Source organism: Chrysoperla carnea, chromosome 3 (genome assembly GCF_905475395.1).
Source record: "Chrysoperla carnea chromosome 3, inChrCarn1.1, whole genome shotgun sequence".
In the NCBI taxonomy this organism is placed as follows: Eukaryota; Metazoa; Arthropoda; class Insecta; order Neuroptera; family Chrysopidae; genus Chrysoperla; species Chrysoperla carnea.
In genome coordinates this window covers 83896892-84358276 of record NC_058339.1, presented here as the reverse complement: position 1 = coordinate 84358276, position 461385 = coordinate 83896892, and the positions used below count along the sequence as shown (strand labels likewise).

Genomic DNA, 461385 nt, shown 5'->3' with positions numbered 1-461385 from the left:
TTAACCTGTGATTTTTGTTTGTAGTAAGTTAATATTAAAAATCAAAACAATTTATTTTATATTTTATACAGTTACGAGAATTGCACTCAATGGCTAAGATTTGAAACTATAAAAAGGTTCTTGAAAAAAAATGTCCAAATTTCCATAGAAGATTTTATAAAAAAAACCAGCGTATCTCAATCAAAAATTTTTTTTTGTCTAAAAATAAAAGAAATGTTATTGCAAATTAACAACAAATTATTTTTATTCATTTCACGCATTGTTCTATCAAGAAATTATCTATATAACTAAATTATTTTTAAAAATTATTTAAAATATTTGTTACATTTTTAGACAAATTCATTTTATAACAATAATAAGACACCTAAAAATAATTAAAATCGGGAAAGTGAATCAAATTTTTTTCTTTTCAATAAAATTAGAAATTGATTATTTGAGTATTAAGAAATACTTTATCTTTTATTTTCTACAACATAACGCCGCGGCCGTGATAAAAAAAAAACAGTTGTAACCAAAAAATAATAATTATATAAAACTGAAAATTATATAAAATTTCTCATCATAAATCGATTAAACAGGTGCCAGTTATTTCGATAAATTATTCCATTAATCCTACCTTTTCTTAGATAACACTCGTTTTCTACATTAACAACTACATCCGAAAGTTTATGCCTCTTTTCTTGAATCTTAAAATATTTTAAAATTGGAGCCAACAATCGAACTTAACAAATGTGAAAAACACTAGCCATCTATTTTTATAGAAATGAAACACTTTAGTTTAAATAGTTTTTGAAATTGGTTTGAGTAGAGTTGCACGTTACCGACTTATAAAATATAAAATATCACAACTTTTTAGATTACAAAATAGATTTTAGTGAATGAAAAATGTTTTTATATAACAAAACTTAATTTTTAAAACAAAAACAGCGAAACAAAAAGTACTCATAAATACTTCAACTCTATATTAGCTTTTTTCTAATTATAATTTGTAAAATAAAAAACTAGTTATAGTAATAATGGGTCTTTCCTTATAGAACGGCTTAAAAAATTTTGATTTTTGAAATTTTTAGTTTATTTTAAATAACTTTTTATCATGTATAAATAATTTTGAGGTGATTCTCACTCTCAAGGCTGTGTTGACAATAAATATGGCTTAATGCCGAAAAAAATGACGTTGATAATAATTTAATGATAATAATATTAATAAAAAAAATAATTATAGGAAAAATTTAATATTAATATGCGTGACTAAGTAAATGTGTTATATATAGAAATTTAGATGCCAGTACACACCAAAAAAGTTTTTAGTTAAGTCGTACCAAAAAAGATGCATTCAAGAATAATAATTTCCCTAATATTGAAAAAAATAAACAATAATGTATATGTATATAATATAGCTTTATTTATCATAGACTCAAACCATATTGTTATTAATCAATAATGTAACTCATTTTACATCATTGTCTGTCAGATGGTAGTCATTTTCAAAAAATACTTTTATTAATATTTACGATTTATGTAAATAATTTTAATTTAAAATGAATATTTCAATTTTTATATTTTCGGAAAAATGATTTTTTGAAATGTGTTATCTCATGTAGGATATTAACGTTAATTATTAAAAAATTTACAAAGATATCTTTTAAAATTAAAATATAAATCGGTGCCCAACATCTTCTGGTGACATTGAGCCACCTTGTGGAAGCTACAAAATTGTGTTTTTTTTTTACTCGTGCAAAATTTTTGTACCCCCTAATAGACACCATCAAATATGCATCATCCGGCTTACCTCCCAAGTAGGCACACGGTCTTCGGCTTCACCAGACAATTTTGTACATCAAAACAAAATATAATTTTAAATATTGTTTTTTGTTAAAGGGAAAGCCAATGTTCAAAATGACAACAGATTCATTAAAATTTATGCAATTTTATGGAGGATATTTAATACCGTCAAAAAATATCTTTGACAAATAATATATGGAGATTATCAAACCTTTGATTTCACCGGAAAGGAATGTTATAAATAATAAAAATCTAACAATCGTAAAATACTCACCTTTTATTTACATTTCATATAACTTGCCACTATTTAAGGGTTTAGAACAATTTAAAATATATTTTGACACATGATATTCTTTTGTTTTATCTGCAAAATTTATATATGAATAAATACTTTTTGTCTTAAATAATTTAATTTAATTTGTTAGAAACCACTCATTAATTTGTTTAAAGAGATTGTTTGTTTTAAACTAATTTGATAATATTTTTTGAAATACATGTTTAATTGTTTTAACAAAGTTTAACAAATATGTTATTTTTTCTCAATAAATGACAGATATACTTTATTTCGTTCAAGTGAACATATATCGAACGTATCCTGCATGAGATGCTATTTAAAATTAACAATTTTAATTAATTATTCTACAATAAGCTAGAAGCAGAAGAAGTTTAAAAAAAAACAGGAATTTTACAAATATTTCTTTACGTAAAGTAAATTTCTATAAATATTTCTTTAAGTAAAACTAGAGTTATATTATATCTATATCGCTGTAATTAAAATATTCTTACAAAACATTATTTCAAATAAGAATTTATTGTAGTAACTAAAGAATAAATTGTAAAAATTGTTGTAAATAATGGAAGTTTAACTAGTTAATTAATTTAAAATATAAGTAAATAATATATTTTTCTGTTAGATAATTAAAATTTCAATTAAATCAGATCTACAAGATTTCCTTATTAATCAGTGTATTTAGGGAAAAAAACCCAAAAGGTTAACGATCACCAAATTCAGAAAACTAAACTATCTTAATAGATGAAAAATTTTTATAAATTTTTGAACTGTGTTCTGGATTTTACCTATCACTGTATAATTTTAGAAAACAAATTCTAAATAAAATCCGTAGGTAAATATTTTCTTGAAAAAAAGCCACTCAAATTGATCAATATGTGAATTATATTTTTGAATTCCAATTGTACAATAATTTTCCATTAAAATTAGTAAAGGTGTGTTACCCTTATTTAACTGCCTCTGAAACTAGAAAATAAAGTAGTCTTTTAGAAAAATTAACCCCTACTATGGACTGGTCTAGAATATGATATTGAAAAATATGCTTTTATTTATTAATAGAATGAGATAATTTTTAAGAGTATTATATTATGGAAATTTAATCGAGACTGTTTTTTCAATTTTGATTTAAAACTCACGACAAATTCTTTATCTAATTAATAGCAGCTTTTTCCGCCGAAACATCGAAAATTTAACTAACTTATCAGTATGTTTTAATGTACTTACTTTAATTTCAATAACAAAATTAATCTAAGAATTTATTTTATTAATATTTTTCAATTTTCTTGTGATCCAGAAGCTAGCCTGATAAAAAATGAACGTTTCAACTTTATTCCCGTCTGTCTATAAGATGAGCCGAATGTATAAATTTTATTTAATAGAAATTTTGTTTTTATGAAATATGTTTTAATTTTTTAATTCTCTTAAATTAAGGTTAGTTCGAAGAGTTACAAAAATAATAATCGAGAGACTTTGACGTTTAAATTTGTATACAAAAAGTAAACAAACATAAATAAACAATAAATAAGTTAATCTTGACAAAAAAATTTCAAAAATAAAATAAAGTTGAAAAAGGTAGGTACACATTGTGCCTAGAGCATGTATGGCCCAGTTGGTTTACACCCGACTTTGAATCCTGCTATGTACGAATTTTTTTCAATTCTCTTTAAATAAGATTAAACCTCTCCTTATTTTGCTGCCACATGCTGCCCTTCAGAGTCTCCTATTTTAAACGTTATCTCACTCTAATAATAACTAAAGCTGTCCTTTTCGAATATTAGCTCCTAAACCATAAAATTATAAATAAGTAAAACTATAAAATAACTTCCAAATTTCATTTCTGCCTATTTAATTATTATATGAACAATTTAGTTAATTGTAGAAATCCTCATTAAATAAAAAAAAAAACTGTGTAAATAATCCACTTATGTTTAATTAATTAAATTTTATACAAACCCATGGTAGATGAAAAAAAAAACTATTTTTTAATTGTATAAAAATGTGTTTAAAAAAATATATATTTAATTTTTTTTAATTTTTTAGAGTTTAAACTAAACTCTCTATTTGGTCAATAAACAGTGTACAATGCAGAGTTATTTAAAAAAATTATAAAAATAGTTTAATGTTACCATTTTTGCAATAAATTTAGTTGAATTGTTATAAACAAAAAGAAAAAACAAACACAAAATGGTAACATATTTTTAGAAAAAACACAACACTATCGTTAATATTAAGTAACCAAAAAAACAATTTTACATAATATTAAAATGGTACTGTTTATAAGATCTTAAATCTTGTTAAACTTTATTATTATTAATTACATCAAATAATTTTAAAATTATGTTGAAATTTAAACCTCATAAAAAACAGTAAAAGTTAAAATTTGAAAACTAAAAATTATATGTTAGAATAACAACTTTCCCCTTGCAAATTATTATTCCAGAGCTAATGTTAAAATTTATATTCGCCTAGGAAATATAGGAAAAATATACCATCGATCAGATGACGTATCTTAGAAGAAAATATATTGCGATCTGTTATCATAAAAATATTTAACTACTGATTTACTTTTTAAATTAAGCAATAGCAGAAAAATTTTTCTTTAGTAATATTTAAAAAAAAAAAAAAAACCTCCTTTGAAGAGTGATTTCCACTCGGATTTCAAGTTTTCAATTTATAAGTTCTGGTAAGTTCCGAGTATAGTTTGTCAACTTCTTATTCTGCCCAGTCAGCCAAGTTGTTCATTTATTTTTTCGATATGTTGCCGAGGCCGAGATCTCACCGACACTAACATATCTTTTCGGACATATTGAAGCCTTTCGGAGTTGAATGTATTCAGATTCATCCATCTTTCAGTTTTACACAACAAAGTAGGTATTCCGAAAACTTTTAACTTGTTTTTTCGAATTTTAATGAGGTTTAAACTTAATAAGTTCTTTAATACTTTGAGTTTTGTAAAAAAACGTTAATATTATAAAATTAATGCAAATTATATTGTTTGTCATAGTAATGTATTAATTTTTAATATTATTCGATGCTATAAAACTAAATAAGTAGAAATTGAAATAATTTTGTTAATAAAATTTTTGTATAATTTTATTATTATTTTTTTAATGTAGAAAATTATGAAATATCATTTAAAAAACAATTATTATTATAAAATTGAAATAATAAATAAAAAATATATTAAAAAGTAATGAATGCAATGAGAAAAAAAACGATAAAAATATATTTACGATTTATTCGTTAAATAAGTGTTTGCAAATTAATTTGTATTGTTTTAATTATTTCTCGACCTTACAATTTCCTAACTTTGCAGTTTCGATACCCAAAACGAATTGAAATTTTGTGTGTCAATTAATGAGTATTTAATACGCCTTCTGTATAAATTTCAAGTCGATTCTCTGTACAGTTTGAAAATGTTTGTGCTTATCAAAAAAAAAAACTCAATTTCCACCCACTTTTGATTAAAAATAACTAATAATTGATGTAAAATCAAAATTCAAATATAATTTATTTTTCATTAATTATTTTATTTAATATATTCTGTCATATTTCATGTATCTGCTCTGTGAATTATTTGAAACATCATCGTAAAATGTAAAGTCTGGCCTAGTAAATTGATACCCTCATCGGTTTTTTCAAATCTGTTTTTTTACCTAAAAATCAAAAATACATCTTTTATTACATAAAATAAACATATGCAGTTATCTCGATTAAAGTCTCACATTTTGACCTAACAGAATAAAAATATAATGATGAACGAAATCAAATATAACATGATTAAATTAAATTTTATAATTAAGATAAGTACGACATTTGGGAGCTGGACATACAACTTACTTATTAATTAAAATCGGAGGCATTTCCTGAAATAAAACATAAATAACATCTTTGTTTTCCATTTCAGGATAAAAACCATGATTTTCTTTAGGAAATTTATTTATTTTAAGAACGATAAATTTATTGTAAACACATAAAATTTCAATTTTCATTAAGATTGTTTTAAATATTAAATAATAATCTTAAAATTTGCTGATTTAAATAAATTTGAAATATTTCTGTGATTCATAATTATTATTCCACTATATATGGTACCTAATTGCTTTTATTAAGTTATCATAAATTTTTTGAATTGTAGAATGTTATTAAGCACGTTTATACACCAACCTGTTTTGCTATGTGCGATCATACGGAAACAGTATGTAAATTTTTTAAAATTTTCAATTAATAGGGAATGAAATTTTTTTTTAAATTCTGTTAAAAGTTTAAATAATTATTAATTGGTAAAAGCTTCAAGTATGGTTATCGTTACTATTGGAACATGTTCCTTAACGCACGTTCGTTCTGATTTGTTTGCTGGTTAGGAGGTAAAACTAAAAAAGTGCAACAAAAAAAACGACACCAAAAACCGACATGTAGGTTACCTCGGAAACTAAAACTTTTTCAATCCATTCAGCTTATCATGAATTTTGAGAAAATACAAAAATATTTTTATATGTTTTATCATTAAAAAAATTGATGAATGTGAAAGTTATCAGAAGTTAAAGCTAAGAGAGATAAGTACAATGAAATTTTTATATTATGTCATAATAAATATCCTGATCAAACCAAACGTAATATACGTACAAATTAGGTTCACTACTAAATCAGAAGTATGTCTTTTTTAAACTAATACTACAATCAATTCATACAGTAAAAACTAAAAGTAGCTATAAAATTAAATTCTTTAAAGGATCAAACAAGTATTTGAATTTGTAGAAAAATATCTTGTAAATACAAAAAGTAAGCGCTACATTTATAATATTTTCCATGTAGTCTCATGTCTAGCCTTACTTTTTGTCATATTTAAACTTAAAATTCAACGATATTAATTTGATAACAGATTCTTCTTCCTTTCTCTAATCATTCAAAATCATTTAAACTTTTATATTATCATAATTTCGAATTACTTGTTTGATTTCCGAATTTGAATTCGTTAATTTTCCGGTATTAATTTTCTAAAATACTCACAAATATTTAAGTAAGTAATCAGCTGGCAGTACACATCTGTTTATTCAAGATTAGAACTCTACGTAGATATTGCACGATTGTAATCTATGATCAAATTAAATTAGTCTATTAAAATCAATTTATCTTTTCCATATAAATAAAAATGAAATGTTGTTGGTTAGTAAGATCATCACTTGAGAACTTCTGTTTCTTTGTATTTAGGATTCCGTACCCAAAGAGTAACCAACGCGACCCTATGATTAAGTCTCTACCGTTCTGCTTCCCTGTCTGTCATGTTTTCTTGAATTAAAATTTGAGGTCGTAGAGTCAAGAAATATTTTCTTGTTATAAGAAAATCTACAGCCAAGTAACCACGCTTTTTTTATGGATTCCTATATTTTCTATTGTATCAGTTCTTAAGGTAGTACGAGCGCCAAAGGAAGTTTAGACTTGTGGTTGAAATTATTTGTACCTTATTTTCAACTTTGATGATGAATTTTGTTATAACCTCATGAATGTAGACGATAATTAAGAATAAAATTTTTCGATATTAACTTTGGTTTTCGAAATATCGATTGCTAAACAATTTTTAAAAAAGTTTAATTTTCAATAATTTGAAAAATACTCGATATATTGAAAAATTTTATTATTATTTTTCGTCTTATATTGAGAAGTTATAACATAATACTCCATTAAAAATGAAAAATATATTCTTTGAATTTGTGTCCCCACTACTGTGCTTATACATCCTTAATTGGTCGGGCACAACGGATTTTTTTTTTAAATAATTTAATAAGGTTTGTACTTTAATTTCAATAGTTTTTGTTTTAATTTCCACGTACTAGTTTTGGGGAAAACTATGAAAAAAGATAATCCATTTTCCGTTTTACCATAAGATCAATGTTAAATATGCCTACTTTTAAAGTAATTTATTTATTTAAATAATCGGGCAAACCACTCCTCCCCCTCTAAAATTTTCAGAATTGATTAAGGCTTAGTCCTACTTCATTTAAAAAAAATCAAGCTTTTTATCCGAAATTGCCCTGGCGCCCGTACATCCTTAAAAGAAGTATAAATATATCTAGTGACTATAAGGTTGTCTTGAACGGTACACAACCCACTGGTGTTCAACTTCATGAGATTAATCTAAGTATACACGCTTTAAGTAATTTTTTACGTGTATGATAATGGTAATTGTTTGCATAGTATAGCGATGCGAACAGGTAACGGCTAGTTCTTAATAGATGTGCTATTTTAATAGATGTAAATAATAATTATATTCTCTTATGATCAATTTATTGTTTATAGTTAGAAACAAACGCGAGTATTTATGATGTAGATCTCACGCCGCATTGAATATGCTGAAAACAAAACATATATAACTAATAAATTAAAATTATAATAATCTTTATCACGGTCAGTGTTGATATTTAATATTTTTGTGGTGTAATAATTATAATTATAGCAGACATTAATATAATTTGTTATAAAATTTATTAATTATTTTAGTTTAGTGTAAATATTTTATTCATAAGTTAAAAATTTTATTCGTGTACTTAGAAAAATGCCAAATTTTGATTCAAATCAGTAAGTACTGATATTTTTCTGAATCTTTAATTTAATTTTTGTGTCGAAATTTTTTAAAACAATTTTAAAAATTAAAATAAAAAACGCAAAAACTTTTCAGGCTGCAAAACAATATTAAAAACTTAACTTTTCGAGTGTACTAAAATTTAAAAAAAATATCTACTTGAACTTGAATAAGTAAACTTCTGGCTTAGTTGCAGTTTGTTTCATTCTTGAACTTTAATTATATAGGTTTAACATAACATCTGTTTGTTTTGAAAATTTTACTCCCTAATTGTTAAATAGACGCAGTTTTAAGAAGGAGGTCCTTTCGCCGCCCATATTTATTAAAAATATTAGATTACAAGGAAAAATAATTTTTTTTATAATAGTTTAACTCATTTTCTATCGTATAGTGAAGTTTCAATCATACTTTACCGTATGAGTTTTTGTGAAAAATTTTTTCAAAAATGTTTACATTTGTTGACAGTCTTGCGAGAAAGTTAGATCGTATCAAATTTCCTTGAATTAAACTACCAGTTATCGATTAGATGGAGTGAAAAAAAAAAAACTAAAAATTAGTTTTTCGAAATATTCAGGTTTCTGTTTTTCCTCTAAAATATATAAATATATAAATTTATTGAGAAATAAATAATAAAAAACTGAAAAAAATTACTAGTAGTTAAATTTGTTCTTGCTATACTTTAATTTTTAAGAAGTGAAATACTCATTTTATTGAATTAAGAAGATACTTTCGCCGTCAATGTTAATTCAAAATAATGCACAGTTTACTTCGCCAGCCAGTGAAATGATTTGATACAATTGTATTCAAAATATTTTTCGATTGAAATAAAATTTTTTAATTTATCAAAATTATTTGATACTTTTGAACATCTTCATGAGTCTGAAATATGTCCCTTTGCAATTTAACTATTGTTTAATTACAATGCAATTAATTAATAGGACTTTTCATTTAGAAATGATTCCTTTTTGTTTCGGGCTGTTTTCAATCAAGTAAAGACATATATTATATCTTCTATCCTTGTCAAAAAGCGCTGCTTGAAAAAGATAAAATATATTTTACTTTCTTAGGTTGAATAGTTTTTTGACAACTGTCCGAGACAAAAGCAAATCGATGAAAAGGTCTATAAAGTGCAATTAAATTACTTATATATTTGAATTATCTTAACGAAAGGTGTCAAGTTATTATTTCAATTTTCAGCCTTGAATAATCGTTTATGTGGTTTTTCATGTGGTTTTGAAACTAGAGAAGTAGTTGGTTTTGATTTGGTACAGCGATTAAGATTTATTTTATTATGCTACAAACAATTTTGAATGCGCTAATTATAGGACTCCCTTGCAGCATTCTTTCGAGCTCGTTGCAGTATTCTTTCAAATTGTTCACTCTTACACCTGTTGTACATAAGGAGTGACTTATTAGTTTTTCAGGCGCCAAAGTTCTTATACGGTCTCTCAAATTAGGGAAGTGTAAAAGTTGAATAATTTAAGATTTATTATTACTAAAATTTAAAATATTTTGGAAGATAGCTGTGACGGCTCTAAGATCAGGGCAGACCCTTTTTGGATTTGAGTAATTATATTCTAAGCCTGTATTAGTATTGAATTTTTATGGACCGCCAAGCTGTTTTTTTTCCAATTGAAATATAATAACACTTTTATTATTCAACGAAAAATTATTTTAACCGCACAAGTTCCGTGTTTAAATAAAACTAATTTTACTTATTTTTTAATATTTTATCACTCCAAAATAATTCTACTCACAAAGATTTATGATTCCAAAAAGTTCAGCTCTAAAAGATTTATCTTTTTAAATATATCTACTTTTCTGCTTTAAAAAACACTACTTCTATCGAATTGCTTCACAAAAAACCGTAGTTGTTAAAAAATTTTGGGTAAAGAAAGGTATTCATTTCCGTTTATACCAGGCACGGGCAAACGTGGCTTACATAGTCTCCCTCGGACTCCTAACTTAACATACGAGTAAGACAGTGACAACCTAACTAGTGTCAACCCAAACTACGAGTAAGACAGAGATACAACATTTTTTTCTACCTATCTCATTACTATTAGAGAAACAGAGATAGATAGAAATATCATATACCTCCTCTATGAGCAGCGGACTTGGATAAAAGGACACACAATAAAGTTTATGACACACAATAACGTTATGGTGACTTTATGACACACAATAACGTTATGGTGACTTTATGACACACAATGGTGATTTCGACTTAAAATAACTCGCCCATGCCTGCTTTATACTGTAAGTTTCACCTTATTTTATGAGTTAGTCCAACGAAGAGTCAAAAGAAGAAAATGTAGAAGTCATCGGACATTATTTTCTAAAATAATATGATTTAAAAATCGTTCCTGATGGTCTAAATATTTTAGCAATTTTGATTTCCTAGGGACATAATTCTTTTAGAGAATTATTACGGAAAAGAAAATTATTAGAGCAGGTGTTTTGTTGTGTTATTATTTGAGAGTATATTGCAATTAAAGTATAGTTCTTAAAAAGTAGAAATATATTAAAAGGGATATATTTCAACGTAAAACTATTTAATTTTAAGAGTAATTTTATTTAAGTAAGAAAATAGTTAATTAAAGAGAAAAAATTTATTTTTGTATATCATACTAAATTTTTTTTTCTGAAATTTTAATTGTTTAGAAGTGCCGGAAGACAATATGTCCCTGTTGCAACTTTTGGGTCAATAGTCCGGCGAATAAACTTACAAAAACGCTATATTTTAGCGATATTAACCAGCATAGGATTCGCATTAGCTTTTGCCATACGAAGTAATGAATGCACCTTCAAATTAGATCCTGTGGTAAATATTAAAATGTGTTTCAATATTTTAACCTATCCCTAACCCGAAAAATATGTCTCAGACCTGGACGACACTCACATCTATGGGTAGAATCCCTCCAAGAACATTTTTAATCTACTGCTCTGAATCTGTTTTATGTACAATATTGAAAAATGAGGATTTAACGATTTATTTAATGCTGTTCTTGATCCCAAATTGAACTTTGATGCTGTTTATACTATCGATAAAAGATGCAAAAGTAAAGCAAAACTTATAAATGGCGTTTTTGATGATTTTTACAAATTTTAGAGAAAGGCAGACTATTAAGCAAAAGTCTAAGTAAATCCAATTCTCGGCTTATTTGAAACGGTTTGAAAATTAAGTTAAATAAGTATCGTTATATTTCGAAATTACTGTGAATAAAAATTATTGAAGGAAGCTAGTAATATTTTTTTTGAGGCGTCTAGGTCAAAGTCCATCCTCATTTTTCGGGTTAGGTACCTGGCTATTTTAAAATAGTGAAATTTGATAATTATTACTGACTTTTTTCTAGCATTTATCCAATTCAAGAGGATGGGGTGAATTATATTTTATGCTTGGCTATTTCTTTGTTCAAATACCTTCTGTGATATTAATAAATCGATTTTCTCCATTTAAAATTTTTGGATTGTTGATTTTATGCAGTACTGTAATAGGATTAGGAACACCAATTTTCGTAAAATTATTTCACCATTCGTGGTTGATGTACATTGGATTTGCGCACGGATTATTGCAGGTATATTAACATTTATATAGAGTAACTCGGAATAAATATTTTATATTTCTAAAATTTAAAAGCATCCATTCGGACTTTGAACCTACAAGAAACGAAATTTTCTAAGATTCTTGTTCTGTCGATCTGTCGATTAGAAGATTAACAAAGGTACATTGGTTATTAAGGAAATTTTAGTTATATCTGCAGTGCTAATAATAGTCGAATTTTTTCATAAAGTTTTTTCGTATATGTTCAAAACAACATTTCTATTAACGCGACAGATCAGCCACGGTTAACGCCAAAATTTTCTTAACCACCAAAGCACCCATTATCATTCACCCGGGCGTGAATAACAATGAGAATTTCACTTTAATACGGACTCAATGTCTCTTATACAAATTAGAAAATTTGGATAGTTCTGATTTTGGTTTTTTTTATAAAGGGCTCTGCATTTCCTGCCGCCCAAGCTATGTGGCAATATTGGGCACCTCCAATTGAACGATCTACTATAATATCAATTGCGTATTCTGGATGTTTTTTTGGTGTAGCAATCGGTGCAGAATTTTCGAATTTAGTATGTGATTTACTTCCCAGTGATAATGTTTTAATTGTTTATGGTTTACTTGGTATTGTGTGGTTTGTTTTATGGACATGGTCAATTTATGAAAATCCCTCCGCACATCCGACAATCACTGATGCTGAGTTACAATTTCTGAAGCAATCAATTGGAAACTATATCACAACAAATAATACTCCAACTTCAATACCTTGGAAAGAAATTTTTAGCTCAAAATCAACGTGGGCCTTATTTGCGGCAATGTTTTGTCGATCTTGGACATCTTTGTATTTGATTCAAGGAGATTTCTCAGAAATGGATTTTATACATGAATATGTAAGTAACAGTTTTTCCAGAAACATAATTTTTTATTTTAAAGACACAATGAGCTTAATTGAAACAAAACGAACCATACTGTTCGTATTTTTTAATAATGGAAGGAGTTGGACGCTGAAACCTGAAACAAGGTTCATTTCAAGGCCACAGGCATCAAAGATTTACGTATTTCTTTCGATGAATGCCGAGTCTGTTGAGTTATCTAAAAAATTTTGCCAGCGATGAGAAAATTCTCTCTCTCTCAATTTCTTTTGAGAGAGAGAGAGAGAAGTCTCTCTATTAAAACTGGGTTTAGGTAATCCTTGGGTTATGGACCAATTATGTAACAGAACCCTATCCACCCCCTTAATTTTATCGTCTCCAAATATCATGATACTTGAAATAAAATATCTCACTTTTTATGCACTTGGACCAGATTTCACTCACCCTTCTTACAATACTTAATGAAGATGCCTTACAATACTTGATTAAAAAAACCTTTCAAGTGTATGTAATCAAATTTCAAACCATGTTTTATTTTGTCGGTGAAAGAAAGATATTCGAATGGTCTGATTCTAATAATATTTATTCCAGAATACTTGGTATGTAAGCTATCCAGCTGGTGCCATTGCAATTTGCTTACCAATAGTTGGATTTTTGGCGGATTTGTTATTGACAAAAACATCCAAATCAGTTGCATATATTCGACGATTATATATTTCCGGTGGTTTTTTCGTGCAACTTTTGATATTTATACCGGGAATTTTCGAATTTAAACACGTAGGGCCACTATTTTTAGATGTATTATTGAGTTGCATTCTTTATAGTTTTATTATATGTGGATTTTTTACTAATCATGTGGATGTTGCACCAAGGCATGCACATGCCACAATGGCAGTTTCAAATATGATGAATGTAGTTGCAACATTTTTACTTTGGACAACATTTATGGGAATTGCATTTGAATACCATGAAGACGATACCACATATGTAAGTTTAAGAAGTGATTCATTGATGATCTACTAGATTTTTATGCAATTTTTCTTTCTTATTTTAGCAACCGAAAACAGTCGAAGAATTTTTCTTACTTGCAGCACTTTTTCATATTATTGGCGGGCTTACTTATTATTTTTGTGGATCCGGACAGACTGAAAGTTGGTCAAAGCCAGAGACTGAGGTAAATATTATCGAAATAAATATATTTTAAAAACTGTCTAATATTTGTTATTTTCTAGGCCGAAGACAATCGAGCTGTTTCTTTTTCAAATAATTCAATTGGTGTATAAAGTTTTTCTAAATAAAAGTATATATATTTTTTAAATAAATTTTTATTTTGTCTAATTTCTGACCCTCATGATAAAACATACAGGTTGATTATTCAAAGAGTTAACATCCTTGTATTTGATGAAAAAATGAAAAGAGTAATTGAGTCACGAGGGCTGTTGACAGAAATAAAAACTTAAAACTTTCAAATAACTGTGTTTTTTTAATTTTGAAATTATTTACAGTATGAATTAATAAAATATCATAATAGGATATTATCGTTAGTCAAAAATAAATTATGAAATTTGAAAAAAGTTAAAATTTATGTAAAAATATACTTAAATATTCTGATTTTGAGTCATAAAAGCACATTTTTCTTTTATAATATTAAAATTAAAAATAGTAATTTTTAAACTGTATATCGAGTGACCTAAAACGCGGGCAAGCCTTGCTGTGATGTCATATCGGTATGGGCCATAGACCATCAGTTAGTTCAGTGTAGACATCCAGCTGTCTACACTGAACTAACTAATGGTCTATGGCTATGGTCTTTAATATATCCATAGATAATAAGTATTTATATTTATTATAATCAGATGTCTATGAACATATCTGTCAAACTTATTTATGTTTTTTCGTGTAATGATACCGATATTACGTCATCAAATTGGATGCCCGCGTTTTTGACAGTTTAAAAAAGGTTTAAAATTTAATTTAAGTTTTTGGCAAGAAAGCGTGTGTATTTTTCCGAAATAAATTTTTGGTGACTTTTTATTAGCAAAATCAACATTTTGAAGTACTTTTTCAAAAATAGTAGAATACCTTATTTGTAAATTGAAATTATTAACGTGGGTAAGAAAATTATTATAAATAATTTAAAAAAAATATTTTGACTGGGTTGGCTTGCGAACGCAAGTTTATGAATGGTAGTCCAACTACCATACTACTGATCCAACAGGTAGGTTGAATTAATATTCAATTACTAGCCATTTGATTCAGTCCGAACTCCGTGCACTCCGGTCGCACGAGCTCAGTTTTTTTCCCCACCCCAAAAGGACCCAACGCACTTAAAGAAGTTTTCACTTTAAAAACGCAAACACTTAAATCAATTCATTGAATAGGGAACTGAAAATAAACTATTGACTTTTCTTTTACATATCTTAGATATTTAGGCTTAAAATCCGTAGAATCAGATGCCGAAAATTAAGTTGTTGGAAACAAATCTTTAGATTTATATCAAAATTTCTAATCGAAACTAATAAACAAAACTGACCTTATAAACATCACATTTTTGTATACAATTACCATATTTATTAATAGATTACGTAAGGATGACAATTATACGCGCAATCATTGTTAGTAGAATCAATTTATTAATCTAAAGAGAAACACGAGTAATTTAAAAATATGATGACGTATCTTAAGCCATATTTAATTTATTGTTGTAAATAAAGTGTATAAGTTTTTATCTAAGAACGGATTGTGTTTTAAGCACGTTTGTGCTAGTATTTAATGTGTTAGAAACATTATTTTTCAGGTCTTTAAGAAAATTCAATTTTTATTAAAGTGAAAACTTATGTACTTATAAAGATGCCAAACTTCGATTCTGATATACCGTAAGTACTGCATACATTTAATTTTTTTTTCAATTTTTTAATGAAATAGCCATAAAATTTGATTGTTTTATGAGGTGGAGATACAAATTAATAACCTAGTTAATAAACTAAAAAGTGCCCTGTATTAATCGATTTGCCCGTAAATAAAGATGCATGTAAATTGGTGAAAAAAAGATAGTCCACCATAGGGACACAAGTGAAAATTTAAAAACTTGGAATGTGTATGTTTTTTTTATTTTTTATTTTTTAATTTGTAAATTAATTATAGTATGAATAATTAAAATTTCATAATTTCTGGCTTTCGATATGGCTCTATCTGATATTAATTATTATGGGAGTAAATAGATATTAATTATTAGGGGAGTACATTTGACATTTATATGACCATAAAACTTTTTTCTCAGTTATTTTTAACAGTAATGGAAACTATGTGTTATCAGTCTTGGATAAAAGTGCAACGACCTGTGAAAATTTTAAGTTAATCGACGGCTTTTCGAGTTTTGTGGCAATAAACATAAGGGAGCCTAATTATGACGAACAGCATATTGTGACAAATGTTATTATTTTTAATTCTGATACGTAAACAATAAATCATTTTTATTTTTTATACAGGAATTCTACCGCTAGGAATTATGTTCCAGCCGCCTCATTTAGTTCGATGGTTAGACGAGTTAATTTACAAAAGCGTTATATTTTGGTAATATTAACCAATATTGGGTTTATATTAATTTTTGCCATGCGAAGTAACTTGTGTACATTTATATTAGATCCAGTGGTAAATATAATATTAATATGGTCGACTCTCGATAACTTGAGGATCAACAAGTGAAATTTACAAAATATCAAAAACCCCGACAAATGCAATTTATTCTTTGTAAATCGATTTTTGGAAACTTAGCTATAAAATATTCCCAATCAAATCGGTTCGATCGTTTAAAGGCTACGATGCCACTGGGAAACACACAGAATTACAGATAAACACTTTAAACTTAAAAATTTATCTCTCTTAATTCTAATATTGCACTCTTACTCACACTGCGTAATGACCTAGACGTTATAAACGCTGTATAATTTAATAATAAAAAAAAAAGTGACGGTCAAGGACATCAGATGGGATGAAAAGGATACTTAGAGAGCTATCATTTTTTGTGACAAATTTTTGGAAATATTTTTATTGAAATTGAAATATTTGAGTTGACCTTGTTCGTTTGAATTATTGTTTTGAATTACCTTATTATTTTACCATTTCACTTTTCGAAATGAATTGAGCCAGATTTATTTGACCATTTATTTCCATAGTAATAATTACTTATATTTTAAAATTATATGTCATAACCACCAATTTTTTAGTTTATTCGGGACGAAACCCTAAGCTAAGCAATTTAGCTAAGAACACTCTCCGTTAAATTACCTTTCAAATGAAAACAAAAAAATTAGAATCGGTTCAACCGTTTAGGCGCCACGATGCCACAGACAGGCACACATACATAGATTTCTTTTTCATATTGATTACCAGAACCGCCTGCTAAATGGAAGTTATCCAATTTCCTCCCTACTCAAATGTTCACGATTTCTGGAAACAAAGAAAATTCATGATGATTACGCCAAACATCATAGTGAAAAGTAGCGAGTTCGGAAAATCGGGTTATAATACAATTTGAGTTAATGAGAGTAGACTATATTTTTGTTTTTGAAATAATTTGGTAATAATAAAAAAGTAAAGTATTTTTTTTAGCATTTATCAACGATTAGAAATTATTCAGAGCTATATTTTATGATTGCTTTTTTTCTAATTCAAATACCTACAGCAATATTAGTAAATCGATTTTCTCCTTTTAAAATTTTTGGATTGTCAATTTTATGTAGCGCCTTACTGGGATTAGGATCCTTAATAATATTATATATATCTCACGCACATTGGCTGTACTATGTTGGATTTTTTCGAGGATTATTTGAGGTAAACAATTGGTCTCTGTAAAATATCTCAGAATAACTGAATTCATAATCAAATCTGTTAGCTATTACAGCGCATCCTAAATTTTCATGGAAATTCTAAAAAAGTTAATCTGAGATATTATATATGAAAAAATTTATGAGAATTTAATTTTTTTTTTATAAAGGGAGCAGCATTTCCTGCGGCCCATGGAATGTGGCAACATTGGGTACCATCAATAGAACGATCTACTTTAATATCAATCGCATATTCTGGATGCTTTTTTGGTGTGGCAATCGGTGCACAATTTTCGAATTTAGTATGTAATTTACTTCCTGGAGACAATATATTAATTGTGTACGGTGTTTTGGGTATTCTATGGTTTGTTTTATGGACATGGTCTATTTATGAAAATCCATCAGCTCATCCAACAATAACCCAGGATGAATTGCAATATTTAAATCAGGCAATAAATAATCATGAATCCACAAATAATGCTTTAAATTCAATACCCTGGAAAGAAATTTTCACCACGAAATCAGTGTGGGCTTTATATGTGGTACATTTTTGTCGATCCTTTACGATAATGTATATACTTCAAGGAGATTTCTCGACTCTAAATTTTATACACCAAACTGTAAGTGACTTTTTACGTACATTATTTTTGAGATATTTTTATATAGAAATGCCGTCGATTCACTTTGAGGTTTAAAAGGCGAACGTTCATTTTTTGGAATAATTTGCAGCAAGCTCAAAATTTGTGTAAAAGGATTGCTTAAGTAGTCCGACAAGAATTAACAAGAAAATTTTTTTATTTCCTCACCAGTTTCAACTTAATGAGTATCCATTTTTTCTAAATTAGGTATTCCAATAATAAAATAATTAAAATACATAAAGTGCAATGAGCATTTTGTCTGAAATCTGACAAAACGGGATGCTAGCTAGCTATGTGACATCTTGAAAATGGCATCTTCTATAGAGTTAAAAATTGTTTTGAAGTTTCTCATTTCATTTTTGTGTGGCACAAAATTGTCCTCCGACTAGTAACTACAGTTACAAATCTTTTACTATCACCTGATTACTGTGTATTCGTTGTGTGCATAACCGTTGTTAGCGCCACTTGCGGCAATATGTGGAGGTTAACCTTTTAGTAATTTATGTTGAAATATGTTTATGTTATAACATTGCCAATCATGTTTATGTTATAACATTGCCATTTATTTTCATCAAATTTAGTATGCAGGGGCTTTGTGGAGAGGAAAATCGATTTAGTAGGTAGGTTTCATTTGTAGAAAACATCGTTTTCGCTCGGAAATTTTTATATCGAAAACGGCTCTAGCGATTTTCATGAAATTTATTATGCAGGCGATTTCGGGGGCAAAAAATCGATCTGGCTAGGTTACATTCTTAGAAAACATCTAGGTAGTAGGTACTATTAAATTAATGGTACAACATTTTGTGAAAACTCAAATTTATAACATAATCAAACGACATATAAGTAATAACTATTTTCACTTGCAGCGCTGAATGCAGTTCTGTAAGCAACAAATAGTTTGCCAATTGATCACACTTTTTATATTTCAGAATGTGTACTTTGTAGAATATCCCGCATTTGTCATTGCCATCACTTTGCCAGTAGTTGGATTTCTAGCAGATTTCATTTCAATGAAAACGTCCAAATCTGTATCATACATTCGAAGATTATATATTTCTGGTGGTCTTTTCATCGAGCTTTTAATATATTTACCCGGTATTTTTATCATTGAATATGTTGGGCCACTATTCTTAGACCAAATTTTTAGTTGCTTCAGTTATAGTTGTATTATAAGTGGATTCTTTGTTAATCATGCTGATGTAGCACCAAAATATGCACACGTCACCATGACTATTTCACAAATGATGAATGTTCTGGCAACAAATTTTATTTACTGGATGCCAATTGTACTTCCATTTGAATCGTTAGAAGATACTCCAGATTATGTAAGTTTGAGAATTTGTAATTTAAAAAAAATTTAATCAAAAAACTATATTTGTAGAAATACAATAAAATGGAGGGTTATTTCATTGTGGCAACATTCTTCCATATTGTTGGCGGTTTAATTTACTTTGTTTGGGGATCGGGTCGTGCTGAAAGTTGGTCTACGTCGGAGACAAAGGTGAATGATTATAATGATTTAATCTAATGTTTTTATTATCTTTTTATGGTTTCTTTCAGGATGAAGAAAATCGAGCAGTTTCTTTCTCAAATAATTCAGTTGGTGTTTGAAAATTTTTTGTATATTATTACAAATTTGTTGACAAATATTATTTGTCTGTCTAATTTCTATCCTACAAAAGTTTTTTCGATGTTTAAATTAATTGTCAGTTTTGAAGGTTTTAATTCCGGAAATTATTCATTGAGTAAATATATAAACAACATGTGTTTTGGAATCTACTAAACAGGAAGTGGTTGATAATATTACTAACAAAGAAATATGATTGTAAAACTGACTATGATTAAATTTTACTTTTTTATTGTGAATTATTGTGTACTTTTGGTTTTCATTCTTCGAAATTGATAAGGATTTGGATTTCATTATAGCAGAGTTATTTTTATTTAAATGAAGAATTTTGACAAACTTTAAGAAAATTTTGCAAACAAAAAATACTAGCAGTTATTTTATTTTTTTAACTTTTGCATTAGGTTTAAAAGCGTCAAAAAATATGTACACGATAATCACATTCATGAGTAATCAGTCTATCTTTTTTTTTTCAATCAAGGAACACTTATAGCGCTTAATTCAAATGTGATCTTTAATGTTATAAAATTACTACTTAACTAATATTTACAAAAAAAAAGAAGATATTGTTCAAAAGATCATAGTTCCTTCAGTTAATAGATTTTTTTACAGAACCATTTTAAGACATATAATGAATTAAAACAAGTGCAAATAAACAATTGACTGTGTACGAGAACAGTCAATTTATTTATCGAAACTAAAACGCAAGTAATTTCCTTTTCTGTTATCTGCGCAAATGACCCTCGCTGATCAAATAATAATTTTAAAAAAATTATCTAAGCATGGACTGTGGTTTTAAGTACGTTAGTGTTATTATTTAATATTTTGACGTTGAAATTATTGTTAAGAAATTAAGATTTGTTAAAAAATGTAATATTTTTCATTACAGTGAATTATTTAGTTTTTAATATAGTAGTAATTTTTGTACTTAAAAAGATGCTAAACAATGCTAATAATCAGTAAGTACTAATTTATGTTTATGTTTTTATTGATACTTTATTAGATTGCCTAGTTAAAATAGAGATAAAAAATACTTTTTGATTAATACTACACTTTTAAAACGGACTAAAAATTAAAAAATAATTATATTCATCACAATTCATTCGTAAAACCAAGAGCCCATAGGTGGCTAACAGTCTTGAAAGTGTATAAACATCTATTTTCATGCTGTAAACAAACAAAAAACCCATAGAATATATAATAGTCGGAGAGCTGGTCGCCACCTTGACTAAGACACTCGCCACAAAGCTACAATTTTTTGGATGATTGATTTAATTATAGTTAAGTCTCAAAAAGTACTTCTGCCTGGGGTGGCGCGGTTGCAAGAATACCCCCCTTTCTGATTTTAATACGGGAACATAAATTATTTATATTCTTTTAATATAGGAATTCTGCTCGGCAAAATATTCCTGCTGAATCAGCTGGTTCGATGGTTTGGCGAATTTACCTACCAAAACGTTATATTTTAGCAATTTTAACCAATATCGGGTTTATATTAAGTTTTGGCATGCGCATTAATTTGTGTACATTTACATTCGATTCTGCGGTAAATATTATATAATACATTCGACCCTTGGTAAAATTAAATCTCAAGAACAAAAAAAGATTAGTTATACTTTTCTGTCACCTGACTCGTTTGCAAACTTCGAGATTTGGTGGTTTTGGAAATGGAGCCCCAGCTTTTAAAATCGCCATAAATAACCACAGACACGGAATTTGAGTTATTGAGAGTCGACTGTACAAAGTCACGAAAATCATACCTGAACGCAAAATTTTCTTTTCTCATTTAATTTGGAATTCAAAATGGTGATTTCCTTTTAAATAAAATAAAGACGATTACAAAATGCTCTAAAAAGTATGAAAACAAGAAAATATTTTCATCGTATATGGTAAAATCGACATTACAGTCGGGGAATCTCTAAGATTAAAACGTCTTCCACAGGGGGGAAAGAAGTCTCCCGACTATAATGTCAATTTTACTTATCATAACAGTATCAGATGATATTTTCTTGTTTTCATAATCTTAAGAGAGTGATTTTGTAGTCATCGCTTTCACCGATATCTCATTTATCAAATTGTGATAAGTGGTTTAGAAGTTATGAGGGAACGCACGAACATACATACATACATACCGATCAAACACATAGCTCTCGCCTTCCTCGTAGGGATAAAAAAACTCTATAAAAAATTTATTCAATATTCTTTAGGGATTTATTTTATAAAAGTCTCTTAAATATCTTGGATAACGCCTGAAATACGCATAAAGTATTCATTACAGCCCAATTAAAAAAAAAAATTACTTTTTAAATTAAAAAGTATATTGCGAACAAAAATTTTGTATAGTTTTTAAAAAAATTAAAGATTCTATGCCAAGAAATATCCTTTACAACTTTTCTTTCAGTTACCTTCTATGAAAGAACTTTCTTTTAAAAGAGGAGTCCACATTTTCTGATAGCTCCGTATATTTTGTTTCTAAAAATAACTGAAAAAAAAAATGACTTAAGTCAAAATTTCGCACACATATTCTAATGGGGGCCTTGGATTTGACTTTAAACTTGATAATGAAGGTCATTTTAAGATCAAGTCAATTTTTAAAAAGAGATCGTATATCCTCCTCTAGATTGCTTGCAATACTTGATTGTAAGAGCTCTCACAGATATTTGCATGAAATTAATAAAAAAAAGCAACGTATGTGCTCCAGAACAGAAAGTCCATTTGAACGTAAAAACGTCTGATTAAGTATTAAATGTATTTATCTCTTTTTGTATTTCCATTAAAAATCGACTTAGCTTTGAAGTGACCTTCATGGTTTAGGTCAAATACATGGTTCCCATTAAATTGTACGAGCGTAGTCTTGCAACCTTTGTCTTGTTTTTTCTTTTATGTCATTATTTTCTAAGTGGGTCTCAAACTTTTTGAATACGGTGTAGAATAATAAATTATTCCTAAAATATATTTTTTAGCATTTATCCTTGATTAGAAATTATTCGAAGCTATATTTTATGATTGCTTATTTTCTAATTCAAATACCTACAGCAATATTGGTTAATCGGTTTTCTCCTTTTAAAATTTTTGGATTATCGATTTTATGTAACGCCTTGCTGGAATTAGGAACGTTAATAATAATATATACGTGTCACGCATATTGGCTTTACTATCTTGGATTTTTCCGGGGATTATTTGAGGTAAACAATTAAACTGTGCAAAGTATCTCAGAATAACGGATATTAATTGATAACCAAATCTCTTGGTTACTTCAACGCACATCTTAAATTTCCTGGAAAACCGTTACTCTGAGATATTGTATGTAAACAGATTGGTATTTAAATTAAATATGATTTTATAATAAAGGGAGCAGCATTTCCTGCGGCCCATGGAATGTGGCAACATTGGGTACCATCAAAAGAACGATCTACTTTAATATCAATTGCATATTCTGGATGCTTTTTTGGGATAGCAATCGGTGCGCATTTTTCATATTTAGCATGTGGTTTACTTCCCGAAGACAAAGTAGTAATTGTGTACGGTGTTTTGGGAATTCTTTGGTTTGTTTTATGGACATGGTCAATTTATGAAAATCCATCGGCACATCCAACAATAACCCAGGCGGAATTGCAGTATTTAAATCAAGAAATAAAAAATTGTGAATCAACAAATAATGGTTCAAATCCAATACCATGGAAAGAAGTTTTCTGTTCAAAATCAGTGTGGGCTTTATATGTGATACACTTTTGCCGAGCATTTACGTCAATGGACGTACTTTTAGGCGATTTCTCGACTTCAAAAATTATTGTATATCAAAGCGTAAGTCATAGTCTTGTCTTAGTGGGATGAAAGTTGAAAAAACTGAGGTGACTTTACAAAAGTATACATATAATAAATCCATCAAAGCCATCAAATAAATTTGTTATGAGCAATTCAGTTTTGAAGTCGACGCCAACCACATTCTTTGCTTAAAATTTATTTACTGACATACACTTCAAAATGTAGTTGCTCACAAGAAAATTATTTATAAAAGTATTTACTTTAAAATTATTTTTTACTTTTTTGTGAAGTCGATGATCTTTAAAAAAATATATCGAATCTTTTTGTGTTTTAGACTATAAATGTTGAATTGCCTCCGGCAATATTCGTCGCCATGACTTTACTAGCAGTTGGATTTCTAGCAGACCTCATATCGATGAAAACTTCCAAATCTGTATTTTACATTCGGCGATCATATATTTCCGGTTGTCTTTTCATAGAGCTTTTAATTTATTTACCCGGTGTTTTATTTTCTATTAATAGTTTTGGGCTAGTATTCATCGACGAAATTTTAAATTGCTTAAGTTATAGTTTTCTAATATGTGGAATATTTGTTAATCATGCAGATGTAGCACCCAAATATGCTCACATCACTATGGCAATTTCACAAATGATGAATGTACTTTCATCATTCTTAATTTATTGCATACCATTCGAATACGAAGAAGTTCTTGAGGGATATGTAAGTATGAGATTACAATTGAAATTTATAAAACATTTCTCACAACTATACTGATTTTATTAGGAATTCAATAAAATGGAGGCATATTCAATTCTAGATGCATTGTTCAATATTATTGGGGGCTTAATTTACAACGCTTGGGGATCGGGTCAAGTTGAAGTTTGGTCTAAGTCGGAACCGGAGGTGAATATTTCGGTTATTTAATGTACTTTTTTTGAAAATATTTAATGCATTGTCTTAAAATATACCCCCTTAAAGACCCACAATAGAAATATTTAGCTAAATTTACAAATAAAAATAAAAAAGCTAGGTTTGTTTCGATTGCTTTGGCAATTTTTTTAATAGCATTAAAACCATAAATTATGATAGATAAATGAACAGTAAAAATATTTGTACAGCGTCATGTAATAAAAATAATTGATTAATTTTATATGAAAATTAACTATGTTTTAAAATTAAATCCTAAAGTAGAATTTTCGTTGTAAATACTATATGCTGGTTGTTTAATTTACATCTTGGCATAGTACATCTTCCATGAGTAAGAGAGAGTACGTATGTATACATTAAGCAATGGAAGAAAGAGGTGTTATAGGCAAGTTTTCTTGCTATGTAGCTGAGTTGAATGTAGCTTCCATACGCGTTCAGTTGTACACAGCACACACATCAGCAGTATAACTATCGTATAGCTTAAAGAGAATCGGTACAGCCCACAGAAATCGTCCTGTTAATTTGAATAGTAAATAATATTTTCTGATTTTTTCCTCTGTTGATGTATGAAAGGTTGTTGAATAAAATAAATTGTTTGTTTACTTTATTAAAAATATTATTTGTCTAATTTCTATCCTAAAAACATTTTTTTCAATATATATTTCAGATTTTATACCATATATATGTAACATATATCGAGGTATAATAAGTTTAGTCCCAAGTTTGTAACGCTTAAAAATATTGATGCTACGAACCAAATTTTGGTATAGGTGTTCATAAAATCACCTAATTTGTTCATTTCTGGTTGTCTGTCTGTCCGTCTGTGCGCCTTTCCGCCTGTGTACACGAAAGCTCAAAAACAAAAAAAGATATCAAGCTGAATTTTTTAAATCCTGCTTAAGGCGCAATAAGTGAGGTCAAGTTCGTAAACTAGCATCATAGGCGAATTGGATCTTGCGTCGGTAGACCGATCTTGTAAACCGTTAGAGATAGAACAAAAGTTTAAATGTAAAAAGTGTTTCTTATAAAAAAATAAACAAGTTTTGTTTGAAACATTTTTTCGTAAACATCACTGTTTATCCGTGAGAGCGCAAATTGTATAGTATGTATTATATGGGAATATCAGTTATGTACAAAAATATCAGTTATGTACATATGTGTGACAAGTATGTATGTGTAATGTGAGAGTGTAATCAACAATGTCTATATATGGTATTTCAAGAATTAACTCAATCAATTGTTTTTTTCACTTGTTAACTTTCAGTTTTGATGATTGTATGCCACTAAAGTCAGGCTCCATATTTCTATTTAAAACATCAAAATTATTAGGCTTCAAGTTTAAAATTCCAGCTACAATTTTTAACCTCTAGAGAGACCAGTGTAGCCCACAGTTGCATTTGCCTTCTTCTTACAATTAGACACAGCTGTCATAAATATTTTGTTCGTTTTGTCTAAATCTGTGAAAGGTATTTGAAAAATTGATCAATAAAAGAAATAATTGAACGTCAAAGGTAGGCAATAAGATGGTTCGGAAATGTAAAAATGATAAACTTTAATACTAGAAAAGGGCCAACAGTTACGGCAAAACCGTAATCTTGTTTTGCGTTTTAAGATTTCCAAATTTTTTTTATATAATTATAAAATTTTATTGAAAAAATATATCGCTTATTTCGATAAAAAAGCACCTCCGCTGTACCTATCAATTACATAGGAAAATTTATGTGATCCTTGAAGAAAACATTCGAAACTGTAATTGAATGGTATGCAGAACATTAACAAAATAAAATAATTAATGTTAAATTGTATGGATGCATTTTGTTTAATTATTTATTTTCAAATTAATATATTTATTTATCAAATATTATGACCTTGAAAAATATAAATATTTTGTATGTTACATTATATGTGTGTTATTATGTCGAATGATACACATATTGTGTATGTAATCTGCAAAAGTACGTAATATTTATATTTTAGGATTCCGTATAATAGGGAAGAGAGTAGTCATAAATCGCACTCCTTAATTATAAAAGTCCGGTAAATCAATCTGATTTTACTTTGTTAAAAAAAAATTTTAATCAAATGGTAGATTATTGTTATTCAAATAAATACCACGATATTCGAAATAAACGGGAAATCAACGGCGAACACGAAAACATAAATTTCACAACCGAATTTGAGTCATATGGTACTTTATAATTTTTAGACCTATTAATTTCCCGTCATAAAAACAAATTCGATTTTGATATTTATAGAAAATCGACTCATACTGACAGATACATTACATCAGATTCTTATTGTCACAAAATATAAAAATTTGCAGTTTTTCACTTCTTAATAAATAAATATTCCATTTTCTAGATCTTCTTATCTTAAGGAATTAAAATACATTAAAAACTCATTTTCAGAACCATTAGAATTCTTCAATATCTATAAATAAAACAAATAATTTTTACAATAAATGTAGTATATCGCACATGATAACAGAAATATTATATTCCTGTGTTATTCGCCTACATTTTTATAATGTGATAAATTTTGAAATAGATCAAAACTTTGTTAATTCACAACAAGGAAGTGTCCTATCATAATACTATCAGATTTTTGCGGGGTCATGTAAACACTCCCTTAAAGATTGTTTTCAAAACATTAAAATAATAATAACAATTTAAAAATTCCCTTTAAAAAATTATCAAAAAAATTTTTTGTAAATATTCAGTCTGGTTTTCGGAAAGTGCAAGAATATCAACAAGTCTAGTCAACAGGTCAATTTACTGCCATAAAAGTAAATTACTTTTTATTACACAGTGTCTCAGGAAAAAATGTTGAATATTTAGTGCTTCGGGATAAGAGAGATTCTAGTTTGGTAATAAAGAAATGTAAGGCTCTTGGTTGATGGCCTTGGCCTCGGTGTCCCAGTAATGAAGGAATTAAAAACACTTTATCAATGATTTTTTAAAATAAAGTCAACATTATTTTTTTTTTAAATTGCATTATATTTGCCATTGAAGTTTTGAAAAAAGTTCTTTTTCTATGTTATAAACATTTATAAAATTTCAATAGAGATTATATTTGCAGAAACAAATGTAATCTAGACAATTCTAAAAAGAAACAAACAATATCGTTTTATAGTAAAATATATACAATAGAAAATACATGACAATTCTAGAATTTGTTAGGCTGTATGGTAACAATTACAAATAAGATATATGCAATAGAACATACGTGACAGTTCTAGAATTTGCTAGACGATACGATAACAATGGATTGTAACTATATAAACAGAGTGTGCGATACCGTCAGCACAGTTTATAATCGTACAGATTACAATAGTGGATATTACAATACGGAGAGATTGCAAAAAATTAGATTACAATACACACTTTTCAAGTTAACTACAAAACGAGTGAAGTAAAGAACTCATCTATCTTAATAACATTAAAATAAAAGTGTTGTGAATTGTATTATATTTGTATGTAGTAAAAAAGCTTAACAATAAAAATTCGTATAATTATTTGAGTATAAACAGTTCAATTTTTTATTACACAAATTTGATTATGCTAACCCGCTACAATACATTGTCGTGACCATGAAAATACGTTGAAAAAAATTGAATATTTCGACTTTAATTATGGGACCGATTACAAAAACATCTCTTTACTGGGAAGTTATAAAAATATAAAATAACTTTACCAGGAATAACTTATTTTCTCCAAGCTGCGAAGTATTCTTATATTTTTTGACATTTTGTAATTATTTGTTGTGTGGAGAAAAGTAAACCGATCGCAGCGCTCTCATATGAAAGAAATAAATCACCTATTTTATTTAAATGATTAATTAATGATTATTTTTCAATTGTTGTATGTAATTAGTATGGTGGATATTCAATAAAAATTATTGAATAATAACGATTAATTAAACTTGTTGCATTAGAAATTGTGAAATTAAAAGACAAAATTCCATAAAAAGTATTTTTTTAAATGTAAATTAACATAGTAAATATTTTAAATTTGTTAGAAAATATTGATAAATTATCAATGTAAACCATAGACTTATATACCCATCTTTAAAATTATGTTTATAAAGTAGTATGCCATTACCATAGAAACTCCTGAAATAAAACTCATGCACGGTGCGAATAACCAATATTTCATTACACGCTGTTTTAAATATCTTTAGCTCGGTACAAATTCATATGAAAAATTGAGTAATAATAAATGTGTTCCTGAGGATATTTTGTTGAAGCAATATAATAAATCAAAAAACATCACATCATTCTATTTATCAAGTTCACAAGGCCAAGCAAACTTTATTCAAAACAATCATAACCTTATGTGTGATTCAGAGAAATAATTTCATTTTTTTCTGATTAAAAAAGATTACAAAGCCGACAAATGATGTAGGAAAACAATTACGATACTTAGAAAAATCTATTATCTGTTACTTTCTTTTAAAAAATTTTTTGCTAATAAACATTGTGCAAAAACAGTTCTGAGAAAAGCTTTCGTTATTACTTACTTTAATGTTTTTGTTATGAACAACAAAAACAAATTATTGATTTTTAAAAATGAAAAAAATTTCTACTTCAAACTACACGAAAAGGCTAAGAATTTAAAAGGATAAATTATTTTTGGAAAACTGTTCAAAAGCAAAAACTTTTATAATATCTACAGGTTATACATGAACAAACTATAATGTCGACGATTGATTTGCTCAATTTTTATTCTCGAGAAAATTTCATTTAATTTATACATATTTAAGAAACGGAGTGCAAATGGTTTTGCCTCAGGTATATTTGGTCCCTGTAAAGCTGACATATCGAGATCCTCAGGGAAAAGTTAATAAATAATAATTTTAATGATTTAATATTTTTAATTAAGGGACAATCCTAGAAACAATTGTTATAAAGGCAAGGGGGCATCTAGCTAAATACTGCCCAGGGATCAAAATAAACACAGCGTCTGACGTTAGCCCTTTTCCGTCAACGAACCCCCCCCCCCCCTTCGCCGCAAAACCTGCTCCTCACCAACAGTACTTCAACAACAACAGAAGACACAGGTACCGCAAGCTTGGGCAACGCAGCAAGCTCATCGATCATGCTCCACCCTTCTCCACCTGCAAGAAACAAACCACTGAGGCCAACACAACATCCGTACTCGAAACGTCTCCTTAACATCTTCTTTTGACATGTCAATGAAAATAGACACGTTCAAGGCCGCATGAACGGCACCCAGCAACTTGAAAAAAGCCAACCCCAAAAAGGTCAAAACTGGCAGAGATCGTAGTCCTGCAACAACATTTATAATTCCCCCTATAATAAATAAAGTGATCTTGAAAAACCCGGCAAAATACAAATACGACTTCGATCATCTCCAAAACCTTTTTGACAAAAATGTCACCGCAGACTCCTTAAAGGAGGTGTTTGATGAATGCAGCCTGAATCCAATCGTGACCAGGTCCAAGCTGACAAATCGTTACAACAACTTACCAAATAGAGGGTCCAAAACAAAATTCACAAAGTTAAGAAACAGAATTACCGAGGAGTTCAACATTCCGCCCGTTGAAAAAATCGGACAGTTATCTGGATCCGATTCCAAAACAGACCAACAGACCTACTAAGTTCATCCAAACATTGTATTTATGTGTAGTCGCCAAGGACCTGGGTTGTCAGAGCGACATTAAATAAACACGAGAAAAAAAAATTGAAATAAAAAGGAAAATTTATTTTGCAATTTATATAAAAATAATGTACTAAAGTACTTTTGACCCAAAAATCAGATTTAATTAAATGTCTGTTTATTTCCATTATATCATATTACGCGATTTTAAATTGCTTTAATCGAATTTAATCCATAAAAACAAGTTTTTATCGATTGAAGAGATTGGCACAGGTTGACATTCTTTGCGCAGTGAATCTGATATTTTGGGAACTTAAATTCGGAACAAATTTTATCCCAGATAAATAAAATACAAAAATTAAATGTCTAGTTTTTTTAATCGAAAACTAACGAAAATTGTTGTTTTTTGCAAAAAAAGTACAATATGACTTAGTTATAAGGTTGAATGGCTCAATTAGTTCATATAACTGACTATACAATTGTGTCAAGTGCATTATCATTGAATGCGTTATGCTTCGGCCAGGCACGAAGGCGAACAAAAAATAACAATGAAAATATCAAACAGTAGGTATATAACATTGCAATAAATCGCATACATTATCGTATACTATTGTATAATTCATTTTATACTTGCCTATCTTTGTTGTTGTTTGGTGTTTGATTGCAACATCTTGCCTGGCCACAGCATTAAAAACCTACACAAGATAATTGAAGCGAGTAAAATTAATTATTTTTAAGCTGTTGTAAACAAAGCTTGCTTATTAATGTGCTAAGAGTGGATACATTGTTTACTGTTATTATTTAACTCTGATGTAATTTGTGTTAATGGAACTTTAAATTAATAATAGGCATAATAATTTTTTTTTTTAAATTTATATCAGAAAACTCAAAAAAATCATCCATCATGGCTGAAAGATTTTCTAGTGATCAGTAAGTAGTGAAATTTTTTTTCGATGATTTAATCTATAAAATCGAATTGTTTATCAATGTAGGCCCTGACAGAGCAAGTTCGAAGTTCCAAGGACCCTGCGACCCAGTCATTAGGGTCTGCGAAAAGCTATTTAACTGAAATTGCCGAAGATAGAGAGTTAAAAATTCCTAATTTTTGTAAATTAAGGATATTATAATACAATTATACCATGGGAAATAGAAGTCAATTGACCGCTTCTAACTCATAGAAGAGATAGTATAGAATTTTTCAAAAAACTAAAGAAAAACAAAAAATATTGACCGTTTTATAGCTATACAATAATATACAAGTGAAATTTTAAAAATCCTCGACCAATTTTCGGTTATGGAATCCTAAACTCGACCTGAAACCTATTTAATAACACTCACTCTCTATTAAATTAGCTTTTTCCTTAAAGCCTTATCCAAACTGAGCCGATTTTGAAGATCATTGTTTTTTTTTTCGCTGACGGAACTCTAAACTTGCACTTGAAACATAACTAAGAACACTTTCCATTAAATTACCTTTTAAACGAAACAAAAAATTAAAATCGGTTCACCCATTTAGGCGCTACGATGCCACAGACAGACAGACAGACACACATAGTGGTCAAACTTATAACACCCCTTTTTTAGTTCGCGTGTTAAAAATTAAACACATTTACTGTTGAACAGAAACAACTATATTCTAGTATTGTGGCAGTAAATGAAGTTTCTATAGTAAATTTTTTTAAAGAACTAATAACAGAGATTTACACGCAGATGTAGGGTATAAACAAAACGAGAGATGCCATGGGACACCCGATAGGAACTTTGTTCCGTTCTTACCTTTATTATAAATGCAGAGCTTACTTTTTTATTTAAGGATATTTTTCTTTCTGATAATTTTTCGTTAATAAGGTTAATTTTTTTTCAGGCATACATTGATTAATCCTAATCGCCCAGAATTAAGATATATTGATCTTCACATGCGTCCAAATTGTTTCAAATTAAGCAAACGCTACACATTAGCAATTTTGGCCCATATTGGATTTTTAATTATATTTGCAATGCGTAGTAATTTATGCTTTTTTAATATAGAAAAAATTGAAAAACTTGTGAGTATTTATAGATTATTATAATTATGTAATTATAGATGTTAACCACTAAAAACAGCGTCTCACGGTAGCCTCACTGAGCAATGTGATATTTTTAACGCCTACTTCCCTTCTAAAAATATTTCAATAATAGTCTATAAATGGTTTTCCGACAGACAGATGGGCAAAATCCGTGCGAAATGACAGACTTAAGCCAAAAACTATATGTCGTATTTCACCAAGGCAAGTTTTGTAACCCCAAGGCAAGGGGTGGATATAAAATTGAATTCCAGATGCGTCGTAAAAAACATGGTCAGATGGGATGGAAGTAGCGATGAACCTATTTTCCACTTACCATCAAATTTTGTTTTACCTCTAATTTTTGTAAAAACTTTGTGGGTGTATAACATCCCTCCGATTGACTTGAAGATTTCGTAGCCTTCTAATTGGGGTTATGAACCTCCAGTTTATGACTCATCTGACAATGTGTTTCGGTCATTCACTGAAATATGCCCTAATCGCTCGATTTAAAAAGGGGTGATACACGTTTAACGTGCCTGTGTGTTTGTCTGTGTCATCCTAGATCCTAAGCGGATGATTTTGTTTGTTTGAAATACAATTTGATCGAGAATGTTCTTGGTTTTTCTCAGTTCTCATGTTTCAAGTGTGAGTTTAGGGTTCCGTAACCAAAAAAATTACATTTTTAATTTATTATTTAAATTTTATATTATTATAGTATCCAAATGGTACAGATTTTTATAGAATTTGGGACATTGAAAGGACTATGGATGCAAGTTTTTTATTAGCCTATTTCATTGTACAAATTCCTGCTGGAATCATCGCTTATAAATATCCATCGCAATTATTTTTTGGAATTTGCATTTTAGCAAGTTCAATTATGGCAATTATTCAATCAGTGACATTCAACTGGGTGACTTTTGAATTTGGATATGCTGCATTCTTTCAAGGATTAGCACAGGTAAGGTATACCTAATATAATATCGCATATAAAATAAATATTTATTAAAGTAAAAAAAAAAAAAATTGATTAAAGAGTGCAACTTTTCCTGCAATTCATGGCATGCTGTATACATGGGCACCATCTACAGAACGAGCAACTTTAACTACCATAGCATATTCTGGTACATTTATGGGTGTACTTTTTGGAACAGCGTTTTCATATCATGCATGTTCTTACTTTGAACAGGAACATTTTTTAGCGTTTTATGGAGCTGCAGGTATTATATGGTATTTGACGTGGATATGGTTAGTATTTGAACGCCCAGAGGATCATCCAACAATTGAAGATTCGGAATTTGAATATTTAAAACGTCATATAGAAGTGCCTAAAATTAAACCACCAATTCAATGGAAGAAAATATTTTCATCGATGCCATGTTGGGCGTTATTTGTGGTATATCTATGCAGTTCATTCAATTCGTTTTATCTGTTCCAAGCAGATTATAGTCAAATTAATTATATTCACGTTCATGTAAGTAAATTTATGTCCCATTTTCTCTGTCACTGCACAGCTCTTGCCACGAGGAGGTAACTTCACTTGAGCCAGTCTTTCTTTGACGATCTTTCCGACTTTAAATCCGTTAGTATCAAAGCACTGTTCCTAAACAGCTCCAAATTGTTCATGGAGTAGTGGCTTTGGGTTGGCCAACCCTTTTTTGGTATCACAACGAGCCGTTTGTTCTAAGTGCGTACCACTCCAGGACAGCGACTCTAACCTAACTTAAGTAAAGGGATGTATTTTAACTTAAGTTGAAATGTTTTTGGCCATTGTTGTTAATTCCCCAATTTTTTTCCATATATACAAGATGATAAATGAGAACTATATAGAATATTTCAAAATAAAGTTCAATTTTGCCCCGATTTTCTAGATCCATGATGGATTTTTTTTAGGTAAGACAGATCTAGATGCGGTTTTTTGAATTCGATTCAGAAAGTGAATTATAAAATTTGTAATATATTTTGATTCTATAAAATACATGAAAATTTTTTTGGCATCGCCAGTATCCATTTTCGTATGTGCAAAAACATATTACTTGGTAAATAATAAACAAATCGACCAAAGTTTGTAACACAAGGGCTTTTGAAATCGCTGATCATAAATATGATGCCTAAAAAACTTCGACATAACTTGAGACCAGGCTTCTCTGGTTTTATACCTCATCTTCAAAATTTTTCACAAAATTATTGAGACATCATATTGGTTATCAGCGAAACCTCCTCGAAAACCTCCATTTAGATGCAATTTGTGACACATTATGTGAAAATCCGGAAAACGAGCTCTACAACTGGGGAATCCTGGTTCACCGAGACGTATTTTAGATATCATATTTGTGATCAGTGACTTTAAAAACCTCCGAGTAGCTATGTTGGATGAAAACCAATTTAGCGATAATCTTGGAAAAGAGGTATACAACCAGATCGTCCTGGTCACCAGATTTGGGTAACTATTTATCAACTAATTAATTTGTGGATTTGTCATGAATTTTATATAAACAAAATAGTTCAAAAATTTTATAATTGGCATCCAGAATCTAATTAAAAAAAAAACTGCATCTTGATTTGTCATGTCCAAAACAAAATCGATCTCAAATGTTCAAATGTTCAAAACTATTTAAGACCCGTTACAAATGCAGTAATTAATAGAAACAAAAACACTGGTAAAAAAAATTTGATTTTTTTTGCCACATTGATGCGATGGACATTTCTTATAGTTTTTGAGGGAAATGAATTCGAATTCGAATTCAGAATTTCTCTAATACATAAGGTTTTCGAAATATTTTTGGCTCAAATAAGGAAAAATTCGTTTTTTGGTTATATTCGAAATTCTGTAACCATTATGCAATTCATTATTTCATATGAAAAATTGGAAGATTTTCTTTTCCTTCCCTCTTCCTTTAAAATACTTTTTGAATCATTTCAATATCCTTTTTGCTCTTCGAGAAATCATATGACATTTATTATTGTTAAAATACCCACACATTGTATTACTACTAATAGAAATATTTATGTATAATTATATAATTAATTCTATACTTATTTATTTATATATAACCTATTCTATTTCTATGAAAAAGATTTTTGAAAAATTCAAAATGACTTTTGAGGAGGAATTAATGGTATTTTCTGATGGCGTAATTTTTTTCGGGAGAAAAAATTATTCACCGGTGGAATATAACTTCAAATTAACATGCTTCTGTGGCAAAATTTGTGTTGACCAGTGAAATCACTAATTTATTATGAACTATAATAAATACATTTCAGGAAAACGTTGTGGCATATGAAATTCCAGCTTTAGTAATGGTTATCATTGTACCAGCCAGTGGATATTTGGCCGATTTAATAAGTTCCAAAACATCATTATCGAATACACAGATTCGAAAATATTACATTTGTGGTGGTTTATTAATTGAGCTTATAGCATATGTACCTAGCTTATTCCTGGATAAAAATTCATTGCCGTTTCTGCTCGATACTGAAATTTTAGATATGATATGCTACAGTTTTACAATATCAGGATATTTTGTAAATCATTTGGATATTGCACCAATGTATGCTTGTATTACAATAAGCATTAGTAATTTATTTGGAACACTCGTGGGAGGGTTCCTGTCACATGGCTCTAGTCACAAGCCATTTGGAATTGTAAGTAGTAAAAGCAAAACCAAATCCATCGAGCCCAGGTCTTTGTCTATATATAACTTGTCTTGGTCTCGCTTGGTTTTACTCCCTCAATATACATTGCGGTTGATACGTACAGATTTTTGGAAAAGTTTTTTTCTGTACTTCTCAGAATTAACTCCATGAAAAAAAGTGACAAAATATCATATTTTGACCTAATTAAATGTTGTCTTGTTTTTATTGACTTTATGGCCTAACATGGCGAACAAAAGTTTGAACCCCTCCCTTGGATAATTTCTTCGCAAGGGTCTGAGTGCAGCCATTATGGCTAACATTGAATCTTTTGAGGAATACTTCTGTCAATAAACTTAGCTATTATTATAAAGCTAAAGAGTTACATTGCTTATTTGGTAGGACAAAGAATAACTGTAATGAATTCAATTTTTATTTTTATAGCATTACTTAATTTTTTGTTTAGCAAATTTTCTTCGCTATCATGTCAGTATTTCATATATTCGCCGTTATATTTTATGGAATTTGGGGATCTGGTGATATACAACCGTGGGCTAAAACAAATGATGATGAGGTATTATTAATTATGAAGAAACTCTCTATTTCGAAAATCTCTAATTGTTCCTATCTGCATGCAGTATTTTAACCTAGCTGTGTCAACGATTCGAGTCTGGGAATTGTTTTACTATAAGGAAATATCGCGAATTTTCGGTATAGAGATTCGATATAGAGAGTTTTCTATTGATTAACATTTATAGTAAAATTATACATTTTTATTTTACAGAACGATCAAAATTCGAGCCAGGATTCAACAAGAAATCGGCATAATGGTATTGAAAATCCCCTATGACAAAATTTTTTTTACTCTAAACCACGAACTCATTGAAGAATATTACATATAGAGAGAGTTGGAAAGAAAATTGGACCTATAATTTCATTTGTTTATTTGTAAATTATGTACATAACTTGTAGATAAATATTTTTTTGCAATAAATTTTGATTATAATACAACTTTATTTTTCATTATAGTTATTAACGGTGATTTATAACATTGAAAAAATTGATTTTTTTTTAAATTATACAGATAATTTTTTCAAAAAGGGATTAAAATTCTAAAAAAAGGTAGAATATGGAAGACTTTTCTTATTTTCAGGAGAAATGAAATACATGCGCGCAGTTTTATTTTCGGGTACCTTTAAGGTCAAAGAGGTGCAAACATTAGGTTTTTTTTTAAACAGAAATATAAACTTTTTGTAGCAGATTTTGGCTCTCTATACTACAAAAAAAAAACCTTACTTTCGGTATTTTCAGATAAAAAAATTTCCACTACTACAAAAAATAAGTGGGTCCATTTAAAAAAAAAACCAAAGTTATTCATCGTTTGATCTAAAAGACACCATCCCAAAATAAAACGAATCACATTTCATGGCCCCCGATGTAATAAGAAAGCCCCGTATTTTAACGTTTATGGATATTACAATCCGTTTAAAAAAAATTTTTTTTGGGAACTTTTTAAAAAATCACTCTGTATAAGCAAGCACACATTTTGTTGGAATAATGTACATGTAGTCCTCAAATAGAGCAACATCCCTCAGTTTGAGTTAGTTTCGCTTTTCAAATCTAGGTCTCGAAAAATTTTAAATTTCATCCGAGTTAAAAATTGGTGAAAAAAAAGTTTGTTCACCAAAGTGCGAATCGGAGTATGAAAAATGTTAGTTTGTTCGCTCATAAAAATTACTAAAGTAAATGTGCGATTATTTACACATCACAGTGTCACATGTAGACTATAAACTACTGAACCAAGTTTGATGAAATTTTTAAAATTCAAATCAAATTAAACGTCAGTATACATTTTACAATAAATAAATTTATTTAGGATCTTTTTTTAATTCAAGTTACCCATGAAGTGTAGAAAACGATCTCTCTGCGGTTGACACGCAAGCCAGAATAGTTACGCTACAAATCTTTGTCACATCCTTCAATGAGATGAGTTACCAACTCTGGTATATGGTTGAATTATTTTCACATTCTGTGTTCCATTTGGCTATTCAGAGACATTATTCATTTATAATATTTGATTCACTATCATTAATGATTTACCGATACCTCTGAACCATTTTTTTCACTGCCTGGATATCGATATTCAAGTATTGGACACCAAAATTTGGTTAATTGATTGAATCTAATATAGGGGTATGTAAATTTATTTTCCGAAAGTAATCTTATACTGAGAACTTTTTTCCGTTTTTTTTGAATCTATATGCTTTGAAACGAAATTTTAAACGAAAAAAAAAGTTCCTTTTGTTTAATTTTATTAAATCATAAGTCTATTTAGGTGGTGGTCAAGGACCGCTGAAGGGACCTTTCATAAACATCCGATATATAATTTGTATAAAGTTTCATTATCAATGACACTGGATATTGCTAACTTTAGGCGTATTCCTAGCCATTCAAGCTTAAGTGACCTTATTTATTAATACACATATTGCTTAGACCGCGAGATGATAATAGATAAACAATTTTTTATAATCTTAATTTTGAACTTAGTATAAAAATTAATGCGAGCCGGTCATGTAGTAGCAACATCATTCATTTATAACGCGGTATGACGGAGCTCTGACATAATTTTGTTGTTTGTGAATTTGTGATTCGTTTATTAACTTTGTTTTTTTATAATTTACTTAAAGTCTCAAAAATGGATTCAAGATTTATTGATGATCAGTAAGTATCTTAAGAGTTTTGTGAAATTTGATACAGTTTTATTAGTTTTTATAATGCGATTTAAAATAAGTTAATCGATTATCACAACCAAATTAATATAAATGGCAAGTATGTTATCAGTGTGATTAAAAATGTGTAAAAAAATATCTTCTTATACGCTTCCAAATTTTATTTTTATTTTCAAATTGTAGCAATTTTATTCTCCCCGTAGTTTAACAAAGATATCATGAATCGACTTATCAAGTAATTGTTGTCAATGTTCAATAAAACATCACTAGAAAACTAGAAATTGGGTCAACAAATTAAAAGGCCATAAGACTGGAACGGCTATAAAAAAAATATTTAGGCTTAAGAATTTTTTGCGTGTTTTACTGAATAAACGGCGTGTTTTACTGAAACTGTGTTACAAACTCGACCTGAAATGTATCAAGTTCGGTACAGTTATGCTCCACAAAAAAGTATATCGACTCATTTTTTTCGCATACTGATAAAATTTTAAGACAAAAAACGCTTTTTTTTAAGTATTAGTTCTATCTATCTGTTCTATCTGAGAAACATAAAATGTGTTGTTTGATAAAAAATGGTTGAGATTCGTCTGGTGCCACAGAAAAACACTGCCAACAAAAATATGTCTTTGGAAAACGACTATGTTACAGTTTTATGCACAAAATGTACAAAAAAAAAAAAAAAAAAAATCGGGAAAAATTGAAAAATATGTATTCTTTTTAATTAGAATTACGAAATGACAGCAAAAACACTGCCGAAACTAAAAACAGATCTGATTTATTCCAAGACATCGTCCCCAATAGCCTTGAAACTCGAACCAGAAAAATGTGCAGGCTAATTTTTGAAAATATATCTCTGGCATTGAAATGGACGTGTAATAGGTAATTGGGTCCAAATAACCTAAGAAATTTATTTTAAATAAAATTATATTTATCTGTCCGATTTGAAAAAAAAAACATGAATTTAAGCTAATTATGATCCAGCGAAAACGATCCCGAGGGTTATAAAGCAATCTGATTAATGGTTTTCAACAAACGTTTCCCAAAGCCGTGATGCTCAAATCCAATTTGGAATATACTGTTATGTAACTGCCTTGGTTAAGGGTCCAGGGAAGATGCTGCCACCAAAAGTCTTTATATTTTGAAAGGAGAGACTTTATGAATCCTTTATAGATTAATACGATTTTTTAATTTTAGAAAATATCACTTTATTTGTTGAATTATTATTTACGTTAATAGTTAAACTTTCAGTTGTAATAATCACCGTATGAATTTTGAATATTTAGCTTGCCTTTAAATATAAAACATTTAGGTCAAAATATAAAATATTGTGACGTAAATTTTAAATATTAATTTTTGCTGACCAGCTAAATAAATCAAACCATGTTACTATTACAATTTAGGTTATAACATTATTAAAAATATAATTACTTAATAATTCTAATTTTTGATTGACTTAGTGTGCTAGAAACCACGTTTTTAAGGATAACGCCGTCCAGGGCCTAACAATACAGCTCTGTAATTCAAATTTACTCGATTTTTGTAAAAAAAACGTAAAAATTCAAAAATTAAATTTTCGTTCCGATTTGCATAAAAACATGTATTTAAGGTAATCGTGACTCAGCGAAAACGTTTGCGGTAGTTAAAAACGATTTGATTATAAGACGCTCTACGTAGTCGTGACAGATAAAAGCTGTCCTCTTAAAATTTTCTGCTTTTATGGTCTCCAAAGGAGTGTTTACAGTAGCTTTGAAACCTTTACAAGTGGACCGTTTGTGTAAAAAATGAGTGATCAGAATTATTCCAAGAAATAGCTTGCCAAGAAAAAAAGGATCTTACTATCGCCTTGATACTAGGCACTAGTCATACGTAATATTTATACTTATTTATTTTATTTTGCAGGGATGAATTAATTAATCCAACTCGTCCTAGATTAAGATATATTGACCATCACATCCGTCCCAATTGTTTCAATTTGAGTAAACGTTATACCTTAGCAATTCTAGCTCATATTGGATTTTTAATTATATTTGCAATGCGAAGTAATGTTTGCTTCTTTAATTTGGAAGTACTTCAAAAACTTGTAAGTATTTAATTTCTATGGCACGCCTTGTTTCTGTAATTATATTTAAACCTATCAATCAAGATTCAATTTTTTTAACCTTATGAATTGAAGATAATTTTTTTCCGATTTATTATAATTTCTCTTGATTAAACACAATAATTTAAGTATGAAAATAAAGCAAAAATGCTTGAAGCTTTCGATCAAGGTTAATATTATGGAAATATCCTCTGATGTTCCATATAATGAGTTTAAATTGTTTTGATTTATTTGGTCGTAGAGACCTTTATAAATCACCCAAATACAAAATTTTTTAGTCATATTTCTCACAAGAATATAATACGAATACTATTTTTGAGGATGTCTGAAATTTTCTCCCCGTTACACTTAAAATCTTGATTTAAAAATTGAGTTATTTGGCTCAATGGAGTTTGGGGCTATTTTATTGCCCCCAAATGCTTTACTAAATTAGGCTGGGTGCTTAATAATCTGTATCTGTTAGTTTTGAAGAAATGCGTTTTGAAGTTATCAATTTTCAGTTTTTTATGAAAATGGTATCATTTTTAAAAGCACTTATTGACTAAAAACCCAACATTTATTACGACTTCTTCATATACCACCATGTAACAATGGCTGTTTTTAATAATTAATTTATCGTAAACCGTACAGAGAGATATTCATTCTATGATAAAATAAATTTCAGTTTTTTGGTAGCACATTTTTTGCAAATATTTCATTTAAATAAAAAGACAAAAATCTGACGTTAGAGTGAAAGGTTTGCTGCTCACGATTTTTTTTTTTTTTTTTGCAGTATCCAAATGATACACACACTGGTAAAATGTATGAAATACAAGGACAAATGGAAGTGTGGTTTAGTATAGCTTATCTTTTGGTACAAATTCCTGCTGCAATTCTCAGTTATAAATACCCATCACAGCGAGTTTTTGGAATTTGTATATTAGCTAGCTCAATTACAGCAATTATGGAATCATTTTCTCTAAATTGGGTGTCTTTTGAATTTGGTTATGCTGCATTCTTTCAAGGATTAGCACAGGTAAGGTATGTTTAATGTTAAGGCATGACCGAATAGAAAACATTTTCAATTGAAAAAAGTTTTACTATAGAGTGCAAGTATTCCTGCAGTTTTTGGTATACTGTATGAGTGGGCGCCACCTTCTGAGCGGGCAACATTGACGACCATAGCATATTCTGGTACATTTTCGGGTGTTCTTTTTGGAGTAGTTTTCTCAAGTTTGGTATGTGGTGACTTTGAAGAGGAACATTTGTTGGCGTTATATGGTACTGCTGGTATTATTTGGTATTTGGCATGGATATGGTTGGTATTTGAACGACCAGAAGATCATCCAACAATTGCAGATTCGGAATTTGAATATTTAAAACGACATATAGAAGTACCTAAAACCAAACCACCAATTCAATGGCGAAAAATATTTACATCGATGCCATGTTGGGCAATTTTTGTGGTGTACCTATGTAGATCATCCAACTCATATTACTTGTTCCAAGCCGATTATTTACAATATATTTATTACGATGTAAGTAGAACGTTGCTCTGAAATATGAGAGATGTAGAACTGCTGTATTTTTGAACAGCTCTGAAACATTGCATATAAAGTTTCTTGTAATATTATCTGTAGTGTTCGAATTTTTTTGTGATGCAAGCGTGTGTTTGGATTCCATAATAGCTTCCAAAGCGCGACCTTCTCCAAACAAAATAAACATAAATTGACGAACGAAATATCATTTTCGTATAATTTTGTCAAGGCGAGTGGAATAAAATCTGGTTTATTCTGACTTAAAGTTTGGACAGGAAATCTGATTTTCGGTCAATTTTAACGTTGTTTGAAACGCGTAAATAACCCGAGATCCAGGGTGGAAGTCATGAAATTTCGATTTATCTATCCGAAATTTAACATGACAGATATAACGCCACGTATATAGACAATATAGTTAGTTAATATTTTAGCAAAAAAGATATCTACGTTTAACGAAAGGTTGGATCAGAAACCAAGTGGTTTTATTCGACTTACCATGATCTAAAAATGCGGAAATGATATTTCTAACGCCAATGTATTCCATTATTTAAAAATTGACTGCCATTTTGAAAAAATTGCTAAGAACGGCAGCATCCACAGTCTTAAAGACCGCAGTATTATGGGTAATATAAATTTGTTTTAGAATAAACCATTGTCAGTTGAATTGCCAAGTTTGGTAATGACTATTGTGATACCAGCCAGTGGACTTTTAGCCGATCGGATCAGCCAAAGAACATCCTTATCTATCACAGAAATTCGAAAATATTATATTTGTGGAGGATTATTTTTCGAAATTATTGCCTTTATACCTGGTTTGTTCCTGACAGAAGATTCATGGCCATACATAGTAGACAATAAAGTTCTAGATTTGATCTGCTATAGTTTTACAATGTCTGGCTATTTCGTAAATCATTTGGATATTGCACCGATATATGCGTGTGTAACAATGGCTATTTCCAATTTACTTGGATTCTTTTTAGGAATTTACTTGATGGGATACAGTGGTTATCGTAAGCCCTATGGAAATGTAAGGTTTTTAAGTCATTCAATTTACTATTTTCTTTTTTAAATTGAAAATTACTTTTGTTTTAGACAACATACTTGTATTTCATGTCAGCAATTCATTTATTTGGTATTGTTTTTTATGGAATATGGGGATCTGGTGAAGTACAACCGTGGGCAAAAGCAAACGATAATGAGGTACCGCGAGAAACAAATTTTTTTATAGAATATTTTTACCCCGAACATATTGCGAATAGAACTTTAAATGAAGTGGGAAATTAAAGTTTGTGTTGATTGTAACTTACCATCAAAAAAGTTTCGTTTTCTATGCATAAGTGGCACTACATAGTGGTTGGTATTGTATGATAAATTACAGAGAAGTGGAAAATAAATTTATAACAAAAACTAACATTCAATACCTTATAATATTATGCAGGGCCAAGCGGGCTGATAACGGATAACTTACGTTCTCCTCTTTTTGATAAAAATCAATTTTATGAATCTCCCCCTGACTCTTCAATTATCGAATTTCTACTGAGTCATTAATTAATTTATATAATAATAAAATCGATATTTTTCAGAATGAAGGAAATTCAACATCAAACAGGCATAATGGTATAGAAAATCCTATATAAGGAAAATAATTGGTTTTCTAGACAATCGTGCGTTTCACTTTAAGTTGTTTTACACTTTTTACGAATTTAGAATAGGTAATTTTAAAAAAATTATCAGCTGTGAAATTAAAACTAGTCTTACATGAAAGTAGACAATAATTGATTTATAATTGTAAATAGCTTAAAAATTTTGTGAGAATATAGTTTTATTTTTATTAAAACATAAATTCTAATGTTTCGAAATTCCCTATTTTGTTATTGACCTCCTCTGCTTAAGTATAAATCTGCGACAACAAGCTTAAAATGTACCTCATCAGATTATTGAATAAATAGATGGATATTTAGACACTATTGTTACTTCTAATTATACAATTCAACTATCTTACCTGACTAATAAAAAAAATTCGTAGCGCAAGAGCTGCGTTAGCTAATCGAATTCCCCCAAAAATTGAAAAAATAACACATTTTTCTTATAACCAAAGATCATTTTCCAATAATTTTTATTTGCCAAAAATTATAGCTTTGTGCAAATGCTTTGTAAAATATTCTTTTACTCAATTAAACGTACAAAGGACAGCTTAATGACCAGTGGTTCGTGGTTCTATATTATGACACCACTTGCCGCTTGACAAAATGATTGTCAATGGTTCGTTGAAATGAAAAACACTGGCTATTACAGTTAACGTTTTAGCTGCAATTGGTTGCAATTTTTATTTCTATTAAAAATAGGACTTAGAGCTAAACTGAACATTGTTAACTTAACAGATGAGATAAAATGATAGCCTTTTTAAATTAAATTATCTTATTTATTAATATGTAAATTAAAAGAGTAGGAGAAGTACCGGAGTAAAACAATTGTTGTAGCTTCAAACTACGCCGAACAATTATGTGAGCATAGTGACGAGCAACGTTTGTTGAAAGATGTTCTGATATAATATATTGTTTTAGTTCTGTATAAAGTGGAAATATTTTTGATTTGATTTATTAAATAAAATTTTTACGACAATTTAGAAAAAATTATTGCTATTATGGATGAAGAAACAATTATTGATGATCAGTAAGTAACAATTTACTACTTTTTTATTGTTTGCAGATATCTTAATTCTTTATAAATGATTTGGAAAAACCAGATTTGACTTCACTTTGAAAATATCGTAGGATTAAATTTTTAATTATTTTTCAGGGATGAATTAATTAATCCTAATCGTCCAAGATTAAGATACATAGACTATTATATGCGTCCCAATTGTTTTCAATTGAGTAAACGCTACACCTTAGTAATTTTAATTCACATGGGATTTTTTATCATATTTGCAATGCGTAGTGATTTATGTTTTTTTGATAATGAAGTTTTTTTGGAAATGGTGAGTATTTGTTTGTTTGAGACACGCAATTGTTAGGAAACTTTCTCTAGATTTTTCGATTTATTTATCGTTTACTTGGAAATACAAAATCTCGATTTTTTTATATCTAAGTGTCATTCGTAAAAAATCAGAATTGATAGTGCTTGATTTATGTTTCGATTAGTCACATTTTATTAAATCTTAAACAATTTTGAAAATAGTCGAGAATCTATTTTGCGTTTGTAGAATAGTCTGAGCCGCGTTTAAAATCTACCTTAAAATATGTATTTAAAGAGTCAGTGTAAAAAAATTAAAATGTTTTTTTTTTTTTTTTTTTTGCAAATTTTATCTTTAGAATTAACGAAGCAAATAATGAAGCAAAATTCAAATTATTTTTGAAGTTATAAACAAGTTTATGAGAAAACAAGAACAAAAAGGTTGTTTTGCAAAACGATTAATACATACTTGAAATTTGGTGGCTTCCGATTGGCGAGTCTACCAAACTTCTTTGTACGACTTTTTTCGAAAGCGCTGAATATTTAAGCTAACGGTCTGAAGAAATGCAGCAGAGAATTTGTCGGACATTATGACCACTTGATAGCATTAATGATTATTTAACAATTCACAAAAGTTAACTACGTATGTATTAAAAGGCAATAAAAAAAAACTTTTAACAAAAAGAAAACGGACTTCAAAAGAAAAACTTTTCCAAAACAAATTAATATGCACTAAAAATTAAAAAAATAACGATAATAGTTAAAATTTTTGTTATTTTTAAAGTCGGTGTCAGCCAAGGAAACAACTCTGACGGAACAGTTTGCTACACTAGCTTGGCTGACACCGACTCCAAAAATAACAATGATTTTAACTATATTTTATTATCGTTATTTTTTTACTTTTTGGTGCATATTATTTTGTTTTGGAAAAGTTTTTTTTGAAGTCGGTTTTCTTTTTGTTAAAAGTTTTTTTGTATTGTGATTTTTAGTGTATCTGTACACTAACTAATTTGTCACTAAAAAAAAGAATCATCAAAATCGCTTGAAAGTTCTGAGGTAACACAAAAATAAAATACAGTCAAATTGATAACCTCCTCCTTTTTTGTTTGAAGTCGGTTAAAAATGCTTATATACGACATGTTCGAGGCAGGCCGATATAGATAGCTCATCGGTGCAGTATTTTTGTCGGACAAAATATTTTATTGTTTAACAATTATTAATGTTATCAAATGGTTATAGTATCCGACAAATTCCTTGCTGCGTTTCAGACCCCTAGTTTAAATATGACGTCATCGTTGTCATTTGAGAACACATCACTTTCGAAAAAAGTAATAGAGAAAATTTTAGACACACCAAGAATAATTTAACAAACATCCCTTCCGTCCCACAGTCTTATCAATTTTTAATTTTTTTATTTAACGCGCGTAATATCAATCACCTCTAAAAGGCTAAAAGTTAAAAAAACTGTAACTTTCGTAAACCGGAAGATTTTAAAGAGGAAGTGTTTGGCTTATTATATTATCCAAGAATTGCTAACTAATGATGGGTAAGTATATTGATAATCTTATATATATAGGAGACTTTCTATAGATATAGATAGATAGTCACTCATCACGATATCTCTGAAACTATAAGACCTAGAGAATTGAAATTTGGCAGGAATATTCCTTTTGCCAAGTAGAGGTCAGCTAAGAACGGATTTTACGAAATTCCACCCACAAGGGGGGTTGCGGGGGTGTTCATGAATAAAAAATTCATATTTTTCAATTATGGCTTTTAATAGTTCAAAACTTGCTCAGAATGTTTTAAATTACATTTAGAAATTTTTTTAACCTTCGGAGGGTAGAAAGGTGTAGCGAGAAAGTGGGAAGGAAATATCGAATATTTACAAATATACCTAAGTGGGGTATCAAATAAAAGAGCATGGCGTGTACATTACAAAACTGTTATCCAACGCAAGGAAATGTGGAGGGAGGGGTGCAAGTGGGGATGTTGCCCAGCAAAGCGGGTAGTTCCCAGCTAGTATATATATGTACGTTTCCACGATTTTGAAAAACTATTTGAACTTACTGACTTAAATCTTTGTGCAATTTGTTGAAAATAGCTAAAACTAGTACCCAAATATACAAAATCTGACGAAAAATTTTTTTTAAATTTTAATTCCATATTTATGTTAAGTTTTAAAAAAAAAAATCTCTTTTAATAAGACTCTTTAATCGATAATTTTCGGATATAACATAAATGAATATAATCAGTATATCGTAGATTTTTGTTTTGCGATAGGAGTGGCTATCAAATCAAAGTATGAACTCCTATCGAGTTAGCTACCCGTATATTGTTAGTTATACTTTTTAAAGTAATGTGATAAAACATTTTGCTTTCCGGATTTTTTTCTTAACAGTACAATGATACCGAAAATGATACCGCTAGGACGTTTCATAAAATCTATGATATAGAATATGACATGAACGCATCATTTTTTTTGGCTTACTTATTGGTACAAATTCCAGCTGCAATACTCAGTTATAAATTTCCAGCACAACGTGTTTTTGGAATTTGTATATTGGCAAGCTCAATAATGGCAATTGTTCAAGCATTTACATTAAATTGGGTTACATTTGAATTTGGATATGCGGCATTCTTTCAAGGATTAGTACAGGTAACAATGTTTAACACAATATGGGAGATGGAAAATATTTAATAAAAGTTTTGGCTGTAGAGTGCAAGTATTCCTGCTGTTCATGGAATTCTATATAATTGGGTAACACCTACAGAACGTGCAACATTGTCTACTTTAGCATATTCCGGTTCATTTACAGGTGTATGCTTTGGTGTGGCTTTTTCAAGTCTGACATGTAAACTCTTCGAAGCGGAACATTTGTTTGCAATTTATGGTATTGCGGGTATTATTTGGTTTTTGGTATGGATATGGCTTGTATTTGAGCGGCCAGAGGTTCATCCAACAATAGCGGATTCGGAATTTGAATATTTAAAACGTCATATTCATGTGCCAAAAATTAAACCACCAATTCCCTGGAGGAAAATATTCTCATCGTCGCCATGTTGGGCACTATTTGTAATTTATCTTTGTCGATCATTTAATCCATATTACTTGTTTCAAGCTGATTATACCCAATTTAACTATGTTCTATTTCATGTAAGTACACGTCCTATACTTATAATACTTCCTATACTTGAATAAGTATTGAAATCGTTTACTGAAAAAAGTACACGTCCAATACTTATAATACTTCCTATACTTGAATAAGTATTGAAATCGTTTACTGAAAAAAATATTTACCTGTTATCAACAGCAAAGCGTGTTTCGAAGCATAGAGCATAATTATAGAACACTTACATTGAAATCGATTTTATTTCGTGCACTATTTTTTAGATGACAGCTGTTGGACTGGAGATTCCAAGTGCAATAATGACTATAGCAGTACCAGCTACTGGATATTTAGCAGATCAAATTAGTAGTAAAACATCTTTATCAATCACAAACATTCGAAAATATTACATTTGCGGTGGATTATTTTTTGAAATCTTGACATACATACCTGGTTTATTGCTGGAGGAAGATTCGATTCCATATCTCATTAATAATCGAGTTATGGATATAATATTTTATAGTTTTACAATATCTGGATATTATGTTAATCATTTAGATATTGCACCGATTTATGCTTGTGTTACAATGTGTATTGGTAATTTATTTGGATCTTTGCTAGGTGCTTTTATGAGTTTTGGCGGTGGAAGTCATAAAACTTTTGGAAATGTAAATATTACAGGATCGAAACTGACTCATTTAAATTTGATTTATTTTTAAAGGTTCCTGATTTTTTTACGCCATTTATGGGATATTTCCAATATCTATATAAATTTTATAAATATATAATTACTTTGTCATTCACAAAATTTTTGCGAAACTTATGGAACCTTTCAAAAATCAAAGTTATACAGAGTCTTTACTAGGAAATCTAGAAAATTTATTTGTTTTTTATATTCAAGACAATCTTTCTTTTATTTTCAGAAATATATTTTTTATTATATGACCGGATTCCATTTATTTGGTATTATCTTTTACGGGATATGGGGTTCTGGTGAAGTACAACCGTGGGCAAAAACAAAGGAAGATGAGGTATTGAGAACTATCTGTAATTAAAATTTTTTATAGCCAATTTATCAAATCCTTTCTGCGTGGTAGAAACACATTTCAGAAATAGGAATATCAGAATGAATGGGAATATGGATGATTTGTTTTGCTTTAATAAATGCATATTCATGTAGCAAACAGTAGAGAAAAGTTATTTTTTGGCTAAACATAAAAGCTATCGCAGATATGTTTGTATTTCTCTCCAGCAAAAAATAATTTTGCATGGAGTGCTGATGGCAAACAAAGTATATGACGTCAAATACTATGTCCGATTTCTCTGTCTTATATACGTGTAATAAGTAGTTCAAAATGATTATATGATCCATATTTTTTGGTCGATTTTAATTTCATCTTTGTCATCTCCTATAAACATGTTTCATACTTTGTTTTGAAAGGCGAAAACAAAAAATCGTAACATCGGCATATAATACATTTACGTACCTTGCGTCTAAAACTCTTGTTTTTTGGGCTAACATGTAAGAACTACATTATATAGGATGGACCATTTTATTCTTTCTACTGTGGCTAATAGCTCGTTTTGTAGTTAACCAATAAAAATAAAACTAGAACAAAATTTACACAAAGTCGATGGGGGAAATCATGTTCTGACATCAGGTGGGACTTATTTCTCGGGGTTGCTGTAATAGCCAATTAAGATCCCAAAAGGTAAGAGATAGACTAACACTTTAAATTAAGAAGCTACTGATTTTTGAAAAAAAATTTTACATAAAGAATGTTTTCTTAACAGGATGAACTTTCTAACTATAAGTGTTATTCTACCTGTTACCTTTTAGGATATACGTTGGCTATAAAAGCAACCTGGAGAACTAGGTCCAATCTGAACCTACTAAACCTACCACCGGGCAGTTTTTATTATTTCATTATAGAAAGTGCTTATGCATTTTTTTCATTCTGTAAAAATTAATTAATTTTATTTTTCAGAATCAACACGAACAAAATTCTACCACAAGTAGACAAAATAGTGTCGAAAATCCGAAATAAAAAATAAAATAATATTAAAATTACAAAACATTCTCAGACAATGTTTAGTAACGCTTAGAGCTTAAAGTAAGATTAGATATTTATGAACTAAAATGAGACTAGTATCAATTTAAATTTGTTTAACATTCAAAAGTTATAATTCGACAAAGCAAGATATCTTAAACTCCCCGAATTGTCTACGCTTTTACCTTCATTCAACAGTAAAGTAGTAGAAGAATATATCTAATAAGAAGTTTAACCAAAAACTTTTGCCAATGACCTATATTTGTTGACAACTTTTTTTTTGAGACCTAACTGGAGGCCATCGCGCATGTTAATATCAAGCGTTTTTATTCAAGTTTGTCATTGAATTTTTACCCTAAAATTTCGAGACTAAGGTCTGAGGCTTTTATAATCATAGAAAATTTCGATAAAAAGATTCGTTAGTGGCAGCAAAGGCTTGAAAATTTCATCGACATGCTACCAAGTCTACCAAATGCGGCATTTTTTCATGAATCAATAAATACTCAGAGCCTGGGTACGTATTTTCTTTCAAAACTACTTCTTCCGTTAAGATTAAGACATCCCCTTTATGTTTGCGATGTAAATGTTAAATGTATCGTTTTGAAAATAAATTGTTTTTGTTATCAAAAATTATATATTAAATTTTTCTATGAAACTTTTGTTTATTTACTTCACGTTACAAAGTAGTTTGGCCTAATTAGAATGCTGCTGTATATTCTAATAAAATCTATAATTAAACTCCCATAGCGATTTAATATGTTTAAAATTCAACAGTTGTGACTTTACTAATAGGCCATACAATTATTTTTAAACTGTCATATGTCAGATGTGCATTAGAGATAGCCTTGAATTTGTCTCATTATTCCATAAAACAAATTAAATATAATTTTAATGTACACAAAAAACTGAATTTAACTTCACACTACCTCTGTATAGAGGTATAAAGAGGCTGTGTACCCAAAGTTTCATGGTGAATGATTTTGAATCTCGACTTATAAAAGCATGTAAAAATGTTGAAATAAAATTAGTGTGGTTTCAAAATTAAGAGTAATATTTGTGAAATTCTTGGTCTTTAGTTAGAACTAGAATGATTATTTAAGATTTTCTTTTAACTGTTTCGTTAGTCACCGATTTTTCCCACAAAACAGCCACATATAGAAGACTGAATGTGGAAAAACAAAATAAGTCAAAAGGGTTCAAATAGAGCGAAAAATCATAAATGTTTGCGAGCTTATCAACGTCGGTAAAAAGTAAGTAAAGCAGATGCAAATGAGATATTCATAAAAAATAAATAACTCTATTTTATTTTCCGACAACTTTTTGTTTATAGACCGTGAGCCAAACATCCATCCTTAATTATCAAATTTACCTTTATTAATATTATTTACCTTCTTAGAAATAAAAGAAAAATTTCTATGTTTTGAACCATAAGAAACTTAGTTTTAACAATAATTTTTTGAAGTATTAAGTAATCAAAAATTGGGGAATTTGAATTGCTATTAAAGGTTAGTGTTATAATCATAAAAAGGAAAAATCGTCGATTAAAAATTGGATAAGACTTTTGGAAAGGTCAAAATTGATTTGGCATCAATTAGTTATCAATATTAATATTAGTCATGAAAAAAAGTGGGGGTATTATCAAATTTTTTTGGGTTTATTTATTTATGAATTTGTTTTTTAAATTTGTGTTCAATACATCATAAATGAAATATTTTCTTATCAAATTTAATATCTTTTTCATGTTAAAATATAAAATCAAAACAAACTAATTAATAAAATTTAATTTCTTGTTAATTGTTTTTGTTATGATCTTTTATTGACGAAAATATTTTTCACAAGAACAAGAATTATTTATCTCATCGTAAAATTCTGCCTAGTTTTTTTAGTAGCCGGTTTACAATTTGATGGAAAGTACACAAACAAATTAATGATTTAGAAAAACATAAACAAAGATAAATAAAACAAGTGAAAACAAACAATTGACTGAGTTAATTGTGGAAATACCATGTATAGACAGTGTTGATTACTCTATCACATTAACACATATACTTATACATATCACACATACATAACTGATAATCCCATATTAATACAAATTATTAAATTTGCATTTAATGTGTGCCCTCGTGAGTAAACAGTGATGTTTACAAGAAAATGTTTCAAACAAAAGTGTTTTATTTTTTGATAAGGAACATTTTTTACATTTAATCTTTTGTTTTATCTCTATTGGTTTATAAGAATGGTCCTACGGGCCCAAGATCCACTTGACCTGTGATATCTTTTTTTGTTTTTGAGTTATCGTGTTCACAGACGGACGGACGGACGGTCGGACCATCGAAAATGGACTATTTAGATGATTCTATGAATACCTATACCAAAAATTTGTCTTAGCATCAATATTTTTAAGCGCTACAAACTTGGGACTAAACTTTATATACTATGTGCATTCGCAAGAAACCAGTGCTCTAAGAACTTCTGCCAACCAAAAAATTAATGTGTTGGTCCTTTACTATTAAACATATGAATGCGGTTTTAGACAGTTTATTTATAAGGTCATAACAAATTAATTCATCATATTTGGAATTTTATAGTATATAGAACAGAAGTTGACTTTCTTTAATTTCATATAATTATGTAAGATCACGATTATTACGTCAAATTGCAATTAATTAAAATAATTTATCTTAGTATTTAAAACTGCATATGGTCCCACCTCGGCTGATAACTTGCCATATGGCCATAGTCTACAGTGGAAATATCGCCGAATGAAAACTTACCGATATGCTGTCTAACACAAACAAAATTTATCATTTATACTAACAAAATAGTAGGCGTACATTAATAAGTTTGTATTAAATTACTTATTTAAAAAAATTAGTGTTTTCCTAAATATTTTTTTTCGTATTATTCCAATTAAAAATTATAATACATCTCGTATAATGACGGGGCATCTAATAAATAAAATTTTCTCAGAAGATTTTTACGTCAAAATGAATCATAAATAAATCATAAATTTCGTCTTAATCCATTACCCTCAATTGAGGTATTTCCAGAGTATGTTTTCTTCAAAATCCTACGAAATACAGATTCTCACAATTTCGTTAACTACTAATAAATACTTCAGAGAACTTCAAAGTTAGTTTCATGCCTTCAATGCGAAATCTATGTTGTTGATCTTTCATGCGTTGTTTCCTAAATTTTCTGCCTAGGGGGTCAAAACCGAGTTAATGAGAAAACTGCCAGTAAGTTCCCATGTGCCCTTGTCGAATACATATAGTTATTCTTATTTATACATATAATAAGTATATATGTACATATGATTATGACAAAGACACAGGGGAACTGACAGTCTTCTCTCTCATTCATCATATACATCCACTTACAGGCTCGCAGATCCCTCGCGTTCTCTATGTATAATATTCTATGGATAAATTCGGATGAGATTTCTTTTCAGAGAGCGTTTTCATGATCGCACACTTCTCTAACCTCAACATGTTCAAATAAACTTGAATCCCTGGCACTAAACTTTCCCCTATACATCTATAAGTCCGAAGTTCTGAGTATAAAATAAGAGTCCGAAGAATATTTATATTATAAATAAAATAACAAAAGAATTCAGTACAAAAATCACTTTAATAAGAATATATTAAAATATTTATCTATTTTATATTCTGTATGTAACTATACAGGTTGATTTTTTTACAAGCTTTTATCGTTTCTCAACACGTATGGGCTAATTTTACAGAGAAATGAAAATACAACAGTATTTAGTTTTTATATGGGGACTTCTTATAGTCTATAACAGAGGTCAACATCTTTTATTTTTATTTTTTTTTAAATGGAACTACATGTTCTTTGTGGCAGATTCTTGTTCTTTGCCAGACGTAACTTTAGTTAGAAATTTTTTCATCCTGGACTACAATTTTCAGTATTGATTTGGCGCTTATTAAAAGCTAAAAATCTATAATAATAATATTGGAAATAGAAATTTGTTTTCCATTAAAAGAAAAGGAATCTGTTAAAAAAGCAATTTTTGTTAATAGGATCAATTTTAAGTTTTGTGGCATAATATCAAAGTACTTTGTGTAAATGAGTGTCAATAAATGTTAATAGACTGAATACGATTTTCAAGTATTTCGCAGGTAGCACAACTTGTTTTTGCTTACAAAACATGGTTTCACACTCTCCCAAGGGGTCCAAATATAAATATGTATTTCAATTTTTTTTAAACAAAGTTGATCTCTGACCAAAAAGACATAAAAAATATAAATACTGTAGTTTCAATTGCCCTAAAAATGATTTGATAGGCTTTTTCATGATTATTTTCATTGTCCATTCCGTTTTTGTAAATATAAAGGTGGAAACTTTTTTTAAAATCAGCCTTTTTGTATGCAATAATTTTATAGAAATGAAATAGTTATTTATCATTTTAATTCTCAAATAATCTCTAAAAGTGTAATTAAATATTTAAAAATATAAAAATTTAAAAAAAAATAAAAAATAAAAACAAACAAACATATAAAATCACATTACATCCAAAAAAAATACATGAATATATAAAATTAAACAACAATATATTTTATTGATGTTCAATACACAAAAATATGAGATAAGAACTCGATACAGATGGTTGATGGTTTGTTTTTTACTATAATGACTGTACTTTTATGATAGGAATTCATAAGTGTAATATGTTTATTAAAAAATGAGTAACAACAATAGTCGTGATACAACAATGTAATAAATAACAGTGTGAGTGTTTGTTTATGAACAAAAATTATATTAAATATTATTGTTTAAATTTCTAGGAATGATCTACCATTCCCAGATCGACCACGTTTACGACGAATTGATGAAAGATTTCGTCCAGATTTTTTTAAATTTAGTAAACGCTATACATTAGCTATTTTGTCACATATTGGTTTTGCAATTACATTTGCAATACGTAGCAATGAATGTATACATAAAGGGTCAGTGGAAGATGATGTAAGTAAAACATTTTGAGAATATTTTTATAACCTGGCATATGTGCTTCACTTGTCAGGAAACAAATCACCACTCAAAAAAAAAAAAAAAAAAACAAATATTTACTTAATTTCAAACATTTTTATCTTCGGGGATAATGGTCGAATCAGAATCATCTATAGCTCAATCGAAAGCTTGTTATTTATAATTTCGGTAGCTGACCATTTTTTCACAAACACCGCTTTATGTCGAGGGTTTGATCGATAAGGAAATATAATCAATAAAGTTCTTAAAATTTTCTCGTCAAATATACTTCGTATTTTTTTTTAACATTGCCAGTAATGGGAGCTTTCTACTTTATCTTATGTTCTTTGCTCATACCGAAAGATTGACTAACGACTTAAGTTAAATGTTAAAGGACATTTGAAATACTAAAATAGAAAATAAACAAAAAATCATCAATATTAAAATTCGTATGAAGCTAATAAAAGCGTTTTAAAATTCATCATAATTTTCAATTACTTTTCTTCATCAGCATCAGCGAACTAAAACGGTCATTTTTCCTGTAAGAACTTACTTTCTAAACAACTTCTTTATGTTTTACCGCTTTATATATGTAATTTGGGGGCGTGTTGAATCAAAAAATATGATGAAAGTTGATAAAACACTTTACTTGTAACACAAACATTATGTCAAATAGTCCAATCTATTAAAGTTTATCCCTGGATATCTTGATAAACTAAAACTTTGTGTGAAAAAATCGAATGATTCTCGACACTTTCTAATTTTTCCTACATCTATGGCACCGAATTCCAGTGGAAAGTTTTAAATACTCGAAACCAACTCCACCGTGTGTGAGAAAATTATTCGTACTCCGCCAAATTTTCAAATTTTGGATTTTTTTGTGACTTTATTGCGAATAAAATAACGTTATGACGTGCTCCATGCTTTGGGCATGCCCCAAATTTCAAATTTTGCTAAGCAGCCGTTTTGCCAACTGTCACAATAGTATCCTATTTTTCTAAAATTTCAACAGCATGTATCAAGAAAAGGAAGCTTTTCCGCCTATTAATGTAATTAGAAGTTGTCACCATTTTAGCGTTATCTACCGTTGGATGAAGTCCTCTTGTTATATCCTCTGTTGTTAAAAAAAATTAACGCCCAAAGCTGATTTTAACACTTAAACCACGAACTAAAAAAGGGATGTTATAAGTTTGACCGCTTTATGCGTGTGTCTGTCTGTCTGCCTGCTATGTTTCAAGTGCTAGTTTTGGTTTCCGTATCTGAAAAAACTAAAAAAATTGGCGATAATTTTCAATATCGACTCAGTTTGAAAAAGGATTCAAAGAATAAGGTAATTTAATGGAGCGCGTTCTTAGATATGTTTCAAGTGCGATTTTAGGATTCCGTGTCCGAATATTTGTCGGGGGCTTATTAAATTTTGTAAATTTGACTTGCAGACATAAAAACTAAATACAATTTTTTACGTATTCAATCTCTATCAAATATCCCATTTGCAATTACTCGGCTGCCTCAATCCGCCATACTCAAAATAATCTCTTTTATTGCCTAAGGAATTTTTTTTTTAATAAATCATCTCTGGGCGGCAAAGTGGAGATCAAAACCATTTGTTATTGTTGTATAGTCAACAAACGGTTACAGAGGGGAGTGGGTCGATAACCTAACCAAAAAACATTGAATATTAGTATAAAATTCTTTTTGAAATTTGGGTAAAAAAAATTAGTCCGTAGAAATTAAAGAAATATTTAAATTAAAGTTAAAACCTTAATGAATTATTGAAAACAAAAAAAAAAGCCCGTTGTGCCTGACTAATTAACGATGTATGAGCACGATTGTGGGGACACAATTTAAAAAAAATATATATTTTCAATTCGATTTTAAATGTCTGAATTTTCAAAAAAGAAAGACATTGATATACATAATCTACAATTTTAGGTTGATAGGCTGTATGCTTTATTTATGACATTATGGTTCTTGTTTGCGTATTTTCTTGTACAAATACCTGCAGGGATTTGCAGTTATAAGCACTCAGCCACGCATTTATTTGGAATTTGTATTTTGGGTGCCTCAATTACATCATTTTTGACGCCAATTACAGTAGGTTGGTTTAAACCGGCAATTCAATATTCTGCCTTTTTGCAAGGTATATTCCAGGTAATTATTTGCATATATTTCCAGGTTGTCAATTTTAAAACAAATTAACTGTATTATTTTTGATTTTTAGGGTGCAGCAAGTCCAGCTTACTTTTCAATGTGGCGATATTGGGCACCACCATTAGAACGTTCAACACTAGTCACATTAGGATATGCGGGCACTTTTTCTGGCGTCGTGATTGGTTATCAATTATCAGTAACATTTTGTAGTGTATTTACTTGGGAAAAGATTTTATATGTTTATGGCTTGATGGGTATATGTTGGTATCTAGCATGGTTATGGTTGGTATTTGAGCATCCGTCTCAACATCCAACCATTATGGATCAAGAATATGTATACTTACAACAAACGGTTACTATAAAACAAGAAACACCAGCTTCACCAATACCCTGGAAAAAAATCTTTACTAACCTCCCGATATGTGCACTATTTGTGTCTAGCTTCTCCCGTGCGTGGTCTCTTGAAGATTTTCAACATTCCATGTATTCACAAGTTAAGGATCACAAAGAGTTTGGCGTACGTATAATGCTTATTTTATGAGATTTGTGAAAAATTATTCTGGATTGTTCTCGACAAAAAATTTGGCAATATTTTTTTCCTTAATATAAGCCAGTAGTTCCTAATCGTAAATTACCTTAATTGATTTCTATAAATAAATACGATCTATTAAAGATATAAGTTAAAAGCCCTACTGATATAGGTAAGGGCCTCGTTGTACAAATAGAAAGCCATTCTAAACCAAATATATTCATCCGTACAGGTCAGAGAAAAATATTTAACTGTCTGTAGGCAAGTATTAATTGAGGCGTAGCATGTAGAGGTGACAGAGTTTAATAAAGACGATGGAAACAGTAGGCTATTTCATTCATACATTTTAACATTATTGTCGCAAATTACTATGGTTTCTTAATATCCATTTGTTTCTTTAACATTTTTGAGCTCACGTATCGCTAAGACACTGATCGCCTTATGCCAAAATGATTATCACATTACGTACTATGAAATAATTTGATTCATTGCGATCATAATGACGAAGTTCCTTAGGGCAGCAAAATAAGATCGCCTATGCTTATCGCCTTTCTATTCCCTGAGTCGAAATAGTAGACGCAAATTAGTCACAGACAATCAGTTGCGATAACACTTCCGATTCAACACTCGGTGTGCTGCACTACCTCATCCATTGCTTAATCTTTTAATTTGGGTAAAAGGCTTGATTTTTTCTTATTTAGTTGGGCTACATAAGAAGTGGAAATCAATTCTGAAAATTTAATGTAGGGGGGGGGATTACCCGATTATTTAAATAAATTTAAATAAATAAATGACTTCAAAAGTAGGCATATTTCAAATTATATTTATTATTTGTAATTTCAGTTTTTGCATATTGAATTGTATAATTTAATTATGGCACTATCAATTCCGGCTGCTGGCTTTGCGGCTGACATTCTTTTACAAAAAACATCATTATCAGTAACCAAGTTAAGAAAAATTTATATAAGTGGTGGTTTGGTGATAAATGCTTTATTTTTCATTCCCGCACTGTTTAATGTTCAGTTTACTTCAGCGTGGTACGAAATATCATTCTGGCCTGTAATGGTTATTTATTGCATATCAATAGCTGGATTTTATGCAAATCATTTAGATATAGCAGCAAAATATGCTGGAATTACAATGGCCTTAACGAATGTGATACAAACAGTAGCTGCATTATTGCCAACTGAATTTGAGTTTGAACTATTTAGATTTTTAGAAAACGTAAGTAATTTAATTTGAATAGTTTACGAAAAGTATGGAAAATTAATGAATACAATTTGTTTCCCTCAATTTTAGCACAGAATGTCATATATACTAACTATAATGACTGTATTTATTGGCGGAGGTATTTTTTATTACTTATACGGGTCAGGTGAAGAACAAAATTTAGAAGATAAACCAATTGAAGGAGAAAATAAGGTAATTTTTCTTATTGTTCGTAGAATTAACATATCAAGGGGTATGACAGTTAAAGCGTCTGATATATCTGTGTAAAAATAAGTGGCATAGTGGTTTGCACATGTATGTGTCGACTGAAATGCATTTTTGAAACTTGTTTCTATATTGCGCGTTCAGCGGATTTGAGAATAATAAAAGTATTATCAATGGAGCCGTGGTCTTGCGGTTGCGGCCCACTCCGAATAATTAAAAAAAAATTAAAAACACATAGATTATAGCGAAAACAGTTTAGTTCTTACAGGGTGGCCCAAGATACTTGTCATCCTTTTTGTTTTATAATTTAAAGAGTGGGTTAGTCTGGGTAGTTTTCAGTGATGCATGTTTAAATTCTGATTCGCCGTTTGAACATGTGTGAACAAGTTTACACTTTCTTTAATTGTATAGGGGTCTAACGAGTGATTTAAATTTGCAATGACTAGAAAAAGTTTCAGATTTCTATAATCGATATTATATACTGGGAATAATAATTTATCTTATATATTGTTAATGTAGCAAGTGTTTTTCTGTCCTACACTTATCTATCTTTCTAATTCCTTTATTAATCAAATAATTTGAAAGAAAAAATATCATAAATTTAAATAATAAGTTTATTAGGGAAACATGTTAGTTTTAACAAATTTTCTCCTAATACTCTTGACATATAATTACTATTTTTAATACATGTTCTCCTGATATTACTTTAAGGACTTTTGACTTTTTTCACCACTTTTCTTCGAAATTTTTTGTTTGTTGTTTTTAGTCACGGGTACAGGTTAGCCACGGGTTACGGCAACTACGGGAGCGGAATTCCACACGGGCCGAGCTAGTAGCATTTATTGCAAAAAGTTGATTTTATTTGGAAGACAATTTAAGTTTCACAAATTTCATCAAATTTATTTTTAATTTCTGCATTTTTTAAATTCAGAAAAATTAATTTTTGATAAATATTTATTCAGAAAATTGTTATACCATGTTTATGAAATATGCAAGGTATATTAAGTTTAGTCTCAGTTTGTAACGCTTAAAAATATTGATGCTACGAACAAAATTTGGCTATAGGTGTCCAAAAAATCACCTAATTAGTCCATTTTCGATTGTCTGTCCGTCCGTCTATCTGTCAACATGATAACTCAAAAACGAAAAAAGATATCAAGTTAAAATTTTTATAGTGCGATCAGGATATAAAAAGTGAGGTCGAGTTCGTAAATGAGGAACATAGGTCAAATGGGTCTTTTGTCAACCGTTGGAGATAGAACAAAAGTTTAGGTATAAAAAATGTTCCTTATAAAAAAATAAACAACCTTTGTTTGGAATAGTTTTTCGTAAACATCACTGTTTACCCGTGAGAGCGCAAATGAGACACAAATTATATAGTTTTTATTCTATGGGAATATCAGTTATGTGTGTATGTATGTATGTTTGGCTATCTTTATTGATATGACTTAAAAACAAACGATTGCGTAATTTACTTTGTCTTTACATGGTATTTCAATAATTTACTCAGTCAATTGTTTGTTTTCTTTTGTGATATTTAATTTGATTTGGTATAAACATATTGTAAAATTTCTTTGCAGGAAGAAGAAACGCGAGGATTTGAAAATTTTGCCTCTGTGAATGACTGGAATCCGGCTGAAGTTCTTGTAGAATAATTTTTTGTTTGTTGCATAGAAACCTCAAGTTTTTTAAAGAAAACTTTAAATTAATTTAAATTTAAGACCTTGTTAATAAAAATTTTTAAGAATAAATTTGATTTTATTATTTCTAACATGTAATCATAACGCCGTTGCTTTTGAAACCAAAGCCAGGAATTGAATAGTACCAATAAGAGGTGTTATTTTAAAGTTCTCCCCATTTGTTTGCTGTCAAAGATATGAATCATATTTTTTAATCATTGGAAAGGAAAATTTATTAGATTTATGACAACGCTGCAGAATAGAAAAAAATGCACTACAGAAATGGTGAAAAATTTTCGGTGACTATTCTTAGAGTACCTTGAATGTATCTTCGGTATGAAGCACCGATGCGAACAATTTAAGCAAATAATTTTAACTTTTATTTGCGAAACAGGACCAATGTGCGACAGAGTGATACAACATTTCTTCCAAAATAATGGGAATATGTAGCCATAGATCTGGTGATCTTTTAATTAACGACTATCATGTATTCAGTAGTGTTCGCCGATTTGAGAATATTTCTAAAATTTAGAAATTTAGACAGTACTTTTTATGTTAGCAGATTTTTCATGAATTTAATTTTCTATGATATTTTTTGGACATTTTGGTTTCTATCATAATAATAGAATAATTTAAGTTCTGCTCCGTGATACGGTTAGGAAGCTTTGACGATAATGCCCGGCTTTTTTTGAAGGAAATTGAGTAAACGTTCAGAACCATAGTTAGTTATTATCCCTTTCGTGTTTTAAAGCGGTTAGTATAGGAATGAATGAGATAGGCCTACAGAGTTAGGCTTTCGACAAAGAAATCTTCATAAAACCATCACAAGCGCAAATTTACCCGTGGTTTTTCCAAGCAGTCTCCCAGTTTAATCGTCATATCATCACGCCCTTTATCCCTTAAGCGGAAAGCTGTTATCCTACGTTACTAGATTCAGAATATAACATAGTTAGCGAAGAAAAGGCAAAAACTGATGCAATTTTGTTCTTTTTTCTTCTTTTCAAAAATTTTTCTTAACTTCAATGAATGCATTTAAGTACATTCTTTCAAGGTTGTCAAATTAAATTTAATTTAATATTTGATAATATTCTATGAAATAGTACAACTCCATACTTTCTTTATAATGGCGGAAACGAACAATTTAAATGTTATTTATCTATTAAAATAGTAAACTTATTTACTATTCAAAAGGATTAATACAATAAGCTTAATATTATCTTCAATAGAGTACATTAAACAGCCAGTACTTAAAGTTTAATAATGCATATACCTAATTTTATAAGGGTTTTGTTTTCTAATAGCAAAAAAATAATCAATAATTCGTAAAAAAATTGTGTTTGGTTCTTAGTTCTTGGAAAATTTTTAATTTATGTTATAGTTTAGTGTTGCTTTTTCAAGAATTACAGTTTGTAAACATTAAGTTATTCTGTGTTAAAAATTAAACGTCGTTTTTGATCGTTTAAAATACAAAGATTAATTTTTAATTTTTAGGCTAATAAATTTTAGAAAATTACGTAATGATAAATTTATATGTTTAATTCATTCACTAAAAGTCATTTTCACAACAGTGCTGCTATTGAAATGTGAAGTAAAAATAATAATTTTTTACCTTAAAGGTGGTCAAATTTTTAAAAACTTGCAGAAAAATAATGGTTTTTTTCCACTGAATTCATAATTAATTTAATGTTTATTTCAAGGCCGCATAGAAGATTTAATTTTATGTTACTAGATCAAAATTTAACAAATGTTGGGTGTATACCTAGACCTCGAAACCTTTTTGTAAATTAAAAACGGAAAGAAACAATTTAAAAGTTATTTATCAATTAACAACACAATAAAAAAATTAAAATTTTCTATTTAAAAATTTTCTTTTATGGCTATAATAAAAGTAGACAAATTCGGGAGGGAATTTTTAATTTAAGCATAAGTTAAATTTTTTAACTTAAATAATTTATAAAATTAATTTAATTATATCATTGAATTAAAAACTAATAAATAAATCAAATCAAATAAAAACATATTTCTAAATTTCTAAATAATATTGTTTAAAATTAAAATTGTAAATAAGTAATTAATATCGATCAAATAATGGCAAATTATAGCAACAATCCGACAATGTGAGTCGATAAATGATTTCTTTGAGTAGTTGATGTAATAGAGCAATTTTAAGAGTTATGGGTCCATTCATTCCTGAAAAAAGACATTATCTGATAATAACGTCCCTAAAGTAACAATGCTCGATCGGTTGCTTTACAAACTTAACAAGACAAATCTTGCCGCAGCAAATCTTCGCGGATCATTTTTGTCACATATTTTTGATTGTAATGTAAACCAAGCTATCGAGAACATTTGGAGCTTATCAATTTCAATTATACCTTACAAATATATTTACTATAATTTTCATTAAATTGTTAAAATTAAAACTAACCGCACATTTATATCAGATCGTCTTTCTGACATAGCCATACTAGTAAAATTTGTTTGCTTATGTAATTCTCTCAGATCCCTAGTAACTTTATAACTTTATATTTTGTTTATTATGCATCTTTGTTTGAATATTTTTCTCGACTCCCTTCGCAATGATGTTAGAAATATTTAAAAAAATGTGAATTTTTAAATAATAGTTTTTAATTAAGTTATTATTTTTAAAAAAAATGCGAGTGACTGTTTTTCATTCATAATCTTGCACAAGTTTTTCAGTTCATCTTCTTCAAATTTTGTTTGTTTACTATTTGAACTTTCTAGCTGATTTCCACCTCCTTACTTCAAATTGCATACATTAAACTCATGTTTGAAGATTATTTTTGATAACGTTTCCCTAACATACTTAGCCTGGGATTTCCTTAAGTTTTAACCGACTTCAAAAAAGAAGAAAGTTCTCAATCCGACTTTTGTCCGATATTTGATATTTGTGATCTTAAATCAATCTCAGGCATAAAACTTCAAGGACTTTGTAATACTGTTTCATAGAAACACAAACTTTCATTTGTGGCGACTTATTATTGTGCCATGAGAGTTGTTAGATTCAGATCGTAAATTTGTTATTTTGGTATTTTTTCAGAAACAATCTTCTACATGCCAATCCATTATTGCGATTTACAGATGGAATACTTCACTGGATGGATGATTTAAAATTAAGCAAACGTTATACATTAGCCATTTTAACCTTTATTGGTTTCAATATTTCTTTTGCAATTCGTAGTAATTATTGTATTAATTATAGCGATAATGATGTAAGTTTTAAGATAAATGCATATTACAAAAAAACAATCATTATAAACAAAATTTCGGTTCTTAGATTGAAGCAAAATATGCCGATAAAATGAATGGTTGGTTTGTTCTAACATTCTTTGTTGTGCAAATACCATCAGGGGTAATCAGTTACAAATATTCAGCCACACGCTTATATGGATTGTGTATTTTGGGTGCTGCAATTGTATCATTTCTAACTCCCATCGTAGTTTCTTGGTATCCACCAATCATCGAAATAGGCGCATTTTTACAAGGTATTTTTCAGGTAAAAAAATCCAATTTTTGATAAATACTCCAGCATAGGAGAAAAAAGACGAAATTTCTAAATTTTGCCCAATAGCACTAATTTTGATGAAGCTTTGGAATAAAGCAATGTTAGACGGTGAACATTGCTTTATTCCAAAGCTTCATCAAAATTAGTGCTATTGGGCAAAATTTAGAAATTATATATATATATATATATATATATTATATATATATATATATATATATATATATATATATATATATATATATATATATATATATATATATGTGTATATATCATACAATACTATAAAAGTCCTTGAAAATGAAAAAAGTTACAAGTTATTTGCATGAGTTTTAATGAAAAGAAAGTTACTTTTACATTTATATTATGTTTTATTCAGCACTAAAACTGATGAATTTACCACAATATTTCAAAAAATATATATCTGAAACTGCTTGAATTTTGAAACTGCTAGAACTTTGAACATATCTCCAATGCCTAATAAAGTAAATTGGAAAGTTGCAAGCATTAATTTTAGTTCCTGTGATAAATTCATCAGTTTTTGTGCTGAATAAAGGATAAAAAAGGTACGCAACAACTTTCTTTTCATTATAACTCACGCTTATTTTCATGCAAATGATTGAAACTTTTTTCATTTTAAAGGACTTTTATTGTACTTTAAAAAATGTATGAGATACTTTTTAAAAAAACGTAAATATTATCAGTTATTATACGTCAAATACTCCGAATTTCAATCTCCAATTACTCGGAAAGTAATGACTTTTTGAAATATGGTTAAATGACACTTTGACCTTAGAAGGAATTATCTGTAACATTTTGTAGCATGGTAGTTGGCAACTACTCGGCAACATATAACTTTTGTATTTTGGGACCTCATCTACTTATCGTCAAATTTTCAAGTCAATCGGACTAAAACTAAAGGAAATAATTTTGAGGTTTAATCCTCATTTACTAGAGTATAAAGGAAGAAATTTTTAAAATATTTTCCAAATTGCAGGGAGCAGCAAATCCTGCATTCTATTCAATATGGCGTTATTGGGCACCGCCATTAGAACGTTCAACGTTAGTAACATTAGGATATGCGGGGACATTTTCTGGCGTCGTGATTGGATATCAATTATCTGTAACATTTTGTAGCATGTTTACTTGGGATAAGATTTTATATGTTTATGGTGTGTTGGGAGTTTTATGGTATCTGATTTGGTGGTGGTTAGTCGTAGAGCATCCATCTGAACATCCAAGTATAATAGATCAAGAATATGTGTATTTGCAACAGACAATTGATGTAAAACCAGAAACATTACCAATTCCTTGGCGAAAAATATTTACAAGCATGCCTGTGTGGGCATTATTCGTCAGTGGTTTTTGTCGATCGTGGTTCTTAATTCACTTACATCACGCAACATATTCGCAAGTCAACGAGCCACAACCGTTGGGGGTGAGTATAAGTAGTCAAGAATGCATTAGCTACCCCAAAAAATTATTTCTCCCTAAATTTTGTTAATTATTTTTTCCAGTTGGGCGTTCACATTGAACTACATAATTTCCTAATGGCAATATCCCTTTCATTGGCTGGTTATGCAGCTGACCGTGTACTTAAAGAAACGACAATTTCGACAACAAATTTAAGAAAAATTTTCATTTGTGGTGGTTTATTATTGAGCGCTGCAGTTTTTATACCGACGGTTTTTGATGTTTTATTCACACCAAAATATATAAATATGATTATGTACTTTGTGGCGATTGTTTATTCGATTTCATTGGCTGGTTACTATGCAAATCATTTAGATGTAGCTGCAAGATATGCGGGTATCACAATGGCAATATCGAATGATATATCAACAATGGGAGCATTTTTGCCACATCAGATAGAATTCCATATATTTACTTTATTAATGAGCGTGAGCAGATTAGGAAAATCCAAACGGAAATTATTCCAAAAAATTATCCTTTTTGAAATTATATTAAATGGCGTGTCATAATTTTATGAAAACTTTACGCTTTACTCAAACCATACACGTGTAAAATTTTTTTCTAATAACGATTGAGAATTTAATCGATGTGTCAAAAAAAAAAACCAATTTCTTCTCGCGATGAATTCCAAAAATCAAAATCTTTTGGATTAATTTTCCATGTTTTCATTCATTATCAAGTCATGTAGGTACATACTTTCGATTTTTTTATCATATTTTTGTTATAAAACAGGTTATAATTGTCTTTACATTTGGGGCAATATTCTATGCAGTTTATGGATCAGCTGAACAACAGTCTTGGGCAATGCCAGTACAAAATGGGGTAAAATATCATTATTTCGATTGTTATTCGTAGTCGGTAATTAATGTGCCGCTTATTTATTTGCAAGTTTTTATTTTTTTGTTTTTTTAGAATGATCAAGAAGCTTACAAGAATTTAACATCACACGATGACTTTACTGATTTCAAAGATGAATTTAGTGAGTTCAGAAATTTGGAAGAACGAATTTGATATATACGTCTTTTTTTTTAATTAATTTTATTGTCTAAATCTAAAATAACTGTATTAAATTAAATTTAGGCATGTTTTTTTTATTTCAGAAAATTGTTTTGTAAATAAATACTTTTTTATCCACTTCTTGGATTTTTAGTTCTTTTCTTAATTAGCCAAACCACCAAATATTAATAAAGTAAGAAAAAATTTCCAAAAAAATCATGTCATAATCAAATAATCAAATTACAAAACATCTTTTCTGCCTGGCACAATACTTACGAATATCAAAGGCGTACATGTATAAATTAAAGTTAAATAGCATTCACAAGCCTCCATAATACGAAATAGCGTACCCCACAACTTTAAACCGAGGTTTCCGAAAATACGAATTTAATTATTTTTTATATAAGTGACTTTTTATTTGTCTGGGTGTGTGTGTTTGCGATAATTTTGAAAAAAGCACATGTGATTTCACCAGGAATTTCACAAGAAAGTTCATTATTTCTTGGACATTTGTTAGCTTCTTTTTTCTTCTTCTCTTGATGGCTTCTGATCAAAGGATCATAAGCCATTCTGTTCTCTAATGTATTTTCAGTCGTGAATAGTAAATGTAGACCTTGTGTTAGAGAGACAAATAAGATGCAGAGGACCATTTTTAATAAGGAGAAAAGTTTAACGAGTTCGGTCAATAAATATTCAATAACTAACTAAAAATATGGTGCTAAAAACATATCAAATATATTCTAAAGTATTATTTATATTCGTCAGAAATTCCCGCAATCAGTAAAAAATGCGTTGAATTAAATTGAATTGTTGTGATTCTATTTGTGATTCGAAATAAATTCTAAGCAAATAACAATTATATTTAACTAGTTTAATAATAGCATAAACGATTATTTCATTAAACTATTAAATTCGCGTTTAGTATATTTATTTTGCCAATTATATGCAACAGGGTAGAGTAAAGAGGTGATGATTTAAAGCACATGTGATTTCACCAGATTCTCGGGAAAAAATTAATATTTCGTTCTTCTGAAAAATTTGCAACATTTTGTTTCTTCCACATAAATATTGGGTAATAGCCATTACTTATAGTCCAATGTACCATAAATCATTCTTAAGTTCTTGGTGCATTTTGCTATTTACTAGTCAGAATTTGTATTGAAACGGAATGTAAACAGGCTGAAAACTGATTGTCAAGGTGGTTTTGTTTTCGAATATACAAAAACTTAAAAATTACAAAACCCGATGCAAAAAGAGTGTTATAAGTTTGACTGCTATTTGTGACTGTCTGTCTGTGGCATCGAAGCTCCCGAACGAATGAACCAATTTCGTTTTTTTGTTTTTTTTTATTTGAAAGGTAATTTAATAATTCTTACCTATATTTCAAAGAAATCGGATTCGTTTGGAGAGTGATTCTAGAAAAAAATCAATCGAAGACATCATGTTAATTTGAAAACGCAGCCTTTTTGAAAAATATCGTAGAAGAAAGTTTTGTTGACTCGTCAAAAGGAAGCCACGCACGAAGTTTGAAGTGTTTTTTTCACATTTAAAAAAAGTCGTGATGTCGCCCAGTATATAAATTTTCATTTTAAGGACTACACTTTGTAGTTCAGGAAAGTAGTTCAAATACATAAACTCCGACCCTGACTGACCTGTTGACAAAACAAACTATAATAATAAATAACTGCAGTCACTCTCAAACTGCTTAAAACTGTAATAACAAATAAAATTAACGGCTTAGTATTCATTCGTCATTTAACTGATTTGCACGAATCTGCAAAGTTTTTGTACCAAAATGGATAAACCAAAGTAAGTTTATAAATAAATTTTAAGTTTTAATATTTTATTATATCTCGTTTTTTATGCAGGCTTCCCGATAATGTTAAACAAGGAATGTTTCCAAAAAAACTTGATACGTTTACAATTATTAACAAACGTTTCACACTATCCTTCTTAATGAATATTGGATTTACAATAATGTTTTCTGGAATTATATTGACACATGGAAATAGATGTTTGATGTCATCGCATGGAGTAAGATATTGAGTTTGGTGAATTTACCAATCACTTTGAGTGATTCTCAGATGCATTGAAAATGTCCTTGCTCCCGATGTCAGCGTGGCGTTTATTAATTAGTATTGTTATTAGTCATCCTTCATCAAAATATTTTCTTCTAATTTATCGTTTCTTCGGTTATCGGTTATACAATGGAGTGTTCTATTTATATTTATATCGCACAAAGTCGTGTAAATATATTAAAAATGTTTACAAATATCTTGAAACCGTTTATTCTTTTACTGTGAAAACTTTTAATTAGAAGGTCATAAACATCATAATACTTAAATTTGTTCTAATTTGACCAGAATTTGTTTTTCACGTTATGGTTATGACTAAAATGTTTTTAAATTTTTACAGAAAATTGAGGACCCATTTTTACATGTATCTGGTTTCTTAGTAGGGTACCTCATATCTCAAATTCCGGCTGCTTGGATTAGTTTCAAAGTTTCTCCCTTAATTTGGTTTGGTCGAAGTATTTTAGCGCATTCAATTCTATTATTTTTAATTCCATTCTTTGGAAGTGTTGGCTACGTATATTTTACAATAATGAAATTTATTGAGGGTGTGGTATCAGTAAGTGAAATTTCCAAAACGAATAAATTATAAATATTTATTTTGTAACGAAATTTCTTTTATATATTTTTCAGGGAATCGCACTTATTGTATTCCATGCAGCTTGGAAAAATTGGACGCCAGCCGGTGATAGATCTACATTAATTACATTCGGTTTTTCTGGACGATATTTAGGTGAATTTTTCGGTGAATTGATGGCAAATTATTGTCCAGAATTACCAGCTTGGATAATACTGTCTTGTATAATTGGTAGTTGCGGTATAACTTGGTGGTTTGCATGGAAGAATATGGTTTATGAAACACCAAAAAAACATCGAACTATAAGTCAAACGGAATATAATAAGATACATCCAATCATTCAAAAAGAAATACAACCAACTGAAAATTTGTCATGTATACAAATAATTTTTTCCATCCCCTGTCTAGTGTTGGTAATTGTTAATGTATTTCGTGCATGGAATAAAAACCTCCATGCAGACATAGTAAGTTTTCTTTTTCAAAATCCTCTCAACCTCAAAAAGTTTAATGCGTGATTTTTCAATCTGGGAAATATAATTGGAATAAATATCAGACTAACCGTTGTACTCTAAAATTTTCAAAAAATAACTCATTAAAATTGTAACAGTGTTTAACATTTCTCAGAAAATTGAACACTTCGACTTGAATAGAAGGGCTAGTCGGGTATAGAACTTATGTCGTTTCATATTTTGCTAGATATAAATCTAATCTCTTCGCTGATAATTTGTTCCTTTAAGGAAAAATTACCTAAAACGAAGGTAAACTTTTCGCATAATTTTATTTTTCGGTTTAGCTTTAATATCGACTTATAGTTAATATGTAGTTACAAAGATTAATGTGTAGTTACATAAAAGTAATACTAGATTTTATTGTTTTAGAAAGAGGATATGTTTGCTCGTGTTATAAAAATAATCTCATTCCCACTTGCTGGATATTTTGCTGATATTTTAGTACGAAAAACTTCATTAACAATAAGTCATGTACGAAAATTATTTATTTCTGGCGTCATTTTGCTGGAAGTTACTTACTTCATATTTTTGACATATACGGAAGGTGTAAAGATGGGAAAGTGGATCTATTGGATTATAATTTTTATGGAAATATTATATAACGCATCAGTTGGTGCAACAATTGTAAACGCTGTGGATATTGCACCAAGTCATGCTGGTGTTACAGTGGCGATTATGAGCATTTGTTCGCATGTTGTTTACGGAATATCGTTAAAAATGGCAGTATATTTGCGTCAAATAAATGTAAGTACATAATTTTGAAAATTCTATTGAGACTGGATGCTTGCCCTCGGCAAAATCGATGATTCTCGAAAGGATTAAGTAATTGATACGTTCGATATGAAACCGTGATTATATTATCGTGACATTCTTACCGGTGGCAAATATCCAGAACAAACAGAATTTCTGAAACGTATTTTAAGAAATTCTTTCTCTCTTTTTTAATCCATTGAGATTTTCTTATGTCAGAATTAGTTATTTTCATTTTAATATTTTAATCTGAATTTTTAAATTTTTAGTGGCATGTTGCGGTTCATTTTATAGCAATAATGGGACATTTAGTTGCTGGAATAGTTTATGGAATTTATGGAATAGCAAATCCTATCACCATGAAATAATAATATGTACCGTAATATTATTTATGAGAAGAGATTGTAATAAGAGTTATTATTTTTGGGATATTTTACAAAATAAATGTGTTTTTATTAGAAAATTGAGATAATTGTTCACTTAAACCCTTACTTGTTATTGTTGCAGTATTAAAGAATCTCAAACTATTTATGTCACAGTATCATCTAGAAGTCCTTACCCATATTTAATCCTTCAGCACTTCGGTCAATCTTTCGGTTGTCTTTAGTCACGTGATGATAGATCTGGCCATGCGTTCAGCGAATGCTTCAATTATTTCGCGGGTTAAATATTCTATAACTTTGTAAAACCTAACCTCTACCTACATAATTTTATTTTTTAATACACTAGCTAATTAAAAATAGCTTCATTACGTGATTATTGAATGATGCTTGAGAGTCAAAATATTAGAGAAATGTGAATTTCATTTACTGAGTATGACTTTACTCTGGTGATGGGAGAAATTCTCACAATTTTGATTGCGATTGCTCGAAAAATCTGATAATTCATAATTCGTAAATAGTTAAATAGTTAAATAGTTAAAGAAAAATATTCAACCATACCATTTAAAAGAAAAGTTATTTGCTTTCAAACCGAGCGTGAGCAAAATGCTTATAACGCGAATACTGACGGATTAATTGACATCCTAAAAAAAGGTCACAAGCATTTTAATATTTAAATGTCAGATAAGGTCAAATAGTTTTCGTTACTCGTGAGAGGCAGCAAAACCAATTTCAATTAGAAAAATTTTCTGAAAATCAGTCTAATAATTTTAGTTTTTGTTTGTTTTTAAATACGAATAGATATGCAATGTAAAATGCATCTTTACATAAAAATACTATGGAATTTTGAAACCCTGTTGAAAGTTAATGATATTGGGGTACCCTTTATAAAGTTCGTTTTATTAAAACTTCCCCAAAACTCAAAATTTGAATCAAAATTTAATAGTTTCAGAAGATTATCCAAATCAATTTCTTCTTAACCTGTGTATATTTCGCAAAATTGTTTCAAACAAAAATGTTCGTGTTTTTGCAAGGAAAACCTTTGTAACGAAAATATTTCTTAAAGACTTTCAATTCAAGGTACCCATGGGTTGCTCACACTTCATCAGGGTTCGAAAATATCCGATATTTATTATAAATATCAAAATATCGGATATTTTGGATTTATATCCGATATATATCAAAATTTTGATATTTAAAAAGAACTAAAATGTTTTAAATGTTTTATTTACTTAGGCACTTCAAATCAGACAAATGAAACCAAAACATAAAATATTCTTCAAGATCAGGCAAAAATATTCTTCAAGATCAGGCAAAATCAATTAAAAATAATAAAATTTTTATAAATAAAAATCAACTTTAAAACAAAAAACAATTTTAGAAATTGTTATCAGTCAATGGTCAAAGCTACACTTAGGCAACAAAACAATAAACATTACAAATAATAACTCTAGAGTATAGTCAGTCTTTTAATTATCAAATCAGTCATCAGTCATTCGTAATAAACTGTTAATTATCAAATCAAAAATAAACAAATGTCATTTCATAATTGTGCGTGGTTTGACTGCAAGGAAGATAAAGCTAGATCATCCTCCGATTCTGAATCTAACTTAAACTTACTCTTTAGTAACGAACTTTTTCTGACACGACACGATTCGAGCTTAGTATTAGTAGGTTTTAACTCTAAAACGCCAAAAATTACTAAATAATATTAAATTTTTTAAAATCATTTTTGTATTGATATATATAATAAAAATTCACGTGATATATATCGGATATATATCGAATATATATCATGATATATATCCATTGATATATATCCTCGAACCCTGATACTTTGTTTATCAAAATTGGATAAAATTTTGATGTAATAGAGCAAAATGAAATATTTTGAATTTTGATGACGTCATCAAGCTCAAAAATTCGATTTTTTTAAATAACACAGGCAATTATGATCCGATCTTATTGAAATTTTTTTTGAAACCCACTAATTTTGGGTCATTCTTTTCAGCTGTGATGTCAGTTTTTCGCTAGTTATCACTTATGTGCTTAATTCCGAAACCAGACCTCCACATTCTTGAAACCTATTAGTGCTAGGTTAATTAAGACCACAAATTTGAAAAGTATGGCCCAAATTTAGTAGGATTACATACCTTGTTTATCAAAATTGGATAAAATTTCGATGTATTAGAGCAAAATTAAATATTATGAATTTTGATGACGTCATCAAGTTCAAAAATTCGATTTTTTTAAATAACACAGGCAATTTTGATCCGATCTTATTGGAATTTTTTTTGAAACCCACTAATTTTGGGTCATTCTTTTCAGCTGTGATGTCAGTTTTTCGCTAGTTATCACTTATGTGCTTAATTCCGAAACCAGACCTCCACATTCTTGAAACCTATTAGTGCTAGGTTAATTTTGACCAAAAATTTGAAAAGTATGGCCCAAATTTAGTAGGATTACATACCTTGTTTATCAAAATTGGATAAAATTTCGATGTATTAGAGCAAAATTAAATATTTTGAATTTTGATGACGTCATCAAGTTCAAAAATTATATTTTTTTTTAAATAACACAGGCAATTTTGATCCGATCTTATTGGAATTTTTTTTGAAACCCACTAATTTTGGGTCATTCTTTTCAGTTGTGATGTCAGTTTTTCGCTAGTTATCACTTATGTGCTTAATTCCGAAACCAGACCTCCACATTCTTGAAACCTATTAGTGCTAGGTTAATTTAGACCACAAATTTGAAAAGTATGGCCCAAATTTAGTAGGATTACATACCTTGTTTATCAAAATTGGATAAAATTTCGATGTATTAGAGCAAAATTAAATATTTTGAATTTTGATGACGTCATCAAGTTCAAAAATTCGATTTTTTTAAATAACACAGGCAATTTTGATCCGATTTTATTGGAATTTTTTTTGAAACCCACTAATTTTGGGTCATTCTTTTCAGCTGTGATGTCAGTTTTTCGCTAGTTATCACTTATGTGCTTAATTCCGAAACCAGACCTCCACATTCTTGAAACCTATTAGTGCTAGGTTAATTTAGACCACAAATTTGAAAAGTATGGCCCAAATTTAGTAGGATAACATACTTTGTTGATCAAAATTGGATAAAATTTCGATGTAATAGAGCAAAATTAAATATTTTGAATTTTGATGACGTCATCAAGTTCAAAAATTCGATTTTTTAAATAACACAGGCAATTTTGATCCGATTTTATTGGAATTTTTTTTGAAACCCACTAATTTTGGGTCATTCTTTTCAGCTGTAATGTCAGTTTTTCGCTAGTTATCACTTATGTGCTTAATTCCGAAACCAGACCTCCACATTCTTGAAACCTATTAGTGCTAGGTTAATTTTGACAAAAAATTAGAAAAGTATGGCCCAAATTTGGTAGGATTACATACTTTCACTTCATACATTTAAATTTTTTTTTAAACATATATCAGTATCTGATTTGCGTTAGCAGAAATATCTCATTCAAGGGTGCTTAAGGATTTTTGGAACATACTGTATTTTCCAGGAATGGTATATACGTGAAATCCGACCCTGACTTCACAAAACAAACTATAATATAAAGTAACAATTAAGTGCACCCACTCTCATAATGCTGAAAATTGCAACAACAAGTAAATGATGACGAGATGGTTTAGTTTCTGCTTTTATACAATTTGAGAAAGTTTTGAAAAGTTTATATAAAAATGGACCGATCAAAGTAAGATTCTAAATATATTTAAATCTTTGTAAATTGTTTTATTATTTCTCGCTTTGCTTTCAGGCTTCCTGAATATGTTTTACAAGGTTTACCAAAACTTGATACGTTTACAATTGTTAGTAAACGTTTCACACTTTCCTTCTTAATGAATATTGGATTTGCAATAATGTTTACTGGAGTTATGTTGACTAATTTTAATAGATGTTTGTTGCCATCGCATGAAGTAAGATATTAAGTTTGGTGGAAAAATTTACCCATGGAAATCAGGAAGTACCATCGCAAAGGCAATTTTAGACTTGTGGTGGAAATTATTTGTACCTTATTTTCAGTTTTGATGATGAATTTTGTTATAACTTCATGAATGTAGACGAAAAATAAGAATAAAATTGTTCGATATATGAGTTGGTTTACGAAAAAACGAAAGCTAAAAAATTAAACAAAATTTTCAATTTTCGATATTTTGAAAATTACTCCAGATATACATCCTTAATTAGTGGGAACCACGGGATTTTTTTTGTTTTGAATAATTTATTAAGGCTTTAAATTTTATATAAATAGTTTTTTTTTTAATTTCCACCGCCAAATCTATGAATATATATCATCTATCTACCGTTTTCCCATAAGACCAATGTTTAATATGCCTAGTTTTGAGGTCATTTATTTATTAGAATAATCGAGAACCTCGTCAAAAAAAAAAATCAACCCTTTTATCCAAAATTGCCCTGGCGCTTGTATATCCTGATAAAGGTCGTAGCTCCCGATTTCAATGTGGTGTTTTCAAATCGCATTATTATTAGCCACGTTTTATCACACGATTTTTGAATTTGAAAGGCTTTAACTTGGACACGTTTGTTTTTTTTTTTATTGTGAAAACTTTTAATCAGAAAGATAAAAATACCATTAGACTATATTTTTTCTAATTCCACTTACTTACTGGCACAATAAATATGTACTTATATAACACGCTTACGAAAGAAATGTATTTGAATTTTTACAGAATAATGTGGGTCCATTTTTACATGTATCTAGTTTCTTAGTAGGGTTCGTAATATCCCAAATTCCAGCTGCTTGCATAAGTTTAAAAGTTTCTCCATTAATTTGGTTTGGTCGAAGTATTTTAGCGCATTCAATTTTAATATTTTTATTTCCAATATTTGGAGGTGTTGGTTATGGATTTTTCGTTATAATGAAATTTATTGAGGGTATAGTATCAGTAAGTGAAGTTTCAAAAACGAACAAATTATATGTGTCGATATTGTACCGAAATTTCAATTCCATTGTTTTCAGGGCGTAACATTTATTGTATTCCATGCAGCTTGGAAAAATTGGACGCCTGCCGCTAATAGATCTACATTAATAACATTCGCATTATCTGGACGTTATTTTGGTGATTTATTCGGGGAATTAATGGCAAAATATTGTCCAGGATTACCAGTTTGGGTAGTCCTGTCTGGTGTAATCGGTAGTTGCGGAATAATATGGTGGTTTGTATGGGAGAGTATGGTTTATGAAACACCAAATAAACATCGGACGATAAGTGAAAAAGAATATAATAAGATACATCCAACTATTCGAGAAGAAATACGACCAACTGAAGATTTGTCATGTACACAAATAATTTTTTCCGTCCCTTGCCTTGTGTTGGTTATTGTAAATGTATTTCGAGCATGGAATAAAAATCTCTATGCAGATATAGTAAGTTTTCTTTATCGATGGTAATTTTCACTAAAGGATCAGTGAGCACGGTTGAATCCAAAATTTTTGAAGCATGAATTTTCCAGAAATATAATTGGAACAAATACTTGGATAACGTTCTAAAGTATTCCAAATAGAACTCATAAAAATAAGTTGTTTAGCACTTCTTAGAAAAATGCACATTTGGATTTGAATGGATAGGCTAATTGGGCTTAGAACTAGGTAATTTCATTTTTTGTTAGATATAAACCTCATGTCTTCAGAAAATTCATTTTTTAAGCGAAAAATTATCTTGGAGAGAATAGAATGTAAAGTAGGTACTTGAAAATGATGGTATATAATCCGTGTTTCGATGTTGCGTTAATTTCCATTATACGCAGTTACAAAATAGTAATAATTAATTTTTTTGTTTAAGGGAGAGGATATGCTCTTCATTCGTGTTATAAAACTAATCGCATTCCCGCTTTCTGGATATTTGGCTGATGTTTTGGTACGAAAAACCTCATTAACAATAAGTCATGTACGAAAATTATTTATAACTGGCGTCTTTTTGTTTGAATTTATTTATTTCTTATTACTGACATTTGAAGATTTTATGAAGATGGGAAATTGGTTATATTGGTTTATTATTTTCATGGAAATATTATATAACGCATCGGTTGGTGCAACAATTGTAAACGCTGTGGACATTGCACCAAGTCATGCTGGTGTTACTGTTGCGATTATGAATATTTTTTCGGAGGTTTTTTACAGAATATCATTAAATGCGGAAGTGTATTTGCGTCAAATAAATGTAAGTATAAATACAACAAAATAGATTTATGCTGAATGCTTGCACCGGCAAAATCCATAGTTCCCGGAAGGATTTGATAATTGATTCGTTCGATCTTGCCTGTGGTAAATTTCCAGTCTAAACAAATTTTGCTTAAGGTATTTCCTTCAGTCTTGAAACATTTTAATTCTATATTTAAATGAGTGCTTGGCATTTTAATATTTTAACCTGACTTTAATAATTTTTAGTGGCATGTTACGGTCCATTTTATTGCAATAATTGGACATTTTCTTGCTGGAGTAGTTTATGGAGTTTTTGGAACAGCAAATCCTATCACTGTGAAATCATAATATGTATTCTAATATTTAGTGTGATCAAATAAAAAAAAAATGGCGTCAATTTTTAGATAATTCTGAGTTCGGAGAAAAAAATTGAATTTAGTAGATCATTATGATACAAATTGAGGAAACTAAAATCTAACATTTTTTGATGGTCGGAAGGGGTCCAAAAAAAAAGGTAAAGTGGCCTAATCCGGTCTTTCACGTCAGACACCGTCGGATTGAGTTAAAAATAAAAAAGTGTTTAATAAGCTTAGGCGCCGTAAAAAGGCGAAAAGAATGAGCTGCGAATGAACCCGATTGGTCCATCGATGTCCCCACAAATTGCAAAAAACCATCGATTTTGCTCGAAATTTCAAAACTTCATAGCTCTTGTTGTTTTAAAGATTCAAAGCTGAGATTTAAATGGATTGTAGTTTTTGTACCCATGAAGTATCACACACAATTTCAGCAAGATCGAATGTATACTTTTTGCAAACCGCAGTTGAATGCAAAAAACAGGACTTTTGTAAAATGGCCCTAAAAAAGTTGTGGTGCGGTAACGCGCTATTTTTTTTACGCGAGCATATGCTTCAATAGTTAAAGTAATACCTACTAAAGTGCCAACCTCTCATCTTTAGTAAAAGTTACTAAAATATTAATTTTAAATTACTATTATTTTAAATTATAACATTAAAAATAGGATGGAAGTAATGGGAGCAATTATTAAGAGACAGAAGTTATGTGACTTATAGTCTTAATAATTGCTCCCATTACTCCCATCCTATTTTTAATGTTATAATTTAAAATAATAGTAATTTAAAATTAATATTTTAGTAACTTTTACTAAAGATGAGAGTTTGGCACTTTAGTAGGTATTACTTTAACTATTGAAGCATATGCTCGCGTAAAAAAAATAGCGCGTTACCGCACCACAACTTTTTTAGGGCCATTTTACAAAAGCCCTGTTTTTTGCATTCAGCTGCGGTTTGCAAAAAGTATACATTCGATCTTGCTGAAATTGTGTGTGATACTTCATGGGTACAAAAGCTACAATCCATTTAAATCTCAGCTTTGAATCTTTAAAACAACAAGAGCTATGAAGTTTTGAAATTTCGAGCAAAATCGATGGTTTTTTGCAATTTGTGGGGACATCGATGGACCAATCGGGTTCATTCGCAGCTCATTCTTTTCGCCTTTTTACGGCGCCTAAGCTCATTAAACACTTTTTTATTTTTAACTCAATCCGACGGTGTCTGACGCGAAAGACCGGATTAGGCCACTTTACCATTTTTTTTGGACCCCTTCCGACCATCAAAAAATGTTAGATTTTAGTTTCCTCAATTTGTATCATAATGATCTACTTAATTCAATTTTTTTCTCCGAACTCAGAATTAAATTATTCAAAAAGTTAATTTGATCACACTAATTATTTATAATATGAGAATAGGCTGTTATTTTTGGCATATTTTACAAAATAAATGTGTTTTAATTAAAAATTTGATATTCACTTAAGTCCTTATTTGCCATTTTAGCCGTATAAATGATTTTTTACTGCTATTTAGGTAAACGAAAAATATTAGTATTGGTTTTTCAAGGTTATTATATATAACAGTCATAAATTATTCTAATTCTCCGAAATTATTGCGTAGAAGATGAAATTAATTCATAGATTGTTGTTTGTATCAACTGGAAACGAATTTCTAAGTACCCATCTATTCAATTAAAATTACATCAATTTCGCAATTAAATTAAACATCATAATTCAGTCTAAGTTACAGGGCAGGGTAAAATTGAAAATGTTTTATCTACAAATATTTCATCTATTAAATGAGCACAGTTTTAACATGATAACAAATTGTCGTGTTAATTTGGTACGCAACAATAAAATTGATAACGTTCACCATTAAATAAAATAAATTTTTTCGGCAATATATTTTCTGAACATAAAAATGCGAGAAAGACGACTCTGAAATTTTTATTTTTAAGGGGAAGATTTAGTACCTGGAATCATAATCTACTTTCATGTGTTTTTAAAGTCAAGTTTGTTTTACAGGCATCATCTGAGCGTCTAGCAGAAGCTTTAACCGGTATTTTTATCGATCCAGGATGTATAAGACTTCTATTTCCCCACTTTTACTACTCCATCATAAATAATTTAACAAGGAAGATTATAATAGTTAAGCGTGTTTCTATTATGTATCTGCAGTTCAGCACCAGTGTTGCCACCTTTCAATTCTCAAGCCCACTAAACAGACGATAGACGACCACCAGAAAACCACTAGACATTACCAGAATATTTTTGTTTTTTTATCACAAAACTTTCAATAATTAGCATAAATGAAATTAAAATATTAAATTATTTGTCCATTAAAAAGTTTTTAGTAAGAGTAAACCCACTGAGTTGGCATCACTATTCAGCACATATCTTGACGGTGCATGTTTCTATACCATCTCCACATTTCACGATATGTTTAAAACTGAAATATGACCACCAATAAGGAATGGCTTAGGTAGAATGTGATTTAGATAATAAAAAAAGGATTTTGCAAAAAATAGAATCAACAAAAAAGTAAAAAACAATTTTTAAATACCGACTCCAAACAATAAATTCTCTGTGAGCGATTACCCTTTGAAGTGAATACTAATGAATCGATTTGAAGCTAAGCGTAAGGCTAGGTTAGGCTAGGTTATATTGGCTTTCCACGAAGGACACACTTAGGCTATAGAGCCCATTGTGATACCATTTATGTGTTTTACCACCTTTCCGCTGATACTTTCATTTATTAGATCCTCATTTTCAGAGGCTGAGTGCACCTCCTTCATGCATATACCATGCATTACACCAGCCCATCACAACTATTAATTAAATTAATTTTGATGCGCCGGTGGGAATCGAACCCGCTACAATAAGCATACCGCGAACGAAATTGGTTACTCCTTAACCAACTGAGCTAATAGGGCGACAAACGTAAGGCTAACATCGACTTCAAAACGCAATTGCTCACAAGGAAATTATTGATTTCAATCAGTACTTTATTATTTATTAATTTTTTTTGAATTCTGATTTTTACAAAAAAGTTTGTTTTATACTTTTAAGTTTAGATGTACTTTCGTTAGTTTTATATAAGTCGTACTCAGTATATTAAAAATCCTGGTAATAGAATAGATAGGGGAAAGAAGTAGAGTGTATGGTAGAAAAGTTTCTAATTACTAAAAGTTAGCAATATTTGTCGAGAAATTAGAGAATAAAGCAAAGAATATTGTACTCTTGGTGCCACATCTTACCCTACTACGTAACTAATACTGGACACCCACTTTTTTAATACTTAAAAAACGTAACAATAAATAAAATAATCAAATAAACGATTCGCTGTTCGTAATAGGTACCTAATTGAATAATTTACATTCTTATGTGTGTAACATTTCCAGCCACAAAGCTTCGAAAAAAATGGATCAAGTCAAGTAAGTTTATAATAAAAAAAAAACGTTAATAAAAAAATTTCAAAATATATTCATTATGTTCTGTTTTATTTTCAGGTTTCTGGAATATGTTTATGGAGGATTTCCAAAACTTGATAGACTTACAATTATTAACAAACGTTTTACACTGTCCTTTTTAATGTTTATTGGATTTACAATAATGTTTTCTGGAATTATGTTGACTCATTCAAACAGATGTTTGAGGTCATCGCATGGAGTAAGATATTCATATGATACAATTTTGTTCATGTATAAATTTTTTATAAATTTATGTCAAAATTTTTCCAAGTATTGTTTAATGTTTTTAATTTTTGCAGGAGGTTGACGATCCGTTTGTACATGTATCAAGTTTTTTAATAGGATACATAATAATCCAAGTTCCAGCTGCTTGGATAAGTTTGAAATTTTCACCACTAAAATGGTTTGGTCGAAGTATTTTTGCCCACGCAATTCTATTATTTGCAGTAGCGTTAACTGGAAATCTTGGCTATGGATTTTTGGTAGTATTGAAATTTTTTGAAGGTGCTTTAGCAGTAAGTGCAATATTCTGCATGTAAAAATCGCAATTATTTTAAAAAGAAATTTTGTTGATAATTACCAGGGAATAGTATTTATAGTATGTCATGCCGCTTGGAAAAATTGGACACCCGCTGCAGAACGTTCTACATTACTCACATTTGCTTTGGCTGGGGGTTATCTTGGTGATTTATTTGGTTCATCAATGTCAATCTTTTGTTCATCATTACCATTTTGGATGGTAGTATGTTGTATGGTGGGGAGTTTTGGTGTGATATGGTGGTTAGTTTGGGAGCGTACAGTATACGAAACACCTAATAAACATCCCACCATAAGTGATGAAGAACTTAATCGGATCAATCCAATTATTCAAGAAGAAATACGACCAACTGAGGGTGTATCATGCAAACAAATAATTTTGTCAACACCGTTTATAGTGTTGGTAGCTCTTAACATTGTTAGATCTTTTAATGCAAGATCTTTAGGTTATCGCGTAAGTAATATTTTTTGCAAATATTTAGAGGTACCAAATCAAAATTTGAATATATTTTTTTGATAATAATTCAAATATATAATTGCTGAAAGAAAACTGTTTTACCGTGAATATTTGCGAAATTGAGGCAAAATTATTAGATTTTCGATTAATTTATTCATTTATTTATTCATCTTAATCGATAAATGTAATTAGTTTTACATTTTTTATAATTTTGGTTGCTTTTTTAATAATTTCAAAATGCATAGATAAGAAAGTTTGAAATGAATTGGCGATTCGATTATCCTAAGAGTAAAAGGCTGAATATATGCCCCACTACTTAACCGAAAAAGTTTAGTGTTTAAATTTTCTGTAAACGTGCAAATAAGAAGATAAATTTTCTAGTACAAAAACCATTAGCTCCATATGGAAAATTTTTTTATTAGCAGGTTTACGAAAAAACATTTTTCTATATAAAAATTTCGGCTTTCAACATTCAATTATTCACTTTTGACATCAAGTGTAGGTACAGGGTGCACAAATTGAAAAAGTGAGATAGGAATGTTTTGACCTCTTCAATTTTAAATTAAATTCAGCAAATCCTACTTACAAAACACGTTATCTATCTAAATAGATTGATTTATTTATAGACAAATATTGATTTTATTGTTTTAGGCAGAAGATATGCTCATTATTAGTTTTATAAGATTAACTTCATTTCCATTATCTGGATATTTGGCTGATGTTTTGGTACGAAAAACATCATTAACAATAACTAATGTTCGAAAATTATTCGTTATTGGTGTTACTGTGTTGGAGGCTTTTTATTTTTTTATGTTGATGAATCATATCCATTTTAACAAGGGAAGATTTTTATATTTGGTTTCATTTTTAATGCATATATTGTATCATGTCGCCTATAGTGCAGTCAGCGTAAATGCTGTAGATATAGCACCAAGTCATGCTGGTGTTACAGTTGCCATAACGAATATTATTTCACATATTATTTTCTCACTTGGGTTCAAAGTTGAAATTTTTTTGCAACAAAGAGATGTAAGTGTAAACAATATTTTATTTTGATATTTCCAAGAAAGCACAAAAGCAAGCTTTTCACCGTGCAACGTAAAATCACAGGGCAATTCTCGACGTTACTGTGTTGAAAACGTGAAAGTATGATAATTCTACTGATGGAAAGAAGAAAACAAAAACTGCCAAACATGCTTAAGGTGGAGTGAGACTGAATTTGGGATAAATAATGCATATGAGAGAGGTAGTTTGTTGGCAGAGTGTTCCGATATGTTCCGTTCTTTGTTAGAGCGTTCACGTGCTTTGAACGTTAATTAACCTGCGTGCTCCGTTAATACTAAAGCACGCTGCTAATTAACAGTCTCTCTCATATTCATTCTTTCCCAACTTTGGTCTCACTCTCTCTCAAGGAATATTTTTTAACGCACATGGCTACTTTTTCCACCACCTAAATGTTTCACTAGTTCTTAGAATATAAATTATTTAGATAATTTTCAAAAGTTCTGTTCTTTATAAAATGATTGAGTAGCCAAAATGTACACTGGCCCTAAGCCGATACGGCTCTGAGATCCATTGCCATTTTGGTCAATTTGAAATTTACAATTGAAAATGAAAACTAGATATTTTAATGTTTAATTTATTTATTTTTTTCTTTTAGTGGACTGGTGTGGTAGATTTCATTTCAATGGTTGTACATTTAATTGTTGGAGTACTATTTGGAATTTATGGAACAGCAAATCCTATCACCGTGAAAGGATAATATCACTTATTATTTATAAATTGATTTTCTAGGCTGCAACATTAATTAATTATTTTTAAGTTATTTTTACAAAATAATTTATTGGTTCTCAATAATGCCGTGATTATTTCGTCTTCCCTGTGGTAATTGCCCAGTACAATCATAATTAAGGTACCCTATCCGCTTCAGATTTCCTTATCGCTCGAAATCTTTTAGTTATCGATTTAAATGAGTGTGTTTGGTTTTTTAAAAATTTTGACTTTTGTGATTGTTAGTAGTATGCTACGGGTCCATTTTATTGCAATAGTTGGATAGCAAATCCATCCTAACACTCTGAAATAATACTATGTACCTATCCTAATAGTATTTATGACAATAGATTGTTATTTTAAAAGTTAGTATTTTTGGTATATTTTACAAAATAAATGCGTTTTAATTAAAAATTTGATATTAATTTTCCACTTATAGTCTTTACCTTTTTCATACTTTTTTTAGAGAAGTGAAATATTATCGGTATTGCATTTTTAAGCCTATTGATTTAAGAAACAAAAATTTTTTGTAATTCTCCGAAATTATTACATACAAGATGAAATTAATTCGTAGATTGTAGTTTGTATCAACTGGAGACGAATTTCAAAGTATGTATGTATTTAATGAAAATTATAAAGCAGTCATTTATCATCAATTTCACGATTAAATTAACCGTCTTAATTAATAAAACAGGGCAGGGTAAAGGTAAATGTTACAGGACAGTGTAGATTAGAAAATGTTTTACAAATCTTTAAATATTTGATCTTTTAAATAAAAACAGTTTTAACACATTCTGCAAAAAAGAAGGAAAAGTTTCTCAACCGTTGTAGTCTTGCCGTCCTGTCTCATCCCTTAGTATGCAAAAACCAAGAGTGTTTTCTGACTAAAATACTAAGTCAGAAAACACTCATCACTAAATAAAATTAAGTTTATAGAACATATTTTCTCAGCATGGGAATTATAAACTGTAGGGGAAGATGTGGTACTTAGATTCGGAATTTACATTCATGTATTTTTTAATCAAGTTTCTCTTAAAGACATCATTTTCTCTGAGCACTTAGTAACAGCTTCAACTGATTTTTATTAAGTGGAATAAATCTTCTTCTTTCCCACTTTTTTTTCAATATTTACCTTATCAACATTTAAGTTATAGTTATTGAAATAAATACCACGATACTCGAAATAAAATTGTATATTAAGAAATTCTATTTAAAAAATACAATTAAAAAACATACAACGGACTTACATGTCGCTAAATATCGATATTTCGATTGCAACGCAATCATCGTCAGTAGCAATCGAAATATCGATATTTAGCGACATGTAAGTCCGTTGTATGTTTTTTAATTGTATTTTTTAAATAGAATTTCTTTATATACTTTTTTATTTCGAGTATCGTGGTATTTATTTCAATAACTATGTCTCACCTCGAAGTCAAAAAGAATTCATTCTTATTTAAGTTATGTTTAAAACTGAAATATAACAACGCAAAATACCCACAAATAAGTAATGGCCTAGATGGAATGTGATTTGGACTACAATAAAAATTTTTACAGAAAATGGAACCAGCGAAAGTGTAAAAACCAATTAATAAATTCTTGGCGAGAAATAAAGTACCGGTTACAATTAATAAATTCTTGGCGTGAAATAAAGCTTTGAAGTCGACGTCAATGAATCGCTTTTCATCTTTGGGTATGGCTAGCGTTGATTTCAAAATGTAATTGCTCACAGAGAAATTAATTACTTATGGTGGTCGTTCTATTTTTCAAAAAAGTTTAATTTAAACTTATTTGTGAGTTGAAGTCTATCTTTGCACGTTAACAAAGTTTCAACAGAATCGGAGTATCTAAGAAAAAAAAAAAGGATGGAGTGGGAGCGGAGGAAAAACTTGAAAGTTTCGTAATATATCAAAGTGATCACGCTACGAATTTTAACCCCTTCTGTTTTTCGTTTTGGAGCGGTGCGCATAAAATAGTGTCACTTTAAAAATATGCAGGTTGACTTAAGAACCTCTTCCTTTTTCGTTAATTAAAATTATTATGTGTGTTTGCTTGAAAACTTCTTCCTTTTTCGTTAGTTAAAAAACAATTATCAACTTGCATTGTAGAATAAATAAATAAAAGCAAAATTTTATACTTAAAACCATTAAAAAATGTGACTTCTACTTAAATTAGAAAGTATCTATATGGGTAATCAATTTTTACGTTTTATGAGCCTTCTAGTAACTTAACTTAGCCTTCATGTGGTTGCTATCTCATAGACAGCAAAAACAGAGAAATCAGAGAATTAATCAAAGATTAATGTACTCTTGGTGCTCCATCTTACCCTACAACGTAACTAATACTACACCCACTTTTAAAATGCTTTAAAAACGTAACAATAAATAAAATAATAAAATAAACGACTCGTTATTAAGAATAGGTAATTTAATAATTTACATTCATATGTTCGTACCATTTTGCAACAAAACTTTGAAAAAAAATGGAATCAGTAAAGTAAGTTTATAATAAATAATAAAATTTCAATATTGTTTTATGCTCTTTTGTTTTGTTTTCAGGTTTCTGGAATGTTTTGGAAGAGTTCCAAAACTTGATAGGCTTACAATTATTAACAAACGCTTCACACTCTCCTTTTTAATGTTTATTGGATTTACAATAATGTCTTCTGGAGTTATGTTGACTCATTCAAACAGATGTTTGAGCTCATCGCATGGAGTAAGCTATTCAAATTTTAAATTCATTTCGTGAAACTGAAAAAAGGAATAGATTCAATCACAATAAAGTTTATAAATACATCATAAAATAATTTTCAGATCACACGTATTACTGACTTGTAGGTCATTGGAGTGATTGCTTTGGAACTTTGTGAGCTTGAACTTAACTTATTTTCTCAAATGGGTTAAGAATTATAGATTATCTTTTCATAATTTTTATACATCAAATTTTTGCGAGCAAAGATTATTGCATATTTTGAATTTTTGCAGGAGCTTGACGATCCATTCGTACACCTCTCAAGTTTTTTTATAGGCTACATAACAATCCAAGTTCCAGCTGCTTGTATTAGTTTAAAATTTCCACCCATAATTTGGTTTGGTCGAACAATTTTTGTCCACGCAATTCTATTATTTGCAGTAGCGTTATTTGGAAGTCTTGGATACGTATTTCTGGTAGTATTGAAATTTCTTGAAGGTGCTTTGGCAGTAAGTGTAATTTTCTGCATCAACCAAATTATTTTGAACTGAAATTTTGTTATTAATTTCCAGGGGATAGTATTTATAGAATGCAATGCCGCTTGGAAAAATTGGACACCTGCTGCTGAACGGTCTACATTACTCTCATTCGCTTTGGCTGGAGGGTATCTAGGAGATTTATTTGGGATAATATTGTCTAAATTTTGTTCATCATTACCATTATGGATGTTTGTATGTTGCATGATTGGGAGTTTTGGTGTAATATGGTGGTTAGTTTGGGAGCGTACTGCATATGAAACACCAAATAAACACCCGACCATAAGTAATGAAGAATATAATCAGATCCATCCAATCATTCAAGATGAAATACGACCAACTGAGAGTGTATCATGCAAACAAATTATTTTGTCAACCCCGTTTCTAGTGTTGGTAGTTCTTAATATTGTGAGATCTTGGAATGCAAGGTTTTTAAGTTATCATGTGAGTAATATTTTTCAAAAGTATACTTAGAATTACCAAATCCTTTCAACTATCGCAATAGTTTCGGAATTCGAATATATCTGAGGATATATATTCAAACTATCGGCCCCGACGGACGTTGTCCCGTAAAAACGTAACTCCAATTCATGAATACCTATACTACGTTTAGCCTGTCCGCTAAACCCATCCCGCTAAACCCCAATTTAACTCCTATTTATTGGAGTGGCCTGACCTTCCGCCTTTTGCCTGACCTTTGATAGTAGAGCTCGCTGCGCTCGCATATGGCTCTAATAAATGCCTATTGACAATACCTGAATACTATTAAAAATACATAGTACACATAGTATACATAATGTGATATGATTTATATGCGCTCCCACCATTTAATGAAATTTCATTTTTTTGGTACGGAGCCCTCAAAAACAGTTGTAGTGGACCGAATGGTAAATCTAAACCATTCTCCAATCCCCTTGAACTCACACAAAAAATTTCATCGAAATCGGTCCAGCCGTCTAGGAGGAGTTCAGTCACATACACACGCACACAAGAAATATATATATTAAGATATGTAAAATATATTTGAATATCTCCAGAAATATATTTTATATATTTGGAGATATTTATTTAGTAAATATGTCGAAGAAAGTCCGAAATTTTTTGTAAAAGGCTGAAAATATGGGTTACTGGTTTACTCTTAGCACGGAACTTAAAAGAAAAGGTTTAGTCTTTACATTTCGAGATAGGGTCAGACACGTAGGGCAACTCCAAACAACAACAAAAAGAGACAATCGTGTCTTTATGTGATGCTGTATACGTACACCATTGATACCTGCTTGTCTGCGTTGTTAGTTGGTGTTTGCCATCGAGTCTGGCCGCATCATTAAATTGATTTATTTAAAAGCAATTATTCATTTTATTTAATTTCATTGATTTAGATAAAGGATGCGATCATTATGTGTTTTATAAGATTCACTTCATTTATATTATCTGGATATTTGGCTGATGTTTTGGTACGAAAAACATCATTAACAATAACAAATGTTCGAAAATTATTCATTATTGGTGTTACTTTATTTGAAGCCGTTTATTTCTTTACATTAATGTATCATAGAAAAAAAGGAAAATTGGTTATACATAGTTTCTTTTTTAATGCAAATATTATATCATATGGCATTTAATGCGGTTAGCGTAAATTCTGTCGATGTAGCACCAAGTCATGCTGGTGTTACAGTTGCGATTATGAATATTATATCTCATGTTATTCTCTCATTTGGATTCAAAATTGAAATGTTTTTTAATAATAGAAATGTAAGTATGAACAATATTTAATTCAGTCTCTATATATTATAAATGTGAAAGTGAGCATGTTTGTTGGTTTGTTTCGCTTTCACGCTAAAACAAGCGAATGGTTTTTAATGAAACTGTACAGCAATATAACTCATACTTCAGAATAACACATAAGATATAATTTATACAGATATATTAATAAAAAAAAAATTAAAAATTAATTCCATTTGACATTACCATAAATTACAGATTTCTAATATTTCTCGGCCATCTTTTCTAATATACTCAATGAATAATTACGACTATATATATACATTTAAAAAAATAGAAAACTATACATATATTTTACCTGTGTAAAACAATGCTAATCATTATTTCGAGTGTTATAGAAAGGGGATAAGCGAGAGTAATCTTTATCAATCTTGACTTTTAAACTCAGCGAAGCGGGTGGGTATCACTCTAGTATATCAATAAAATCCTTAGTTTCTTTCAAGAGTTCTCGGAAATTGTAATTGTTACGTGCGGAACATTTTCAATGCTGCTCGCGGATAGCACAATGTAAGATTGCATACATATATAAACAAATGATATCATTTTTTTTAAATTATAGGCAATCATTATAACATTGATGACACATTGTGTGGAAACTCATATTAATAATAAGCGGAGCAAATTAGCTAAAGTTTGAAAGAATAAAATTGTTTGTACACAACGAAAAGAATATTTAGTTAAATTAATTTATGTTAAGATTTTTGGTTAAATAAGTATATTAAATGTGTTTGATAATTTTTTAAATTACTGTCCTTGATAAAATTAGTAATTATTTGAAATGTTCAATGGTTCAAAGCCAATACTATTCTGGGATACACCGACCTTTTGGTCACTCAGAAATTTACAATTGAAAATGAAGACCTGGAATTTTAATGTTTTAATTTGATTTTTTATATATTTTAGTGGACCGGTGTGGCAGATTTCATTTCAATAGTTGTACATTTAATTGTTGGAGTAATATATGGAATTTATGGAACTGCAGATCCTATCACCGTGAAAGAATAATGATGCTATTTACAAATTGCTTTTCTAGGCTGTTACATTAATTAACAAATTTTAGATTAGTTTGACAAAATACATAATTGGTTCACAGTGATGTCGTGATTATTCCGTCTTACCTGTGGTATATGTCCAGTACAAATAGAATTTGCTATAGTAAATCTAGCTAATTAAGGTACATGAGCTCCAAAACTTTTATTTTAACCTCACTGTTATAAATTTTAGTGGAACGTTACGCTTTATTTTTTAGCACACTTACTTACTGGAGTTGTTTATGGAATTTATGGAACTGCAAATCCTATCACTGTGAAATAATAAAACGAACCATTCAAAAAAATGTACTTTATTATTATGAGAATTAACTGTAATTTTAAGAGCTATTATTTTTGGAATAGTTGTCAAAATAAATGCATTTTACAAAATATTTTTTTTTAGTATTTACTACCCAATGCAATCAATTTACAATCAATTATTGTGTTATGATAGTCTTTTCTATATTCTAAAGTGGCACCTACTAATTTAATGAATTTGATAGGTCTGTGAATTCATAAATCTTTCTATTTTCCCATAGTCACATCTCCCGAACCAGGCCTCAGATCGAAATTTGGTAAAGAGTTTTTTTCTTCGTCTTTATGAGCTTTTGCTAACTTTTACATACCAATTATCAACACGTTTATATACCAATTATAAAATTATTCAGATTTTAATTTTTGTTCAATAAATTTGTATTCGTAAAGTTTGTTTGTCATTCAAAACCACCTTGAACTTTATCCTCACATCGGTGGTCATTAAACACATATCAAAATTTGGAAAATAAGTTGGGAATTCGAATATATCAGGAGATATTTATTCAAATATGTAAAATTTAAAAAAAAAAAAAAGCTCGTTAACGTGGATATATTATTTATTTTTGTTATAATTTGCAAAAAATTTCCCTCATATATAGACAAAGAAGAATCTACTATTTTTTCTACTGAATTTCATTAAAATTATTTTAAAGTCTTAATTTTTGAGTAGAAGGCTGAAAATATGTATTAAAATAAACATCTTAATTCAGTCAATGGTACAGGATAGGGTAAAGTATAAACTTGCTTTACAAATCTACAAATATTTGATTTTTTAATATATGAGTACAGTTTGACATTCTAAGTATGCTTGTTTGTTTGTTTTTTTGTTTCTTTGTTACGATTTCATGCAAAAAACTAATGAATGGATTTGATTGAAATTGAACAATAATATACCTCTTACATCAGAAACACATGAGCTACAATTTAAAAAGATATTTAAAAAAAATTATATTTAATCTGACATTTAAAAATAGTACATGTAAAACAATTAATGGCCATATTTTCTATAATAATAATAATGGGGTTTAATCTTCGTTTCTCTGACATATACGCCTAAAACAGAGACCACCCACATCATTAATTGTTAATCTTTATTTATTTAACTACATACATATTTACAATTACACTTTGATGTGGGTGGATTCGGTTACTGCGTTCTTATCAAAGCGACGACAATGTGATCCATTCTACCGCCCTTATTAATCTTAATTGATCACACTGTCGCTGCCTGGATTCGAACCCGCAACCTAAGTCTAGATAGACGAACGATCAAAGGCTAACGCCTTAGACCGCTCGGTCATTTAGGCTCATATTTTCTATAAAAAATTTCTTTTATTTAAAACAATTAAAAACTGTGCATATATTTTACCTGTGTAAAACAATCCCTACCATTATTTCGAGTGATCTGAAAGGGGGATAGAAGCAAGTGTAGAAGAAACGTCACGCAAGTAATATACCAAAGTGATAAGGTCCCGTTTTCTTGCCGATTCACTCTCTGTATTTCTTTTTGTCAAATGTGTGGTCGTATAAAGAGTCTCACTTCAAAAATATACGGATTGACTTGAGGTTCTCCTACTTTTTCTTCGATTAAAAAACAATAATCAAGTTGCGTATTAAAAAAAAACCAAAATTAAAAGCAAAATTTTATACTTTGAAGCAGTAAAAATGCTTAATAAATGAAGCATGTTATGTCTACTTTACAATTTTATAAATAAATATATATGGATAATCAATCTTTACGTTGTATGTTGCTCTACGCCTCTTAGTAAATAAAATTGTCTTCATGTGATTGTTATCTAGCTCATAGACAGCAATATTTGCCGAGACATGAGATAATAAACCAAAGAATATTGTACTCTTGATGGTACATCTTACCCTACAACGTAAATAATACGGACACCCACTTTTATAATACTTAAAAAACATAAAAATAAATAAACTAATAAAATAAACGATTGAATAATTTACAAACTTATGTTCGTACCATTTTGCAACAAAGCTTAGAAAAAATGGATCAAGTCAAGTAAGTTAATAATAAATTAAAAAATTTCAAAATTGATTCACAATTTTGTTTTTAGGTTTCTGGGATGTATTTATGGAGGTTGTACAATTCTTAACAAACGTTTCACACTCTCCTTGTTAATGTGTATTGGATTTACAATAATGTTTTCAGGAATTAATTTGACTCAAAGAAACAGATGTTTGAGTTTATCGCATGGAGTAAGATATTCATATTTTAAGCTGTTGCGTTGTTTAGTCTACTTAAAAAGGAATAAAGTCAATTCCAACTAAATTTGCAAGTGCACCATACAAAAACTTCAGTATTGTTGTCTAATTTATATTCATTATTCATTTTCCAATTCATGTCCTTGAAATCACAGTCACTCTTTCAATGACTAGCATTGTGTGGTTTGAATTAAAAATAACCTTTCATTAAATTAATAAACAATATACATATTTGTAGCAAAGTTTCCCCGGGTAAGGGTTGCTGAATTATTTGAATTTTTACAGGAGATTGACGATCCATTCATACACCTGTCAAGTTTTTTAATAGGATACATAATAATCCAACTTCCAGCTGCTTGGGTTACTTTAAAATTTTCACCACTTATTTGGTTTGGCCGAAGTATTTTTGCACACGCAATTCTATTATTTGCAGTAGCGTTATTAGGAAGTTTTGGCTACGTATTTTTGGTAGTATTGAAATTCTTTGAAGGTGCTTTATCAGTAAGTGTAATTTCCTGCACGAACAAATCGAAAATATTTTGAATCGATTTTTTTAAAATAATTACTAGGGAATAGCATTTATAGTTTGCCATGCTGCTTGGAAAAATTGGACACCTGCTGCCGAACGGTCCACATTACTCACTTTTGCTTTGGCTGGAGGGTATCTTGGTGATTTCTTTGGATTAGTTATGTCTATATTTTGTGCATCATTACCATTTTGGATGTTTGTATGTTGTATTATTGGGATTTTTGGTATAATATGGTGGTTAGTTTGGGAGCGTACAGTGTATGAAACACCAAATAAACATCCGACCATTAGTAATGAAGAACTTAATCAAATCCATCCCCTTATTCAAGATGAAATTCGACCAACTGAGGGTGTATCATGCAAAGAAATTATTTTGTCAATACCATTTCTGGTCTTGGTAGCTGTTAACATTTTAAGAGCTTGGAATTTAAGGTTTTTAATGTATCGCGTAAGTATCATTTTTCAAAAGTAGATTTAGAGGTGCCAAATCGAAATGTGAGAATAATTGGAAATTCGAAAATACCTGGAGAAATTAGATAATTCTTCGATTAATTAATTTATTTATTTATTAATTTTAATCTACAAATAAAAATATTTTGTTTTTTTGTTATTATTTCAAAATACATGGTTTGAAAAGTTTTGAGGATAATTCGTGTACTTTCAGAAACAGATAATTCTACTCTTTTATAAAGTTGAATGAAAATATGTATTTTCATTGAGTAATTATTATTAACTTTTCAGTGAAAGGTTGATTATAGTACCCTACTCGTATAGTCTTAAATAAAAACTTAAATGAAACGATTTAGTCTTTAAGTTTATAGTAAACGTACCGATTAGAAGATAAATTTTCTAGTACAAATTACCTGAAAATATTTCACACATGAAGACGAACCCTAAACAACAACGAAAATTGACAAGTATCAAACATGTATAACATCGCGATCGTCAAGTAAATGCAATCCATTCATTATTCGATGTTATATTCGTATTTTGTACTTGCCTATTTACGTTGTTGGTTGGTGTTTGTCATCGTGTCTGATGGCCATATCATTAGATTGATTTATTTAAAAACAATTATTGATTTTATCGTTTTAGAAAGAGGATATGATCATTACAAGTTTTATAAGATTCACTTCATTTCCATTATCTGGATATTTGGCTGATGTTTTAGTACGAAAAACATCATTAACAATAACTAATGTTCGAAAATTATTCGTTATTGGTGTTACTTTGTTGGAAGCTGTTTTTTTCTTTACATCAATGTATCATGACCATTTGAACAATGCAAATTGGTTGTACTGGGTTTCATTTTTAATGCAGATATTATATCATGTCGCAATTAGTGCAGTCTGCGTAAATGCTGTCGATATAGCACCAAGTCATGCTGGTGTTACAGCTGCGATTATGAATATAATTTTTCACATAATTGTGTCATTTGGATTCAAAATTGAATTTTATTTGCATGAAAGAGATGTAAGTATAAACAATATTTTATTTCAATATTTCCAAGAAAGGTCAAAAGCAAACCTTTCACCGTGTAACAAAAAAAAAAACATGACAAATAATATTTTAAATATATATTTTTAAGTATGTAAAGTCTTTCGTTTTGCATATTTGGATGTGCCATTTTTACAAAACGTGCTGTCATGACTCAAAAAAATTACTTCGTTCTTTGCAACTAATTTCTAGAAAAATGAAAAAATCAATTTTTCCAAACGTTTTCGGGTCAAATAAGATTTTTAGTTGTTTTTTTCGGAAACTATAATGCCCATTTTCCACTAAACTGGCAAGCAAAAACAAAACAAAAATTCATTCCGAAAAATCAAAACTGGCTATCAATGTAATGGCCAATAGTGTTTCGGTTTATTCTATTTTCAACAAAAACTCAACTGTGCGTTTAGTGGAAAACTGGCATAATACAAGGCTGCTTCCGGAAATTTTTCTACATAGTTTCATCATTTGAGTTTTCTCACAACGATGAAATAATATTGTCCTTATCTGTAAATAAATAATATTATCATTTAATAATATAATGAAACGATACAGAAGTTATCATAACATTTTCACTAGCAGCACTGAATTCCGTTCTGGACGCAACGTTAGTAGGAAAAGAGCTAATGTTTGTGGAATAATTTTTTACGCAATACAAAGAAGTATCTGTTTCGATATTTCGCTAAAATGTGTTTGATTTTTTTTTTAAATTTCTATCCTTGATAAAAGAATGGTCAGCCGAAAAGTACACTGACCCTAAGCTGATGCGGTTCTGGGATCCATCTATATTTTGGGCAATTTGAAGTTTAAGATTGAACATGGAGATTTGAAATTTTAATGTTTTAATTTGATTTTTTTTAATCTTTTAGTGGACTCGTTTGGTAGATTTCATATCAATAGTCGGGCATTTAATTGTTGGAGTACTATATGGAATTTATGGAACAGCAGATCCTATCACCGTGAAAGGATAATAATACTTATATTATTTATAAATTGTAAGGCTGTAACATTTATTAATTATTTTTAGATGATATTTACAAAATAATTTATTGGTTCGCTACGAGTATGATACCGTGATTATTCCATCTTGCCTGTGCCAACAGTCACAGTGTATCCCATTGCTTAAGGTATTCTAACTAATTGAAATATCGAGACAAAATATTTTATTTTAGTCTGACTTTTATCATTTTTAGTGGTTTGTCACAGTTTATTTTATTTCAAGAATTGGATATTTGCTTACTGGAATAGTTTATGGAATTTATGGAACAGCGAATCCTGTCACTGTGAACTAATAAAACGTTCCATTTAACAAAATGTACCTTGTATTTTTGGGATATTTTACAAAATAAATTTGTTGTAATTAAAAATTGATATTAGTTATTCACTCAAGTCCTTACTTGCTATTTTAGCCGTATGAACAATCCTCGTACCAACATTAATAGAAACGAAATGCAATATGTTTGGGATTTTTCAGTCTATTAATACAAAAGCCAATAATTTGTGTAATTCTCCGAAATTATTGCTTAGAAGATGAAAATATTTCGTAGATTGTTTTTTGTACGTATCGGAAACGAATTTTTAAATTTCTATGCGATGCGACCTTGCTTCTTAAACAAATATTACGATTATTGCGGAATAAATTCTTCGAATTTTATTTCGTATTTTGCGCATTTAGCATTTTCATATGTAGGAGCAAGAACCTGCATTTTTGGCTCCGATTCCGGGAACGCTGAAACTTCTTTTGTAATAAATTCTTCACCTATTGGACTGAATGTTACTTGACCAAAAAAATTAAAGGTACTTGGAAACCTTTATCGTTCGCATCAAGGATAATAACTTATACTGAACAAAGCTTTAATAAATGTTCTCACGAATTACTAGCGATGGTCTTATTGGAATCAAAAAAATGCATAATTGCGTGTCGAATTGAAATTTTTACATTGAGACCAATTTCAATGTTTTATCCAATTAATTCTAAAAATGAAGATTTATTAAATCGAAGTGATTTTATAAATCTATATAATCGAAATGTTACTATCTTCGTTGTTACGAAGATAGTAAAAACTTTAGGCATTTTCTTCAAATTGTTCATCATCATCAGGTTTTCAACGTCACCAAGTCGTCTTCATCAATACTACATCATCAACGAAGTACAACAATAAAGAATTTACAGATCTTAAGTGTTTCTTCATTGTAATTAGAAAATGCTTAAAATTAGTTTTCAAAATTTTTGATATTTTCAATATCATCATATTTTTGAGAGACCAATTTCTAACTATTTTCTTTCTTTTCTTACTATTTTCTATTGTCGGGACTTACATCACCACAAAGTCATAGTTTTTTTTTTTGTGTGTAGTTTTTCCCCAACTACGCATAATCACATGTAAATCAAAATTTGCATTTTAAGTTCTGTGCTTCCAAATAAAGCAAATATCCGGCCCGGTGAGGTAATGTAAAGACTTCGAAATTGCGTTTCTGTCGAGTGTAAGGACTTTCGTTTGTAAGCAACTTGTTGTTTGTACTTCATTATAGCGGAATAAATATTGAGAAATAGTTATTTTGGTTTTATTTCGTATTTTAGTTTTCAACATTTTTCATATAAAGAATAAAATCCTACAGTAGATACTTATCTATTCAATTAAAATTACAAGGCTGACAACACCAATTTCGCGATTAAATTAAACATCTTAATTCAGTTTTTGTTACAGGGCAGAGTAAACTAGAAAATGTTTTATCTACAAATATTTGATCTAGCAAATAAGCACAGTTTTAGCATATAATAATGAAATTATATGTCGTATTAAAGTACTCCGGCTGTTTGAGTAAGTACGGTTCATTTTTTTGCGGTAAATGATAGTTCCAAGTTCCTTGATCACAATAAACACAGTTGTAGGGCAAAATTTTGAATTATTTCATTTTAAAATTGTGGTTTTTAATACAGTACCTACAATAATGTTAAATGTAAAAAAATTAATCGGTGATTGAACTTCAAAAAAGTTTTCAGCATGAAAAAAATTTATCACAAATTCTGTTTATGCAAAAAAAACTATTACCTTACCGCATTTTCCACAAAAAAAAATTTGTTTAGGGCCCTTTTACGATATTTTTAGAGCATTTTATTATATTTACGTCTTACAAATTGCCTTATTGATTACACAGTTGACTCCACGACAGCCGTACTACTTTAATATGTTTTTTTCTGCTAAAAAGTAGGAAAAAATGTGTGTTAATTAAAAATTGATATTAAAAAGTTTGTTAATTGTGCAAAAGTCTTGTCGTTTCGTCTCATTCATGGTCATTACTATATAAATAAAAAAATTTTGCGTTAACGTCTATCAATCTTGCTTTTTTTCTACCCTTACGAAAAGAAAGTTTTTCTTCAAATGTATATCGTATTTTTCTGTAAAATATTATGTTTGGTTATACATTAAAAAAAATACGGGTTGACTTGGGTACTTCCTCTTTTTTCGTCAGTTAAAAAACAAAAGTCAACTAATATACAAATGCATAGAAAATACCAAATTGTACACGGTAAAACATTAAAAAATGTTATTTCTTTACTCAAATCTACTTGAATAATAATCAATCTTTACGTTGCATGTTGTTGCCTTCCAGTAACTAATTTTTTTTTATTCTTGTAGTTGCTATCTCATAGACATCAATATTTATTAAGAAATTAGAGAATAAACCATAGTGTATTGTACTCTTGATGCTATGTTATCCTACAACGTATAACTAATACTGGACATCCACTTTTTTAATACTTAAAAAACGTAAAAATTAATGAAATAATTAAATAAACGATTCTCTGTACGGATTAGGTAATTTAATAATTTACATTCTTATGTGTGTAGCTATTTTGCAACAAAGTATAGAAAAAAATGGAACAAGTCAAGTAAGTTTATTACAAATTAAAAAATTTCAAAATTGATTTAAGATTTTTTGTTTTGTTTTCAGGTTTCTGGAATATATTTATGGAGGTTTTCCGAAACTTGATAGATTTTCGATTATAAACAAACGTTTCACACTCTCCTTTTTAATGTTTATTGGATTTACAATAATGTCTTCTGGAGTTATGCTGACTCATGGAAACAGTTGTATGAACTCATCGAATGGAGTAAGATATTTAGATTTTAAAGCCGTTGTATCGTGAAACTGAAAAAAAAATTGACTCAATCGCAACAAAATTGAAAAGTGATCATAAAACTATTTCTAAATCACGGGCTTTGCTGTCGTTTAAGTCATTGGAACATTTTAATTGGACATTTTTCACTTTACTTATTTACTAGACTGGGTTAAAAATAATAAATTATGTTTTCTTAAATTTAATAATTTTTATACATATATGCCATAATTTTTCCATGCAATGATTGTTGAATGTTTTGAATTACTGTCTAAATTATTCGGTTTACAAAAAAAAATTTTCAAACAAAATATGTTTGCGTATTTAAAAAGAACAACTTTGTAATTTAAAACGTTCATGTAATGTTTGTTAATTATGAATCAGAATGAGGTTTTTATTGCACCTGAAAACTTCGAATTGAACTTAAAAGATCGAATTCGATATCGGTATAAGATGTGTGCTTTTGAAACTAACATTTTGCGTCTGAGTCATTTTTCTCGATAAAATTTATTTTCAAGCATATGTCAACTTAAAAAAGACATCCTGTATACATTTACAGTAAAATATATCCGCGCAAGAATTGTTGAATTTTTTGAATTTTTACAGGAGATTGACGATCCCTTCCTACATCTATCAAGTTTTTTAGTAGGTTATATTATAATCCAACTTCCAGCTGCTTGGCTTAGTTTAAAATTTTCACCACTAATTTGGTTTGGTCGAACTATTTTGGCTCACGCAATTCTATTATTTGCAGTAGCGTTATTTGGAAGTCTTGGCTATATATTTCTGGTAGTATTGAAATTCTTTGAAGGTGTTTTAGCAGTAAGTATAATTTTCTCCACAAATAAATCAAATTATTTTTACCGAAAAAATTGTTAATAATTACCAGGGAATAGTATTTATAGTATGCCATGCGGCTTGGAAAAATTGGACACCCGCTGCAGAACGCTCCACATTACTCACATTCGCTTTGGCTGGATCGTATCTCGGTGATTTATTTGGAATAGTTATGTCTATATTTTGTGCTTCATTACCATTGTGGATGTTTGTATGTTGTATTATTGGGATTTTTGGAATAATATGGTGGTTAGTTTGGGAGCGTACAGTATATGAATCACCAAATAAACACCCGACCATAAGTGATGAAGAATATAATCAGATTCATCCACTTATTCAAGAAGAACTACGACCAACTGAAGGTGTATCATGCAAACAAATTATTTTGTCAACTCCGTTTCTAGTGTTGGTAGCTTTGAATGTTGTTAGATCTTGGAATGGAAGGTTTTTAACTTATGATGTAAGTAGTATTTTGCAGACGTAAATTTACGATTACCAAATCAAAAATTGGGAATAATTTGATCATTCGAATATATCCAAAATTATTCAAATTTGTGAAAATTAAAATAAATCTCGTTTATCGTGAATATTTACAAAAATAAGACTGCATAATAATTCTACAAAAAAAAAATAATAATAATTCTTCGATTAATTTATTCATTATACCATGTATATATGAAATATACATGGTATATTAAGATTAGTCCCAGTTTGTTTAGTTTAGTTTGTAACGCTTAAAAATATTGATGCTACGAAAAAAATTTTTGGTATAGGTAAATCGATCGGAAATCGATCCGAAATATCGTTTTTTTCAAAAATTACTCGGCCAAATAATTTTTTACGATATTTTCGAATTTTTCTAAGGGGTACCCCTTGAAAAAATTGCAAAAAATCGATACAAATTTATCGTCTCCAATTTCGATAAAACTCTTTATATAAGGTAATTTTGACCCAAAAAATGCAAAAATCGGTTTCATTTAACGATTGGGCGAATAATTCTCGAGATAATACCGGAAATCGATCCGAAATATCGTTTTTTTCGAAAATTTCTCGGCCAATCGCCAAATAAACTCGATTTTTGAATTTCTTGGGTCAAAATTACCTTATAAACTGAGTTTCATTAAATTCCGAAACAAATAATTTTTTACGATATTTTCGAATTTTTCTAAGGGGTACCCCTTGAAAAAATTGCAAAAAATCGATACAAATTTATCGTCTCCAATTTCGATAAAACTCTTTATATAAGGTAATTTTGACCCAAAAAATCCAAAAATCGGTTTCATTTAACGATTGTCCGAATAATTCTCGAGATAATACCGGAAATCGATCCGAAATATCGTTTTTTCCGAAAATTACTCGGCCAATCGCCAAATAAACTCGATTTTTGAATTTCTTGGTTCAAAATTACCTTATAAACTGAGTTTCATCAAATTCCGAAACAAATAATTTTTTACGATATTTTCGAATTTTTCTAAGGGGTACCCTTGAAAAAATTGCAAAAAATCGATACAAATTTATCGTCTCCAATTTCGATAAAACTCTTTATATAAGGTAATTTTGACCCAAAAAATACAAAAATCGCTTTCATTTAACGATTGGGCAAATAATTCTCGAGATAATACCGGAAATCGATCCGAAATATAATTTTTTTCGAAAATTACTCGGCCAATCGCCAAATAAACTCGATTTTTGAATTTCTTGGTCCAAAATTACCTTATAAACTGAGTTTCATCAAATTCCGAAACAAATAATTTTTTACGATTTTTTCGAATTTTTCTAAGGGGTACCCCTTGAAAAAATTGCAAAAAATCGATACAAATTTACTGTCTCCAATTTCGATAAAACTCTTTATATAAGGTAATTTTGACCCAAAAAATACAAAAATCGCTTTCATTTAACGATTGGGCAAATAATTCTCGAGATAATACCGGAAATCGATCCGAAATATAATTTTTTTCGAAAATTTCTCGGCCAATCGCCAAATAAACTCGATTTTTGAATTTCTTGGGTCAAAATTACCTTATAAACTGAGTTTCATCAAATTCCGAAACAAATAATTTTTTCGAATTTTTCTAAGGAGTCATAAGGTCATTTGGGTCTTTGCTGCGTAGGTCCTACGCAGGTTCTTGTAAACCGTTAGAGATAGAACAAAAATTTTAATGTAAAAAATGTTGCTTATAAAATATTAAGCAACATTTTTTCGTAAACATCACTGTTTACCCGTGAGAGCACAAAATTGTATAGTATGTATGTTATGGTTATATCAGTTATAGTATCAGACAGAGTAATCAACACTGTCCATACATGGTATTTCGACAATTAACTCAGTCAATTGTTTGTTTTCTCTTGTTTATTTATTAGTTTTAATATATAAATATAGTTAAATTTTCTTATTTGTTATTATACCATGTATATATAAAATATATCGAGGTGTACTAAGTTTAGTTCCAAGTTTGTTGAACAAAATTTTGATATAGGTGTTCATAAAATCATCAGAGTCGCTTCCCTTTTGTCTGTCTGTCATTCTCCATAATAATTCAAGAACGAAACCAGATATCAGGCTGAAATTTTTATAGCGTGCGGAGGACGTAAAAAGTGAGGCCGAGTTCGTAAATGAGCAACATAAGTCAATTGAGTCTTGGGTCAGTAGACTCATTTTGTAAAATGTAAGAGATAGAAAAAAGTTAAAATGTAAAAAATGTTCCTTCTAAAAAAATAAACAACTTTTTCTTGAAACATTTGTTCGTCAACTTAACTGTTTAGCCGTGAGGCCGCAAATTAGATTAGAAACATTAGGTATATAGTATATCCATATTCTGAATCATATTATAAAAAATAAAATTATAATCAAGTTCCCAAAAAAAGATTATAATTTTTATTATCAAGTATACATAACAGGTATTGTATATATTTTAAATTTATACGTTACATTTATTATGTATGTGTTTGTTTGTTAATAGCATATACTATATGCATATCCATTTGATATTTCTTTACTTACGTGACGTTAAAAAAACAAATGATTGCGTAATCAATACTGTATACAAGATATTTCCACAATTAACTCAGTTAATTATTAGTATTATAAACAAAGGCAAAGGAGAAGGTTTACTCTTTAAATTTTCGATAAACGTTCAAATAAGAAGATAAATTTTCGAGTACAAAAACCTTTTATCACTCCAACTTAGTTCCCTTACCAGAAAATATTTCTTTTAAGGTATGGCCTGAAACGATGGCGAACTCCAAAGAACAATGAAAATAGACAAGTATCAAATAGTATGTAACGTCGTCAAGTGAATACAATCATTCATTATGTAATGTTGTACACCTACCCCTTTGAAACTTGCTTATTTTCGTTGTTGGTTGGTGTTTGCCTTCGGGTAGGTCTGTTCTCATCATTAGATTGATGTCTTTAAATAAGTTACTGATTGCATTGTTTTAGGTTGAGCATTCGATCATTATTTTGATAATAAGACTCATTGCATTTCCCTTATCTGGATATTTGGCTGATGTTTTGGTACGAAAAACTTCATTAACTATTACTAATGTTCGAAAATTATTCGTTATTGGTGTCACTTTGATGGAAGCTGTTTATTTCTTTATAATAATGCATCATAGCCACCATAACAAAGGAACTTGGTTACATTTGGTTTCATTTTTAATGCAAATATTATATCATGTCGCTTTTAGTGCAGTCAGCGTAAATGCTGTAGATATAGCACCAAGTCATGCTGGTGTTACAGTTGCGATAACAAGTGTTATTTCAGATATTATTATGTCATTTGGATTCGATGTTGATATTTTTTTGGATAAAATAGGTGTAAGTATGAATAAAATTGTATTTCAATATTTCTGATTAACCACAGAAATATTCCTTTCACCGTGTGACGTAAAATAATACGACAATTCAGGGTTAAAAATGCCAAAATGCCAAAATATGTAGATGCAACATATTCAAATGTTCATGGTGACTAATTACCAGAAATAATAAAAGATTGCCGTCGTGGGATCCCCTTTAGGAACGAAATTATTTTACATCCAAAACTACTAATACATATACATATGCATACCTATAGTTTTGGACGTAGTATAGTATAAAAATGCAAAATTTTTGTACTCATAGCATATCTCAGTGGCAAGCCGAGTCAAGGTACTTCGTTCCAAAAAATGTTTATTTTCCATCCATTCTCGAACTAAATAAAATCCTTACTTTCTTTTAAGAGATCTCGAAAACTAGATTTAGCAGATGTATTAAATGTTTTTGACAATTTTTTCATTTCTTTCCTTGATAAAATGAGTGAGTAGCCGAAAAGTACACTGACCCTAAGCCGCCCACCGTCATTTTAAACAATTTGAAGTTTGCAAATGTAAAATCGAGGCTTAAAATTTTAATGTTTTAATTTAATTTTCTTCATCTTTTAGTGGACTGATGTGATAAATTTCATTTCAATTGTTGTACATTTAATTGTTGGAGTAATATTCGGCATTTATGGAACTGCAGAACCTATCACCGCCAAAGGATAATAATGCTGACTATAAATTGATATTCTTGGCTGTAATATTATTTAATGGTTATTGGGTTGTTTTTACAAAATTTATTTATTTTTATTAAAATGTATTTGTTTCCTGTAGTCTGAATTTTTTTTTTATAGTATGTGACCTTGAATAAAAATGCTGATAGGATGATGGACAAATATAATTTGGGGCGATTTAAACCAAACTTGAATCGATTTTGGCTTATGAGTTGGCTTTGCAAAATATAACTTCATAAATTTAAGGTATCATGTTAAAATGATGCAGGAGAGGGAAGTTAACAATCTATGGCCATTTTGAGGGCACATTCCCTCGTATGTTGATTATATATAACGATAATTGCTGTTTCCAAGCAACTATAATAAATAACGTTCCGTTCAAAACTTCTGTTCATATTATTTTTGAGATATTTGGATTTTGAAATTTGTATGGGTAATATTATTTACCCACCCTTTCAATAAGCCATGAATCTGTGTTCACTTAAGATGTTTCGATACCAAAACGAAAGTGTTACCAAAAAACTGAAATTTTATGTGTTAATTAATGAGTATTTATTAGGCCTTCCGTATAAATTTCAAGTGGATTCTCTGTAAGTTTTTCAACAAATTAAGTACTAAAAACAGTCCTTTTTACATGGTGGTATATGAGGAAGTTGTAATAAATGTTGATTTTTTAGTCAATAAATGCTTTTAAAAATATTTTACCATTTAAATAAAAAACTTTTATAAATATTCCTCAAGCTTTAAGCTTTAAAATCATACCAAAATTGAGAACTGTGCTTTTTTTGGTGAAAACACTATCTTTGAAAGTTAAATTCTCCTAAACCGTACAGAGAATCGATATGAATTTTGTACAAAATACTTCTAAAAAGAATGATTAATTGATAAATAAATTTTAAAATTTTCCTCGAACATTTCCATTTTTTGTTGTCTAAATACTTAAACGATCCTGCTGACTAAGATAAAATTCTACGGGAAAAATTGATTCTTCGTGGAAGTATCAATCCTGTAGACTTTAAAATTTGAAATAATAAAAAGATAATATCTGTGAATTCTGGAAAATGATGACTGTTTAACTCTTGAAAATGTGCATAATAGGGTATTATCGTTAGTCAAAAATAAATTATGAAATTTGAAAAAAGTTTAAATTTATGTAAAAATATACTTAAATATTCTGATTTCGTCTCATAAAAGCACATTTTTCTTTTATAATTTTAAAATTAAAAATCGTAATTTTTAAACTGTATATCACGTAACCCAAAACGCGGGCAAGCCCTGGTGTGATGTCATATCGATATGAACCATAGACCATCAGTTAGTTCAGTGTAGTAAGCTGGGTATATACATAGATAATAGGTATTTATATTTAATATAATCAGTTGTCTATGAATATATCTGTCAAACTTATTTGTGTTATTTCGTATAATGATACCGATAATACGTCATCAAATTGGATGCCCGCGTTTCTGACAGTTTAAAAAAGGTTTAAAATTTAAGTATTTGGCAAGAAAGCGTGTGTATTTTTCCGAAATAAATTTTTGGTGGCTTCTTATTAGTAAAATCAACATTTTGAGGTACTTTTTAAAAAAAAGTAAAATACCCTATAATAGAATTAAACATTTTTCATTGAGTAGGATAAATCCTGTATTTATTCTATTCATATGAAAATGAACAATGCAAAATTCAGATTAATTATTATTTACATAGTTATAATTTTTGCTACAAATGTTAAGGACATGTGTCATTGTAAATTTTTAGGTAATAACCGACATCCTGCTTACCATTTACAATAGAATAAATGAAATAATGTTCTTTTATTAGTACCAGTATGTTATTCTGTACGATGACGTCATCGTTGGTAATGTTAAATGCATAGTTTGAAATGTAAAACCATGCTGAGTACAATACTGGCATTTAATAGAAATAAATTATTCATTATATAATAATGTATTAACAAAGCCGCAATGTGCAGAGTGGGGACGAATATTGTGTGATCGTGAAAACGCTGTAACATAAAAATCCGACCAATTTTCCAAAATTCCAAAAAGATAGTATAAATTGATAAAATTCATTTTGAAAAAGAGTTAAAACATTTTTTAACCAAATTTAAATAAATATTGTAAACTCGAATGGATTGAAAGAAACGTGTAAGGTGTAATTTTATGAAAAATACTATTCAAAACTTTCGCGAACTTTAAACATATACAGCAGAGAAGAAATTTGGTGATATGCGAAAAGATTGGGTCTCAAATTTCCAAGTTAATAGAAGTCATACAAATTGGTTTAATTTTTTAAGTATCTTTGTGCAGCTTGATCGAGTGCCCCTAATTGATTCTTACACTCTATAGGCGTGTGGACGAGATACAATCGTTTATGACGAAAATCAAATAGCACAACTAACTCCGGTTCTGGATTTATTACATAAACAAAATAATAAAAGCCACTCCCGTTATTATTAAACGAATAATAAAAGTCACTCCTGTAATTATTACTTAAAGTCACAAGTGTATCATAATAAACTAAACTTTTTATACTCAGTTATTACTTAATCAGTTGCAAGAAGAAGTGAAACAAAAAATGGGAATCCAGCAAAGTATGTGTGAAGAATTTATGATTTTTAACCGACTTCAAACAAAAACGGAGGAGGTTATCAATTCGACTGTATTTTTATTTTTATATAACTCATGTACGGAGCAATTAAGTCTTATTTATGATTGCTACTTCATAAACAACAACATTTGTCGAAAAATTACAAAATAAACCAAGGTTTTTTTTGTACCTACTCTTGATGGCTACATCTTACCCTACAAAGTAACTAATACCTACTGGACACCCACTTTTATGATACTTAAAAAACATAAAAATATAAATTAATTAAATAAACGATTCTCTGTTAGGAATAGGTAATTTAATAATTTACATTCAAATGTGAGTACCATTTTGCAAACAAGCTTAGAAAAACATGGAACAAGTCAAGTAAGTTTATTATAAATTATAAAATTTTCAAAATTCATTCATGCTCTATTTTTTTTTCAGGTTTCTGAAATGTTTTGGAAGTTTTCCAAAACTTGATAAGTTTACAATTGTTAACAAACGTTTCACACTCTCCTTTTTAATGTGTATTGGATTTACAATAATGTCTTCTGGAATTTTGTTGACTCATGGAAACAGATGTTTGAATTCATCGCATGGAGTAAGATATTCAGATTTCAAAGTCATTTCGTGAAACTGAAAAAATCAATAGAGTCAATCACTATAAAGTGTTTAAGTACATCTAAAAACAATTTGTAAATTACATGTATTTTTGCCGACTATTCAGTCGCTAGAATGGTTTCATAGAATCTTTGTTGGGTAGAAAATATATTAATCTTAACTTATTTACACGAATGGGCTAATAATTATAAAAATTATCTTTCATGTCATAAGTTTTCCTGGCAAAGATTGTTGAATATTTTGAGTTTTTGCAGGAGATTGATGATCCGTTCGTACACCTCTCAAGTTTTTTTATAGGCTACATAATAATCCAAGTTCCAGCTGCTTGGGTTAGTTTAAAATTCACACCCATAATTTGGTTTGGCCGAACTATTTTTGTCTACGCAATTTTATTATTTGCAGTAGCGTTATTTGCAAATCTTGGTTACGTATTTCTGGTAGTATTGAAATTCTTTGAAGGTGCGTTATCAGTAAGTATAATTTTCTGCACGCACAAATCGAAATTATTTTGAACCGAAATTTTGTTAATAATTACCAGGGAATAGCATTTATAGTATGCAATGCAGCTTGGAAAAATTGGACACCTGCTGCTGAACGGTCTACGTTACTCACATTCGCTTTAGCTGGAGGTTATCTAGGTGATTTCTTTGGGATATTAATGTCTATATTTTGTACATCAATACCATCTTGGAGGTTAATATGTTGTATGATTGGGAGTTTTGGTATAATATGGTGGTTAGTTTGGGAGCGTACAGTATATGAAACACCAAATAAACATCCAACCATAAGTGATGAAGAACTTAATCAGATCCATCCAATTATTGCACAAGAAATACGACCAACTGAAAGTGTATCATTCAAACAAATTATTTTGTCAACGCCGTTTCTAGTACTGCTAGCTGTTAATATTGTTAGATCTTGGAATGCTAGGTTTTCAAGGTATCTTGTAAGTAGTATTTTGTAAAAGTAAATTTAGGATTACCAAATCAAGATTTTAAAAAAACAGGTGAATTCGAATATATCTTAAATCAAAAAAACTTAAACGAACACGTTTACTCTTTAAATTTTCGGTATTCGTTCAAATAATAATGATTTTATAAAAACCTTTGATAACTCGAATATAGTCCACTTGCCTGGAAATATTTGTTTTAAGCTACGGCCAGACATTAAGGCGAACACCAAACAATATTATAAATAGACAAGTATCAAACAGTATATAACATCGCAAACTGAATACTTGGCTATTTGCTTTGTAAAGATATGATACCTATGCTACGGCTGTCGAAAAGGGTCTGACGCTGTGTGTCTCAGTATACTGCTCACTGCATCACTCGTTACTACGTGTGACGAGACTAATACAACGTTTACAATAGATTTCATAGTAGCAGACAGGGTTGCCAGATTGCCTACTTTCTGTTGAATACTTCTGGCAACCCTGGTAGCAGAATACCTCAAATTGGTTTTCGCTCTTCTATCTGGCCACATTATGAGATTATTTTTTCATCGTTTTAGGCAGAGGATATCATCATTATTAGTTTTATAAAATTCACTTCATTTCCATTATCGGGATATTTGGCTGATGTTTTGGTACGAAAAACATCATTAACAAGAACAAATGTTCGCAAATTATTCATTGTTGGTGTCACTTTGTTGGAAGCTGTTTATTTCTTTACATCAATGTATCATGACCATTTAAACAAGGGAAGTTGGTTATACTTGATTTCATTTTTAATGCATATACTATATGATGTCGCATTTAGTGCAGTCAGCATAAATGCTGTCGATATAGCACCAAGTCATGCTGGTGTTACAGTTGCCATAACGAATATTATTTCACATATTATCACCACATTTCGGTACAATATTTATGTTCTTCTGAAGGAAATAGGTGTAAGTATGAACAATTTTTTATTTCAATATATTTGACGAAACATAGAAGTATTCTTCTATTATTTTTATTTTTATTTAAGTGGAATGATGTGACAAATTACATTGCAATTGTTGGACATTTAATTGTTGGAGTAGTATTTGGAATCTATGGTACTGCAGAACCTGTCACCGTGAAAGGACAATAAAACTTACTATTTATAGATAGATTTTCTAAGATGTAACAAGATAATTAATTATTTTGAGTTGTTTTTACAAAATATAATTATTTTTTTTATAAAGTATTTGTTTCCTGTAGTATGCAATTTTTTATTTGTAGTATGTGACCTTAAATGAAAATTCTGGTAAGATGATGGACAATTTAACCATTGCTTGATTTGTACAAAACTTTAAGCGAATTTGGCTTATTAGTTGCTTTCGTAAAATATGCCTTGATTAATTTAAGACATCATGTTAAAAGGATGCAGGAGAGAGAAATAATGAACAACCAAAGACCATTTTGAGATCGTGTTTCCGTATGTTGATTTTTTTACAAGGACTAGATGTAATTTTAAAAGACCCAAATATTTTAAAAAACATCTAATATTGGTTAAATTTTGACCGTAACGGTATTTTAAAAAAGCAGTTAATTTTGTCAAAATTAATTTTTTCAAAAACACTTAAATAAAAAGCATTCCGTTCAAAACTTACAGGAAAACGGCCAAAAATTGTATGGGAAATATTGTTTACCCCTCTTAATTTTCAAAAAGCCATGATTCTGTCTTCATTTAAACGATCCTGTAGATTAAGATCTTAATAACATAATTTAACATATTTTTACGAGTAGGAAAAATCCTGTATTTATTCTATTCATATGAATAATGCAAAATTTAGATTAATTATTATTTACATAGTTATAATTTTTGCTACAAATGTTAAGGACATGTGTCATTGCAAATTTTAGGTAATAATCGACATCCTGCTTACCATTTACAATAGAATAAATGAAATAATACCTACGTTCTTTTATTAGTACCAGTATGTAGATCTGTACGGCGACGTCATCATTGGTAATGTCAAATGCAAAGTCGTAATGTGCAGAGTGGGGCAGAGAAACGTGGGATCTTGAAAACGCTGTTAAATAAAAACCCATACCCATTTCCCAAATTATGTTTTACCATCTAAGAATAATTTTAAAAAACATTTAAGAAAAGTAGATACATAAATTGAATTCTCTAGTAGGTTCTTGTACATTGTACATTTAATTAACTAATGTTAATTAGGTAAGACTGTTAATAAATTATTCGATTCTAACAACTTTCGACGAAATTTTTTTGTGCGTTAACCTTAATATTAGGAAAACCAGAAACTGTTGCAACATAATCGACCACCAACAGTTTAGGTAGTGAAAGAATGGAGAAAATCGGCTGGAAAAATATATACGCATGAATAGGCGTCATCTTACTGGGGTTATTTTCTTTAATGCTTTTGTTACGTAATTTAACACTTAAGTTGTTAAAACTTCCATTTTACTTAATCTATTCAAAGATACAATTGATAACTCTCTTGCAAATATAATTTACATAATTTTATTAAATGCATTTTTATGTCTGTTAAATAGACTTGTTTACAATTTTTTTTAATCACTTCAAGTGAAGAATTCTCACTGCATAGTTAGAAAAGTAAGGCTGTTTTTTGAAATTATTTAGAAGTACGCAAAATGTATTAAAACGTTTAAAATTCCAAATTAAACAAAGAAGAAGATATAGGTTAGTGACGTCATTGTCCGATTTCACCATAGAGATACATATAAAACTTTGTTTTGCTAAAACGGGATGGGCAACAAATGAATGCTTTTAGAATTTGCCATGGTATCAAATGTAATTTTACAATTTTATGCGTAATATGACAAATTTAACTTCAGGCAACTACCGTATTGGTAAAAAAAATTTGTAAAAGTTTGGAGTGGTGTTTTACAGTATTTTCAAAATCGCATAATTTTGCAACAGAGATAAACATTTTAAGTGATATGACGACATCCATTCAACTTACCAATTATTCTTTTCCTAATAACTGTGCATAGATAATTAAAAAAATTCACAGAAAGGAGTATTTTAATAGTTTATCATATCCTATTTCGCGATAAAAATTAAACATCTTAATTTAGTTAATTATCAGCAACAGAATAGTATAAAAATGATAAAATTCCTTTGAAATTAGATTTAATCGATTTTTAAGAAAACCTTGTAATTTCAAGAAAAAATATTTTTCAACTCTTTTGCCAGGTTCAAACATATACAACCCAGAAAAATAAAGTTGAAAAACGAAAAACTTAAATTTTCAAGATGAAAATAGTCAAACAAATTAGTTTTATTTTCTAAGTCTCTTTATATGCAGCTTCATTTTTATGCCTCTCATTGATTCCCCCACTTTTAACGATGCATATGAATGACATACAATCGTTTATGAAAAAAATAAAATAGCACTACTAAATCCGATCCTGGATTTATTACACAAACAAACTAATATAACAATTATAAACACCCACTCCTGTAATTATTACTTAAAGTTGCAACTATATCATAATAAACTAAAAGTTTGTATATGCAGTTACTACTCAAAAAAGTTAAAAAGTGGCTCAAAAATGGATCTTGAAAAGTATGTGTGAATAATTTACATTTTTTAAACGAAATTTTGATCAAAAATTTTTATTTAAAATTTAAAATTTTTAGATCGCCCAAAGATGGTAATAGAAGATTATCAAAACTGGATAAATTAACAATTGTAAATAAACGATTTACGCTCTCTTTTCTAATGAATATTGGATTAGCACTGATGTTTTTTGGAATTAAATTAAGTTTGGCTTATAAATGTTTAATGACCTCCGTTGATGTAAGTTAATTTTTCTTTATCAGTAACTATGTAACGTGATAATTGTTACAATATTCACTAAAAAAAATCAGGTTTTATGTTAAAAGGTTTCATTTTCAGTTTTTCAACTTTTCAGCATGAGATAACTTTTTGCTCCAAAAGTATCAAGGTTTAAAATAATTTATTAAATGTTTGAAAAGAGGCTCTGATACGTAATAACACGTTGACAATCATTTCCTTTTAATTACCTATTACGTGTTTATTGTCTTGAAACGACCTATAAGGGGCCATCCATAAATAACAATCCACCAATTTTACGATTTTTAACACCCCTCACATACTTTATAACTTAATAGAAATAATTTAAATAAAACAGCAGTTAAAATTTTTTTTCTTATTTCGTAAATTCAAAAAAAATCTTTAATCTTTATTAATTTTTTTTGTTTTTACAAACAAATTTTGCGTTTGTATTTTAAATTTTAATATGTGACGTCACAAATCATTTGACAACCACTACCTCTTGTTACACAAAGTCACATTTCCTTGACCCTCTCCCTGCTTATCGAAGGTGATTTCGAAAATACAGATTCATTAAAAAACATTCAAAATTTAACGTTGTTTTATCATAGTCGAAAATTTTGAAGATATTCTCAATGATTATAAATGAAATAGTTTTAAATTTTTACAGAATCCTAAGGAAGTAAACCCATCCTTATATGAATCAAGTTTCCGATTAAGTTTTATATTAATCGCAATTCCAGCTGCTTGGTTAAGTTTAAAATTCTCTCCATTAACTTGGTTTGGCCGAAGTATTTTAGCACACTCAATACTGTTATTCATAATTGCATTATTTGGACATGTTCATTTTGGATTTTTGGTAGTACTAAAATTCTTAGAAGGTGTTATAGCAGTAAGTGAAGTCAACACAAACTAATCACAAACATTTTATACCAAATGTTCGTTTTAATTTATTTTCAGGGAACTGCATTTATACTATTTCATGCTTCTTGGAAAAATTGGACAACGGCCGCTGAACGATCGACATTAATAACATTCGCTTTAGCTGGGCAATATTTAGGTGAAATAATCGCAGACTTAACAACAAAATTTTGTTCAGAATTTCTTTTTTGGATATTATTATCTGGTATACTGGGTATTTTTACCATAATATGGTGGATTTTATGGGAGAGTGTGGTTTATGAAACACCAAATACACATCGAAGCATAAGTGAAGAAGAATATAACCAGATACATCCAATCATTCAAGAAGAACTACGCCCAACTGAAAATGTTTCATGTAAACAAATTATTTTTTCAGCTCCGTTTCTAGTGTTGGTTATTGTTCATGTCTTCAGATCATGGAGTGTCAGGTTTTATCTATATGAAGTAAGTTGAAGTACCTATGCAAGGTATCAAAATCAAAATAATTATCTGAAAAAATTTATTCCAAAACAGTTTAGTCCCTAAGTTTCTGTCATTAATTTTGGAATAATTTCCAACAAGACCTTTGAAAAAAGGGCCAGATATTCAACGATGAAATTAAAGCAATATGATATGTTATAAAATTTTGTTTGTTTAAATTCTCGATTTCTTGCATATAAATGACTAAAAAAATTAGATTTTTAAGATAAACGCTGATCAATTTTTGAAATTATTTTTCCACCCTGTATCTGGCCAAGTCGAAAGTCCTATGCCAACTGTTTATATTAACTTCTATTCACATTTCCATGAAGGAAATCCCACATAGAATAAAAACTTCATTTACTTTGTCTGAATTTATATCATCGTATATGTCGAAAATTGAAAAGAAAACCTTTGAGGTGTATATGCACCTTTTTTTTATTTCTACGTTTGATTTTTAACTTGGTAGACGGTACGTACCACTCAAACATCTTGATTGAAGAAATGCAGTATCGACTGAGACAAGGCATTGTATGGATTTGAGTACTCTTGCTTAAAAGAAATGTCGCAGAATATCGATCTGAAATTCTGTAAACGCAATCTCCGTTATTAAAGACTCAAAAAAGTTTTTTACCCAAAATTTAACTTTTTTCGAGATATTACTCATTATTTTCGTATGTTTCGGAAAATTTTGTGTTTTTAGATAAACTAAAGTTTATTTATTTTTGTAGATAAATAGTTTAATCCTGATTCATATTATGAAATTCATCTCATTTCCATTATCTGGATATTTGGCTGATGTTTTGGTACGAAAAACATCATTAACAAGAACTCATGTACGGAAATTATTTATAACGGGTGTCTATTCGATGGAATGCATTTATTACCTAATGTTGACGAATTTACATATGGATAATTGGGTCTGGTTCCTAATTTCATTTATTATGGAAATATTGTTTAATACATCATATAGTGCGGCATGTATAAATGCTATAGATATTGCACCAAGTCATGCTGGTGTTACAGTTGCGATAACGTCCATTGTTTCGCATGGAACTTTCCTATTGGTATTCAGTATGGATCGTTATTTGCATGAAATAGATGTAAGTACATAAAATATTTCCACGACTGAAGTCCCTTCAACGTAATATTTAGGATGCGCTCGATAATTTATTCAAAGAATATCGTTCATCTCTTTGCCATCCTCAGCTGTGAAAACGCATAGATTATTGAAATGACCATCCATTAAAAAAAAATTGTATGTGGCACTATTCTTGATTTTTCGTTGTCAACACTTCGAAAAATTCAAATCTTGCGTTATTTTGGAATACCCATTAGTTATGTAGCCTGGTGCAAAAAAAAAAACGCCATGTTTTTATTAGAATAAACTATGAAATTACCTGATGTGTATTAGGGTTGTCTGCCAGAAAGACATTAATTAATATTTCTGGTAATTTTAATATAAAATGCTTTACAGTTTTAATGATGTTATCTTATTTTTCAGTGGTATGATATGGTAAATTTTATTGCAATAATTGGGCATTTACTTGCTGGAATAGTCTATGGAATTTATGGAACAGCAAATCCTATTACTGTGAAAGAATAATGCTTATTCTTTATAAATGAGATTATGAACTGCGCAGTTTTAATATATATATATATATATAATTTTTGCTATTTTTATAAAATGATGTATAATTTATTAATAAAATTCTAAATATTTTTTTTTTAAATCTTACATTTGCATTAGTACCTACGTATGAAATACTAATTTTGATACAAAACAACAATTTTGGTTAAACATTAAAGTTCGTTGTTTGCTAAACTATACGGTTTTCGAAAAAATTTTCGAACAAAAAATGTTACTTTAGTAATGAAGTATATCTTTCTACTTTAAAGTGCTCATCTATCTATAACCAGTTATGGAGTAGAGTGAGCTATTCATTGAGCCTGATAGTCTGGGTCAAGTTTAATATAGCTGCGGAAGATGTGCGCCTAATACACCAAGCATTTTTTTGCTTGAAGTTTTTTATCGATAAAAGTCATTTTTTGAGTTGGATTTGCTGATTTTTTTAGTTGGATTTTCTGAGCGTATGTCATCTTAAAAAAGCGTCCTGTATCCGCATAGAAAACGTGATTATTTTCAATTTGTATACAACCTTAATATCCGATCAACCTTAAGAAATGCAAAAATATATCTAATTATGACGATATTCAATGCAAATTTGCAATTGTAATTCATTGCAAATTTTAGATAATGATCGACATCCGGTTTGATGTTTGCTTACTATGCAATTAATGAAATTATTTTATTTGAAATTTTTTTGTATATTTTTAATAATAAATTATCTAAAAAAAAAAAGATCGTAATGTGTGAACTAAACCACAATCTATACAAGTTCGGAGACTTTTTATGAATGAATTTTTATTTTTGGTTTTTAAAAATCAAAATCTTTTATAATGGATGGAGCTAAATATGTTTTAGATATATAGAGATATTGATTCCATATTCCAAATAATAAAATATATTAATGTCAACAAACTGTTCCTAAGAACATTGCAAAAGGAATCTCAAAATACATAAAACTTGAGAACAAATCCTCAATGAAAGTTGTAATATTATACTAAAAATGAATTCCAAGTACCTAAGCTATTTAACTTAATTAAACCTAATTTATCTTGTAATAATACTTACAATATCTATTTCACAATTAAATTAAACATCTTAATTTATTCGAATAATATGTTGCAACAGGGCAGTGTAAAATATGAAATATCCATTTATAAGTCTTGAACCGTAGTATTTGACAATAACTTAAGAACGGCTGGATATTTGAGTAGCTCGTGTCTGACAGTTTGTTTTATTTCTCAGAGAACCTGAAAATTTTTTAGTTGTATGACAGATTTAAAATTGATGAAGGCAATATTGAAATAACAAAATAATCCGCCGAATGCTCGATAAGGAACATAGTTTCAATAACAAAATCTCTTTTGTTTAACGTCTTGATTTGTTGAGTGACGGATAAAATTATTTTTATATTTTATTCAATTATCCCCTGATATTTGAATTCCTTCAATTTCCTCAAATATCATCAATTTGAAGTGAACCACGCTATTACTTAAAAATTTTTCAGCTTCCTTCAGAGAAAAATGCTTGGCGAAGAAAATTTTCGTAACAGAAAAAATTGCCGTGAACGGCTATAACAACATCTAAAATTTCTTAGACCTATTAGAAATGAAAATTGAATATATTATTGGGGCATATTAAATTCAGTTAAAAGTTTTTGCTTAAATAAATTGGTTAATTTAGTTTTTTCAAGCCTTCATCTTCTATGGTTCTATGGTTTCCAAGGTTTAAAATTTCTAACGGTTGTTAAAAATGCTTATGACATGTATATATCATATGTATATCACCGAATATATTTTAGAGAAAAAAGTATGGTACCTTTTTTACATTTGGTCTGTGCAGATTTTGTGACGCAGAGTGTATACCTTTTTAACACACCTACCTTAAATAAAAATATGTTTTAACGGCCAAGCTTTTACTGTATCAAAAAGTATAAATTATATTAAAATGCCACTAATATTATGACATTGTAAAACCTTGGTCTTTCATTTTAATTGAAACTAAAGGAGGATATACAAGTCTCTTATGTAATTCATTCAATAACAATGGTTAAAATGGGAATGAATTTACCAGACCACCCAAATACTGCCAAGGCAATTTCGAAACAAATAATACAGAGCCTTCTTTAGTTAACTAATATGAGACCCCAAATTTTACGATATCAATTGCTGTTAATATGGAAAAAATATATTTATTAGAAAAATTACTTTACAAGAATATTGAAAAGCTTCAAATCAAAGGATTAGGAAGAGTTTTGAGAGAATGAGATTAGCATAATGTATCACAAATCTCCCAGTATTTTGCAAAAATTATAATCAAGAGAGAACAAATGAAAAAAGGACCCAAATTGTGGACTACTATTCGATAATTTTGAGAATTGATAAGTAATATTTCAAAAAAGTGATTCATATTTATTTATGAAGGCAACGTAATATTAATACTAACTCCGGTCCTGAATATTTATTACACAAACAAGCAAAATAATGTAACAATTAACACCCACTCCCATAATATTTTAAGTCACAACTGTACCGCAAGAAAAGCCGACGTTTGTATATTCAGTAACAATTCAAATATTTTCGAACAAAAGTGAAATAAAAAATGGATCCTCCAAAGTGAGTATGAAATAATTTTGGTTTTGTTTGGTCGAAATTCTGATATATTTTATTTTCAAATTCTTAGGATGTTCAAAGATGATAAATCAGGATGCCTTAAATTTGATAGAATAACAATTATAAACAAACGATTTACACTTTCATTTTTAATGAATATTGGATTTACAATTATGTTTTGTGGGATTACATTGAGTCACGTTAATAGATGTTTAATGTCATCTATCGACGTAAGTTAATTATGATATCATTTTTTATGTGCGTTCTATAATTCCGTTTTTATAATTGTTTTGTTTTTTTGGCTAGACTAGAATTAGAATGACTTACATCTAGAATTAATCTCAAATTGAATTTATCCTGAAAACTTTAACTGTGGCACTACTATATCCGGCTTTACCCTCCTTCTACCACAAACAGCAGTTTTTACCCATTCCAAAAAAAAGTGTACAACGCCGCTAAAGAAGTTTTCACTTAAAAAACAAAAAAAAAAAAACAAAAAAAATTATATTTTTAATAAAAAGGCAACCGCACACAGTGTTCCCAAGCGGTCACCCATCCAAGTACTGACTGTACCCAATGCTACTTAACTTCAGTGATCGGCCGAGAGCCGGTGTACTGACTGTGATATTGTCTTACGCTTTTTCGATCAGGCCACGTGTTCTGCCGCGAGTTTAACATTTTTTACCCATTACAAAAACGCCGCTAAAGAAGTTTTCACTTCAAAAAAAAATCTTGTAAAATTATAAATAAGAATACATCGGTCTGGGATGGTTGTTTCCTTTCTACAGACAATTATTTATCCAAAATTTTCCAGTTAATTTTTAGTTTTATCTTCTCGGTAACAAAAATGTTAATTTTTAACATTTTTTTTTGCAGCCCGCTGATCGCTCTTTCTTCCATGCTTCTAGTTACTTACTAGGCTTAGTAATCATACAGATTCCAGCTGCTTGGTGTAGTTTAAAATTCTCACCAATTACATGGTTTGGACGAAGTATTTTATTATACTCAATTCTATTATTTGTACTAGCATTATTTTCGTTTTTTGTGGAATTTCGGAGCTATGGTTTACTTGTTGCCTACAAATTTACCGAAGGCGTTGTATCGGTAAATACAGTTATTTTAATTTCAACAGTGTGGTCAGAGAAGTATGAGATTTTGAAAACGCTATAAAACAGAAATCATTCTATACCATCTTAAAATAAATAAAATGCATTTTTGAAAGTTACATAAATTTTATTTTCCAGTGAGTAATAATGTAAATAGTATTTTTAACTAAATTTAGTAAATTTTTTTTATTAACTTAAATTGTTTAATTGACGTCCATTCAGGCGTACACATTCTTCTTGACGAACAAGTTATTCTACGTAGTCTGCAGAATTTAAATGTTTTTTCAGTGCTACAACCGGTGGTTACCGATCATCTTGGTACATTTTCTCTAACTCCAGATACTCTTCTTCTACAGTAGAGTTTGCCATCTTTTTCGTTTTGTGTAGACCACCCGGTTAGCTAATATTGCATTTTTGAAAATTCACCGTGTTCAAATGTGTACACAGATAAGCAATATATGATAGTATTCGTTTTAGCGTTGGCAAATTTAATGCGCTAATACAACTACTTTCAAGACAACTCTATTTTTCTTCTCTGTAAGATATCGTGTTCTCTTTCATGCCGCTAGAAATACCTGAAGATGATAAAAAAATAACATCGATGGGGTTTGTTTTGCAATGTTTTTAAAATGGCACACTTCTCTCTCCTATCATGTACACCAAGGAATTTAATGAAATATTTTTGCTATGTAGGGAACAACATTTGTGGTATTCCATGCAGCCTGGAAAAATTGGACACCATCCAATGAACGGTCAACATTTGTAACATTTGCTATAGGTGGTTGCTTTTTAGGGGATCTTCTAGGGGAATTATTGTCCAAATATTGTTCAGAATTATTATACTGGGAATATTTATCTGGTTTGCTTGGTATCACTGGTATAGTATGGTGGTTATTATGGAAGAATATGGTTTATGAAACACCAGAAAAACACCGTACAATTACTGAAAAAGAATATAATAAGATATATCCAAGCATTCAACAAGAGCTTGACATAACTGAAAATGTAACATGTAAAAAAATTATATTTTCTATGCCTTTTTTGGTATTGGTAGTTGTTAATTTACTAAGATCATGGAATTCTGCATTTTACTTATATCGGGTAAGTTATATTTTAAGAATAATGGTTCCTCGTGGACTCATCATGCGAAGGCTCAGACAAAACTTCTAGCAGCAATGAAAAATATTATGTTTTTCGAAACTACGCCAAAAATTACTGATTTGTCAGAAAAACATAGGGATACAAAGTAGCTAATCTTACATTGTCAATATTTTTATAATTTCTTAAATAGACACAACTTGCCTTAAAGTTTGTTCAGAATTTAAATGTAAGATTATTAAAAGTATTCTGTATTTAATAGAAAAAGGAAATTTTTCACCGTCTGTGGAATGAGATATTAACAATCAAAATGTAGAGACATAATTAACATGCTGGAGGTAACCTCCGTGAAAGTAGCACCCCCAAATGTATAAAATGCTGATTAGATTTTTTGTTCACCCAAAATTTTCATTTGTCCATCCTCAAAAGGTAGTACGAGGGTAATTTTGGATAAAAGGCTTGATTTTTTTTATGAATTTTGTCATCATTGGTCTTATGGGAAAACGGTAGATGAATAATATGTTTTCATAGATTTCTCCAAAACTAGTCGGTGGAAATTAAAAAAAAAAAAAAAACTATTTAACTTATATTTAAAACCTTACTAAATTATTGAAAACAAAATAAAAACCAGTTGTGCCCGACTAATTAAGGATGTATAAGCACGGAATTGGGGACACAAATTAAAAAAAATATATATTTTCAATTTTAATGGTGAATTATGTTATAACCTGACAATATAAGACGAAAAGTAAGAATAAAATTGTTCGATACTTATCTGAAGTAATTTTCAAAAAATTGAAATTTTTTTAAATTATTTATCTTTCGATATTTTGAAAACTAAGATATCGAAAAATTTTATTTTTTTTCTTCGTATACATTCATGAAATTATGTATAACAAAATTCATCATCAATGTTGAAAATAATGTACAAATAATTTCAACTACAAGTCTAAACTTACCTTGCCACGTACTACCTTAAAAAGTATAACAAAATGAAAAATTGTGACATTAGAACAGATACAAATTTTGATAATATGAAGATATTATTCGTTTAACAACGATTTGTCCACGTTTTTCCATCCTTCATTTTTCACCCTATATAGTGAAACTTCCATGAAAATACTGGATCATTATTTTACCTTTTTGTTTCAGAAAGAGCACATGTATATAATTTTAATAATAAAAGCAGTGACCTTCCCAATTGCTGGATATTTAGCTGATGTGTTAGTACGACAAACATCAATGACAATTACTCGCGTACGAAAATTATATATATCTGGAATATTTTTGATTGAAGTGATATATTTCTTATTATTGAGATACTGCGAAGAATTTGATGGTTGGTTGTATTTCAGTTCATTTGTTATGCAAGTATTACATATTGCAGCATTTACAGCAGCAAGCGTAAACGCTTTAGATATTGCACCAAGTCATGCTGGAGTTACAATTGCGATTATAAATATTATTTCACATATTGGGTATCAAGTACCGTTTAAAATTGAACTGTATTTGTATGAAAATAATGTAAGTATCAACGATTTTTATTTCAAAATCTGTATCAAAATTGGGAAAATCACTAAGATGTAAAGGATTAACAATTTATTGTTAATTAAATGATTTTATTAATAAATAGAAACATTTTCACCACTAATTCATGGTTTACGAATGATATTTGACACCAGTGGCGTAGCTTGCCTTGGAGGGGCCCTGTATCAAAATTAGTTTTGGGGCCCAAATGATGGGTAAAGATTTCTCACAAAAGAAACCAAAATGCTTGCATTAAATTAAAATAAATATTTATTGATTATCACTTACTTCCTCTTAGAAATTGAACTAGCCAAACAATTCAAATTAAATATACACTTTTCTTGCCTTTTTTCGGCAAATTAATTTATTAAATCATCTATAGCTGAAGTCTTCAGTTTTTCTAAAATTTATGCCTCTATAGATAATAGTGACAAGTCTGATAGCCTCTGTAGCCCGGGGGCCTCGTATCGTTGATATGGCTGATACGGCGGTAGCTACGCCCCTGTTTGACACCTAAGAAACACATTCCACCAGATTTTAGCCAAATGCTTTAATTCATTGTCCTTAATCTGTTTCAATTTTTTTTTGTACCATTAATGTGATTTACAAATTTTTTTTAGTGGCTGGATACGTTCAATTTTATTTCAATAATGGCACATTTAATTGGTGGAATAATTTATGGAATTTATGGATCAGCCAAGCCTATAACTGTGAAAAAACTATAAACTAAATAACGAAATTGGAAATTTTGAAACATTTATGTTTACAGCTAACATTATTATTTGTTATTTTAAACATACAAATTTATAATTAAAAAAAATAATTAAATTTTATTTCTGTAATTAATCATTGATCTGTACAACATTTCAAAACAGCTGAACTTTTTATATTTGTGAAAGTTTTATTCTCGACGTCTTTATCTGAACTATCATAATCTACTATTATATTTCGTAGCCGAAATTTACAAGATTATGCTGCATATATTTGTAGAAGAAGGTACTAGGAAACTTTTTTGAATTATATGGAATGCACGCTATGTATTAATAAATAAAATAATGACTATAAACTTTAAAATTATAACTTCCTCAAATTGAAGCTCAACGCAATATTTTGCATTTGTTTAACCGCTCAATGTGTTTATTTTGTGGTAAATCGGCGAGCTGTATGATGAATTCACACACAAAGTGATTAGAAATTAGTGACATGCGATTAACAAATAGTATTGAAAGTATTGAAAAATATATCAATAACAATGTTAAATCCAGTATCGTCAGTATGATGACGTCATCAGTGATAATGTTTTATACACTTAGATAGATCATATATTTCAAACAAAGTTTATAGAGTTCGTTCAAACCAAATTGGCACCAAGCAAGAAAGAGTGTATGATGTATATGTATGTGCACTCGTATCTACACTCTCTCTTGTTCAGTGCCACTTTGTTTTGAACGAACTCTACATAGGAATGAAATGTCAAACTATGCTGAGCAGCATGCTGTCGTGTATTAAGGAATAGAAGCTTACAAACATACGATAGTAGCTCACTCTCTGTAAAATATATCATGATGATTGCGTTTATTCAGGCTACACGCTTTAATAATGTACATGTTTAGTGTGATACTGCACTAACAGATGCCACTACTTAAATTAAAAATGCTATCTTCTTTTACTCAATAATTTAAAAATTTTACGAAACGGTGTGCGAAGAAGGGCAATTCTTATTTTTGTTATTTAAGCAAAACTAAACGATATAATACCTAAAATATTTAAGTGCTTAAAAAACTAAAAATTGTAATGTAAAATTCAAAACGTGAGTTTCTCTCTGTATCTATTCTTTCAATTAGCTAATTTGACTTATTTCTTTGTTGGTTCTTGCTGAAGATTGTAAAAGTACTCTTTTTGTGTAACAAAGTAGACAAATCTATTTACGTCAGAGGGTGTCAAATTAACGATCTTCCAAATGAGCCGCGGGCACCATAACCACTATACCATTCAATCGTTGAGATTACAATTAATATTTCAATATAATATTATCAAAGTAAGTATCGATTATTTCTGGTGATCCCGGTTAGAATACTGGGATAAAATTATTGGTATTTATTGTAAAGTCATCGTACGTCAGCAAATTTTCATGTTAATTGTACCTACCATTAGAAGTTGGTTAAAATTCGCTACTAAGATTTTATTAAATTGTTAACATTAAATTGAGTAGAAATAGCGGATGACAATTATTCATAACTAATTTTGTGACAAAAATATAGGTCTCAATTTATGGGTTCTGAATATTCCGATTTTTTACACATTCATATTTCATGTTATTTCCAAAATTCAATCCCAGCTTTGAATTTGTTCATCTTAGCTCTTTAATTTATTGAGTTACCGTTTGAGTCTTTTGTAGTTACACCTGAAACATTTTCTCTAAAAAAAAACAAGCCTATTACGAGGTTCTCATTCTAGCCAAGCTTTATCTCTACATATTATAAATGCGAAAGTAAGGATGTTTGTTTGTTTGTTTGTATGTTGCGCTTTCACGCTAAAACTAGCGAATAGTTTTTAATGAAACTGTACAGCAATATAGCTCATACTTCAGAATAACACATGAGCTATAATTTATGAGGATATATTTTTAAAAAAATATATAAAAATAAAATTTATTTTGATATTCACTATTTTAAATTTTTACAGAAATCTGTAATTTGTTTTAAAATGAGGATTATAGATGGGGCAGATCTATAATCATAATTTTGAACCATAAATTAAAGTATTCTGTAAAAATTTAAAATAGTAAATGTCAAACCACTCATGGCCAACTTTTCTGATATATTCAATGAATTATGGCAATTTTACATTTATCAAAATTGAAAACTGTGCACATCAAGATAGGTAGGGGATAAAGCGGTGTTTTTACTTTTAAGCCCAGCGGGTTTCAGGCTGGTCTAAGCTATTTTCATGTAAACATGTATCTACTGACACCGAAAAAAAATTTAATCTTTCAAAATCAATCATGGTTTTTAATAAGGACATTTTCATCTTTTATCTAGGTTCAAATAATGTAAAGTGAATTTTTGACGGCTTTTTAATATTAAAAGTGCATTTTGAAATAACAGTAAACTAGTCCCTATACATTTACTCGTTTTCATTAGCGGATTAGGCAAAAAGCAAAATGGTTTGAAACGATTGGAATCAAGTTAGTTCAGTGGAAAGTTTATCAAAAAAATTAAATTTGTCAAAACTTAAAGAAACTCCTCTCATGAAAAGGTCTGATCGATTCGTTTGTGGCATAATAGGTCTAAAATGAATTTACTGATTTTTATAATTTTTTGCTTTTGTTTGAATGGTAATTTGCAGCCGTTTGCAGTTCATCAGCTCTTTTCTAGTTGACATCGTGTACGGAACTCCAAACTTGCCCTTAAAACTTAGCTAAGATTTAGCCTGCCAGCGAAAAATGTTTTTTACTATGGCAGACTTCATTTTTTAAGCTTCATCTTCAACGGATTGAAAATTAAGTGGTCAGACTTTTTATTAACAAAACTTGTTTGCCACACAAGTTGTGATAGAAGATATTATATAAAACAAAAGTACCAAGAAGGTGTTATGAAGTTCATTTTCAAGAGGTCTGTCAGAAAAAAATGTCTGTCAGAAGTTAATTAACAAAAATTGTCAGCCAGGCAAATTTTTTAAATAATGGGTTATTATTTACTACAAATTTTTATAATTTCTAGCAGGTGTTTTTGAAAAGCAAATATTTTTTCTAGCTAATTTCCAAAATTTATAATAACTGTTTTTTAGCCTGTCGGGCGTATCCTATTTTCTCAACTTTTTCAACCATTTTCACTTTATAAATTTGAGATGTTCGATGGAGTGCCTGTTTTTGCTACGGGCGCTTCGATCTACCAAAACTTTCCAATTAGGAAAAACTTTTTCAAACATAAAATTATGAAAATACGATGAATATTGTTGAAAATTTTTAATAATTTTTCATATAAACAAAATTTTAAAACAAAATAAAAAATTATAAATTTTCTTCAACAAAGATTCACGCATGTCATCCGCTAACGTATATGTCTATTAAGAAAATACACAACAATAATGGAATGCGCGGCGGCTTTACAAATTTGTTAACAAACCTTTAGTTGTTTAAAAGTGTTGAACGTTGTTAGACGTTTGTTGTTTGGAAAACGATATGATACTTTTGTATTGTAAAATTGACGATTTATTATTTCGCGGGAAATATATTTGTATTATTTTTAATAATTATACAAATTTACATTAATTGTGTAAAGGATTTTAATTAATTGTTTTCATGCAATATAATATATCCTACAGTTTTTAAAAATTTAATCTTTCATTTCAAAACTTGAGAATAAAAATACACATTCATTTTTCGTGGATGCATATCGTTTGGAGTCGGCGCTAAAAACAGTAAGTCTTCATAAAATCCAAAACGTACATATCACATATTTTCAAGGCAAATGCTTCAACAATCACCTTTTCCAAATCAATTTTTCGGTGTAAATTTTTTGCCAAAAATATTCTTATTTTTCCCAGCTCTTTAGAAGGTATCTTAAATTAAAATCCTTTTATATTTCCCAAACTGTTATTTTACAAATTTTTGCTATAAGAACCAAACAAAACTCAAACTAACTTCTTTCGTTTTGTGACATTATAACTCCCTTTTTGTACAATTTCATTGCATATTTTTTGTGTATATAATATCGGCTTTAATTGGAATTGTTAAATACTAGTGCTTTATTATTGTATTAAAATTGAATGTATCCAGGGCCTCCACCAGAATTACATAATATTATATCTATTTAATCTGCATTTATCAGTCAATGACATCTCAGATTTCTAATCGAAATAATTCTTAAAAAAATTATTAATGTAACGTCTGGATTTTTTGAAGTTTTGTTAATTCACTACAATACCTTGTTCGATATTTATTACATCTTAATTAAAAAATATTTGCGATAATTTTTGTCTAACTAACTATTAGAAAAAACTTGAGAACTTGATGCTTTTTGGCAACTAATCAGATTTTCACTAGAGTTTTGATTTAATCAATAACAAAGACTTTTTTGTCGCCAAAATCGGTGAATTATTTTTCCTAACGTTTCATAAGAACATAGTTCTAAATGTAAGTGTTAATTTTTTAATATTCTGAGCTCTCCAAATGACTAAGGTACTTGTTAGTAAAAAGTATCCTGTTATTTGAAACACGGTCCATTATTTTCTAAACCAAAATATTCGTTTCTACGGCATTTCAAACGATATTTTCTATTTCCTGCAAATTTATTACCGATTTTTTAACAATTAATTACACTAAGCTGCATGTATAGTAAGATCACTTTTCATAACTGGCTAACACTATAATAAAAATTCATGGCTGTATAAATTTTTCTTTTAGCCGTACAACCTTAAAATGTTAATATTTATTTTTTACATATAGGCATTGTGTGTAAATATTCGTACATGCAACAGTTGGCTTTAGAAAATAAACAACCTTTGAAAGTTTGTATATGTATAACAAAAAAAAAAAAAAAAACATTTCTGTTTCAAATATTAATAACAAATTATACGGAAAATATTGGATTTAAATGTTAATGTTATTGGTGTTAGAGTAATTTGGTGTTAATGGAGGTCTTTTATTTTTAGATTTTTCAGTATAGGATAATTATTTCCTGATAAAGAGTTTTTCATTAAGAGTGTGAATTAAATAAGCCATATTTGAGATATATTTCTTTTTTTAACCCCAGAGCTAAAAAAGGGGTGTTATAAGTTTGACCGCTATGTATGTGTATCTGTGCGTTTGTCTGTCTGTGGCATTGTAGCTACTGAACGGATGAACCGATTTTAATATTTTTAGTTTCATTTGAAAGGTGGTGTATCGGAAAGTGTTCTTAGCTCTCTTTCAAGTGCGAACTAAGGTTTCCGTACCCAAAAAAACTAAATAATTGGCGATGATCTTCAAAATCGATTCATTTTGGAAAAGGCATGACATATAAATAATTACTATGGAAAAGAATTGACTAATAAACCTGGTTCAATTCATTTGGAAAAGTCAAATGGTAAAATAATTAGGTTATTTAAAACAATTATTCAAAAGAACAAAGTCAACTCAAATTTTTCTATTTCAATTAAAATATTTTAAAAAATTTGTCCCCAAAAATGATAGCTCTCTAAGTATCCTTTTCATCTCATCTGATGTCCTTGACCATCACTTTAATATTGATTTAAGAAGGAGTGTTATTATAAGTTTAAAGTATTTATCTGTGCGTTTGTGTGTTTCTCAGGGACATCGTAGCCCCTAAACGGTCGAACCGACTCGATTGAGTCCGTTTTATAGCAAAGTTTCCAAAAATCGGTTTACAAAGAATAAATCGCATTTGTCGGTGGTTTTTTGAATTTTGTAAGTTTAAAATTTATTTTTTTTAAACCCGTCCCTGGGTTTTAAATTTAAGTATTTATTTTCTCGGAAATTGAAATAAATTGAGAGTTATCTCAATATAATTTATGCAATTTTTTTCATTTTACGAAAAAAAATTATTTTTAATATGAAAGAGTAGGCGTTAAGTGGAAATTTAAAAAAAAATAGACATAATGAATTCGTCACGGGAATAAAAAAAAATTACTATGTATTCCTAAATTTGTTTCTTACAAATCCTAAAAATTGAAAAAATTACTGCTTTCCGACATTTTTCGGTGTAATCGATCTGTACCATATAATTTGTCATAATTATTGTTTCAATTCATTGTTTTTGAAAAAAATAATATCTCATTCCACAGACTATGAAGAAAATTTCTTTTTTTTATTAAATACAGAATTCTTTTATGAATCTGATATTTAAATTTGATTTTATATTGAAAGCCTCTGTGTTAAACATTTTACGATTGAACAGCTTAAACTACTTTAAATTCATATAAATTTTGTATGAAAGCTACAGTTGTAAATTCAATAACCATGCGTTTTAATTAATTCATTTAACTCGGAGTAAGCAGGCATCGAAAAAAAAATAGGAAACTTCTAATGGCATTGTTTTTCAAAATATTTTAAATAATAAAACTAATATTGAGAAAACTTGATAGTAGGTATATGATATTCATTTATATCTCTGGCTGTCAAGAAGATAAAGTATTCGTTTATAAGGACTACAAGAAATTAAATAAAAAAACACCAAACTCAAGATTATTTTCGGGCCTTCGCCAGTCTCTCATTCGTCTCTATCTGTTCAAAATCACATAACTCAATACAAAATATAAATCAAACGTGTAATATATTTCTTTTAAGATTTCTTATTTAAGATAAACATAAAAAAAAAAATTTAAGACACATGTCTCTTTTCAAATTGAAATCGGATTGCGCAACCGTACTAAAATAACAAACCATTACTTCCCCAAAAATATAGACTTTATTATTTTTAAAGCATGATTTAGTGAACTTGAAATTTATTTCATTTGGAATGGAATCACAAAAGAAAACCGCTTTTTATGACCTTTTAAAGTTTTCCTCATTTCTACTACCTCCTCCAAATTGAAGTAAAAGGTTGAAAATCCGTAAATTCTTTGCTTTGAAGTAAAGGAAGTGTTTTTCTGCTCTTGTCAACTTCCCAAACTCCTTCCTCTTTTTTCGTATCAAGGAAGCGATTGCTTGTCTTTAAAGCAACTCTATATTGAGCTTTATGGTTAAAAATTGAAACAGTGCCAAGGGCGTGCCTCCTGTGGTCATCAACTTCTCAGTCTGCTCTTCCCACTGATTTTCCCGTTTTTAATGCTTTGTGCACATTCTCCAAATTTAGATAGATACATCTGACAATTTAGTTAATATAAAAAAAGTGCCTTTAGGTAGCGTCGCTCCTCTAACCCTCTTCTAGCTTTACGTAAATATTTTATGTGCTGAAAAACATGAAGAGACAACTAATCTATTTCAAGGAAAATATTAGTTAATGAGGGGGAAATATGATCTTAGCTGTGAATTTCTACCACTTGCTAGTTTTTTTTTTTTTTTTTTTTGCTGATGAAATGTAATGACATAAAATAAAGTACTACATTGATTTAAATTCCATAGATTGATTTAAATTTTTGTTCACAAATGCGTAAATACGTCTACGAAGATATTGTATAATAGTAAATAGCTAAATCTATAGCTTACATTTATATAATATGAAGAAAGAAAAATGGTATAGTAATTTACATTTGAAAAGAAATAATAAACATATAACTGAAAGAAAAAGAAAAACGGTGAATTGGCTTTGTGTAAAAAGCTTAGATAAAAATGTCAAGGTTGTTACCGGTATTATTACCTATAAACTGCTGTTTTTACTAAACATAAATATATATTGCTGTACTGTATGTCACAAATCATAGGCAAAAAATAAGTTAATATAATACTCAATAAAAAAAAATAAGGAAACCAAAAAAAAAAAAAAGACATAAAATCAGATCTGATCTATAAATGGATAATCCGATTTTGCTTTTTTTCTTTTGTTTGAAAGGAAATTTGATCGAGAGTGTAATAAGCTGTGTTTCAAGGAAATCCACTCAGACGTTTGAAAAAGCATCGCCTCATTTTAAGTCGATTCGTAACTAAAAACACACTCGATAAAATTACCTTTAAAACTAAAAAAAAATCGGTTCATTCGTTTAGGAGATCAAAATCGGTTCATTCGTTTAGGAGTTACTATTCTACAGTCACCCTGACATACAGACTCAGAGACACACAAACAGATAGATCCGTTCAACTTATAACACAACTAACAACCCTCTTTGTTAGAAAATCGTTTCAAAATTAATCTTCTAGTTCTAAGAAAATAAAAACTTAGATTCGTGTGCTTTTTAAAGCCATACATTCAAATAGCCCAACGAAAATTGTCTCTTTGTATAACATTGTAATATTAGGTAATTATTTTAAGATTCTAAATATTAAATAACTATCGATTAAAAAGTGTGAATCATGATACACAAAGTGTGTTTCATGAAACAATATGTACTATGGGTCACGCCCTAATGTATCTAGAATCACTCCAATCGGTCGTGCTAGAGATACTCCCTTCAATAAATAATCTTTATATGTTCACTCTCGGGAAACGCATTATAGAATGTGATTGAAAATTATAAAACCCTAGATTTTTCCCTTAAGGTATCCACTACTCTATATTTCTAATGACTCGAGGGGAATAATTTTTCTACTTATACTTCGCTTGCCTATATCTGGTAATTCATTAACAACAAGAATATAATTGTGAAATTTAATGCCTGTATAATTTCATGTATCAATGGTACATTATGTTGTTAGACTCAAGGTACATCTCTTTTCGTATTTCAAACCTTACTTTCTTTAAATTAAACGTTATTTTTAAAACTGGAATATGGTAGGTATAACAATTTACTAACATTTGATACTTAACGATAAAGAGTTTTATCTTGTTTTACGGATATAAAAGTGTGTATTAGTATTTATAAAAGTCCCTATATGGAAAATTTATGTCTTCATAACAAAAAAAACAAATAAAACATACACATTTTTCTTATGCGTTAGTATTCCTATTTTTCCTAAGCATGATTATTGCCATTTTATATTCACATCTAAATCCATGAAGAAATATTCCATTGAATATAATAATGGGTTCTTGGAATTATGTTTTGTCACAGTTGCTTCTGATATTATGTGGGAGTCACTGAGAGCATTTTCGTTAAAAACCATAAATTTTTCAAATTATTTTATGAAAGCAATATTTTTACCGTAGAAAAGGTTTTTTATGCAATGATCAAAAGAGGTTTTTTTTTTATAAAATGGTCTGATTTATTACATTTCATAGATTCTTTTAGAATTCGAAATATCGGACAAGTAAAAGGCTAAAGGATAAACTTCTTTTTTTCTTCTTAGTTCATAATAATTTACTTTCAAGTCAATTATGCTACAAATAAAATATCATGATTTTTTAGATTATTTTTTTTAAATAAATTTTATGAACGAATCAATTAAATTTCGTCAAATATTTTGTTTACATTCTTCATAGCGCTCCCACCATAATTTATTCTGTTTAACTTCCGGACAATGTAAAATGTGTATGTGTGTTCCGAAACAATTTTTCAACCTCGATTTCGCGTGAATCAAAGGTGTTAGCCAGGAATAGTTATATTCTGGATGTAACAATTTTGCTTTCGTCTGTATATATAAATAATTCTACCAAAATTATGCACAAAATAGATTCATACAATTCTGCACAAAATAGATTCTTAGAATTTCGTTGCCAAGTGGCAGTTGACTTTCGATTCTGAAATAGGAAAAAATTCAAGTTAACATTAAAATGATAAAATTTCGGACTGTATTCTTGTACATACCCTTTAGTACTGCCATGCACGTATCGATATAGAAATAGATCTCATTTTGACATTTGTTAAATGAGAAAATCCTCGAATATGCACTTTTTTGGGGATGCATTTTGAAGTGCTAGGTTCTTATAAAATTAAGCGAAACCTGCACTATAAAACACTGAAATCAACCGTTTTAAGTGACTGTAGGTACTAATCTGTATATAGGTGGCATCGTACCTGTTAAGTGGATGAACCGATTTTTTTCAATAGGTCATTTGAACGAGAGTATTTTTAGCCACGTTACCAGTTTAGGCCTCCGTATCCGATCTAGAAAAGAGGTGACGATTTTGATAACAACTGCGCAGATTTTTTGAAACTTAGCTAAGAACGGTCTCGATCAAATTCCGTACTTTTCAAAAAAATCAAAATCGGTTCATCCACTTAGAAGCTACAGTGTCACGAACAAATAGATTTTATGTCAGTTTTTCTTTAAATTTTTAATTTAATATTATTCATATTGTTTAAAAAAAACAAGCTTTTAATAAAATTTCCTCAAACTAAAATTTCTATTTAAAGTTACTTTATGTGGAGTTAAGGAGTTAAATTTCAACAGGAAGTTTGTTTTCCAATGGGTATTTACTTCATATATATTCACACCGTGCGTGAGTTTTATTGGAAGCGTTTCCATGGTAACGATACACTACTTTAATTATAGAATTGTATGGATGCATATATAATTGAATAGATTGCATTTATGACTTACATTGAAAATTTAATATTATTGTCTCACAAATTTAAGTAAATAATTATGATAATTTACATTTGAAAAATAATATTTGTGCAATTTGATTTCTTCTTTTCACAATTTTTAATGCATTAAGTTTAATTAATTAGTGTTTTTCAATAATTTTAATTTGACAGTTTCTATAACATTAACATGTAAAGAATAGCAAATTAGTCATAACAGACTCCTTTATCGCCAAAATATTACACTGGAAGCGCTGGCATCGTTTTTATTATCCCCTACCATGACTACGCACACAACGAATAGCCTATTTTATAGTTCCACATACTAAAAATTAATTTGCAATGTTTCTCTAATAGATAGATACCAATGAAATACCTTTATAAAATCCGTACAAGTACTTTAGGTATAATATTATATTGAATCGTTAACATTTCTATATCTTCTAGAATTTAATTTAATCTCATGATAGCCGAGGTTAAACGCCTACCTGTTGATATTGTCATGAACATAAGTTATTTGAATATAGTTTTGTACTTGTATAGATAACCTCGAATGTTAGAAAATAATTTTTTATAACGATTTGTTTGAAGTAAACATCATTTATAAGACTTAAGGGTGAATAATACCGTTCATACTTATTCTTATAAATAAAAAAATTACTACTGGGTAGCCATACAATTTGAATTAGAAAAATAAAATCGAGAAAATTGAGACCAATATATTTTTCTACGTTGTTAGGTTAGTCTTCAAAGTTAAAGGTATCCAAAACCAATCGCTATCTTAGGTAGCCTAATCTATGCTCGAAAAAATGCTTATTTTGTTGATATCTCATTTTCCAAAGTCATTTTCACACAAAGTTTATCAATTTCTACTTAAAAATTTGATTTGAATCATGGTTTCAAAAATAATTAAATATATACGTAACCGAATCCATATTTTCTTGTCTAGGCAACTGTTTACAAGGCATATTTGAAAAACTTGACACTAATTTTAAATAAAATTTCATTTTTCTGGGAGTCTAATTAGGTGGATACCTTTATAAAAAAATCGGAAAATTTGAAATAAAATTTGTCTCTGATATAGTTAAAAATCCTTTTCCAAGACTGCTTTGACCCAAAAATTAAGAATTTCCACTTAAAAATTTAGATTTGAATCATGAATTTACTGTAGGTATATGTAGCCGAATATATATATTTTCTTGTCTATGAAACGGTTTATAAGGTATATTTCAAAAACCATAAATCTGGTATTAGTTTTTACTCAATTTCCGTTCTCCTTGGGTATTAATAACCCATTAATATCATTCTCACAGAATTAAATAACAAAAAAAAATTTTCGGTTTATTCAAAATTCTTCCTTTTAAAAAAATCAATAAATTTGAAAAAAAATTTTGTCTTTCTTTTTGTTAACAGTCATTTTACAAGGCTTTTTTGACCCAAAAATTAATGATTTCCACTTAAAATATTTATTTTAATAATAATTTTCAAAATAATTGACTATTTGCCTTCGTAGCCGAATTTTTTACCCCTTAAAAAAATCGAGATTTCTTTCTGATTTTGTAAAAAATCATTTTCCAAACCGATTTTGACCTAAAAATTACAGATTTCCAATTTCATTTAAATCACGGACTTTATACGGGGCCACAATCCATTTTTGCTTACCTAAACGGTGCAAAATGTGAAAACACAATGGAATTTAAAAACGGAATTTATATTAATAATCTGCCACGTAACCTATTTAAATTTTGGCATTATCTTGGCAAAAATTAAATGATATTTCATTAAAATAAAAAATAAAATATTATACAGATAAAAATTATATTTATTATTTTATCAAATTAATTTATTTTTCATGTATACCACAATATTTCAGTCAACAATAAAGTAAATTAATAACAAAAATAAATACAAAAAATATGAAAATTATTTTAAAATATACATTATATTTATTTTCTATTTACAGAGAGACAGAAGATTCCTTCCCTCCTTATCTATCGACCGACCGTAAAAAGTGTGTTTGTGTATTTTAGTTTAAAAAAATTTTTTTTTTTGTTATTCCTAAAAATTGTGTGTAAAATTTTGTGCGTTGGTGTCATACTTTTTTGTAAAAAAATAATAACAAAATAAATAAATAAATAAATATATAATAACTTGTACAAATAAAATGTCGGACGTTGAATATGCAAAGGAAAGAATTTTATTGGACCGTCGTATGAAATGTGAACAGAAGTTAAATAGTAGCACAATAGAAATTGAGGGTAAGTGTTAAAATATTCATTTTCATTTTTTATTTTACTATTTAGAAATTTAATAATAAACTATTGTACAGTGTGTTCAAATCAATAAAAGGACATTTTTAAATGTCTTAACATTTAGAACTTTTTGCGACTTTTCTTCGGACCTAATGGTTTTCTTTCGACATCTTTGCTTCAACCATGGTCAAAATTAAGGCCATTAAAAAATAAAATTTTCCGCAGACAAGTCCAGCGATGTGAATATGTTTAAGGTTGAAGCGGATTAGATTATTAAATTTATTTAACAATTAATTTCTTATAACTTTTGGGATCACAATTGCATTCAAGATGTGGATTTGATTTTAATTCCATGAAAAATTTTAAGAAGTGAAAAAAAAAAGAAAACTCTTTTCTCCATGACTTTAAAAGCCTTCTATGCAAACTAATACTCAATTAACCGAACCCATATCATAGTTAATCCACATACCCACATTCAAAAAATTTATTGATTACATCACCAAAAAACTTATTGATTACATCAGCACTGTTGAGTTAAAAATTCTCAAAAGGTTCAAATTAAATGATATCCGTTTATTGTTATTCTAATAGAAAGATAGTCGAATAACAAATTTAAAGTTTCATTCAATATAATAGTGTTCGTCAGCCGACATTCAGAAAATTTAAATTTTGAAGGTGCTGGTCGACCTTCATTTGTTATTCGATTCCCTTTCTGTTAGAATAACAAAAGATTATCGAATTTCTAACTTTCTGTTAGAATACAACGGAGTCTTGACCCACTACAGTTGTTTCTATTACAACCACAATGCTATACTATTGCTATCTTCTTCACACAATTCTTTCTACATCCCCTCCACTAAAACTTATCGTCTGTGCGATTATTTTAACTATTTTTATGAGTACGTGAGAATAATTTGCAATTTTTTTTATACTTATTTTAGACTTCTGTTCTAGTAGATATCAATTTTGCATAAAGATGGTAATCTTTCTACTAAGAAAAATAGATTATAACTTATATTTCCCTACGCTAATCTCATTCTACACCTACGAGTAAAATATATCAATTTAAATCACAATTATCTCATAAACGGTGTGATTTAACAAAAACAACAATTAACATGTTGTGTATAGACCATTAAATTAATTATTTTTACAGGTTTTTTTAAATTTCTTAATACATTTCAATCGCGGAGCTACTACTATTTTAAGTGAAGATAATAAAAAATCGTTGTTTAATTTCTTAGAAGCGTTTTATTTTTGTAAAACTTTCTAATAATTTTATTAGAATATTGAATTATATATTGTATATGTTATTAAGGGAAACCTTTGTAATAATTTGACGAGATTACATTACATTTTTATTTATGTGTCATACAAATGACACATGTTTAGCTCCATTTGAATAATTTACACGTCAGAATTTTATTTATCTGGTTTGCTTATGCTTAATTTTTATACATTTTAACCTACTAAACTCGTCAGTAATCATGAATGAAATTCATGTCATTACTGATTAAAAGAACATTGATAATTTATTTAACAATTTATGCATTTTTGGGCACGATCGAGATAGCATGTGTTCGACCATTGGGAAATAAATGAGGAAAAGAAAGAAGTTTGTAACGTTTTTCTATCTTCGAGTCACTGTTTGTGAAATCGTACCATTGAAGGAGACTGGCCGAAATAAATTAGTAATGTGACACGAGTTCTGGATTTTACTCGAGTGATTCTTATGAATTTGTTAATTTCGTACTTGAGTGAAAACGAATTAGGCTTGGGTTCGTTTACACTGAGTAGTATTTTTACGATAGAAAAACATTTGAGAGTATTTTGAAATAGTTGCGCTATCAACCGCAAGGCAATTTTCAAATCTAAACGGGATAATTTAACTTAGAAAATAGCGATAGGTTTATGTTATCAGTTTTCCACCATTTTTCGTTTGAAGGTTTCATGAGCGATTATTATCAAGACAAAGGATGCTCAAAATTAACGCAAGAGGTACCTAATTTAGATAGAAAACATAGGCTTTAATTAAAAAATTCTAAATTGTTACTAATCCTTTAAAAATGTATACAATATAGGGTAATAAGACTAGCTTAACTTTGTTAAATTTCCTCCCTCCAGGCGTTGCAGACTTGTTGATAACTTCACATTTCAAAAAAAATTCGAAATGATTCAATGAAGATTAATTACAAGTCAACCCAAATTTTGCACGAAATGGCGAGTCTCAACCATAAGGTTATTTTCCAATCTAAACGAGGGAATTTTTTTTATTATTAATATTAGATTACTCAAGCTTGTATCCAAATTTTAAACAAACCAAATAAAAATTTCGTTGAGTTGAGAAAACTACACATTATTCCAGGAGCATCATATCATGCAAGGCCAAGCTGATTCGACCGCTGGTATGAGCGTATTTTTTTCAACTATCAATAATTGAGGGAAACTAAATTTCGAAAACATCGATAGCACCTTGGCATTTGAATATTTTTTGTTCGACCATTTCATGTATCCGTTTATTACGAAGATATTTCCTAGCTAAGAAACTAATATAACAGGGATTGCTCCGACACTTACACTAAATAACAAGCAGTAAATAATTTCCCAAAAAAAAAAAAAAAAAAACATGAATTTATGGAAATACGCATACAAAAATATCATAAATCAATAATTTTGTTCTCAAGGATCAACAAACAATATTATTCATTGCTTTGTTGATAAATCTTAAAATCAGTTCGAACCTATTATGCGTTATGTAATTTACATACTTCTACCTTGTATACAAAAGCAAATGTATTTTTAACTTTGATATTGTTTATTTTACTTAAAATTAGCATATTATGATTAATTTTTTATAAATTCTAGTAGGGGAAGGCATAGTACCTAGAATAAAAATTACATTTATGTGTATTTCTAAATCCATGCATTCAAATAGCATATTGGTAATTATCTCTATTTGAAGCACTGTTGTTCCTTAATACTATGTTTTTGTTTAAGAATTAAATTATTAATATTCGGTCGATAAAAACGGTTGATCTATGATACATGATGTTAACATGACGAGTACGAGAACTTCCACTCTAATTTACTTAGAATCACCGCCACTGATTGTGTCTGATGATACATTCGGCGGTAGATACGTATCATTCATTCGATTGATTCGGTGGTAGATACGCGCTTGGATTCAAGTCACTTTTAGTTGTTAGATTCACGGAACATCACTTTGAATATTTGAAACTTTACCATCTCAAATTTGAACGTCATGTTTAAAACTGGAATAAGGCACAACAATTTACTCACCAATAAACAATGAGCCACGTTGATTATGATTTACAAAACAATATACTAAAATTGGAAGTTTTTAAGCAAAACCACAATGTGCAAAACCAGATTGACAACACGTTTTCAGCCTACCTGTATCCTCATAAAATACCCAAAATACCCTCAAAACAGTTCATGTGCTGTGCAGTAAATATCAATATCTGCCAAGACTCTACGAATAATTCAAGGTACATGCTGTGTCCAAAAACTAAGGTGACATTTGAATTAAAACTGCGCGTGTTTGTAGTGCATTATGAATTCCTTCCGCCCGACCAACAGTCAACAAGGAATATTATTTGAATGTTATGCGTCATTTGCGTAACGCTATCCGCATAAAAAGGCCGGAATTGTGGAAAGACAATTCATGGTTTTTACACCACGATAATGCTCCATCCCATACTGCACTCATAATTCGTGATAATTTCGTTAAAAACTCAACTCATATCGTTCCGCAACCACCGTATTCATCTGATCTGGCGACTTCTGCTTGTTCAGCAAGCTCAAAAGACCGCTTCGGGGACACCGTTTTGATACGATAGAGGAGATTCAGCCGCAGCGAAGATGGAACTGAAGGCAATCCCGAAAAGTGAACTACAATCAGTTTTTCGAAGATTAGAAAAACCGTTGGCATAAGTGCATTGCATCGGGAGGGGATTACTTTGAAGGGGATGAAATTGATTTGGAAGAATAAAGAAGAATTTTCAAAATAAATACAATGTTACCTTATTTTTTGGGCACAGTAGTATATTTGACTATAGGTACTACATCTTACCCTAGTATAAATTTATGAAGTGAACATTTAAAAAAAAATATGTATGTTCTTCTTTTCTCAGTTACTTTACCTACTAATATGTTTTATGTTAATTTTGTTGGAAGTTTAATTTAAATAAAAATAAATAACACAAAATCTGAACTGACTAAGGAAAAATTCATTTATTTTATATAAGTTTAAAAAAAAAAAAAAAATAGAAATTAGAGGGGGTTGGTGCAGTAGAAAATAGTTAAAATATTTTATCACTAACTATGTATAGAAAGAAGAAAATGGTTTAGGAATCTAATCTAATTAGTTTTGAATCAATTTTCGTTTTACTTGGGCTCAAATTTACTCTTATTACCATTCTCAATGAATTCAAGCACAAAAAAACCTTATACCGTCCACGGTATACCGTCCACGGTATACCGTCCACGGTATACCGTCCACGGTATACCGTCCACGGTATACCGTCTATACGGTGTGTTATAGCTATAACACACGGTATGCGTTTATACAGAGATTTTCAAGCCGTGAATGGTTCTATACCACACACGGTAAACTATAACACACGGTATGCGTTTATATTGGGATTATTAAGCCGTGAATGGTTCTATACCTCACACGGTATGCGTTTATACAGAGATTTTCAAGCCGTGCGATCTTTTTAACCGCACACGGTATGTCATAATAGACTGAAACGTCTAGATAGAACTTGCATGATGTACAACTGATACAAGTCACAGTATTTTACTATGACTTGTGGAGTGGAGCACAAGTCACAGTATTTTACTATGACTTGTGGAGTGGAGCACAAGTCACAGTATTTTACTATGACTTGTGGAGTGGAGCACAAGTCACAGTATTTTACTATGACTTGTGGAGGGGAGCACAAGTCACAGTATTTTACAATTACTTGTGGAGTGGAGCACAAGTCACAGTACTTTACTATGACTTGTGCACAGTATTTTACTATGACTTGTGGAGTGGAACACAAGTCACAGTATTTTACTATGACTTGTGGAGTGGAGCACAAGTCACAGTATTTTACTATGACTTGTGGAGTGGAGCACAAGTCACAGTATTTTACAATTACTTGTGGAGTGGAGCACAAGTCACAGTACTTTACTATGACTTGTGCAGTGGAGCACAAGTATGAATCTGCTGACAAATAATTCAAATAATGACGCTTCATGTGTAAAAAATTCTTTGAAAATCTCTGTGTATAGATAAAAGTGTCTGGTATAAAAAGAAAAAATAATATCATAATTATTCGCGGATTTATATCTCGATAAGATGAATTAAATTATATTTTTTTAAAAATATGCGTAAACAGATCGTCTGGACAATAATGAATACACAGCATAATTTATTTTCTTCATATTTTATTCTGCATGAATACAAAAAAATAATTATCATATATTTAGTGTACCCACTAAAAGACCGTAAGTTTACAATGAAGCAAAATTTCTTTTAGTATGTATTTTTGAAATGATTTTCAAATTTAAATCGGGTTTTAAATTTGTATTTTTCTAAGGTTTTTTTTGCCTGAAAAAAGAAAAAAATTACAAAAATCTTAAAAAACGAAGCTGTTTTTGATCACTATCAAGAGTTGTTATCTTATAAGCCTACTCAATACTCTTGTGGAGTAGCACGAAGTGGTGGGCGGGGGGTGAAAAACGATAATATGGAGAAACGAGAATGTGTTATTTGTGGAATCTTGTCTTCCTTAGCCTCGGACTACGGTAAAAAGCGGTTTTTTGTTATCGAAATCTACACGAGAGGTCTACGCGAGTACAACCGAGTATCATCTCCATATTCTCATGATTATTTATGTAGTTCGCTAGCTATTGCGGCTTCGATGTCAGTCATAGCTAAGAGATACTTGCAAAGTAAGATGAGAGCGTGGTGACGATATTCCTCGGGAGTGTGAACGAGGGAGCTACTAATTTATTTTTACGTTTTGTGTCAACTTTATTGTAACATAAACATAATAACCCAAAATAAAATCGTCGAAAAACTCTAATTTTTTGAATTCGATACTCACCCTACAATTGAACTTTTTTATTTGTTTAACAAACTTTATCAATAATGGAAAAGGCAAGCAGAAATAATCATGAACATTCATAATAGGCTCACGGTCTTTAACTTTTCATAAATTTTTCTTCCCACTTTTTTCATCATTTGTTCATACTATTCACATAATTATTCTTATTTATAAACACAATACATAAATATATTATGGAAGTAGGGTAAAATTGGATAAAAGATTACCTGTACTTTTGCACAGTCCCTAAAATGCTTACTGTTTTTTGCATTTCATTTCTTTTCTTTTTTAAAGCTGATTTAACCGAGATAATCTTTACCCGATCAAAACCATCGAACTCGAGTCATCGTCACGCGTTACACTCTGTATTCAGCCTTAGTTAACGAAATCGCTCTCAGATACGAGACGTTCAATTCCTGCCTTAAAATAAACTAGCTAAAAGTATAACTTTACTATGGCTCGCGAATGGTATCATATAAAATATATATTTCTAAAATAAAATTATACTTCAATTATTCACAAATATTGTTTATTTAATTGTTCCTCAACAAACGTTTATTTCTTTAAAACATCATGTTGTAAACCAGGATCCATGTTATTATCCGCTGTGAAAATATTCAATTCAATTTTTATTTAAATTTATGAGAAATACAACAAAACCCATCTTTATTAATTTGTAAATCAAACCAACGACGATGACATACATTACATACTTCAAAATTCAAATTCATTTGAGCAATCTCCAAATTTTCTGCATACATTTTAAAATTAATATCATCTCGATAAAGATATAATTCTTTTTGATCTTTTTTTCGTCGATTCCGATAGTCACGCTTTAATGATCGATTACGATCACGCTCTTTACGACCCGTCAACGTACGACGTCGTGGCATTTTATTGCTATCATTACAATTAATTAATAAATAACTTTAAAATTATAATAACTATAATTAAAATTTTTTCATTACTTGTATTAATATCACTTAAATTTTTAAGTTATTCTACTCTAGAACTGCAAAAATTAATTGTTTATGTTTTGTTATCACGTGATTTGTATTTTTCATTATGAAGTTTTTTAATACTTGAAAGAATCTACAGATGGCCACTCCATTAAAATTAATATTAAATGTAGCCAATTATATATTAGTATTAGATGTAGCTCACATATGGTGCCATTGTCTCGGCATATATATTGATATATACATACATGTAATAAATAAAAAATACTGTTGTTTTTTATTATTTATTATTTATATAATTTTTTCTAAAAATAATGATTGATAACACATCTAGACATAAATATGGAACTACAACATTTCATTTCATGTTTAAATCTTTTGTATTTTTTTTGTAAAGTTTATCATCAAAAAGTTACATTTGAATCTAGTAGAGGCTCGCTCCGCTCGCTTAATTATCGAACGTGGAGAACTGTTATACTACAAGGCCATAAACAGAATTGTTTTCTTTCTCTATTAATCATAGAATGCAAATCGTTTTACCCTAACTTTAAACATACGATTAAGTGACATATTATAGACAAACAATCCACAGGAGACGTCGTCATTCGGACGGACGCGAACGGCGCATGAGAGAATCCATACAATAAAATTATTGTTCAAAATAAAAGATACACATAAGAATATTTATTCGCTTATATATTATTTATCTTACCAGTTTGTTAAGGATGTACGAGCATAAGGGCAATTTAGGATAAATGACTGTTCAAAATTTTTAGGATGGATTGCCCGAGTATTTAAATAAATAATATTGACTTCAAAAGTAAACATATTTAAAACGGACGGTATGTTTTCATAGATTTTTCCAAAACTAATCGGTGCTAATAAAAAAAAACCATATAAATTAAAGTTAAAACCTTAATAAATTATTGAAAACAAAAAACCCGTTGTGTCTGACTAATTAAGGAAATATAAGCACGGTAGTGGGACCCCAAAAAAAAATTTTTATATATATATTTTCAGTTTTGATGGTGAATTCTGTTTTGACTTGGCAATATCAAGTAAGAATGAAATTTTTCGATATCTAGAGTAATTTTCAAAATATTACTTCAAAAAGCAAGGCAGATATTGAAAAATTGTATTCTTATTTTTCGTCTATGTTCATGAATCTATAGCACAATTAATCATCAAAGTTGAAAATAAGGTACAAATAATTTCAACCATAAAGTAACTTATGTATATCTGTAATACATATATATACCAAATGTTCTCGCCTGTAATTTGTTCACCTATAAGTCTATCCAAACTTTGTATTTAAGTGCAGTCGCCAATGACCTGGGTTGTCAGAGCGACTTAACTTGCCTTGGTACTCGTACTACCTTAAAAAGCATGACGGAGTATAGTGTTTCCTGTTAAAAATATAATTAATTCAAATGTCTTTTTCTACGGATTTTTATGATAATAATGGAAAAATACTCACCAATTAAAGTTACAAAATTATCATTGTTAAAAATAAAAGTTATATAATGAAAACGTATCATATTGCTACTAAGAGAAAATATAAGGTTTCATTATAATTGATATAAATGAGCCCCATTCACAATAATATTTTTAAACGGTTTTATTTAGAACCACTAGTTAAATGAATAAATTATAAGTATATAGAACTAAAAAAAATGCTTTACTGCACTTAAAAGTAGATAATAATTTTATACACCAGTAAAATCTTACAAAAAAATACAACTTTAATCGCAAAACGCGATGTAAAGCTGCTTTGACCTTTTAGGAGAGTGTGAATCTACGTTTTGCAAGCAAACAAAAGGAGCTACCAGCGTAACAGGTAAAGAAATATTACACGAGGGGTCCAAATAACACACCGAAAAAGCACCTTTTTTACATTTGTACTAGTTTTCGTAACTTTTTGAAAATTTTTCCCCCGAGGGGTCCAAATAAAACATCGAAAAGCACCTTTACATTTACTGTTTTATTTACATTTACTGTACTAGTTTTCGTAAATTTTGCAAATTTTTCGAAGTATTATAAAAAATTTTACAACTTTTGTTTGAAACATTTTTTCGTAAACCTTATTGTTTACCCGTGAGAGCGCATATTATGCGCAAATTGTATTATTATGTATGTATATCAGTTATATTTGTGTGACATATATGTATGTGTAATGTGGCAGAGTAATCAACACTGTCTATACATGGTATTTCAACAATTAACTCAGTCAATAGTTTGTTTACACTTGTTTATATTTCAACTTTTGTTCTATCTCTATCGTTTTAACATATTTATATGATTTTGAATATGGCGGTGATACCATAAAAATATTTCCACAAGAAACAAACAGACTCTTATGACAGTTATGAAAATGTCTATGTTAGACAAAACTAGTCAAAAATATTTTAAATTATTAAAATATTAAATAAATAAAAGTGGACTAAGCAAAGTAAATTGGAAATTTTATTTCTTCAATCCCAAAAAGGCTCTTATTCGAAAGCTCTTTTCGAAAACTTACACACAATTAGGTAATAATCACTATTTGCTGTGAATGAAAAACAAAAACATGGGAAATTTTTGATAAAAAAATTTTTTATTTATATTTGTATACTCTGCATGCCAATAAACCAACATCGTTCGTATTTTAATGTTTTAAATAACATCAATGTCAAATTTTTATTTTAACAGTTTATAATTTTTTTTTTAAATGTAAATAAAATTTTTTGTTTTTAAATTAGATTATTTATGTCTGATTGCTGACAGATAAATTATATTGTACTTTTTAGATTTTATTAAATTCAATAAATTCATTAGAGGTTCTATGTTTTCATCGATAAAGGTATTACTGATGAATTTTTTGACGCTAGGTAATTTTTTGACGATACTGTTATTATATACTTAGTGTTATTAATGTACACTCAGTGTCCACAAATCCTTTGCATTTTTTGTGATACTATACAATGTATATAGTACAAAAGTATAGTACAAAATGTATATATACAAAATGTTTTTTAGATATCTATGTTTTTTTTTTTGGTTTTTAACTATCGCAATTTTCTTTTATCTATGTATTTAGTTGTCGCTCTATTAGCTCAGTTGGTTAAGGTGTAACCAATTCCGTCCGCGGTATGCTTAGGGTAGCTGGTTCGATTCTAAAATAATATTTAGAGACAATTTTGATACAAAAATTACGAAAATCTAATTTATTTGAGCGTATTGTATGTTTATTAACCCAGGACTAAAAAGAGGGCTAAGATCACCCTAGATCGAATTACCTTTCAAACAACAACAACAATAAAAATCAAAATCGGTTCATCTGTTTAGGAGCTACGATGCCACAAACAGCTCATTATGTTTTAAATTTTGACCCCTAGTAATCTGATACCTTGAGAATCGTAAATACAAACAGATTTTAACAGGTGTCACCGTTTTTTCACTGCATAAAATATCTAAAAGAAACGATAATGAAGATGCATTTTATTGATTGATCAACATTTTTTTTTTTTTGAAAATTATTCTACTGATCGTATAAATTTAAAATAATTTTTTTTTTACCATTTTATTTATAGTATCACAAAGTTATAAATTTATAACGACCGTAAATGTCACTAGTTTTACGTATCAAAGACGAAAAATTCTAAAGATTGAAGTTTAAAACGATACATTCGTCTTCATAAATATTCACTTTGAGTGAAGTTAATTTTTTTTAATAGTAAAGTAGTTGTTTATAAGTTGAAAACATCCTTTTCAATGCTTGCAACACGTTCCTTAGAGCAAAATTTAACACACAGTTAGCGAGTGTAATATTTTGTAAGTTTATACAAGCTTGATAAATTTTCCTTTTATATATCAGAGGAAATATATGTTTCTATTTTTCAACATAGAAGTTCTATAAACCTTTAGAAATTGTACTTACATAAGTATCGTATGTACAAATAAACACGGATTTTTTTTTGTAAAAGAACTTATGTTTCTAATGATTTCAAAGAAAAAAGTATAAACTATTTTTAAATATTTTTAGTTTTTAAAAAAAAGGTAGCAAACGTGATAAAGTTTGAAAAATATATTTACCTCTCTGTCAAGAATTAGTTACGTTATCCACGCGTATCTTGTGTATGTGTATATATATACTAGAGTGATACCCACCCGCTTCGCTGGGCTTAAAAGAATTCCCTGAAAGTTGGCATCCTTGTCTAAAAACTAAATCAAAGATCCAGTAGACGTTAAAATTAACTAAAAAGTTAACTCAGTTTAAGTTAATGCATTTTTTTTTTTATTATTTAAAGTTTCGTTACTTTTATTCAGTAACACTGACTAGAAAAAAGTTTCCATAAATAAGAAAATAAAAACACTCACATGCTTCTGGAGTACCGGACACAGGACATAAACGTAGTCGGTACATGAGAAGCCACCTTCTATTTTGTTATTAAATGTATTAAATCAATTAGTACAGGCGATAAAACAAAAAGATAAAAAGAAGTATAAACAAAAAACAAAAAAAAATTAAACTTAATTTCGTATTTTCTATTTTCTATACAAAAAAAATATCTTTTTCCTTGGTGTTTGAAGAACCAATCTAAATAACCGACTATGATAGAAGACGATTGAAATAATCAGAGAAATTCGTAAACACAACAAAAAATGTTATTTATTATTTCATTCTTTTGTATTTTTGTGTTTTTACACAAATATATAAAAGTCCTCATATATCCTACATCACTTTATATTACAGTAAGTTTGTTCATTACAGTCTGCATCAAATCCGGTAGTTCTGATTTTTTGCAGACTTGTTTATGATGTTATTCCAATGAATAATTCAAGTTTGTAACCTCAAGCGCCGAACGCAACTTTGTCAAAAACTGAAAAACGCGAGAAAATTTCAGTTTTTTTTTTCAGTTTTTGGCAATTATAACCCTAAAGGGTTAGTTCTTGAAGTCCCTTTTTTAGTAAACTAAATTTGCTACAATATGAGACCAGAATCGTCAATGAAGATTTTTTCTAACTTCGCAATTTTTTTTGATATTTCAGACGTCAGTTTGCAATATTTTAGTAGCATTTTAAACTACTCTAGCGGGAAGTAGTTCCACTTACCTTCGTCGTATTCTGCTAATGTTGTTCAGGGTCGAAATTCATTCAAAACGACATAATATTGCAAAGTAAGAAAAAAATGATAAAATTTGAAAGAATTTATCTCGAAAACAACTGGGTCTACAGAAACGATTCTAGTCTCATATTGTACCAAATTTATATAACTTTAAAAACATCTTTAAAAGGTACTTCAAAACTACCCGTTTAAGTTTATAATCGCAAAAATCAGAAAAAAAACCAGTTTGCAATATTTCAGTAGAATTTCAAACTACTCTAGCGGGAAGACTTACCTTCGACGCAGTCTGCTAGTGTTGTTCAAGGTCAAAATTCATTCAAAACGACATGATATTGCAAAAAATTGCAAAGTTAGAAAAAATGATAAAATTTGAAAGGATTTATCTCGTAAAGTATTGGGTCTACAGAGTCCATTCTTGGTGCATATTGTAGCAAATTTAGTCTACTTTACAAACGATTTATAAAAGATTTATAAAAAAAAGTAATCTTTAAGGGTTATAACCGCCCAAATTCAAAATTTTCACGGATTTTTCATTCAGGCTTCCGTATGTACTAGGTAATAATAAAGTTAGGTAATGAAGTTATTTTAATTCGCCAGAATACTACTCTAATGAATCTTGTGTGGTGTGTACAACCAGGAAATGCACAGTAATAAAAAAAAGGCATTTTTTATGTTTAATATATACTGAAACCAGTAATAAAAAATATGTAGGTATAATTGTCGAACATTTCAAACCGATTTGTATACATTTGCGGTCAAACGTTTAAATATAAATAATTTACTTTTAAAAAATTGTTTATTTACATTTAAAATTTTTTTCTGAAGGACGTAGTTATATACATGATGACTGTTTGTTCTTTTAAAATTAAAATTATAAGCCAATTTTCTATTTGTTTTTGAAATACAGGTGTATCAAACTATTTGTGATTGATTATAAAATATTATTCATGCTGTTTCAACTTCCCTAAATAATTGGCGAAAGTTTTTGAATTATTACACATTTACTATTGAAGAGTTTTAGATACTATAAATAAGCTCAACACTGACATATCACTATAATTAATTTGAAAATATATGATATATGTTACGGTAAAAGTAAATACTTGATTATTTATGTCGTGGAATTATTATAAAGTACTTATTTGTATGACAATGTTAATCAAAAGATGGTTTGTAAGATACATTAACTACCCTCTATCATTAAGGGTGTAATGAATTTTCTGTCCAGGAGTTCACATAGAAACTTCAAATCTTCTCAATAATGGGCCCCGGCTGTTAAAGTCGCTATGTAAACTACTGGACTTCCAGCTAACTTTTTCGAAAACTGATTGGAATATCTAAAAACGGTAAAATCCGAGACTTCATATTTTCAGAGGGAATGAAATTTGTGTCGAAAACTTTTTTAGCTTTAAAAAACCATAAAAACAGGTACCGAGGAATAGGAAAAAAAATTTTGAAATAAAAGTAAATTTTTTTGGACACATTTTTTTTTCTTCCTCCCGAAAATAAGAAGACTCCAATTTTACCGGTTTTATATATTACAATCCGTTTTCGAAAAGATTAGGAGAACCTGTATAGGAAGAATATTCGCTCACATTATTAGTTATAAACATCATGTCTTCATAGATTTTCTGAACTTTGAAAATTACAAATTGTTTGAAACTATTTCACAAATGGTTCTTTTTAGAGAAAAAAACGTAAGTGAATTTTCTTGTTTACATTAACCTAAAATTACGAAGATATTGTTTGCGGGGCAAAAAGTGTGTGGCTGGAAAATATTAGTTAAAAAATACCCGATCACAAGTGCAAGTGGGAACATGCACTTTTATATTCAATAATACACGTCGAAAATTGTGACATTCAAAACTTTATCTGAATATTTTAGCTAGGCTTACTATATTGATCAGCCCAGAATTATTAATTTATATTATTAAATTTTGGAAGTAACAAAATAAAAAAAATTGTTATTTAATTTTAAGACTTTAATCAAACTGCCAATTAAAACTTTAATATAATTTATGATATTCGATTCAATAATCTATATACATAATTTATTTCATTAGTTATTATTCGTTGGATTTCATAATATAAACACATGTTCATATATTTTGTATATTAATTAAATATTTTGATAAAAGTCATATAGTTAGTCAAAATAGACATAAACAAGTTCGGAGACAATTCGAAATAGTCCTAAATAAATGTTTTTAATGTAATGTTTAATTTCCCTATCTATTTAATGACAAAATCGATAACTATTTTTTCCGGTACTTGTGTTACATTAAAAGGTCAATTTACTAAAATAATAGCTACGGTGCTAGTAGTCGATGTGTTATCGCAGGACAGTTAAAGAAAACTTAATTATAAAATCACAAACAAGCTTATATTTATTTTTTACAGAACTATAACTTGTAAAATTATTATTTTCTTTTTGTCAGCATAACACTGCAAATATTCCGCCTTTGCGTTGGCATGGCGGCTTTTTGGAACCTTCGGAAGGATAAGTAAGCAAATCTCAACCAAGGTATAATAATTAAAATTAGAATTAGACTCGCACTGTGTCCTTTAGCAGTTTGTTTGACTTCGTAAATAAGCAACATTTTTAATTGGGTATGGATCTTTTAAACGGTTAGAGATAAAACAAAAGTTTCAAAAGTATAAAAATGTTCCTTATGAAAAATTAAACAATTTTTGTTTGAAACATTTTTTCATAAATACCTTTCTTTGTTTCTCTTTGAGGGTCCAATTTAGGACAAAAATTTAGTTTTTATTTTCTTAAAAACTATAAAAGATAGACAGTTGAAAATTTGTAGATAGCTTCAAATAGTGAGTCCATTGACCTTAGTTTCATTCGATAACATTAAGGGGGTCGGTAAGATCGATAAATGGGGAAAAATTTGTTTGAAAAGCATGAAACGCCCAAAAAAAAAGGAAAAAAACCCTTGAAAAATTGCTCTTTGTTTTTTAAAATTAATCTTATTTATAAAAACAAGTGAAAACAAACAATTGACTAAGTTAATTGTTGAAATACCATGCATAGACAGTGTTGATTACTCTATCACATTACACATAGGAATATTTTTTACATCTAAACTTTTGTTCTATCTCTAACGGTTTACAAGAAGACCCAATTGACCTATGTTGCTCATTTACGAACTCGGCCTCACTTTTTACGTCCTGAGTACGCTGTAAATATTTCAGCTTGATATCTTTTTTCGTTTTTGCGTTATCGTACCCACAGACGAACGGACGGACAACCGGAAATGGAGTAATTGGTGATTTTATGATCACCTACACCAAATTTTTATGCATAGCATCAATATTTTTAAGCGTTACAAACTTGGGACTAACTTAGTATACCTTGCATGCTACATATATGCATGGTATAATAATACAAGCCCTGATATTCAACACTGCCTATATGAAGTATTATATCAATAATTTTATCAGTCAATTATTTATTTTCACTTATTCAATTTCGTTTTAGTTACCGATAACACTTAAAAACAATTTTATTGAATGCATAGTACTTAAACTTTTATTTCCGATATTTTTTTCCAAAAATAATTTTTCATTACATAAAACTTTTGATTTTTCCACTTGAGCAATTACTAATATTCAATTTTTATTACTTACATAAATGAAAGACTATTTTTATAGCTTTCTTGTAAATAAAATTGTTGAAGATAAAGTGGATATTTACTTTTGAGTACCTATTCTTGAAAATAGAAAAAATCCATCTAGCCACGTATTTTTCATGTTATTTGTATTATTTCCTATATTTTTAACGAATATAATCTATGATTAAGAAAGTTAATTATAACAGGTTTTTTGGATGTTAAGACCTCGGTTATAGTTTTAACATTTGTATTTAACCCCTCATCCATTTGCCTGTTGAGAGATAAAACCACAAAAAGTGCAACAGATACCAAAATCCGATATGTAGGTTACCAAGGAAACTAAAATTTTTTTAACCAATTCAGCTTGCCATGAATTTTGATAATATGCAAAATCATTTTACAATCTGTCCATTTGTATTTTTTGTACCAAATTTATGTTTTTTTTATTCAAAAAAAATGAGTTAGCACAAGTTAAACATAATAGTGATTCTTTAAAGTAATTACAGGGAAATTTTATGTTAAGTCATATTAAATATCCTGATTAATTAAAATGTGAGTAATGTACCCACATATTGGCATATTGGGTTGACTTCTAAATAAGAAATATGTCTTTTTTAAACTAATATCACAATTAATTCATAAAGTATAGAGTTAAAGTAGCAATAATATTTAATTCTTGAAACAATAAGACAAATATTAGATTTCTGAAATTAAAACTTTAAATTTTCAGAATTACCAATGTACAGATATGCAAACAGAATCGTGCAAGAAAAAAAAACAAATTAAGCCTAAAAATACCAACGCATTGAAATGCTAAAAATATTGAGAGAGAAAAAAAGTAAATTACACTTAACCTGCAAGGTAGCGTATCACAAAACTAATATTTATAATTAATTACTAATACAGTCATTTGTACGAAAGGAACATAGTTCGCAACGGGTGTCCCACGACAAATCTCGTTCTCTTTGTTTTTACAGAGTTGTCACATTGTGACAGTTTATAAGCACTTACTCAAGACAATTACACGCTACAAACCCGGTACGTCGATTTTACCGGAATGGTTTTTAGCTGTGTCTGATAAAATCAACTTATGAGGAAGCGTATGGTACTTAGCTGACTATCAGTAGTTACCACCTTTATAAAGAAGCTTTCTGAGCATTAATGTCCTCCCTGTATGATTATTTTAATTACATGAACATTTCACATAGTAAATAAATGGCACAAGGACATAAATAATAATGAGACAGTGTATGTTTAAGAATTCAATATAATTTTATAGGAGAGATCGGGAATGGTTAAACAAATTTCAATATTCATTGCTATATTTTTATTTTTTTACTATATATTAATCAAATCACAAAAAAATCGTTGTGTAATAGTAAACAAGTGTTGTGAAATTCGATGAATGACTATATCAAGGGTAGAGGTTGATCTATGAAGTATATAGCACAAACCTTAGAATAAAAAATATAATAATAAATAAAAAAATAATAACAAAAAGTTGTATCGATTAAGCAAATTTTGACACGATTTACAACCCGATCTATTTTATCCCCCTATCTATGTAAGGAGTTATGGAGGCTGAAAGTGAGGATGAACAATCGAATATTTTCAAATATACCCAAGTGGGGTATCATATAGAAGGGCATGGCGTGTACATTACAAAACTTTAAATCATATCAGTCATTTAAAAGTTATGGCCTCTTCTATCTGGGGTTTATTGAATTTTATAAAAAATTCTAACTTGTCATCTATTTACATGCAACCATGATGTGCCACAGCGAAGTGGGGCATGGTTTATTTAGTAACATATACAATATTCAGATAATTTACCTGGAAGCCACTTTCCATAAGATTTGGGCGTGGTCGTTTACTTCGTGACTTTAATATATAGAAACTCACTACTCTTGGCCATAATGCACTAAATTACAGGAGTTATTTTATTATTTAAATAGGTTCAGTATCACGTACTGAAAGTAAATGCACTAAGTCCTTACAAAAATAGGCGGAGGAAGTGCCTCCATTTTAAGGAAAACCGTTTTAGGCTATATCTCCATAACCGTGCACTTTAGACTAAAATTGGTAATAACCTTTATTGCAGATAATTAAATTACCTGCCTTTTTTGTGAAATAATTTTTTTGTATCACTAATCGTTGATACAGAGAAATCGTATGACTTATACGACTATGACGATTTACTTTTGGACTATTTGACCGATATCTCTTCTAATATTTGTTGAAACAAGAAAATTATAATAAATTTTAAATCTACAAATTTCCTTAAACCTTTTTTTCTAAAATTTATATTTATGAAGTTAATAACGCATTAAATGTTGCAACCACCGGGTACAAGATTAATACAAAATAAGTATACATAGTGTAATGATAAAAATTGAATAAATATATGAAAAATGTTAACGTTAGTAACATAATTAGGTCATTACCATTTTGACTTAAAATGTAGGCACTTCTTCCGCATAATCTTTTAAGGTATTTGTGCATTTAAATTCAGAACGTGATACTGAACCCATTTAAATAAAAAAACAACTCCTGTAATTTAATGAAGAAACAAATCACAAGTCTCCTCTATTTAAACTAACACAAGACCTATACGTTTATTTTATATATATATATATATATAATGTATTTTTTTAAATAACTATTTATACGTATATAATATGTTTTTACTTTAATTAAATTTCTATTCATCCGACCTAATAATATAATATACGTTCCATATTTAATTGAAAATCACTATAATTTGTAAGCGCTTTTTTATTAAAAAGTACCTTACGATCAAACAGAAAATTTTCGTAATAGCTAAATATAAATAAACAAATACAAATTCATGAGAATTTTATAAAAACGAAATAATCGGAAATAATTTTCAACTGAATCAATCTTTACATTCGAGAATTTAGTGTGTTTTGATGCGAGCCTTCGCTTCTGAAATTCCATGTTGTATTCATTGCATTCATGGATCTCTCCAAACTATTGTTTGTTTAAATTTATGTGGAAAGATTTTCAATGGAGTTGTTGATCACTCCTCCCCCCTCCGTGTTCACGTACCTGTGTACGGGTAAAATATGTTAAGTATAATCGCAATTATCTCATAATAGGCGACGTATATCTCCTTAAAATTCTAACATCGTGTGTACTTAAGTATTTATTTTTCTAGTTTTGTATGTTTTTTTTCCATATATTGATTTCGCGGAGCTATTATCAAATAGATATCATGAAATAAATCAATTGTCCTAAAGAAAATGCCTAAGACGAATTGCTATTAATGTAACAGCTGGCTCTGAAAGTCATTGATAAATGAGATGATTTTAGTTGTAATGTTATTTACAATATATTAATTAGTATTCTACCTCATCTGGTTTCATGTTTCTAGAACAAGACCATGATGATGATATTCATCGTTTGATATATGATACATCAACCACCAGGGCGCGGTGTCTCTGATCTTCTGTCTGAAGTTAGTTTAAAATAATTGATCAATATATATTATTAATTACATCGCTTTCCAATCTAATTTCCTAATTGGTCTAGAGTCAGGCGTTTTATTTGACCGTCGTTTTAGAATGGTTGGAACTGATGTTGATCAAGGTTGTGTTTCACGACTTTGCCTGTACGAAAATTTTCGCAACTGGTGACTTGAAAATTTGTAATTGCGTGACTAACTAATATTATAAATGTGAAAGTTACTCTATTTGTCTGTCTGTTGATTTCCGGTTTAGAGATAGATGGAATCTTGAGACTTAACATAAGGTGCTTCTCGTTGCGAAAATAAATTTGAAGGGGCTGAAATAGTGAATGATAGTTTGTATGGAGAATGAATCATTTCCCAAGACAGGGCTAGGTCCCGCTAGGTTATTCAAGGTATTATAGTTTATATATCACAATAGGACTACAATCTTTTTTAACATTTATTTCAATATCTATATTACGACTCCACCAAAATAGGAAAAACATCCTAAAACTAGCCTTTTCCCTTCTATATACACGGTGTATTTTCTTACAATTGTAAGAAAAGACAAAAATTTTAACTTTTCAAGGACCTTAAAACAACAGTTATCGGTTATGACTATTTTCGATTTTTATGAGTTCTTATACATGACATTAACAGCCTCTCGAGTTTTCAGCCGCTTTGAATTGAGTGTCGAGTACTGTACCTGACCCTAGGCCGATATAATAATAATTTTAATTACTTTATTGTAATCTGAATACAGGTTTGTAGATAAGTTTATAGCCGAGTTTTTTCCAGCAAGTTAAAAGTAGTTCCTATATTTTGTTATTTTTTGTTATAAAAAATGAGTATATTTCGTTCATTTTACGATTGTAAATAGTTGACGACATGCACTTTTAATGTAGAGTTCAAAGCATGGACCTTGACATGTGTGTAGTTAAAGCTACTTCAATAAGAGTTTTTAAGAAAAAGAGAGACGAAAAACTGAATTTGTCTGAAAGTTTGATAATTGTACAATTTTTACATATCTTACTTAGTTTCGATAGACCAAAGACTGGCTGTATTTAGACAGTACAAATCAGTTTCATTTTATCTAAACTGTAAAGATTCCAGGAGAAGGGATATAAGAAAAAAACGATTTCAAGCAGCGCAAGGATAGACGATATAAATTATGTCTTTACTTGATTGAAAACAGCCCGAAACAAAAAAGAATAATTTTGTAAATGAAAAGCCCTATTTATTCTTATTATGTTCTCATGGAATCATTATTTATATTTTTTATTTTTAGTCGATAGCTATTAAGTAATATAAACATATAAATTCGGTAACTCAACACAGAAAATATTACAATATATCGAAAACTAGTTTGATGAACTTCCCACTTATTATGATTTCTTACAGCTACACGGATCTCCCAACCAAAACAAAATAAAGTATAAACACCAAAAACACACAAAAAAAATTTCATAACTACCGCTTTATATGTGACAAGACCAAAAAACAAAAATAAACATGCAAAAAATATTATAACATTTGCTGCAAATTTTATACTAAACTCCAAAATTGTTAAGTTTGGTAGTGGCCAAAAGTCCGCAATTGTTTTTATTTCCTCTAAATCCAATATCGTAGATATCGTAACAAAAAGAAATACTGTAAATGGGAGTATAAATGATGCTTTACGTAAAGAAATTCCGCAAACACTTTCTTCCACGGCCAACCATTGTGAGATCCCCATGCTGTGGTTATTTTGATTGTAGTTGTCATTTAACCGTCGAAATTTTTAAAGCCATCGTTCGTCTAAATAATGAAAGAATCATAATAACACACACTTTCTGGTGAATACTTTGAATTCTTGTGAATAATTTTTTTCAATCCATTCGGCAAAAACATTTTTCAAGCAATAATAAGTATTTTCATAAAAATCAATCTATATATATTCAAGACCATCGTATGTCTTGCTAAATAATTTCATATTGATTCTCTTGTTTGAATTATACAAAAATGTTGGTGGTATCAGTTTTTCTTGTCAAAAAAGTTTTTGAAAACTTGAGACAAGTAAAAATCAATTTCGTAAACTGTAATTATTCTCTTTTAAATTATTTATAAAATATACAAAAATGTATATTTTAATTCATTTAAAAGCGAATATTCATGTTTAGAATAATAAGTTTGACAATCAAATAGTCACCACCTACTTGGACTTCTATGAACAATCCAGTGCTTGTGAAAAATTTTTCAGTAGCATTTCACCTACTGTATAAATTATTTGCTTCAATAATTATATTACAATTAAATTTAATTTTAAAGCTCTGTAACGACATTGTAATTGCGTTTCTATCGAATTTATGTACATTCGATAAATACGACTTTGCTTTGTAGACAAACGTTACCTACGCAACGCCTGTTGCATGTACTCCATATAATTGCGGACTAAATAATCAAACATAGTTCTTTTGGTTTTATTTCGTATTTTATATTTCAGCATTTTCAGATGTAAGAACAAACTCTTCCAGATAGATACCTGTGATAATGCTTAATGAAAATTATTATATTTAATTGACAAGTCAAACCAAATACTTTATTTTATATTAATTACATTCAAATTTGTAAAATTATTATTTATTTATAATGATATAAACATTGTCCGTTTAATGAAATTATACAAAAATTCATATTCTGAGTCTCATTCATGTCATAATCCATAAAAGTTATAAGTTTTCTTGGGAACTAGGACTAAAGTCATCTAGATGTTTGATTTTAAAACGTTTCGTAGCCTTTATTTTTCAGCTTCACCAGGCAAGTTTTGAGATTACATCCTCGTTAAAAATAAATCTTTGGTTCATTTAACCAGGCCCATTACTTTTTTTTATTTAACCATACATATAAATATTACCAAAAATAAATTTGTCAAAAATTTTCTTTGCCTTAAGAGCCTTATGATTTATAAAGTTAAAGAATGTTTAACGAACGAAATATTTGATGCATGTGCAGAACCTGTGAGTAAATCTCTCATCACGCGACTAAAGATTACCGAACGGTTGACACGAACGCTAACGGGCTATAAATCTAAATATTTTGTGAATATCTAATACCATTTTGTTTGATCTTCGTACATGAGTTTGTGAACTAAATGAGTCATTTAATATCGTAGAACGAACAACATTTTAAGAAACTTTTCAAGTTATAATTTGTAATAAAGTTTACTTATCGTAAAATTTATGAATAATTAATAAAATTAAATGATATTAGTAAATAAACATTTTCACCTTTTAAAACAAACTTTAATTTTGAATTTGAATGTTTCTTCATAAACTAAATTTTAAAATTAGATATGTTATATAAACATTTTCAAAAATATAAATATTATTCAATAATTTTCAGTATAAAGTGAACAGATTTCAAATATATAATTTTAAATGTTATAAAGGTCACTAACGAAATAAATATTAATTTCAAATAGGTACTTAATAAGTAGATCGAATATTATAAATTCGACAAACTCACGATTCAGAATCTAATACATGCCATTAAAATTGTAAAGCGGGCATTAAATGAGTCTGATTTTTAAACTATTAAGGTAAAATTAACTTTTGGCACTGATTAATGGACTAAGTTATATTGAAGCTATCTGTTACATTGATGAAAACCATCAGGAATGATGGTATAGGACGCAGGACGATGGCGTAGGCCGCAAAAAGAGGGAGAAGAAATTATAGAATCTATAGTGTTATTCAAGGAAAAACAAACCGAGGATAGAGTCTGGTGCGATCTACACGCGTAACTTTCCAGCATAACATAAAGTTGTAGGAAATTTAAAAAAAAGAAAAACCGTCCGACTCGAAACGACTCGATGGTTGTTATGGTTATTTTGTTACATTTTTTCAGAACATGTTGCTGTTAATACGCTTCGATCAGCACCTCAACGAAGTCGATGCCGTTTTTTGTTCGCGCGATATCAATCAGAAAAAAGTTTTAGAAAAAGCTCGACGAATGCTGCCTTTAATACGCATCGATCGACACCTCAACGAAGTCGATATCATTTTTTGTACGTACGTATCCCATCGTCACTAAATTTGCACAATTGATATTACTATAACAGTACATATAGCTATATCACTTAGAATGGTAAAACCTGTGCAAATTTTGTGACGCAGAGATACATACTTCTCCAAATTAGTGTTAATGCCTTTTCTTAATCATGAATCGTAAAGATATGTTAAAAATTTCGATTTCGAAAATCGGACCCATTTAAATAACCTATAGTAGGAACTTAAAAATGGATAATCAGTTATGGGGACTGTCGACAGAAGTGAAAACTTTAGTACTTATAGCTAGGCTCTGTGCCTTTTTGTATTTTTAAATTAATTAAAATTTCATAGTTTTTAAATTGAAATTATTAACGTGGCTGTAAAAAACTTTTATAAATAATTTTAAATTAATCGGTAGCGTTCTGAATGCAGATTTTATGAATGACTGTCCAACAGCGATCCACTCATCCACCAAACAGGTTGGATTTTCAGCGACTATTTTTCGAACATTCGTTACTCGAGTTCAGTGCTTTTAACCCATTCAAACTCGTGATTTTCTTGGGTCATTTTTTCCAGGTAATCATTTTTTCCTTGAATAACACTTTAAATTCTACAATTTGATTATAGGTTTGATCACTATATCATATGAACCAAGCAAGAGTGGGAATTTTGAAAATTTCTTCCCGAAAAATCAAGATTGTATGTTGATTTTGTGGAAGAATAAAATGTACTTCAATACTACCTCATTTTATAACAGTGTCGTCTTTCCCAAACATTCATCTAAATTATATCGGAGAATTACATCTGGCTCTTGGAGAACTTATAAATGTATTTCAAAAGTAGCTTTTTAATAAATCTCGTAATGAGGAAGTAATGTACACACATCAGCCTTGGTACAAAAATAAAAAAATATAAGGTACGTATTTGTGCATACATGACCGACACACACACACGCACACAGAACGCTATCTGTTTGTCATAGCTTTTCACGAGGAGGTTCAAATCTGTCGATGGTTGCTCACTAGCTATATGTGCCTGATAAAGTTCAAAGAAAATGCATTAGGAAACTAATATGAAAATGCAAATACAAACAAAATTATACCAATAGTTGAATATTATTTTTATACAGAGAGTTGCTATGTACATTGAAGATAACTATGCGTCAGCAAAAATTCCTTTCGTCATTCATGAAGATTTCTTGCTAAGTTTGGTCTTTTATTATCACTTGTATTTGTGTTAATAATAAAATTGCTTCTTCATCTATATGAAGGATATTTTTATATTTCTTTGCCGAAAATTTTGATAATCATTCATTTCCAAGTCTATTTTGGGCTAGCTTATAAGCGAACAAAGAAACCATGGAATGTCCACATCCAACTGAATTTAAGAACCGTGGATAGTACAATTAAATGTTATTGAAGAGTTTTTTCTACTGATTTTGGAAATTTTGATCTGAATTAATCATGAGATCCAATGAAAAGAGAACAAAGCTACCTTGTTATAAACTTATTCGCAATTTAATATGGCCATAAGAATACTCACTAAAGCTTTTATTTCCTCGTACAGCGGTGGCGTTATTTATAGAGGCCGTGAAATGACAGTAATTCATAGAATACAGAAGTAAACAGAGGTGTTTCATTGACTGAAAATATTGACCAATTAAAACGACATGGCTACATATACTGGTCAAAATATGCCGTCAAACGGCGGGCTTAAAGAATCAAATAAAAATTAAATCTTAAATATGTTTATTTTATTGAGCTACGATACTAAAAAACGATTTCGAACAGACTAAATATATGGATAACTGTTAAATCAGTTGCTTAGGCGTAACCAATTCCGTCCGCAGTATGCTTAGGCTATCGAGTTCGTTTCCCGCCTTCGCAACAAAATTAATTCAAAAATAGTTGTGTTGGGCTGGTGTAGTGTATGGATAAGTTTATGGAGGAGCTGATAAATAAAATTATCAGCGGAAAGGTTGTAAAACACATTTATGGTGTCACAATGGGCTCTATAGCCTAAGTGTGCCCTTCGTGGACAGCCAATATAACCTAACCTAACCTTATATATAAAATGTATATTGTTACGTTGCGACCTACAATTTTTATCTTCCGATATCTACTCATATTCCAAACATAATAATGCTTCGTTTAAATTGTCGATTTTCAAACTAAACAAGTTGACAGAACTAAATTTTCGTGTAGAAGACATGGCTGATGGCCCCTACCACGAGGCCATCAGCGGCCTCTTACGCAACAAAAATTTTTGTCAGTATAATACTTCTATTTACTTCCCTAGCCCTAGCTTAGGACGATTTTTTATCGCTATTTAATAAATTCTCTGTAATATGTATATTTATATTTGCACACATTGTATAAATATATGTTTGCATAAATAATAAATTCAGTAGACTCATACTTTATTTGTTTACATAAGTTTATTATTAGGTAAACAAGAAACATTCACTCTGCGTGTGTCCGTCCAAATAGGTTCGTATATATGTATTTACAACATAATATTGTTTACATTAAACAGTTCACGCTATTAGTCTTTCATATAACCAATACAAATACGAAACACAATATTGTTTTTACCTGAAGTCTTTACCTTGACACTTAATTATTTTGGGTTAGAATATTAGAATTCATATATAGATTGTTCCTTAAATATTTTCTCGAATTTAATATTGCTACTTTATGCCAATATATACACATTGCAATAGCAACTTTACATTAATTGCAAGGATTAAACAAGAAAAAAATCATCGTACACGGGAATTTAAAAAAAAATTTTTGCTTTAGCATATAACGATTTTTTTTATCGAGAAGTAAATACCCCGAAAAATATTTGCAGTGAAGTGTTTGGTGCTATTCATTCTTTATCGAAGGGTAAACGTGCAACAAGTGCAAGCGTATAACGGTCATAAAAGACAAAAAAAGTAGATCAATGTGTAGAGGGCACGGCAGGATGATTGAAATGTGCCGTCTTGCCAAGGATAACAAGTTCTGGGATTCTCTGAGAATCCTTTGCCCAATTTATGGGATAGTATCGGGCTATTACTATTATTTGAGAATTGAATTGTTTAAAATAACGTTACTCATGATATCTAAAAGGCAAATAAAATTATTGAAACACTGCGAACAGTTCAGCGCACAAATAAAAATTTTGTAGTTATGGCTTTGACTTGCTTTGCTCTCAGGGGGTTTTCTACTTGCTTCCCGTGCGGGTTTTCGGCCTTGCTTCCGCCTTATAGAAAATAGCATTGCATGAATTGTGCGATAACATTAAAAAATACTTACTAAAAAGAAATAAACAAAAATACGAAATTATTAGGGGTTTTTTCGATTTTCTGGACGGTTGCAGTAAAAAAATTGAAGTATTTAGTTTTTAATTTTATTTTAGGTCGAATGGTGAAAATCCCATCTTTCTAGCATGTATAAAACGGAAAAAACACAATTTTGGGAGCTGTTTTCAAGAGGTTGCATTGAAAAAGTCGAAGTTTTCCGATTTTTCTGCATCTTTCTAGCATGATTTGTCCATATATATGAATCAGTGGTGATTCAGTCAGTGAGCATCACTTGAAGTGAAATATATTATTTTAGATTAAACGATTAGTACTAGATATTTTAATATAAGAGACAATATTTTAGTGACTTCACACTATTTGTATCTCGATCCATTTTAGAAAGAGCCTCGAATCATTTTGTTTTTCATTTTTAACATTTATAGTAGATTTATTATTTTAATTTTGGGGCATCCTATATAAGTCGCTCACGTATTTTCTGTAACATTTTACATTTTCATTTATGTGGAAATGTAAAACAGAGCAGATATAACAATGTTTTCCATTACCAGTTTATTACCATAACCAAAGCCAAGGAGAAACTTTGACCATAACAAACTATAATAATATATGTCCTGATTTTGTTTTACATTATACGACTTACATGCAATATTAAGTAAATATTATGAAAAGTAATTAAGTATTTTTCAGAATTTTTATTTTAATAACAAAGAATTAATGCTTCTTTTGTGGCGCATACCAAGTATTGCTTTCTTTACGAGAAGAATATTGAATGCCATTTTTATTGTACCCTGTATTATATGAAATAAATATCAAGGTATATTAATTTTAGTTCCAATGTTTGAAAAGCTAATATATAATATTGATGCCAAAAACAAAATTTTGGTATAGATGTTCATAAACTCATTTAAGCAGTTCATTTGCGTTTGTCTACCAGTCTGTCCGCCCCCGTTAACATGATAATCCAAAAATTTAAAGATTTTTAAATGAGCAACATTGGTAAACTGTATGCTTAAGGTAGCGGGTTCGATTCCCACCGTCGCAACAAAATTAATTTAATTAATAGTTGTGATTGGCAGGTGTAATGCATGGTATATGCATGCAGGAGGTACACTCAATCTCTAAAAATAATTGAGGAGCTGATAAATAGCTCTATAGCCTACGTGTGTTCTTCGTGGACAGCCAATATAACCTACCCTATACTAACGTATTATGTTCCCATGACGCATTATGTAAACGATGTATATGTTGCCAAATGATTAAAAAAATCACATATTCCACAATGAAAAAAAAAGATCACGCAAAATTTCTGCGCATATTATTGATAACTGGCAGTTGCAACTCGCCAACTGGCGAAAATAATTCGTACTAATTAAAATCAGAAGAAGCCCCGAAGTCAATAGTTTAATAATTTCGACTAGAGGTGGCATTACTTGTATTTACCATTTTTTAAGGCCAATAAAAATTTTTAAATTCAAATCAGATTAATTTCGCCAACTGGCGATAAAAATGTGTAATATTAAACAGAAAGTGGACCGTTTCTCCAGTAGTTCCTACCTGATTACTTACCATTTATCAATAATGAGTTTTCCAAATTCTGATAGGCAATAATTGTGTTTTCAATTTTCGAATAACATACTAAAATCATGGTGAAATTCATGATAATTATAATAATTCAGGAAATTTATAGGTATAAATTACATGAAGTCGTGGTTGTTATTCAAATGTTAGTCAACCATAATATACAACAAAATGTAAACAGTAGATGTTATGTATCTGGAATATTTGAGTTTCATGCTAAAATAACAGAAACATTATAGTTGCTCGCACCAATGTCTTAAAATTTTGTTTATTCATAAATTATAAAACATAAGATCTTGTTAGCTTCAGATACATACTTCTCTTACTTGTTATGTTATATTTGCTGTCTACGAAGGACACACTTAGGCAATAGAGCCCATTGTCATACCATATATGTGTTTTACAATCTTTCCGCTGATAATTAAATTTATCAGCTCCTCAATTTCAGAGGCTGAGTGTACCTCCTTCATGCATAGACCATGCACTACACCAGCCCATCACAACTATTAATTAAATTATTTTGTTGCGACGGCGGGAATCGATCCCGCTACCCTATGCATACCGAGGGCGGAATTGGTTACGCTTTAACCAACTGAGCTAAGAGGGCAAAAAGCTTTTTGAGCTAAAAATTGACTAAAATTAAAGACAATTTTCGAGCAAAATGCGTAGGCAGCCCTTTACCTATTGTTTTCCGATAGTCCTAAGTCTGTGTTTTATCACATAATTTAATACAGTATGGTAGGCATAATCAAATAGTAAGATAGGCAAAGTTGATAAAATCGTAAACGTTTGAAAATCTGGACTTTCCTTGAATTTTTAGAAAGAAAATTTTTTAATTAATATTACTAAAACGGTTGCTTAGTTGTTGAAGTTGCTTGAAGTTGAAAATTTGGCTCAAAATACCCCAATCATGACGCATTGCTTAATGTTATTGTACATATTTCCAATAGAGTCAGTTGCACTAGCGATTTTTTTAAAACGATTTGATGACACATCCATATTTCTGACGCTGGTTTTTCATAATATATTACCATATCTTTGAGCATGAAGGTTCCTTAGCTTATACTGTCAAATTTTATCTAAGCAGCTGTTTCGGCAATATTCACATAACTATCCTTTTTATACCAAAATTTCAACACTCTATATCTATCGCTTTGCCGGCTATAAGTGTACTACAAACTTGTCATTATTTAAACGTAATCTATCGTTTGATGAAGTCCTGCTGTTATAACTAATCACCCTATACAGCCTCCATAATGAGTTCCAAACATACCTAAATGGTATAGGTTACAACTTGTCTGTTCTCAGGTAATGGGATGTAACTTTCATATAAATGCTTTCAATAGATACAAAATATCGTCTTTAATTGAATTTATATTACAACCATTTCGCATATATTTCCTGAAAATTTACATATATGATAACTGGTTCATAGATACATACTTTATCAAATATATCATAATATATATTAAATATACCATATGTATTCCCAAATGGCTAGTATAATATGATACCTAAAATGTTGATACTAAAACTGAAGTGATATTATTACAAAAAACATTAAATAATGTGCTATAAATAAGTGTGTTACTACTATTTCGTTTTATAAACCAAAAACCAAGCCTGTAAAATTTGTTCGTAGGCTTAAAAAGCTGGACTTCTGACAATAGTTTATACAAACACTGTTGCCAGTACACACTATAATTGTAAGAACTAAAGTGAATATCCGTAAATGGTGGTGTTGAGAGCTATGACACTCTTATGACTTTTAATCATTTTGATCATCATTAAAGATACCCAAGATATTTTTAGGATTAACGATTCCCTTACCGGGTTTTAAAATTTTAGTGCCAAAATGCTACAAATTAACACCTCCTTTTTGTTAGCCAAATTTTTTTTCGTCTGACCAAGTAGATAATTTTTATCGATTTCAATTTATTTAAGATTAAATATCAGTTTTTTTACCACAATATATTTTTAACACCATAAAAACAAAATAACAAAAATTGAAAACTTTCATTAATTTATTTCAAATAATTACTTTATTCTAATTTTTGACAAATCAAGACGTGACTTGACAAATTTTTAGAAAATTGAAAGAGCAATATAACCTTGATTTTTGGTGAAACAAGTGACAAACATTGAGAAAAAAGATCAAGACGGCAGTGAAAACTTAAAACTTTGGAATAACAAGCCTGGCTGGAACCTTTGTCAGTGGAGCTCGCTGCGCTCGTATGTAGCTCTAGTTAGTACCTATTCACAATACCTGAATAATAATTATTAAATAATACCTCAATACTTTTCAAATGGCAATTCACAATTCAAGATAAATATGGTGGAAGCGCAAATTGATACATTTGAACAGTAAGATGTAATGTAATATATAATTTATGTGTGTTTCTACCATTTATTTCATGGGTTTTAATTTTTTGGTATGAAACCGTCAAAAACATTTTGCAGTGAACCGAATCTAAACCATTCTCGCATCCACTCGAATACACACACACACACACACACAGACACACACAAAATTTCATCTAAATCGATCCATCCGTTTAGGAGAACTTCGATTATAAACACGCGATGGCGAGATTTCCTCGATCTTCTCTCGCCCAAAAGTGTTGTTGTTGTGAACAACAGGTTGTTTATTGGCGATATGGGCTTGTATTTAAAAAGGGAAACCCAATAAGCATACTTCAACGACAAAGTATTTCAACGGTCTTTCCGATTTTTAACAGGGAAGTGAGCTATCATGTTTTCAACATTCTTTAAATGATTTGTCCATATACATTTTATTATAATTGACACACTGTTTATTGGAAAGTTATACCCAGGTACTTTACATTTTCATATTCTTGTATTCAAATATAAATTACATTTTGTTTCATCTCATATATGTTATATCTACATTGAAAATTAATTTATTGTACAAAATTATTACAATTCCGTATTTAAATGGATTGAAAACACAAGATACATTTAACAAAACTCCAGGTAACAAATAACTTTATGGCGAAGGTGTACGAAGCGTGTATTTGAAGTCAAGACTTTGATAGCATTATCTTTATCCACCTACGAATAACATTTGAGAATGTTTTTGTTTTTGAAGATTTGATTTGGAAGAGCAGTTGGGAATCATTAAATACTTTTTTCTTTTTTTTTTCTTTTTTAAATAAAGTTGGTATTGGGGTATAAAAATAGGATAAGTATAACGGGTGTTTTTAAAACAAAGGATTGAACTGTAAGTCGAAGTTCAACCCATAAAAAGAATATCAATCACCACGATAGTGGATTTTTTAATAAAATTGTCGAAATTTCATGTAATGAATCTGATAATTACCCCCCAACATGATGCGATCTAACCTGATTAGATTATTTATCTTTGGAAACATAACTTGTCTACGCTGATAAAACCATAGACAGTTAAACATTTTCAATACAACATTCAGGAAGTTATAAGCGAAATACGACCGCAATGGCAGCGAAAAAGGTGGGACAATTGGACATCCAGATTGCACCAGTCGCGTTCGCCAGATGACCGTAATCATATTGAAACATAAATGGCATAAAATTATCTTATCCAATAAAGCTAGTTCTATTGATATTAAATGTATTTTCTTTGTTTTATATTTGTGAATATATAAAAAATACATCCATTACAATAGGAGGTAATCTTGATCTCGAATTTCCCATATTACCAATAAAAATGCAAAACTAGACTTGATACCATGACAAAATTTGAAAGTGAAATTAAAATTGATTAAAAATTGAAGTTTTAACCAATGAAAGATTACATTCAAAGGTTGTCCATCTCCTTTGAGCAAACCAAAGTTTTGTATGTGCGTCACTAGTGGGTATCTTCCTCTTTGTTTATTAAGAATTTTAAACGGATATAGATATCTTGCAAACTCGTAAAGATTTTTAAAAACCAACTTCACTTTTCTATTCGTGAAGTGAGAATTCTTCATATGAAGTGCGACTCCCTAGTCGGATCTAACTTATTTTCACCAGCAAATAACCTAGAAGTGTTTGAAAATTGAATAATTAATTCTGTAGCAAACAGATGAAATTCAATTCAAACCGAATAAAAATACATTAATTAAAGAAAAACATACATGCCATTAATCTATGATGCAATAAAATGGTAACTAAGGTTTATATGTAAGTGCAGTATAATCAGAATTGAAAACAAATCCTAATCTCCATTTTACCTCGATACGATGTTCACGTTGAGTATATTATTTGCTTTGTTTTGAACTGAATATATAATGATTATATAGTTCGGCTTTTGTGTCAAAGATTATTACATTGTGTATGTGAAATATAAAGGACGTCTTATTAAAATTCAGATCAATTGTTTAAGATAATTTACTCAAGAAATATTAATTCATATTATCCATGGAATTGTAAAATTAGACATGATTCCATAACAAAATTTGAAAGTGAAATTAAAATTGATAAAAAAACGAAGATGTTATAAGCATTCAAAGAGTGTTTTCCCATCTCCTTTAAACAAAAAGTTTTATATGTAATTTCTATGGTGATACCGTGCAATGTCACCACTAAACTAAATCATCCTCTTTGTTTAATTAGAAATTTTAGTCGTTCATATGTTGCATACTACTTACGATTTTTAAAAACCTATTTCAAGTTTCTGCCCATCCAGAGAGAATTTTTCACCTGAAGTGATAAAAAAAATTTATTTCTATTTTAGTTAAACACTCCGTATATTAAACTGTTTATCTATATGCTGTTTAATGCATGCTGAGAGTTAACATAATCAATGAAAGTGCGGTAATTAAGATGTTTTAGTATTTCGCTTTTTGTGTGATGTTTTCCTTTCTCAAAGATAATGTGTTTTTCATTCTTTGACTTCAAACTCAGAAAGTATAATGTTTAGAATGTTATATTTACATCATATAAAATGTTATATTTACATCATTATTCATTATGTTAAATAAGAAACTTTAAATAAAACCGCTGGTGGTAATAGGACAACTAGCTCGAAAAATTGGCCGAGAATCCTCCTCAATAAATATTTATAGCCTACTAGAATAATTCGTAATCAAACTTGAAAATGCAATGGAAGTCATTCAAACGTCTTGGACTACGATTTTTTTATTTTGTTATCCGTCATTTGGAATTTTTCATGCTCTTCGAGTTTGAAATCATTTCTTACAAAATTTGTCTGTAAATCATTTATTTTACCATAGTTAATGACTAACAACTATTAAAACTACCACTTTATTTCGTATACAAAAAAATTGTTTGGCCAGCATTCAACCTAATTTTTGACCATTGTTTTTGGTCTGAAAATTCGAACCAATCGTAGAAAAATTTTGGGGTATCTTAAACGCTATTAAAAATTTTAGTAAGCAATGGGAATTTGAGGATGTTAGATTTACTTAAAGCTTTCGGATGTAAGTTATATAAAAAATGGCATTGCTTTCAAAGCCACCATTTGCGGACAATCAATTCAGAAGTCCAGTTTACGATCAAAATGACATGACTCTTTGTATATTTAACTTGAATACTTGAACAGATCCTACGAGAGACAAACCACAGATCTATTTCAAATTTTGTTATGCCGTGTATTGTTTCATCTTCGATAAACACTCTTTAGTGATACCAACTAAGATCACAGAATACAAATAAATAAATTTCATCGTGTGTAAAATTAGTTTCGACTAGAAAACTTTTTACATAAATAAGCAATTTATTACAACATACATTCGTGCATTTATTATTTACAGGGTATCTCAATCAGAAAAGTTTCTAGTTCCAAATATTTCAGATCTAGATTTCATGAATTATTCCATGATGATTGAAAATTTAAATCAAAAATTATTTTTAAAGGTCCAGCTTTTATTGTACTTAAAAGTAAAAAAAAAAATTTTGTACAAGTCACTCATACATGACTATTCGTGAAAACTTGAGGCGTTCAATATAAAAATTGAGATGCAAGATTCCACCCAGTTTCATACATACATTGAGGTGCTCCGAATAATTGTTGATATTTAAATTCAGCGCATCAAGCTTTTAAAAATAGTCATGTATGAGTGACTTCTACAAAATTATTTTCTACGTTTTAGTAGGTACATTAAAAGCTTGTTTTAGTAGGTAGCATTGAAGACAGCGGTGGTCGTCCCAATACTGAAACCTAACAAAAACCCCACAAACCCAAAAAGCTACAGACCCATCAGTCTGCTGAGTTCACTCTCAAAAATTTCTGAGAAAGTAATTCTATCCAGACTGAACAAACACATCGAAAAAAATAAAATACTCATCGATGAACAATTCGGTTTCCGGGAAAGACATGAAACTATCATTTTATTTGGATAAAACCTGTGATTTATTGAAACTGTTATATGTTAGTAGCGCTACCAATGATTCTGTTGTCCCCTCTACCTACTTTGCGCCGAACAAATACATACCAGTACCTTCCCTTTAACATCTACCTCAAGAGATTTTTAACTGCACTCTGTGTTGTGTATGACACCCAATATAAACGTGCAACAAGTTACACACAGTCTTTCGATAAAAACACCATACAACCGATAAAATATAAAACATTTTACATTATATATTAAATGTAATATTTTATAAGTAGCAGGATATAACATTTTATTATTATTTATGCATTGAACTTATGTATACATCTACAACACACTACCAGTGTATATGTTACCACCTTGTACCTAGCCTACAATTTTATTACAATTTTATATTCATATATGAGCATTAATATAATATCGTTATCCCATAATGAAGCGAAATTTAGATGATCCTTTTTGATAGATTGATAAAGATAAGTTGTCTTCTTGTCTTCAGTTTCGAATTTATCGAAATCTAGTGTTTTTTTTTACGATTTTTGTCTGTTGTAGGTCTATGATAAAAAACGTTCTCACAAAATTGGTTTTCAAAAAACTATTCAAGTGAGGAAATTGTCTTTACTTCTATAGTTTTTTGACAACTCCCCAAAAAAAAAAGGCGTATCAGTGCAAAGATCTATTGCAAAATAAAAAAAAAATTTTTTTTTTTCAATATTTGCGTTGCAAACTGTCTGCCCTTGTATATGTATTGTGTTAGCCTTTACTATCTTTGAACATTGTATGGCAGACTAAAAACATCGCAGAATAATCGCAAAGCCACGATTAAAATCTTAAATTTCTTTATAATCAAAATTTGGTTTTTTTTTTATACCAAAATTGTGGACTAAGAGAATGATGGAAATATGGTTTTATTGTGGGCTCCCCGTCTACATTATAATATTTGGAAAGTTATTCTTTAATCAGATGAAAAGTGTGTTTAATATATTTTGAGTTTCATTTAATGACTTGTTTAAAACCTTTTTTATTTCTGTAATTTTACGTGGGTAGGATATCAGTGCATTTTGCCGTCTTTAGATAATGTGCAAAAAAAAAAAAATCACAAAAAATTGGATGAAACATGATTTATCCAAATATTTTATTAAACCTTATTATTAAACATAAAAAATGAAATATATTCTGAAATTTAATCTATTTTTCATTAATTAAATTTTATTTCTAAAAAGTTAATAATGTATTTGTATTAAATAATGTTTATTAATATATCCATTTGACGTAAATTGAATAAATAAACTATAAAAAAAAAATTGTTCCTCATTAACATCCGGGATTAATATAATTTATTGCTTATACTTATTGTGTATTATTTTAATCAATTTATTCAATCAACCTATTTTCTAGTTATTCTATTTGTAATTATTACATGCCAGCACGCATTCGGTAAAATAGATATTAATCGTTTTAGTAAGTCCATGAATTTTTGAGGGGCCTACTTTTGTATATGGTATGACCGCTTTGTTTGTCTGTGTATGTGTGTGTGTGTGTGTGTGTGTGTGTGTGTGTGTGTGTGTGTGTGTGTGTGTGTGTGTGTGTATTTGACTGCCTATTTGTACCTTTTTACTGTTTGTGGCATCGTAGCGTTTAAGCGGGTGGACCGATTTTTATTTCTTTTCAGTGTTCCAAGAGTGAGGTTTGGGTTCCGTACCCGAAAAATTAAAAACTTGGTGATGATAATCAAAATCGGCTCGGTTTGGAAAGGACTTTGAAGAAAAAGGTAATTTAATGAGAGTGTTTTCAGATATGTTTCAAGTGCGAGTTTGGTTTCCGTACCCGAACAATTTATCGAGGATTTTTTAAATTTTGTGAATTTCACTTGTATGAATCCACACTGTCATAAACAACATCAATAGAGTACACTCCATTATGATTTTATAAAAAATTTTGTTTCCAAATAATAAAATCGTATTGGTTTTTTAATTTTCTAAGTATTTGCCAGAAACTTTCAAAAATGTTTTGAACTGTCAAAAATAAGTAAAAATAATTTTTTGACATTGTAACTTTTTGATACGGAACCCCAAACTCGCACTTGAAACAAAGCTAAAAACACTTTCCATTAAGTTACCTTTCCAACAAAACAAAAAAATTCAAAATCGGTTCATCCGTTTAATGATGATGCCACAGGCAGATAGGCGGACAGATACACGCTCTTAGCGGTCAAACTTATAGCCAATTTTTTTTTAGTTCGGTGGTTAAAAAATAGCACTTCTAGCAAAGATAATGGTTGATATTTGTGACATTATGAGAACCTCGTAGAAATATACATTTTATTCGTTAGTATTGAAAAAATTTAAAAAATTTTTTATTGTAAAATCTAATTAGCTTGCATATACTTTTAAATTAAAAAATTTCTTTTTCTTTCTAAAGTTAAAAAAATATTATTTATTCCCTAAAGAAATATGAACCTTAACAAAACCTCTTCAGAAAGTTAGAACAACTTATGGAAAATTTTTAAGTGTTTTAAATATTTATTTTCTATACTGCCAGGAAATACAAAATAAAAAGATGTTCACTTGAATTAAAAAAAAATTTTTTATTATTTAACGAAGAAGATTTTTCTATCAAGGTATTCTGGTCATAGAAAAAGTTACGTATAAATTACTTAGTTTTCGTTTTCGAGTTATCGTAGAATTTTTATAACCGTGTGCACAGGCTTTATGATTTATGTGTCAATTATTTGTGTAAACACGTCTTTATTACAAGTTTGTGATAGCAGGCTTGTTTTCAAATGTCAAATTTTCTGTACTAAATACTACAAAATAATCGGTTCTTCTTGAATTTAAATTCTCAGTACATCATTATCTTTCAAAAATAAATTTATTTAACAATATTATTTAAGCAGATCAGATAATCAAATTTTCTTGAAATGGCACTGTGTACTGTGAAGAAAAGTCTTTGTGGATGCTCGCTTCTAGTGGGAAGTTATATTGTGGCTTTATTAACAATTGTATCCACTTTAATGACAATTGTACTCTTAACAATATGGAAAGTATCGAAACAATCGGAATGGAATCCAACATATTGGCCACATCCTGGCGTGACACAAACCGAAGCCACCATACTAATTGTAATAAATGTTATTATGTTTTTCACCTGTTATCTACTAATACTTGGTCTGTTTCGTGGTAAAGTAAAAGCTTGCTGCACATGGGTATGGGTATATTTTGTATATACTGCGACATGTTTTGCCTTCGACATTCTTGGAGTGATTAAAAATAAACGTGAATGGAAAGTGCATGTAATAATTGGTGTAGCTACAGCCGCATGTGCATTATTATTAATTCGCTTTTATTGCTTTATATTAGTTCATAGTTTTAAGATGCATTTAAAACGTGGACATCTATCTACTCAAGCTAGTGGCAATTCAGCGTCTCCTACAGCAACGATTGCATCAAGAAGCAGCTAGAATCATTTCTTTACTACAAATATTTGGAGAAATAATTTTAAAAAAGTTTGATTATTTTCTAAGCACACGGAATTTATTTAGGAAAAATATTTGAGAACATCAAAAACCTTAAAAAAACACCTGTCCGAAAATAGAGAGAGTATCAGTTTTTTTTTTAGTTTGCCGCTGGAAATTTAAATTGCTTTAATTTCCAAAAATAGTACCAAGTTGTTATTTTCGTTATTAAATAAACTGAATGGATACTTTAACCATAACCAGTTTCCTAAAAAGCCATAGTTGTCTTATCAATGAAAATAACAGGTTGGTATGATTTTTTGAAACTAAATTCTTTTAAGTTTCGATAAGTTCGAACTCAACCAAAATAAATGATTTTGAATTGTTTTGATGAATGATAAATAAGTTTTTATCACCTCTACTTTTGTCGAGTGTTTTTTTATCATTAAATTTGTCAATAAAATAGGTTTCCAATTGGATTTTTGATGTTCATCATATTTGTATTCTGGGGTTTTGTATACGTCGGTTATAGAAACAAATAAACTTTTTTAAATTTATTTTTAACCAAAGAGTGTCATAGAAAAAGTTTGTATCCGAATATCTGGAAAAATATTGCAATAAATTTTTGTGACGTTTAAAATTTGCTATTTTCTTTACTAATTTTTCAAAACTATGTAAAAAACGATTCTTAGTAGGTATAATTAATCCATTTCAATTTTTATTGAGTATAAAAGAATGACTAATTTTTAAAGTTAAAGCATATACAATAAAACTAGGGAGATATAAGAAATTTTGTATGTTTCAATATGTCAAAAGAACAATTACAGCAAATACCACCAAAATAGAAGTTACCCAAAGATCTGAATTATACTTACTGTTTGCCTCCAACTAATGTTGGTCAAGTCAAGTTTATGGATACCATACTGTTGGCGAATTATACCAATGAAGTACAGAAATTTCGATGAAACTGAAATAGTATATCGATTTACGATAAAGTAAAATGTTAGGCTATGTGTTTATAACTTGAGTAAAATTTTATCCTCGTGGAGTCTGAAAAGTCTGTCCTCATTTCGCCTTGTCAGACTTCGCTAAAACAGCGGTCTTTTGCACTCGAATCGAAAGCCACAAGAGTGACCCACGCGAGTACCAGCTGCTTATTGTTGTGTAATTGATAGCAGTTCAATTCTTAAAAAATATTTTTTAACAAGCAAAATAAATTTTTTTTTCTCATTTTCGAACGTGCTCTTAAATCGGCATTGTGCTCTTAAGATGACGTGCTCTTAAGATGCCATCAGTATAAAGTATCTTCATTTTTTATGAATAAAGATGTAAAAACAAAAAAATGGGCCATGAATGAATGAATCCGGTACGATGATTTTCTGAAGTACATTTTTCATTTGAAGAAAACCGGATTTTTAACGGAAAACTTGAATATCTCAAAAACTTCTCGATAGTTTTACTTGAAAAAAATTGTGGTTATTAAGGACACACACAGATATTTTTTCCATAATAATCATTTAAATTGGATTTTTTTTGAGAATTGATAATAAAAAAAAAAATGGTTTTTCACCATTTTCTCGGAAATTATGAGGTTATGTTTAAAATGACTTATATAAAAGTTCTAGATATTGGCGTGATCAAGAACTTTTCTACTGAACACATTTCATTTTGACCGCAACTTGAGTCAGAAAACGCAATTATACAAATTATCACCCCCTTTTCACCTCCCAAAAACACCCTAAAACTTTCCTGCTGGGAAATAGGTTTATTTTATATTCCTTATAACCTCTTTCACCAATTTATTATTCAAAAATGTTAATATAACTGCACTATTTTATTTAAAAATTTTTATTTTTTTAGTGTAATAAAAATGTAGAAAATCGTACACTCTACGAGAGCGTGGTTGAAGGGGTTAAATATAATACATATTAAATAATACATGATATATTATTATCTTTCATGAAAAATAATTTGCAATTTAAATTGTTCTTGCTTTTCGAAAATAGGTACTTATTATGCATACAGTGATACTTGTCAGGTTGATTTTTTATACTTTGCCAATATTCTGATTACGCTTCTAAAATGTATTTTCATTCATGCATACTAGCCATCTGCAAAGCCGCGTTGATTGGTTCAGTGCTTAATGGAAATTTTAGCGTTTATCACTTAAAAATTTAAACTGGTAGGGAGGGTAATTATTAAACACATTAGCTCTTATTCAATACAAATCAGTTCCTGAAACGATTCAAGTTTTTACAATCGGATTAGTCGCATAACTCAGTTATATTCGTATAACTCAGTGATATTCGGCTTACGGAAGTGTCTTGTAAAATTATGTCCTTAAACCATAATCATATTTGTAAAGAGAAAAACCAAGTCTCTTTTCCAGTAAAAATTTTTAAGTTTTGAAGATTTTAAAGTGAGTTTTATTTGCAAATATCGTATTTTTTGGATACATTTTTCACTTCTTTTTGTATTCATTATTGTTTTTTATACCATTAATGTGAAATATAGGAAGGTATATTAGGTTTAGTCCCAAGTTTGTAACGCTTATAAATATTGCTATTATGAACAAAATTTTGGTATAAATGTTCATAAAATCACCTAATTAGTCCATTTCGGGTTGTTTGTCTGTCTGTTTGTCCGTCTGTCATCACGATTACTTAAAAACGAAAAGAGATATGAAGCTGAAATTTATATAGAGTGCTTTTGGCGAAAAAGGTAGGGTCGAGTTCGTAAATAAGCAACATAGGTCCATTGGATCTTGGGCCCCATCTTGTAAACCGTTAGAGATAGAACAAAAGTCTAAGTGTAAAAAATGTTCCTTATAAAAAACTAAACATCTTTTGTATGAAACATTTGTTCGTAAACATCACTGTTTACCCATGAGAGCGCAAATTTTACGCAAATTGTATAGAATGTATTATATGGGTATATCAGTTATATGTGTGTGACATTTATGTATGTGTAATGTGACAGAGTAATCAGCACTGTCTATAAATGGTGTTCCAACCATTAACGCAATCAATTGTTTGTTTTCACTTGTTTTTTAATGAAATTACTTTGTAAGCTTTTTGTTAAAAGTCTTCTAAGACATCACTAAGTTTGGGCAGTTTTAGTCACTTCAAAAGTTGTGCGAACAAAGATTGCAGTTTTGACATTCACAGTTAAGAGCCAACACGCAGTTTTCTGGTATTGAAAGTGGATTATAGTAAAGAAAGTGGGTTATCGTTAGTCAAACTTACTTTTTCTGATTTCGTGTAAACTTCTTGATGTTCCATGTTGAGAGCAGGAAACGTATCCTCCTTGCATATGTATAAGTAAGCAAGAATTTGTGTTTTAGCCATTCAGTTGTAAATTCAAAGAAAGGTGACTGTATATTGCAGACGTTGGAAAAAGGCTGGAAAACATAAGAATATAAAATATAAATTGTAATGATCGTGATCATATATCTTAACAACATGGTTACACCATACAGCCAACGTCTATTATTTTAATAATCTAATTAAATAAGATAATTATAAATGCACGATGTATAATATAGGTAAGTGGAAGGTACGTACCGGTGGGTATAAAAATTAAATTAATTATATTATAAAACATGGTTTTAATTGTTGACTTTATTAAAAAATTTATCTCCTATCTCAATTATATGAATATAAATTACCTATATTTCTTAGAAGTATATTATTTTATTAACCACTGAACTAAAAAAAGGGGGTGTTATAAGTTTAATCGCTATGTGTGTGTGTGTGTGTGTTTAAATTGGCAATGATCTTCAAATTTGGCTCAGTTTGGGAAAAGATAATTTATTTATTTATTTTTTATTTGGTAATGTTTTAAGATAAGTTTCAAGTTCGAGTTTAGGGTTTCGTACTCGAAAAATTTGTCAGGGTTTTTTATAAATTTTGTAAATTTCACTTGTTAGTCGCCTTTTAACTCAGTTGGTTAAGGCGTAACCGATTGCGTCCGTGGTAGGCTTAGGTTAACGGGTTCGATTCCCGCCGTCGTAACAAAATTAATTTAATTAATAGTTGTGATGGGCTGTTGTAGTGCATGGTTTATGCTCTGAAATTTAGGAGCTGATAAATGAAATTATCAGCGGAAAGGTGGTAAAACACATATATGGTATCACAATGGGCTCTATAGCCTAAGTGTGTCCTTCGTGGGCAGCCACTATACCCTAAGGAAATGGATATCTTTGGAGTTATGCTCTTTCCCGCACTTTCATTACCCTTTCACCAATTTAAAGTAAAATTATCCAAATAAATCCGCTTCGCAGAAAAGAATAATTTTTAGAATTTATGACATTGGATACAGGAATTTAAACTGATCTGTAATGATATAAAATTTAGATTTGAGACAGTTATTTTCCTAGATGCGAACGATAAAAGTTTCGAACTACCTTGTGTACTAACCATGTACTAACGAATTTCAGCGTTCGAATGTGAATACGCCAATTTCAAAGCATTGTATAATAATTTTAATAAAATGAAAAGCTGAAAGTTGATCTGTATTTAAGGAAATATACTTCGCAGGACTTTTTAGAACTGAGACTGTTTCTTAAAAGCTGATTCAACGGAGCTAAAATTTCCAGCAATTCATTATAAACCGATTGAAAAGATTAATTTCTTCCATACAATTTTGAAAAGATTTAACAATTTTCGGAATTAAGAAATTTGAAATTGATTCAACAAAAGAAGATGACGGAGAAGTTCATTCAGATAAACCCAAAAATTTCATTTTTCAAAGTTAAAACTAGATTTTGATATTGCTTCGTTGATCATTTCATATTGACATTTTATACCGTTTTGTTTATTTTCCAATTTAGAAATGTATAATTCTTTATCTGACCACCATCTTATTTTAGAAATAAACAAATGATGAATGATCGATCCATTAACAATTACAAAGTACACATTGAACTCAATATAAATTGTACTATTTCCATCTAATAATGCTCAATAAGTACTTGATTTTATAGTATATGATGCATCTACTTACTTATTGCTCTTTATACTCTATTCTTAGCTTAAAATAATGGTGATCAAAATGCTCCATTTATTTCAAAATAACATAATAAAGAATGTTTCAAAAGTAACGCAAGATTTGAATTCGTGTCTTTCGTGCGGTAATGCTAAGGTTCCTATACACTTTCGTGAAGTAGCATGAAGCCAGACGAGAAGGAGCATGTGGAGGTGATATTTGTGGTGTCTCGCATGTTGCCAACCCTCTTTGTTCGATTTCGTTAAAAATTGATTTTTTGTATACGAGTCAAAAGCAAATCGAGGCAAAGCAATTCGAGGCAATCATGCAAGTACAGATTAGTATCAAGTTCACATTTTTGTGATTTCTTGTATAGTTTAGCTATTGTGCTTTGTATACAACATTGTTATTCAAAAGTTTTGTTATAACGCACAGAGAGATACCACAGCAGCTACTTCGTTGTCAGCCATCGCAATGAAATACTGGCGAAGTAAAACGCGAGTGTGGTAGAATGCGCTTCATTTCTGCTAAATTTGGCAAGTATAAGAGCTAATCACAACAGTAAAAAAAATTATTTGAAAAATAAATAAAAAAACGATTGCGTTAAACAAACGCTGAAAAGAAAGAAACAAAAGTCCGATAGTTTACATTGAGACTTTAATAGTCGGGACTCATTTTCGGGAAGATTTGAGCCGCTCTAGATATAAATGAGTCTCGACTGTTAACGTCGCTATGTAAACATTTAACGCAGTTGTGAATTTTTAAATAATTTTTTTTTTGTTTTACACTATTTAGCTAGGATTTTCATTACCTAATCAATGATATTCCACTTATCATAGCACGCCGACTTTCATGTTCAACCTATGTATATATGTTTGGTCCTTTGGGACGTTCTAGTGAAAAAACGCGTGTATCGATTTTAATGATTCTTATGTCAATCGATTTTTTTATTTAATAGCTATTCAATGAGACTCCATTTAATATACTTCGTCGACTTTAATTTTTGCTTTTTTCAAAATATAGCGTCTGGTAGTCGCCATATATATTTTAATGACTTCATCATCAAAATCGGCCTACACGTTTGATATCTAGTGTGCCACATAGAAACACACATACATACATATATAGACTGGTAAACACATTACCACACTGTCGCGTCGCGTAGTCGGGTAAAAAACACATTAAAAACTCTGAGTTTATAGATTTTAATAAATTTTAACTGGTGAGCATAAAAAAATGAAAGTTTAACATCAACACTTGACAGTTTTCATACAAACAAATGGTCGGAATAAGGATTCAACTTCAAAAAATGTAAATTAGACCGTAACTGACCGCCGATATAAGTTATAAGAGCGAGAAACGTCAGGAAAAACTTCATTTCAAGACGGGTGGATGTTTTTATATTTCTTTTCATATTGAACCTAGATTGGGATGAAATATTATCGAAAAAAGCGGAAATTTATAGTGTCTTCTTTATGAGTCTTAAAAAAAACTATTCCTTGCGTTACTTTTGAGACACCCTTCTAATACCGGCGTCCCGTTTTCTTCAATAAATTATTTACACAATCATTGTAGCTATGTATGTAATGGCATTGTTACAAAAGTAAATGCTTATCATGAACAATACAATACTATTTACATTTGTGGGAATTATTAAGTACTCTATACCACTGACTTGACTTGGGACTCTACACCAGGGTTGGATTAACCAATGTAAGTTCTCACAATGTTTGATTGGAAAATGATTATTTGAAAGTTTTCAATTTTGATTTTATCAGTAAAAAAAAAGTGTAAGTAAGACTTTGTTAAGAAATTGGGACTCTATACCAAGGTTTGAATAACATAAATTTTCATTTGATGTTCGAATGTTCGGTTAAAAATCAGGGGTTATGAATTAATTATAAGTTTTGTGTGCTATGTGTTGTCTCCACTAATTATAAGCAGATTTTATTGTTTCTTTTTCTATTGGATAGGCTTTCAGGGTTTTCCCATAAAATTTTCATTCTTAAGAAAGGAGAACCCAAAAGCAAAATATATTTTCGTCCTATTAGATAGAGGTTATATAGAAATTAAAAAAGAAATTTTTTTTTAAAAATTTTATTTAAAGAAGTTTTAAATTTTAGATCAATCATTAAAACGTACGAAACTCGGCATTCTACAAGTGAAAATTACAAAATTTAAAATACCCCGCACAATTTGTTCGGATACGGAATCCTAAAATCGCACTTTAAATATATATAAGAACACTCTCCATTAAATTACCTTTTTTCTGAATGCCTTTGGACATCGTCGAAAATTTTTTAATTTTTTTCGGGTACGGAATCTATTTCTCACACTTGAAACATAGCTAAGAACACTTTCTGTTAAATTACCCTTCAAACGAAACCAATATATTAAAGTCGGTTCATCCGTTTAGGCGCTACGATACCACAGACAGACAGACAGACAGACACACACACACACATTGCGGTCATATAACACCCCCTTTTTTTAGTTCGGGGGTTAAAATTCATACCAAAATAAAAAGTTATTTCCAAAATATATAACTTACGTGCAAATCAATTCCATGCAAAAACTTATAAAGTAATTTTACAGTAAATAAACAATTTATGAGCGATTATTGACAGGGTTATTTCTCTACTTTAAATTCTTTTTTACTTATTTGTGCATTTAATAGAAGTTGGTTTAAAAAAAATTTTATTTTATTGTGTTTCTGTTTCTATTTAAAAAAAAAAAACAAGTGAAAACAAACAATTGACTGAGTTAATTGTTGAAATACCATGTATAGGCAGTGTTGATTACTCTTTCACATTACACATACATACATGTCACACATATACCTCTAGTTCGATTTACATCTAGGCATATAAATATCGTGAGTATGACAAAGTACATGCGTTAATAAATGCATCTAAGTAAGAGATATTATAGATGTTATATGAAATTGCAAAAAAGACTTCGATGGCTTCGATGGTATCGTGGCTTCGATGTCTTTTCAGCTATACAACAGTTTTTCTGTTGTGTGCCTGCATAGAGTGGGAGAGAACACATGTAAGTAATACTGCTCACTTAGATGCATTATATAAAAATTTCAGCTTGATATGTTTTTTCGTTTTTTAGTTATCGTGATGACAGATGGACAGACGACAGACAGACAGACAGACCGAAAATGGACTAATTTAATGATTTTATGAACACCTATACCTAAATTTTGTTCATAGCATCAATATTTTTAAGCGTTACAAACTTGGGACAAAACTTAGTATACCTGGTATCGTATATTTCATATACATAAACTAAAGTACATAAACAAAAAATCGAAAAAAATTTATGGTTTCTGATTTGAATGAAACTTAGTATATAAGGTAATTTTGACCCAAAAAATTCAAAAATCGTATTCATTTGTTGATTGGAAGCATAGTTTTTGAAATATCACCCATTATCCCATATTTTGGCTCGATATCTCCGAAACTAGTTTCATAATCGTTATATAAATACGATTTTTGTAAATTATGGGTCAAAATTACCTTATAAACAGAGTTTTATCGAAATCGAAGCCAACATTTTTTTTTCAATTTTTTCGATTTTTGTAAAGGGGTACCCCTTAAAAAAATTCCAAAAAATCGAAAAAAATTGATGGTTTCTGATTTGGATAAAACTTAGTATGTATATAAGGTAATTTTGACCCAAAAAATTCAAAAATCGTATTCCTTTGTTGATTGGAAGCATAGTTTTTGAAATATCACCCATTATCCCATATTTTGGCTCGATATCTCCGAAACTAGTTTCCTAATCGTTATATAAATACGATTTTTGTAAATTATGGGTCAAAATTACCTTATAAACAGAGTTTTATCGAAATCGGAGCCAACATTTTTTTTTCGATTTTTTCGATTTTTGTAAAGGGGTACCCCTTAAAAAAATTCCAAAAAATCGAAAAAAATTGATGGTTTCTGATTTGGATAAAACTTAGTATATAAGGTAATTTTGACCCAAAAAATTCAAAAATCGTATTCATTTGTTGATTGGAAGCATAGTTTTTGAAATATCACCCATTATCCCATATTTTGGCTCGATATCTCCGAAACTAGTTTCCTAATCGTTATATAAATACGATTTTTGTAAATTATGGGTCAAAATTACCTTATAAACAGAGTTTTATCGAAATCGGAGCCAACATTTTTTTTTCGATTTTTTCGATTTTTGTAAAGGGATACCCCTTAAAAAAATTCCAAAAAATCGAAAAAAATTTATGGTTTCTGATTTGGATAAAACTTAGTATATAAGGTAATTTTGACCCAAAAAATTCAAAAATCGTATTCATTTGTTGATTGGAAGCATAGTTTTTGAAATATCACCCATTATCCCATATTTTGGCTCGACATCTCCGAAACTAGTTTCCTAATCGTTATATAAATACGATTTTTGTAAATTATGGGTCAAAATTACCTTATAAACAGAGTTTTATCGAAATCGGAGCCAACATTTTTTTTTCGATTTTTTCAATTTTGTATAAAGGGGTACCCCTTAAAAAAATTCCAAAAAATCGAAAAAACCAATACTTGTAATTTTGGAATAATTAATAATTTTGAATGGAATACGCAAAGTTAATTTTTGATAAGGAACATTTTTTACATTTAAACTTTTGTTCTATCTCTATCGGTTTACAAGATGGGTCCTACGGACCCAAGACCCAAGACGAACTTGACCTCACTTTTTACGTCCTGAGTACGCTGTAAAAATTTCAGCTTGATATCTTTTTTCGTTTTTGAGTTATCGTGTCCACAGACGGACGGACGGACGAACAACCGGAAATGGACTAATTAGGTGATTTTATGAACACCTATGACAAAATTTTTTTCCTAGCATCATTATTTTTAAGCGTTACAAACTTGGGACTAAACTTAATATACTATGTATATTTCATATATACATGGTATAAAAATTTACATACAATAAGATGAAAAATACACTATTAATAAAAACAATCCTTATGTTTCTCATACACATAGATTCTGATAAACGACTTAGATAAACATTCAAGCATCTCATACAACTATCAAGTTAGTCTATAAAAATGACTTCTACTGTAATACCTATAGTAATGTGATGGCAAGAAATAAAAATAATTTAACAAAAAAAATAAAAACAAAAATAAAAAAACAACGTAAAACATAAAGTTCTTGTAACGAATAAACTAAATCCTTGAACAACAAACTTTTCAAGCTAGAATTTTTATCTAAGAATACGTAGAACTTTATGCGCTACAAACACAATATGCATGCAGATGAGTTTTCATTTCAAGCGAAACTTCAAATTATATTATTCTTACTTTCTTAGACGTAGGGTAAGTTATAGAAACAATGAAAAGGAATGTACCTTGATTCGTTCTCCAGTTTCTCGGAAGTCATTGCTATATGAGTTTCAAAAATTCCAAAAATTTGTTATATAATCGGTCCAAACTGGTTACTGGGTGCTTTGCAGAACGCGAATATCGCGACAGAATCGCGCACCAGGCACCTGGTGCCCGGAGTGCCCGAGGTACATGGGTTTATGACCAAGAGAGCACCTGTTGGAACAATGGGGATAACTATGTACATTAAAGTGTGGTTCATGGTACATTATGATCTTAAGCAATGAATCACACTTTTTTTCCAGTAGTTGTTTAGTATTTAAATTCTTTTAAAAAAATACATAGTGTTGAAGAATAACACTAAAACAATGCTATAATAGAGACTTCATTGTTTTATTTTTTAAAATGTCTTTAAAAAACAAATAATAGGGAATATTCATGAAATCTAAATTTGGTTCATATATTTTTTTCCGTAACTTTATTGGCTGGACAATTCAACCAAACCATTATTTTAGTACTTAATCACTTTTTAATAACTTAAAATTAATTAATACAAGTACAAATTCAAGGAGAAAAATTCAAAATTTCTAAAACGGGAAATTCAAATTTTTAAACGGACGTGACATCATAGTACTGGTTTGTCAAATTTGTTGACATACTGTATGGCATCAATTATTTACATTTGGTATGATATTACATTAATTTCTATTCTACGACTTTTTATTAGAAAACTTAATAATAACGAGTGTAAATTCTATGTTGTAAACACATTTTTTTAAAGTGTAAATTATACATTGAACTGTAACCAATTGACAGATCACGTACTTATACGTCATCAACAGAAAGCGCCAAAAAACTGCGTTTAAATATCTCAAAACTATGATATATTTTAAATATTTTTTTACACTTACTTACACCACTTTTTAGCAGTATTTATATTTTTTACTTTGTTATAACGGTACAAACGATGAATTAAAAATATAAAAAAAATACATGAGTATTCCTTATTGTAGATTTCGTTTCCTGGTTCTACACTTACCCCTGTATACAAAATTGCTAATTTATTTAGTGAAACTTGAAAAAGTAAGCAGGAGTTTTTTGTTTCTGTTCAGTTTTTCGTTTGTTTTTTTTTTTCTACAATTCAATTTGCTCGCCAAAGTCGAAGATAGAAGAATGTTAGTTTTCTATTTCAAAGAGCATACAATACATTTTCGAACAAGACGATGATGCAGTGCAGTCGAAATATATAATTGATTCTTCTGATAAAATTGATTTTTCTGTTTTCGTATGAGAAAATAAGAAAATAATATGTAAATTTAGTGAGATTGTAAGAAAAATTGAACTTTCATATGAAAAATGATATTTATTTGATGTTCTTAGTAAAAAAATCTATTTTTGGCATAAATTCAAATTTTTTCAAATAGGTCAATGATTTGAATGGTACTAGTCAATTTCCGACTACATCGATGATTATTATTGTTATGGCATTGGAAAATTTGGGAATATGTTGTTAAAATCGAAATAATATTACCAACTCAAGATCAGGGAAATTTTCGTGATTGTCCGAATAAATTAGATTCTAAAAGGAAAGATCGTTTGCTCGTTACATTTAAAACATAAGACAAAATATTTATGTTACTTTTTGTTTTTGTTTACTTTTAATCATGTATACGATATTTTAATATGATACATCCAGTGTAAAATATTGACAAATATCTTGTCTAGTAATTTTAATTAAAGAGAATTGAAAAAAATACACTAGAACCAGGACTCGAACCTGGATTTCTTGAATTCATGTCAAGCGCCCTACTAATATTCAGTTTACGCTATATGTATCATATTAAAAATCATCAATTATAATCGAGAGACCATGATGTAAATAAATATCGTATACATTATTAAAAGTAAACAAAGTAAAAATAAAAATTCAATGAGTAGAAAAAATTGCACTCTCTTGACATGAATCCAAAATTCCGGGTTCGAGTCCTGGTTTGAGGATATTTTTTTCAATTCTCTTTAAATAAATATTTAAGTAATTAACCGATTCACTTATTCATCCATTATTTAATTTGAATGTATGAAATTAACTTAACTTAACGGCTTTTGTTTTCTAAAGAAAAACATATTTAAAGCTTTTGGTTTTTTTTTTTTTTTAATCGTTAAGGTCTGGAGAAATCATAATTTTTCTTGAGTCAAAAACAAAAAACTGGAGGGTGTGTAGCCCGAGTCATTTTTGTCTTTTAGGGGGCTAAAAAACTATTTATTTTATTTTAAATTGCACTTCACTCGAGAGTCACTAACGCCGGTTTTGCACGCAACAAAAAGTTTTTTTTAGTGATTTATGACATTTATCGCATTAATACTAAAACTAATCTACATTAGTAATTAAATGTCACAATACTGCAGATATATAAAAAATGTCATATTTTATCAAATTGATTTTTTTTTATGTTTTAAAAAATAATTTTTAATGTCTCAACTTATGGGAATAGATGTTTATTTTATCGAGTTAGTGTTTTTTACAGCCAATGTGACGCCAGAGCCGGTTTAAAAAAAATGACAAGTACCAACGCACACCTATTTGTTCTGTTTGTTCGTAATACCCTAATGCATCGTAAATGCCAATATTTATGTTGTAACTTATTTATGGGATACATTATGAAAAAAAAACGAATTTTATTGTATTTACATGCAAATATTAAGTATAAAACTATCGAAAATTTTCCGAATTTATTTCCAAACAGTCACAAAGTTTTTGTTATTTAAGTAATCGAACAAAATTGAAAAAGGCTTCATTTAAGTGAGCTGCGCTTTTTAAGTTCTGGGCCCCGTAAATTTTAAATTGAACCATTAACTTAAAATTGATTTAAACATCTGTTTTTTTCTGATTTTCATGGAACTTAGAATGTAGGTTATATTGGCTGTCCACGAATGACACACTTAGGCTATAGAGCCTATTCTGATGCCCTATATGTGTTTTACCACCTTTCCGCTGACAATTTGATTTATCAGCTCCTCAAAATCAGAGGCTGAGTACACCTCACTCATGCATATACCATGCATGACGTGCTGCGACGGCAGGACGAACCCACTACCCTAAGCGTACCGCGGACGGAATTGATTACGCCTTAGCCAACTGAGCTAATAAGGCGACAGGATGTAAGGGAATTTTAATCCAAAAAATTAAAAATTCCGTTTCATAAAACGTTTGGGGGAATAATTTTCGAAATATCATCTGAAGTCGCTCCGGGAATTGGTCTCCACCCAGCAGCATTATCTCGGAAATGTTTCATTCAATCGCCCAACAAAGTAGATTTTACAATTTAAAATACCCTTACGTAGTAAGTGGTACTAAAAATCCATAGAGGTTATAAGTTCAACCCAAAAAATTCAAACCCGAAGTCGAAAGACTCACACCCGAAGGATTCCGTACCATCATACAAGATATAACACTATGCGCTTTTTTTATATATAGTAGGTACATTGTAAAAGAAAAAATAAATGAAAATCTAAACTCGCATTTGCTCGGTTTTTTATTTTGTGACTCTAGGAGTTTCACATTCAAATAAGTCTCGTAGACAGCTTTACAAAGACAAACAAAATAGATTTTTTATTTGTATACCATGTATATGAAATACTAAGTTTTTTATACAACTAAGTTTAGTCTCAAGTTTGTAACGCTTAAAAATATTTATGCTATGAACAAAATTTTGGTATAGGTGTTCATAAAATCACCTAATTAGTCCATTGCCTGTCGTTGTCTGTCTGTCGTCTGCCCGTCTGTCATTACGATAACTCAAAAACAAAAAGAGATATCAAGCGGAAATTTTTATAGCATGCTGAGGACGTAAAAAGTCAGGTCGAGTTCGTCAATGAGCAACATAGGTTAATTGAGACATCTTGTAAACCGTTAGAGATAGAAAAGTTTTTATGTAAAAAATTTTTCTTACAAAAAAATTAACAATTTTGGTTGGATCATAATTTTGTAAACATCACTGTTTACCCGTGAGAGGGTATGTCAGTTACATGTGTGTGACATGTATGTATGTGTAATGTGACAGAGTAATCAACACTGTCTATACATGGTATTTCAACGATTAACTCAGTCAATTGTTTGTTTCACTTGTTTTTTATTGTGTTTACTTAAAGTCGCTCTGACAACCCAGATCCTTGGTGACTGCACAAAATAAATTTTATTTTTGTGTATAAATAGGTTAACTTTCATTGTACAGTCAAAATTTCAGTTGTCTAACTATTGCAGCATATGAGATACAGCTCGCTGACAGTAAGGCTGACAGAAAACGAAGTCTTTGTAATATGGTTGCGTTACTTATCCATCGGCTACGGACCTTAAAAATTATCATTTTTTCGTAACAATTTCAAATTTTATATTTACAATAAAATGCTGGTCTCTTTATTGTATATCAACTGAAAGACATCATCTCTGATAGGCTGATCTCAATTATAGATATTATCCAATATACATTTCTGTATGAAAATGTGGCAAAATATCTTCTTTCTATTTGACAATATTTTCCTTTTTTTGTTGTTGCATAACTTTTCACTTCGTAGTCGGGAAATAAAATGAAAATTATTAAAAAATTCATTTCGTTGTCAATTTTTAGTAAAAAAAAAAAAAAACATTTAGTGTTCTTTTTTGGCATCTTTATTTAATTTCCCGAATTGGTATTCTTTTGCAGAGCTGTGACCTAGTATCATAATGCACCAAAACGGAAAAATATAATATTTTTTCTGAAAAAAAGTTGTTTTCCTGAAAAGAAAACAAAAAATTATATTTAAATTCAGGGTGGGCCATATTAATCTATTGTAGCTAATAGCTCGTTTTGTAGTTAACCAATCAAAGAATAACTAAAACAAAAATTGCAGAGGGACATCATATGATGAGGGACATCATATATAATGAAATCACATTGGACCTAGTTTTCCGGGTTGCTTTAATAGGTAACTAAAATTCTAAAGGGTAAGGGTAAATGTTATTTAAAACATTTTATCGAAAATCTTGAGCTTTCGGAGGAAATGATTTGATACAAAAGTTATCAAGGACAATAAAGAGCATTTCTCTGTGTTAATAACTTTTAAGTCCAGGGAAATTTTCAAAATCATTTGAAGATCAGGGTTAAATGATTTTCAACTAGAATTTTAGGTCAAAGTCGTGGACACAGACGAATGTCGTCTTTTGCCCTTGACAACTTTTGGCTGAGATCATTTTCTGTAAATTGTTATATGGAAAATATTAATCATTCGCTCATCTAACTGAATTATTAATTAATTTTTTTGGGCTTAAATATGGAGTGACGAAAACAAACAATTTTTTTCGATTTTTTTGAACTTATTAAGGTAAATTTTTTGTTGTTGTTTCTGATTTTCATGAAATCTAGTATATAAGGTTAATTTAACCAACAAAATTAAAAAGTCCACTTTGTTAGATCTTTGACTGGATAGTTTTCGAGATATTGTTTAAAGTCGCTCCAAGAATCAGGCGTTGGTCAGGGTTTAATGATCAAACTGAATGGATTTTTCAATTTTTTGGGATAAAATACTCCTATGAAGTGAAGTTAAACGAAATCGGAACAATTTTTTTTCGAATTTTTGGCAGTTTTTTATCGACTACTTTTGGAAAAATCGAAATTTTTATATCGATTGAACTAGGTTCAACTGGATGATAGAAATTTATAGAAATTTTTTTGGATAGGTAGTTTTTGTGTGTGTTTAGATCACGCAACCTGTATCAGCCAGATTAAATTAGATTCAGAGAGATCAAAGAATTAGAAAAATAATCCTTTAAATAAATGAAATTTTAAATAAAATAACGCAATTTGTACATAAGTATTATTTGCATTTGAATTAATCAACAATTTAAAGCTGTTACACAAATAATATTAATTTTAGAGCTTATTGAGTTTATAATATTTTATGCAAATCATTTAATGCAAATAAATTATAATTAATATTTTCATTAAATATCATATTTTTTAAGATTATAAATATATTTTATTTATTTACATACGGGCGAAAAATATATTTTAAATTCCTACACGTTGACCTTCGTAGAATGTTTTAAGCTCATTAGAACGTCACTTGCATATGTATATATATCATCATTTTGTTGTAAACAATTTTCCAAAAAGAGAAACGTTCTGATATTGTTGTAATCCCTGGGTATGTGCCGAAAAGTGGTATTATGAAAAAAATCATTTTTTATCAAACAAATGCATCTACCAGAAATCTTACCCGAAATTTGACTTATTTTTATGTGTTCTTGAACTCCAACATTGGAATATAATAGTAAAAATTAGCTTCCTTCTTAAATAGAAATTTCATGGTGAATGACCTTAAAAAAAGATGATATCATGGATACATAAGAATATAAAAAATTTAGTTCTAGCGAAAATATTAGTTTTTCGATTAAATATTTCGAAACAAATTGAAAGGCTTGTTAAAACGAATAACTTTCTAATTTAAACCTTACCCCTTTATGTCTTATCAGTAATGAGCAAAAGTTGACTCTTAAAAGACCTTGTTGGTCCAGGGTAACTTCGTAGTGCTAAAACTGAAACGGGCAACTTCCTAGTGCTAAAACAGGAGCAACAGCTAGACGCATGAGCCCTTGTCAGTTTTGGCCCATATTGACTGGTGATATCCACAAAACGTCTGGTGAATAGTACTATTTAACACTGTTATGTCACTGATATACCAGCAATATTTATTAAAATGAAAAAAACGGTAAGAATAATAGAGTGACAAGCAGTGTGACAACAAACATAGCGTTTACACCTACCATGTGTGTTTGTACCATCTAGGCATATGCATATCTGTAGTAGGACAGAATACATCCGTTTAGTAATGCATCTAAGCGAGAGGTATTATATACATGTGTTGTAAGACTACAGATACGATACGACAGATCTTCTGTTGTATGTATGCAGAGAGTGGGAGTTTTGTTGCATACTTACTAGTTATCTGTAACTAAAAAACTCCCACTCTCCAAACGTCTTCCAACTAATGTTCAATACATGTATATAATACCTCTCGCTTAGATGCATTACTAAACGGATGTATTCTGTCATACTACAGATATGTATGTGCCTAGATGGTGCAAACACACATGGTATACTGAATCGGATCGTAGTTCAATAATGCGTTTTGATATACATAGTTAAATAACGCGTTTTGCAATGTAGTATGGGACTCAAGACCATACTGTCGACTTGAACTTACACTAATGTAAGTTGCGCCAAAGTTTTTATATTATGCGTATTGTAATAAACGCCATGCATTTTTTACCGTGTAGGATTTTTACATTTCAATCTCAACTGATATGAATCACCCTAGATAATTGTAGTGCTATCATGTGAACAGGCAGGCTTAGAAGAGTTAAATCCATATTTTAAAAATGATTTATTTTTTAAATGCATTTTTCAATGCTAATCTATGCTTATAAATTATTTACCTATGTACGTTCAACACAAATACAGATTAAAAAAATATACACATATAATTTAAATATAAGTGTATTGCATGTGTTTTAGTCAATAAAATTATTTATGATCTTTTGTTTTTTTCACCATCAAAATTATATTAAAAAGTAATCGTTTAGAAAATATACGTAACAAATAGCACATGAGTTACTCAGTGTCACTCAAAAACTCAATGAAAATAAGTTGTTAAAAAAAATTGAAATTGGCCGTCTCTATTAAATGTTATAAATTTTCGATATTTAACACGTAAATGGTAGGAATCCCAATTCCAATTATTGGACCTAATTGTGAATCTAAACCATTCTCGAATTCACTCGAACACACACACACACAAAAGCTCATCAAAATCAGTTCAGCCGTTTAGAAGAATTCAGTCTTATGCACGCACACAGAAGAATTATATGAATAAAAATTTTCATATCATTCAAGTCAATTTTTTAAATCTCTCAACAAATGAATAAACTTGTCTTGAAATTTGTGCTTGCAATATTGGAAAAACCACTATGGCAGTCATTAGCAGACTTCAATCTTAAAAAAACAGCAGTGGTTTATAGAATGATATATGATCATTAAAATAAATTACACTAATTTCTTAATATCTATCTTCTTATTCAATGACTGCTCTGAAACCCAGTTTGAGCTTGTAAGTTCCATTTTAAGGCACCAGTTGTCGAATAGCAAAATGATTTTCCCAATAAAGCCACCCTGTATTTTTTATTTAATACATATCATATACGTACACTTATTAAATATTTATAATCCTCCCATAAATGATTTATGGATATCAAATACGTAAACATGTTGAATATATTTTATGTAACAAACAAAATACATATCGGTGTGCATTTATTATAAAGATTAATCAATCATATATCGAACATACATGTTTAATATGTGCGATAGCTTAAAGTTTACTTTAAGCTATATAGTTTTAGTAGTTCCCTTATATTTATAGTTATCATTATTTCCCTATATTTATTTTTATTATGTTGATTTTTGGATAACCAATAACGTATTAGCCGGTGTAACACTAAGTAACACTCTATCTAGCCAGTGACGGATTTAGGCTTGCTGCCGCCCTAGGACCCGTTCGATGCGCCGTCCTTTTTGATAAAATGAATTTCATTAATTTTGATCCAGTTTTTTTTTTTTTTTTTAAAGTAACTTAATTTATTGAAATAAAATTTTTTAAATATTACTGATAAACAAGACAGATAAATATATATATATAAACTTTAGACAGATAAATAATTCATATTTCTTTTAATATTAATCAATTTGAAAATTTCTTTTTCCTGGCTTTGGTCCGTGCAAAAACGTCAATTATGTCGTCGTAATTAATTTCTTGGACTAGTTGGGCTTCAATAGACAGTAATGCAAGTGCATTAAGTCTATCTTGGCCCATGCTTGCGCGTAAATAGGTTTTTACCCTTTTAAGAGTAGAAAAAGATCTTTCGCCTGAACATTTTGTAGCCGGAATACTCAAAAAAATACGGAGAGCAATGTCCACATTCGGATTAACATCTCGAAGATTCCGTGAATATTCATTCAATACTTTTTTCTTTGTCTCCAAACTTTTTTTTTATCAGGGACATACAAATCTTCGTTATTTTTATTTCACACTAAAAACAAATTGAGAAGTCATTTGTATTAAATAATTTCAAAATGCTTCATACACGTGAGATTAATTTCACTAAAGGAAATAGAAAGTAAAGAACATTACTCGATAAAGAATATCATTGATTGAAATTAACATCTTACCCACACAGATTGAGAAGTAGATTAATGAATTGGATTATAATATTTTCTATCAAAAATTTTTTATAAAAACTATTCTGAACCAATTTTTATAATTGATTGTCTTTACTTTTTTGTGACTCTAAAATTTTGGCATTTCATAAATTTTGTCGCCCTTCAAATTCTGCCGCCCTAAGCCCGGCCCTCACGGGCCTAGACCTTAATCCATCACTGTATCTAGCAATAGAATAAAAAAAAACTATTGTTTGCAATGCCCATAGATACATAATATTTAACGGAAATGTTTGTTTACAATCTTGTAAACCATACGCACACACCATACAAATAAAAAGAGTACAACAATCGCCAACCGTAAAAACACCATTGGGGTTACAGTTTATGGGATTATTTATTAAACGATTTACCGGCCGAAATTGACGATTTTGGCAACTTGGTTCAAGCGGCGAACATAAAAACACTAGACATATTTCTGAATGTAGCATATTTTCAGAGCAGGATATATAGGACACCGGGCAAGAACTAGGATTCTGGCACATGCACCAAATTTTGGTTACAACGGCGAGAGTAACGAACTTTATGTAGTAAAGTTTACAACTACAATGCAGACTTTTTTACGTTCAGTTATGTTACTCGAGTTACTAGTAAAGACTTGAAGGAATAAGAGGCTTAGATAATTCGTTTCATTTTAATCCCAAAGAATCAATTTATGATAAAATAATCCCACCATGACCTTCCTAGCGATTGAAATAACTGCACTGGAGTAAGATATTTGTATTATTATTATCAAACATTATTATTATTATCCACGAATGTAAATATAAATTATTTTTATTTAATTTTCTTTTTTATGTGTAATAAGCGTTTACGACAGATAAAAAAAAGAAAGTTAAAAAACTTTAAAAAGATGGATAATAAATTATCATACTTGAATAAATATAATAATACTTTATGTACATATTACTACGTTTTTATAGTTTTTTCATACTTTAAACCAATAAAAATGTCCTAGAAATGCTTTTAAAAAAATGTCAATATCACTGACTATCACTAGCATAGCATTGTTTAGTTAGTAGGTACGTTTTATGAAAAATAATGTCAAGATTAAAATATCATTTTTACAAACCATTGTTACTATGCACGCAAACGTGAGGTTTCAAATGTAATTTTGATATACCCGACGTTTAAGACAGATTGAACATAAACTCACTATTTACCCGACTGTCAAGTAGTGGTTATGTTTTTCGCGAGTATCTTGTATGTTAGTTTCTTTATTACCTCGTATTTTCCAAACGGCTCAATGGATTACAACATTTAAGGTATCATTATATGTCTTTAAACCCCAAGTGTTCTTAGATAGGTGTTAAAAAAACAAAATGGTGGATTTGTGGAGACAAAGAGTAATATGTGAATAAACAAAAAATAAATAAAATCTATCGAATATGGTATCAAAATAAAAAGAAATTAAAGGATATTACAAAAATATTTATATAAATTATATGTTTAAATTTAATTAAGACTAAAAACTTGGCTTTAAAGTTTTAATATAGTATATTGGGAGGCTTTTTTTAGTGCTGGGACACTAAAAAGAGTAAATTAAATAAAATAATTTAAAAAACAAAAAACCCAGCTGCGTTAAATAAAATCTGAAAAGAAAGAAACAAGTCCAGTAGTTTACATAGCGACTTTAACAGTTGGGACACATTACTAGGAAGATTTGAGCCAGTCTAGATTTTAGTGGGCCCTCGACTGTTAAAGTGGCTTTGAAAACTACTGGACTTGTTTCTTTCTTTTCAGAATTTATTTAATGCAGTCGGGTTTTTTATTTATTTCTTTTTACATATCTAATGAAATAAAATTTTATCCAAGTAGACAATAAACTTTTTTTGTGATGTACAAATCAGAGTTTCGGGCTAGGCGAGGCTTGTTTATTTAAAAGAATATTCAATTTTTCTTGAAAAGAGTTAATTTTTCTGTTGAAAAGTTACATTGATTAGTAACATTGCATTAAAGCATTGCAAGTTACATTGCTCTAAATTACAAATGAAATAATATGCCATTGTAAAACGAATTAAATATAAAATGAAAATTTTATTTTCAATTTAAAGCTAAACGAGTTTCAAGTAATGTATTATTCGAGTTTCAAGTAATGTATTCTTTCAAATAGAAAAATAAATAATATCGATACTACACCACTCAATACTCCAAGGGTGTGTGCGACAATCAAAATTGAATTTTTTTCTTTTTCCCTTGCTTTACCGTTCAACTTACAATAGAAGATTTTTGATAAAAAAACAAATTTTCTTTCTCAGTGAATTTTTGTGATATGTGCAAAAAAAATTGTTTATGATATGAAGTTGTGTGTATAAAAATTGTAATACTAAAGTTAGGTGACACGTAAATTTTTACCTGTTGTGTGAATCATGTTGGTATTTAATGATAAACATCTTGAGTATTATGTCGAAATATCGTTGTAAATAGTGAGAAAGAAGAAATTAAGAGTGTACAAACGCCAGGGCAATTTTAGATAAAAGGTTTCATTTTTTTTATATGAAGCTACACTAAGTCTAAATCAATTATGATAATTTTAGTAGAGGTTGCCTGATTATTTAAATAAATAAATAAATTCAAAAGTAGGCATATTTAACATTGGTCTTATGGGAAAACGGTAGATGGATGATATATAAACTAGTCAGTGAAAATTAAAAAGCGAACTACTTAAAGTTAAAACCTTAATAAATTCTTGAACATAAACAAAACCCGTTGTGCCCGACTAATTAAGGATGTATGAGCACGGTAGTGGGAACACAAATTACAAAAATATATATTTTCAATTTTGAAGATGAAATTTGTAATAATAAATTGATAATATAAGACGAAAAGTAAGAATAAAATTCTTTGATATCTGGACTATTTCAAAATATCGCAAATTGAAAATTTTGTTTAATAATTTAGTTTTTGACATTTCAAAAACTGAGGCAGATATCGAAAAGTTTGATTCTTATTTTTTGTTTAAGTTCATGAAGCTATAACAAGATGAATAAGCCAAGTTGAAAATATGGTTCGAGTATTTCAACCCTAAAATTGCCTTGGCATTTTGTGATTCGGATTATGATTTTTGTTGCTACAGTTTTTTTTTTTTTTTTTTGTAATTTTGATTTTTTACTTTTTATAAATAAAGATAATTCTCGTTGTTTCATTTGGTACAGAGAATTTTACAAATATTTTCACGAATAAAATTAAATGCAATAAGTATTTACAATCCTTCCAAATTAAATACAAAAATTAGTAATTGATTAACTAAATTGAAATAATTTCATTAAAATGAAATAATTGAACAGTAAATCTGTTAATTTAATTATTGAAATTTGCAAAATATTTAGAGTCTAGTGCCCGGCGCAATAGTTTCTTATTTTAGATAAGGTTGAAAATTTAAGAAACTTGCTCAATATCATAGATTTTCGTAAACGTAGACTTATCTCCCAGAGACCTAGAAAATTTGTAGCTGTTTAGTAAAATTTGATGAAAATTTATTGAAGCCGATATGCAAATAAGGACTTAATAATTGAATAAACTTGAAATAATCATTTTTTCAATCCTTAAAAAAGTAGGATGTCCGACGCCCAACATCTTGAATTGAAATTTAAGAACGTCTGAACCGAAGTCATCGAACAAAACTGTTTTGTTCTGAATTTTCATTTTAATCTTGTTGTGCAAAATAAGTATCAGGTTCCTTGAAAGAGTTGTACCTGGCTAGGCTAATTTTCGTTGTGAAAACAATTATTGAGAAGGATTCTTGAACTTTTCAATCAGTCTCTTAAATTTACAACGGTTTTGTCAATTACTACGCCTGGTACTAGACCAAAATATTTAATAATATCGAATTCGCATTACTCATTACGAAATCAATACATTCTGAATGTATGCATAATTAGGGTTGCCAGATTGTGCTACTTTTCCCAAATTAACTTAATTTTCTTTGCTTGAGCTACTTTAAAAATGTTTGTGCTACCGAAATTTGCACTCCATTACATATCATAAATTGAAAAATGAGGTGTTTTGAGTATTTAACGGATAAAATAATGGATTTACTATTAATTACCTAAATAATTAATAGTAAACATGGTCTACCATATTATGGTATACCATGTTAGTTTTTGTTGTTTCTATTATATTTACTTGGCTTACATATTATGTAATAATATATTCATTCGGTAATAAATTCTATTATTTCAATTTGTGGTGAATTTATCTATCAATATTTCGAAGCCAGAGGAGCCATTAGGTTCTTTTTCGTCACAAATAGGGCTACTTGATAAATATTTTGCTGGCAATCCTATGCATAATGGTACAAGTGCGCTGTATGTATGTAGATATGTATGTCTGTGTGTATTATTTACTATCAGTTCTATATAAACCACATTAAAGTATATTCCACACTAATGAGATTGTCTATTTGTCTGCCCATATTAATTAAAGTTGAATTTTTGTAATTACTTTATATTGTTTCATAGCATCCATTTTAGTAAACCTACAACTGTCAAGTTTTAGCAAATTATGGTATATACTATTGGATTATGTCAAATGGCTTAAAAAAAAGCATAATTTTCCGTGTATTTGCAAAATTTTTAATTTTAATTGTCATTATCTCCTAAATAGTATGGTAAATCACCTTTGCTTTACTGTTCTATCTATAGTGTAAAAAAATCAGCTGTGAATAGAATCACAGGAATATTACAAATATTAATATCAACTATAATATTTTAATGAACAAATCATTATTGTATAACATTTACAGTTGTGATAATATAGGGCAATATCGTATGTCTATGCACTGAGCAATAAAATTCGGATATTATGATTAATATTTTTTTTATGATACGTAAAGTCATTCTAACATAATAAATGCGATGTTGAATTCGAATTATCGGAAAAATCTGAATTCAATATGCATTTTATCAAATCAAATACATCAAATTATTCAATAAAAATGTTTAATATTTATCCCCGAATGTAATCCAGAAAACTCATTTACACCATGTTTTTATTGTCAAATATAATATCTCTACAGCGTTGTCACATTATTATCAAGTTCTCAAATAAAACCAAGTGAAAACAAGCAATTGACTGAGTTAATTGTTGAAATACTATGTATAGACAGTGTTGATTATGCAATCGTTAGTTTTTTACGTCAGGTAAGAATAGAAAGGTAGCCACTCTTACAGACAAAGTAATTAGAGTATCTTTCCTCTCACTTCCTCAGTGGGTATAGTTAGAAACAAACACATACATAACATATGTAACATAAAAATTAAAATATTTACAATAGGTACAATGTTACAATCTAATTTTCGCCCTCACCGATAAACAGTAAGGTTTACAAAAAAACTGTGGCAAACAATAATTGTTTTGGTTTTTATAAGGAACAATTTGCATATTTAAACAGATAATATCTCTTTAAAGATTTACAAGATGGGTCCACGGTCCCGAGACTTAATTGATCTTTGTTGCTCATTTACAAACTCGACTTCGACGAGTTTTACGACATGAAGACGCTGTATAAATTTCAGCTTGATACCTCTTTCGTTTTTGACTGTCTTGTCGACAGACAGACAGAAAGCCGAAAATAGACTAATTAGGAGATTTAATGACCTACTATACCAAAATTTTGTTAATAGCATCAATGTTTTTAAGCGTTACAAACTTAGAAATACACTTAGTATACCTTGACATATTTCATATATACATGCTATAATAAAACATGCCTTGGAATATGCAAATAAAATCCTCACTTTATAATGAGTTTGTAACATACGATTCAAAAATGTTTGATTTTTGTTTTCCTCGCAAGGAAAATTAATATTCGTATCATACCGCTCCTTCGCTCTTTCTCAAGAGCTTCAATACTGCCCAAATTATATTATAAATTTTATAATGCAGTCTGATATCCCTTCATTCTAACACCATTCACAAATATTAACTTCTAGAACATGTTTGAATAATAAATATTTCAAATTTGTAATAAATTCATAATTCCAATCATATTAATTATTACAACGGGTATTTTTCATTAAAATTTATTATGTATGTCATAATTGTAAATGAGATTTCAATTGAATCTATGTGCGTCTATACAAATCAAATAAATACATACATGCACAGTTGGTTGTGGAGTCATTAATAATCATTAATAAATAAATATGTTTAGTATATCTGTTTAAAAAATATTGAGAGTGATAAAAAATAATGGTAATTCCGATTGAGCGCTAAGTATAAATTTCTGCGTGATCGTATAAAGAGTGGAAGTAGGATATGTTTGGTTGAAGGGTTGGGTTAAAGGGTAAAAGTGTCAATATCCAGTCAGAAATAGGATTGCCACCTCTCCAGAATTGATCGAGAGACTACTGAAATCGAAATCAACATAAATTCACCAGATTTCACAAAATAAAGAGATTTTCCAATAATTTGTTTCAGATGATGTCGATAGTTCTAAGTAGCTTATATTTTTAAAGGATATTTATTTATATTTTTATTATGAAAAAACTTTGTATCTCCACACTTTTCGAAATTTTGAGGTGGTAACCCGTTCTGGTGTTCATTGTGTTGCCCTTTATTATGAAATCTCTTAAATTTTCAAATTGAAGCATTTACAGATTTATGAACTTCACAATAATAAAGAAATTTTTTGCTGATATCCTCATGTAAGTATAGACGTGAACGCAATACTGTATGGTTTCGATGATTTGATTTGCTATATAATTTTTAACATACATAATTTTACCAGGAAATGTATTAGTATGGGTCAGATGGGTCTCAGGCCCATACTGACTGGTGAAATCCATAATAGTTCTGCCGAATAGTACTGTTCAACACTGTAATGTCACTAATGCTAGCTACTAATAGCATATCAGCAATATTTGACAAAATAGGTTAAGAATAATAGAGTGGCGAGCAGTGTGACAACAAACATAGCGTTTACGCCTATACTGAATGTGGTCGCACCAAAAATCAAAGCGGAAAAAACAAGTAGCATTGCGACATCTGAAATGTAGTATGGGACTAAAAACCATACTGCCGAGTTGAACTAACTATTCTTACTAATGTTAGTGTCGCCAAAGTTTTTATATTAAACAGTATTGTAAATAACGTCATAATTATGGATCTTAAAGTATTAACAGGTACTTTTAGTATTTCTATCTTCAAATAGCTAAATTAGTGGTAAATTAACGTCATCTAATTTATCTTACGATACTACAGATATCATCCAGCAACTGTAGGTAGTACTGGTAGTTATCAACATACCTTGTAGTCGATAGCTCAATTTTTAAAAGAGCAAATATTTTATTTTGAATTGGAAAACAATTTTTTGGTGTAAAATTTTATATGGTTTTTAACGAAAAAAAATCAATATGCAGAACTTCAAATTAGAAAATAGTATTTATTTGGATTCAAGTACTGTGATCCAAAAATATGTTTATTTGATTCTATTTGCTAAAGTTTTCAGGAACGAAACAAATTCTATTCTAAACTTTTATGGACATCTTATATCTAACACGGTAGATAATTTATTTACTGGATATAAATATCATTAAATATTATCGGCTAATAAAAAAAAATTGAATACATAATACAGTTGACATAACGCCTGCCCGGAAGCGGAAATGTTAATTCTGTAAATCAGTTTGTTCATATGACATAGAACATTAATAATGAAACATTGACAATTGTATCAAATGGGAGACGCATTTTTAAACGTTTGATGATAAATATTGTAATAAGGTGACTGGAAAAAGTTAGTTATAATGACAGGTACATTCTAGCGTCGAGTGGTTTGGCAAGCTAGACGTTGGAATCTTCATAATTTATAGAATTTCGACCAAAAAAATGCTCATTAGCCTTTAAGTTAAAAAATCTTGGCAAACTTATGAGTTACGCCAGTACGCTAAGCTTTAAACTGTAAATTAATTTACATGGTTTTAATATTTATTTATTCTTACAGTTGAATTTTAATTAAAATAAATTAAGTTAATGCAACAAATTGATCCAAAATAAACATTAAATTTTCATTCATTTATTTTTGATTTATTGTTTATTTATTTATACTTTATTTTTATCAAAAATATTCGTTTTAATTCAATAAAAATTTTAACTAAGACAAAAAACGGATATGAGAATGTATTATTTTATCATTCTCTTTCTCGAATTTTTCTCACAAAAGCAATACTGTGTGTTTTCTGTCACAAGAATAGCTAAAAAATCATTCTATTGAATAATTAAACCAGGAAAAATATAAAAATCTTATTAAAAATATAAAATATAAATAAAATAATATAAAACTTTATTATCAGATTTGTATTTTTTAGTAAAAAAGAGCGAGAGTGTAGTATACCTCGTAAGAGCTATGTTATTTCCGCAATTAGTCTATGTATTTTTATTAGTGTCCGACCGGAACTGGAATTTCTACCGAAACCGATACCGAATTCAAATCGTCGGTATCTGAATCAGTTTCACCGAAACTTATCCTTTTTTTGACATGTTAAAAAATGATTGTTTACTGAAATTTGGCTTATTTTTTACAGTTATATAGACAATTTACACGTGTTAAATCAAATAAAAAACAGTAATTGAGTTTGAATTCAATGAATATTTTTTACATACTGAGTTTTCTCACACAGTTAAAATCAACAAAAAAGTATCTGAAAATCACACACAATTCAATCATAGCGATAGCAGGCAGTTGTTTCAATGTTTGGGGGGTTAAAATTAATAAAACCAAATCCAAGAACGCATACACAACACAACACATAAAGTCACAACAAAATTAGACCGGACTGGACAGCAAATTCAGCAGACACGAACTCACTCAAAGTTATCCAAACGACGCGCTATAATTCACGAAGGCAGAGTTTCCGAGTGGCCGAAAGTTCGGCAGATTTTCTAGCCGAAACCGAATCTTCGATCAGACACTAATTTTTAAATTTTTTTAAAAATTTTGTTTTAAAAAATCTATTGTCGTTCATGGTTTTTGATCTGACGATATTCTGTATGAATAGAGGGCACCGCAACCACTATACCACAGCCTCATTGAGACTATTATTTATATTGCAAGATAATAAAAAGGTATCGGTCGGTTTCGGATATTTTTTTGTTTTTTTTTTTGTTTAGGCCCCATCCACCTAACGTGCGATAATGAGCATAGTTCCAAAATTTTTCTAGTTACTACATTGTCATAAGTCACACACTTTGAATGATTTATTTTCTTTTTCTGATGCTTTTTTCTCATCTGAAGTCTTTCCTTTTTCTGATGCTTCATTTTATTTTTTTTATCTCGATACCCCAACTTTGTTATACATTTATATTACTTATAAAATAATATATAGTAAAAAATAAAATAAAAATATTATTTTCGCTTACAGGTTTATATTGTCCCGGTGTATTTGATAATTGGAATTGCTGGCCGGATACACCAGCGAATACTACAGCTGAAACACAATGTCCATATTTTGTGGACGGATTCGATGAAAAACGTAAGTAATCACAATAATTCTAACTTAGGCTAATAAATATTCGATTATCTTTCTTTAGTATACCATTCATATATCAACGGGTATTTTGTGGGTATTATAAAATAATACCCTGTGACATTTTTAATGGCAGTAATGCCACTAAAAAATGAACTGATTATTTAGTTTTAAAGTTATTTGACATTAAATTCACGTTCCTACAACTTTAATCCTCGTTTGTCTTTCAACGAAAACCTTTTATTATTTACAAACTTACGATAATCCTTATCCATGTTAAACTAGTAAAATAGTAAAATACTATATTTATTTAGTTAGATATAAAGATATTACAATTTAAAATCATCGTTACGTCTATTCGATTTTGAACATTTTATGCTGAAAGTTTTATTATTACATTTTACACACAAGGTTTGTTTATACGCCAGAAAGACAGTAAAATCCTACAAAAAAAAAAGAAACAAAAAAAAAAAACTGAAATTGCAAAACGAGATGTAAAGCTGCTCTTTTGGTATGTTATTTGATTCTCTTAGCTTAGGGGATTGAGCAACTACGTTATGCAAGGAAAAAAAAGTAATGCTACCTGCGTTTATGTTTGAAAAAATATTAAAAGCAGCTTTACATCTTCTTCCGGCCACCATTTGTACTAGTTTTCAGAAATTTTTTCAAGTTTAGTTTTTTTTCGTTTTTCCTCAAAATTTTTCATAATGCTCACTTCTTGAAACTACCTACAAATTTGCATCTCTTCTTTTATAATTTGGAGGAAATGGACACCCAATTTATTCCCTAATTTTCCTACATTTTTTTACATTTACACTTTTGTTCTATCACTAACGGATTAACTGAAAATCATGTGAAAAATTTTCAAGCATCATATCTCAAAAACTAATAGGCATACGAGGCAAGATTGTAGTTTTTGAATTGAACTGCAAAAACATAAAAATGTCCGAAAATTACATAGTTTTTGATGGATTACGCAGATACCATAACGTCTTTTTGCTTGCACACTTCCTTACGGGTTCCAAGCAACATACCAAAAAAGCAGCGTACATCGCATTTTGCGAGTTTAATGTAGAATTTGACTGGCGTATTAAGCAGTGATTGTCCGATGCTTCAATAAGAATCAGTTTCGTATATCGAGAGGATAAAAATGGAGGTTATAAGTTCATGGAAGTCAATTAAAACCGCAAACGTAAAAATATATCTCCAAATATTAAATTTTAAATGCACATTAATTGTTCATCAAGTGGAAAATTTTAAACTCATATTTTTTTATGCGAGATGGCTAAAACTAATCACAAGTTAGCGTTACATAATTTGCTTTTCTCTCACGTCAATAATGGTGATGAAACCTTTTAACACAAGAGCGATTGAAATTTTTGCTTTTGATTAAAAATTTCCTACGTCACATCATATTTGTCGTGTGAATGTACAAACTATGTTTTGAATATTTAAAAATAATTATTTTCAATATTAGTGAACAATATTTCAATTTCAAAAAAGCAGAAATTTAAACAGTTTTTAAATAATTTTTATGCATACGAATAAATAAGTTTTTAATTAAAAACAAAACAGAGCTTTTGACATAATTGAAATAACATTGAATACAAAATAAATTCATGAAATGTTTTATCTGTCAGTTACGGAAGCCTGAATGGCTCACTGTCAATTTATGAGAAAGTGGCGTTACACAAACTTATTTTTTAAATGTGTACTACTCACAAGTATAAAACTAACTTTTAAAAAAGTAACTTGTGGCATTATGGAAACGAACCTTTTTGAAGATGTCAGTCAGTGACGATTATGCTTTAATTAGAAAATACCGAAACTGTCTGGAATTAATAATTAATAATTAGATGTCCGGATTTAATAATAAGATGATAATGTTTATAACTTCTCCAATGTATTTAGTTCAAGATTTTCTTTAGTATTATTTCAAAAATATTATGCTTTAATTGTTGATTATTTATTTTTTTTTTTTTTTTGCATTTGAAAATTTCAATTTACAATTATTAAATGTTTATTATGACGTTATAATTAGAAATCTGCACATGACAAAAGACCGACATTTTCAAATGGGTTCGTTTCTAAAATACCACACAAGTGTACTTGTTGAAAGTGAACTAGTGCCTTTTTATAAATTTGTTTTATACTTGTGGGTAGTACACATTTAAAAAAATAAGGTAGTGTATCGCCACTTTCTAATAAATTGACAGTGAGCCATTCAGGCTGCCATAGTCAGTTGTATACCTTCGCCTTTCTGGAACTGATAAAATGTATTTCACGTTGGACTTAACGTAAAGATCTTAACGCGAATTTCATTGAAGCTAAAATACGAACATAAATTCATAAATTACTACATTTATTAAATTTTTATATTTTACGCAAAATGCTTGCAAACCTAGTTTATAATTATGTCATTAGATGCCAAGATTGTACACTTTTTGTAGCTAACAGCTTTTAAACGTAGGTATTTTTGTCTACGTAAGGTTTGAATTTCTTTGGAAATAAAAAATTTAGCGAAAATTACGATAAAAGTCTTAAATTTAAAATATTAATCACTCCTGAGATGTAGTAGTAAATAATTATCTCCTCAGATCCATCATCAAGTTGATTAGTGATAATTTAAGTATGGGATTTTTTTTAAATGATAAACACATACTTGAAACTTCGTAAGTGGCTTCGTTTTGACGAGTCTACCAAACTTTCCTCAACGATTTTTTTAGAAAGTGTTGCGTTTTCAAATGTGCATGATGACGTCATATTTGAGTTATCGATCTCAAAAAACGCAACAGGTAATTTGACGGACACTGTGGCCACTTTATAACATTATATTAAACGATAAAATACATCACTTTTGCTGAATTGTTTAATAATTATTAATGTTATCATGTGGTAATAGTGTACGTTTTTCAGAACGAAAACTCGAATATGAGGTACCATGCTTATTTGAAAACGCTACATTTTCGAAAAAAAATCATAGAGGAAAGTTTGGTAGACTCGTCCAGCCACTCACGAGGTTTCAAGAATGCAGTTATCATATAAAAAAGACTAGAAACTCACGGTCCCTCGGTCTAACATGACCGTGTTTTGGGATAATTTTCAAGTATCTCATAACCAAGTGAAACTTGAATGTCTTGTACCAAAAAAGTTATTTTTATGAAAAAAAAAAATCCTTACTTAATTAATCTTGTTTGCACTTACCTGTGTAATTGTATACTCAATAATGATAAGAGCCCAATTTGCGTCTGGAAAACTCACTTCGTAAACAAATAAAAAGATTCACACCAGAGAATATTCAAAAATGTCAAGTCAGTTATTAAAATTCAGTTGGTTTTGTTTTGAAGGTGTAAGCAGACATGTTGATTTTTACCCACTGGATTTTGAATATTTTTGTTTATGCAATTCCCAAGATGAAATTGTGACAAAAATAAAAATGAATAATATTACAATTTAAAAAAAATAATAAATATATTATTCATGTAAGCGTGTCTATAAAGTTAGCACTACCACTCGTAAGTTTCGTAGATACATGGGTCAAGACTCAATTATGTTGTTCATTTACGAATTCGACCTCACTTTTTACGTCCTGAGTACGCTGTAAAAATTTCAGCTTAATATCTTTTTTCGTTTTTGAGTTATCGTGTCCACAGACGGGCGGACGGACGGACAACCGGAAATGGACTAATAAGGTGATTTTATAAACACCTATACCAAAATTTTGTTCGTAGCATCAATATTTTTAAGCGTTACAAACTTGGGACTAAACTTAGTGTACCTTGCATATTACATATATGCATGGTATAAAAAGAAATTTTACGTTGAAATTTGTCTTACCATAAATCATAAGCAGTAAAATTAATATTTTTGCTACAAAACACAAATAAGCTTATACATCACAAGTCTTTGTCGAATGATTAATTTGATCCCGCGAAAACCATCTATCGTTAATATACTAGAAGTCTTTAATGGTTTACTTAAAACAACGAGGGATCATTTTACCTTGAGGGATCATTATAGGACCACTTACCCTTACATAACCGAAAATACTTAATTCAAAAACGAGAATGTGCTAGCTTCAAGGATTTTCATATAAAAATACACGAAGCACGCAAAAAATGTAAAGAAAATACGAAATTGTTTTTATTTCATATAACATACATTTCTTTTATGTCTCCAATGAAAATAAACACAAATAATATACATTTTATTGGTGAAAAGCAAGGAAAAACACTTGTAGTCTTATGTTTTCTCATGCTTATATTGATTTTGATAAATTAGCATATAAACAAATTTAACACATTATATTGTCAAGTCAATTTGAGTTGACGTATAATTGTATGGGACTCCAATTAAAGAAAAACATTTTTTTGAATAAAATATTGAAAAATGTAACGATTTGAAAAAGAGCCTTTAAAGATTGTGCTATTGTTCGATGAAATTACCGGGAAAATTGATGATATTAAGGGGAACGTGGGGGCATGTATTAACAAAATTCAAATTTTTGTAAATATCTCCTAAAGTTCTTAACTTATTGTTATTACTTAAGTACCTGCATAACGGCTATTTATTCATATTTCATATTTAAATCCAAAATGCCGTTTGAATTACACATAAATTAATATCAGATTACGGATGAATCCAGGCAGTAAACTTGCCGTTATTTCATTCGTGAAAGAGGTATCAGGCTTAATAAGTAGACCATTTTTTTCTACTCGGTTCTCTATATTGTTAAGCAGAATTGAAAATAGTGTTTCAGTTGCATTTACCGCAGCCGCAGAGTGATCAAAGTGCCTCTTTCACCAGGTGATGTCGGTTTCATCCATATATCTTTTTCAAAAAATAAATGAACGTTGGTAGGATTGAAAGAAGTGCATTGGCTCTAGCCGGCAGTTCGGCTCAGTTTTTTTGTTTGATGGTCAAGACTCCGAAATGGGAATATTTAGATCAACGGCTGCTTTGTAAGCTAGAGATTTAAATTTTTCTAGAAGCAATCCTAAGTAAATAGAGGCATTCTTTTTTTAAATATTCGGCAATAGAACGTTCTTGTTGTTCTATGCAAATCAGTTTCCGTCTATTAAACCCTACCTTGTATTTCAAGCAAGCTTTTGTCTTTTTGACGTAATTAAAAAATGTTACGTGACAAATATTGAACTCTGTTGCAATATCCCCACATTTTCGATTAGAATTTAGTGCCTCTTGTACCGCTAACTAATACACCTCTTTTAGTAGTGATGCTCCTAATTGTTTTGTGTTTGTAATTCCTTATTATACAACATAAATAGTTTACCTATTCAATTTCAATTTTGAACCTCACATCTTTGTCGGTGGCAAATATTAACAGGTTAATACTTATCCCACGCATTTGGTTAATAATAGCCCCAGAAACATTATTAATTAATAACTTTGCATTAATTTAACAAAACAACATGTAGATGTAATTCTCCACTTAATAAACATTAGATATACAAGAATCCTCAATCACATAAGTAATCAATTAAAGCTCAAATAAAAATAAACACGAGGTAAAAATATTTGAATACCTGTATTTTGGCACCCATATGCCACCAACTACACAATACGGCAGCTAGCGGGCAACTGGAGTGATGCAACTTGTTCGTTAGCATCGCCCAAAGTTAAAACCATGAATTTAGCACTTTGTCGTGTATAGTTTAGTAGGTAGAGGACTTTTAATACCTACCCCCGTTAAAACACCCCCCCCCGCCGTTCCCTACTTCATTTCTATATTATCGTTATGTATCTACGTTTAAGGCAATTTTCCCGTTAAAAGGTTCCATCAAGATTATCTTGAAATAATGACTGTTAGAATTCCTCACCATCACTGTAATCGGACAATACAGCGACTTAGAGAAAAAGTTTGTCGCAGGCAAACCCTCAGTATAACCTAACTTGTTGCGCTCGAAAAATGCTGTAGAATGAAGCGACCTGTATTTCTTTTTTTTGGCAGTAAAGAATGTTCATTTTGTCAAATTTAAAAAATTGTATTTAATTTTTTTTTTTAAATATTAAAATGACTATAAATTAAAAAAGTCACTTTTTCAGAAAAATGAGTGATAAAAAATAAAAATAAATTAACTTAAATTGAAAAATGCATATTGCCTAATTCTAATACCCTAAATTCACCTGATACCTTCCGTTAAAATTTCCCATCTTTTTGATGTGGCGACTTAGCTAATACGGCCTTGACGATTCCTGCAAAAGACTTTAGATTATCTTCAACACTATTATTGTCTGAAAGAAAATGAAATTGATCTGTCTACCATGGCTTTTTCGTATTATCTGCTCATTAACGCTTTTAATCAATATTCGATTTTGAATGATTTGAAATGTATAGATACAAAATTATTGAATGAAAATTTGAGAATCAATTACTAAAATAATGAAAAACAGTATTTATAGGTAAACTCATTGAAATTTTCAATTAAATATGTAAGGCAAACAACACAAAATATGGTGCATAATTAATCAAAAATCAAAATTAATTTAACTATATATTATAATAAACAAAAACATCAAATTAATTTAATTTTAGTGAAATCATGCTAACAAAATTGTAACGTTCAATTAAATGAAAATTAGAGTAGGTACACAATATTTTGTTTATTTATCAGTTCAGCCATTATTTGATATATCTGTGAATTTAGACCATATGTACAATAAAATGAATAGAGTACTTTCGATAGCTTGAAAAATAAATTATGAAATTAGAAAAAAGTTTAAATTTATGTAAAAATATACTTAAATATTCTGATTTCGAGTCATAAAAGCACATTTTTCTTTTATAATTTTAAAATTAAAAATCGTAATTTTTTAAACTATATATCACGTGACCTAAAACGTGGACAAGCCCTGGTTTATAGACCATCAGTCAGTTCAGTGTAGACAGCTATTACAGTAGACAGAATATTATCCATAGATAATAAATATTTATATTTAATATAATTAGTTGTCTATGAATCTGTCAAACTTATATGTGTTATTTCGTATAATGATACCGATAATACGTCACCAAATTGGATGCCCGCGTTTTTGACAGTTTAAAAAATTTAATTTAAGTTTTTGGCAAGAAAGCGTGTGTATTTTTCCGAAATAAAGTTTTGGTGGCTTTTTATTAGCAAAATCAACATTTTGAAGTACTTTTTCAAATATAGTAGAATACCCTATTGCTGTACTGAAGGAAACACGTTTACTTATGGCTATTGATGTTCTTGTAACAAGTAAATATTTATTGAGTCAACGATCTCAATACTTAATTCCAGAAAATAAGTATTTGATTGCTTAAAAATTAAAATAAAGCAAATAAATATTTTCTTGAACCTATTGGATTTCCTAGCTAAGAGATACTCCTAGCGTTTTTTTTATAAGAACCCACATGTTTGATATACAACCAGTTGTTCACAATAACATTAATACATTTTGAGACAATGACGTGGTACAAATCCGTTATGATTCGATTTTAAAATAAATTTCAATATTTCTTTTTTTTTTCTAGGGAATCACAATTGTATTGTTTATTTAAATTTTCTAAATATTTGTCAATTCAAAAATCATAAATATAATGTTTTGAACTGTCGAATATTAGAAAATAATAATTATGTGATATTAATTAACGATAAGGTGTTAAACTAGATACATTTTGTTATAAAAAAAACTGCTGTTTTATCTTAAACAAAAAACAGCAGTTTTATCTTAAACAAAAAACAGCTGTTTTATCGAAACTGATGATTGATATTTGAAATATATCTACGTTTTTTTTAAACGCTTGCTTCTCAAAAAATAGTCTCCTGTTTTATCTTAAACAAAAAACAGCTACTTTATCGAAGATGATGACTGATATTTGAAATATACGTTTCTTCTCAAAAAAGAGTTTTGATAGAACAATTCAAAAAGTGCTTTAAATAGTCTAAGATGTGAGATCTGATGTTGATATTCTATTATTTCATATAAAAGTTATGGATTCAAAAACAAGAAACTATAAAACTTTCGAAAGAGATTCTAGAAATTCAGGTTTGATCATTTTTCGAAGAGCATCGTTATTTGAAGTATTACTTGTTTAAAATTACCCTTGAATTATTTGCTTAAGATTCGGTGTGTGCAAAGTAGATAGAGGGGACATCTGAATCAATCATAGCGCTACTCTTTTAAGAAATTTGCTTTTAATCACACGTTTTATTTAAAATATGAACGTTTTTCAGCTGTTTTTATGTAATTGGTATAGTTAATGTCATATGAAAATTACTAAATAATAGTAATTAATTCAACAAGTAGCATTAAAAATTGAGAAAATAAAATACTGAATTGCATAAATAATTTTATTAAAATAATAACTTTAAAATTGTTATGAAAAAGTATTGAATATAATGTAAACCATAGATACAAATAATAGATTTATATGTCCATTCGTAAAGTTTTATTAATAAAGTGGTGTGGAAACTTTTGATTTAATACTCAAGCACGCACGGTGCGAATATGTTGCTCTTTTGAATTCCTTTGATGTGATAATATTTATTCATCTTCAAAACTTTTATCTTTGTTATTATAATTTTAAAAATAGAAGAAAAAGAACGTCTTTGGAACAAAACAGAACAAGAAACAGAACAGGAAAACAATATAAAAACAAATAGAAAAACAACAAGTGGTGCAAAGTTTACAGATTTATTTGATGTTGATGTTTTCGCAACAAAACCTTGATATACTCCTTGATGTATACTAAAAACAAAAATAATAAATTAAATGTTTAATTTGATTATTTTTGTTTTTACGCGTACCTACTACATAACATTTAGAATACATTAAATGTTCTATTTTTTATAGCATTTATAAGCATGTGTATAGGCCGAAGGCTCACGCCTATAAGTTTTTGAGTGATTATCTAACTTATCGCTAAGATATAGTGTACAGAGAGTTCCTAATTGCAACAACAAGATTTCATCTTTTCTGAATAAGGGATGTTGAAATTTTGAAAAACTTTTTTGAATATTACCATGCTTACTTAGAAATTTAGAAATTTGATAACATTAGTTAAACTTCCTTCATGATTTAAGGCTTTTGGTGATAACAGAAAAACAGCACATGTGAGTTTCCTATCAAACCGTTCCGAGAAAAAAATCTCTAGCACAGAGTAAAAGAGAGAAAAACAAAAACAAAATAGAATTTATTGAAACGCTCTATGCTTGGGGCATTGTGTATCAAATTCTCAATTATTCTAAGCAGCTTTTGGGATAAATCGACAACAATTTCCTTTTTTTTAAATGTTATCAGAATATGTTATGTAGAAAACGAAGATTTTCCGACTCAATGTGTATACAAAAATTGTCACTGTTTTAACGTTGTCAACAATTTGATAAAATTCAGTTGTTATAACCTGCACTACCGTATACATTCTGCTGAACACTTTTTTAAAAGAAAAACTCTTAATCCGAGTTCTTCTTCACGGTGACCGGAATTTGTGTATATGTGTACAAGCCATAGATTAATCAATATTCGTTTTTCTTTATTACAATGCCAGATGCAAAGGTGCATACCAAACTTCAACGAAAATATGCAAGTAGGTGTCAACTGAATATATGACATCGTATAATTGTATTATTTTGCGATGTTTTTACACACAGGGGGTCAAAGAGATCCTCCAAAAGAATTTTAGAAAATAATGACAGAACAAAATAATTAAGACAATAATTTCAAAACGTCTCATTGTTAAAGTCATCCAGTTCTATTTGCATTTCAATGCAAAGTTGTGGAAACCATTCCGAGATTTTGGTCTAATTTTTTTATTATAAATTCATTGAATCATGAAATAATTAGGAATCTCATTTGAAAAACCCGACTTGACCTTCAAGTAGCCTTCATGGTCAAGGAAGGAAGTTATCTTCATTGTCAAATCTGAGTCCAGCATGGATTGTACGGTCAAAACCCTACATCCTTCGTCTTGTTAATTTCTTTTTAGTCATTATTTTCTAAAGTTTGGAGAGTCTGGAACTTTTTGAACACTCCGTATACTGTTTGGTACCTACTTGCCTGTTTTGATTGTTGCTGGTGTTTCTTTTTCGTATTTAGCCGTAGCTTAACAGGAAGAAAATCGTGGTATATCAACAAATCAGATTTTTTATTACTCAAGAAAACTATATGTCCGTTGGCCAATACATTCAAAATTAAAATTTTATGAATTAAATACAAAATCTTAACAGTGAGATATAATCATAAAATTTTATTGGCGTGAGCCTAAGGATTAATTTTTTATTATTTATGTAGGTAATATATATTTCATAGACCTACTTTACAAAAAATTTTTATGCATACTTAATCAATTCTAACACTTTAAATCTAATAAATAATACAAAAACTTAAAAACCATTCAGAAAAGTATTTTTAATGTACTTCAATTAAAACAAACAGATTCGCTTAAAAATATTGAATTTTTTATCTTATAATGGATGTTTTGTAAGTGGTTAACGCAGAAAAATTAATGGAATTTTGAAGTTAATTTTAATAAAGACGTAAATATAGCGTAATATTTTAAATCCAAACTCAATGTATAATCAATGTATAATAAATAAGTTAAAGCTAAAAGTAGTTTCCTCCCGAAAGCTCCCGGGCATGCGTCTTACTTATTTTCGTAATTTATCATCAAAAGCCTTAAATCATCAAAGATCCTAAACTCATATTTCGTATCAAATTTCGAATTTGTTTTTAACCTGCCAATATACCAATATTTATAATCTTTTGTTCAAAATTTCACAACGGCGACCTAGAAAAATAATACTTTCCCGGCTAAAAGCCTTAAACTGATGAAAATCCGTTGTTTGCTATACTAAGAAGATTCAAAAACGAACGCAAACATACTGCCTGGGATCCAAATCTTATGCGGCATTCGTTGTCCGTCGCACTTAAAGTTTAAAATTTTAAGATATTAGTCGATAGCCACGTGATTTTTTGAGTGCCAGGTACAAGATCGTTGTTTTTGTTTAAAAAAATAGCAGATTTACAAATTTGTCTAGCTGTGCTCTAAAAAATTCAGCTGTTTTAAGGTAGTTCCAGCATGAAATCACTTTTCGACAGATTTGGCCGAATTATTTTTCTCGGGTTTATAATAGCTTTATTTATGAATTCCTAAAATTTCATAATTTTTGACCGTTTAGATCGCGAGATATTTAAAGACAAAGTTCGCGATTTTGAGGGTCATGTCCCATCTAAAGCATGTAAAATGTCCGGTCTCTCCAACTATTTTTTATGATATTATTATATATTGAAGAAAAAGTAGAAAAAAATGTTTATACAATAAAATTCTAAAAAAAAAATTTAGAAATTAATTTTCACTTTCGAGATATTAATTTTGACGTAAATTGATCGAAATTGGGACGTTGGCATAATTATTTCCCATTTTAAACGGTCAAAATTTCTGAAACTTTGGGAATTAATAGTAAGCATTATTAAATTCTTAAATTTAATTTTTCGTTAAATTATGTCGAAAAAAATTTTAACCATAGCTTTAGCATAGGAACTGCAGATACCATGCTGGAAATACCTTAAGGACCAGATTCACACTGGCTTTATACCAAAAGACCATTAATTGTAGGTAGGGACGAACTTTTTAAACTTATCTTAATTTCTACCCAGTTATACAAGGCTATTAAGTATCGAACAAAAATGTATGGAATTTACGTCCAAGGAATTCTGAAAGGCCTTAAAGTTTGTGACCCATACGATATATTATTTAATTAAAATGAAGTGTTGGAGTGGTTTTTAAGAAATAGAAAAAAACTGGAAGTAGAGCGGAAATCTTTCAGAATAAAAAAATAATTGTACGTCAGTATTTACTAAACTTACTTTAATTTAAATATCATGGTTTATTTAAGACACAAGTGAAGACAAACAATTGAATGAGTTAATAGTTGATATACCATGTATAGACAGTATTGATGACGCAATAGTTTTTTTTTACGTTTTTAAAAAATGTTGCATAAATTTCAACTTGGTATCTCCTTTCGTTTTTAAGTCATAGTGTTGATACAGGACAACCAAAATTGAACTAAGTAGGTGATTATATGAACACCTGTACCAAAATTTTGTTCGTAGCATCAATATTTTTAAGCGTTACAAACTTGGGACTGAACTTAGTATACCTTAATATATTTCATACATACATGGTATAAAAATTATTATGTAATTATAATTTTACTTGATATTAATTGTTCCATAAATTTACAACATATAACATTTAAAGCCGTTGGTAAAACTGTTTTAATTCATACTCGACAAAGCACTTCACAACTTTTGACTTGCATGTATGTATTCATTATACTAGGCCTAGCCTATATGTTTAACATTAATTATTTATAAAGTACCTACATTTGGATTAGGTGTAATTTAAATAGAGCACCAGGAGTTTACGTGGCATGTTTAGTTGTCACTGTGGTACAAATAACCACGTACGATGCGGCAAATTTCTGTACGTTTTTTTGCATACATGTGGGCCAAATACATAACCCTTGCCAGTGTATAGTGGGGGTTAAAAACAATGAAAAAGATCATAAATATTGATTATTAAATGTAAGTCAAAGCAAATAGATTTAGTAACAATTTGTCGAGCTTATTTCTTTACCCTCGCATACCAAGAAAATGGTTTCCATTCTCAACATGTTTACCTGTCTTATTATTATGATATTCCAGTATATAATAATTTCGAGTAATAATACAAACAAAACAAAAACTTTTTCGAATAGAATATTTTGTTTAGTAATAACATAGAGAATATGGTGATATGATGTTTTCCACTCAGTTGTAAGTTAAACTTTATGGTTTTTGATATTGTTATATATACTTATACCGGGCGTCTAGGACTAACTATATTTTTCCATTCAATTTGGGTTTCAAACATACTAATTAAGTGCTCTTTTAGCTTTTGTTTTTTAATAGACTTTATTATGCCGTATTATTATTAAGTCATAAATTATATAAGTTTATATGAGTACAAAACAAGTGTTATTTCACGTCTGTAATAACAATCACTTCTGAAAAGCTAAAAGCTAAAAAAACAGCAACTTGCGAAACAGAAAGATACTTACGAGGGATCTTAGAGGGGACTTTCGTCATTTTTTTTAGAACATTATAAATAAAATAATCATAAAATTGCTTTATTTTATACCGACCGCTGAAAGCGATGCTAGATTGGGAACTAATGCGCAACCTCCTTTTTTCATAACCATCATCTTTTCAGACTTGTCAGTTCATGTGTTGAAAATATGTGTTTCCAACCAATAATAATAATTCACAAAAAAAAAAAAATACAAACGACGTCGATTTTCTGTCTGAAAAACTGAAAAGGCCCTTTAAAAAATATTTTAAATATAATATTAGTATTTTTTCAGCTTTCGTTCAACTCAAAGAAATAAAAATATAGAGAAGTACTTTAACTTAGTAGTTCCAGGGGTTCCGGTTTGTTTATTCGATTTCAAAACTGAACAATTTCCTAGTATAAAGTTCTCGTATATCATCTACGAGTCATGAGACAGCGTCAGAATAAGATATTTCTGGCACTGGCTAGAAATTTAACGTGCCTGTGGATCAATGTATCTGTGTCTCTGTCTATGGCATCGTAGCTCCTTAACGGATGAGCTGATTATGTTTCGTTCAAAAAATAATTTGATTTGATTCTTAGTTTCAAGTTTTTTTTTAGGGTTCCGTACTTGATAATAACTAGAAAAAAGCTGATAATCTTCCCTTAATCAAATTACCTTCAAAAAAAAAAAAATTAAAATCGGTTCGTCGATTTAATAGGATGCCACAAACAAATCGATCAAACCTGATTTTCTGTCAGTGGGTATATTAATTACGTGCCTACCAAAATACATTTTTTGGGTTCTAAAACACTTTTAAGAGGTAAACCATTATCATGGTTTCTGAGACTTTCAACTAATAAATTTCAATAGTTTTGCCAGTTTAAAAGCTTACGTTCTCCAATTATTTTTCGGTGCTTGATTGGATCATAGAATTCATTCCGTAAACATGACACACTAATACCTTAAACGTTAACAAAAATTCTACATCCTCTAAAAAGCAGAGTGGTGAAGTTGATCTAAAGCACTCAGTTTACGATTTTAGTATACAGTCGTTGTTTCATATTATTGTAAAGTTTCATCATATTACTGTGTATGGTTTCATAAAACTAGATGTCGACAGAGGGAGCCTTATATGTATGAAATGTATGCACATATAATGTACAAAGAATTGACATTAATTTAACAAAGAATACATGTTTTTGTGGTTTTTTGTACTTATTTTTCACTAGTATTATTATTATTTTCTAGTGTTTTGTTGTCTAAATTTAAAAAAAAAGTTTCTTTTATATTTAGTATTTAAAAGTTTCTAGACATTTAGTAAGTAGTAGATGGTTTTTTTTAATGGTTACTCATCTTTCTCACATAATACAGTAACCTTGTCGTTTGAAAGTACGGGGTAGTCTGCATCAAATCCAGTAGTTCTGATTTTTTGCAGACTTGTTTATGATGTTGGCCTAATGAATTATCCCAGTTTGTGATCTCTAGCAACGAACGCAACTTTGTCAAAAATTGTAAAATCTATGAAAATTTTAGCGATTATAGCCCTGAATGACCAGTTTTTTGATGAAACCTATTCAGAACGTTTTTAAAGTAAACTTTCCAAGATAAATCCTTTCAAAGTTTATCATTTGTTCAAAATTCGCAATTTTTTGCATTATTTTGTCGTTTTGAAATAATTTTAACCCGGAACAACACTAGCACACTCCGTCAGAAGTAAATGGAACTACCTCCAGCTAGAGTAGTTCGAGTGATAAATGATAAATTTTGAATAGCACTTCTCGGAAACTATAGCGACTACAGAGACGATTATAATTTCATATAGTAGCAAATCTAGTCTACTTTAAAAACATCTTGAAAACGTTCTTCAAAAATTACCCCTTTAGGGTGATAATCGCCAAAATTTGAGTTTTTTCGTTTTTTGACAAAGTTGCGTTCGCCGCTCGAGGTCACAAACTTGAATTATTAATGAGGACAACATAATAAACAAGTCTGCTAAAAAATCAGCCGGATTTGATGTTTGCTCTGATCTATAAAGTTACGTCGATAAATTTTGAAAGCCTTTATCTCGGAAAGTATTGGGTCTAAAGAGTCCATTCTCGTCTCATATTGTAGCAAATTTAATCTACTTTAAAAACGTTTGTATAGGATGGAATAATAATGCAATCCCATCCCTTCTTCTTTACATTCGAAGCAGTGCATAAGTCTAGACTGTTGTGAAAAATATGAGTAATGAAATAAATTCGAAATTAATAGTCGTTGCAATAATACAATAAGTTTAAATCACTTCAAATATCTTAATCATTCGTATTCGGCTTTTATCTAATCGGTGCATTAGACAAAATGTTGTAAAATGAAGTCTGTGGGTAAAAAAACGAGATTTATGAGAAATCATCTCAAAATTATTTTAAGACTTACTCTTTTTTTCTTAGCATATGCATGTTTTATGCTTTCACAGTAAAATATCATGACTGTGAATCAAACATCCAGCTCGTTTTACTTCTTTAAATTATTTCTCTAAGATTTGTCTTGCATTTGTGCTACTGAACGAGATGTATACGCAAGCTCTGACTGTAGAAAAGATCTCCCCTATTGAAAATGATCAGAGTAACTTAACCCGTAAATTCAAAGTAAAATCGACTATAAGTAAGAAAAATTCATAATTCTCTATTTTATTCCGTTCAATAAAATTTGAACTCGCTGTATAAATATAACGATCGCTATTGTAGTCGGTCGGCAAAATGATGTTTCATCAATTTAATAATTAGTCCTTCAAATGTTAAAAAAAATTGTTGTGTTAGTTTAATTCACATGTTAAACATGATAATTAGATCCTATTTACACTTTTGTGTTTAGTCAAGATAATTTGCAATGTTTACAAATCTAAACATCTCGTGACTTTCAATAATTATTCTGCGTTCACGATTATTATATTAATAATATGTAGAAATCTAATATATTATTACTCTAGCTGTTTGTTTTTTTCTCGATATCTTCCTCATTTCTTTATCAATTGCCATTATTTATTACCCCTTATCGTGTAGGCTACTGGCGTAAAAAATGGAATGATAGTCTAAAACAGCAAGGCTTACTCACAGTTTAAAACAGTAAAGGTTAAAACAGGCTAGAGAAATAATATTAATATCTATTCTAAACCGTGTTCATTACATATATTGTGTGTCTTAATAAAGTACTGAAGTCACAATTATGCAATAGTAAAAATAAACAAATTATCATTCTTTGAGCATAATAATAGCAACATTGCTGATACGACAGCAAAATAAGCCCATTTCAATGAAGAACAGTGAGAGAAAATCCCAAGCAAAAAGTGGTAAAAAATGAGACTAAAAATGGCAAATAGTACAAAATAATTAATTTAGAGAAGTAAAAAACTTAACAAAAACAACATTTTCGTCCAAAATACTAGAAAGTTTTAGATCGCACTGATCAGTCTAAGAAACAATCATACTATAATTTGGCAATATACTATGTCCAATGCAATGCTAGTGTTTGGTCATCTCATTCCGACTCACTTTGTCTATTATAATCATTTCTCTTTTTATTCCTTAAATCTGTATATAGAAGTTAAGTGAATATTTTATACCAGCTTCTGGCTTGTCACTCACCACATTAATCTAATTTATTATGGTAATGTGCATGTCTGTCGACAAATAATGAGATTTAATTGCTTATATGCAGTAGAATTAATTTTAAAATTACATTTGTATCTCATTTAAAATTAAGTCAATTAAAATTTTTGCATAGTGGTAATTTTTACTTTTTTGTTGTTATGCAAAGCTTTTATTATCCACGAACAATGTCAATGCATGGGAATGGCAGAACTACAGATTACTCGAATCTTGTTAATCAGAAATGTATACTATAAAGTGTGAAAAAGTCCAAGTTTGATTACAAATATTACTCTGTGAATTCGATCATAAGTTTAAGTATTTTTTTTTTTGCTTTTTCCCTCTCTGGCAACACGACTTCAGTACCACACCAACTATGTACTGCAAATTTTTATTTTTGTTATTATTTTTATTATTATTATATATATATTTGTGACTTTGTTTTATACAAAATTTTTAAAAAGCGCCCAAATTTTATGTATATTTTTAAAACATATCAAATGCCAGATAACTTTAAACCACTTTTATAAAAGTAAATGACATTAATAACAGTCATAAATAAAATGAAAATACTACATGAAAACTAACTATACTGAATTTATGTGATAAAATTTTCTAAATAAATATTATCTATCTTCACAAAAATTTAAAGCTTTAAAGCACAATTAGTAGTTCTATAGTTGAAAGCACTTATAGAGATTATAAAGTAAATAACACGATCGTAGTTGAGGTAGTAAATACGTGTGCGGTTTTTATTATTATATTGTGTATTTCAAAAATTAAGGATTATAAAAAGGCACATCTTAAACCGGTGATGTTTGTAAATAACAATTATTTTTAAAAACCACACATATCATTTATTTCGTATATAAAATCCTATAAATATAAATTTTCACTGTTTGCGTTTCTGTAAATACTTTCTAAAAAGCTTTTTCACTGTTATCCATTCATCAGTAGGTACATTATATTTATGTGCCATGTGTTGGATTGAAATATTCTGACTCAGGAATTAGTTCTTTAAGGGACATATAAATCACTTCCAGCTGTCTAGATTTTTCCACCGTGAAGCGGTGGGGGGGGGAGAAAAGCTACATTAATTCAAGCAAAATACAGCTATTCAGGGTTTGAGCTCCAAGAGATACATCTAACTGCACAAAAGGTAGGAGTAAAGTTTGCGTTTAGTGGACAGATTAAACGGAGGGTGGGCTAGCAAATTGCTCAACGAGTTTAGCGGATGGACTAAGCACAATAACTATTGATGAATTGAAGCTGCAGATTAATTAACACTAAGAATCGTAGGTGAAACGTAGTTTTCCGGACCATCTAGTAAATAAGTTTATACGTAAACAAGTGAAAACAAACAACTGACTGAGTTAATTGTTGAAAAACCATGCATAATCAGTGTTGATTTCTTTATCACATTACACATACAAACATGTGACACATACATAACTGATAATCAAGTATAGTACATATTATAAAATTTCCGCCTAATTGGTGCCCTCACGGGTAAACAGTGATGTTTACGAAAAAATGTTTCAAACAAAAGTTGTTTAATTTTTTATAAGGAACATTTTTTACATTTAAACTTTTGTTCTATCTCTAACGGTTTACAAGATGGATCCTACGGACCCAAGACCCAATTGACCTATGATGCTCATTTACAAACTTGACCTCACTTTTTACGTCCTGAGTACGCTGTAAAATGTATTTCCTCTCGATATGTTTTTTCTTTTTTGAGTTATCGTGTCTACAGACGGACGGGTGGACGGACAACCGGAAATGGACTAATTAGGTGATTTTATGAGCACCTATGACAAAATTTTTTTCCTAGCATCATTATTTTTAAGCGTTACAAACTTGGGACTAAACTTAATATACTATGTATATTTCATATATACATGGTATAAAAATGAAAATTATAAATATTTTTGCGTGTTATTTAATAATAACAATCTAAATGTTATTTAATAATAATAAACTAAAAAGTCAAAAAACAGCAACTGGCGGAACCAGAAGAAGCTTATTGGGAATTATTTGGCTTATTATATGGTAAGTATGTATATTGATAATAAAATATCGATAGTAAATAAGTGCTTATATTGAGAATTACAAGTATAAGTATATTGTGTTTTCCTCGAAATGTGGTTTTACAAAACGGTTCCAACAATTCTGAAAACTGCTCGACCAACTTTAATGTAGAATACGATATTACTTTCAAAATTTTTTTGGATGTTTTGTTTCTGGCCACTGAAAACGATACTAGAGTAGGAACGAATTTTTAAAGCTATCACCGTCAACTGGTTGTCCAACCGAAAGAAAAACCTAATATGTGCGTACATTACTATTGGTTTGATCAGGATATTTATTATGACATAACATACAAATTTGGTGTCTTTCTTTTTTGGTTGCACTTTTTTTGGTTTAACCTCTCAACCAGGAAACAAATCAGAACGATAACGTTCGATAAGGAACATAGTTTCCAAAACAATTCAAAAAACATCGATTTTTAGTTTTAAAAATGAGAGCCCTTACAGGAATCTTAACGATTGATCGATCCTGGTATCAATATAAATCATAAATTCAATCACACTAATCGTTTTCCGAATCAGATTTTTTTTAAATCCAACACTAACAATATACACACATCACATAACATTGGCCATAAACTCATAGGGTGTGAGAGAGTAACCACAACCGGACATGACATTGTTCCGGTTGCTCATATAAAACACAATAGTTCTATATGTATACATATATATGAATGTACTGACTGAATGGTATAATATGACTGCTATACAACATGCAGTTAGTACCGACTGATATCCAGACATCGTACTAACATGGTCTGGATATCAGTCGGTACTAACTGCATGTTGTATAGCAGACAAAATGGCTAAATATTGTACTTTACTTACCTTATGTATGCTGTTAGAACATATCATATTCCCTCTTTAGAAGTAGACATATAGATACTGTAACTTGACTTCCGACTTAGCAAGTAGATAATGTACATTTTGATAACATGATTATTATATAATTTAAACCTCTATATTGCATACACGGTAAGAAATTTTTCGTGAATATCACTATGTCAGTATCAGTGTGAACGCCATTCTCTTTTGAATTACCTAATTATTTTACCATTTCACTTTTCGAAATGAATTGAACCAGGTTTATTTGACCATTCCTTTCAATAGTAATTATTTATATGTCTGAATCGATTTTGAAGATCGTCGCCAATTTTTAGTTTTTTTTACGGAAACCAAAGCTCGAAACACTTACCTCGCACTTGAAACATATCAAAGAACACTCTCCGTTAAATTACCTTTCAAATGAAACCAAAAAAATTAAAATCGATTCATCCGATCAGGCGCTGCGATGCCAAAGACAGACAAACACACAGACACTTACATAGCGGTCCAACTTATAACACCCCTTTTTTTAGTTCGGGGGTTTAAAATCACCCGTTATTACCAGGTATTTGTTTGCAACTTATCGATTTTAATTTTTTAGTTTTATTATTTTTATTTCACATAACGTATAAAATGAATTTCCTATTTTCACAAAACAAAGTTTAGTAAAGGGATGTTTGCTCGTAATTGAATAAGTAACTAATTGTTTTTAATACTTTTAATCAAAGCACGTATATTTCCATAACAAAGCAATAAATAAAATTATAAAATACAACTTGAAATACATTAATATACAATATTCGACAGTTGTCTCATCATGATGTAAAATTCTATGATGTATTTTTTATCTGCCTTTTGAAAATTCGTAAACGTCAGTTTGGTAATTGAGAAAATTATAATTTTCAACCATGGTTTGGGTAGAATTATTTGTAATTATTTTTTTGAAACACACTTATTAACAAAAACATATATGAAACAAGTGAAAACAAACAAAAGACTGAGTTAATTGTTGGAATACCAAATATAGACTGTGTTGATTACACTGTCATATTACACATATATACATGTCACACATACATTAATTGCGCTCTCACGGGTAAAAAACAATTATGTTTACAAAAAATGTTTCAAACGAAAGTTGTTTATTTTTTTATAAGGAAAATTTTTTACATTTAAACTTTTGTTCTATCTCTAACTTTTGAACAAAACTCACTTTTCACATCGACCGCACTTTTTATGCCCTGAGCGCGCTGTAAAATTTCAGCTTGATATTATTTTTCGTTTTTGAGTTATCGTGTTGACAGGCAGACGGACAGGCGGGCAGACAACCGACAAAGGACTAATTAGGTGATTTTATAAACTTGGCTTTTACAAACTTAGGACTACAAACTTGGGACTTAAGCGTTACAAACTTGGGACTTAACTTAATGTACTATGATATATTTTATATATACATGGTATAAAAATGTCTGACGGTTTGCAAGTAAGTATCGAAAATGGTCGAAAAACAATTTAGTTTTTTACTATTTAGTAATTTTAAACAATTTAGTATTCATTAACTTTGTTATGGCAAGCAAAAGCAAAGTCGTAGTAAAAAGTAAGCCAAGAAAATCGTAAAAGTATTTTTTCCACTCATTTTAACAGTCAAGCCACAATTACAACCTTAAGTTTCTCAACTATCCAATTCAGCAACATGCAGACAAAAACAATACATGAAATTTTGATTTTTATGAGCTAAAGACCGACTTTTAATATCTTTACCGTTTGAAAGAGTTAAATATTGCTTAATTGCATTTGATATGCAAAGTTAATTGATTTTGCCATCTGTATTTATTTGTTTATTTAAATTAAATTTAAAATTTATTTATAAATTGATTTTCTATAGACCTGCCTTTTAAACCATTGGTACTCCTATAAGTGCATTTACACAGGTTGGTCTACCATGAAAGTAGTAAACTTTAATCTAAATTTGAAATAAGAATTAGTAGCATTCGATTTATTTGAGCGTATTATCTATCTGGTTTAGAAAGCGACGTCAAAGTTCTCTAGCCGAAAAAATGGGTCGGGATTCTGATCTAGACTCACATCAATTGTTAGAACTATTCCAAAAAACATATACAGCCTGCCCCCTTCGAAAATTCTCATTCACGTTTGCTAACGACAAGGTTTAACGATTATTGTTTTTGTTGAACTGATTTGGAAACAACTTCTTTCAGTCATGCTTGCCTCGAAAATATTTATGCTCGAAATCTAAGGTCAACAGGGAGGTTCAGGGGTGTGTTATAAAGTGAGTTCTTCAATTCTTCTAACTTTCGGCGGGGATACTACGCGTGATTATGGATGAGAGATCACATATTGCTTAAAAGACATGCAAAATGATTTTATAGATTCTGTTAAGAATGTATGAGCGTCAGGGTAATTTGGGATAAAAGCCTTGTTTTTTTTTATAATTTGAAGTTGGACTCAGTCTATATTAATTATGAAAATTTTGGGGGGATGTGATTAGCCCGATTATTTTAACGAATAAATGATTTCAAAAGTAGGCATATTTATCATTGATCTTATGGAAAAACGGTAGAGGGATGATTTGATTTCATAGATTTCTCCGAAACAAGTCGGTGAAAACTAAAAAAAAAATATTAAAATTAAAGTTAAACCTTAATAAATTATTGGAAAAATAACCCGCTGTGCCCGATTTAGTTAGCACGTATAAGCACGGTAGGGGGGACATTAATTTAAAAAAAAATATTTTTTCAATTTTGATGGTAAATTGTATTATGGCTTGACAATATAAGACAAACAGTAAGAACACAATTTTTCAATATCTGGAGTAATTTTCAAAATATCGAAAATTAAAACTTTGTTTAATTATTGTATTCCTATTTCCCGTCTACATTCATGAAGTTGAAAATAAGGTACAAATAATTTCAACCATAAGTCTAAACTTGCCTTGGTGCTCGTACTACCTTAAGTAAGTTTTCAGGTGCAAAAATATTAAAAAGGAAAATATCATTTTTATCTTGACATTGCTTACTCTTTTACCACTCAGTTGAGTTTCAGTGGTATAAGATGCAAACATCAAAGATTCATCCATCTTGAATCAATTTTTTCGTGACGTTGCTAGCTTTTTTCAGTTGTTTTTTAGTAGTCTAATCTGTACATTATCAGATTATATGAGATGTAAGCGGCATCATGTTTGTTGTTTTATCAAATCTGCTTTAAAATAAACTAAAGCATAAATTATAGAGGACACAGTAGTTTGTATTGTACTACATATTAGGTAGGTATATTCAAATTCAATTAAATTCTCATGAGCTTTGTGATATATTATTATTCTAATTGCGTAATATTATCTATCGTTAAATAGATATTATCTAAACAATGTACTGTTGGTACACCTGCTCATTCTATGTTTACCTAACTGTACCGAAATTGTTTGTATTTCTATAGCGTCACGTTCCAAAATGCAACAAAAATAGGTTTAGACATTTCATCTGAAATTTAATTTTTACTGGGGGGCTGTTAATTCATTCGTCAAATTAGCTTATTTGACAAATATTTCAACTCAACTCAACATATTCAACTGGAATTTGAATTATCCACTTTTAGTGCAATAATGCGTGTTTTTACACCAAAACTCGTCAAAATATTGATGCTACGAAAAAAAATTTGGTATAGTTGTTCATAAAATCCATTTCCGGTTGTCCTTCTAAACATCTGTCTGCCTTACCGTCAACTCGATAACTCAAAATCGAAAATAGATATCAAGCTGAATGTTTGTAAATGAGCAACATAAGTCAAAGTCTTGCGTCCGTAAGACCCATCTAGTAAAGATAGAGCAAATTACTTTGTGTGTAAGAGCGACTATCTTTCTTTACTTACATTTACTTTACATTTTACTTATTGTACTGACATTGTCTGTACATGGTATTTCAACAATTCACTCAATTAATTGTTTTCAACTAAAATTTATTTTCTTATTTTTTCATTTCGCTTAAATTAAAGATTGCGCACCCTTTGAGTAGCAAAGGAGAATAAAATCTATAAGCGAGTGTTTAGGCCGTTCAATCATGAATCTGTTGAATGCTATCGAAATGTTTTGTTTTTTGATAATTAACTGATTGATAGTTGGTAGCACCTACAATTCAAATATGTATACAACTTTACATGGTCTCAACGCAATATTTCTAAAGTTAATTTCGAGTTGATTTTCAAGAATTAATCGTTTACTTTCGTTGGAGAAACATCTTTTCTCCAAGTTTAAATCAATTCAATTAAACTGTTTTTCCTCGTTATATTTTTGTGATTTTTCGTAATTTTTGATTTTAAAAAGTGATATGTTTTTCGAGCCATTCGTTGATTCCACGAGCATAACTTGTGAACCGTTGTGTTTCGATTGTAACTTAAATATTAATCCATTCAAAAGTGTACAACATGCATTGTGTAATTTTATATTTTAATCTTAACAAATTTGAATTCCGTACTTAAACATTGTGTTTTCTGAAATCACCTACGTGACATCATGTGCAGCGTTCAAAAAACATCCATCAACGAGGTTTGATAATCCTTAAAAATATTTCCCACTTTCCACCCTGTTTATCCGACCAAACCTTATTGGCACGCATATAATAGCGAAACACATATGAGTACATTTTTAAACCAGCCCACTGTCTCATTGTTTTTGTTTGGGAATAAATGCCTCAATAGCGAGAATGGGTTTCGACCTAACGACCTTCCACATAAGCCGTGAGCAAAATAGCCACTACATCTCAAAAATATTCTGTATCTTAAATATTTTTTTACACTTAATTAACGCATTTTTAAACAGTATTTACATATTTTACTATGTTATAACGGTGTAAACAATGAATTAAAAATATAAAAAAATACATGAATATTTAAAAAAATATTATACCTAGTAAAGCTAAAAAAATAAACGTGTTACCTTAACAAACAAATTTAATTTTTACATGAAATGGAATATATCGATTTAAAATAGATTTCAGTATTGCTTTCTTAAAGGGATGCATTAAAGAACACACAGAAAATACTATTGGATCAGGAATATTATCCTCTCATCCATGATAAATAGTATATCAATAATATCTTCTATTGTTTGTATTGATTTAAATTCGAATACAATGCAAATTGTCATATCATAAATAAGCTCGTTCGTAGCTGGAATTCATTCTGATGAATAAAACATTTTCCTAGTTATGATATTTCATTTGTCACAATCGGATAACATATGGCACCAATTTGCTTGAATGGGACAAGCCACTGAAGTTGGCAATATTCATTCATTTTAAAACTTCAATATACATATTATACAAATTTATAATTCAATATATTTTGTTTATTGGTTTAAGTTTTTTGTTAAAGGAGTTTTATTTTAACTCATTTTTATGCAAAAGAACTAATATATGGGTTTTTCGCAGACCCCATTTTGTATTTATGGTAATTTGAATGTAAACAGACACAGGGTAAAAATAAATAAAAATTAACATATGAATCAAACAACTTTCTTGAGCGTAAAAGCATCAACTATTATAAGTATAAATAGTTCATTTATTTTATAAAATATCTACTCTATTCATTTGTCTCTACAATATCGTATTTTTCGTGTATTCGGGTAAGAAAATTTTGTACAGAATCTTTTGTATGTAAAAATCACTCAAAAACAAATTTTTTGGTATCTAAAACTGCCATAGTCTTTTACGAGAGAGTAAACGAGAAGTTTACGAGATATTTGAAAAAAAACCGATGAAAAAACTTCACTTGTAGTTTTTAAGTAGTAAAGCCTTTATTTTCCTGGGATAATAGTAATCATTTAAGTTTACTTCATTGCAATTCAAAAACCTGCCCACTTCCTTCCTTGAAATCTAAAACGATAGGTGTGAGTAAAACGTTGGCGAAAGTGGCATAACTGTTACTTATTATCTTTCATTCGCTAGTAAAGTTTAAAAATTTAATAGTAAACTTGTAATAAAATCATAACTGAACAAACATACTATGTTAGATTGTTTATATTATTTACGCAAACAATATTTTATTTATACTTTATATACCATAGACAAACATTACAGAGGAAAAACTAGTTTTCCTTCAAAAAAAAAGGAAAAGCGCATGAGCAGCAGAAATCCATTGCCAGGGTCATATTTTCTTCTCATTAGATCTTTCTAATTTAATGTATTGAATAATTAAATTCAAGCATCAATTGATATGTTCTCCTATCGTTTTCACCAAATACATTCGTAATTCAGGTCACTTAAGCTATCTGAGCCATATCATCAAATCACAGTAAAATTTAAAGGTAAATATTTTGCCAATTATTTTATATTTCTTGTTGTAAAGAAATGAGAAACGTGTGGCTTAAGTGTCCCTAAAACACTAAAACATTGGCCCTCATTATCCCCCTTGGTAGCAAAACATACCCAGCCAGAAACTTGGTTTAAAAATGCAACCGAATTATGGTATTGCGTGTGGTTGAACCATATTTATGGGTTTATAGAAATTTTCGGTGGATTTGACTAATAATTTCAAAAATAAATGTCGGGATGTACATATATTATTTCTCGACTTCCTTTTTTATTTTTGCAATCTCTTTGGCTGTTTCTGTTAGCAAAAAATTTGCAAATTCCACTTTAAATTTTGATTTTTCACTGATGGTCTCAGTTATCGTTTTGATTTTTTTTAATGGAAGTGACTAGCTAGCTCAAGCCAAGCGTTTTTCGAAAATCACGTTAGCAAGAAAACAATTTTTGATGTGTGCAAAAAATTGCAAATAATTAGTAAAAATTTTATCTATAGATTTTGCTGAAGTTTGATTAAATGGCTTGGATAGCTTAAAAGACCTTCTTAATCCCGTTATTTATTCTTACCTACGCATTTTTTATACTATTACTTTAAAAAAAGTTGTTCCTACTCAATTTAAATAAAAATCGTTTACATGACTATTGATGAGATGCTCCGAAGAGCTTGAGATACTCCGAATCATCCTTGACATTTTAAATTATGGCTCTTAAGAAAAGTATGAGAGACTCTGCAGAAAAATTATTTTCTACTTTACAGTACAATAACAGCTTGTCTCTAAAAAAGTATTTTTTCAACTATAAGTAACTATGTACATGAAAGTATCCTTTGATTGGTTGAGTTATTGAAGTTCGAAAAATTAAAAGAAAATTATTTCGGCAATATCATGGTATGGGCAGTCTTTTGTTCGAATAATTTCTATTTTTCAATTGTCTAGTCTGAACTCTTTCCGGTCCGTTACGGGGATTGGTGCTCATGACCTATTAGTTTTAAAATTACAATAACTATGTTTTCAACAAATGGTTAAAATTGGTTCAATTTTTTTCCAAACAGAACTTTTTTTCTGTTTTTTCCTTTATATAAGATAAAAACATGAAATAATTGAATTTTTTCTTTTTTTATATACATGTTAATAAATCTACTGTTAATCCAGTTTTAATACACAATATACATTTATTATTATTATTTTCTCTATGTAAAAGATACTTACCAAGTAGTGCTGTGAAAAACAAATTCCGTCTACAACAAATACGAGCTAATGATTTTGTACTTATGATGGAATTAATTTTGAAATTTCCCAACGTTAAAAATTATACACTATTGTGTATATTGTATTTAAAAAATCTTGTTTTCCCTTATTCGACCACAATTACTGTCCGTTAAGACTCTGTAATATGGTTGCCTTTGATATAATAATGTCAATTTAGTATTTATAATTTTATAAAATAAAATATCAGTGAAATTTTAAACTTTTTGTTAGACAATAGCACTAAAAATTTAAAATGAAAATTTACCAAAAAGTAGGTAATAAATATCTCATGACAATTTTATTTTTAAATATCCTTCATTTAAAAACAAGTTTTCTTACGATCATCTATAATTCGTAAATTCGTACATGCATTCTCATTAATGTCCTTTCTAAGCACGTAAATTTTTTAATAATCCTTTATGTGCTTAATTTATAGATTTCAGCTATTACAGTTTGCATTTTTAATATACACACCCTATATTGGAGTGTTTTTAAGGACATACATTCACGAGACATGTTAATCTATATATATAAAAAGAGAGTGTTTGTTTGTATGTCCCCGATTTTCCCTAAAACTAACCATTGACCTTCGGTAGGGGATTATGTCATTGGGTAGCCCTTAGGCTCCCCTTGTGAATAAGGGAGTTTGGTGGGGGTGGAATTAAAAATGATCAAGGAATTCATAGAAAATAGATTAAAAAAATAGTTCTAATAGTACAATAGGCCCCACTGTCAATAGTACAATTTTCACTAGATGGCGCTACTGGCGCAAATGTCTTTCGATTTTTCTCGAAAATTCTGGAATGTTCCATGGATTTCTATCGAATTTTCTCGAACATTCTGGAATGTTCTATGGATTTCTATCGAATTTTCTAGAACTTTCTCGAATATTCTCGAATGTTGTATGGATTTTTATTGAATTTTATCAAACTTTCTCGAACAATCTGGAATGTTCCATGGGTTTCTGTCGAATTTTCTAGAATTTTCTCGAACATTCTGGAATGTTCTATGGATTTCTATCGAATTTTCTAGAATTTTCTCGAACATTCTGGAATGTTCTATGGATTTCTATCGAATTTTCTAGAACTTTCTCGAATATTCTGGAATGTTCCATGGGTTTCTATCGATCTTTCCCTTACTTTTCCGTACACACAGAGAGATTGTAGACATAATATTGGGATAGGCCAAAAAAATTTTACTGTTCCGTACACACAGAGAGAATTAAAAAAAAAGTCTTTCATTTAACAATTTTGATATTTAAATGTGCAAAAACAACCCAGCAAAGCGGGTTTAACACCTAGTAGGAAAATAAAAAAAAATTATGATACTGCATATGAAAAATTAAATGATTTTGATTGGGTTTAAGAAAAAAAAAAATTAGTTTTGTTGTATTTAAAATTTAAGTGACAAAAGGCATTGTTTAATATGGACTAAACGGAAAATATATATCGACATTTGTCAAAAATAATATCGATAACTATACTTGAAACTTTTACCTGTTAATAAAGTTATTAAAACTTTTAATTTCAAAAAAATTTTCAATTTGCTATTGATTAAAATAATAAAAAATTTACATACTGTTTTCTTAGGAACGCGCATACCAAACCATATTGCCCCTAATTAATTTGGAAAAGTAAGACTCATTAGTTCAAAACCTGACAATTATTTGATTATACAGAGAAGTATAACAAGTGGGACTGGGACAAGTGTAGCTCAAAAATAATATCTAAAATGAAAAGTGGGTTAGCAAATTCAATCAAATTTTAGTAAACCAAGTATGGAATATTATTCAATTTGGTTCATATTTTCAAATTTGTGGTCAAATTTAACCTACCTATAAAAGTTTTGAAGAAAGTGGGTCTCTGGTACCGATATTTCAAAAAAAGATGAATGTTAGTTAAAAACTTACATCAGAAATGAAAAGTTGACCCAAAATTAGTAGGTTTAAAAAAAAAAAATCCATTCAGATCGGATAAATTTGAATGTATCATTAAAAGAATCGATTTTTTAAACTTTATGACGTCATCGAAATACAAAAAAAATAATTTTTCTCTTATCTACATCCAAATTTGTCATCTAATTTTTCTACATCCAAATAACATCCAATTTTCATAAACCAAGTACAGAATTATGCTAAATTTGGTTCATACTTTTCAAATTTGTGGTCAAATTTAGTCTACCTGCAAAAGTTTTGAAGGAAGTGGGTCCCTGGTACCGTTATTTCGAAAAAAGTTGAATGTTAGAAAAAAAAAAGAAATAAAAAGTTTGATCCAGCATTAGCAGGCTTTAAAAAAAATTCCATTCAGATAGAATATGATTTGTGTGTATTATAAAAAAAAAAACGATTTGAACTACTCTAACTTCTTTCATTCAATAACTTATTTCGTGATTTTCAGGGAACATCCTTTAGAAAGAATTCGGTCTGTATACGCATTTCCTGCGCGATGTATGTTTTTTTTTCGGAATGAAAAACGGATAACACTATACTGAGTAAAAAGTGTGTAGCAAGTTTTTTTTTTGCAATGAAAGCAATGAAAGACAATAATTTTTTTTTACTTATTTTTTTTAAAGTAGGTAAATCAAAGTAAAAATAAAATACAATAATTTAATTTTACATGTTTCATAGTTGAATTCATTTGAAAAAGAAAAAATTAAATTTAATATATATTTTTCCTTTTACAGTGGTTATATTCCTTCCTGGATGAATCTAAGTGGTCGTATTGATGCTTTTATACCAATGTTAAATAGACTATAAAAAAATTATCCTTATTGAAAATACACAGTAAGGTAGTAAATTGTGCGATTTAAGAACGCAGTTAAACAAAATATCATCAATTTTTTCTAATTAATTTTTCTTTGAAAACATAAAAAAGCGTTTAAGAAAATTACAAAAGTTTATTTTTTTTAATAAACTTTAATTTTTATAATTAACTATATACGTTAATTAAATAAGTATTCATAATCATTGTGAACCAACGTAAAGAAAAGTCCCAGGGGAGAGAGACAAAATACCAGGTTAATCGACCATCAACAGTTGAAGCACTTGAAAGATCGGACTGAAAATGTGTAGTTTAAATCATGCTCCTTCGTTGAATACTTTTTTTTAAAGTTATTTAACAATTTAATTTGTTAAAAATTCAATTAACTTTATTTACTTCAAAATACAATTTATAATTAATTCACTTGAAAATTCAATGTGTTTTAATAGTGTAAAAAAATAATTTGGACAAGTTGAGTTTTTGTTTTACAGCCTTTTCAATATCACCAAAAGTTTCCATTTCTCTGCACCCCCCCCCTGTATTTGTATACAATTTTGTCAGTTTTCTGTAAATATTAAAATATAAAAAAATATTGCATTATTAAGAGTTCGGGCATCGTAAGCCCGACCAACTAAACTTCACCACTTGTTTGCATTTTGTAGTTAACCATATTAAGCGTGGTGAGATATTCTTCTTTGCAATTTGTCCAGGGTTTTTTCAGTATTTTCTCTTATAGTGCAGTATTTTCTGCTTAAAATATCTCAGTATTAACAAAAAACTAACCCATTCGGTTTTTCAACACGTTTAATATTAGAAAAAATACATTGGAAACAAACATCAAGATGGCAAAAAGAATTTTAATAAAAAAACAAGTGAAAACATCTGACTGAGTTAATTGTTTAAATACCATGTATAGACAGTGTTGACTACTCTATCACATTACAAATATACCTATACATGTCACACATACATAACTGATTTTCCCATATAATACATTTTTTACATTTAAACTTTTGTTCTATCTCTAACGGTTTACAACATGCAAGTCCCAATTGACCTCATTTGTTGCTCATTTACGGACTCGACCTCAATTTTTATGTCCTGAGTACGCTGTAAAAATTTCAGCTTGATATCTTTTTTCGTTTTATCGTGTTGGTAGACGGACAGACAACGGAAAATGGACTAATTAGGTGATTTTATAAACACCTATACCAAAATTTTGTTCATAGCATGAATATTTTAAAGCGTTACAAACATAGGACTAAACTTAGTATACCTTGCATATTACATATATGCATGGTATAACAAAAGGAAGGGGGTAGGGGTTATAGCGCTAAAAAAAAAACACGCAGGATCCGTTAGTGACTGTTATTTATATCGTAAACTTTCCATTGGATTTAACTTTAAACGTTCATTCAACAAAAATTTATTTTCTTAAAAGGTACTTAATATTTTTCTCCTAATTATTATGTTCAATGAGTCCTCAGCTAGTACTATAGAAGTTATAAAAAATACAGTTTTTCGGCAAAATTTGGTATAATGAAGAAAATTTAGAGTGTTTATAAAAGTTTCATTTACTATATTCCACAAAAAATTCTGAATGACTTGAGCAGATACTAAACTTTGATTGTAATTGAGGATTAAGAATATTCTTGAAGAACGTGGTTAGAATATTTATTATTATTTATTAATATATTTTCGAGAATTTAAAAAACTGAATAATATAAAATTGAAATAGTTTCTCGAACAGATAGATGGACAAAGTTTTATAATTTCACAACCGAATGACTGCACTTGTGTCATATGCACGATGGCACACAATATTTTTCGTCAAGTATTACAGTAAAATGCAATTTTATGTCACGTACTAAATGATTCAATTCAGAAGATTCAATATACTACAGGTAATATAGAAACTCATTACTCTTGTCCATAATGCACTAAATTACAGGAGTTATTTTATAATTTAAATAGTTTCAGTATCACGTACTGAAATTAAATGCACAAAATCCTTACAAAAATAGGCGGGGGAAGTGCCTCCATTTTAGGCTATATATCCATAACCGTGTACTTTAGACCAAAAATAGTAATAACCTTTATTGTAGATAAATAATTACCGACCTTTTTTGTAAAATAATTTTTTTTGTATCACCCACTAACCGTTTATGACTTATACGACTATGACGATTTACTTTTTGACTATTTGACGGATATCTCTTCTAATTATCGTTTAAAAAAGAAAATGACAATAACTTATCTTTTAAATCTACAAATTTTCTAAAACGTTTACTTTAAACTTTCTTCTAATCTTGCAGCAGGTTTTTGCAACATTAAACGCGTTATAACGTCATAAATATTAATTTTAGAAAAAAAAGTTTTAGGCAATTTGTAGATTTAAAAGTTAAGCCATTATTATTTTCTTGTTTAAACAAATATTAGAAGAGATATCGGTCAGTCAAATAGTCAAAAACTAAATCGTCATAATCGTATAAAGTCATAAACGGTTAGTGATACAAAAAAAAATTTTTTAACAAAAAAGGTAGGTAATTTAATTATTTACAATAAAGGTTATTACCATTTTTGGTCTAAAGTGCGTGGTTATGGAGATATAGCCTATAACGGTTTTCCTTAAAATGTAGGCACTTTCCCCTCCTATTTTTGTAAAGATTTTGTGTATTTACATTCAGTACGTGATACTGAACCTATTTAATTAAAAAAACAACTCCTGTATTTTAATGCAGAAATAAATTCTCTGTAGTTTGAGGTAATATTTCATTAAATATGTTCGATCATAAAAACTTGTATGCATCAATAAAACAAATTAAAAGTTTCATGAAAAATTTTCATTGGTTAATAAGACAAATGTGGTTGCTATGTAGAAAATTTTGAGGTAAGTTTCTATGTGTGCACAAACATTTTTTTGTGCTATTCTGGAAAATTTCATGCGAATAGGTATGTACCGTTTTTCTATGAACTACTATTATGGGAGAATTACATAATGGAGTAAGTATTTAACAAAGTTTGAATCACTCAATATTCACAAATGACCATACAGTTTGTATATTTGTTCAAAATATGGCGAATAATTTCATGTGGCACTAATTCAATCACAATTGTACATTGTTACATATTGATTTTTTATTGTGTTTTATTTAAAAAATGTTACAGACCTATTTACAGATTTGATGTAGCATTTCATTTTAAAAATTAATTATTTATTAAATATTCCAAGCGTGGAAAGTAATTAATAACTCCGAATCACTGTGTGAACTCTTCAAATTGATGTTACGTGGAAAAAGAAGATGGGGGAGGGGAAAACTAGGTCATTGTAAGGTGTTTGGTATTCAACCAAAGGTCATATCTTCTCTTAAACATTTTTCCATTAATTATTTGAATTAACACGGATGCCATATTGGCTTCTTCAGCATCAAACATAAATCAATCAGATGTAGCTACTTTTCATGGCCTTTATTTGACCTTAACATGATAGATATTAAATTTGACGAAAAATTTTTATTTATTAGAAATAAATTACCCAATACATTTGAAAAAAAAGTCGACTACGTGAAATAAAATTTGAAAAGAAAGAAAAAAGTCCATTTCTTTTCAGTTTTTTAAATATTTATATCATAGTTGGCCTTTCCGCACAATTCTTTCCGTATCCCCTTCAGTTAAAACTATCGTTAAAATTTTTCCACGTTTCTCTCATACGTACGTGTAAAATAACAATTTTAATCGCAATTATCTCATAAACTGTGTGGTAAATTGGCTTCATTCCAAGTTTTGTAAATTTCTTAAAATATTGCAATCACGGAGCAACTACCTTAAGTGGTTGCTAAAGTTTTTAGTCATATAGTATAGTTATTATCATCATTCTTTCATGATTATACTACCTAACTGTAAAAGGTTCATAAAAACCTTATTTTTTAATAAATAATTTAATAACTTTATCCATAAAAATAAAATAAATTTTTACAATACACTACCTACATTGTCGTTAATTATTTATACAGTATGCTCTTCTTCTTTAAATATGAGACAAAGATATTAATAAGCTGTTCAAATATTCTGTTTTGGGTTGCTTCAAGCTGACTATATTATTCTTTAACAAAAATAAATTTTAAATGCAGAAATTAAAATTCCAAATTTCTTCATTTTTGTTTGAGTGTAAACTTTCGTAAGTTACAGTAATTATAGTTTCGTAAATTACAAGCTTTCGTTAATTACAATTGTTGATAAAGACGACACAATATTATGCTGTGCTGTTTATTGATTTTTGAAATAACAATAACTCAGCAAGTACGCATCAGAGCTTTATTTAGTAAATAGCTTTTTTGCTGATCTTGATGGACTTTATCTTGTAGTATAGATTTCGAGGATCAATTAAAGAACAGCCTGTATATCTGTTCTTCACAAGAACATGTTGTTGATTGAAAATTTCGACTGAATTGTTTTTATATTGGCTCTTCATATATTTTGATTTTGTGAACTAATTTGAAAGTTTCCCATTTAGCTATCTATCTATTTTGTATTTATTTATCAAAAAGTATAATATAATTTTTATATTACATTTTATAAAAATTACGATGGTAGTAAAATATAAATATTTTTTATAGGTACAAATATTTTGCAAGGGTAAAATCTAAAATATACTTCCATAAATTATTTTATTTTATAATACGTATACATTTGCTTTTTATGTTGTTTATCAGACTTCAGAAAAGCTTAAAATATTTATATGCAATTCGAATTGAAAATAAACACTACATAGTGATATATTTGGAATTAAAGATGTCACAAAGGATCATACTTACGATACTATTACCACGATATTTTCTCAAAACTAGGTTTTCATGTGAAATCTAAAAATCAATTCATAAACTAAATTATATCCTCAATATAGACAAAAACTACAGTTTTATGTGGCCCCGTTAAATGTAAGAAATCAGATAAGTTTTTTATAATATTTTGACTCTACGATCACTTTCTTATTTGATAAGATCAATTTTTAACCCCCGAGCTATAAAAAGGGGTGTTATAAGTCTGCCTGTCTATCTGTGGCATCGTAGCGCCTAAACGGATGTACCGATAAACTTTATCGTTTATGAGATATTTGAAAAAAAGCCTATTTTCGCGATGAATAATCTGTCATTAGATAAAAATGAATTTAAAAATTACGCTGTATGTATCATATGAAAAACATCAAATATAATCGAAAAGACCATGATGTAAATAAATATCGTATGCATAATTAAAAGTAAACAAAAACAAAAAGTAATAATAAATCAGATTGATCTATATTTTTCTTATTGTTAATTAATATGATTTTGGCTACTTTATCCTACAAAAAATTAAACTAACAAAGTAAACAATAGAGTGTAATTCGACTATTTTCTTCAAATGACGTTCCAATTAATTTAACTAGGCAATAATTATTCCGAAACTATTAATTCTGATCAAATTCTTGTTAATTGATTCTAATATGTGTGGGGTTATAGATGATGTTTTACTAAGTAATACGAATGTTCTACACAATTGTATACGTATGTGTTGTTTTATGTAAATGCAATATGACAGGTCTTTTAGAAAACCACCACTATTTGATACTTGTATTTTAAGTGAATATCGTTGGTATTGTGGTTTTACATTGAACATTCAAAGTTTCATTCTAATTATCATATACAGACGATGTGCATTTACATTATGTTTAATGTCTTAAGAGAATTCAATCATATAACAAAAATCAATTTCGAAATGCGGAAGTAGTTCATATTTAGTATTTTTATTTAAATCTAAATCCTGAAAATCTTGCCATCTTGCCACAATTGAAGTAAACCTTACTTAGTTTTTTTTAACATGTGCTAATTTTGTTTGAAAAAAATAATTTAACTTTGAACTTACCACTATATCCTCACCAAAAAAACAAAAAAACAATGTGATAATAACATATTTTGGCACATTCAAAATATAAAAAAAACTTAGAAATTCCAAAATTGCAGAAGAAAATTAACTTTTTTGGTAAAATATCATCTATATTTTGGCAGAGATTATTTTTATTAACAAAAAATCTGATTTTATGACGGCTAGTTTTTGAATATTTTCTTATATGTTGTTAGGGATGAAATACGTCTGGCACCTGCAAGCGTTGCTTTTGCTCCGGTTATATTAGTGCCGTAAAAAAATGCGAAAACTGTTGATACTAAAATCATTTTAAGACAATTTAAAAAAGTGATTTTCATTTCCCATTAGCAATATCTTAATTATTACTAATATTATAAATGTGAAAGTTACTCTGTATGTAACGTTTTCACTCTTAAACCGCCGAATCAATTTTGTAGGCTCTTGGTATATAATAAACTGGACTTTGAGAAAGGATATGGACTAATTTTTATAGTGAAAATAAAACTGGAACGAGTTAAATTTATGATGAAAGATTATATGGGTCACATCATGTTATACAGTGCGGCACATTTCAAATGAAGGCACCCACATATTTTCCTCATTTATAGGAGTATCGATTTGAAAATTTGCACAGTAATATAGATGAGTGGGTTACATTTTTTAAGAGAGTTAACAGAAATCTGAACCATAAAGTCAGCTTACTACAGTTGACAAATACAGCAAATTTTTATAATTTTGCCTAGCGCCAGAGGTGGCTAGAGATATCGAAAAAAGTTATAAGAAAAAGTTGCTTAGAATTTTTTTTTATACCGATATACCGATTTCATGACAAAATTCGCATTTTTAATTTTTCATTATTTTGGTCCTTACTCAATTATTACAAGTTTATTTTTAATTTATAACTATGGAATGTAAAAACTGAACAGATTGATAATTTAATAGTGTTATGTATTCAAATATTTCAATAAACTTGAACAAATATTTTAATAAACTTCAATAAAGAATTTTGTCATGAAAATCGGTATATGGGCATAAAAAACATTCTAAGCATATTTTTCTAATAATTTTTTTTCAATATCTCTAATCATCTCTGGCGCTAGGCAAAATTTTAAGGTTTTGCCGTATTTGTCAATTTTTGGTAGGCTGGGGTTAAAGTTCAGGTTTCGGTTAAATATCTAAAAAAAAAATGTGACCTACCCCCTTGTATGCGACCCATCATCTTAAATGCTACACACTGTATGATGACTTTTCGTTTAAAATCCATAAATGACTGCAGGTATTGAATCATAGCTTTATAAATTGTTTTGTATAGTTATATATGTTCATATTAAAGTAAAATAATGTTAATAAGTACACATGTCAGTCGGTTTTGCTGACTAAATCTAATGACAATTATCCACCATAACCGATAAATCAGTTAATTTATTTTTCTAAAAATTAAAAAAACCCTTCTTAAATCATTTTATTGTGGCTTTAATTTTAATATGATATGGTTTTAAATCCAGCGTTAGTTAACGCAACCTCTCTCAAGTGTAAGGTGTACTGCATCCCTACCTAATTTCAAGAAGGAAAAAAACATCCGAAATTAAGTCGCCCGAAAATAAACTCTCGAAAACGCTGATAATTATCGTAAGAATTCTCAAAATTTGGACTCGATACTATTTACCATTTTAAAATGGTTCTCTTTTGACACTTAATTTTTTAAAACCTTTTTAGATTATTTAGTCTCTAGAGGTAAGTTGTCTTTTAAAGCCTAGAAAATTACGGTATATACACATTCCATATGTCATGCTTAATATTTATAGGTACGTTTATCGAAAAAAATGGTAGTAAATTTCCCAGTTCATGTAACACCCTGTATTATATTCATAAATAAGATAATAGTTTGTGGTAAATAAAACTTTATGCACACGTGAATTATTTCAGTTTAGATTAGATGCTAATTTTAGATGGTATAGCAACAAAAATCAGAACTATTTAAATTAATGTGTGTAGGTGATCTTCATGTTAATACAGTTCACATCATAATTTTCTGAATTTACTAGAGCCATTAAAGTTATTGCATATTCATTCATGTGCCTTGAGCTGTTTTTTAAAAAGTTTTTCACATCAAAGAAAAAATAAATCACCTAAAACTACTGTTTTTATTTTTAATATTCTAAAGAAAAACATAAAAATACTTTGAAGATTTATTATTTTTATTTATACATATCTCATTTGCTTTAAGGGTCAGTTTTTATAAAGGTCAGTTAATATTAAGGTTAGTGAAAAAAAAATTTCGAAATTTTTTAAAGAAAAATGATATGATAGAACCCAAGGTATTATCATTAGCTGAGAGAACTTCTAATACAAAATAAAGTCTAAGGCAAAACGAGAAAAAGTAATCAATCGAACGAAATATTTCTGTTATTTTTCTTAATCCTCCGTTTATTTATTTTAATAAATTAAGATAAATTGTAACCTTTGACTAATACAGAACCTATATTAATTGTAACCTTTTATTATTACAGAATATCCTTTTTGAATGTTCTAAATGAACTTTGAATTGAAATCTCGTTCTTTTATCAGTTCAAATCATCCATCTGATTAAGAAACTTGGCAATTCTTGCAAGATGAGACTGTTTACTAGTTAAGCTTGGCTGTATGGTTCGATCAGAATTGCTTTATCGAAGTCCAGAAATCTGATGTGTTACCCAGCATTAAACACATATACGGTCATAGTGCAAATTATTAAACTTTTTGCTGAATTATTTGCTTTTTTCCAAATTCAGACCTATTTCCCAAAATTGACGAACGTCGTTCTCCGAAATCAGTTTTGTCATCACAGCAGTTATAGCAGTCCTTCATTGCTGCTGCAGTCATTTGTGAGTCTCTATTTTCTGATTTTCGAAATTTACCTGACAGGAACAATTTTTTGGATTAACTTAATTCAAAATCATGTGAGTGTTCATGCTGCTCTTATTCATGGACTAACGATCTAAGACGGAAACATCTGAATTCTGCAAACACCGCCTCCGCCCTTAAACTACAAATTAACCTGTACCATTCATTCGACACGAGAAAATACAAGTCACCATTCCTAGACTTAACAATCTGCTCTACTTCAAGGTTTTCCTTTCCTGTAGTAGAGTAAGTAAGAAGATCTGGCAACGAGGGCGTAAAAATAGGAAATTAAGAATGCTGCACAAAGAATCACTGGCGTAAAGAAGTTAATGAAATTTAAGAAGTTAGGTTATATTGGCTGTCCACGAAGGACACACTAAGGCTATAGGGCCCATTGTGATACCATATATGTATTTTACTACCTTTTCGCTGATAATTTCAGTTATCAGCTCCTCAATTACAGAGGCTGAGTGCACCTCCTTCATGCCTATACCATGCACTACATCAGCCCATCACAACTATTAATGAAATTAATTTTGTTGCGACGGCGGGCATCCAACCCGCTACCCTAAGCATACCGCTGTTGGAATTGGCTACGCCTTAACCAACTGTTCTAATAGGGTGACTCTCATTCTTTCTCATAAGATCAAATAAAACTTGATACTCTGAAAATACGGTTTTTACGACTCTCGTGCCAACCTTGTAATAGCCTTGAAGAAACGTAAAATGTAATTTTTATCAACACCCAAGAATGAATGCGACTGTAGAATAATGATAAAAAAAAAACATTTTCTTATCATCTCGTCATAAAAGTATAAGTAATTACATTAATAAGGTCTCTACGTTTGATGATAATTTTCAACCAATTACAAGTCGAATTGGAATAAATTTCATCTCATGAATTTGAGATGTTTATGAGTAGTCATTTTAGTTAAGTATTTTATTTATTATTATAATAGTAGTTTTTTGGTACCTAAAATGTTTTCAAGATAACGAACGTGTCTATACAAGGCTTTTTTCATAAAATATTTCTCGTTTTTTATTAGTTTATTTTCCATTTCTCTGAATAAATTTAAGTATAAACTTCATAAATGATATTATCCATGTTTAGTAGAAAATACTACTTATATACATACCTATAGGGTGTCAAATAAACTCGTCTTTGTAATTATAATTGATATTATTTTGGGAATGTGTACAAGGTATTTCAAAATTATGTCATACATCTCTATATATTATAAATGCGAAAGTAAGGATGTTTGTTTGTTTGTTACGCTAAAACTAGCGAATGGTTTTTAATGAAACTGTACAGCAATTTAGCTAATACTTCAGAATAAAACATGGGCTATATTTTATAAAGATGTATTTAAAAAAATATATAATTTAATCTAACATTTACTATTTTAAATTTTTACAGAAATCTTTAATTTATGGTTCAAAATGATGATTATAGATGGAGCCGATCGATAATCATCATTTTGAACCATAAATTAAAGTATTCTGTAAAAATTTAAAATAGTAAATGTCAAACCATTCATGGCCAACTTTTCTGATATAGTCAATAAATTATTTTACATTTAAGAAAATTGAAAACCGTGCACATCAAGAAAGTTAGAGGCTATAAAGCGGTGTTTTTAACTTTTAAGCCCTGTGAAACGGGCGGGTGTGAATCTAGTTTGAAATAAATTTTCCAACATAAGAAACTAATAACCAAGTGAAATTTACAAAAAACTCCCGACAAATTTTTCGGATACGAGAAAGTTGCAAAAGCGAACTTTAAATTCGCGCTTGAAACATATCTAAGAACACTCTCCATTAAATTACCTTTACCCTTAGAGCCTTCTCCAAACTGAACCGATTTCGAGGATCATCGCCTGTTTTTCAGTTGTTATGGGTGCGGAGCCCTAAACGGGCAATTGAAACATAGCTACGAACACTCTCCATTTAAAAAACAATCGGTCAATAAATACTTAATTCAAAATCGGTTCACCCGTTTGATAGACTCACTAAAAATTGACTCTAATCGTATCCTTGACTATAAATGAATTAAGTCATTAACATTGTTTAAAGACTCTAACAAGGAAACTTTAAAAGGAAGTTATACTTTGTGAAGAAGATCATATCATTAAGAAATAAATGGCGTTTATTACAATGCTGGTATGCTATATGGCGTTATTTACAATACACTATAGCGTCATTTACAATTCGCTATGTCGTTATTTACAATACAGTATTTTAATTTTTGTTTTTACATTCAAGAGGGGGAGGTCTTTTTTTGAACATCCTGTGTGTATGGAAGATAGGTACTTTTATACCTTATTTAAATCTTTTTTCCAACAAATTAAACAAATTAACCCTAAATACATTCTAAACTTCATTTGTAAAGTTTGATATTACCTACCTATGTTAAATTTATTGTGACAATTAAATAAGTTCACAAAATTTTCCTTTAACTTTGCTAATTTATTTTGATATTTTAATTTCTATTCTCCATAGAAAATTGCTAAAATATTCAAATAATACTTTTAACTTTAGTTTTAAATAAACGAAGCATAAAAAGGGTTTAGTATGACTAACCATTTGTCTAAGCAGCTTTGAAATACAAAGTACACAGTAAAAAAGTATCTACTGATTGCAAGAAAAAATATCTATTCTTAAAATGGTGCCAAGAAAATATTTTGTTGATTCAAGAAAGTATTTACTTGTTATACTTTAATTTTATGCAGTCAAATACTAATTTTCTGAAATTAAAAATTGAGATTCTAACTGTTTATTTGTAAAAAATGTCTCAGTAACAAGAAAATTTTGCCTTTAGTCAAAATTTTTTTGTGCTAAATTTTATTCAATTACTGCAAAAAAAGAAGTTATTTTAACAATTTAGGGGTAAGATTTCAAAATTTTAAAAAAAATATTGATTTAATCACCAATTGGAAATTTTTGTATTTAGTTTTAGTCCCTTTTATATTTCTTACCAAATACATGGCAATTATATAATCTCTCTACATAGATTTCACTCAAATCACAGAAAATCGTCGTAAAAGTAATAATCGATTGGCTTCTTAAATAAAGATGAGAATCTCGACAACCATTCATCCAATAATCAAATTAATTGTTTTTTTGCAATTTGTAATTTTATCCGATAAAATTGTAATAGGGGAGCGTGGGATAATTGGCACCATCTAAGGAATACTGTTAATAAAACTCATAATTTTTATAATTAAAATTATTTTTTTTTTTTTGCTTATCTGATTACCAGAAAATCACAGAAAAATCTGAAACCTAAGCAACGTTTGGCGAAAATTAAAAAAATTCTGAATTGTGTCTTTCGCTCCAATGACCCGAACGTTGGGGAAATAAGAACCAATAAATGTCCCATTAGTCGAATGGGAGCCATTTAAATTTTAATCAGTCTAGAGTAGTATTATCTTTGATTTCAGTCAGTCTAAAAAAATAAATCTAATCCTGTATACGAAAGAATTAAATTACAAAAGGAACATTTGGTGACTAAATGGTTTCGTTTATCCAACCATTATGGGAACAGGTGCAGATAGCTTCCGGTGGTCCATCTTTTTCCAGCTGGGGTGAGTGTCGTTGACGTGACAAAATAAAAAGAGGTGGGATGAACATTCCTGGAGCACTCTTTGCACATATTACCGTCACATTTTTTCCTATTCCCCACAAAGCTTCAAATTGTTATGGGTACAAGGAATAAAAAAATGGCTCTCATTACCCGCTTAACCTTGAATCGAAAAAATAAAATTTCAAAATTACATCTCGTAATCCATAAAAATTTTAATAGTCGTACCTCAAATTAGATAGATTTAGAGATATAATTAAATAAATATAATAGTAAACGTATGTATTTTAATGCATACCTGGGACATTATTCTTTTGCATTTTTTATAACAGTGTAGCAAAAAACAAAAAATCGTCTCCTACAACTGAATGAGTACAACTAAGTCATTGTACGCATTTTGGACTCTCATTACCCCATGTTCCCCCACATATTTAAGACTTGAGAAATTCTTTGATGTATTCAAATTCAAAATTACATGCACGATTTATTTTTCGTTTATCGTGAATTATTTCCAATAAGATGTAAGTATAATTAAGCAATAATTGAAATTATACGGAATTGAATAGTAAACTAGTTTTGGTTATAAATAATATGGTAATAAATTGACTAAATTTATGAAATTACAAAACCAAAATTCAAACACAGTGAAATATGCATGAACAATCGAAATTATTACTCCAAAATTACTTACAAATGAATTCACTTTACAAATTTCAACCGAAATAAATTTACTGTAACTACTGGTTGATGTCTATCAAGATAGCAAATGATTAAGCATACAATTACCTTTCAAATTTTTAATCCTCACTTGCAAGAAAATAAAGTCGAAAATACTTGACTAAACAAATCATAAGGATGCTTCTCTTTGGATGCATAATTTAATTGAGCTATATTCATTTTTGTACATGATTTTATGTTATTTAGCCATGTTGTTTTTTTTCTACCACGAGATAGCTTAGAATCGAGCTTTCCCATTATTACCAATTGTTGTATTCTGTATTTGCTGTTTCTATTCAAATGTCCAAAATATGCTGCTTGTCGTCGCGTCGTTACCAATTGAAGTCGCTCATTCATCAGCTTTAGTATCTTGTCATTCTATACATAGTCTTTCCAATTGATATTTAGCATTTGTCTATAGCAACAAAGTTCGAATGCTTGCAGCTTATTTTGGACATCTGTATTCAAAGCCCATGTCTCGTAACTGTATAGGACAATGGACCACACAAAACACTTTAAGAACCTCATTCACAAATCTTTTTTTATTTTATTGTTCAACATCAAATGTTTTAACTGAAATAGTACTGCGTTAGCATGTGCAATTGTTGCTTTTATTTTTACCGTTTGACTATTCTTTGAGTTAAACAAGACACTTAAATATTTAAAATTGTTCACTTGCTTTATATTTGCATTATTACATTTTATATTTACGATACTGTACTTGTTTTTTACAAAACTTCATTACAGCCGTTTTTTTTTTTATTAATGATTGAACCAAATTTTTCACTCATTTTTTGCACGTTATTAAGTATTTCTTGCAACTCTTCTTGTGTATTTGCAAATAGAACAGTATCGTCGGCTTATGTGATATCATTTATTATTATTCCCCGTTAATTTTAACGCCCACTGTTTCATATGGTAGAAAATGAATATGTCCTTTTATATCAATACATTTCGATCATCATAATGTATTGTTAAAAAAGAATGAATAAATTGAATAGAATAGAATTGAATTGAATTGAATTATATGAATAGCTGTTTGTTTTGTAAATTATTTAATTGTCGCTGCTAACTATATTGATCACACTCAATGATATCTAGTTGTAATGAAATGTAAATGACACTTCATCAGTATCAAAACTATGTTTATATAAATCAACAAACCATTATTGTTATTATTTAATGAAATCAAATATGCTTTTGATATATCAACAAGCAGAAGCATTCATACAAACATTCATATTATATTATATATTTATCAAAGTAATACCATTGAGACACCAGTTAAATAAACCACTATTCAATAATCCTAATAGTATTATGAAGATATGTATATTATTGGGTATCGAAAATGAAACAACGAAATCAATTAATATAAGTAATACGGTTAACTAAGTTTTTCCTTAATCAAAATAATTAGGTTTATTAAGCCTGCACAACAATTCCAGCACACACAAAATCAAACAGAGTAATAATTAAATTTGAGCACATCAAAAGCTTATCAGTGCTTATTTAGTACCTACATCAAAATAATTTTTATTTTCTTAAGGTTGTTGTCTCGCTAGAGGCATATCGATAGAAAATTATAATTAAATGTACATTTATTTTAAATATAATAATACATTTACCATAAAAATTTGAAATCGATTGACCGTCTCTATTGTCTCGAGATAAATTCAATTAAAGTTCGGATAATTAACATGGTGAGCATAGGAAAGTTTGTGTTTTGTTGTGTTTTTTTATTTTAATTCTAGAAAAAGATTGCTAGATTTAAGATATTTTTCGAAAAACTAACTAAACATTCTTGTATTTGTTTTGAGTTTTAAAAAAATTCCAAAATTATTGACCGCTTTATTCTTATATAATCACTCAAAGTTATTTAAATTTTTTGTATAACAGAAACTAATATACTTAGAATATAGGTAGTGTAAGAGAGATGTATATCATATTTAGAATCACAGATGTTTAATATTGTTATTTATCATACAGAATACATACAGAGCAGCGTAGTGTAGTTAAAAGCATGTGTGCTAAGGTTGTGTATACATAAATATTATTGTTGTTGAAGTACAGTTTACAATATTTTTACAATATTGTACGGAGAGAACAGCCTTAATGATATGAGTATGTGTAACTTCTTATGTAGAGATAACTTCTCTCTTCTATGTAGGCGGGGAAGACCCATCTACATCAATGTCTACGCCTAGATGGACGTATTTCATCTTATTGCAGTTAAAACTTATGAAGAAAAAACTTATTTTACTAAATAAGCTAAATTTACTTAGAAATACGAATCAATTTAAGGTAGTAAAGAGATGATTTGAAAAAATGATTGAGATATCATGTAACAGCGTTTTCAAACCGCACATTTTTCTGGCTCATCCTACACAAGTGCTGAGCAGTATTTCATATTTACAAAACTGAACAGTGGATTGAAGTGGAACAGTGGACTTTACTACGAAGAAGCTATTTTTAAAATGGTCGAAAAGAATCTCTCTATTAGTACACGAAGAAAAAATTTGAAACTACTATAGGTACTCAACAATGCCTTCATATATTACTTAAATTCAGTAGTGCCCATAACTCAACAAAACTTTTATGGCATTTGCGATTTAAAAAGGCCTAAAGGATACGCTCTTAAGCTATGACCATCGAGTCACGGGCCACTCTGTATAATGTATTTTAAAGTAATTAAATTACTGTATTGTATTCACAAGCATATGTATATCGTCTTTTCACGTCACGATAGGAGTTAAGGGTTCAAATTTGTGAACAAAAATTGTAAACCACTTAGAAAAATTTAATGAAATACACTTAAAGTATAATACATTTCAAAGAAAAAGTATATTTAAATAACCAAATTAAGTTAAGTTTTTGCACGAAACACACAAAGAACATATGTATCAATATAAAATAAAAAACAATATTATTTTCTCGTTTAAAATGTAAATAATATTTATTTTTTAACACCTCCAATGTTTTTTTGAAAAACAATATTAAATAAATAAACCATCAAGATATGTTGTATAACGTAACGAGAATTTATAAAGTTAAAAAGTTCTAAATTATTTTATAATACTGTTCTTTTGACGTGATATAAAAACTTTATTTACGTAAATATATAAGAACGAGAAGAATAAGGTTATGTTGGAAGCTTTTATTTATAAGTTAAGTTGACCCTATTTATGTAGGTATAAAAAGTAAATTATAAAAGGTGTTTTTCTTATTGGTTCACATCTTTGAGTTGGCAACACTCTTTTGTTTGATAATCAATTTGACAGCAGACAGTTGCTTCGTGTTCATTATCAATTGACGCTAGTACACTGCTGGCAAATTGAGCAATTTTATATTTTTAACCCTCAAACCAAAACAAGGGGTGTTATAAGTTTGAACACTATGTGTATGTGTGTGTCTGCCTGTCTGTCTTTGGTATCATAGCGCTTAAACGGATGAATTGATTTTTATTTTTGTTGTTTCAATGAGAGGGAATTGAATGGAAATTGTTCTTAGCTATGTTGCAATTGCCAGTTTAGGATTGCAACTGAAAAATAGGCAATGATTCTCAAAATAGGTTCAGTTTGGAGAAGGTTCCAAGAAAAAAGATAATTAAATGAAGAATGTTCTAAGATATGTTTCAAGTGCCAGGTTAGGATTCCATACACGAAAAAATTGTCGGTTTTTAAATTTTGTAAATTTTACTCGTTATGAAATATTTTCATGAAAATGCAAGCAATATTTTTTATTAATTTCACGTAATGGTTCTGTTAATTGCCCTAAAAAATCGTATCACAAAAATCTATCCACATTCAATTATTTTCTTTGAGGAAATTTAAAAGTCATTTGTCTACTTCGGTAACCAGAGACGGTTGAATACTTAGAATAAAACATTTGGCTATAGTTGTTGTCGTAATATGACCGCAATTGCTTCTTCCTGAAATTAGGACATCCAGATTACGTACCAGCCATGGCGGTCACAATACCAAAATCATTTTCAAACATAAATGGCATAACTATCTTTACAATAAAACCAGTTTTTAATTGATATGAAAAATATCTTTCTTCGTCGATCACCGATCTTTGCTTGTTATTCATTTTAAATAAAACCTAGCTAGATCGATTTTCCCCCCAAAACACCCCTGCAAAGTAATTTACATGAAAATCGTTGGAGCCGTTTCCGAAATTGATGATATTTATATATGAACAATAATTGCTCGTTTAATTTAAAAATATAAGATTTGAAATTGTGAACGTCATAAAAAACACCCGTTATATTATACTTTAAACAAAGTGGGGATAACAATTGGCTCCATATTAACTTGATATAGTTATTAACAACGAAGGAAAAGTGTTTCATATTTAAAAAAAATATTTTTATCTAATTTTACTTCTTATTTATTTGTTTAATAAAAGCTTGTACTTTATCAATAAACTTTTCTATTTAAGACTGAAATAAGCAATTACTTATGTAGCGTTTTAACAATATTTCAACTGACGGTGGTAGAAGCATAGTGATCCAAGTATTATTTCTCTTCAAATAAAGATATTGGCATATGGGCACCCAAAAAATTTTTTCTTACATTTCCGGCTTATACCGGCATAAAACTGACCAATAACAACGGGACTCAACTGTTAAAGTAGATATGTAAATTACTGGAATTCGTTAGAAATTCGTTAAATTCTGTCGAAAGGTGGGTTTTATAGTTAGCATAGAAACTGCAAAGACCATGTTGGAAATACCTTAAATATGTATGTGTGTTATAAATACAAAATATTTGTTAAAAATGTACACAATATTTGCAGACACTTTAATTTGGACATGCCTGGTCCTTTAATGGTCTTCCAGGGTTAATTTTAACTGCTATTCCAATATTTTCGAAGATACGAAGTTTTATCATTACAAATGGAAATTCGAGATTATTTGTAAAAAAAAAGTTCCATGATTTCCCCCGCGAAATTTCCCCTGAATATTCTCCAAGGAACCACGGACAACTAAGCTACATATCTCCAAATATTAAGTACTAGCTATTATAAGTACTAGATACCCATCCGTTTCGCTGGGATTAAAATAAATACTGATATAGACCACCGTGTTATAGCCTTCACCTCTCTGGCACTCTTTTTATTTAATGTAAAATATCGCAGCGCATGCCGTGCAAGGATAAGGATTTTTTCGGGTAATTTTTTTACACCTTGGGTTACATTATTTTACTTTTAGTAAGGATCTCTATTTTTTTGAAAATATTATATAGCCTATAGCGTTTCTCGATAAATGTACTATCCAAAACTGAAAGAATTTTTCAAATCGTACAAGCGGTTCCTGAGAAAAGCGCGTTCAAACAAGCAAACAAATAAACAAACTCTTCAGCTTTATAATTAGTATTGATTTTTTATGATAGAAGTGTCGCCTTTTTTGAAAATGTTTTTACTACTTCTCTGAAGCATATAAATGTCTTTTGAAATTTTGGTTTTTCGTCATGTCACCATGTTGTTAATGTTGTTAGAAACATTACAATAATTATTTTACAAACAACAAAAAAAACCTACCCAACATGAAAAATAATGACAAAAACATTCTTTAAAAACTTTGAAAAACATTTTTTTATAATTATTTATGGGTTTACGGTACAAAATATTTGTTCAGACGTAATTCGTTGGATACGCTCAAAGCTATCGCTACCTACATTCGTAGGTAAATATAAACGTATATCGTTCACTCATGTATATGTTTGATGTTGTGAGGTTAAAAAAAATTAGAATTAGTTACAGTTAGTTAATACAAATGAAAATGTTGATGATGATAAAAGCATGACTTTTTCCCATCATGGTGGACATAAACGTAAAAGCTTTTATTCTAGTTTGTGAAAGAGGTGAATAATTTTTTTTAACGGTGCTAAACTAAATAAATATTTTTTTTTTTTGGTATTTTAACCAAAGCCCAGTGTTATGTATTCATGAGGATGGAGGAATATGGGTATATGTATAGGACGTCCCATAATACTTGAGGTCCAGTTGGAGCTTGATAAAAAGGCTTAATAAAAAAAAGTTTTGATCAAAAATTGTAGATTACAAAAAGTTTTAGTAGTACCTAAGTCAACCCTTATATGGTAAATGGAATGTTTTAAACAAGCATTTTACGTTTGAAACAAGCGAAATCATTCATTGCATTCTAATTTACAGAGGTACAAGGAAACTGAAATTGAATCACCCTTAACAAACATATGTCTAATTTGCTCTGAACAGGTTCATTTAAGGTACACATACTAGGAAAAATCAAATACAATTTGTTAAAAATATTTATAGTCTTGGTAAAAATAATGTTTGTTTAAATGTTGAAATAAAAAGAGATGAATGAACTCAATTTATATATAAAACGTACCTAACTAAAAAGAAAAAAAATCAAAAATTTTTATTGTTCATATAATACGTGAAACGGAGAGAGATTTTTTTTCGTCTACGTGTGTGTGTTTTGTGTGTTTAAACAATAAAAATCAATCAAAGTTGACATTTGGTATATAATGTTTTATATACAATGTTACAACATTTTATTTTTTAGGGTATTGTATATTCATCATACAACTTGTTCAAAAATTGTTCAAAAAAAAAATAAATAAATAAATAAATAAATAAATAAATTTAAAAAATATAAAAAACACGACTGAGTAAAAAGTGAACCAAATTCCATAAAAAATTTTAATTAAAAACTGAAATTAAAAAAACAAGTCCAATAGTTTACATAGCGACTTTATACAGAATTAATATCATGGGAATATGTACATATGTATAATCGACATCGATCCAGGCGTTTGGTCTCTAGTGGTGCACTAGGAGGAACACACATACATTATTTTCACAATATGGTGTCTGGTGGTCATCATATGGAATTTCCATGACTGCCATATCTTCATTAGCACTCACATTAGACAACAAAATGATCAAAATGGGACCAAGCGTTTGGTTTCTAGTGAGCCATATAGGAACACACATATATAGCTGATAAACACATTACCACTCCTTTGCGTTGCTCAGTCGAGTAAGAAGAAAGTCGAGTAAATAGAATTCCAATTGGCAAGTTTTTTAAAACAATTTTTGTCACATTTAATCGATATTGGAAGCATCAAGTAACTGCTACTTTAAAGCAGTCATTTTTCCAACATATAAAGTGTCCGTTTTAAATCAAAGATGGTTCCAAAATATAGAAACGTGTTTGAAATATTTGAACGCCTCAAGTTTTAACTCCAAAAATTAGTATGCTTGAACGATTCTGGTATTTACAACTAAACTTGCTTCTATTAGGCTTAAGCGGCAAGTTTCTCTGGTTCTAAACATAGCCAAAACCAAGAAAGATTCGTAGTGTCAATTATAACCGTTATATGGAACCCTTGAAATTAAATAAAACCTTTCACACTTCATTTTTCTATACCACATTTTTCCTCAAATTGTTTTGTTTTGGCATGTTATATGAGAAAAACTTAGTAATGTCCTGTATTCTTCAAATTGTTTACTCGACTGTCATTGGTAATGTAGGTGTCTATCTTATGATCCTGTGTAAATCATTTCATATTTTTCAGGTAATTGTGTTGATCCTTTGAAAGCTTTTCTTTGTCTTGTATCAAAATCCATATGCCATTAACGTTTGTCTCTTCTATTGTTATAATGGACACTTTTACTTTAAAGGAATTCTTCCGTCTGTATATTCTTTTTTCGTTTGTTTATTTATTTCGAAATAAAAATATCAATTTTATTTTTATTTGTATCACCTACACATATATCGATTACCTTTGAAATTTATGTTTGATATTTGAGTTTTTTTTTTGTCCACATGCTTACTGAAATATTAAACTGGATAGACTCATACGAAAAATTATTTTTTACTTTTTAGTACAATATAAGCTCCCTAAAAATATTTTATTACTTTTTTTATTGAACTAAACACTCGAAAAACACATGTGGTACTTTGAAATGCCATTACGCATAAATATTAAGAATACCTATCATATCAATTAGTTTTTATTATTATTAGTTATCATATTTACTTCTTCTGTTTTATTACTATTAGTCTCACTTAAGGATGTACGAGCACCAGGGCAATTTTTAATAAAAGAATTTACTTTTTTTCTAAATCAACTCTGAAAATTTTAGGAGGGGTTGCCCGACAATTCAAATAAATAAATGACTTCAAAAGTAAGCAAATTAACATTGCTTTTATGGGAAAACGGTAGATGGATGGTATGTTTTCATAGATTTCTCCGAAAATAGTAGGTGGAAACAAAAAAAAATATTTAAATTAAAGTTAAAATCTTTAAAAAATATCGAAAAAAAAACTCGTTGTGCCTGACTTAGGATGAAGGATGTACGAGCACGAGTGGGAACACAAATTTAAAAAAATATATATATTTTCAATTTTATGATCAATTATGTCATAACTGGCAATATAATAAGAACAGTTAGAATAAAATTTTCCGATATCTGGAGATTTTCCGATGGATTATTTAGATACTTCGATATTACGAAAACTAAGGCAGATATCAGAAAATTGCATTCTTAGTTTCCATCTCTATTTATTAAGTTAAAAAAAAAATTCGTCATCAAAATTGAAAATAAGGTACAAATAATTTCAACCACAAGTCTAAACTTGCCTTGGTGCTCATACTACCTTAAAGCATATACGATTGAGTAACTTACTCCAATATAAAGTACAACAAATTTTATAACACGTTTCAAAGATTTATAATGAATTATGCAAACGACTTTAATTCAAAAGTGAATCATATTTTTATAATTTTATTGATTAAATTATGTTTGCCTGTTTCGCTCCCATAAATTTTTTATCACTCTAACGAAAAATGTTAATTCAATAATATTTTTTTTTAGTCGGGTGTAATCGTTTTAACACGCTTAAATTAACTTTACTTGTAGCTAAAAAATAATGTAATAAAATCTTAGAAGTTAAATTTAACCTACTTCTAAGTGTCTGATTAACTAGAAAGTGTGCACACATATCAAGATCCGATGACAATACCATAATTTTATCCTAGTATCCCGACCAGGATCACCAGAATCGATTATCTTATCTTCAATTAAATAATGTTATTTTGAAATATTGACAATAACTATAGCCGTCCGTTATATTATAGGGAATATTCATGAAATTTAAATTTGGTTCAAACATTTTTTTCCGTAGCTTTATTGGCTGGACATTTCTCTGTACATATTGAAAAACGGTATGTATCTGAATGTACACAGATTCTAACAGTTCCAGGAGAAAATTATCATACTTAGCCAGAATTTGTAATATTCCACAAATTAAGCGAAAATGAAAAATTATGACTGAACTGACTGAACTAAACAAAACCGTTTTTCACCTTTATTGCCTAGACTAATATTTATACTATTTCTTTATCTGTAACTCTAATATTTACACAAGTTACAAACTTTCTTCATCTTTATCTTTCTTAATTAATATCTAAATAGATAAGTTTTGTGGTATAGATTTGTGGTTTATAATTTCAAAATTTAATTATCTATTTTTACCACACAAAAGAAGCGATGGTGACATTTAATTAAATGAACAACAGTATTGCTACTAATATTAAAGAAAGCCTTTAAAATATTATCCTATATATATATAAAATAGAACTTTTTTTACCGGAGCTGTGTTTAGATAAAAATGCATTAGCCTTTCCCAGCTAACTTTAGACAGGGTGTCCTTTAATATTGAAAAATTGAAAATCCTACACGTTTCTCTAAGGAATCCACAGCTCTAGCAGCTAGCAACAACTTTAAATGGCAATTTTAATCATTCGAATGAATGAACCTTTTTATTCCAACTATAGGGGAAAGTGGTCTATATAATGATCTCTCGTTGTTTTAAGTGAACCATTAAAGCCTTCTTGTATATTTATCGATTGATAGTTTCCACGTGATCAAATTAATCGTTCAACAAAGACTTTCAGTGATGTATATTTGTAAGCTAATTTGTATTTCGTAGCAAAAAATTAAATTTACTGCTTATTATTTATGGTTAAACAAATTTCAACGTAAAATTTCTTTTTTTATATTAGTTTTTGCCGGCTGTCTGTTTTTTTATACTCTAGGCTTTTGTTGACTTTTAATAATTTCATAACACATTTTCATAGGCGTATAAAAAATTTTAAGGTCAGTTTTTATGACGAAATTGAAATATATCGTTACGGGTAAAATGATCTCCTTTACATAGGCTAAAATGATCCCTATTTTGTGTGTAAAATTATAATAGTCAAAATGATCCCCCATCATGTAACGGGTCTTGAATTTGTTGATTTAAAAAAAGAACAGTTAATATTTTATGTGAACTGTTTGATAAATTTGTTTGAAATATTGATTAGTTCTAAAAATTCGAACATATCAAAAGAAATTTGCATACCAATATTGTAACTTTGAATAAAGAACTAGAAAATATTTCGACGTTGTACATACGTCAAATGGTTTGGCTATAAAATACATATTTTCTTAGGGAGATCATTTTAGACCACCTTTCCCTACTTTGCTAACCTTTACTTCGAAATCCATATAATTTAGAAGTTATGTTATGTTTAAACCTGGAATATGATGATTTATAAAACATATTGTAAAATGAATGAAATTTTTATTTCTTATGCTATTGTATTTATAACTTTGCATAATAATTATGATTGGTGTGCATTTTAACTCGCAAAATAATTTAACGTTAGGGAAAACCTGAACCTTTTTTTTGTAAAAAACAAACCGCTATATGTAGGTAGTTAATTCTTGATCCTAAATGTTTTTTATATGATAAAATAAAATTCAATAACAATACAATTTACATTTTATGAAACTAATGAAGTGGAAATGGATAAGTTTACGATGATGCTCCTACAATAAATCAATTGAAAAACCTTTTAAAGGTTACACAAGAGCTAGATTAGGTGATTCATTTACCTTCAGTTGTTTATACTCTTAAACTTTTTAATACAATTACAAAGGTACTGTATTTGGTAGACACTGCAGTCAAACCTGACACTCCAAGATATACTCAGCTGAGGTGGTATTTCAAGAATAAATTGAAATCATTTTTATAGAATCCATTTCATTTAAGATCAAAATGCAGTTATCTTACGAAAATCTATTTTTTACACCATAGAAACAAAATAGCAAAAATTAAAAATTATTATTAGTGTAAGTAAAAATAATTTTATTTTTCTAATTTTCAATTCCTTGGTAACAGAAAATAGAAAACATAGAACAACTTTTTTCATTGAGTCATAATGGAGTGTATACCTCTCTAGACTATATTCAATAAGCCAAATCTTCATTTATTCGAGTCACGAAATATTTTTTTAGTTAAAACAGTTAATGCTCTCTTTTTGAGAAGTCTCAACTTTCAGTAACACATTTTGGTTGAATTTTCTTATAGATGTAGAGGTATTAATACTCTAATTGGTCAAATTGGTCAAATTTATTGTATACTGGCCTGCATTTGTATACATATGGAAGGCAGTGAATACCCTACTCTACTATGACAGTAACTTTATGCATTACAGTCTACATCAAATCCGGTAGTTCTGATTTTTGGCAGACTTGTTTATGATGTTATTCCAATGAATAATCCAAGTTAGTGACCTCAAGCGCCGAACGCAACCGTAGATCCAATACATTCCGAGATAAAGCCTTTCAAAATTTATCGGCGTAACTTTATACATCAGAGTACTTCTGATTTTTAGCAAACTTATTTATGATGTTGTCCCAATGAATAATCCAAGTTTGTGACATCAATCAACGAACGCAACCTTGTCAAAAATCGAAAAAACCCGCATAAATTTTAGATTTTTTTAAGATTTTGGTAATAACCCTAAAGAGGTAGTTTTGAAGTATCTTTTTAAGATAGTTTAAAAAAGAATAAATTTGCTACAATGTGAGACTAGAATTTGTCTTTGTAGACCCAATAGTTTCCGAGAAATAGCTTTTCAAAATTCATCAACTTCGCAATTTTTTGCAATGTTTCGTGATTATATGCTAAGTTGCGTTCGAATTTCCCAGTATTTCATCATTTTTGGGGCTCTTTCAATAGGTTTCATTATATAAACTTAAGTGATACGATAAATTCAAATACTCCTTTAGTTTACTTAATTGAAAAAGGATATTCTAATATCAAATTTATTTCCAAAATTGAATTTAATTTTCGTTTTTAATCAGAATTTATCAAATAACTTTGTTAGTAATGTTTTAGTTTTAATAGTATAATTCAATACACATATGCTAAAATAGTTATATAGATCCGGAAAATCAAATAATGAAAAGATATAAAAACATGAAATGAAAAAAAGTTTTGGAGCATAAAAATGGTCGTACATTATTCCTATTTTCCTTTTCATAAATTACTGTGAAAGTCATATAAAATAATTTGTGAACTAAAAATATGTTTGGAGTGTCAAACACGATTAATATTTCAATTTAAACTCATATGGATTTGTTTTGTTTTAAAATTCCGAGGTTATTTTTGTTCTATTTTTAACCCCCGAATTGAAAAAGGGTTGTTATAAGTTTGACCGCTATGTGTGTGTATCTGTGACTTTTATGATTTTCTCATGGATGCCGTTGTCAGAACTCGATCCAAATGATATGGGACCCCGAGGGAAGCACTAGCTTCAAATAAATAAAGAATCATCAAAATCGGTTCACCCAGTCGAAAGTTATGACGTAACACAGGTAAAAAAAAATACACTCGAATTGATAACTTCCTCCTTTTTTGTTTGAAGACGGTTAAAAATTATAAGCACCCTGACTTGACATTGTCCGTTTTTCGTATTTCCATATTTCGAATTATTTGACCTATACTATATGTATATCGTCATTCACTTAGTAAAATTATATCTACATTTCTGTTAGGTTAACTCAAATAGAAAAAAATATATAACAGACAGATAATAACATCGACTGCCATTATAACATTTTCAATCTGAATAGTAATCAAATTTATGATTGATCACTAAATAGCTTGTTCGAATATATAGGAAAAAAACGTTAATAATATAACACAATTCGTTTGTCATCTTTCTCATTTTGAAAAAGACATTTCTCATGTCAAGTTCAAAGTTTTTTTGTTACTAAAAATGATTTATTTAAAGTGTTAAAGTATGTTATTTTAGCATATCACAATTGAATGTCTTTGTTTTCTCCCAACGTTTTATTTTGAACATTATTCTATACTTTAAGGAGACTATCGTGACACACTTATATTCGTGACAAACTAAAACTCGATCCAAATTGAGTTTCCTAACTTTATCTTAAAAAAACAAAAAACACAAAGTTTCATATTATCTCATTTATATAGTTTTATTAATCGAATGTTTAGTATACTCCATTTAATATGCAAAATGATGGCAGCCAAACAGCCGTCTCTAGACATTTAGCAGTAGTATATTCGGCTAAACGGATGTTAGTTTATAGATGCTCAACTGGCAGATTTTTTGATATAGAAGCTGACCTTCTACTCGCTTGTTTTCGCTTAGTCCGTCCACAAAAATCCACTTTAATTACATATCCTTAAAAGAATGAAATAAAAGAGTGTTACAGTATAATTTTGTCTCAAACCATGAGCATATATCACTTTAAACCCTATTTTGAACCCCTTATGAGATAAATTAAAAAAAATACCTTTAGTACCAGAGGCGGTGTCGATCTTCAGCTATCTGATAATCAGATGAGACATATTTTTTATGAAATTTTATTGACATTTAAACACAGCTATCATAATTTTTCTATTGAAAAAAGTTCATGGCTAATTTTAATTTTTCCATGAACGCAAGTCAATACCAACCACTATTTTCGTTTAAAAAAATTCCATGATAAAAAAACTGAAGTGATTGATTTTCCTTTTTGGATTAGTTTATAATATTAATTTTAATGAACAGAAATTGGATACCAATACTCAAAATATGAATAGGAGGAACATAGTGCTGTTCATGAGAGGAAAGAAAAAGTTTAGTAGATATTTTATACAAATGTACCTTTTAGTAGTTCTGTATTAAATATTCTTTCTAAGATATTTGATTTTGTAAGCAAAATCTATTATAATGCTTTCCTTTAGATATCTTTAAAAATAATTCAAATTTCTATCTTAAATGGTATTGCCCTCGATTTTTTCTGCCGATTTGAACTTATACATCTGTATAATCATTGTTTCAAATATTTCGTACATCTATAGGGTATAGTTTAAGACTTTCAATTCATATATAAGCATTGCTACATACCGCTTGTGAGAAGAATAATTAAAATTCTCTAAATATCATAAACCACATGAAATGCAAACGTTGATTTATATTCTATAAAATTATAAACATGGGTTTTCCATATACAAAATTCACATTCTATTTTTCACCCCTTTGGTGAATTTTTTCTTATCGGATGCCTACGTCGTACTAAGAGCACACTCTCCAAGTATCAGGTCTCTACGATTAGCGTTTTATGCTGTGCAATGATCCGTCAGTCAATCATTAGGACAAAGCATTAAATATATATATATATATATATATATATATATATATATATTTACTGAAAAGGTTTATAATAAGCTCTCTTATATCGTGAATCTTCTTAGAGTCTCCTTAAGCTTTTGTAACTTTTGTTATAATATTTTAATCATTATTTATGAATATGATAAGTGTGTTTTAATTTTTTAATACATACTATAATTTGTCACCTAACATAATATATTATTTAAAATGATGGATGAAGATTTTCGTTTAAATGAATTTCCTATACAAATATTTATTTAATTATTAACGCTTCTTGAATATTATCTATTATTATCGATTGTGAATTTCATTATCGTGTAATAATTATGTGTTTATTACCAGATGTGTTGAAACAATTAATGATTAAATTGTTGTTTGTGTTAAAACCATTTAATTTACATAATTTTGATTGTTTTTGTACACGCTATCGTAACAAATACTTTTTTGTATTGTTTCACGTGAGACAAACTACTTCTCTTTAAAAAAATTCTAGAAATATAATACAGTGTTGTTAACTCAAAAATAATAAATCAAAGTGCAGTTTAACCTACGACATCGTTTTCGTCAGGCCAAAATCGAGAATATTTCGAATTGTTTCTACGACCTTCCAATCATTTTATAGCAAAGTTTCCAAAACTCGGTTTACACGGAATAAATCGCATTTGTTGGGAGTTTTTGAAATTTTGTAAATTTCACTTGTTTAAAACTAGTACTATATACTTTTCACAAAATTTTTGAATAAAATTCACAATTTTTTTTTACGATAATATTAAAACACGTATGTACCTCACGAGAGTCAGTCGACAGTCATTTGCGTATCTTATAGACGGCATTTGTGTATTTTATAGTCGAAGATATTGGCCTTTCGCGATTTTTGTGGGTGTTTCTCTTTGAAAAAATGTGAAAAGAGTGAAAAATCTTACCAGAAACCCTATTGGTCCAATTTTTGTATATGCTCGCACTTAGATATTATTCTTTCTAATTTTTCAATATTCGCTTATAGTTAGTTAGAGAAGTGTTGATATCTCGAAAACTATAAACTATTTTCTGTTTAAAAATGCAAACCAAATTTTTTCTGGGTAGAAATTCGAACATTTTTTGAACTACACGTTATATGCTTTAGAATTCTACCACAAAGAATATTTTCTTCAAGGAATAAAACAATGAAAAAAATTGGAACAGTGAAAATTATACAAGTAAATGGTAAATGAAAATTATAAAAGAATGATCTTTTAATTATTTAAGGACAAAATAAATTTGAAACACTCTAGCATGTGACTCCACAAGGATAACATGAATAATTTACATATACTTTCAATATCCTATTAAATAAAATATGTATCCCCGTTTACCATTAATCTTTCTCAGAAACCAAATTTATAGATTAATTGATGTGCTACATATTTCATAAATTATAATATGGTTTGTGCTTGAGAATGTCTAAATTGTTTACATTGACACAACTATCTTAAGGTTGATCGGGCAGCATATTTAAATTTTACAGTACACTCTAAATTTTAATACAAATTAAAAATTTTATCCTGTAAAATAATTATTAAAATTTAGATAGCATCGAATATCACTAGTATCGGATTTATTAATTTACTTAATTACTAAAAATAATTAATAATTGTGTCCATTCTTGGGGGACGAATATTTTCATTTCAGCTGGTTATCAAATAAATTCACCAGTATTCGTATAGCAAAATAATTTTACATATTTTCAAAGGCGTAATCTATACTTATTCCCAACACTGTAAAAATATTCAAAAAATTTAATACATTTAAACATAACTCTAAAAGTGAAATGTTTGTAAATGTTTGAAACATGTAGAGAAAGAATTTAATATTGGAAAAAAATATGTGTCTAATTTCAAACGACAATCCTACTTTTTATTTTCGGTATTCAACAAGTAAATGAAAGAAATATATATCTCTATCTTTACTATACTTGTTTTTCTTTTCAAGTTCAATTTTTATCCCTGTGTTTCTTTTATCCTTTAATGACATGTAATAAAAATAAATTGTATTACTTACCTTTTTTTCGATAACGTAAACATTTTTATCGATGCTTAAATTAGTCCAAGCATATTACGATTTTTGGTTGAAATATATGATGATCTTGGTAGAATCAGACAATGTATGCTCTTTGTGCAGGTAGGTGGGGGAATGCTCTCACTCTCGGTAATCTCTCTCACACGGTACCCAGTTACCGCCATATTGATTGTTTGTTTACATTCGAACTGTCAAGTTGATTTATTTGTTTAATAATTTTTTTTTACATATTTGCTGTTAACAAATATGACATAAACAATATGGCGGTGACTGGGTACCGTGTGAGAGAGTAAGAGAATGTCCCCATCCTACTCCTGCCTTTCATAAGAGCATACCTTGTCTGATTCTACCAAGATGATGATAAAATTGTAACGAGTTTGGTATGGTGGGTGGCTGTGAAAATTTTAAATTGATTTTGCGTGGAATAATTTATGCCTCTTTGCAATTAAAATTCAAATATATCAGAGTTTTCAAAGGATTAACCTAGTACTTAGTATTTTATTGTATCAAATGACTACTTGGAACAACCTCAAAGTTTTCTAGCTTAGAATTGAACTGTACATCAGTTAGCTTCATACCTTCGGAGAGAAAGGTGCACTGATTGAACGGTTGCGGAAGTTACTGGAGTCTGGAAGATTGGATATAGTTTTTTGTCGTGATATGCTTAGACTAATATATGTTTGTATAAGGTTTATGCAAAGTGGTTCATTAGCATGAAATTACAAATTCCACCATGAAATTACCTTCTAAAGAAAAAAAATCAATCGGTTCATCCATTTAGGAGCTACAGTCCAACAAACGAATCGATTAGACCTGATTTTTTATCGAAGATACCTTCTTATACCATGTATATATGAAATATACATAGTATATTAAGTTTAGTCCCAAGTTTATAACGCTTAAAAATACTGATGCTACGAAAAAAATTTTGGTATAGGTAAATCGATCGGAAATCGATCCGAAATATCGTTTTTTTCGAAAATTACTCGGCCAATCGCCAAATAAACTTGATTTTTGAATTTCTTGGGTCAAAATTACCGTATAAACTGAGTTTCATCAAATTCCGAAACAAATAATTTTTTACGATTTTTTCTAAGGGGTACCCTTTGAAAAAATTTCAAAAAATCGATACAAATTTATCGTCTCCAATTTCGATCAAACTCTGTATATAAGGTAATTTTGACCCAAAAAATACAAAAATCGGTTTCATTTAACGATTGGGCGAATAATTCTCGAGATAATACCGGAAATCGTTCCGAAATATGATTTTTTTCGAAAACTACTCGGCCAATCGCCAAATAAACTTGATTTTTGAATTTCTTGAGTCAAAATTACCTTATAAACTGAGTTTCATCAAATTCCGAAACAAATAATTTATTACGATTTTTTCGAATTTTTCTAAGGGGTACCCCTTGAAAAAATTGCAAAAAATCGATACAAATTTATCGTCTCCAATTTCGATAAAACTCTGTATATAAGGTAATTTTGACCCAAAAAATACAAAAATCGGTTTCATTTAACGATTGGGCGAATAATTCTGGAGATAATACCGGAAATCGTTCCGAAATATGATTTTTTTCGAAAACTACTCGGCCAATCGCCAAATTAACTCGATTTTTGAATTTCTTGTGTCAAAATTACCTTATAAACTGAGTTTCATCAAATTTCGAAACAAATAATTTTTTACGATTTTTTCGAATTTTTCTAAGGGGTACCCCTTGAAAAAATTTCAAAAAATCGATACAAATTTATCGTCTCCAATTTCGATAAAACCCTGTATATAAGGTAATTTTGACCTAAAAAATACAAAAATCGGTTTCATTTAACGATTGGGCGAATAATTCTCGAGATAATACCGGAAATCGTTCCGAAATATGATTTTTTTCGAAAACTACTCGGCCAATCGCCAAATTAACTCGATTTTTGAATTTCTTGGGTCAAAATTACCTTATAAACTGAGTTTCATCAAATTTCGAAACAAATAATTTTTTACGATTTTTTCGAATTTTTCTAAGGGGTACCCTTTGAAAAAATTTCAAAAAAACGATACAAATTTATCGTCTCCAATTTCGATAAAACTCTGTATATAAGGTAATTTTGACCCAAAAAATACAAAAATCGGTTTCATTTAACGATTGGGCGAATAATTCTCGAGATAATACCGGAAATCGTTCCGAAATATGATTTTTTTCGAAAACTACTCGGCCAATCGCCAAATAAACTTGATTTTTGAATTTCTTGAGTCAAAATTACCTTATAAACTGAGTTTCATCAAATTCCGAAACAAATAATTTATTACGATTTTTTCGAATTTTTCTAAGGGGTACCCCTTGAAAAAATTGCAAAAAATCGATACAAATTTATCGTCTCCAATTTCGATAAAACTCTGTATATAAGGTAATTTTGACCCAAAAAATACAAAAATCGGTTTCATTTAGCGATTGGGCGAATAATTCTCGAGATAATACCGGAAATCGATCCGAAATATGATTTTTTTCGAAAACTACTCGGCCAATCGCCAAATTAACTCGATTTTTGAATTTCTTGGGTCAAAATTACCTTATAAACTGAGTTTCATCAAATTCCGAAACAAATAATTTTTTACGATTTTTTCGAATTTTCATAAGGTCATTTGGGTCTTTGCTGCGTAAGACCTATCTTGTAAACCGTTAGAGATAGAACAAAAATTTAAATGTAAAAAATGTTCCTTATAAAACATTAAACAACATTTTTTCGTAAACATCACTGTTTACCCGTGAGAGCACAAAATTGTATAGTATGTATGTTATGGTTACATCAGTTATAGTATCAGACAGAGTAATCAACACTGTCCATACATGGTATTTCGACAATTAACTCAGTCAATTGTTTGTTTTCTCTTGTTTAAATTTAATATTATAATTAACTAACTTTTTTTGCAATTGATCAGAATTTTTATTCTAATTGAAAATTCGGGAAAAATTAGAATTAATAACAATTTTATTTTATTTTTAAATGAAATTTTTATACAATTTTTTAATGTTTCATTTTCGTTTGTTGCAGGAATAGCATATAGATACTGTGATCCTTTTGGTGAATGGTTTCGACATCCCAGTAGTAATAGAACGTGGTCTAATTATTCAACGTGTATAGATCAAGAAAATTTTAAGGTATGATTAATCAATCGTTCTTAAGTAATACTCCAGTCTAAATATCTGAAATTAAAGGCGAAAAAATAATTGAATGAGTTACTTAAATTTGTATAATATTAAAAAAATATACTGTTCCAAATTCTTAGCTTTTTGATTTTTCTTTCAATTATTTTTAAAATTTAATATTTCATTCCTAGCAATGAAAATGAAAATTTTTTAGATATTTATATATAAAATGACAGATAACAACAGGGAACAATGGTTTGAAAAATGTATACATGAAAAAAATGAATTTTTAGTTTTTGGCGATTTCAACAATGTTTTTCCATTGCAATACGAAGAATATGAGACCATGTTCAATTCTGTACGCTGAAAAAAAAATAGATTGTTCATCCAGCTCAAGAAAGGGGTGGTTTTTGTCAAAAAATTGATAGAAAAAAGATGCCACTTATTGCTAATAAAAAAAGGGACGTTTCCTGAAAATTTCAAAATTTATGCTAAAAGCAAAAAAATCACCCTTTTTCATACCGGCGCAACCTCTTACGGCTATAATATGAGGGTGTCTTCATCTTAAATGCGACACACTATGTACCATGCGTTTAGTATGACAGAGTACATGCCTTGAGCAACGCATATAAGAAAGAGCTATTAAAGATGATCTATGAAAGAAGTGAATGTTCTCTTGCAAAAGTGTGTTGTAGGTTCAGTTCGTTTTATAATGTTGTATGATTGTTGAAAGTGGAGGTTTTTGGTTGAATACAAATATTATTAATAGTTTTGATAATATGTAATCCATTACTATTATGCGAATGCTCTATACCACCTCTTTCTTGTACGCATTCCTTAACGCTTGTACCTACTCTGTCATACTCGTGGAAGATGCCCATGGCAAGCCGTAAATTAAACTCGTAGTATACCTTTACAAGTGTGTACATAAATAACGCTATAACCCATAAAATTATACGCACTGTGAATGAGTATTGTATGAAACGAGACAAGCGAGTCTTACGTAGACAAAACATAATTAATGAATCATTGAAAATAATTAGATTAAATATGTGTTATTGTTCTATAAAATAAATTATATGTTATGAATATAATATTATACAAATCCACGGAAAGTTGTGTTTCTTATTATACGAATATACAGCAGTGAGTTTTTTATTTAAATACTAATTGCATCAAATACAAAATATGTTGTGAAACCTTTCACCCACACTCTGGACGGAATATCCTCGCTGAGTATACTCCTTAAAGTTTACTGAAGTGATGCACTCACTACCACATTTTCATCTTACTTCGAAAGCATTTATTCATAAAATTAACAGCTAATTAACAATTATTTTTAATTCCTGAACCAAAAACAAGGATGTTATAAGTTTGACTGCTGTTTGTGTGTCTGTGTGTACATTTGAAAGGTAATTTAAAGGAGAGTGTTCTTAGTTATGTTTTACGCGCGAGCTTAGAGTACCCGAAAAAACTAAAAAATTGGCGATGATCTTCAAAATCGATTAATTTTTGAAAAGGCATGCCATATAATTTTAACATATAAATAATTCCTTTGAAATGAATGGTCAAATAAGCATTTCGAAAAGTGAAATGGTAAAATAATTAGGTTATTCAATACAAAAATTCAAAAGAACAAAGTCAACTCAAATATTTCAATTACAAATTAATACTTCTGAAAATATTATACGATTTCCAACGCCTCTAGTGATTGAGTCTAGCCATAAACGCTCTTCATTATATTGTTTTAAAAATCTTTCAGCAGAGCATAGTTTCGATCCAAGGACTTCTTGTTCGTGAGCTCAGCACACTTTCACTGCGCTATTCTGCTCTGTATAATAATATTGTCAACACAAACTGATTCTGTTGTAAATACAGTAGTATTTACAGGACATAAATTATCAGATGATATTCGTGCCTATCTATATACGCGACGATCTCTTCTATCTTATATTTTTTGGAGTAGACTAGCTTAATCTAACGTACACAACATAATAATTTTTTATACACTTTGTACTTATCTTCTGTACAGACCATAAAGTGTGTATACAGTATATAAATATTGTATTATTTATAATAATGATGATAATATTATGATGTTTATAAATAAGTATAGTTAGTAAACAAACATACATTATATCTAGTATATAATTATTATATAGTGTTATATATTATATTTGAGTAATGAATAATTATTATTTTACACATTATTTAAAATATTATCTACAGTACGCTACTTTACCGACACTTAGATTATTATTGTTGTAAATGAAATATTTATGAACTAGAAGTTATCCAACCGCTTCGCTGGTGGGTAACTTTGATTTTAAATACATACAAGAACTTGAAAAAATGAGTGTTCACATAATCTTTCACCGTTTATTGACCGATCAACGCACAACTAAATCTATTTCGTTAAGATCCATGAAATTTTACAAAAACGTTCCTTAAATGGTGTAAATGTGAACTATGAAAGAATTTTTGGAAAGTGATTGTGGTGGTTCAAATGAGGGTTTAAGGTTTATATGAAACTTGATCAATTTTGAAGTTGCAAATGTAAAAAATTATATGATGAGCTCATGTTTCAAAATTATTTTCAAAATGTTTATGTTTCAAGGGGGTATTTGGGAGTTTTTCGAAAGTAGGGGTGTTTACCTTGAAAAATAACTTTTTCGAAAATAGCCATCATACAAACAATAAACTTACGTTTTGAAATTTGAACTCATTTATCATTTTTTACTTTTCTAACTTCAAAATTGACCAAGTTTCATACAAAATTTCAACCATTAATTGAACCTCTCAGGAGATGACTTTTCGAAAATCCCTTCTTAGTTCACACTAACGTCCCTGCGATTTTAGCCCAGCGTTGATCGATCAGTCAGTGAATCAGTCAGTCAAATTCTTCTTTTATATGTTTAGATGTGTAATGTACAATATTCAAATATATTTAAATGGTAGTCATATACAATTATCTATAAATATATAGGAGACTTTCTATCTATATATATATAGGAGACTTTCTATAGATATAGATAGTCACTCATCACGATATCTCTGGAACTATAAGACCTAGAGACTTGAAATTTGGCAGGAATATTCCTTTTGCCAAGTAGAGGTCAGCTAAGAACGGATTTTACGAAATTCCACCCACAAGGGGGGTTGCGGGGGTGTTCATGAATAAAAAATTCATATTTTTCAATTATGGCCTTTAATAGTTCAAAACTTGGTCAGAATGTTTTAAATTACATTTAGAAATTTTTTTAACCTTCGGAGGGTGGAAAGGTGTAGCGAGAAAGTGGGAAGGAAATATCGAATATTTACAAATATACCTAAGTGGGGTATCAAATAAAAGAGCATGACGTGTACATTACAAAACTGTTATCCAACGCAAGGAAATGTGGAGGGAGGGGTGCAAGTGGGGATGTTGCCCAGCAAAGCGGGTAGTTCCCAGCTAGTAGATCTATATAGATAGATAGTCACTTATCACGATATCTCTGGAACTATAAGACCTAGAGACTTGAAATTTGGCAGGAATATTCCTTTTGCCAAGTAGAGGTCAGCTAAGAACGGATTTTACGAAATTCCACCCACAAGGGGGGTTGCGGGGGTGTTCATGAATAAAAAATTCATATTTTTAAATTATGGCTTTTAATAGTTCAAAACTTGGTCAGAATGTTTTAAATTACATTTAGAAATTTTTTTAACCTTCGGAGGGTAGAAAGGTGTAGCGAGAAAGTGGGAAGGAAATATCGAATATTTACAAATATACCTAAGTGGGGTATCAAATAAAAGAGCATGACGTGTACATTACAAAAATGTTATCCAACGCGAGGAAATGTGGGGGGAGGGGTGCAAGTGGGGATGCTGCCCAGCAAAGCGGGTAATTTTACGCCACGCAAAGCGGGCGGGTAACAGCTAGTAAATAATACAATTTTATGTATAAACAATTAATTTTATATCACTGTATATAAGACTTAAAATAAGTGTTGAAAAATTAATTATATTAAGTGTTTTATTTAATTGGACCCTTCTTATACCTTCCTAGTAGACAAACGTTAGGGTAGCGTAAATCTGAACAGTAAATATTTATTCAGTGCACCGAAAATTAAAAATAGATATTTTCTAGTCACAAAAAACAAATTCAGTAGAGCTTCGACGATTGGAACTGAATAAAGATAACGGATGTTTCGATGGGTGGATTTTTTAAAACCAATTACTGGGATTGTATGGCTAAATTCATTATAAACAAATGAGAACAAACAATGGACTGAGTTAATTGTTGAAATACCATGCATAGATAGTGTTGATTACACTGTCACAATACACATATACATATACATGTCACACATACATAACTGACATTCCCATATAATAAATACTGCGCCCACAGTTTGAATACGAAAAAATTCTTCACATTTAAACTTTTATTCTATCTCTAACGATTTACAAGATGAAACGAGATTGACCTACATTGCTCATTTACGAACTCGACCTCAATTTTTATGTCCTGAATACGCTATAAAAATTCCAGCTTGGTATCTTTTTTCGTTTTTGAGTTATCGTGTTCACAGACGGACAGACAGGCAGAGAGACCGGAAATGGACTAATAAGGTGATTTAATGAACACCTATACCAAAATTTTGTTAGTAGCATCAATATTTTTAAGCGTTACAAACTTGGGACTAAACTTAGTTTACCTTGATATATATTTCATAAATACATGGTATAATAAAATTTGCAAAAACAACATTGGAATATATGTATTTAAGCGAGACTGTATACCTACCCAACATTAAACATGTGGAAAGTACGGGCGTGCAAAAAGTGTTACGATTATCGATTGTGCGAGAGAGAGAGAGAGAATACATCGAACTAATATGACTGATAATGCCTTTATTAAGAAGAAAACTTTCTTTGAAGATACTGTAGGCACACGTGTGAAAATTTACATTCATGCCAAAAGTTTCTTTCAAAGGACACGTTTTCACAGTTATCTTTGTTAGTACTTGCCCGAAAATTAGTAAAAAGAAAAGAAAAAACCAGTAAAGAAGATTTTTCACTCTTTTTCCTCATCATTTCAAGTATTGCAATTCTGTTTGTTGATTGGTATATTTTTATAGATTTTGTTACAATTCATTCAATTTCGAGAATTTTGAGATCATTACGAGAAATTTGATGATTTTTTAGTCATTTGTTTTAATCCACTACTACTTTTTATAAAAAGGGAGACTACGGGGCAGAGGATACTCAATAAATTACATGTAATGATACATTACGTATGTTTTTGTTTATAAAACATCATTCTTGAGATTTAATGTAATGAATATAATAATTAAAATAAATTATTAAAACTTGGAAAAGATAGAGTTTTTGAAAGATATTCGTAATAAAAGTTTAGAAATTGAGATGGTAATTTAAAAACAAGTGAAAAACTACGGAAGCCTGAATGTCTCACTGTCAATTTATGAGAGAGTGGCGCTACATTAGCTTTTTTTTTAATTGTGTGCTACCATCAAGTTTAAAACCAACTTTTGAAAAAATCACTAGTTTACTTTCAATAAGTGCACTTGTAACTTGTGGTATTATGGAAACGAACCTCTTTGAAGGTGTTGATATTTTGTCATGTGCAGATTTCTTATTTAACGTCATAATAAACATTTAATAATACTTTTAAAGGTTAGAAATTTAATTTAATAATTTTTAATAGAATTTTCCTATATAAAAAGTTGCTAAATGTTGATGTGCTCCTGCACTAAAAAATGTCCTACCCATACTGTAATTTGTGACTCATTGGCAAATAGAATTTTAAACGAGATTATAATCTGGAAGCTTGACTTTTAAAAGAGATTATAGCCAGATTATAATACCATTTAAAATATTATGCGACCAAAGCACATATTGACTACGTGCATAGTCATGGTAAGAAAAATCAAATCGCTTCCAGTGGATAATTTTTTCGTTTAATGGGGGTGTTATAACTAATTTTAAATTTGTTTACATGTGAATGATACAGTATATGTCAAATTAAAATTATTGAAAAATAACAATAAATTAAAATTTTTGCATTAGAAATTGTCAAAATTAGAGACGAAATTGCATAAATAATATTTTTTTAATGTAAATTAACATATTTACATGAAATTTGCTAGAAAACAAGTGAAAACAAACAACAGACAGTTAATTGTTGACAAAGTTAATTGTTGAAATCCCTCGTGGATAAACAGTGATGTTGACAAAAAAATGTTTCAAACAAAGTTGTTTATTTTTTTATAAGGAACATTTTTTATATTTAAACTTTTGTTCTATCTCTTACGGTTTACAAGATGGGTCCTACGGACCCAAGAATCACTTGACCTATGTAGCTCATTTTCGAACTTGACCTCACTTTTTACGTCCTTAGCACGCTATGAAAATTTCAGCATGATATTTCTTTTTGTTTTTGAATGATCGTGCTTACGGACAGACAGACGGACAGACAACCGGACATGGACTAATTAGATGATTCTATGAACACCTATACCATATGGAAACCATAGAATTATATGTTCATCCATACAATATTATATTAACAAAGAAGTGTATCGTTACCATGGAATGGCGTCCAATTAAACTCATGCACGATGCGAATATACATATTGATAAATAATAAAAACATTTCCATTCTATTTCAAATAAGAAATTCCTTTGAGTAATATAAAATTAATATGATGAGTTAACTTGAGAGAAATAAAAAAGAAGACATATAAAAAAAAAATGTCACTTTAATTGCTACCAGCATCTAGAACATCTAGATGCTGTCATCTACTATATAACTATAGAAATCAAGTACCTTTATATTGATTTTATCAGTATTTAAAAGAGATGTCATCTAAAAAGTGCTCTTCATAATAATGAAAAGTATTTGTTCAGTATTATCATATGTATTGTTGGTACATTGACCTACATTGACTAGACTATATTCAATATTATTGTATTAAACAAAAGTGTTATTACGTATTTGAAAATAATGTCATAGAAATAAAATAAATTGTTAATCTATAGCTATAAAATGCTTTGTCTTGAATGACTGACGGATCATTGTACAGCCTAAACCACTAATCGTAGAACCTGAAACCTTAGAGATTGTAAGTATTTAAGCGAGACTTTACCCATAGTATTGTTATTGTGATGCTGTTGTATTTTCAACCATCACAATGAATCAAATTAGATGTATATATAAACAAACAATATCATTTTAGAGTGACTGGTAGAGAACGCTATGAAAAGTTCGGGTGAGAACAAAATATTTACTACCGATTACTGAACGTTACCCATTTGGATCAGGTTTTTAAATTGAATGCTATCCTAAGTTTAAAAGAAGCTCGGATTGCAATTTGTAAGCGTGGGAAAACGATCTTTTTAATATAGTACCCAAACCAGGGAAAACGTTTAGTTTGAAAATTTCAACAATTTTGATCAATCGAATTGTTTCTTAAATAACTAGAAAATGTAAACGTCAATTAAATTGACATTCAAATAGATTATATCCATTATAATAATAATTGTAAAATGTTATGACATTAATGTTTTAATATCGTTTTCAAAATATAAACACAGACTCATTACTGAATTATTTGAACAAGTTTACAAATAATTATATTTGAGTGATTTTTAATGACATAAAACAATAATATTTATTATTTGATCAACAAATGTTTAACAAATCATCTTATCAAATAAATCAGATCTTGATTTAATATAATGTGAATATAAGTATCAGGTTAAGTGTATAGCACCGTGGTTTCTAAAAACATCAAATTTTTAGATTGATTTTTTAAAAATTCAGTAGATTTCCATAAAGTTATTCAACATTTCTAAGATGCATAAAAAAGAACCTAGAATCAAACAAACTAAAGCTTAGACTTAAAATACTTAAAATATAACCGCATCTATGTTCGTTTAAGTACCGATCTGAGGTATTGTTTCTACTAAATATTTTCATAATAAGGTAATTAAAATCGAATAATTGAAAATCAATCCTTTTTTTTACCCCGATTATGCAATGGCGAGTGTTTGACCCATATATGTCTGTATGTTCATCTGTTCTCAGCTAGCTTCTAAACTACTTATCATAATTTGACAAATGCAGTATCATTAGAAGAGTCTTGATTGTCCGCTGGTTACAGGTTATGTACTGTCACATTAAATTGAATACGGCGCCCTCTAGGGGATATAAAGCTATGAGAGCACTTTTCAAATATATATATATATATATATGTTGTTATACTTTATCACGAAATTATAACCCCAAAATGGTTTAAATAAAATTAAGTTCGAAAACTAAAACTCCGACAATTATAGAACCGCACTCCAAAATGTATGAAAAATGAAAATATTTTAATCTGAAATTGTTATGATAAGTAAAATCCTTATTACAGGCGGGGGACCCCTAAGATTTAACAGTTTTCCACATGACCGAGAAGTGGTCCCCCGACTGTAATAAGGATTTTACTTATCATAACAATTTTCGAAGAAAATATTTTCTTGTTTTCATACATTTTGAAGCGCGATTCTATAATTGCTGAGGTTTTAGTTTTCGAATATAATTTAGGATTTTATTGACAAAACTAATGAATGGTTGTAGTAAAAGAAAAATAGTGTTCTTTTACTATTTATTCCCAAGCAAAACTTGGTATAAAAACACCACATTTTTTCGGATGTTACACAAAATAATTCTTGCATTTATTAAAATAACGAAAAAACTGACATTTTATAAGTGCGACATTTTAACGGAGTTCGTTTAACGATAAAATCTCTTTGAGAACTCATTAACTCCTTTAAAAAATTCCAAAAAACGAAAAAAATTGTATGTTTCGCTTAGCCACTCACTGATAATGTAGCTTTCTTTAGGTGAACGAATCTTTAAAATCTTATAAGTGATCTTTACGTTATTTATTTATTATAAGGACTTTAATAACAAAATATTTGACACATTGGGTTACATTATTGCAATTTTCGTAGAGATCTCGTTTTTGGAAAATAAAATAGAGCTTAAATTATTCCTCATGTATTTGGCTATCATATACAAAAATAATTTTTCAAATTCGATTGATAGCCTTAGAGACAAACTCGGTTATATATGCGACTATAACATACAAACAAATCGATAATTCTCCAAAATAACTTCGATAACTATACATAAAACTAAGTTACTAAGGTACTAATTATTATGACTACATTTTCAGAATTTCACAAAAGATTTCAATTTTCTAATAATTTAATATTTTCATAGTGTTTCCCTATGAACACCCTCAGGGAAACACGTTGGCAGATGAACGGCCTTAAAGATTGAAGTCCTCATATTCTTACAGACTCAAAGACAATTGCTTATTTTAATTCAATGAAACGATCAATGTTTAAGTTCACTTAAAAAATTAGTAAATAGACCATGTATTGTATGACGTAAATGTTAAGTGCTTAGCAAATAATCGAAAAATATTATACATGTATAACGTATACGTAATTCAAGTTGCCTTTAACATTGATCGTTTCATTGAATCAACAATTTTTTTTTTTTTATAAATAGAAACATTTGCACCACAAACGCATGCCTTACTAATAATAGTTGACATCCAAGAAACACATTCCATGAGGTTTTAGCAAAATGCGAGCAATTTCTTTCATTTTCCTTTATTTGTAACATCTTTTACTGTACTAACTGTATTATCTTTCTGTAAATTGTAATAACGTTGTTTTTCTTTTGATTACAGTGGCACAAGTTCATCATATCATTACATGAAATCGGATATTCAATATCACTAGTCGCTTTAATATTATCATTAGCTCTACTGTTCTACTTTAAGTAAGTTTATAGTATAATTATTATTATAATTATTTATTTTCATCATTTTTATTGTAAGAAGAAAAAAAAATAGAAAAAAAAGTTTTTAAGTTCAGTATTATTCTTCAGATATTAAGGTTGATCGGACAGCACAGTGAAATTTTACAGTGTCAACATTCTAACATTTTTTTTAATCTGCAAATTAATTATGTAAATTTAGTTAGCATCTACGATACTAATACCTACTCGAATAAATGAAATAATTTAATTACTAAAATTATAAATTATCGTCCTTTGATACTGCCTGTCTTGGTGGACAAAAACTTAAATAAATTTTTAATGTTCTTAATTAAGAAATTTTCAAAAATCTTCGTCAGACTTTTTATTTTAATTTGAACGAAATGTAATATATAAAAGTATAATTTTGTTACTTTTTAATTTATGCAAGGTGGAGTAACATTATCGATAATGTATACGATCATTTAGTTGCTACACAAAATCCAATTTTAAATGATTAATTACATGAAAACCCGACAAAATTTTTTTTCCAAATAGTATTTTATACGTATGAATTATTCAAATGATCTATAAATATAAATTTCTTCATGTCCGGTCAACCTTTACTATGACAAGAGTTCTATTTCATTTGGCGTCATGAATTTTATTAATATAATGAAAATTGATCTTATTTTAAACACAATAAAATAAAATTTTAATAATACTATTAAAAACTGTGTAAACTTACACAGAAAATGGTGTCTAGATTAATAATTTTTATGCTTACTGTCTTTTAATTCACCTAAAAAATTACAAAACCTCTAATTTTTTGAAGATGTGGTATCAGTAATAATTTTTGCATAACGAAAAAATAAATTTATCATTTTTATTACAATTACTTCACATATCTAGGTATACAGGATGGTCCAAGTAATAACAGTAGGATTTTTCAAATTGTAGATTATGATAAGGTCCCCATACAGTTCTTGCAGGATAAAACCCTTTCTATTGTGGATTTTGTCAAAACAAGGATAGTTTTATAATGGTATTGTATTTTTAATAAAGTCAGTGGCACTAAAGATTTTTTTTTTTCGAAACGGAGTGATGGCACACCTAAATCTGCGGATATCCAGTTTTCGTAATCTATTATTCGATGAAGATCTACTATTATAGTTTCCTCAACTACACAGTTGCGTGTAGTTGTGGAAATAAGACTTTTGTGATCGGAATTTAAAAGTACAGCTCCGATTTTTACGGGATCGGGCACAAACTGTTCATATGAGAGTGTAGAAAAAAGTCAGTTTAGTCAGAAAGTTAAATTTACGCTCGTGAGCGCGTTTACAAATTCGTATCAATCAATCGTGCTGACAATTAATGAAAATAGAAAAAAAACGTATTAGATCTCCTATTTTGAACCATTTTTTGCTTTTTTTCCCTTGGAAATTTTTTTCTAAACCTCACCGTTTCCAAAAAATTCGTCATTTTGATGAAAATTTGATACTGACAAAATTAACGATTATTGTGTGGTTTTGATCAAATATTTGGATCAAAACCAATTTGATCTTATATTTTGGTCATTTCTAAATAATTTTTTGTAACTTGACTTTTCTCATCTTACTTTGCCGTTTTCCAGATGTAGATGTTTAAAAATTTTATATACTAAAATTTTGTTATCAACAAGTGTGACGATTGTCGATTGGCTTTGACCAATTATTTGATTAGAAACCAATAAGATTTTGACCTTATATTTTTCACAATTTTAAATAATTTTTGTATCTTGACATATTTTACCTTCCGCCAACGTTTTCGAAATGTGTGCATTGAAAAAAGTCGGTCTAGATGAAAATGTAAAACTCGATCTTTTAGGTTCTTAGTTATCAATTTCCTAATCTTCTATAAATATATAGGAGACTTTCTATAGATATAGATAGATAGATAGATAGTCACTCATCACGATATCTCTGGAACTATAAGACCTAGAGACTTGAAATTTGGGAGGAATATTCCTTTTGCCAAGTAGAGGTCAGCTAAGAACGGATTTTACGAAATTCCACCCACAGCGGGGGTTGCGGGGGTGTTCATGAATAAAAAATTCATATTTTTCAATTATGGCTTTTAATAGTTCAAAACTTGGTCAGAATGTTTTAAATTACATTTAGAAATTTTTTTAACCTTCGGAGGGTAGAAAGGTGTAGCGAGAAAGTGGGAAGGAAATATCGAATATTTACAAATATACCTAAGTGGGGTATCAAATAAAAGAGCATGACGTGTACATTACAAAACTGTTATCCAACGCAAGGAAATGTGGAGGGAGGGGTGCAAGTGGGGATGTTGCCCAGCAAAGCGGGCGGGTAACAGCTAGTCTTCTATAAGTGTTAAGAATTGTCAAAATATAAAATAAAAAATTCTGGAAATGTATGTCAAAAAGGTGTTCAACACCCCCTTCTGTATACAATGGTCATTATTGGGAATGTCGTGTAGTTCAAGGCATCACAGGTATTTCCTACTAAGTATACATATTTCATATTGTTTTTTGACACGAAAAAATACCAAGTACTTAATTAATTCCGATAAATTTTTTTCTCCTTAAAATATTTTTGTACAAAATTGAATTGTTATAACGTACAATTAACGAATTTGTTCCAACACGCACATATTTATTTCAAGACCGCAATTAATACAATCATAAAAAATTTCTAATTTCAGTAATTGTTAATTTATACTCATTTATATATTTAGCAAACGTCAAGTCACGTGTCTGTAACGCATTTAGAATAAAGTTAAATTAAATTCATAAAATAGTAAGTAAAACCTAAACAAATTTGCAAAGAAATAAAATTACTAATTAATTACGTCATACCTATATGTACATTCAGAAAAAGGAATGATCCCATGTCAACGATTAGTGAGTATGTCATCCTCATCACTCTTGATAGAAATGTTCCACTTAAACAAACAAACTAACATAATAAAATAATTAATCCTTGTTTGTTACGCACGAAATGTGAAAGTTTTTGATGTGAATTTATTCTTCAAATGTTTGTCATAATAGTCCAGAGGTTTGTGGTTTTCAACATTGCAAATCATGTTATGCTAGATAAGTCAAACATTTCCCTCTTATTATTGCCCCAAATTTCAGTTCAAGCAATTAGAAAAAAATCCTAGATATTCAGAAAAGTAGATCGTAAGGTGCTCAATCAACATTGCTGACAATAAAGCATTACAGAAAAAGGTGTATACACAAACAAACAGTATCGTTTTTGAGTGATTGGTAGAGACCAGTGTGGAAAAAGCTGGCTGACAAAAGTGTTCCGACTATCAAGATTCTACTATAATCAAGAAGAAGTTTTCACCCCCTAATTTGGTATAGTTGGCAGTGACAAAATAGGACATTTGCTATGAACGCGTATTTCGACTACCGCTAAGCTATAAACTACCGCGTTGAACCAGCGAAATTTTTGTCTAGATAGATAAATATTTTACTTGTCTGTTACTCGTTTATTGTTAGATATCACCATTTTGAAACACTTTCATGTTTCGAGACATTAAAGGGCTAATCTTTCTAGAGAGTAACATTTGCCTGTTATTCGTTGACAGTTCCGCATTGCCATTTTGGTATTATTCACGAAACGAGGGAGATATCAGACAGTACTAATTAATTTATTTACGCATTGGGCTATTAATTTAATAATATACAATGATATCCTCTGACTTCTCTGAACGGACTTTTAATAAACCTTGAATACCAAGTCCAATCTAAGGTGACTTTCAAGTGTCCTCCTTTTATACAAACCTGCTTTGCTTGAAACATTTTTTGTATTGGACGTACCGAATATCCGCTTAATGATGGGCTGAGAACTTCTGAATTATAGAAATTATTCCCTCAATTATATTTTATAGAGTAAAAACCTGAACACGTCGGACTATAGGTATATCAAACAACGGTGACATACAGGTTTCGTGTCAGGGAATCACAAGAGATTTTGTTAGATAATTCATATATGATTTTACATACAAGGAGTGATCCCTTCAGAATGGTTTCATGACAAATTGCTCTTTTTTCGTTTTGTTCGTTTTTATTTTGCTTTTTGTTTTTGTCTAACTCTAGGTTTATGATAGAATTAACCGAAAAACACTTTTTCTAAATATCAAGTATTTTTAAATCTTTTTAAGGTAAATCAAAAAGAATTTACAATTTTCGAAGCAACCTATATACAATAACAAACGTAGTAATATATTATATATATATATTTTGGATCTTTTAATACCTTCGTTAAAATTCATTATTAAATGAAAGCTTTTAGTATGTATTTACAATATTTAAACGATGAAAAATTATATATTATAATATGCATTACATGTGTATTACTATTGTTGCGAAGGTAAAATGGTTGAGGTTTAAAGTTATTAAAATATCCGTTATTGAAAATGGCCTTCTATAAACTGAACCGATTTTGAAGATCATCGCTTTTTTGTCCATTTTTTCGCCTACGAAACTCACACTGTCAGTTTTTCCCTATTTTCCCTATAAACTTGCACTTGAAAAATAGCTAAGAATACTCCCCATTAAATTATATTTCAATATAACAATAAAACCTGAATCGGTTCATCCGTTTAAGCGCTACGATGCCACAGACAGACAGACACACACACACACACATATAGCGGCCAAACTTATAACACCGTTTTGTTTTTTGGTTCGGTGGTTAAAAAGCAAAAAGTGCTAGCTCATCCTGTGTTAACTTCATGTCTCGTTATTTACTCATTCTTGCTGTTTTTTAAAATTGCAGCATCAAAGGACCTTGCTAAGGAAAGAAGCTTACTCAACCCACTCTTCTTAACCCATTTTTTTCTTCCATAATTTTACATAACAAGTGAAATTGACAAAATTTTAAAAACCCTTAACACATTCTAACCCCTAAGAACACTTTCTATTAAATTGCCTTTTTTCCTTAGAGCCGCACCCAAACTGAACCGATATTGATTATCGTCGCCTAGTTTTTAGTTGTTCTAGTTACGGAACCTTAAACTCGCACTAGAAATATCCAAGAACACTACCAATTACACCAGATTTCAAACAAAACAAAACAAATCAAAATTAGCCAGACAGACAGGCAGACACACACACACACACACACACACACATAGCTATCAAAAATATAACCCTTCTTTTTTTTTTGTTTCGGAGGTTAAAAATCGGCGGGCATGGCAAAAAAATTATGTTTCAAGGGTGAGTAATTTTTCGAAGAAGATCCTCATTAACTTACAGGAAAATATTTGCAATTTCTAAAACTAATGAATATTTGTTTTCCACTATAAACCAGTATGGAATAAAACCGTAAGGGGTGTTACATATGTTGTTTAAAAAATAAATTATTAAAGCATATAAAATATATATGAGAAGAATTTCGTGAGAGATAATTGCGTCGAGATTTTACTAGCATTCAAATATATAAAGCCCCCAAATTGAATTAACTCTAGAGAGGTTATTTCAAAATGGCTTGATCTCGTAACCTGGACACTTTGCATTCAATTTCATCCAACTGTTTAAAGATACCTGACCATGTTTCACGAAGTAGGTACTCAGAATTAAAATGGCGGATGTCTACCTCAATTTAAAAATTTATTCACCTGTTATGTAAATTACTAAAAGAAATAAACTCAAAATGTATAAATAACCCAATCATAGTCAAAATAAGTGTGCAACCTCGGAATCTAACGGAATAAGTTGGATTTTTATACGAACCTTTATTTTGATAGGACAAATGTTGTCTCAATAGTCACACGCCTGACCAGTGCGCGTCTTTAGATATTCAAGGTCAAAGTTCTCGAAAATTTTCGTTTTTTGTGAACATGTCATTTCTTATGCCTTCAATCGTATGAACATTTATTAAAATTTTCTACAAAATTTTTTTGTATGTTGAACCGTTTTTGAAATATAGGGAGCAAAAAGATGGTGCGCTTAGCTTAACGTACTTCAGTGCTGGATCAATATTTATAAAGATAAGGTATTATTTATTTAAGTAGTACTTAATGAATAATTATGGAAGAAAAAAAGTATAATAGACTAGGATTCACGATTAACCCTGTATATTAAACTTTTTTTTTCACTTAATTATCGATTAAATACTACTTAAATAATTATTTAATAAATTATATTTATAAATATAAACCCGGTACCAAGGTACGTATAGCTGAGATACTATTTGTATGGAAACACATTTTATTCGTTGGACTGTTTTTGAAAAAGAAGGAGCAATATTTATAAATATAAGGTATTAAAAAATTATTTAAGTAGTATTTAATCGATAATTAAATGAAAAAGCCGTATTATAGACGTATTATTACGTCAATCGTGAATCCCAGTCTATTAAACGGTTTTTTCTATAACTATTCCTTAAAAAAAACTTAAATAATTATACCTTATATTTATATATAGTGACCCAGCACTGAAGTATGTTAAGCTGAACGCATCATCTTCTGCGCCGTCTATTTCAAAAAAAAGTTTTTTACAAAATTTGTAGAAAATTTTATGCTCTGCAACTTTGAAGGCAAAAGAAACGAGATATTCACAGAAAACTAATTTTCAAGAACTTTGACCTTTAACACTAAAGACACGCACGCGTGACCATATGTGACTTTTGAGACAACATTTGTACTATCAAACTAAAGTTTTGTACAAAAATTCAGCTTATTTCGTTAGATTCCGAGGTGAACCCTGAGATGATTGGAGTAATACAGAATAGACGCAACTATATATTTCAGTTTTTTCGTAATCAAATTTATTTTTCTGGAAGACAAAATATTATCTACTATATAAGATCGTATACATTACACAAATAATGTATGCACGTATGTGGTATAATATAAAAGTGCATTTTCATTCCAGAATCTATAAATAACCGGTGTTATTGCAACGGATGAATACAAAAATGATAAAAACATTATTTGAGAAAGTTCCAGATGTGTTAGTTGTATATTCAATCATCCGTAAATAGAGTATGTACATATTCTACCACATACACATGATAACCAATATTACTATCAATTGAAATAGAGCATTTCTGCTAGACATATTGGGTGTTACATATGTGAGGGTCAATAGTCCCTCTTCATATGAGAGTTGAAGGAAAAGTTGACTACTGAATTTTGAATAATTTTTTCCTTATGGAACTACGGTGGGATGAAGTAAGTCTGGCATCTTAAAACGCTTGCATTCATTAACGCAGACTGCGCGATAGTAAAGCTGAATTAAGCTGGGAAATTAAAAATTAAATAATTTCCTGCAATTATAATGTACTAGTGACCGGATTTGATGCTAATACTAAATATACTATAGAATGTGTTTATTTACGATATCACAAAAGAAACCTCTAAAATTATCAGCTTCTCTACTATACATATAATGCATGTAAATTATACATATAAACATTCCTCTTCGATCGAGTGATTATCTACTAAAACTAAACCGAATCAAAACCTGTTGCGTTGTTTAAAAGATCTAAGCATACGTAGGGACAGACAGATAGTGCGAAGCGAATTTGTTTTATACTATGTTGTGATAATGATTAAAAGAATATAAAAATGATTTAAAAAATGGTTTTTATTTCTAGGAAATACGCAATTACAAACGCAGTTAACAGAAACGCCCTCAGGAGCCAGGCATAAGTCACCCCTACCCGATTTCAATAAAAAAAAGTTCAATATCCACTGAAAATCTTTTTTTTATGTCGTTGCCATCTTATACTTTCTAGAGAAAGTATAGTCTTGAAAAATGTATCAAATAAAAGTTTTAACTAAAAACAAGTGAAATTTACAAAATTGAAAAAACTCCCAACAAATGCGATTTATTCCTTGTAAACCAATTTTTGGAAATATTGGAGTTGACTTTGTTCTTTTGAATTATTGTTTTGAATTACCTAATTACTTTACCATTTCACTTTTCAAATGAATTGAGCCAGGTTTATTTGACCAATTATTTCCATAGTAATTATTTATATGATAAAATTATATGTCATGCCTTTTCCAAACTGAATAAATTTTGAAGACCATTGCCAAGTTTTTAGTTTTTTCGGGTATGAAACATTTAGCTCGAGCTAAGAACACTCTCCTTTAAATTACCTTTCAATCGAAAAAAATAAAATAAAATCGGTTCAGTCTTTCAGGCCACTACGCGACGATGCCATAGACAGACAAACTCACAGACACACACACACATAGGGATTAAACTTATAACACCCTTTTTTTAGTTCGGGTGTTAAAAAATTATTTTAGTGGCTTTTTTCGAGTGACCTTTATATGAACTAAAAACACTTTGTGGCAATTTAAAATTTTAAAGACTTTTAAACACATGTTCAATACTCGATTTTCATTCGATGTCTGTGAAATCGAACAGTTTTCGAATCAACGATTGAAAATTATTCTTGTTTATCATGACTAATAATCTATAAGGTTGATCTATAAGGTTAAGGTTGAGTATAAGGTTTGAGGTTACATTATAACGAAGCATTTATTATCACCGCACGGAAATGGCTTGGAAGAATCTGCCGTAGCTTATGTTCATTTAAATGCTACCCGGTGGAAGAAATCATTTGTCCAGGTCATTAACAATAACAGAATATGAGTTCAAAAGCATACTATTTCTGGTAGTTAAAATTCATAGTTAAAACCTCGAGGTAGGTTACAATTTCAAGACATTCGGTCTGTAATAAGTATCAATTTAAACACAGTAGAGTAATATCTCAATCGTAGATGCATATAGGAATTATGAAAGATGCAAATAGTAAACTATTCATAAATTTTTATTTTTATTTAGAATTTAATTGAAATATAGGCAAAGTTATTTCACTCTTGGGTTGGTTTTGATTAATATTTATTGCTTACATTTTCAAAACATATTATTTGGTTCCACTTGCATGGTTTGTACTCTAATTTCTGTTCATATCTCTATTTTTTTATATTATTATTATTATTATTATTATTATTATTATTAATATTATTATTATTCGTTTTTAAGACACATTATTTGCGAAAATTTATGGATGTACTACTTAAAAAGATTTTTCTTTAAAAAACGCTTTGCAATTATAAAGATATTCATAAATGCATCATAATTTTCTTATTTCATACAAGCCTTTTTTCTCCAAAGTTTTTTGCTTAATACAAGGTTGTTCAAAAAGATGATATCACGCAAATGGGAGTCATTTTATGTAATAAGATGTAACATCTTAAATGAGAGACGTAAATTGTTCAAAAAAATGTCACTAAATAAATGGGAAAGAGACCAGATAAGAGTTATTAAGACCAGATATTATTCATGTAAGTTATTACATAGAAGGTTCAAGAAGTTCGAGACCCCCTCTGAATTTTACAAAATGAGGAGTGAAAAAAGTTAGTTAGACAAAATTTGTAGAATCTCGGTCGCAGAATCTACTAGTGGCCTTAAATTTGACCTTAATCTTTGACCATGAAGTACACTTTAAGGTCAAGTCAATTTTCCAAAAGATTATTCCAGTTCTCGCAGAATTGTAGCATGAAAGAGAAATACTGTTTTATACATTGAGTTCTTATTGAATTTCAAAGCTATATTCCGAAAATCATTCAGCAATTTTATTCTAGGACAAAGTGCCTTCCAATGAAATACAAAAATAAATTAATTCTTTTTTTGAACATTCGGAACAATTTTGATATTATTTCCATTTTTCTATCATCTTTTTCTTTAATTATAATCCCTTGTCAGACACAAATTTTTCATTGCTTTAGAATATTAAAAACAATTGTTTATGTTCAATTAAAAAGTTTTTGTTGAATAAAGAAAAAATTATTTTTATAAAACGGCCAAAAATCCGTTGGACACCAGCAGTAATTAATATGAAATTGAATAGACTTTAGATATTAATTCATTTCAACCTCTACAATTTTTTTGCTAAAATCATTTTAACTCTTTTATTATTTTTAATTATTTTTTTACTTCAATTTGCTTTTACACGGTTATTCTTAAGCTTTTAATCCGATGGTGGTTGAAATTTTTTTTATAAATAATTTTTCCAATATTTCAAGTCCAAATATACTCTCGGCTTACTTTTTTAAGGTTTCGTACACGCAGACTGTAAGATTCAAGTTAGGAGTAAGTTTTAGAAGACCCATTGATCTATTGTTTCTCCCTTGCTTCAAAGGAACTTCAAAAGCTTTAATACACCTTAAGATATTCCAAGGCTACACTTCATTTTTTTAATTTGAGTGAAATTCAGTCCAGGTTTAGTCCAACTTCATATGAGAAAAGATCAAGTGTTTTATACAAAATTTTATTATTATTTCATGATTAATATGAAAATCGTTTACTTATATCAGTAACAATATCATATTTTCCACAACAATAACGTTTCAAATTTAACATTTAATTCCATCACATACAATGTATAAATTTCAACCAAAAATACAAAAAACTATAAAGGATTTTCACATCATGATATATGAAATACAATAATATAATGTTACTTCTTCGGTCATGCCACATAATAATATCTTCATACATATAGGGTTGTTGTCTAGCCCACTATCATTTTTTTACAAAATTTCATTTATCGACTTTCATTATTGTAACTGAATGTTATCACAGTTATCCTCGAATCGAAAGATAATACACTTTTACGGTAAGCATGATGTGATTCTCCCATCGCTTCCACCATATGTGATATAGTTTCATTTTTTAGTTTTGAATAACAAATACTTTTTAAAGCTTTTAACTCTTTGAAGTGACAATCTATAATAGGGGATAATCTTAAGTCAAGTTGGCCATATTACCCATAAAAAAGTAAAACTAGAATTGATACCATGACAAAATTTGAAAATAAAATTAAATTTGATTAAAAAACGATGAAGTTATAAGCAATCAAATATTGCATTCAAAGGTTTCCCCTCGTCTTATAGCAAAACAAAGTTTTATATGTAATCTCTATGGCGATACCCACGTATGACGTTACTAGAGTACCCTCCTCTTTGTTTACTTAGAAATTTTAAACGCCTATATTTTGCATATTAAAAAAGATTTTTAAAAACCCACTTCACTTTTCTGCACGTTCGGTGAGAATTCCTCACCTGAAGTGATAAAAAAAATTTAGTCCGATCCCCTATTATGTGAAACTTCTTATTCTTGATTCTCAATAACCGAAACAAGGCACGATCATGGTAAATATTGTGAAAGTGTTGCAATGGGGCAATACTGACTTTAATCATGCTGGAATGAATTTTTTCAGCATAAGTTTAATGTTGGACCAATTTTGAGAAACAACAAAGGAACTAATTTTGAGTAAATTTATTTTTTAGATGCTTTTCTTCTTTATTTTCTCTTCAATCTTTTGGAACAATATGTTTGGGTTTTCCAAATTATTTTTTCAACTGTCATAATAATAGACCGATATTTACTCCGAAATCTACGAAGAGATCCTGTTGAAGTTCACGTATTTGTTCGAATTTCTTTACACAACAATTCTAGCTTACTTCAATAGCTGCACCTATTTTTCGGGTAAGTACCGGTCTATGATACAAAGTAAAAACTTTATCCGCCCTTAACGACCTTCTCGTATGTACAGTTAGGTACGTACTATTTCATTTTCTCAATATCATAATAAAAAGTAAGGTACATTTACTTTAGCTAAAATGTGTATCTAAGTTTAAATCTACTTACTATTCTAAACACGTACCTACTGTCTCATAGGTATATATGTTAAGATATGATGCTGGTATATGATATGGAACTTTTAAAGCTATGGTTCACAGCTCTTTTATTATAATCACTCTAGAGAAATCATCGGAAACAAGATTATTGACATGTGATTTAAGAGTAAATTTAACCTTATATATAAACAAACGATAAAATACAATAATAAAGTTGATTCTCAATCTAGTATTCTGATCAGTAAAATGGATAAATAAAATAACATCGTTTCTTAGCATGCCATTTTTCACCGATCTGGACACTTATCAAGTTAGCGATATATTTAAAGAACAGCTGCTTAATTAGTCCTTCTATATCGCAATATTGTCTATCTATTTATAAATAAAAGTGCCATGGTCAGGAAAATTACACAAGCGATTTACGCACAACTGGACGAAAGTTAGGTATTTAGATGGGCCTATTACACATATTCAATGGCCAGAAAGGACTCCGTACGATTATTTAGAAAAAAAGATTGCAGTCGTGGGACCCCTCTTAGGAACGAAGTTCTTTTACATCCAAAAACTAGTAATGCATATGAATATGCATAGTCACCTAACTAGTTTTCGATGTAAATAGTACAAATATGTAAAATTCGTGTCCTATAATAAATTCAAATAATATAAAGTAGGTGAACACATCTTGGTTGCCTTGGGTAATGACACACATACACACACAAAGCTTATCTCACACTGTTACGTGATGAATTCTGCTAGTTTGCTCACCATGGCAAGCCTCGTTGAGGCACTTCGATCCAATAGCTTTCTGTCTTTTCTGTGAACAATTGTTTAAGGGTTAATCGAAGTTAAAGCTGAAACATAGACATGTCTTCGGAGAGTATAGCTGGCGTAATAATCCAGAAATAGACGAAAAAAATTTTTGTCAATGAAAAACCGGTCCATAAAATGGTCGGATGAAACCACAAACTTGCCTCGTTGGATTAATCATAATTGCACTGGCCAGGAAGCCTTTAATTGACTTTTTCCTTAATCAAATATTTAATAATTTGACCCCCTTTATGTCTCGAAAATTACTGACAATCGAACTTCAAACCTTAGTAACATTGTAATGGATAATTTGGCGAGTGTTAGTAAAACAAACCATCTTTGACAGCTGTCTAGTTATAGGTACTATGTATATTTTGAGAAACTTGGTGGTAAGTTAATGTAATACGACCACACGTCTAGAGTTTATACTTACTTACGGCGTTGTCAAAGAAATCATCAGTCAATATGATAAGTTTTGTGATAGTATCTTCTACTCGAACATTCTAATATACGAACTGTCTACTACTTATAAGCATAAAAGAGCAATACGTATCTACATATGAAAGTTCGTTCGATCACATCTAAAATGTAAAGTTTTTGCAATGTAAATGAGTTATTTGTTCAACTTAATATATGTATGAAATATTTTACCGAATATTCGATGAGAGAAAAGTTATGCTTGTATATGGAACATATTAGGAATATATCAAAACAATATTATTATGTGTGATAATATGGTCATGTTTATATAAGGAGTTTTAAATCACAACTCGGGGAATCTATGAGACATGCATTACAAACAGGGAGTATGTAAATAGTGGCATGCATTACATATAGACAGAAAGACACTGCCTACCCTACATAATTCAGAAAAATATGTATGATCTTGTTCTGATATCCAATATTATTTATCTACTATCAATAAAAACATAATCTAAACGGGTATCATCTATAATTCTATACTGAATATAGATTATGCCAGCTTCTTCATTGAATTTTCAGTAACATCGCATCGCGCTGCACTAGCGCTGCTTAGTACCTCCAGGCAACGACACGAACTATTATTGCCTATATGTTTATATGTATGTGTGCACTCATAGTCATACATGCACTGTTTGCGTTGGTATAAATACAATAAAATGTCACACATACAAGCGCATTAAAAGACATTATCTTGCACAACACGACAAATTACGACATTTACCGAAGTAGCTATATCGTTTACCTTATCGTTTTTATACTGAGTCGAGTCGAATATTGATAATTTTGGTTTGTTCGTGGTTATATTCTCTGGTGTTTAAGGTTTTATCGTTGATCATAGAGAAAAATGGATAATATTCACTGCCAAACTTGTTCGGAAAGTGTGTGTAGAGAAAAATTATGCGTTTTCAAAACTATCTTTCGATAACAGAAAATAAGTGATCGTGAAAAGTCGTACTACACCGGATTTGCAATTAATACAAACTAAAGGTAAAGGCAATCGTAAATTCGACACAAAACAGGTTGCAATCACAGCAATCGGTTGTTTTGATTCCCTCGTCTATTAAGTATTTGCCAACAATGAAACCGCCTGGAACGATACCGGTTACAACGATGTTCATATTTTTTCTACGACCGCAAAAAAAACACGATAAATCTGAAAACACTTAGAAGCTTCCCTTAAGTATCATACCTTTGGAAAAAATCCGTATACTCACACTACCATATTTTCACTGCCAGATCATATATTGTGTATTGATTGAACAATTGACGGTGATCGACTTGCATGAGCTTTGAACCTTCCCGCTTTTGATACGAACTGAGGTACTTTGTATCCTTAGTCAAAAGCACGAACAACTGACACCTATCTGGTTCGTTTGTTAAATTTTGTCAAAAAATTCAACAAAAACTGTATGTGATGGTGAGGTTATCACCATCAGACAGTCGCTAAACGGCTCTTCAATTGTTCTTCAATACAGCTGTTCAATCTGGCCACAGAATGATCTGATGCGGGTTATTCTTAGCGTACTTGTACTACCGTCGAGACGAATCGGAACTGTGCCATCAGTGCCCTTAGTAATGCGTTCCTCAGATAACCACTTCCAGATCATATATTGTGTATTGATTGAACAATTGACGGTGATCGACCTGCATGAGCTTTGAACCTTAAACCTATGGATTAGAAGTCCTACACTCTACCAAGCCTACCACACCGCCGTTGGAAAAGACAACAAAAAAATAGAATGTAAATTTGATTTTTGCTCAATTGGTCTTTAGCTGACTTAGATTAACGGTAAAATTGCACTACAATTGGGTTCGTTTTTTTTAAAATTATGACAAAAAAATTTGTAAAGTTGGTGTTTATGAATTTTTTTTTCTTAATTTACCAGGGATCCCGCTTTTGATACGAACTGAGGTACTTTGTATCCTTAGTCAAAAGCACGAACAACTGACATCTATCTGGTTCGTTTGTTAAATTTTTTCAAAAAATTAAACAAAAACTGTATGTGATGGTGAGGTTATCACCATCAGACAGTCGCTAAACGGCTCTTCAATTGTTCTTCAATACAGCTGTTCAATCTGGCCACAGAATGATCTGATGCGGGTTATTCTTAGCGTACTTGTACTACCGTCGAGACGAATCGGAACTGTGCCATCAGTGCCCTTAGTAATGCGTTCCTCAGATAACCACTTCCAGATCATATATTGTGTATTGATTGAACAATTGACGGTGATCGACTTGCATGAGCTTTGAACCTTAAACCTATGGAATAGAAGTCCAACACCCTACCAAGCCTACCACACCGCCGTTGGAAATGACAACAAAAAAATAGAATGTAAATTTGATTTTTGCTCAATTGGTCTTTAGCTGACTTAGATTAACGGTAAAATTGCACTACAATTGGGTTCGTTTTTTTTTTTTAATTATGACAAAAAAATTTGTAAAGTTTATGAATTTTTTTTTCTTCATTTACCAGGGATCCCGCTTTTGATACGAATTGAGGTACTTTGTATCCTTAGTCAAAAGCACGAACAACTGACACCTATCTGGTTCGTTTGTTAAATTTTGTCAAAAAATTAAACAAAAACTGTATGTGATGGTGAGGTTATCACCATCAGACAGTCGCTAAACGGCTCTTCAATTGTTCTTCAATACAGCTGTTCAATCTGGCCACAGAATGATCTGATGCGGGTTATTCTTAGCGTACTTGTACTACCGTCGAGACGAATCGGAACTGTGCCATCAGTGCCCTTAGTAATGCGTTCCTCAGATAACCACTTCCAGATCATATATTGTGTATTGATTGAACAATTGACGGTGATCGACTTGCATGAGCTTTGAACCTTAAACCTATGGAATAGAAGTCCAACACCCTACCAAGCCTACCACACCGCCGTTGGAAATGACAACAAAAAAATAGAATGTAAATTTGATTTTTGCTCAATTGGTCTCAACTGGTTCTTAGCGGGAAGTTAAAAATAACACTGTATAAGTAAATTTAATCAAACTAAATTTATATTAATTTAAAATTGCATTATGAATATGAAAAAAGGGACAAAAACATCCTTACCTTAGCCATCATGATGTCATTAATCATTTTGTAAATTGTAACACGTTGACAGTGAAATAACATTGTGTAGGTATAAAGATTCTTAATCTATTTTTGATGCAATATATCCGATGCAATGGTATCTATTCTATGTATGTTATGTAGATTACATATGCAAAAGCAAACAAGCATGATTCTATTATATGGGAGACTATTGTACCTTGGTTTTCGGTCTTAAATATCCGATGCCAGTAAACCATTTATTAGAATTCCTCCAAAAATTATTCCGATAATTCACATTCACATTTACTTTTAAACATAAATTGGATCTTGTTTGGTTATACTATTGATAAAAGATGCAAAACTGAAACAAAACTGCTGAAAAATGGTGTCAGAACATTTTACATATTTTAAGCAGGCTAAAAAACAACATTCTCGGCCGCTTGTCGAACCGCTTTTAAGTTTTACTTAAATAACTCACCGTTCTTACTCGTTTTATCAAGCTCTTTCGGTTTTGAATTGAGATAAATGCTGCACAAATTTAAGAAAAAGAAAGTGTAAACCTTTATATGTCGTGCATTACAATTATCGGAATAGGCTAGAAATGTTTTTAGGGATTGAGGGATTTTAAGAAGCAATTGTTTATATCTATTCTACATATTATTCGAGGCTGTTCACATCAATCACAGTTTATATTTGTTTAAACCTGCTTTTTAATTAATGAAAATTGACAAAAATACACTCTCATCTTGGCTCGAACCCGGACGTTTTGAGTTCATGCCAAGCGTAGTAGCAAATTAGACCATACGAGCTTGAGACACAGAGTGTAATTGGTACAAAATAGTTCCTTCTTAGAGCATCATTATTCGATTGCACTTTGTATTTTTTCGTAGCTCCTAAGCGAATGAACAAATTAAGATTTTTAATTCAAAAGGTTATTTGAGTAGTCTCAGCTTTGTTTCAAGAAAATCAACTCAGCCGTTTGAATAGCCTCTTTTGTTCTCTCTTTTCGTGTATGGAACCCTAAACTCGCACTTGAAACATAACTTCATCTCGATCAAATTACTTTACAAAAAAAAAAATAATAATAAAACCAAAATATGTTCATCCGTTTAGTTTTCATCTGCATTGTTCTTCTAGTCAGTAAACATTGTTTGTAAGTAAAATTTATTGTCTGATAGCAATATCTTTCGAGATGATATATTGTTTCTAAGGCACAGCACTTTATTTTCGTTTTTCTACAAATTGTAATACTACTTAATACCATCAATTTAATAATATTATACGGGAAATAATATAGTTAAGAAACTTCTTCCACTTGATAATATAAAATGCAAATTTCATATTTGCACATTATAAACCTACCATTTTGTTGTTTATTCGATGTACTAAATTATGTCATACTACACCGATTTTTTCTTGATTTTGTAAATGAGAATATTAACAGATGCATTTTTTTAAATTTTGTTTGTATCAACTAGAAAAGAGGTGATGATTTTGAACGGATGAGTAAATTTTCTTGAATCATACATTTTTTATAATTCAAAAGTTTTTCGTGTGTTTAGAAGCTACCATGCCATAAACGAATTGATCTGACCTGATTTTATGCCGGGGGTTTCTTAAAATTTTTTTTTTAAATTTTATTTATGTATGGTACAACGAATAATTTTCTGCACTACTCAAGAGAAATTGTTATAAAATTATAATCGTTTCGTCTTTAAAATTATGTGACTTGCCGAATTACTTACCTGAAAAACTTTTTCAGCTTTTTTTTTTCTTTGTTGTTTTATGCTTAAAAAGAGATAGTATAAAAAAAACTGCTAAAAAATTAAAGTATCTGGACTTTGATGACTTTATTATAAGCATGTAGCAGTATTCCAATCAATTGCATCAGTAACATCTTTGCACGTGAGGTGTATAAAAAATCGATATAGCCAGTAATCCAGGAAATGAAACCAAAAAAACCGTCTAACTGAGGAATTATCTCCTCTTCAGTAAATTTTTATGGGAGAAAATGTTTGATTGATTGTAGTGAAAAATGTCATATACGTGAGTGCTTGTGCTTTTTTGATTTACGCCCATGCGGCGGGGCCGAAGTTCCCTACTCCCGGGCACCATATTGTCTTTATTAAACATTTAAAAAAAGCTATCGGATTTTATATTTTGGACAATTCTAAACACTTTTTGATCTTTTACATTTTTTACTTAACTGAATCATTTTGTACTATCACGATATCTATATATATATAGGAGACTCTCTATAGATAGATAGTCACTCATCACGATATCTCTGGAACTATAAGACCTAGAGACTTGAAATTTGGCAGGAATATTCCTTTTGCCAAGTAGAGGTCAGCTAAGAACGAAACGATTTTACGAAATTCCACCCACAAGGGGGGTTGCGGGGGTGTTCATGAATAAAAAATTCATATTTTTAAATTATGGCTTTTAATAGTTCAAAACTTGGTCAGAATGTTTTAAATTACATTTAGAAATTTTTTTAACCTTCGGAGGGTAGAAAGTTGTAGCGAGAAAGTGGGAAGGAAATATCGAATATTTACAAATATACCTAAGTGGGGTATCAAATAAAAGAGCATGACGTGTACATTACAAAACTGTTATCCAACGCAAGGAAATGTGGAGGGAGGGGTGCAAGTGGGGATGTTGCCCAGCAAAGCGGGTATATTTTACGCCACGCAAAGCGGGCGGGAAACATCTAGTTTATTAATAAAGCTCTCATTTTCTATTGAATTATGCCTGTTTATATAAAATTGTTTACGTTAAATATTCAAAGTATTTAGCTGCTGTAATTATATACAATCAATAACCAATACATTAAACCGTATAGAACCGATCTTTCTTGTACACATAAACCGAATAAAAACGTAGCTGTAACAAAGGGATAGGTTCTTTTTAATTCAAAGTTATTGTTCGATTTTCGATACAGTTTCCTAAATTCTTATCAACATCTCCAGGTTAGTTACAATCAAATATTAAGTATACTCTATTTAATATTAAAAATGATGTAAGCCGACTAGGCGCCTCTGGACCTTCTGCAGCACATTATTCATTCGAGATAATTTCTATGACTTTTCAAAAACTTCGGGGGATTATTTTGGCTATCACTTATCAAAACTTGGAGTATTAGCTTATAGGTGCTCCAACGTTGTAACTTTTTTTGATATAGCATACCTCCTTATCTCAGGTTCACACAGTTTCCTCGAACTTGTGCTCAATGATGCGAAGTGTTCGCTCACTAGGAGGATTAAATTAGCCATAATCTTTCGGTCAGTCAAGGCCAATACACAGTTCTTAAAGAATTTGTATTACTCAAAACTAATTTGTATAGATATGCTTAGCACACTCAAATAAGTATTAATTTTAACATGGTTTTAACTCAACTGTCCATTTATCACGTATTCTGTATGATAATAGCATGATAATAAACATCTGTAATTCTGTATATAATAGACATCTCTCTTACACTACTTATACTCTAATTATAATTGTTTCTGTCAACAAAACGTTTAAAAAACTTTGAGTAATTATATCTAAAGAATGAAACTGTCCATAGTTTTGGTTATTTTCAACTCACATCCACAAATTCATGAATGTTCAATTAGTTTTTTGAAATTATCTTAAATCTAGTTTTTTTCTAGAATTAAAAAACTTGTTAAAAACACAACAAAACGCAACCTTTCCTATGCTCTCCATGTTAATTATCCGAACTTTAATTGTATTTAACTCGAGTTAGAGACGGTCAATCCACTTCAAATTTTTTGTTAATGTATTATTATATTCCTAATAAGTATACACAAATTTAGGATTTTCTGTCGATATGCCCCTAGCAAGACAACAACCTTAATCATTATATAAATATTACACTGAAATTCCTATCACGAATGTGCTTGAACTTAACAGGGTACTCCCATGCACATAAATATAATGTAGACTAATATTACTGTTAATACATAATCAATTGATTAGAGACAACATAGCATTGTAGGCATTCAGTAATAAAATAAACATCATTTAAAATCGTTTCAAATGTAAACAGTAAACACACACAAAGTATCAATATAGACAAAAGAAAACAAAATATACCTTTAATTTGACGATCTTTTCATTTTATTTTTGCGGTGGCTATTCGGCTTACAAAAAAAAGCATAGAATAAAATATGTATTTTTTAATATCTTTTATTCGAACGGATAATAAGTAATGAGGGTTTCCATTTGATATTTTAAAACCTCATGATAATTTTTGTCATTTTGTCATTTGTCATAATAAAAAATTTTCTTTTCTTAAATTTTAAGTTGTATTATTATAACTACTCGTTAATTTGAAAGTTAAAAAAAAAAAGTTAACTTAATAGATTTTCAAAATTTATATGGGATATAGAATATCATAGCATGTGATTTTTTGTCATCAAAAATGAAAATTGAATGTCCCATATTTGGGACAAAAGTTACTAACGAATGTAAAAATGAATTAAGTGGCTGGTTGTCAAGAGATTCAAAATGAACCTTTCGAGAGCAATCTATATCAATCTTAACTTTTAAACCCAGCGAAGCGGGTGGGTATCACTCTAGTATAAAAGTATATTTTTGGCATTATTTTTCAACTTATCAAGATGGCTGGACTCTTTTTCTTGTTTGAAAAATAAATTCTTAGAAATCATTATAGATGATAATCCAACTAATAGGGAATTATCCTCTTATCCTCTGGAATCCCCCTACTAGAATTGGTCATTTCACCATAAAAAAGAAAACTAGATTGATACAATGCCAAAATTTGAAAAACGAAATTAATATGAAATGCATTCAAAGTTTTCTCATCTCCTTTTTTAGCAAAACAAAGGTTCATATGTAATATCTAAGGCGATTTCCATTTAAGACGTCACTAGTGTATATCTTCCTCTTTTTTTCCTAAGAATTTTAAACGTTCGTGCCTTGAATACTAGTAAAGATTTTAAAAAATCAACTTCAATTTTCTACACGTCCAGTGCAGAATTCTTCACAAGAATTGAAAAATTAGTCCTATCTAAATATAATCATTGAAAAATCCAAACCGTAATATAATTTAGCTCAAATCTGGTTTTTTTTTAAATATCCAAACCCTGTTTATTCGCCTAGTTTATTTAAAAAATGTATTTGTACATATAAGATAAAAGATAAATATTATTATTTATATCTTTAAGAAATACAACGTTGTTGTTCTGTTGCCCCTAGCTAATGCTCAACAATATGGTAGACTGTTGTTTTTCATATATTTTATATTATAATTAATATGCTTGCTTTTCATTTGTTTATTTTTTCTATTCCAACGAATATAAACGCATTTTTTCTGAATAAAAATATATTTCTTTAGCTAAAGCTACGACCAGACACGAAGACGAACACTAAACAACAACGAAAATAGGCAAGTACCAAACATTATATAACATCCAAAAGTAAATTACATCCATTCATTATGCAATGTTATAAACTCATTTGATACTTGCCTATGTTTCGTGTTTGTCTACGTGTTTGGCCGCAACATTATGTAGAAACAATTCATGTATCGGATAAATTTAATTTATTCATTTCTATTTAAATATTTCGAGATACATGAAAAATTGAATAATTCGAGTAGTAATTCAAAATTAAGTTTCAACCCACTATACCCGCCATGAAACCTATCTGCTTTGAAAAACTTTCTAATCGTTAAATGAAAGAGTATGTCACCAAGGCCAAAGTTTAGTAGAAGGGACCGAACTTGTCGTCCTTCCAAACGCCTCTTTTTGTAAAATGGTTGCAGCTACTAATAGACACAGGCTAGGCGGCAAACACGTTGAACGCCTGAGCCTGGGAGTGTAACATGACTATTGCAGGAGCTGTCACAGTTAGGAGGAGGATGAAACGATGTCTCATCTTCTCTGTCTTTTCCTAGCTCTTGCCACGAGGAGAATGGCTCACTTAAGCCTTTCTTTGACGATCTTTCCGACCTGAAGGCCGTTGACGTCAAAGCCCTCCTGCTGTTCTGGAACAGCTCCAAATAGTTCGTGGAGTAGTGGCCGGGGATGGGCTAATCCTTTTTCGGCATCAAAACGGACCTTATAGTCTAAGTGTGTTCCACTTCAAGACAGCCACTGTAACTTTATCTTACCAAAATTTCTAAGTAACTCGATTATCTTAGTCAAAAAAGTGGCCAACCTCGGAATCTAACGGAATAAGGTGAATTTTTGTACAATCCTTTATTTTGGTAGTACAGACTAATTTTCATGACCACTGTCTTCGTTATCGTTAATATTCATTATTTTTTCATCGAAAATGTTAAGATCGCTTACATTGTCTAAGTTTTTGTGTATTTTTTACCACTATATGAAAAATTTGTAAAAACTGAACGATAAAGAAAACGAAAGTCAATAAATTTTTGAAATTCTCTTGTCTTCATTTGCACCTACTTCTATTTTCTTCCTTTTCATTTCCGTTATAGCTCGCAAATCGGAAAGTAGCTATCCCGGGCTAATTGTGATGGGTGTCTTTAAGGGCGGGTATAAAAAAATAACTGGTATTTTTTCCGATCAGAATCTTTTAATTCCCTTAACTAACCATTTCAACCGTAGACTAATGTTTAAAGTAATTTATGTGTTATTTAATTGTTTATGTAACAATGCGTAAAATTTCGTAACGTTCGACCGTTCAAGTACATCCTTAATATGATGACATCATAGTAAAATACGGATAATACAAACAAATAAAAAATTTACAAGAGAGTCAGTTTCTAAATATAATTTCATTTTCTTTTAACATCGTTTGCAGAAGCAACAAGTTGATGTAGTACGTACGCTGTTACACCCATATTCGTTCGTATACACGGAACTACCACAGTCATTTTTAAATACACTTAAAAGAAACAAATTCATTAAAATACACAATGTTTGCCGGCTCTATATATTTGGTATCCATGGTCGTCATTTTGCACTAAACTGGGGCTTATTTTAAAGCTAAAGAAGTGAACTTGTAGGTGGGAAATTCAAATTTTCGAACTACAGTGTAGGAGAGTAAATTATCATACTATTAAAATAAGAGAAGTTAAGGCGTAACCAATTCCGTCCGCGGTATGTATAGGGTAGCGGGTACGATTTCCGCCGTCGCATCAAAATTAATTTAATTATTAGTTATGATAGGCTGGTGTAGTGCATGGTATATGCATGAAGGAGGTGCACTCAGCCTCTGAAATTGAAGAGCGGATAAATGAAATAATCAGCGGAAAGGGGGAAAAACGCATATATGGTGTCACACTGGGCTCTATAACCTAAGTGTGTCCTTCGTGGACAGCCAATATAACCTAACCTCACCTAGCTAGAAAGCGATTCATTCCCGTCGAATTCAAAATATAATTATTTACAAGGAAATAATTAACCAAAAGGTTCAATATTTAAAATAATGATTTAAATTTTTCTGCATTTTTTTGAAATCAGATCTATATTTTGCAAGAGCGCTTAAAGTGTTATTTTATTAAATTCTACGCCCCAAAAATTCGATCTTATAAGTTTCACACTATTTGTATGTTTTATGAGGCTTTGAGCTTAAAGGACTGTAGTATTTCCTTGTTTTCCTCTTCATTATATTCAATTACTATTGTTATTACTTAGTTCGCATTTTATTTTTCTTTCAAATTTTTCTTCCCCTGTTTAAAAAAAAAATATTTACCATTTTCTTTTTTTAGTCGTAAATGTTAAATTATTAAGATTTATGTCTTTGTTTTTTCTGCAATATTTAGGAAACTCAACACAAAGGATGGTTTTCTGTAATATATGAGTATATAAGCTTACTTTTTCTTATTTTGTGTCCATTTTTCCGACATGATTCAAGCATGATTCAAAACAGGGAAAGATTGAACTGACAACGTCCTCTGACTTGGTTTAGGTTTGGTTAGAGGACGTTGGAGACTATTCGATTCCATAATTCTGCTGACACATCTTGGCCTTGGCTTGTAAAAAATAATCTTCGATTGGATTGGATTTCCAAAGCATCATATGATAAAAAAAACTTAAAGTTACAATAATTGTTATTTTTGGAGTCGGTGTCAGCGAAGAAAATGGCTTTGACAAAACAGTTTGCTACATTAACTTGGCTGATACCGACTCGAAAAATAACAATAATTGCCACTTCATTATATTATCGTTTTTTTTTTTTTACTTTTTAGTGCATATGAGTTTGCTTTTAAATATTTTTTTTAAGTCGTTTTTATTTTTGTTAAAGGTTTTTTATTTTTATTTTAAGTGAATCTGCAGTACACTAACTAAATTGTCACTAAAAGAAGAAACACCGAAATCGGTTGGCGTGATATTGAGTTATTTTGCCATTTTCCGCACACATACTTAAAGCAAAGGATGCCACACGGACCACACGGGAAGCACCAGCTTTCAAATAGAAAAAGAATCACATCAAAATCGGTTCACACAGTTGAAAGTTCTGAGGTAAAAATCATTATAAAAAAAATACAGTCGACTTGGGAACCTCCTCCTTTTTTGTTTGAAGTCGGTTAAAAATTAAAATTTAGGTTTTAAACAACATTATGTTTCTTCTTCCTGGCGCCGAATAATGGCTTTTTGCCAGTTTCAAAAAATCTAGAATCAACTAGTTCGAAAGACAAAGCACACTTCGAAGGTTAAAATTTATAAATTTATGTTTGCCTTCCCGGCACCGGACAATAGCAGAAAAAATTTAGTTACCACTTTTGAATATATATAGTTTTCCGGCTTCAAGAGGTCCTGGGCTAGTAAAAATGATTTGAATTTGACAAATGGCTTAGAAAACACTCACGACCATCTCTGGTGTTACATAGTAAACATTCTCATTGTTGTAGAAGAGGAATTTCCTATAATTGCATGTTATCAAAACCAGAAAATTATATAATTTTTTTCGAATTATTTTAACACAGTAAGTTTCTCTGACATTCCTTGAATCATAAATATGTATAAAAAATTTCAGAAAATGCACAAAAGTTATGAACAATGTAGCATATTGGAATTTACAATATTATACAATGGTTGAATATACCTACACAATCATCTTTAACATAGTTCCCCAATGGCCAATGTCCAAACTCATCTATTTAATAAAACTCTAACACTGACAGATTCTTACAGTCTAAATTGCTGGGGATAAGAAATATTTTTTTTAAACTTCTAACAAGTGAAATTTACAAAATTTAAAAAACTCCTGACAAATTTTTTTGTTACGGAACCTTAAACTCCCACTTGATAGCTAAGATCACTCTCCGGTAAATTACCTTTCAAACAAAACCAAAATATTCAAATCGGTTCATCCATTTGGGTGCTAGGATGCCACAGACAGACACACACACATAGCAGTAAAACTTATAACAATCCATTTTTTTAGTTGGAGGGTTAAAAATTTTCTCAATCGAGTCGGTTCGAACGTTTAAGGGCTACGATGCCACTGAGAAACACACAGACGCACAGATAAACACTTTTAACTTATGTCACTCCTTCTTATATCAGTATCAAAGTGATGGTTAAGAACATCAGATGAGATGAAAAAGATACTTAGAGAGCTATCATTTTTTGGGACAAATTTTTTGAATTGAATTGAAATTTTCAATTATTTATTTATTTTAACATTTCACTTTTCGAAATGAATGGAGCCAGATTTATTTAGCCATTCATTTCCATGGAAATTATTTATATATTAAACAATTATATAATTGTCATGCATTATCCAAACTGAATCGATTTTAAAGATCATCGCATTTCTTAGCTTTTTTGCACTAATCTCACACTGAAAATATACCTAAGAACACTCTCCATTAAATTACTTCTCAAATGACCAAAAAAATTGAAATCGGTTCATCCGGTTAGGCCCTACAATGCCACAGACCGACAAACACATAGGCCCACACACATCGCTGTCACACTTATAACACCCCTTTCTTTTAAGTTCTGGGGTTAAAAACTATCCCTTAACGTGTGAAATAAGGAACGAAAGTTTATGTCTGAAGTATGCCAATTTTTGAAGCTAGAATCGTGTAAGTTTTGACAAAACTTCGAAGTAAATATCCGAGTGAAAAAAAGTAATATTGAGATAACTTTCGGATATTTGTCTAAAAATATTATATTCATGATGAAGAAGGTTCAGTCTTCGTATTCGAAAAGGGGTGAATGATGAATATTGATATTGATTTTTTATGAAAAACGATTATGACAAAATTTGTTAACCACTTTTTCAACGGGGGATCTTTTCGTATATCGTTTAAATGATAAAATTTGCATAGATGTAACATTCATATCACACATACCGTTATAATATTTTTCATTGTTTTTAAATTGAAAAATTATATTACAAAACAAACAACTAAAAAACGTATATCCGTTATGAATAGATAGATACTCACATGTTCATTTTCCCATCTGGATAAATTACATGTAATATTAAGGATATTATGCAAAAATTAACATTCATTTTTTTGGAATAATACTTTTTTACAACGATTTAAAAAAAAAGAGATATTTTACCATAATTATAACTTTTTAAGAGATCTCGTACAAATTAAATGTCATCCGCATTTCGGTCAAACTTGTACTCATTTGTACAATAATTATTCCAATTGAATTGTCAAAAATAATATACTTGTATACATGTAGATATACCGATTGTAAGGTATCTCGTAAGCCATATAAAATATATGAAGTAAGAAGAGTTTTTATAGACGTTCTCATGTATAAAACAAAGAGAGGATGTGTTAAGTGTTTCTGTGTGATCAAAAGAAGGTATATGACCAACAGGATAATAACGCGATTGAAATTTAAGTCCTCACGAATAAAGGTGGAAATCAGATTGAGAATATACTCACGCTTTCAGAATGCCCAAAGACATCAAATCTGGATTGCCTATCACGAATAATTTTTGCCTGGTGGAGATAGTGACGACGTAATCTTTGGGCATTACTGTAATCTTTGTACAAGGTATTTTTTAAAGGAATAATGCTTAGAAAATCCTTTATTTTATACGTTTTGAACTTTTTAAAAACTAAGTGCACGGTAACAAAGGTATGGCGGATATTTCAATGCTGGTATGGTATAAGGACAGGTAGGTACTTTAGTATCTATTTAAGTATAAGTAATATTACAGTATTGAATAGGGATCTACCAGAAGTAATAACGCCAACCAGTATGGGCCTGCAGCCCGCACTGCATTGACTCGTCCGCCATAGCTATTGCTAATATTACTATTCCTTCATTGGTAAAATAAGTATAGCGTTCACACAGATACTAACATAATGATATCCACAAAAAAAATTTTACCTCTGTAGACTCAGCTTTAGAAATAGTCCGTCACTGTAATAGCCCTTTTACATTATGTGAGATTAAACTTCTATACCCTAGTTATAAACTAAGAATTTATTTATAGGTTTTGGAAAAAGATGGGCTAGAATAAGCTTAAAAAAGTAACTTTAGAATATTTATTATTTGATAAGAAAAAACTAGGTATTATATGCTTATACATCATTTAAACTACATTAAACATAATTGGTTCTATATTATGTAGTAAAAAAAGAAAATATACATTCTTTTGAGACGTGTTTAGCAAGAAAAATTTATTATAAATCTGCTATAAAACCTCTGTGCACAGTACAAAAACACAGTCTTGCATGCAGAGGTGTTATCTCTATATGTTATAAGTGCGAAAGTAAGAATGTTTGTTTGTTTGTTTGTTACGCTTTCACGCTAAAACTAGCGAATGGTTTTTATGAAAACGTTCAGCAATATAGCTCATACCTCAGAATAACACATGAGCTATAATTTATAAAGATATATTTCATACAAGGTACTTTTAATAGCTTTTGATATCTCAACACATTATACCATTTAATATTTACACACAAATAATTTCTTTATGGTAAGAAAACTGTTAATTCAACCTTGCGTTCTTTCAGAAACAATGTTGAAAAGTCTAGAGAACTGTTTTCCTCATTCGATTCTGAGCCAATATTAAGCTAAGCTGCTTTTGCTTTTTCTCAGGTAGTTTGAAATAAAAATGTTTCTACTTAGAAATCAAGCCTTCTGAGTTAGTGTATAGAGGTAAAAAATATTATATTTATGATGAAGAAGGTCACAAAATAAATCGAATTTATTATTGATGTACAAACTATCAAAACATACGGGTGTAACAAAAAAAACGGATTGAAAGGAACATACCCTAATAACTGCAAAAATTCTAAAATTTCAAGTGTCAAACTCCGATTTTTATTGTCAATTTGTGTAAAAAAAGTATATTTTGATCGAAACATTTTCTTGTTAACTGGATAGTTACGACAGAAATAAAAATGAGAAATCTATTGAGAATTAAAATCGATGAAAGACAACTTATTTCATTTAAGGTTACCTGTCTGCATATGAAGAAAGTTTTTTGGCAGTTTTTTCTAAGAATTTTATTCCTCTTTAAATATAGTTGTTTTTGAACATCCTGTATAAGGAATATAAACACAATATAAAGCAGTTTTCAAAACACATATTGTATAATCGAACACAAAACACATATGGGTTAAATGAACAGCTAACTAACAATTTTATTCGACAAACATTGTATTGATAAAGATCTAATAAATATTAAAGGAGGAAAAGTCTTTTTAAAGTTTTTTTTATTTGGTTTCAGGTAAGCATTGGCGTCTTTTGATTTTAAAGTTTGCAATTATTTGATTTTTGCATTTCATATAAGAGCGTCCAATTCATGTATTCGATGGTATAACAATTATATTTTCAAATTTTACTGAAGTGCTTTCTTTGTCAATTTTTAATAAACACAAATTTTATAAACAGAAATACACTAATATTAAGCCATAATTGCTCAATAGTTAAAAATAAACACTTAAAAGAAATTAAATAAAATAATTTCCTTGTGAACAACTGCTTTTTTCATTCGATTTATTGGTGTCGATTTTTTTTAAGTTGGTAAATTATACAATGTAATAACCTTGAAACACATACGTTAGCATTGAACCATTTCAGGCTGTAATTAAATTGGAATACACCGTACAATGTTGACAGCCACCATTTTCAGAGGGAAATTCCGAAAAAAAAGGTTTATAGAATTTATTCATCTTATTTATGCCAATATCGATATAACACCAAATTCAACCTTCGATATTTTAAAAACGTTTTGTATGTTTATATAGTTCCTATAATATCAGAACCTTTTTTTGTTAGGTCAACATAGTTCAATCGATATATGTGACAATTCATTTTCATTGTTGTAATATGAACAAAATTGAAGTTTTCACAATTTTTCGTACTTAAATTGATTTTCCTTCATATTATTTATTATTGCATTGAATCCGTCTATAAAATTATATTTTATGAAATGTTACAAAATTACTATTACAGTAAACTAACGGAAGTGATTTGATTTCTTTTGATATATTTGATTTGATGTGTTAAATTTTCTGTTCACATCCACTGGAAATAAGTTTTTTTACATGCATGAAAAGTTTTTTGGGCCGCTAAATATTATTATATTTTTATTACGGAAGCGTAATGGCTTGATTTCAAGAAAACTTTGTTTCTGGCATAGATGGAGGCATATTTTAGAGTTTCATTGACATGATTTTCGAATTATGAATTTTTCAAACTAATTGAGTCTACTAAATTATGACTAAGAAATTACTTGTCAATTTAAATAGACCGCTCAGTATTTTATGCCAACAGCAGATGTAAAATGTACATTTTTATCAATCAACTTAGTAACTTAATAACTAAATGTTTACGTTATATATCGCTGTATATTACAGAAATTCCATACACTCTTCAACTAGGAAAATAATCTTTGAACTAGCATCAGATTTTATGAAACATATTTCAATCAGTATCATCCAAATCAACCTAGCTTTCTATAATAAAACTAGCTGACCCGGCAAACGTTGTTTTGTCACGTATATTATTTCTAGGAAACATTTTTTTAGTTCAATAAAAATAACTATCTACTATAAGTGTTCGGGGATGTACTTATAATCAAAAGCGTTATAAACAATAAAAGTATACTTTATTTAGCGGTGGACTACTCTTAACATTTAGGGGAATGAAAAATAGATGTTTTCCGATTCTCAGACCTACCCAATATGCACACAGAATTTCTTGACAATCGGTCAAGCCGTTTCGGAGGAGTTTAACCACAAACACCGTGACACGAGGATTTTATATACGGCCTATATAAAATCTAAGGATGCGGCCTCCTTGACTGCCAAGAAGATGGCGAAATCTGAATGTGAAATTTTCACATACTTTTTGCAGCAATTGCGATCGTATTTCGCACGGCGAATGCTGTTGTTTATTCCAAGTTTTCGACCATTTCTAATTTATCGGCGTAAGTGATTGTTCATATCCCCAAAGAAAATTATCTTATGAAAAATATCGCTTTTAAGCATGGCTAAGAACTTTTGAAACGAACTGTATACTAACGCATACTACGTTGAAGTTTTTACTGTAGACATGTATGTAGACAGATAAATTAATATTATTTTTAAATATATTTTCAAGCATCCTCTTGTTTCAACGCAAAAAGACTTTCACTTTCAAATAATAAATCAAAAAAAAATTATTCTGCATAATTTATTTGATTTGAAACAAAATAGATATTTTGTTTTAAAATAAAAAATTTATCCAGAATATATTTTTATTAAAAAATTTTCTTATATAGTTTAGGAGTTGACACGATATTTGTATAAGAACCCTAACGGTCTCATAGGTTGATAATTGGTGGTAAGACTTTTGTTTCTTCTACAGTAGGTTAGGAAAGCCAGAATTTACGATAAATTGATGAGAGGAATCTACAATGGAAATCTTTTAGTTGTTGGAAGAGGTTAAATTATAAATTTTGGTCTGGCAGCCTAATGGAGGGGTATCCAGCACCAAATGAATCTGTTGAACGCAATTTTAATTTTTATCCTTTCCAGCAAACTTGTTTGTGGTTATTTTCAAATAATCAAATTAAACAAGTGAAAACAAACAATTGATTGAGTTAATTGTTGAAATAACATGTATGGACAATGTTGATGACGCAGTCTTTTGTTTTTTGAAGTCACTTAAATAAAGAAAAATATCCAGTTTTAAATAGCCACACACATATAACTGATATTCACATATGAATACATACTATAAAATTTGCACCTAATTAGCGTCCTCGTGGGTAAACAGTAATGTTTCAAACAAAAGTTGTTTATTTTTTAATAAGGAGCATTGTTTACATTTAAACTTTTGATCAGCTTGACACTTCAGCTTGATATATATCTTTTCGTTTTTGAGTTATCGTACTTACGGACAGACGGACAGACAACCGGAAATGGACTAATTAGGTGATTCTATGAACACCTATACCAAAATTTGTTTCCTAGCATCAATATTTTAAGCGTTACAAACTTGAAAGTTAACTTAATATACTATTTATATTTCATATATATATGGTATAAAAAGGGTGTGGTTATCAATTCATTTGGTTCTCGAGAACATTCAGTTAGGAGGTTAGACGTTATTATAATTTAACCTCTTCCTGCAGCCCCAAGTTCAGTATTTCGTAACTATCCCAGATCGGGTTATATCAGACAGTTTTTACATAAAATTTACGTCAGCTCCTTAAACATTACTCTTCTATTTGTAATGTCATATTTATATAAAAGAACATGACATTATAAATATTTATCTTCAAGTTCATATGAATTTATGTTTGAAAAATTTGTTTTCTTGAATTCACAAAAATGTAAAAAATTTGTTTGGTTTATTTATTATTTTTCATACTGAAATATCTTAATAAATTAAATTAATATGATGACGTTAAATACGTATAGATTATATTTATAAATGTTAAGGATATGTGAAAATCTAGGGCTCGATATACACTATTGAATTGCATTGTAAACATAATCCTCTGGTCAAACCTAACATTAACCCGACCATCTTAGTCAAAATAAGTGATCAACCTCGGAATCTAACGGAATAAGCTAAGTTTTTGTACAAACCTTTGTTTTGATAGTACAAATGTTGTCTCAAAAGTCATATATGATCGCGAGTGCGTGTCATTAGATATTCAAGATCAAAGGTCACGAAAATCAGTTTTTTGTGAATATATCGTGCGCTAAGCTTAATGTACTTCAGTGCTGGGTCACTATTTATAAAGAAATGGTATTCAATAATTATTCAAGTAGTATTTAATGTATGAACTATGAAAAAAAACCGCATTATAGACTCGGATTTACGATTGACCTTGCCTATAATACAGTTTTTCCACTTGTCGATTAAATACTATTTAAATAATTATTTAATGCCTTCTGTTTGTCTGAAAGATTTTTTTATACGTTGGAACGTTTTTTAAATAGATTCCAGATTCTTTATAATTTAATAATTTTCAGAACCATTACGCGTAATAATAATGTGGGGAAAATAACTGATTCTTTCGCAGGCCTACTTAACGAAAATGTTTGCTTCGCATCTTTTATTTCATTCAAATAGATAAATTGTTAAATAGAAATATTAGGAGAAATTTTCGTACATTTCGATGAGAAATGAAAAGCGATTTCAAGCATCAATGCAACCTGGATTATTAGGTTTTAATTTGGGGGATACCGTGTAATAGTGACACTTTCTACATTTAATGTACTAATGGCCAATTTGAAACACAAAACGGGAAAATTTTTTTGCCTCTATTTTTATTTGTTAGCGATCATTGTTCAATTTCAATAAATTATTTGGTAGCTTCAAGGAAATTTCAAGTCACATTTATAATATCGTGAGCCGGTATTAATTTTATATAGAGCGAACTTGAATTTTATGGCTTTACGCTTATCATTTTATTAAGGTGATCTTAATAAAATCGGTCTCCTCCTTACAGTATTGTAAATTATTTTTGTTTATACGCATGGTATATCCATATAAACAGTGACCATCTGTGACAAAGGTAAGAGAGTTAAAAATCGCAAAATTTGTGTGACGTAAGTTAGGAATGACCCCTAAAATCTGGTACCATATTTTGATGGTACTGAATCCTTCGTGTGTTTCATTCATTTCCATTGTTGCCAGGGCATTGTCGTAGCCAAAATGAATAAATACATATTTAGCTCTGGTAATATTAAAACTTTTTTCTACCGCAATAATAGAATTTTTAATAAATATGATAGTTTGGATTTATTAATCTATAGACGTAGTACCTACTAAGTATTATTGGCTACGATTTATTTTTGTATACAATAATGTCTTATATTTCATAAAATATTATCTCATTTATTTAAAGTGTCTCTATCGTTTCATTTCTCATCTCTCTTTTCTTTTTTCTTTTTTTAAATTTATTTGATTCGTAAAATAATCCCGTAAGCTTTTATTGTAAACTATTGCATTCAGTGTATGTAATCATAAACAAGCTGCCAGACGTATCTTTTTAACACCTCCGTGAACAATACCGGGAGCGTCAGTAATATAAGAAAAGTATATTTTAACTGATACTAATACAAGTTTTTGAACTCACCAACCTCAAATTTGGAAATAGATAAAACAAATGCTCTTTATGTATATAATTGAAATATACACGAAATATATTTTTAATTTTGTTATTTTACTTTGCAGTAATCCACTATAAAATTGTAAGATTTTTTTAAATAAAATTTTGTATATTTCAATTATTAAAATGCAATTCCACAAAGTAAAGCTCGACACAATCAATTTAATGTATATTTTTTGGAAATTTGCCGAGTTTAATTTGAACGAAGAAAGTAAGGCATTATTCATATCAAATATTTCCTCGTAAAACAATTAATTGGTGTTTCAAAACCGAACGAAGAGACTGCATCCATTTTAAAGACCATTAATAAGTTGAATGCTAACTTGAAATGCTAACTTAATTGCATTCAACGTCTAATTTTTATCGTACAATCGGTACTTCTTGTATCAATTAAGAATGAAGGATGAGTTCTATCTTTCTGCACGATTTATTTATATATAAATCATAAATGAATCTTATCTATTTATTGCTCATAAAGAAGGGCTGGCTGACCAGTCCTACTCTAACGTTTAACTGACTGAATGTCATAACTGTTATTTATATGCAATACACAATCTGTAAAACAATTTTCAGCTCAAGTCAATTCATTTTAGTACCACGTTAAACTGCACCGTTTCTATAGCATATATCTGACCCCTGTTTTATCGTTCTGTTGACCGACCGCAGTATGCGTGTGTATATTTTTTCTTGAATTTTCTAATGTTCCGCTCAAATTTCTTAAATTTTTCTTTCATGTAAACCTTCTCTAGATAATATTTATTACAACAAAATGCATTATCGAAATTATTCCATCCGTTCACTCGTGATTCGATTGCCTGAAAAAATTTTGGTTCATATATATATATATATATATATATATATATATATATATATATATATATATATATATATATATATATATATATATATATATATATATATATATATATATATATATATATATATATATATATATATATATAAATGAACCCAAAGGACTGATTTTAAAGACAAATTATTGTAACAATTAAACTTTTTAAAACAAATTTCAAAACGATAAGGTACTGATGATTTGTATAGAATTTGATTTGTATAGGCTCGTAACATTACCGATAGTATGACGATCGTTTGAGGATATTTCTGAAATTCACTATTATTATCTAGATTTGAGAAAATTTTAGTCCCAAATATTTATTTAAGGATGTTTGTTTCATTGGTGTTTAAATTAAGCGGAAGTACAAGTAACGCCGGAAGGAACAGTTTAAGTTGGTCTGGTAGTTAATGGGTTAATTATATGATAAGTTGAGAAAATCTTTTGAAGTTATACAATTAGAAATGTATAATATACTTGTACACATAAGAATAGTATCCCAGTAAAATAAATACATTGTCAAAATATATCCACTAAATTGTAGTTTGAAGTTGAATTTATTGAGCTCTCACAGACAGTCAAGATTTATGCTAATTTATGTTTTTATATTTATTTCTAACATATATATTTAGATACTTTTCAAATGTGTATCTAATAAATATTCATGAAAATATAAATATGGTAATAAATGATACCTATTACCTAAACTATGTGTGATGAAACATTAGACGACTGACGCGTTTTTTTTATATCCAAAAAGCTCTATGATAAATGTTAAATCTTTTCAAGATTAATTTTTTAATGTTACAAAATTTTATGTGAATATAAATGAATGGTTCAATTATACTTCGAGTTAGCATTAATTCGATGATGTTCGAGAAGCATTCAGTAGTTGGATTAATTCTTTACAAAATGAATTTTATCCGAAATTTAAATTTAAGTCTTGTTTTAAATTTAGTCTACATTTAATAAAAAAAGAAACACGAGGATATTATACCTCAGACAAGACAACAGAGAAACTTTTTTTGTATTAAATTACAGGAGTTTTTTTTTTTTATTTAAGTAGGTTCAGTATCACGTACTGAATATAAATGCGCAAAAGCCTTACAAAAATAGACGGGGGCAATTCCTCCATTTTAAGGAAAACCGTTTTAAGCTACAAATAATTCTTACAATTGGCTGCTTTTAATCAAAATATTACAAGAATAATATATCAATTTTATAATAAAATATAGTCTTGTCCGATGTTTCGGACCGTTTATTATTTTTGTGTCTTAATAATTATTTTTATCTATAAATTTTTTTGTCATAAACATAAAAATTTGTACAACATTATCTTTATTTAATTACCTACATTTTTCTTTTTGAATACGAAAAATTTATGATCTTAACCTTTTCTCTGTTATCTAAACACAGAAGAGGAAAAAGAAGACAAAAAAATACATTAATGTAATGATGATACTCAGGGTAAGATGTAGTGCCTAGTGTGAAATATACACAGAAGCATTCTGTTATTCTTATCTATACAGATTTTGATATTTACTGGACAGCATTTGTATTGAAATGAAGATATTTAATCAACATCCAGGTAGGCTGAAGGCTAATTATGGTTTTGTTTTCAAAAAAACCAAAAATAGAGATCTTAGCCAAAAAATGTTTTTTTATTATTCCGACTGTTTATTTACAAGTATGACTATGGCATATTCTTTAATAAATCAAACTTAATTTAAAACTATTGGTGTGTATGATACTCCAACCATCTTAGGGTTCCACCTCGGAATCGAAATAAGCTGCATTTTTGTACAAATCTTTATTTTGTTAGCGCAAATGTTATCTCAAAAGTCACATATGAGCACGCGTGCGCGTCCTTAGATATTCAAGGTCAAAGTTCTCAAAATTAGTTTGTGAATATCCCGTTTCTTCTGCCTTCAATCGCATAAACATTTATTTGAAAATTTATTAAAAAGTTAAAATTTTCTACAAATTTGGTTTGAAATTTTTTTTTGTACGTTGAACCGTTTTTGAAATAAAGGACGAGAAGATGGTGCGCTCAGCTTAACGTACTTCAGTGCTGGGTCGCTATTATGCATGGTAATATGGTTTGCATTAAATTTTGCAATTGCATAATTGTGATTTATGAGTTTCCAAATATAGGTTAGGCAAGTATATGTGGGGAATAAAAGTCTCATTTATCACGAGTCATTAAAAATACACGTTGAAGGTATTGTTGGACACTCAGAGGAGTGTAAGAGAAACAATTTCCATTCTGATAGTTTAATGTATGGCCTTTCATCACAAACGAATATAAATTTTGATTCTAGGTACAATACCTTCTCCTAATGTTTGTAATGTTTTTAAACATTTTTACTCTTTATATTTTCAACATCTCTTGTTTTATACTGCAAGCGTACCAGAGAGTGCGAAATTTAATATTTGTTACTACACACATTTTTGAGTACTATAATGGTTTGGCCTCTTTCTACTTCTATATAGAAAATTTTGGTAGTAGTAGTCTTATCCACGAATATAAGCTTTCTATAACGATCTCAAAAGCTTTCCAATATGTTGAATAAAAGTATGTAAGTATTCGTTGGGTGCAAAAGCGCCACCAATGATTATGACGGAAAAAAGGATAAAAAGGGACGGAAAAAGGTACAAATATAATATAATAATTGAACGTTGACTTGTGTTCGCTTTGCGAACTGGAAATTTTGAACATCCAGAGCGTACGCATGCTTGGTGTGTTCAAGCAAACTGCATTTATCCAACGAATATGATATTTTTTACCCGACAGCACGACGCAAAAGAGTCGTAATTTGTTTATCAGTCATGTATGTATGTTTGTGTGTTCTTATGTGGCACACTATAGGCCAAACATTTTGGCTGATTTTGATGATTATTACCTCAACTGATTTGTATTAACCTTGTAAATGTTACTGACGATATGGCAATAATAAAAATTCAATATAGCGATCGTCAGATGCCATATTGTGCAACAGAAAAAATGAAAGTTAGGGAACTGCACCGAGTGGGGTATCATTGAATAGCAGCTACTAAATAGACAAATCGATTGACGTAATAGTCATTTAGATTGGCTCACAGGTTTGGTCTCTAGAAAGAAAAACATATTACTTTGTTGAGGATTTATATTCCAAGAATTTGCCTCCTTTTTTTCCCTTTGTGTTGCATGGCCTATAGAGTGTGCAACAAATCATGGCAGGTAAAAATCAGCACGGAGTTTGAACTTATGATTATGTGTATGATAAATAACAAAGGCTGATATACCTTGGGCCTCATAACCTCTACGTATGGACTTTTGCCTGAATATAGAGGTCGATTGGTTTTTAGACGCAATTTTTGTTTTTGTTTTTTTTTATTAATCCATTAGATTTTTGTATGTGTTACGATAAGAAAACCTTTTAAATAGATTTTTAGGATATCATAAAATATCGTGTTTTTTTTTCGTAAACAAAAGAAAAGAGTGTTATTTAACGGATGCGTTACTAAATAAATATGTTTACTTCCGGCATTGAAAAAAAACTGATACAGAATTTGGTATTTCAGTTTTATATTTTCATTCTTCAAGGTCAAATATTCTTATAAAGCATCGCAAAATGTGAAAAGGAGAGGAAAAGTGCAGTTGCTATATATTATTGACAGCTTATTTTCAAACGACTTTATATTTTCATTTTTCGATTGGTTTTCAATAATGATTTTTTCTTAAAATGGTTTCGAGTTCTGAACAGTATGAACCACAATAATTAATTAATAAGCATATAACTATATTGTTTCAATCAAAGGCGGTAAAAAAAAGACAAATGTTTGTTTTAACATAAAAGTAAAATAAGTAAATAACAAACAAAAACAAATCACAAAACTTGAGATTGATGAAAGAAAATAATGTTCAATTTTAACTTTATTCATAACCTTTGTCGAAAATCAGAAAAACCACAAAAATATTACTTTCTGTTATTATTTCAAAACAAACAAGAGAAATAAATTTTGTTATTGCTCATTGTTTTAATTTATCGAATAAAACAGAAAATACATTCAAAAATAAGTTTTGTGGTGTAAAAATATAGTCGAACTCATTTAATATGAAAACTTGTTTTATTTAACACTATAAATAATGACCATGAAGTTAAAAAACCGTATTTTCGGATTTGTTCGTAGTAAAAAAATACAGATTATAGCTTTTAATTTAAAACAGATCTGCAACTCCCCGAAAAATTTTTACTATTTTTCGCCTTTCAATATTCGTTTGCATGTCCTTAAAATTTGTGTGTATTCCCAATTGATTGTGTTTATTAACATTTTGTGGACCATTTGTGTAGTGACTTTATTTATGTGTCTAAGCCGTTTTCATTGTGCCCCTGTTTATTAACTAACTAGTGTAATTTAGATTAGGTCATTTTAGAAGTGCTTATATTATTTTCTGATTTTTATATGGTATGTAATGAGTTTATTTTAGTGTTTAGGTCTTGTTTTAATCTTGTTGATTGCCTTTAGGTCGTTTTTATTTGTGATTATTATTGACCATTAACGAACAAAAATGGTTAGACATTGCATTTAACTTACATCTCAAACTAGTGAAAAATTGTTAATAATGATGTTATTAATATGCTGTTTTGTTTCAAATATTGCAATAAATTATTATTTTATAAATACTTGTTATTTTATTTCTTTTTAAATTCACTTTATTTTATAATAAGATAAATAAATACAAAAAAATTTAAAAAAATTGGCAAATTGAATATTACCTAATTCGCGTCATTTAAAAAAAAATAGTTCACTGTGCCTTAGTCCAAGGGACAACATTCCATGATCAGTAGAGTTGCCTATCTATTTATGTAATAAATTATAACCTGTGAAAAAAAAAAAAAAAAAACATAAAATTGAATTCAAAAAAAATTTTTTTTTACTTAGATAAAACAAAATAGTAACGTTTTAAAAAAAATAATAGTTTTTTTGATACTAAAATATCAAAAATTATGTTTTGTTTTTAGCACAAAAAACAACTTTCATTGTGAAATAAATTGGTTTTAAATACCATTTAAAAACTATTTTTATAATAAATTATTTAGAAATAATGCTTTTGTTAAAATTTTTTTCTGATGGTATACAAAAAAAAAGAAGCAAATTTTGAAATTCGCCATTAAAAATTTTTATAAAATAATATTAATAAAAACCTTGCCTCTCCCTTACTTTCTTACTCGTGTTTCAGGCACTTTGTAAACGATGATCGCATTATCTTAATAAAACAAAACCTAACTTTTGAATCGTAATTTACTCAATTTCTAAGAAAAATACAAAAATTTGATACGTGAGATAATTTTGGAAAAAAATTGAATTGCTTTAAATTAGTTTCGCTAATTTTTTGTAGGTATTCATATATTCGAAGCTAGTTTCAGAGTTTGTCTAGGCTGATAAACTCCAAAAGTTTTATGCTCTAGCCAAATTATTATTAGCAAGTATTTTCCATAATTTTTTGTAATCTTTGATAATATTAATAATATTTTTTTGTGTTTTTGGAGGATTTTATTGAATAAACTGTTTAAAACGACGGTAGAATATCATTGTGTCATTGCAAAGGTACTTCACTACCGTGTATGTTCATATATTTGTTTACTGTTATTAAAACCACAGAACGTTTTTATATTTTTTTAAAATCTATTAAAGCATAAAAAGCTTAATTAACTTCAACACATGTTTATGATATTAATAATATATTTTATAATAATAAGCAAATTTTTATTACAAACACTGAAAATTCATTTTATAACATATCAGAACACATTACACCATCCATGGATCCGTCTATAAATATATAATATTCGTCGCGCAGAAGCTTCCTAAACTATGAGAAATGTCTCTAAAGGATACTTAAAAATAATATTATCCCTTGTTAGATTATTCTAGAACTTAAATATTGCAATTACATTTGCAGATCGTTTCTCGTTAATTCGAAAATCAGGCTCTTTATATGAGTCCGATCCTATTATATGTAGTTATTATAAGTAAGCTTTATTATATATAATACAGTAGAGTTTCGATATCAGAACACTCGACTATCTGATACGTTCGGTAATCGGAACAACTATCGGCCACTCGCATTTTCCACACTGATACTTAACAAACAATCGAAAATTATATTGTTTGTTTGTATGTACACCTAACATTATCCATTTTTATTATTCTTGACACACAATAGCACCAAAATAACACGTATTTAATGGTGTGTGTACAGTCTCGCATAAATACATCCATTCCATTTTATTTATATTCACTTTTTCCATACAATCCCAGTTGTTTCGTAACTCCCCTGGCTTTTGTTGAGTTAAATTCGAGACGGTACTTTACTTTATTTTTATAAAAATTTCAATTTAAGGTATTTTAATGATACACGATAAAATTTTGCAAGTAGACATCAAATTTTATTCTGATCGTACAATAATTGTGCAGGTAAATCACGTAAATTTACATAAACGATAAGAAACAACTGAATTTAAGAAATTTTTACCGAATTCGTTTATCGATACAAAACCAAGAGCTAAATTTCCTTGACGAGGAAATTCATTGTTACCTACTCAACATACAAACAACCAACATAATTAGAACAAGGATTAATTGAAATTTATACAGAATTTTATTTCATAATGATATTCGTTTAATGTTTTTGTTATTAAATATATTACACGTTCTATATGAGAGAGTCAACTCCATTGGTTCACGATATTTCATTAAATATAAAACCATCATTGACAATAATAATTGTATCTAGAAATAGATTTAATTTAAAAGCTAACAGCAAAACACGATTATAGTAAATATTATTCGAAAAGAGCGCAAAACTAGTTTTTCCCACCAAGATAAAGGTAATTTTTATCACGCTTTTATTAGCTTCATACGTATGTTACTTTCAATTACTTTCGTTGTGTAAGAAGTGCGCAATTTACTTTCAGCCAGTGAAAAGACCCGTAAGGTATGTCCTTTTATTATTTGATTTTGTCATTGATTAAACTACCTCGAGGTAGACATCATCCCTCTGAAATCATTGTTATGTCATCTTGATATCAGTTGAATCAGGATAGAGTGTCAATTATAAATGTAAATAAGTGCTTTAGGAACAACTTGACATCATCATGGCATCCATGTTATGTCATCTGCGTATCAGTTAGGTCACAATGTTGTTTATTGAACGTCATATTTATTATGAAGTATGAAATAATGAATCATATATTGTGACTTATTTCTTACGTAAATCAGGACAGAGCATCATTAATGATTGACATCATCCTGACGTCAATCCTGACGTAAATGTGTTTACTAGGTTTGATATCACGATTCGCATGAGCAAGTCTAAATGTTTTTTTAAAGGACATATTTTTAAAGAACTATCTAGTGGCCCCTAAAGTTTAAACAATTAATAAGAAAATTTAAGATGTCAAAAAATTCAACTACGTAAAAAATTAACTTTAAACAAATTGAAACAAGTCTATAATGACTTTAACAGTCGGATCCTAAAAAATCTAGAGCAGATCCATTTTCACAATAATGGGTGCTGACTGTTACGGTGGCTATGGAATTGTTTTTTTATTTTTATTTAATGGCTAGTACTATTTACATGTTCGGGTTTTTTTGATTTTTAAATTTCAATTTTTATAATTTGAGATATCCACATTCATTTTTTTTGCTATTTTGTAAAGTTTAGTAATATATTTTAAGTCTCCAGTTAGTTATACAAGCTTCTTAAATATAAATTTAAAAATAAAAATGTCCACACTGTCAGAAATTTAAAAGACATTTCTTGGCAACATGGTTCTAAAAATTGTTCCTACATCAATGGCTATTTGTAAATAAACAGAAGAAAAGACCAATTTCCGATGAAGTTCATATTGCCACTCTCCCCTGACGTACCTTAGCATAGTTTTTGAATTGATCGCTCCTGTTGGTAGTTCAGTGCTTTCACAAAATTTTTCTTCAAGTAAATTTTCTCTATATAGATTTTGCAAGAATACTAATTTTCTATAGATTTTGAAAGACTACGATGGAAAAGAACCATTTTGTATTAATGTATATGAAAGTATGAAATAATGAAAAATTTCTGTATCGAAATGTCAATTTAATAACCTGAAGAGCTACATAACGTCTATGTGTAAAACCGCCTCTATATGGAATGTTTATGGCTTCGTAATTATTTTTATGTTTCTGTTTAGTCGACCAAAATTTGTACCTTTTTTTTAAGCGGTTTTTAAAATCATACCATAATCAGAACCCTTTTTTTACATAATTTTTAAAATCACTCCATAATCAGAATAGTGCATTGATTATAGCCTGCACCTGTTCACACGATGGTTTGGGGAGGATACATAAGCCACGTGGAGCCCAACTAACAGACGGAAGGGATAAATTCAAAAACTATGCTAAGGTACGTCAGGGGAGGTAGGCAAAAAGGCAAGCTACGTACTCTTCTTGACTTATTTGTGGGTATTTTTATATTATGTTCCATCCGAAGTGGAGGGGTATCACAGAAAGATTACGCTGGGCTTCATGGAAAGAAGGAGGATTTCCAAAGAGGGGTTGATCGTATGAACAACCTCAATATTTTGTAATGTCCTAATATTCGTATAAAATTAATTTGTTACCTGTGGAAATAGTTACTTTTTTGGTATTGCCTATTAAGTATGGTCATTTGACTAACTTTGCAAAAAATAGTGAAGATATTAACTTTGTCCTTCCAGCCACTTTCCTCTGCCGAACATCGCTGAGGTAGAGTGGTCGTATTATTCAGCAACGAAAAAAATTCAAGATTGTCTGCTACCATGTAAGTGGTAACATCTAATTGAACAATCCTGTACCCTATGGTTTATATAACCTCCATACCATGCCATTTATATAGCATGTACATAGAAGTTAACATGCATCCTCAAAGTCATAATTTAACTTGTCAATAACGTTTATGTCAAAACCAAATTCAATATTCAATGCTTTAAAAAATTCACAAAAAAAAAACTTCATAAACAATACCTACCCATCTACGAGTCATATTTAATTTTTCCTCTCGTCGTAACACTTTATTGACATATAAAATACTTCATCTGTTCAGAGTCTGTTTATAAATAATTCCGTTTTATAAAAAATATGCATGGTATTCTTTCATTTTTAATACATTAATCATTTCAATATTCTAAAGTGAAAACTAAGTTTGTAAAATAACAAAATTGGAACGCTTTTTGCATGAAGAAATCTTAGGAAAGGTTAGTCTAAGATCGGGGAACGCACTTGTGATACTAAAAAACAAATATGATCTGAGAACAATCTTAGGTGTTCTTATCTCTCTTCAAAGATCCTCTATGACAGGCGTGGGCTAGTTATATTAAGTCAAAGCCACCACTGATATAAGTTTATTGCGTGCCATAAAGTTTATTGTATGTCTCTTTATGCAAGTCCGCACTGCTTACAGAGGAGGAAGCGAGACAGGTATACGACTCTTCTACCTATCTCAGTTTCTGTAATAGTAATGAGATAGGTAGAAAAAAAAAATTTTGTCTCTTTGTTTTACTCGTATTATTGGTTGACTCTGGTTAGGGTAATACTCTCTTACTCGTATGTTAGATACAGAAGTCTGAGTGGCTTCTCTAAGCCACGTTTGCCCATGGATGCTCTGTGAGCAAAATCATTGCGGTTGTTACAAGACTTTGGCTAGACGGCCGGCACGTTGGACGATAGTGCCTACCAGAGTATCACTGCAGTAGCTATCACAGAGAGGAGGAAGAAGGAAAGATGTCTCATCTCTTTATTTCTATCAAGCTATTTTTATGAGCAGGTGGACTTATGTGAGTCAGATTTTCTTTGATGACGTCTCCGATCTGAAATTCGTTGACGTCAAAGTCTTTTACTGTTCTAAACAGCTCAAATTCATGGTCTAAGTGTGTCTAATCCCAGGACTGTCACTCTAACCTACGTAATCTATCTTATATGTTTACAAAAAATATCTGCAATGGAATGAGATATTATATTTTTCTATTCGGACAGATATTATGATTTAATTTTCAGAATTAGTTTTAATGTTTTTTTTTTCTAGGGAGATAAAAAACATATTAATTTAAGTCGTCCTTTTATTATTATTGCAATAATTCAAACTGTCCATCAAAATAATAAAAATAAATTTGCCTCTCTCTTGGCCTAGGCAAGATTTGTCTCTAGAGATTATGCTTATAATATTAGAGGACCACTATAATAATATCAAAAGAGATAGATAGCAAAGAAAAAAATAAGAAAAAAAAACTAATTTCGTTTCATAAAAAGGATATGATATAGTAAATGATATTTACTCATCCAAGTATATGCTCCTGTAGGACATACAATATATTTATTATATTGTGTTTATCAACAGACTAACATGTTTGTGTATTATCTTAATGTAATTGCTTGCTTATTCAATGTTAAAATTTTGTTACAGGATGAATAATTTCATTATTTTCGTGGTTCTTATCGCAGTTACCTGGATAAAAAAAGTTTTGACAAGGTAACATGATAATAGAGGAAAGTTTTCCAGGTCGAACATAGCTTTGACTTTAATCAAAACTTGTGTTTACCTAATTACTTGATAAATCCAAGGTCTGAGAGAAAATAAGTTTTCTTCTATATCCCAAATTGATTGGATAAAAAGGTAAAGATTGGAATTTAAACTGGAAATTGGCGAAATATATTCTGAAATGATTGATATCGAAAATGAATTGAATGAAATAAAAAGTTGTAATATGTAAAAGTTGTAAGTAATTTGATGAATTTTGTTGTTTTTTCGTTCCGAACTAGAATTTTAGAATTGAACTAGATAGACTGGTCATATTATTCGTAATTGATACATTCTTGAAATCCCGTCGTCACTTTATTAATTTATGCGTCACAAAAGTACCGTTAAAATGAATAGAGAAGACAATACATGACTCCAACCTTTTCCCTTGTTATCGATGTTTTGAACAATTATTAACTGATTAACCTAGCCTGAACACAAAAATGATCTAGCCTTGTCGAAAGTTAACATTATTAGCATTCGTTATTGTACATTTTCACAATACCCCAACTAATATCCAACTAATATTAAGAATGGTAGCCAACAACCTCTAAAATAATTGTGCAAGTTGTAAATAAAATTACCTTCCCATTTGATAAACGAAACTACAGATTTTTTTTTCTAAACAAAAAACAAACTGTCGGTGATATTGCTTTTGAAATAGTGCTGCTATTAAATGGCATTTCGTATATTATTATTGGATCGAATGACATTGGCTCCCAGTTAAAAGAATTCAACATTTTCAAAGCCAAGTGTATCTTCAACTTTACACAATTAAAAAGCGTTCTTCGATACTTCACCTAATAAAATCAATACTAATTTATAAGTTAAAAGTTACCGTACATAAAACAAAATGTAAGTGAGTGTCTATCCTGTATAAACCATAAGTGTATCTTGAACGCATGAATGAATTTTGAATCGATGCTTAAAATAACACATATTATACTAGTATTTTTAACCGATAGACAAATAATAGAGGTAATTATCAATTTAAAGAATGTGCATTTAATAAATATTGTATTTTTTAATTTGAAACCGTTTTTCCCTCTTTATAAATAAATTAGAAATAGGGGCTTTCATCTTATTCAATATAAGATTTTCTATAGTACGTAGAAAGAAAATCGTAGAAATATTGTAGAGAGAAAATTTTTGATATTACCTGTCTATCACCGTTGAAGTTTTCTGATAGCATTAATTTGAAAGAGTTAATTATTAAAAATGAGGAGTAATCATTGAAAATTTCTATGAAGGTAAGCTAAGCAAAATAAATTTATTTACAACTTGCAATATGACTGACACCTAAAATCGTGGGAAGAAAATTGATTAACAAATGCAAATCGTTTGTAATTATATCATCTTGAGGGTGTCCATAGATTACATGGCTCAATTCCAGCCACTACCCCTCCCTCTCTTTACATAGCTTAACGTAATCTTTACTATGATCCAGCAGGAACATAATTTTTTCAGGAAGACATTATGAATTTTCTGTTGACTAACTTAATTTAGCGAACAGGTATTTAACAGAAAATTTATTTGGTTAAATACTTGCTTGCCTCGGCGATTAGGTTAGTTCGAACGCGCTAACTCCATAGAAGCAGTACAGTATATGATTGCTAGTCACACGTACACACGGCATAATGACTACTGCGCTTTTTATACCATGTATATTTGTAATATACAAGGTATACTTAGTATAGTCCCAAGTTTGTAACGCTCAAAAATATTGATGCTACCAACAAAATTTTGGTATAGGTGTTCATAAAATCACCTAATAATTCCATTTTCGGTTGTCCGTCCGTCCATCCGTCCGTCCGTCTGTGAACACGATATCTCAAAAACAAAAAAAGATATCATGCTGAAATTCTTACAGCGTATTCAGGACGTAAGAAGTGAGGTCGAGCTCGTAAATGAGCAACATAGATCAATTGGGTCTTGGATCCGTAGAACTCATTTTGTAAACCGTTAGAGATAAAACAAAAGTTCAAATGTAACAAAATGTTCCTTATAAAAAAAATAAACAACTTTTGATAGAAACATTTTTTCGTAAACATCACTGTTTACCCGTGAGGGAGCAAATTAGGCGCAAATTGTATAGTATGTATTATATGGGAATATCAGTTATGTTTGTGTCACATGTATGTATGTGTAATGTTGTAGAGTCATCAACACTGTCTCTACATGGTATTTGAACAATTCTCAGTCAATTGTTTGTTTTCACTTGTTAAATACAAAAACAACCAAATGTTTCAAGTTAAATATCCATATATATTGTCACTTAAACTAAAAATTAGTTCATTGTGCGAAAAAAAAAGAAATTGCGTAGTTTGACTTCAATCCCAATCCTCCCCTTACATAGAAAGGGCGCTTCCGTTTAGAATAACGAAGTCATGCTCAATGCTACTGCCGAACATTGGCATATTGTTCAAAAGACTAAAACTACAATTATAACATCTTATAAAAACTTATTTTTGTATTTTCTCAAGTTGGTCATTGCTTTTGTTAAAAAGTTTTTTTTCGAAGATAGAAACTCTGTTTAACATTAATCATTTATAGGCAACTGGCTAATACACACACATATATACATATATACACATAATAAAATAACTATTTAATTTATACAATGCATTAGTTTTTGGTTATATCTGAAAACCTCACTTCGGGTTGTTTTTGAATTATTAAATTAATTCAGTGTATTGTAATAAATAATATTTTATAAGGGATATAATGTTAAATATCAAGATACTGTGATTTTATTTATGGTTTAACTTTTGTGACGTGTGCAAAAGTTTGAGTTAATCGGAATTTGTGTTTCCAAGTTATTCTTTATGAAATTATAATAATATAACTAAATTTATAAGCGTTCAAGAAACTATTCTGAACAAGTTTTCTTCACTATTTGATTGTAACAAATTGTTCTCGTTTTCTTAAGCATCGTCAACATTAAATCATAGGGTAAGATGTAGTATCTAGAGTCAAATATACCAAGAATCATTGTGTGCTTTCTCGACAAATTGTTGTTTACTGGACAGAATTTGTATTGAAATAAATGTCATTTATCAGGTTATAGGTAGTCTGTAGAATGATTGTCAACGTGGTTTTGTTTTCAGATAAACTAAAAATACAATTCTTTTTTTGTCAAAAATTACATTCATGCATGAAACAGTCCAAGATAATAAAACCGTATGTTTAACCAGGAAGGAAAAATATTGAAACCCGTAAAATCACTGTTAATATTATTAAATTTTTCTTCCAATTTATTATTTATTTATTTATTTAGCATCAGATTTTATGATGCTTTTCATTTTCTTTTATGGTGTAATAAAAACAGTAAAACATGGCAGACATATGGAGACTAAACTAAAAGTACATTGTGCTGTATCTATCAACACTGTTTTAACGTTATCGTGTCGTTAGAAAAAGAACTTCTTACGTGGACAAAAAAATATGATATGGACACCAAATCACTTCCTTGTACACTATTAAACTAATAAAAATGGATTCAGGGATAGTCAAAATGGATATGTGTTATTAAGTTTGTTGTCTTCCTACAATATTGTAAACAAGTTTTGGATTATATGCACGATAAGCGAGCAGAAGCTTTTAATTAAATTTAAAACGACGCTTATTAGTTATTTTAGAATAACATATCTGTATATGTATAATTTAATTTTGTTGTCAAATTAATTCGCAAAACTAAGAATGTAAAAAATATGCAAATGTTCCTAAATTTTAATGCGTGCATTCGTTACATCAATAGTTATAATTATTTAATTCATAATTTGTACATTTCATAGGTAATACATTTTAAGATATTTAAGATCCATATAATGGCCAGGCATGATGCCGAAATATTCATGTTTGATAATCGATATTTACCAAAATGGTCTGAGTCTTATATTAGCTACTCACTGAATCGAAAATGATCTGCGTGGCATTAATTACGTTGGATTTATCAAACGATCTTTTCTAGAAATTTAAGGCAATGCATCTTATCAGATATAACTAAAGTGTAGGTATATGTTAAAAAATTTAATTTTTCCGCTATCACAACACGTTCTTTCCTTTGTACAAGGAAGTAAAAACAAGCATGAAAAAAAAAAACTTTTACGTGTAATTTATTGTCATTTTTGTGAAAATTTTCTTATGTAAGTTGTCTAGTAATGTAACTTTTATGATGATACGAATGATTTATATCTTTTTATAATGATTTGTTTGTGTACATCGTTTGGAAATAAATAATCAATCGATATTGAATATAAGTTTTCTGTAAGTTATAGAATGACAGCTTATCATAAAAATGGAGACATGCTAGACATAAGATACAAAATTTTCCAAGTTTTTATTTTCTATTCTTAACAGCGTAAGGTGCAGGGCCGCCGAGAGAAAAATCGGAGTCCGGGGGATGAAGAAGTTCAGACTCCTACCCCCAATCATTTGAAAAATCACTATAGAATATGATACAATTTTATAAAGGACAAGATTATCAAAATTTGTATGTTTTTTTATTGAATAATTGAAGAATCTTTATTTTTTATTGAATCTGTTACAATGAATATTAACTTATGCATCCAGGTTAATTTCAAATCAATAGCTCATTTCCCTTGAAAAGAATATTCTCTAAAAAACTAAACCTTGAATTTAACTGGTTCGGCGGCTATGATATTTTTGGTTAGGGCTTTCAAGATTCCAAGCTGGTCCTTCATACGTTATCATGCCATTAACAAAATAAGGATTTATATCAAACTGAAAACATTCTCTTAAATAGTTTACAGATTGTAAAAAGTTTTTCCTTTCGGCCCCTCGAAGGAACGGCTGTACAATTTCCTCTTTATCATCAAAATAGTTGCAGATTTGATTCCAACAATTTTTTTTATATACTGGCTTCTAGATCAGCACACCATTTGATATTTTTGATACAAAATTCTGAAATATTAATTATGTCAAAATAAATATCTCATAATTTTTCTCTCATCATAAATTTTGTTTACATATAATATTCACAAACGTTGTGTGGGTAGTGCCCATTTAGTATAGGGATTATGGGCGCATTCATTATAAAATTTTTGTAATAGAAAGTCAATAGTTACAGTTGATTACTGACACCAATAATTTTGAAAATTGTTTGGCCGTTCAATGTAACTGAAAACAAGCGATTTTATGAATTTATTCCAAGGGAAAAAAAAATTTTTGAAAAGGAAGGTTTTGGCATCTAGTTTAAGACAATTCTTACGTGCAATCTCAGAAGTGTTAGGGTTGCGTTAATTAACGCTTTGGATACATAAAAAAACGATTTTTGGCCAATATCTCGGAAACCATAAACTTTCTGAAAAATAGTTTCAAACAAAAATTGTCGGAAATAGCTGCATCAAAAATTTTGATATCTTCAGGAAAATATAAGCATATAAATATATATATTTATATGCTACTTAGACTTATCTTGAAACCAATTGATTTTATAAAAAAAAATTTCAAACGAAAGTTGTTGGAAAATTGTCTTTCTAAAAAAATGTGGAATGAACTATTTCGATATCTTCAGCCGTTCTCAAAACGATCAATTTTATATATATTTTCCTTAATGATTGAATAATTAACGAAAAATATATATGAAATTCATCGTTTTGAAAACGGCTAAAGATATCAAAATTGTTACAAAAAAAATTTTCCAACAACTCTTGTTTGAATTATTTTTTTCAAATAAATTGATAAAATCAATTAGTTTGTTAAAATCAAGATATTGTCAATTAGCATATAAATATATATTTGGCCGTTTTTTCCCGATTTTTGGGAAAATGGCTGAAGATTTTTGCTGCTACATTTTTTTAGGGAAAAAATTTTCCGACAATTTTTGTTTGAAACTATTTTTCATAAAGTTGATGGTCCCCGAGATATTGGCCAAAAAAAGTTTTTTTAATGAATACATAGCGTTAACTAACGCAACCTTAGCATTTCTGAGACTGCGCGTTAGTAAGGTTCTAAATAAAATGCCGAAACCATCCTTTTTTTAGTTTTTTTTTTGCCTTTGAGTAAATTTACGTAAAAACATTATTTTGAGCGGAGCATTATGATGTATTCTGCCGATATACTAGCCTATAATACCAATAAATATTGGTCTTTATAGCTGATATGTCGCTATAACAGATGTTGTTATAGCCAATATATTCATATACTGTTTGTAGTTGTTTATATAGTTGTTTTTTTTATATATTTTATATAGTTATTCTTCAACAAAATTCGCAGATATTCTTCAACAAAAAAAAATTAAATCGAGCCGCAAAATTATCTGATAAAATATTTTAAAAATTGCAAATACTTTTAACAGAAGGTAAAAATAATGTGGTTTCTAAAAGTAAATAAGGTTTTGAGCGAACAGTTGCATATGATCCCTGAACTACTTAATTCATTTCATTATGTGTTCTTCATAAAATTCCCCAAAATTAATTAACCAAAAATTGCATGTAAGCTCATCACATGTACAGAATTAATAGTAAAAGAACGTGATTGTATATGATAAGAGTTATTTATTTAGGTAATATTTATTTAATACCATAGCATACACACATACAGACTGATTTTTTGAAAAGTGTTCAGCAAATTTTTTCAAAAACTGATTGGAATATTAAAAAAAATAGTAAAATGAAGATCTTCTTATTACCGGGGGGGATGAAAAAAACTAGTCAAGATCAGAGATCAACTTTGTTTTTTTTTTTAATGGAACTATATACATTTTGTATTCTGGTTCTTTTCACAAAAAGAAACCCGACAAGTTCTTTTTCCTAAATCTCAAACTTTGTTTCCTAGTTTCAGATATTTTCTGGTTAAAAGTTTTCGGTCAATAAATATTCAAAATCATAAATTTTTGTACAAGTTCTTATTTTTCATAAAAAAATCATTAATTTTTGTCCATAAAATTGATTTTGTACTATTTTTATAGTTTTAAGCCTTAAAAAACCGAAAAATTGAGTACTGTTACTTGAGGTCTAGGAGGAAGCCCACTTCGGGCACTTCAAACTGTTCTCTTGAGCCTTATAACACAGTTTAATTAAGCGAATAAACAAAGTAAAAATAAAAATTCGATGAGTTGAAAAAATTTCACTCTGTGCCTAGAACTCGAATAGCCTAATTGATAGGGCGCTTGACATGAATCCAAGAAGTCCGGGTTCGAGTTTTTTTTTCAATTCCCTTTTATTAAGATTACTAGAAAAGATATTTGTCAATAATTAGTTTACGCTGTATGCATCATATTAAAATTCGTCAATTATAATCGAGACACCATGATGTGAATATATGTAAATATACATGATTAAAAGTAAACAAAAACAAAAAGTAATAACAATTTAATTGATTCGAATTTATAATTTTGATAAATATAAGTTATTTTAATGTAGAATTGAAAAATCAAATAAGTTTATTGAAACTCTGTACTTTAAAAACGTACTTTGATCTTTCAAGGATGGCTCCCTTTAAAATAACCCGAATATAAAGTTGGTTTTTTTGAAGCAAAGAATGAGAAACTGTTAAAAAAATAAATAATCCCGTTGAAAAAACCAATATTTAAATCTCTTGAAAAAATTTAGTGGAAACTTTTAGAAATATCACCCTTTGTAGACAAATATATTGTATACAAGAAAATGTACTTTATCCATTGAACGTGTAACATACATACAAACATTTCCTAAACAGAAAATCTCTGAGCAAACATTATCATATTCGAATTTTAATACACAAAATATATACAGTGCTCATGGAAACAGCGTGCAAATTCCTGTATGAATATAGTTACCATCTGACTAGATTAGGTTGGGCTAGGTTAGAGTGGGTGTCCAAGGATGGGACACAATTAAGCCACAAACCTAAGCCACAACTCCATGAATCATTTGGAGCTGTTTAAGAACAGTAATAGTGCTGTTCTTTAACGGTAGTGAGGTCCGAGTCGCTCAAGAAAGACTGCCTAAAATGAGTCCAAATCCCCATGCAAGAGTTAGACATAGAAGGTGGGACATCATTTCCTCCTCCCGGTTGTGACTGCTCTTCCAATAACCGCGATGCACCCGTTGATATAATCCTTCATCATCTGACTAATTGGTTATCGAAATTTTGGGACTTCAAGCATGACTAACCAGAAATAAATTGAATAACATCATGAGCTACTCAAAGATGAGGTGCACCAACAGTCACAATTCAATTTTTAGTTCAGTCAAGCGTGGTAATTAGTTTTGAATTAGCTGTAGCTTATATATTACCATAGATATCAAATCTATTTGCCTCAATTTCAAGCAAATGTATGCCCAACGAAGAGATTTTGGTAACTCGAAAGGTACTCATTCATAATTGAGGCATAATAAATCGTAACCTTGGCACATAAAAGGTGTACTACAATTTTGTGTTTGTTTTAAAATAAAAACCTAGGCAAAACGATTTTGTTTAAGTTGTACATTTCTTTTTTTGTACTTTTGGGAATAATCATTACTGCCCAGTTATTAATCGTTACCTTTAATTTGTTAGAGCTTTAATATCTACTATGGGAAATTTTATTCGCAAAGCTTTGAAGAGTTTCTGATATGCTTGATTTCTTTTAAATATCTTCTTTTTGTTCCTCGAAAACTTAGTGAAGTTGATCACAGGATGAGTTTTTTTATTTCTTTCTCCTACAATACTTAAAATGAGTAGCTAACCATAAGTCGCTTGCGTTGTCTCTATTTTTTTTTTTTTTTTTGGAGTTATCGGCTTAAGTAGCTGGATAGAGATTGATTTGTGAAAATGGACAAACGATCAGTTTATGTCATGAGCGATAATATTATGATGTTTTATATTTTCAAATCCTTTACCTTCAAAAGCTTTCCCTCCCATTCTGTACATAGTGAAGCCGCAACGTATATATTAATTACGTGAATTATTCTAAGAAATTCTATGCAAGCTTTTATTTTATTACGATTCTTATATCTTTTATATGTATCTCATATCTGTCGGGTTTTATCTCGTTCATTTATTAGGTTTCTACAAACGTTCAAAGCATGTACACACTACCAGCGCTAAGTTGAAGTATCAAAACTGTTTTTCCGTATTTTAAAGCCCTCATAGTTTATACTTCGGCTCATCTAGATGTTTTTATGGGATACAATTTGATAGTTTAATCATATAGAAAAGACAACCAATTGTTAAAAACCTTACAAAAAAATTTACCGCCTACTACGATAATTCTTACTCATCTTGACCTCCAAAGATAACGATTTTGCGATTTTTTTTTTGTTACTTATACTGCAAAACTCAAAGTAGACGCCAAAATTATATATTTTAAGGCGAGACACACTATTTAACAATTTTTCAGAAAACCCTCAGAGATATATTATACTTTGAAATAACCACAGTCAAATAAAATTAAACGCCTACAAAGTTACAACCAAATCAAACTATGGAAACCTCAAGAGAATCTGTAAATATAAATTTTCAACGCGTAATTTAATCTAAATTTTAAATAAATTTTATCCAACCAAAGCCTTTGATATTATTATATTTGTATTAAACTTACACCAGATATTGGTTTTATATTTTGTCAATAATGACATCGAACGATTATATACAAGTTTTTTTTTTATAAAATCCATCATTCCCTTATCATCGAATAATATATATCTATGGTTAAAAAAAAAACGGAAATTGAATTTTATCTGGAATATAATTTAATTTTCAAAAATATTAGATACCTGCTTTCTATACCTATCTATTGGAATGAATGCTGAGCATTGTAAAGCTTTTAATAAACTTGTCAAATTAGTTTCAAAAAGAAAATATCCAAATATCTACATTAAAATTGTTTTGTAATAAAAGAAACACGAAAGTTATTATCACTTTGAGTTCACAATTTTTACTTAAGTAATCTATATATATAAAACAAAGTCGTGTTAGTTACACTACTTATAAATAAAGAACGGCTGAACCGATTTAGCTGAAAATTGGCAGGGAGGTAGTTTAGAGCCAGGAGAAGGACATAGGATAATTTTTATCGACAGCATTCCCGTGGGACTTGACATGAAACGTCAGTCACTATAAAACGTGGTATAACAAAAAAGAATCAGACTTGGAATAACAAAACGCAAATGACAGCTATGTAATTGACGTATAATGACAGATATGTAATGACGTATGGATGACAATTTGATATTTGTAAGAAATCAATAATAAAACTATTTCTATTAAATAAATAATTAACAATTATAATGTAATGATAGTGGCATTGATAATGTAAAACAATCCCTTCGAGTGTTATGGAAAGGGGATAAATGATATCAAGACAGATGAAGGTTATAAAGCGGTGGTTTTGATTTTTAAGCCCAGTGAAGCGGGCGGGTATTAAGCTAGTTATTTATACAATGACTGTGAATAGTATACCTGCGTGAGCACAGATCATTCAATGTTCATAAAGCCAAAGCCAAAGCCAAAGAAATCGGCCAAAACAGCAGCCACAATACATAAACAGAGTGATTATTTAAGAAGTTTCCACTATTATATTTCAAAAATGGAATTGAAAAACATAAATTGCGAAAACATGTATCGATCCATTTTTAGGAGGAATGTCCTCAATGTTTAGTACCTGATTAAACGGTTTTTCGGAATATCGTTTCACGGAAAAGATCTACTATTTCATAATCGCATAATCGTGAATTTTAAATATATCGTCTTTTTTTTTTTTGCTTTAATCAAAGCTCATTCATGTAACAAACTGCAGAGATTGGTTGATTTGTTTGTATCTATTTCTAGCAAAACAGTATTTTTCACGGAGTGGCAAATATAGTATATGACGGACGTCCAACACTATACCTAGTCTTCAGTTTACCTCTAGGCATAGAACTGCCACGAGTATAGCAGAATACATGCGTGACATATGTTAAATACATACTTCAATACTCGTTGAGTTGGTTTTAAGACGTTTGGAGTTGTAAGACATACTTTTGCAATTTCATATAACATCTATAATACCTCTTACTTAGCTGCATTCCTTAACGCATGTACTCTGTTTACTCGTGGTACGTCTATGCCTAGATGTAAACTGAACGATTAGTATACAATCTCTCTGTTTAATTAGAAGTTTAAAATGCTTATATAATCCGTAATTCTTGGTCTATTTTAATTTTTATTTCACTTTTTATATTTATTTTCGATATTTCCATGTTTTGTTTAGTAGATATATAATATTGACAAACAATATACGAATTTCTAGACATTGGTTTAATACAAAAACATTTATCTCCATCAACAGATACAAATAACATTAACCAAGGCAATGTAACAGAAATGAAATATCAAAAAATAACATTGGTTTTCGTATTTTATGAAATAGCTCTATCATTTGAGAAAACTTCATCCAAGTATTATAGATACATTTCTATAAATTTTAAATCGTGAGCTCATGCTGAAGGAATAATTTTATGATGTGCATTTTTTTGTATCTGATGTGTAATGGTCACTAATTTTTATATGTTGTAATGGTCACTATTTCTAGTTGCTTGTGAAAGTTTTAATTAAAGAGACGAAACGCAATAGAATTAAAAATGAACTTGAAATTTCGCCATATGACCTTTAACATTTATAACTTTCTTTTAACATTTACCTACAGTTATGCAGAAAAATCATGGAAACAGTTTCTGTCCATTCATTTGACACTAGCGTCGTGTATAAAACACCAGTTTTCTTTATTACCAAACTTTTTAACGGAAGAAAAATAGGGGGTTCACAAGTCAATCCATAATTTTTCGCTTTCTATGAGAGTAGTCCTATTTCGATTTATATAAATTGAAAAAGATTCACCCCTAAGGTAAACAAATAGGAAGTGACTGTTCACCCACTAAATTTTCATCGGCGAATCGATTAAATATGTTCACCAATTTTTCAGTTGTTAATTGTGAGCCGATTATGAAATTTTTGTTTGTTTGGAAAAGAAAGGAAACTTTCATGGTCATCCTATAATTGCTCCATCAAAATCGGTTCAATAGGTTTTAAGATGTGGAAACTTACAAAAAAGGCCAAAGTATATATATATATATATATATATATATATATATATATATATATATATATATATATATATATATATATAATTTAAGCACGGACTCCAATAAACTATTTCTTTGTGAGCAATTTTGCTTTGAAGTCGACAATTAATGAATTTTTAAGTGAGAATGTGGCTAGCGTCGATTTCAAAATGTAATTACTAACGAGGAAATTATTGATTACAGTTTATATATCAAAATTATGTTTTTCTTTTTTGAAAACTTTTTTTTTTGGTGTCGATTCTACTTTTTACAAAAAACTTTTACTTTATCAATTCAGCAAAAGGCATACAAAAGCAACACTAAAATTTTGCAAGCATTATGAGCTCACGGTCTAAACATATCAGAAACTACATAATATTCTTTAAATCAAAACTTTATAAATAAGTTTCGTCAACTATTTGCAATGGTAAAAGAGTTTTGATCTAATTTTATTCTTTTACTCTTTGAAAGCTGTCATAAAGTTATTATTTAACGGAAGTGATATATATTTTCTTTCTTGACAATATATTCAAATAAATAAAATAAATTATTTTTAAAAATATTTGATAAATTTAATTTAGAAAATAATTTTGATTGATGAATAGTTTTTGTAATATAATTTAAATATTACATTTTATGGAAAAAAAAACATACATTGTTCCTATTCCATGTATATGAAATTCCAAAATATCCATTATCGATTAAAAGCATTTTTTTATATTTCCTTCCAAAAATTCGATAGTAATGCTGTCAAAAGATCTTGTCGCTATAAAGTTGAATAATACTGGATAATCGCCGATTTTCATACACATTAGATAATTTAGACTTAAAATCACCAAAATCGAGGTTAAACTCAAATTAAAATGTATTTTTCAAAAATAAGAAAAATTTGTGTGCGTTTTATATAACGTTATATCTTGAAAATCTTACCTATGATTAAAATTTTCAAGCAAATTTTCATTGACAACAAAAGCAACTCATTTTTTTTTTTGAATATTCTTAAGGGAATATTCTCCTTTTTAAATTTCGAAGAAAAAAAATTAAAAAATTTGCAATCGATAATTTTGATAAAAAATCTAATATTGGGTAATTTTGACCCAAAAATTATGAAAATCGAGTTAAAACGGACCTAGCATATAGAGTTTACAGTTTTAGCTAGGACATCCAAATGTATTTTTCAAGATAAAAGTTTCTCAAAAATCTGAAATTCGGAGTATTCGATTCTGGACACTACAGGGAGTCCAAATGCTAGGACCATTTATTCGAATAGCCGATTTTGATAAAAGTCTATTTATTAGGTAATTTTTATTCATGAATTGCATAAAATGCGGTTAAAACATACATCCAAAATAAACTCTTCGAGATAAAAGCTTCTCGATTCGCTGAAACTCGTATTTTTCCAAACCGGACGTTACTAGTAGAAACCAAACGCCTTATTATATTTTATTTATCCTTTTTTGCGAATCGGGATACGATATTTATTTTATGTACTATTGGAGATTGAGGCTGCTATATATATAATTGCAATATTGTAATTTTATATTCTGGTGTATTTTATAATGTCAGATCAAATTTTCCATCATTGTTTTAGCAAATCATTGATGCCTACTTACGCGCTATGTATAAGCAAACGCTTAAACAATGGTTAACATTTATATTTTGCATAAAATACATCACATTAAACCATTATTGTTATATAAAATGGACAGATAATCAATCATTAATCAAATATTTCAAAAACTTTGAATCAATGAAGCTTTTACTCGACAAACCATTATGTAATTATTAGTTTTAATTTTTTTAAAGAGTTTAGCTGGTATTTTCAATTTGAAAATATATACGTAATATTTTAGCGGATTGCCGAAGGAAGGTAATGGAGCTATTGCTTTTGTACTGAAGGTGGAATTTTGGAAAATTTTTCTCAAATATCCATCGATCCTACCTATTAGATGACCATCGTTAATATATATATATATATATATATATATATATATATATATATATATATATATATATATATATATATATATATATATATATATATATATATATATACGTTTATCGGTCTGTAAACTCTCTAGCGATCGCAATTTAAGGCCGAATTGAATATAATTTGGTATCAAGAAGGGTTTTGGTATTTAATCAAGATCAACTTCGTTAATGAGAAAAATCAACCGATAAACAAGGGGTGGTGGATGAGCTATGAGCTAAGTACAAAATTTTGAATTTTTTTAAAATAAATAATATTTTTGTATTTTTTGATCAGTTTTAAACTTGAGATATTAAAAATCGGTCACCTAGTTGCTCCGTGTTGCAGAAGATAAATCTTTAGAAAAAAAACAAAAATATGTTTATGTATAAATTTTACAGGATGTGACAAAATCAGTGCAGATTAATATTTTGATAAATTAAAATTCATTGTAACCGTTGTTCTTTCCTCCAAATTCTTTATTTTTAAAGTCATTTCAAACAATTGCAATATACTGAAAAGAAGAAATTCGAGAAATAAACCTTTACGTTTTATGGTTATATAGGGTATAACCATAAAACGTAAAGATGATAAACTATCGTCTGAAATGATCTCTATCGTCTGAACGATACCATTAAAGTTGGGAACTCTCCATTTTGTAAATATGTCTACGAGATTAAGATGTCCATCTTACCAACTATACGAGAGATATTTAACTTATGATGATAAAGAGCTTATGACGCCGAGTATAAAATAATCATAAACCATTTGAAAACAAAAGAAACTTGATTTTGTAAGCACATATAAGCAGAGCAGTACTATCAGAGAGGTCTCCCATACATTTATTCGTTGTGTGCGTAGCTATGGTAGGGACAATAAAATCGATGCCAGCGCTTCCTGTGAAAAATTTTGGTGATAAAGGAGGCTGTTATGATTAATTTGCAATCTTTACATGTTAATGTTATAACACACTAATTAATTAAACTTAATGCATTAAAAATTGTGAAAATAAGAAATCAAATTGCACAAATAATATTTTTCAAATGTAAATTATCATGATTATTTATTTAAATATGTGAGACAGTAATATTAAATTTTCAATGTAAGTCATAAATACAATCCATTCAATTATATATGCATCCATACAATTCTATAATTAAAGTAGTGTAACTTTACCATGGAAACGCCTTCAATAAAACTCAAACGCGGTGCAAATAGCGAGAAATTAAAAAATGGATCAATAGCGTGTTTTTTTTTCACACCCAGTGTATTTATATTAATATGCATACGCGGAATATATGCAAACAAACACCTCTGATTACACGTTAGAATAAAAACATAGAGCTTTTATGATTTGTGTAATGTAAAAGAATTTTTTGTTTTGTTTGTCTTTTTTTAAGATGGATAAAAATATTTTTATAGCTCTAATTCTAAAAATAAATTTTTATGCTATGTTATTGTAAAAATTTGTGAAAGAATCTAATGGATGAAAATGTTTTCGTTTATTATAATGCAACTCTTTGCGGAATTTCACTAAGAAATATTTTAATTAGTTTGAAAGTTTTATCTGAATAAAATACAAGCCTTTTTATATGAGTTCATAGAAAGGTATTTATTTTCTCTATATTCTTTCTTTTTTTTTTAGTAGCTCTTAATGTTACTACGGAAAACGGCTAAGCTAGGATGTTAATGGATTTTGCAAGATATTTTTCCATGGCCTTTCAAATCTGTTAAGAGAATGATATACGTGACTAAATTATAGATGTTGAGTAAATGAGGTCTTTAAGTTAAAAATAACACTCTCTGGAATTGAGAAACTTCTGGTATTGTTCAATCAAAATTGAGATCTTGTATGACACACAACATTTACATATGACTTACAAACGGGGAATCGTTTAGCGAAGCGGCTGAAAAATAGCTAGTAATCTATAAAAATTAAAAAGATTAGAATTTTTTGCCGGGATTACAGGGATATGTTACATAATTATAAAATTAATTGTTCATAGCATGCATGCCTGTCTGATATAGCTTAAACCGTAAAATTGTAACTATTTTCACATTAAATCTAAAAATTATACTATATTAAACTCTTATTTTTATTACTTTAACTTTTATGATTAAAGAATAAATTACCTATATTATCCGAACAATTGAGTTTTCATAACATGTAGGTATAATGAGAATTTTATATTATAATAAACCAAGAGCTAATCCGAAAATTTTGAACTTGTTGCAAACTAGGTAAAAACTTCATTTAACTTTATTTAAATACAAAATTATTAATTATATACCGAATACAAAAATTATATACGTGAATGCAGTAAAAAAAAGGTACTAGTTACAAAACAATATGTTTTTACAATAAAGCAGGGCTTGGGCGAGTTATTTTAAGTCGAAGTCACCATTGTTATAACTTTATTGTGTGTCATAAACTCTATTGTGTGTCTCTTTATCCAAGTCCGCATTGCTCATAGAGGAGTAAGCGACGAATCTTCTACCTATCTCAGTTTCTCTCATAGTAATGAGATAAGTAGAAAAAAAATGTTGTCTCTCTGTCTTACTCGTATTTTAGGTTGTCGCTGGTTAGGTTGTCACTGCCTTACTCGTATTTTAAGTTAAGTTTAAGTATTCTGAGCCACATTTGCTCATGCCTGCAATAGTCTTTTTTATTTATTTTTTTTTTATTTATTAAAACTGGCTTCAGCAAAACTGCTATATAGCCAATGCAATAGTCTTACAAGTTTTATTGGTTCAAGAAAATATTTACTTGCAATACTTTAATTTTTAGGTAGTCAAATACTTTCTTCAATAGTATTGAGATCGTTGACTCAAGAAATATTTACTTCTTATAAAAACATTAACACCCAAGTAAGCTCATTTACTTCAATCTTGTTTTTTTTTTTTTTTTAATGTGTAGTAGACAAAAAATAGTTGCAAACTTTAAAAAGGGTCAATCTCCATTGGTTTTTAGAAAAATTTAAGATTTTTTTTTCAACAAAATGCCATATCAAGGATATTGTTTTATTAGCGTAGTTATTTCCTCCAAGGAATTTAGAAAAGGTCTCATTTTGGAAATCTAAGTCCTTTTCGGCATTCAACGGAGAAAGTGGTTTCATTTTCAACAAGGACCAAAATCAAATTCCGAAAATATCAGTTTCATCTCTATGGTCGTACAGACAGTTATTTTAAAATTTTCATGCATTCATGAGTATTTTACGAGTTTTAAGATTTCTTGCATATTTGCAACAATTTCTTAAGTCTTAAAGACTGATTACATTCTCTTTCCCTATTTGATACGGATGCAAATTCCATCTTTTTCAATTCAATTTTTACATATAACATTTGCATCCGACAAAAGATTCAATATTTTGGGATCAGCTCTTGGTCTATAAATTATTTTATATAATTTTAATATTATATTCATAAATATTATGTTATGCATAATGTATTGTACATAAATAATGCCTTCCAGCTTGTGAATATGAAATATCAATAAAACCACACAACAAAGATTATATTAAAAACGAAATTGCAAGCCTATTGGGAAAAACAATTTTGAATACAAATGCTTTTTAAGGACAAGCTTGGATACTGAAGAGTATAAAATAATTATTTCCATGATTCACTCATACATAACGATTTGTAAAAGCTGTTAATTCTGAGTGCGTCAAGCTTTTACAAATAATCATGTTTGAGTTAGTCATAGATGTTGGCAGCTGAAACTTTTTTTGGCACACTTTTATTACTTTATTTTTTTATATTAATAGTTACCAGATATATTATAAGTATCAGTAATTATATACCCGTTGGATGGTCCATCAAAATGGAAACTCTTTTTTAGTAATAAATCCTAAAATAAAAATTTTCTTCTAGAAACACTTTCCATACTTGAAAAGAATCGAGTTAATTTTTATGAACAAAATGTTTAAAGAAAGGCAAATGAAGTAACTATGATGACATCGATATGATCTGTATTAGTAGATGCACTCCGATATTAAATAACAAAACTGTAGTATGAAGGAGATTAAAGTCTGTTATGAAAGAGATTATACTAACGGAGATTTCCATAAACAGGAGATTATATTTCCATATATAGGAGATTATTTTTTCATAAACAGGAGATTATATTTCCATAAATAGAAGATTATATTTTCATAAACAGCACAAATTTGTGAAATATGTCTACAAATAAGCAAAATAAAATTTTGTACGAAAATGAAAATGTCTACAAGTTGTGTTTTCTAAAGTGATCACTTTCATTTAGTTTATAAAGGCAATTTAATGATCAGGAAAAATTATTGGCATCGCTAAAAATAAAAGAAATAATATAAAAACATTATTATTTAAAATATAAATTACAATAAAACAGATATTGATGATAAGATTTTAGTGCAATCAACTTTATTTATTTCACAACGTGTATCAGGATCTGTAATTTTTAATGTAATGTGCAATTCAGTGCTGCATTTTGGGAAGTTTTGGAGAAGTCAAATGTTTTCTGGCTCAGTTTTCCTTTCCTGTCTAAACCTGAATCAATTGATATGGAATCTCCTGTGGAAGTCAAACTGAAGTTTTTTACTCGACGTCTTCGCAAAACAATCATACATATGCTTTGTTTGAACTTACACAGGAGAGACTCGGAAGATCAAGGGCAGAATAAAAATAAGCTCCACGCGATAACTCGAAACGAATCGACCGAATGTTATGGAATTCTTTTCGGATTGTAATCCCGTTAATACGCTTCCATCGACATCACAACGAAGTCAATAAAAACATTTAAAAAAGGTTTAAAATTTAATTTATGGTTTTGGCAAGAAAGCGTGTGTAGTTTTCCGAAATAAATTTTTGGTGGCTTTTTATTAGCAAAATCAACATTTTGAAGTACTTTTTCAAATATAGTAGAATACTCAAATATAGTAGTATATTGTTGCACATGATACATGTTGTATATTAAAATAAACTTGGTTGATGGCAGTGATATTAAATACTTTGGCTATTGTTATTGGATGTAGACAATAAATATTGGTAGACAGACAACAATGTAACAATATAAGTACAATGTCGATCATATTATGGATAGATAAGTATCCGTTTACTTTTATAACAATAATAACGTAAGTATTCCTTTATTTTTATTTATTATTACTGTTATTAAAAGATTGATTAAATCAGCGTATTGAAGATCGTTCAATTTATCATATTTATTGTATCTTTAAACGAGTAACAATTTTAAAAATAAGTATAAAAGGTTGGCTTAAAGTCCTTTTATTTTGATATATTTCTTCTGAAAATATCCAAATATACTTTAGTTGAAAGATCATATGTTTGGCTTATAAGTACGATATATGAATATAATATAATATATTTTAAGTCCGGAAGGAATTCAATATTATTTTTGTTATAGCATTGTTGAGTTTATATTTTTATTATTTCGAAACAATTGCTTACGATTGATGTTTAAATATTTAATGTTGGCAAACAATTTTTTCTTTTACAACAATCTTACATATAAGTTTTATATATGTACGTTGATGAAAAATCTGATTTGGTCTCCAGAAAACCTCTACGTACATTTTTAATAATCAACTAACGGGTAATCATTATTTACATAAAAGTTTATATTTTATATATTTTCTTTGTATCGATAAATTTTGTTCCTTTATTGAAAATTTTATGAATGATATTTTTTTAGCTATATACTTCTACCAAAGACTACACATATATTATCGTAAAGTTAGAAACACAGCAATACCAGGCATTTACCTATATGTAAATGCTTTAGAAAATTGCGGTTTACCTCTACAAGATATAGGGTAACATTTGGTACCTCAGATCATTTGTACCCTAAAAAATTCCTAGAAGATATTGATATTTAGCGACTATTTAAAGATTATACCTATTCCAGAAGGTAAGTAATTGAAAAGGCCAATCTTAGATGGAGGGAGGAACGTACTTGTGGCACTACAAAACAGATATGGTCTGAGTACAATCGTAAGCGTTCCGAAGATCTTATATCACTTCCAAGGGCCTCTATTAGCAAAGTTTTTGCGGCTATTACAGGACACTGATTGGGCGGCAGGCATGCTGAACGCCAGGGCCTGGCAGTGTATCACGACTACTGCAGAAGCTGTCACAGTGGTGAGAAGGAGGAGACAATGTCTTATATTCTCTGTCACTGCCCAGCTCTGGCCATGAGAAGATGGAATTACTTGAGCCAGCCTCTCTTTGACGACCTATTCGACCTAAAGTCCTTCGACGTCAAAGCACTCCTGCTGTTCTTAAACAGCTCCAAGGCAGAAGTGTCCGAGGATGGGCCAACTCTTTATCGGTATCACAACGGACCTTATGGTCTAAATGTGTTACACCCCAGGACAGCCACTCTAACCTAATCTAACCTAAGAGAAACAAGGTAGGATCCAATATTTGAATTATATACATTCTAAATTGAATGTTCGCTTAAATGAACTTAATTATCACATGTTGAAGAGAGCGTGAACTATAAATATATTTTTAACGATAGGAAAGGAGTATTTATATTATTATATTTTAACAAAACACAAAACATTTTGAACCGAGGCATTATATTCTCCCCTGTGTATTCTGTTTCTGTTAATCAAGCATTTGCAATTTTATAGTACCAATGGGAATGTTTTACAAAAAAGTATATATTCATATCAGTTCTCTCTTGTGTGTTTATTTTACATACTCTCATACCGCCCGAGTTTTACATTTCATTATCTTTTTATCAAATAGAATTCTAAAAATAAAAAAGTTTATGTAAGTATATATACAAATACTTTTTTTTTATTTTGTAAAAATGATTTTTATCATACCTGGCCTATTATTTGCTGTTCAAAGTACACGAGGAATTTTACCGTTTCCAAAATATTTTACTGTTTATTATAAATCGTGCCTCTTTAAGTTTCGAGGGGTTTGTCTCAGCCGGTTCTCATTTCAAAGAATTTTAATCCAACGATGAAATATTCGCTAAAATCTTCTTTTTATACCATGTATATATGAAGTATACATTAAGTCCCAAGTTTGTAACGTTTAAAAATACTGATGCAACGAAAAAAATTTTGGTATAGGTATTCAAAAATCATTTAATTAGTCCATTTTCGGTTGTCCGTCCATCTGTCTGTGAACATAATAACTCAAAAACGAAAAAAGATTACAAAATTGGGAATGATTTCTCACGCAAACAGTCAGGAAACAAGTCAGGATAAAACGGATATATATTTACTGTTTATTGTAAAATTTATTATTCCACACAAAATCAATTTACAATCTTGTTTTTCCAAATATATTCACAATTCATATATTCAATAATAGTTTAACAATTACTCTTCGCACTGCACTATGATATCATCCGTTCATTTCAAAGGACTTGTTATCATTTCAAACCAATCATAACTACACTCTTACATATGTGCTGTTCCCATGGAAAATTGACTATATTTGTTATCTACTGCAACTACGTTACATTCTAGACTGAATTCAATTATTATTTTCTAGAAAAAACACAGCCAACCAAAATACCAAACTCGTTACAATATGCTAAATCGTCCTGTTTTCTTACATGAAAAATTGCTCGCTTACGAAACACAGACGAACGCTGAAACTTTTATATTTCCCCAACACTCAAAAATAAACTATTAGTTCTTTTGTACAAAAGAATTTGGTATTCTAAAATTTCTCCGTGTATTTAGTAATATTGATTGCTAAGAAAATATTTCATAAAAAAAATAGAAACTATAATTTTATGAATTATGTATCGAGTAAAAGAAAACATCCTTAAGCATGTATGATGCTACATTTGAACTATCAAAGAGCACTTAAAAATAAAGTGGAAAAATAATATTTGCTCGTTATATATATTTTTTATCATATAAATTGATGTGAAGGCTATATTTGTGTAATGAATACTTTTTTTTCTGTATAATGAGTAAGAAAATTCATTTCCGCATTAAATTATTGTGTTCGATGTTAGTTACTTTGGGCTTTTTGTATAAAAATAGCAGCAAAGCAGTATAAACAAACGTCCACAAAAGAAAAATGTCTTTCATTTATAAAATTTGTGGCAATAGGAAAACTTGAAGTGTAAAACCAAAAAAAAATCACCATAATTATTGATATACCATAAAAACAAGAACGCATTTGAATAATATTTTTAGTCACTGTCTACATAAGAATATTATATACAGTTTACTTTTTTTTTCGAGATACTTCAATTAAGAAACCTTTGTTGTTTGAAAAATTCGTCAGAAACCTGAGATTTATAGACGAATAACAAAAACCGTTGATGGCTTTTCTTAGACTTTCAGTTTTCGAGGAGATGTTTGCTGCAGTGAGCTAAAAAACTAACAGAATTGATTTTAAGAATTACTTAAGTTTTTTCTTCAAAAACTTTCAAGACTTCCGGCTTGCGATTTAAAAAGCGCTTAAAACCACTTTTTATGTCTTTTCTAAATATACTCGCTTTTTTGTCTACTGGTCTTTTCCAGCCTCATCCTGTATAAAGATATCCTATCATTCAAGGTTAAATTTTCTCAATCATGTTCTTTAATAGTCGTTGCACAACTATCTTACAATATATCTTTAATGTTAAAGCATAGAACGTGATCAGAATTTGAGTAATTTATGAGATATATGAAAAAGGAAATGGACCATTATCGAGAAATGTATATTTTTTAATAGTTTGATTTGCTGTCGAATGTAAAATTCATAATAAAAAAATCGATCGTTTTGTATGTACTTATTATACAACAATATTTTACTAAAATAAATATTACAAAATAAATAAAACATAAAGATGCTATAAAAAGTGGAGTCCTCTAAAGACTCATAAAAATAGAAGAAATTATCCTATATAATGTCCGCTGGAAAGATTGAATTTCAAGAATTTTTGGTGTTTCACATTTTTCGCTTTCAGGAAAGCCTCGAATTTGATTTTTTTATTTTCAAAATTTGCGACCGTGTCAAGGGTATTTAAATTATGCAATTTCTTTCGACTTCTCCTGATACCTAATAGATGCAGTTTTTTTTTTAAATAAATAACGATACTAACATTAATAATAGGCTTATACTACCGTTTTTCAGACATAACTGTGTCACGCACTGAAGGACCGTTATGCTTCGGTAGAATCACTGTGAGAGTGCGGAGGAAGGAAGTTACTTTTCACTTTATTTTTCGAGTCAAAGGCATTTTTTTTCAAGTGTCACATTCTTAAAATTTTTTTTCTTTTTTTTTTCTTTGCCAGATGGAAAGTATCCCTCGCTATAATCGGTTTTGTCACTCTGGCAACACTTAAGTAACTTAAGAAAAAAGCTCTGTTCCAATAAAAATCATATCCAGATGAAACAGATAAGAAATCTCTTATAATGGAACGTGACAGACATTTATTCCTTCATAGATTTACTTCTTTGTACATTTACTCCTTCGTGAATTTATTTGAAATTACTTTTCCGTTGCCAGAAAGGCTAAGTTTAGCCAATAAGAATAACTAATTCTGAAAACATTTACAATTAATTTGTTACCAAACTTTTGATAAACTTGTATGTTATCAAATAAAAATTTTATAATGAATATCTTAATTTTAAATCAATGTACCCAACCCATTGTGTTTGATTTATTTAAACTGCTTCGTATATATTATGAAATTGCAAATACACGAGGGATTGTCTGGAACTGTTTAAATTTTAACGTAACTTTTTGATGAAAAACATAAAATTATTGCAAAGTATTATTACAAACAAACTTTGAATTCAAATAATGTATTATAAACCTTTTTTAGTTCAAGATTAATAAAAAACCATTCAACATCATTAATATTCATTTTGTTTTTGAGGGTTAAATAAGGTGTTTTATTGCCCTGTTACTTAAATAATACATATTAAGAACCAGTCATCGTGATAACGACCATTGGAAGCTTAGCACATACATGTCTTATAAAGTTAATTATTTTAATTTCGTTAGTTATATTTTATAGAAACGACAAACACAAACTTTTTCTAGTGATATTTAATTCCGATAACACTATTCTTATTAATCGAATCTATATTCCCCATTTAAACTATGGCGGAGTAATCTCGCCGGGTACCAATAGTCTAAAGTTGATTTTAATTTTTTTTTAAATATATTAATCATCCTGGGTTTTCAAAACAAATGAGCTTCTTCAAATGAAAAGGTTTGTCAAACCAAGCTTTAAGATAAGTGTACATAATAATAATAAATTTTATTGCCGAAAAGATGCGTAAATACATACAGACTCGTCACAGTTAAAATGTTAATTAAAAAATTTATTCAATGTATAAGAGCATTTTTCAAGAATCAACCTTCTAGACGTTATTTTAAATTTGTTAAGACTTGCAATATTTTTTTATGCTTTCGGACAAATTGTTCTACAGCTTAGACTCATTGTATATTGGATCACATTCAAACAAGGATAAATTATGCTTAGGAGTTCTTAATTGGGATGGATGTCTCGTATCATAGTCATGATTATAGTTATTTCTGCACATTTTATTACACCATGCATATATGTAATATGCAACTAAGTTTAGTCCCAAGTTTGTAACGCTTAAAAATATTGATGCTACGCACGAAATTTTAGTATAGGTGTTCATAAAATCACCTAATTAGTCCATTTCCTGGCAACTCGATAACTCAAGAACGAAAAGACATAACCGTGAAAAAGATATCAAGTCCGTGGGACCCATCTTGTAAACAGTTAGAGATTGAACAAAAGTTTAAATGTAAAAATGTTCCTTATCAAAAAATAAACAACTTTTATTTGAAATATTTTTTCGTAAACATCACTGTTTACCCGTGAGGGCAAAAATTAAGCGTAAATTGTATAGTATGTATTATATGGGAATATCAGTTATGTTTGTGTGACATGTATGTATGTGTAATGTGATAAAGTAATCAACACTGCCTATGCATGATTTTTCAACAATTAACTCGGTCAATTGTTTGTTTTCACTTGTTTAAATTTTGTTTTGCATAGATAAGACATTCGTACATGTAAATTCCTGTCAAAGTACAATTTGAGCAATATTTCGAAATTTACTTAAATGCCATTGATTTATTTACCTCTTTTCGAGATAATAGCAATGACTTTCTACCATAAAGTTTTTATTTTGTATACTAAAAGAATATCCAGTTTTTTGTGTTTATAATAAGAAGAAAATAATAATATGATTGAATAAATAAAGTAAAAAAAACTTTCACATAAATCTGATATTAATTTAGTTTTTTGTATTTAAAGCTTTTGTTCTATTTAAAGCAGGAATATATTATATTTTCATGTAAGCATTTAGGTTGGCTGTTAGTTTATCCTATATATTCCTTCTATGCGCTTCTCATCCTGTAGTTTTGGTTAGACACAAATTAATTTATGAATGTTTTATATTCCAACAATATATGTATATACATTTTCGTAGTTTTTCTCAGGATGCAAACACAAAGAATATTATATTTTCATTCTCTCATTTAAAAGATGTTGCAAACAATTACTCCCTGTATAATGAATGAAACCAATGGATTTTGTAAGATATAAAATTGTTTTATTGAAATTTTAAGTTATCTTGCAGTTTCAGTTAGTATACTAATACGGATTTCGATAAAAATTTCGAAGCCTACTTCAAAAGTCGTATCTCCATAGATTATTTCATATTAACATCAAACTTTTTTACACCCATATACAAGTATGGTTATATAATAATGGGGAAGAAGGTAGAACCTAGAATCAAAATTTATATGCTTGTTGAAACCGTGCATTTAAATATCGTAGTGGAAGTTGTCCTTATTTAAATTGCTATTATTCCTCAACACTATGTATATGTTGACAATTTAAACATTAAAGAATCATCAAGGAATAAAAAAATAAATTAAAAAAATCAAAAAACCCGACTGAGTAAAAAGTAAACCAAATTTCATAAAAAATGAACTGAAAAGAAAAAAACAAGTCCAACAGTTTACACAGTGACTTTAACAGTCTATGAATCTGTCAAACTTATTTATGTTATTTCTTATAATGATACCGATATTACGTCATCAAATTGAATGCCCGCGTTTTTGACAGTTTAAAAAATTTAATTTAAGTTTTTGTCAAGAAAGCGTGTGTATTTTTCCGAAATAAATTTTTGGTGGCTTTTTATTATCAAAATCATCATTTTGGAGTACTTTTTCAAAAATAGTAGAATACCTTATTCTAACTTTCAAATAGATATAAAAGTGGGCTACATGTTTCTTTAATGCTATTATTATATAATTGAATATTTTTGTTTTGTTTTTTTTCGTATTGTAGTTGTGTAATTATTTTTATACATTTAATTTAAGTCAAATAAAGAATATTTAATACAAATTTTGTATGCTGTCTAATAAATAGCCATATCAGCCGAAGAATTTGGAATTGAATCAAGGTATATTTAACTCTAGGTTCTTCATCTTGCTCTTTATTCTAAACTCTTTCATAGTTTTTTACTAGTCATCTCAGTTTTTATAATATCTGTGCTTGTAACATTTCTGTTGCCTGTAACTTGCAATAAATTGTTCGGGTAATGTAAACGCCTTTTTCATTTAATAAATTCATAGAAAAAATTAATATATTCCAAGTAACGTTCAACTTGTTTTCTTTGTAAACAAAGACTCGTAGTAAAAGCTGTATATATATATTAGATTTCTTTTTAACGCTTTATAGCACAAGCAATAGAGAAAGTAATCAATTCTCATATCAAAATGTTAGGATATCGCTAAAAATTTGGCCAACCAAATTTAAAAGGATGTTAATAATAACATCCCATGAATCACACTTTTTTCGATTGAAAGTAAGGCTTCCAATTACCCTCGAAAAATTGTTAAAATTTGGGATCTCGCGCATATCAGTCTTAATAAAAAAAAATAATTAAGCGTTAAAATAGACGGTCTTAGTTAAAATAGAATATTTTTTAAATGTATACTAACATAATAACTTATTTCAATTTGGTTAGAAAATAGTATTAAATTTTTTTTCAATGTAAACCATGTATAAAAAATATAGACCTATAAGCCTTCCCTTAAAATATTAGTAAAGTAGTGTATAGCTACCATGGAAACTCCTGAAATAATACTCATGCACGGTGCGAACTGATTTTGCAAAAGTTTCTCTGTCCTGCAATTTTGACATATGCTATTTAAGATGCTTTTAAATAACTTTTTTTAAAAAAATATCTATGCCCTAATTTTCAGCAAGTTTCTGAACTTTTTTAGCTTCAAAGTTGTGTTTCTCGTACTATATTATACAAATGTTATTTCATAAATAAATATTGTAATTGTTTTTGTTTTTTTCCTGTTGTGTGGTGGTGAAATAGCCATTAAATAAAAAATTATTTGTTTAAAAACTAGATGATTCTAACGAGTCAGAGTAAGCAAAAAACACAGGGCACATTTATTTGGGAAAATGTCCGATCAAGATAGCAAAAAAAATTTATCTTCATTTGAAACTAGATAACCCGATGAGCTTCGTTTCTGTTGTTGCTAACTTCAAGTGATTTTTCAGTTGTTCTTTTGAGTTTTTCAAATATTTTAAGTGCCGCTTTGACGTGAAAAGTGGACAAATATTTTTGACAATTGATTTTTATTGAAGTGTTAAAGATGCGTTAGAACATTTTTGGTAGGGTCATATCTTATGGATTCAAGTCAACAAGGCTGTGTCTGTATCATCATCATCGTCAGCAACATGCTATGAATATAGCTTCTATGTAATAGTAGTTATTAAAGCTGTACAATTAACTATTATCTAAATGATTCTTATCTTCGGTAGCATCTGATTACTGTTCATAGATGGTGATACCATATAATTTGTTTATATTTTTTAAGTTTCTACTTCCGTTGACAGTCCCCATGACTCACTGTCTTTCTTTATAATATGTGAAAAAATAATTTTAAAGTCTACTGATGATAACAAGCTTTTTAATTTACACACTAAGGTTTCATTTTTTACATTAATAGTACATTAAGTTCAAAATATTATATTTTATACAAAAATTCGATCGAAATGAAAAGTGTCCTGGGTGAGATAAATACTTTGACAGATGTGTTCTTAAGATAACGTACACCAGGAAGGACTTCTCTAAAATAATTATATTAGATTCTAATGTTTTGTTCGTGCATTAAAATATTAATTTTGATTGAAACTTTTTTTGCTAGTTATTTAATCCTAGTTTCCAATTCAATTAAGATCAACGTATATATTTTTTTTATGAATATTTATTTACAAAGAGAATGAATTATAAATAAAATTTTTTTAAACCTTTATAATGTTAGTTTAATATAAATTTTTATTAAATATTTATAGCCAAGTTGAATACGATGTCGATGGTAAAATATGGTTCAGTATTCAAGAAACGAGATCTGCCAACTTTTAAGAGTACATTTTAAAACGCCTATATTTCGGTTATTTCTTATATTTTGATTCTTGTTTGTTATTCAGAAGATTACGCAATTATTTTTTTACTTTTTAGTGCATATTAATTAGTTCTGGAATATTTTATTTTTGATGATGGTTTTACGAAAAGTTTTATTTATTTTTTTAATTTTAGTAAATCTAAAGTACACTAATTTACCACTAAAAAAAATATCATCGAAATCGGTTGGCGTGATATTAAGTTATTCGTACATTTGTCTTGCACATACTTAATTCAAATTTAAGAACAATATGGTTTTGTCATGAATGTCATTATCAGAATTGGGCCAAATTGAAATAGGATCCCACGGGAAGCACCAGCTTTCACATAGAAAAAGAATCACCAAAATCGGTTCACCCGGTCGAAAGTTCTAAGGTAACAAATATTTTTAAAAAAAAACCATCGAATTGAAAACCTCCTTCTTTTTTGTTTGAAGTCGGTTAAAAAAAAGCTTTCCTTCTATCTCAAAGTTTTCTACCGTTTATATTGGGAAAACTTCCATTTTGAATAAATTTTTCTCATTAAAATTTCATTTAAAATTTTCTCATTTAAAAAAATTAATTATGATTTTCCATAATGAAATAAATTTTATTTTTAGCTTGTGTATATTTTTTTCACGCTAATGAATTTAATTTGTGGATTTTAACTAGACATTCTTCCACATTGAAGTAGGTACATGTTTCCTATATACACTGACCACTATTAATTAAAAGCTCTTAATAAAGATGTACTTGCATTTCAAACAGACTTGTAATGATTTTTTTCTACGTTTATTTTTCATTTGTTATTTTCCAGTTTACGATAGTTAAATAAAATCACAAAAGCACAATACAATTTTCATTTTAATTATGTTATAACAATCATGTCAACACAGACATATTTATAGATTTCAACTGTATGTACATAGTTGAAATAATAATAAACACATGTGTTTATTTTTATACCATGTATATATGAAAATACATGGTATATTAAGTTTAGTGTCAAGTTTGTAACACTTAAAAATATTGAATGGCCCCGCAATATTAGATAGGAAAATAGCTTTCTGTGAAACTTCTAGCCCTATAATGGTCTTCAGATCGGTTTGATCAAAAACTCTCATACTTTTCAACGAGTAGTTTTCGAGCTAGGGGTGATCATAGTTACACATATGATATTTATAGTAGGTATATATATGACTATATGCAAATGGTTTTCTGTGAAAATTTTTCAAACCACCACCAAAATGTTATTCGAATTGTTCGGATCAAAAAGATCTTGCGCCACAAAAATTTTTAACGAGTAGTTTTCGAACTACGGGCTGTAGAACTCGAAAACTCGAAAACTACTCGTTAAAGAATTTGGTGTCCGGGAGGACCCTTGATCGGAGCGAAGAATATTTTGGCGTCGGTTTGAAAAAGTTTCATAGAAAGCCATTTTTCTAACTAATATTGTGGGGTCCCAATTTCTCGAATTTGTATCCCAAAATCTGAAAATTCCTCTTTTAAGATATTTTGCACTTATGTGTTTTCAACATCAAATTCTACGAATAATTTACTTTATCGAATATAAATGAAATAATGCTAAAATAAACAATGATATTAAAATGATATTAAAAAAAATTTATAAATATTTTAATAAATGTATCATTTTTCTCCTCGCATCTTTCTTTGTGTTTAAATTTCAATTTATTTCAGGATATTAGAAAAAATTGCAATATGTTAGTCTTTAAAAATATATTATTATCTACCTATATATAATTTTTTTAACTAACAAATTGAAAAAAAAATTTTTTGATATTAAACAAATGTTGTATTTTGACGTCAGATAAGTTCATTAATCTGGAAAATAACAAAGTTGTGTTCGATCTAAAATGATTATGAATATCAATGGCTAAGAAAGATATTAATAAATTTAATTTTGTAAAATATATTTCGCAATTAACTTTATATAATCCAAAATATTTACTTAAAACAAAGTATAATCCAATTAACTTCATTATTTTTAATAAAAAATTGTTATGCTTTGATTTAATTTTAATAGAACTCAGCCTTTTTTTGATTGGCCAATGACGAATATTTTATAATCTACTAGGTGCTGTTTTTCGTAGAGATTTAACAAACTTTAAAATAAAATATTATCTGACGTATATGTTCTTCTCCTTTTTCGTAGAACATGACAGCAAAACGTAAATCTGATTCAAAGCAGAACAGTTGTACCTACGAATAAAGTAGTATACAGTGTTATTCATCAAAGAAGGAATAACAAATTACCGATAATATTTTACCGGATATGTACCATACCCAAAAACGATGTTGAAAGTGGTAGTTGCGTGCATATGAAAGAGAACATCTGATAGTGATATCGAATATAATCTTAACTCGGGTATTTAAAATCAACAAGTTCCTGGTCAATAAGAGGCGGGGATAAATATCTAAGTAAGAAATTCCTCATAAAATAGCTAGTTTCTTACAAAATAAATACTACGTCATTCTTCAGAAGACGATATGTTTTCGCTTTTTGAAAATGATTTTTTCATTAAAATTTTATATAAATAAACTTATATTGGTCAACAAATTGGAAACATTTTTCATTATTCTGGTTGGAAATAAAACCATCGATACCACAGAAATTCTACCAAACTGCTGTTGGAATTTTTATTGAAAATCTTCTGGATTTACTCAGCTTTACCCAAAATGCTTTCAGCAGAAACTAATTTATGAACAAGACTCTTTAATTTACAGTTCCTATATCTTTTATTTATATACTTAAAAATCACCATCATAAAAAATTTTTCGTATTTGAGATCCTGACGAAATATTAGCGAATATCAAATGTTCTAATTTTGAATGGCCCAGTATATTTTTGTACACATATACATATTATTTTTACAATTTTTCTTTTTCGATGTCAGAAAGTAGGTGGATTACTTTCTATATTTTTGTGATTTCACGAGATGTATTATTTCTCTTCGTGTTGAAGATAAATTCGAAAGTACCGATTTTTTTTATTATTAGTTTCTGTTATTTTAGTAAAATATGTGATTTTAATTTTCTTTTTTCATTCCTATTCGTAAAAATATATTTAATGGATTCTAGAACTTAAAAGTGAATTTTTGTTTTACAAGATATTATTAGTTTTTAATAAAAACTTTTTATAAAAATGTCTTAAAGGCAACTAAGTTTAATATATGCGATGTTTCGAGTTGCTTCAACTGCTACGATCTGTACACAGCTAATTATGTTTACTTAAGTTATGAATATGTCACTTCAACTGAAATATTCAAGTTTCCGGACATTAAGATTAACAAACATATTTAATTTTTCAATTTTTTACAAGGCTCCCCAAATTTTTGATTTGAATAAAAATGATACTTGCATCACTAAGTATGATTCTACTATCGTTATATTTATATTTTTCGCGGCGGCAATTGAGTCACTATCATATTTTCAAACGATCAATATTCTTGACAATATTATGACATAAAGAAAAATAATTTAATAGGAAAACTTTTAATAAATACTGACGTGTAATAGTAAGCTATAATATAGTTAGGTATGTAGAAGGTAACAACTCGTTATCGTTATTAAAAATCATAAAATATATCACACAAAACATACTTTTTTTTACTTCAATAAAAATTTATGAAAAGTGTTGACATACACCAAATGAATACACATTCACCGATCGCGACTTCACAAAATATGAGAAAAATTTATATAAAATTACAAACTTTGATGAAAATGGCTTTTAATGGACAGATCGAATCCTATCATTACATTTTTGAAATGTTAAAGAGCGTTTTACTAAATCTCACCAAAATCCCTAAATTTTGGTCATTCCTAAATACTAATTTTAGAATCATTATACATTCAATTTCTTTCGAATCCATTCATATTATTTTTGAAAAAAATATTTCAATTTTTCTAATTTAAAGTAGTCCTCTACACACCCGTAACTTTCCCTTTTTTCCAACATGAAAAACTGGATAATAACTCATGGACCAAAATAGTTCTTTATCGTATAAAAGAACTGAACATCATGTTTTTATAAACCGATTTGTATAAACCAGAAACAAAGACAATTATCCATAATGAAGTAAAAAATAGATTAATTGAACTTAATATGTGTAAAATTATGGATATGATTTATATGGATATGATATGAATATGTGTAATTATGGAGTTGAAAACGCTTACTTTTTATAGAAATTTACATCACTATGATACTGGGGCATATTATCTGCATCATCCTAGTAAAGAGAGAAGAAGACCTCTATCGTGTTTATGATTGGGAACATGGGTTAGAGAGATTCCAAACCATCAGCTATCAGCGGTAATAAGGGTGTTTTATGCGATGGACCTGAAGATGCTGAACATTTCTTCATCGATTGCGACGTTACGTCATATATGAAAATGAAACAACAATATACCTACTTGTGTCACGAAGTATGAAGTGTACGAACTTTTTAGCAATAAAAATCTTAACACTCTTAATGAGCTAAGCAGTTTAATTGAAGAGTTTCTTCTAACTAGGAAAAATAAAATATAACTTGGAACCACGATGCCTTCTCTTTACAGTCAATAATTTTATTAGAATAAAATAGAAAACAACACACAATGTAAAAATTATTATAGATTGATTTAATGTCAAATAAAATATACTATTATATATACCCTTAACGAAAACGAATATTGAAGGACGAAACTCAATAAAAGTTGGCCTAGAAAATTTTTTTTGTATCTGCTTCAAAAAAAAATATCGTCAAAAGGTGGTTAAAGACTTCCCGAACATTCTGTATACCTGAGGGAGAGTCGAACCTACAACCAACTGGCATTCTGGAACAGAACTCAAAATTAATTGAGCCACCAAGTAAAGAGTAGCTGCATATAAATTTCGAATTGCCTATCTTGAAAGCTTTGCTTTATAAAAGAGGTGACTAGCGTTTACTTGCTTTGGCAACAATGTTAGTACCTAAATTTTTTTTTCAAGCTCGAAGTAAAAACCATCTCTTTCTATCTAGAAAGTTAAAAACTTTTTTGTATAATCATTATAAATTAACATAATAAAATTATATATTTCTTATGTATTACAGTTTGATGAAAATATTAAAAAAGATTGATATCATAAAAAAAAAAAACGAAAAAACTATTGAAAAGTGGAATAAAATTCTAGGAATGTAGTGAATACGTGATTGAATTTACGTGTCGAAATTAATCACAATCTTTTGACTTATATTCTTTTTTTTTTAAAGGTACAGGTAATATTTATATTTTTACCATTACGTTTTACGTTTTTAGAAATGCTGTTTCATATCAATATTTACCCGAATGCAAAAACCAAAAAAGGGGGCTATGATTTTTTTCTTTACAGGTTTTAAGGCAGTTCTTTTTGAAATTCAAAGTGGCATTCGCATCATCAAATTTCAATCATCAGTTATTATTTTAAATCATACTTGGAATTAAAATTATCAATATTGAAAATTTTAGTTTCGATAATCGGGACTCAATAAAAACCAAGAGTGTTCCAAATACTGAAATTTATTCGATTGCTGGGATTGTATGGAACATTCATTATAAATCAAATAATTATATTATAAATCTGTTAACGCAGGATTAAACACTTGTTTTTAGAATCATAATAATGAATCATGTTAGATGTATATACAAATAATCAATATCATTTTTGAGTGACTATAAAAGATCGATGTGACATGTGTGTGGGAACGACATTTGTTTCGATTTCTTGTAGTTTCCAATTTTCGAGATTAGACTTTATTGCTTCTTGTTCAACACATAGATGTAGGCCAATAAACCAGGAAACAAAATCATAAAGATACGCTCTTGTTATATTGAAATAAAATTAATCAACGCAAACAAAAGAATTTGATAGCTCCGTTTCAATCATAAAATATTAAAACATGATATAAAATATACTGCAGATAACAAATACTAATATAATCCCTACTTATTGAATTGGAATGGTGTTATATCATCAAATCAACCACAAAAACACTCTCCATGTTACTTCCGAAGTACCTAGCTGTCATATTTGTACATCAGGAGTTTATATATTTCATTCATATTATATAGGTTATACCCATATATTTATCTATCATAATATGAAATATATCGTATCATATTCATGTCATAAAAACCCGTTGAAATATGGTTGAAACACAGATGTTATTTTGATTCAAAATTTTTTTTCTGGAAAATGATGCCTTTGGACTTGTACTGAGAATAACACATATTTAGGAAATTTAGAAGTAAAAAGTAAAATAACACCGCTTTATAGCCTTTACCTCTCTTGATGTGTACAGCAACTTGGTACACAAAATATCGTAATTAATACAATTTTCGATAAAAGACTTTTTGAGTTTTTTTTATATGAAATTGGACTAAATTTAAGGGGGGTTGCCCGATTATTTAAATAAACAAATGGCTTCAAAAGTATGCATATTTAACTTTGGTCTTATGCCAAAACGGCAGATGGATGATATGCTTTCATAGATTTCTCCAAAGCTAGTCGATAGAAATTTAAAAAAAAATTATTTAAATTAAAGTTAAAACCATAATAAATTTAAAAAAAAACCGTTGTATACGACTAATTAAGGATGTATGAGCACGATAGTAGGGTCGCAAATTATAAAAAACATATATTTTCAATTTTGATGGTGAATTATTTTACAACTTTTCAATATAAGACGAAAAGTAAAAATAAAATTTTCGACATCTGTACTCATTTTCCAAATATCGAAAATTGAAAATTTTGTTAAATTATTTCGCTTTCGATATTTCGAAAACCAAGGCATATATCGAAAAATTGTAATCTTATTTTTCGTCTATTCATGAAGTTTAACAAAATTCATCATCAAAGATGAAAAGAAGGTACAAATAATTTAAACCACAATTCGCATATTATTTTTCGTAATGAATGTTTTTTTTGGTTTTTTCGTAATAAAGGTAGAGGACATCGAATGGTAAAATAAAATCCTAAATACGATATGACGGTAATCATTAGATTGGAAGGATGATGAGAGAGACAGGAGTTTGTTGAACGGTTTACTGTATACGATGACTTGTGAATACTATGCAATTTGTAGTTACTTGCTTCAACCGTACTTACTGCATGTGTATAAAATATTCATATATTTTTGAAATCAAAATTTTCTGACGCTTTGAATTTATATTTTAATATGCATCAAACTAGGTATTATTATTTTTACCTCTACCTCCACGATTTTCTGCCCCGAGAGTTTATAAACTCGAAAATTATGCATATTGATATACAAGGTATTTACATGAACTTGAAAAGGGCACATCTCTGAAAATTTAAAATGTTCAGGAATTGAAAAAAAACTTATTATTTTTCAAACTAGTGTGACCTTTTCGAAATTGTTTCTGTACAGACCATAACGTTTATAGTAGAATTAATACCAGAGATGTGCTGTTTTCGATTATAATGGGTGTAGACAAGCATTTATGTTACTTAAAAATATAATATAGTATAGGTATAAAAAAACGTATTTGACAACATATCCGACATGTGCCCTTTTCGAAATTGCATATTCATTTATTTAATATGGCGGCATATATTCATAAAACTAACAAAAAATGGCGGGTTACACGAAAATATATTCTTAACTTGGTATAAAGTAAATATTTTGTTGGCACAGGCAAATACAAATATTTACTTACTATTCTTCAATTTATAAGCCGTCATTTGTCCTAGGAAGTAGGACAAGTAAGTTTTCTAGAATTTTTTTTTTCAATAATTTGGACACAAAAGTTTTGTCCTAATATGCTCACGAGAAAACAATAATGTTTATGAAAGAATGTTTCAAACAAAAGTTCAAACAAATTATTTTTATGAGGAACATTTTTTACATTTAAATTTTTGTTCTATGTCTAATGGTTTTCAAAAAGAATCATATCATATCTGAAAAACTATTAGACCCATGGTGGGTTGGATTCAATTGTTTCAAATTTAATATACTTTAAAATGGTAGTAGCAATTGATGTCGAAAACTTATAGCTTTTGAATTAAACTTCAAAAACTGAAAAAAGTTCTAAAATTTTTGTAGTTTTTCATGGATTACGTAAGTAGCACAACTTTCTTTCCTTGCAAAACGTAATTTCACACTGCTCGAAGGGGTCCATATAATATACCAAAATAGCAGCTTTACATTACGTTTTGCTATCTTAATGTAGAATTTGATTGGCGTAAAATAGTTTTGGAAATTTACTTAGGGGAGGGGGGGGCGTAACCTTTGAAAAATTGGAAAAATATCAAAACAAAAGATATGAAGTTAAACAAAAATACGAAAAATCGGACGAGTGGGTTACGTGATATCGCCTGTACGTAAATCTCGAAAATTAGTGGTCTAATTATAAAATGAGGTAAATTTTTATGTTTTTTATGCTTCTAACAACCTGAATTACACCACAGATACGAAATTTTGATGGATTTTGCGATTGAACGAAAAGTTTCTGATGAAATTTATTACTTTTATTAATAATATTTTATCGATAATATCCAAGCAATTGAAGAGTCATATGGACTTCGCGTGAGTGTTTTACACCGTAATTTATAAATTTTTTCTCTGAGAGTATATTATTAGTTTATTTATTATAATTACGGGAAATTAATTTCATAGAATATTAAAAATATCCTGGTAACGACAAGTAAAAGTTTCCATTGAAAAATTTCACGATGTAATACCAATAAGGAAAATTAATGTATTTTTTTATATTTTTAATTCATTGTTTACACCGTTATAACATAGTAAAAGATATAACATGAATATATACTCTGCATATGAATTATGCAGAGTAGGCAGTGGTAGGCAGTAGGCTTTCTGTCTAGGTATATGTAATGTAATGCACGCCATTTCCTCTGTTTGCCACCCCCAATATCGAAAATGCCAACTCCACCGCATGCTTGCCTTTAACCCACTTGTCCCCACTTAATCCAAACTTTACTTTACTTCTCCGCCCCCATAGTACTTACTTTACTTCCACCAATGACAATAAGTCTCGCCAAGTTTTCAGCGCCCGCTATTGTTTTCGCCAAACGAACTTTTTTTAAATAAAATAGAGTGATGAATAAGCTCTTAATACACCCTGTATATTTAACAGAGAATATTAATGACGGATTTAAAATCATATAATAAGGTATTTTAAATGCATCCACATTATGGTTTTATCCTGTGACGTTTATGAACTTATTATGGGATTTAATGATAAAAACTATGTACTAAGTTGAATTATTCATTCATATCTAACAAGTTAATGAAATATTTAAAGAAACCTCCAACACAAAATTAAGTCTGATTGATTCGCTTGTTGCATCGCAGATGCTAAACGGATGAACCAATTTTGAATTGTTTTTTTAAAGGTATTTAATTTGATTAAAAATGTTCTTATAGCTATGTTTTTAGATAAAATATGCTCATCCGTTAAAAGATCATCAACCCTTTCCTACTTGTTATCGGAGATGACCTTAAATTAAAATTACCTTTCATATTAAACAAGCGAAATTTACAAAATTTAAAAAGATAAATTCTTCAGATACGTAATGATTCTAAACTCGAACTTGAAACGTATCTAAGAACACTCTCCATTCGATAACATTTTTCCCTAGAGCCTTCACTAAACTGAATCAATTTTGAGGATCAACGATTATTATTTAATTTTTCCGTATGTGAAACCCTAAACTCGCACTTGAAACACAGCTAAACAAACAAACACAGACAGACACACAGACACACATAGCCGTCAAACTCTTTTTTTGGTACGGGGGTAACTAAATAAGAATCGGTGCATCCACACACACAGTTTTCCACAGAAACGTTAAAGACAGGTATGTAACATATGTGGAAAACAGAAACTTTATATTCTCTGATACACCAAGAGCCTGACTTACAAAGTTTTACAGAACTGCTTGAATTAAAAAAAAAAAAAAATGTTTAAAAAAAACACAATGACAATTTGTTAGGTCTGACTCCTGAGTATGAATTATTGCCATAAATAACAAAAACCAAATTCATTATTTATTCTTTATAGCATATACTAAAATAAAATTTTTTTGTTCCAGGACGCTACGATGTGCTCGAATTACGATACATATGAATCTATTTGCGTCGTTCGCCATGAACAATACTTTATGGCTGTTATGGTATAGATTCGTTGTTAGAGAGCCACATGTTTTAGAAGCCAATAAGGTAAATTTTTAATATTTACGCTTAATAAGAATTAAAAAGGTATAGATTAAGAAATCCGGTTTTGATACTATTTTGAAATTAATATTTGTTATAATTTGAGCAAGACATGTACTTTTCGCAATTTTTTTGTTTTTGCAAATTTATTTTTACATTCGGTACCATTTTACAAAAAGTACCATTTTTCGTGGGTTTAGCATACATCTTTAAGTTGGCAATACTCTAAAGTGTAGGCGAGCTATTGTTTGATAACCGATTTGACAACAGACAGTCGGTTTGTATTTTAGTTTGGTTCGTCATTTCATAATGAATAAAGTCACGCCAGAGTATCGCTTAAAAATTGTGGTAATTTTTTTTTTATCATAACTGACCGATAAAATAGATCAATAGCTGCAAAAATTCAATTGACGGGTTGTGAACCAAACTAAACACCCTATTTAAACAAGAGAAAACAAAAAATTGACTGAGTTAATTGTCGAAATACCATGTATGGACAGTGTTGATTACTCTGTCTGATACTGTAACTGATATACCATAACATACATACTATACAATTTTGTGCTCTCACGGGTTTGTTGTTTAATATTTTAAAGGAACATTTTTTACATTTAAATTTTTGTTCTATCTCTAGCGGTTTACAAGATAGGTCCTACGCAGCAAAGACCCAAATGACCTTATGACTCCTTAGAAAAATTCGAAAAAATCGTAAAAAATTATTTGTTTCGGAATTTGATGAAACTCAGTTTATAAGGTAATTTTGACCCAAGAAATTCAAAAATTGAGTTTATTTGGCGATTGGCCGAATAACTTTCGAAAAAAACGATATTTCGGATCGATTTCCGGTATTATCTCGAGAATTATTAGCCCAAACGTTAAATGAAACCGATTTTTGTATTTTTTGGGTCAAAATTACCTTATATACAGAGTCTTATCGAAATTGGAGACGATTAATTTGTATCGATTTTTTGCAATTTTTTCAAGGGGTACCCCTTAGAAAAATTCGAAAAAATCGTAAAAAAGTTATTTTATTCGGAATTTGATGAAACTCAGTTTATAAGGTAATTTTGACCCAAGAAATTCAAAAATTGAGTTTATTTGGCGATTGGCCGAATAATTTTCGAAAAAAACGATATTTTGGATCGATTTCCGGTATTATCTCGAGAATTATTCGCCCAATCGTTAAATGAAACCGATTTTTGTATTTTTTGGGTCAAAATTACCTTACATACAGAGTTTTATCGAAATTGGAGACGATTAATTTGTATCGATTTTTTGCAATTTTTTCAAGGGGTACCCCTTAGAAAAATTCGAAAAAATCGTAAAAAATTATTTGTTTCGGAATTTGATGAAACTCAGTTTATAAGGTAATTTTGACCCAAGAAATTCAAAAATTGAGTTTATTTGGCGATTGGCGAATAGCTTTCGAAAAAACGATATTTTGGATCGATTTCCGGTATTATCTCGAGAATTATTCGCCCAATCGTTAAATGAAACCGATTTTTGTATTTTTTGTTTCAAAATTACCTTATATACAGAGTTTTATCGAAATTGGAGACGATAAATTTGTATCGATTTTTTGCAATTTTTTCAAGGGGTACCCCTTAGAAAAATTCGAAAAAATCGTAAAAAATTATTTGTTTCGGAATTTGATGAAACTCAGTTTATAAGGTAATTTTGACCCAAGAAATTCAAAAATTTAGTTTATTTGGCGATTGGCCGAATAATTTTCGAAAAAAACGATATTTTGGATCGATTTCCGGTATTATCTCGAGAATTATTCGCCCAATCGTTAAATGAAACCGATTTTTGTATTTTTTGGGTCAAAATTACCTTATATACAGAGTTTTATCGAAATTGGAGACGATAAATTTGTATCGATTTTTTGCAATTTTTTCAAGGGGTACCCCTTAGAAAAATTCGAAAAAATCGTAAAAAATTATTTGTTTCGGAATTTGATGAAACTCAGTTTATAAGGTAATTTTGACCCAAGAAATTCAAAAATTGAGTTTATTTGGCGATTGGCGAATAGCTTTCGAAAAAACGATATTTTGGATCGATTTCCGGTATTATCTCGAGAATTATTCGCCCAATCGTTAAATGAAACCGATTTTTGTATTTTTTGTTTCAAAATTACCTTATATACAGAGTTTTATCGAAATTGGAGACGATAAATTTGTATCGATTTTTTGCAATTTTTTCAAGGGGTACCCCTTAGAAAAATTCGAAAAAATCGTAAAAAATTATTTGTTTCGGAATTTGATGAAACTCAGTTTATAAGGTAATTTTGACCCAAGAAATTCAAAAATCGAGTTTATTTGGCGATTGGCCGAATAATTTTCGAAAAAAACGATATTTCGGATCGATTTCCGATCGATTTACCTATACCCAAATTTTTTTCGTAGCATCAATATTTTTAAGCGTTACAAACTTGGGACTAAACTTAATATACTATGTATATTTCATATATACATGGTATAAAAAAAAAAACCTTTTTTTACAATTTTTACCAAGCACTTTTGCTTACTAATCACTACTGTCCCGACTATACTATCTACACCTTCAAATGTTAAAGTTGCTAAATATTTAATTTACAACAGAACTTGTATTGAATTATGATATCTTTTATTTGCACCTTTATAAATATTTAAAACACTTCTGTTTTTTTCGTAAAATTTTTGTAATTAAAATTAAAAGTAAACGGTAAAATTTAAAATAACAAATATTCTAGTACTGTTCTTCTATAAAAATGAAAAAAAAGAAAAAAAAAACTGAAACTGTCAACTCATTTAATTACATAAAATAAATAATAAAACATACATTTAATTATTTACGTGATTTTTTTATTAAATCGAAGATTAAATTTTTTTTCTGTTTTATTTTAATTATTTAATATCTAATTTTCGATTTTTTACTTCTATGAGCAAAATAAATGTTTATAATAGGCAATCGTGTTTTTTGAGTTTAAAAAATGTTGAAATTTATACTTCTTTGAACTTTATAGTTAACTGCTGTAATTTAAATTTAGGTACACAAATAATTTTTACTACGTAATTTTCTAAGAAAATAAATTAATTGAGAAAATAGGAAATTTCTTGCATGGAAATAAAAACGTATTCAAACCTGTGCTCGAAAACTTTTTACTTTCATAATAAAAATAAATAAAAGTATATGAAGATAGAAAAAGTTTCAACTACATGTACCATTTGAAAATAGAAGTTATTTATGTTTTAAATCGACCGTGGTCAAAATGCTCATAACGCGAGTACTGACGGGTTAATATACATCTTTCAAAAGACAATATACAGAGGTTATTGTGATTGTATATACCTTACACTTTTTTTTTTTCAATTAATAAAAATAATATTGTCGAAACGAAACCTTCTTTATTTACGTTATATATAAAATTCAATAATAATTATAATCGAATCTTTAAAATGAAGCTACAATCCATAAAATCTCTTCTATATAATTCGATTTTTCAAACGTTATCAAATTTAAAACAAAACAAAAAAGTTAAAACTATTCCCTTTGGAAAACGTTGTAATTACACAATTCGTATCTGTTATACATATATGTATATATGTATATATATATAGTATCCAATGGCAACCGTTGTGAATTTTCAATATCGTCTAATGCAGTAATCAACTCAATTGTAAAATCTGTATATATTTTTATACAATGTATTCGAATTTAATTTAATAATCATGAATCATTTGAGATTGATTCGAAGATAGTTTTGGGACAAATAGTTCAAAAGCATTGTTTATTAACGAGATCCGTTCAAGTTTCGTTCACTTTGAGAAAAGAAACGTGTCCAGCTGTTATAATGAACGGTGTCAGTTTCCACAGGCAAATGAAGTCTAATATTTGGGTATACACCTTGATAGAAGACTTACTTGACGTAAACACATCTGGTCGAAAAGAAAACAAAACTTGAAATTTTCTAATTTATACTGGCTCTTGGGTCAAAACTCTAAGCTATCATTGAACAGTAAAGTTTTAGTGTATAAAACAATACTTTAACCTATGTGGACCTATGGCATTCAGCTAAGTGTTGCGAACAATCAGTGATTCTCCGTGGTGAAAAAAACAGTGCGTGAAGAAATTGCGCGGTTCAGTGATAGATACCTGGCACGCATTGAGCAGCATCCAAACTCTGAAGTGATCAAACTCTTGGACAAGTGTGGCAGTGTGAACAGACTTAATAGACAAAACGTGCTAGATTTAATATTTAGGTTTTAACAGTCATTGTAAGCAGACTAAACAGACAACATGTGCTAGATTTAAAAATTTAGCTTTATTTAGCATTATCATTAGATTAAGACAATTCATATACTTAGTTTAAGCATATTAAGGTGATCACCAGAAGGCAGATTACCGTTCAAGTTAACCTTTTAGTCACTAGATCTATTTATAGTTATTTTAAGAACTGATAATAGAAAAATAGGAGTTTAAAAAAAAATTATTTCAACGTCAGATCAAAATTCAAGATACGACAATATCAATTTAATCTAAAATAATCTTTGGAATTGGAATTTGGAAACAAAAATACTTTTCGATTTTTTGCAATTTTGTGTTCCCGATTTTGATACAAATATTTTTCGAGGATAGTTTTGGGTAAAAATCTCTTTTATTTCAAAGTCAATTTCTAGATATGGCAATGTCAATTTTGAGGATTTAGGTTTTTAGCTCCGTAGAACTGATATCTCCAAAACCATAGCTTTGATTTGTTTTGCCGGTCCCAAATTAGTCTTAAATAAAGATTCTTGTTGAATTTGGAAACATGAAGAATTTTTCGAATTGTAACAATTTTTTTAAGAGATTCTTCGAAAAAATGCGAGAAAAATGAAAACATTTGATGTTCCCGATTTCGATAATCATTTTCTAGAAATACTGCTAGCATAAAAGCTTTTCATATATAACCAATATGTGCCGAGATTATTGAGTAGTTTCACACGCACACGCAGAGCACTATTCTGGCCTAATGCACTTAGTGCAAGTCATAGAAAAAAGTTTCAATGATCGTGAGTTAATGAAATAAGCATTTGGAACTTTACTGGGTGTTTAGAGAAAAGAAGTCACATAACTATTATCTGTGGAATGCTATTCCCTAAATAGAGCTGTAAATAACGCTTTACATATTAAAGGGGCCACTCCAGGGGGGAGAGGAATGATCCATTACTCGTAAGCATAAATACAATTCAAAGTCAAATACATTGTATTGTAAAATAAAACAGGTATTGAGAATAAATATCAGTTATGTATTTCTCAAGTACATGATTCTATTAATTCAATCCCACTTGTGTGTTATCTTTTTAATATCAGTTTTCTTATTTAATTTAAATTTGTTTTATCAGGACTTTTATACTTTTTTATTATTTTTTCTTTACGAAATTAGTTTGATTATACTTTAAGCTTTTTATAATAAGTAATATTGTTTTTTTTATTATTATAATTATTTACAAGAAAAAAAAAGTGATGAAAATAATAATCGAATTGTAAATGCTTTTTATTCACGTTCTTTGTAAGTTTTCTGTATACAGTGTCCATGGATTCAATTCAATTCAATAAATTTAATTAATATTATTTTTGTGCATCGCGTTTTATTCTTATTTTAAAATAAAATAAAGTTAGAAAACTAAAACCCCGACAATTATAGAATCGCGCTCCAAAATATATGAAAACAAGAAAATATTTTAATATGATAAATAAAATCCTCATTACAGTCGGGGGACCTCTTTTCGGTCCTTTGGAAAACTGTTTAATCTTAGAGGTCCTTTGACTGTAATGAGGTGATGATTTTACTTATCACAACAATTTCAGATGAAAGTATTTTCCTATTTTCATACATTTTGGATCGCGATTCTATTATTATCGGGGTTTTTGTTTTCAAACTTTATTTTATTTAAACCAGTTTGGGGTTATAATTTCGTGATAAAGTATAACAACGTATATATATATATATATATAATTGAAGAGTGCTGTCATGTCTTTATATGCCCTAGAGGGCGCCATGTTCAATTTAATATGTCGCCGCATAGCCTATAACCAGCGGGCAATCAAGAAGCCTCAAATGATACCTCATTTGTCAAATTATGATAAGAAGTTTAGAAGCTAGATGGGAACAGACGAAAATACATACACTTCAAACTATTTTGTGGTTATAACTTCGTGATTAAGTATAACAATATATTTTTTTTTTTCGCAAATTGCTAAGTACGCCCTTTAATTTGATGCCAAACACGCTATAATTAAATCGAAATTTGTTTTTCCGTCAAAACGTTATAACATCTAGAGGGCGCCATATTTAATTTAATATGACGCAGCATAGCCTATAACCAGCGGTCGATCAAGACGCTTCTAACGATAACTCATTTGTCAAATTGTGATAAGTAGTTAAGAAGTTACAAAAAGATATATTCTTAAAAAACCTTAAAACATTGCGTTTGAATTCTTATGAAAATATTACAATTTTCTCAGACTAAAAAAGCAAAATGTATACAGTTTGTAACATGACATGAAATTTAAAAAAGGATTCTTATTTCACTGTAAAATCGAAGTGAACGTTAAAAAGTATTTATTGAATGACATGAAGGTATGAACAACAGTTTTTATGTTATGTGTAAAAAATATCAATCAAATTGATAAAATTGCATTCAAGCCATATTTAATAAATATGCCAACATATTTTTATCTAACATGATATTCAGTTTACTGGAAGTTTGTAAGATATTGAAATTACCTCATCTTTTAAATCTTTAGATATAAACAGTAGTCTCGATAATCGAAATTTTCGATAATCGAAAACTTCTAGTCAACACTCGCTTGATTCGCATAATCGTCGACACTTTTCGACCATCTTGTGTTTAAAGATCAAATAGCAGTTTCGTCAAAATATATTTTTATCACCAATGAAAAAAAGTAGCAAAGATTGAAGATTATTATTTATTTATGTCCAATAATTTTTTTTTTTTTTTAATTTTTGACAGTTTAAAACGTCACTTTTATTTAATTCTGAAAATTTTTGACAAATATTTAGAGAAAAAACAATAAAATAGTGAAATGCTTAGAACAAAAAATAAAAAAAAATGACATTGAACTCCTACTAAACGGAATAACCGATTTTAGATGAAATTATTTTCATGATGTACAATTGCATGCGAGGATACTTTGGATTCATCATTTGGCCAACTACAAAATAAATGGTGGAAACGCATATAAATGATATATAACATTACATCTCACTATTCAAATGTATTTATGTGCACTTCCACCATATTTATCTTGAATTTTGAATAGCTATGCAATAGACCAATAACCGGGTTTTTTTTCTGCAATTTGCCATCTTAGAAAACACGTTTTGCCAAATATTTCGTGAACCGGGCATCGTACAACAAAAATAATATGGATCATTTTCATAGAGAATAACGTTTTCTATAACTTTTATTCAAAATTTTCTTTATAATGCATAGGTTTTATATTTATACCGATCCAAAATCTACTTAATATGGTTATTGCAAAATATATAGTTAACGGTTCACAGTTTATTAAAAATGGTGATAAGCAAATTTGTAGAACACATAATTTCCAATAATTGTCATCCAAAACTTTTTTCCGTAAAATTCCTAGTTTAAGAGCTGTATGCCAATAAAAAGATATTTTTGCTGTATATTGCAGTAAAAAAAGTACCTAGCTTATTTTCTATAGCTCTTTAACTACGAATGTTACGGCAAAAAGTTTGTAACGAAATTTATTGGAAATTGTATGTTCTAAAAACTTGTTGATTACCATTTTTCATGTAGCATAAACCGTTAACTATATATTTAGTAATAACCATATTAAGAAAAGTTTGGAGCGGTATAAATAAAAACTCTTGAATTATACAGAAAAAAATTTCCAATGAACTTTATACAAAATTTTTTTCTCTATGAAAATGATCCCTACCATTTTCGTTGTACGATGATATTTGATAAAAGTTATGTTTTTTGTTTTCCAAGATGGCGGCTGAAGCTCATGCCCCTGTGTCCCGCCAATTTGGATTTACACTCGGAGGATACCCCTAACTATGTTTCAAGGCGAAAAAACTTTCTGCAGTAAATTCTGAAACTACTTTTTTTGCTCTAGCTATTGGGGTAGATTAGTATTGAGGTATTATTTATTATTATTCAGCTATTGTGAATAGGTATTTAATAGAGGTATATGCAAGCACAGCGAGCTACACCAGCGAAGGCCCCAGCTAGGCCAAGGGCCGAAAATCAGGCTAAAGGTCAGCTAATCCTAAGTTTTAAGTTTTCACTTCCTTCGATGGTCTTCATGACTGAGTATCCTTTTTTTTTTAATCGAATTGATACCATGTAAGTGTCTAAAAACTATTAATGTGTATTGATGTGACTAAGTAGAGTAGGTATCCCCTACCTGATAAAACCGAATAACTCAATAAATTACAAACTTCTATTACAAATTTATTCGTTATCACACCTCAGATTCTTCTATAAACAAGAAAATAAATATTCAATAGAAAATAGGTATAAGAAGTAATTGATGTCATACAGTTTTTCTCATATGAAAGTATTTTTTTCTTGTTTTTTCTTTGTGTCATATATGTAGTTACACAACAATAACATTTATGGACGATTATTAAAGTTGTTACAAACACATGGTTGGGAAAATGTATTTTGTTATATTGTTATACAAATTGTTACAAATGTAACATAAAAACTTTGTAACAATAAATACTCGTACAAATAACCAATATCAGAAAATAAATACAGAAAATAGTATAGAAAACATAATTTTTTGTAGCATAGCGGTCGGAAATTTTTTAATTTAATCGTTTAATACTCAAATTGTTTTTCAAATAAAAGTCGGGAAAAAATAAAATAAAAAATTACTTGTATTAATATGATTCGAGATTGATTGCGTCGAATTTTTGATAAAAGTCAAGGATTTCGTTATTCCTTATGTTTTGTTCCACGATCATGTAGCACTAATCAGGGGAGAAATTTAAGCTTCGAAATTGAAATTACTGGTTTTTTGACATTATAGCATCCTGAAACATGAACAAATATGTAGCGATAAACTAACCTACCACATTGCAACAAATTTCGTCCATTTACCTTCATGAAACTAATTATTTTTGAAAAAACTTTAAGTACGTGTATGTACGCGGCTTATAAATCAAGCCATTTTGTCAAACTTTAACTTTGACGTACTCCAATAAATTGAGATCGTAGTATGCCGGCAGGCATACTATGCATAACAAATATCAGATTAAAAAGAGATCAATACATGTTAACACTACACTCTGTTATGAAAAATTAAAAATTATTTATACAAAAATTAAAGATTATACTACATGAGTCGCAGATCATACCAGACCACCAATTTAGGTTCAGCGAGAAACATTCAACTATAACAAGTGCATCGAATAGTTTACACAATTAACAAAGGCTTTAAAAAAAAAAACATATTGCACAGCTTCATTTCTTGACGTCAGCAAGGCGTTCGATAAAGTATGACACCCCGGCTTGCTCTACAAATTAAAACAACCAATTCCAAGTACATATTACTGTATTTTGAAATCATATCTAGAAGATCGGCATTTCCAAGACAAAGTTCAAGAAGAGTTATCTGACTTGCTTCTTTTTCAATCTGGCGTACCACAGGGTAGCATTCTGAGCCCAACTCTCTACTTGATATATACGCGGACTCACCAGCCGACGGAAAAAGTACCATATCTACTTTTGCAGATGATACTGCTATATTTTCCATAGACGAAGACCCAAATTTAGCTTGTCAAAGGCTACAAAATAGTATAAATAAAATACAAAAGTGGTGTATTCAAGTAAATGAACAAAGGTCAGTTCAAGTAACATTCTCTTTAAGAAAGAAAACTTGTCCAGCTGTAAAAATGAACTACGTCAGTTTTGCACAGGCAAACGAAGTGAAATACTTGTGAATTCACTTAGATAGAACACATCTGGTCTAAGAGAAAACTATTAAATTTAAAATTCTCAAAACTTTATTGGCTGTTAGGCCATAAATCTAAGTTATCATTAGACAATAAAGTGCTAGTGTATAAAACAATTTTAAAACCTGTGTGGACTTATGGGATTCAAATATGGGAAACTGCTAGCAACAGTAACATCAAAATTATTCAACGGTTTCAATCAAAAGTGTTACGAACAATTAGTGAATCTCCCGGGTACGTGCGTAATGACGACATTCACCGTAGTCTTGAAATGCCCACAGTCCGTGAAGAAATTACGCGGTTCAGTGAAAGTTACTTGACTCGCCTTGAAAGGCACCCAAATGTTGAAGTAATCAGTCTTTTAGACAATAGTGAAAAAGTAAATAGACTAAATAGACAAAGTGTTCTAGATTTAAGATTTAGATTTACGTAAATATTTGTAATTATATTCTACATGCTATAAACTCGATTAGGTAACTATCAGTGGGTAGTTACCGTTCATCATATCTATTCATCAGACCTATTTATAGTTCCTATGGTTCCTCTGTTGTTACTAATCTCTTCAGCTTAAGTCTCACAGCAGCAAATTAAACGTTGAAAACTATTTGTATATACCTGAAAACATCTTTATTTTATAATTTGGCTGTGAATCGATGATTAAAACGTTTCAATCAGCTTATTTTATAAAACAAATTTTTATAGAATATTTAAGTCGTTAATTAATAAATTTTACGCATTTAACTAGAATTAAATAAAGTGAAAGTATTACAATATGAAATAGAAATAAACTTTAAGCTTAAATGCAAACGTATTATTCTATAATATAAAGGAAGGACTAAAACTATTTCTAATATAAAATATGGTAGTAGTTAAGTCCTTTCTATGTCACACTATCATAATACCAAAGGATTAACATAACATACATAAAGGATGATCCAAATTCAGTTTTCTAATTGTAGTTAAAAATAAAAAAAACTTAATTAAATTTATTAAATTAATATTATCTTAGTTATATTAATTAAACTAATATTATCTTAGTTATATTTTTATTAATCGAATATTTAGATAATCTGTTTAATATGAAAAATGCTGCCAGCATAGTTTATTCATTCGAAGTAGTTTTCTATGACTTTTTGCATGTTTTGAAGGATTATTTTGGCTATAGCTTGGGGGATGTTAGCTTTTTGATGTTACAACGTTGTAGGTTTGTTTATATAGATAAGATGCGACTCTTAAAAAAAACTCCAAAATCCGGAGTATTTTTGACTGAACGCACGCTCCGATGACTGACAGGCTCTGCCCTTTCTCCAACGCTAAGAAATTTATCAAACTTTTGAACAATGATGAATATTGTTTGCTCATTAGAACGTATAAATTGACCATAATCTTACGTCCAAGACTACACGTAAAAGTCTTTCAGAACTGTTATTTCTGTGCAATAGTTGTAATTTCTGTACAAGTACAACATTCATATCGTAAATTTGGATTGTTTCAAACTAACATTTGACGTTTTACACAAGCGTAAATATTCCAGATAGAAAACGTTGTGACTAAAATTGGATCATCCTTTATATACTTAAGTTTGAACCTTTTCAATTTCACACATTCTTCTATAAGAAAACTTGATATTCATTTTGAAATGAAAATATTATTGTGATATTATGATAAAATGAAAAGGTATTTGTTCTTGTTACCTAACGAACATTTATTATAGTTTAAACCATAAAATTTTTAATATTTACGTATTGTTTAAACATATTAAGGTCAAAGGGTTATAGCTTTTCTATTTCGAACAACTTATATGTCTATCCGAAAACTTATACCAACGTTATATTCATTTATTTTATTTGTGGTAGATATTGTATATATTAGATTCATGTTGTGTTTTTTCATTGAGAATCAGCTGAAAAATCTTTATAGTGATCCCCTTTTACGTTACTTCAAAAACGTGCCAACAAGCTAAACACTTTTATTTAAGTCCCTGCAAGATAGATTTTTTTATGAACCTCCACGAGACAACGTACTTGAAAGAAAGGTTTTATGGGTAATTTTAAAATGCATAATTCAATTCAATAATTTGATTTAATGAGAAGTTATTAAACTGTCTTTAAAAAGCCATATCCACCACGGCTTGTTATAGTTGTAGATTCCTTAACATATCATAAACTAGGTCGACTTTTGAAGTCGAATCCACAGAGAGATAGGATGCAATGTATTGAGTTTGGTGTGACTATGATCCTTGTGTATGTGTTTGTGCCTTTTCAAAAATGACAATATATTATTGAATATAAAAGTGTAAGGAAAAGATACAACCCACAACTATTCTTTGCAGGATGAACATACACAAAGTGTAGATAGAAAAAGATAGTATTATTGAAAAGTTATCAAACCATCCTTTATAATCTTATACTTTGTGAACGACCCCGCGGAACAGAAACAATTCAATGTATAGGGTGTTTTACTTAGCTTTAGACCGAGCTATAATCTGAGAAAACAAAAGATTTTACAAAAAAAAAAAGTTTCTTTATGTAATTCTATCGAAACGAGACTAAAGTTAATCTTGCACGAAATTGAAGAGTTAGTTTTCAATGACGTAAAGTTGTAAAAAAATTGTAGCTACGTGTAATTGTAATACGTAGTAGGAATTCATACTGTTAAGAAAACAGTTTTGAACATTTTTAATTCGCATTTTTGATACAAAAAACAATTTTGCAAACAAAACTAGATATATGCAATTAAACAAATTAGGAATGCTTTGAACATAAATAGCACGTAAATGACCGTTTACTTTACGAAAAAACAATTAACAAAGATTACTTATTGACATGAACCAGAATGCTTGTTATACCGTGTACACAAATGAGCAATATGGGAGTACGTGTTGTAGCGTTGACAGATTTATTGCACTAATACAACTACTATTTAGAGAATTGTATTTGTCTTTTCTCAGATATGCGTTCCTTCTCACTCCGATAGAAATACATTAAGTCTAGATCAACCACAGAGCCCTGATTCATTAATTACTATTTAGTTCTACACCTTCTATTTAAATCTTTGTTTTCTAAAAGCCTTTTTCTAGAATTACAGCTCAATCTCAAGTTAAATGAGACACTCGGTATAGTATAGATACGAGTCGATAATATCATCTCCTTAAAGGAACAAACACTTTCAAGTGGCGTTATTATAAATGCACACGATAATATAGTTTGCCTTTTTCTACATATAAAACTTTAACAATGCCATTTAAAATGCACTAAAAAAATAAATTTAGTCTTTATCTATAGGTTGTCTCATTGTAATCTACCCAGATAGATTTTTCCAACAAAGCGTTTTGGGAAAAAATAGTCTAAGTAAAAATTGTTTCACTTGGCGAGGGGAGGGAAAGTAGCTGTAAGTGTTTGTCATGTTCGTAAATGAAGAATGTAATTGTAAAATTTTAGTCCTTCATATTACCATGTCCACTTAGCGTTTTTTGAAACTTTAGCTCCTCAAAATTTAACGTTATGTCTCAAATCTCATAAAATACCTTTATTTCAATGGAAATGCCGTAAACAGCAATATCTACCCAAAAATTAGAGAATCATTCTTTTCTACGTACTATAAAATAGTTGCCCTAAAACCATCTTTCATTGACATTCTTTATTCAAAAACATTTTATAAGGAAATTATTCAGATGCGGTTTTAAAATCATGTAAAAACACTGCCAATATGCAATATTTATCTATGATCTATCATAAATGTTTTGTTTCGATAGAAATTGAGTATGATTTAATTTCCTGAATATATGATTTAAAAATTTGTTTACAAATAGAAAACGGAATAATTTTATTACGGCAATTACACAGTAGATAGGCTATTTATTCTTCATATATGGAATAATATTAATATTTGAAGCATATCAAACCATCGTTGTTTTAAAGAGAATTTTTAATCCACGAACTAAAAAAGGCGTGTTCTAAATTTGACCGCTATGTGTGTGTGTCTGTATGTAGCATTGCAGCGCTTAAACGGGTGAACCGATTTTAATTTTTTTGGTTTTATTTTAAAGGTATTTTAACGGAGAGTACTCTTATCTATGTGTCAAATGCGAGCTTAGAGTTACGTGCCCGAAAAAACTAAAAAATTGGCGATGATCTTCAAAATCGATTCAGTTTGGAAATATTTTAACATATAAACTATGGAAATGAATGGTAAAATAAACCTGGCTCAAATCATTTCGAAGTGAAATGGTAAAATAATTAGGTAATTCAAAAGAACAAAGTCAACTCAAATATTTCAATTTAAATTAAGATATCCAAAAATTTTTCCCAAAAAATAATAGCTCTCTAAGTATCCTTTTCATCACATCTGGTGTCCTTGACCATCACTTTGATATTGATTTAAGAAGGAGTATCATAAGTTTAGTATCTATCTGTGCGTCTGTGTGTTTCTCAGTTAAATGTAAGTTAACATAATAACGTATTTAAATTTTGTTGTGTTTAATTGCAAGTCTAGTTTTGCATTTATTGACTCTGAATTGATAAAATGGGCAACTGTTAAAGGTCGAGCCATAAAACAATTCTCGTCAGTTATAGCGAACTTGGACACACCCATCTCACAAACAATACCAAATTTTAGATATAAATTGAGGTCGATACAAGAATAATTTTTTGTGAAATGTTTACAAAAAGTTTGGTGGTCTTGAGAAATTTTTTTCTTCAAATTTGTGATAATTTTTGTATTTTTATTTTTGTAAATCGTTACTGTAATTGTTGGTAATGTTTTGCTTATTTAATTTTAATTTTGTGTAAAGTGTTTGTAATGTGTTATATGAATAAATTTTGCTACTGAATCGTTGCAATCGAAATATCGATATTTAACGACATGTAAGTCTGTTGTATGTTTTTTAATTGTATTTTTTAAATAGAATTTCTTAATATACAATTTTATTTCGAGTATCGTGGTATTTATTTCAGTAACTAGGTATTAAACAGTTAATGGCTGTGAAAGTTTAGAATTTGTTTGTCACTCTTTAACAATTATAAACTTGTGTAAAATGTTTAAGAACCACAGCAAAACTCTCTGCAAGCTGCTTCACTGTTATAGTTATTCTGATAATTAACATTGTTAAATAAAATGTACACGAAATGTATATGTTTTTTGTTTCCTGTGGTGTAATTTTGCTTATCTATATTGCTATAACTAACTTTTTCACCTGGGGACTGTTTTGAATATTCATGAATTATTTAGTTTTTATGATTTCAACGTTTTTAATATAAATAGATTACCTTCCGTATAAATTTAAGGTTGAAAATAAAATTTGTTTAATGCGCATTTGGGGTGAATATTAAGGATATTCAGGATATAAATCACTAATCGGTAAACTAGTTTTAAAGTTCAAAAAATGGATTTTTGGAAAACACAGCCAAATATTATCCAATTTGTATGGAATTTTTTTTGAAACCCACTAATTTTTTGTTACTCTTTTCATCTGTGATGTTAGTTTTTTGCTAAAATTTACCTTTGTGCTAAAAGTGAGGACCAGCACCCCACATTATTGAAACCACTTATAGTGAGGTTAAATTTGACCAGAAATTTGAAAGTTTCACCCTAAATTAGTTTAAATACATTATGGGTTTATCAAAATTGGATATAATTTGGAGATGATAGAGCAAAATTAAATTTTTTTGATTTTGGTGACGTCATAAAGTACCAAAAATCAATTTTTGGGTAACACAGCCAAATATTATCCAATTTGGATGGAATTTTTTGAAACCCACTAGTCTTTTGTTACTCTTTTCATATGTTATGTTAGTTTTTTGCTAGAATTCACCTTTGTGCTAAAAGTCAAGACCTGGTTCTACATTTTTGTAACCTTTTGTAGTGAGGTTTTTCGATGAAGTCCTAAAGCCAAGTTTTCACGCTCTTTAGTCACCTAGGCTACAGGTTAGATACTTCAAGAACGGTATTCCCTATTTATCTGAATATTGTGCAATAATCTAGAAGTAGTTGTTATTCCATTACTAGGTACTATGCAAATATATTATAAAACCAGAAATATAACTTACTCAAATATTATTTCAGTTATCTAATGTGCTTGTTTCATTTGCAAACAAATTAAATTGTTCTTCAACTATCATATTGATAATAGTTTACCAAATTTTGGTGTGTGTGACCTTAAAATATCAGGTCATTTGTGCAGAAAACCGAAAATGGACTAATTAGGTGATTTTATGAACAGCTATACCAAAATTTTGTTCTTTGCATCAATATTTTTAAGCATTACAAACTTGGGTCTAAACTAAGTATACCTTGCCATATTTCATATATACATGGTACAAAAATGGCTGAATAGTATTCATGGCTTTGTTTTCATAGCATAAATTTCATGCAAAATTCTGTAGCAACTTATAATCAAGAACTGAATAAATAATCATTTAAAAAAATCAATTGGACCTTGAAGTGATCCTCATGGTCAAAGGTAAGGTAAAATCCTACAACTTTTGTGTTTTCTTCAGCCATTATTTTCTCAATTTCAGGGGATCTCGAATCTTTCGAACAGCTTGTATAAGAGACATGAAAAAACTTTAAAGTTTAGGAAACCGATTTTACGCTACTTTACAATACACTGTAGATAATTCTAATTGTAATGTGGTATAAACAACCCGAGGATATATTCATTCAACAGTTCACACACATGCGGTACTATCTTCAAAACAAATGTAATTTTGAAATAAAATAGAATTATCTAGAATTCTAGACTATTCTAAAAATAAATAAACAATATGGTTTTATATTACTTAAAAAGAGATAGAAAACATATACAAGTAAAATATATGCAATGGAACATACGTGATGGTTCTAGAATTTGCTAGACTGTACGGTAACAATAACTGCGCACAGTGTGCGATACCCTCAGATTACAATACAGACTCTTCAAGTTAACTACAAGTTTTATCATCTATCAGAATAACATTAAAATAAAAGTATTGTGAACTATTTTGTATTTGTATGTAGTAAAAATAACTTAACAATAAAAATTCGTATAAGTATTTGAGTATAGACAGTTCATTTTTTTATTAAACAAATTTGATTACGTTAAGCCCGTACACTACACTACAGTAAATATATCAAGAAAATTTTGGACTTATATTTTTGAGACGAAAACAATAAATATCTAGCAGAAAGTTAATAATGTGCATACATTCAGTTTGTGGGAAAATCTGTTTTTACAAAAATGAGGTTAGAATATATGTACCAAATGAATTCATATATAAATATCTTGAGATATGAAAATAACAATTCCGTAGAGAGAAAATGAAACAAAAGTTTAAATATATAACTGTATACATGTATAAATAATTAATGTACAGTACCTACTTGCTAAGTGTTGTTTAATATTGTAAAATACAAATTACAAAAACAAAGCAAGCAGGTCCGGATAAAAGTTCAACTATAGAATGGTCTCTAATGAGAATTCAGATAACTCAATATAGAAACTTCTTTGATTTTATGAATCGACTTCAAAAATTGGAAGAGAGCTTTTTAACTAAGCCATGAGGTTAATATTATAATATTAACCGTGAAATATTTTTATTTTTTAACGATAAATATTTTTAATTTCAAACGATAAATATTTGAAGAGCCAAGTTTCTATTAAGCAGCCAAGTTCGTTACCTGCAAAATTATACTGGGGAAAAAAATTGAAAAAATTGAATTTAAAATTTCAAAAAATGCTGAAAAAAGCATTCATTTCTTATCTACAAAATCAGTGGTGTTTTTCCTACAAAGCAATCAGACTTATATTAACATTCCATTGTCTTATTCCATAATTAGGTCCGCCGTGGTATTCCATACATGGACTAACAGACTAGTTAGTACAAATCCCTGTTTATATTATAAATTTGAAAGTAAAGATGTTTGTTTGTTTGTTTGTTAAGCTTTCACGCAAAAACTACTGTAGGAATTTGAATTTAACGCAATGAAAATCAATTTGAATGAAAATCTACTGAAAGTTATATATTTTTTTTTAAATTTAAAAATTTATTCTATGACATGTGGCTACGCGATCTTGACCATTATTTTAACCATAAATTAAAGATTTCTGTAAACAAGATACAAGTGGCCACCGGTTCTGATGCACTCAATGAATCAAGACAATCTTACATTTTTAAAGAAAATTGAAATCTGTACATAAATTTTGCCTGTTTAAAACAATCCTTACCAATATTTCGAACATTATGGAAGGCTATGAGTGAGATAAAAAAAGGTGAAAACTATATGCGGTGGTCTGTACTTTAAAGCCAAGCAAAGCGGGCGGGAATCAAGCTATATTATATAAATTACAATACACGAACAATATATTGCAATGGAAATATAAAAATAATAACGACAAACACGCAAGCGTTAAATACTTTGAACAACTAAATATACAACAATTCATAAAATAAGGTGCCATGAAAATTTTAAACTCCTGTCTGCTGCAGCAACAGCGCTCGCCGGACAGGCGAGATTCAAAGAGTGCGACACTTTAGATGTGTGTGTATGAGACAAAAATGACTTTAAATCGACTCTTCAAGTATTTGATTTTACTGGTATTCCATACAAGGGATACTATTTTGGTTACTTCCTCTTATTCCTGTAATGTTTTAAAATTTTATTTATTCCTGAAGTTGGTTAGTTTTCTTTTGGTTAAATAGTCTCTTTGTTAAATAGTATGGTTATTGATCTTATTAATATTCTATTTCGCTAATTATTAATAAATGATTTAAGTTAAAATTTAAGTGGTTTTAAAGTTAGCTAAATATAAAATTACAACAAAAAGCACTACAAGTATGGTTTGGTCAAAAAACCAACTAAGACACTATGAAAGTTATAAGACGAATAATAAGTAAAGTTTCTTATTCTAATCACGTTATAAGTAGAGACGCCACTAATATTTGGTGAAATATTTTCATAGAAACTTAGAAAAATTGTAAGTATCACGAAAATCTCGTAAATGATTGAACTATTTTTATAATAGAAAAAAATTCCATCACATTTTCACATAATTTTTTTGTCATCTTTTCATGGTTTAGTAAATAAAACCTACTTTTTTTTGTTCATAATGTTGTTTGCACAAATATATGGACATGGATACCACAAATGTATAAATATCATAAATCATTAATCATATAAATAAAGTTAAGGTTATTCGACCATACCATGTCTGCAAACAAAGTTTACAGTTCATATGACAGGGGGGTGCCAATTTGCGGAAAAATTACGAAGATTCCAGATTATAATATTGATTTTATTAATTCAAAAAGTTTAGTGCAAACTGGTATAAAATATGACTCACATGTCAAAGATTTAAAAAAAAAAAAAAATATATATATATATATATATATATATATAGATATATATATATATATATAACACCATTTTCAAACATTAGTGGGCGAATTGTGATGATTTTCGTCAGAGACAATTCGGACAATGATTGCAACAATATTGTAATCACGAGAATGTGAAAAAGAAGTTCGTGTGTTCTCGGATGAGTGCCTCGATTTGCCTTTCACTTTGATACAAGCACAGTCTTTTTAGCGAAATCGCAAAGGCGAAACGAGGACAAACGAGACACTGCAAGTAAGTGGAGGAGGCCTTACACATATTCGATAAAATTTAGGAGTTATATCCAGTTAGAAGTTTCAAAGAATCGTTTTTTTTTTTTTCATTTCCGGAATGTACATATACTCTCCGAAAATTTCTTGTTAGTCCGAGAAATAAGCACGAAGATAAACACTTTATAAAAAGTTTATCTGTGTGTAAACGCCTTTTGAAACCGCTCGGTTTCGCACTTTTGCACAATGTTCTTAGATATTTTCGCAGAGTATTAATCGAAAGAATAAGATTTCATGAAAATTATTTCAATACTTTAGACCACTTTGAATTTTTTGAATAATTTTGATTTTTTTTTTTGTACAAGTCACCATTTTGTTAAAAATCATAATTTTGACTATTGGTTCGAATAATTCTGTATTCATCTATCGACTAAAGAAATCTTCTAGATTTTTTTGTTTTGGATAATCCAAACCAGAGATATGGTGCTCACCGTCGGGCAACTTTTTTGGAGGACCTCCAGAAAATCGCGTACAGGAGCAGTATCATATCAAATTTTTTAAATCGGAGAACGAGATCTTAAAATTAAAGACATGAACTATATGCGTGTTTCTGTGCATGCAACTGGATATAACCCCTTAAAGTTACCCTATATATTAATGTATTCGAATCGAATTCCCTCAGCAAATAAAGTTAGGTGTAAAGGTACTACATAAATGTCATAATTCATTAGCCATGTTTAATTAATGACCTGTATTTTATTTTCTATTATATTCTACCTAAAAATATGATTATATTTTATTTTTATTGTTTAATTTATGGTTTTTTTTTTATATGTTACAGATGTGGTGTCAAATATTACATGTGGTGCTCCATTATTTTTTATTAACAAATTATACATGGATGTTATGTGAAGGATTTTATTTGCATACGGTACTGATATCAGCATTTGTATCAGAAGGTCGTTTATTAAAATGGTTGATAGCATTAGGTTGGGGTATGCCATTCGTTGCAATCGTTGTATATACAATTGCACGAGGAAGAGATTATAATGGGAGTCAGCAGTAAGTTTAATTTTATCTAGATTATATTCAATTTTAGTTTTGTTATGTACTTTATTCATAGCGAGGATCACAAGCCATAAAGACGAATACGGCAGCTTGTCAGATTTTGCCAATACATTCCATTTGACAAATAATATTAAAGCTAGTAATGTCACGAAAAAATTTATTTCACGACTGTTGGAGTATATTTCTATCTTTTAGAGTTTGGATATATTTCTATCCTTCCTAAAAAGGTAGGGTGAAGAGTGAAGATCGTTAAACAACAGAAAGGAATGCGTTTGCTAGAGTGCATTCTTGAAAAAAGTTACGAGAATTGCGTGTTTAAAATCACTGAATTTATGACAATTTATAATGAACAACACAAAAACTTTTTGATGTACTTTTAGCAACAAAACTTTAATTTCCAGACATTTTGATATTGGTAACACTGCGCCATATATATATATATATATATATATATATATATATATATATATATATATATATATATATATATATATAATGGTAGTAAAAAGCGAAACTTATTGCATATGAAAATATTGTGACCAAAAAGGCGTTATTATATTATTATTAAAACATGAAATAAGCAAATATTCATCAAATTGAAACTGGCAAATAAAAATTTGTCTGACCCGCTTAAAGTATACAGTCATACTCGTGATATTGATATGCTTAGATGTAAATTGAACATTCTGTATAGCGAAACTCTCTCAGTACTTGCTGCATATCTCTTTTGCTTAGTATAATTAGACTACCTTATATTTTTAGACAAATTTTTATGATAATTTCAGAAATTAAAATATTCCGGCTTTTAAAAGGGTGTTAAAACAAGCACAATTTAAAAATTAGCCTTAATTGGCTGTCTTGAAATGTTATGTATGGCAAACATGCCATTTTCCATGAAACCCTCCGATAAATATTTTTTGTATTTATTTCATTTTCGTTATGTATGTGGTTGCATCTTAATTTAAAATCTGTTTTGTTGCAAATCATCGCATTTTAATGCATGAAATAATTATATTGTAGAAATATAGATACAAAGTAATTAAACATTTCTAATTTAGTTATTTATTGAAAATAAGGATTCCGCAGCATTACAAACGCTTGTTCTCTTAACGGGCGTGGCTCTTGACAATCAGTTTACCAATTCAGCAATGATGCAGAAAAAGGTAATGTGTGCAACTTGAGCAGATTACCCATATCGCACTCGAATGGTAAATGTACTTACTTCGATTACCCCTTATAAACACTCTCGCGCAATATACTCGCCAAAGTTAGCCGTTACTTGCCTGAGTGCCTCGCATTGCCTTTCATTCAGGTAAAAAAACCAACTTTTTAGCAAACCTTATAATTGATAAATTATTACAATTGTTGCAAATTATACTAATATCAACCTGGTTTCGTTAAGCATTAAATTTGACTACATTTTCATAAATTTCTACCATTCATGTTCATACAAAACAAATTACCATTTTTGAAAGTTTCATAAATAAGTTTTCAAAAAATGTGTCTGATAACATTAGAAAAAAAAACATACACACTTTTCAAAAGTTTTCATATTGTAAAATAAACAAAATGTTTTAATAATAAAAAAATAACAAAAATATAAAAAACTTTTGTCAAGTACTCACACAAGTTGAAGATGAGATGAGAAACTTTGAACAACTACGAAAACATGTAATAAATGTTTTTTAATAAGTACGTCACCGAGAATAAGACGAAGTACTAGAAGCAAGCATTTCTTGTAGCTGTTTTACACAACGCAAAGAATTGAATAAGTAATCGTTTCATTGTTTTATTTAAGGCGTCTCACCAGTTTTTTTGAGACAAAAAATCGACATTTTTTTAAATGTTTTTATGGAGAAACTTTATTCCTCATAGCAAAAACAAATATTAGGAATACAAAATACTATGCAAGTATTAAAGAAAACACCAACTTTCTTTTATCGGCTAAAAACCCATCACAACACATTGACGTTAATACCTCAAAAAGTCAATTCCCGCTTTCATTAACCAGAAAAAAAAGAATAAAATAGAAATTGGTTAATAATAAAGCAATCTTTCAGTCCCTAAATGTCAAAATTAGTCATAATTAAATAAAACAAAGCTCATTTTTCAAGTCAAATTTCATGTCCCCCATCTGTGGCGTTTTCGAAAAAAATGTTTAAGCAAAAGTTTTTTAGTTTTTATTAGGAACATTTCTTACATTTAAACTTTTGTTCTATTTCTAATAGTTTACAAGATGGGTCCCAATTGGCTGCTTTTTTTCGTTTTTGAGTTCTCGTGTTGTCAGATGGACAGACAGGCAGACAGACAGTCAGAAATGGACAAATTAGGCGATTTTATGAACACGGATACCAAAATTTTGTTCATAGCATCAATAATTTTAAGCGTTACAAACTTGGGACTAAACTTAGTATACCTTGATATATTTCATATACATGGTATAAAAACGAAAATGTGTATACATTATAAGATTATGTCATTTCTTAATAGAAGAAAAGACCCTCTACATGGTAGAGAAAGAAGTGACTTGGACAATTTTTTATGTAGTGTAAAACATGTTTAATTGTTGGAATAAAATAGATAAAGTACAATCTACCATCATACAATCCTTACTGTTTGTAGTAAACAATCATCTTTTATATTCTTTCAATAAATCATTGTTCTTTATCATTAAATAAAAAGAAAGTATTTGTTTCTTGCCATTGTTTTCTCAAGTAACATCAATTAATTAGTTTCACACTCCTTGATAGTAGTCAAGAAGAAAATGTCTTTTGGTATTATTGGAAAATTGTAATAAATATATTCCGGAGTCATAAATTTTTTATTATCCTTTATGTGCACCGCTTAAGGTCGTTAAGTATAGAGATAAACGATTCCATTCAATCAGTTTTACAAGCAAGTATAATTATTTTTACACTAGTCTAAATAACTCTGATATTAGTTAAATTTGGAAAAAATTAGTTGCAGGATCGGACCATTTTTTTGTGTAGGACATAATATGTATAACTCGGAAAACAAACTTAAAACAGCTGAATTTAGCCGGAAAGGGGTAACAAGTGGTTTTTTGGCGATTTGTGGCTAAAGTATTTATTTTAGAGAAAAAAGTCAAATAGGAAAGTTCTTGGTAATAAAAAAAACCATAACTTTTGTATTTACCATTTTTTACATAACCTCAAATTTAACGAGTAAAATGTACAAACTAATTTTTTTGTTTTTAGCTTCTCTTTTTTATCAGCATCTTTACTATAAAAAATATCTAGTTCGCTCAAATTTGGCATTTTTCGCCGTTATTTTTCCTTTCATCTTTTTTCTCTGTTCCAAATTCTAAGCTTTTAATTTTTTGATTTTTCTTTCAATTATTTTTAAAACCTCATATTCCATTCCTAGCAATGAAAATGAAAATTTAAAAAAAAAATTATATATAAAATGACAGGTAACAAATAGGGACCGAGAAATATTAATTATGAAAACGTTTTTAATGTTTAATGGTATAATTATCATAGGCATTATACATTGAAAAAGTATACATGAAAAAATTGAATTTTATTTTTTGGCGATTTCAACAATGTTTTTCCATTGGAATGATACGTTTTTATTTTTTTAAATTAAAATATACATCCTTACGAAGAAAATGAGACCATGTTCAACTATGTACGATGAAAAAAAATAGATTGTTCATCCAGCTCAAGAAAGGGGTGGTTTTGGCTAAAAAATTGAATATCTCAAAAACTATTCAACTTTTTTAAAAAAAAGCAAATTTGCACTTATTGCTAATAAAAAAAAAAGAACGTTTCCTGAAAATTTCAAAATTTTCCGATTTTTTTTCTAAAAAAGAGAAGCTAAAAGCAAAAAAATTTTTTAAATTTTACTCGTTAAATTTGAGATTATGTAAAAAAATGGTAAATACAAAAGTTATAGATTTTATTACCAAGAACTTTCCTATTTACTTTTTTCTCTAAAATAAATACTTTAGCCACAAATCACTAAAAACCATTTGTTTTTACCCTTTTCACCCCCCACGCACCTCTTTCTGGCTAAATTCAGCTTTATTAAGTTTGTTTCCTTAACAAAATGCAATTCAGTTGGTCTATTTGACTTTTTTATTCTCCTAATTCAATTTACTAACACTAATGGTTATAATATATTGAAAAGTGGCCGTAACCGTGGAAGCTCAAAAATGACTGGACAAATAACAAAAAATATGAACAATCTTTTCAAATAACAAAAAATATGAACAGAGTTTTCTACGGGCAGTCATTGTGGATAGTTGTAATAACCGTTGTAAATTGATTTTGTATGAACAAGTTATGTACCTTTGTGTTGAACGTTAAAGCATAGCAAAAAATCGCACAGCATGTTGAATGATGACTAATTCAATAATATCGTAACGTATATACGTTTTTAACGATGAGAAAATATTTTATTGCTTACAGGTGTTATTAATTTATCCATATTTTTTATGTTTTAATCTGCACGCTAGAGTTCATTAATTCCATTAATGTCGAGGAACATAAACAGGGTGATTCAGTATTTCACTGCGCCATTTTAGATTTGCATTCTGTAGCACAAAATGAACAAAAAATTTCAAATAAAATCTTGTTTCTGGCGGTGCATATTTGAGCCTACCATTGCATCACAGCTATTGCCGGTATTGCCGGGAAAATTTTTTTCAGTCTAAGCCTCAGAAATTGCAAAATAAACGACATTTTCTTCTTATTTTATTATCAAGAGTAAATGAAGATCCGAAAATATAACCATCCAGCTCATTTGTAGATTAGGTAATTAAAAACGCACCAATTCGTCAAATGAATCCGATTCCTGTATTTATTAGACCAAAATTACTCTATATACTAGGTGTCAGCAAATTCCGAAACAAAGTTTTTTTGTGATTTAAACGAGTCGTTTGTATAGAGAGAGCTATTATATGATCATCCTTTACATCAAAGTTCTATTTAATTGGGAAAACCAATGAAATAAATACGTTAAAAAATCATTTGTATTGTTAAACGATGCCTTTTGTATTTATCGAAAATCCATTTAATTAAAATTTTTCAACTCCCTGCCCCCACTCCTATACTTTATCTCGCCTAATAAATTTTATCACAACTTTTGTACGTAAATATTCTTTGAACAAGATAACAAATAATATTATTAACGTCTGATTACAATTGTTACCATTTTGTTTAACAATAATAACAAACATTTAACATAAGATGCAGTTAAAGAGAACTAAGTATGTATGTTATAAACATTCAAAGTAAAGTTTAAATTGTCAGTTGATGGTGTATACCGTAAACGAGCTAAACACAAAACAAGCCTTCGCGAATATGGGTCCTAAATATCACACCAATAACTTTCTCATTTAATTAATTATTTCGTACATTTATTCAAAGATAATTGTACCTACTTTCTACAATTTTGGATGGTTTGAAAAAAAGTCGGGTTGCGTAACAGAGTTTTTTTGGTAGTTCACAGAAAAATGGTGCTTTATCAAATTAATTATCAAACTGATAATTACCTTTTTCATTTCTACTGGAAGTTTTGGAAGTTTTACAACAGAACTTCATCAAATAATAACTTTAAAATAATAATAACATATCCTCAATATACTTATAGTTGGAAAAGTTTCCTTTTCTAGAGAAAGGAAGTTAAAAGGTTTGAAAAAGAGGATTTTATTGAGAATATTGCCAAAACGGTTTCTTACAAGAATTGTAATTTTTCAAACTGTTCATCTTGTATAACATTCTATACACTTTAAACCGTTAAGATTTTTCATTTACGTTTTCCGAATGAATAAAATACCTTTGTATCAGATAGTTAACATGCAAAACTTTTGGTTAGTGAAGTGTGTTTAAGATATTCCAAAAACAAACCATGAAAACCAACTTCTAACATAACAATATAAACATATAAGCAAAACACTTTGACTTCTTAAACTTTTAAGAAGTTATACATCATCAACTGTACGTCCTATACAAAGCCCAGTCATACTGAAGTAAAAAATATCGATTTCCGTCAGAAAATAAAAGAGGCCATTTTATTGACTATTATTTATTATTTTTAAATACAAAAAATGTGTTGAATACAATGGTTAAAACTTGGAAACTTACGAGGATAAAATTGATAAAAATTAAAATAGTCGATAGTTAATTGAAAAATTGCACGATGAGCACCCTGTTTTGTTGAATGTCCCCCGTGAACATTTCCCGGTCGCTTAAAAAAAAAGTCCCCGATTATGCAAATTTTCGTAGAGGAAAAACTTGTTAGGCCTCATTTGACAACAGCCTCGGAAATTTGTAGTAATTGAAAAATGATTGTCAAATACTACGCCTACAACCTCCAAATCTAGTTGATTCGAATCATTTACTGAGCCGTTTAGGAGTTTATATTTTGACCCCCGGCTAAAAAGAGGCATATTATAAGTATGTGCGTATTTGTGAGTGTATCTGTGAATTTGTATATCTATGTACCTCTGTCTGTAGCATCGTAGCTACTAGACGGATGAACTGATTTTGATTTTTTTTTTAGAACTAGAACTAGAAAAGACAAGATAATCTTCAAAGGACTCAGCAAATTTTCTTGAAACATACCTGAAAACACTCTCGCTCAATTTACCTTTAAACTTTACCTATAATAAAAATTAAGAAAGGTTCATCCGTTTAGGTGCTACGATACCACACACGCATCCACCAGACTTGATTTTATTTGGGCAAATTTTCTTGAAACATACCTGAAAACACTCTCGCTCAATTTACCTTTAAACTTTACCTATAATAAAAATTAAGAAAGGTTCATCCGTTTAGGTGCTACGATACCACACACGCATCCACCAGACTTGATTTTATTTGGGCAAATTTTCTTGAAACATACCTGAAAACACTCTCGCTCAATTTACCTTTAAACTTTACCTATAATAAAAATTAAGAAAGGTTCATCCGTTTAGGTGCTACGATACCACAAACGCATCCCCCAGACTTTAAATTTTTAATGTATGTGTTATTTTTTATTTTACAGGTGTTGGATAAATGATAGTCCATTTCTAACAATACTAATTGTTCCCGGTGGTATTTCAATGTTCCTGAATGTGGTGTTCTTATGTAATATTGTTCGAGTACTATTAATTAAATTACGTGGTGGTCCACATGTTCAAGGTGCTTGTGGTCCATCAAGAACTGCACTACAAGCATTTCGGTGAGTATAACGACATTTTCACCCACTTTAATATAGTTCCTACACTGTAAAACCAAATGTTACGAATTATTTTTTATTATTACGGCTTGGAATCAAATCGTATTTCCTGACAAATTATGAACATTTTGGAGATTTTTCAACTAAAACTGCCAGTGGAACTGGTTATAGTTATTTACAACACTAGTGGAATAACAGCATTATTAAAGTACGCGTTCGAAATTACGAGAGCATAGCACGAGTTGGGCAATAGCAGAAGTACGTCAATAGTGCGTTATTACACGTAAATCGTACAAAACTTTATCCACGCTTCTAAAATGAGAAAAGAAACGATAATTTTTATTTAAAATTTTTCTCGAATAATTGAAAAAAACATAACATTAAAAAATTTACTATAGTACCTTGTTCTTAGTTTACATTTTTAACATAATATAATTTTAACATACGATACAAGCGCGGCAATGAACTATTTTTCCCACGCGTACTGAGGGAGAAAAGTAATTCCTATCTCACGGAAGTAGATAATTTTTTTTCATACAGTTTTGAAGTAGCTTTAATTGAATAAGCACAAAAATTATTCTTTCTTGAAAATTTCTATAAAAATATTTAAACGTATCCAATCTAACGATCTATATAAAAAGAAAAATTATTTTCTTTTCTAAATAATATTTCTTTCACATTTTAATTAAAGTTTTTTAAATATTTCTGCAGCATTCAAAAATTAAATACATTAAAAATACTCCACTTTTTCTTTTCAAAGCAATACTCAACACATTTGAATAAGTTTTGCATTTCTTTCTGTTTCAAAAATAAAAAGAAACTATATCTTTTTGTTAGATATTATTGTGCAATGTATTCTAAAAATTTCAATGCAGCTTTCTCTGAATAACAAATAAAATTTACCAAGTTTACAGAACTCCATCGTAAAAAGGCTTCCTAAAATTTAAATGCAAAATGGCATCATCGGTAATTCCTCCCATAGTTAAAAAATTTCGAATTTAGTAAGTTGAAATGACCAAGAATTGAGTAAATAAACAAGTTGGCCGTCTTATATTGGCGCTCTTTGAAAAAAATGGCAAAATGGCGGGAGATTAAATGCACTGAAATAAACTGTTAGAGAACTGACATTAAATGAAGCATTCATTCACTTGTGATCACTACACTTAGTAAGAGAAGAGCTAATAATATTTAAATGGCTGATAAAATTTTCATCAAATAAATATTAATAATAAAAATCGTTTTGAAATTGATACGGTACCTTCAGGAACTATATTGTTTCAGAAAAATCACTGACTCGTTTATTCCATAAAGCATTTTAATTCTAGTGAAGGAGGCTGAAAATATTCAATTTTGTAGCATTTTGATTGACTATGAACTAATATCCGCTCCTCTTCATGCGCTCTATTTGGCTAAACAAAGAAAGGCACTTCCAAATTTTAACATATCTGTTTCTTGAACAGAACTTGTTGAATTTTGACACTGAAACTTGTGCTATTTGTCTCTGGTCGTAAAAGCACTTACGTCCGATCTTGAGAATAAATTTCAAGAACATTGCTTTCCATATACTTTTGTTTTGCAGACAATATGATAGTTACTTTAAGAAAATTTATTTTTGCTAGAAATTATTGAATACCAGGTACATTTTGGTATGCAAAAGTTCTTATATATCTATCTATCTAACTTCCCTATTTGTATTCTGCATTCACGTTGAAATGTTTTCATAGTTCTAATCCTATTTTTGTTCTATCTATAATGTGATGTTATATCCTTCTGGCTGCCATGTTTTCTTCACTTACTACGACTACTGTTCAAAGAACACACAATCTTGCCCATTTAGTGTTTCCATTTAGTCTTAGTGTCTGTTCTGTTTAACTTTAAAATATAAAGTAATTGTATTTATCATGAAATCGAGATCATTATTTTAAAAATGTGTGAGTAGCTATGTTTTGTGAGCAATTTCTCAGTAAAAATATCCTCCATGAAGAGTGAAAACTTGGCCAGACCATAAGGTGCGATATATTGTACTGACGTATCCAAACTTGACGTTAAAGAACTACCACTGTAATAAGTAGTATACTGTGAGAAGGACTTTAAAGATGATCATTTTGGCAGCCAGGGGATGGCTTTTAACGAGGTATAGCCAAGCGGGTATTAAACCCCGCAAGTCAATTTGTCTTCCCTCTAAAGAGTAACAACCCTTTCAGTTCTCTCTTCAAGAGGCCGATTTGCAATGAGGTGACTAACACTCTTGAGGTAATGATTTTTGAATAATCACTCGAGTCTTAAATCTGACGACACCAATTTCTCACGAAATTATAACCCCAAAATGTTAATCTTAGAAGTGTGGAAAACTGTTTAATCTTAGAAGTCCCTCGACTGTAATAATGATTTTACTTGTCAGAGCAATTTCAGATGAAAATATTTTCTTGTTTCCATACTTTTAAGAGATTCTTTTAAGCGATTCTATAATTGTCGGAGTTTTAGTTTCCGAACTTTTTTTTTACATATAAAAGTGAAAAAATATATTTATTATAAAGTTCAAACGTAGGTAATAAATTTAATTATCATTTCCTTTGAAAAAGGTTTTGGTATGCCATCTTAAGGGGATAATTTTCTATGAAAAATGAATAGGGTATGCTGTTTACAGGTTATATCCACCGCGATTTGTTAGAATTTCTTTTCATGATAGTATTTTACGTAATTTATCTATGTTAAATTTATTTTATGATCTTTGCAAATCGGATTTGTTCATTTATTTATGAAAATCAATCGATTGGTTGGTTTTGTCATAATATTTGAAAAGGGTTTGGATTTGTTCTTCGAGGTTATCAAGAGTGGAGCCAAAAAATTAGTTTTGAAACTAATTTTTCTAAATGAATCGCTCATTTTTATATCTCAGAACATTTCCACAATAAAGACGAACCTAATGACAGCTCATATGCTAAAATCGATTAAACCATTTTTTTGTTTATGAGGAAGTTCATATATAAAATTATACACTTGAAATGCTTTTCGCTGCTTCCGATTGAGTGGGTGTATGAAAAGGAACATTTTTTTGGATTACCTAGTTATTAAGTATATACCTGGTAAAATAACTACTTGCTTAGTTTTAATTTAATCGTGCAAGATATTTAATATCTAACTTTTACCGTTCCAAATTACTACGGTGCATTCTATAACAGAACAATATACGTCCTCTAAATATTAAAGGCGATCAATATCTGCCCAACTTACCCCCACATTACCTATAATATTATGCTATCGTTGGCTTTATAATGTATAAATTTAACAAAATTTGTAAACAATCATGATCTAGGTACTTTACCGTAAACAATTTCGATTTATATGTAAAACGTTATGGAACACCTGTTGAATAAACAACAATACACGGTACTTATGCATTGTTAGCTAACTTTTTTTGCTGTGGTACTTTAAAAGCTTTCTCTAGACTGAGGCAGAAACAAAACTTCAATTTTACACTACTTGTGGTAGGCTCAGCGCACAATGTTTACAAAAGAAAACTTCCAGGTTGAGTGTCTCTTTTTTAGGTTAAATCTGATATTTTTAATGGAATAATTAACTTAAATCATGTACTTGTTCGTCGACTCTAGTGGCTCAATTGGTTAAAACGTAATCAATTCCGTTCGCGGTATGCATAGGGTAGCGGGTTGGATTCCAGCCGTGACTATAAGAATCAATTTAATTAATAATTGTGATGGGCTGGTGTAGTGCATGATATATGCGTACTCAGCCTCTGAAAATAATTGGGGAGGTAATAAATGAAATTATCTGCGGAAAGGTGGTAAACCAAATAATGATATCACAATGGGCTATGACCTAAGTGTGTCCCTCGTGGAAAGCCAATGTAACCTAACCTAACGTAAGTACTTGGTTTATTTGCTCGTTGTAGATATAATTTTTCTTAAAATTATTGATTTATAAACCTGTTCTACTCGTAACATACAGTCTATTGGAAAAATCTGTAATGACGCCAAGAAAGGAATATGACAGTCATATAACCAGGCTTAAATATTAAAAATACAGCAGTTGTATGTGGAATGACTAACTATTAAAATAGTGGGTTATATTTTATTAGGCAATTATTCATTAATTTGAACAGTATTGCTGTAAGTTACTATGGTTTCTTAATATACATCCATTTATTCAACGCTTGCTGAAACTTAATTTACGATTTTTAATGCAATTCTATTCAAAAGCAGCGGATGTAGCATGGAAAATGATTTTCCCAATCGGTAATTTCTTTTTGTGGTCTGGCGCTCACACTATTTACTCTGAGTATACATAGATAAAGATTACACTTTAATGTCACTTTCTTTTGCTACTTACACTCAGTACAAATGGTTTTTACACTGAGTGTATAAATGATAATTGTTGTCATCAAAGTGAAATTTAAAGAACATCGTATGCACAAGCAAATTAAACAGATTAGAGTATATTCTACTTGAAAATTTATAATTGGTTATTATTCCCGTGAAGTCAGTCTCGTACTTATTGGATTATTAAATAATAGTAAATTGTTGATGCAATAGCCGGGCGGATGCAATTTGTAAGTATACCCTTCCTTCTTGACTGCTTTAATTTTATTATAGGAAAATGAGGGAGGGTATTTTATATATATTGCACATGAAACTCTTGCCTAGGATGATGCAGCTTAAAAGTAAAATTATTGTCATTTAATATTATTTCCCATCACTCTTAGTTGACTGCTGAATTTGTATGAGAAATACCTTTTGGTTAACCTGACTGAAAATTTGTTGAATCGTAGATCTTAACATACCGATTGATTGGTGGAATTAAGTTGTGTGGTGAAAAGTTATTGAGATATTCAGAGATCTGAGATATTTTGTTGTATTTATAGCCTTCATTTTAAATTATCATAATCAGGGAGCTCCTTTTGGATCACAAACCAGCGTTTTTTAATACACCCATCGTAAAGATCATCTCGGGATATCCCTCGAGATTAACTGAAGAATACGTATTCTTCACGTATTTTCCCAAGATAATCTCTCCAAAAATATAAAACACTGTTTTGTTATCGAAAAGAAGCTTCCTGATTGTGATAATTGGATATGAAGCTCAAAAATTCAACAAAATATCCTCAAAAGACCTTTGGCCCCAAATATTTCAAAAACTGTTAAAACTACACAACTTTGCACTCACCAATACTTTTAATCGGCATGTTAAGAACAACTACCTTTTAACAAATTTCCAGTCAGTTTAACTTAAAGCCAAATTAAAAAACAATAACTTAACTTTTAAACTACATAATCCTAGACAAGAATTTCATGTACAATATATTTAAAATACCCTTAATAGTAAAATAAAGTCTTGCAGAGCCTTTTTACCTTTGGCGTATATTTGCCTCGTCATAACTGCCGATTGTTTTCTAACTTTATTAAATACTTTGAACTCTGTGAAAACTGGATTCAAATTTCAGGCGGCCCTAATGGCAGGCCGGATAAAGACAAAACGTTGTCTTTGTATCACATTTTTACTTTTACCAAATCCTTAGAAACTCATGACACCCTCTTCCCATCACCTCACGGGAAAATGTTACCTTCCTCAGATAATGTTTAGTATTCGGTATGCAAAAGAGTCAATATCGAACTAAGATAAATCCAAGCATTTAGTCTATGCACAAGCTCGCTGATTCAAAATAAATTGGAAATAAGCCCCAATCAGGACTTTCGTAAGGCGGTTTGAAAGTTACATCCGATTTGTACAAAGTACATAATTTTGTATCAGCTCTTGGATTATTAATATATCTACCTACTGTTATCTTGATTGCATGATAGTACTATCTGCGTTATTATTTAAAGTCTTGCAAAGAAGCAGTTTGAATGTCGTAAAATAGTCATAAAAATATTTCAAAACTGTTAATAAACAGTATAATGACCGTAATTTGTCATTAAGAAGCGCAATAAAAATGTTTCATGCTTTGTTAATTTATGTTTGTTAAATACGATAAAATACAACATATTTCAATTTATTATGGGCAGTTCGACTATTTAGCCGTACTGGTAGAAAAATAACGAGTTGAAATTTTGTTTCTAGAATTACGCCAAAAAATTAATAGTAGAAATTATAAATGACAAAAATATTTGGAAAAATTATACACGTTGAGAAACTTTTTTGAATAAATCGATTCAAATATTATTAATAATTGGTTTAACTGCTATTTTTGGGTAAATTACGCATTTTCTCTTATATTTACAGAGCAACATTACTATTGGTGCCATTGCTTGGCTTACATTACTTTTTAACACCGTTCAATCCACCGCCAAAACATCCTTGGGCAAAAACATATGAAGTTACTTCAGCAATATCAGCTTCATTTCAGGTAAGCAATTTATTCAAATTTCTGATATTACAAATGTAGTTGTATTTAATCAATAAAACGGATGACTAATAACGTCACTCTGAAAATGGAAATTTTTTTTTGCTCCTACTATAGTATGGCGAGGTTATGTTTCTGACCGGTATGCGTGTATGTTCATATGTTTCCTCCTAGCTTCTAAACTTGAATCATAATTTGACAAATGAAGTATCCTCAAAAGCGTCTTGATCGAACTATAAAACTCAGTATATAAATGACTTTATATACTGAGTTTTATAGAAATCAAAATAAATAAAAAATTTCTCGATTTGTATCGATTTTTCTTCAGTTGTTTCCGGAGCGATCCTAGACGAGCTTTTCATCAAATCATCTATTAGATTGCATTTTTTGGTTAAATTGGCTTTTATTTGTTTAAAGTGGTTTTGATTGAAATTAAGTTCGTCTATAATATTTGGCAACCCTGTTTTCACACTAAAATGTTCTGAACAAGCATTTTACTTTCATTGTTTTCGTTTGCGAAACCGTACTTGTCTGCAAACCCTTCAATGACTCACCAAGAAAACGGAAAAATTTTTTATTTTTATCATGTATAAGCGTAAACATTTTAAAAACAAAATTTATACGAATATTGGATTTTAACGTGTTTTTGCTCACGTATTAATTACAATTTTAATTTATTTGTTACAGGGCCTCTGTGTTGCGACATTATTTTGTTTCTGTAATGGAGAGGTAAGAATAATTGCATTATTTATTTATATAAATGAATTTTTTATGGCAACTTTTTCTCTCAGCCACCAAGCACAGGAAACTATATATATATGAGTTATTATCTAACTTCAAAAAATGGATCGCAAATACCACAGTGAATGTGATAAGAAATCTAGCACTAGATATTAGATTGGCACTAGATATTGAGATATCTGGCATAAATATTAGAAAATCACATAGAATATGATTTTCTAATTGACCTAGTATAGATAGTAGGATTTTAAAAAACTAAGAGCTATGCTGAAAGATACAAATTCTTCGAAGTGAAGATTTAAAATAATGTGTCTTAACTTCCCGAGGAAGTTTTCCACCTAGCTTAACCAAACTTTTATTTGAATAAACGATATTCCAAAAAAAAATTGTGTAGATGTGGTCAGGTGGAAAATATAAAATATTTCGGTTAAGTTTTCATTTATCTTTCATCCACTGACTTATTCTATTTAATATTTTACTCCAATTACTGCAAATGCAATTTAACTACTTTTATATGCAGTCGCGTTGCAATTGCACCACATCGAGGATGAATGGCTTTTGAGTGATTTTCTTTGTAGTTCAACATCTACTATGCTCTTCCATTTCAAATCAGACGGACTTTCCTTTTTCCTATGAAAGAAAGTTCTCTTCGTGAGTTCTTCACCATCCTTGATTCTGTCTGTCACTTTTGACGCTATGCATTTGATTTGTTTCTACAACTTTTATACTGGAACTATTCGCATATACTGAGCCCCTTCCTGTATTCAAATTTAATGCAATATTAAATTTTGTATCAAAAAAATTATTTTTGATACGAAAAAATACAAACAGACAAAAAAATTTTATAAACAAAATCGATAATTAGGTACTATTTCAAATTTTATTAACATAAAAAAGTATAAAACTTTTTTAATTACGTGAGATGCAAATCTTGTCTTAAAATTTTTTGTTATCTGTATATTAAAGTTTAAAAGCTGAGTGTGTTAATGACATTCCTATTATAAATTTAGTTATTCGCATGACGAAACTCATTACGAAAAATACTGGCGAATGCAAATAAGAATTAATAATATTGATACAGAATGTTTGAGGAAGAATAGTAAATATTTAAATACTAAACCTGTGGCGTGTGTTATAGAGTTTGGTCTGAGTTGGATTTTTGATTCTCTAAGATGATTGGATGCCTTGAAAATTAAAGAGTTGTTTTTAACCGACTTCAAACAAAAAAGAGGAAATTCTATATTCGACTGAATTTTTTTGTTTAATGTTTGTTACCTCAGAACTTTCGACTTTTTCTATTTGAAAGCTGGTGCTTCCAGTGTGGTCCCATTTTATTTTGGTCCAGTTCTAACAATGGCATCCATAAGCAAACCATATAAGTCTTAAATTTGCATTAAGCATGTGCGCGACAAATGGACGAATACTAAACGTAATATCAACGCCAATCGATTTCGATGATTCTTTTTCCAGTGACAAATTAGTTAGTGACCTTCAAATTCACTAAAAAAGGAAAAATAAAAAACTTTTAACCAAAAAAATCGACTTCAAAAAAACTATTCCGAAACTATTTCCTAAATAACAAACAATAATCAAAATATTTTGAATTCTACTAGGTAATATGAAATCAAAAATATTAGACTACTTAAAAGTCAATCAAATTATTAGGATAGTATAATATAATTACAATTATTGCTTAAGATTCAAGGTTTTGATTAAGATTCAAGCTATTGAATTAGATAAGCTTTGTTTGAAATATTGTTTTTATGTAACTTACATTCGAGATATTTTTCAGTAAGGAATGGACTCATGGGTCATACTGTAGGTATCTATTGATTATCCTAAAATAGATAATGAAAAATGTTTATGTGGATACTTAACCGAAGCCTCAAGGAATACAATCGGAATATTATTATACGGCATACTTTTATTTTCAATCAGTTATAAATATTGCATAGTTAAAATTCAATCGATTAGATTTAAATGAAATTTTATATTTAACTAGCAGACCCGGCAGACGTTGTCCTGTGGAAACGTAACTCTAATTCATTAATACCTATACTATGTTTATCCTGGCTGCTAAGCCCGTTAAGGTACTAATACGTTGACTAATTTTGGTATACTGCTGTAGCCACGATGGTCGAACGGTGACAGTGATGGCTTAATAAAAAAATTATCGAAATTGGTCAAGCCATTTTTGAGTATTAAAAAAAAAATAAAATTATTAAATGGTAGAAAATAATTTTACTGGCTCATATAAGAATAATTTAATAGAAAATTTTTAATAAATTCATAATTAATACTTATAGAGAAACAAAAAAAATTAGAACTACACGAAAATTTCTAATCTTTTATTATATTCTTAATGGATTACATTACTATAACTTTCGTGTTTGTATTCGACATGACATGTCAAATTTATTTAATGCACTGCAAAAAAGGCAAATGTGAAGAACGTCACATTACCTCTATATATTTATATATACCTGGTTTGATTTGTTTGCAAAGGTACATTAATTATTTCACACAAAACGATTCACAATCTTGATTTTCCAAATATATTCACAACTAATTATTTCAAAACTGTTTTCAACACCACCTCATAGTATCTACAACCCTCGCTCATTGACTATCCGGAGGGAAATGGAACTGTGTTTTTCACAGCACCCATAAATACACATTTTCCTTTATATCGTTTCTACGCCGGTAAAATCTTATAAAAAAAAAAAATTATTTTTATTTTATTATTTGGCAATAATAAATAATATTTTTCTTCTTCAAACACAAATACTTCATTTTCTACTTCAATTTAATTAATTTTTTCTGCTTATGGGCCACTTTTTGTCTTATTTTTGCTTGCTTTTGTTTCCACGTAATTATAAGTTACAAAGTTCCACCGGCAACCAAGATAGACAACTTAATGTCTATCCTTATCCTTGTCTTAATAGAAAATACGCAAGTTCGCGCAAGATGTTTTTTTCATAAGAACATTATAGAATACCTAAATTTTGCCTTGTTAGAAAAAGTTTTGCCGGGCAAAACCTGACACATAATCAAAAAGCTTTGAGTGTGGTAAATTTAATGAAAAACTTGCCATTTTTAACAGCAAATTTGAACCACAAATATTTGATTATATAAATAGAAACATTAACATTAAATACTAATAAATAAAACACAAATCTTGCCTTCAATAAGAAAAAAATTATTTGATAAATGTACTTACAAAGACAGTAAACGTAAATGGAATGACACGGTAAGAGCGACAGCAATACTAACATGCATCAGTGCAAGAGCAGGTAGATTACGGCTTACAAAACAGATGTAGGGTGAGGTTGAGGTAACTCAAGTGTCCTGTTTGAGATAGAGTGGTTATCTAACCACACCAAAAAAACTACTTTCAATGAAAAACAAAAGAGTTTAGTTGTCTGACTTTTGTCTAGAAATTTGATAAAAATACTCCACTGTGCAACGGCAAAAAATCCTTGAAATTAATGATTCAATTTTTGTGTTTTTCTCTACATTACTTCTTACATAGGGGTACAAATATTAGTTACTTAAAAACTGTTGTCTACAATGAACCATATAACCACTCCCAACATGTTACAAAGTGCATGCATACAGTTTGAATCACACCAAACGCTAAATCCCTTGTACATACAACCCCGAGAGCGATAAGTATATACATATATGTATAAATAAGATAGTGAACGCCTTGCTCGTGACACTGATTGTGTAGCAAGGCAGATTATATATATTAGTTTTCTTATACTCTATCAAAATCCATTAGTTAGCCTTTCAAGTAACGAATATTATGCATTCGTATCACAGACATTGAAAAATACTGACACAGAATTCATGTAGCTTTCAGATTACGATAATCATTTAGAACTGTGAACACATGTTATATAATAAAAATAACATATCGAGATAATTGTATAACAGCTCAAAAAGTTAATTATTCGAATGTTATGGCAACCGTAATTCGATATAGAAAAATCTGCAGCAGAGTTACACTCGAACAATGTATATATTTCTATACGAAAATTTGCTATTATTCTTAAACATCAAAATGAATTTCCATTAAACAAAAAAAATAAAAAATCGCTTCTCATGCGAATTATTTACATTGTCGGCTCATTAATATATGATTATAAGCTAAATAAAATAGGTAATATTTATTGTGTTAAAAATATTTTTTATATTTTTTACAGGTTATGGCTCAAATCCGTAGGAGATGGCGTAATGTAATGTTTCGTCCTCGTGCAAACTCATGTACAGCGACAACGGTTTCGGTACGTAAGGTTAGCACATAATACACCATAATATTCTCCCATCTCTCATTTACAGGATGTCCCAAAATATTTAGTTAGGAATCCTTATTTCATTAACTTGCATTTGTAGGCAACAAGCCAATAAAATAATTGTTTTTTAGCGTTGGAAAGAAAAAAGTTTTCCTTCGTTTGGGGTGAATATCTTATTTAATTTATTTTGACTAAATTAAACTGCGACTTATAACTACATTATATGGTTTGTCGATTAAAAATTATTGAAGAAATTAAAAAATATTTATAACACCCAGGCGTAATATTGTACAGATAATACACACAAATGGCATGATAGTAGAATAAAATTACGCCTTGTGTATGGATTAAAAGTTCGGGCAGCGAAACTTTGGGTTTTTTTTTCACATTAAAATAAGTATTTTTTGAAATTTTTTACTTTCCCGGAGTGATGCAACATGTCTATATAACCAAAAAAATTGCCGCCAAAAATGGAATTTTTTCATTTTTATTTTATATTCTCAAGACGACACATCGGTGCATATCCAAATTTCGCTAAAATTTTAACCGAAAGTTGTAAGTAATAAAACCTACTATTGGTATTAGTTTGATTAAAATCAATCAAATATTTTTCAAGTTACAGTCAAATGAACTGTTTTACCAGAAGTATGTATACCTATATATAACTGGGAGGGGAACGTACGAAATCTCCCCAAAAAAATATGAGGAGTAGTTCTTAATGTTGACTACAAACCTACCAAGTTTGGATATGCACCGATGTCCCGTCTTGCGAATATAAAATAAAAATGATAAAATTTCTGAAAAAAAATCTCCGGGAAAGTAAAAAATTTCAAAAAATACTTATTTTGATGTGAAAAGAAAAACCTCAAAGTTTCGCTACCCGAACTTTTAATCCATATAAAATCCTCTTTTTGCTTAGTTTTATTCCAGTATGATATTATTATCATTATCTCCGAATTTAATATCGACGATATTAATTTTAGCTCAGAGGAAAAGACCCCTAGGTTAAAGTTAAAAATAAAGAACTTCTAAAATTGTGAAGTACAAAAGTTTTTCCGTCGACAATGTACCATCATTCATAATATCCATAAGCTAGAATCTATTTCGTTAATTTAGATTAGACACACATATCAGTTATTCAAATTCACCCAAAAACGATTTTAGCAGGTTGGTTTCACTTATCTAAGTTTTTCCAATTAAAATTTAGATTGTCAATCCAGCCAGTCTCAAGGTCCTTGATCGCGGCATCATTCCTTAAATCGAAAAGTGAGTCCTAATGAATTGAACCATTAATTTAAATCGTATTTAAAGACTTTTTTAAAAATAAAATTAAATTCAATATTTTGTACCACTTTTTTAAATTAATAAATTTCTTATCTTCTATTTGTTTTCCTACAAGTTTGAGTTAAAGAAAAATGTATCTGATATCTAAATAATGTTGGACATCCGGCACATATTTTTATATGATTTTTATAAACATTATTATTACATTTTTGTGTAAAAAATAACATCAATTTCATGTATCTATTTTATAGTGAAGAACAATTTCACTCGCCAACAGAAATGTAATCATCACATAGCTATACAGGGCGTCCCAGATATCTACAGATACAAAATAACAATCAATTCTACAACAAAATTTCTTCTTATTATTCTACATCAAATTTCCATCCAAAAAGTTTATTTTCAAACTTTACTTTTAAACATAGCATTTACTTTCAAATTGTCCTGGTCCTTACATCTTGTCCTCTCATATCCCTCTTTTGTGAATGCTATGTTTAAAATTAAAGTTTCTTTTCAAACTTTACTTTTAAACAAAGCATTCATTTTCAAATTGTCCTGGTCCGCCTTTCTTGTCTTATCCCGTATCCTATTTGTTCAAAATTTTAAGTTTTATTTTTTGTTGGGAAACTCTATTTTTTTTAAATAAAACACAGCCCAAAAATTTATTTTCTACAACTTTTTTAACAAATGTTAATGCGATTGAAGGCAAAAGAAACGAGATATTCACAGAAAATTTTTCGATAACCTTTGACCCTGAATATCTAAGGACGCGTGTATATATTTGACTTTTGAGACAACATTTGTACTTTCAAATAACGGTTTGTACAAAAATTCAGCTTATTCCGTTAGATTCCGAGCTGAAACCCTAAGATGATTGGTGTAATTTTATTTTCTACATCTTTCCTGATAATAAATATTTCAATTTGATTAATATTTTAATATTTACCCAAAAATTTTCATGGTACATCGAATATAAAAAGTACATAGAAACTTGTCAAATAGAAATTCGATGCTGCATTGCTGATGTTATTTTGTTTGAAGTAATCTCACACCCTGTTTATAATAGTATTTGTTATTGTTGGTATTGTTTCTTGTTTTCTATTATTTTGTTCATTTCATTTTTACTTTTGTTAAATTTCACGGTTTGATGCAATCATAATTTGATCAAATAAATTTTTATTTTACAACATTTTTATTGTTATTTCTATCTATATGTTCATAGTTATTTGTTTTTATATATTGGTCTACTTAATACAGTAACCTTGTCATTTGAAATAGGGTAGTCTGCATCAAATCACACAGCCACAAACATTTTTAACGAGTAGTATATCCATTATAGTTATATATATTAGCCCGTAGCTCAAAAACTACTCGTTAAAAAGTTTTGTTACTTGAATTGTTAACTAAACAAGTTGCTAAAGTAAGAAGGAACATTTTAGGTATCTAATTTTGCATACCTTAACGATTTATACTTTTCCAGAATTCGTTTTCAAAATCTAGATAAAAACGAATTTGATAAATTATTTAAATAAAACCAAATTATGGTTTTACCTAAATAAATGATTTATTTGGTTTTTTATGTTCAATATTCGTGTTTAAAATATTATCGTTTCTGTTCGGGTAAACCTAGTGCTATGTAACTTTTACCATGAAATTTCAACTAATGATAATTTTAAAAATTTTGTTATACTCGTAATTATCATGTTTAAATTTGTTCTTGGCGTCAGTCTTCGAAATCTATGTTAAACAATTATACTTACATGTTTATTTTTTTTAAATACGTTTTTTCTTTGCATAAGTAATTATGATAATAAATCTCTAAAAACAAGGAGAAAACAGATATCATTAAAAGAAACTTTTTACAAAAACTTATTAGTAAGAATAATTTATATTTGTCGTCTGACAAAACATTGTATAATTCATAAAAAATAAGCTCGTGATCAGCATAGCTCTACCACTTAGGTCCTATTTTCCCCTCATTATAGGTACTTCTTATTGTAAGATGCTTTTTATTGCAATGGGATTTTTGTAATTATATTTTTGTACTTTTTGATCAGTTCGAAGCAAAAATGTACTTTTTTGATTTTTTTTCTAGGTGCTTAGTTTTTGAAATAAAAATTCTTGAATAATTAAAAATTGCAATATTGGATTTTAAGAAAATAGTGTTATTTTTTTTTTCAATCTCTGAGGGAATTTGATAAGCTAACGCAGCTCCTGCGCAACAAATTTTTACACTATATGTGTGTAAAGTCTTAAAAAAGACTATAATTCGTAATTTTTTTACTAATTCCAATTTGGAGTGGGGTATGAATATCAGCAAATCCTTAAAAAAAACTCACGGAAGCCAATGATATTTCGGCATAAAACAGGGACAGGGGTTAGAAAGTTGATACAATTTGATACAGAAAGTTGATACAGAAGCGTTCACTCCTTTGTAAAATCTAAAATCGACCTCGCTTTAATAACCTCCAACTAAAGGGGCTACTGGAGGTATATACTCGCGGCAAATATGACTGAAAAGTAGGCAACTTTATGAAAAAAATGTGATGAAATGTCTTTTAAATATTGTGTGTTCGTTAAAGACCCCTATTTATAAAATACAAGGTGTTAGAAATAATATCAACATAGAAAAATCTTTGCTTCGTTATAGTTTTCGAAATATGTATTCCACAAAATGCATTATTTGTCTCATAGATCAACTTCAAAATTACCTCTATATAAAAAATCTTTGCAATCAAGATTTTGTTATCTGTTAGGAAATATTTAAAGATTATTACAAATAAAACAAAGTATTAAAAATTAAAAATTGTTATTCTTGTAAATTAGAAAAGTTTGAAAGATTTTTGTTAAATTAAAAACTTTATATATATTGGTTAAAAGTTACAATTCGGAAACCTTTTTATTGATTACATATAATTGAAGACATTTTCCTTAGTAGAATTTAAAGAAGTTTTTGAAAAAGTATATTATGTATAGTATTCTTTGACAAGGATTAAGACAACGTCAAGTGTAGGCGAAAAAGTTATTTAAAAGTTATTTTCATAATAAATAATGTTTTAATTTTTTTAAATAAAAAGTTTATAAATATCACTTTTCATATTTTTTAATGAAAAAATATTCTTTTTTTAAATATTAAATAATATTTTAAAGTTGGAGGAAAAAATTTTAAAAAATTTGCGTTCATATTTTTTTATATTAAAGAAACATTAAATAGAGTAAAAATTTTGCATTTAGTTTTTGTTTCATTTTCAATAATGTTTGACATAATTCGGTGTTAGTAAAGACGGTAAGATTTTGATTAGGCAACTTTTTCAATCAGTAACTTAAAAAAAATTCATCTTGTCTTGTGGATGAAGTGAAAAATTATCTTAAAAAACAGATTATATTAAACTTTCAGCATGTTGTCTTAAGCAGTAAAATAATTTTTGGCCACATATTAGTCTGTGAAAATAAACTTGAAGGAATAAAATTTTATTTCATTTTAAAGATTAAGATTAAAACATTGTTTAAACATTTACCAATCTTATTTAATTTAAAATGTCTATCTTATATTGTTTTAATATTATTTTAACGTGTCGTTAGCATAAAGCTAATCTAGAAAAAATAATATTTATTTGTCTGGACGAATGATTTTATCTTTTGTACTTAAATTTAAATTATAAAGGCCAGTGCACATTGTAACACGCCAAAAGTTGTGATATTCATAAATCAATTATTTTACGTTTTTCATTAGGTAGGATTTTAAAAAATAATTAAAAGATTTCGTCAAGTTCAAATTTGATAGTTCTGATTTTTAGCAGACGTGTTTATGGTGTTGTCCCAATGAATAATCCAAATTTGTGACCTCGGGCGACGAACGTAACTTTGTCAAAATCAAAAAACGCAAGAAAATTTTAGTTTTTTTTCTGATTTTGGTAACTATAACCATTAACAGGTAGTTTTTGAAATACCTTTTGATGATGTTTTTAAAGTAGACAAAATTACTACAATATAAGACTAGAATCGTCTCCGTAGACCCAATTGTTATTATGTCGTTTTGAATAAATTTTGACCCTGAACAACACTAGCAGACTACGTCGGGGGTAAGTGGAACTACCTCTCGCTAGAGTAGCTTGAAATACTCCTGAAATATTGCAAATTGACGTCGGAAATATTGCAAAAAATTGCGAAGTTAGAAAAAATGATGAATTTTCAACAGCTTTTTCCCGGAAACTATTGTCGATTCTAGTGTCATATTATAGCAAATTAAGTGTACTTTAAAAACATCTGAAAAAGATACTTCAAAAACTGACCCTTTAGGGTTAAAATTGCCAAAATCGGAAAAAAATAAAATTTTCTTGCGTTTTTTGATTTTTGACAAAAAGTTGCGTGTCCGAGGTCACAAATTTGGATTATACATTGGGCCAACATCATAAACAAGTCTGCTATATTGAAGCAAATTTAGTCTACTTTAAAAACGTTCTGAAATGGTTTTATCAAAAAACTAGGCCTTTACGGTTATTATCGCCAAATTCCGAAATTTTGGCATTTTAACATTGGAATAACATCATAAACAAGTCTGCAAAAAATCAGAACTATCGACTTTGATGCATACTATAATGTATAAAGTTAATGTAATAAATAAAATTAGATAAAATGATAAAGGCAAAAAATTTGGACAGAAAAAAAAAACTGTTTAACAAAGATGATATTTGTGACATTATGGCGCTTAATTGAAAAACGCAATAGAAGTTAAAAATCATTCCTCTAGTCAAACAAATATTTACCTAAACTCTTTTATGCCTACCTCCCAAGATTAAAGGTATTATCTAGATATAAAAATAAAATAATTATTGGTAGGTATCTTTCAAGACTGATATTCATGCTATACAAGCAACAACCCATTTACTGTTTTTTTTTAACATTAAAAGATTAAATCAATGTTCATCAAAGCTTTTCTCTTGTATATTGTTTCAGAGAAAATTAACTTCTCGTTCAGATAGAAGTCTGTTCAGTAGTTTTAAACGAGAATCAAGTGAAAATGAGAAACGAAGTGTCATAAGTGATATTGTATAAACTGTAAGATATTATAAATATTCATTCAGCGATTATGTATATTTAATAAAACTAATGCTAATGATTATATGAATGTTATGAATAACCTTAACAATGTATGAATATTTATTTACATTACTAACTATTTGGATCACTTTTTTTTATGAAATTAGCAAAAAATTTTTAACTATAGATAAACGGAAGTGATACAAGTGAAAACACATAATTCACTAACAACCAAGTATGGGGTGATCATATTTAGTTAATACATTTTTAACTTGAAAGAAAAGCGAAACGGTATGTGACATAAATAAGCCTTTTCATTGATTTGCTTTTGTTTCGGACAGTTGTCAAATAACTACTCAAGTAAATTTTTTTGCTAATGAATTGCATGAAATATTTTTAAATTATATGATAGAAATTAACGATCTTTTTGAATTTTCTAGAGACTCCCAAGTGTGTTTTGATTTACCAATTGTTCACTCTCTTCGGGTATTTTTGTTATTATGTGTTCTGCGGTTTTGTTTTAGATTCAGCGGTCTTGAATATATTGAAAATAAAAATGATTAATTTCTCACGCGTCAGCGTACTTGGACTAAACAATATTAACTGAAAGGTTGTCTTTTCGATTCAAGCCGACAGATCGTCAGGACAGGCTTGAAGTAAACAGATTGTGGCGGCTTTCTCTGAGTAGAAGTTTCTTCCTCCGTCTTCCTAACCCCTTCCAAGCGCATGATCAATTCTTAATTGTAGCTTGAACAAATAACACTTTTATATGTTTCTGAATTAAATGGTCGAGCTTTGTAGATATCATCGCCATACATCTATCTTCACGCTTTAACTATTTTTGATATTTTTGACGTAAGGTAAGTGTACATTATTACGGGTTAGTACGTTATTCCGGGAGTTTTTTATTTTAATCAAAAAATAAGAAATACTAAATAAATTTTTAATTTTTAAAAATAACTGATCCTCTAGCACTAAAATATGAACCAAAAAAATCCACTTTTGAACAAATCAAATCACACTTAAATACTATAATTGATCGAAAAATTGACCGATCGGTTAACATCTGGTTTTATTACAAATATGTTGTCTGTATACGTAAGGTGACAGTGTTGGATTGTTAAGCTTTTTTTAGTTTACTGGTAAGTTTATCATTTTTGAATATGTAAAAATATTGATTAGAATGAATAAATAAATCGTTTTAAAGATTTTTCAAAATATTTTAACTAATTATTTTCTTTAAATAATGATTCCCGGAATTATGTTCTTAAATCAGTGATAGTGAACCATATTACGGGAGTCTACCGTAATTAGGGAAAATAAGGAGTAATTATTTTTAACTCTCATTTTAAATTGGTGTTATAATTATTAAAATATTTTTTACTGATTGAAGCAGTAGATACCGTAGATTTTTGTGAGGTAATTACGGGATATGTTTTTTTTGTTTAAATTTGGTTAATTTATACTTAAATAACTGCTTTTTATGATAAGTATATAATGTGTTTTTAACTCCCGGAATAATGAGCAGAGTTTTTACATATGTATACAATTCCGGGAGTATCACATTGTAAAGGAGAAAATTGAAACTTTTTAAAAATTAATTTTTGATGATTATTAAGGTTAAAATAACTTTTACTATCATTAAAAGAATTTAAAAAAATAACAATTCTATTAGCTTCATTAATTTAATAACGATAATATTTACAATACCAGTGATTTATTGTCATTAGTATTCTGCAATATATTATGATTTTTTAAAAATTAATTAAAAATTTTTATTTTTCAATCAAATTTTATATGATAATACTCAATAATCTTAATTACATTAAACAAAATTTTTTAATTTACCTATGTTAAGTGTGTATCCCGGAATTATGTACTTTCATTCCCGGAATCAGGTTCAAAGCCAAATTTTATCACGGAATTAGAGACAAACTCGATGTCCAGAAAATTAACGTTTAATACTATAAATTAAAGACTTTGGGGTGAAAAAATGATCAAAACTAATTCTCAATAAATCATTTTATACGACAAATCAATTTTTATAGTGGTAATATTTATATTTATTTCAATAATCAGCTTCAAAGTACATTATGCCTTAACATCCCGTAATATGGTACATTTACCTTAAATACTTCTTGACTATGCGTACTGGTAACGCTACGGAAACACAATTTCGATCCGTTTGATTTATTCTTTCTAAAAATTACGTCATGAATTTTCTTTAAAAAGCTTCCGAAACAATTTATTTTTCCATAAGTTCACAAAAACAATTGAAAATAAAAACAATGGCTGAAATAAAAAAGTTTCTTATTTATAACTTAATTAATTTTATCATTTTTTAAATATTAAACTCAATTTAATAACAATAACTAAACGTGTGTCTTAATAAACTTTTACACAATAAAACTTAAAATTACTAACTTAAGTTTAATATAATATAACAATAATATAACACAAAGTGCGGCACGATAATTTTCTTTTTTGTGTATCTGCCAAGCAAGGGGTCTTGGAGAAACAGAATCGGTCTCATTTGAAGAAGCAATTCTAAAACTTTTGTTAATCATTGGAAGCCCAAAATGTCATTTATTGCACTAGGAAGGAAAGTTCGTTTGCCATAAACACCTATTTATTACCCCTGAATTTAAAAAAGGGTTGTTATAAGTTTGACCGGTATGTGTGTGTATCTGTGTGTTTGTCTGCCTGTGGCATCGTAACGCTTAAACGGATGAACCGATTTTAATATTTATGGTTTCATTTGAAAGATAATTTAACGGAGAGTGTTCTTAGCTATGTCCAAGTGCGAGCTCAGTTCTCGAAAAAAGTAAAAAATTGGCGATGATCTTCAAAATCGATTCAGTTTGGAAAAGGCATGATATATAATTTTATCATATAAATAATTATTATGGAAATGGTCAAATAAACCTGGCTCAATTCATTTTGAAAAGTGAAATGGTAAAATAATTAGGCAATTCAAAACAATAATTCAAAAGATCAAACTCAACTCAAATATTTCAATTTCAACTAAAATATTTTCAAAAATTTGTCCCAAAAAATGATAGGCCTAAGAATCCTTTACATCTCATCTGACGTCCTTGACCAGCACTTTGATAATGATTTAAGAAGGAGTGTTATACGTTTAAAGGGTTTATCTGTGTGCTGTGTGTTTCTCAGTGGCGTCGTAGCCCCTAAACGGCCGAACCGCCTTGATTGACAACATTTTATAGCTTTGTTTCCAAAAATCGGTTTACAAGGAATAAATCGCCTTTGACGGGGGTTTTTTAAATTTTGTAAATTTCACTCGAACTTAACTTAAGACTAACATAAGGTAAATCATCACTATTCCGATTGCCTAGTGCAAGAGAGTGAACAGAAGTTTCAATAATCGATTGCTTCAGGGTATGGATAATGGTAAAAAACACTGGGTTGACATTGACAATAACAAGTTTTAAAAGATCATCTTTTAAAAGGCATCTTTTCCAAGATAGCTCAAACCCTCCCTGCTACTTGGGGCTACGGTTGCCAATGTAAGTTATTTTACCGCACTCTGTTAAATAATATGTATCATTTTAAAACTGTTTATAAAGATTAACCAACTTAATTAAAAATAATTTTAAAACTTTTACAATTACTTCAAGTCAAACTATTAATTATATTTTCATAAAACAAACATTTATATTAATAATTATATTATAATATTATCATTAAGGTACAAGAATATGCAAGAACATGCAGTGAGAGTAAGATAGATGAAATGTTATAAGATAAAAGATATGTTTAACTAATAAACTGTGTGTTTATTCCGAGTTATATATCAATCAAGATCATTTATTATAGTTACAGTAAGAATTACTTAGTTGATTAAATTAGTAATTACTTTAGGAAAATTACTACACGTCTACCGTCCAACATTTACGTGAATGATTAAATTATGCAAAGAAAGTGCCTTGGGCCAATGAGAGCCACTTCTAAGGAAAATGCATTTATCGAAAATAAATTGAGCATAATTTTTTTCTCTGAATATAAAAATTATATTTGTTTAGTAAAAAGAAAATAAAAGAGAAAAAGATAATTGCTAATTAAATTAATTAAGAATGGTAGTAAAAACGTGACATGGGAGTTCCAAAGCGATAAGAGTCAAGATCTTTACCATTTAAAAAGTACTTCTAATTAGATCAATATACTTTTTCCATGAAAAACAGAAATGCTTTTTGTGAATTTTTTATGAAAATAAAGATCGATTAGAGCCTGTAACTCGAAAATTGCGCATTTTAAACAACGAAAACACTATCAAAAAATTGTAAAAAAGTCAAAATATTTGAAATAATTTAAAACCTTTTTTTTTTGCTCCAACGCACACGTGATCTGTGACGTCAATTCGGCAAGCAATGATAATATTCGTACTGTACTTACTACAAAATGATCTACGCAGCAATAATAATTAGATTTTCCAATCGGACCCTTAATCGGTTATATTTATGATAATTAATAAAAGTCAACTGGCGAACTGACGTCACAGGGCCATTCGTATAACTTCGTGTGTTTCCGGATCGTTTTCGCCAATTTGAATTTTAATGATTTTCATTGCCTGTTTTCTCGGCCTAAAATAACATTTTATATCATTTTGTTTCTTGTATGTATAGATGTATACAGCTTTTTAAGGGGATGATACATGGGCCTGACCAAAGCTTACGTTGAGGAGCTTCGAGTAGAGTTACAAAGAAAAAAAGATGGCTGTGTCAACTGTAGCGTAGGGGCGGAAAGCTACTTCCGGTCCTGAAAACAGTAGTAACTATTTCTTTTTCTAGTAACTTCTTACTAATTTCTTATTTCGTGAAAAATTTCTTCGGAACCACTTAAACTACATTTTACTAAAGTTTCAAATACTGTGATAAAACGAACTTTTGCATTTGATTTCTGCATCCATTTTTAAGAATATTTCACCTAGTGTATCTTTTGAACCCCCGACACAAAAAGAGGGGTGTTATAAGTTTAACGTGCCTGTGTATCTGTGTTTCTGTTTGTAGCATCATAGCTCGTTAAACGACAAACCGATTTTGATTTGATTTTTGTTTGTTTGAAAAGTGACTTGATCGAGAGTTTTCTTATCCATGTTTTAAGAAAATTAGTTTAATTAGATAGAAGAGAGTTACAAAGAAAATGTTATGTATCCCACTAGCTTGTAAACTTTGTACACCATAGATATTCTATTATAATATACAACAAACATATTCTTCACTGATGGTATATAATTTTCAGTTGATGTTAAACTTTTCATTTAACTTGTGTGTTTGTGCCATTAAATATTTATTAACTTGATTAGCCTGCTTTATACAGAGTGGTCCAAGATATAACAGCAGGACTTCATCAAATGATAGATAATGTTAAAATAATGATAATTAATTTCTCAATACACTTATCCCGGAAAAAGTTTCTTTTTTGGATACATTGTTTGAAATTTCAATAAAATGGGATAGTATTGTGAATATTTCCAAAACAGCTGCTTATAAAATTTGGAAATGTCACACTATGAGCTAAGGATTCTTCATGATTTAAGGCTTATGGGATAAATTACGAAAAACAGCGGTGGACATATGGGTACGATATGTTCCCCATGCTTGGGGCTGTATGCGATAAATTTTTTGTTTTTCTTACCAATTGCTTTAAAAATATTAACAATAATATCCGTTTTTTTCTAATTTTAACAAACTGTATTGAAGAAATGAGGCTTTTCCGATTGTAAGAGTAGTAGAAATTGTCATTATTTTTACGTTATCTACCATTTGATGAAGTCCTAATGTTATGAATTGGACCACCCTGTTAAAACAACAAAACATATTGTAACTATCACTGTTACAGTGTTACTGTTGCAAGTGTAACAATAATTAACTACTTACAAACAAGCCATCCTATATCTCTTTACAACAATCTGAATCATACAACAATCAGATTCATTTCTACATATAGAGTGAGATTTCTACATATAATACGCAGGGTACAATGTACCGTGAATCAGTCTCTTATTTGCTCGAGGAGGCAAGGTTTATTAGAAGGCTATATTGTTAGCCCAGATATTAAAGCTTTCCTCGTAGAAATAAAACATGTTGTAGACATCCTTAATAAGCGGACGAAAAAAATTGGGAATTATTTTGGAAACGAAGGAGGATCAAAGCTAAACATAGACAAAGATAAACCAACTTTGGGAAGCTTGTTTTTCGCCCAATATTTGCGCGACAAAAGTGGCTGGAACAACTTGATTTGATTTCCAAGGGAACCACACAAAATGGAGTGCATCTAAATAAAATTTTCATTCACCGGATATAATCTTCTTCTTATGAAGCCAAGGAGCGGATAATCTTTTTAACATCCCCATTGTGTGACATATTTTTAGGTATTCGAAAACAGATGCAAGTCTGTCAATTTTTCTTTTGGCTATAAGATATTTCCTTCTTAAAGCTTGCCTGTGTTTGAATTTTGAACTTCCTCCCACCTCTGTATCTTAACAGACTGTATTTCAGAATTTCAGATTCAATAAAAGACTTTTCTAACCTCTCAGAAAATAATTCTTATTTTTGAATTCGATAAAAACCAAATGAAGTACTTATTTACAAAAACGTGAAATATTTTGTATTTTGTAATTTACCCCGACACTCCATTCAAAATAACATTTAAAAAAATTTTTTTTTCTGAGCCCGTGAGATAAAAACTACTTTTCTCACTCATTTTGCGTGCGAAAAATTGTTTATTACCGCACTCATTTTTAACCAAACAAATTAGCTTAAAAAGGAGTAATATCATTTTCAATCAATAAAAATGGTCAAATTACTGTCAAAACGGTTATCGAAAAATGGACCCGAAAAAAGTGAACCTGAAAAAATAGATCGAAAATTATATCTATATATACCCGGAGTATAGTTGTAAATACGAGTTGGTTTGGTTGAGTTTGTCGACTATCGAGGAGTTGGTTAGGTTCTGAAGTTTTTAGCCCTTGCGTTCAATAATGGGACACTATTACAGAAATGTTTTACGTCTATATTTCCGGGTCTATTTTTTCCTAAATCGTTACCATTTAATTTTGCATTTTAGACGCGTAAATATAGTTTTATACGATATACGTTAATAACACATTATTAGCGTACTTCTGAGATGCACATGAGTGCGTAGCATTTAATTGCATAAATTTCGCATGATTACGTTAATTATGCCCTTATCCCATCATATCGTTAATAAGTATTTCGTCGTAATGTTATTTCTTCGTTAACAATATAATATAATGTTCTACAAAACTTATATATTTGAAATTATTTAATAAAAATCTTTCATAAAATCTATTACAGTCAGTAAGAACATTTTTATTTAAACGGATTTAAAATAGTTTAGCATCATAAAAGCATTTAAGCCTCACATAATAAGTTCATGAAAAAAAGTTTAACTAACAAACTTATCTCAATAAAACTAAGGATTCCCATTCATGTCTTCATGTCTTTATTCAACTATACAGGTTCAATGTTTTTAATAAAGGTCGTACATATTATCATGGAAGTAAATTTATTACGGATACAGGTTCATAAAGTTAACAATCCTCCTTGTTTGTTGTTTATATCGTTTTAAATTAGTTAATCTAATTTAATTTATAATTTAAAAAATTTGTAGGATAAACTTGTCTAGATCCGCCCTCTGTCGTACACTGAAAAAAGTGCTAACAAGAAAATAAGTTCTTAACATGGTAGCAAGTTAATGTTTTCTTGGTTCATGAAAATTTTTACCAGCTATACTTTAACTTTTAAACCGACAATTACTTATTGTATAGAATTAAGTATTGAAATCGGTGGCTCAAGAAATATTTGCTTATTTAAATCACATGAACAGCCAAAAAAATGCAATTCGTGCATGTAAGTGAAACAAAAAGAACGAATTATCGTGGGAAGTGCTGTGTATTGATAGAAGAATTCCGCTTAAAAATATGCCAAGCGGATAATTGAATACTTTTACGTGTCTGGTTTTGGTGGAGAGGAAATGATATAACGTCAATTTTTGGTTTTCCGGATGGAGAGGAGGAGAAAATGGAGGAGCCCTATACCTGAGAAGAGGTATAGGCCTCCTATAATAACGGAAAAAGATATGGCTTACGTGTTGTTATCGGTTACAGGTCAAAAGTGGTTTTCTATGGAGGGGGGTACTCACATAATGAACCTGCCGAGTCCGCTCGCCCGGCACCTGGGGACTGGAATTATTTAGCAAAATGAAAAATAAACTGAATCAATTTTTTTATTTCATTGAAATCATTTTCCACATCCTTTCAGCATATTTCATAGATTTTCAACGATTAGAAATTCAATACAGTAAATCCTTGCAGCTATGTGACCGGATTTTCCAAAGTTATCCCCTAACGACATGTTGTACATAAATCAAAAGTATGGCCAACCTTGACAACATTCTCATAGTCAAAACAGATTTTTCATAAAATTAATTTTTTGTTCAAGTTCCTTCATAAATGTCAATTTTTATGAAATTAATAAAAATTATGGATAATTTCTCTTTCCTTTGTTTTTGTTAGAAAATTTATTAATTGATGTAATTTTTTAATGGTTTTATTTACTTACCATAAATAAAACTCGACTTTTGACTTTGTTGGCATAAAAGTTCAAATATGTTAGATCGTGGTGATCATGATATAGGTCGTGTAAAAAAATGGATATGTCTTCCTACATTAGCAAGGGTCCGAAGTTGGTATGTCTTAACAAAATTAAGAAATGGAAAGGAACCAATCGAGTGTTGAAGAACGGTAAGATGTAACAATATTTCTGTATCTACTTATTTGGAACTGGGAAATCACTGTTTCTTATTACAGTAGAATACTTAAGGTAGTCGGAATAATTCACTCTTTAGTCCTCATTCAAACTTCATTTCTATATTCCCCTTTTCTTCACCCACATCGTGAATAAAGTTGCCAGGCTATAAAACATAGATTCAATGCAAAAAAAAAAAAATGGGAACGCCTTTGGCTGATACAAAAGAAATAAAATGATCCAGTGAACTACGATAAAATAGAAATTTTAGCACATATTCTTGAAGAAACAAACAATGATGACGCGACGCAATTTCAAAAGTCTACCTTCAAAAGCGTGTTTGTTTTTTCATCAGTCTATTTCCTCTTTTAAATCTAAATTGAATTTTAAGATATTTTAGGAGTTGGAGGGAGGGATTCATAGCAACTACTGGTTCAAAAAAAAAAAAAAATTTCTCTTCCATTCAAATAAAAAACATACATTATTTATTTTGCTTCGGATAGTAAAGAACAAGTGTATTATAAAAACTTACATAGTAAAAAAAAAGAATTAATATACTGCGCAGTTGATGTTCTTATAACAAGTAACTATTGTTTGAGTCAACGATCTTACTTCAACAAAATAGGTAGTTATATAAATTCTAAACAACTTTCTTAAATCGCGAAAGTATTTACTTGATACCATATTAAGAAAATATTTCCTTGCAAAAAGTCCTTTCTTTAATTTAAAGTGTACCTACTATCTAAAAGACTTAGACTATTGAAGTATTCACAAATCGATAACCGTCCCGCGTGTGATACGTTCCAGCACATTGAAACTTTACTTGAATTTATGTCTTACATAATTAAAAGTGAACTTTATATGTCTATAAATAATAAAATTAGTCTGCTTTCTCACATGTTTGTTTACTATATCATGATCTCAATATTTTCTTTTCTTTACCTTCGTACATTTTACACTTCCCCTTTTGTTTATAATTGAAGGTGTGGTGAAAGAAATTAAAATTTAAACTTAGGGGATTCCACTGATCGTTTATTTATTCAATGAAAATACATTGTAAAGTCAATGGTGTTTAACAAAAATCACATTTTCGACAATTTTAAGAACGCTTGCATATTATCTTTTTTTACTCAAATTAAGTCGGAATGCGACATAACTGTCTGACAATCATACATTTATATTGTTCGTGGAGATATGCAAGGATTGAATAAAACTTAATAAATAAGTTTTTTGATTAAAACAGTTTCCAAAAATCACAAAAATTCCTAAGTTATCGGGCTTTTTATTATTATTTTATCCTTCAAAGATGGCTGAAAAGATGATGAAACATATTGGGTATCCTTTTCAATTGGATATTTCTATATCAAAAGAGAGTGTGATAAAAAACTATCTAAAACATTTAGACAATCTTGTAGTTTACCATACTACAAGATTATTACCACAGTTTACCATACTAATAATACCATAAAAATGTAAGGTTGCCGATGATACAAAAACAAAATTTTAATTTAATTATAAGTTCATCGAAGATCCATGATCTTTGATGAACAGAGACGAGTATTGGTGATTGAAGAGCAATATCTATATTATCAAATTTATAAGCATCACTTACACACAATAATATTATACCTATATTTTTGTAGTTGCGTGGTATTGTAAAAATAACTCATTACTTGACTAAAAAGCATGCATTTCGTTTATATCTATGTACCGTGGAATTAACCAAAACTTTTTTAGAATACTGCAGGTTTACGAATCCCCTTAAAGGATATGAAAAGTGATTTTTTTTTAAATTGTCTTAAAATGATTTTAAAATTAACCTAATCTAACCTATCAATGAGCTGTATAACGCTTTAAAATTTGGATACTACGAATAATATTTTGGTACAGGTGTTCATATAAACAGGATAAAAAGCGTATAGAGATATCAAGCTGAAATTTTTATAGCATTCTTAGGACGAATAAAATGAGGTCGAATAAGTAAATGAGATACGTAGATCAACCGGGTTTTGGGTCCGTAGGATCAATCTTGCAAACCGTTAGAGATAGGCAAAAGTTTAAATGTAAAAAAAGTTTCTTAAAAAATATAAACAATTTTTGTGTGAAACATTTTTTCGTAAAAATTACTGTTTACCCAGGAGGGCGCTATCAGTTACGTATATGTGGGTATCTAATTGTGAGAGTGGATATCTTTCTTTACTTACGTAACGTAAAAAACAAACGATTGCATCATCGTATATGGTATTTCAACAAATATGTCAGTCAATTGTTTGTTTTCACTTGTTTTATTTCATTTTCGAAATACAAAGGTGAAAACTTTTTCAAAAACCATTCGGTATGCATACTTAAATAGCGACATAGAAGTTTTCTGTTCATTAATAAGTGTGTTAAAACACGACACACATAATATGAGAACTGTTTGATATTTTGTGTATTCCTCCATTTCTTCCTGGAAATATACAACTTTGTTACTTATTAGATTTATTCATTTCAAGAATCTAATATTGTTGTCTTTAATTAGAAAACTTAGGTATATATTGTACAATTAGAGTACCTTACTGCTATTTACCACGTAACGACTTTGTATGTAAATGTATGACTAAGTAGGGGATAATTTGAGTGGAATGCATTGCAAATAACAGTAATCCAATTTCAGTTATTTTCTTTCTATGTTTGCAACTCTTTGAATGCTTTCATTTGTTTTAAATTTCAAATGTCAGATTGAAACATTATACTAACGATACGGATCTATTAACGCTCAAAAACGCTCGACGCTCAAGTTGTTTACTTGTTCTACAGAAATAGCAATTCTGAAAGAACTGTGTACAGACTTCTAAGTTAAGACCATGGCGATTTCTTCGCTCTGTAGGAGGGCTTAATTAGCCATAGTCTCAAGTCTATACACTTAAAAGTCTATACACAGTAATAATGCTAATTTTGCCAACCTAGATAGTTAAACCGTAGAAAAAGAGGCAGAACTGGAAGGCAAAACCTGGAGTGAAGTCAAGAGTCTGGCCAGCAATCGTGTTCCCTGGAGATCCTTTGTTGCGGCCCTGTACCCCCTAGGGATTAAAGAAATTAAGTCAAGTAAGCCAAGACGTGTAATTCATCGCAGTCACATTCAGCCACGAATACTCCATTAGATTTCTTTTTGTGGAGCTTTGTTCTACATTTTCTCCGCCAGGACAAAAAGTCAGGTCGATGACCGGGACCTTAAAAACATCCAATTTTCAAAGTGTAGGACGTCACATGGCCATTCGTATAAGTTCGTGTGTTTTCTGATCGTTTTCGGTCATGTGGCTCCAAAAAAATCGTGGAAAAAAATTAGCCCATTTATCAAGACATTTACTTTCATTTAAAAAAAAAATAAATGTCAAAAAGGTCTATTTGATGGTTAAGTTTCAACAAGTTTTCCACTTCACGTAAATTCTAATAAATATGAAATACTTTCGGTGAACACGTAGGTATGGAAAATATGAAAACATAATATAAATTACGTAACAAAATAGCACATCACAGCATGTGAGAAAGAACAATTCTATTTAAATGATAATTACATGTGGATTGTTTACAATATTATACATATATACATATATTGTTGTTATGTTTATAAGTTTATAAATTATAATGAAATTGGTTATATATTGTTGATGAATTATTATTATATGTGGAATATATTGGATACACATGGATGAGGGTGTGAGTGCTTGATACTAGGGATACATTGGGAGGCAATCAATATACAGGATGGTCCAACCAATAACAACAAAACTTTATTCCCATATTAATACATACTATAAAATTTGCATCTAATGTGTGCCTTCGTGATGTTTACAAAACAGTGATGTGTATATAAAAATGTTGCAAACAAAAGTTGTTTATTTTTTGAAAGGGAACATTTTTTACATTTAAACTGTTATTCTATCTCTAACGGTTTACAAGACCCAATTGACCTATTTTGCTCACGAACCCGACCTCATTTTTTACGTCCTGAGTGCGCTGTAAAAATTTCAGCTTGATATCTATTTTCGTTTTTGAGTTATCGTGTTCACAGACGGGCGAGCGAACGAAAATGGACTAATTAGATAATTCTATGAACACCTATATCAAAATTTTTTTAGTAGCATCAATATTTTTAATTGTTACAAACTTGGGACTTAATATACTATGTATATTTCATATATACATGGTATAATAATAATTTTTAAATACACTGGAATACGTATCTTTTCCAGACACAGGGTGTTAAAAGTTTAAAAAGCTGCTTTAACTTGGACCACCCTATGTTTTCAATTCATTGAAACGTACGCGGAATACAATAAGTTTTAATAATTTTCCAATTTAATTGCGTTAAGAATTTTATAATGATATGATTGTATTTTCACGTTTTCTTATTTTCCATGAAATATAAAAAAGGGGGAATTTTTCTAAAAAATCATTCCTGTGTTAAGACTACAAATGGTACACGAAGTACCTATTTATTTAAATTTATTTATTTACATATGCTACAGGATATTTTTAAGGAACACATTTTTAGAATGGCAACATTCTTTTGCCCTTTGCTTTGTATTTAGTTTTGATTGCCATTCGATTATGAATGGACTCACGCCAGAGCAAGGTATGCAAATCGTTGAAAATCGTTTTTATTTTAGATAATTTGATGGGCATGTTGATTGGCCTCCAATATCGTCCGATCTAACCTTATCAGATTATTTTCTTTGATGACATGTAAAATCACTTGTCTACGCCGATAAACCGAAAACGGTTTGGAATACTTGGAACAGAACTGTTTATTGCCCAAATACAACCGCATTTCTGCGAAAAGCACGACCTAACATGACGGAAATCATATTCAAATATTAATGGCGTAAGTTATGTTGCCAAATAAGTCATTTAATATCAATGAAAATTTTTTTTTTATATTAGTTTAAAGTTGTGAACCTCTAAAAAAACACCCGATATTTTTATCTTAGCATTTTATTTTTAGTGCTTATATGTATATAAAATATAATACTTTCAGGGCTAGAACATATTATATATACCTTCATAAATATATATAGTTTTACAGTAAAACATCTTTAAACTACATCAAATCATCGTAAAGTGAACGAGAGCGTCTATTTCTATTAACTACTCGACAATGTGTAAATAGATCACCTACAAATACACTTCAAATTGTTTGTTATAAAGGACTTGATTTCAAACACTTCAGTGTTTAAATTGCGAAGTTGCCCTGATAAGTTACTATTTGCATACTTACTTGGTTGCATACGACAAAAAAATTTAATGTACGTTGTGGGTGGTGAGCCAATGTGTGAAAGAACTAATCCTTCATTAATGTGAAATCAAAAAATGGTAAAAACAGGATGGGGAATTTTAATCTATCATCTGAATATCTCGCTACCTCAATAAAAATTATAGAATTTGATGGGAAATATTATGTTCTGACATAAATTTAACCCAGTTCTTCGGGTTGCTTTAATAGCCAATTTAGATTCTAAACAGTAAGAGATAGAATAACATTTAAAATTAGAAAGATATTTTGTTCAAAACATTTTTTCGAAAAACGTTAGCCTTCGGAGGAAATGCGTCATAAAAATATGCCATTATTGAAATTAATCAATTGTCAGGTAAAACTCCGGACTGACATTTTTCCGTAGTTATTTCAATTAAATACAATAATGACATATTTATGAGTTGCATTTCTTCCGAAAACTGACGATTTTGTAAAAAATGGTTTGTATGAAAAATATAAGTTTTTTTTTTAAGAATCAACTTTCTAAGTTAAAGTGTTATTCTATTCCTTACCGTTTCGAATCTAAATTGGATATTAAAGAAACCCCAAGAACGAGATCAAATCTGATGTCCGAACATGATGTTCCTTATGTAACTCTACAATTTTTATGGTGGTCATTTTTTAATAAAGGTGGCGAGATATTCAGATGCATAGATTAAAATGGCCCACCCTGTCAAACATAATATGAGACATATAGACATTTAAAGCGTAATTAAGACCTTATTTTATTTGCAACCAATATAACGGTTCGCCTGACAAATCTAGATGGACAGCACATTGTCGGCCACGGCCAGTAAACCTTTACCGTGAAAATTTCTAAAAAGTCTTCGGAAAAAATTTGCCTTTTTCAGAATTTATTGCCAATTTTACTGTAATGAAAGTCTCCTCCCCTTCTATATTAAACATAATAACAATTTATTTATATCGACTATAATATTTAAAGTACCTACCAAAAAACCATTTTATTATATACCAATTCTTCATATGCTAAATCGAAAAGGTTACCAATTCTTTATATACTAAATAGAAAAGGTTTTTTGAATAAATATGTAAACAATTTATTAATTTTATTCCTATTTTCTTCTTGTAGAACAAACATATGTTTTAATTATTTATTTTAATTAGTGAAATAGAATTTTCGAAAATTTTCTATGGCGTTGTTGTTGTCGGTAAAATTCAATTAAATTAAATAAATTTATTCCATCATCCAAAAATGTTTTTGTACATTAAAAACTATTGTTTGATGATGATGCTTCCTCATGTCATTTATTTACTGAGACAAAATAAGTGTTTATTAATTTCATACAATTTATTTTATCTTTATAATCCTGGTGTTTATTTATTGTATAACAACACCTCAAGCGACGTCTATATAAATGTATAATAGTCAATTGTACAGTTGATGGCTTTCATTAAGGCTGTCATGTAATACTAGAGTAATACCCACCCGCTTCGCTAAGTTTAAAAGTAAATATTGATAAAGATTGCTTTCGCTTATCCTCTTTCTATAACACTCGAAATAATGGTAAGGATTGTTTTGCACAGGTAAAATATATGTATGGTTTTCTATTTTTTTAAATGTATAATAGTTATTATTCATTGGGTATATCAGAGAAGATGCCCGTAAAATATTTTATATTGACTACTTTTACAGAAATCTGTAATTTATGGTAATGTCAAATTACTACTTTTACAGAAATCTGTAATTTATGGTAATGTCAAATTAAATTAAATTTTTTTATTTTTTTTAATATATCTTTATAAATTATAGTTCATGTGTTATTCTGATATATCAGCTCTATTGCTTTACAGTTTCATTAAAAACCATTCGCTAGTTTAAGCGTGAAAGCGTAACAAACAAACAAACAAACAAACTTGCTTACTTTCGCATTTATAATATATAGAGATAGAGATAGAGATAGAGATGTACAAATTTTAATCACTCTTTGATTGAGAAACGCAAAGTTAAATAAAATTGTCAAACTAATATAATTTTTTTAAAGAATTCTCTTAAGTATTTATTGGTAGGGAAAAATATAAAAAAATGCGGTTTTCCAGATTAGAATAATTAAAGTAAGTAACAATTGAACTTGAAGCACTCCGACTATACCCTTTACTCAATCGCTTTGAAATTCGGAAATGTTATAGATATTAATATTCTACCTGACTAGGGTACTTTTATTTTTCGAAAATCCTGTTAATTTTCCCACTTTTCAATTTTCACACCCAGAATAAGAAAACTTTCTATAGTCACAGGGCAGGTAAGAGGAGTGAGCAAAATGAAGAAGACTAGAGAATATACTTATCTTTGTGAACTTAGTTTTTCCAGAACTGCATCTAAACGAAGAAACTTTTCAAATTTTTCTTTCACTATTTTAATGGGAGAGTATTTTTACCTGCCGTGGGACTATAAACGTGTCTTGTATTAAAATATGTTGTACGATGGTACGGAACCCTACGTGTGCCAAACAGTTGACTGGTTTTGTGTTAGGCATCTAAATTCTCTATATAATACTGCTCTATGAAATTACCTAAATTGGTCAATGACTTTGTGACATGAGATAGACAGATGAGATTACCTGCATGAGAAATTTTAATCGATTAACACCACGAGGTTATAACTACCGAAGCAATTACACTCGTAGAAATTAATACTATGGAAATTATAATAAGGTAATGGAACCAATGATGGCCCCACCTAAACACAATTACGCCATCATTTTAACGTTTGGTTTTTCAGTGACGTAACAAAGTTAGTACATATTTTTTATAATTAAAATTCTTTTATTTTAAGCAGTACATTTTCATATCAAAACGTTTGGATATTGAATGAAAGTAAAGTTTCTGCTTTTTATGTGATAATTAGTTTTTTACAATTGAGTTAGGTTTTGTGGCCCGATGTGTGGTTTACTAAGAAAGTCCGGGCCAGAAGTTGTATATATTGTATTTGATTGCCCTCAAAGTAATCAAACATGTCCCACAAGATAATATGACTGAAAATAAAGGACTGAGTAAACTACTTTTTCCTCATATTTTGTTATAAATATATTGTGTGTCCCTGTTATGGTGTAACTGGCTTATATAGATAAGCCCTATATATAAAGGAAAATAATTAAATTAATTATTATGATAGATCTTATCATGACATGAAAAAAAATTATCTTATGTAACAATTTTGAGTTTTGATAGATTGAAGATCCACTGCCACTTTTTTTACTCAATTTTCTAAATTATTTTTTTTTCAATGGTCAAATTCTGAATATAAATATATTCATAAAAAAACGTTATCAAATGATAGTATTACTTACATAGTCCACCACTTCTTTTAATTCAGTTTTTTTTCGCAGTTCCAGAACCCACTTTATTAATATAGCAAGTTCATAAAGTCTGTATTACTGATTTTATATAATTAATTAATGATTTTACTAATGGCAATTTTTTTAACAAATTTCAATGAGAGAATTTATGGCGGTTTGGCTTTAAGTGAGCCTTAACATGATTCCAGTATCTTATGATAATTATAAATTAATTCAGCATATAAGATAAGCAAATTAATTAAATAAAAAATTAAAAGATTTCGGAACGTTTTTCAAAATTAGTAATTCAATTTCCAAATTAATAATATATTTGACTTTATATTGTAAGGGAAGGTGGGACACAGTGGAACCAAAAATTATTTTTTTGGAATTTTAAAAACAAAACATTCAATCTATTTAAAACTCGTGTAGGTTGAAATGGCACTTTTCATATGAAACAAGACTCGTATTCAACTTTGGTATGTCAAATATGATGAGAAATATGTATCGGTTGTTGTGCGTATGCGCAATAGTCGCTAATAAAATTATTTAAACTATTTTTAATAAAAATGTAAAAATGATCGTAAAAAATTATTCGAATTATTTTCAAATATTTTTATCGAAAGAAAATAACAATAACATTAAATGTCAGCCTGATTTCTTAATAAATCTGTGTAATTCATTTCGATATTTTTCTTGGAATAATAGACAAATATTCACTATCCCCATGTTCCACTATGATCAACATTCTCCTACATTATTTTAGTCTGAAAACATAAAAATGTATTATTTACCTTATTCATAATAATTTATTCATCGGTCAGACAGTCTCTGAAAGTTCATTTTACGGATTATTGAATTCGTGTTTTGAAAACGAATGTTTTTAATCTTTCATCTTATATTTTCTTTTTTTAGGATTCCGTATATACGTCGTAAAATGTGTAGTTTATATAAATGAATTCTAAATTAGCAGGTGAGAGGTAAATTGGAAATTTAAATGGTCCTAAAGGATGCGTACCTAAATATATCAAAATCAAAAACATATCTTAAAAAATTCGAAACATAATTTAAAAGTAAATGTTGATTTGAAAAAAAACTTGCTCAAAAACCAATTCAAAAATATGATGGAGAAACACAATATGGAGAAAAAGTTCTATCGCACATTTTTATTGACAAGAAGTAGAGTCTCTCCATAAAATTGGAAGATGAAATTTTTAATTTCCTGCTCCCAATTACGATGCCGTTAAAAGGTCCTTAGCAATAAAATTCAAGTATATTATTTTTATAGTTTCAGAAAGTTTGAAAGAAACTTAATTTCTTTGCGGACCATGATTATTAGTACGGAATCCTCTCCACACAGATCTAAATTGCACTTGACTAGAGTTTTTTGATTTTCTTATTTGATATTTGAATTGGTATGCAAGATGATTTTATAAAAAGTTTCCAGATAATTATTTCATAGACGAATTAGAATATCAAAAAACAGTATAATACGAGGATTTATATTTTTGGGGGAATGCAAAAAATTTGTCCAATTTTAATTTTCAAGTGCGCGTTCCGTGTTCAGCAGGGATAAACTTCATTTTTTTTTTAATAGAACTGCATAATTTTTGTAGCATATTCTAGTTCTTTGACGACAAAAATCAATTTTTGTCTGAAAAGCTTTTTCCTAAGCCTCAATTTTTTCCACCTTTCATTATTTTCAGGTATTCTCAGGATTTCAGGTATTTTCAGGTTAAAATGTATCCACCAAGAAATTAATATTTTGTACAGATTCTTATTTCTTATCGATAAACCAGAAATTCGTTTTTCTATACTATTTCTAAAGTTTTTTTTATCTTTTAAAATCGTAAAATTAACTACCAAAAATTGAGATCTAAGATTTTTCCATTAAAAAAAACAAAATATCCCATCGTTTGACTGAGAAGGTGCCTAAAAAAATATAACTAGATCACTCATCTCTTCTAAAAGAAAGACAACACGAATTTTATCGTTTATTGATATCTAATTTGTTTTTGGGAAAATAAACGGGAAACTTTCTTATAAATCATCCTGTATGTATAATCTTCTTCATAAGGTACACATGTACTTACATAGCTTAATAATTTATTGTTTTGAAGTTGATTTATTACCTTTCTTGTAGTCTGTAATAATCTATAGCTTATTCATGGCGAAAATGTTCTCATACTTAAATGAATAATTTCCACTCAAGGAACTTGCTTTACACAGAGCTGAATAAACTGTTATATTTGACTCTAAAAATCTACAAATACAAGTTTTATACTATTTCCAATCTTCCAAACGCTGGTTGTAGTCACTTTCCGGGATTGCCTTCAGTTCCGTTTTCGCTGCGGCTTGAATCTCCTCTATCGTATATAAACGGTGTCCCTGAGTGGTCTTTTGAGCTTGCTGAACAGCCAGGAGTCGCACGGCACCAGATCAGGTAAATACGGTGGTTGCGGAACGATATGGGTTGAGTTTTTGACGAAATGATTACGAATTATGGGATGGTGCATTATCGTGGTGTAAAAACCATGAATTGTCTTTCCACAATTCCGGCCTTTTTAGGCGGATAGCGTTACGCAAATGACGCATAACGTTCAAATAATATTCTTTGTTGACTGTTTGGCCGGGCGTAACGAATTCAAATGTCACCATATTTTTTGGACACAGTATGTAAAATAAATATTTTCGACGTCTTAATTGTCTTAATTTTCATCTTCTTGTTTCTTTAGAATAAGCTTATTAATTTTCCATTATAAGAAAATTCTACTTATCGGTCCGAAAATCAAAATCGAAATATCAGCATATCTATACATTTCATGGTCATGCTCGAGAATGAAAGATAACAGCGATCTTGAATTTGCACCAATCGTTGCGTAGTAACAAGTGTGCTGAAAAGTCAGAAAATAAATGGGAGCATTGACGGGAAGGAGAAAAATTAAACTTGAAATTTTTCTTTCAATATTAAGAAACTGGAAATTGGGGTAATTTGTTTAGTTGTAGAAAATCTCTGAAACAATAATCAACTGATCAATTTCTCTGTAAAACTAATAAATTAACAGAAATATTTCTGATGATTGATTTTATGAATTTTAATAAAAATTTTCAAAAAATATTTTTCCCAGTGCCCAGTACCTCTTGTACAAAGAGCAAGAATTTATTTTATTGGGATTATTTTAGGCAGTTAGGGAAAGTTTTATTCATGTTTTAGTGAAGTTGAAGGTGTGAATAATCACTTATGTGAACAGCTTGACCATTTGTTCTGATGCACCCGGTAATTTTTTTTTCCATAATGTGAAAATGAAATTAATTTTCTTTTATGTATTTAACGAATTTCAAATATTTTGTGAACAATAAATATTTCAAATATTAAGTAGAATATTTATGTTAATTAGGAAGTAAGCACGCCAGTTGCATAGTAAATTTTAATACTTAAATAAATAATTTAACAAAGTAGGATAGAAAGATATGCTAACGTAAACAATGGAATTATGCATGATGTCCCAAAAGTATGGAAACTCCTGGAGATCTCGCAGAGTCAATGGAAAAAAAAAGGTAAAATACCATATACGGCGTATTTTTCGACCGGAAATTCAATGATGACCTTGGATTTGACCTTGAACATAACCTCGAAGTGAACTAAAAATCAATTTTTCGAATAGGAGCCCCTACTTTTTAGTTAATATTTAAATGAGCGGAAAATTTTACGCAAGAATATGATCTTGACCATTTTCTTGACCATGATCTTCAAGATCATTCCAATGTCAAAATTGTTTTTGCAATTATATCCACTGCATAATCACCATATTCGACAAATTTTTGGTGACCTTGAGTTTTGAACATGAACATACGCTTGTGGATTCGAAAAGAGCAGAATATTTTACGTCCACATATTATGACATGGACCATGATTTTTAAGATAGACAATCCTGGGATGGTATTTTTCATGGTTTCCATACTTTTGGGACCCCCTGTATTACTACTTAGTACTACAGTATTACAGAATTAATTGTTTCCTCTCAAAAATTCCAGTATAAGTTTTCAACGGTACTTCACGGCTATTATAATTTTTAATCATTGATATATGGCAATAGATGTTGTCAAATTGCTTCCAATCGAAATAGATTATTCAAATAAGTCTTGTTAAAATATTTGCTGGCGACTGTCTATTCTTCCTTGATAATTTAAAATGCCCTAAATCTTCCAAATCTTTCTTATAAAAACACACCTTTTTATGATACTATTAAACTCGGAAGGCGATACTGTGAAATGCTATGTTAAAATATATCTTTGTCCATATTCTAATTTTAGGTCACTTTGGTTCGTTCGTATTATAAATATTTCTAAAGACTAAAATTAATTTTATTAATATTAAGTTTTAAGCATTAAAACCACTTCATATCACAGTTTTAAACACATGAAGAAATTTTCTTTCTTATTTATTGTAAAATTTTGTTTTTTTGGAGATAGAGGTTTTTTCATATGACAGCATTATAAGACGAAGATGTTGTTCTGTGATATCTTTTATGAATAAAAAAAAAAAGGAACATTATATAATTTACTGTGGCGCTAAAACAGCAGACGAAAAAGTTATATGTATTGTGTTGGTTTTTTTTATAAAGAACTATTCTTAATTAGTTAGTGATATAATAAAAGTTTTAGAAATTAACTTTATTCTAACAACTTCCTTATTAAACTTTTACCTAGACAACAAAAACATCTTGGAAATAAAAATGAAATAAGATCATTTTTTACAATTAACTGTTTTTATTCAAAAAATATAGTTTTAGTTTTTGTTATTACTTATAAAGTTTGTGAGGTAAAAATTGTTCCCTAACATTACATTGTTTTATTTGATATTATTTGATATGAGAGGAAAATGTAGTTTGCACTTAAATCAAAATTTATATGTACTAAAATATCGTCGCCCCATTAGCTTAGTTGGTTTAGGCATCACCAATTCCGACCGCGGTATGCTTAGGGTAGGGGGTTCGATTCCCGCCGTCACAACAAAATTAATTCACCCTTTGAAATTGAGGAGGTGCTAAATGAAATTAACAACGGAAAGGTGGTAAAACATATACATGTTATCACAATGGGCTCTATAGCCTAAGTGTGTCCTTCGTAGACAGCCAACATAACCTAACTTAACCTAAAATATCGTATCAGGAATTTTCTCTGTTTTCTATAGCATTTTTGTTTCCTAACACTATTTTTTTTGTTGAGAATTTTAATATAAACAGCTAACGACAGAAACAGTCGATCCATGGTACATGCTGTGTGATCCATGAGTCACACTCTCATGTATCTCCCCAATCTACTGCACCGGTAGGTGCTCTCTTCAACATGTTGCTACTGCATAAAACAGCTTAACTGCATAAAACGTCATCATAAAATGTTAGTGATTGAAACTTTTCTTACAGACATCCACTACTCTGAATGTCTAGCAACAGCTCCAACTGGTATATTTTTAATGGTAGGAGGAGAAACTTTTCAACCTTTAAATATTCCAACACATGCATTGTAAAATGATGTTTCTTAGATTAAACTATAAAAAACATATGTTGAAGATAAAACTTTTAAGTACAATCGGAAAGAATGATCCTGGGTACATAAGCATGTGATCCATGATGCAGTATGATCTTGTAGCATGGATCATTTCTAGCGATAGTTGATTATTAAAATTGTCTAAAATTATCCTAATTGTTGAGGAATAACAGTTCTATGAGGAGAAGCTATTTTCATATATTTAAAAAAAAAAGGGACATTAAAATACACATAAATGTAAATTTTAATCCTTAGTATTTTACACGCTACGACCTAAAATAAGTGTTTAAAATATATTACACTCGTTAATTATTTTATTTTGTATTTATATATTTTTGAATAAAATATTTCATACACGAAAAATTCTTTAAATTGTTTAATATTTTGTAGTCTTATTTTTCCTTTTAAATATAAATATTTACGATATAGTTACTTTTTATGTGACTATACGTCGCTTCGTTTTATACAGAGAGTAAATTTTCTGTGAACACTAAATAATCCTTAGAAGACAAACTCGGACATCAAGGTAATGTTGATCCAAAAAATTAGAAAATTATTGCCCAATCGCCAAATGATCCCAATTTTCTAATTTTTGGAGTCAAAATTACCTTGTAAACTGAATTTTATCAAATTCGGTGGCAAAACTTTTATTTCCTCGATTTTTTATTTCCGATTTTGGATAGCCAAATAATATAAAGTGACCTGTAATGACTGCATTCAAATAAGCATTTAGAAAAATATATTTTTTTGATTCAGAAAAAAAATATCATATTAGCACAATGATGAAGTTAACTAAAATAAAATTTCTTTAATATTTTCTGCCAAATGCTACAAACTTAATGGCTTTTTACCCGACTGCGCAGTGCAAAAGATTGGAAATGTTTTTCAGTCTATATATGTGTGTTCCTATATGGCACACTAGAGACCAAACGCGTGGACCGTTTTTGATGATTCAGACGACGTCAATCGATTCATCTTAACCTTGCAAGTGCTACTTAAGATATTGCAGTAATTAAAATTCAATATGACGACGGATAGATGTCATATTGTGAAAATGTGTATTCCTATGTGGCACACTAGAGACCAAACGCTCCGTTCGATTTTTATGATCCAGACGTCAATCGATTTATCTTAACCGTGCAAGTGCTACTGAAGATATAGCAGTAATGAAAATTCAATTTGACGACCACCAGACGCCATATTGTGAAAAAGAATGTATGCATGTTCCTATGTAGCACACTAGAGACCAAACGCGTGGGCCGATTTAAACGATTTTGACGTCAATTGATTTATCTTAACCTTGAGAGTGCTACAGAAGATATGGTAGTAATGAAAATTTAATATGGCAACCACCAGACTCCATATTGTGGAAATAATGTATAAGTATTCTTATGTGGCGCAATAGACACCAAACGTATGGTCTGATTTCCAGTATTCTTATGCTAATCGATTTGTTCTAACCTTGCTAGTGTTACTGAAGATATGGCAATAACGAAATTTCAATATGGCGACCACCAGACGCCATTTTGAATTATGTCCTCTATGTCAAACGAATAGCTATTAAATAGGCAAATCGATTAACGTAATAATCATTGAAATCGGTCACGCATTTGGTCTCAAAGGACCAAACATACACACACACAGAGGCTGAAAATGAAAGTCGACTTACTATGGTAACTGAGGTATCGTTGACTGAAAAGAAAAACAAGTTCAGCAGTTTACATGGCGACTTTAACAATCGGGACCTATTAAAATCTACGCCTGCTCAAATATTCCCAATAATGGGTGCCGACTGTTTAAGTCGCTATGTAAACTACTTGTTTTGTTTTTCTTTTCAGTTTATATGTAACTGAGTCAGGTTTTTTGATTTTTTAAATAATTTTTTTAATGTATTTAATAATAGCCCCCTACAATTGTTCAAAAAAAAAGATTTCGACGCAACACTTTGAGTGTCATTATACATTACATTTCTGATACCCGGACAAATAGTCCACCGTGTATGTATAATACAGTTTAGTAAATACTGCTAGTGTCTAATAAATTAATAACTCTAATTAAATAATATATTATTCGAGCATAAAAACAAAAGAAAGAAGACGAAAAGGAACATCAAGTAAAATTATAAAGTTTTTCATCCTAAATTAAGATAAAAAGCATAAAACAGAAATGCTTATATCATCCAGATTATATTAAACTCCATATTTACTTTTTTTGTAGGATAACATTTGTTATAATTTAATTATTATTTTCTTTCCTTTTGTTGGCTAAGTACTCTCTTTTTACACTATTTTCCATGCGATAAGCCAACTAGTCATTGAATAAAAACTATGGTAGTTGCCTGATGTTGAATTTGTTCAATTGAAATACCGCCGAAACTACGCGAAAGAGAGGTACTGGTGTGTTCCATTCATCACGTCAAAAGTAAAAAAAATATTTTTTTGAATTTTTGAAAACATTGTAAAATAATCGTTTGACAATCCGGTAAATTGCGAGATGATAAGTAAATTTAATTGGCTATTTAATTTTAATACTTACGTTGCTCTAAGAATAACGCTTTTTTTTTAAATCTTCATTTTTGTAAAAAAAAAATCGTAGTGGGGTTAGTTGTGCAATTGTTCAACTTGCCCCAGTAGCTAGTATGTTACCTATACCATTTTTCTAGTAATTTTAAGAGCAACTAATCATTTAAATTAGTTTATCATGTTAGGGATTTATTTTTCTATTTTGCTTTCTATTTGTTAAAATAATATTTCATTTTATAATGAGAGAATATAAACCAAAAACAACAAGGGCTATTGACACTGCACAACAGCTTAAAAATGCTGGCAAAGCTCTAATACAAAACCAAAAAAGCGTAATGCTGCTGCCAAAGAATATAACGTGAAACGTATGACTTAACACTTAAACCAAATATTTACAAGAATTAAAAGAAATGACGGTGGTATTACGGTAACGTACTACACCAAACCACGACAAATTTTTTCCGCAGAACAAGAAATTTCTTTAAAAAACTATCTACTAAAAATGGAAGGGATTTTTTATGGATATTTACCAGATGTTCGCCGTCGTTAAATAATTCAAATATACGAATACGTTTATGATTGATTTATAATAGAGTACTATTCTAAGGTTAATTTATTGATTTCGAACCCTGATCAACTTGTCCCATACACTAGCTATAGTGACTATCGTCACTATAGCTAGTTTTCTCGAAAATAATAAGGAATTTTGAAACTTTTCTAAAAGACATTTCCTAAACATTTCCTAAAAGAAGGAATGGGCTATCTATTGATATATGAATCAAATAAAAATGATTACTCGTTTAGAAACTACAACTCTAAAAGCCAAAACCTGCTCAACTAACCCCGATCTATACTAATCTTTGAATTAAAGAGAATTTAAAAATAATTCACTCGCACTACATGCCCACGCAATTTTATGCCCAAAATTAAAAACATGTATATTAATTTTTCCTCTTTTGTATTAGCAGTACGTGCGGTCAACCGCAGCTCCACTGACCGGTGAAGAGAAGGTGTGACTGAAAGCATCACGACGTTTCACGTCGACACATTCACCAATAAATGAACATGAAAACAACACATATGCAACTGGTACGGTGGACGCACAAGATGAACGCACTAATTTATGCACAACAAAGTGCTAACATCATTAATGTATGAAAAACAAAAAAGAAAATCATGAATAACTATTAAAAAAACATGATGTTTTATAAGGTAAACTTAATGTAGTTTGAGAAAATGCTTGAATGTAATCTTAATCAGGAAATAAAAAACCATGGAGAAACCATGGCTTAAATACGGCTGTCATGCCTAGTTTGTCTTTTATTGGCTGAGATAATGATGATTAAGTTCCATTCAAGTTTATTCTCATTCGCTGTAATTCAAGTAACTTATTAGTATTAGAAAATAATATTAAATATGAAAACCAAAATAAGTCTGAATTATAAGTTTTATTGAGTGTAAAGAAAATAATTTCGTGGATCGAGATACCGACAATTTTACAGTGGCATCCAGCTTTAATGATTCATTAAAATTTAATATTTTTTGTCATTGGAAAATTGTAGGTATCTGAAGAATGGCATATATCACAAAAGTCTATTTAAAATTAAAAAATTTTTTTATAAGAAAATTTTAATAAATGTTACCATAGAAACGACCTTATTAATTGATATCTGGGTGATTCTGTTCTAACTGTTACTTTTTTTTTTATTAAAAATGGTATAAAAATGGTATATCATTCAAATTAACACAAAAATGTCATGAATAGATTTTTAATTAATGACCAATGAGAATGAGAACAAACAATACAGGACATAAAAAATAACAGTTAGAATGGAATCACCCATCTGTTGTCTTCGGGCAAAATATGCTCAAACAACATAATTTAAACAAAAAAAGAACAAATCTGATCGAATTGAACAAATCCTATCGAATAATTAATTCGATTATTTTGTTTAAGGTTTCATTGTAGGCTGAACCTTAGTCCGAAAAATGGTCGAGAATTCTGTTCACAATGCACAAATCACATTCATTGATGCAGTTCCTTCAGAACACGTTGCGATTTGTAAAATAAGTGTACTCGTTTATATACTAACGCCGTCGATAGTCGTTTATACTAACGAAAAAGAATACAAAGCCAAGTTCACACGTAAAGTTCAAGGTAAAGTGAGTTAGTGAGCAATTGATATAAAAAAGCGACCAAATTTGAGAATTTTAATCGTTGTATTTCGAGATAAATGCGGATACAAAAATATGAATGCTTTTTTACAGAAATTGCAACAATTGATTTGAGTTGCTCCAGTACCTTCATTCATTTTTCGGGCTAATTACCGGCCAACATATTTTGCCCGAATATGAAACAATCACTGTTTTATTTTCTCAAAAGAATTTAAACATGTTTTATTTGGTATAAATTTTATAAATACCGAAATTATTTTTAAATGATCAAATTTTTTACATAATTATTGTATACTGACTTTAAGAATTGCAATTAATTTTAATTACAGCAATTGCTAGCAACGTGAATATAAATAAAGAAATATAGTATTGGCTTAAACGTTACGGTTCCACAATCTCAGCTAATATGTCCCACTTGAAAATTTGTAGGAGAATACAAATTTGTAAAATTAGTAATATTTTCAAAATTTGTTCTCGTTTTTTTGTTATTCAAATAAAAAGAAAGGAAATTATAGAAAATAAACTTGTGGATCGTAATTAATAAAAAAAAAAAAAAAAAAAAAAAAAAAACTGCACTATTAATACAGTAACCTTGTCGTTTGAAAGTACACGGTAGTCTGCATCAAATCCGGTAGTTTTTATTTTTAGCAGACTTGTTTATGATGTTGTCCCAATGAATAATCCAAGTTTGTGATCTTGAGCGATGAACGCAACTTTGACAAAAATTGAAAAAACCCGTAGACTCGATAGTTTCCGAGATAAATCCTTTCAAAGTTTAACATTTTTTCGAGCATTTTTTGCAATATTATGTCATTTTGAAATAATTTTGACCCAGAACAACACTAGCACACTCCGTTAGAGGTAAGTGGAACTACCTCCAGCTAGAGTGGTTCGAGTGAAATATTATTGAAAACTTAATTCGCGAAGTTACAATAAATGACGAATTTTGAATGGCTTTTTCTCGGAAACTATTGGGTCTGCAGAGACGATTTTCTTCCATTCTTCGATCTCGTATTGTAGAAAATTTAAACAACTTCAAAAACATCTTGAAAAGGTACTTCAAAAAGTACTCTTTTAGCCAAAGGTTTAAAAAAAGCTGAAATTTTTTCGGGTTTTTTCGAATTTTGACAAAGTTTCGTTCAAGGTCACAAACTTGGATTATTCATTGGGATAACATCAGAAACAAGTCTGCAAAAAATCAGAACTACCGAATTGGACGTTAGTTCTGATGTTTAAAGTTACATCGATAAATTTTGAAAAGCTTTATCTCGGAAAGTATTGGGTCTACAAAGTCTATTCTCGTCTTATATTATAGCAAATTTAGAAAAAGCTATTCTGATAAGGTTTCATAAAAAACTAGTACTTTAGGGTTGTAATCGACAAAATCCAAAATGTTCACGGATTTTTCGATTTTTGACAAAGTTGCGTTCGACGCTCGAGGTCATACACTTGGAATATTGCATACAATATATTATAAACAATGCATACTATTTTAATAATAGACGAGTTATCTAAACAATCCAAACCTCCAATTTTTCGCCAGCAAGATGGATATGGATGGGATTTTCGGGTTTTCATTGATCTATAAGTCAAATGAAAGAAAACGGAAGCTATTAAGTTTTTTTTTTTTTTTTTGTGATCAAAACCTTTGAAAATGTAATAAATTTCCAATCAATTTATTTTAAACCATTGCACAATAAAAATGACAACGAACAGTTTTTAGTTTCAAAGTTCAAAAAAATTAGGAAATTATATTTTGGATAGGAATTAGTTTTAATTTCGTATATAGAATGTGTAAATTAGCTCTTACCAACACTCTCGCGGAGTTACCCCGCCGAGTATACTCGCCACGAAAATTTCCGAAGTACGATGGATCGAGATGCGGTTTTTGGCATCAGTTTCTAGAAGGTATTTATTAACTTTGTGAATTTGGCAGATTATTCAGAGATATTTCGGCCGTTTGTGAATGAAAAAATGCTTAATAGTTGGAAAATCCTAATATTAAGAGGGAAAGTTGGTTAAATCAACAAACAAAAGAAATTATGTCTGAATAATCTGCTACATTCATAAATACCTTCTAAAACCTAATGCGAAAAACCGCATCTCAAGTTTTTTGTGTTACCTGAGTGTGTCGTTAAAGCCAAACTTGATACAAAAACCATTTTGGCGAGATATCGCAAGTATCACAACCGAGGATTGGCGAGATACCGCAAGTATCACACCTATTTTCTTGGGCTTTACCCGTAATCGTGCTACTTCGCGAGAATGAAGAACAGGTTTTTTATAATTGGCCTAACAGAGTGATTTATTGTTATTATTTAATAATTATTTTTCTGATATATACAAAACCAATATTTTAAAACTGTTTTTAATTGGATTTATGTAAAAATATTCTGATTAAAATACAAATTAATTAACCTTACTCCCAAAAATTATTTAATTTAATACAATATGTTGATACAAATATGAACTAAAACCTTAATTTTTTAACCAATTAGTAAGTAGTCTGTATTGTATTCAAAAACCATGATGAAAGGACATAAGGTATACTTCTAACCAAATTTTAATTTTACTTGAAAAAATAATTTAATTTAAAATGTAAAATATCTATGCAATTTATATAAATTACTTTTTCATATATTTTTGTCATTGGTTGATATTTTGAAATGGCAGTTGTAACCGGCACCCGAGTAATTTTATGTTTTAACATCAATTCTTTACCTATTACTTACTACCTAAAAATTAACAGTTATTACTACAAATTTTATACAATAAACAGCGAAAATATATTAAAATCGTGAAAAAATGAAAATAAACCATGTTCTGGTAGATCAGAAGTAGAATACTAGTCCCAATATGCCATATGAATGTTTCTTCATATCTCCTCAGTAAAATAAAAATTTAAATATGTAATACATAAAAGTTAAATAAAAATGCTAAACCAGTAATGGACGACTGCAGGATATTTTTCCTCCTGGCAGGTTTATTCGGAGTAAATTGCTGAAAATTATTTTGTTTTGGCCACCTAATACAATAAGAATTCAATAAAGATTGTAAAATTACACAAATAGTAATTTATTCCACAAAAACTGCCTTTTTTAAAAAAAAAAAAATACATTATCGCTTATATTGAATCTCCTAGAAAATAGAGAAGTTGCATGTATTTTTTTGGTAAGGTCACAAAAAATAATAAGAACAATTTGAAAAAAAAAATTCACTATATTATAACGCAGTTTTCCATAGAAACAAGCTGAAAAGTTTTAATTTAGCATGATTCCGATTGGCTAATTCATAGCCTCAACGGGTGTAAATATCACACGACCAATAAGTCGTTTTTTTATTCAAAAATATAAATATTTTTTTATTAATAATTAACAAAAATTTAAACATAAATTTTTGGGAATTTTAGCTAATTCTTATTATCAAATGAAAAATATCAAATTAACCAAATATAAACAAAAAAAGTAATAGTCCATTTGTAATAAATTTCGTTTCGTTAAAAGTTGAGTCTTGTAAGAAGAATTGAAAATTTGTTTATTGAGTATTTCTTGCGACCTAGGTATCTTACATTTTTTATGTTTTTGTGATCGTGTTTTATAATTTTTATTACGCTGGAAATGGGAGCACATAAGTAGACAAACAAAATCGATAGATTCAACATTTATATCAACAACAATGTTACTAAAACACCTTCCATACCTATAAATCTGCTTATCCACTCCCTGGGAAACAGAAATGACTCAATTTTGAGTGAATTAAGTTTTTTTGTTTTTCTTTTTAAATTACATTCGTACTAATTGAGGTACAAAAATTAATTAAAATAGAATATATGTAAATAAAATAATATATTTAACATGGATAAATTGTTTCAAATTTATTTATTTTAAAATTGTTTTATTAAATTGTATGGCCAAGAAAATAAATAAAAGAGTAAATAAATAAATAAATAAATAAACGAATAAATTATATTAATTTATTTATATACTTGTTGTTAAAAATTGTTGTCACTGTATGTGCAGGGAGGACCATTTTAATCGAAAAGTTTCTTTCATAAAGAGGAGTACATCTCTTAGACATCATAAATTTTATCTTGACCTTCAGGGCCAGCTTAAAGTCACCTTGAAATCGTCATTATAAGAGACAGAATAATTCTGCAAATTCGAAAGTTGTCCCTCGACAAGTATGTAAGCCAACATCTGTTGCTCGAAACATTTTTCGTGCATCGATTAAAATTGAAAAAAATGTAACATAAAAATCTAGCGCGAACATTGAATTTCTGCTGTAATTATTTTATTCTTGAAAAACATTTTGACCAAAAGATTTTTAAAAGGAACAATATGAATCAAAAGTGTTCTTCTATTTCTTATTAGTAAACTCTTCAAGATTTTTAACTTATCGATGAAAATGGTCCAACCAGTAAAAATATAATAAATGAATGTCCTGATATTTTTACTTTATTTAAATCTGTATATAGAATATATATGAAATAAAAATTATATATATATATAAAATATTAAAAGTTTTATTATTAATTTAACAAAAAAAAACTTAACTTTCCAGTCAAAACAAACATTTTTTTAAAAAAGTGGTGTAGATTTTCTGTTTATTGTTAGAAACGAAAACAAATTTCATTTCAGGTACAAAATTATAACAACAACAACAAAAAATGGTTTTTTAAGCATGGTTGCTGAAGAGTGGAGATTATTTGCATACAAATTTATTGGTTTTCCAATTCGGTACAAAGAAAAATGTTCGTAATCCCTGATGTATCAATAAAATTATTTGCAGCCAAAACGAAATTTTCAAACTGAATAATCGAAATATGATCTTTGTTAGTAATTGTTTTATAAAATAATTCTTACGATTTTTACAGTAATTTCTCGGTAACGAAATACATTTGCTGGAAAGCAATTTAGGCGAGATGTTTTTCATCAATTTAAAAATATATTATCGCAAAATATCGAGCTGATTTTCAGCCCCACAACTCTATTTTTAAGGTGTTTCCACGACTGCCACATTCGATATTGATAATTTCATCTGCGCTTTTTTTAAGCACAAAACTGTCTTATTTTAAAGGTAAGTGTTGAAGGTAAAACTTAATATGTTAAGAATTGATGACTTTCAATAGTTGAATTGTTTTTCATATGTTTGAATTGGCACTGGGACATTCCAATACTATCAAAACTATTTTGATTTTGTGACTTATTATTCTAAGTAAACTGATAACCATCATATTAAAATTTTATACTAAGCTTCTATTGAACGCTCTCCTGCATACAAATTTTTAATATCAATGTAAATTTTATCAATAAATGAGCTATTTCAATAATAACGAAAAAAAAAAAATAATCAAAATACAAACTGTGAAAAATTTGTAATTTAATCCTCAGAAATTATTATTGAAAATCGGATTTTCTGTTCGTATGTAGGCAAGATTTAATTTTTTTTTTTACATTCGAGAATACCTACATCGAAAGCTTATCGTATTAATAAAAGGGTAGATTACCTCTATCATATTTAAAATATTAAATGAGACAAAATACTATTTTACAAGTAACAAGGTTAAGAGAAAATCAATAACAATTATTGAAACCAATCTAATTTCAATCAGATTAAACCGAAATTTGTATAGTTCATATCAGATCATAACGTCAAACTTTGAATATAATTTTCACATAATCGAAAAATTTTTACACTGAACAAAATATTAGTTTCTATTTTAACCTCTGTGTTTACAAGTAACATCGCAGAATGGAAAACAAAAGACAATGGGCAGTATGGAAAAAGAGGGTTTGTATCTATATCAAAAATTAATGTTGATTTTCTAACAGATTTTTTAAAGTGGGTCCTTCAGATTGATCATATCATTGGTCGGTCAATCATACATAAAGTAATTCTATTTCAAAAAACCGAAAACTTTAGATAATTTTGAGTCAAATAGATCGCTGAAAGTTTTGCCAAAATATTTTGGTGAACGATTTTTGGAGCCAAGTTTAAATCGATATTTATTTTTTGCTTTTTTCCTTTAAAGGTGTTTAACCAATTTATAAATTTCGAGGCAGGTTGGAGTATTAGCTAAGGAACACCGCCCCTCACCTAAAGACTGTCTTCTCAACTTCTTAAGTCTTCAACCTAAAATTACTCCAATCTTAGAAAACTTCATTATTTTTCGGCGAATATTTTCGTCCAAAGAAGGCCATTAGGAAAAAGTAGTTCATTTGTTCTAAAGCCATTTTTAAACAATAGCTAAGGAATGGATGATGCAATTTAAACTATACTGCTTTAGCTTTGTCAAACTACTGATGTTTCATTGTCACGTTTTCGAGACTGGAAATATAGTGTAAATCAATCTTTCTGTGTTGTATTCAGGAAAGCGCTTCTCGAAATCTTAACACTGCTATTTTTTTAAAAGTATGCCAAATATCTTACTTACGCAAGTTTAGGTACAGCATTTTTCACAGAGGAGGGAAGTAAACATTACCTAACACATGGGTATGGAAATAAGACTCGGATTGGTTTAAGGTGAGAAACAATTTCAGTTAAGTGATAGATAGATTAAAGTAAAAGAGATATAGAGAATTTTGTCGTTTGAAGATAATTTGTAGACGTTTCTGGTTACACTTAACTTGATAACAGTATTATCGCTTCAAACTGAACTTCTTGCTATAACAGAAAGTCTTCTATAAACCATAAAAATGAGCGTGGCAGATTGCGTATAATGTTCCTTATTAACTACTCACTAATTTTTTACCTCAAATATTAAACTCTTAAATAATATCTAGATGTCGTTAGGCGTTCACATCATAATTTATCTCACTTATATTTTAAAATAGAATATTTTAAAATTAAATTGCTTGTCATTTTAACTTGTCAAAAGTCACTATCTAACAAATTAGAATACCTCTCAATTTCTCTTCCTTCAACCTTTTATAGAATATATGACAAAATTATAATGATAAATTTTATACAATATTATAACTATTTTATTTAATAATAATATTTAACAGAGAGCCGAAAGGTATGTATACATATATACATTTCGAAAACTAAAAACAACAAGATTTTGGTTCTCTGGTTGCACCGTTCCTTAGCAAGAATGTGAAGCTGTTAAGAAATTTCTCCAAAACTTTATCGCGTATTTTGTGGCATCTGGGAAAGATGAGTCAATGTTTAACAGCATTCCTGAATACTTCGTGTTAAAAGCTCATCAACATTTTGCAAATACAATATTGATTATCCAAAGTTGGTATACTGTCTCACTAGGAAATTTGTAAGTGACTACAATTTATTGCATCTGTTCAATCAGAGCTTGCATTTGATAACGGTACTGGAGAATTAATTGCTCTTTCACATACTTCGCAATCAGAGCACGAAACAAATACTGTCCAACCACAAAGATAATACAGTACGTGTTTTTGAATTTATATTAATTCACAGTTATCAGGTATTTCGTTGATATTGCATTCATCAACTAAACAATGAAGCTCTATAATTTCTATATTTATTTTTATGGGAGTTGGTATGGAAGTACTTTAATTGACAGTTGGTTTCTATGCTGGACACATTCGTGGCGGCCCAACCGCATGAATGATTGGAATGCCTGTCTCTATATTGTCTTAACTATTGTCATTACTAAACACTGGAAGATCGTTTTACTTGCAACACCCTCTACATATCTATAATGAATACAATATAATATATCGCCACAAGTTATATTGATTGAATATTCCTTGTCAATATATCTACATATTACATTATAACTAATGCATAATTTATGTTATGATATTAACTTACAATTTCATATTAACGATTTTATCTGTCTACCTATTTGTTTCTTGTATTTGTTGTTATTTGATATTGAAATGATAAATAATTTTTATAATTATTCACAAATTAACTATCAATGATACTCTATTTCATTTTATTCAAAAGCTCTCTCGTGTTTTTAGGCAAAACATCACGTTTTTTAATTTTTTTTAACTTCCCAGAGGAAGTTAATGTAATGGGGTCGATTTTGAAAATCTCCATTTATTGCATATTTCCGTGGTTTCAAGGCCGTAATATCCGAATCAAACCTTTTCATGTGATGAGTGTGTGTGTTTACGTATGTGCGTATGTTCGTTCGGATTCTTTCGCCTCGATTATTAAGACTTATCACCCTCGAGGAGATTATTAAGAGATTATTACCCTCGAGAGTCGCACCAGACTCAACTTGTTTTGAAAAGAATTTTGATTACTCAAAAATTTTTTCCAATTCAGAATCACTTTCAGTGGACAGAAACATAAAAATGAAAAAAACAACTTTTTAATTCGATAGGTTGAAATATTTTTCAGAATCGTGGGAACCGTTTTTTAAAACCATATTTCGAAGAAAACATTCCAGACATCTCTTATCAATTCTACCTGTAGAGTAATTGAGAATTTTTTCTTGCACTAATTTACAGAATTTATTTTTTTCTAAAAATAGGTGTATTATAACGTACTGAATGTAAATACACAAAATTCTTACAAATTTGGGGAGGGGGGCGGGCTTCAAAGTGCTGCCATTTTGAGAAAAACCGTTAAACCGTTTTTTTTTTTTTTTTCAAAAAGTGGTGGTCGCTGCTTTTGCAGGTAAGAAGGCAAATTATTTATTGCTAATTATGTTCCTAACGCTAACATTTTTCAAATATTTATTTAATTTTTATCATTACACTATGTATACTTCTTTTGTATTAATCTTGTACCCGGTGGTTGCAACATTAAACGTGTTATAACTTTATAAATAGTAATTTTAGAAAAAAAACCAAAAGTTTTAGGAAATTTGTAGATTTAATAGTAATTCGTTTAAGTAATTCGTTATAGTCGTATAAATCGTCATAAACGGGTTAGTGATAAACAAAAATTATTTTACAAAAAAGGTAGGTCATTTAATTATCTACAATAAAGGTTATTACCATTGATCTGAAGTGCACAGTTATGTAGATATAGCCTAAAATGGATTTCCTAAAAATGGTGGCACTTTCTCCGTCTATTTTTGTAAGGATTTTGTGCATTTACATTCAGTACGTGATACTGAACCTATTTAAATAATAAAATAACTCCTGTAATTTAGTGCATTATTATTACCTGTAGTAATGAACCGAATATATATTCCTAGTAAATCCTGCATGAACTGAATATATATTCCTAGTAAATCCTACATTAACCGAGCTGTGTGTATGGTTAAATATATTCCTAGTAAATACAGACATAATATATTGCAATAATACAAAGAATATTGCTAATACTATATATAGAACGTCAAATAGTAAGCATATCATAAATTAAACATGAAACAATATACACTTTAATTATTTATTGTGATATGAATGTTTAACTAATAAACTAAACATACAACAAAATATGTTGACACAAACACAAACAAAAAGCTGCTGGGCATAAATAGAACATGTTTCTAGGTCTCTGTGAAACTAATTTCAATTTCAATGTGATTGATTCTAAGGTATGTAACGTGGTCTTCCCTGATAATCGTAATACTGAAAAATTTGAAAAAATTCCATAAATTTTCCCTTATTTACGGGGAAAAAATACGATTGAATATAATGCAAGTATTAACTAGTGTAACAAAACTTCGGTCGGACTTTCAGGTGAATTTTTTTGGGTTAGAGGGTAAAAAAACCTGCGGATGTACTTTAAAGTTACACTGGAAAAATATTGAATGAAACTATAATATTGAAACCAGCGGAAGTAATTTTGAAAGTATATTTTTCAAAGATAACGAAGTAATTACCACATGTAAAAAGGAGGGTTAGAAAATGGACAATATTATTTCTATAAATTCAATTTTAATTCAACTATCAATATAATTTTAAATTCTCTTCAATTAGCAATATATAAACTTTTTGTTTGAAGGATACAGTGCAAGCCTTTAAATATCGTGTTGATTTAAATAAAAATAAGATAATTTATTTCAAAGTGAAGTCAATATTTGTTGTAATTCAAATCTGGACACCATTATCACAACTTAAGCATAATACAGAAATCTAAAAAAACGCAATTATTTTATTCAATTTTTAACCCCCGAAAAGTGAAGAGGTAAAATAATGAGGTAACTCAAAACAATAATTCAAAAGAACAAAGTCAAATTTAATATTTTAATTTCAATTAAAATATTTCCAAAAATTTGTCCCAAAAAATGGTCTTTAAATATATTTTTCATCTCATCTGATGTCCTTGACCATCACTTTGATATTGATTAAAGAAGGAGTGTATAAGTTTAAAGTGTTTATCTGTGCGTCCATGTGTTTCGAACCGACTTGATTGAGAACTTTTTATAGCTAAGTTTTCAAAAATCGGTTTACAAGAAGTAAATCGCATTTATCGAAAGGGTTTTTTAAATTTTGTAAATTTCACTAGTTCTGTCTAAAAGAAGTCTGTTAATTGGTTTTGGTGGGAGCGCAAGTAAATATATATTGCATAGTGATGTTAGATATATTTCCCACTTTAATTGCGCTTCCACCATTTTAACTGTGTATCTAAGGGGAATCATTTATTTATAGATTTAGAAGCAGCAATAAGAAAAAATCCGTGCATTTAACTTCATGTCTAAATTTTAATAAAATCTAGTGGAATATGTTGCTTGATAATGCGTAAAATTTGTGACGGCTAAAAATAAATGTATAATAAAAATACTGGTGGAGGTTTTGCTTTCTTAGCTGGACCATCAATGATAATTTAATATTTTATTTATAATAAAATGTTAAATAGAAGTTAATTTTGCATTCTAATTACTTCATAAACTCCACATAAGTACCACTTATTCGATTGTGGAAGTGAAAGTAAAAGCGAATCTGATCAATCACTTCTATTAAGTATCTGAAAAAAATTATACTAACGGTTCAATTTTATAATAATATAAACACAAATTTTTAACTAAAACTATGTACTTATAATTCAAGAATTTAAAATACAATAAATCTAGACATGCTGACATCGTATCACCGAATTTACACCACAGGAATGAACTAAACGATTTATTTATTATAAAAATTGACATTTTATTTTCTATATATTTTTCGATTGTAAATAAAGCGCATATTTAATATCTAAACCTAAACAGCTTTTAACGGAATCTTAGAATACTTTTTTATATTTAACCAATTTCTGACTGTTAATATAACTTATTATTAATGTCTATATTATCTATTTGCTCACAGTTATGTGTATATAATGGTTTTCTATCTTATGGTTGCATTATATTTTGTTGCAATATGAATTTGAATGGAATGAGTATTGCTTTAATTTAATTTATAATCTCTGATTATGATAAGTTTAATTTAATTGATTAGAAATTTATAAGTTTATACAATAAGTTGAATCGATTACTTTATCCTTAGTAAGATATTTCTAGAAGCAATACATACGTGTTAAATGTGAATAAATATTCTAAATTAAATGATTATTTATTTTTTAATATCCCGTTTATACATGTTATGCAGAATATTTCTAAGATGTTGTTTCTTGTTTCTTACATTGAACCAATTGGCAGGACATATACGTCATAAACAGAGAGCGCCAAAATAACGGCGTTCAAACATATCAAAATAATTCTCTATTTTAAATATTTTTTTACACTTAATTACAGCATTTTTAAACAGTATTTATATTTTTTGCTATGTTATAACGATGTAAACAATGAATTAAAAATATATAAAAAATACATGAATATTTCCTATTTTGATACTTTATATACAAATTTTCCCAAAAAAGCTGTTATGGTTATAATTTCACTATTAAGGTTAGGTATATATTTAAGTAAATGTATTTACTGTTGTGTTCTGTTTTTCTCAAATTTAATAAATTATATTAACATTATTAGGTACAACATTTTAGGTAAAATGAATTGGATCCCTTATGAACCATACACCAATTTGTTGGGGGTACATTAATTAAACTTTTCACATCCTTAATTATACCTTTAAAGTATACATATATTAACTAATAGTCCAAGCAAATTTGGAATTTCATTGGTTGATTTTCGTTGAATTCTGAAATAGTTTCTCCATATAAAGTTGTAGGCTCTAGTCTAAAACAAGTGAGAACAAACAATTGACAGAGTTAATTGTTGAAAAGCCATGTATAGACAGTGTTGATTACTCTGTCACATTACACATACATGCATGTCACACATTAGTAACTGATATACCCATATAATACTACAATTTGCGCATGATATGCGCTCTCACGGGTAAACAGTGATGTTTACGAAAAAATGTTTCAACCAAAAGTTGTTTATTTTTTTAAAAGGGACATTTTTTTAAATTTAAACTTTTGTTCTATCTCTAACGGTTTATAAAATTAACCTATGTTGCTCACGAACTCGACCTCACTTTTTACGTCCTCAGCACGCTATAAAAATTTCAGCTTGATATCTCTTTTCGTTTTGAGTAATCGTGATGACATGCGGACAGACGACAGACAGACAGACCACCGGAAATGGACTAATTAGGTGAGTTTATGAACACCTATACAAAAATTTTAATCCTATAGCATCAATATTTTTTAGCGTTAAAAATTTGGGATTAAACTTAGTATACCTTAGTATATATTTCATATACATGGTATAAAAATATATTGAACAATTTTTTGGATGAAACAAATTCTCTGAATATACAAAATTGATAGACCTTGTTGAAGGTTAAATTAAACTGCATTTTGTGCTCCAAATAATACTGGAACTACATATTTATACATATTATTTTCGTGTCATAATTTAATTTTTGCATTCATTATAATTTACGAGTTGCAGTTATAGTACGGATCCTGAATATCCTTCAACTTATATAGTGCGTTGTTTTTCGGTCGAAAGCTGCTCAGAATTTATCGAACAAAATGTCTAATTTGCTCGGATTATAAATATTTTAAGCATACCTATATGTACCCTTTTTGATTTGTACATGTGTAATACCATAATTATTCATAATATATTTGTCAAATGTTAACAGTGGAGAGGACCTTAATAAAGTGTGGGAGCATGGGGAAATAGTCATGTTTACATTACATTGGATACCTTCTACCCAAATAGAACTTATGTACTTCAGTATATTACACTGTTTTATAACCATACAGGATGGTACAAGTTATAACAGAACTTCATCAAATCTATTTATATAAACGAAGAAACTGGCTGGCTGAATGACTGATCGATCAACACATCTGAAACCGCTAAGTCTAGAAGCCTTAATTATTGCAAAAATATTCATTAAATAGTTAGTTAGTTTGTTCGGCGTAGTTTGAAGCTACAACAATTGTTTTACTCCGGTACTTCTCCTACTCTTTATACAATGTATATATGAAATATACATAGTATATTAAGTTTAGTCCCAAGTTTGTAACGCTTGATGCTAGGATATGATGTTAGGAAAAAAATTTTGTCATAGGTGTTCATAAAATCACCTAATTAGTCCATTTCCGGTTGTCCGTCCGTCCGTCTGTGGACACGATTACTCAAAAACGAAAAAAGATATCGAGCTGAAATTTTTACAGCGTACTCAGGACGTAAAAAGTGAGGTCGAGTTCGTAAATGAGCATCATAGGTCAAGTGGGTCTTGGGTCCGTAGGACCCATCTTGTAAATCGTTAGAGATAGAACAAAAGTTTAAATTTAAAAAATGTTCCTTATCAAAAATTAAACAACTTTTGTTTGAAATATTTTTTCGAAAACATCACTGTTTACCCGTGAGGGCGCAAATTAGGCGGAAATTTTATAATATGTACTATACTTGATTATCAGTTATGTATGTGTCACATGTTTGTATGTGTAATGTGATAAAGAAATCAACACTGACTATGCATGGTATTTCAACAATTAACTCAGTCAATTATTTGTTTTCACTTGTTTAATTTTTATAGTTTAATTTAAAAAGGCTTTAATGTTATCTCATCTGTTATGTTAACAATGTTCATTTTAGGTCTTAGTCTTATTTTTAATGGAAATGAAAATTTCAACCAATTGAAGCCAAAATGTTAGCTGTAGTAGCCAGTGTTTTTCATTTCATCGAACCATTGATAATCATTATTAAATACAGAATACTTTTATTACCTAATCATATATTTCAATTTCATTGTATTTCTAAGAAAATCCATTTCACGAATGCACAGTTCAACTTTATAACCTAGAAGGGGTCTAGCATTCAACAATGACATTTTATTTAACCATAACTGTATTTTTTTTTTATATGATATAATTCAAAATTTGCATCAGATAAAAACTAATTAAATTTATTTCAAAAACCAAGATATTCATATTTTTGATATTTAATTTTAGATAATATTTATAATATTTTATACATATAATACATCATATAATATTATTTTATTGATAATATTATATATATATACATGAATATTATAATATACAAAAAGATACCGAGATAGGTTTTCAAATATAATAGGCTCAATTTTTATTTGATTGAAAAAAAGTTATATTTAAATAAAATATTTCGATGAAAAATATTGAAATTCATAGAATATAAACTATCAGTTAATTAAATGTGGTATAGATCACCTATGGTAAAACTCGATTTTTATACCATGTATATATGAAATATCAGTTGTAATGACTTGTATTATACCATTTATATATAAAATATAGCATAGTATATTAAGTTAAGTCCCAAGTTTGTAACGCTTAAAAATATTGATGCTACGAACAAAAATTTGGTATAGGTGTTTATAAAATCACCTAATTAGTCCATTTTCAGTTGTCTGTCCGTCTGTCCGTCTGTTTGTCAACACGATAAGTCAAAAACAAAAAATGATATCAAGCTAAAATTTTTACAGCCTGCTCAGGATATTAAAAGTGAGGTCGAGTTCTTAAATGGGTAACATAGGTCAATTGGGTCCTGGGTCCGTGGGACCCATCTCGTAAACCCTTCAAAAGTATATATATACATTTATAAATTATAGCTCATGTGTTATTTTCATGTATGAGCTATATTGCTGTAATATTTCAATCAAATCCACTCAGTAAAAATAACTATACTTTCATATTCCTAATATACTAGATTGATACCTGCCCGCTGCACTATGCTTAAACGCAAAAACCACCGCTTTATAGTCTTCACTCCAGAAAACATGGCAATGATTTTTTTGACATTTACTATTTTAAATTTTTACAGAAATCTTTAATTTATGGTTCAAAATGATGATCATAGATTGAGCAATAATTTTTTTATTTTTTATTTTTTAAATATATCTTTATTAATTATAGCTCATGTGTTATTCTGATGTATGAGCTACATTATTGTTCAGTTTCATTCAAATCAATTTACTAGAATTTGCGTGAAAGCGTAACAAACAAACAAACAAACAAACATAATATATAGGGATAGGGATTCGCAAAAATTTAGTAATTCTACCCAAAATACTATTTCACGAAAACAAGACCGTATTGTCAAGTGTGTAATCAAATTCTTAAATTGTTCTTAAATTCCTTTAAAAATTAATATACGATATAAATTGATAGTAGGTACAATTGAATTCTACCTTAGCTTCTCTTAGATACGGAATTCTTAAATTGTTCCCCTATTTTTTTTCAATTTATTTATAGCTATGAAATGAAGATTTTAGCTTAAGGCTAATTTATTTCATTCTATTATATTATATTCTACCTATTTCAATGTTCGTCTTAAAGATTTCCCACAAATACTGCTGTTGCACTAAAATAACAAAAAAAATTAAACCTGTAAGTCTTGTAATATAAAAACCTTCATTTTAAAATCAATCAATACACACACCTACAACTTTCACCATGTTTTCATTTTGCTACAATGATTATTACAACAAAGGCCGTAAATACGATATTATAACAAAACGGAATGACAATTTGCAAAAAAATTATATAGAAAAATTTAAAAAAGAGGACTGTCTACATTTATTATAAAAAAAGACACGCTTTCCTCGTGAAATACCAATTTTAACAAAAATTAATAATACTTTAATAAAATGTTTGTACTTTCTTAAATTTTTATTTTAATTTTTACGCCAAGGTTTCTAATTCTTAAAATTCAGGTCGATAGCTTCGGACCCTCAAGAGCTTACATTTTTTAATTGCTTTTTTTTGATAAAAGTGTTCTCTTTCAAACAATTTTTCAAAAGATTTACTTTCCTTGGCGTGTTTTCTTTGCCCCCGGCTAAAAAGAGCAGTGTTATACCGTATATGTCGTGTTCAGTGTATCTGTGTGTTTGTCTGTGGCATCGTAGTTTCTAAACGAACGAACCGTTTTTAATTTTATAAAGGTAATTTGATTGAGAGTGCTCTTACCTATGTTTCAAGTGCGAGTGTAGGGTTCTGTACCAATAACAACTAGAACAAGTGAAAACAAACAATTCACTGAGTTAATTGTTGAAATACCATGCATAGACAGTGTTGATTACTTTATCACATTACACATACATACATGTCACACATACACAACTGATATTCCCATATAATACAAACTATATAATTTACGCCAGATGTGCACCCTCACGGATAAACAGTGATGTTTGCGAAAAAATAGTTCAAACAACAGTTGTTTATTTTTTGGTAAGGAAAATTTTTTACAATTAAACTTTTGTTCTACATCTAACGGTTTACATGATGGGTTCTACAGATCCAAGACCCACCCAATAGACCTATGTTGCTCATTTACGAACTCGATCTCTCTTTTTACGTCCTGAATACGCTGTAAAATGCTGCAAATTTACAAACAATACTTATTATGAAAATTATACAAAAAAATAAATTTCAAAAATTTTAAATATGAAAAAAACAAACAAATAATTTTCCAAATTGAAAAAATAAATAATTTAATTAAAATATCTACATATTTTTATAACCGCAACATTATGGTTCATTTTTTTCTTTTATGATTTTTTTTATAAACCACAAATAATATATTCTCCATACATATTTATATAAAACCAGAAATACAGGAACAGCAACCGTAAAATATTATGGTTTATTAAAAGCATAAAATAGGCAAAAAAAAAACACCAAATAGGTAAGAACGGCAAAATAAACAATACCTTAAAAGTATTAAAAGTGTAAATCCCGTATCAAAAAAATATTTGTACAAAGTTTTTAATATAAAATATATTTATTCATTTAAAATTTATTCATATAAAAAGGAATAATAATATTTCTTTTAAAGTTTCCTCAATGCCAATTATTTTAAAGAGATAAAAATTTTTACACCTAATTTTTGTTTACCCGCATTCATGAATACGTCAGAAAGTTGAAATAAATAATAATAATAACAAGTTAAAACAAACAATCGACTGATTAAGTTGTTGAAATACCATGCATAGACAAAATTGTTTGTTTTAGATATCCACTCTTAAATAGTCACACACACATAACTGATATTTCCACATTAATACACACTATAAAATTTGCACCTAATTAGCACCCTCGTGAGTAAACAGTGATGTTTACAAAAAAAATGTTTCAAACAAAAGTTGTTAATTTTTTTATAAGAAACATTTTTTACCTTTAAACATTTGTTCTATCTCTAACGGTTTACAAGATGGGTCAAACGGTACAAAGACCCAATTGACCTATGTTACTCATTAACGAACTCGACCTCACTTTTTACGTCCTTAGCACGCTATAAAAATTTCAGCTTGATATCTCTTTTCGTTTTTGAATTATCGTGCTTACAGACAGACAGACGGACACAGACGGACACAGACAACCGGAAATGATAACCTCCTCTTTTTTTGTTTAAAGACGGTTAAAACATACTGGATTGTATGTACAGAGGTAAACGAAAATTAAATTTTCACTTTTCATTGTTTATTTATCTATGTAAATTTTCACCGAAACTTTCTCTTTCAATAGGTAAAAAACATCGCATGACATTTTCTTCAAATTACTAAAATACATTTGTTATATTAAACAAAAACCAACAAAATTTTTACAACTTTCTTTAATAATTTCTTCATAAACAAAGGAAATAATAATTTATGTTCCAGTTTCTTTGTCTTTTGCGATCGTAAAGCTTTTACCATAAATAACTGTAAAGTTATAAAAAAATTCGTCGTAAAATATAATTTTACAATGAATGTATATAAAGGTATTCCTCTAATGTATGAATGTTTTCCGTTACATTATCTTTACATGTTTTTCAATAATTTCCACCATCAAATACATTTTCAATAAATATCGATATAAAAAAATATTATTTTCAATTTAAAAGTTAGAATATATTTTTCGATGTACGGAGAAAAAATATTCAATTGTTTGAGATATGGGAGTTATGTACCTCAATCACAAATACCTTGAAGTATTGACTGTTTTTTAACTTTAGTGGTAGAGGCAATGAAATAATTTGGTGTTACTCGACATTTAGAGAAGAAAATGGGCTGTCTATAAAAGATACTTAAAGAAGCTTTAATGTTCCAATCGCATGCTTTCTATGATCAAAGGGAAATCCTGAAAGTACAATATATTCGCGTGTATCTAATAAGGTACATCAAGGAATGATCCATGGTACATTATAGTTGTATACCATGGATCACATTTTAATAAAGTGTAAATGCAAATACTCTGTTATATTTAAGTTCTCAAAAAAGTACTGTACATATGATTGTAAATTGTCAATCAAGACACAACAGTCTCCCATCTTCTTCGATGTACAGTAAAAAAATATTCAGTAATCTGAAATATATATCATATAAAAAATAATACATTATTGTATTATTTACTTCGGTATATACTCACTGTATATAAGTGTAAACATTATTTACGTCTGAGATGAAGTTTTTCCATCATAAATTATTTCAATGAAATACATATACATATCGAATGAAAATGTAAACCAGGAATTGAAAAGATGGATCAATCTTGTATGATTTATAATTTTTCTCTTATTCGTACAAATGATTTTTAAGGAAACCACCTGTTTACTTGACACTGCCTTTTTCTAGAATAATTAAATAAATTTAAAACAAGTAAAAATTTACAAAATTAAAAAAAAAAAACCCTCGACAAATGCGATTTATTCCTTGTAAATGTATTTTTGGAAACTTAGCTACAAAATGTTCTCAATCAAATCGGTTCACACACTTTCAACTTATAACACTCCTTCTTTAATCAATATCAAAGTGATGGTCAAAGAAATTAGATGAGATGAAAAGGATACTTAGAAAGCTATCATTGGGACAAATTTTTGGAAATATTTTAATTGAAATTGAAATATTTGAGTTGACTTTGTTTTTTTGAATTATTGTTTTGAGTTACCTCATTATTTTACTATTTCACTCTTCGAAATAAATTGAGCCAGGTTTATTTGACCATTCATTTCCATAGTAATTATTTATATGTCATGCCTTTTCCAAACTGGATCGATTTTGAAAATCATCAATTTTTAATTTTTATTTTTCGGGTAACCTAAGCTCGCACTTGAAACAAGGCAAAGAACACTCTCCGTTAAATTACCCTTCAAATGAAACCAAAAAAATTAATAACGGTTCATCCGTTCAGGCGCTACGACCACAGACAGACAAACACACAGACACACACATAGCGGTCAAACTTATAACACCCCTTTTTTAGTTCGGGGGTTAATAACAGTAAATTACGAAAATTTGTGTTTGCATGATTTTCCTACTAAAATACCGTCAATATTTGGGTGCCGTAAAATAATTAAGGGGTCCTTTCAGTCAAAAAATTTTGGTTGCTTTTTTTTTCTTTAATGTGAATAGGGGATGAATTTCAAAAAATCCTTTCTTACGTTTAAAACAGTCATTTTTGAGTTCACTACTTAACCGGTATTAAAAGCTCTTTCACCTATAGAATGCTCTAAAAACCAAAATTTTAAAATTTTTGAATAAGATTTATTGATTGGTATGTAAAATACAGTCAGTGGAAATGGAATAAGAAAATATTCAGTGTCTGTTAAAAGTCAGAGTTTCAAAGAAAGGTTAAAAATAGGCTGATATCGCAATGGTACTGGGGCACAAGCCCTTTATAGTATAGTATTCAGTTATTTTTATTCTTTTTAATCCAAGATGATTCAAGATTTTTACCACAAATTGTATGAAACGAAATCAGACGTAATTTTTTTCTCTATTGCATAAATCATCATTTTGTTTGTAAATATTTTATCATTGTTTTCCTTTTGTTTTTGAACATACTGAGTGTTTCAGCATGACTGAATTCGCTAATGAGAATTTTTTTCTAGGAATATTTATTAAATTTCAATTCGTATACTTTCTCTAAAAAGAGCTTACATAATATCATATCATATCATTTTCGTAATACTTTTTAAGATGACGAGAAAATTGTTTAGCGCCCTTGCTAATTTTGAGTGTCAAAGCCAATCATGTATTATGTATGAAAGTAAAAGAAAAGAAGGAGAAAAAAATTATCGAGTCTAAAATACGTCAGTAATCAGAAAGTGAAACAAAAACTGTAGGTATGATTTTGCGCCATTTTTTAAATTTTTGATAAGATTTGAAATTAGACAGATCGTTCGTTGCATTGGTTGTTATACGTAGTTCTCAATGAACCGAATATTTAAAAATAACTGAAAAAAGGGTTGAAAGTCATATAAAGGTCAAAGATGTTTCCAGACTATTTGTATTTACTCTCCTAATAATAAATATCAGATAAAGCCACAGCGAAACGTGGCCGGATTTAGTTAGTATGCTATTAATTTCAATTTTCAAATTATGAAATTTTGTTTATTCATGCTATAATTAATTTAAAAATTCAAAAAACACAGTTATTCAAAAGTTTTTAGTTTACGCTTGTGTCAGCAGTCCTCATGTCTGCTCATGACTGCCTATTTTGACAGGCTGATTTTTGGGGTCGAATTGATTATAAGTAATGACAACTTATAAGTGATATTAATTTAACAATAAACCAAACAAGTAATTGCCAATTAATTGAGAAACTAAACCTCATTACAATAAAGGAATTAAAATATATTTTCCGTTAAGAAATGCTCATTCAAGTTTTAATAATGCATTCTTACGTAGGTTTTTTTCCGAATACATAAACAAATCTTTAGCTTATAAAATAAGGGAAAAAACGTATACAACGGAAGATAGTATTAAAATTTAAAAAGGAAAGCTTATTGAGGTTTTTATTTTATATCTTACGTCTGTTTTGTAGGATGTGGTCATAGTATACCCTCCCTGAAAGCATCTTTTTTTATTCCTAAAATTTTCATTCTCGAAACGATCGGATTTTGAATGTAGATAGCGATTTGGTATAACTCTCAAAAACTACATTTGTGGATATTCAATTAAGCATAGAGTAAGTGATTACTGACTACTCTAATGATACCAGAAGTTAACTTACAATCATAATTTGGCAGATCTCATGGTATAAGATAATATTTTTAAGTTTTGTATTTATATGTTACTAGTTTTAAAAATAATTTCACCGAAATAATTTCACTATTTTCATGCTTACAAAGGCATAAAATAATTTTTAAAGGCAACAAACACTAAAAATTTTTTTTTAATTTTAATTTCAATTTCAATTGTAATGTAAAATTCAAAGCGTGGGTTGATCTCTACATTCGGTCTTTGTAACAGATATCAACCACCCCCGCTTTGAATTTTACATTATATTTGAAATTATTATCCACTTTTTAGTGCAATAAAGCAGGCATGGGCGAGTTATTTTAAGTCGAACTCACCATTGTTTTAACTTTATTGTGTGCCATATATTTTATTGTGTGTCTCTTTATCCAAGTACGCATTGCTCATAGAGGAGGAAGCGAGACGGGTATACGACTCTTCTACCTATCTCAGTTTCTCTTATAGTAATGAGATAGGTAGAAAAAAAATGTTGTCTCTCTGTCTTACTCGTATTTTTGGTTGTCACGGGTTAGGTTGTCACTGTCTTACTCGTATTTTGGATACAGAAGTCTGAGGGACTTCTCTAAGTCACGTTTGCCCATGCCAGTAAGAAGGCATGTTTTTTAGTTTTTTAAACCGTAATTAATTTTACTAAGGAGGGATCCACTAGAATCGGTTCTTGGACCTATTAATACACATACCCAAATGACATCATCATTTATATAAACCGTATATAAAAACGAACGTTATCGGATTTTCAAAGCATTTTTACATTTTTATATCTATAATAATATTCTTCGAGGTAGACGCAGCACAATCAAATCGATATACCTCACTTTCGATGTACATGAAACCAATAAAAGAAAATCTAGAATATTATATGTGTATACCTTTTATTTTATGCTAAAAATATTGCCATTTTCAATTTGTAATTTTTCGTTTCCAGTTCATCGATCTGTTGAAAATGAATTCAGAATGATATGAAATACGGAGGAAAAAAAAAGATGTATATATTTTCTAAGAAAAATTATTGCATATTAGCCAAGGCTAAATTGGCACTGGCAGAAGAATAAACTTTTTTTTAGAGAAAAAGACAAGAAAAATTGAAATAAATCTGTTTCTTGGTTGGAATTGTCAAGACTTTTTATAGAATTGAAAGGAATAACAAACAAACTAGAGCGAACTTTTTCCACTGTCAATGCGAGACCATCATTTTTTCAAGAAACTTTTCGTGATATCAGAATATATTTTTCTTGTTCTGAATCTTGAACTATCTTTTACACAAGGTTTCGCATTTTGTTTGAGTGGTATCTGTTTTCATTATCGGATAGAAGGAAAAAATTTGGAAGGATATAGACTATTGAATCAATTTTCTTGCTTCTCCCGGCATTACTAGTCTAGGACATCATCTCATTCATTTTTTGGTAATTTGATGGTAGCTAGGAAGTGCATCTGAGATAATAACATGTGAAGTGCACCCTACGTGCCTCAAGAAAAAGGATAGAGAAGACTAACGATTTTAAAACGATTTTAAATATCAACTCAAATAATTTAAATTTCAACTCAAATGATTTCTTTATCTCCTTTTATTACTGGTGTTAATTACAACTCAGTATAACTCCGTTTCGGTGCCGATGGGTATTATCGATTCTAAATTTCCTTCTTGTAGGTATTTCAGAAAATTACTTCCCTCCTCACATGTTCATATATATAGAAATCAAATATTTATGTTTCATCCCGTAAATATTTTTTTTCATCCACTTGTTCAAGATTTTTCGATTTTTTTATTCGAAAAATAAAGGAATGTTTTGTACATTTTGAGTATTCCTCTAATTCCTAATCAAACGTTTCCCATGCGTCAGTATATCCCATACTATATTCCTATAAAGCCTCTTCATTTTAATAAATATTTTATTATATCTGAATAATTTATTTATTAAAATTTATAAAATTAATTTCTTTTAAATTTAATAGATATTTTTCTTTGTTTAAAAATATTTTTTCATGTCATTTAATCTATATACTTTTAAAAAACACATTTTTGATTACAAATATTTTAAATATATCTTTGGAATTTGTCCACCGTTAATTCGTTAATTAAATATTTAAAATTATTAAAGTAAATTAGGGGTCAATCATCTACTCAATATTTGCATATTGGTTTGATGATTGCGTTGTCTGTTTCGGATGAAAACAAAAAGGAATTTGGTGAACAGTCGACTATTTTACTTTACTTTTATGTTTGTTCGAACATAATATTTCTTGGGAAATAATTTCTATAGTTCTAGTTCTAAGAATATATAGTAAAAACGTACTATAAAATATTATACTATATTTTACTAAAATAATATTCCAGAGGACTGAAAATTTCAACCGAATACAATATTAAAGTTGTATAAACATAAAATATACAGTGCAACCTCGATATAACAAATCGGAAGGGAACAAGTAAATATTCGATATATCAAGTAATTCGTTAAGCTGAAGTTTGTTATATTGAGGTTAAGTTGGTCTAAACTTTGTTAGAAAGAGGTAATTAATGATGAATCGCTTTTCTGCGACCGATAAGGAACACCTTTTACAACAATGATTGTTTTACGAAAAAAACAGATTGGAACCTGTCGCGACATGAATCACATACTATGGGTTTAAGGGTTATATATTGGCGGGAACGTTTTTGGGTTGAAAAAATTCGTTAGGTTTTTAACAAATTTTTTTTATAGTTGAAAATTTGTTATAAAGAGGTTGTTCGCAATGTAAAGATATATTTTACATTATTGACTCTAATGGACAATTCAAGGGGATGACGAAAAATTTTTTAAATCGAGTAATTCGTTATATTGAGGTACGTTATATTAAGATTGCACTGTATATTATTTGTCCATATATTCGATAGTCCTAAAATAGTAAAAATTTTTCGGAGAGTTGTAGATCTGCTTTAAATTAAAAACTAAGCTATAATATGTGATATATATTAAATGTCAGTAAACTAATGCGCTCCATAAATATGCTGATTACATAAACAATTTTCATTTTCACATAGATATAGCCTGAAAACTGTTCAAACAAGGAAAAACATATTTAAAATAATTACGATAATTTAAACATAATTTGTATCTTATTAATTGTACCCTATCTTTATCCTTACTTTAAACTGGGTAAGTATAATGCTATATACCTGATACTATTATCATAAAATTCTAAATTGTAGGTGAAAAGATATCTACTTAGTCTTTATGATTTTCATAATGACTGAATATTCCATTTTAGTTATATTTTACTCGTAAAGACAAACTTATGCATTGTTTCGAAGGTCAACGGGGAAGAGTAGAGTATGTTATAAATTCAATTCTTGGTCGTTGGAACATAATTTTAAGGAGGGTTATGTTTTTCGAGTGTGCACGTAGGTATGTTTATTTCGTTGGTACGATTAATTGTGAGAGTGGCTATATCAGTATTATCAAAATTAAAATAGCCGATTTTCAGCATTTGTAGCAGTTGTATGTATGCATATTTGTTCCTTGAAGGTGACCTAACGCGTGGGCTGATTTTAATGATTTTTACGTAAATCAATTTGTCTTAATCTTCCCAGGATCACTAAAGATGTAGCAGGAATGAAAATTCAATATAGCGACAACCAGATACCATATTGTAAAAAAGAAAAATATGAAAGTGGACGAACTATAACTAAGCGAGCTATAATAATAGCTATATAGCCCAATAATGGGCCCCGACAGTTTAAGTCCCTATGTAAAAAACTGGAGTTGTTTTTTTTCTTTTCAGTTTTTAGTTAACGCAGTCGGGTCAATCTCTTCAATTGAAACGAACTAAAATTCGGTTTGTAAGGTTCTTTACTAGGCGGATTAACATATACTAATGGGGGATCAGTCAAATTGAATTTTCAGCTTTCCTTTCCCATTTTCACGGCGAAATATATTTTTCTCGGTTTTTATGGTTTTTAATATCTGTATAGCCTCTCATAATTGAATTAGAGATTTGAAAGTTGGTATATATTTTGCTTCGTTTTTTTCATATTTTTTTTCATATATTTTTCATATAATGTTTCTTCGCGGTTTCGCTCCCCTCCCGTTCTTTGAAATATGACTTTTGTGATGGAATTCAGCTGCTCGGGAGTTTTTTGTTTTTTTTTTTTTTTTATATCAAAACGATATTATTATTGTCGTATTCTCTAAAATGTACCGGAGTGACAAAAATATTATTTGCATACACATTTATGTATATAAATGGAAAAATTCTTGAAAATGAAGATAGTTAATTTAAAATGTTACAATTCATTATCTTTGGCAGTAAAGGCATCACTACTTTTAAATTTGCAACTAACTTTTACATATAAAATTTAGCTTCCGTATGTTTGTGGTCGCAAAACTCGAAAAGGTCCTTGTATTTATACTCAAAAGTGTTTATAAATATTTTATATCCCCAAGTTCTCGTGGGAAAATATATTTAAAAATAACCGAAAAAACAGATGAAAGTCGTTTATAAATATCGTATAATTAATATCAGTCAAAGCCACAGCGAAACGTGACCGGACTTAGCAAGTATGTTAATTATTTCAAATTTCAAATTGTTTTATGAGTTCTTCCAGTAAAAATTTCTTTCCATATTTCTGTGAATATTCGCAATAAATGTTTTAATATCATTATAATTAAGTTACAGCCAAGTGTTTGACACTTTTTAAAATTCCCTAAAGCCTCAGGTACAAACTAGTGTACACAATAATTTTGTTGAGCCCTATGATATTTTTAAATATCTTGAGTCAGTAAATAGTATATAATATAAATGTATTTATAGAAGAGAATGAGTATAATGAAATTTTCAGACAGCAGTTTTTACCCAGACACGTATCTATATTATATGGTGAGAAAATTGCAACATGTATTCCAGATGTTTGTTCGACATCTTCTACCCCAAGAATGGGTTACTTTATTCACCATATACAACACACTTTTCTATCTCATTATTATCACGTACGTACTACTTATAGTAGACAACAATCGTGTAAGAATTATAATTTATTATCAACAAACACTTATACATAAAAAAAAAAGTTTTAAAAAGAAAACAATAGCCATCAAAAAACTTATCACGGTAAGTGGTCTGTTTTTTTACCATGTATATATGAAATATACATAGTATATTAAGTTTAGTCCCAAGTTTGTAACGCTTAAAAATATTGATGCTACGAAAAACATTTTGGTATAGGTAAATCGATCGGAAATCGATCCGAAATATCGTTTTTTTCGAAAATTCCGAAACAAATAATTTTTTACGATTTTTTCGAATTTTTCTAAGGGGTACCCCTTGAAAAAATTGCAAAAAATCGATACAAATTTATCGTCTCCAATTTCGATAAGGTAATTTTAGTATATAAGGTAATTTTGACCCAAAAAATACAAAAATCGGTTTCATTTAACGATTGGGCGAATAATTCTCGAGATAATACCGAAAATCGATCCGAAATATCCTTTTTTTCGGAAATTACACGGCCAATCGGCAAATAAACTCGATTTTTGAATTTCTTGGGTCAAAATTACCTTATAAACTGAGTTTCATCAAATTCCGAAACAAATAATTTTTTACGATTTTTTCGAATTTTTCTAAGGGGTACCCCTTGAATTTCGATAAAACTCTGTATATAAGGTAATTTTGACCCAAAAAATACAAAAATCGGTTTCATTTAACGATTGGGCGAATAATTCTCGAGATAATACCGAAAATCGATCCGAAATATCGTTTTTTTCGAAAATTACACGGCCAATCGGCAAATAAACTCGATTTTTGAATTTCTTGGGTCAAAATTACCTTATAAACTGAGTTTCATCAAATTCCGAAACAAATAATTTTTTACGATTTTTTCGAATTTTTCTAAGGGGTACCCCTTGAAAAAATTGCAAAAAATCGATACAAATTTATCGTCTCCAATTTCGATAAAACTCTGTATATAAGGTAATTTTGACCCAAAAAATACAAAAATCGGTTTCATTTAACGATTGGGCGAATAATTCTCGAGATAATACCGAAAATCGATCCGAAATATCGTTTTTTTCGAAAATTACACGGCCAATCGGCAAATAAACTCGATTTTTGAATTTCTTGGGTCAAAATTACCTTATAAACTGAGTTTCATCAAATTCCGAAACAAATAATTTGTTACGATTTTTTCGAATTTTTCTAAGGAGTCATAAGGTCATTTGAGTCTTTGCTGCGTAGGACCTATCTTGTAAACCGTTAGAGAACAAAAATTTAAATGTTAAAAATGTTCCTTATAAAATATTAAACAACATTATTTCGTAAACATCACTGTTTACCCGTGAGAGCACAAAATTGTATAGTATGTATGTTATGGTTATATCAGTTATAATATCAGACAGAGTAATCAACACTGTCCATACATGGTATTTCGACAATTAACTCAGTCAATTGTTTGTTTTCTCTTGTTTTAAAATGTTTTTTATACATTTGAACCTTGCGATTCAAATTGTCTGTGTTTTATTTGATCTTCTCACCTCTATATTATTGAGGCCGCTAGAGACGAGACGCTCGAGACAACAGGTTAACGAAAGATAAGCAGAAATTTAAAAAAAATTACCATTCAACTTCTAAGCGTTTGTGGCTAGTGATAAATCAACTTAAGTAAGATACTTATTGCTGACTTAATAAACTTAATAACTATAGACTTAATAAACATTCACAAAATCGTGAAGATATTGTGCTCGAAGAGGAGAAAATCGAAATTCAAATGCTGATCAAAATAGACTGATCTCCAACCAGATTCAATCCATAAAGTGTCGCGAAGAGGCCAAGATTGCCATGAGCATCTTTAAAGTAAAGTAATTACAATAGATCAAACAGGTCACAGTTCAAAGGTCTTTTAATATTAATAAATCATAATTCGAATATAATCAATAATATGTAGAATCAAATTGCAAATGCTTGCATAACGCGATTTTACACAATTACAAATGACATTTTGCCATATTTAGAATGTATTTTGAAGTGAAAACTTCTTTAACCTCGTTGAGCGATTTCATTTCAATAGTTATTTAGTAGGGAGTGAAAATTCGAAGTCGGTGGTCAGCATACCACATGACAAACATATCACGACCGATCACTGAAGTTCAGCAACATTAGACACAGTCAGTACCTACCTACTAGGATGGGAGAACTTTATATATTGTTGCCTTTTTATTAGTTATAATAGTTTTTTATGCCCATTGTAGGTATATCTTATATATAAAAATTTAGCTTCTGTATGTTTACGGCCGCAAAACTCTAAAAGGAGTCGATTGATTGACTTTAAATTTTGACAGGTCGTTACATTTATTTTATACATACTTTTTTTACGTTTATACATACTTTGCATCCCAAAAGCCTCAAGAGAACAAATATTTATTATTCATACTTTAATTAATTCAAAAAATAAAATTTATTAAAAGCTTTAAGTTTCCACTTCTGTTGGCTGTACCCATAACTGCCTATCTTTTTATACCATGTATATATGAAATATACATAGTATATTAAGTTTCGTCCCAAGTTTGTAACGCCTAAAAATATTGATGCTACGAAAAAAATTTGGTATAGTGTTCATAAAATCACCTAATTAATCCATTTCAGGTTGTCCGTCCGTCCATCTGTGGACACGATAACTCAAAAACGAAAAAAGATATCGAAATTTTTACAGCTTACTCAGGACGTAAAAAGTGAGGTCAAGTTCGTAAATGAGCATCATAGGTCAATTGGGTCTTGGGTCCGTAGGACCCATCTTGTAAACCGTTAGAGATAGAACAAAAGTTTAAATGTAAAAAATGTTCCTTATCAAAAATTAAACAACTTTTGTTTGAAACATTTTTTCGTAAACATCACTGTTTACCCGTGAGGGCGTTAATTAGGTGCAAATTTTATAGTATGTATTAATATAGGAATATCAGTTGTGTGTGTGTCTATTTAAAAGTGAATATCTTTTGTTATTTACGTGACGTCAAAAAAACAAACGATTGCGCATCAACACTATGTATTATAGTACCTATGTATTAATATGGGATTATCAGTTATATATGTGTGACATGTATGTTTGTGTAATGTGACAGAGTAATCAACACTGTCTATACATGGTATTTCAACAATTAACTCAGTCAATTGTTTGTTTTCACTTGTTTTTTATATAAATAATTTGTCAAAAAATTAGTATTCCGATTTCTTCCCCTCTAGACCAAAAATTCTTATTTTGCCGCATGTTAAATATTTGTAAAAAATATACTGATAAAAATTCTACATTCGTAGAAAAATTCTCCTTGTACGAGTATATATCTGTGTATCAAGGCTATTATCGAAACAAGCGTCTAGCTACTAGAAATTAAAAACTAGTTATCTCAATGCACGCGATTTCTATTTAATATATGAATTTAAACTTTTTTATTTGTATTTTTTTT

General features: G+C 29.2%; 18 protein-coding genes across 20 annotated transcripts; all 18 read left to right on the top strand.

Moving 5' to 3' along the window:
* Nucleotides 1-8596: 8596 nt before the first annotated feature.
* On the top strand, nt 8597-14462 carry LOC123295247 (vesicular glutamate transporter 3-like). Its single transcript, XM_044876515.1, has 7 exons — nt 8597-8647; nt 11316-11475; nt 12008-12229; nt 12651-13100; nt 13674-14069; nt 14137-14256; nt 14315-14462. Exons 1-7 carry the CDS (start codon nt 8625-8627, stop codon nt 14363-14365), a joined length of 1422 nt encoding a protein of 473 aa, XP_044732450.1. The 5' UTR covers nt 8597-8624; the 3' UTR covers nt 14366-14462.
* Nucleotides 14463-15764: 1302 nt separating this feature from the next.
* Nucleotides 15765-20198, top strand: LOC123295609 (vesicular glutamate transporter 2-like). Its single transcript, XM_044877021.1, has 7 exons — nt 15765-15958; nt 16571-16733; nt 17694-17915; nt 18079-18528; nt 19476-19871; nt 19928-20047; nt 20107-20198. Exons 1-7 carry the CDS (start codon nt 15933-15935, stop codon nt 20155-20157), a joined length of 1428 nt encoding a protein of 475 aa, XP_044732956.1. The 5' UTR covers nt 15765-15932; the 3' UTR covers nt 20158-20198.
* A 902-nt stretch (nt 20199-21100) lies between these two features.
* LOC123295300 (probable vesicular glutamate transporter eat-4) lies at nt 21101-24961 on the top strand. Of its 2 annotated transcripts, XM_044876593.1 has the most exons (6): nt 21101-21129; nt 21557-21716; nt 23134-23355; nt 23522-23974; nt 24270-24656; nt 24720-24961. In XM_044876593.1, the coding sequence occupies exons 1-6, from the start codon at nt 21107-21109 to the stop codon at nt 24858-24860; spliced, it is 1386 nt and encodes a 461-aa protein (XP_044732528.1). In that variant the 5' UTR covers nt 21101-21106; the 3' UTR covers nt 24861-24961. The 2 variants fall into 2 exon arrangements, with proteins under 2 accessions (XP_044732528.1, XP_044732529.1); XM_044876594.1 differs by lacking the exon at nt 21557-21716 and having other exon boundaries at nt 21106-21129.
* Nucleotides 24962-31021: 6060 nt separating this feature from the next.
* Nucleotides 31022-37094, top strand: LOC123295063 (probable vesicular glutamate transporter eat-4). Its single transcript, XM_044876275.1, has 8 exons — nt 31022-31293; nt 31363-31411; nt 32346-32526; nt 33242-33484; nt 33560-33997; nt 35788-36168; nt 36623-36730; nt 36941-37094. The coding sequence occupies exons 2-8, from the start codon at nt 31386-31388 to the stop codon at nt 37004-37006; spliced, it is 1443 nt and encodes a 480-aa protein (XP_044732210.1). The 5' UTR covers nt 31022-31293; nt 31363-31385; the 3' UTR covers nt 37007-37094.
* A 1618-nt stretch (nt 37095-38712) lies between these two features.
* Nucleotides 38713-44385, top strand: LOC123295133 (vesicular glutamate transporter 2.2-like). The gene is made up of 7 exons (XM_044876361.1): nt 38713-38877; nt 40785-40965; nt 41756-41998; nt 42069-42500; nt 43144-43527; nt 43593-43700; nt 44084-44385. The coding sequence occupies exons 1-7, from the start codon at nt 38852-38854 to the stop codon at nt 44135-44137; spliced, it is 1428 nt and encodes a 475-aa protein (XP_044732296.1). The 5' UTR covers nt 38713-38851; the 3' UTR covers nt 44138-44385.
* Nucleotides 44386-44975: 590 nt separating this feature from the next.
* On the top strand, nt 44976-51258 carry LOC123295228 (vesicular glutamate transporter 1-like). Its single transcript, XM_044876488.1, has 7 exons — nt 44976-45173; nt 45300-45480; nt 47857-48114; nt 48175-48612; nt 48850-49233; nt 49489-49596; nt 50554-51258. The coding sequence occupies exons 1-7, from the start codon at nt 45145-45147 to the stop codon at nt 50611-50613; spliced, it is 1458 nt and encodes a 485-aa protein (XP_044732423.1). The 5' UTR covers nt 44976-45144; the 3' UTR covers nt 50614-51258.
* A 3909-nt stretch (nt 51259-55167) lies between these two features.
* On the top strand, nt 55168-61415 carry LOC123295041 (vesicular glutamate transporter 2-like). Its single transcript, XM_044876246.1, has 7 exons — nt 55168-55353; nt 55425-55602; nt 57538-57756; nt 57827-58273; nt 59129-59509; nt 59585-59707; nt 61300-61415. The coding sequence occupies exons 1-7, from the start codon at nt 55322-55324 to the stop codon at nt 61372-61374; spliced, it is 1455 nt and encodes a 484-aa protein (XP_044732181.1). The 5' UTR covers nt 55168-55321; the 3' UTR covers nt 61375-61415.
* Nucleotides 61416-63442: 2027 nt separating this feature from the next.
* LOC123295634 (probable vesicular glutamate transporter eat-4) lies at nt 63443-67435 on the top strand. Of its 2 annotated transcripts, none has more exons than XM_044877050.1 (7): nt 63443-63515; nt 64460-64631; nt 64697-64915; nt 65919-66359; nt 66439-66822; nt 67127-67216; nt 67307-67435. In XM_044877050.1, exons 1-7 carry the CDS (start codon nt 63487-63489, stop codon nt 67403-67405), a joined length of 1434 nt encoding a protein of 477 aa, XP_044732985.1. In that variant the 5' UTR covers nt 63443-63486; the 3' UTR covers nt 67406-67435. The 2 variants fall into 2 exon arrangements, with proteins under 2 accessions (XP_044732985.1, XP_044732986.1); XM_044877051.1 differs by having other exon boundaries at nt 67127-67252; nt 67307-67415.
* Nucleotides 67436-69104: 1669 nt separating this feature from the next.
* LOC123295685 (vesicular glutamate transporter 1-like) lies at nt 69105-71718 on the top strand. The gene is made up of 6 exons (XM_044877106.1): nt 69105-69199; nt 69259-69424; nt 69806-70021; nt 70096-70503; nt 70918-71292; nt 71568-71718. Exons 1-6 carry the CDS (start codon nt 69186-69188, stop codon nt 71664-71666), a joined length of 1278 nt encoding a protein of 425 aa, XP_044733041.1. The 5' UTR covers nt 69105-69185; the 3' UTR covers nt 71667-71718.
* Nucleotides 71719-75388: 3670 nt separating this feature from the next.
* LOC123296306 (vesicular glutamate transporter 3-like) lies at nt 75389-78225 on the top strand. The gene is made up of 6 exons (XM_044877767.1): nt 75389-75408; nt 75472-75631; nt 76406-76621; nt 76696-77103; nt 77519-77896; nt 78124-78225. Exons 1-6 carry the CDS (start codon nt 75395-75397, stop codon nt 78223-78225), a joined length of 1278 nt encoding a protein of 425 aa, XP_044733702.1. The 5' UTR covers nt 75389-75394.
* A 3341-nt stretch (nt 78226-81566) lies between these two features.
* Nucleotides 81567-84815, top strand: LOC123295426 (vesicular glutamate transporter 1-like). Its single transcript, XM_044876772.1, has 6 exons — nt 81567-81657; nt 81733-81892; nt 81993-82208; nt 82277-82684; nt 83339-83716; nt 84348-84815. The coding sequence occupies exons 1-6, from the start codon at nt 81644-81646 to the stop codon at nt 84447-84449; spliced, it is 1278 nt and encodes a 425-aa protein (XP_044732707.1). The 5' UTR covers nt 81567-81643; the 3' UTR covers nt 84450-84815.
* A 2058-nt stretch (nt 84816-86873) lies between these two features.
* LOC123295705 (probable vesicular glutamate transporter eat-4) lies at nt 86874-90822 on the top strand. The gene is made up of 7 exons (XM_044877132.1): nt 86874-86953; nt 87016-87172; nt 87442-87657; nt 87721-88128; nt 89064-89436; nt 90370-90640; nt 90716-90822. Exons 1-5 carry the CDS (start codon nt 86940-86942, stop codon nt 89304-89306), a joined length of 1038 nt encoding a protein of 345 aa, XP_044733067.1. The 5' UTR covers nt 86874-86939; the 3' UTR covers nt 89307-89436; nt 90370-90640; nt 90716-90822.
* A 1952-nt stretch (nt 90823-92774) lies between these two features.
* On the top strand, nt 92775-96362 carry LOC123294587 (vesicular glutamate transporter 3-like). The gene is made up of 7 exons (XM_044875664.1): nt 92775-92835; nt 92891-93032; nt 93324-93539; nt 93608-94015; nt 94663-95040; nt 95928-96185; nt 96252-96362. Exons 1-6 carry the CDS (start codon nt 92822-92824, stop codon nt 96027-96029), a joined length of 1260 nt encoding a protein of 419 aa, XP_044731599.1. The 5' UTR covers nt 92775-92821; the 3' UTR covers nt 96030-96185; nt 96252-96362.
* A 2560-nt stretch (nt 96363-98922) lies between these two features.
* Nucleotides 98923-104592, top strand: LOC123294586 (probable vesicular glutamate transporter eat-4). The gene is made up of 6 exons (XM_044875663.1): nt 98923-98953; nt 99016-99175; nt 99788-100003; nt 100071-100478; nt 103461-103838; nt 104441-104592. Exons 1-6 carry the CDS (start codon nt 98940-98942, stop codon nt 104540-104542), a joined length of 1278 nt encoding a protein of 425 aa, XP_044731598.1. The 5' UTR covers nt 98923-98939; the 3' UTR covers nt 104543-104592.
* A 2871-nt stretch (nt 104593-107463) lies between these two features.
* On the top strand, nt 107464-109869 carry LOC123294585 (vesicular glutamate transporter 1-like). The gene is made up of 6 exons (XM_044875662.1): nt 107464-107526; nt 107587-107743; nt 108018-108233; nt 108302-108709; nt 109276-109653; nt 109734-109869. The coding sequence occupies exons 1-6, from the start codon at nt 107513-107515 to the stop codon at nt 109836-109838; spliced, it is 1278 nt and encodes a 425-aa protein (XP_044731597.1). The 5' UTR covers nt 107464-107512; the 3' UTR covers nt 109839-109869.
* Nucleotides 109870-112210: 2341 nt separating this feature from the next.
* LOC123294584 (vesicular glutamate transporter 1-like) lies at nt 112211-115538 on the top strand. The gene is made up of 6 exons (XM_044875661.1): nt 112211-112287; nt 112362-112521; nt 113189-113410; nt 113479-113886; nt 114633-115004; nt 115406-115538. Exons 1-6 carry the CDS (start codon nt 112274-112276, stop codon nt 115505-115507), a joined length of 1278 nt encoding a protein of 425 aa, XP_044731596.1. The 5' UTR covers nt 112211-112273; the 3' UTR covers nt 115508-115538.
* A 2499-nt stretch (nt 115539-118037) lies between these two features.
* LOC123294583 (probable vesicular glutamate transporter eat-4) lies at nt 118038-122633 on the top strand. Its single transcript, XM_044875660.1, has 6 exons — nt 118038-118143; nt 118211-118370; nt 119017-119244; nt 119940-120347; nt 121497-121868; nt 122492-122633. The coding sequence occupies exons 1-6, from the start codon at nt 118130-118132 to the stop codon at nt 122594-122596; spliced, it is 1287 nt and encodes a 428-aa protein (XP_044731595.1). The 5' UTR covers nt 118038-118129; the 3' UTR covers nt 122597-122633.
* Nucleotides 122634-135096: 12463 nt separating this feature from the next.
* Nucleotides 135097-430413, top strand: LOC123296305 (calcitonin gene-related peptide type 1 receptor-like). The gene is made up of 12 exons (XM_044877766.1): nt 135097-135190; nt 202164-202274; nt 264897-265003; nt 274741-274832; nt 358315-358441; nt 378834-379054; nt 386075-386251; nt 392486-392609; nt 393294-393335; nt 397556-397645; nt 403886-403987; nt 430391-430413. The coding sequence occupies exons 1-11, from the start codon at nt 135097-135099 to the stop codon at nt 403982-403984; spliced, it is 1284 nt and encodes a 427-aa protein (XP_044733701.1). The 3' UTR covers nt 403985-403987; nt 430391-430413.
* The last annotated feature ends 30972 nt before the right edge of the window (nt 430414-461385 follow it).

Coding starts and splice junctions, on each gene's coding strand:
- LOC123295247 (XM_044876515.1), top strand. CDS start 8,625: ATGCCAAATTTTGATTCAAATCA. Junction 12,230..12,650: donor TTGCGCACGGATTATTGCAG/GTATATTAACAT, acceptor TTTTTTATAAAG/GGCTCTGCATTTCCTGCCGC. Junction 14,070..14,136: donor ATGAAGACGATACCACATAT/GTAAGTTTAAGA, acceptor TTCTTATTTTAG/CAACCGAAAACAGTCGAAGA.
- LOC123295609 (XM_044877021.1), top strand. CDS start 15,933: ATGCCAAACTTCGATTCTGATATACC. Junction 16,734..17,693: donor CATTTATATTAGATCCAGTG/GTAAATATAATA, acceptor TATTTTTTTTAG/CATTTATCAACGATTAGAAA. Junction 18,529..19,475: donor TAAATTTTATACACCAAACT/GTAAGTGACTTT, acceptor TTTATATTTCAG/AATGTGTACTTTGTAGAATA.
- LOC123295300 (XM_044876593.1), top strand. CDS start 21,107: ATGCTAAACAATGCTAATAATCA. Junction 21,130..21,556: donor CTAAACAATGCTAATAATCA/GTAAGTACTAAT, acceptor CTTTTAATATAG/GAATTCTGCTCGGCAAAATA. Junction 23,975..24,269: donor AAATTATTGTATATCAAAGC/GTAAGTCATAGT, acceptor TTTGTGTTTTAG/ACTATAAATGTTGAATTGCC.
- LOC123295063 (XM_044876275.1), top strand. CDS start 31,386: ATGGCTGAAAGATTTTCTAGTGATCA. Junction 33,485..33,559: donor TCTTTCAAGGATTAGCACAG/GTAAGGTATACC, acceptor AATTGATTAAAG/AGTGCAACTTTTCCTGCAAT. Junction 33,998..35,787: donor TTAATTATATTCACGTTCAT/GTAAGTAAATTT, acceptor AATACATTTCAG/GAAAACGTTGTGGCATATGA.
- LOC123295133 (XM_044876361.1), top strand. CDS start 38,852: ATGGATTCAAGATTTATTGATGATCA. Junction 40,966..41,755: donor TGGAAGTACTTCAAAAACTT/GTAAGTATTTAA, acceptor TTTTTTTTGCAG/TATCCAAATGATACACACAC. Junction 42,501..43,143: donor TACAATATATTTATTACGAT/GTAAGTAGAACG, acceptor AATTTGTTTTAG/AATAAACCATTGTCAGTTGA.
- LOC123295228 (XM_044876488.1), top strand. CDS start 45,145: ATGGATGAAGAAACAATTATTGATGATCA. Junction 45,174..45,299: donor GAAACAATTATTGATGATCA/GTAAGTAACAAT, acceptor ATTATTTTTCAG/GGATGAATTAATTAATCCTA. Junction 49,597..50,553: donor CAAAAACAAAGGAAGATGAG/GTATTGAGAACT, acceptor TTTATTTTTCAG/AATCAACACGAACAAAATTC.
- LOC123295041 (XM_044876246.1), top strand. CDS start 55,322: ATGAGTAACAACAATAGTCGTGATACAACAAT. Junction 57,757..57,826: donor TTTTGCAAGGTATATTCCAG/GTAATTATTTGC, acceptor TTTGATTTTTAG/GGTGCAGCAAGTCCAGCTTA. Junction 58,274..59,128: donor AGGATCACAAAGAGTTTGGC/GTACGTATAATG, acceptor TTGTAATTTCAG/TTTTTGCATATTGAATTGTA.
- LOC123295634 (XM_044877050.1), top strand. CDS start 63,487: ATGGCAAATTATAGCAACAATCCGACAAT. Junction 63,516..64,459: donor TATAGCAACAATCCGACAAT/GTGAGTCGATAA, acceptor GTATTTTTTCAG/AAACAATCTTCTACATGCCA. Junction 64,916..65,918: donor TTTTACAAGGTATTTTTCAG/GTAAAAAAATCC, acceptor TCCAAATTGCAG/GGAGCAGCAAATCCTGCATT.
- LOC123295685 (XM_044877106.1), top strand. Junction 70,022..70,095: donor TTATTGAGGGTGTGGTATCA/GTAAGTGAAATT, acceptor TATATTTTTCAG/GGAATCGCACTTATTGTATT. Junction 71,293..71,567: donor TATATTTGCGTCAAATAAAT/GTAAGTACATAA, acceptor TTAAATTTTTAG/TGGCATGTTGCGGTTCATTT.
- LOC123296306 (XM_044877767.1), top strand. Junction 75,632..76,405: donor GTTTGTTGCCATCGCATGAA/GTAAGATATTAA, acceptor GAATTTTTACAG/AATAATGTGGGTCCATTTTT. Junction 77,104..77,518: donor AAAATCTCTATGCAGATATA/GTAAGTTTTCTT, acceptor TTTTTGTTTAAG/GGAGAGGATATGCTCTTCAT.
- LOC123295426 (XM_044876772.1), top strand. Junction 82,209..82,276: donor TTTTTGAAGGTGCTTTAGCA/GTAAGTGCAATA, acceptor GATAATTACCAG/GGAATAGTATTTATAGTATG. Junction 82,685..83,338: donor CAAGATCTTTAGGTTATCGC/GTAAGTAATATT, acceptor TTATTGTTTTAG/GCAGAAGATATGCTCATTAT.
- LOC123295705 (XM_044877132.1), top strand. Junction 87,173..87,441: donor GTTTGAGCTCATCGCATGGA/GTAAGCTATTCA, acceptor GAATTTTTGCAG/GAGCTTGACGATCCATTCGT. Junction 88,129..89,063: donor CAAGGTTTTTAAGTTATCAT/GTGAGTAATATT, acceptor TCATTGATTTAG/ATAAAGGATGCGATCATTAT.
- LOC123294587 (XM_044875664.1), top strand. Junction 93,540..93,607: donor TCTTTGAAGGTGCTTTATCA/GTAAGTGTAATT, acceptor AATAATTACTAG/GGAATAGCATTTATAGTTTG. Junction 95,041..95,927: donor TTTATTTGCATGAAAGAGAT/GTAAGTATAAAC, acceptor TTAATCTTTTAG/TGGACTCGTTTGGTAGATTT.
- LOC123294586 (XM_044875663.1), top strand. Junction 99,176..99,787: donor GTATGAACTCATCGAATGGA/GTAAGATATTTA, acceptor GAATTTTTACAG/GAGATTGACGATCCCTTCCT. Junction 100,479..103,460: donor GAAGGTTTTTAACTTATGAT/GTAAGTAGTATT, acceptor GCATTGTTTTAG/GTTGAGCATTCGATCATTAT.
- LOC123294585 (XM_044875662.1), top strand. Junction 108,710..109,275: donor CTAGGTTTTCAAGGTATCTT/GTAAGTAGTATT, acceptor TCATCGTTTTAG/GCAGAGGATATCATCATTAT. Junction 109,654..109,733: donor TTCTTCTGAAGGAAATAGGT/GTAAGTATGAAC, acceptor TTTTTATTTAAG/TGGAATGATGTGACAAATTA.
- LOC123294584 (XM_044875661.1), top strand. Junction 113,411..113,478: donor TCTTAGAAGGTGTTATAGCA/GTAAGTGAAGTC, acceptor ATTTATTTTCAG/GGAACTGCATTTATACTATT. Junction 115,005..115,405: donor GTTATTTGCATGAAATAGAT/GTAAGTACATAA, acceptor CTTATTTTTCAG/TGGTATGATATGGTAAATTT.
- LOC123294583 (XM_044875660.1), top strand. Junction 118,371..119,016: donor GTTTAATGTCATCTATCGAC/GTAAGTTAATTA, acceptor TTTTTTTTGCAG/CCCGCTGATCGCTCTTTCTT. Junction 119,245..119,939: donor TTACCGAAGGCGTTGTATCG/GTAAATACAGTT, acceptor TTTGCTATGTAG/GGAACAACATTTGTGGTATT.
- LOC123296305 (XM_044877766.1), top strand. CDS start 135,097: ATGTCGGACGTTGAATATGCAAAGGAAAGAATTTTATTGGACCGTCGT. Junction 386,252..392,485: donor ACTGCACTACAAGCATTTCG/GTGAGTATAACG, acceptor TTATATTTACAG/AGCAACATTACTATTGGTGC. Junction 393,336..397,555: donor TTTGTTTCTGTAATGGAGAG/GTAAGAATAATT, acceptor TATTTTTTACAG/GTTATGGCTCAAATCCGTAG.